Genomic DNA, 521580 nt, shown 5'->3' with positions numbered 1-521580 from the left:
AAATACACAAGATACTACAGTACCAAAACGAATAATGCAAAAGCAACCCATGTCACTTTTCGGTCACTGTTTAGCTTGTTCAGGATGAAATGCAATCTGTTTGCTTTACAAAATTGAGCATGAACTGAAAGGGATTTTTATTTTGTCTGATGTGCCCCCCCAAAAAAGGAAAACAGTGTTATCTTTCATTTTAGAAGTAATCCTGTATTAACTGCTCCTAATAAAACCAGTATTTTTTAAAAAGTGTATAGCTCTACTATGTATTTTTGTCACACAACTGTGGTAATGGGTATGTACAGATGCTAGAACAACAGGGCCCCAATCTCAAGTGAGACCTCCAGGTGTTCTCATAACACACACAGTAATATGCATGGTAAATGTGCCATCAAATTTTTAAGAGAGATGCAGTTTTCATAATGTTCAAGGACCCTCTTCTCTGACTTCCTTTCCTGGGGGTGTTTAGGTTTTTGTGTGTGTTAGTGATGGAATTGTTGTGAAGAGAAGAGTGACAAATGCTGGTTACATGACAAAGTTCATCTATGAGCAATAGAATTTTACAAGGCAAGATAATTATTTTACAGTTCAAAACTTTAACAAGGGAATTCCTTGTGAATGGAGATCCGTACACGGCTGCAAGATAAATTTTTATAGATCACTTCTTTATATTAGTAACAACCCGCATTCTGACTCGCTACAAAACAAAGGGCCACCACTTTACATTCGCGATTACTGCCACCTATAAGAATAATAAAGCAAATCATTAGCAGCTGACTTTTCCATGACACCCAGTGGGGCAATAATGCCATTATTACATGACAATAGATGGTTAGGAGCACAGCAGGTCAAAAGACCCATAATTATGTTCTAATTCGCCTTTACAGTGAATATGTAGAGTTGGATTAAAAAAAGAAACCCTAAGAATTCTTATTATAATCAACCAAATAAAAGTCATAACAACACCCCTGAATCTGCTCTAACTCACACTGGGGTGGGCAGTACCTTGAACCACCTGACAATATGGGGCCTAAAAAGGTGGCTTAAAGCCACCTTCCCCTCCCCCAAATCATTCCATCCTGTCCTAAATGAAAGGATGGGAAAATTGGTCTCGATGACACACTGCACCAGCCCTGTGCATTCAAAGATCATGAACCCCAAAATAATGAGATTGAGATTGTAAAAAATAATAAATGTTCTGTTCTTATGTCTTGTGGTTCCTGAGCCTTTAGGAGTCTAAAACCCGAAGCTTTTCCTCTGCAACAGTGAGGGCTAGAAACATCTTTCTGACCCTACCCTCAGTGAGAGCTGAAATTCTCACGTAATCTGTGACCCTAGGAGCTGGGGCTTTACAGAAAAGACCAAATACCATGAACTCTGTGATCAGATCATGAGAGTTGCCACCCTGGGCTTGATGTGGTCCTTTGGAATCACGAGAAAGCACCACCAAATTACAAACACCAGATTCCCTGCTGCAGCATTTAGATGGATAGCTCTCCCAGGGACACGCTGAAGGTAATGGGAGGTTTCTGGGCATTGATACTGAAGGATCTGGCCCACGTTTAATTATTGTTTTAAAAACAGAACCATGTAGGAATAAAGTACAAAGGGCAAATTTTCTCTCTCTCTCTCTCTTCCATTTTGCCCTCAAATGGATATCAATTACTGTACAAAAGTAGCTTTGTGGTCCACTTCTGGCCTCTGGCCAGCACAGTAGTGTTCACAGAACAGCTGTCCAGCTGTGAGTATGTATTACTCCTGCCGGGAGAATGAATAATAAGGGAAGGTGTTTTGTGGCTGGGCTCTAACATGCAACAGTGTTGGGGGCAGTTTACACATATTTCACAGGGGGGAACCTAAGGCATGGAGTGGAGAAGTGACTTGCCCAGTGTCACACAGCCAGTCAGTGGCAGAACTGGAACCCAGGAGTCCTGCATCCCACCCTCCACTACGCTAACCTCTAGTACCAATCTCCAGGGCCTCCTTCTGCAAAGTGGCATGAGCCTAGAGAACTTGCTCAGCAGAAAATGCTGCTACAATCCTTCCACAATGGCCTGATAACAAACTGGTTTCTGTTCCACGTTCTGTTTGCTTTCTCCTGATCAGATGGCTCTCGGGACGAAACCAACAGGCATTCCCATTGGCTCTGGGGCAGTGTGCGGCAAAGAGCTTCTCAAAAGTTTGGTGGTGAGCCTCTGTAGCTGCAAGTCTGACAAGAGGGGCGGGAGGCGGCATGACCCCTTTGTTACCCCCCAGAAGAAAGTGAGGCAAGGCTGACACCTGTTCAGACAAGTCAATCCCATTTACCAATTGTCTTGTATTTGCTCTGAAGGAGCACTGGTGATACTGCAGGCTAAGCTGAGTCAAAATCAGGTTACCGCCTCCTTTGGCACCACTTGCATTAGAGCCGTGATAGTGTGGCTCTGGTTTTGGATTTTATCTGAGAGCAGCTGCACGGGGTTTTCCCCCCATCAGTGAGTGAATAATAATTGGCATTTAGAACACTTATAATCCTTAGATCTTGTTTTATAGACAGGGGAACTGAGGCACAGAGCGGTGACGTGACTTGCCTGACGCGGCACAGCAGGTGGGCCAAAGGATTCTGGCCTCTTGACTCCCACTCTGGTGCCCCGTGTGCAGGAACTTGTTGTGGAGTTTCAGCCATTCCCTCGTGCTTGTTGGAACACCTCTGTCTGTGACCCACTGATCTTCTCTCCTCTGCGTGTGGCCCAACAGAAAGGCGGTACAGTTGCAGTGAACTCCTCTTCTATCCCCGTATCATTGTTTCATTTCAGACATCCCATCGTGCCGTAAAGACAAGTGGGACTGGTCCGGAACTTGTGCAAATCCGCATCATGCACTAAGGAGTCTGGTCCTGGGCTGAACTCTAGGACTGATGTTGTGCTGACTCACACAAGCTGAGGACCTGATCCAACCAGGTTTGGATTTGAAACACCCGTCGAGAGGTGAAAGGATCCATACCCATTGCCAATCCCTGAACCATCTCGTCCCTTTAGATTTTCATCCCAATTTAATTGTCCGTTTTTCATCCTCAGAGTTTCTTTGGGAACTTTCTTCTCGAAAACTACAGCAATCCACTCTGAGTTCTCAAGCAGATGCCAAAGACAAGAAGGAATAATGCCAGCTTATGTTCTGCTCTAACCATTAGGGATCTAGCTTTCAACTGACAGCTCCTCTATATTTAGCTATTTCAGCAACTCCAAAAATGTTTGGCACAGATAGATGTAAACTTAATAGTCCAGTTAAACAACAGCAAACTACTCTGGAACACGTAACTTTTCAAATCTTGTTCTACCAGTTCAGCTGGTTAGCCAAGAACTAAAGGCCCAATTCTTCTGGCATACTGAAGTCAATGGAGAATGCTGACATTTCAGTAACAGCAGGATTGGACCCTGTGGTAATATGTGGCTCTTCACTATGCATAAAGAAATACAGTGAGTTCCTTTCCATCTTGCTCCCAGAATGCTTTGCAGAAAAGCATCATGCATCGCTTGCAAACACTTTCTATCACATGTTTTTAGGCAAGCCCTTCTGTCAGCATTGTTAATATGTGCTATCAGAGATACTTTATTATGAGATGGGTCAAAAGGGAAAGCATTGTTTCTCCTCTGTGGACAGCAAATATGCTCCGCTCTTTGAAGTCTTTGAGAAGATTTGCTTAGACTGATGTCAGAGTTTGACTGGTACACAGAAAGGAATTCAGAAATTGATTACATTTGTAGGCCCGTATGTTAGTACACATTGTTAGCTCCCATCTATCTGTATTGTGTTTGTGTCTCAAGATCAGATATGCGGCGACTGTATAAGTCTTTACATTAGGCTGGTGGTGTCGCTTTTGAACCTATGCATTGTTTGTATATACTGTGTTCTGTGATTTATCTCATGCATTGACCAGACAGATGTCTTTGCAATAGTGTGGCAGCCTCAAAAACCTTGAGACGTGGCAGGACATGAATGAAAAAATGTTTGTAATCATAACGACAGTAATGAATTGAGAATATTTATACTAACATCTTACTTTTATATGGCACCATATTCATACCTAAGAACCTCAAAGTGCTCTACAGATGAATGAATACAGAATACTTCATCCACCAGTGAAATGCAGCCACCTCTGGGGAGAAATGTGACAATCATTTGAAAACACACAGCCATTTAGGGTTTAATTTAAATTGAAAATAAAAGGGGAATTCAGGTAGAAAAAGTTAATTAGAAGAGCTGAAATATAGCCAGGAAACCAGGTTTACCACCCTTCCTCTCCCTAAAAGACTGTTGCATGACTGCAAGTGATTAGGAATGAGGTTTTATATCGAACCCAGCAGTACAGAGCCCCCAACACCAACTAAACTGTATTGGTTTAGTACAGACATAGAGGGTAGAGTGGACTAAAGAAAAGCACTTCCTATGGAACCTAGTAAAGAAAGAGGTGCTGAGGCTCAAGTAATTAGTTGCTGGGGCTCAAGCAATTTTTTTATATTTATAACTGACATGCCAAGCCCAGAGGTGCCGGGGTTATGAACTGCCAAGCCTAGAGGGGCCGGGGTTATGAACTGCCAAGCCTAGAGGGGCCGGGGCTCAGCGCTGGTGAGCCTTGGCGGTGGACCCAACTATTATTAATAATTGGAGATCTCCCATCCCATCCACATGCAATATGACAGGATCGCAGCACACACGTTATATGGCTGTCGAATACATCCAATTGTACTAAATGGCATACAACATTTTTCCTGGCGGAGGTTCCCTTTGAATTCCCCCAGGGCTGGCTGTTGGCACAAACAAAGCAAGATGCCACAGGGAGCCCTGCTCCAAGGGACCCCAAGATTCCATGCTAATTCTGCAACTCGGGGCTTGTCAACCTCCCTCTCTGAAGGCATAACTAAAGTAGCAGATGACTCAAGGCTCCTTCCAGGATCTTCAAGGCCCACAAATTTTAAGACTGGCTCTGGATCCCCCACTCAGGTTTCAGTAAGCCTTGACCCCTCCTCCCCCATCACCCACTGGTCAACATTTGAAATACTTCTTGTCAGCCTCCCCCCAATAATTAAAAGCATAGCTGAATATATTGTTTGCTTCTATAGTTACAGTCTCTGGTGCAATCGTGTCTCCTTCCCAACCACTGTTAAAATTGCTGTATTGTGTAGCTAATCACTGTGGAGTCCTGCTGGGTAAACCTTGTAAACCTTCCCTTGCTGGTGCTCGCTGTTTGCTCGGCAAAGACTCCTTGATTTACTCCCATGCAGCCACTTAAGATCCCTTGCTTACCTTCTCACCGGTGAACCATAGGAGATCCCCAACACAGATTAGACAGACAAGACAACGCTCTGTCTGCTTTAGGAGACAAACTGACAGAAGCTTCTTGAATTGAAACTGGTTTAATTGCGTATGTTCAAAATCAATGTTTGACAACATGAAGTGAGGCACCCGCTACATTACACAGGAGTTGGAGTTGGACTATTTACTACTGGGGCAAATAGATAAACAAGTAAATAAAAGCCACTGCTGAAGTGTCCAAAGATAAAGACCCATTGGGAGGCTCTGGGCTTCATCTATTCAAATGATACCCAGAGTCTGGTTGACCTCTGCTTTGTACCTTGTGTATTCATTTACTCCTATGCAAAGGGAGGGATATATTATTATTATTATTCATGTTTATTATAGTAGCGCCTAAGGACCAACCAAGAACAGGGCCCCCATTGTGCTAGGTATTGTACAAATACACAGTCGTAGAGAGTCCCTGCCCTGAAGAGGTTACAGACAAAATGGTAGTGTAACTTATGGCCACGCCGCACAAGGGAAAATGACTAAGGGGCAAGGGAGTGGAGAATCAGGCCCAAATTCACCACACATTCCCCTTAGTGAAATGCATTCCAAGGACAATTTGATAGTTATGCAAAAAGAGAGCGGCGGTGACCAACAGGAGTAAAGAAAGCAAGAAAGGGAAGAGCATAAGCAAGTGTTGTGGATTCCCTTCTTCAGAATATTTTGAAATCCTGGACGAACAGGGTGCACGGGTGTGATAAATGAAGGCAGGGCAGCTCCCTTTTATGGACACCCAGCTAGCCAGTTAGCTGTAAAATCCCTCTCGGTAGCTGTTCTCTGCTTTCTTTACCTGTAAGGGGTTAAAAAGCCTCCCTGCATAGGTACAAAAAAGAAAAAGAAAAAAAGGGGAGTGAGCACCTGACCAAAAGAGCCAATGGGAGGGCTAGAACTTTTTAAAATTGGAAAAAAAACTTCCCTTTGTTGTCCGTTGTTCTCTCTGGGCTGCAGGGACACGGAGCAGCAATGCTATAAGCAGGAATGCTGTGTAAGGTTTGAACCAGGTATGAAAAATCATCTTCCATACCTAGAAGAATTCATTGAGACAGGGAATGTTTAGATAGACGTGATCAGGTTTATTTTGGCTTGTGGATTGCCTCTGTGCTAACCCCAGATGCTTTTGTTTGCTTTTAACCTTTAAGCTGAACCCCAAGAAAGCTATTTTGGGTGCTTAATTTTTGGAATTGCTCTTTTAAAATCTAGCAAAAGCCTACATTCCAGATGTATTTTCTTTCTTTTTGTTTTAATAAAATTTACCTTTTTTAAGAACAGGATTTGGATTTTTGCATCCTAAGAGGTTTGTGCATATGCTGTTTGATTAGCTGGTGGCAACAGCTAATTTCCTTTGTTTTCTTTCGCAGCTCTTCCCCGGAGCAGGGTGAAAGGGCTTGAGGGTACCCCACAGGAAGGAATTCCCAAGTGCTCCTTCCTGGGTTCACAAGGGTTTTTTTGCATTTGGGTGGTGGCAGTGTTTACCAAGCCAAGGTCAGAGAAAAGCTGTAACCTTGGGAGTTTAATACCAAGGAGTGGCCAGTATTCATTTTTAGAATCTTTGCAGGCCCCCACCTTCTGCACTTGAAGTGCCAGAGTGGGGATTCAGCCTTCACAACAGGTTGCAACTGCCACCCAGCTGCTTTATTTGCCACTGTCATCAGCACTTACGCAGCAGATTCCTTGGGATCTCAGTGAACTGGGAAGCATTGCAGGGCTCTCACATTATTAAACAACTAAACAATCACACTGCCCTTAGGTGGGACGCTGTCTGGCAGTATAGGGAAAAAGATGTGCAAGTTAGGTAGTTTATAATAATCAGCCAAATCCTGTAGCCCAGACGCTCACAAAGCTCTAACTCATTCCCCACTCCAGCAAGGTACCAAAGCTTTTGTGTAGTTGTAGGCATGCAGATAGTCCCACAGATGTCAATAGGATACTAACATGCTTCAGGTTAGACACAGGCTTAGGCATCTTGCTGAATCAGGGACTATGTTAATTGAGCTGATCCTACAAAGTGCTGAGCATCTTCAGCTCCCATTGGTCCATCCTAAAAGTTGGAGGTGCTCAGTGCAGGTGCCAGGAGGGTCTCTATGTGTGGAGCAGCTTCCAGGATTGGGGCCTTCACTAAGGGCTTATCTACATTTACCGCGGGGGGAGGGGGGGAGATTGACGTGTGGCAATCGTTGCATCGCTACTATAGATTTAGACGGTCTAGTGAACACCCGCTAAATCGACAGTAGATCCCGTCGACTCCTGTACTCCACCTGAAGCACAAGGGGAGTCGACGGGAGAGCATCTCCCATCAACATAGGGTAGTGTGGATCCCATGGTAAGTAAATCTAAGTACGTCAACTTCAGCTGCATTATTCATGTAACTGAAGTTGCATAACTTAGATTGATCTCCACCCGTAGCGTAGACAAGCCCTAAGAATTTTACAGAAGGTCTGAGGACCTGATTCAGCAAAATATCCTTATGCAGCAAAGCACTTACTCAAGACTTAATCTGAGATCTTCAGAGGCCATTGGGATTAGGGTTGAGAGAGCTCTGTGGTGGTTTGAATCCCTATTACTAAGTATTATTGTTATACTTACTAATTATTTGTATTACCATAGCACTTAGGTGCCCTGGTCATGGACTAGGAGTAGTTTGAGGTTTCATTTGATCTTTTTTTAAATGTTAATTAGTTTTTCACCATTAATTTAAGGAAACTGTCAGATATAAAAAACAAATAAATTATTCCTAATAAAGATATGGCCAAACTCAAGAACTTGGCTCTAAATCCAGGCTGAGATCTGAATTCACAGCTTGAACCCATCTCTGTATTAGCATACCAGATCCAAAGATGCGGAAGTTTAGCAAAATCAACATCTGAAATTCAAACACCACAGTTTGGAAGTGTGAGAAACTGAGGTTTTGATTCTGCCCATTCACAGAATTATGACTGCAGTAGAAAGGTATAACAAAGAGTTGATGCACAAACAGGAAGAAATATTCTTATGGAGAGATTATGAGAAGAAACTTTAAAAAAACAAAGACTGAAAAAACCAAAGTAATAGCAGTTTGATGGAGAAATGATGGAGGGAAGGAGACAAAGTGTAGTGTGGCTCTAAATTGTGATTTTGATACCATGGTAATGGATAATTTAGAAAGGCCTAGAATAGATGGAAATTTGGTTGTGAATCCAGATCCTGAATTTGGATTGAGGTGTTGGTTCAGACCCACCACTAATTCCTAATGAAATGGAAGCCTGTGCTGTGCAAACAGTAAAGGTCCTTGTCTGAAATAAAGTCTTGTCCTGCTTCTGGGAAGAACAAGGAAACCATTTTTTTAAAGAAACATGCAACAGCCCAGAATTCATGTTTATCCAGATCCACACAAAACTTGAACCACAAAAGTTTTGCATTCTGCTATATACCAATAAAATTTTATTTTCAGGTGCTTTTAAATTTGGCAAAATTAGTTCTCCCCTTCTTAATTTAGATGTTCCAAAAATGGATCCTTATTAAAACTGAACCCCAATTACCCAACGGTTCCTCTTTTCAAGTAATAACAGGGATCATTTGTCTTCGTCAACTGAACAGAGACCAGCTATCACCTACTGTCTCCCCCTTAAGAAGAATGCATTTGCCTTAGAAAGCAGGCGATGTCCTTAAAAACTTTTCAAGGGCTTCTTGAATAGGGGATCAAAGGTCCCACAGGGCTGGAAGCTGTTTTTGCTGAGCAAAATGTGGGTTAAAAAGAAAAGTAAAAGTTTTTCTGCAGTGATGGGGATTACAACACCCTTGGGAAGGATAGGAACGTGAGGTCAAGAAGTTGTGACCAGGTTAGCAACACAGGGAACAGAAGGAGAAGACAAAAGCACAGAAAGTGGAAATGGACAGATGAATGCAGAAGCATGTTTCCTTGCTGAAAGAGAATAGGTACTACATCAATTCATACTGAGAGCTAAAGGACTGAGTGCCTGTTAATGGATCGGGTGACACAGCGGGGATCAGAGGTCATGAGTGCACTCAGATAGGCTAATTGGCTGTTATGTGCATATTAGCAATAATAATTTAGTATGATACTAAGGGGGAAACTGATAGTTAAGAGGTTTACTTACAAAAATAGTAACATTACTCACATCATATAACAACTAAAACTGTGTAAATAATAATAATAATTCTTTGAACTTATCCAGAACCTTTCATCTGAGGATCGCAAAGTGCTTTACAGAAATATTGTCCCCACTGTATAGATGATGAAGTAGAATTAAGATCCTTTATTTGTCCTTTAAATCCTATCTATATTTCTATAGTTAGCTGCTACATATGAGAATATAGGGCCTGAGCCAAAGCCCATCAAAGTCAGTGAACCACTTCCCATTGACTTGGTGGGCTTTGGATCAGGCACATGGATATCAATTATTGACCAAATGATGTCCCCAATTAAGCAGGGTATGGAAGCATATGCCTGACATTCTGCATGTGCTTAGATCTGAATGAATATGAGTATACATGTGATTAAAGTTAGGCACGTGCTTAAGCCATCTGTTGAAAAAGGGCCTTCACTAGGAGTGTCCTGAGACCTCACACTTAACAGCCAGAGCAGAGTGTAAAAGTTGGCTGTCAACCAGATCCAGCAGTAGGAGTTACTCTGCAAACCCTTTGGGGTAGAAGCTGCTAGCGAGGGTGGCATTTCAAGGTAGGGGCTCTGTGCCAAGAAACATGGTCTGCACATTTTTGGAGGTACATCCTCTGAATTAGCTATGGCCTTATGCACAGCCCCTCTTGACTGTTATTCCTGTTCCTGACAGGACTGATTTGTGCAGGGTGTTATGCCTGGGACTGCCGGCAGCTAGAACACAGGTGCGTATTTATGCAGCTTTTTAAGTGCCCACATTTGGGGATTGTTTTACATAGTCCCAGAGTCTGTCAATGTACTGTATATTTTGTTAGTACAGCTTCTAACTTTCTTATTCTAATTACTGAAGTTGCACTTTTTTCATAAGGAAAACAAATAAAGATAAAATCATAAAGATTTGGGGCCAAATCCAGATCCTGTTTTAGTCCACAGAAATTTTGTGATTGATTTCAGTCCGTGCATGGTTAGTATCAGAACAGGCATTAGTCTTATTATAGTCTTTTGTTTTATTTATATACCAGACCTTCAGGGGACCTGAACTTAGCAAGTGTAAAGGCAAATGCAAGGGGTTAAGACATCTTAAAGTTAATAAGAGGTTTCAGAGTAACAGCTGCGTTAGTCTGTATTTGCAAAAAGAAAAGGATTACTTGTGGCACCTTAGAGACTAACCAATTTATCTGAGCATAAGCTTTCGTGAGCTACAGCAGCTCACTAAGCTGTAGCTCATGAAAGCTTATGCTCAAATAAATTGGTTAGTCTCTATGGTGCCCAAGTACTCCTTTTCTTTTTTTAAAGTTAATACACAGCCATTCTCAGTCAAATCCTGTTATTTCCAGTGGATTTTTATTTTCCTAACCACTAGCTGAGGTGGTGATTAATCCTAATTCCAGAGGTCTAAGAAAGGCTGTTGTTATTTACATTTTTCTTCATGAATTTCACTGTACTGTACGCCTCAGTAAGGACTCTGAAATTGATGTCCCGTGCTGGCATTTGTCCTCTCTTTGCCTTTGTGGGGTTGGAGTAATAAACTCCCCTACAGTCTTCAGTCTTAAGGAATGTGCTTTGCTTTCCTCCCCCCACGCCACCCCACACACACTCCAGTTTGGATCAATGGTAGTGAACAAAGAATATTTTCTTTTGTCTTGTTGTAAAGTTTCTCCAGTGCATACCTGAGAGGTGGCCTCCTTTTCTCATGTGCACATGGAAAGGGTTCGCAGCCCATTGCTAGATGCAAACTGGAATTCCACAGGAAAAGGAGAGAATCAATTCTGGCCTTTAAAAATCTATTAAAGGCAAAATCCAGATCCTCTTGATGTCAATGCAGGGGTTGAGTTGTGTTCAGTAGAAGCAGGATTTGGGCCAAAGGGCTCCTCTAGTAACACAGGATTTCCCATATTACATCATAACATTGTCTGTTATTTCTGTTTCGTTAGTTGCTCAGCTGATCTGTAAGGTCACTTACTCTCTCCCTTTTCAAAAGGGATTTGGGATTAGCACTGATTCAACCATTGGGGACCAGCTAATGGTATAGCTGCACCAGTGAAAACCTAAAGTATGGACAAAAAGTTATGCTTTGCACTGGCTGAGATTACCCCAGTTTCAAACATCAATTCCTACATCAATTACTGGCCACTGATTGCTGAATCTCATGCGCAGATAAAGTTGAATCTCCCCTTAACACCCTCCTCTCCCACAATTTCAGTAAGTAATACTTTGAGGGGCAGATGGGATGAGCTGGCACTTACCTTATGGGGAGGAGGGGGAGAATTGCATCTATTTGACTGTATATCTCCCACCTTTATCCTTCTCTCACCCTTCATATGTTACTTGTCTTCTTCAGGCCTGATTCTCATTTACATTATAGCCTCTTCACACCACCAGAAAAGCATAAAGAGGCCTTAGTATAAATGAGAAGTGGGTCCTTAGATTGTAAATTCTTTGGGGCAGGGACCACGTCCTCACCTGTGTTTGTACAGTGTCCAGCACACTGCAGCCTGATCCTGATTAAGGCCTCCAGGTGCTACCATAGTATAAATGTTAAATAATAATAACAACTAAAGCCTGAAGCTTCAGAGGCTGACAAATCAGGCTTGTAATGCATTTAGCCAATTGTGCAATGCTGTGCATAGGGGAACAGACCCTACAAGCAGAGCCGGATTAACTCAGGGGCTTTAGTGGCTGCAGCCCAGGGCCCTGGGCTAAGGGGGGCCCCAGCGCAGCAGGGCTCAGGCAGGCTGTCTGCATGCCGTGGCCCAATGCTGCTCCTGGAAGTGGCTGGCTGTTGGCACATCTCTGCAGCCCCTGGCAAGGGGAGGAAGCTCCGTGCACTGCCCCTGCCCCAAGCACCGTCCCCGCAGCTCACATTGGCTGGGAACACGCTGTCCCCAGCGCAGGGCCACAGCATGCAGGCAGGCAACCTGCCTGAGCCCTGGTGTGCCGCCGGCCGGGAGGCACCTGTGGTAAGTGCCTCCTGGCCAGAGCCTACACCTTAAACCCCCTCCTGTACCCCAACCCCCTGCCCCAAGTCAGAATCCCCTCCTGCACAAACTCCCTCCCAGAGCCTGCATCCCTCACCCTCTCTTGCATCCCAACCCTCTGTCCCAGCCTGGAGCCCCCTCCTGCACCCAAACTCTCTCCTAGAAAGAAACTAATATAACAGCTGTTCTAAGGTAAGAAGTAGGCTATTTTGAATTAACTTAACTATATTCTACATGTTTTAAGACTGAAATGTAACCACAGAATGGCTTTATGTTAATTAAAAGGCAAGTTTAGTATAGCGTTAATAGCCTTGATGCCATAATTGTGATAATTGTTTTAAATTAGGAAAAAGACTTGTATACAGGGGCCCCACAAAATTTAATAACCCCGGGCCCAGAGGAGAGTTAATCCGGCCTTGCCTACAAGTGATCAATTTATGTTCTGAAGCATGAGATTTAATTATCCCTTGTTTTCAGTGCAATAATTCCTCTTGAGATGCGAAAGCTGAACACATTTCACAAATCTAAATTTGGGTTTGACCACTTGTAGGTTGGTTCACTCTTTGCACTTCATTCAATTTAGACAAGGAACTGTGGAACGAGTTTGGTCAGTTTCACTTCCTGGATCTCAGTGCTTGTACAGAAATGTGATAAATTTATATAGACTTGTCTCACTTTTCTTAATTTCAAACATATTTTCTGATTTTATTGGGCCAAATCCTACTGTCCCCACTCACTCTGACCAAACTTCCATTGACTTCAATGGGAGTTTTGTGTGCACTATCAATGTAAAATTAATCCCTGCATAAGGAAGGCTTTGGGCAATACTGCCTAACATAATCTCAGGAAATATTTTTGCAGGTAGGCAGTATTTTAATGCCATTACCTTCAGAGATAATCAGTATTGGTATGATATATGCAATTAAAATACTTTGCACTTATAAAATACTTTGCATTTGAGGATCTCAAAGCACTAAAATACACTAATTAAAAGCCTCTAAAGAGTCCTCTGAGATATGTAAATTCTATACACTTAAGGGAACTGAAGACATGGAGCGGTTAAGTGATTTGCCCATGGTCACACACCAAGACAGTTGCAGAGTTTCAGCTAGGCATAGATTCCAGAACTCCTGACTAATAGGCTACTGCTATAACCACTACATAATGCTCTCACATTAGTAGTTAGCACAACTTGTTTGTGTTACAAAAAGGCCTGCAAACCAATTGATGAAGAGATTATTTCCCATTTCCTCACTCTTGAATCCACTGACAGAATCTCTTGGGTAAGTGATGGATGTTTGTAGTGTATTTGAGATGATTTATAGTTCTTTGTTACACAAATGCTTCAGCATTCTTCCCCAGACCCTCCCAACCAGCCATTAGTCATTACATCTTAATGAAGATCAGGCAAGTGAACTCTGGTTAATGACCCTAATGATATTGTTTGGAGTTTCTTGTGAACTCTTTGTTTACTGTGGAAAAAAATGGCTCAGTGCTGCACTACAAATGAAGAGCACAAGCAATATTGTTTTGTACATTGTGCCCTCCCGGGGACTTCATACAAATACTTCCACTTGCATGCTGGAAAGTCAAAAGGTTGGCGGAGAAAGTGTGCCATAAATCAGACAGATATTGACTGTAGGGAGGACTGAATTGATGTAATTTTTCATCTCAAAGCTTGTAATTAAAACAGTGAGCATTACAGAAGAAAAGTAACTTAAATATTCCAGTTGAAATTATTGTGGCATGTATTGCTTAGATTTCTCAGATGTTGGCAATACAAACAATTGGCCCGTGAGAATTGTATTACAGAAAATAACTTTGGTGATGTTGATACTAAAATGTTGCTTCGTTGGAATTTTGTTTGTTTTACCTTCAAGAACACCAGAACAAAAACTGTATCATTTGATCTGCTATAAAGTTTTAGTAGATGTAACTTTAATGTTAAGGCCCTGAACTTTCTTATAATGAATAAATGCATGAATTAAATTAAATGTTGATCTTTATCTATGCAAAGCACACTGGTGGGCCTGAACAGCTCTGCTTCAAATGGCCTATTTGTACTGGCCTCTAATATTTTCTTGTTTAAGCCTGGTACCAGATGATATGTATGAGACTGGATCCAATATAGCTGTACTTATAGCAGTAAGCATTAAGCAATGTACATAAGCGTATGCTTAACTTCAACTTCGGAGTTACTTAATGTTAATACGTGTTTAAGCACTTTGCTGTATTAGGGTTAAACTCAGAAGGAAATGTCTATAGGATGACCCTTAAAGAGAGGGCCGATCCTTTGTAGTCACTTGAGAATCTTTCCAATGACTTCAGTGGGTTTTGGATCAGGCCAATAGATGAGATGCTAGGAGAGGTGACACAAACAACACAAACAAGGCAACATAGTAATAAATTCTCAATCCACCCTGTGGGAAAGTATCTGGAACTTTGTAAGTCAGTTTTACATTTCTAAGTCTATACCTACAGTTGGAGTTGAGAGTGTGATTCCCGACTCAAAGAGATATACTCACGATAGCTCTCATCGAGCTATGCATTAGACACAGTCTAGCTGCAGCAGCATGAGAAGTGAGATGGGCTAGTCACCCCAAGTATGTGCATAGGGTCTCAGATGGTACATGCTCTGGGCAGGTAGCCCCTCCCACAGCTCATGCTGCCACAGTTACATTCTAATTTTCACATGCTAGCTCCTTGAGAGCTTGTGCACATATGTCTTCTTGAGTCGGGAATCAACTGCTCAGCTCAACCTGTAGACATACCCTATAATGCAGTGTTTCTGCCCAATAGAGCTGATGACCCAAACTTCCTTGTGAAGTGATTGATAGGAGAGGGGTTGGCCTATCAGTTCTTTGCAACCAGCTAATTATACTGTAAATCAGGAAGATGCTGACACATGTGAACAAAAAGTTGTTTCAGGCGCTTTTGTTCTTCTATTTAAATGAGGTGCTCCTTTAAAATTAGGTGAAACAGTCGTGTCGTTAACTTGCCATCAGGGACATACAAAAGAACAAAATGCTGAAATGAGGCCCATAAAGATGTTGAACAGTTTTATGACTTGGATGCTGCATTTTGTATTTCAGATTTGTTTAATAATCTGACATAAGTGACTAAAAATGTATATGATGGAGAAAAGAACATTGGGAGCTAAACTCATTGTTTTATCAGATTGTTTGTATTGCTCTTCCACCATTTGATGCTGTGACACATATGTTCAGCTTGCAAACATGCAAAGAGATTGTGTACAGGCCTGGATCCTGCCCTCTGCTTTGAAGGGGCACCAGGGGTTGTGGAGAGGAAGGATGCAAAAAGCTTCTTTTACACTCACAAGCCGCAAGAGTAGGATCCCAGCATAACATCTGGCTAGCTCACTGGTCTGCAAACAACAGCTCCAACGATCACATCAAATACTGCTATGTAAATTTAAGGCATTGCTTCCCAGAGAAAAAATATGCATACCCGGGCAGAAAGAAACTTAATTATCTGATGTATATTATTTAGCCTAAATGAATAACTGATAATAAAATATATATAATCAGTTAGTAGTAACAGTAGAATTACAGTACTACATAAAAAGAAAAGGAGTACTTGTGGCACCTTAGAGACTAACCAATTTATTTGAGCATGAGCTTTCGTTAGCTACAGCTCACTTCATCGGATGTAGCTCACGAAAGCTCATGCTCAAATAAATTGGTTAGTCTCTAAGGTGCCACAAGTACTCCTTTTCTTTTTGCGAATACAGACTAACACGGCTGTTACTCTGAGTACTACATAAGGATCCCAACTGAGATCAGGGAGCCAATGTAGTAGACCCTGTCCAAACATAAAATAAGAGACATTCTCTGCCCTGAAGAACTTGCAGTCTAGACAAGACAAACATAGGGTTAAGGAGGAAGGAATATAATATACAAGCAGAGTGAAGAGTGATGATCAGCAAACATCTTGTTAGTTCCAAGTTTTGGGTTTGGTTTGGTTGTTTTTTGTTTGTTTGCAATCATTTTAATAAAAGATCCATCTATTAGATCTCAACTGGTCATGTCCTAATCTGTGAGGGGTTTCCTGAAGGAAGGAATAATAGAATGTAAGTATTTGCTGGGCCAAAGCCTAGAAGCAGCCGTATACATCGAAGGATGCAATCCTGTTTCACAGGCACCCATAGTGCCACCATGTGGTACTAATATTCATGTATGGCAATAGGTCATTGGGAATCAAGTATGCATGAGTCCCCCTAATAACTTGAATTATTTTTTTAAAAGCGGCTTAGTGATTATTACTGTATTTTTAAAGAATGAAACTTCACTAAGATTATCTGTCAGTTAAAGAGACTCCAGATGCACAAGATACCATAAAGTGAAAGGTTTCAGAGTAACAGCTGTGTTAGTCTGTATTCGCAAAAAGAAAAGTGAAAGAAAAGAGTTACTGTAGTTTGGAGGAATTAATTTCATTCATGCAGGTTTTTAAAGGTATCACCATCCCACCTACATGACAATTTGATCTGATGTGATTTAATGTTTCAGTAGAACATCATTTGATTCAATATGGTGTCATTTTAATGCAACGATATCATACTGCCGCCATGAAGACATTTTTATACAATAATTTGGCACGCTATAATGACATCTGGTTACAACGGCATCGTGTTAAGAGAGCTCTGTTGTCAAAATAACGTTTTGTTGAAATATGGTGATGTTTTGGAATAGCAGTGTCACTCGTTACTGTTACGCTGTGATATGACTTTTTGACATGTTTTTATTTATTTAATTTATTTATTTTGGATGCAATTTGGTTTAATGCCATACGGTTAAATTCCTTTGCTGCACAAGTTGTAGCGCTTCATTTGCCAGGTCCCACTTTTCACCAACTAGTGGACAAGTGCATTTTTCAAGTTGTGCAGTAACACCTTAACTCAAAAAGTTCATATGGAGATAGTTATGTCCTGATGTCATGATATTTTTAAGGCACCCGGGTTACATTTTGATACAGGAGCACTGCACGCTGATAGCAGCAAAGCGATGTGATGTTCCTTTGGCTTGATCTAATGACTGGGAATCACGATGCACTGCCTTGTATTGCAAGGACACCATTACAGGCCATTTCGATACAATCTCCACAGCAACACAATCCAAGCTGTAGCTGCAGCACAGATCAAAGTATTTTCCTCACTGTATTTTCCACTGAACGCATCTGAGGAAGTGAGCTGTAGCCCACGAAAGCTCATGCTCAAATAAATTGGTTAGTCTCTAAGGTGCCACAAGTCCTCCTTTTCTTTTTGCAAAGTAACAATGGCACACGTTGTCCAGCTGTGCCCGCTAACCAAAGTCCGTGGTGCGCCCCGAGAGCTCCACTTGGCCACTCAAGACGCTATGGCTTGGCTCAGCGAATATGCAAACGCTAAATAAATAAAAGGAGAGCATTACATGGTGTGGGGGTATCACACCATCCCATGAGGGTGTAAGGGGACCACGTGTCACCGTGACGCAACATGTTGCTGTGACGGCATTACATTACACTGTGATCGCGTGATGCTGTGACCGCATCGCGTCGCCCTGCAAGGTGTTGCCATGACAACACCACTATCATCCTGGGGGCTGCGAGGGACCCGTAGCTGACATGGGCCCTGGCGGAAAGGGACCTTCTGGCCTTGACCTAGCCGGAAGTGACGATTTTCCCCTCCCGGACCCACGATGGTGGAGCCCTGGGCAGCCCTCAGCCGCAGAGCATGCCGGGTAGCGCCGCGTTCTGGCCCATGCGCAGCGCAGAGCATGCTGGGAAGCGCCTCGCCGCCGCGGTGCATGCCGGGCAAAGATGGATTCCTACGGGCTCTTCCGGAAGCTGGGGGCTGGCGCCAGGTTCGATCTGAAGCGCTTCAGCCAGGACGCCCAGCGCTTCAAGGTACCGCCCGGTCCCGGTCCCGGTCCTCGCTGCGAGCCGGCGCCTGGTTCCGCCCGCCCCGGGGCCGGGTCTCGTGGTTCTGGTCCCTCCTCCTCCCCCCATCCCCCGGCTCTCGCGTGATGGGCCGGTTCTGGCTCCTTGATCGATCTCCCGGTCCCTGGTTCTGGCCCAGGCTCCCAGGCCGGGTCTCTAGCTGGGTGCCCAGTCCTGGCCCCTGGTGTTGCTAGTTGGCCGGTCCTGATGGCTGCCCGGTCCTGTCTCTGACCCTGATGGTTCCCCCGCCCAGATTCTGGTTCTGGCCCCCCGCCCTTGGTGGATGATCTGGCCCCAGGATCCCTTCCTCGGTTCCTGGTTCCGGCCCGCTCTGGTGTTTGTTAGAATAGTCCGAGCAAAGCGCTTTTCGTTGATACTGGAGCAGTTCATTCAATCGGTTGAGTTCTTTCTTTCTTTCTTTCTTTCTTTTTAAATTTCAGGTGGTAAAAGTGAGAGACACTGAATTTGACCCTCCAGAGAGTCTTGACTTTTTTGGAAGCAAAGATACAAAGCTTCCAAGTATTTCTGAAAATGGCCTGGGAACAAGTGGCTCCAAGAAATCCAAAGCTAAAATACAGCGACGTGAATCGCACATGGATGAGAAAGTAGATGACTCCGAAGAGAGGCTTAATGCAGGGACTGCAAGGAAGAGAAAACAAGACACAGGGAACTTTGAAAGGAAGAAAAGGAAGAGAAAGACCCAAGGTAGTGAGATTCTTCTCTTCTGTACAAGAGAATGTGCTTCAATTGCTTAAGTAACAGAAACAGAACTTGAGTAACAAATCTGAGAAATCTGACTTGTATGAACAAGTGTAGGAATCACCAAGCAAAATAAATTTCTAACACTGATAAATTGTGTTATAACAAATGCCATGAAACGCTTGTGAACGAATACAGCTCTAAAAGACTAGTACTTGATTCTTGTTATTGTCTTAAATGTCTGCTCCGCAAAGGTAATTTTCCTAAGGTTTGTTGTTTTAAAAACAAGAGTTTTCTTAATTCCTTGCTTTCTGAGTTAAATTTCTCACTAAAATTAATTTAAAAAAAGTTTCTCACTGATGTCTTTGTATTTTAGTAATACTGAACTCTGATACCACTATCCAGATAATCGCACTCTCTCTGTTTTTAAAAAAAGAGAAGAGAGAGTGGTGCTAGGATGCTGCAGAAGTCTTCCATCCAAATTACCTAACTGCTGAAGAAGTCTCTCGAAGCCTGATCTCCAACAATTTTGTTCCAGTATAACTGTGTTGGTTTTGGGAATGGATGCAATTATGCTGGAATAAAGGTGCTTTATATGGGTTTAGTTTATTCCCTTCCCTGGCCTTAATTGGTCTGTAATTTATTTTATGCTAAAAATCTGTGGAAGTTACCCGCTATGTTCTTGGCCGAAGAGGCTGGAGAAATTTTTTTTTGGCTGGCTGAGTTCAGGGCTAATGAAATAATCTTTCCAGAATGCAGAACTAAGGCCGTGGTGTCTGATTCTGCAACCATTGGAGTCAATGGGAACATTACCATTGACTTCATTGGTCTTAAGATCAAGCTCCTAATGTCAATTCCTCCTACTACATTATTCTTTGACTTGATTTTTTTTTTTTTAAATAATGCACATTCATTGAAATTTTTAGAACCTGTTTCAGTCCGTTCTGATGTGGAAAATGATGGGATATTGTGGATGTCCTCTTTGGAAACAAAGATTAAAGATACAAGAGAAAAGGGGGAAAAGAAACCCACTGCAGAGAAACTGGAACAACTCAGACAGCAAAAGGTGAGGCTTGCTTATTTGAATGTAACTAAAAATAGTTGTGTACTCACTTTTATGAGCATGTCATCTGGAAGCTGCAGTCATTTGCTGTGTCTTTTGCGATAAAGTCAGTATAGTGTGACAAAGGAATTGGAAAATTGATCCAAATGTGTGTACTTACTAGTGTCACAAAAAGGAACTTAATCTAGGGTAAGTTAATAACTAGCTATGATTCTATACAAACACTTGTTGAAGTGCTTAAGTTAATGCACGTAAATAGTGGACTACAGTAGAACCACAGAGTTATGAACCCCTTGGGAATGGAGGTTGTTCGTAACTGTGAAATGTTCCTAACTGTGAACAAAATGTTTTGCTTGTTCTTTCAAAAGTTTACAGCTGAACATCGACATAATAGAGCTTTGAAACTCTACTATGCAGAAGAAAAATGCTTTCCTTTTATTTTTTTAGTAGTTAACATTTAACACACTACTGTATTTGCCTTTTTTTGGGGGGGAGGGGGATCTGCTGCTGCCTGATTGTGTACTTCCTGTTTCAAATGAGGTGTCTGGTTGACTGGTCGGTTCTACTGTATTCCTTTGTGTAAATTTAAGCACATCAATAAGTCTTTGCAGGATCAGCATCTTTATCTGTAGTATAGCAGATGTTAATGGAGAAACCTAAATGCTGACAATAAAGCTGTAAAGGTTGTGACTGTTCTGTAATTTTCTTCTAGGAAATGTTTTTTTAAAGCATTAAGTTTGAAAACTATTTAGAGCATTTATGGGTTTTTTGGGGGAGGCATCCTTGTGTGGTTGTTAAGAGTACAGGAATGGGAATCAGAAGACTTGGGTCCTACTTTCAGTTCTGACTCGAACAAGTTCCCACAGAGAGAGCTGAAGTCACATTTTCACATCTGTAAAATACTACCTTCGTAAAGGTCTTATGAGGCTTAATCAATTTATCTGAAAATGCATTATTGAAGAATAAAGTGGCTGCTGCTATTTTCTGACACGTTGCATAATTTTTACATTTTGCTTTCTAGATAAACCATTTCAGAAATAAACACAAGATTAGTATCCAAGGAACAGATCTCCCTGAACCAATTGCCACATTTGAGCAGCTTCAAGCAGAATATAAAATCCAGCCTAAAATAATGCAGAATATTCAAGCTGCTGGCTTCCAGGTCCCTACGCCAATTCAGATGCAAGCCATTCCAGTCATGCTTCATGTAAGTCTCCTTGTCTTACACTTTGATAGACAATGAGATGGTATAACTCGGACAGAGTTCCCATTGGGGACATAAAAATGTTATTTTAAAATAGATTAAACATAGTACTGTAGTTCATCCTCAGATCTTGTGATAATATAACTAGTGGAAACATCTTATAATTTAACTTCCTCAAATTCACTATTTTCTATTGCTAGGAAACCAGTTTAAATATAACCTCAACTTGTAGTAGGTGCAATATGGCTGAGGTAACACAGTGTGAGAACCTTAACTTCTGCATTTCCTGATTTTTTTTGTGTGGGGGGGTCCTAATATGTAACCCTAACATTTGTGTTAATGCAGCTTTTTGCATTTAATAAAAAACACTAAATGTAAATGTTCAGCTTTTTCTTGTTTTATATTCATAGGGTCGGGAACTTCTGGCTTCTGCTCCCACTGGATCAGGAAAGACTTTGGCTTTTAGCATTCCTATTTTAGCACATCTGAAACAACCTATGAATAAAGGATTTAGAGCTCTGATCATATCGCCTACCCGAGAACTTGCTAGTCAGGTAGGGTTTTTTTTAAGTTGTCATAAAATAATTTTGCACTGCATTTGTAAGTACTCCCATTATTCTGATTCAGAAAAACAGAAGCTTGATGGGCCTGTTTTTCTTTTCTACCTTCAGACTTTATCTGATAAAATTCAAGTGTATATGAAAGAATGTTCAAAGAAATGTCTGTCTTCTGTGACTACTACACTTTGGGGTATTATGAAATCTAAAGACATGGTTAGAACAGGAGACTGGGACTCAAGGCTTCTGGATCTTGTTTTAAAATTCCATTACAACTTTTAACACTTATGATCCAGCAGATGAGCACAGGAAATGTTAGTGCTACCTTATTTTCTGTATTTGAGGTAAAAACATCCTTTTAAGTCTTAATCTTAACTCAGGTAATCAATTTCTTCTTTGTTTGTGGAGTTCCATTTTACATCAATGGGATTTTTGTATATGTAGTGAGAGCAGCCAGTAAGAGACAAACTGTGGCATGCAGACCTGTGGGGAGAATTTTGTGCAAGTGAATAATTCATGTTGGAAGCCTGAGTTTTGTGATGTCAAAAATACTTCAATTTAAAAGTTGTTGGGTTTTTTTTTTCAACCCTGAAATCTAAGTGGTTTTTGAAGCTGTGTATGTCTTACACTCTGTGTAGGTTTGTTTGTTTGTTCCAAAAGATACCCCACTATGTATTGTATATTTCAGACCCACCGAGAGCTAGTAAAGCTGTCTGAGGGGTCTGGATTCAGAATACATATGATCCATAAAGCAGTTGAAGCAACCAAGAAGTTTGGACCCAAATCATCGCAGAAATTTGGTAATCATTCTAATGACTGCATAGGGATTCTCTGAAGTCTTTGAAACCTAGAACACAAGTTTTAAATGATGTATGATTTAAATGGGTCAGTAAGTGCCATCCAAGTCCTGTAGTCACTTGCTTCTGTGAATACATTATCCTTGGAATCAAGACGTTAAAAGCGGTGGAGGAGAAATAGCTCCAGAAATTAAAAAGGGGAGAGCTACCTCTGCTGTACAAAACAAATGCCACTTGAATACTGGAAAAGCAACTTGGGGTAGTGAGGAGAAAACAAGCACTCTGATAACTGACTGTGCTCTGTCATTCGGCTGTTGGAATACAGGCATGTAGCTAAGTTTGGTTATGGAAAGCAAAGTGGCAACCACTTCAGTGCTTTGTGGTGGCTTATTAATGCAGAATCATTGGGCTCTGCCATCGGAATCTTATCCACTACACGTTGTAAACTATAGCTACTTAACAAGACTTAGCTTTTATATAACTTTGGATGTTAACAAATCCTCACAACACCCTTATATTTCAAGTAAATAAATAAAAATGAATAGCTCCATTTTTACAGATGGGATAATCAGAAACACAGGGAGATTAAGTGACTTGCCCAAGGCCTCTCAGCAAATCAGTGTCAGGTCAGGGATTAGTGCTCTTGGGTCCAAGGTCTGTGCTCAGATCATTAGACCATGCTGCATGTCTATTTCAACATGCTTTTTTCCCTCCTGCTTCTCTTTAACATTGTTTTGCTTTTCCTGTAGATATACTAGTGACTACTCCAAACAGACTCATTTATTTGCTGAAACAAGATCCTCCAGGCATAGACTTGACAAGGTATGAAGTGGGGTTTTTTTTTAAGTTTGTTTTTGCTAGTGACTTTCTTCCTGTCAGAATCTCTGAACACGTACTATATCTATGCATGCACAAAATTTAAACCTATTGTGTCCTTTCAGGACACAATATTATATTTTAATTTCAAGGTGCTACTATTGAACAAAAAAATCTTGTTTTTCCTAGAGTTGAATGGTTGGTGGTTGATGAGTCAGACAAACTATTTGAAGATGGGAAGTCGGGGTTCAGAGACCAGTTAGCCTCCATCTTCCTGGCATGCACGTCCCATGTTGTCAAAAGAGCCTTGTTCAGCGCAACCTTTGCATTCGATGTAGAGCAATGGTGCAAACTCAACCTAGACAATGTCATTTTGGTATCTGTTGGAGCAAGGTAAGCGTGCAGGTATTGACTAGGTCTTCTATTCCTCAGCTGTTCACTTACTGTCACAGTTTCAGCCATCTCAACAATCAGATCTGCGGGGCAGTATTATGGGTCCTTTTTATGCAACAGGGGAAGGTACTGTTCTGCTTTGAGTATTTATTTGCTGAGAGCAGGGAGCATTACCTTGAGGAGGAGGAGGGAGAAAGTACTGCAAGATGTGAAGTATTTCTTTTTTCAGTAGTAAACTTCTTATACCTGTAAGACACTAACAATGGCTTATTTCTGTGTGATTTGATTTTTGTTTCAGAAACTCTGCAGCGGAGACAGTAGATCAAGAGCTCTTGTTTGTTGGCTCAGAGACAGGAAAACTACTGGCAATGAGAGACCTTGTTAAAAAGGTAGTTATGACTGACTGAGCATCCTCTTCCTTGCTTATTAACTTACTAACTCTGCTGCAGTGCAAAATGTACTGCATTGAAAAAAGAGCGAGTCTGCCTGCCTATGAAAACGAGAAGGCCTTCTGTATATTTTGGTCTCAGTTTTTTAACCCATACTCAAGTAAAATAGAGACAGAATTTTTACAGTTCATTATAAATTAAATTTTACTTGAAAATATTTTTATTGTTGTTTGTAGTCAGGGAGCTGCTCAGTTCTTTCTTCTAGATTGAAAAATAGATTGTTGCTTTCTATGAGGCAAATTTAGTCCTCATCCCAAAGCCCAGGTATAACTTGTCTAAATCAGAATCTGCTTAATCCAGGCCTCAGGAGAGTTTTGTCAGTCAAAAATCACCATCTGAAATGTAAAGTATGCAGGCTGATTAAATCCATGGCAGCACAGTACTGAAGTTGAACTGAGATGGGAAAAGGACTTGTAAGCAGAAACCTTGAGAGCCTTACACAAGCTTGTTCTCTTGCAGGGATTCACTCCTCCTGTCCTTGTTTTTGTGCAGTCCATTGAAAGGGCTAAAGAGCTCTTCCATGAACTCATTTATGAAGGAATCAATGTGGATGTCATCCATGCAGACAAAACACAGCAACAGGTAGGAGTCCGTAAATATAGTCGTCTTGTACAGAAACTGTTCAGAAAGCAGATTGTACGTGCTGTCGTGTAAGAACTAGAACATCCACCTGTGGTAGTTAAGTGTGACAGTTGGTCTTGTGTCATGACTGTGGGTTCTTTTGTTTGGAAGGAAGGTGGGAATTGGACTTACTGTTTAGTATAATGTTGGCAGATATCCATACACAAACCCTCTTCCATTCTCAAGCTGCTAATTAGGAGGCTACTTACACAATTTGTGTTTCACCAGAGAGATAACGTAGTACACAGTTTCAGAGCTGGGAAGATTTGGGTGCTTATCTGTACAGCCTTGCTAGCACGAGGGATTGACTTCAAAGGAGTGAATATGGTCATTAACTATGACTTCCCAACCAGTGCCGTGGAATACATCCACAGGATAGGTGAGTACGTGTTCTTTGACAAAGCAGGATGTGTGGACTCGTTCTCTGTCTGTGTTAGCTTTTGAATGGAGAGTATTGTCTGGTGTTTAGAGTACAAATCTTGGCATCAAGCCTCCTGGATTACCCCAACTCTGACGCTGACTTTGCCACATCATTTAATCTACTTCATACCTCCATCCATCTGTAAAACTGGGTTTCTCGCCTACCTCCCTGAGGTTTTATGATCCTTAATTCTTGTTTGTAAAGTGTTTTTATATCCTTCGTAGTTGCAACTTATTACTCTTAATCATGAACTACATGGCTAAGTGCCAATATATGACTTCGTAGTTTTCAAACTGCACTTGGTGATAGTTAAGGAGGAAGAATTACTTCATTAAGCTGCTGGAAAGTATTAAAGTTAAAACTCTTAACATTATTGCATGATTGGTCTTTGACAGGTCGTACTGGAAGAGCAGGACACACAGGAAAAGCAATTACTTTTTTTACTGAGGATGATAAACCTTTATTACGAAGGTAAATTGGGAAATGTGACAGTGATGCTCCTTAAGTTTCAATCCCACGTTGTGGGATTCTTTCTCAGAACAAACAATTACCACATGGTTGTGCGTTTGGTATTAAATTCCTCACCCCGGCATAACATTTTCACACTTTTGTATCCACCCCGAAGTATGTAAAACTAAAGTGTGAAGTTTCAGTTCTCAGCTTTCCATATTTGGAACTGCAAGGTGACCTGTCATCAAATTACCCTTTAGTGTGGGACCTTGAGGCAGTTTGTGAATGCACTGATAGAGAATTCAGTGTCCTCTCACTTGTTACATTCAAACCCAATAAAGGCAATACAAGGGACTGACATATTCACAACACGGTTTATAAGCAAACAGTGAAATATCAGGGCTCGTTAGTGGAATTGATGAACGTGTGACTATTTAATAGCAGTAAGGCCAATGCAATTGACCTGGTCTGCCACGTAGCTGTGGGTGCTATTTTTTGGTCCTCCTAAGTCTTTTGCCTTGCACTACCAAACAAAACTGCTGATAGTTTTTTCAAAAAGCTTCTGCATTCTGCAGTGGTTTTGAAACTACAGTCCTAGTCTCATTGCTCAGCCTACTGATGCTTGTGAATTAAGTCTTTGGCAAAACTTTCCTTTTTGGCTTCTCATTACTCCGATCCCATTAGTATAGTAACTATGGTAGATAAGTGATTTTAGTTTCAGTTCATTACAAGCCAGTGAACTTGAGTGTTTGTTTTTCTTCCAGATCATTTGATGGTTACTATTTTCTCTTTCTGCTTCAAACTTCCCTGGCTCATTTATTTTCATTGCAGATGAGAAGTAACCCAGCTATAGTTGTTCTGCATTAAATAACTATATATCTACTCAGAAATTCAGAACTTTATTTGATATTTTCCCCCCCTCTCTTCCAGTGTAGCCAACGTTATCCAGCAGGCTGGCTGTCCCGTGCCAGACTATATAAAAACCTTCCACAAACTGCAAAGGTAAGGTTGCTTTGTGATTTGTGTGACATTTGAGATTGAGAGTTGCAAGCAATTTGCTAGATATTACTCTTTTTGTGGAGGTGCTTCCAACTTTTCTTCATACTTATTGTCAGAATTAATATTCTACATTTTATGAAGGGTAGTTAAAATGGGGGTGGGGGATAGGGGTGGGAAGGGGTGAAGTTTGATGTTGGCCTCTTGTTTGTAGCTCCAGGTGCATTAAACAGATGTGAGCAAAACACATTGGTAAACATAATTAAATTACATGTTGTGTGGATAAAAGAAGGACAAGAGAGACTTCCAGAACTTAAGTTCAAACTACTAAAGAAGTTAACAAATCAAATACAGATATTTTCATTTTTAGTCTGAGTGTTTATATTGGACAGTTCTTACCTGAGGACAGAGAGAAACAAAACAAGGAATGTTTTGCTGTAAGGGAATAGGATTCTAGTTTTTCTTCCTTCTGATTAGCTTACACGTTTATAATTGGGCAAATCTATAGCTGCACTTTTAGGAATAAAAATAGCTGTGACCAGAGTTTCTTTTTTAAGAAAGTAGTCTCCTTAAATTCTATAAAAACAATTATCCCCTCTGAAGCCTCAGGCTGCTAAGAATCTACTCCTAGCATCCCTGGTCCTGCAGTGAGCTTTGCATAGGTGGCCCTCATTGCAGGATCAGAGCCCTAATGAGGGTAAAATCCTGGAGGACTGCCAGCCTCTAACACTGCCCAACTGCTAAGAGTGTTTCTGGAAGTTTGTAGAAATTTCCAGAGTGTTTTGTAAAAAACACTACTTGTATCTTTTTCATATAGGCCTGACCACTTTTAACACAAAGCTAGAAATCTGTGTATATATACCATTTTTCACATGTTTCAGCAATGCATAATATTTTTAAAACCTATTTAAAATAAAGATGGGCTTACTTGTCCAGACGGAAGCAGCCACGCTGGGATAAGGACAAAGAAGGGGAAACTCCAAAAGAGAGAGCTGGCTGAATTGTTAAATCCTTGGAATAAACCAACTGTACAAAATTTGCATTAGTTGTTGGTAGTTATTTTTTGGAGGATCTGAAGGTATTGTATGTACCTAGTATGTTTATTTCAGATGTTGAGCTGGCCTTTAACAGAGCCTTAATCTTATTTTCCTAAATGCCATATTCAGCAAACAAAAGAAGAAGCTGATTAAGAAACCATTGGAAAGGGAGCACATTCGTACCACTCCTCAGTACTTATTAGAAAAAGCCAAGAAAAAAAAGTAAGTGGTTTCTTTCAAAAGGGCCTGAGGGATAATCTGTTTTTATTTACCTACAGGGAGAGAGTGAACTTCAGATTTTAAAAAAAGAGAAAATTGTATGTAAATTTACTGTGTACATGGATAGCTCAATTGACCCTCTAGAGACATTATCCACAAGATAGGTCCAGCAATGGCACCAGCGGTGCAAGTTTCCCCATGTTGCCCGTCAGTGTGCTTCATACCTGAACTGGATGGATCACCACTGGTCCAATCTCAGTAGCCAATTCAGTCCTTGACCTCTCTGCTGAGACTGCTAGTAAGGGTGCCAGTTTATGGTGTTGACTCTTAGTGCAAACATCTGTTCATTGGGAACCAGATTGAGGCCAATAATTCCTTTTACATGCCACCAAACAACTATCGGATGGTAGCAATTCAGCTCATTATGAAGCTGGGTTGAATTTGAACCTGTGACATTGAAGTACAGCTCTCCAGACAAACTGTCAATCATCCGAGCCAATCCATTCCCCTTCCTGGAAGTTTTTAAAAAATATGAAATTTTAACAGAAATAACAAATCTGTAGTCACAGTTCACGGTGGCTTAACCTCTGCAGTCAAGAAGACCTAGAATCTCTCTCTCTCTCTGGGTAAGTGGAACAGATTTCCTGGGGCTTGGGCTTGACTGGCAGAGACATGCATCTCAGGGTGACATAAGATGAAGAGAAAGTATTACTTATTTGAAGAGGCAAAAGAAGGTTGCTGAATGGTACGCTGGATTACTACAAATGCTGAATGTTTAAATGATGGTGGTATAAACTCACCCCCTATTTTTAGGACCATGTGAAAACTGGTTTACTCGTCTAATTTGAGTCCATGTTTGTGCACATGGGGATCTGGCAGAGTTGACTATCTTTGGCCATAAAGGCCTTGTACTGCATTAGAGATAAAAACTTCTGAAGATTGTTGCTGTTAGATGCTTGTTTTATGTTAAGTGCACTGAATGTTAAAGTCCGCGATGTAGGTAGGCAAAAAGACATCCGTAATGGGAGGCTAATGAGTGGTTCAGATACGTGGTTCATCTTTCAAGCATAAATATGCTTGGATGCCTTAATCTCTAATTTGTTATTTCTCTCAGGAAAATTATACAGAAAAATATTAAGGAAAAGAAACCCAAGGAGGCAAAAAAATGACTCTCAATTACAGACTGGTCCAGAAAGTTGACTACATTGTATAAATGATCCTGCCACCTGACAAACTGAGTTTGAAACTACCGCCTATCCGAATCATAGACATGGAAAATGTAGGATGGCAGCAGACGATTGGGGAAAGAGACTGTGATCACTCACTGCCAATATTTCTTCCTTTTTTTATATATATATTTAGTGTTAACACAAGAAAATTCTTAATGGAACACTGGTGGAGGAAGTCCATCAGAGTACTTCTTATAGAAGTGCAAGAGCATGCTCCTGTAATGAAATACCCCAGGCATCTGAGCAATCACTCACAAATAGCATCTACTTGGGTTACAAGTGTTATGTGGTTCATTATCGTTTCTTGAGAACACTGTTTATTCTAGACTGAGGTATAAAACCACCCTTAGAATATTTTCTGAAGTTATGGCTAAGGGGGTCAGATATGTAAGATCAGAGCACATAAGCTTTATTATTGTGCTGGGTAAGGATAGCTGTTGAAGATTTCCTTAAGCACATTGCTTCTGTTAATTTCATGTACAGGATAGACTTTAAAGACCCAGTCTTACAACTATATTGATTCCATATAAATCAATTTGAAATAAGAAAGGGACAGGGAAGCATATTAAACAATTGTAGAAACACCACTGAAGCTTTATTGTAGGGGTAATCTTAAACCTCAAAATCGAATAAACAAGATCTTCAGAAGGAGAGTTCTAAGACAAAGATTCCTCAGTCTGTTCATGTATCTTTGCAGAATAAGTATGCAGACATTGTTCCGCTGATTTGTTGCATAAGAAAAGGAACACACCCCACACTTTATTCTGCTCTCTCTTCACTTGTTAAATCCACTTTGTTCATACACTGTTTCCTTACCACATAGTTCTAATAGTACAGTAGTTGGCTGCTTCTTCACAAGGCTAATCCTTTCACGTGTGACTGTCCTTGTTGTATTGCAGCAGAGCTATCCAACACTCTTACTAGGAGTTCCACCTCCTCAAGGCTTTGTCACCGTTAATCCATTTTGTAAATGGATCCCAGCCATGCATAAATTATCTACTGTAGGCTACTGCTGAGCTGATCTGTTCTGTTGAAGTCTGTAGCCATTTTCTAAGATACAAGTTGTGTAAAGTAAGATAAAATAAAAACTGATCAACAGTCACTTCAGATTCCTGCTTATTTCCAAGTTAGGCTCAGATTGCATTACTTTTCACACATCTATTGTATGATGTCTGTAAAACAATACATTTAATGGGAATTATGTAGGAATTGGTGTCTTGTTCTGAAATCTAATCTGTCTGAATGCAGATGTGCATCTATCATCTAAAAGATTTCCCCAGTTCAATAATTTCAAGTCCCTACTAAAAGTCATAGAGGACCTTACAGTTCTCAAAAATACCAACAGATGCCAGTTGGAGAAAAAAATATAATGGGAAGTGTTTGGTAATCTTAAATAGAAGGGTTACCACTACTTCCCCATAATAACATTACTAAATTGTAACTGTCAGTGTCCCCAGTTGCTGTGGTGCATGCTATAGGATAGCAGTAACAGGAGGAAACCTATTAGCTCATGGACCTGGGTAAAATTCCTAGTTAATGTCATGGGATCATTAATGTCCACACATTCCAGCCAGCATTTTATTTTTTTTAAGGATTTATTTGCAAAAGAGAGTGAACTGCAGTTTAGCTATTGTAGCAGGAAAGAGGCCCGAGTTAGATATGAATATGTAGTTTCTGAAAGTTTAGGAAGTACACCCAGCACTAGACCACTGAGCAACTTAAGCAGCTGTGTATCCCATAGGTTGTACAATTATGTTAAACATCGCTAGTTTATGCCATAATTTTTTTATGGTCTTTATACCTGGCAGATGGCAAATAGGAACAGTCTGGAATTTTCATGCTTCCTAATATGTGTGGGCAGGCTTCTTGCTGATCTCATGGAGAGAGATGAGCTACTGCTGCACAGTTGCATGAGTAGCCAGCAGCTCACACTTCACCTAATCACAGAGTGCTGAAGTTAAAATAGTTCTGTACTTTTAGCCAAACACAACTGAAGTGTAAAGATACAGTAGTACTCCTGCTGCACTCTGAAAATGGGATGAGTAGCAAATTGGCTTGAACATATACCAAATCAACTAGCTTATCAAGCATTTGTACGGTGTACTGTACAACGACTACTGCTTTCCCTGGTACTGGGAGAGGACAGTGGCAATACTGGGAGATGCAGGGTTCCACCATCAGGACCGGTGCACGTATTGTAGCCCATACACGGCTGCTCCTCTGCAAAGTAGCAGCATGCATCCTCAGCTAGAAGATGCTGCCATCAGCACAAACGGACAGGAAATTGATGGAAATGGGGGCTGTGTTCCTACGTTCCTGATCCTGTCACTTCCTGCAGTGGAAAAAAGACTCCTGCTTTTTTCTTTCTTCAGGCTGTTCCCCAGAGCATCAAGCATCCAGGGGACAGCGTCTAGCCTGATGCAGCTAATGGGATATAAAAATGACAATTATACTGGCTATTACTGTAGATCTACTTTTTCCGGATCAGAACTAAGAGAGAGAGATGTAGTCTCATGCATAAAAGGAATGGGTTTTTTTAATCACTGTTGGGAAGAGGACATGGAGGATTCTGAATTTGTTTCAGTTCTAGCTCTGGCTTGTACTTATAGCTTTAGGATTGTGACATCTACAATGTTGTGCTTTAGAGAGAAGCTGCAGGTCTGCAGGGAGAAGGTAGTGCTGAAAGGGCAGACTCCATTCGAGTTCAGGAGCAACGAACCTCAGACTACTTGCAACTTCATTTCTCTGATACAGCACAATCTTTCTAAAGTGTTTTTGGTGCTGCTTATAAACAGTGTGCATGCAAATTCTATTTACACACCTTTGTAAGATATTTGTCAGGAACAGTTCAGTTGACATCAAGGTACCAAACAGGTGACAATGTTAACCTTAACACTGAGACAAAAGTACAGCGAAATTTCCATTTTTCCACTTTTGCATTTTGAAGCACTGAGCCTATTGAAGTAGATCAGAGCCGCAGCTTTACCCCAGAAAGCAGCTTGATGTTATTTTGGACAAATACTTCATGAGTTTAGATTCAGATAGTTTGGTGTCTTCCTAAGAGACCCTCCTGAAACCATTGCCTTCTGCTGCAACAAGACAAATGATGGTAATCTACACTCTGAATGTCAGTATTCTTCACTTCTTGTGCTTAGAGGGTATAGGAGCCTGAGGAAAAGTGATATGCTTTATGAAGTCTGCTTTTTTTTTTTTTAAGAGACTAACCCTAAATGTAAATTCCACAGCTTAATTTTGTGATTGTTACCATGAGTGCATGGATATGTAGGAACAGTTTTTGTTAATTATCCAAGATGTTAACATAACTGAAGACATCCTGTCTAGCATATTGTTCCTGGAGTATCGCAACAGATTTTGTTTACTGAATACTAAGATAGCTTTCAGGAACCTTGGATGAGAGATTTACAATCCTTAATCTTGCATTTCTACCTCATCTCTAGCATAGGATTTCAAAGAATTTTACAAACATTTTTACAATACTCATATAGAGTAGGTAAGCACACCCATTTTACAGAAGGGTAAATTGACCCAATGAGACTGACATGGTTATGACTGTACAATGACAGTGTAACAGAAACCAGCTTGTCTGCATCCTGAGACCCTATATTAACCATTTAAACTACCCACACTCCTATTCTAATGAGTACTGCTTGTTCAATGCTTTTTAGTTCTTTGCTTGAGAGTGGCAGTTTGGTGCTTGAACTAGCAATGTGTAAAAAATGCTATGTGGATAATAATCTGCAAACTGCCCACATGATGTCAGTTTAACCTACATGAATAAGGGCACATCTGACTATGAACTATAATTACATCACACTTCTCAGTATAATCCGTTTCATACTTTCTTATAAAAGGTGTTGGTAATATACAATGCTCAGTTTTAAAAAGGTTTATAAGCACAGCCATAGTGTGAGCAAACTTCACTTGTACAGTTCTGCTACTACATCTCCATTTTAACCTCCAGGACTCATATTTATGTCTATCCTGTGCCCATGCCCAGTTATAGCTCTGCTAATATGCATCTGACACCTGACCTCCTGCAGCCCCTGCTATTCCAATGCTGCCAGCCCTCCAGAGCAACACTTGACAGCTGTTCTTTAAAGCCCAGATCCTACAAGCACTTAAGCATGTGCTTATCTTTACTTCCCTGTGTAGACCCACTGAAATCAAGGATTTATTTGAAATCAGTGGGACTCCTCAAGGCAGTAACATTATGCACATGACTATGTGTTTACAGGAACAGGGCCTACATTATGTGATGAGGACAGTGGGGTGTTAGGAAGTAATAAGAGACCAACCAAACTCAGTACTTGTGGTCTTCTTAGCAGCTGGAGTCATGAAACATCAGTAGCAGCACTGCTGACAGTTGCTGCTGAAGCTCTCCTTTTACTCAAGTAGTTTATGATACAAAAATAAATAAAGCAGAATGTCGTCTTAGAAAAAACTGAGTAAGACAGAATGGTTACAAGTGAGGATTTTAAATATAATTTTAATACAAAGTTTAAGCATATGCATCACTGTTTGTGGTGATGTAATTTTAAAAGGTCTCTCTAGGGTCACACATATCCCTGTTGCCCTTAGGACAGTCCCCATAGGATCTCTGTGGGGTACCTATAGGGTCTCCTATATCCCATCCCCAGGGCAGTGTGGGTTTTTCTGGAGGGTCGCTGGAGGGTGTCTAGGGGGTCGCAGATATCCCACCCCCAAGGAGGGCAGTGTGGGTTTTTCTGTAGGGTCGCTGGAGGGTGTCTCCGGGGTCGCAGATATCCCACCCCCAGGGAGGGCAGTGTGGGTTTATCTGTAGGGTCGCTGGAGGGTGTCTCCGGGGTCGCAGCTATCCCACCCCCAGGGAGGGCAGTGTGGGTTTATCTGTAGGGTCGCTGGAGGGTGTCTCCGGGGTCGCAGATATCCCACCCCCAGGGAGGGCAGTGTGGGTTTTTCTGTAGGGTCGCTGGAGGGTGTCTCCGGGGTCGCAGATATCCCACCCCCAGGGAGGGCAGTGTGGGTTTATCTGTAGGGTCAGTGGAGGGTGTCTCCGGGGTCGCAGATATCCCACTCCCAGGGAGGGCAATGTGGGTTTTTCTGTAGGGTCAGTGGAGGGTGTCTCCGGGGTCGCAGATATCCCACCCCCAGGGAGGGCAGTGTGGGTTTTTCTGTAGGGTCGCTGGAGGGTGTCTCCGGGGTCGCAGATATCCCACCCCCAGGGAGGGCAGTGTGGGTTTATCTGTAGGGTCGCTGGAGGGTGTCTCTGGGGTCGCAGATATCCCACCCCCAAGGAGGGCAGTGTGGGTTTTTCTGTAGGGTCGCTGGAGGGTGTCTCTGGGGTCGCAGATATCCCACCCCCAGGGAGGGCAGTGTGGGTTTTTCTGTAGGGTCGCTGGAGGGTGTCTCCGGGGTCGCTGATATCCCACCCCCAGGGAGGGCAGTGTGGGTTTATCTGTAGGGTCGCTGGAGGGTGTCTCTGGGGTCGCAGATATCCCACCCCCAAGGAGGGCAGTGTGGGTTTTTCTGTAGGGTCGCTGGAGGGTGTCTAGGGGGTCGCAGATATCCCACCCCCAGGGAGGGCAGTGTGGGTTTTTCTGTAGGGTCGCTGGAGGGTGTCTCCGGGGTCGCAGATATCCCACTCCCAGGGAGGGCAATGTGGGTTTTTCTGTAGGGTCAGTGGAGGGTGTCTCCGGGGTCGCAGATATCCCACCCCCAAGGAGGGCAGTGTGGGTTTTTCTGTAGGGTCGCTGGAGGGTGTCTCTGGGGTCGCAGATATCCCACCCCCAGGGAGGGCAGTGTGGGTTTATCTGTAGGGTCGCTGGAGGGTGTCTCTGGGGTCGCAGATATCCCACCCCCAAGGAGGGCAGTGTGGGTTTTTCTGTAGGGTCGCTGGAGGGTGTCTAGGGGGTCGCAGATATCCCACCCCCAGGGAGGGCAGTGTGGGTTTTTCTGTAGGGTCGCTGGAGGGTGTCTCCGGGGTCGCAGATATCCCACCCCCAGGGAGGGCAGTGTGGGTTTTTCTGTAGGGTCGCTGGAGGGTGTCTCCGGGGTCGCAGATATCCCACCCCCAGGGAGGGCAGTGTGGGTTTTTCTGTAGGGTCAGTGGAGGGTGTCTAGGGGGTCGCAGATATCCCACCCCCAGGGAGGGCAGTGTGGGTTTATCTGGAGGGTCGCTGGAGGGTGTCTCCGGGGTCGCAGATATCCCACCCCCAGGGAGGGCAGTGTGGGTTTTTCTGTAGGGTCGCTGGAGGGTGTCTCCGGGGTCGCAGATATCCCACCCCCAGGGAGGGCAGTGTGGGTTTTTCTGTAGGGTCGCTGTAGGGTGTCTCTGGGGTCGCAGCTATCCCACCCCCAGGGAGGGCAGTGTGGGTTTATCTGTAGGGTCGCTGGAGGGTGTCTCCGGGGTCGCAGATATCCCACCCCCAGGGAGGGCAGTGTGGGTTTATCTGTAGGGTCGCTGGAGGGTGTCTCTGGGGTCGCAGATATCCCACCCCCAGGGAGGGCAGTGTGGGTTTTTCTGTAGGGTCGCTGGAGGGTGTCTCTGGGGTCGCAGATATCCCACCCCCAGGGAGGGCAGTGTGGGTTTTTCTGTAGGGTCAGTGGAGGGTGTCTCCGGGGTCGCAGATATCCCACCCCCAGGGAGGGCAGTGTGGGTTTTTCTGTAGGGTCAGTGGAGGGTGTCTCCGGGGTCGCAGATATCCCACCCCCAGGGAGGGCAGTGTGGGTTTATCTGTAGGGTCAGTGGAGGGTGTCTCCGGGGTCGCAGATATCCCACCCCCAGGGAGGGCAGTGTGGGTTTTTCTGTAGGGTCGCTGGAGGGTGTCTCCGGGGTCGCAGATATCCCACCCCCAGGGAGGGCAGTGTGGGTTTATCTGTAGGGTCGCTGGAGGGTGTCTCTGGGGTCGCAGATATCCCACCCCCAAGGAGGGCAGTGTGGGTTTTTCTGTAGGGTCGCTGGAGGGTGTCTAGGGGGTCGCAGATATCCCACCCCCAGGGAGGGCAGTGTGGGTTTTTCTGTAGGGTCGCTGGAGGGTGTCTCCGGGGTCGCAGATATCCCACCCCCAGGGAGGGCAGTGTGGGTTTTTCTGTAGGGTCGCTGGAGGGTGTCTCTGGGGTCGCAGATATCCCACCCCCAGGGAGGGCAGTGTGGGTTTTTCTGTAGGGTCGCTGGAGGGTGTCTCTGGGGTCGCAGATATCCCACCCCCAGGGAGGGCAGTGTGGGTTTATCTGGAGGGTCGCTGGAGGGTGTCTCCGGGGTCGCAGATATCCCACCCCAAGGGAGGGCAGTGTGGGTTTTTCTGTAGGGTCGCTGGAGGGTGTCTAGGGGGTCGCAGATATCCCACCCCCAGGGAGGGCAGTGTGGGTTTATCTGGAGGGTCAGTGGAGGGTGTCTAGGGGGTCGCAGATATCCCACCCCCAGGGAGGGCAGTGTGGGTTTTTCTGGAGGGTCGCTGGAGGGTGTCTAGGGGGTCGCTGATATCCCACCCCCAGGGAGGGCAGTGTGGGTTTATCTGGAGGGTCGCTGGAGGGTGTCTCCGGGGTCGCAGATATCCCACCCCCAGGGAGGGCAGTGTGGGTTTTTCTGTAGGGTCGCTGGAGGGTGTCTCCGGGGTCGCAGATATCCCACCCCCAGGGAGGGCAGTGTGGGTTTTTCTGTAGGGTCGCTGTAGGGTGTCTCTGGGGTCGCAGCTATCCCACCCCCAGGGAGGGCAGTGTGGGTTTATCTGTAGGGTCGCTGGAGGGTGTCTCCGGGGTCGCAGATATCCCACCCCCAGGGAGGGCAGTGTGGGTTTATCTGTAGGGTCGCTGGAGGGTGTCTCTGGGGTCGCAGATATCCCACCCCCAGGGAGGGCAGTGTGGGTTTTTCTGTAGGGTCGCTGGAGGGTGTCTCTGGGGTCGCAGATATCCCACCCCCAGGGAGGGCAGTGTGGGTTTTTCTGTAGGGTCAGTGGAGGGTGTCTCCGGGGTCGCAGATATCCCACCCCCAGGGAGGGCAGTGTGGGTTTTTCTGTAGGGTCAGTGGAGGGTGTCTCCGGGGTCGCAGATATCCCACCCCCAGGGAGGGCAGTGTGGGTTTATCTGTAGGGTCAGTGGAGGGTGTCTCCGGGGTCGCAGATATCCCACCCCCAGGGAGGGCAGTGTGGGTTTTTCTGTAGGGTCGCTGGAGGGTGTCTCCGGGGTCGCAGATATCCCACCCCCAGGGAGGGCAGTGTGGGTTTATCTGTAGGGTCGCTGGAGGGTGTCTCTGGGGTCGCAGATATCCCACCCCCAAGGAGGGCAGTGTGGGTTTTTCTGTAGGGTCGCTGGAGGGTGTCTAGGGGGTCGCAGATATCCCACCCCCAGGGAGGGCAGTGTGGGTTTTTCTGTAGGGTCGCTGGAGGGTGTCTCCGGGGTCGCAGATATCCCACCCCCAGGGAGGGCAGTGTGGGTTTTTCTGTAGGGTCGCTGGAGGGTGTCTCTGGGGTCGCAGATATCCCACCCCCAGGGAGGGCAGTGTGGGTTTTTCTGTAGGGTCGCTGGAGGGTGTCTCTGGGGTCGCAGATATCCCACCCCCAGGGAGGGCAGTGTGGGTTTATCTGGAGGGTCGCTGGAGGGTGTCTCCGGGGTCGCAGATATCCCACCCCCAGGGAGGGCAGTGTGGGTTTTTCTGTAGGGTCGCTGGAGGGTGTCTAGGGGGTCGCAGATATCCCACCCCCAGGGAGGGCAGTGTGGGTTTATCTGGAGGGTCAGTGGAGGGTGTCTAGGGGGTCGCAGATATCCCACCCCCAGGGAGGGCAGTGTGGGTTTTTCTGGAGGGTCGCTGGAGGGTGTCTAGGGGGTCGCTGATATCCCACCCCCAGGGAGGGCAGTGTGGGTTTATCTGGAGGGTCGCTGGAGGGTGTCTCCGGGGTCGCAGATATCCCACCCCCAGGGAGGGCAGTGTGGGTTTTTCTGTAGGGTCGCTGGAGGGTGTCTCCGGGGTCGCAGATATCCCACCCCCAGGGAGGGCAGTGTGGGTTTATCTGGAGGGTCGCTGGAGGGTGTCTCCGGGGTCTCACCCAGCGCGGCAGTCCGGTCCCGCCAGGGTCTGACAGACGCTGCCCCGGGCGCCGCAGGGGAGGCCCGGGCCGGCGGCCGGCCGGCGCGGCGCGGCGCAGCGGGCGGGGCGGGGAGGCCGCTCTGCCCCGGAAGTCGGCGCGGCTCAGCTGACAGCGGCGGGGCGGAGCGGGGCGGAGCGGGAAGATGGCGCTGCGGACGGGGCCGGGAGCTGGCGGCGCCGGGGCCACGGGAGGGGGCGGAGTAGCGGGGGCGGCCGGAGCCGGCAGCGCCGGGTAGGTGCGGGAGAGGGCGGGGGCCCGGGCAGCCCCGGGGGCTGGGCGGGGGAGTCGGGGTCTCGGCCCGGCGCGGCCTGTGGCAGAGATGGGGGGCGGGGTAGGGCTTGGGAAAGGCTGGGGGTTGATGGGTGGGGAGAGAGTGATGCGGGGGGAGGTGACTGGGGCTGCGGGGTGGGTCTGGCTGGGGCGGTGAGGGGCTGGGGCTTGCGGGGGGGGGGTCTGGCTGGGGCGGTGAGGGGCTGGGGTTGCGGGGGGGGGTCGGGCTGGGGCGGTGAGGGGTTAGGGCTGCGGGGGGGGTCGGACTGGGGCGGTGAGGGGCTGGGTTAGCGGGGGGGGGGTCGGGCTGGGGCGGTGAGGGGCTGGGGTTGCGGGGGGGGGTCGGGCTGGGGCGGTGAGGGGCTGGGGTTGCGGGGGGGGGTCGGGCTGGGGCGGTGAGGGGCTGGGGTTGCGGGGGGGGTCGGGCTGGGGCGGTGAGGGGCTGGGGCTTGCGGGGGGGGGTCGGACTGGGGCGGTGAGGGGCTGGGGCTGCGGGGGGGGTCGGACTGGGGCGGTGAGGGGCTGGGGCTGCGGGGGGGGGTCGGACTGGGGCGGTGAGGGGCTGGGGCTGCGGTGGGGGGTCGGACTGGGGCGGTGAGGGGCTGGGGCTTGCGGGGGGGGGTCGGGTTGGGGCGGTGAGGGGCTGGGTCTTGCGCGGGGGGGGTCTGGCTGGGGCGGTGAGGGGCTGGGGTTGCGGGGGGGGTCGGGCTGGGGCGGTGAGGGGCTGGGGTTGCGGGGGGGGTCGGACTGGGGCGGTGAGGGGCTGGGGCTTGCGGGGGGGGGTCGGGTTGGGGCGGTGAGGGGCTGGGTCTTGCGCGGGGGGGGTCGGGTTGGGGCGGTGAGGGGCTGGGTCTTGCGCGGGGGGGGTCGGGCTGGGGCGGTGAGGGGCTGGGGTTGCGGGGGGGGTCGGGCTGGGGCGGTGAGGGGCTGGGGTTGCGGGGGGGGTCGGGCTGGGGCGGTGAGGGGCTGGGGCTTGCGGGGGGGGGTCGGGTTGGGGCGGTGAGGGGCTGGGTCTTGCGCGGGGGGGGTCTGGCTGGGGCGGTGAGGGGCTGGGGTTGCGGGGGGGGTCGGGCTGGGGCGGTGAGGGGCTGGGGTTGCGGGGGGGGTCGGACTGGGGCGGTGAGGGGCTGGGGTTGCGGGGGGGGTCGGACTGGGGCGGTGAGGGGCTGGGGCTTGCGGGGGGGGAGTCGGGTTGGGGCGGTGAGGGGCTGGGTCTTGCGCGGGGGGGGTCTGGCTGGGGCGGTGAGGGGCTGGGGTTGCGGGGGGGGTCGGGCTGGGGCGGTGAGGGGCTGGGGTTGCGGGGGGGGTCGGACTGGGGCGGTGAGGGGCTGGGGCTTGCGGGGGGGGGGTCGGGTTGGGGCGGTGAGGGGCTGGGTCTTGCGCGGGGGGGGTCGGGTTGGGGCGGTGAGGGGCTGGGTCTTGCGCGGGGGGGGTCGGGCTGGGGCGGTGAGGGGCTGGGTCTTGCGCGGGGGGGGTCGGGCTGGGGCGGTGAGGGGCTGGGGTGGTGAGGGGCTGGGGTTGCGGGGGGGGTCGGGCTGGGGTTGTGGGGGGGGTCGGGCTGGGGCGGTGAGGGGCTGGGGTTTGCGGGGGGGGGGTCGGGCTGGGGCGGTGAGGGGCTGGGGCTGCGGGGGGGGGGTCGGGCTGGGGCGATGCGGGGCTGGAGGGACTATTTGGACTGTATGGGAGGAGAGGGGTTTGGCTTGCTGGTTCACTTTGGTTTTTCCTTGTCTAAACACTGTGCCTCCATGCTTTTGGTTCTGGGGTAGTAAACGTTGCTTTCAGCAGGAGTGTGATAGTTTGTGCGTGTTGTGATGTGTGTGTGTGGGGGGGGGGGGGCTGCTGTGACCTGTTTGTGTGGATACTTCTCTCTCTCCCCTATTGATGTGGAGGAGGCTTGCTGCTGTCAGCAGTACATGAGGCAGGGTGGAGTGGTTGTGGTGGGAGAGGGAGATATTGGAAAATGAGAAGTAGTATAGCCTCTGTGTTATGTTTTGAGTGGGATAGGAGGCTAATCTTTGTATTTCTCCTTTCAAACTGGGAATTGATTAGAGATTTCTGTTTAAGTGAAATATTTATAGGGTTTAAGATTATAACATTTTTCTGTGAAAGGACAGAGATGTAGGACTGAGTCAGTCTGCTTTTGATAAGTGAAGTTGTATTAATCAGATATTCCTGGTAAGTAAAATCCTACCTGCTTTGTGTTGGCATCAAAGATCCCATGGTAGTTCTCATGAAAGCAGGCATTTGCCCTGGTGACCTTCACCAAAATCACACACCCATACTTGTGTAGCGTGCTTTCCTCCAGCTGTCTGCCAACTTGCCACATTAGATGTGTCTGCATTTCATTAGAGCACCTGGGTATGTAATTTGTAAGGCACTTTAGAATACTGCAGGATGAGAAGCGCAACAATATATATAAATCTGAAATATAATTATTCTGATCTGCTGCTTAAACATCCATCCTTTCTTTACAGCAGCACTGTCAATTTAGAATTATGCGTTGTAACCACTTCTACTTTTGTAAACACCAACCTTACTAATGAGACCGTAGATTGTGAAAAATGAAAGGATTCCAAAATTCCAATTTACTTGTCACTATGCTTTTTGTAGCTTTATTCAATTGTCTGAGCTTAGGTGATGGAAATCAGTGAAGTCAGTTTCATTATGGCTTATAGTTAGTTTCACTTAGAGGATCTTGGGGCTTCTGAGTTAGACACCTGGTATGAAAAACACATTCGCCTTGTCAGTATTACTGCTTTACAGGCTCTGCACTCATTAGGAATTATGGGTGCAAAAACTCTCAACTATAGACACAGTCTAGGAGTTTGAGTTGGGGAAAGAGTTCATCCTGTAGTTTGTTGCTGTTCTTGAAGCTATCACATGAGGGGTTTTTTTTCCTCTTTATTGTGCTGTTTGAGTGAAGCTGATTGCTGGAGCCCTGTACCTGAAACTAGAGTACCTATTATGAGAAATTTACTGTTGAATGATACGATAATATTAAAGTGATACTCCAAATGGCATTGAGACTATTGTCAAAAATTTTCTGAGGAACTTCTGTAGGATATTATTGCTCTTGAACTTTGTCACAGAAAAATCTTCACTTTCTCTTTTTTAAATGATAATGCTTTTTAACCACACTTCTGTTCCTTATCTCATATACAGCACATAGTGAAATAAGTGTGTTGAATATCTGTATGTTTCTGCATATGTTGCATTTTAGTGCTATATCACCAAAAGTATTACTTATATAAATATATTACTTATATAAATATAGGCGTTTGGGTACAACACTGAGTGCGGTTGAAATATTTACAAATGAATTATATACCATTGTGTAGAGTAATGTTGAATATGAAGCTATTCTGAAAGGGCATGCCTGATAGAAAAGAGCTGTAATATATATTTTATAAAATGGAACCATGGCCTATTATAAAGTATAGATCATGCTCATTGCATTTAGAATTGATTTCCAGATAGTTAATCTCCCCTTTCATCCCAAGACAGTGTAATGCACAAGGCAGACTAATAATTTTAGCGCAGAACTTCTGGAAATGAGTCAGTTCCTCCTTTCACTTTTTTCCTATTGATATAGGATGCCTGTTTGTTCAATAAGTAATTTTCTTGTTAATATAAGAAGTTTTTATAGGGTAAAATATGTGTTGTTTAAGCGTAAATGAACTGAAGTTACTTAGACATTGTTCACATTAATAAACGGTAACTGATATTTTTAAAAAGTATGTATCAATAACTTCTTCCTGTAACTCCCTAGTGATGCAGTGTCTAGGAGTTTTTGTTTTTTTTTACTTGATGTGTATATACATTTTCTCTTCTGTTTATGTGTGTGTATATTTGAATAGCTGTTTAACACTTCTTTGTATACATGTATATAGATACATCTTCCATACAAGAATTCTGATTGCTAAAAAGTAGCTAAACGCATAACTAAATCTTTGACTGAGCAAGGTCAACAGTGAATCCTAACACACATTCAGAATTTAGATTCAGAGAAACCAACTTTCATTTTTGTTTAGTTCTTGCAGTTAGCCTCTAATTAGTTAGAGTTTTTACAGATGCTTATAAATAAATCACTACTTAACTCTAGAAAGGGATAAATATTTAATGATCTGGCCTTTATTTGCTTATAACATGTGCTGGTACTGTAGTGTGCTTGTCCAGATTACATTGCATTTCAGTTAAACTAGAACAGAACCTTATTTCTACCACCAGAATCCTCACAAGGATATTTTAAAATAGTTGCGGATACTGTCTTTGATACAAGTCCTACCTTAGAGTGTATAGCTCTAAAATAGCATTAATTATGCTAATTATTAATTTACTACTTGTATTCATCTGTAAATTGGACCCTGGAGTGAATAATTTATACACACGGGAAAGGTGATAGATGTGAAACTGTGTGTTTCTGAACTTCTGTATAAATGTTATGTGAGTATATTGTTGGCAAAAAAGTGCCATCTTAGCAGCTGTGGAAACTAAAAGATCTTGATCTACAGTTGAAGCAAAACTTGGGCTGCAATCTGACTGCCCCACATTGTTTTGTCAATGTGCCTTAGCCTTGACCTATAGGGAACCACAGCTAGGAGCAAGAGGGGAGTTCAGTTGTTGGCCTCCCTGCTGTGACTTGAGACAAGGTTGCCAGCTAATACCTGCTGTGTTTTTTATGATGTCAGTAGCCCTCCACCCAGAACTGGACAAAGGCAACCAAGTTTGTTTCACATAGGTCACTGAACTTTCATCAATTAATAACAGCTTTTGGTCACAGCTGACCTGGGTTGGATTCCACTCAAGCAGTCCAGTCCTAGTGCTTGCTTCTAGATTTGGCAAAACATGCCTATGCAGACCACTCTCCATAGGGTCTGTAGGAGACATTTCTATTAATAGAGAACCCTAAAATTGTGGTGGTGGTGGTGGTGGTAGGGCCAGACTTACTAACTTATCCTTTGTTGGGTACATGTGTATGTTACAGTTTTGTGAATGGAGGAATTAATGTGTGGCCTAATGGTTAGGGCAGAATGAGAAGTTGAGGAACTAAGAGTATCATGAGTTCAAATTTGAAGTTATATTAATTATTATTTGTATTACTGGAGAGCTTAAGAGCCCCAGTTATAAACTAGGGCCCAGAAATAAAGAGTAATACAGATTGGGTTACTGTGTGTTCTCAGTTGTAGCTAATTATGATTGAACTCTACATTACACATAGATGCTGCATAGTAAGAGCACACAGGCACAATAAGGAATCCACCTCTTTTACATTTACAAAAAACAAAAGGTTTCTGAATTCAGTGTAGGTTTTTAAGCATTATGAGCAGATCTTTGCTATGTCATTCCCTCTTCACTTTGTTTCTTTAGTCTGTCACGTGGCCTCTTGACTAATCCACTTGGGCTGAGAGATGTTGAATGTCTGTAAGCTTCTCTCTCTCTCCAGAGTGTTTGATGTAAGAGGTTGGTGGGGCACTGAAGAAAGTTCTTGGTTGGTAAATTATTGCTGACATTTGTCTCAGAGTGAGTTGCAAACAGTATTGCTAAACTAGGTCTCCTTTTTTCTCTCTGGCAAAGCTGATGTTTATTGCTTCAAAGTGGGGACAAGACATTGCTCCTATAATTTCAACTGAATTTTTAACACTGATTTTTATCTTGGTGCACTTGGTCTTTGATATTTGCTGGAATGTGTTTCTCTCCCCTTTGGTGTAATTGTTTCCCTTTAAATGGGAGCAATGGAACGTTAAAGCACAAAGAACAGGAAATGGACACTGCAATGTCTTCTAATTATTCATATTTAACAGGAAAAACCTTTTTTCTTGGATAGTTTTATTTCTCTGTGGAAAACCTGTTATGAAGGAGCTGAGATAAGTATGTTCTGATGCAGCTAGTGATTCTGCAGTTCTAAAAGGCCTTGCCTACATTAGGAAATACCCAACCTTAGCCAATGTTGAAAACAGTTCAGTTGGCAATATAGATGAGTCAAAACCATTTTCAGCACCATTACAGAAAATGAGATATGGTTCTGCTTAGTCTCGCTCTGTATTATAATAATAATGCTGAAAATGGTTTTTTATTGCATTGACACTTCCAGTGAACCTTTCTTTAGCACTATTTCAGGTGGATCCTTGCTGATAATTGTCATCAGCAATTGTTCCGATTTTTAATGGAGAAGGGAAGGTTCTGTGGTTAATTCTGTGGGTCACAGCTTGGGCAAATTTTTTGGACCAAGCAAATGATTTTATTTAGGAACTGAAATATCTATTTGAATAGAATATTGGCAGTAGACTAAATCTTGCGCACTGTGTTCACATTCTACTGGTTCTAGCACAATCATCAAGATTTGCCCATTTATGGACAATGGATTTAGGTCTCTTCGACCTTGGGCTCACTGAGTTACAGGTCTGCATCTCAGTACAAATCTAATGTGCTGAAATGTGAGGATGAAAAAGCATGTTTATTGTATCGTTTTTAATATAAAGTGCTATTTTCCTGTTGCATAACAAGCATGCATAACAAGCTGAGATTCTAATCACCATAGTTGCATGGCAGCAGTTCCTTCACTGCTTCAATCCCTCTTGCTCTTTCCAGTGTATTGACATTGATCATTTAAGGGAGGAGGACCTCAGACTCATAATTTATATTATGGGAGGCAGTATTGTCTAGTGGATGGAGCCGTGGGCTGGGACTCGATAGATCTGGGTTCCATTCCCAGCTCAGCTACTGGGTGACCTGGGGCAAGTCACTTCACTTCTCTGTGCTTCAGTTTTCTCATCCATAAAATGGTGGTAATGATGTGTACCTCCTTTGTAAAATGCTACGTACGTGCTAGGTGGTATTGGTGGTATTATGCCAGTCATGGAAACGGGGTCCTAGTCATGGAAAAGGGCCCCATTAGGCCAAGCGCTGTACACTCATACAAAGAAGGTGGTCCCTGCCCAAAAGAGTTTATAATCCAAGTATAAAATGAGAGACAACAGGTAGATGCAATGAACAGATGGGTGAGGCTTACCCCTATTATCTCCATTTGGTGTGGGGTAAAAAGACAGGACACGCATTTATTTTAAAAAAGTAAAAATTCCTAGAACAGAGATTAAACCCACAATCCAGAGAGATTTAAAAATATTTAAACCACAGTGCACTGTGTAACTTGAAGCATCACAGGTTTTTGCTAAAGCAGTAGCCTGCCCCAAATCCTGTGGGCTCTCCCTAGGGCTGCTCTTGTAGTATTTTTGCACTAGCTATGGGAAGAGCTTTGAACAGAAAGCTCCTGTAACTAGTGGCTTTCACTGAAACGTGAAACTTGATTTTCGTTTTAAAACATTTATAAAATTAACTTTTGTCCTTTAAATGGTTCTTTTCTATAATAATTTCTCCTTAATTTTTGTTGTCTAATAGAATGTGCAGTTCATACATGGACTTTGCACTGCTCTCAGGCTGAGTTTGAGGCTTTTTTGGTCTTTAATGCTAAAGCACAACTCTCCATGCCCACTTGTCTTCGATAAAAGTGACTGCGTGTTTCCTAATATTGCGAGTATGGAAGTAGTTTTTGATGATAGCTCAGTGGTTTGAGCATTGGCCTGCTAAACCCAGGGTTGTGAGTTCAGTCCTTGAGGGGGCCATTTAGGGATCTGGGGCAAAAATTGGGGATTGGTCCTGTTTCAGTCAGGGGGTTGGACTAGATGACCTCCTGAGGTCCCTTCCAACCCTGACCTTCTATGATTCGCTGAAGCACAAATGGGGCAGTTTGGGATGTAGTACTGCAGAAGGAGTCAAAGACCTGGGGTAGCTTTCACATTCTCAGTAGTTCAGTCCTTGAGCAGTTATTTAGATATCAAGTCAGAGGCTCATGCTTTTATTTATTTATTTTCAGCTTCATGTTTCCTGTAGCAGGTGGTATCGGCCCGCCTCAAGGTAAGTATGAACTTCAGATTCTGAACTTTTAGTTGCCCTTTCTTTGTGTAGACGTTAATGTTAAGTAATCAAAGTCAGATGTACAGTAACTTTGCATTTTTTCCTGAAGTTTAGAATTGGGAATATTAAGCTCACCTCTTAGCTATGGTTTTTTACTTCTTCCCTCTTACTCAGTAACATTACTCTGAATCTTATATCTTTATTTACAAAATTTCCCATATAACTAATATTGTATCTCACTGGGAAGGCAGTGTGCTCGGTAGGTTAGACCAGGGGACTGAGAGTCCGAATTTCTAAGTTCTGTTCCTGACTATATCATTGAATTACTGTATGAACTGGGGTAAAGCATTTAACCTCTGTGTACTTCAGTCTACCAGTCTGCATGCCTATATCATGTGGGTGTTGTGAGGCCTAGTAAATAGTTGCAAAGCATAGTGAGAACCTTGAACAAGAGGCATGATATAAGTACCAAGTATTATTAAAACTCAAGAAACCTCAACCTTAAATAACTTTTATTCTGATTCCTGAGTCAGTTACTTGTTTAACTAATGGAAAATATGGGGATGGCTGGAGGTCCATCACTAAGTACTGATTGGCTCAGTAATATGCTGCTGTAGCTTCACTGATAATTCCTGAGCCAATTGCATCCTTTCTCAGGCAATTGTACCTGTAATGTTAAAGTATCCATGGCTATACTTATTTCATTGGTAGTGAATATGTTGTAATTAGTCTGTGTCTGCTAAGATAACATTCTAAAATTATTACATCTCTGGTTTAATCCTTTTAGTTTTTCTCAGTGAATTAATACATTTCTGGCTGATTTGTCCAATCTTATTTAAATCCAGCTTTTATTGAAAGATTTTTCATCTGGTTAAACCTTTTATATGGGGTAAACACTCCTGCATGCACACAAGTTGTCCAGTCAACTGAGAGTGTAAAAGCTTAGTTGTGGACAAGATGTACCAGTAATGCCTAGTCAGTCATATAAAGTATGTTATAAGAAATAATCCTTTCAGGAGAATCCTGGAGTGGGCTACCAGGACAAATCAGTTATTTTTTTGGAAACTACAGTTTTAAAATCAAAGAAGGGAAGAAAACCCCAAGTTTCTCTCAAAGAGCAGTTGCGATGGAAGGAGTGCCCTCTGCTTAACTTGTGGAGATGTCCTGGAAGGCTTCTTTTCTTAAAATGCAAGATGCTTCTGTTGCTGCCTGTCTTGTAGTACATTCTATGCACCAAATCACCCTTGAGTAAAGAGTCCTTGTATTAACTTAAGCAGAACTGCCAGTTGCTTCTTCCTTCCCTCTATCGGTTTAATTTGAAAGATGAACGTTAGAACCAACTGGGGACTTAATCAGCGTTTAATGTTCTGGTGTAGGTATGATTCCTATTCAACAGCAAGGGTTTCCAATGGTATCTGTCATGCAATCTAATATGCCAGGCATGATGGGAATGAATTACGGCTCTCAGATGTCTCCGGGACCGATGACCATGCAGGTATGTGAAAGTAACATTTGTTTTCAGTAGATGTGATATGAAATAGATACTTGAATGTATGTGTCAGTGAGGCTGTTGACAGCTGACCCCTGACAGAGGTCCTGGGACCTGCTGCTGAAGTCAGAAGTGTCAAGGGTTCTGCTGCTGCTGGGGTGGAAGGATAGAGGAGAAGGTGAACTCAGAATGAAGAGAGAGGCAGTAGCCCAGAGGCAGGTGTCTTTATTGCATTGCATTTTTTTGGCTTCACAACCTTCTCTCTGAAAGTATTTTATAATTGCCATGACCCTTGTGGGGTTCTGTAAATCTCCTTGTGATCTGGATAATCAGCGTGGGGAGTGGGTGCTCAGCGTGCATTATTCACTGTCGTAGCTAGGAACAATAATGAACCAGGGTATGGGGGAGAGAAAACATTGGTAATGCTTACAATAAAGTGGGTATCGTAGTTTTCTCTTAGATGTCAGAACTTGGACTTCTACTTCTTTGTATCTGTTGCTGCAGTAAACACAGCTAAGAGAGAGGCCCTTCTGCAGGAGGGAAGATGGCACTGAACAGTAATTGAAACAAACTGTCAGAAGGAGAGGAAGTTTGGAAACCATTCCTTGTGTTCAATATTCCTGATACTTTTCAGAGTAACAGCTGTCTTAGTCTGTATTCGCAAAAAGAAAAGGAGTACTTGTGGCACCTTAGAGACTAACCAATTTATTTGAGCATAAGCTTTCGTGAGCTGGAAGTGAAGAAGGAAGTGAGCTGTAGCTCACAAAAGCTTATGCTCAAATAAATTGGTTAGTCTCTAAGGTGCCACAAGTACTCCTTTTCTTATTCCTGATACTGCCTTGAGTATGGTTCAGTGTTTAGTGTTAAATAGCTTCTATCATCTACAACTCCAACAGCACATTCTATTTTGTCTTTTTACCTTGTTTCACCCTTTCTCTTTTCCCTTTGCTTTATATTCATAACTATTCACTGTCTACTAAGACAGAATATTATCCAGCATTTGAAATGAGCTCGTTTTCGGGAACATCCTTTGGCCTGTGTTCATTATACTTACTAGGATCACCCGTGTTGTGATTTCAGCTTTGTATCTTTTTTTGTCATTTATATATACTAGTTACCTATAGAATATTGTAAGCATACGTGGTGGTTCACAAATTAATCAAACAGGGCCCCAGGGAACGGATAACATTTTGGATGTTTCTTTAATACTGTAAATGCCCTCCCTTTTGATCAAATCAGTTTTCCAAATTGTTCTTCCTCCTGCAGTTTTTGTGTTGAATTTCTCTCCTTTTTGCATGCTTGAAGTAACTTTCCACCTACATAACTCCTCATAATCTTCACAAGGTTTCTTCCCACACTGTGGGGTGGGGTGGGGGGGAGTGCATTTTATATAGCTAATTGCTGAGAAGTAATATTACAGTATAGTGCACAACATGATGTGAGGAACTTAACACTTGGGGGTGGGGGGTTGATAGTTTTTGAAGAAATATATCTCATTTGTTTATCCTCTAGTGCCCACCACTCTTACTTGTAAATCTCCACTTGTCTAACCATGTAAACGTGAATCTAATAAAGTTGCGATATATAGTAAATTGAATATAACTATATATTTTTGCCCTTATTTGCTTTAATGGATAATGAATTTTACAAAACTGTAGAAGAAAAATATATTTTTCAGGGGATTTGGTTAGAAATAATAAAAGATAAGACATTTACTGCTTTCACTTGCTGATTTTTGAATACAACAGCAATGATAACAGTAGCTTAATTTATGGACGAAAATCTCATCTATTGACATTAAAACTATAATGAAATATTGTTACATATCATAGAGTAGTTTCAAGCATAAGCTACCTAATAAACTTAACTAATATAGTTCTTATGTTAAAATAAAATGTAGTTTTGTTCAAGGGAACCTGAAAACAAGTGTTATAGCTGTGACCCAACTGAAAATGGGCTGGCCAAAGATCTGTCCATACAACTAGCAATATCTTGTTAATGTTTGTTAACTTAATCAGTGCATGTATAAATTGATCCTGGAAACATAATAGTTTAGGAATTGGTTATATTGGAATATATGTAAAAGAATCCCATAACATTTGAAGAAATAAATTTTATAAAATCACTAGATTTTATTTCCTAAAGCAGTGAAAATAATAATTTACCCAAGTCAGGGAAATTTTGTTTATGAAATGTATGTGTGTGTACTTACACATGCGTTTCATACAAATGGATCCAAAAGTAATTGACACGCTTTATTGACTATTCAAACTACATGTCTAGGAATTATCTTGTACACCGCTTGTGTGGAATGTGAATTTTTTTTTAACACAGCACAAACGCTGCACGGTAGTTTAGGATAGGAAGGAAAAGAAAATAATACTGAAGTTAAAAGGGAGACTTTGTGGGTCATGACACTTGAGTTAAGATCCCTACTCTTGAGAAAAATTTCATGGATTTTTTTAATTGTGTAGTCAGGATTATGATTTTTTTTGTCCAAAAATCCAGCACCCTCCTAGTACCATCTGGGACAGTGCCACTCAACCTTTCCAGACTACTGTACCCCTTTCAAATAAATCAATTTGAATATAAATATTGTATTCACATTTCAGTATATACTGAATAATAACAAGTCATTGTCTGTATGAAATTTTAGTTCTGACTTTGCTTGTGCTTTTTACATTGCCTGTTGTAAAACTAGGCAAATACCTAGATGAGTTGATGTACCCCCTAGAAGACCTCTGCGTATCCCCAGGGGTATGCAGACCCCTGGTTGAGAACCACTGGTCTAGGAGCATTGGTTCGGTCCTGACTGAGAGGAGGGCTACCTGCTGAATAACCTGTGGGGGTTTTTTTGTTTCAGTGCATAACACCTGGATTGTCTCTGGAGGTCTCGTGTCCAAGTACTGAGCAGACCTGGCCCTGCTTATTTTTATGGCTTCTAACTAGTTCACAACCTGACATAGTACAGATGCTGGATTTTTATATTGCTGTACATAATATAGACTTATTTTATTGTTATAGGGTGGCATGCCCCTTGGGGCTATGCAAGCAACTGGAATGTCTTTTATGGGACAGGCTTCTTTCTTAGGAATGCGCCCAGCAGCTCCACAATACACCCCCGACATGCAGAAACAGTTTGCAGAAGAGCAGCAGTAAGTGATGCTTTAATGCTGCTGGCAAAATCTTATTTGGGGTGGGGGAGCATTCTCCAGCTCATTTTGTGCATTTAAAAACTACCATCCTATCCTAGAAACATTCCTATTGAATTTAGGATTCTAAAATGTTAAGTTAGCTGCAGACCATTCCATTGTCTGTGAAGGCTGTGTATGAGGTTCATGATGGCATATGCTATTTTCTACCAATTTTGAGACTGTGGCAAAGTGTGGTGCCAAAGCATCTATGTGAAAAAGGGAAGGAATGTGAAACCCAAGTTACCAATATTCAGAAGGTTGGCATGGAAGTTGTCATCAAATAACGCTTAATTTTTATGTTTGATATTGTTTCACTTTAGAAAAAGGTTTGAACACCAGCAAAAATTCTTAGAAGAAGAGAGAAAACGACGCCAATTTGAAGAGCAGAAACAAAAGCTGAGACTCCTAAGCAGTGTGAAACCGAAGGTATATCGTAAATAACATTTATTGATTTTCAGATTAAAAAAACCCAAACCTGTAGCTTTCATGTATTAGGGAAGAAATAGATCCTTCTTTCGTACACCTTCCCAGCCGAAGGCCAGATCTGAAGCCTGATGAAGTCCAATGGGAGTCTAGCTATCAGTGAGCTTTGTATCAGGCCTCTTGAAAACATCTGGTATGTTTAACCCTTTGTACATAGCACCTCTCTTGGTGCTATGTAATCAAAACAAGACAAATGTGGTATTGCAAAATGAATCCGTTTCCTTTGTTGTCTTGATAACTTCACCCTTCTGCATCTTCCTGCTGCTCTAAGGACAGACTGTCTTCTCTGCTGCTGTAACATTTGTAACTAGACGGAAATGGTGCTTTTTATAGTAGTGCCTCTTTTCCTGCCACTGTGGTCTGAGTAGGTGAACGTTACAAGACTTTGACCCAGGTCTGAGGAAAGAGAATCCCTTTTTTCTCTCAATGGTAGCTCAAGAAACAATCCATTTGCTTTTGAAAAAGAAAACAACCTAGTTTGGGAACAAAATAGGTTTCTACAATATGTAAAAATGTCGATATGTTCATTAGTTGGAGTCCTTGCTCTCAAGTTGTGGCACAGTTCAAGTGAATACTATTGTATTGATCTCAAGGGCCAAATGAGTTAAGTGTTTATAAACTACTTTCGTGTCCACCATTAAAACAGTGATACGTTGGTTCAGGGGTTTTTTTCTGCAGAGGCTGTGGTTTATTTGGTTCCTTAACAAACACCCAAAAGCATTCATTCTGAAGTTGAAAGTTTATTGATAAACCACAAGAAATTAAAACTGCCATTTATACTGAAGCTGGAATTGAGTGTTTATGCAAAACAAACTTAATTAAAACCTACTAAAGTCTCTTTCCTTTTGGAGGCAAAATATCAGTCATTTGTTTAAGCAACAGCATTTCTTTGATGAAAAGGAAAGAGCTAATTTTACACTTAGTCCTGATGTGTGAAAGGTTTTCACTTATGTTTTTAAGAGACAGACACAAGGTGGAGGAGAGAGAGGACAGAAAAGGTGGGGGAATATGGCTTTTGTTGATGTTTTTGGTACACTGGATAGGTGGTCAGTTACAAGTGGATGCTCTGGCTGGCAGGTCAACTGCTCTACCTGTTGGTTGGGCCCTGGTTTATATTTCAATCAGGGATGTTATCTGAGTCTTTTCCCCTTAGGGTAGGATTGTGGTCATCTCAACTTGCTGTGCTGGTACAGTGCAGTTGATTTCAGGATTTGATGAAAAGCCAAGAGAGTCAGAGAGAGAATAGGAGGAACGAAATGGGTGCAGAATGTAACACAAAGGGAGGGGAGACAGAACAGGATCTTACATGCCTCTGTAGCGCTGAAAATTGTGCATCCCTGTGATGGGCTGAGGACGATATGATTTTCAGGACTCACAAGTGAAAAACAAAAGTTCTTGAACAAGAGCAAGGCCTAATGGCTTCCCTGTCTGGAAGAAAGTCTTTCGATTTGGTCTGCTCCGTTTTGGGGTTATGGAAGATGAGATGAGCTGGGATGTATTGGGGCAGGTGATGAGATTTTTTTCAAAGGCTCTCTTTAAGAACCCAAAAAAAGGGAAAAGGTGTGTGGCATAGCACATCCCTTCATTATTTTGTGCACCAGTGAGGCTTAATATTCACCACACCAATTCTGGTTAATTAATTTCCTGCTCCACATCTTCTGTTTTTACCAAGAATGATTTCCACAATGCTTGAACGATATCAGCAGGCCCTCTTTATTTGGATTAATACAGTTTCTCTCTCTGGGTCTCTTGCACTTGTTCATAACATTCATTATTGAAAACAGCTTGACCTGTTTTCTGGGGTTAATTTCCAAGCAGGCAAAAAGTTATTGTGACATGTTATGAACTTTCACATACTTTTTACATTCGCGCTTACAACTGGGTAAATTTTTAAACCCAGAAATCACAACAGTACAAGGATTCTTGTTAAACAGTAAATTTCCAGAACTTAGACATACTAACTCTTTTCATTTCCATCTTAAGACATGTAAATACCAATGAGTGAAAAACCTTTGCTGTTGTCATTGTGTAGCCTATTGAATAAATTCTGTTGTAAGTAAAGGGGTTTGTTTATTGAAGCCATCACTGGAAAATGGAGCTTAATTTGTATGATTTTATTTTTAACAAACATTGCTACTTTTTCAGGCAAAACAACTGTAAATGTTGGAAGAAGATTCTGAGTTGTACTGTGACACTTTCAAAGCAACTTTTGTCATGTTTCAGACAGGTGAGAAGAGCAGAGATGATGCTTTGGAAGCTATTAAAGGAAACTTAGATGGGTTTTCAAGAGATGCTAAAATGCACCCCACTCCAGCATCGCATCCAAAAAAACCAGGTATTTTATCTTTAGTTGAAAATAAGTCTGAAATATTATACTGCTTCATGTCCATAAGGACCTTTAATTCATGGAGTTGTTTTGTATTCAGGCGGTCTGAGCTCAACTGGTTATTGCATACGATTCAGTAAACTGAAGCTTTCATTGTAGCTGCAATATGCTTTATAAAATTCATGGGTAAAAGTTGTGATCTAATATTTTGTCAAAGAACTTGTTAAGCTTTCGTTTAAAAATACCAATCTGACAACTTTAGTTTGAATATTAACACTGAGCTGTAGCATCTACCAACTTCCCTCATACGCTGCACTTCTAAATGTTACAATTGAGTTTTTTTCCTTGTCAAATGACTAATTAGTGTTTGTAGAATGCTTTGAAGCTGAAAAGCACTATATACATGCTAAATTGTATCAAAACACTATAAAATTAGGTTTCAGAGTAACAGCTGTGTTAGTCTGTATTCACAAAAAGAAAAGGAGTACTTGTGGCACCTTAGAGACTAACCAATTTATTTGAGCATAAGCTTTCGTGTAGCTCACGAAAGCTTATGCTCAAATAAATTGGTTAGTCTCTAAGGTGCCACAAGTACTCCTTTTCTTTTTACTATAAAATTATTTCACAATACTATAATAGCTTGCTCAGATTCCATTATCTGGACGTGGGTAAATTAAAAACCTTTAATAATCCATTTTCAGAGGAATTATTACATTAGTAGTAGTTGTCATAAAATATTCCCTCTAAAGAGAAAAATATTAGTTGTGGGGAACCTAACTCCTTTGTCCTGCCTGAAATGAAGCCTCAATTAGCTAAGCTTGTCCCCATCACTGTATCACGTCTGTTACTCTGAAACCTGCTATTTGTTGGTGATCTTCAAGTTGCTCACAAGTTCATGCAATAGCTTTTCACTGTCTAGCAAGTTTGACAATTCCCTAGCAGTGTTCCTCTGAACTGTGCTACTAAAATGGTTGAGTAGTGCAAGGAACCCGAGCAGAAATCTGTTCAAATGAGTGGAGATTCCCTTTCTACCTTGGCATCTTCTGAATTTTTGACAAGTGTTCCAGCAACAGATTTCATTTTGACTCCTGTCTAAAAACTGGGCGTTTTTCCTTTGGTCGTTTACAGTAGAGATAGATCTGAACTGCAAAGTCTAAATTTATTTGGGCCCATCATCACTGATAAACACCACTGATAAGTGGAAATACCTTGAACAGAGGTGTTTGGAATGGGTTTGTTTTGTATATAAACCACACTAAATTGGTCAGCTCTGTTCTAGTGGGACCTAATTTCAAATTACAGGATAGAGATGTAGAGAGTTCCAGCTGCACGGTCAGTCCTTTACATGGAGGTATGGTGGAATTGCCCACTACTACATTTCTTATATCTCCCAAACACGTTTGTGTCCGGGTGTGTTAAATCAGCTGCCAGAATTGGAAATCATTGTAGGAAAGAGATGGCAAATAAACCATCATTATGTTATACGAAAAATCAAGATGTCATTCACAGTAGCTTTCATCTGATGCTTAAATGATGGTCATTAAAACTTCATTTAAAGGAATTAATGGTGTTATTGAACATGAAGTCCTTGAGATAAATAAGGTATGTCACAATAATCCGGATTTGGAAAAAATAACTGTTGGAAAAGCAGGCTGTTGAGATGAGTTAGTTCAATAACTTGATACAGAAGATAAAAATATAGGATTTGAAAGAGTGACATGAAGTATGTTGACATTCAGCAACACAGTGCAGGATTTAAACCAACTCTGTGGAACAGAATAATGTTGCTGAGAAAAAGACAGTATTTTCATGCTATTTTATTCCTATAAATGGACTGTTGTTCACACTTCTTGTTTATGTGTGGAATTTTTCTCGCATTGAAACCAGTGGTCAAAAATTCTTGGTGTTATTTCTTAAGGTGTTTCATCAAAGGAACTGTCACTTTAGTGCAGATAGTTATGTGAAATTATGTGGTGGTGTGCCACTATGGTGAATAACTTGTCTGGAAGCTGCACTTGCTACCTCTTGTGCTTTTCATGTTTCAGTTTTCCTCTGTGAAAACTCACTTGGAGAGCAGTGTTTGTTATGGTTAATGCACTTCCAGTTTGACCCCATACAGGCTTTCACCGAGCTGAGCAGAAACCTGTAATAAAGTACATTTTTGAAACCTTTCAAGAGACCACTTGTGGGACAGCAAAAATTTGTTGCCTGATTTTTAATTAAAGGCTGGCTTTTAGCTAAAGATTGTGTAAAATTGAAATAGAAACTGTGAAAATACATCAGTGTAATTTAAGGTGGATTTGCTGGTTTTAGGTGACCCTTAGTTATTGTTAAGGATGTTTACAGTACATGGAATAAAGCATGACCACCTACCCTTACCTAAAAAATAGATTTATTTAAAGGCTTTGTGTAGATATAAATACGCCTAAGTGGTACAATGAAACAGAACCATTGGAGGATAAAGTGGTTTGTCCAAATGCATGTAAATAAAGTCAATGATGGTCATGCTGTGCTTGACATATACTGTGTTGCCTTGAGGGAGTGTTGCCTATGAAAGTGGTATTTTTTTCCATTATAGTTCTTGAGTCTGGCCAAATTGCTGTAGAACTGTCATTTTGTTCTACAATAGATCTGTTTAGAATGATGTAACTTGAGTACTGTGGCCAAGATTTTCAAGAGTTACTCGTGAATTTGGGTTCCTGAATTTTTAGGTTCTCAACTTGAATCACCTTAAAGGGACCTGATTTTCAAAGGATGGGGACATATTAAAGTGTTTCAAGTTGGGCATCCAAAATCACTTTAGAATATCTTGTCCTGTAAGAATAACCTGGTGATTACTTCAAGTCTGTTTAATGTACTTTGCATATAGGTAGCACCTGTCATCTGAGTAACTCCAAGTGCTTTACCAAAGTCAATATTAGCCCTATTTCATAGATTGGAACATTGAGCCAAAGGAGGGTTTAAGTGATTTGCCTAAAGTGTAACAATAAGTTACTGGCAGAATTGAGAAAAGAATTCAGATATCCTGAGTCCCAGTCCACTGCTCTAAGCACAACAGCACGGGTTACATTTGTTTTGTACTTCCTTAATATAAGAGGTGGGGAAACCTTAATACAGACTGTGGAAGTATCAAGTTTCAACCAATTGGACAAGTTATAAAAATCTGGACAAAGGGGTTTATAGCGGAAAAGGGGAGCTGAAGTGTACCTTGCATTAGTGTGGTCGATTGATAGAATGGTAAATATTCTCATTATTTTGGTCAAATAGTTCTGCATATACGTCTTACTTTTCCCAACCACTGTTTTTTACATTTAATAATTGCCATTTTTAGAAATTGTTTTCCCCACCTTTCCACCGAACCAAGTTTCTTTACCTCATTGTCTTCCATTGCGTGTGTTCATTCCATTTTACAGATCACCCTAGACCATCTCATTCTACTGTATCTGTCTCCCAACCCTCTGCTTTTCTTGATGATGAAGAATTTAGTGACTTTATACAAGGGTCTGTTGAAACCCCGCCATTGGTGCCTCAGTCCTCTTTCCAGGCTTTTCAGTCTTACCACCCTACCACGCAGGCTCGGCAACTGCTTTCAGAAAAGGCTGTAGTCAAACCTCTGCCTTCAGTCCAGATTCCAGTATCTTCCATCCTGCATGATACCATTGGGCAGGTTCCTTATTTCTCTACCTCTGCATCTTCACACACAACCCATAAAACAGGTAACCCATCCTATCTTCATTAGCTCTACCGTTGGAGCTAGTATTTACATGTAAACACTGCCTACCTTGCTTTAACACTCCCTTTTGTAATCCAATTGAACAAAACTTACATACTGTTAAATGACAAATGGATATGTTGAAATAAGTTTGTATTAATTACTAATAAAATTCTGCTCATGTCAGTGGGGGGAAATTGGCACACTTAGCAGATAATTTAAGATCGTTCTTGTACCAAAACCTTTCTATAATTTGGGGTGGTAGCGTCCTGAACTATAGGAGAAAATAATTGATGTTGATCCTGCAATTTCTTCTCCCCTGGCCCGCGACAGGTGGCTATGTTCTAGCACATGTAAGTGGAAAATTTGTGAGAGCTCAAGGGAAGTTAAATAGGATGCATGTGACTCTTCATTATAAACAGCTGAGTCTAAAGCCTCTTATGTGCCATCTCCTTTACTCATAAGAGGCTGAAGTGGGCGGGAAAATAGAGGTGAAAGATGAGGATAAACATAGACTGTGTTATGCTAATGCGGAGCTTGACTTCACATTTCCCTCTCAGGGCTGATCCAATGGATATAAAGACTCCCATAGACTTCAGTGGGCATTGGATCAGGCCCTTAGCCCTTGTTCCTGCTACTAGTCAGGAGTGACTTGATGGCTGTGCAGCAGTAAGTGTATTTCCTGTTCTGCTCATAACAAGCACAAGAAAAAAATTACATTGCCAACCCCCTATGCTGGGCATGCTCAAGTTCTAGTAGAAGATGCTTGAGCTGAATTACATTGGTGTCCTGAGTGCGCACAGGCAGTGCTGTGGAGAATCAGCCATCAGTCACATTACTTGGTACCATGAAGAGGGACTTGACATGTCTTTTCTTTGAGGGAGTGGGATTATGATTTGGGGGGAGAATACGTACAAAGATGATTAACCAAATAAAAGTAATTCATCCTGCTGTTTGTCTAGGCCATTCCTTGGAGGAGTCGCTCTTAATTTACGATTTAAGTGCATCTGGACAGGAGCAAACCAAACTTAAAACATCTGAAATTGAGCATAACGCCTCAGCCGCAAGCCAAGTTCATCCCAGTGTAACCGTGAATAACGGGAATGCTGTAGGTGGACTTGTAAGTGGTACCACCGCTGCACAGGTGTACAAGGCTTCACAACAAAACATAGCAGTTGAAGAGTGTGGTGAGCAAATGAAACATTTGACAAAGAATGTAGCTTGAATGCTAACATCTTACACACTAATTCTACGGCAAATGCTGCATCATTTTGCTCTGATTCCCTGCTTCAGTAATATGGCAATGCCTCTCGCTCCTGACTGCAAGTAACACATACATGAATTTACTCTGAATTCTTTCCACCATGCATATACTATAAACGTTTTAACAAGTTTCTCTAAACTGATTCTCTGCTGTTTTAAAATATTCTGTCGTCTTATTTCAGCAAAACCTATTCGTTTGTTATGCTTTGTGTTTTTTTTATTAATTTGGGTGGCATGGGGGAGGGTATGGACTCAAACGCCACATGAGAAACTTGCTACTGTAGAATGGATCTTTACCCAACTGTGAGGGGGGGGGAAATGTTCTAGTTAAGCTAAATAGTTTGTTTGGACAATATCATACAATAGCCATTGGCCTGGCACTTTTTTTCTTTAAAGCCTGCTTTGTAGAAGTCAAAACTTCACACGCTGGACCAGATACAAATGCAATTCTATGTCAGTACTTCGTCAGTACAGTATTAACTAAGCAGGTTCTTGTTGTAGATGTGATTTTAGTATTGTTGACTATGGAGCAAACTGCAGAGAACTTTAACTGTTGAACCAAAACAGGTTAAAGGTGTTGGTTAGTATGTTTTGGTAGTGCTTTGAAGTTGTGCTTGGTGGCACCTTCACATATTGAATTCCAGGGTGTTCAAATATGGAGAGACATGGACATAGCTTTGCATGGCCTCTGTTCTTGAAACACAGGTCAATTTTAAGAAATATATAGATAATTGAATTTAAAAATTCAAGCTGGAACTTTCTTAAGGGATTGTGGTGTCTTGCCAGTACCTTAGTTCAATTAATTTTTCTATATACCACCTTGATTGCTGTTTGATGACATTGCTGTTAATAGTTGGGACCTCACCAATGTGCAAAAAAACCCCATACCCACCAATTATTGGTTACAAGATGAAATTAAATCACTCTATTTTCAGATAGTGCTTTTTAGTAGCTCAAGTTATCCATTTACTCTGTAATTTGAAATAAAATACAGTTGTAATGCACACCATGAAATAAGAGCTGTATTTGTTTACAATACAGTTAATGTAAAGAGGTGATATTGTGTCTTTTGTACAAACTCCACACACTCTAGTTAGCTGCAAAGATTAAAATGGTAGGGGGAAAGAGAGATTGAGACAAAGAAAGAAGAAAAGTTATTTCTGGAAGATCTGAGAATCAGTGGAAAGTTGATGAGGCAGGAATGCAGTTCAGAAAATAAGAGCTTCAGAAAGCGAAGATTATGGCACCAACAGGTAAGAGTTGTGTGAAAGGAGAGGAGATTCTACTAGAATCAGGAATTTCATAGGTAAGACTAGAACCATGACAGGAAGGAGCCAGAGATGCCTGCTTTGGTATAGACTCTGCTTAAGAGGATGGACTTATTCACCATGACCAAGTTTAGTGAGGTGGGAGAAGGAGGCTCTGTTTCAGAAAAGCAGAAACTAGCTATGCATAGAAAAACACTTCTGTTCTGTAGCCCAAGTAGAAACCCTCATTGAAAACAGTCCAGGATATTGTTAAAGGATCTGAAGGATAAGTGCAACCATTCCAAGTACTTTGAGGGAGGGAGGTTTAGCGGTAATATGGTTATATTGGGGACAAGTGAATCATCCCAAGAAGTTCCTGGACAGTGCAAACTTCAGAGAATTGGAAGTTACTAAGAGGTAATTGAATCTATTGTAAAGTAGGAAACAAGGGGTGGGGAGGTGGGAGCAAATGATAGGAGCGGCAAGGAGATTTTTTAGGGGCGAGATTATATCAGAAATTTCTGGTGGAAGCAAAAATGGAAGGGAAGTAAAAGGAGAGGAGGAGGAAAAGGAGGGAATGCCTGAGGATGAGCTATTAAGGGTTATGGAAAAGTTACAAGTTAAGGCAATCTTAGATTGAAAGAAGAGATCAAAGGCCTCTTACTTAGCTGGGTGAAGAGAATTGCTGGTATGGAAGAGGGGAGTGACTGTTCTTAGCAGCTTTGGAATTAGGGATAAGTAAAAATTAAACTTTGGTTTACTGGGAATCCCTGTAGAGTCTGACAGGTTTCAGAGTAGCAGCTGTGTTAGTCTGTATCCGCAAAAAGAAAAGGAGTACTTGTGGCACCTTGGAGACTAACAAATTTATTTGAGCATAAGCTTTCGTGCATGCATCCGATGAAGTGAGCTATAGCTCATGAAAGCTTACGCTCAGATAAATTTGTTAGTCTCTAAGATGTCATCTGTACTCCTTTTCTTTTTGTAGAGTCTGAGGAGGTCAAGAATAAATATGGGACATTCATCACCGCTTTTCTCAGTGCATAAGCTCACATGCACAGGGGTCCACGGGTGGTCTGTAAACCAAGTAGAACTTGAAGTATGAGAGAGCTGAAGATGGGGAAGTGTTGCAGGTAACTGTCTGGGAAAGGATCAGCAAATGAGGGAGCAAGGAAAACAGGTTGGAGAGACTAGCAGGATTAGGGTTCTTCAGAGGGAAAGGAGGGTCACTTTCTGAGCAGTCAGGTGATGGGAGAGAGTATTCTGCTGTAACCAGGCAGTGGTCAGTGGAGGGAAGATTATAAGAAAAACAAGCAATAAAAGAGCAGGTTTTATTAATCATGATGAAGGAAAGAATGTGTATGAATGGGAAAGGTGGCAGGTTAGAAAAGGGGTGAAAGGAGTTGTCACAATGTTGGTTTAAGTCTGAAGTGAAGATGAAATCTGCTGAAGGGTGAATCAGAGCAGGGACTGAGAAGGGTCAAACTTGGTGAAATCAAGGGAGAAAATTAACATAATGTTTGAATCTGGGGAGTGACATATTCAAGTTATAGGGGACTGGAGAGGGCAGAATGCGTTAGAGTTCTACAGTGACAACAGCAATGCCAACTCCTTGAGTTGAATGACTAGGTAGGATAAGGAGATGAGAGAATGGGTCTAATGGGGCAAGCCAGCCTGACGGAAGATGTTGATGGCTTTTACCATGAGCTGTTCACCTGTGAAACATAGAGAATACGTTCTAAACTTGTTTCAGTGTGATTAAATTAAATTATTCCGTAAATAGCCATAATGTTCTGCCCATCAACTTTATGCAAATAGGCATGGCAGAACCATTGCTGTTTATGAAATGTTTGGAATTTATGGGACTTGTCTTGTGTTCCTGATCAAACAGATACGTTTGGACAACGAGTGGCTCTTTATTTCATTGTGTGTGTTTAACTGTATTTTTGTTGCTGTTTCAGGTCATTTTGTAGAAGTATCAGTTTTGCGTCTCTCATGTAGCCAGGTGATTCCATGTCTGAAATGGGCTGGTTGAAATACCAAAAACTGTGTCACAGGCTTTTTCCTATTTTGAATCTCTCTACTCCTAATATGATTCTTGTGTCCTTTTTAAATATAATCCATACCTTTAGGTGTTGGAGTATTCCCTTCCCAAGATCCAATCCAGCAAATGATGCCACCTTGGATTTACAATGAAAGCTTGGCTCCAGGTAAAATGTTCTGCTAAAACATCATTTAAAATAAGTATAAAAATCCTTACACTTCAGTGTTGCTTAATGTCTTACCCAAATCAATATTTTTTTCATCTACAATAAAAACTTTCCAAATCCCTAAACTTTGTCAGGTTTGATACAGAAGCTTTCCAGTCCTGTAGTTTTTGTTCCAAGTTCATGTTGACTTGGGTCAGAGGTTCTGTGGTTCTGACAGTGGGGAATACCAGTTTATGTATGAGTATTTAAGATTGATGGTGTCCCCTTTGTTCTTACATAGTACTGTTCATATTATGACAAGTCACTATGGGATCAGAAAATACATTATTGGATTTTAAGACCAGAAGGGACAGTGATGACCATTTTCTCTGACCTCTTGCACAACACAGGCAAAAGACCTATCTGGTCATCTTGTCCTGTCCCCTGCCATTGCAGAGTTGTTGTTATTGAGTGTGACTATGAATGGTTACGCTTCCTGAAGTGCATATCCGCATGCAATGTTTAAAGGCAATACCCGCATAACTGTAAGTTGTAATTTACTGAAGTAGTCCTCGTACTTGCAGTCACTGATGTTTGTGTCTTAAATTTAGTATTAAACTTTGGCTGACTAACGTCAACATATATTTCTTTGAGTAGAAGCAGGAAGAGCAGCTCATGAATTTCTCGATCACTAATTTAATTTGTAAAGCAAGTTTTTTAATCACTCCTGAGAAAACTAGGTGTTTGGTGTTGTCTGAACTATACATGGTATTTCTTAGATGTGGTACAGCAGCAGTGATAATGACCAAGTTCATCTGTTCCAAGTATAGCTTTGGAGAATCATGGACATGTAGGGCTGGAAGGGACCTCGAGGTCATCTGGTCCATCCCCCTGTGCTGAGCAGGATTAAGGACACTTAGACCATCCCTGACAGGTGTTTGTCTAACTGGTTCTGAAAGACCTCCCACGATGGGAATTCCGCAATGTTCCTAGCTAATCTGTTTCACAGTTTCAAAGATCACTAGTGTTTGTTAGGGCATTCTTAACTCATTGCACAAACTGGCAAGCATCGGGATGTCTGACACATCTTTGGTAGCTTTATCTGCATTCAGAGAAGGCAGGAGCTTCTTCAAACATAGTAAATGTTAAATCTAGAGGTTATAGTGGTGGCATAGGAATTGCCATCGTTGGTATAACATTTTTGTGAGCTGTCTCCTTTCAGTATCTCTTGTAATTAAGCAGGCTCATTTCTTAAGGTTATTTGCCTTATATATGCCAGAAGCATAGTAAACAGAAAATGAAGTGCTGTACTAAATATTGATTAGATTGCACTAAATTTTAACTACATAATGCTGCTCTGGCTATCTTCACACAAGGATTACCCAGAGGCCTCATTACAGAAATATGTAGTGAAATTTATAAAGAGAACTAGTTGTTTTGTGTGGATTGTTGGTTTTACTGATCAATTGATATCCAGTTTAATAAAGCAGATGTCTGTCTTAGAATGTAAGCCTTTCATTATATCTAGGTATAGAGAATCTGCTGTGGCATAGGTAATTTCCTTTAGTACTGGTGAAATAGGCAGAAGTCTTGCTGAATAGAACACCCAGAATGTGGTGTGAAGTAGCACAGTTAGCTGGCAGAGTTGTCTCCTAAATTTCTGAAAAATAACTACTGTAAGCAACTTGTTTTATTGCCCTGTGTATTGAAACTGAAGGGAATAGGATGTTTTGGCCAGATGGTTTTTGATGTAATTTGTTCATTAGAAAATAAATCAATTCAGACATTGATACTACTAATTATCTCGATTTAGGTGCAGCTTGGTTAAATTAGCATGTTATGTTTCCCTTGCAAGGGACTGGAGGATGCTTTTGACAGGCCTCAAGTTAACTGGTAGAGTTGTGCTAGAGCGTGCAGCATTTTTATTCATTTTCCTTGGGAACTTACAAATCTCTCTCCCTATCTCTTTGGGCTTTGTTTGGGGAACTTCTTTTCTTTTTCACCTGCTCCTTTGAATTTGAATGTACAGGTAGAATGAGAAGTTATAAATAGATGAAACTTCTAGTGTTATGTGTCAACTTTAACGCTGATGCCTAATCAAATTGGTAATGTTCCATGTCAACCATATTACAACCCTTAACATAGTTTTATAGTTAGAATAGAAAAATGATCTTAATCTCTTTAAAATGTTTACTTTCATCCTCCAACACTGTGTTTCCCTCAATAGATTTGTATAAGAAAATTTTAGAAACCACTATGACTCCTACTGGAATAGATACTGCTAAACTCTATCCCATTCTGATGTCATCTGGACTTCCCAGGGAGACCCTTGGACAAATATGGGCCTTAACCAATCGTACCACACCTGGAAAACTTACCAAAGAAGAGCTTTATACTGTCCTGGCTATGATAGCAGTAACTCAGGTACAAATGACTGAGACAGTCTTTGGGGGGAATGGAAAAGGGTCTAACCTCCTCTTGATAAACTGTCACTGACTTTTGTAATGTCCCTGCAGTATGTTGTGTATGGACAGGTGTACTTGTATTATACCACACGTTAAATACACTGAATGAATCTTGGCAAAACTCCCATTCACTTCAGTGGATCCAGGATGTCACCCTCTGCATTTATAGCTATTATTTCTTCTTCAGGACTCATTTAAGTTTGTAGTTGGCTTTGGCTTTTCTTTTATGCTGTATAACTATCTATTTAGGAAGTGATATGGGCCCCTCCACTAGATTATCTGAGTATCTGGGCAGTGGGTGAATTAGTTAATTTTTTGGCATGTGTAGTCTAGGTTTTAACTTTTTTGTCAGGTTACAGCGTAATGTCATGGCTGTTCCTAGTTTAATAGAAACTTGTCTGAAATTGCAAAAACCACCATTCAAGTTTTGCAAACTTCACTATGATCAGAAGTTGACAGAAGAAAAATCCAGGAGTAGACTAGATGGGACAGTGAAGATTGGCATTGATGTACATTGTTGGAGATGTGTGGGGAAAATTTGCATTGTACTTACCCATGTTCAGTGAGCTCTAGCCAGTGCTAAATTTTGACCATTCAGATACTAAAAAAAACACGCACAAGAATTGTAAGTGACTAAAGTGAGTCTATAGATCCATATGAGATCTTGCAGTAAACTGTATGAGTTCTAGCATATTATATATGTGTAGGTTCACCTTGATCATGTAAAATTCAGTAGCTTTTTTTTGTGTGCAAAAGACAGAATTGAAGGACTGACTCCCTGCTTTTTCACAGTTTCAATAAATAAAATTATTTGAGAAATAAGGGTACAGATGGAAGAAATAGAAATGTGTAATGCATATAACTATCTCTATTTTATTCCTTGTGCAGAGAGGAGTACCCGCATTGAGTCCCGATGTTTTAAAGCAATTTCCAACTGCTCCTGTCCCCACTTTAAGCGGATATCCAATTTCATTGCCTGCCACAGTGAGTCAACAGTCTATGAGGCCCTCTGGACCGCCAGTCTCCATGCCTCTTCATATTGGACAGGCAGTCATAGGAATAAACATAACTGCACCAGTGGGTGGCGCTGCAGCACAGGCTTCTAGTGGTTTCATGCCATCTTACCCCCCAAACCAGGTTAGTGCTGTTTCTATAGCATAGTAAATCTGTATAATCACTGAAAGAGAATTACAGGGGAACTCTGTTTCAAAGCTGCATAATGACAACTGGATTTTAAGTAAACATTAAAAATGAAACTGAAATCTAGAGCATGCCCATTTAAATATGCAAGACCATGTTGTAGCAAGCTTCTTTGATGTTTCAGTCTCTCAGATGGCATTAGAAGAGCTAGACAAATTTCTTCTCCCTTCCTAAGCTCTTGCATCCCGAGAAAGTCCTCTACTTAGTTCCTTTTTTTTTTTTTTTTTTTTTTTTTTTTTTTACAACATTTGAAGTGGAATTACATGTAAACTAAACAAGACCTTTGTTATCTGGCTAGTAAAACAGAAATGAGACCATCACGGGGAGAACTGAAAGCTGTGTACCAGTGATAGAAAAGATTATCCAAATTTTCTGGAAGCATAAATTGATCTTGGTGATCAGTTTTGCTATTCAAAATTCAATTTGCCCAGCATCCACAGCATATTCCTTTTGATGTTTTGCAGCATATACTGATTGATTTTTTTTTCTTCCATGATGTTCTTCCTCTATTCAAAGATGACTTGGCTAAGATCAAGTATAATACATTAATGTCTGGGATGAAGTCCTTTATTAACAGATGTCTTCCATATCTACTGAGATCCTAAATACACTTTTTGTTTTTGTGTTGTTGGAAGGGCACCATGGAGAACAGAATCCTTGCAAATAGTTCCCATTTAGTTATACAGCTAAAAGCAAAAATATTACTTCTGATTCAAAGACAGTATTAATGAAAATATACCACTACTAATATGGTGCGTTACATCTTCACCACACTGTACAACATGAACTTACCTGTGTTGTTTAGTACAATCCAAAATGCTTAATTCTAAGTCTCTGTTTCTTGCAACGATAGAGGAAAATTGACACCACTCAAGCAAATTCGTGGGTGTTGTACCTTAAAGGTGATAGTGCTTTTAAAAAAAAAAAAAATCTGCAAACAAACTAATTGAAATCCATGTTTTAACTGAACTAACATTTTTGAATGCCTTGGAATTGTACCTAATATCCAGCTGCTTCCCTGCTGCCCTCCCTCTTTTGACTGATGGGTTTTATGCCACTGCCTATGCGACTTGTGTAAACTTTGTTCATACTGATTTAGATGTATAGCGTACTGGGGGATCACCATATGCAGCCTACTAGTGTTGTCTGTTAGTTCTCAGTGAAAAAGCAATCTCAACTGCAACTGCTCAACTGTTTTAACTCTCTAATATTATGCTGTTATTGTTAAAAAGAATGGTTAATAGAAATGCATAATAGAGAAATGGAAGACAAGGTATAAATTTACCTTCAGACTTCAGAAGTAATAAAACCAAAAGACCCTGCATCTCCTCTCTTACTGCTCAAAGAAGGCTCTAATTAGAAACCTCTTTAATGGGCCCCTGTAGTGTCTGATCATCAATCCCATACATGGATTTAGAGTGGGGTAAGAGCAAGGTATACCTAAACTAGCTGGCATGGTTCTCCTGACCAGATGTTCTGTGGTAGTTTCAGATCAATTGAATTAAATGTAAAAATGAATAATACACTTGCTTCAATATCCCCTCTGTTTTTTTAATGTGATGGTAAATTCAATTTTTTTATGCTGTCCCTCAAGTTTTAATGTTCACTGTGCAACTTGACTTTGTATTAAAATGTGTAAAAATATCATCAAAGTTGTCAGGATGAAGCTGGAGATTTTGGCTGTTGGATAGGGGCAGTGGAGAATTTTTTTGGAAAGGGGTAGGAGATAGTTTGGGTGTATGATTTAAGCACAGTAGCTGAATGTTGTAATGCTCAGTCTTGAGAGAGTTAATACTGTTTACAATGGAAATTTGCACCGTTGGATTTTAGGATTTAACCCTCCGTTGAGAAGAATGGGGGCAGATTACACGGTTCAGAACTAAATATTCAGGCTGTCTGCAGATTCAGAGAGATAGTAATTCATTGATTTATACTGTCTGTATTTGGAAGGTTATCATCGCTGTTGGGCAGGTTATTTTCACAAGCATAAGGGCTCAACACTTTTTTCTAAGTGAGTTTGGGTTCTGAAACCTAGTTCTGCAGCAGAAAGTATAGTGTGAGAACATAAACACAGAGGCATGCTTTAAGCAACAACTAGACTACTCTCTAACCAGGAAGTTCCTATATTTATTAAGATTCCCATTGCCATACATCCTGGTCCTCTCTGGTAACTGCAGGACCAGGAACTCTATAATCACTCCACATCTCCCTTTCTTTATAATGAAAAATTAAAACTTAAATTGTAAACCAATTCATATACACACACATTCAGAATAGTTTAAAGGAATTTGAAGCTTATTTACACTATGTCCCCTTGTCTGTTGCTTTTAAATATCCCTGAGGAATAGTCTAATGATCAAGTCTTTGAGGGTTCTGGTCAGTCTTCCAGATCATGTTCTCATTTCTATTGAGTTTGTGCATGGAGTTCCCTGTGGAGGGGGCTCACTTCCAGAAATGCCAGGAGTGTTTTATATGTTTCCACTTATTTTTGCAGAAGTCTTTTTTTTTAAACACTGCACTGCTCTCTCCACCTTTCTATTGCTCTGGGGGTAATGTAGACTTCTAGTATGATGGTCAAAGTCCTGTGCAAATGTTAGGAATGTTTCAGAGGTAAAGTGAGCTCCATTAGCAGATAAGAGGACTTCAGGAACTCTGTGTCTTACAAATACACTGGACCCTTGCTAGAATGTGGGATTTGGGATCCATGCACAGTACCGCTTTAGCGCGGGGACCACATTAAAATTAAATGGAATTAAAGTAATTAAATTTGGGATCCATGGCCGTGACTGCGTTATATGCGAATTCGCGATATATAGACATGCGTTCTAGCGAGGGTCCGGTGTATTGACTTTAGTTTCTGGATGACCTGCGTAAGTCTGTGTAAGTATAGCCAAGTCAATATAACTGGAGAAGTAAATGAGTATGTAAATGTATGAAAAACAAATCTGTGGCTACCTGATACCAAGGTCTGTCAGGTAGCTTTACAGAGAGTAGTGGTTCTGGCAATTTTTTTTTTTTTCTTGTTACATATCTCTCGGTGCTCTACTAAGGTCTGAATTTACCTATTCAGACCAGGCCACCATACGGATTATTGTGCTTGTGTCCTACACTTGTTTATATCTTGGTGACCCTCATGAATTTTGGAGGGCATCTCTTTCTGAAGTACTGTTGGCATAAGAATCTGCCATCCATTCAGAAGCAGGCCATCAGCCATGTAATCATCATTTTGGTCCTGCAAATGTGGTGGTCGGCCTGTTGGAAGTTGACTCCTTCAACCTCATGCTCTGTGGCAGAGTAGAGTAAGTTTCTGACAAGTCTCATCCTTTAGTTGTTCATCTCTCATTTTCTGAATTTGTCCAGCAGATGCTCGAATTACGGCCAAATCAAGATCAATGTAGACTCAGACCCTCTCTAAATCCTTTTCTTTTACTGTAGTGGATGCTCAACTGGGGCTCTTAATAGTGTCTGCTGCTATGAGTGCTTTCCCTAATACGTGTTCAATGTTAAAAGAAAATTGCTTCAGCTGTTGACTCTTAGGTGGAAGGTCATCTAGTGGTTTTGAACCCAGTAATACCACTGAGAGTTTATGGTCCACTTCCATGTTAAAATTCAAGCCAAACAGATATGCACTGAGCTGTTCACAGACCCAAGTGACTGCGGGAGGTTCCTTTTCCATGTGAGCAGTCTGCTATTTATTTCTGTGAGGCTTCTTGATGTGAATGCAACAGGTCTCTGGTCGCCTTCTGGCTGCTTTTGTGTGAGCTCGCTCCTAAACCATATGAAGATGCCTCTGCTGGATGTTGTTGGATAGTTTACCATATATTTTGCCAAATCAGGTGAAGATGTCAGTTCTTCAATTTTATTAAATGTTTTGTTGTGGGCTACTCCAGATCCACATATTGTGTGACCATTAAGGAGATAATGCCTTGGGTTTTTCTGAATCTGTCTGAATTCCCTGTTTGCTACTTATATATCCTACACGTTTTAGCCGTTCCTCTCCAAACTCACATTTCTCATACCCACTGGCTTGTGGGAAGTGTCTCAACTGCATGTAGTCACTCCTCTTCGTTTTTATCTCTACCATATACCAACACATCATCTGCATGGCAAAGGATGCCAGGCATACATGACACAATCTGTGAGATTCTATGCCAAATGGAAGGTGATTGAAACAGTACCTTCCAAATGGGGTGGGAGGGGAGATGAATGTCATTAATGGTATAAATTCTTTAGCAAGGGAAGGTTTCCCAGAAGTCTGCTGTAGCATCTGACTTTGAAAAGACTTTGGCTTCTGATTATTGAGCTAATGTCTGGTCAACTGCAGGAAGCCTGTGTCTTTCTCTGAGCACACTTATATTAAGTAGTGTAAAGTCCACACCGGTTTGGATTTTGCATTGGGCTTTGGTACTACAACCGTCCCCGCACACCAGTCAGTGGGTTCTTCTATCTGGGAAATAACCCCCATATCTTCCCCTCTCTTTAATTCTTCTTTGCCTTTCTTTAGCAAGGGTACAAGGCTGGGGCATGGGACAGTGAGAGCACAAGTTATTGGTGATGACACCAGTTTTATGCTGTACTCCTCAGACTTCTTTCCTAGCCCTGTGAAGATGTGTAGGTACATCTCTTCTATAGTTTGCATTTTGCCATACATTCAATCCAGGTTTTCTACTAGGTATAGTCCTTGTATTGCTGGCAAACCTAGTAGGAGAGTTGTCAGTCCTTGTATTATGTATATTATTTGTTGAAGAACTTTCCATCCTTTCTCCAGTATCCCAAGCAACTGGCTACAAACATCCAATGTGCTGTTACTAGCCCCATGTAGAATTTTATTTGGTCTTTGCAAATCTCCATCTCAACATGGATTATAATCTTTTTTTGGGATTGCAGTGATGGCTGCTCCATTATAAATTTTAAGTAAAGGTTTCAACTGTTTAGATTCATGCTTGTGTTCCAAAGTGTTGTCTGTTCTACTGAGGATATGATCCCTAAAAGTATGGACTCATTGTCTGATGATAACACTCTCCTTCTTGGATTGTTTTCACTACTCTTGATGACCTGTATGTTACAAAATGTTCCATTTTGTGGCATTTCCTACATTCTGCCTCTTTTGCTGGATGATGTTGCCTGCTGTGGCTGGGTGTCTTGCTACATCTTCCACAGCTTTTCTAAGCTTCCCTCCTGTTACGGTTCTTTGATCTCCCACTTACTATTTGTGCACTGTTCTTATGTTGTAACTTTGATTTGACTGCTCTTTTCCCATTTGCGACTTTTCTTTTTACTGTGTCAATATTGTCTGATGCAGTCATAGAATTGCAGGATTGAAGGGACCTCAAAAGGTCATCTAGTCCAGTCCCCTACACTCATGGCAGGACTAAGTATTATCTAGACCAGCGGTTCTCAAGCTGTGAGTCAGGACCCCAAAGTGGGTCGGGACCCCTTTTTAATGGGGTTGCTAGGGCTGACGTTAGACTTGTTGGGGCCTGAGCCCAAAGCCTCAGCCCCACCACGCAGGGCCAAAGCCGAAGCCTGAGAGCTTCAGCCCTGTGTGGCTGGGCTCAGGTTATAGGCCACTTGCCTGGGGCTAAAGCCCTTTGGCTTCAGATTTGGCCTCCCCCGACCAGGATGGCAGGGCTCAGGCTTTAGTTCCCCTCCTGGGGTCGTGTAGTAATTTTTGTTGTCGGAGGGAGTCGTGGTGCAATGAAGTTTGAGAACCCCTGATCTAAACCATACCTGATAGGCATTTGTCTAACCTGCTCTTAAAAAATCTCCAATGATGGCGATTCCACAACCTCCATAAGCAATTTATTCCAGTGCTTAACCACCCTGACAGTTAGGAAGTTTTTCCTAATGTCCAACCTAAATCATCCTTGCTGCAATTTAAGCCCATTGCTTCTTGTCCTATCCTTAGCAGTTAAAGAGAACAGTTTTTCTCCGTCTTCCTTGTAACAATCTTTTATGTACTTGAAAACTGTTACTGTGTCCCCTCAGTCTTCTTTTTTCCAGACTAAACAAACCCAGTTTTTTCAATCTTCCGTCATAGGTCATGTTTTCTAGACCTTTAATCATTTTTGTTGCTCTTCTCTGGACTTTCTCCAATTTGTCCACATCTTTCCTGAAATGTGGCGCCCAGAACTGGACACAATACTCCAGTTCAGGCTTAATTAGTGCAGAGTAGAGCTGAAGAATTACTTCTTGTGTCTTGCTTACAACACTCCTGCTAATATATCCCAGAATGATGTTTGCTTTTTTTCTTTTTGGCAACAATGTTACACTGCTGACTCATTTAGCCTGTGATCGTCTGTGACCCCCAGATCCCTTTTTGCAATATCCCTTCCTAGTAGATCAGTCTTCCTTATGCTGTAGCATGTAAGCCACGTTGCTGTTTCTTTATTGTTGCATTCTCACTTTTGCTATTGTTTTGCTAGTGTGAGATCTGGGTCTAACTGAACCTGTGCTGATAAACTGGTCTTTTATACCAACAACCATCTTGTCTCATATTAGTTCTTTTAATGTTCCATATTTGCAATGTTCAGTAAGACTGTGAACTGCAGTAATAGAAGTCTCATCTGTTTCCCCTTGTTTCTGGCACTTCCTATTAAGTTTGCCCCTTTAATATGTAATATTGTCTGTCTATGAAATGGACATCAAATGCTCATGTTTCACTTTTGGAGTATTCTTCAGTGAGGAGGAGGACACATAGGATATCAGCAACAGCAGCAACCAGGTTATTTACCTGATATTCTTATGCTTTCTCTGTTAAACCAGAATTGCTCAAATCTTGGCTCCTGCAAGGCCAGCTGCCTGAGTTGCGAAAATCAAATGTCTGTAATAGAGCCATTTGTGCTATGGGGCTCTACTGCTGAGGTGAGACAGGGCTCTCTGTCTCCTTGCTGCTGCTTTCACAGGTCTCCTCCCTGATATTCCATTTCCCTCACTCACTGACCACTCTGACAGTCTGGAGGTGTCTTTCCTTTCCTTTGCTCCTTCTTTAGAGAGAAAGATTCTCTCACTTCTCATCATGTAGTGTGAGGACATAAACACAGAGGCATGCTTTAAGCAGCCACTAGAGAACTCTCTCTAATCAGGAAGTTCCTTCATTTGTTAAGCTCCATGCTGCAACACAGCCTGGTCCTCTCTGTTAATTGTGGACCAAAAACTCTATAACTGCTCCATATAACATGGATTCTGAAGCACAATTATATGCTTATGGAGTATTCAGGGTCCTGATATTTATTTCTGTGGCTAGATTCAGAGGCCTCACATGTTTTTAGACCATTTAATTTAAAAGTGAATTTAACTAGTACTAGTAACTTATCAAAGGGCTTTACAAAGTCATGTGTCTACCTCTTGGTTCTTCAGTGGTCTCTGTGAAATGAATTGCTTTGCTTCTCTCAGTCCATTCTTTCGAGGACAGATGTCCACCCCGTCATAATAAAATAACCTTTGGCACCATTGCTGACCATTTCAGTGCCCAGTGGCTTTGCAGAGTAAACAATCTAGCGTCTATTTGCGGATCTTCCAAAGCAAGGTTTAGTCATGTTTGTCGGACAGCATAAGGAAGCTTTTACTGCAGATGGTGGTGCTGTGCTTTTTTTATGAATGAGTAAAAGATATTTGTTACAGTTAAGCTTACCTTGTGCCTTTATTCCAACATTAATTCACTTTTTATCATAGATTATGGAAATTGACAAAAGCTCTTTTGTTTCATGTAGTCCATTCCCCATTTCCCTCAATTGTTTCTTTCAATAACATTTTGTAGGGCTTTGTCTGCTCCCTTTAACTATTGATTTGTATATTAAGACTTTGCAGTGAAGTATATAGAAAATGTACTGAGTAGGCAAAAACTATTCTATATATATTTAAAATGTCAAGGGAATGTGTTTTCCCGTGTTAAATGGTGGCGGGTCTCATGATTTTATGCAATCCAGGTGGTAAAACCAGAAGAAGATGACTTCCAGGATTTTCAGGATGCTTCAAAGTCTGGCTCACTCGATGAATCTTTCACCGATTTCCAAGGGGAGGGATCTGGATCCTCCAAAGCAACCAGTTCTCAGCACCGGAGCAGGTAGAGTAGATCTCTGAATTTCTTTTCAGTAACTTAAATATTCTTTTAAAAGCAATTAAACATTTTCTTTGTGTAACTTTCTAACCCATCATTTCATACCGTCACCTGATCTTGACTCTGGCAGTTTGTTTCAGCAGCCGTTTCAGAAATCTTAATGGCAGTGTATCCAAACTGACATTTAATGTACTATAGATGGCTGACCATTCTTTAGAATTCCATTCATCATGCTGAGATAAATTGTGTATAAAGCTTTGAGAATAGGTTTTTCAAGTGTTTATTCTGTTGCTGACAATCGTGAGTTCTTTCATGCTGTGCATTAGGCTCAAACCTTTACATGTAGCAATCCACTCATTCCTGTGCTCTCAGAAAAATGAATTGGGACAGATAAGCTATGCACTTAGCATTAACTACCCTGGTTAAGGGTCTCATCCAGCACCCACTGAAGTACATGGAAAGCTTTCCATTGACCTCAGTTGCCTTTGATCAGGCCATAAACGCCATGCAGAGAGCATCAAACGTCAGACTGTTTTCTTTTAAAAGGCCACGGCTCTCCAGTGGATGGGGTTTTTTAGCTCCTCTCATCCTTTCCATTTTGGCCAATTTTTATTTAGTACCTGACTTTGAGTTGTGGTGATTGCCTGGAAATCCCATTTAAAGTCTGTTTCATTCAAATTTTAGAGGTCTACTGGCATTGTGGTTGCTCAACGCCTCTCCTATTCTGGTGGCCCTTATTTATTTAATTGAGAGAGTGGTATTGCCTCAATACAGTCATGGGTTAGGCAGTGTGGAGTAGAGAAGTAACTATCCAAAGCTTCCTGTTTGAGTTTGAATTCTTTCACAGAATTCTGACTTTCAACGTCCTATGGTCAGGAAGCCCCAAAATTTTGTTTTCTCATACTATGCAGGGCAAAATAATATGCTTCTCCCTAATTTTAATTAATTTTAGGAACAAAACATTTGGTCTGTATGTACTGAACTGGTTGTTCTTATATGTAGATTGCTTCCTTGACAGTGACATCAGAGGAAGATACTAGAATGAATTGTTCAGCTGCAGCATGCGTAAAATTACAGTCTGAGTCATCGCTTTTCATGAAAGGGATTTCATTTTGATAGTTTAAATCAGTAACACTACATTAATCTGAAGATGCTCCATATTTTATTTAGTCATTTTGTTTTAAGCGTAGTTCTGCAATTAATAAAATTTATTCTGTTAATGGAAGTCTTAGCAAAAGCATTTACAAGTCTGTAAGCACAGTTTTGTTTAAAGTTCCGTAATTGGAATTGGAGGGTCATGAGAAATCAGTGTTTTCCCCTGCAGTAGTTCTCTTTATTCAGTTGTTGTAAGAGCATTCAGTTTTGGATAGAATGTTACAATGAGCTGCAGTCTATTTGCTTATGGATGTGTTGAGGTTTTTTTTTTTTTTTTTTAAAAGCCATCTATAGCGTACACCAGATTAACTGTTGTATTTGTCAAGATTGGATATCGAACTGTCTATATTGTAGTGATGTGAAATTAAATTATATTGCCATAAACTACATTTTTTGACATTGCTCTGTGTCTTATTCTGCAAGCCCCACGGGCCACCGTTAGACTGCACATGCAAGTGCTGGGTTTGTGTGTAGCTTGCAGGTCACTGATAAGGAGATTTAAATGGCTGTGGAAAGATTCTTGCTCCAGGCCAAAGAACGCCATAGAAATTCATTCATATTTTCAATGTGTATGGTGTTAAATGACACAAACTGGAGGTAAAATGCAGTCATTCTTATGTAAAGGATGATGTTCTGCAGAGCTGCCAAGGTCTGATAAGGCGGGGGGGAAAGCGAAGCTCTTGCAGTACGTGTTTAAATCTTTCAAGAACTGCTAACCCAGTATCAGGTTATTATGGCAGTTTATTATACTAACTAGAATATGTTCATGTGCAAAAAGGTCTGTTCCTGTAATTATGGCATAATCCTGACATTGCTGAACTGTGGCTACCTGAACTCGGTGACCTTCGCTGTGTAGAAATTCAAATGTTATCTCTTGCTCCTATTGGAATAATGGATCTGTTCTCTTGTTATTTTTGCAATATGCAATGAAATGTAATCAAAAGCAGAAGTGGAAGCACTGAGTTAGCAAAATCTCAGGCAGCCTGTGATTCTTACCCATTTCCGGTCCCATCAAGAAGGCATGCCCTTAAACCATCTTGGACAATGTGATTAATGAAACCAGTGTTTTTCACGTGTGTGTGTGTGTGCTCTTCTGGCTTAAAAACTGCAGTGGTGCATATCTAGAACAGTTCACTCCCATATTCTGTCACAAGTAAGAATCAAGAAGTTAATGCACGTAAGGCATCTCTGTTCTCCGTGGGTGGAGAATTTACTGTTTTGGCCCAGAGTAGTGTTGATAGAATTTCAATGAGATAGTGACTAGTGTAAGATGAACTGGGTTGGCATGAGAATATTGTCGCTGCAGATCTTTTATGAATGTAGTTTCAGAGTAACAGCCGTGTTAGTCTGTATTCGCAAAAAGAAAAGGAGTACTTGTGGCACCTTAGAGACTAACCAATTTATTAGAGCATAAGCTTTCGTGAGCTACAGCTCACTTCCTCAGATGCATATCGTGGAAACTGCAGCAGGCTTTATATATACACAGAGAATATGAAACAATACCTATTCCCACCCCACTGTCCTGCTGGTAATAGCTTATCTAATCCTATTTTCGACGTCTCCGACTCAAGGAATATTTCCAAAATACCTCTGAACAGCATACTAATCCACAGAGATCTCCCTACCAACACTACAGAAAGAGGGATTCTAGATGGACTCCTCCTGAAGGTCGAAACAGCAGACTGGACTTCTACATAGAGTGCTTCCGCCGACGTGCACGGGCTGAAATTGTGGAAAAGCAGCATCACTTGCCCCATAACCTCAGCCATGCGGAACGCAATGCCATCCACAGCCTCAGAAACAACTCTGACATCATAATCAAAAAGGCTGACAAAGGAGGTGCTGTTGTCATCATGAATAGGTCGGAATATGAACAAGAGGCTGCTCGGCAGCTCTCCAACACGAGTTTCTACAAGCCATTACCCTCTGATCCCACTGAGAGTTACCAAAAGCAACTACAGCATTTGCTCAAGAAACTTCCTGAAAAAGCACAAGATCAAATCCTCACAGACACACCCCTGGAACCCCGACCTGGGATATTCTATCTACTACCCAAGATCCATAAACCTGGAAATCCTGGGCGCCCCATCATCTCAGGCATTGGCACCCTGACAGCAGGATTGTCTGGCTATGTAGACTCCCTCCTCAGGCCCTACGCTACCAGCACTCCCAGCTACCTTCGAGACACCACTGACTTCCTGAGGAAACTTCAATCCATCGGTGACCTTCCTGATAACACCATCCTGGCCACTATGGATGTAGAAGCCCTCTACACCAACATTCCACACAAAGATGGACTACAAGCCGTCAAGAACACTATCCCCGATAATGTCACGGCTAACCTGGTGGCTGAACTTTGTGACTTTGTCCTTACCCATAACTACTTCACATTTGGGGACAATGTATACCTTCAGATCAGCGGCACTGCTATGGGTACCCGCATGGCCCCACAGTATGCCAACATTTTTATGGCTGACTTAGAACAACGCTTCCTCAGCTCTCGTCCCCTAAAGCCCCTACTCTACTTGCGCTATATTGATGACATCTTCATCATCTGGACCCATGGAAAAGAAGCCCTTGAGGAATTCCACCATGATTTCAACAATTTCCATCCCACCACCAACCTCAGCCTGGTCCAGTCCACACAAGAGATCCACTTCCTGGACACTACAGTGCTAATAAACAATGGTCACATAAACACCACCCTATACCGGAAACCTACTGACCGCTATTCCTACCTGCATGCCTCCAGCTTTCACCCTGACCACACCACACGATCCATTGTCTACAGCCAAGCTCTGCGATACAACCGCATTTGCTCCAACCCCTCAGACAGAGACAAACACCTACAAGATCTCTGTCAAGCTTTCTTACAACTACAATACCCACCTGCAGAAGTAAAGAAACAGATTGATAGAGCCAGAAGAGTTCCCAGAAGTTACCTACTACAGGACAGGCCTAACAAAGAAAATAACAGAACGCCACTAGCCGTCACCTTCAGCCCCCAACTAAATCCCCTCCAACGCATTATTAAGGATCTACAACCTATCCTAAAGGATGACCCAACACTCTCACAAATCTTGGGAGACAGGCCAGTCCTTGCCTACAGACAGCCCCGCAACCTGAAGCAAATACTCACCAACAACCACATACCACACAACAGAACCACTAACCCAGGAACTTATCCTTGCAACAAAGCCCGTTGCCAATTGTGCCCACATATCTATTCAGGGGACACCATCACAGGGCCTAATAACATCAGCCACACTATCAGAGGCTCGTTCACCTGTACATCCACCAATGTGATATATGCCATCATGTGCCAGCAATGCCCCTCTGCCATGTACATTGGTCCAACTGGACAGTCTCTACGTAAAAGAATAAATGGACACAAATCAGATGTCAAGAATTATAACATTCATAAACCAGTCGGAGAACACTTCAATCTCTCTGGTCACGCGATCACAGACATGAAGGTTGCTATCTTAAAACAAAAAAACTTCAAATCCAGACTCCAGCGAGAAACTGCTGAATTGGAATTCATTTGCAAATTGGATACTATTAATTTAAGCTTAAATAGAGACTTGGAGTGGCTAAGTCATTATGCAAGGTAGCCTGTTTCCTCTTGTTTTTTCCTCCCCCTCTCCCCCCCAGATGTTCTGGTTTAACTTGGATTTTAACTTGAAGAGTGGTCAGTTTGGATGAGCTATTACCAGCAGGAGAGTGAGTTTGTGTGTGTATGGGGGTGGGGGGGATGTGAGAAAACCTGGATTTGTGCAGGAAATAGCCCAACTTGATTGTCATGCACATTGTGTAAAGAGTTGTCACTTTGGATGGGCTATCACCAGCAGGAGAGTGAATTTGTGTCGGGGGGTGGAGGGTGAGAAAACCTGGATTTGTGCTGGAAATGGCCCACCTGATGATCACTTTAGATAAGCTATTACCAGCAGGACAGTGGGGTGGGAATAGGTATTGTTTCATATTCTCTGTGTATATATAAAGCTTGCTGCAGTTTCCACGATATGCATCTGAGGAAGTGAGCTGTAGCTCACGAAAGCTTATGCTCTAATAAATTGGTTAGTCTCTAAGGTGCCACAAGTACTCCTTTTCTTTTTATGAATGTAGCGTACGTCATAAAACTCTTTTAAAAGTGCAGAAGTAAAATAAGTACTTTATCATATGTTTGATAGAGCACATTTGAGTTAATACACACAATTTAGACAGAAGCTAAGAAGTTGCTGTTTCACTTCCTAATATCCTGCTTGCTTTAAATAATGGAAGAAATTAGATTGCTTAGGAGCTTTTTCCTTTTCTTGTTTGTTTGTTCGTTCAGTGTTCCTTCTTTGCTGATTCCACTCCCTGGCACTAAAACACCTTCCTCAACGGATAAATATGCTGTGTTTAAAGGAATTGCAGTTGAAAAGCCTTCTGAAAGTGCAGCTATGTTTGGAGGTAAACAAAAACTGTTTAATTGTTAACACGATGTGTAATTTAACATTGTTTTTCATACTTCAGTAGTGCCTGTGACATTGGTAAAATATTAATATGAAATGTTTAGAGTGCAAGATGATTGTATCTGTGCCAATCTAATCTGTACCACAGCTGATTGTAGCCTAATTTCACAATATCTTAATGGAAATTCTTTTTTTTGTTTCATGCATGGTAGATTATGGAGACAAATACAGTGCTTTCCGAGAGTTAGAACAACCACCAGAGAGTAAATACTTAGGTAAGAATTTGATTTTACAAAAGTGGGGGGGGAGAGGGGGTTAGGCTCTTTCAGTACGTTGCATGCTTTTTTTAGGGTCCTGCATGAACTGCAGAATTCCCACTGCTAGAATTTTAGGATAAAGCCCCTACAGCACCACAAATGAGCCAAAAGTATCTTGAGAATATCATAAAATTTATCATTGACACATAGTCCACAATGTCATGTGTTTTTTATGGAAAGATTGGTCCCTGCTTTGGAGGTGTATGTGGGTGCAATTTTGGAATCACTTTTTGGTAGGTTTTTGTCATCTCTCCTGTAGACTTGCTTTAAAAGTGAGGAACTGTACATCCTCATAAAGGTGTGCAATGCAGCATTTCAGGGCAAATGGTGATTTCTGTGGAAGCTTTCTGTTCTTATGGTACAGCTCAAGCCATGTATTGCTTTTGGTATACAGTACCACAATAATAAAGTGCTACTCATTTAGCGTAGAGCAGTGATACTCAGACTGATGCTTGCAAGCTGCAAGTAGCTCTTTAATGTGTTTCCTTCAGCTCTTTGCCACAGGTGATATTAAAACACTGTGTGATTTAATTATTAACCAATCAGGATGCTTTTACTATGTTATTAACCAATTGTAGTTGATAAAATAATACTTGGTCAATCATTTTGCTGTGAGAATAATATATATTGTAAGTATATATACCCTGAATATTTCCCCTGCCATACTGTTTAAATATGAATATATAATTGCAAATGAAACAATGAATTCACACTACTGTGGCTTTTTTGGGTGATGTTGATCGCTAATTTGGCTCCTGAACCACTGAGGTCTGAGTATCACTGGCCTAGAGTTTGCCCTCAATCAATTTTATTTGTGGGAATATGTGAAAATAAATGTTAGTTATCCTCTGAAATACTATTACTATGTAATTGCAGTAAGTGAAAACTGCCTAAGCTCTTTCCTGAACAGGCCATCTATACATAATATATATATTTACATAACATAAACAGTACTGTCACCTTTTAATCTGATGGGAAAGAAGAACCCTCTGCAACTCCATTGGCTTCATATATCAGTAATCAGAGCACAGGATAAATGTATCGCTAATTTAACAGCGGTGGAAATGCTGCTGTATTGCCACCCTACCAATATGTTTCACTGTACTTGTAAGCAGAAATTATCAAGAATCTGTTCACTACATACAGAGACAATTGTGCCAAAATCTCCTTAGTTTTACTAAGTTACACAGTAAGGGCATGAGCATCTGAAACTCCTGTGATGATCTGTGGAGTTAGTGTGTGCCCAGTACCTTTCCAGTTTCAGGCATTTAAATTACTGTTATGAGTATTTCATTCGACTTGCAGCTGTCTATTGCTTGCAAGGAAAGAGAAAAGTTGCTTCTGGATTTGTAAACTGACCAGCTTTCACCATTGTTAACCCTTTTACCAGCTTACATTTCTAATGGAAAAGTTTATAGTTCATCAGTAAGTTTAGTTTGCTGTGATGTTTTAATTTTGGTTAATGACTGTCAGTTTCACAAAATTCTTTGTATTTTTTTTAAAGCAGCATCTAAAACATATGGTTGGACCAGGTGAATTGAGGAAATTTTTTTTAGCTCGCATCATACTTCAAGTGATGATCACGTCCACCTATTATAATTGTAACTAATGTTCTCTCAAATCTTTCCATATCTTAAATTTAGTTTAAAATTATCACTTTTGTGAAAAGAAAAGGAGTACTAGTGGCACCTTAGAGACTAATCAATTTATTTGAGCATCAGCTTTCGTGAGCTACAGCTCACTTCATCGGATGCTGTAGCTCAAGAAAGCTTATGCTCCAATAAATTGGTTAGTCTCTAAGGTGCCGGTAGTACTCCTTTTCTTTTTGCGAATACAGACTAACACGGTTGCTACTCTGAAACCTGACATTTGTGAAAGTGACTTGAATCTTAATGGTGTATTTGTAAAATATGAATCGAATTAAATCTGGGTATGTGCAGTACTGGACATTTGTTGTTTAAGTAGTTGAGGCATATTTTATAACAAGTAGCATGTCTGCAAATATATCATGCTGGTGAATGGGTTTAACATCATAAATTTAACAAACAAATTATACTTTGATTTCCCCATATTTGTGAGGTGACAGATATGTACTGTAGAATAAATTGTCTGTCTTTATGCTTAAGCTGCATTTTCTATGCTGTAAAGTGTTTGGGTAAAAACTTCTTCTTTTATACACAAACATTGTCTTTCTAGAAAAGAGAACTTTTGAATTCCTCTATGTAGGGAAAATGTGCGTCTTTACGATTTAAACTGTAGTCACTTAAACTGTATTATTTTCAAGGCCCTTCCTTTCCAGTTTTTATTTTATTTCAAATTTCCTGCAATTTATCAGTGTTTATTACAAAGACTAAAAAATGGGTGAAAATCTGTGTGTGTGGTGGTGGGAATTCTGGGTTAATATCAGGATTAACGTTGTGGGATAAGAGGACAGGAAAAAAAAGCAACAAATAGAGAAATGGAAAGGTATTGAAAGTAAAAGCAGTTTAATACTGTGGTTCATTTCATGATTTGTACATTAACAATGCATCCACATATGCATGCGGATAGGTGTGTGTATGTTCCACTATATGGCCTTATTTTAACGAACAGCCTCACATTTACACTTAGTTTAGTTTGTTGTTAAAATAAAATACATCTACCTAATGTAATGGATTGGATTTTCTTAACATAATCAGTATTTTTGTGTACTGGAGTGGTTCGACATTTGGGTGAAAATTGATAAATACTGAATAGCAGCTGGGTAAACCCAGGAATTTTTCAGTAAAAATTGGTAAAAACTGAAAACGAAAGGCCTTACATATTTTATATTTAAGGTGTGATCTGAAAACTGAAGATTTTTACATTTATGAATAATTCTCTCAGTGTAGAAGGATAATGTGTGAGTTATTAATCTATAGGCTCCCTAACACAACTATTCTACAACACTGTGTTGAGGCAATGAATGTTCCAACCCTGCTATTCTATGATTCTATGATTCTCTTTTTGGGTCCAATTCGAGATGCTGATCACCTTCAAATTTACTAGGAGGTCAGGTCGCTCGGCACTTCGCAAGTTCAGGTCCTTCAGTGATTATTTGTGTTTAATCCCCAAACCAGTCTTGCATTAAGGAGTAAAGATATTGATTGCATTAGGAAAGAGAAGCTGCACTGTATTTCTGACCCGTCTCAAACCTGGAAGCAGTTACAAATAGCTCCAGTAACAAAACAAAAGGAACAACATCATATTTTGATTCCAAATCTGACTTTTTTTTCTTATGCCTTTTTGCAAAGCTTATATACTTCTGCCTACTTTCTTCAGAAGAACTGCTCCCTACCTAACTCCAAAAAATGGTGTTAACAGTTCTAGTCATGGGCCATTGCACAATAAGCAGTGTGAGTGGATGTGATGGAAGGGGGATATTTTAGCAAGGGAACAGATTTGTTCTGGGCTTCTAAGGTACAGGGCCACGTAGAAGTTTTGGAGACTTGGGGAAAAATCTGAAATTGAGCTCCCCCGCTCCAAAAGTGAGGACCTGGGTGGTAGGGAGGGTAGAACTAGCCTGCCCTGCACTCACCCCACAGCGGTGGCTACTGTACTGTCGGGGCTGGGCCTGCTTCCCTGCTCTATGGTTTGTGACCTGGCGCATAGGGTCACAGCATCACTCAGGGTTGGTCTGGCCTCCTCTCCACTAATGGAGTGGCACCCGGGCCAAATTTTGAGTGAGTGGAATCCCTGTACAAGACACAATGCCATTTACTCAGATTCCACAGGTTTGGGGGCCCTCTCAAACAGGGGGCCTGTGACAAATTTCCCTTCCCTCTCCCTGGTGGCCATGCTAAGGTGTTTTGATAATCAGTAAGAAAGACAACATAAACGCTGTAAGAAATGCCTTGACTATGTCCTTTTAAAATCCAAATAAGTTCTTGATTGATGCTTTTGTTACAAGTTACATGCCAGCCAGCTCTGTATGTTTTAGTCTGATGGGGTTCAAGTTCAGTTTTGACTTTGAGTTGCAGTTATCAGTCTTAACAGAAGCTGGAATGTCATGAAGGTGACTAGATTAAGTTTTGTAAAGTTCTGGATGCTTGACTCTCTTTGCACTTGATAGAAACAGAAAAGGGTAGACTTTTGAAAGGAGGGTTTAAAATGATGCAAGGTGACTAGTTAAGATGATGGCTATGCTTTGTTGGACTGGCATTTTGGTGCATTTCTTCCTGTTAGTTGTGTTTTCCATCACACACGCTCTGGTAAAGTCCTGTTATGCCTTGAGCCTTCTTTTGACGTAATAATAAATAAAAGCTTTTTTTTTTTTTTTTTTAAAAAAAAGTCACTGTCTGCTCTCTGAAGCCAGGTGCTTCTGGCGATCAGTCTGTTCCCTCTATACTCCCCTTTCAGCCTGTCAGTGCTGCTTTCATTCTGGCTTCCTGCAGCCATCCTGTGAGAAAACCATGTGCCACTGCTCTGACTTCGAAATTGACAGTGTGGACTTGGGGTAGGGAGGTGGAGAGAAGGTCAGAGAAGATTTTGGCAATAGTTGTGCCATATTTCTGGCATCGATAACAGGGCAAATACAAACGCTGGCACAAGTGAAATTCCAAATTTAATTCTTGGCAGCGACAAGTATGAGGTACGTGGGAAGGGGAAAGGATCTGTCCAGTATTCAAACAACATACAGTACTGAACACCACCTAAGTTTGTCGCTCATAAGAATGTGTTGATATTGAACTTTTTCTAAGCTGAGTTTGATATGGTTTGAGGCTACTTTAAGGATTTATAAATTTTTGGAATAATAATTGGAGACCTCACCAAAATTGCATAGAAGCCTAGTTTTGTTTTTTTAACATACACCCGTAGCTGGCAAATTGAATAGGTTTGCATAAAAATATTTTGACATTGCATGAAATAATTTGTTTGATGCATGGTATGAATATGACATACTTGTTCTCATTTCAAGATTCTACTTATTGTTCTGATTTTTTTCCCTCTCCCCTTCAGGAGATAGCTTTGCAGAATTCAAATCTGCAGGAACCGATGACGGTTTCACAGATTTTAAAACCGCTGACAGCATCTCACCACTAGACCCACCTACAAAAGAGAAAACTTTCCCTGCATCCTTCCCCTCTCTAACTGCACAGTTAAAGCAACAGACACAAGCAAAAACCTCTCTGAATCTGGCAGACATAGATCTCTTTTCCTCCACTGGAGAGAACAAACAACTTTCATTTCCAGCTGCATTTAGTTCATCAAAATCAACCTCGTTCCCTGCACCACCACCTCCAACATCTGCTGCTGTTCCTGCACCAGCACCCGGTAAAAGCTTGAGCTTGGCTGACGACTTTGGAGAATTCAACCTTTTCGGGGGATTGTCTAATTGTATATCAGTCTGGGGACAAGATGACTTTGCAGATTTTATGGCTTTCAATAATAGCAGTGTCTTTTCTGAACAAAAAATGGATGACAAATACAAAGCTGTTAAGCAAGAGGCCAATCCTGTTCCTCCAGCTGTCTCCTCTCTCAGTGCAATGAAAAGTGGGCAGAATTCTGCCGCTGTTGCTCCCACCAAATATGATATCTTTAAACAGCTTTCTCTGGAGGGCTCTGGAACAGGTGTTGAGGAACTGAAAGACAGCACCCCTTCAGTGAAAAGTGACGACGACTTTTCCGACTTCCATTCTAACAAGTTTTCTTCCATGTGTAGCAACATGGATAAATCCCTGGTAGACAAAGTGGCAGCTTTCAAGCAGGCCAAAGAAGACTCTGCTTCTGTCAAGTCTCTGGATCTCCCCTCCATTGGGGGCAGCAGCGTCGGCAAGGAGGATTCTGAAGATGCGCTCTCTGTTCAGTTTGACATGAAACTGGCTGATGTGGGAGGAGATCTTAAGCATGTCATGTCTGATAGCTCTTTGGATTTGCCAACAGTTAGTGGCCAGCATCCGCCAGCAGCAGGTGAGGAATTGGTTAGATTGCTCTGGTAATGTAGGTGATGGAGATTTCGATAATGTTACTCTGTGTGCTAAATTACAGTATTATGCACTAGTCTTTCAGTTGCGAAAGGCTTCTAAACCTGTCTACCTGCTAGCTACCAGTCCCTTAGCAGGGCAGTGCTGTCGTTCATTGTTTTAGATAGCTATAAATAGATTGGGTAGTTTAAAATCAATACTGATTTATTTTTGAGGTTTGATCACGTTGTAGGACTGTTGCCCATTAGCAGGGATTCAAATGGAAGCTCTTCTAACGCAAACAATGTCATTCCATTTGTATGAGCTAGATCAGTGGTATTGAAAGCCTCACTTTAGTCTTTTGGTTTCAGCTAAGCACCTGGCTGGAGGACTTGACCCACTCTGTGCTTCTGAAAATATAGGTGGAACACTAATTTGTGCTGTTAATGAAAACCTTTCTACCCAATGACACTAGTATATATTCCCTTCAAAGCAGGGATGCATTTACTTAGCCAGAGCTCTGCAGTACTGGAAATGAAGGTATTAAATACAGTTTTACTGTAACTGGAATACAATTAGTTTTTAGAGTTAATACCATTCCTGGAAGTAATCATGCAAAGAGCCTGTACATGCTCGCATGGTAATCACTTTTGGAGCTAAATTTAAAACCAAGCGAGTCTTACTTTTTCCTTGTTAGGTTACCCCCTTTTTAATTTCTCTTAATGAAAGCACTCCTAAGAGAATATGAACTAAGTATTTCCAATCTTATTGCATATCATAAAACAGATTTCCCAAGTGTCCTGTTTTTTCTTTTTATATGTACATAGAGAATAAGATGTAGTTAAATGTTTTGTGGCCTTTAATAATATGGGAAATATTACTGTATTCTAGTGACAAGTATTATGCAGTCAAAGGCTTTTTTGAATTGCGGGGCACACAAACTGTAAATGTAAAAGCTATTGCTGCAAGAATTGGTTATTTCCATATGAAATATTTCTTCCATTTTTGCAGATCTGGTCAAAAAAGATACAGTACTGTAATTTTGCATTATATGATATTTTTAAGTAAGGGAGAGAAAATGAAGTTGGCATCTTAAGCATGGAAGATACTCTTTAACAGGGTATAAAATTTCAGGAATAATTTTATTAGCAAAGATGTTTAATTTTCATATTATGACTTGGTAAAATTCCAAGTTCAGTGGGCTGTCAAAAAGGTAGCACCTACAGTGTGTCTTGAGTGTTGACTTTGGTTTTGAAAGCACTTTTTCCTAATATTTTTCTAGCCTCTTTTGGTGATAGCTTGATTTTATGTAGCTCTTCTCCTACATCTGAGCTTCATTGGCCACAACAACCAGTAATTGATAACTGCAATTTGTGGCAGGAAAGGGTATTTGGGGGTTTTTTGTTTTGTTTTAAAGGATTAGCTCATCATGTGCTTGATGCTAAAAATTTGAATTTTGAAGTACTAATTAGAAGCTATTTTTCTGAAACTTAAAACAAAGTCTGTATTCTTTCATGGTGCCAAATTAGATATTTTCACAAGGGGAGTTTTACGCTACCTCCTTCCTGTTTCAGTCTCGTAATCAAGCTTGCTCTGAACTATATTTGTTAAAATAACCCTTTGTGCTCACGTGTTTCTTTATGTATGTTCGATACATTTCAAGCTATGAACCGGTGATGTTCAAATCTTTTTTTTCAGTTTACATAATTTAAAAAGCAGATTTTTTTTCACTTCCTTTGATCTGTATATTTAATGTCAGAAAGGGACAGTATCCCTTTGTAGTCCTTGTTACAGAGAGATGGCTGACTAGCCATTGGGAACCATTTTTGTTGTCTGCCCGGGCTGTGTAAATGTCTTAAATGAAGAATAGCTTTAGGTGGGGCTCTGTAAAGCATTGTATTTGACTCTTCTAATTCTAGCACAGCAATACAAGGGTCCTTGTCCACGTGATACAGATTGATTGTAGGCACGGGGAAGGGTAGAAAACACTCACTTCTATTTGAATTGCTATAGGGTTTGTTTGTTGTTTTTTTTTTGGGGGGGGGGGGGGAGATAACTTTCCGAACTGTCTCTAAAGGGGATACTGTCTCTTTAAACTTTGCTATAATTCTTGGTGTGGAAGGTAAACTATACTAATGTTGCATTTCTCTTGCATATACTTGGTATAACCCTTTGAGCACTTGCTGCATGTTGTTAATTTCAACCAGGCACCTTCTTTTATACCAAATTTAACCTTTTCTCCAACACTAAAGCATTTTAGTTAGTGTTTAGTCATGTTATATGCATGCATCTGATTTGTTTCAAGTTCAGTGTTGCAGCAAGAGCCTTCCCTTGCTCATAATATCCTCAGAGGGTTATCCAATTTGCTGCACTTGCAAACCTGTAAAGTATCTTTTCTTCAGCATTATTGGAAATCTGTGTATTTTAATTCACATCAGGTTTTTTGCTGCTTTTCTAATGTCTTATTTCAACTAAACATTTCCTGTGTGAATGTGCCTTCTCGAATCTGCTTTGATATCTCTTCTGCAAATACTGACCTGCATGCTTTATTCTAATGACTCCTTTAAGAGCTCTTATGTATCACTATCTTTTGTGATCTGTAAGTCCTGCTGTGTTAATAAATATTATCTTGGCATATTTTGAAACTGTGGGGATGTGTGTAATTTGTTTGTAGTCCCGAAATGTTTGTTTTTCCTGAAAAATACAAAGTTTAAAGCTATAGTATCTCCTTAGACGGGAAGTTGCCTCTCTGCTTGTAGATCAGAGTACAATGCACTGCAGTTCTTGAAACAAATTGAATTAAGTACTTTGAGCTTACTTTCTGTGCCCTTCTGAAACTTTAAATACCAGGCTAAGCTTCAAATGATTTAACTAGGGGTGTGAGAAGGAAGTTTAATCAGCTAGTTGTCTGGGGTGGAAGGGCAGGTTTGTGAATTCTAATGTTGGGGAATGTTGGTGGCTTGACAACACTGACGACTGATATAGTTTCTTCCCATGCTATAGTTATTCTGTAGATTAACAGGGGACTTGTGTCTCAATATCGACTCATATCTTAGTTTCTCTGCTGTTACCAACAAGGATGCCAATTGGGTGGTGAAGGGTTTTATGATGTGAACTTAAGTCCCTTGGAAACTGAAAAGACAAATGAGCACAATTCAGGTATCATAGGCCACCAAACAGTCTTCTGATGCTAACTACTTTTGGTCACTGCTAACCTGGAATGAATTTGCACTGATGACCTAGAAGTGAAAGGTGCTATTCTCGTTTCTGATTTGTAACTTTTAGTATAATTTTTATATCCCAGATTACTCAAAGTTAAAAATAGATTTGTGGTAATCTACCATTTCAGAGCCCATGGTTCCTTTGGGATCTCCTAAATATTGGGATCACTTACACTTCTATTACTGATAATCTCAAGTATGAGGTATAAAAGTGATGATACTAAGCTTGCTGCATACATAGTAGCTTCTCTTTACAGCTTGGCTTGTAAAATCAATTTTTTTAAATGAGGAAGCAGTAATAAAGATTGAGGACTAAGAGGGTGCCAAATTTTTATTTTAATTTGGACTTTTTGGCCACAAGACCTAAAGCTGGCAAAAAGTCAGTAGAAACTTTTTGTTCCTCTTCATACAAATCATGAGAAATTTTAAAGGGAAAATTGTTCCCATTTTAGAAAGCTTGTTCATTAGGTCTTGTCCTCAAACCTTTTTTTGGACCAGTGTCTGGAAGTGTCAGTGCTGACAGACATTAGATGGTAGAGTTCCTTTAAAATTGTATCTTTGTTGTATTGTATCTTTGTTGATCAGATAACCATACGTGAGTTAGGAGGAATGGGGAGTGAATGACTATTAAAATGCTTGCTAGATTTAGTTTTATGTTGAAATTTTATCTCTGGTCATGATCCATATGTCAGTAGTTTTTCGCCCCTGGTTGTTGTGTAGAAGTTTAATTGCAAGATCTCACTCAGTGTAATGCTTCTATGAATACAAGTGCTTAAAAGCTTTTACATCTGCCTCATTAAGGAATCTAACAGTTGAAAGTATAAATTTGTGTGGTTTAGTTTTCCAAGTCGAGCAATAGCGCTTAGAAGTACATAGCAATCCTCCAAAATATCTGGAGCTCTAGGATTCTACAGGCTTAAACCAAGCTGTTTCTGCTAATGCAAGCTTCTGCTCAAACCATTGTTTAACTAAAAAAATATTTAGTAAGATTCCCTAATTCCACCGCATGGGAACACTTTTTTCTTTCTTTCTTTCATTTTAATATATCAACAGTGAATTTGGTGCCTTCGGTAGTGGCCAGATTAACGGCTCTGAGACCTGCATGAACTAGAGTAAATTGAATAGCTCCATTGTAATCACTAGGATTATATTATTTTTCACCAGTTGAGAATCTGTCCCTTAATTCCTCCAGATGCATCCGATGAAGTGAGCTGTAGCTCACGAAAGCTTATGCTCAAATAAATTTGTTAGTCTCTAAGGTGCCACAAGTACTCCTTTTCTTTTTAATTCCTCCAGTCACCAATAGGTACAGTAGCACGAGCCTCTGTACTGTGCCCTGCCCTGGAGGGATCACCTGAAGGGGTAAAAGTGAAGCTGTGTCTATGGCACATTCAGCCCATTTGAGCTCTTTGCAGAGACTGCCAACAAAATTGCCAATTAATGTCAATTGTGGTGTTTTTGTGACATGGGCCTCTCTCTGCTAGGAAGAGAACTGACAACTAGGTCATTTTTATAGAGATCACCTAATGGCACTCAAGTGATATAACAATTTTCAATCGCCAGGCTTGAATTCAAACCTGCAGTCTAGAGGTGAGAGGCTTCACCTGTACATATCCAAATGAATTTAAAAATATATATCCTCTCATCACCTCCTGAGTCAACATTAATATTTTCCTTTAAATATTAGTATCATTGTCGCTGTTACTATTGAATGGTTTTCTCATAAACCATTGACACAGAAAACTCAAGCCTGTAAATTTTCTTCCAGACAGTGTACAGACGTAATTTGATCCATGATGGTTGAAGTAGATTATTGTAGTCAGCTCAGATGAGGGATGTCAAGTTTACATGTGTAATAGGTAACACTAGGAAACAGTTGGATAACTGTATTTCATCCTCTGACAATATTTCTATATGCTCCCTGACAGGTGGTATTCTAATTCTCATCAACAGCAGTGATGCTGGTGAGTCTTGCTGTGGCTATTTCCAAGCAGTTGCCAGGCAGGTCGTACTGTTAGAGAACATGATTTTGATAGTTTTAAAATGGAAAATGCTGTAAAGAGGGGGGAAATAATTTAAGGATAAATATTGCAAACATTTTGCTATTGTACTTAAGGTATGGGTTAACTGTGCTATTAAGATTCTAAGGCTCCCACAAAAATCATTGTTTTCTGTGACGAAAATACAAAGAAGCTTTTCCGTATTCTTGGTTCATTACACATTCTTTTTAATGTGCCAACACAATGTGCAATTCTGATTACATCACTGGCTTCATGGTGCATGAAGTTTGAATAAATTTGACTCTGATCAAATAAGTATTCTTATGATTGTGTTAGGTTGCTTGTGGAGATTGATCAGAGAGAGGTAGGTGGAAATAATATCAGTCTTTGCTTGTTGTTCATGTCATTTGTATGGATCACTAAGACCTTTATTTTCTGCTCCTGTCTAGATTCTTTGCATGTCCAAATTACATTGAAAGAAACAGTGATGTTAAAAGGCTGGAAGACTAATACATTAAAGCAGTATGTTTCTGCTCCTGGAAACATACAATCCAAAATGGCTTGGTGGTAAATATCTAGATAGGTTACAAAATTCATAGATAACGTAGCTAACACAACTGGCAGCACTTATCCAAGGGAGAACATGAAGGCAGTTACCTTTTTTACTGCCAGCACTAGTGCTGCATCCATATTGCACTTCAGAATTGTTGGAAAATGGACTGTGTAGCTGTTTTCACGATTCTGTTTCAGAAAAACACAAAACTGTCTAAAATGATCTAGAGCACCTGTATACTTAAATAGGTATTTAAATATATATACATATGTTTAAAACAGCTAGATATATGATCTGTGCTCAAGTCTGATCATATCTAATATAGCCTAAATGGAAGCCATATGTTCCTGTTTTATTTTAATCTTACAAACTTTCTCCTTTATTCCCTTTTCACACTTGTTTCTTTCAGTAATTTGGGGATCCATGCATACTGTACTGTACTTGAATTTTAGTCTGACTGCAAGATATACCAATGTCTAACGTTCGGGGCCTGCTGTGATGATTATATTTAACTATATGGGAATAATTATCATTCCGATTTTTATATTCTCATAAATATAAAAAGCAAAATATATTTTTCATCCTTTCAGAAAGAAGCCAAGAAATTACCAGCATTGCTGTTCAGGGAACACTTCCTTATTACCCTGTAATATCTTGCATATACTTTTGGTGGGTAGATTTATGAGAGGAGTAATTAAAGATTGTCTTGCATGATCTATTCATGGCTTGACTTACTTTGACAGGGCTCTTTGCAATATGTTTTTCAAAAACTGGTAATGAAATTTAGCTCAGTATAGGCTGAAATGCCGTTCAGGTTGCCAAAAATGCTAATCAGTCTTGAAAGATTAAATTATGACTTGCTATTCATCTTATATCCATTATTAAATATTTTCTGATGTAACAATTGCCAGACATTGTGATCCTCCCTTGGCAGGAAGATTACAGTACCTTGAAAGCAAAGCACATGGAAGAATTTTTTTAATGGATTCAATCTTTGCTCATTCTGTAATACATTTTTAACGATGTTTCACTCCCTTCTATTGGCTCAAATTCTGCCTTTTGCATGAGTTTCTTGAATGAGGAATACAGATATTTCTTGAATAAAAGCTGTATTTGTTGAAGACAGTACTTAGTTCTTAGAATTAGTTCAGATCTACGTTAAGTGAATTTTCTCTTGATTTGACAAAATACTGTCGCTGGTACTCAACCGTTTAAAAAACAGGTTGAATTGCCACTACAGTAAAATGAAGCTTTTATTACCAGGAGTTCTAGCTGCAGTGTTTTTACTGAAGCTAATTTTTTCATTAAATTTATCTCTGGTCTCTAGGAAATAAGCTACTGCAGGAGTGATTCTTCACGTTGTCTAATAAAACATCATTGTGCCAGTAATAAAAACACCCACGTCATGAAGAGTTCCCTTGAGTCCAACACTGAGTGGTTTTCACATGTCAACTGCTTCTCTATATATTAGTCTGGTGGAAGGCAGCTCAGCTGCCTTTCAGGAAAAAAGAAATGAAACTGTTTTTACTTTACACAGCAGATGAGTTAAATGAGAACCAGGATCAAGCTTTAAACCTGCTGCCTGTTACAACCATCACAAGGACTGAGACTCCATTTCCCATGGTGGGGGCGGGAGAGGACTGTTGAGTGGCAATGCAATATACATATTACCCAAACAGTATTGATTTTACAAAGGGGTTAAAACCATATTTATGATAACACCTGGTTTGCTTTATGGCATTTAGAATTGCATTCATATTTTTATTTTTATTGGCTTTTTAATAAATTGCTTGGGCTCTGTATTAGGTATAAAATAATTTTACCCAGGGTCTGTTATTTTCTAAGGGTCCTTTCCTTTAAAATTTTACTCACCTGAGGTGATCCCATTGAAGTCAATGGGACTGCTCAAACGAGTAAGCATTTGTAGACCGGAGCTCTTAAATTCCAATCCTACATCTGAATCTATGCAAGCCAGACCCCTGTGCATGTGGCTTCAGTTGCAAGATCTAAAGATTTAATTGTTAATGAATTAAAATATCTTCTTGCTGCCTTTGCCAGGGAGATTATAGTGGAAGCTTGGTCTACTTGTTAGAGCAAAGGATTGGGAGTTCTGGTTTCTAATCCAAGCCCTCGGTGTGATCTTGAGACAGGAGTCAGATTGAGGGGAAAGAATACAATGATGTGTTCTTTTAGGATCTGCCCACAACACATGCTTCTTCTCCTTCTCAGCCAAAATGAGAAGTCATCCACAGTAGACTGTGCAGATCTTCATAATATGATCATCATGTATTCTTCTACTTATTCTTATGGCGATACCATCAGTCACTCAAATGCTTCAGCAGCCCAAATGTCGTTTCTTAAGAAAAAATCTAATCTGTGACACTTTATGCCACAAAGGGGCTCTTCACTTTGTTTTGGCAGCCGTTAAACTTCCCTGCAATTCTTCCAATTGTTGGACTTCTTGATTAATCATGTGTGTGGATCAGGTCAGGTCGGGAAAGCTGCCTGAAGCTCCCGTGTATTCTCCCCTTCCAGTAAAATGAATAAATGATGGCAGAAATGTTTTGTAAAAGCGGGTTTAATCCTCAGGCTAGCATAGTCAGACTGAATTAAAAGGGCAGCTGGAATGTCAACTTGTTTCCACACTATCTTTTTATTAAACCTGAACTGTTGTTACTGCACACAAGCCAGTCAGAACCAAAATGTTTATCAGAACAGCCTCTACTAAAATGATGCTAAGAGATTGTGTGTTTGTGTTTGCTTTATCTTAAGACCATTTTACCCAAGGCACTGAGCATCCGCTGAGTGTCTAATCCAAAATGACAATTGTTAAAGCCTGAAAACAAACATCAACCATGGCTTTTTAAAAATGCTTTCACAAAAAGTATATGGCCCCTGGCTTTTTATGCCTCCCCATATGGAACAATCTCAATCTAAATTTAAAACCAAAAAGGTTGAATGAGTAACAGACAGAGCCTGGCAGAAATAAATCACTGCATAGCTTCCTTTGGTGGGCTTAGTGAAGCAAACGGAGCCTCTTGCCTCCTTACACCCCTTTATGGCAGCAACAGGACATATTGGCCCGTATAACTACTGGGTGAGTATAAATGCTTGATTGAAGATTTGTGTAATGTGGTTGGTTTTCTATCTAGTTGTCTAAATCAGTAACACACGTAGCAAAAACAAAGATCTTTGCAGCATTCTTATTTTTCCTGAAACTTGTATGCTTGAACAGCAGTCTGAGTCGTGCAGCACTTCACTCATTTATAATTCAAAGGAACAAAACTAGTGGTTTTTTACATGCCTACATCATCTTCATAACATACAGAAATATTTTTATTTATTCTTTGGGGCACATTCTGAGCAATGAAGTGGGAGGAGAAAGTGAGGCTAATAGTCAATTTTGCTAATTTGATAAAATATTTGGATTGCTCACATTTACATTTTGCTGTCCGTTTCTCTAACGAGTGTACCACGAAAATGAATTGTCAACTTGTACAGTATGTACTCTCTGGAAATATTAGTTTTACTGAGTATAATGTTTCTTTGTTACTGGTATGTACAATGAAGATGGCGACTTACAGTTTAATATAAAATGTTCAGGAAAACAACGAGGAGTCCAGTGGCACCTTGAAGCCATGCATCTGCAAGCCACGCATCTGAAGAAGTGGGTTTTTTACCCACGAAAGCTTATGCCCAAATAAATCTGTTAGTCTTTAAAGTGCCTCTGGACAACTCATTGTTTTTGTGGGTACGGACTAACATGGCTACCCCTCTGATACTTAATGTTCAGGAAGTCAAGGTTTTACACTTAATATAAGTAGAGTTAATGTATAGTTCTGTACATAGCAATTTTAAGGTTATTTTTTGTGCTAGGTCTAGATTAAACCTCATATTTAATTGTTACACCAGTGCAAACCCAATACACCTATTCTTATGGATCTTGAAGATTTACAGCTAGTGGCTATCATTTATGTACAGTGTAGGGAGTTCTACTTGACCTTGGGAGAGTCTGTAATTGTGTGTTCTTGTTTCTGTCTCAGATATAGATGACTTAAAATGTGCTCCCTTTGGAAACTATAACAGTGGCTCCGCAGTAAGTAGCCTTGCAAGCTATGACTGGTCTGACACAGAAGACATTCATCAGAGCAGGAAGCTCTCTTCCTTTGTCCTTTCTTCAGGAAGTGGAGCCTCTTCAGCTACTTCAGTTCTTCAGAAGAAGGAGACTTTGTTTGGCAGTTCAGAAAACGTTACCATGACAACAGTTTCCAAAGTGACCACCTTTTCTACTGAGGATGTTCTACAGGATGTTAAATTTGCAGCCTTCGCAAGCTTTAAAGATCCTGGTCCCAGGTGTCAAAGTGATGATGAGACTGAAGGCTTTGGAGAGTTCTCAAGACCTTTGTCAGAAGCGAAGGAGTCAGTGACAGTTGACGCAAGCCCAGAGGTTGACTTAGCTACCAACGGTATCTTACCTGAAATGGCAAAAGAATGTGTGGATGACTTTGGAGAATTCCAAAGCGAAAAGCCAAAAATTAGCAAATTTGACTTCTTGGTGGCAACTTCGCAAGGCAAGATGAAATCTAGTGAAGAAATGATCAAGAGTGAGCTTGCTACCTTTGACCTCTCTGTTCAAGGTGAGCATGTTCAAGATGGTTCACAGCATATATGCTCCAATCTGCATATTGTGCTATTCCATCAATGGTTAAATGAGAGATTTCTCTTTGGAGCCAGAGCCCAAACCCCACTGAAATCAGCGTGAGTCTTTCCATTGACTTCAGAGGGATTTGGATCAAGCCCTTTTAGAGTTAACTATTTTTTGTTTTATATACTGCAAGTATTGTAAGCATTGAATGGGCTTGAAGGTTGAAACTTTAGTCTCATCACCTTGCATGGGGAAGCTTGCATTGCTGTTTTATATGTTAAGTGAACGGAGAACTTCATTCTTCTGGGCTGTCAGTGCAGCACTACACTGATTTTAAGGGCTTTTCTATTGGTATATGCTGTATATAATTAGCTTGTAATATAATTTCTTATAGGGTCTCACAAAAGGAGCTTGAGTCTGGGTGACAGAGAAATAAGTCGTTCCTCTCCTTCCCCAGCTTTGGAGCAACCATTTAGAGATCGCTCAAATACTTTGAGTGAGAAGCCTGCTTTGCCTGTCATCAGAGACAAATATAAAGATCTCACTGGGGAGGTAGAGGTAAGGAATGGTCTGGAAAGCAAGTTAGGCATGGACCAATGCAATATTAAAAATATCCCAAATTCCAGCTGTTTGAGATTATAGCTAGATTTACAGTTTGGGTCATGTTCCTGAAAGGGGTGCTCAGTTCCATGCAGGTTTGGGCCCTTGGACTGTAAAATGCTTGAGAAGGAGATTTCTTCCTAGCTGTCTATAAAGCTGCATGCCACATGTATGGTGCTTTAGGAATAATAAATAGTACATTGTTGTTTAAAACATTCATGCCAGCTACCCAAACTCAACACTAGGTAAAGTCAAGGTGGTATATTAGTTATACTTCTGTGGCCCATCCCTGCACTTGAATAGATGCACATGTGTAAGAAACAAAGCTGTTGTAAACTGTGAGGAATTGGTAAAATGAATTTAAAGGATAATTAGCCAGATGAACTGCGGTGTACTGGGGGTAGGGGACGCTTCATATAGTTGTTTACTGTTTGAAGCCTATAAATGCATATGTTTGGAAAGGTTTCAGAGTAGCAGCCGTGTTAGTCTGTAACCGCAAAAAGAAAAGGAGTACTTGTGGAACCTTAGAGACTAACCAATTTATTTGAGCATAAGCTTTCTTATTCCCTTTGTTCCCCAATTTATTTGGACAGCTCCTCTTTCCCTGAGCAGGGTTCCAAGACAGCATAAGAATAATCTTCTGTAAAAAGAATGGCTTCATGAAGTCTGCCAGTAAATAGATATTTAGAGCACCACAGTTGGTCTACTTCTTTCTGATGAATCACATCACCTCTGTGACACATTAAGCTCCACTAGGTCTATTTGGGAGGAAAATCAGTTTATGTAACTTCTCATACAGCACTGCTATTTAAGATTTAATTTCCACAGTCATGAATATCTATAATCCAAACATACAGTGTCCAACTTCCTTATTTTTAGTTAGAAACGTAATGTGTTTTAGACACATCACTTGAAATCATTTGAGTCACTGTGATCAAGTGGTCTAAGACTGTGTCTGGAAACCAGTAATTCCTAAAATATAATCCCAGTGTTGGCCCTGGGTCCACTGGCTTTGGGAAATCACTTAGACTCTTAGTATCTGTCCATACTGTGTTTACTTATTGCACTCACCTATGTAAAGAATTGGTTGTAAAGTGCTTTGAAAATGTAAAGCACTCTATAAAAGTTCTTCCTCAGTAACAAATATGCAACCTTGTGACCTATGCAGCTATGGTAGGCACTTGCAGTTGGAGCTTTCAGCCATTCCGATTTCTTCTTTCGTTATTTTCAATTTGTCTTATAGCTCCTGTGGATCAAATGTTGCAGTTAAGATGCAAAGAGAATATTTACTTTCTATTGGTTGTCCTACTTGTGTGGAAAAAGATGCAAAATATTTTTTTCCCAAATCCATGCTTCAGAACCTTATGTGACGGTCTGCTGTTTTGTATGAACACCGAACCAAAATGAGAAATTAATACAGGAAAATCACATGTATGGTTGGTCTCAAATAGATTACATACTGGGAGAGACAGAATCTTTTCTGTGCCCATTCAGCTGAAGTATAATAAACTATAAAGAGGTTAGGAACAGAATTCAGACTATCCTTGTCTTTTCAAATAGGAAAGCGAGAGGTATGCGTATGAGTGGCAGAGATGTTTGGAAAGTGCCCTACAAGTAAGTGTGTAACCTCTACCAAAATTACCTCCTCTTTTCCGTACAGACCACCTGATATACTCTTTCAGACTCTGAGCATCTGGACAGGGTATGCATGGACCTGTATGAATTGATTTAAAAATTAATGTGTCAATAGAAAACAACTAAGTATGTGTATATATAAATTAACCTAACCAGATAGGTCACCGTATCAAGTAAAGCTAGTATCTTATTCTTCGTCACTTAAAGTTAGTTTAGCCATTGCCTAAATTTTCAAGTGACTAGTTAATTTGGGCGCTTCAGTGACATCTTATAGGGGCCTGGTTTGCAGAGGGTGGAGGCTCAGCACTTTCAGAAAAGCAGGCCCCTCTAAAATGTCTCAAAGTGGGCACCCAAGATCATGAGTCACTTTTGGTAACTTAGGCTCTTATGTTTGCAGCTACAATAGTTCTCCTCCTTGAAGTGTTGTTTTGTTGGATTAATGGATAGTAAACGTTGCCAAACATCACTTTTAAACAAAATTCCTGAACACATGCTTACATTTCCATCAGCAAAAAGGACAGCTGAATGAAGATGAGTTGATTTCTAAACATGGCCATTCCTCTACCCTGGTCTGTATATAGTTATAAGCAAGAACAAATTAAACCCATGTGATGGACTATACCAACTCTCCTGCTAATTGCATTAATCTCTCTTTAGTACAGCAGTTTCTCTTTTTTTGTAATTTTGTTTGTAAAAGTTACTTCGAGGTAAATAAACTGGTGGTATAACCAACATCCTTTCTGCTAGGTCATTAAGAAGGCAAATGATACCCTAAATGGAATCAGTAGTTCATCTGTTTGCACTGAAGTCATCCAGTCGGCACAAGGCATGGAATATTTATTAGGTATGTTTCATTTTCTTATGTCTCTTACATTAAGTGTGTCCCCATTTAAAATAAGAGGATGTTATTAATTGTTTCCAAATGGTGTCCTTAGCTTAATGAATTTCCAAACTGGAATGATGAGTGACTCTTTAGCCAAATGAATATAGCACAATAATTTTGAAACAGATTAAGGTGGTCACATGTTTCTCAATGTCTATTAGGTGCTCTTTCTGAGTCTCAGTTTTGGGAATTTCTGGTATGCTCTGCTTGGGAGTTAGCAACTTGCCTATAATTCTCCACTCTAATTTTGACAGGGGTTGTTGAGGTCTATAGAGTAACAAAACGAGTTGAACTGGGTATCAAGGCCACCGCAGTGTGTAGTGAGAAACTCCAACAGCTGCTAAAGGACATTGATAAAGTATGGAACAACCTGATAAGCTTCATGTCACTTGCTGCTTTAACGGTAAGGCCATAATTAAGCTGCCTCTTTGTTACAGGAACCCTCATGTTTAAATACATGGATGGAGCATTACATATGGTTATGTATTATGACACCTTGAGGAGTCACTTAAACTCCCTGTTCCTTATTTTCTCCATTTGTAAAATGAGGGTAATAGGCAACTTTGTGAATTGGTTTGAGCTTGTCAGGTGAAAAATACTGTGTGGGTGCAAGGTGGTGGGGTTGCCTCATTTTCTAATGATTTCGATAGTATATCTGCTCATCATGTAATTTAAATTAGACAAACATGAATCTAGAAAGGAAAAATAAGTGCCTTCATGACACTCCAGAAGTGAGCTTCCCAAGTTCTAGTGCTCTGCTTTGCTCTGCAGGAGACTGACTAGACTGCAAGATCTTCCAAGTAAGGATTACGTGTCTTACTCTGGTTTTGGGAAGTGCCTAGCCCATTTTGGGCACTGCTGCAGACTAAATAATAATGCTTGTTTTGAGCTCTTTCCCTCCTCTGGCTGGAACTGCCATAGCCAGATGCAACTTGCTAGCTCTGGGATGGAAGAGGAAGTGCTTCTCTTCTCTCACAGCTTCGTGGGTAGCCAGTTGGGAGAGCGCTGTTGATGACATATGAAGAATGGTTCTGTGTAGTTTTTAGATGACTAGTGACTGAGAAGAGGAGCATCCACACTTGCAGGGAATTTAGAGGTAATGGGGTGAAGAAAGAGCTACTTGGGGCTCAGGATCAAGGAGTATCCTTCCTTGATACGGGGGGACGGGGAGAGAGATGAACATTTAAAAATAGAAGGCAAGAAAATTCTAACTTTCCATTAAGCTTTTTCCATTTTTAACCATCATCTTTGGTTGCAATTAAATACTGTGCGTGTAGAATAGAGATGGGTACAGATATATAATGGATTTTTTTGGCAGGCACTTAACCACAATAATGGTTCAGCACATTTTGGGGGAATCATTAATTTGGGGGACATTGACATGATCCACTGTAATGGTTGCTTTGAACTCAGTGCATAGTGAAAGAGCCTTTAACCCTTAGATTAAGACCAGTGTTTCATGTCCAGGATTAATAAATGCGTCGTTTCCACAATACTCTCTCCTATCACTGAATCCTTAATTCACAGATCCCTGCATGCAGAGTAATCATGCATATTAAAAATCCTACTGTCACATTTATCGAGACGTAGTTGCAAGGTGAGATCTGGTATGCTGGTTTTCCACTTGAAATAAACTTTTTACAGTCCCTGAAAAATGGAGACAACAAATGATGGGCATCTCCTCTCTCCCACCTCATCCGTACCACATATTGGTGGCAAACAGATCTTAATAAAACCTTGTCAGATTCTGACTGGCTTTATCTAATGCAACAATTGATAACGTCAAACTGTTGTTGCTCAGTTTTAGGACAGGTTGAGCTATCAGTGGACACCTAGGTACTACTGTGATGAGCATTGTCCTCTCAAGGTAGATAGTTGTCATCAAAAATGCTGTTTCGAATGTAAAAGATTTCTTAACATTCATACAGGATTCTTTCATATTTAAATTGGGTGTATAAAGTATTGATATATTAGTAAGTACTTCAGAGTATTTTGTAATTAGTGGCCAGATTGTGATTCCCTTTCTTTCACGCTGTAGAACCTTATTCCATTAGTAGTCCTATTGACGTCAGCAGGACTACTCACGGAGAAAACGACTCTTCAGTGTGAGTGAGAGTGTCACAGTCTGGCCTTAAGCTAGGATGTCCAGTATTCAACCAGTAATTGTTTGGTAGGTAAGTCTTTTTCCCCAGTTAAAGGCAACAAAGATGTATAGAACTTTGTCGCTGCCTTGCTGCCTGATCATGATGTAAAAAGAAACCATCACTCCTAAATTGTTGAGAATCTTTGGCTGGTGTGGTGCATCCCTGTGCACATGATCCTGTCGGTAGCTCTCATGTTTGTTTCAACATTCAGTTTTGCCACAACTTTGCCCTCATGTGACAAAACACGATCATTGGTGAGCAGAGCGCATGTGGGGAAAAATTCTTGCCTCTGGTGAGCAAGGCAAAACGTGTTTACTAGGTTTGTGAAATGGCACATTTCGCTCAGGGTGGATCTTACTACAAAGAGAGGCAGTTTACATCAGAAAATTTGAAGCCAGGACCTGAAGAAAATCTGGTCTGTGAGGCTTAGGCAATTGTGTGGTGTTTCTGTTGGGGTTGAGGGAGGGCTAGAATAAATTATTCACATTTTTTCTCTCTCCTTTCTTCCATCCTTCCCTCCCTGACCCACCAACCTAACTCCCTAGTGACAATTGTGAAATTTCATCCTGAGTTACAATCAAGGGGGTTTTTTGTTTGTTTTAAACATCTGACTTCAGTATACAATTCCCAACCCATATATTGGTCCTTAACCAGTCATTTACCAGCATAGCCAAATAAGGTTTTTGACTTGGGAGGATCAGAGTATTGCAGCACATCTCCACAACATCTACACTCATATTTTTTTAAGTTTTAAACCAATAGCAAATGACTGGCTTTGGTTTTGTTTTAAAAAGCAGATAATGGATCTGCTTGGTACCTAATGTATGGCACATCCCTTCCTGTAAAATTACAATCATGGATTCTAAATGGAGCAGAAGTGCCTGTTAAGTACATACGAGTCCTCTAGCTCGCAGGCGTGTGCTTGAAAAGGTTAATTTTATCATTTAAAGGATTAATTTCATTACAAGGTAATTTTATGCATAGCCTTATGGTTTTTCATTGCAAATTACTGTATGACCTTCTCATTTGCTTCACTCATGCATTTGATAAACAAATATTAGTACCTTTATTAATTTGATTGATCCTACTCAAAGATTAAAGGTTTTTTTCAGGATTCCAATTATTTCTTAAATTGTTCAGCTATGGGATTGTGATTAGAATACCTAGAGTATGGATTACAAGTATGCATCTGTTTTAGGATCACCCAGAATTTTTAAAAGCCTCTTGCATTTGTATTGCTATGCATTGCTTTTGATTGTTTAAACATTACACGTTACAACAATCTTGCAAACGAGCTTCAGTGTTTATACACCACCCAAATGCAAAATTACATTGACCATTTCTCTTGTCGCCTAAATGTAAAACGGTGCATCAGGAAAGCTATACTACATACTGAGATCTCTTTTCTGCTTAAACACACAATTGTCCTCCCACTCCTTTTCATAACATAAACTAATGTACAAAATAAAACAATTAGCCCTCTTAATTGTTGCCTAGTTTGGGCAGCCATTAATACTCAGTTGTGTACTGATATGCCCTCATTCCAGATGCAGGAAAATCCTTGACTATTAACTGCCCTTCTATGGTTAGACATTAGTGCAAAATTGTGAGTGATCAACGTTAACCCTAGCTACCAATCTGGAAGCTGCACTAGCCACAATGGTAATTTATCCCATGGTATCTTTATAACTGCAAATAATATGTTGCCTACCTGTGTATATACATAGAATTCAAATATTCTCTCCTCTGTTACCTAATCCTTTTACAAGTGCTTGAATGTGGTAAATTAATGTCCATGGAGATTACATAGTATGCTTGAAAATATGCTAATGGCTTTGATTACAGTGGGCATCAATTTATGGGCATGTGTAGTATGTTATCTTTGCCCTGTGACTTTGTTTGCCTTCGTGCCCCTCCACAGCAGCCGCACCGGTAATTCGTCATAATGCGTGTGAATTTTTTTTTCCAGTGACTGAAATTGCCTAAATCCAACTGTCTCGTTATTTCTGTAGCCAGATGAAAACTCGTTGGATTTCTCTTCTTGTATGCTGCGTCCTGGGATTAAAAATGCCCAAGATCTCGCATGTGGGGTGTGTCTCTTGAATGTAGATTCTAGAAGTAAAGTAAGTGGAGGCGCCTTTATGCCAAACCCATTTTGCATTTACTACTTTAATTCTCTATCTGTGCCTAGTCTGTGCTCACAAACTTCCTCGCTGTATTTTACCACCGACGGTAGCAAAGGTGGAATCCATATGGTAGGCAAGCTCAAACATTGTTACTACCACATCCTCTGGAAGATTAACTCCTCTCACCGACGCTCAACAGGCATGGGAGAGATGTGACTGGTGGCAGTTGTGTATAAAGGCTGAGGCGGTAAATTCATTTATAAAGGGCAGCATGGGGAACAGACTTGGAAGCTGAGATTATTTTAAAAAAAAAAAAGCTTGTAATGAATTTTCCATATAAAATGTACCTGTGCCTATGAAGCCAGGAGGGGGTCATTGCCTTCAGTGTGGGGAGGAGGGACCTCAGAATAGAGACAGCAGTGAATAGCTGACCAATTCATATACATCAGGAGTTTTGTTGATCTTTTGGTTTCAACATTATTTCAGAAAGAAGAGAAACCTGTGGAAGAGCATCCTAGGAAAGTACGAATGAGTAAAATGATACTCTTTATAGATTCATCTTCTTAATTATGAGTGTGGAAGGCAAGACTGGTGACCAGCCTTCCGCTGTCATTCTCAATTGTACCAATCATGAACCCTTTTCTTATAGTCATTTCTGTGACTGTAACATCCAATTTGATCAACTAACACGTGCTCGAGTCCTCCCCCTTGTCTTGTCTGCATGCCAGTATATTGTGAATAACTTCCTGGTTTTTGTACTACTTTTGTTGTGTGGTAGATAATTCACTGTGATGAGTTTCTGAACAACTACAGCTTCCCGGTTTCTTGTTGTGGAAGGAGAATTGTAGCTTTCATGTGAGATAAGCTTTGACTTTTTGTCTTACAAAGCGATGCTCCAGCTATTGCTTTGGGATAACACAAAGGCTATCATGGTTTTAGAAATCCAGAGTAAAAATGTTTTGCAGGTTCCTTTTTTTTTTTTTTTTAAACAAATTTTCAGCAGTATTCCGGAAGGTAACCCTAAGCTCTTCGAGAGAGCCTTGCAATAGGGAATTACAATGAAAAGCTGCTAGCTGTTCTGTTGTGGAACGAGAAAAAAATTTAATCTTTTCACCAAAAGAGCTTATGTAAAATAAGCCCTGTAACTGCTTTTTTTGTGGTTGTTTACTCAGACATCTAAGCACTATCTCCTACTAGCAACAACTACATCAACCCCCTTCAGATATTCTTCATCTTGTTCATAGATTTTTCACTCTTTATTCAAAAAGGTTTTCTTATAAAGTAGCTGCACCTAACAGAAGACACTAGACCAAACTAAGCCCTGCAGTAAGCAGGCGCAACTTTGGTATCAGAGGAGTTGCTGCAACCTCTTAAATCATGGAGTAATTTGTCCCAGTGAATGAAATAATTTGAAGTCTATAGTTATGGGCTGGCCTAACAAGTTATCTCTGAGGTACAGTACAGTGTACTATTTCCTGCCTATAGAAGATAATTAGTGAGAGATGCATGCAGCAAGTTGGATCAGCTCCCAGGTATGAGGTCAAATGTAATGCTAATCAAACCATGTCCACTACTAAAACCTGGTGTAGTGACTGAAGCTTACAACTTCAGCCACTGCAGTTGCGGATGTCGTCTGCCTTCAGAAATTCTTGCAGACTACAATGAAATTTTGTTTGCCATTTGGCCCATTTCTGCAGTTGAGGATGGTGTCTACAGAGTGAGAGGGTCGAGGTCTGATGCTACTGTGCCGCCTTAGTGTAAACACATCTGCAGATATCTGATCTCCTCTTTAGCTTTTACATCCCTGAGCAGATGGGACTGTCACACTTGTTTCAATTTTTGTTATTCTAGGCTTTTAATTCAGAAACGGATAATTTCAAACTGGCTTATGGAGGGCACCAGTACCATGCAAGCTGTGCAAACTTCTGGATCAATTGTGTGGAGCCGAAACCTCCAGGCCTCATTTTGCCAGACCTGCTTTGAAAGAACGTACGTTGAAGGAGGGATCACGTCAGTCAATGACAAGACATGGTCTTTATGGTGGTGATATAGGGGAATAAACACTGAAGGCTTTTTTGAGCAGTGGTTAGAGTACTGAAATGTTCATTTCTGCATTTCTTCTGTACTGCAATGGGTCAAAGCCACTCTCCCATACGAGTTCCCCATGAAGAATTTCACTGGAAGGTTCAAGCCATCATTGAGGTTTTCAGAAATAATCAGAGAATTTTGTACTGTGGCATAAAACATGGCATTTCAACCTCTCTCAAGCTGGAATTGGTTAGCACTTTTTGAGATGTAGCAACTCACTGTGGTGATCAAGGCAAATTGACTCATGAAGTGGAATAGGTCTTACCGTTTCAAGAAAGAGATGAAATACTAGGCTGTGTGTGTTTAAAGTGAAATGGCCCCTTAACCAAATGCATGAAATGTGTATTTGCTAACTATTCTTTCCTCTAACTTAAATATATGAACCGAGGGGTGGTGGTTTTTCTTAGATATTTGCTCCTACGCTATTAAAATGCACAAAAAGTGACAGTAATGTTCAAGCAGAAATAAGTTATTGACCTAGAAGGAATTGGATTGTTAGGCTGCAATGAGCCATTGTTTGTTTATAGAATTATTGTTCTGTATTACAGAATACATTTTATTCCTACATTTAGCGGGTTAGTATTGGGATAAAAATCATTGTATATCTAAATTTTCCATACCATATCTTTAGGCTTCAGAACAGGCAGCTGGATTTTAAAACATGCAGTCTCTTCTACGTGGCTGTAAGTAGTAGACAAACCTTTTTACCCCTCTATTGGATTTGTCCTATAACTGCAAACATAGGGGATATACTTTCAAAATGATGTATTATGCATTTAGCCCTCTGTCCTTTGTTATGTAATCATATAACTAAATTGCTGCACATCATGTTGAAAATCATACCCCACTAATATCAAATGCCCCTCCTGTATATTTCACTACATATTTGTGGTGTATGAATATGCTTTTCTTGATGGGACTCCTCTGCATGTCTCATGCAATTTAATATTGTCTATCAAGGCTCTTTACCAGACTCTCTGAACTGATGGCACTGGTTGGCTTTGAGTTTGCAGTTCAGATATTAGCTTTTTCACACTGGAATTTGAGATTTCCCAGCAGACTGCACAAATGCGAAATATGTGGGGGGCTTTTTGGCCGGTGCTGCTGTCTGGACAGTAAGAGATTAATGTATCAGGCTATCAGAAAATGTTACTCACAAATCTAGACGTATAGGGCTCTTTCTTTAGAGACAACATCAAGATGACAGTGCAGAATACAAAAATAAAATACGCTTGCTGTGAAGACAGCTTCCCAGTTCAGAAAGAACATAACGGTTCTTGAACTTCTGAATTACTAATTGCTTTACAGAATTTTTAATCCAAAGGAAATGTGCTTTTATTTCAAAAGGGCCTTACCACTATATGGCCTCTTAGTTTTGACTCTCAGTGAGGAAAGCAAGAGTTGCTGTTTGTTTCCTCGGTATAACTGATGATTTCATTGTTCATTGATTTATTGTAGTTTCTCAAACAGACCTTGAGAGAAGCTTCCTTCTTTCCAAGATGTCATCAGCTGCTCAAACCAAGCCTTGTCTCTGTTCTAAGTAAATAGCTACTGCTGACCTGTGGTTTTCATTTCCTGTGAACAAAATTGCATAGGTGATAAAAATGGTTTGTCTAGTTCTAGTCACAGATTAATATATACCAAATGAAAGAGATCTTGGCTAATAAGAATGCTAAGTGAATGACCCTTATTTACATAAAGTAAATTTAAAATAGATCTTCCTAGTCTCAGAAACCTGCTTATTCATCTAATGGTAACATGCTGCGCCTTCTGGTCTCAGACCCAAGTTAATCAAGTGGCAGCTTTTCAATAACGTAACAGTCAGCACCCACCTTCTGCTGCGCAGTTTATCAAAGCAACCTGATTTCTGATTGACTGGCCACTATTTTACTAACTAGTCGTGTTGTATAAGTGCAATAGACCTCAGAACAGCTCTTTGACAAGATAATTGTCCCCCTCAGCAAATACTACTTGTGTCACCTTGACCATATGCTTCTTGCCATGCCATATGCTGCTATATAGTCCTCCTCATGCCTTGTGCTTACTAATGCAAGTAGTCCCACTGACTACTCTAGGACTTACAGTAGTAAGTTAGCAGGGTCGGACCCTTAGGCCCTGATTCAGCAAAGGACTTAAGCAAACACCTGATTTGTGCCTCTGAAAGCAATGGCACTATTCGCATGCGTAAGTACTCTGCTGAATCAAGGCAATAGCTTGTATAAATACTGTATTGGGACAAGGGAAGCCTTTTATTAGCGTAGGCTTTCTCCACGGCTCTTCTTCTTTTTTCAACCCTCCTATGAGTTTTAAGAGCATGGCCCAAGCTAAAGTAGCTACAGTGTGGAAACTCTACAGCAAATTTGTATTCCAAATACAGTACAGTTCATTGCACTGTGGCAAAAGTCTATTCTAATTACATTCTTTTTTTAATGTACTCGCTTGTTAAGCAAATACGTTGTCTCTGTTAGAAATATCCAGCATGTCTTTGGCACGTAAATAGAGGGAAAGGGCATTTACGGGTATAATTACAGTAGAGCTTATCGGAGTATGGCATTACTAGTCCCCTGCTCTGTACAGAATGGGAAAGAGGCAGGCAATACTAAAGTGATCATGTCGAGCAAAATGCATATTTCTAAACACCTTCAAAGGGGTCTCATGACGTGAATGTTTTACATTTAGATACCACTGATAAGGGCATTACACAAGAAGGATCATTCCACTTACATATCCTAGTCATTAAAATGATTCAGTGTTGCATTCAGCTTCTGAGCTATTATACTGTTAGCCAAGGGCCCAGTGTCCTTGGAAACTGTATCCAAGGTTACAACATTTTCTACACTGGATTGTATCGGACCATTTTCCCTTGCTTTCCTTGAGTGTAGGTTAACGTGCGCACTGAGACTTTTAGTCTTGGCCTGTGGTGTTTTAGAACTGTAAATGAATTTCTTTTTGGATGTCTTCTGTTTCATTATCAAAATTTGTGAAAGTGAATATTTTTAATGTACATATTCTCTGGATTTGCCTTAGGATTGCCTAAGGAAAATTATTTTTATTTGTGTTCTATGTGTGTCTTGATTTTTAACAGGTTATTTTCTTGGTTAATTTAAATTTTTTTTCTATACTGTGCTCCATAGGTTCCTAATGGTGCATTCTGACTAATTTTCTCAGTGGAAATATACTAAAGTCATCTTTCCTTCCAGTACTTATAGGCATTAGGGATAAATCAAACTGTACCAAGATCTCTCTTGATAAACTGGTTGTCATGTGACTTTTTAAATACCCCAGCAAGCTTTCTGACCTCTCTTTTCGTTATAAAGTTTTTTTTATTTGTTACATGTGAATTATTACAATCTGCACTTGAACATTCCAGTGAGTTTTCAGCCCCAGCAGCAGTTTGTTTCTACTTAAGTTTATTTTGAAACTAAATTAAGTAGCACTTTCTTGGAAAACCATGTAGTAAATGTGAAGTTACGATGACGTACGGTCTAAGAAAAGGAAGCTTGTGAAAACCCAAGAAATATATTCTTTCCTAATTAGTTACATGTTAAATTAATGAGACCTGGAACAGAAAGGATGCCTTTTCAATAAAAGCTGCTATTGTACGACTACTTTTCCTTAAAGATCTTTTGCTCTCTGGGCCTTCATTTAATTCTGATTCTCAATGTTAAAATATAAACGTAATAGTTGTATTTCTTCCTGCATCTGGGTGAATATACATTTCTCTTGTGTAGATGGCTTTGTGATTAGTATAGCAGTGGATCCTCTTGTTTTAATTTGTGATGTGCTGGAGTAGTTGCCGGTATTTTAAACCTGGTAAGAATAGTTTGTATTACTTTACATTTTAATATGATTTACTTCACGTATTCTTGCAACAGTTTATAAATGGTTTGTTGAATCTCGATGAAATGTTGATCTCAATAAAGAACTCTATTTATGACAAATCTGTACGGTGAATTGTTGCAGGATGCAGCCTGTAGCGTGTTGCAGTGTGTTACTGATTCACATTGACATCTCACCCTTCATACTCTGAGAGCGCGCCTGGCTATGTGTTTAGGTGGGTTCTGATGGGACTTTTCCACTCAAATACAGGAATGAGGTGGAATCTTTCCCACTTTGGTGGGGGATCTGAGAAGCTTCCCACCAGCAAAACATACTTGGGAACTGCATTGATTTTTATTTTAAGTGTTGTGCAGATCTACATTTTGAACTCTGTTCTTGTTTAAATACAGATGAAGCAAACACTGAGAGCTGACATGTTGAGTTTGGTGGTAGCATTAATAAGTGCCTGTGTCTGGCTCTGACTTGGCAAAGCACATATGTAGTTAAACATATGCTTAAGTGATTTCCCGGGTCAGTGGATAACAATGCACCCCATAGGTCTACACTAGATTGGAGTGATTTTTTTTTGGTCTAGTGGCCAAAGATGCCATTATTTCTAAGCTATATCCATAACGCCCAAAGCACGGTTACCGATAAGTCACTTGTACCCATAGGTCCTATGATAAAAATGCAGCCTGGAAGAAAAATGATTGTGCTGTCATAAGGTCTCAAGACTGCTTAGTCTATAAGCCTTGACATTGGTTTGATAGTACAAAATTAGGAGCAACTCAGTGAATTTTAACATGAATACGTTTATGCTGTGCCTTTTAGCATAACAACTGGGGCAGGCCTCCTGATTATGCTGTGAAAGTAACTTGAGAAAAAACAGAAGTGCTTGAACTGCATAATGTTTTGGCTTTGACTCTCTTCTACGCTGAATTATTGGAAAATTAATATCAAGTCTCTGGGTAGAAACGAGACCAGCCTCATAATAAAGCACTCCTGTATTTGCACACCGTACTCCATGATTAACACATGTTTGAGATGCCTCACCTAGCAACCTGGAGAGTGTGATCCCTTGAAAATGGCCTGCAGTGGGTGTAGAGAACTATTTAAATATATAGAGATGAGAACTTCCTGTTAGCAAAAGCGTTATCTGTATGGAAGAATTCGCTTTTCAACAACACCACCACAGAGATGTTTCAAGATATTTCAGATTCATCAACTGGTGGCAATACCGGAGTTAATAAATCTACAGCTCTACCTTTAACTTTGCTGGTAGTTTATAGATGGCTGTTTTGAGGATTCTTAGTCCCTAGGGAGGGTTTTTGTGTTAATCGTCTGGAAGAAGCACAGGACAGGGAGTTGGAGGATTTGGGTTCTAGTCCTCGGTCTGCCACAGTCATTTTGTGTGTCCTTGGCCAAATCACTTAGCATCTCTCTGAGTGAAATCCTGACTTCATTGAAGTTAATAGCAAAACTCCCACTGACTTCAGTGGGGCAAGGATTTCGTGCCCTGTGCTTTAGTTAACTCATCTGCAAGGCACCACAATTTAAGAAAGATGTGAACAAACTGGAGTGAGTCCAGAGGAGAGCAACAAAAAATTGTAAAAAGTTGATCAAACCTGCCCTATCGGGAAAGGGTAAACAAAACTGGCTGTGTTTTGTCTTGATAAAAGAAAAAGTTGGGGTGGGAAGACCTGATGAGTCTTCAAATATGCTAAGGGCTGTTTTAAAGAGGACAGTGATCAATTGTTCTCCATGTCCACTGAAGGTAGGACAAGAAGAAATTGGCTTTACCCACAGCAAGTGGGGATTTAGGTTAGACATTAGGAAAACCTTTCTAACTGTAAGGGTATGTAAGCTCTGGAATAGATTTCCAAAGGATGTTGTCAAATCCCGGTCATTGGAGGTTTTTAAGAACTGGTTAGTCAAATACCTGTCAGGAATGGTCTAAGTCAGTGGTGGGCAAACTACGGCCCATGGGACACCTCCGGCCAGTGGGCCCCTCCTGCCCGGCCCCTGAGCTCTTGGCCCGGGAGGCTAGCCCCCGGCCCCTCCCTTGCTGGTCCCCTTCCCCCCTGCGAGCTCTTGCCAGGCAGGGCAGCTGCAGAGCCACGGCCCGACCCGGTGCTCTGTGCTGCGCGGTGGCATGGCTGGCTCCAGCCGGGCGGCACGGCTGCCTGTCCTGGTGCGCTGGGCGGTACGGCTGTAATGCCGCCAGCCACCGGTGCTCCAGGCAGCGCGGTAAGGGTGCAGGGAGCAGGGGGGGTAGGGTAGAGGGTAGGGGAGTTCGGGGTGGTGGTCAGGAGGCGAGGGCATGGATGGGGTTGGGGTGGTCAGAGAGTGGGGAACGGGGGTCCCAGGGGGGCAGTCAGGAAGGGGGGGGTTGGATGGGGCGGCGGGGGGCAGTCAGGGAGAAGGGGTGGTTGGATGGAGCAGGGGTCCCAGGGGGGCAGTCAGGAAGGAGGCGGGGTTGGATGGGGTGGCAGGGGGCAGTCGGGCAGGGGTTCTGGGGGCGGTCAGGGAGAAGGGGTGGTTGGATGGAGCAGGGGTCCCAGGGGGGCAGTCGGGAAGGGGGGGGTTGGATGGGGCAGTCAGGGGTGGGGGGTCCGGTGCCGGTCAGGGGACAGGGAGGGGTGGATGGTGCAGGGAACCGGGAACAGGGTGGGTTGGATGGAGCAGGGGTCCCAGGGGGGCAGTCAGGAAGGGGGGGGTTGGATGGGGCAGTCAGGGGTGGGGGGTCCGGTGCTGGTCAGGGGACAGGGAGGGGTGGATGGGGCAGGGGACTGAGGACAGGGAGGGGTGGATGGGGCAGGGGACCAGGAACAGGGCGGGGTGGATGGGGCAGGAGTCCCGGGGGGCTGTCAGGGCGAGAAGAAGGGGGGGTCAGATAGGGGATGGGGGCCAGGCCACGCCTAGCTGTTTGGGAAGGCGCAGCCTCCCCTAACTGGCCCTCCATACAATTTCAGAAACCCAACGTGGCCCTAAGGCCAAAAAGTTTGCCCACCCCCGGTCTAGGTGTACTTAGTCCTACATGAGCACAGGGGGCAGAACTAGATGACCTCTTGTGGTCCCTTCCAGCCCTCCATTTCTATTATTCTAAAAAGGGGAAAGAAACTTCCCTCCTGCACTGAGGAACTGAGCCTAAATTTGTTCATGTTTTTGAAGTACATGGAGATCCTTGCATTGATAGACAGCTAGCGAAATGCCAGGCTTCATAAATGTGTGTGTGTACTAAGGCAACGTTGCATTTTTGTTAACACCCCACGTTTTCACTTGCTGTTTTGTCTAAACCTACCACAGTTAATAGAGATAAATGTAAAAAAGGGGTTTCAGTGGAATTGGGTCTACACATATAAGGAAAAATAACCATTTGGGACGCTTTAAATGTCTGTGCTCTTGAAAGCATTAAGGTATTTTATAACAACGTCATTTTAACAGTGGTCTCATTACACCCAAAACCTTAGATCCATGTATTTGTTGAGCCTACAGCTGACGTGGTTTCCGTGGATGCTTCTCATTTCTATGCCTCAAGAGGTAAGCCGAGTTCTCCCTTTTATATCTCCTTGCACCATTATCCCACCAAACGCAGTAAGTGGACTTGGGGCCCAATTCACTGGCCACTGGCTTCAATGGGAGTCATTCCATTGACTTCATTGGACACTGAATCTGACCCTAGAAGCTAATGTAGCATTTTCTTTTCCCAGTAGATGATTTTCAGCAAGTGGTACCTGCCCACTGTGGTGAAATTCAGATCTTCACAGTTCATTTGAAAACTTATTTCCAGTACTGAGTTAATCAAAGTGTATCTCTTGGATTCAGGCCAACCCCTCTGTCATGAATCCATTTAGATTGTTTTCCCACTGATGCATGTGCAGCTCAGGCTATAGAGACTTGATTCTGATCCCATTTAAATGCTGTTTTTTCACAAGGGACAACTTCATTGTTTTCAGTTGTTCTGATTTACCCTGGAAGACCAGAATCCTGCCCACTAGGTTGTAGACTCTACTGTCTGGTGCAACAAATCATTATGACAAACACATCGATCACTTCCAATACTTTTCTTAAACCAGAATATCAGCATTTCGGAAATTCAAATACAACTCCAAACGATAAAAATGCAGTAGTGAGCCAAATTCAGTGCTTGACTTTTCTGTAGTGAGAGGTCTATGTTAGTGTGTCTTGAAGGTCTAGATTTAGTGTACACAATTTAGTCAAGGTACTGGTAACTGATTACAAGTTTTAATAAAAATGCATTTGTATTTGTGATTTGTATTAACGTTACTATTGAAGCTTAACCAGTGTTGTTGCTGGAAATTCAGAGACGGTAAGAGCCAGAGTATGAACAGGAACTCCTGAGTTCTAGTTTTAATCTTTATTAAAATTTGTTACAAGGATAGTCTCTCATTTAAATCAGGTATCTATCTCTCTGTATCCAGAAATCTGCATGTTCCTCCTTTAGCGATACAGGGAAGGCCACAAACAGTCTTGTTGAGTAAGATACTTGCTTTGTTCTTTCGATGTTCCAGCTATGTTTGTTAGTGACAGGCAAGGATGTGGATAATACTCATAACTCAGCTGTCATATCATCTAGTATCTTCTACCACTTTTCAAGTTAGAATCTCTCTTTCTCATCAGAAGCAAAACAAAACAGACTTCTCAATAAAGACACCTTTGTACAGGAGGTTTAACAGATTAACGTATTTTGCTTAGAAAAATTCAGGAATGCAACGTAATCCTTGAGGCCATAACACTGAATCAGAAAAGATCTGAGGCAGGTCATGACTATACTTACAGCTAAGTTATCAAGCAGATTTATCTACTTTCTATTTACCGGTTGACTGAATACTAAAAAATACAGCTCAACCCCTTTGGGAGGGTAACTGTGTAGACAAAGCTTCATTTGGCTGGCCAGTGTGGGAAAGGTTAACCCATCATTTCTGTACTGATCTTCACTTTGAAATGAGCTCTGTTGTTTGCCCCCCAGTCATGCAAACACTTACTAATGACATAACATTATTCAGGTGTATAAATGCTCACAGGAACTGCTACCCTGATGTGGACTAGGGGGCGGGGGCGGGACATGGCAGCATTAATTTGTCTTAGTTGTTTAAATTATTTTATTTATGACCGGCTTTGACTGGCTTAACTACTTATAAAGATTTAAAAAGCTGGCTAACGCTCTCTAACACTATATATTGAGAACCACTATGGTATTTAAAGAAAATGACAGCATTAGCAGTGCATTTCCACGCTCCTCCCTCCCTGTCTCTCAATAAAACAAACACATGGAATTGGAGTTTAGAGGCGGACCTCATTCATTTTGTGCTAATGCTGCTCATTGGCTACAGGGTTTTGCACGGAAGAAAATAAGCTAGTAAAGAAATATTCAGGCTACCTCATCACAAAGCGTACTTTGTTCATTAATTCTGCCACATGCCTTTTAGTTCTTCACTTGTAGTATACTAATAAACTGACTGCGGGGGATGCTTTGTGGAAGAATTAAATTTAGTAAAGAGAGCTCACTGTAATGTTCAATCAAGGATTCCATGTGTGTGTATATACGTTTTTTTAGGAATTGTTGGCCTTGCTGGTTAGGGATGTGACAATTAGCAAGGTTCTGCTGTATAGTAAAGAACTAAAAGTTGGCCAATCAAAAGAGAAGGGAATGTCTCCAGTCTGGTAGATGCAGAATAGCAAGTCTCTTGTGCTCTTCTTCTTCCTGTTGATGCAATCACATTAAATCCCCCAGTAAGGCATGAGGGGTCTCCCCTCTCTCTCATAAACGTCTGGGAGTATACCATACGGTGTCTGTACCATTTTAACCGTCGTCTTCCCAAACAGCTTCCGCTCGTAGTCTATCAGCTGCCTCCAGAAACCCACGTTGGGGCGTATGATGGGGCGTCTTGACTTGACCCAGTTGTAAGCCTCAACCAGAGAGACTTCTTGGTACTTCATCAGATAAGCGATGCACAGGGTGGCCGATCTGCTCACACCAGCTGCGCAGTGGACTAAGGTGGCCCCGTTCTTCCGCATGACGCTTTGTATCTTATCAGCCACGCTGTCAAAGTATAGGGAGATGGGGGCATCAGGCATGTCAGCCACAGGTACGTTGACATATTCAAATTGGGGCCAGTTTAAGTTGGGGATCTCAATGGTGGCATTGATTATGCAGGTGATGCCCTGGGCCAGAAGCAGTTGTCGGTTTGAGGCCACGCTGCCCCTGCTCAGGTACAGAGACGGGGTGATTTGGGCAATGCCCCCAAGTTCTCCTTCAGTAAACATTCGAGGTGCCATTAGAACTCGTGGTAAGGAGTGGTGGTTTCTGGAGGTCATGGAGGTTCCTGCTTCTCAGGCTTCCATTATGGGAAGGGATCCAATGTGATCTACCAAGGGAATTGTCTTGCCTGGAGGCTTTAAGTTAGAACTTTTCTCCACTTGGTCACTAACCCTGTAAAATACAAGCAACACTGTAAGTGGGACAGAGATAACAGCAGCCCTCGAATGTAGAAACGCAGAATCCTACTATGCCCTGGAGTGTCCCCAGTGGTGTAAGCTCTCCTGGGCAAGGACTGCCTTTGTCTTGTATGCACAGTTGGGCCCCTTGACAAATAGTGAAAAACACATGGTTTACACCTCCTTCCTCCTAAATGCACCCTCCCTTTTTAGATATCTAAAATAGGTCACCTACAAAGAAAATAAACACTAGGAGTTTACCCTTCCGTTCCCTTTATCATAGTTAGAGACCTGAAAGTGTGTCGTCCCCCCACACATCGTAGAAAGTCCGGTCCTGTCTAGGTTGGAAGACTGTCTGGAGAACAAATAAAATGGTACTGTTACCACAGCCGAGAGCGTGAGAGCTGAATGAGTGTACAAAGGGAAGAGATTTTCAGACTGATTCTTTTTAATGCCAGTGACTGACATACTGGAGAAAGGAAGCCTTTGTTCAGGAGTGAGAACCCTCCCCCTTCCCTTAAGCTTTATGAGCTAGCAGTGCACAGCCTCTGGGACCGCCAGCGTTTCCTCCAGCAAAGACCACAGCTGGGCATTCCTGCTATTTCAGACATTACAAACAAATAAACCCACTGGGCAGAACCAAGAAAAAACCTTTTCAATACCCTTTCCCTCCCCTCCTCCTCACCAACCTGTTAGGCCTTCTCCATAGACCATAGAGAAGCAAAGAAGGGCACATTCCCAGTTTATTTTAATAATTTGCAGGTCATCTTCAAACAATCTCAGTCTGGAAATTAAATTGGCAGCTGTTCTCTTCAACCGGATGTTGGGAATTACTCATCCAAAGAATTGATTTGCTTTAGCCAAACACAAATTATGCTTTAGTCAAACCAAGTTATTGGCTCAGTACAGGGGTAACTGGGTGAAATGTAATGGCCTGAGATATACAGGAAGTCAGACTAGATGCTATAGCGGTCCCATTTGGTCTTAAAATCTATGAATCAAAGAGATAAGCTCGCTATAACATTTTGTGTTCAACACTATACTGCAGGTATGTTACATCATCAATAACTAGGGCCCTACCAAATTCAGGGTCCATTTTGATCAATTTCACACTCATAGGATTTTAAAAATCGTAAATTTCATGATTTCAACTATTTAAATCTGAAATTTCACAGTGTTGTAATTATAGGGGTCCTGACCCAAAAAGGAGTTGTGGGGCGGTGTAGGGGGGATTGCGGTACTGCTACCCTTCCTTCTGCCCTGCTGCTGGCGGCGGCCCTGCCTTCAGAGCTGGGCAGCTGGAGAGCGGCGGCTGCAGGCCAGGAGCCCCGCTCTGCAGGCAGAGCCGCCTCCAGGAGCAGCGCAGAAGGAAGGACAGCATGGTATGGTATTGCCTCCCTTACTTTTGTTCTGCTCCCTGCAGAGCTGGGCCGTCAGTCAGCAGCCGCCACGCTCCAGCCGCCCAGCTCTGAAGGCAGCAGCACAGAAGTAAGGGCACCATGGGATGGTATTGCCACCCTTACTTCTGTGCTGCTGATGGTGGCCAAAGAGTGGTGGCTGTTGACTTCCCCCCCTCCCCCCCCGAAACTCCTTTTTGGGTCAGGACCCCCAGTTTGAGAAACACGGGTCTCACCTGAGAAATCAATATAATACAGGGTAAAAGCACACACAAGACTAGATTTCATGAGGGGAGACCAGATTTCACGGTCTGTGATGTGTTTTTCATGGCCATGAATTTGGTAGGGCCCTCTCAGTAACCTAGTAACACTTTAAACAGTGTCAGTATGTTCTTTGGCATGTATCTGTAATGCGCTGATTTAATGTGCGCGACTATCTCCATCTAGTGCCTTGTTCCTGTTAGGATAAAGCTTGCGCTACACACCCAGCTAACTAAATTATTCCTTTAGCTCAACCAGTAAGGACTTGAGTTTTTGGTGCTGATGGTTTTGAGTTCGAATGCCCTGGATGCGGCCTTTATGTATGCCTTCATGACATGTTACGTAGCTGTCTGGACATTTCTGCTGTGCCCATCCAGCAAGAGCATGTATGTCAGCTAGCTTTCTCAAAGGAATAAAATCGCTGCATTATCCGCATCAGACTCTACATTAGAAAGAATGGAAAAAGAAGGGTCTTGGACCCTTACATGCAGGGGAAGCCTTTCCTTTTGTGGAACTCTCCCTTCGGGCACACAGCTAAGGTACCGCGGCAGCAGCTGCTGCTGTTGTTGGTGTAACAAATCCAAACCTGAACTGGGAGGAGAACAAGGAACTGCTGCTTTTAGGGTAGGTGTTGAATGTACAGAGGATAATAGTTTGCTGCTCCTCTGAAGAGCTTACATCCTAAATAAATGCTGGATTGGCAGCCCGAAGTATTCAGAATCATGAGTCAGTCGCGCTCCCCCCCCCCCCAAATCACTGGAATGATAAATGGTGGGTTCACTTGGTTTTCTGGGTTTGGAGCCTTTAGGGTGCATCTGGATCATAGTTTCAGCCTTTTCTCTGCATTTTTGAAGGCTAAAAACTTGCAGGTTTTTTGTTTTGTTTTAAGGGAAAGCTGAGATTCTCACCTAATGACATGAATCCAGGAACGAAGGCTTTAAGAAACCCATCGGATATCATGAGCGTTGGCAACACTGTATAGGCCAAGGGATACAACATAGAAGCAGAGGAACTGAGACTCTCAATAAACAACTGTCTCACTGTTCTGTGCTGTAGGTTCACACAGTGAACCCTAGTAAATGGAGCTGGAAATAGCACCCAGATCTCCAGAATCCCAATCTAGTGCCTTAATCACAAGACCAGCCTTTTCCCTTGTAGGTTTTCTAAAGTATCCTCTACCAAAAAGAGAGTCCAGGAGGAGAACAGGCCAGCCAACTCCTTGCCGGTATCATTTTTCCTGTGATAGGGTGACTGCATTCCTCTGACAAGAGGAAATGATCATTTCATGACTCTGGAGCCAGAGAAGCATTCAAATGAGTTTCAGCGCCAGAGAAGAAAAGTGCTGAAGTCGGTTGACTCAAAGCCAAATTCAGTGCTCAGCTTTTCTGAGCTGGCTCCAGGAATGTGACACGAATACCTTCGTTTTGTTGTACGCGAACAGATGACAATGAAGTCATCTGACTGGGATAGCTCCCTTTTTACACAGACTGACTAGCCTAAAAATAATGTAGCTCCATGAAAGAATGCTTGCTGAACATAAGAACCAACACACTGTCCTCTTGAAAATGCTGCTATGGCGTGGTGAACTCCAAGGCAAAGAGTGAGTCATAGCCAGCCTCCTTTGAAAAGGCTTTGAGTATTGCACACCTTTGCTTTTCACTCCCTGCTACCCTTTTTGTCTAACCAAGATATAGCCAAGAGCAAGAGGCTGATGTACTCTGCATTGCTCTAGCTTACACGGGGAGGGTTACTCGGATGGTAAGTGGGAAAGGAATCTTTTTTCCTTACGTGGATTTGTAGCTACCCACAAACTGCATGCTGAGCTTGAAATGGGAAGGAGCTCAGGTGAACAGCAGAGGGCAAAGGAAAAGCTGATTTGGTCTTCGGAGCCCGCATCTCGGGAGATAAATAAAACATGGTATGCTGGTGTCAGGTGTCCAATCAAGTGTAATGGGCAGGCAAACTCAATGGTGAACGATAAAAGGCACCGTATGGAGGGTTGATCTGAGCTGCTAGGATTTCTGCTTAGAAGGCAGCAAGCCAGTACAAACAGGCATAATAAAGGCTGTAAGTGCTTCTCTTCTTTGCTTAGACAGAGTCATGTACATCCACAGTGCTATATAAATAACTACATCTGCCTGAGGCAGGCAGTCGAAAATCCAAAGGATGCCTGATGTGGATCCTGCCTCTAAATATTGGAATGAAATTGGCAAAGTGGCAGGTATATCACTGCCCTCTATTGGACAGAATTCATAACTCAACTGTGTTTCATACACTTTCTAACTGCTAACTGAGGTGGTTCTTTAGACTAAGAGGGTCCTGTCTTTTGGGGGCAGGAGGATCAGAGTTCTACCCCTGCTGTCCATGACAGTAGCATGCAGCACAGTGACATTTCAGGATGACGATGGCTTTGTTACGTTGTAAAAAGCACCCCTTGCAAAACACTGCTGACGAGTACCTTAATGCACCTTCACTGCTACTCAGAGGCACAGAGCACGCTGGACGTTGACTGACTGTGGCTCAGGAACTGAGTCAAGCTAGCTGGAGGCAGGAGAATATGATTGTTTAAAACCAGTGCGCATCTCCTTTGCGGAAGGATGTGTCAAAGTCAGAAAACGCCCCTTTGGACGGCCTTTCTCTCTGACTGCAAGTGGTGGCAATGCGCAAATATGCGGCTGCAATTCAGTGATGGCAGGCACCTGCTCCAGCTCTCATCTAATTGTTTTCAGTTGGGTTACAGAACTTGGGCTTTGCTGAGGGACTGCACAGCCATAATCAAGTTCGAACTGCCACAGGCTTCCCCTCCGAGCCTTGAACAAGCAGTTGGCTAGTGCTCAGTTTGGCAGCGGGGTTCCTACCAGCAGTGAAGGTGATGGGGGACACCCTGACATCTTCAAAGCATTTTTTAACACAGGACTCCAGGCCCTTGTTTTCCTCTATTTATTCATAGCTTAGCTTTTATTATTAGGAATCAGGCAGCTCCATGTGTTCCCATTTCCTTGATGCCATGTCCCTTTATGTAGTTCTCGCTCTCTCTCTCTCTGATGGGTGGCTCTGCTCTCGATCAAGATAAAGACACCACGGGAGCCTAATGCTTGTAGAGGGAGATAGTAAGAGACACAAAGGGCAGCTGAACACCTAATTCCCATTGAAAGTCAGAGGGAGTTGGGCAGCAAACTCCTTACTGGGCCTTTGACTGATGTTAGCATCACCTTAACTGCTCTGCACAGGGCTATTTGATGTTAATCAGCACAGTCTGTTGTTCCTGTTCAGTTCAACAGATAATACAGTTAGTAGAGATCAGATCTTCTGTTCCAAAAAACGGCAGAGTCAAGGAGGGGTGAGAGCTTGTCTATCTTAAATATTCAGCTGGACGCATCCGCTCTTTCCAGAGGCAGGAGTGAGGCCTCTCCAGCATGTGGCTCATTACAGCAGAATACACGTGCCTGGCTAGCACGACTGGTATTGGCATTTTTAAGCCCCTTACCCTGCAACTTAGCCCTTTTGGTTCATGAATATTTGTGCGCATATTTAGGGGCAACATCCACATTTTGCCCAGGAGCCGCAGCCTTGACATGGAGTGATCCCTCCTCAGTGTAAGAGGGGAGGTCAGACTCCCGGGCCCTTTCAGTCCTTAAGCTCTGTGCAGAGGCTGGCTTTGCCGATGGAGCCATCTGTCTAGTGGGAACAGGAGGGTGACCACCAGCTTGTGTCATATGGGCCCTCACCTATTAACAACTCTGTCACCAGTGACCGGGTTTGGACTAGAACAGGCAACCTTGTGTAACCTGTGCTTGCTCAGGGTGCCTCTCTGTCTCCCTGTAGTGGCTGAATCAGCTAGACGTTTGAGTCTGTCCAGCCTTTGTGGAATTCAGTGAGTGGAGGCTCGTGCTTTCAGATCCAGAGGTCCTGGGTTTGATCCCTGCTGCCAACAACCCCCACAGGAGCATCCTGTTACACTGCTCCTTGCTGAATGCTCCAAGTCCCATTGCCAGCCTCCAGAGTGACACCTACTACACAGCTCTCGCCTTAACGCTTCATTGGCACTAGCCAGCTGATCAACCAAACAGACAGGACAACATGCCAGTCTCGGGCTGCTCCCCTGACAGGTTCAAAGCGCTTCAGCCCAGTGCCCTAGTGTCTGCTTTTCAGGAAGCAACTTTCTGCAGACACCAAATGATTAATACTTTTACCCTCCACAAGCCAGTCCTGCTTTGTAAACCACACACCAGCTTGTGTGGCACGAAGCTGCCTGTGTGTGAATTGCAGCAAGCATCTAGCCTTAGATGGCCTCTCCCAGCCAGGGTAAAATTCCTGTCAGTTGTTTGTGGGGATTTTTTGCTGCTGGTTAATGTGTGATGTTGCTTGTTTGCCTTACCAGATACACATTTGTTATTGTTACGTGGGTCTATTTGACATTCACAAAACTGATGGTGGTTCTGCCATTGGAATACCCAGGATGCTGCCCTGCTTGGAAAAATGAGAGGATAAAATCAATATAAAATAAAGGCCTGTTTATTTCAATTGTGGTAGCTAGTCACCGCAGTAAATTTAACAGGACAGCCCATAGATTAAGGAACCTGGACAGTGTCCAACATAATGTGCTACATATCTAGTGCCGACAGTTATGCACAAATTCCTCAGATCGTAGTGTCATGTAGGCAGTTCCCTGGGATTGTTAGTGAACACTCTGCCAGGCTCCCCAAAGCAGCCGAGGTCCCCTGCACAGCCTTGCAGTCATAGCAAAGTAGTGAAGGGGAATTTCACACCTGCTGTTAATCAGTGAGCACTGGCCCAGTGACCCTATTTTGATCTAGCACAGTCCCTACCATGAAAGGGTTAATTTGCAACTTTTGAGAGCTAGGTACCTGTTTCATGGACTCACCCAATAAGAGTTTGTTGGATGGTGTAACTGTAACACACTGGCTGGGTGCAGGTAATTATGCCCCAGTCCCTCTATGATCTGGTTCATCCTGCTGAATAAACTCTTTTAGCAAGGGGCCATGGTCTTGGTACAGGGGGATCTCTGCTGACCACAGTGAGGTAGCTAGGGGTGTGTGTGTGTGGGTGTGTGTGTCTGTGCGTGCATGCACACACAATTTATTATAAAGCTTGCACCTCCCTTTGGCTAGTGGAGTTTCTTAGGCCCAAGTCTTCACTGAATGTCTGCCATTGCAGTTTCCATTGAACTCAGCTGAATTACTCTCTTTATAAAGCCAGTTATTTTTCTCACTCCCCTCTGGACTCGGACACTATTGCTCTTAACACAAGAGTCACTATGACCGTTCCACTTAGGAAAAAAAAAAGGGGGGGGGATCTTTCCACCAGCAGCTAGCTTAACACTATGTGGAGAAGAGCTGCTGATGTTCAAATTCACTAAGCAGGCCGCCAAGTCTCCAACTAATCCAATGACATAAGAGAAAAAATTCAGAGCGCGAGCAAAGCAGGCCATTTCTACCGCAGGCGTGCTCATCACATCAGAGAGGAGTTCAGCTGTTAGTACAGGAACGTTAAATGTCGTTCTTTGGACTGGGGAGCACAACGTAATAGAGGCCACTGGGGTTTGAAAGTGCAGCACAGACTCTATTATGAGCTCTCACACGAGGAAGCAGAGCAGTTTGCTTTGCCCCTTCACGCATCCTGAATCATGGTATTCTTCTCTCAAGAGCCTGAAATGCTTCTGCTAGGGAAAGTAGTCTGGGGAGTGAAAATCGCCTTACACTTCTCATTCTTCCTCTTTGTTTTGGTTGTCCTTGCTTGGTTATATAATGTGGGATTTTCATAGGATCATAGAACTGGAAGTAACCTCTAGAGGTCATCTAGTCCAGTCCCCTGCACTCAAGGCAGGACAAAGTATTACCTAGACCATCCTTGTCAGGTGTTTGTCTACCCTGCTCTTAAAAATCCCCAATGAAGGCTTCTAAAGGAGTTAGGACCCAAGTCCACAAATATATTTAGACTCCTAACTCCTGTTGAAATCAATGCATGTTAGGATTCTAAATTTGAGGACCTGGGCCTATGTGCCCAAATCTCATTGACTTCATGCAGACTTGATAATCATGATGGTCCCTTTTGGCCTAAAAATCAACGAACCCATGAGAATCCCACCCAGCCATAACCAAGTACTTTCCACGGTCGCTAGAGTATCAGCCCTCATTGGCTCCCTCCCGTAAGAGCAAGCAGTACTGACATTATTCCTAACCACAGGAAGAGTCAAGGAGAGAGATATTCCCCAGTGAATTAAGCTGTGCAAACCCCCCCACTTTATTTTGGACTCTGACAGCAGAATACATCCACTGAGACACACGTGTGTCTTCCACCTGGTTTGCTACTAAGGTGTCATTGCCCTGCAGGAGCTGGGAGCCTCCTCTGAATGAATGCTACGTATGTGCTGATGCACCACTGCATTTGGGGAAACTGTCTTACTTTCCAAACCTACGCTGGGGCAGTTCTGAGACAGTGTTAATAAAGGCACACTGGCCACATGCCAGTTGCACAGAAATATTATTTTGAGGGTTGTTTTTAAAGCAAACTCCCCCATGCAGCTTCAAAAAGAGGAGGGGTTTTCTTTGTTCTAGAAAAGTTAATCGCTCTGGGGAGAAAACGGGTGACTGTGCAGGGCAGTAGGTGAAATCCTTCTTTTCTCGGCCACTGAACCAAAGCTGGTCTGTCCAGCTCAGTAGTGGCTAGGAATCTGTGCCAACTGATGGCTCTTTGATGGCCTCATGCTAATTAGTGGGCAGTTTTCCATCCGGCATCGGGCCCTGATTTGTGTTCTTATTGGCAATTTGTGACACAACAGCACAGAACCACTAATCCACAGGGAGCCTCTTGGCCAGTGGTCCCCCAACTTTTCACAGTCATGCCCCCCCCTTGCCCCGTCCACGCCCTCCCCCACCCCGGGAGCCAGAGCCAGGAGCAGGGTGTGGACAGGGGTAAGGGGGCTGAGGCTGGGGCTGCAGTTGGGGGTAGGGGTGGGGCTAGGAAGAGAACTGTGGCCAGCAGCCGAGGCTGGTGGAGGGATTGGGGGCCGAGGCTGGGGCCAAGAGTGGAGTCACGGCCAGGGCCACGTCTGGGGGTGGAGCGGGCCTGGGTGGTGCTCCTGCCCTGCCCTCTGCCTCTCCCCGCCCCAGAACCTTCCTCCACACCCCTGCAGGGGGGGTGCGCCCCAAAGTTTGGAGACCTCTGCTCTGGGCTCTTATCAAGTCTTGGCCAGCCCAACGCCACAGAGCTCAGCCGCTGGGACGCGTCCCCCTGAAGTGAACGCTCTCCCCCCGGTGTTTGGTGGTAGCCACCTGAGGAAAGGCTGTGGGCCACTGGGTGTGCTGCTTTGGCCCTTATGCAATTGAGGGTGGGGAAGGGGGGAAACAGAAGCAAGCTCCTCCCCTCTAGCAGTGATTGGTGGCTTCTTGCACTTCCACATGTGTTTAAGGGGCTGTGGGGAGGAGCCTGGCTGATAAGGTGTTGTGAGAAGGTCCCATAGTCAAAGGCTCCAGGCCCTTCTCAGGTGATGGAGTCCCCGCAGCCCTGCCCTGCTGGAGTGGAGTTCTGTGGAAGGCCTGGCAAACCCGCGGCTCCCGGAGGAGAGTTCACCCTCCTGCTATTCCCCCTCAGAAGGGCTTCAGAGCCAGTCTGCCTCCTGCCACCAGGGATCACAGCCTCTGAGGTCCTCAGCCAAGCATGGACACCATGTGCAGCTGGCCCTGCGTTTTATGTACCGGCTAACAGGTATGTGGTTTCCTATGGTGGGACAGTCTCGAAGGAACAGGGGGGGCCTGAGCGGACAGGCAGAGGACTCTGTGAATCCGGGTTGAGGTACGCTAAGAAAGCAGCATGCGGGATGCTTTGCATTAGTGCCAGTGCTGTGGTTAGAGGGTGGCTCTCGACCTCCCCCCGCCCAGGGTTGCTGCTCTGGCCCTGTTGGCTTAAATCACTGGGGGGAGACCTTCAGTGTGTGCAAAAAGAAAAGGAGGACTTGCGGCACCTTCGAGACTAACCAATTTATTGGAGCATAAGCTTGCGTGAGCTACAGCTCACTTCATCGGTTGCATTCAGTGGAAAATACAGTGGGGAGATTTATATACAGAGAGAACAAGAAACAATGGGTGTTACCATACACACTGCAACAAGAGTGATCGAGTAAGGTGAGCTATTACCAGCAGGAGAGCTGGGGGAGGGGGGAACCTTTTGTAGGGATAATCAAGAACTATTTCCACATGTTTATTCCCCCCCCTTTCCTCAGACGTTCTTGTCAACTGCTAGAAATGGCTCACCTTCATTATCCCTACAAAAGGGCCCCCCCCACCCCACTCTCCTGCTGGTAATAGCTCACCTTACCCGATCGCTCTCGTTAGAGTGTGCATGGTAACGTATATAAGTGAGCTGTAGCAAGCTGATGCTCAAATAAATTGGTTAGTCTCTAAGGTGCCACAAGTCCTCCTTTTCTTTTTGCGGATACAGACTAACACGGCTGCTACTCTGAAACCATTCAGTGTGTGCAAATTCTAGTGTCTCTAAGCTTCTCCAAGCTGACACAAGGGACCTAAATCAAAGTTTTCCATTGATATGCCTGGGGATTTGTCTTTACGCACCCACTAAACACTAAAGGTGGGATTTTTCAGCAGGGTGCAGCACTCACCCTCTGGGTCAGAGCTTTGAAAGAAATCAGTTTTTATTCAGGCACCAAAATAAGTGGCCAGATTTTCTTACAAGCTAGGCATGTTGGGTGCCGAGCTCTGGAAAATGACTTTCTGTTGCCAGCTCTTGTGACTTTTATTGCAAGTCGTGTGACATCTGTGGGACTCTGTCTGATGGCTCCATTTCCTGAAATCCTGTGATTGCATGAGACGCTCTGCTTTTGTTTTTAAAACTAGTAAGTTTCTACGCCTTGGGTGCAGAAAAATGCTTGAAAACATGACCAGAGTGCTCCCTAAAAGGCAAATAGGAACAGCATCGTTTGGCTTAAAAATCATGAAATTAAAAAAAAAAAATCTCAAGGGACCTAAATCATGATATTTTTGGATACTCAGGGTTGACTGTTCTGAAACCTGGCCCTTTATTCAAATGCCCAATGGGAGCAGAGCTCCTAAAAAGCTGGCCCTAATTGTGGGTGTTGAGCAGGTGACAGTCTGGCCCTCAGTGCTTGATGTTGGGGTTAGATTCCTATTTGAAAAATAAGGGAACAACAAAGTAATGTGGTCAATAGCTGACAGCTGTGGCTACATCATCTTGTGGAGTCTTTGGCATGTTGGAGCCCCTAAAATTGGGGAGGCAGTGTGGCCTAGTGGATAGACTATTGGACTAGGACTCAGAACTGGGTTCAATTCCTCGCTCTTCCGCTGGTCTGCTAGGTGACCGTGGGCAAGTCACTTTCTTCTCTGATTCTGTGTCTGTGAAATGGAGAGGACAATACTGACCTTTGTAAAATGCTTTGAGATCTACGAATGAAAAGAGGTACAGAAGAGTTCAGTGCTTATTAAAGAAGTATAAAGCATGTCTCAGACCCTGAGTTACTTGCAACAAGGCCCTTGTGGTACCGTTTGGGAAATAACTAAATCTAGAGGATTGCGCTTTCCCTGAGAGAAAGGAAACTAAGTCTCTGGTCCTTTCCTGAAGCATTGTCTGGGGTTTTAATCAGGTTAGTGGCTCGGGTGTGTGAAATGTCACTATTAAAGCCGGATCTTACCCTTCTCCCAGGAGAGATTAAATTATTCATTTTAAACATGACAAATGGGCACTAATACTGTGCTAAAGAGGAAAGTCAATATTGTAGGCACAGAGTGCGCTAGTCTTCTCGGGGCTCTTCTGAGCCAGGCTAAGCAGCAAAAATCGCTGCTTTTCTTGGATAGTGGTGTTTAAAATATGTGTGTCAGTGGACAAGCCTGCCTCAGAAACCTTCTCCGGAGCCAGATGTTGTCAGTAGCAGTTTCTTCTACGCCCACAGGAGTAGGGTCAGATTCACGCCTACATCTGGGCCTCTCTCTTCCTTTCCCCTAGCTGTTTGCAAAGATGTAATTTTAATGTTCTAGAAGGGAAGACTGCTCGCCCTGTATCCAAACAGCAGGAATGTGAGGATGGTGGGAGTGTCCCACCGACAGTCACAGACTTGCGCAGAAGTTTCTGCCCAGCAGTGGCTTCGTAACCTTTTCTTGATCCATGACACCAATAATGGCTTGGCCTACCATATCTCACCATCCTGTGTGTAAACAATGGATGGACAGGGGGTGGGACACGGGATGAATTATTTTTTGTCACTCTGGGGGTGACATGGGGGGTGGGGTTTGAGGGGTGGATGTGCTGTTGATTCATGCAATTATGCCATTTCAGTATTCATGGCTTATTCCCCTGTTCCTTTCTAAATGCATCCAACGTCCTACGCTGGCTTTTGCTTTGCTGCCTTTGGGTAAAAGCTGATGTGTTCATTGAGCTGTCAGTGATGATACCTCAATTCTTCCCACAAGGGTTATAGCTGATTCAGAGCCCATCCGTATAACCTTGTGATGGGAGAAAAGCAAGTCAGTCAAGAAAGAGAGTTAATGGAAACCAGGTGGTAAAAGTGAAATAATTTTAGAAAAGACAGAGAATGCCTTGGTTGTGTCTCAGTCTAAATTAATGCTCAGAGGTATATGATGCAAGCCTTGAACCAAATTATGTGCTGACTTGCACTGCGTAGAAGTGAGTTGGGTAACCTGGAGGATACGTCAGTGCAGAATTGGGCCATCTGGTTTTCATTCCTGAAAATCGTCCATTAACTCAGAAACTCTAAGCTTTTGCGGGCAGGAACCATCTTATTTTGTTCTGTCTTTGTACAGTGCCTAACACAGTGGGGGCTCGATCCGTGATGGGGGCTCGTAAACACCACTGCATTCCCCAGTACAAATAAAACAGACTAGCCTTTCCCCAAGGTTTTAGGGTTGAGTTTACAGCATGACTCTACTCTGGAAACAGACTATGTGAACATGGCCTCCTGAAGTTCCACATTTATCATCTCCCAGTGAATCCATATCAGATCTGCTCAGTCAGCAAATATAAAGAATTCTCCACCCAGCAAATTCAGCCACAGATTTGAGAGTCAAGCTGGGTTCTTTCCTTCTCATACATTGTCACTCGCAATTAATGTTCTGCAGGACAGCAGTGACCTGTGCACCCTCAGTGACACCAGTGTAATCTGGCTGCCATCAAAATATGCTCTCCATTGCCTTTGTTCGGTTTGCGCAGGCATAACTGATTGGAGCATAGTAAACAAGTCTGTGGATGGCACAGAAGAAAGAAGTAGACTCCAGCTGGCTGTCTCATAGTTGAATTGGCTTTGCAGGGTTAATGGAAGTAAAAAGCACACAGGGAGCAGGTCTCTCCGCTAGGAGGGTGCCACTTCTTACAGAATCACTTGGAAGAGCAGACCTGCCCTTTTAAACTAGGCCCTTGGTAACTTATAACTGGTTATATGAAACATCTTGAAAGTGATTGCAAAACCTTCGGGGGGGGGGGGGAGGAGGAATGACATAATTGGATTCCTGTAGGTCCAGGTGCTTAATTAGGAGGCCAACCCTGATTTACATCGATCAAGGTAACCACAGGGAGCTGTAAGTTAGAAGGGCGCACAGAAGCATTAAGCACCCGCAGCGCTGTGTTATATCAGGACATTTGCACATCTCGGGTACAGTGCAAGATATGAGACCTGCTGCCCTGTGACTGTGTCCAAATGAGAAGTACAGCTACCTAGCTAAGTTATAGCTACCCTCTGACTACTTTCGCCATTCATCAGTGCAGCTGCAGGGCAGGGTTAGATGGCCTGGCGCATGAAAACTCCTGCTTCTGGCTTCCATTAGCGCTGCTGAGTGCTAGCATGGGAAATCCTAGTGAAGACTAGGGCTAGAGTCTCATTTCTTGCCTTGTGGTGTTACTCTAAAGAGCAGTGGGTCAGGCTTTATATTCAGGGTATATTTATAGATGGCTTATGAGGGTTAATGACTGATTAATAGATGGTAAAAGCATGATACAGACCTGTTGTAGGTGGTTAAAGGCCATCCACAGTGTATATTATAGATGGCTATAAGCAATTTATTAAGCAGTTGAACTCTAGATATTGGATTAGCTCTCTATTAAAATATCTATTAATTGCGTGTGTTTCCTAGCCTAGATGCCCCTTTAATATAAAGCGTGGCTGAGCCAGGGGTGGGTCCACATGAAGTGTGTTCCGTCCCCGATTGTCACTGCTCTTTTGCAGTGCCAGGCACTCTGCAAAACAGGTACGAGGAGCGTGCAGTCTAGAGTTATACATGACCCAACAAGCAACCAGAAAGTGGGGCAGGCAGCAAGGCAAGAGATGCGATAAGATCCTGCGGTTACCCTGTGCAGGTATATGCACGTGGTGCGGGCTTTTCTCTTTCTCATTTAGCAGCCCTGGGTGGCACAAGCGAGAGGAGTTTTTGGGAGGGATTTTAATGAAGGGGTGTGGTTCGGAGATTTGGGATTTTTGGTGGCTGATGTTTTCTCCTCTGATCCAAAGCATTCTGCACGTGTGCTGCTTTGGAAATATCCCTCCGTAGTTGCAGTAGTATCTTCCCTCTGAGCTAAACTGAGCTCTCCCACCATACATTGTGTTCCCTGCATGCAACATCACATCTCTCCCCTCTGCTTTGAGGAACAGAACAGTCAGGGCTGCTTTTTTTCCCCACTTGACAGCTGGATCCTGCCAGCTGCTGACAACATCTCCCCATGGGGGAGTTGCAGAGGCAGGGAAAGTATTTAGGCTGGGGAGTAGAAGGGGGTGGTAACACAGCATGTGCTGATATTTACAAACTTCTGAGTGCTGCAGCCACTTGGCTCTGGGTGGGAGCTTCCCAAGGCAAGAAGCCAATGGATTTTTATTCGAACATAAAGGTTTGAAGCAGAATTGGTATTTATGAACTTCTGGCTTCAGGCCCAGCCTCCTCCTGTAAAGTAAAACACCAACGTCATGTGTGAGAATGTCAGGCTTGGATTGGGCCAGTTTGCAGTGACCTAGCAAGTCAATACTTAGCCCTTGTGGCTGTATCAGGGGGGCTCCAGAATCTAAACTTTCGTTTAAAAAGAAAAATAAGGTGAATCCGATGCAATAATGCAGTGATGTCTGCCTGAGTCTGCAGGCAGCCTAAAACACCCCAGCAGTGTAAACTACCCCATCTGTCTCAACTCTGAAGCCTAAAGATGATTATTTAAATATCAGCATTGTTTCCCATTTCATTACTTGTCAAAATATGCAAAGAGAGAAGGAGGCCAATCCTATTCTGAAGTTGTGCAGCTCATTTTGTCCTCCCAATCTGAGAATCCCAATCCCATCACTACTTAATTTTTCCCTGGTGATTTGTAAACCAATGTCCAAGTGGCTTTCCCTTAGCCCTTGCTGAAATAACTTGAGGTGGGGTGAGCTTCTGTTCCCTGTGTCTACTCTGAGTACTACTTTGCTCCATGATTAATCCCAGTTTCTTCAGTGGAACTGCTGCTGCAGTAAGGCGCTATTCAGCATCAACAAAGAGTCTGTTCCCTAATATTTAAACTATGAAACTGTAAGGGATTGGGGGGGTGTGTGTGTGTCTATTACAGTGTCCTCTGCTGGATAGAGTCAGAACTGCTCATCTGAGTGTCATAGGGCCTATATTGCTCACTGCTAAAGGAGGATTCTCCTTTTAGTTCCAGTGACAGAGGGCAGTGTTTTGGAGCAAGAGGATCTGAGCTCTGTCATCTAGACAGAGCTCTGGCTCCTCTCTATCCCATTCCCACGCTGCTGTGACGTCCCAAGTATGCCTTACAGGGATAAGCATGAAATCCTAGGTAGCTACAGGATTTGTTACAACATTGAGTGGAAATGAGCTGGCACTTTCATGCTGTTTCTCCTCCAGATCAATCTCTAAATGCTACCAACTGCTCCTGAATATGCACATGCTAATCACCGCCCTTCTTTATTGGAGGATCTTTAAGTGTTTTGCCAGCGAACGAATTGAGTCTCATGATCCACCTATCTGCCCAGTTTCACAGGAATAGAGGAACTGCTGCTATTTTAACCTTTGGATTGCTACCACCTCTGGAGCATAGGCAGCAGCTGTTAGACAAGCCCTGTCAAAGCTTCCCAGCAGTTCAGGACAGGAAGTGAGGAATCCCACCGACAGTTGAAAGAAGAGCAGGGTGGGGTGAGGGGGGCTGTTATGTGTGCACAAGACAGCCTCCAAAGTTAGAGCAGTAATAAACCATTATGAAACTCAGTCACCTCGTGACACCTGGCCTCCCACCTGCAGCAGTGGGTCTAAGGAATGAGGACACTCTCTCAGCAAGATTGGGGGAGGGGAATGCGTTTGGGGAGAGAGGAGGTGAAGCTAGTTTGAATCAATTATTTTTAAATAGGGTTTACACGTGGCAGCAAACGCTTCTCACGATGCCATGCTGGGCCAAGCAAGGACAGGTCCCTCTTGCCCCTCGCCTATTCTGGGGTGCCCTGCAGATAATTCCCTGCCTGCTTAAGGCTTCACAAACTCCTGCTTGAATGGACAGTTGCTCAGAACTAACGGTGAATGAATTCCTCTTTCCTGATTAGAAATTCCTGGCCTTGCAAATTACTGCTTAAAACCCAAAAGCCCCACTCCTAACAGGAAGAGCCGTGCAGGCGGTGACATGGAATATTTGCCAAGGGGGGAAATCTAGATTCATTAGGTCCCTGTGCCTCCTCCACAAGGCACTGTTTGAGGAAGAGAAATTCCAGATAATCCAACCTCCCCGTCTGCCTTTTGTCCTGTTTTCTGAGCCAGCGAAACGATGATGCTGGTGAGAGAGGAGCTGCTCATACTGAACTGCCGAGAGCACTTGGCGGCCGTCTCCAACCACCATGTTGTGCTCACAGGGGAGGGGGGAAATGGCTTGTGGAGAACGGATTCTAAATGTGAATCTTGGTGCTGGAACTTGGTTGTGTTCTGCTTGCGAAATTCACGGGGCATCTGTCTCCAGCTATATTTTTAGTGCTGTGATGCTTATACGGGGGGGTGGGTGTTGGGGGGGTGGAATGGGCACGCTACCATTTGAATTATTTCTCTTTACTTCCCAAACAGCAGGAGACCTGGTGCTGCAATCCAGAGATTTCTTTGTTATTTTGAAGGGCGGGAGCCACATCCGCCTAGCTCTCTGCCTTCACGTTTCCGATTTTCCGTTGGCTTTATGGACACACAGCATGTCCTTTTTGAAGCAATAAGTGAGCATGCATGGCGGGGGGGGGGGGGAACTTGCCATGTCCAATTTGATTTGCAAAAACAGGCCTCTGGGGAAAGAAAGCTAGGACGAGGTACTCCGATGGTATAGGTGGCTTTGTTTCTTGGGCCTAATGGCACTGGGAGCCTGGACTACCCATGCTGGTGAACTGCTGCAGCTGGATGACTCTGCTGGAGTCAATGCATAGGTGCAACAACCAGGGGGCATGTCTCTCCCTCTCAGCTAGTCACTGTCCCTGTCAAATCAGGTGCATGTCTACTGGTTTTGTTTGCGTTAACCGCAGCTCTTTGGATGTGGTGGCCTGCTGGCGCAGCATCAATGCTTGTTTACACTACAGCAAAGCTCAAGCACACGCGCACGGACTGGAAAGAGCCTCAGTCGCACCCGACAGGGCTGCACCTTTGAGCCTTCAAACCAAACCAAACCAAACCTACTTCCAACTCTCACAATTTGAAAATGTCAACCAGGATTCGCTCCTGAATCAAAACGTGTGACACACTGAATGGCTGCCCAGATTGATACAGAAATGGCCAGTGTGCAAAGCAGACCTTTTGGCCTGCGTGAATATTTCTGGTTTCAGTTTTGCTGGGGGTGTTGAAGGTGAGGAGAAAAAATTCTCTCAGCAGAGTCCCAAAATAGAGACTGCAAATGCTGTGCATGTGGCAAAGAAACTGCAGCTCTTCTGTCAGGCAGGAGGGAATTACACACCTGGGTTGATTCTCATCTCACTCCTGACTTGCACTGATGAAAGTTTATGGGTCAAATTCTCTCCTGCTGTAAACTGGGCCAGTATGCACCAGGAGAGAATTTGGCCTTAGCATAAAAGGAGAATCAGGTATTCACCTGGGACACACCATTGGGCCTGAAGGTGGACAGATGTGTCCCAGTGGTTCAGGTGAATGTAGAGGAATCTGTTCCCTGTTAACTCAGAGGTCAGTTGATGAAATAAATGATTAGAGAAGTGTAGGCCTGATTTGACATAAAGGTACCTCAACTGTATCTTTTCAGTGCTATCCCCTGCACTTCTCCCATAGCCACCTCATTATGGATGAGCTGGATGTGTAATGAGAGAACTGAGGGCAGGTGCCAATATTCTGGGTTTGCAGAGTGAAAGAAACTAATTTGCTGTCCAGTAGGAACAGATTATAATCCCTTTCCAATCTCATCCCCGCCACAAGAGTCATTGATTATCAGACCTGCCCATAGCAGCGATCCTGACGCTGAGCCAGGGAAATAGATCCAGCTAGCAAAACTCAGAGAGATATTTGTAGTCAGAACTGTGCCAGATGTTGCAAAAGTGACACTGACCGTCTGTGTCAGCAGTCGCAGGTCTGAGGTCAGCCTTTACGAATCTGGCCACTACTTTGTGTCGTGATTTCCAGTGTCCCTTCAGGTGACCCCCCGCAAAAAGCAAAGTGAGCACCCCAGAGAGAGCCAGAAATCAACTGTGTTGCAATTAGGTGGCTGCTGTGTCTAACTTTAGTAAGGCCCTTAGATGCTGCACTGAGGAAAGGGGAGAAACAAAAGCTCTCTGTTTCTATAGTAAGGCCAAGTTCCAAATTCTGAACTTGAGTGCCCTGGTGTAAGTCTGGAATAACTACATTCCCTTCAGTGGGGCTGCTCTGGATTTACACTGTGAGCAGAATTTGCCCCACCCTGTTTACCTTGGGCTAGATTGTGCAATCATCCCTCATGTGGAGAAGCACTTAGTCACTCAAATAGACCTATTAGTTTAAGTGAGTCTATTTGCATGAGAAAAGGCTCCACAGTTTTGGCCCCTTGGAATTACATGCCAGGGATAAGCAGCTTTGTGCAATTGGCATGGACAACCTATGGGTCATACGCCTCACAAACTTTAATGCGTTCATCCTCACACCCTCCCTGTGAGACAGAGCAGTGCAATTATCCCCATTTTACAGATTGGGAGCTGAGGCACAGTAAGGCTAAGGGCAAATTGCGTCCCCATGCAGCAGAAAGAGAGACTGGATCGGCCGTTGCAAGCGCCTAACCTGGAGCCCCAGCCTTGGGTTTGTGAACTGCAGAGGGGTTTTTTCAAAGGCACCTAGCGAGACTTTTTTTTAAAGTGCCTATCCGCTCGCCATGTTACACTAGCAAAGCAAAAGGAACTTTAATTAGAGGAGCTCAACTTGAAACCTTCCCTTGGTCATTTTGATGTGATGGCACCTGCATTAGATAAACTCCTACAGAAGACACTCAAGCCCTGTTCACCCAGTGAACATCTGCACCCCATCCTCCCATCCAATGGAATCTAGTTACTGGCCCCACAATCCAGGCAGTGTAAAACAGTAACAGGCCACAGGCACCCTGCTGTTCAATTCGGCCAGTCATGGGGGCCAGATCCTCATCCAGGCCTAGTGGACCCAAAGGGAGTTTATCCTGAGTCAGGACTCAGTAAGATACCAAGGTTTCATGGTATTTGTTCTCTCTGTCCACTAGCCTCCAGGACAGTGTGTTGGAGTCTCAGTTACATTAACAATGGAGGATCTAGTATGTAGCTTCTTCCCTGCGGGGAAGCTACGTAAGGCTCCGTGGCATTAACTGCAGCCTCTGCTACTTCGTGGCATGGGGGAAGGATCCCTTCTCCCCACTCCCATCCCTCACTGCGTTGGCCTGGCTAATCAGGTTGGGCAGATGATTGGTTCCAAAACAAGTGTAAACCAGCAAAACTCCCATTGACTTCCAAGATACAAGAGAGGGCCCCCAGAGAAGTAAATGCCCCATCCTTCATGGCTTTGCCCCAAATGAGCAAGGTATTGGCCCGAGCACTAGAGGTAGCCTAGGGGAGGAAGCCTTCTTGCCCTCACAGAAAGAGGCAGAGGGTTAGCTCAATCTTGCTTCACCTGTAACTGTAATATAGGCAGCAGCAAACATCTATCTAAAGTGCCCTTCCTGCCCCAGCCTAGGCTCTGGAGGAGGATTCCACATGCCACGAAAAACACAACCCTACTAATAGTTTCAGAGAGTTTTACAAACGTGACTTAAAATAGCATCTGCAAGCTGCAAATGAACCGTGCATCAAAGTGGGTATCGCATAAAGTACAGCCATTTGGCAGAACATAACAAATTAAAACAAGGTTAGACCAGTTTAAGAACGAACAGTTTCAGTACAGGTATATTCTATCTAAATACCCCTATAGTTATGGATACATTTTGAGATTCAGCTTCCTTACTCAAGGGCAGTAACATCTGTTGCGGCTTTAATTGTAACCATTAAAATAATACTCCTGGGTTGGACATCTTGCTGGGCAGTTTCATTAAGAACTTCCCTATAAATGTCGGGTGGGTTTAAGGAGGAAAAATACATAACCAGGAGACATTTACTTTTTTATCTTTTGCAACCCCACAAAATAAGCCCATTCCCTCCTGCATAGGCAGGGTAGCCTGGCTGATTGTCTAACACCCCTGGGAATTACACTGGCAGTGGACAATATCCCTCCCCTCCTTTTCCAGTTCCTCCTTTCTCTCTCTTCCCTCCCAGCCAGTTGTACCTTTAGGCAATATACTGACAGCACAGAGAGGAGTCCCCTCTGGGAACTGCACACACAGTTGATTTTTTCACATTAGGCCCCTGTCTTTCCAGACATGCCTCCTTGATATCACTGGGAAAATGTACACTGGAGACTGCCAGGCATGTGCAAACTCCAAGCAGTAAGACAGTGGTGGAGGCAGAGGAGGGGCAGCTCTGACACTGCTGGGATCTTTTTGTCTTCTCCTCAGAGGCCCCCTTGACCGCACTTCATGGTGGAGGCTTGTTGTGGTCAAATTTCCAAATGGACTGGCGTTTATTAATGGACTAAACTCAGATTATCTCAGCAATTACCTAGGGTTCCTATTCAATTCCCCCCACCTTTCCCTCAAACCCACCCCCCCGTGCTGTCTGACTTCTTAACACCAGGGCTGAATATTTGTTCACTGATGCATTTAATATTTGTTACAACTGACATATATAATTTTGCACACAGCTTAACATCTTGCCCAGCACCAGGGTAGTGCACCTGAATAATACCATCCAGATCAGTTTAGTTTCTTTAAGAGTTCATCTCTGGAGCCTCAAACGTCCCGCTGTTTTGTGTTTCTCTCTTACCTTGGTGTTGGGAGATCTCGACAGGGTCCCCAGCAGCTCCCTTCCTAGGTTGCTTCCTCTCCACAAGAGCAGCTGTGGTCCAGACTGTCCCAGGGCAGGGTGATGAATGAGCAGCACTTGTCCCTTCCTGGGAATGTCTCCCTGAGCTGCTGACATCTGATCTCACGGCTCCCAGCCGGTGATAGCCCCTCCTTCTTTCCCCTCCCCTCAGTGTTAGCAGCTCTGTGTGTGTGCGCGTGCGTGTGTGCGCGTGCGTGCGTGTGTGTGTGTGTGTTACCAAGATACTGCTCAGCTCGCCTGGCTCTTCCCCAAAGCCGAGTGAGGCCAACTCATGAGTGGCTGTCTGTTAAAAGGACAGCACTTCTTCCTAGGGAATAAGCAGCTGAAGGCTCAGGATCCAAGTCCATTTTCTCTTGTGTCCATGTACAGTCATTGTCCCCTACAGGCAGTTCTGGAGCCTCTTAAACTCCTATTTTGATCTGATTGGCACCCTTAGAGATGCATTCACCTGAGCGTGCTTTTATGTGCGATTAGCTTTCGCCTGCTGCCCTTCACAATTTAAAAAACACACCCGTTGTGGACGGCTTCCTGGGCAAAATCACAGCAATATGACATGGCTTTTATGTGGCACTTTACAGACGTTAGCCAGTTAAAGCTCCTCACTTCTGTTCGGCAGATCAGTATCCTTGTCCCTATCTTACAGAGAGAGGAATTGAGGCACAGACTTATCCAAGGCCAACGAGATAGTTGGTGGCAGAGCAAGGGACAGAACCCTACATCTCCCAGCTCTGTGGTTTAACCACTGACCATGCGTCACTTTAACCTGACATCGCCTGGTTCGGTGTTGGCGTTTTTCTCCATGCAGATTAGACACTGGAAACAAGAGCGCAAGAAAGAGAGATGAGAGAGTGCACGATTATTCCACTGCAGAAATGGGCAGCCAGTTACTACCTCCTGTCCCTTCACCAGTCTCCTGGTTAAGGCACTGGACTGAGAGTCCGGTGGACACGGTCTAGTTCCCAGCTCCATCACGTACACCCTGAGTGACAAGCCACTGAGCCTCTCAGGGCCTCAGCTCCTGATCCCCAGAACCTCACAGTGGTTGCGGGAGGTCTCTAACATTGTGGCGATGAGCACTATGGAAATCCCTTCAGGGAGTGGCTAGATGGACGAGTGTGTGTTTCTAAAATCCAAATGGAGTCCAGATTGCACTGAAGTTGTGTGGGCCAATATAACAGGGGCTGGTATGATCTTGAAAGTTTATAGTATGGAAAAACATTAGTCTCACTGAAAATTCAGATGGGAAAGCATGCCCCTAGAATGCTGGCACATGGCAAGCTTCAGAGGCCGGGATATACGTGGTTTAGCTACAGCCTCCAAAGCATTAAGACATTTTCCCCACCCCCCCCCCGGCCCCAAACCTATTTGCTTTATAGCAGACAGAACTCTTCCTTTAAACCCTGCCTCTACAGTGAAGAATCGCAACACCTACCATGTGGAGGTGGAAGAGGAACAAAAATAGAGAAATTAATTTTAAAATTGGGAGAAGTGTGTGCTTAAAAAAGAAAGTCAAAAGGTCAAAAAAAATGTGAATTTAAGAATTTTTTTAAAACTGAGAGCCTGATTTACTCCTGTGCTCCCCCAGATTTACAGTGACTTAATTATTGACTTCAGTGGCGTTACGCCATCTTAAAGTTGGAGGAAAGCAGTGGCATGAAGCAGGCCCTTCATGTAAAATTCACGTTCGCTCTTGCACGTCTTTCAAAGAACTGTTGTGGTGGGTGAGTGTATGGCCTGGAGGCGCAGCGGCTCTTGTGAGTGTGAGCGAGAATATACTGCATGAAGTCTCATAGCCTGTGATTGCATACGTATGTACAAAGTTGCACTGTGTATTAAATCCTCGCTTGCACACAAGCGGTCCTGGACCGATCAGATACTGTAAAGGGGGGTGGGGGACAGGTCTCCTGAATGTGTATGTAATGATAATCAAATGGTTACTTTCCCTCCAAGCAATGCAAGGTTTTCAAGATCTGAAGATCTTTTCACACTATCTTGCGACCAAGCCCCATGAGAGCCTGGACTCTGTGTTTGTGCTCTGCCTGACCTTGGTTGGGGTTTTTAAGCTACCGTAATACAAATAATTATTAGTAATACACATGTTGATCTTTCCAACAGCCTGGCTGGATAACGTGAGTGGAGGACAACAATCTGGGGGCTCAGCCTCTCATAATCTGATACAAAGGAGTAACGTCCCATCAAACAATTAAAGACCTCTACATTTCATGCCTAGTAATCTGACCCTGGGCCCACTCCAAATTATCATTTAACCAGCATTGTGGTAAATACCTAGATGGCTCAACATGCAGACTGCCTGGAAGCCTCCCTGCCGGTCGTTATCATTTAAATGCCCATACCACAGCACGTGGCAGTATAAATATTAACACATCTTGTGCTTTTCAATCCTTGTGCCTGCTGAGAGCCTCTTGCCTTGTTCATGTGCATTAGAGAAGTCCAATTTACCAGAGAGAACCTTTGGAATCCTTTGAATAAGGGATGCAGCCAATTAACGGGGTGCTAGAGTTAAAAGGAAATGTCAAAAGCCCCCTGTGCATGGGAGGGAAATACCCTACATGTGTGCACGCATACTGAAAACCACAACCAGTGACTCTGAATACAGGATGTGAGTAAGTGCAAGGAAGAGGTCATCTGGGTGACATTCTGACAGCAGGCTGAGCGTTGCTACAATGGTCATTTTCTCCTCCACCCTTGTTAGCCCCAATCAGAGCTGACCCAGAGAAGTGGGAAGTAAAGCTCTGGAACTTGAAAGCACTGAAAGCACTAATCTGTTGCCACCTTCTCAGATATGTCGACTAGCTCTCTGCTTACTCACCTGCCTTTACACTTTTTCTGAACCTTTTCACGTCTTATTCTCCCCCCCCCCCCCGCCGCGTCCCTTTTTATCATGTTGCTCTGATTTCCCTGTGCTTCGACCAAGAGTGGACACCTGCATTTTGTTCCTAGGCAGAACTGTAAATACAACCTAGAGTTTTTAGGACAATATCACCTTTCTTCAGCCATGCTGGAGGTGTGATAACTGATTTCCTGGCGAGGGCCCGATGCACCCACCGCTCCCTCTTGAAGACCTGACTGAGGAACGTTGTATGCCCAATACAGCAAGGGAAGAACCCAAAGGATCACCAAAAACTTTGGGGCAAAACACTTGAGGTTCTGGCCTCTGTCACATCAAGAGCTGACTTTTGAAAGCCAGTGGGGTTACAAAGGTGTACCAGTGCAGGATGTGCCCCTATGGGATGAAATGTAGCCTGAATGTAAACCAGTTGAAGGCACTGCAATTACATTAGGGTTGCTCCTGTAACAAAATTCCACAGTCCTGGTCCAAAACACGAGCAGGCTGCAATCATGCGACCGCATGGTTTGGGCTGTTACTGTAAAATGCCAGGGTGCGTTTCTGAAAGGTGGATTGAGCCCAGGATGTAGCTGGTCATTAGCTTAATCATCAGGCTGTCTTCTTGCCATCGCTCTCTAATCCGTGGCTGACGCAGGGGTTATGCAGGCAGTCTAAGCTGTGAGCTGACTGCTGCTCGCCACACCCAGCCCATGTCACCACATAGGAAGGAATCCAACTCTCTGCTCCAAAGCTGCTATTCTCCAGTTTCCATGGTTACGCAACAGTTTCCCCCATCTCCACTGGCTAGAATGCCTGCAGAGCCCTGGGTCTCCATGTGATGGTTGGCTGCCTCGCATTTGGATACCGAGCAGCAGGCTCCCCACAAGACACCACCTTTCTGCAATGCACATCGATAGTGCCGTGCTGCCTTTATTGCCTCGTTTTCCTGGGTCCGGGAGAGGAGTGTGACTGAGAGCTAGAGCAAAGGCTGAAGAGTCAGGATCCCTGGGTTCCCTTCCAGACCCCACCGCTAACCTGCTGTGATGACAAGTCACTTAACTGCTCTGTGCCACAGTTTACCCAGCTTCAAAATGGGGATAATATGAAGACCTGAACAGTGGTTGCACTTCGGTAGTCAACACTTAGCCACGAACTACCAGACACAGCCATAGGGGAGAATAGACATTTTCCCCTTCTACTTTGGCATCCTGCAACCCCCACAGTTACTACCCGTGAGAAGTGCTGGCTTTCCAGTAGTGGCCACTGTACCTACCTACCAGTGCTGTTAAGCTGCTTAATAGCAGTAATTCACTGTAAAGCGACTCAGATCCTGGCCGGAGAGGCACCCTTATGTTAAAATTTGCTATGTTGGGCCCTATGATCTCGCCTTTTGCCCTTGCCCTCTTACAGTTGGGCTGCTCTCTCCCCTTTATAATTCCATTTCCTCCCCTTCCCCCCCACCTTGCATCACCCTATAGCATTCGGTGACCCCAGCAGGCACCCGTAGGGGGGCAGTAAATGATCTTCCCAGGGCAAATCCAACACAGGAGCCAAAGGCCAGGTTTCATTAAATGCAAGGTGACAGTGTAGTGCAGAGAGAGAACCCTGAGCAGTTCTTCAGGGGTATGGCTTGTTAATGGAAGAAAACGCATATTGATTTAACAGTTGAGGAATATAGGTCACCCTCTGGGGAGCAAGGGCAGAATTAGTTGTTAAACCTGGCGATTTGCTAGTGGCCAACTGAAGCAAGGGGCAAAAGCGAGAGTTTATCGCTGATCAAATGTGCTGAGATCTCTAAATTGCTGCAAGGGCCTGCTGCTCTCCTGGTTATTCATGCGGAAGGGAGGGGAAGAAGAGAGACTGGCTCAGATACCCGCTGTATTATTCAGAAAAATGGCTGGAGCATCACTTAGGCCCGAGTGGAAAGGAGCTGGTGTTACATAGGAGTGGCCTGTAACATACAGGTGCCACTTCCATATTGTTGAGTCACTAAATGATTCACAAAGGGTAAAGCAGGAGGTACTTATTTAGCCCGGGTATGTGTCACGTGGAGTCTTTGTTCCATGTTGGTGTCTATAGATGTTTGGTGTCTTAGTTATCTTGTGTCAATGGCAAAAGTTCCCTATGAAAAGGCCTGGTTCTCCTCTTACTCAGCAGTAGTGTAAATCTGTTGAGAGACACCTGCATAAGCAGGTTCTGAATCAGGCCCAGCGCCTACAGAAATCCTCCTGAAATATTGTATTCAGAGGGACCAAATAACCAGTGCTATCAGACCCCACTTCCAGCCCCTCCTTCTATGGCCTTCATCCTTCTTTTGAAAGCTTCAAATGCTGAGGAAAATCTTTACCCACTCCCCCATAACTTTTACCCCTTGCTGCCAGGCTCTTGTTCATACAGGGCCTGACCCGAAGGCAGTGGAAAGATTCCCACTGACTTCAGTGGGTTTTGGCTCAGACCCATATAGGGCCAGATTCTGCAACGTACTGAGCACCTTCAGGTACCACGCAATGGGGATTGATGAGTGAAGAGTAGGGGAATTGAGGCTGCTCAGCACTTCACAGGATTGGAGTCCACACCTGTTTTACTACCGTACACAGGGTTGCAAGTAGAAGGCAATTAGAAGAGGCAGGTGACTGTGAGATGCCAGGGATGGAAGCAACTACTTAGTCCTTGCACCAGACTGGTGTCCATTTGTCAGAAGCTGAAGAAACAGACAGATCAGCTCAATGCATTCCCTATCAGGGCCCTGCAACACCACTGAGAGCTGGATTTCAAGGACAACGTTTTATGGCAAAAGCCTTGGCTTCACCATGGCTGCGCTGTCTCTGGCCACTGCCCACTTGGGCTCTTCCGAGGTGAGGTAAGCTCATGTTCCTTTACAATAGCGGAGGTGCAGGACAGTCTGACCGAATGATGCTGCCAGAAGCAATTTTCCGCATGGATCTGGCCCACAGGCAAGTGAACTGTCCCCTCTCTGCACCACCAAGCTCCTCCTGGGAACAGAGTTGCCCAGAGACTTCAGCTACCTTTGCTTAACCCTGCAAAAATCTTGGAGCCTGATTCTCTATTGCCTTGAACCTTCATCTAGCTAGTTACATCCGTGCAAAATGGGTGTAGTACATTGCTATTCTGAAGGGGTGGCATTTTACACCCCTTTGGCACCGGTGCAAATGACTCTTTGTGATACAGGGCACTGGAAAACTGGGGCCGTGATATCTGAAGCTGATCATTGCATTCAGCATTTTCAGCATCCATTCACCCGTCTCCAACAGATTCCTTTTATGGGGGAATATTATTTCTTAATATTCAATTTTCCAAAATGCAATACCCAAAAACACTGTCCATAACTGTGATATATAAACACACACCCCCATTCAATAGCCTCCCCTGACCAAAAGCTTCCAGCAATCTTATACTGCAGCTTCTAAAAAGCAGAAAAGAGAATAAAGGTCAGTACCCCATTGACTCCATTCTGCAGTCACTCTTCTCCACTTCCCCTATCTCCCTTCCACCCCCATCTCCTCCCTTCATCCTAACCAACCAGCCATACCCCTCGGAGCTTAGACAAAGGGCTCGTCTTCACCGCAGTTAACCTGAGTTCCAGCTCAGAGTTCCCCCCAACTGGAGTCTGGTCCACGCACAAAACCCCTTCCCTCGAGAGTGGTGGTGCTTTTCACTTGAGTGAGCCAGCCTGCTGGCCAGTTAAGGGAGTAGGCTGCAGCTCAAGTTAGAGGGGAATCCGAGGCAAAGAGATGAAGTAGCTTGCCCAAGGTCTCTCAACAGGTCAGCAGCAGAACTGGGGATAGAACAGCGATCTCCTGAGTCTTAGTCCAATTCTGTATCCATTTGCCCATGCTGTTTCCTGCGTGCCTCCCTGACTGTGATTAGATGAGTTGCTAGAGCACACGTGAGTCTATGCCCAGTGCATGGCGGAGCGAATGGCTGGTTCTCCCTGGCAGCAGTACCCTCTGCGCCACAGGGCAGTACCCGAGCCCTCAATGAGCTGATGTCTCAGTGCAGAGCCATTGGCTAGCATTACCAGCGCTACAGTATCACAGACCATTTTTGCCTTTCCATCTTTTTGAAATCTTGAACTTGAATGACGGAGACCAAGACTCGCCTAAGTGACTGATTAATGATTTTTGGGTGCCTCTTTTCCCTGGTGCCAAATGTGAACCATCTGTAAGGGGTCTGATAGTCAGAGGGGCAGGTGCTCAGCACATCCTGAAAACCGGGACAGCTAGAATCGTTCAATGTACCAAAACACACGAATGCTTCTGTAAAACCTTTCGACCCAGAATGTCAAGGGGCATGGTTCTGCTATGGTACTTCCAGATTAGATTTCCAAGTCTTGTTTTCATTGATGAAAGGCTGAAATAATGGTGAACGTCTGAGTCCACCTGACACTGATACATTTTTAAACAATTCCTCCTTTGGTAATGGGGTTTGGTTTTTTCCACATGGATGGAGTGTATGAAATCTAAGGAAATATCAGCATTACCAACTATTATTACTTGTATTGCAGTCACTCCATGCATAGACCAGGAAACCATGGTGGCAGGTGCTGTACAAACACAGAACCAAAGGCAGTCACTGCCCCAAACAGCTAGAAATCTGATCATTTAATTTCTGATGCATGCCTCAAAATAACCCCTCACTTCATAGTGTAGGCCCTGGCTATCGTGAAAGCTCCTCCTTGAGCCTCATCTGATTCCACCTTGTTTCTAGGGATCCTACAAGCCCGTCCTCGGTCAATCTGAGATTCTTTCTGAGAGGCCATAGCTCGTAGAATTCTTTCCCTTCAGATCTATATCAGCCTGTCCCTCCCCACCGAAAACTTCCCCCTCCAAAGGCGATCTTATTTACTGTCTCACAGTAGTGATGCAAACAGGAATTGGGGAACCATTGCGTTAGGTGATATACATACCAAAACAGAGTCCCTGCCTCTAAATGCGTATGGTTTAAATAGATCACATAAGTATGATAATTGTTAGCCTTTTCCTTACATTCTCTCTCTCCTGTCTGATGTCTTAGGTTTGAGGCTGAATTTTTTTCCCCTTCCCCCCATTTTTCTCTCTATAGTACTTATCTGCACCCCCTTTTCATATTTCCTGAACATCTTAAATATATTTATCCTCAACACCCCTATGAGGTAGACAGATGCTGTTGTTCCATTTCACAGATAGGGAAATAAGGCACAAAAGAGACTAAGGCCCAGATCCTCACAGGTATTTTAATCACCTAGCTCCCCATGAAATCAATGGTGGTTAGGTGCCCAAGTGACGTACAGCAAATCTGTGGCAGAGCAGGGAACTGAATGCAGATCACCCAAGTCCTAGGCTAATCCCCTGCCCCCTGGATCATCCTTCTGCTCTGATATATAATGAAGAATTTGAGCTTGTGCCTAAACAATGTCTAGACTTCATAAGCTCTTTCCCATTCCATTGGAACATGACAGGGTCGAACAGGCTGCCGCAAACCAGCACTGCTACAGGGAGAATGGATGCAAGTGTTGCCTGGATAGTTAACATAGGCCCAAGGAGAAGCAATCAGCGTATGGAAGGCAAGTAAGTCTGCCTGGAGAAGAGACAGAAAACATATGGGCGGGATGGTTTATTAGAAAATACGCCCATGCAAAAAATTAGAGACGGTCTTAACCATTGAAGGTAAGTCTGCACAGCATTCTGGAGTCCAAGCTCAGGCGGACACACTCAAGCTAGTGGGGCTCACGCTCTAAAATAGCTGTCCGGATGGCGCTTTGAAGTTGTCTCAGGCATGAGCTCAGGCTCTGAAATATTGAAGGGGCGGGGGGTTTTGGAACCCGAGTTCCAGCCTGAACTGCATCTTCCAAGTGCTGTCCATACAGCTGCTTTTAGAGCATCAGCATAAGCCCTGCTAGACTGAGTCTGTCAATGCAGGATGGTGGGCTTGCTCCAAAATGCTGTGTAGACATACCTTAACGCTCTCTTTAAGGGACCAGATCAAAGTGAGCTGTAGATTTGAAGCTAGGTAGCAACATGCTTGGAGTCTATATTCTGTTGTGTACATCTAAGAACCACTTTCCCTGAACTAATCAGCAGGCTTCTTCCTTTCCCATAGAACGCTCAACCAGTTTGTTGGAACAGCGAAGAAAAATGCCAGCAGGCACATTCACTATGGATGGATTTTCTTCTTTTGCCTTTAAGTAAAACACAAGCAGGTTTTTGTTTATCTTGTATGTGCAAAGCTGTAGTTCTAGTCTGCCAAGATTCTTGGCACCAAAATGAGATGCTTGAGATTTCACTATCACCTCCCTGACTGGAACTGGAGTAGCCACTAAAACCAGGGATTTCACGTGACTATTATTCGTATTGCAGTGGCATGTATGAGCCCTACTCAACTATCAGGGCCTTATTATGCTAGGAGTTGTACGAACAGTAAAAGCATGGTGTATCTGCCACAGAAAGCTTACAATTTTAGCTCCTGATTCAGCAAAGCATTTCAGCATGTGCTTGGTTAGCACGACTTCCGTTATTATAAGCAATAACCATTTAAAGCACTGGTGTCTTTTATGGCAGAAAAATAACATGCCCAAAGCAGATTTATGTTCCCCAAAATCATACCATGTAAACCCAGTTATTAATAGTGATTAAGAAAGCTTAGTGATGGAAGCAGCCATGGCCTCTCCTAGTTACCTGAGTTCAGGCATAATTAGTATTGCAGAATCCCAGCGAGGCATGTTAACCAAAACTGGCCTGCTTTCCCATCTTACCCAAGCCTTGTTCCTTATTTAACCTCTCATGTTCACCTGAGTCTCTAATTAAGCCAACTGGAATCCTGAGCGGTGAGCTCACAGTATAATAATAATGCCTAGCATTCCTATAATGCCTTCCATCTGAAAACCTCCCTGTATGCTTAGTGGGTTCAGTCTCATCACCCTGATGAGGTAGGTTTTTATTATCCCTGTTTTACAGGCGGGGTGGAAAATGAGGTACAGAAGTTAAAATCAAGGTTTTTCCAAAGCAACTGGTGGCTTTTTGTGTGTGTTTTTGAGGGAACCAACTTGAAGTCCTGGGCACTCCTTTCAGACCTCTCCTGAAAATCAGGCCCCTTTAGTGTCTCAAGTTGGAAGCAGGGCACCCAAAATCCCTACTCGCTTTGGAAAAGCTTGGCCTAAGTGACTTGTTCAAGGTGACAGCAAGTATGGGAGAAATGGAACCCAGGTCTCCTAAGGCCTGTGTTAACTGCTAGACTACACTGCCTCTTTAATTTACCAGAGAAAAATAAAATGACGAACTTGGCTGCTGTGATTGGGGTTCTTGTTTCCCTTGGGTCACTGTACTGGCCTAACTGATTGGAAAAGAAGAGTAGAGTAAACAATGCCATATTCATGGCAACTGTAACTTTTCATTATTGCTAATTATTTGGATAATGCCAGAGCCGTGCATGGCACGTTTCAGTACAGATAAAGAGCGTGTCCCTCGCCCAAACGGCTCACAATTAAAGGAATACTAGAACGGACTGGAAAAGCAAGGGCATATATCTTGCAAGCAACAAAAGACTTTGGACTTATTTTGTTTGAGCCGTGAAGGATGTGGTTTTGAAAGAGAAGGGAGGAGGTGGAGTTCAAGCATTGCCTGAAAGAAGGCACTGAGGTGCACAGTGGAGACAAGCTCAAACTGGGGCTGAGCAAAGAGGGCATCAATGCAGGAAGGGACTCAGCTGTGAAGGGCCTTTTTGTTACTTCAGAATGGGGTGGGGAGCAGAGGGAGGAAAGACCACAAATACAGCTGAAAATCTAGAAATGTCCATGTGCTCTGACATGTCCTACCAGGACAGCCATGGGAATCGGAGAGAGATTGTTACATGTTTGTTTTTGGCTTGTTTCTGTTTGGGCTAGAGCTCAAACATTCAAAATAACCATAGGAACAGCAAACATTAATGTCGTTATAAAACCTGCCGCAAGCACACTAGAAATCCCCTTACTGCCCAGATTGCAAGATTGTCTGTCTGCAAAAGGGGAAAACAATATGGTTTCTTGCTACTTTTGTGGTGTATAAAGGAGACTTACAAGTCCGCCACACCATTCTCCCCGTCTTGTTTTTTTCTCTTTACCTTGGCAATGTTGAATCTCCACTTCCCTGGTTTTGGTTGAGGTCTCCTTGGTAGACCTGGAGTCAGTGTCCTCTCCGTCCTCATTTAAGGGGCAGAACTGTTGACTCTTACACAGATCTCTTCTCCCCGGTGTTTTCAGGTGGTTGAGTTAAATAGGCATGAACAGAAACCTTTGAAACAGTGAAAACTCCTCTCAGTTGTTCAGCTTTCACTCTTGGCATTTGTGATGTCATAGTGCTAACAGCACTAGGAGATGTTGGGCCAGATTCTCAGACATGCTCAGCTTCCCTTGAGCCTCTCTTGTGGTACAAAGGGGATGGAATCCAGTTTTAACTCCCCTGCTGGAGACACCATTCACCAGGGAGTCCCTATAAGGTGTAGAAGCAGTGTAGTAGGTTCCTGTTTCCCTTCCCAGTCCCCGAAGCAGGGCTGAAGAGGGTCTGGGAGAAGGATTGGCTGCAGCACATTATGCTCAAGCTACAGATATGCTCAACGGGCAGATGATGCCTTAGAAACCAGCTGGCCCTCAGGTGTCTCTAAGCTCCATCATGGTCTGCCTTAGGGAAGGCAATGAGAAAGCAGTAACAGGCTCCATGATGCCCTCTGCCCCCACAGAAGCCAAGTGCAGCAAAGAATATGGTCCAGTGTTTAAGAAAAAACAAAAGACCAGAATTGTATTTCTACTGTAAGAGAGACAAGCAGGAAAAAAAGCTTCTCAAGTTATTGTTTTTCCTCCTTAGATTGCAAAAGAGGGAAATGATCATAAAGGAACTACCTTTATCCTCGAGCTTAGTTATATATCTTAATCCAGTGGTTATACTGAATTATTCATAGAACAGCTGATTAGTTTTATTTCACAACCCTATATTTTCAGCTGGCTATTTTGGCACATTTCCACTGAATGCAGGAGGAATAGCGTGAGCACGTCCCTAAGTTCAAAAAGGACATTCCCAGAGTGGTTTGTAACTTGTCTTAATTGGATGTTTTGGTGAAAGTAGGAGCTCTGGTATCAATCAGGAGCAGTATATGGTTTATGTATGTTATGAAAAAGGCTGCTTCTGGCTGAACCATCCCCTCGTCCCTTTGGGATTGTGCAACAAAAAAATGAGGTTTAAGTCTAAGAATTGCCTGTAGCCTGACTTGTCACCAAATAATGAGTGTACTAAGCTTTTTAAAAACAACGAAACTGGAGTGGGGTTTGACTCTTGCTGTGATATGCACTAATACATACAAATGTACTTCCTAATATGACTTTTTCCTCTTCCTTCCACATTAGAATTTTAAAAAGCAGACCCTTGCAAACTCTATTTTTATATCGTCAAGCATGTGCTTGTCTGAAAACCAACACAATTTCGAGAAGGGGAGGGGATTAGTTTCTAAACCCCTTCAACCCCACAAACTACAAGTGAGAATTGCTTTTAGGGGTTGCAGTTCTGTTCTGAATTTACACTGCTAGCAGAATCAAGTCCCATGGTTCTCTTTATAGCTACAAGAGGTGTTAGAAATGAATGCCTACTCACATTTAATATTAGCTTATATGGCGCACAACTCTTTCGGAAGTACATGGCAGCATAATACTAACAACAGGAGTGTTTATACAGCAGAGTCAAAAGAAAACTAGACAAAGAAATGTCAGTATTCAGACAATTTTACAAAGTTCCCTACTTTTTACCAAAAAAAAACCCCCAAAAAACCCAAAGTCCTTGATTCAACAAAGTTAAAAACTTCCAGTACTGTCAAAGCTATCTCCACATATGTCACTCGTGCCAGGGCTTCTACATGTGTCTTTAGGCTTTGGTGATGTATCCTTCTCTGATCAGGAAGTCATAGATTTTCCTGGTTTTGTTCACGTCGATCTTGATGAGTGCTCTAGCCTGGGCTAATCTCAAGCCTCCTTGCTTGTTACACTCATTCACTAAAGCAGCTTTATATTCTAAATAGGCTCCAGGAACCAATCTCACCATCTGACAGAGCTAGAAGACAAAGGTAAAGTTAATAAACGTTAACATCTGCCACGCTTGCTTGTCTTGCAATACCTGGGGTGGGGCGGGGGGGAAGTGGTGGGAGGAAGGAATGACAACCAAAAACACACTTATTTCCCCCGGGGGGGATGGTAATTACAAGTGAGTCCAACCTGCAAATAATAAGAGGAAGAGTTTGCTGAGAGGAATGCTCTCCTGCTGGCTGCTGCTTTAGAAAGCATTCTTTACTGACAATACACTAGGGAGATGAGAGCGAGAACCTAATATTGCAGCCGTGTTAGCATCCAGCATGGGTGGTGTCTGTGCAGAACAAGGGAAGTGCACATGCTGAAGGGACTCCCAACTACCAGTTCAGCACATTGGACAAATGCCAGAAAGGGTATCTGTCTATTAATCCCCTACAAACTATGGGTATTTTTTTTAAATACCCTTTTATAAAAGCAGCTATTTGCCCTCTCTAGCAGATTAGGGCAGGAAATTATGCAAAGCAACATTATGCACGGTGGACATTATGCAACTGACAACAACTGAGCTTATTAAGATGACAAGTCTCTAGTCTCTCCTGCAGACTGAAAATACTGATTCCCAAAAGCTCTCAGGTTCTGTTGTTTGACAGGAAAGGTCCCATGTGGCTCTCAAATATGGGCTTTCCTCTTGGTTCTGTGCTGTAAGGATACCAGTGGAAATGCTGACTGCCCCTTTCTTTTCAATAATGAAGTGCTCAGTGACTGAACCCCATTGACAGAAATCAGCTGAGACACAAGGTCTCAATAAGAGAGACCTTCTCTGAACTCTGCAGACAAGGAAATCCAACTCCCCTGTAAGCGAATGCTTGGGCAAAATTATCTGTATGCTGAATGGAGCCTGAAATACCATGTCCACTAGTAAAGTTTTTCACAACTGCTAGATCCAGTGAATGGAAAACACAATTGGTTGCTGTGGTGGAAAGAGACTCTAAAATTCATCTAGTGCACATCAAATGTACTGACATTTGCTCCTTGGTAGAATATGTGGCGAGATAAAGACCTTGTTTCTATTGTCTTCCTCCACGTCAAGACCACTTGCATTTGAAAGATTAGTAGATGGGACTCCCATCAACCTTCCAGGGCTGTTTTTAATTAGCCAGATAAGTCAGTCTCTCATAGGAATTGGGAGATGAACCATGGTATTCTATATGGTAGCGCAGTGCTCAATTACTAGGCCAAGTTAACAAACAGTTTCTTAAAGAAGGCCAAATTCTGCTCTTTGAAATGTGCAGCTCTCACCAACGTTACTAGGAGCCTAGTATGCACATCCAAGGGCAGAAATTTGGACAAAGCACAAAAAAGCAAGAATGAACTATTTCATCTTCCATTGATCATCATAGTGTTATAACTCAGCTTCAGTAGGTTTGGCCTAATACGGTTGACTGAGGTTTAGTCCTTTGGTCTGAGCTGGCTGAACTATTTTTTTTAAAAAAAAACTTGTTAGGAGAAAGTGATGGTTTCTGTTGGGCCCTCAAAGAAATCCTCAGCCAATTTTAAAGCAAACACTCATTAAGAAAAAGTTGCTCTCTTCCTTATCATAAAACCAGAGTGGAGTAAGGGACATCACACTCTGCACATTATAATGTAATAACTTCCCTAAGCTTCTTACAGGGCAATAAACCCATTTGCTAGATCTATATCCTGTAGCAACCAAGATTAGGCAGTTCATAAAGGCTCGCAAGGTTAAGACTGTTCAACAAGACTGAGTCTGAAGACAAATAGCTACATGGTGGTGGTCTGTCTTCCCATTCATTTCCACTCTCCTTACCTCTTTCTCCTTCTCGTTAAGTTTCTCTGTGCCTGGGAGACCTGTGAGGTTCAGTGGGGGGGCACTCCGTCTACCTATGGAAATAAGGAAAGCAATGTTCACAGCGTAGGATGCTAGTTCGGAGGCTGCAGTTTCTCCAGATGTTTCATCTCAAAAGGCAGACATCAATGACATTAATCCAGTAAAATCCAAGCGTTTGGTCAGTTATTTAGAGCTCATCTTCAAAGCTGCACTAGTTTAACTAAAGACATGGGGTTTTCAATTGATTAAGTTAAAACTCCTGGGTGAACACTTAATTAACTTTTTTTAAGATAGGATTTGCAAGGGATCAACTTCAGCTAAAATGACATTAGCCAAGTTTAAACAGAATAAACAGCATTTTACAGCAGTTTAGCTAAATTGACTTACATACTTTTAGCTAAATCAGTGCAACTTGGTATGTAGACTGGCTTTATTGTGTGCAGTGCAGATCTACAGTTCACAGCAGGTGTGAAACAGGAATTTTATAGGAAACTGCCAGGATTGTTATTTTTTTATTGATAAGCTTAATGGTCTATTTTTCCCGCCTAATAGTGCAATATGTATAAAGTGTAACTGCAAATGAATGTCCACTGGAAATAAAGCAACGAAATGGAAAATTTCCAAAAGAAGCAGTTGAAATGCTAAGCAAAAATACAGTTTCTCCCACTGTTTGCAGTGTTAGTCCCAGGGTATCAGAGACCAGGTAGGTGAGGTAGTATCTTCTATTGGACCATCTTCTGTTGGTGAAAGAGGTACGCTTTTGAGCTACTCTGAGATGCTCTTCAGGTCAGTTTCTGCAGTTATACATTGGGAGGGAGGCCAGCAGAAAGTGTTAAGGGCCAGATTTTCAAAGACTTTTGGTGCCTAAAGAAGCATAGAGGAGCCTAGGACATTTTCAAGAGTGCCTAGGTGGGATTTCAACTCCCACTGATCTCACCAATGTGGGTATTGATACGAGTGCACATGATGGAAATTCCTTAAAAACCAAGATAGTCACAGAAATGCTGTATGTGATCATGTAACTAAAGATGGTACCATACTGCATATGCACAAGGGGACTGAATTAGGGTTGCATGGGTAACCTTAATTTTGGCATTTCCTAACTTCTGAGTGCTTGACTTTGCAACCTTAATATTTGTGGGTAATTCATATATAAATTCTCACATCTGCATACTGATAGGTTGTCATGCACACATTACTCTGACATGCAAAGAGACCCAGAAGCAGCTCCACATGACTGCAAAGAAAGGACAGCACATCTTTACCGTCTTTTCAACCAACCCTGAATCTTTTTGCAGTGTAATCAGAAAAAACTCTTCTCTTTTCCCCTGCCACACTCAATAATGCAGCTGTAAAGACTGATTCTATCTGTATAGCCAGAAGGACCTAGAATTTCAGCAACAACCCACTGATTACATCCAGAAATGACGTGTGAGTTATAGACAATGCTCACTTTTACAGTACTAGGGCATGAGGGTTGCGGATGGACAATTCTGTAATCAAGCAAGAGGCGCCACTCTCCTGAACTAACAGACTAATGTCACTGATGCATGGTAGAGTCTACACAACACTTAGGAGGTAGTGTAGACATAGCCAATGTCGGCAAAATTTATGTTGCTCAGGTGGGGGTGAATATTCCACACCCTTGAGCGACACGGTTATACAGACCTAACCCCTAGTTTAGACAGTGCTATGTCGACGGGAGGGCTTCAGGCTTTTATAGCTCCATCGCAGAAAATAATTACCTGAATTTGAAGCAACTGGCATTGTGGGACTCAGGCCAGAATCACTGCAAGGAAATGAAACTTCAAATTAACTATGCATTGTATAACAACAGCTGCAAAAGTTGGCCCCTACACTACTACTTCCCATCTTGTAACAATTGGAACATCCAACTTGCATAATCCAGAGATGAAGCTTAGCAATTTATATATATAAGCCTGATCCTTGAACTCAAAGGGATTTCCATGTGCGCAGCACTTTCCAGTACTGGCCCAGGAATAAAAACCAAAGATAAAGACTAGGGAAAGTACAGCCCTTTCTCTAGACTATATTCTTAGACAGTACAGGATGCACATGGGGGGAGGGATAGTTCAAGTGGTTTGAGATTGGCCTGCTAAACCCAGGGTTGTGAGTTCAATCCTTGAGGGGGCCATTTAGGGATTGGTTCTGCTTTGAGCAGGGGGTTGGACTAGATGACCTCTTGAGGTCCCTTCCAACCCTGATATTCTATAATATACATTTCCTTCCTGTGCATTGTAGCTTTTGTTCACAGCCCCAGTTTAGTTTAGATGGCATATTGATAAAGCTGCTGCCGCTAAGATCAAACAAAGGACATCAAATGTCCTCTGTGTTCTCATTAATACCCCTAAGGGAAGACCCTTGTTTCCTGCAATGGATTTAAAGACAGCAGTTCAGTCTGTATTAAGATAAATAATGTGATCAAGTTTTCTCAGAAAAAATCAGAATGGCGGTTCCAGAACACTTTATGCACCCTACCTAGTCTCTTTGTTTGACACTTAAGCACTATTTCCATCACTTAGGGCTTTTTTTCAATTTCTATGAATTAGAGACTATTCTCCTCTCACCCCATAATAATCTGGGAAACACATTTGTTATTGCCAATAGAAAGAAATGTTGAATCTTTCCAATTAAAGTTGTGCATGGAAAAGGCCCAATCTTACTGTAACCGTACATATCAGCTTGTCGACTGAGCCATTGCTGGCAGGCGCTGCTGTCCTGGATGTACTGGAGGACTTCGGAAAGCATCGTGCGCTTTAGGCGCTCCTCCTCTCGCGTCTTCTTGAGGTGATCGTAAGTTCTTGCACCTATAGCAAACATGTATCACGTTCTGACGGACTGTGCTGAACCAGAATTCTCAGTCTGCTGTTCCCTTACTTCAATAGATAGGAAATGAATTGTCCCCTAATATTGGTCCAGATTCTGCTACCCTTATTAGAGTCCAAATGATTTCAGTGGGAGTATTTGCGGAGTCAAATACTATTTGGCATGTGACGGTGTCAGGATCTGACCCTTTATAATTTAATTTCAGGGCAAAAATAAGTTTCTATAATCACACTTCTGGGGCTGAATGAGATTTTTTTTTTTTTTAAGTCTGATTCCTTCCTTCACATTCTTCACCTGTTGGTCGATATAGTGCAGCTGCCCTGTCCCCCACATGGAAAGCACTGAGCTACAATACTAGGGCTTTGATAGCTTTTTGGAGTGATGACTATGTTGAGCTTTGCTCGATGGTGCGTTCACCGGGCTATCCATCAACTCAAAATAGTTCTAAAAAAATCCACTGCTCTCCTGATGCATTATTAATAGAAGACTCTCTTAGCTAAAGAGTGAGTCAAACACATTTAAAAAAAAAATCTTTTCATTTAACACATCCTAAATGTAGCTTAAGCATCCTTCGCTACTCTAATGGGCTGAATAATCTCCCATATACTTACTACAGAAGTTAGTGATTCCTGCCGTCCTGTATTCCTGTAGACGCCTTATTTCTCTTCGCAGTTCGAATTCCACTGGTTTTCCCCCCAACAGTAAGCAGCAGAGGAATCCAGAAAAGCCAAATGTGGGTAAATGCAGCTATTAGTGAACGTTGCGGCACATTCTTTACTTGTCGGCAGTTCAGTTACTAAAGTCTATAGCCACAGATATTGTTAACTTTTTCTTCTAGCCCATCTGTGATCTTGAGCAAGCAGAACCTACAAATTATTGGATGTGGTATGACATAATCTGATCACAACTTGGATTTATTTTGTAAAACCACTTCTAGATTATTTGTGCAGGGAAGCTATTTTAGTTTCAGGCTCAGGGAATTCCTCTACTCTACTATCAATGAGCCAAATGATGCTACTCTTGGGACTTTTATAAGACACTTTAAAAACATTAACAATCCTCACAACACAGTTAGTTATCCCGAGTTTACAGGTAGAGAAATTGTACAGAGAACGTAGGGTCTGATTTTGTTCTCATTGACATCAACAAGAGCAGAACTGAGCTCTAAGTAACTCTGGTCACAGAGGGACTCTGTACATACAGAGATTGGAACATGAGAAACCCAAGGTTTTCAAATGATTCCTCTCTACAAGTCTGGGGAAGGGCAATGTTTGGAAACCTATCCTGTATTTGTTTTCCTTGTTTTAAAGTAGCTAGCTATATATCTTGTAGACCTCTTACACTATGCTACATTGTCTCTGATCCATAATTTTAATTACTGGACTGTCTCTAAGATTTTCCCTGGCTTGTATCCCCTTTTCTCTGTGGTCAGTTCAGTAGTGCAGTTAACCTAACTTTGCCCTTTATCTCCAGTTCGGGGATACTTATTAACTTGAGATTTAATTATACAGCTTCCTAGTACCAGTTAGTTTACAATAAGCAAAAAGTTTGTTTGGCTTCAGTTAGCGTATCTATATTGCTCAGGAGCCTTGTAATTAATGTGTATCCCTGGCTATGTTGAAGGAAGCTCAGATTAAATAAAAAGGCCTCCCTATGGCTAGTAAGACAATGGAGTCAGTACCACCCCAAAAAGAGTAAAGATTTGTAGGATCAGACCCTAGCTCAGTATCTGGCTGTGTCATGAAATGCAGCCACATCTGGCGTGGAACAGGACAGCTGTTCACACATTGCTTTGTGCTTGCTAATGAAGAGTAATTTCCCCCCAACAAGGCAACAGAATTTAGGTAAGCAGGATGCAATTACCCCCACGAGAATTTAACTAGGACATGCTGAGATGCACATTATAATTACGCAAAAAGAATTTGGACAATTAGATGATGGAACAGTTTGAAACCATTTAAGGTGAGGCACTTAATAGAGGCGGTGCTGTATAATTACGTCCTAGCTGAGACAGCACTCATGTATCTTACAGAATATACAATTAACCGCTTATTCAACCCAAAATATAGACTTAGGTCATAGGTATTTTACTCTTTCTTTGGTATAGCACGGCAGTGCATGAACAGTGATCCTCTCATGAAGAGGAAAGACTAGACCAGTTAGTATAGGACTGTAGTATTTCATTATCTGACATACCAAACAATACACTCAAATATAGATTCATAGATATTAAGGTCAGAAGGGACCATTATGATTGTCTAGTCCGACCTCCTGCACAACCCAGGCCACAGAATCTCACCCACCCACTCCTGTGTAAAATCTCTCACCTATGTCTGAGCTATTTAAGTCCTCAAATCGTGGTTTAAAGACTTCAAGGAGCAGAGAATCCTCCAGCAAGTGACCCGTGCCCCAAGCTACAAAGGAAGGCGAAAAACCTCCAGGGCCTCTTCCAATCTGCCCTGGAGGAAAATTCCTTCCTGACCCCAAACATGGCGATCAGCTAAACCCTGAGCATATGGGCAAGATTCACCAGCCAGATACCCAGGAAAGAATTTTCTGTAGTAACTCAGATCCCACCCCATCTAACATCCCATCACAGGCCATTGGGCCTATTTACCATGAATATTTAAAGATCAATTAATTGCCAAAATCATGTTATCCCATCATACCATCTCGTCCATAAACTTATCGAGTCTAATCTTAAAGCCAGATAGGTCTTTTGCCCCCACTGCTTCCCTTGGAAGGCTATTCCAAAACTTCACTCCTCTGATGGTAAGAAACCTTCGCCTAATTTCTAGTCTAAACTTCCCATTGACCAGTTTATATCCATTTGTTCTTGGGTCCACATTGGTACTGAGCTTAAATAATTCCTCTCCCTCTCCGGTATTTATCTCTCTGATATATTTACAGAGAGCAATCATATCTCCCCTCAACCTTCTTTTAGTTAGGCTAAACAAGCCAAGCTCCTTAAGTCTCCTTTCATAAGACAGGTTTTCCATTCCTCGGATCATCCTAGTAGCCCTTCTCTATACCTGTTCCAGTTTGAATTCATCCTTCTTAAAACATGGGAGACCAGAACTGCACGCAGTATTCTGGTGAGGTCTCACCAGTGCCTTGTATAATGGTACTAAAATTTCCTTATCTCTACTGGAAATACCTCGCCTGATGCATCCCAAGACCGCATTAGCTTTTTTCAATGGACAATGCACCAATAAGAGTGTGGGTTATTTAGTATACCCACCCAAGGCCATATTTATTTTATCTGAGGTAGCTGGATGGGAGGGGAGGAGGAAGACCTGTATCATATCTATTTAGAGAAGGCCACTGACAACTAATATAACAACCTGTCACCCACTTAAATGCTTACTCTCACTGAACAGCTTAAACATGAACAAAGTCAATAAAACACCTACGTGCATGGCTTTCAATGAACTTGTCATGCTCCACTGGGCCTAAAATTCTTGCAAACCGTCGCATTGTTTCATAAAGGTCTTGGACCTCCTTTGGGTATCGTCTCTCCAAAACTGCAATGATAATAATTAAAAAAAAAAAAAAAAAGTGACTTCTGAGTGCAATATCGTTATGCTGGGCAGCAGAATTGGGACAGCTAGGCATTCTGTGGAGGGAGAAGAATCCTCTTCATATGGTAACTGTTAATAGTTCCCTTCACATGATACATGTTCATGCCATGGTAGGGAAAAATGCTGCTTTAAAAAAAAAAACAAAAACAAAAACCCGGCGGGTCTACACATGTAGCCAAAATTCGCACTGGTTGTCACGGACATAGTGGTAAAATATGTCCCTGGAGCCTAATCCCCACTCAAGATTGTACTGGTGTTGCTACCAGGGCAGCTGACCTGGTCGGAATTTTTTTCACTGAAATTCCTTAGTGTAGACAGGGCCTCTGTGTTGTAAAGGGGCCCGATCAGATTGTGGCCCCAAAGTGGTACTGTAATACTAACAAACTTCCTCAAACCAAGTCATATGTCATGATCATAACACTTTTTTTTTTGGTGAAGGACAAAGCCATGAGTTAACAACACATCTGATATTACTTTTAGTGAGAGAGGGAACATAAATCCCACCAATGAAAGTCTACTAAAGGAATCTGAACAGGTCATCATAATCTGTAACCACCGTATGGGTCCAAGTTTGATACCAAATTTGATATTCTCCCCGTGGTGACAAATTACAAACAAAGTGACAAAGAATGCTATGGTGCCTACAACTTGCAGTTCTAAGTCCTAATATATGATAATGAGGTGTTGACTGACACTATCTTGGACATAGTATGTGTAAACCATTCTATAGTATACACTGCAAACATCCAGCATTTGAAGTCTATCTCTAACTTTGGCTTAAAGCCATTTTTAAACAAAAAGCTATATTTAGTACTTACTCTGAAATTTTCTGAGGTTGATAAGGCCATGGTCTCTTATAATTCTATAATTAAAAAAGAAAAAGTAGTAATAACTCATTTATTAATGCACAAATACAAACATCAAAGGGGTTCTGGTAACATTTAGACAATTTTACACAATTATATTTTATAAACGATTAGTCAGCACGAGTTTGGGATAGCTCTCTTGGTTACCATGAGTTTAACCAGCAGGGCTCAAAGAGAGCTATAACCTCTTAAAAGGATCTAAAATAGCTTTTCTAAACACAAATGTCAGGTCTCTTGAATGTCTTATGTCTTGCCCCTCCAAAGCTAGAAGCAAGTCCCATGCTTGATTTTTGGCCAGCTTGGTTTAAAAAAAAACAAACAACAAAGAGGCTGTTTTAAAGCCACTCATGAGGTTTGAATGTTAGACTAAGCCCCAAGGAAATGAGATAATGGGCGGAGGATAGGTCAGATGGTCACAGGTGCATGAGATGATCACAGGGCTCTGCAATTATCACATGGATATTGCCTGCGTGTGTGGTTATTTTATATACACACAAGTTTTGAGAGAGAGAGAGCGCGCGCGCTTGCTTTTTGAGTAACTTTGTTAGGCAAGGTTGTGGCTGAACTTAAATCTATGAAACTTAATACTTCCTCTATTTACATAAACTGCACAAGTGTTTTTCCATCCCAAGAAGAACAGGATTTAATAGGCTTTGTGACAGTGACATTAACAGTTTTATGTTCCTTTAGGGTTTTGTCCTGCTTGGTCTATTAAAAACTTAACAGCCATTGACCCCAATGTGTGATACACAACTATTGGGGTTAAGACACCTTTTTTAATAAGACACATTATGTATCGTCATGTAGTTTATGCCACACACAAATATTTTTTTAATTGGGAGAAGGAAGGGCAGGTCTAATTGTCTCCTTCTCTTTCAACTACCCTTCAAAATAACATGATGTGTTGACCTTTTATTCTGGGAGGAGGGATGGACAAGTTTTGCTCCAAAGTTGTTAATCATCTTGGCCCTGGCAGTAAAAGGATGAATAACTTACAAAAACTGGACAAAGTATTTGAAAGATTCAATGAATAATTCTAGAGTAATGAAATTTGTTGAATAAAATATTCAAACTTTATTTAACCACCTCATATTAGCAACACATAGTTATCTGTATTATGTGTCCTCAGACACTTAGGAAAAGAGGCTCTAGTGTACTAACCATCATGATGTGAGCATATCTATGGAAAGGGATTGGGTTTAGTAAGAGTAGGAGACTGGGCGTCAGGCCTCCTAGACCAAGGTCTAAGTACCCGTGGCCTGGTAGCACAGTGATTAGAGAAGGGAGCTGAGTTAGGATTGCTGGTTTCTACATCTGGATCTACCACTAACTTGCTGAGACTTCATTTAACCTCAGTGTCCCACTCTAAAAAATTGGTATATTATCTCACAGGGATGCTGAAGGGTTAATTATTTATAAATTGCTTTGAGATGCTTGTATTGTATACTCTACTGGTGAAATTCACCACTGTGCATATAGCGAGCACAAGGCCTGTATGTTGCTTCTGCCTTGTTTTGACATCTTAAATGGAAGTTTTAGGTGTGTAGAAGCTTGTGCAGATCTTTTATCCAGGGAGAATTTCACCAATATGTGCAAATTAATTCTGTTGTATGTGAATCTGCATACTCCCTGGCTTGTTGAAGTGTTATATTCTCCTGCTTAGATCCATGTGGTTGATCTGTATTCTGTGCACATAGGGAAAGCAGAATATCGGAGTTGAGATCTGCTCTAATAGAAGACGTTTTCCTCAGTATTAGGTTTTTGGGATCCTTCTGGAAAGTGCTATTTAAAATCAATTACACTTAATATCAGGATAATATTACTGCACATAACACTGTGAGTATTGAAGCTGTGGACTACAATCACTGGTTGAGAACTCACTTTTTTCTCCTCTGCCTTTCCTTTAACCTGGAGTGATAGATATCTACAACTGCAATCTTCAAAGCTGCCAAATATAGAAAGGAAGATGAGAAAAACAGATTAATTACATATGAGATTATCACACCAGGCTTCTCCCCAAATCCCCCCAAAACCTGTGTTCATCACAGCTTGAAAAGGCCCACTTCACTTGTACGAAGCAGGCCGGCTGCCTTTGCTTCAAGGTATTAAAAATCCCAAACCAGTGAACTGTACAGCAGCATAAAGCTGCTACAGCAGTGGTGGGCAACCTGCAGCCCGCACGTGGCCCGTCAGGGTTATCTGCTGGCAGACCGTGAGACAGTTTGTTCACATTGACCATCTGCAGGCACAGGTGCCCGCATCTCCCAGTGGCCGTGGTTCGCCGTTCCCAGCCATTGGGAGCAGCGGGAAGTGGCGCGGGCCACAAGTTGCCAACCACTGTACTACAGGCAAGGTTTGTGCATACTGCACACCCCTATTTGTAACACTGATTTCACTTATTTTCCCTAACACTATCACAAACATGAATGTGAAACTTGAGACCTTGAACCCCTTTATCCACTCCTTAGCCCAAAGTTACTATCTTACTATTGATATTAAAGACTTTTTGTTTTTCACAAAAGGGAAAACATTTTGCCCTTTATACTTCCCTGAAAAGCAAACGGTTAGGCTTAATATTTGATGTGTCGTCTTTGGACAAGGACTAGCCTGCAGAGAAATAAGGAAGGGGATTAAAGGAATGCCAAGAGCTAAAAAGACTGAGATCTGAATTGTCTCAATTCAGAGTAGAATTTGCTGAGACTCTCAGAAATTACCTAGAAGATTTTTAGCTAGTTAACATTTTTTTTATATTTTGCTATCAGCCAAGAGACAGCCAAGAGGGCAGTTCTTAACAAGTATGGAGAAAACTTGCTTGTTGCTAGAAACCATCTCTTTCTGTATGAAATTGTCTACAATTCTTCTGGCTAATCCACCTATAGCTTCTGCGACTCATTTTCACGGATACACTGAGGTTAATAAATTTTCTTGGCACATTCTGGAGAGAGCAGATAAGGAGACACCCACCTCTTCCACTAGGACTAGCTTCATAATTCTGTTAAATAATTTGGAGACCCATCTTGCTAAACAAGCGTGTGTTTCTGGATTGGATTTCTCTCAGTGTTACTTATTTTAATGTTTTCCCAGAAAGAACAGGCTTAAGATTCTACAATGGATTTACAGTCTGCAGAGACAACATGCAAATCTGTGAAATCAAGCAAGAGTATTTCTCCCTCCACCTCAATACAGTGTATGAACAGGTGTATCCAAAGCTTAGCAGAGCCCAGAAATGTGGTCCATACATGACCACCCTCTCTCTCTTGCTGCAGGATAAGGACAAGGGCAGTTTATTAATGGAGAGTCAAATCAATTAGCAATTGATCTAGCAATGAAGAGGCAGGCTGCAGTAAGTTTAGCTGTATGAATTTACTTTATTTTAAAAATATACCATATGCATATTTATTTGCAAATTGCCTGGAGACTAAGAGCCACATGTAAATTGCCAGTGTAGCCCTCTGTGCCATAAGGTTTAGCCATCCCTCTTTATAGGAAACTCAGAAGGGTTGGGGTGTGAACTCAGAAGCCAGTTCTAAGAACATTTGATGTTCCTTTTTATTTATGTAGCATCTTCAGGATAATATGGTATTTTGACTTATGTGGACAAATCAGTGTCCAAATTAAAGTCTGACAAGCTAAAATCCCTATGTCGTAGAACCTTTATCTGATACAGAATCTGGATGCAACAGATTACTTAATCATAGCAATAGGAAAGCTACAATGTCCCTGTTCTTTTTAACATAGGGCGATGGGAAGAGATGGCGTATATTTAAACATAGATTTTCTTGGGTTTGTTAGCCCAGCAACAAGGCAGTATTAACAAATTCTCTATTCCTTGCTTAGATTCAGGAACAGAAGAATGAGAAATGTAGTAAGTTAGATATAAATGAAATACCTTACAAAGTACAGGAACCACTGCCAATGTATATAAAACCTTTGTATTTTTAAGGCTCCTAAAAGCTAAGATGCCACATTATTTGTGTGGGAAGAACTTTGAGTAGACAGAGAAACTCTATATATACCACCAGTAATTTGGTCATCTGCAACTGGAGGATTGTATTTCTGATGCTTTCACTTGAATTTAAAGCGTTCTGAAAGAAATTATGATTAATTGGGTAGGGGAGTGAACATTTACCAAAGCAAATGAAGGAAAAAAATGGATCTCTCACACCGAGAAAATTCACATTCATTACAGCCTTCTCCTTTTCTTTATCGACACATTCACATAGAAGCAACTGATTACAAGATCTGGAATGCATGAATGAGCCAGACTACTCCTAAGCCACATGCTGCATGGAAATGAGAAAAGAGATGCTACAAGAATTAAAATGATCTGCCTATATTTTTCCCCTTGGAGAATGCTGGAGAGACAGCTGTTGATGTTATGACGAAGGAAATCCAAGTCAAAGTGTCCATTATGGGAAAAGATAAGAAATGATGAGTACAGCTTCCAATAATAGGCAGAGATCCTCCCCTTTGAAACCAAAAAAATTGTGCACGTGTCTAGAGTATATCCAAATATAGTTTGCCCTACCCTTTCAATTCCCTTCTCTAACAGCATTTGCTCTGCAGATACCTAAATGGCAGTGAATGAAAGACATGTTTTAGGCCAACTAATCCACTAGTTGGCATCACTCATCCATACAACAGGAAGAATGTAAATTAATTTATGTAAGCAGGTGCCATTCGGGGTGTGCTCCTGTCTTTGTAGGCATACATTGGATAAAATCCAAACTCACCCCTTCTCAGAGGAGAGAAAAATCTTAAGGAATCTATTCTAGATAGCTGTAGCAGAGCCTCCTCAAGAGCTGTCTCAGGAATAAACATTGTGTAGTGTTTTAAAAATAGTACTTTTAAAAGGACATTGCCAGCTTTCATGGCACACGTTTTCACGCCAGCACAATCAGAGTTTTAGTCTATATCTAATCACTTCTTCAAAGTCTGCAGAAGGCCTTGGTAAAATGCTTTCTGACGTTAAGAATAAAAATCTTTTTTTTTTTGGGGGAGGGGGGAGGAGAGAGTCTGGGTGAGGATTAAGAATTAACACTATAATTCAATCTCTAATAAAAACTCTCAATGTCTAAGATTTTTCAAAAGCCCCTGACTGAACCACAGATTGGTAATCATTTGTTTCTTTCATCCTGTCCATTTTACTATATTTAATTGCAATATCAATTATCTACTTGCAGGCACTTACCAACTTACATGTGCTGCACACAAAGAGTTAACTGTAATAATGTATTTCACACTGCTCCTGAAGCCATCTTGTCAGCTTCAAGAAGTAAAAGTGAAGGATCCAGATTATCTGGGGTGGTAAAGGCTGGATGACTCAGCAATCACAAGCGTTTTGTGCTCCTGATAAAAGACATTTGGGAGTCTAGATGCCTTACGTTAAACTGCATTCCTCTTTCTTGTGGGAGTAGTGAGAAACCATGTAGAGCAATACAAGGAAATATAATTAGGATGAAATTAAAGGGACAGGTCTTTAGACCTGAAAGAGAAGATGACCATAAAACAAATCTGCCCAGTTCATTTTCATTGTATAATCGGAGTGAATTTCTCAAAGCAAGATGTGGAAAGTAAATTAGATTTCAAAAGTCCATTTTTAACACAATAGTTATGGTAGGAACACCGAAGAAAATGTGTGGCTTTCTTAAAAAACAAAACAAAACAAACGTAGGCTAAATGTTGGGCGGGGGGCAGAATTCCTATCTGAGAACTCTGTGTGAGATCCTCATCCTTGCGCTAGTCCCCTTTATGCTGAGTAAGAGGGCCGGAGTCTTTTGAAGGAGCCCTAAGTACCCCAGGTGTGGCTGACAGAATATGGTTGCCTATCCTGGTCCTTCTCGCAAGCCCCAGTGAAGATGGTATGCCCAGAGGAGGAGGTGGGAGCAGGGGAGGGACATATTGGGACAAGCTGCAGGAATTCCAGGCAATGCTGTGGCCCACAGGAGAGACTGCCATAACTTAGGCCTCCGGTATGTTGGAGGACCTCTCCAGCCCCCAGAACAGCCAAGGACTGGGAGAGTACAAAGATGGCTTACAGTCTCCTTATCCACTCTCCTCCACTGGGTTCTGAGTTCTGTGCTGTACCTCTTTGAGGGATATCTTAAATGGCTAAAGTTGGGGGAGGAGGAGGAGAGAGCATGCAATTGGTGTGGAAGATTGTGTCGGTAAACTGGTTGCAATGAATAGCAAATGTATGAATAGGCTAAAATAGATGAATTAGCGAACAGAACCAGGACACTATTTGTTTATTTATTTATTTGCCTGCATTTTGATTTGCCAGGAGTTAATGGAGGAAACGAGAACAGCTGTATTTACGCATAATTTCTTTCCACACATGTTTAAAGAGGAAGAACTTTTTTTTTGTCGTCAGAGAGAGCATGTTGAATCTCTGCACAATGCACACTAGTCATTGATTTATAATATAGACAAATTGTTGCTATTCCAAGATTATAGTTTAGAGATGGAAATATTCCTGGGAGTGAAGCAAAGGTTTAAGTATTACAATGTCATGTTCTCTGCTGTGTCCTGGTAAACTTCACACTGAAATTTGGAACGACTGGGCTATGCAGAACTGGAGTTTCCTCTGTGACTCCAAGGAACACTAAGGCTTTCATGGGCAGGGTTACATAAAAAGAATGAAAACCAGCACCCCAATAATTAGATGGAGAACTCTGAAATGTGAGCATGGTACTGCTGAATATTCAACAATGTTTATAAATGACAGAGATCAGAAATCATCTTTCCCCAAGGATTTAAACCTAATTCAATGCTAATACTTACTTTTGTTTGGTACCAATTAGGCAAACTTGTTCACAGAATTTCAGTGAACTCATATTAGAAACTCTTCTTTGAAAAATATTAGAAGCTGTGAGCGTAACCCTCCTTTTCATGGAGGGGAAAAGGAAATCTTTACATTCACCTATGCCACTGCAGTTCAGTATACTCACTTGGCTAAACAAAGATCACAATATCTGAAGAGGATAATATTTTGAACTCACTGGATAGGGCTTAATCTGGACACCTCCTACTGTTGCCTGTATCAATACCACCCTGCTAGCAGATTTCACAAGCTAAGCAGAATTAGAACAGGTGGGAAGACTTCCAAGCAACACCTAGATGCAACAGGAAGTGGTATTAGTAATTCACTAGATGGCACTGTTGCATCTAAGTCAGTACTGAAGCAATGCCACAGCATGGTGTTAGCAGACAGGGTGCTGCATGGGGTGCTACCTTTCAGGTCATGGTAAAATCCAGGCTCTGACCTCTTAAGATCCATGACTGTATCGTAGTTCTTTACACAGCTATTCTAGGAAACATGCCTGTAACCTGGCAAAACTCTATCTTTGGTAATACCATATGCCTACCCAAATTTCCCCTGCAGTTTCTATTGGCTATAGTATTCCTGACTTCCTTTTCTAAAGTGTGGTATGATGTGGTTGGGCCTTATTAAGATGTTCCACCTTACAGTTGGCTACATTTCAGTGGTGGGTAGGGCAATCTCTTTATGTGTAAATATAGCCTGTACACCCATTGTTCAAAGTTAAGGCAGGAGCATTGGATTGAAATACACTATAGAAATGCAAGTGTTACACTCAGCACGCACAACTGAGAGAATTCTATTAAAATTGAAACTTTACCCCAAAAACCCATATGTGCAGAAAAATCAATTGAACAATGTTGAGCAGGCATTTTGAGACACCACTTTCAAACATTCTTCTCAAGACATGGGACTTACCATGTAAAATGTCTGAATCATCTTCCACAAAATCTATATCTCTCAAATCCCATTCAGCATAGTTGTCAAATTCCTGTTCAAAGAAAACAAACAAGTGCTCACTAGTTAATTCTAGGAACCTTGATAACTCACTGGAGCAGACGACAGAGCTGAAGAATATCTGCCGTTGCTCCTATTCTGTGTGGAAAATTCTGCACAAAAATTGAAAAATAACATGGGCCAGTGGGGGCTGTGCCTGCATATTCTAGGACTGACTTTATCCTGGTATGTTAATTATGACGTTAGTGATCACTGAATGAATAGAAGCTTGCTTTGTAAGAGGACTTTGTAACCTGATCATATGGGCCTGATCAAAAGAAACTGAAAGCAACAGGAGCCTTCTTGTGAACTTCAGTTAGCTTTGGATCAGGCCCATATGCATGTGTCTCTAGGGAAAGTAAACTAAAAATAAGCGGCCCCCCTTTTGTTGAGCATCTGATTCACACATCTAGCCTTCTTGCATAAGAGTCATTCATTATCAGACTTTTGGTAATGCTAATGGCATTCCTTACAACGCTTATTCACAAAGTCATGGTTAGCTGCTTCTCAGGCCCTGTAGTGCACCTCTCGGATTATAAATGGAACCCCCTAAAGTAAGGTCATGGCTATCCTTGGGTTTATCATCCAATCCCCTCATTTCCTTTAATACTTTTTATATGAATATTTAAGATAATCTGTAGATAGAATGAGTGTGTGTGTGTTTGTGTGTGTGTCCCTAGTCAGTAGCAACTACAAAATAAGAGGAGAGATTTTTACCTCAATAAAGTCAGCTCTAGCCGGCATATACCCAGCCATGTCCCTGGAGAGCAAGGAATCAAAGGTAGGTCGTGGAGGATCATCAGCAGCTGGAAAAATATGGGTTTTAGTTGCTGTGAATTTTTAAATTTGACATGTAAATGCAAAACAGACTGCAGTTCTAGAAAAGGGTATTCCCTTTGCAGATGCAGGAGGAGTTAGTTTAGCTAAGACAGCCTTACTATTTTGTAATTAGGATGGGTAAAAGTGCTGAGTCCAGTGGGGTAAGGTCAGGTACACTCTGTTCCTCAGAGAATCCTCTGCCCATACAGTTAACCAGGAGCATTTTTGAGGGGTTCACCTTCTTGGGTTCAACATTAGGTGACTTCATTCCCTCACTCTCCCACAGTGCACCTAATGGAAGGAGTGCAGCATATTTTATGTATCAAAAGGCTTGGTCCGGGATATGGAAAATCCCATTCTTAAATATTCTGTGGTGATCCACAGACCAAATATTACTCTCTTTTTTGAGTAAAAGCAAAGTACACACTTTGGTTCAATCCGAATTCCCTGAATGTTTTATCTTAGAGACAGTGTCCATCCCTACGGTGGATACTTACGGTGGAATGGAATGGCCATGTCAGCGTTTTGTGCCTCTTCTGCCTGCTTCAAGTTCAGCAATGTAGATGCAAACAAGGGATTGTTGATGAAGTGTTTCATATAGTGTTTCTCACACTCCTCCTTTGCTTTTGTGCACATCTGATTGGCCACGTCCTGCCTAAGGAGGGGAAAATCCCAAAGGAATTGGCTGATTTTTCACTAATGGAAAAAAGAATCATTTAAAAAGAGAGATTGGCATGTTCAGCCTAGCAAAATGAAGGCTAAGGGGGGAATATGATTTCTCCCCAGATGTAGTTATAGAAAGTAAATAGCAGGGAGGGAGAAGAGCTATTTAAGCTAAAGGACAATGTTGGCATAAGAATATATGAACTGGCTATGAATAAATGTAGGCTGGAAATTAGATGATGATTTCTAACAATCAGAGGAGCAATGTTCTGTAACAGCCTTCCGATACGAGTAGTGGGAGCGAACAACCTAACTAGTTTTAAGAAGGAGTTTGATAACTTTACGGCATTATCTGAATGGGTTACCTGCAATAACGGGACTGGACTCAATGACCCAGTCCTTTATCCTATGTTCCTAAATGGAAATTTAAACAGGTTTTTAAATTTAATTTTGTCTGCAATTACATTCATCAGATCTGATGTAGCTCTGTTTAAAGCAGAGCCTGGAGTTCTGTTAATTTTACAGTCTGGCTGTTAAGTATAGACTACATCTTAATACAGGGATTGTCTTGTGAATGGAAAGGGAGATGGCTCCCAATTGCAAGCCTGATCTCTTCTATATTGCAAAAGCCTAACATCCTTGTAGCAACTACAATTACTTGAATACAGACTAATACCAGAAAAGTAATTATTTTAAACTGTCTTTAATGTGATATAGCAGCAGGAAACAAGAAGAGCCAGCACCATGTGACCAGCCAGCTCTCAGTAGACCACAAGCTTTATGGACCATCTGTGGGCCACAGACCACAGTTTGTAAATTTTTGTCTTAAGGCAGTTTATATATGAGTAAACTGAGGCAGGGTGAAATTAAAGGCCTGATCGTGCTACATGTCGAGCTCCCTCAAATTCCAGTGACTTCTGTGGGAGTTGAGGGCGTTCTGCACCTCACAGGAGGTGCTTCGCATCTCTCAGGATTAGGTCTTCAGTGCCTTCCTCAATGTCACACATAGTCAGTGGTAGAGCTGGGAATGGACCCCCTGAGCTTTCATTTCTCCACACGAATGGTTAGATCGGACTCTTAACCTTGAAGAATATGCTGTGTTGTGTGCCAGAATATTCAGCACTCAGATCCTGACCCAAAGCTCTCAAAAGTCAATGGAAAGACTTGATTTCAATGGGCTTTGGTTCAGGCACTAAATTCTCACCAGTTTCCAAATCCACAATCCATCACGGCCTCTAGAAGTGCCATTTCCTCCTGAGCTGTCCAGCTGGGATCCAGGACAGGAAAATCTGATGTCTGGAGAGAAAAAAGAACAAATCTCAGGGTCCCTCTCTGTATAGATCGCCACCTACAGAATCAAAGAAATTCTGGTGCTACCTGGCAGTAAGAGCTCAAGCTGCTTTGGTACTGGCCGTTTAAAAGCTTCACTTTGTCCCAAGGCAGTTTTATGTCAATAAGCCCTCTACCATAATTACTGCTAGTTTGTGAAACTGTCATTATAGACGCTCTAAATATAGAAGCAACATTTAATGCATCTACCAGCTATGATTCAAAAAAGTATAGTGTCATGAAATGAAATCCAAATGGTTTTTTAAAAGAAACTTCTTTAAACTTTTTCATTGGGGGAGGGAGGAAGCAATTTGTTCATGTGGTAAAATAACTGTCTATCAGTTTTTCTAATGAAAGCCTGTGAGCCATATATGGACAATAAAACACAAATTTAAAAACCTCTACATTATTCCATAATGTTAGACATGGATTTTTTTTTTAATTTCAGTAAGAACATAAGAGCTGCCATACTGGTCAGACAATGGTCTATCTTGCCCCACAGCCTGTCTCTGACAGCAGACAACACTAGAGCTTCAGGGGCAACGTACAGAGCCACCCATCTTCCACTCCCAGTTTCTGGTAGTTAGAGTTTAGAATCGCCCCAAGCACGGGATTGTATCCTGATCATCTTGGCTAATAGCCATTGATGGATCTTTTCTTAATGAACTTACCCAGTTCTTTCTTTGAACCTAGTTATACTTTTGGCCACCACAACATCCCATGGCCATGAATTCCATCGGTTAGTTGTGGGTTGTGTGAAAAAAGTACTTCCTCTTGTTTGGATTAAACCTGCTGCCTATAATTTCATTGGATGACCCTAGATTTAAAATTTTTTTTTAAATCTGCTACTGTGTTAGTTTTCTGACAGTTATAAAATTCTGAAAACGAGGTTGTGTACCTAACAGACTTTTAATGTGAGATTAGGAAACATGGGTCTAACTTCTAGAAAAGGATAACAAAACCCAAGATGAAGAAAGATCATTTAAATTGTATATTTACCATGATTTCATAAGTATGATCGCTTTGGTGTTTCTTATACTCAAATCCTCGTGTGAAACACTGCAAAATAAAAGATTAAAACCTTGTTACTTTCCTGCCTCTTCCTTGAAAATACATTTAAGTTCTGGTTTTTTTATTGTGCATTAACTACCAAAAATTGTCCTCTTTATAGATAAAAGTGGATTTTTATAGTGATTTAGTCTCCTCCTACACACAAAAACCCAAATTTGAGTTAATCTGTTGTTGGACTGTTTTCACAGTGGCTCATTCCAGAGAACAGACATTTATATGCAGGAAAGTACTAGAAGAATCTTGCTAGGGCCTAGGTAACCAGTGGCAGTTTCTGGGTGGGCCTGTTGTCCACACAGCACCAAGGTATTTGCTTTGCAGGGAGGGATAGCTCAGTGGTTTAAGCATCGGCTTGCTAAACCCAGAATTGTGAAACTTAACAGGGCCATTTAGGGATCTGGGGCAAAAATTGGGGATTGGTCCTCCTTTGAGCAGGGGGTTGGACTAGATGACCTCCTGAGGTCCCTTCCAACCCTGATATTCTATTAATAAAATTTCCCTTTAGTTAAAGGAAGAAATAACTTGTCACCCATCTTTCCCAGTTTAATACTATATTGAGGATGGTTCACAGCTATGTACTGCAATTTAAAAGGAATTCCGCTTAGATAAGACCTGGGGTATACTAAGTGATGAGACAAAGGCATGGTCTAGCTGTCTGTGTCCACTGGACCATATCTTTCTGTGTGTCCATGGGTGTCTAATCAAACACTTCACCTGCTCATGCTGAATTCCACATTTCTCCCACCCTCCAACATTTTCTCTACCATTTCCCTGTCTCTGAGCAAATATTTGTCAGATGAACATGAGTTGATTTGAGACTGACAAGTAACTAAAAGGTGATAGGCAACGGTTTATCATTTAGAAATAGCTTTGATGACCTGCTTCTCAACAAGGCATACACTTCCACTTTTACACTCCGCTTACCTGCAAACACAGGAGAAAGGGAGGAGGCCCACATTCTGCACATTTGATGTATGGTTCCATGAGGTAGGAAGAGCAGCCTCTGCAAGGTGGTTTATCAAAAGGGTCATCTATGAAATCAACAAGAACATACGCTGAAGGAAATTTAATGCAACACAAGCATGATATTATTGTTTACGCAATCATCCATAACCACTAGAACCTTGTATTTTTAAAATAAAGTTAGCAGTGTATCTATATCCTGTGTGGTCTCATCAGTTGATATTACATTTTAAAAAATAAACTGTTTAGGCAATAAGAGTTTACATGTTACAGCTGATGTAACCCTTTCTTCTCTAATGCACTTTCAGCTTCCTCAACTATCTGTTGGAAGTTCCTCGTCCAACTTCAGCTGCTAGAGAGATCCTCACCTTGACATCTTCCCAGAGATGGTGAAATTTATAGATCATCACTTGGGCCGATACTGTGATGTGCTGAGTTCCTTAATGAATGTGCAATGAAAGTCTATCCTATTGAAATCTATGAATATTATCCTACAGAAATGCAAGCAGCACGGACTGGAAGACCAAAGAGGTCCTTTCTAACTCTAGTATCTATGATTCAGTGCTTTTGAAAGCTGGCTGAATCACAGACCAGGAGACCTAAGTAATAGATTTATCTAGGGAGACTGCACAGCACAGGTAATGGCAGCTGTCCCATCTGTTTGCCCCCAAAACAACCTAAAAAAATAGTCTGTCGGGACAGGAAAGGTGTTCTGTTTCTATAGTCAATTCAAGCCTTGGCCTCTAAGTTTGTCAAGAAGGGAGTTAATTAATGCTGTGTAGTGGTCTGTGGGTTTTTTTTGTGACAGATTTATTCAGTGGGATATTTATATTGTATTTAAAACTTTATATTTAAATAAACAAATGGGATACTTAATTTGTTTATTTAACTAGACTATTTCTATTACCAATCCCCTGATCCACCCAGGATCCCCTGATCCACCCAAATTATCTTATGATGGGTCTGGGGCAAAAACCATCACATGGATCAAAATGCCCTATTTCTCAGCAACCCTCAAGCGAGGGAAGATGTTTTTAAGACCTTTCTGTAAATCTCTGTTTATTATACTTACTACTGAAGGAGGCCAGGCGCTCCATCCTCCTCACACTTGTGTTCTTCTTCAGAACAGCAATAAAAGCACCTCTCCTTGTATAACACTTCTTGGTGTAACACCAACACCAGCTAATGTGTTTACCAGGGTACCATCCAATCGAAAGAGAGCAGGCTGTTATGCAGCCCCGAGAATAGATAAGCTCCTCTAAGATTGTACCAACTACTCAAGCAAAAGAGCTGTCAGTCATTGCAACAGAGACCATTTGAGGTGGCTGAGAGTCTGTTCTCTGCAGGTGAGAGAAGAAACCAAATGCAGAAAGATACAATTCATAGTATTAAGAAATCTGGAACTCCAGGATCATCACTTATCTGAAGAGAAGACTGATGTGACCCCAGTAAAGGTGGTGATTGCCAAGTAACTGTAACATCATGAATCTTGAGTACTTGAGTACAAATTGCTATAAGATGTCCTTCATTAGCTCTGCAGAACCATGAGCTGGGCCTTTACGGTTTTATATATTTGTATTAGACAGATTTAGCCTCTTCCTTACTGCTTATTTGTGATTAATAGTCTATTAAGAGTCCTAGAAGTCCTGAGAGTTGAAAACAGAAATTTCCTTCATGGAGTAGTGAAAGTTTCTTCTAGGAGCATACTCATCACAGCTAAGTTAGTGGACATTATAGAACCGATAACTGCTTTTAAGAGCTGTGAGCTGGCTGGCTGTATATTCTCCCCTTTTCGTGCAACAGTACCCGGGCAACTATATTCCTGTCAGAAAATAAAATAAGTAATTTAATTCGAGGATCTAAGTGCTTTACAAACATTAATTGATGCACCCTGCAATTAATTCTTTTACAGAGGTCAGTATGATGGTAGTAGTATCTCCAACTTACTAATAAGGAAACTAAGGCCAAGGAAGTGAAGTGACTTGCCCAAAGTCACAGAGCAAACCAGTCATAAACCAGGGAGCAGAGTCCAGATTCTGTTCTAGCCATTAGATCACACTTCACATCAAAATTCCCAGAAGAGAGCAGGACAGCAATCAAACTCACACTTCCCCAGAGTAAGTTACAAGTTTGTTAGTAACAGAAACTTGTTACTTGAATCTATTTTAATTAAAACTGATTCCCCCCAAGAATCTATAATGTAAATTTCATTGTGTGAAAGATGTAAAATGTATCAGTACCAACAAACAAAAACACCCAATGGAGGATTGCAATAGAAATGTATGTTAGAATAGAGGGCTACTGAAATTAGGTATAGGATAAGGACCCTTTCAACTCTAGGCACGTACGGGGAAGAGAAAGGGGGTACTCTAGTCCAGTGTTTCTCAACCTTCTCGATATTAGGGACCTGCTTGCTGCCTTCCTAAACTGGGCTAGGGAGATCTCAGGGACCAGCGCCATGGAGCAGTTGTTGAGAAACACTGCTTTAGTTTAGCACGATGAATATTATCCTCCTACTCCTTGTTCCAGAATAGGTGCAGTTCCTGGTAAAATGATCAGCAATGCAAAAGATAACAAGGTTGATATCAAGGCACTTCCACGGCACTATCTTAGGGTTTTATAGGGCCGTCCATCACCATAGTATCTGACTGCCTGCCACCTAAAGTCAAAGTCCCTAGTGGTTTTCCTGGAGTTTCTGACCTCCATCCACCCCTCCAGAACCAAAGGGGACCCAACTACCTGAGCCCTCACCCCCCAGAGCCAGTGGGCCCCCCCAAGGCACCCCTAGGCTAGAGCCCCGCCCCCCCAACAGACCCCGCCCCTGAGAGCCTTGCGGCTGTGGTTTACCTCAGCGCCCCCCAACGGAGCAAAGGGGGATGCGCGCTCCAACGGCCAGAGCGCGCCTCTGGGGTAGGCGGGAACGCGCAACCACCCCCTGCCTGGACTCGGCCCCCGCTCCCCACTTGGTATCTCCCTGCTTCCCCCCCCGTAGCCACGTGGTCTCTCCCCCGGCTCCCGACCCGCTTTGCCCCCGGCCCTTCAACTCACGCCGGCTTCGCCCAGGCCCCGGCCCCGACTCTACTCCACTCCCAGCGGCCGTCCCCACGTGCTCAGGCTCGGCGCGGCGGGAACGCGTACGTGCGCGCCCACGGGGCGGGAGGGGGCAAGGCCGCGGGCGCGCGTACGCCGCGCGTTTGTGGGTTTAGGGTCGCGCCCACGGGGTTTGGGGGGAAGTGTGTGTGTGTGTGTGTGTGTGTTTCAGGGTTTGTATCTCATCGCGGGGGGAGGAGTTGTGGGGTTTGGGGCCGCCCCGCTAGGGGGCGGAGGGGGAGGAGTTGGGGGCCGCCCTGCCAGGGGGAGGAGGTGGGGGGTTTGGGGCGGAGTGGGAGGAGTTGAGGGAGTTTGGGGTCGCCTCACGAGGGGGCGGAGGGGTTGGGGGAGGTCGCCCCGCCAGGGGGAGGAGGAGGTGGTGGGTTTGGGGCGGAGTGGGAGGAGTTGAGGGGGTTTGGGGTCGCCTCACGAGGGGTTGGGGGGGGTCGCCCCGCCGGGGGGCGGAGGTGCGGGGTTTGGGGTCGCCTCGCCAGGGGACGGAGGGGGAGGAGTTGGGGGGGTCGCCCCGCCAGGGGGAGGAGGTGGGGGGTTTGGGGCGGAGTGGGAGGAGTTGAGGGGGTTTGGGGTCGCCTCACGAGGGGGCGGAGGGGTTGGGGGAGGTCGCCCCGCCGGGGGGAGGAGGTGCGGGGTTTGGGGTCGCCCCGCCAGGGGACGGAGGGGGAGGAGTTGGGGGGGTCGCCCCGCCAGGGGGCGGAGGGGGAGGGGTTGGGGTCATACCCTGGGGGACGGAATTGTGGGGTTTGGGCCGCACCGCGAGTGTGTGGGGGGGAGTTGTGGGGTTTGGCATCATTGTGTTGAAGATTTGTTTGGTTTTTTTTTTTTTCTGTTTGTAAAAAGAAGACACTCTTTAGCCTGTATTTAGAAACAAATGCATGAAAGCCATCTGGAGGCTCCAAGGTCCATCTCTGGACTTTGGCAGTACCCTAGTTCCTGCAAAGCTGCAGAATAACGATCAATTATTGGTAAATATCTTCTTGGCTATAGATTGTTTGGTAATAGAACTGCAGGTCTGGCCAGTCTCTCTTGCCCTGTGTGCAGCAGCCTTTGCAAGGCGCAATGTGTTCAGATTTACCTGGGTGTCTCCTCCTTGGTAGGAGGACTCCTGCCATTTATATGAATTTGAAGGCTGTTGTTTTATTTATTTTTGCAATGTGCCTCTTTCAGTGAAACATTTAAATTCTTGCCCTTTATTTAGTTTTTAATCTCCAATCACTCAAATAATTTACTCTTAATCCTGGTTTGCACATAAATTAGTTTTGCCAGGTCCTCAGATGCTAGGAAGTAAAATTAGAGCCATCTGAGGAACTGTCTGTAAAAACAGCAGACACCTGGTATGTTATGTGGCAATGCATTTATCCATGTTATAAAATAGGGCTGAGGTCCTATCTGCACTACACGTTGGCACAATTTTGGATCTGGGTTAGTGTTCCCCTTTGTTGCACCCAGTTTATGTAACTGCCTATGTTTGAAGCATAAATGGGCATGCTGAGTCTCCTGACTGTTTTCCTTGTAGTATATGGAATTTAGTGATGGTAACCATTGTTGAGTTGGATCTACAATAGGGGTTTGCAGCAGTGTAACTACAATGTGGTAGTCCTCATGTAGACAGGGCTCTAATTAACAAAGCTGACATTTAAATGGTCACCCTTTGACTTCCTGCTAAACTGAGTTTACATGTCTGAGAGCAAGTGTTTCACAGACCATCTGCACACTCTAGAAGATAGTAATGCCTCAAATAACATTTGAGAGGTTTTTCCCCAAATCATAAAGGCTAGAAACATTTTATATTACCAACATTAATCTCTACAGAATTGTATATTGCTTTAGGGGTCAGAGGAATACATGAAGCAGTCTGCATGCTAAAAAGAATGACAGGAATGCTCAGATTTCAAAAGAGGGAAAGGAGCGCCCATAAGTTGGTGGTAAGAAGAAAGCAAGTTTGTTTTGATTAAATCTTTCAAACAAAAAAAACAATAATCCTTTCCAAGACACTGTCCTAGACCTGTGTATCCTTGTGTAAGTGAAATAACAAAGAATTCAAGCTGTTTTCCATGGAATGGCAGCTGTTTTCCATGGGTGGCAGAATGACTATTACCAATTTAGCTGCAAAATGACCAATAATTCCTGCAAATATCTCATACACCGATGCATCACCCCTTCATGATAGACTCAGCCAGGACCCTCCCGTAGGTAATCTAGAGAGGAGCCATGGAAAACTGTTGAGAATATTAGTCTTGGTACAGAAAAGGGTGTGTGGTAGAGAGTGAGAAAAGGCTCCATTAGAAGAGAAGGTAAGAAGGAACGTGAGGAATGAGACAGGCTATAGGATGATATGAAGGCGGATCTGTAGGTGGTTGGCAGTTATCCAAAGCTTTGAGATGAAGATGAGGCATTGAGATTGTGGGTCATATTGTTCCTTCTCTCTGCTCAGCACAATTACTGCGTTTGTTGTTTGAAGCTGCTTCCTTTCACAATTTGGCTAGAAGTTCCACATAATGTATAATAAAACTTCATCTCCTGTCAGCGCCAAAATTTTCCCAAATGTGTTTTTAGTGCATTTATAGTTCATTTTCATAGTTGTATAATACAGTTCACGTAATGCACTTATTGCTAACCTCGGTTCTCTGGAACAAAATTTTTCCTGTTGTGATGCTGCTAAGCTCAGTGGAGATATACCATGGAGGAATTTAATCCTCTCTTTTTGTAGCAGCCTATAAATAAGCTTCCTAAAATGACGAGATCATCTTTTCAGCTTCCCCATTCAGGGTTGCTAAAGCAGTAGAGAGAAACTTTGGCATTCACTTTCCCTTGAGAAGGATTCCCAGGTTCCTCCCTGCACCTTCCCCACCCGTCTGCACTCTAGAGCCTGGTTGATCTTTTCCTGACTGCTTCCTAATGCTGGGTTTGTTGCATTCCGGTCATCTTTATACTCACTTAGCAACTGTGTATCTGTGTTGGGTAGGAGGATGTTGGGGGCACCCAATCAGAGGGATTTGAATGGAGTTGGTGCATCTTGTTTTGGGCAGAAACCCGTGCAATTTAGAAGTGGCACTGCTAAGACCCCCTGTTGAATATGGTTACACATACACCAGAAAGACTTCATAACTTATCGCTAAGCCTGCGTGTCGGTCATGGATTCTGTGACCTCCGTGACTTCTGCAGTGGCCGGTGTGTCTGGCTCGGGGCTGCAGCAGTTTGGGTGTGGGACGGGGCTCAGGGCTGGGACAGAGGGTTTGGTTGGGGGGTGGTGCTTACCTCGGGTGCGGTGGGGGGGTTCTCTCCGGAAGTGGCTAGCATGTCCCTGCAGGCACTGCCCCCGCAGCCCCCATTGGCTGAATTCCCGGCCAATGGGAGCTATGGAGCTGGCGCTCATGACGGGGGCAGTGTGCAGAGCTCCCCTGGCCTTCCCTCCCCCTAGGAGTTGGTGCAACTGCAGGGACGTGCCAGTCGCTTCCATGGAGCCTGCCAGCACTGCCAACACCTACCCTCCCCCCAGCACCAGCAGGCGTCCCGGGCTGTGCGCCACCACCCACCTCACCCCCAGCACCAGCGGGGGTCCTGGGCTCCCCACAGCACTTGCAGTGCCCCTGGACCACCACCCCCAGAGCACCTGTGGCCCCCCAGCCCAAGTTTTAGTTAAGGATACATAGGCCAAGCCATGGACAGGTCATGGGCTGTGAATTTTTGTTTACTGACTGTGACATGTACATGGCTTTTACTAAAAATACCGGTGACTAAAACGTAGCCTTACTTATGCCCTAACACAATGATATTGTAGTGTTGTGATGCCATGACCGCATTGGGAGCCTTTTCTGCAGCATCATTCTCTTCTGGGTCAATCGAGTATATTTTTGTTTATTGTGATTGCATCTGACACCAGAAGGTCTCACAGAGATTAAGGCAAATTTGTGCAGATTATTTTTTTTATATGCATGTACACATGTACATGATGCACTGATGGTTTAACTAATATTTCATGCCTTTCAAATACATTGTTAGATTCCAGTCATGCAATAAGCTCTGCAGGGAGGTCCACCTATTATCATAGAATCTTAGAATATCAGGGTTGGAAGGGACCCCAGAAGGTCATCTAGTCCAACCCCCTGCTCGAAGCAGGACCAATTCCCAGTTAAATCATCCCAGCCAGGGCTTTGTCAAGCCTGACCTTAAAAACCTCTAAGGAAGGAGATTCTACCACCTCCCTAGGTAACGCATTCCAGTGTTTCACCACCCTCTTAGTGAAAAAGTTTTTCCTAATATCCAATCTAAACCTCCCCCACTGCAACTTGAGACCATTACTCCTTGTTCTGTCATCTGCTACCATTCAGAACAGTCTAGAGCCATCCTCTTTGGAACCCCCTTTCAGGTAGTTGAAAGCAGCTATCAAATCCCCCCTCATTCTTCTCTTCTGCAGGCTAAACAATCCCAGCTCCCTCAGCCTCTCCTCATAAATCATGTGTTCCAGACCCCTAATCATTTTTGTTGCCCTTCACTGGACTCTCTCCAATTTATCCACATCCTTCTTGTAGTGTGGGGCCCAAAACTGGACACAGTACTCCAGATGAGGCCTCACCAATGTCGAATAGAGGGGAACGATCACGTCCCTCGATCTGCTCGCTATGCCCCTACTTATACATCCCAAAATGCCATTGGCCTTCTTGGCAACAAGGGCACACTGCTGACTCATATCCAGCTTCTCGTCCACTGTCACCCCTAGGTCCTTTTCTGCAGAACTGCTGCCTAGCCATTCGGTCCCTAGTCTGTAGCTGTGCATTGGGTTCTTCCGTGCTAAGTGCAGGACCCTGCACTTATCCTTATTGAACCTCATCAGATTTCTTTTGGCCCAATCCTCCAATTTGTCTAGGTCCTTCTGTATCCTATCCCTCCCCTCCAGCGTATCTACCACTCCTCCCAGTTTAGTATCATCCGCAAATTTGCTGAGAGTGCAATCCACACCATCCTCCAGATCATTTATGAAGATATTGAACAAAACCGGCCTCAGGACCGACCCTTGGGGCACTCCACTTGATACCGGCTGCCAACTAGACATGGAGCCATTGATCACCACCCGTTGAGCCCGACAATCTAGCCAGCTTTCTACCCACCTTATAGTGCCTAAGATTGGGTATTGTAACCCATAGTAATCGCCTCTTCCAGACAACCCAAACCTCCTAAAAAACTTGTCATCACTGTTCAAATATGACATGGTTTTTGTACCTCTTTTGTGATGTTAATTTTGTTTGAAATTTTGTTTGTGCCGCTGTGGAGGATGCATGACACTGATTTAGAAAGACAGAATCTAGATTGCTTGGAGGAAATGTCCTGTTGTTCACAACTAGGCTAGAAGGCCGCTTTTATTCATTTTATGCAGATCTTTGGCATTTAATTATTTACAGGAGAACTTGAGATGAAAGCTGTTCTCATCTTCAGATATTGCCTTCAGCAATTCATTTATGAAACCTGAAGCTTGCATCCGAGATGGGTGAACTGCGTACAGTTCAGAGATTCAGTTTGGGTCAACAACGGAAAGTTTGAATCCTTATCTGAACTGGAGATGGGCCCAATGTCAGAAGTTAAATTCTGGATTTAGAACCTCCATACAGTTTGTACGGTTGGGGGAGGAGTTAGTTCTGGTGTTCTGGTTTGAGCCCGTCTCTAATCCAAATCTCTTCTGAACTAATGGGGACTTTAAAACTTGGCTCGAAATCTTACAAGTATCATATTTCAGGCAGTATTTAGTTTCTCTTGGTGCAGGCCAGAACAAGGTAGTGCAGTTACACATGAAAATGTGGTGAAAAAACCAGTTAACCAGTGTTTTGTTAAGTCAAAGATGATTTGTTTTGAGTGGTTTGGAGACACAGCGGCACACTCAGCTAATAGAGTCCTTGGATTTTTCTGTAATTCTGTGTGAATGTAAAAATCTTTTTTTCTTTCATTTTAGCCTGTGCACTCTAAGTATAAAAGGCTCAATCCTTGGGGAAAGTAGTCTTGGTAAGAGTTTTTTTCTTTGAGTGCTTGCCCACTTCACCATATAAAGTATGTCTACACTGCAATCAGAGGCCTCACTGCCGTACATACAGACATACTCAAGTTAGCTTTGATCTAGTTAGCTTCAATAACAATCGCAGTGAAGCCATTGCAGCATGGGCTAGCCACTTGAGTAAACAGACAGGGTTCTGGGTGGGCTTGTATAGCCTGGTGCTATCATGGTTTCACTGCTATTGTTGTTCGAGCCCGTTAGATCAAAGCTAGCCCAGCTATGTCTACATGTACTGTAGTCAGAGCTCTGATTGCAGCATAGGTTTAGCCATAGTTAGCCACTATTGATCTCTGCAGAATAATAATCTCACACTTACTCTGATTACATTTTCAAGGTATTTCTGTATATTCACTAAGAGGTACAGTTATGCAAATGTGTGGCTGTGAATTTTCAGTGTGACAGTTGATAAAAATCCTGTGTTACATAGTGATTAGACTATGATATTTACGTTGATAAATGGCAAGGTTTAATTGGAATAGAACAGGTTTACAGATACAGAGTTGTACAGAGCAAATGATGAAAACTGGATCAAAGTGTCTTTCTGTCCTTTTTGGTCATCAGTGTACCTAATTTCTTTATGCTTGAATTTAATAATAGAAGCATAGTGCTTGCAGATTTCTAGGCTTGTGTTTTATGCAGAGCTTTGGAAAATTCAGCAGTTTGTGTGAACATTTTCTTCAGTTTAAATTTGTGTGGCATCTTCTGAGTTCTAGGTTCAAAAAACCTCATAGCAGAATTAAGTTGAAACTGAGTTTCACCTAGTTTTGTGTTGAGGCTATGCAAAAAATTCAATAAATCAGTTCAGATTTGGAGGGATTAGGTTCCTTTCAAATGAAGCTCAAAATAGGCTTCTAAGGGGCAGAAGAACTAATGCCTGACCTTTCCATTGGCTTTCATCTTGTATAGTAATTCATATCTGACAATATTTTAAACAGATTTTTTACTCACTTTTCACAGATGTAAATTACTACACAAGGTGGTAGGCAGTGGAGACTCAGGTCCGCTGGCTGTACAGATCCCTGAGGATAACTGATTGTATCTGTTCATATGAACACCCATGATTTTGTGTGTGTACGTGTGTGTACTGAACATGGGATAATACAATATCTAGATTTTTCAGCAATTTCATTTCACTGTTTCTATGCACACAGTATAAAGCAGTGACACTAGAGCTGGAGAACATCCATTTCTTGAGACATTTAAAGCAGATTGGACAAAGCAATGGAAACTATACTGCAGGGAAAAATCCTGTACTGATAGAGGGATGGACTAGATTGGACCTAATACAGCAGTTTTGTCTCTGACTTCAACAGATTTGGCACCTTGAATCCATAACCTGGACTACATTTCTGGAACTTTAATGTCACTTTGTTCAGTTGGCCTGAAGGTCTTGTGTACTCCATGGATCTGTGGAATTTTTAAGGGAAGTTGATGGTCTAGTTCCATGCAATGAGAGTTCAAGAACATGCACACAGAAATCTGCCTGTAGAAATGTGGGGTTACCTTTTGATTTATCTTCCCTCAGAACCTGTGCTCCTTTTACAACAAATAACTGTCTGGCCTATGGTCTCATTTGGAAGCAACATTACAGTGTGAAGGTCCCAAATTAATTGAACTGCTAAACCATGGTATGATCCAGTTTATGACAAAATGAGGAACACAAGAAAATTAGTGGCATGGGATGCTTAAAATGGGGCAGAGTTGAACTTTGTTATTGCGAACCCAAATTCCTTATGCTTTGAAGATGCTGATGAAGGGAGCTTTTGATTGCTGACAACAAGCAAGAGTTTGTGTATGTAAGGGCAGAATTTGGCCCTCAAGCTCAATGGACAGGGCATATATACTTTTAGTTGGTTCCCGTGTTAGATGCTTTTCTGAATACTCATTGTCTTGCATTTAAGTATAATCTGTCTAGATACAATCTTCAGTTTAGCAGATGTTAGTTGCTGTGTGAACTCCAACTACAATTAACCTAAGGAAGACAGAGGGAGAATTTGCAATGTCTGGTGAGACTTTTATTGCTTCTGTAAGTAGGTTTTTCCATTATCCCCTTTGTTCCTAATGGCCATAGTCTACTGCTGAAGTTAAAATGTGATTCTAGGTAGTTCATGGAGGGAGTCAACACCAAGATGTGTTCCGAGGGGTTAGTTCCGTAAGGAGAGCCCCTAAAACAGGCTAATGTCACTCAGATGTAACCATTCATTGTAATCTGTAATTGCTTGACTGTATCATGTAAAATGCTGATGTTCTTGCTTCTCTGAACAATAAGAAGTGAGGAGAAAAATAATGCAGACTTCTAGATAAAGCAAAAACCTGTGCTTGGATAAAACAGAAAATTGTGTTTTCTTCTGCAGCTTGCAGTTTTTCAGAACTAAGTCTCATGAATGGCAATGATCTTGGCTGCTTTGGTCCAAGGTGCTTGATAAGAAGCTCCTCTCTGGGGAATGAAGGGGAATATTTCAGTATTACTAAATTTAGCAGCCTTGCTCCTAAAATCTGACCTGTGTAATGGTCGTCTTGTTTTTTCAGGCCAATCATTTAGTGTAACCTCTTCTGGCTTCAATTTGAAGTAGATTGTAGTGGGGGATGGTGGCTCTTGGGGTTGGAAATGGTAGACACAGCCTTTTGCCTCTAGCCTCTCTGTTCGAATGTATACGATGGTGATTGTGGCCAAAAGTTACTGCCTGATGGCTGTTCAGTAGCCTGTGTGAAATGAGTCTAAAGGGTCTCAATCCAATTCCCAACGCTCTTAGTGCAATCATGCTTTTCGCCAAGCAACTTCACTCCAAGTAGAGCCAAGTGAATGATTTGTAATGAATAAAGTATTCATATTTTGCCACTTTCTGTTCAGAAATTTTCACAGATGGCATTTTTCATTTGTTTGGAATTATTTGCCAAATTTCTACAATAAATTTTTAGCCTGTAGCTTGTTCCCAATTAGTTCATTGCAAATATTTAATATTTTAGGTTTTCTGATTGGACACACATCACATGGTATTATTTCTGTTCTGTGACTGGTTGAGAGTAAATCTTAAAATCAGATTTCTAATGTGAATGCTCAGTTATAAATCTGAAATTTGCTTTCTGCAAAAATTTACAGCAAATGCTCAAAATTTGTATGTGCAAACAATCCTGCTAATAAATTAATTTTCTAGGATAATTTGCAGAAAACAAACATACCAGGAGCATGAAGCAAATTAAACATTATTGAACAAATATTTGGTGACAGTTTTATTTTGTGGTATTCTCCCTACTCTAAATACTGTAGAGACTCAGTTTAATTGGAATTGCAGTTGGCATACTGTTATGCTTTGAAACGATTTGGGCCATTCATTTTACTTCACTATATCCAAGTCTGGTATGAATGGCTCCCTCTGTATTCAGGATAAAACCCATAGCATTCTGTTCCATTAGAACATAAAAACGGCTATACTGGGTCAGAGCAAAGGTCCATCTAGTCCAGTATCCTGTCTTCCGACAGTGGTCATTGATACACAAGATATCTGACTGGTCTATGCACAGAACCATTCAATTATGTGAAATTTTTATGCTAATGTTCAATTGAAAACTAAACTGTGCCCAGTCCTTGCTGATGATCTTTGCTTTGAATCTGTCAGCTTTTAATTGCTGCTTAATATACATTTCAAAGATCTGTGAAATGGAGTTTCACATTGTACTTCCTAAACTATTCCCTATTTAATGCAGTGCTGTTATTTGTCCTTTCTTCTAAATAGTTTCTTTGACAGTATAGGCTTTTTCCTCCAAAGATCTCAAATCACTTTACAAACACTAAATCTCACAGTATCATTGGGAGGTGAGTATTACAACTATGTCATAGAGAAATAAATGGCCACTCGTTGAGGTTAAGTAACTTGGCCCAGGTCACACAGCGAGTAGGTTCCTGAGGTGGCATTAGAACACTGCTGTCCTGAATCCTCCAGGCCCTTTTTTCTAAAAATTGGATACCCACCTCCTTTTGTTGTTCATTTAACAAGGCAGGAAAAAAAAAAAGATTAAATCATTTAATCTTGAAAAGACACCCTCATAACACACTTTCAGAACTATGGTGCCATTCACTTTTATTGAGGGAGATCTGTATTGTTAAATGAAATATTGTTACTGAACTACATTTAAAAACTTGTGTGGTTTTGTGACCTACCATGGCAGATCCTTCGGCTGATACAGAATTTGGGTTTTCCATGCGTTCTTCTCCTTGTCTTTTACATTTCTGAATACAGTTGCATAGCTGGCTCCAGCTAGGGCATGGGCACTCGGAAAAGAAGGAGAAGCCATTAGAAGGTTGGAAAGACGCTACCAGCCCAAAATACCAAGAATTTTAAGCTAGTAAAATGATGGTTTTTCATTTCTAGGGAGACTAACCTGAATTTTGACTGAAGTATGCATTTCAGAGTGTGAGAGGAAGTAGCAATGTCTTTTTAAAAAAAAGAAATTAAAAAAAAAAATCACATTGACCATCTCAGCTTCCAGTGTGTTCTACCCCAGACATCTCCAGCATGGCATATGCCCTCTTGGGGGCATCTTTGAATTATGAAATCTAGGGCCTACAAAACTTCAGAGTCCACGGTAACCTACCTTTTCTTGAAAGTCTTTTCTGTTCTCCCCTCTTGTACCTTTAGAAAATGCTTGACTACTCCTATCCTGAAGTCAAGAGGGTTGCTTTTGATTGATGTCACTTTAGAAGGCTGCAAGACTGTTTCCTCCCCATTTTGATCTAAATGCAACCCCCCTCCCCCACCTCCCTTAGTACTGTTCGTGTGTGTGCTGGCTTGGAGAGCAAGTGATTGGGACCAAGAGTCAAACCTAAGTTTCCCAGAATCCACAATAAAGCCTTGAAAGACAGGGTATCGATGATTCCATCTGATACAAAATCCCAAGGTTGCAGGTGTGCACTGGGATTGTATACCCTAGTAGCAATAGGCAAAATATGTCATTGTAGGCAGTCATACGAAGGGTGAGGAATTGCTCGTTTTGGCAGAGTTTGAATTAGGTGATAAGACCTCTCACTGGAGAAGTGGTTACCCCAGTTCATCACAAAGATTAGCAAATCTTTTAAAGGCATGATCTCACGGAATTTACCTTTGTGTCTGTCCTTGGGGCTTCTTAAACTCAGAACCCTGCTTGTTTTATTATAATAATGAAATGAACTTAAATCATATTTAGCTATTGATAAAATATCAGTTGCAAATTGTCATAAAGAGCTATTGTGCTCAGCAAACTTACTGGGAAGGGAACTTCAAATATAACAAACACAATGAAGGCTAGTGCACAGGGTAGCAGGACACATACGATTACTGCTTTGGCATAGATGCTTTGTCTGTGTCTTAGTCTGAGCAGCATGTCTTCACTTATACCTGTGATTAGAAAGGGAGAAAAATCATTCTCTGTGAAGTAGATGAAATACAGTACAGAAGACAGCATGTTCCCCATTGGTAGTTTGAGGATTTCTTCATCTTTAGGATGGTAACGCAGTACAGCCAAACCTGAGAACGTTTCATTAACACTTAAGGATGTCCACAAGACTATGTGAATATATCAATCCAGAAAGCCTCTATGAAACCTTTTAGAACTCTGCCTGGTTTATGCTTGGTTGAGAGATAGGAGCAAGAACATAATTTCCCATGAGAGAGAGAGTGCCCAAATTTTGCTCACCAATACAAATATGCAAGTTTGCAGAACAAAGAGGGGTTGTGTGAATTTCAGAAAACCACCTGGCCCAATATTTTTCAGATACCACAGTTAGTCTTTGTGAAAACTTGTAAGATTTGTGTGTGTGGAATCTAAAAACTATCTTCCTTCTCCCATCCTTACATATCCTGCTACTCTTGGTTGCTGAGTATCTCAGTGCTGACTATACAGAGAAAACTTTTTACTGCTACCTGAGTTGCTGTTTTGTTGGTGTACAGCTGTGGCGTGCAGTTGCTCTGCAAAAATTTCCGGCTCAGACAGCTTTGCGTTAATAATGCAATCTGATATCCCCACCAGAAACACTGTGAAAAGAATGAGATGTTTAAAACCAGTGAAGACTTTTTTTATTTATTTAAACCAATTAGGGAACAAAAGCAACTCAAGACTAGAGTAAACTAAGCAGGGGCTTAGTGGCCAATAACTGGTAGAATATTAGGCAATTTGCAACAGAGTACTAGTAACTTGTAATGTTATCATGTTAGACATGATAATATAGTGAGTGAGATGTCTTTGCCAATGTTCCTTCATTTGAGAATTTCTATTCTGAAGTCCAAGACTGTTTGTAAACTGTTACTGTACAGTCCCTGCAATAACCATATCTTACTCGTTGCTTTGTAAAACACTTTTGGGATACACAATGTATGAAAGTTGCTCCGTAAAACTGAATTAGTTTCTGAATTGGGCTTATAACAGTGTTAAAGGGAGGGACATAAGGTAGAGCATGGATATTCTAATATGTTTGGGCCCCATGCTTATTGATTGGCCAAAACTTTGGAAGTCTTTTGATCCACAGCAGTTTAAATTGTTATGCAAAGTTGGGTCATCACTGTAAAGCAAAGCCTTAGCTTTTAGCTAAACTGTGGGCATAATGACAGGTTTCAGAGTAACAGCCGTGTTAGTCTGTATTCGCAAAAAGAAAAGGAGTACTCGAAAGCTCATGCTCAAATAAATTGGTTAGTCTCTAAGGTGCCACAAGTACTCCTTTTCTTTTTGTGGGCATAATGTAAGGAGTGTCATCAATCTCAATATGGTTGACACTTTGATCCTGTTGACACTGTAATTCCAGCCATCTTGAGGGATCATGTTACAGCACGGTAGAGTGCTGACATGATTAGAACACAAATTTTTGCAGTGCAGTTGAGTGTTTACTGTGTTTTAGACGTATTGCTGAATTCTGCAACAAACTTGGGCTTTTGCAGGGCTGTAGTGCAATTTGGGGTCACAGTTAAAACATGATGCTGTCCCATCTGCACCGTCCTGTTTAACTGTCTGTGGACTACTGCATTGCAACAGAATTCCCAAATGGAACCTTTACAAAGAACCTTTGTAGCTGGAACCTTTACAAAGAAAACCAACTAATTTTGCATATGTGGTTTGATACAGAATGAGATTTCTTAAAATCTACTGGAGATCCGTGGAACAAAGGGGAAAAACAAACAGCCTGCAGTTCACTCTTCTGTGCCGAATATTCTATGTTTGATTTTCTTTTCATTTTCCTAAAAGAGCTGGATTATTGTATGATGAAAAGTAATCACAGTTATATATGGTAATCAGGTCTTCTGCTGCTGAAATCCAGGAGGAATATTTCTTTCCTGAATTGTTCAGTATTGCATAATTAAGTGGTTTCCCATTTCCATATCTTAGCTATTTATATAGCTATATGTATTGGAAAATAAAACTCCCTACGGTAATTGTCCACAAAACTATGTCTAACAATACTGTTATTCAGTGTTTGGATCATTACTTCCATAATACTGCAGTATTTTTTTAACAAATATATAAATATAGATATTTTGCTTTCATAAACACTTTTGTTGCTGGCAACAAATCAGCTGTTTGTGGACAAAGCCTAAGACTGCATTTTTTACATACGTAACGGGAATATGCTATAATGAACAAAGATTTGTTTTTTACCTTTGCCTGTAAGGTTAAATTCAGTCTGAAAACTTTGTTTATGATCTGCTAGTAAGAGACAGCTGTGGGCAGTAGAAGCACTCTCATCTGGATCAGTGATGTCTTTCAGGCTTTGGAGGGTGTATGTAATGATTGGCTTGTTTGTGAAAACACTGTACATCTTCTCTGAGTAGAAGAGATTTACTTGTATGGGGCTGTGCAGACCAGAGCATTGCAAAGTGGCGACTGTATGGTTTCTGTTTAGCTCCCCTTTTGCCACTGCCTTTTCAGACTCTGGAGACAGGAAAGCAAAAATATAACTACTAGGAAGTCCTTGTCCTAAATTGTAAATCATTTCTTTTGTACAAGATTCAGGCCATCGAGATTAGTCATGAACATTATGGTACCGCACAAGAGACACATAACTGTTAATATTACAGTGAGGAAAAAATGACCAGATTTTTGGTTCGTGTGTGTAAGTAATTCCCCAGGGTTCTTTTCACGAGCTAACTTCTATTCTTTTAAAATACCACAAAAATGCTTTTTTAATGTAATTGCCCATTTTGTCTAACATTCTAGTTATATTTTTGTGATAACTGTGCTGCCCGTGACTCCATGCAGTATTCAAGGTATGGGTGTACCATGGATTTATCTAGTGGCATGACATTTTCTGTCTTATCTATCCCTTTCCTAATGGTTCATAACATTGTTAGCTTTTTTGACTGCTGCTGCACGTTGAGTGGATGTTTTCAGACAACTATTTACAATGACTCCAAGATCTCTCTTAAGTGGTAACCGCTTATTTAGACCCCATCATTTTGTATGCGTAGTTGGGGTTATGTTTTCCAAAGTACGTTACTTTGCACTTATCAGCATTGAATTTCATATGCCATTGTGTTCCCCAGTCACCCAGTTTTGTGAGATCTTTTTTGTAACTCTTCATAGTCAAGTTTGGACTTAACTATCTTGAGTAATTTTGTATCATCTGCAAACTTTGCCAACTCACTATTTATTCCTTTTTCTAGATCCCAGTACATTCCTTGAGGGACTCTGCCGTTTATTTCTTTCTCCTGTGAAAACTGTTTATTCGTACCCTTTGTTTCCTATCTTTTAACAAATTATTGATCCATGTGAGGACCTTCTCTTTTATCACATGGTTGCCTGCTTTGCTTAAAAGCCTTTGGTGAGAGACCTTGTCAAAGGCTTTCTGGAAGGGCAAGTACACTATATCCACTAGATCTCCCTTGTCTGCATGTTTGTTGACGTCCTCAAAGAATTGTAATAGATTGTGGAGGCATGATTTCCCTTTACAAAAGATGTGTTGACTATTCCCCAACATACCTTGTTCTTCTGTGTGTCTGGTAATTCTGTTCTTCACTATAGTTTCAACCAATTTGCATGGTACTGAAATCACGCCTGTAATTGCCAGGATCAGCTCTGGAATCTTTCTTAAAAATTGGTGTCACATTAGCTCTCCACCAGTCATCTGGTACAGAGGCTGATTTAAGCAATAGTTTACATACCGTTAGTAGTTCCGCAATTTCATATTTGAATTTCTTCAAACTCTTGGGTGAATACCATGTGGTTCTGGTGACTTATTACTATTTAATTTATCAGTTTGTTCCAAAAGCCTCTCTTAACACCTCGGTCTGGGACAGTTCCCCAGGTTTCTCACCTCTGCATCCCATACTGAGAAGACGTACACCCAGTCAATATGAGGATAGTTGAAATCCTACATATTGCATTTCCCACCTTTGTAGCCTCTCTAACGTCCTTGAGCATTTCACAGTCACCATCGCCATCTTGCTCAGGTGGTCAGTAGTATATTTCTACTGCTATACTCTTATTGTTCAAGCATGGCATTTCTGTCCATTAAAGTTCTTTGACTCAATGCTTTCTTTCACATATAGTGCCACTCCCCCTCCAGCTTGACCTACTCTATGACTATATATTTTGCACCCTGATAATACTGTGTCCCATCAGTTAACCTCATTCCAACAAGTATCTGGGATGGCTATTATATCAATACCCCCATTAAAACCAGGGACCCAACTTAGTATTCAGACTTCTAGCATTTGTATATAGGCACTTGCAAATTTTGTCAATATTCTGCTGCTTGCCTTCATGTGTTACATTTAAATGGAACTGTTACGTTTGACTGTTCCTCACAAGCTCTTACCTGTACTTTACCAACTTCTTTCCTATCCTTTTGACAAGTGTAGCCCATAGTGCTGGCTTGCATGCTTTCCTTTAAATTAATCGCTAAGGGATGTCTCTGCCTGAACCATGTACTCCTCCACAGCAGTTGTCTTTTTCCCTACCCCTTTGTTTAAAAAAAATCCTCTACAACCTTTTTTAATTTTACATGTCAGTGATTGGGTTCATTGTGGTTTAGATGGAGCCCATCCTTCCTGAATAAGCTCCTCCTTTTCCAAGAGGTTCCCTAGTTCCTAATAAACCTGAAACCTTCCTCTCTATACCATCGTCTTATCTACGCATTGAGACGCTGCAGTTCTGCCTGTCTTTCTGGCCTTGTTTGTGAAAATGCTACTGTGAAATTTCAGAAAATGCTACTGTGGAGGTCCTAGACTTCACTCTCTTACCTAGCAGTCTAAATTTGGACTCCAGGACCTCTCTCCTACCTTTCCCTATGCCAGTGGTACCTACATGTACCATGACCACTGGCTGGTCTCCAGCACTGCAGATAAGTCTGTCTAGATGTCTCTTGAGATCTGCAGTCTTCGCACCAGGCAGGCAACTTACCATGTGATTCTTCCAATCATAACAAACTATGTACCTATATTTCTAATAAATGAATCCCCCTTTGCTCTTACCTTGCTCTTCTGACTAACTGGAGTTCCCTCCCCACTTCCTTTGCTTCCCTACCTTGCAGTAAGATGTTCATGCTTCTTGTGCTTTCAGATAGTACTTCTGAAGAATTTTCCACACGACAGTCATAATCTCTGAGGTCTGAGTGGAATGGACATGACAGATTACTAGACTAATCATGTGCACAATTTTCTTCTTACCTCTCTTTGTGGATTTTAAAAATTTTTAAACGCAACTCCCCTCTTCATTTTTCACGGCTACTTTAATAGCAACTAGAGTTGTTCTGATTAATAAAGTCTAGATTATGACTTAAACTTACAGTGAATTTTGGGGGTGGGGGAGAAGAGTGTGGATCTGGGGTCTTGGATCAGCATATTGTAGAAGTGAAAGTGAGTTAAAATTTACATCCAGCGCTGAACTTTCCCCAAACTTCCTATGTGTATGTGTTCAGAGCCAAGAGTTTGGCTTGAGCTCTAACATACGCACCATTCAAAAAAAATTTTACAATGTTAAAGATCATAAAAGTGTGAAACCAACATACACCCACCACTGTGAGTGAATAAAATTAAAAACCAAGAGAGAACACTGATACTGTCAGCAGAGTTATTTGCTATGCTTGGTTTTAAGATTGCTTGTATTGTAGTTTAGTTACCGTCACTGTTAATCCAAGGGAACTGAACTGTGCTAGAAGTGCAAATCAATAGTAATATAAAAGATCATTAGTGACCCCTTTCTAAAAGAGTAGGGGTGTGTTGCCACATTTATATTTCAGTTCTGCCCAGCCAAATTCCCTCTGTAGCTTAAATTGGGTAGAGGTATTCTTTCTTGTTTTTTTGCATAAGTCTGAGGCTGTAAGCAAGTGTACAGGAAGAATTTTATTCACACAAATAGTTATCAATTCATTGGCACAGAGGTAATACGGTGGCTGGCAACTTTGAAATACTTGTTAGGTGGAGGGGTCAGCCTTGAAATGGTATGTTAAACAAGAAATATCCCTTCTGCCTATTGTTAGTGACTCAGTGAGGGAAGTTGAAAGCTCTTACAGCACTATTTGAAAGCATAAGGAGATAGCATGCACTAGTTATCTTTATATATAAAAAAAAAAGGTGGGGGGGTGGAGGATGTAATGGTCAAAATAATGATACTGCTGAGCGTAGAACTGCTGTTGTATATTGCCTATATGTGGCCAGCTTACTTGTGAATAGGCTTTAGAAAGTTTTTGAGATGCCTTGAGTATGGGAGGTGGTATGGCAATCCAAATTCTACAGATTTTTTTTCTCATTCCTTTTTAAAAAGCTTTTAATAAGTGACATTTTCAGAGCAGTACCTAAACATTAACTAACAAACATAATTTATAAATGACATGTCTGTGTCCCTGGTATACTTTTTGGTTTTGTTCTGTTAGAATTCTGCAAACAGTTAAAAACAGTCCGCTTACCTTTTGGGCTGACGCTGTAGTATATAAACAGTAAACTAAACACCAATATTGTGTCCATAATGCTGACATGAATACAATATTCGTGATCATGAAATCCTTTCACTCTTATTTCTTTCACTCATAAATCCTGTGCGGTTGCATTGGTTGGTAAAGGTCTCAAATTAGTATTGTAACGGCACCTTCCTGTTTGAAACTCACTAAGTTTGAATATTGATTAGTGATAAAGAGAGTTAAAAATGAGACTGTTTATTCATTGCAGTTTGATCCATTTCTAGATTGGTAATTGCTCTGATCCAGTTAATAGAGGTGCAGGATTTGCTTACTGTTTGACCTGAATAAACTTTATCTAGGGATATAATTTCCCCTCAGTGCATACGGCTTGTATGAGGCTCAATGTACCACATAAGGATAAGCCCCATGTTAAGCATTTGAATGGGTGTAACTGGTAAATAGGAACTTTGCCACACCTGGGTGAATTTCACTGCCCTAAACAAGATAATTTAGCTGCCTGAGTAGACTGAGAGGAAGTCTTTCACTTGCCTGATACATGCTAGATTCTATTCTGTTCTGTTTATGTTCTTATACTGTGCTCATCACCATAGTATCCAAGGACCTTCTAGAATTAGGAGATTAAACAAGATGACTAGTGTTGATCAACAGTTTATTGGGCCAGCAGGTATTGCAGGATTAAATGGATGCTGTTGACTAAAACTTGGCCCCCAAACTGAGACAAGTGTATTTACAAGTGTAAAAGTGAGCTTTTGAGTAATGAAAAGTGTAGAGTGTTTGTTTAGATTTGTGAAAATATAAGGAGTGCACTCTCGCACATTCTTTCCCCCGACAATTAACTTAAAAACAGAGTAAGCAAAATGTAGGGTTGCTGCTGGTTCTCAAAGTATAGCAATAGCTAAATACACCATGTAGCCTAGATAAAATAAAATAAATATCACATCCTCCCTCAAAGAAAACTTCTTTCCCCAAAAGGTCTTTTAAACGGATGAGCCTTACAGCATGCCCTAAAGGTCAGTTGAGTTGGGCCATTTTGGACCAAGGGCAGGATGAGTGCATTCCACAAGAAAAGGGCTCTCTGTAGAATGCCCTGCCAGCAGCCCCCTCTCTTTTATAATTTAAGGGTATGTTATGAGTGCTGTAGGAATCTCCGCTGTGACAGTGTCACATGGGGAAAAGAGGCATCTCTCAGAAAGGCAGGTCATTTACGGTTTTTTAGGTCGATACCAAGCCCTTAAACTCTCCCCAGTAATCCACACAGAGCCAGTGCAGATTATGAAACGTTAGTGCAATATGCTCACAGTAGGATTAACAAGTGGGCTGCCACATTCTACACTAGCTTTAGTTTCTGGATGGATTTGAGGAGGAACCCTAACCAAAGTGCAGTGTAGTAATCTCTAGTCTGAAGATGGCAAAGCTATGAATTGCAGTGATATAGCCTACATCAGAAGGAAAACGTTTCATTTTCTTAGCCAAATGGGAAAAAACAGTGTTTTGGTTACCATGGAACGCTGGCCATCTGGCAATAACTGTGAGTCTAACCAGAATGCTAGGTTGCTACCTTTACCAGTAAGCTAGGTAACCCCGGATGTGCTAACAGCTCAATTGTTAGAAACTGGAATTTTCTATTTCTGACACAAGGTGGCGCTTTTCAGCTAAAATTTCTCCTTTTTCAAAGCCCAAATTTCCACCTACTGTTTAATTGGATTGTAGAATGAAGGATACTATATTTTTAATGAATCTAAGATTAAACCTTGCTTTTCAAATGACTTGTGTTCTAGAGACCCAAGCTAGCTTTGTTGTAAGTATTGATACGGTTAGAGGGGTTTTATTATTTTTAAGGTAGTGGGAAAAGCATGTACAGCAGCAATAATAATAATGATAGTTCATCCATAGATCTCCTAGTGATTTATAAAGGAGGCTATCATCCCCATAGGAGAGTTTTAAAGTGGTGTGAGGAGGTATGTTTCCAAAATTTGAGATGTACGTTGGGAAGGAACAATTTTTAAAAAGTTTGGGCCAGATACTTCTCTGTGCTCCAGTTTCATGTTTCGCTCCATTTTCACACTAGCCATGTTTTTAATGGGATGATTTCAAGATAAAAATCATATTAAAAGTTCCAAATCCCTCCCTGTGTTACTAGTCAAATCTTCAGGAGTGATGGTTTAAAATGTATTTTTAAAATCTAATTTCTATTTCACCATTTCAGCACTCTGCTTTTTCCTATGCCACAGTGGCTAGTGATGCTACCGTACAATGAGATGTTTATATGAAAAGAGCCCTGCGTGGGCTAAATATTACTGTACTACTGCTGGTCAGTTTCACTTTCTTATTAGTACTGCTGTTTGCATCACAACACAGCAAAACAATGTTGACATAAACAGACTAGTTCTACTTTTAAAGACAACCAGAATGCTTTTAAATAAACAAAAATCTCTTTAAGAACTTAAAAGCAATAAACACACATGGATAGGCTTAAAATGACAAATACCCTGTTAAACAGAGTGATCTGATGATTGTATTACTGCATAACATTTCTCTAAACAAAAAGATAAGCTCAGTGTAAGTTTTATTTCTGAGATTTACACAACAAATTTTTGTAAACCTATTAAAACTTTCTAAATAAACGGTTATTAAAAATGACAAAACTCTTTTAAAGCAAAATGATATAAAACCCTTTCCTTTTTTACTTACCTTCCCGGACCTGAATTCTGTGTTCTCTGCCAGAATTGAGGGCATCAAGAACACTTCAGACCTCTTGTGCTCCCTTGCCACTGAGGTGGCTGTCGTCAGCTGCTGTGGGAGAGACTTGGAACCCTAAACTTGGATCATTGCAGGTAATAAAACTTTCAGTTTACTTTTCAAAATGTTTTTACTTGCACTTTTAAGACTACACATTTTTAAGTAAAAAAAATGCATTGATTGCTTTTTCCATGTGCATAGTAAGTACAGTGCATATATTTATAAGACTAATCAGAACTATTCTATCATGAAGAGTTCTATCTATCTATTCTATTCTATCATGAACTATTCTATCATGAAGATGATAAATTCTCAGTGTGATAAACAGAGAATCAAAAAGAAAAATGGATACAAACTCTTAAGTCATTCCCTAGTTATGGTTAAGGTGAAATCATGTTTAAAAAATGGTCACAAACAAAAACCTCTAATCAGAACACTTGGTGATTTACAGAGAAGTTTGTACCGGAACTTTGTGCCTCATGCCTGTGCCTGATAATATTACAGAGGCTTATCTGATACTTTGTGGCTCTATTATAAAACGTGTTATGACTTTCCAGATTTTGAATCTTTAACAGGTTCATAATTGTCACCTCTTCCTCACCTCTCCAGTCTAAAACAGATTGAAATGTAGGGCCCAGTCCTGCTCCCAGCTCAATCAGTGGCAAAACTCATCATTCTCATGGGTGCAGGATTGGGATCATAGTGGCTAGTAACAATTCATAGAATCATAGAATATCAAGGTTGGAAGGGACCTCAGGAGGTCATCTAGTCCAACCCCTGCTCAAAGCAGGACCAATCCCCAATTTTTGCCCCAGATCCCTAAATGGCCCCCTCAGGGATTGAACTCGCAACTCTGGGTTTAGCAGGCCAATGCTCAAACCACTGAGCTATCCCTCCCCCCCGAATTGATAGCGTGTCTTCCAGTTCAATAGAATATTCCTTCTAAATCAATTACTACAATTCTCCCAAATTGTATTTAACATTACACAGTATTCTGCTAGCTTCTGCTCCCACTGATGGTAAAGGAAGTTTGCCACTGACTACAGTGGAAACAGGAGCAGACACTTAGAAGAAGATATTTAACACAGGGTTTTATTTTATAAATGTATTTAAAGTTAAATAACCGTATTTTGGGTGATTCACTTGACCTCTGTATGCCTTATTTTTCCCCATCTGTAAAATGGGGTATTAAAAGTGCTAGGAGATCCATCGATAAAAAAGCCTTAGGTAAATGTTAAGTGTTGTTATAATAATAATAATAATTAAAATCTTGCTTCCAGGCTAAGTCTGAAGCTTGGCCAAGGCTGACATTATTACTGTTTGTCAGTTAACACTTTTCCAGCCTGCATTTTACTATGAAATCCTCATTCCATTATTTTCTAGAGTTGCTACAGGGTCTAAATATGTGTGGCAGTCGCCCTTCCAGCAGCATTGAAATAGTGTTAAGTGGTTGAATGGATAAAATGGGCAGGGCAGACACAATGCAGGTTTTAGCATGACCAAAGGGCTCAGTACATTAGAAAAGATTTACCAACTGCCTGTTGTAATCTGTCTTTTTTTTTTTAATTTAGGTAAATTTGGAAATAAACCTGGTCTGTTAAGCAATTCAACAACTTTTCTGTCTACTATCTCTAAGGTCCCTGGGGCCCCTTCTGTGACTAAAGCAACCTGAATCATTCAAGTTTTGTAAGTAATTAGAAATAGCAATTTAAGACACAGTCATATGGGGTGCTGAGTGCACTTAACTTTTACTTGCTTCAGTGTGAGTTGGGAGTGCTCAGCCTCTCAGAGGATTAAGCTGTTACACACTAATCTTTCTCAATTGTCAGATACATTTTTTACAACAAATGTTTTGACCAGTTCCAGATAGGCATTTTCCAAATCTGAACCCTTGGGAGTGGGACCAATACTCAAAATAACAGATCAAACTAAGAGTCCAAGAGAATGAGAACCTTTAAATTACACAGGTTTACTACTTTAAAAATGTCCAGTTTCAGTTTAATAAATTGACATTGATGATATAATATATTATAATAAAAGTGAAAAATCATACATCTTTGCAAAATTACTATCAGTCTGAAAGTAAAAGGAGATGTTTGAGAGGGATGAGTATGGGTCATTTTCCACAGTTGCTGGTCTGGCTGTGACAGTAATTTGGAATATTTTTCCAGTTCTGTGATAGTGACTAAAGAGCAGTGAGTAGACAGCAGCCCAAACTGGGACTAAATAAAACAACCCTGGAAATTTTATTTATATAGAGGTGCTGAGAACCCACAGCTCCCACTGTCTTCAAAAGGACTTATGGGTGTTCAACACTTTTAAAATCAGACTTAGAACATCCAAGTTACAGTAAATAAGAGATAAGTATTTTGGGCAATGACCTAAGGCCACAACCCTGAAAACTCTTATATGAGTTGTCCGATTGACTTGTCTACAGGCTGGGAACTCAGATAGATAACATGCAGGCCAGACTGTGATTGTGCAATGAAGCACAATTTTAAAAAATATATTTTACTTTTAACCCTTGCCTGTTCTCCAGTTTGTTCTTTGACCCTCAGCAATTCACTTTTTAGATAGACAGTGGTTAAAGAACTTATCCCCCTTTTTATCTATCTAAATTCTGTTGCTAATTTCTGTGTTGTGGATGTTAGAAACTCAATACAATTTATAAACATTGAGAATAATGTAAGTCTTACATCTATTTGAACTAGTCATGGGGGGCCCAGTCCTCTATCTGCACCTGTGCACCTGCATAGTGCTCCAATGACTTGAACAGGGCTCCAATGTGTATACAAAGTTTCACCTGTGCAGATATAGTTTCAGGATTGGGCACCTTCTATTCTATTCAGGTTGTTATAGAGCCTTCATCACCATGATATCTGAGCACCTTCCAGTGGTACAATAAGTGACATTACGAATATCCATCACATGTGGTTCTTTCTCATCCTCTCGACGGGGGAAATTGTGGGTTCTAAATAAATGTATATGTACATTGTGCTTTGTGTTTATATTACACATGGCAAGACTGAAGAACTGCACCATGCGCTTGGAACAAAAGGTGGTGACGTTTGTAACAATCATTTGTTCCTGTGGGAGTTCATTCTACAGTCGAGCTAGCCATGAGAAAGTTGTCTCCCACACAGACAAGCTTTAAACGGGCAGTGTACATTTCAGTGGAAGAGTGGAATTGTCAACCACAGTCCACATCCTGGAGTTTCAGGCAAATCTTTAGGCAACTTGGGTCTAAGCCATTGAACACCTTGAAAATCATGCTTGACACCTTGAATTTGACATGGTATTTTGTGAGAAGCTAGTGTAGGAGCTGAGGACAGATTTGATGTGGCTTAGCTGTTGTTACAAGGAGTGTGTGCATACAAACACCAACCATCTAGCATATGTCTGGAAATTCCATATGTTTGAGGCTCTGTAACTTTGTTAATAATACTTATTATTAGGGAGTGGCGACAATGTGTCCCTTTGAGTGAAAAGTAAATTTGAATTTGGGAAACCGTTCTGCGGCTGACATTGCGGGGTCTTTTATGATATTTTTAAGAGGCTTCTGTTCCATCTGAAGATTTTTGTTTTCAGGGAGAGTGGGGAAGTATCCCTTTTTTCCTGTTCATAAATGAGCCATGAATATCGGGTTTTTATTGTTTTTTTATGAATTTGTGCTTTTATTCCCTTTGACTTTAATATTTTGTCTGGACTTCTTTAAGTCCCTGGTTTGTTTGAAGACTGGTTGCTCTGAGTAACTGTGGCTGTTCAAGACATAGGATTAGTCGCCAGAGTCAGATTATATTATTTCTTCCTCTGACTGGATGATCTAAACTTTATAAAGAGGAGGGATGCCTTTTTCTGTTCAAACATTTGCAATCTGTCTAATCTATTGTGCATTTAATAAAATGATGTTATCAAAATTGCTGTGTGTCATTCTGGTGCAAGTACCAACAAGTACTTGCAAGACTATTTGTGATGCTTTTGGCACACATTCTTGAAAACAGTCTTGCACAGGCAAAGAGAAGAGTAAGAGAATAAAAGGGAGTGCAAATATGGCAGATTTTATTCACAGCAATATTCTCAAATATTTTTGCTCTTGTATTTGCCCACCTGTCCTCCCATCCTGTTAAATAATTGCTTGTTAATGACCTAGGGAACAAATTTCCTCCGGTGCCCCAAATGTCATTGTGTTATATTTCACAGGTGGTGCTGATACGTGCCAAAGCCTTTGGGGGTGTCAGAGTGTATGGCACGGCCTGGGGGAGAATGCGTAGTATCAGGTCCTGACAAATGAGTCAGCCTACCCCACCCCGTTGCCCGCTGTGCTACCAGGGTTGTACCCATCCTGAATTTTACAGGAGCATCCCTCCTTTTTTTTTTTTTTTTAAATTGCCCCCCTGGCTGGATCATCCCCCGAGAATCGGGCCCGGGCAGCGTCCTCCTGTGGGCCTGCTAGCGGTGTATTCGAGGTGATCCCCCTTGTCGCCTCCCTCCCTGCTGCGCCCGCCTTTGTCCTGCAGCCGCAAGCCCCCGCGGCTCGCCCCACGGGGTGACGGCCCCGCGCTCGACGGCCGGCCCCCCAGCTGGCCTCGGGCACAGGCGGGGGCCCCCCTCCGGCCGCCAGGGCGTTAACAGCGGCGGCCGCAGGTTCCGGGCCACCAGAGGACACCGCGCCAGCACCGCCCTCTGCCGCCGGAGCCAGTGGCGGAGCGGCCCGGGCCCCTCAGACCATCGGCGTCTCCTCATGGGCCACGCCCCCGAGCCGCCGCGATTGGTCACGCCCACCCCGGAGTGAGAGCCGGCCGCCAATGGCCAGCGAGGAGTCCTCGCGGCGCGGCGGACGGGGTCAGAGGTGAATGACCGGGGGTAACCTCTCCCGTCACGCCACCTCAGTGGGCGAGGGAGCTGTCAGCGCGAGGGGAGGCGGAGCCGGCGCCAGGGGGCGGAGCCGGCGGAACACTGAATGGGAGCGTGGGTCAGCCATCTCCTCCGCGGCGGCATCCGCAGCCAGCGCCGGGCCGGGCCGGGGGGCGCAGGGGCAGCGCCCCGCCTCAGCTGGCACCCTGAGGTGAGCCCGCCCGCTCCGCAGCCCGGCAGGGCTCCCCGGGGCGAGGGGAGAGCACGTCCGACCGCCCGGCCTGCTGGGGCTCCCGGCCCCGGAGGGTGGGGGGCCCCCCCGGTGTCCCGGGAAGGGGGGGGCTTGGGCCGGGCCTGGCCCGGATCACTGGTGCCCTCGGGAAATAAGAGGGGCTCAGGCCCGGCTGGGATCCCCGGGAAGTGGGGGGAGCTCAGCCTCCATCATGTGGGGACCCTGATGCCCCAGGAAGTGGGGGGCTTATCCCTTGGCCTGCCGGGACCCCCGGTGCCCCGGGAAGTGGGGGGCTGTGTCCTGGCCCGGCAGGGACTTCCGGTGCCCCGGCCCAGTGCGGACCCCCGGGAAGTGTGTGTGTGTGGGGGGCTTAGCCCTGGCCTAGGGGGGGATCCCCAGTGTTTTAGGAAATGGGGGGGCATCTGGGCTGGATACGATCCCCAGTACTCTAGGAAATGTGGGGGATTCCCCTGGGGTGGTGGGGATCCCGAATGCTCTAGGAAGTGGTGGGACACCCCCCAGCCTGGCAGGGATCCCCAGTTCCAGAGAAGGTAGTAATATATTCACCACAGTATAGGATTGCAAATAAGGGAGAAGGTTTTGGTGCTGGATTGGGGCTATTTTAAATGTGATTGTGTGGGGATAGGTGAGTGAGTTATTAGGGATGGTTGGAGGAAGGAGGAGCGAGTGTGAATGGCCTCACCAACCTTGCTACTGGGGGGTTGGGTAGGTAATTGTGATTGGGGGGTGGTTTAATGTTCTCATGAGCTCTGTTGCGAGGGCTGGGGAACGTGAGCTGTGGCTTGGTTGTAAGGAGTGGTGTGGAGATGGTGAGGTATCTAAGGTGCCACAAGTACTCCTTTTCTTTTTGTGGCTACAGACTAACAAGGCTGCTACTCTGAAACCTGAGAGAGGATAGGTGATGGTAAATGGCAGGGTGCATATGTGTGTCTTGTCAGTGCCCCTGTAATGCCCTTACCAGGCTTTGTGGGGCGCCGGCTGCACTGAGTCAGTGCTTCATGCACACAAGATATGGGATTGAGTGGATTGAGATCCTGCGATTCCCTCTGCTTTCTCTTGCCTCTTCCTCTAGCATTCTCTGTACAGTTTCCACGGTATGCATCCGATGAAGTGAGCTGTAGCTCACGAAAGCTCATGCTCAAATAAATTGGTTAGTCTCTAAGGTGCCACAAGTACTCCTTTTCTTTTTGCGAATACAGACTAACACGGCTGTTACTCTGAAATCTGTACATATGGCCACTGTGATAAGGGGAAGTCCCGGGTGGCAGTGAGTGTGAATGGAGATAACACAGGAGTAGGGCTTCTTGCAGCTCAGGTTTCTCTGTGACGCAAAGGGGATCGGCAAGGGAAGGTTGCCTGTAAATACTCCAGGCCTGTTGTTTGTGGGCTGTATTGAGACCATGTAATTCCTAATGAGTTCAAGAGTGACTGGGAAATTGTAGTTTAAGAAGCTGCAGGATATCTTTTTAATTGCTTGTGTCTCTATCACCAGCAGGAGAGTGAATTTGTGTGGGGGGGTGGAGGGTGAGAAAACCTGGATTTGTGCTGGAAATGGCCCACCTGATGATCACTTTAGATAAGCTATTACCAGCAGGACAGTGGGGTGGGAGGAGGTATTTTTTCATATTCTCTGTGTATAAATAAAGTCTGCTGCAGTTTCCACGGCATGCATCCGATGAAGTGAGCTGTAGCTCACGAAAGCTCATGCTCAAATAAATTGGTTAGTCTCTAAGGTGCCACAAGTACTCCTTTTCTTTTTGCGAATACAGACTAACACGGCTGTTACTCTGAAACCTGACATTGCTTATATAGTAACTCTGTTAATCCAGCCATGTGGGAAGATTCTTTCATAGTGTTTGTATGGTCTCTTAGCTCTGGTCCCTGGGATACTGTGGGTGTGCTCTTCGGGTATTGTTACCTATTATTACCATTGTTTGTTTTTCTGCCTCTCCCTTTGAAAACAAGAATAATCAAAATCCCTTTTAATCTAAAGTAATTAAATGTGAGGACTCTAAATAAACATCTGGATATGGGGGAAAGGCTGGGAGAGTAGTGGAAGCCCCAGTACGTAGGTCGGAACTATCTTTTTGTTCTGTGTTGTATGGTGCCCAGCACAATGGGGTCCTGGTCCATGAGTGGGGCTCCTAGGCACTACTGCAATACAAATAATTCATAATAATAATTCTAAATGCTTGAGGGGGCTCAAGTGTGCAAGTTTTAGATACTGCAAATCTAAAAGATACTGGCCCCCACCTCCCTGGGGTAGAAGACGTAATGCAGGCAAGACCACACGCTCTCTGCAGCCACACTGGCATGTATTGGATCCAGAAAGAGAATTGATCGACTCCTCCACTTCCGATCCAGGTTACTGCATGCAGCTGCCTCTTCCCCATCTCAAGATGTTTATTTACAATGCTTTTGGATCCCATTGTAAAACTCTATCAATGTAACAGAAAGTTTCTCAGAAGTCTTTGGGAGGATGCTCTGTAATATGGTTAATATTTAAAATTCACTTGCCTATATTCCTTCCCTAGTGCAGCCCCTGTGACTTAAATAGGGTGAATTTACATATTTAGCTTTATTTTAACATATATACTTTGCTTTCCCTAATTTGAATAGACTCTTCTCGTTCTTCTGCGAGGAAATGACTAGCTGACTCTTTCAAAAGGAACATTCTCTGAAATCATATAAGGAGGCAGATAACAGAGGGGAACATTATAGCCTGTGTTTAAATCCACTACTGTTCAGGAAAACTTTTAAGCATGTGCCTAAGTCCCACTGAAGTCAATGGGACTTCAGCAAAGCATTTAAGCATGTTCTTAATCTCATTGACTTGGATAGGATTTAGGTACATGCTTAAGTGCTTTGCTGAATGTGTATGGATTGCTGAATTGGGTCTGTTGTTCATAATCTGGATTTTATTTTAACCTATTGAGACTTGTAGAGTGAAATATACTGGGAGGTTTAAAAGGAGTAGAATCCAAAGATCCGAAAGCACTTTACAGTATGCTATGTTTGACAGCTGTTCAGTGGTGCAGAGCAGTTTAGGACAGGAAGTAGGTAGTATCCAATTGAAACTAAAGAACAAATGTTAAACTAGAAAAACTAGTATAAATGGAGAGGGAATAAAATCTCAGGTAGAGGGAATGGAAAAAGCAGAGGAGCTTCTCGGTTCCTCAGAGCTAAGATCAAGTGTAAGTAGTCTCTCGGCCTGTTAAAGGCTATGGTCAGGTGTCTTGATGTGTTTGGTCTTTTGGCCCCGAGATGAAAACCTTGTCTGTGTCTCTTGGACCGTGAAGTACAGGCATTATCTCCTAAATTATATCTGGGTGATTCTTCGGTCTGGTTTTATTCTCTTGGTTCAGTTAAGAGAACGCTCAGGATGGTGGCCCACTAATTCTGTGGTGATGTCTGTTGGCAGAAGTGAGATTCCAGAGACTGTCCTCAGATGCAGTGGTATTGGGCATATCCTAGGAACCTAGGCAGATGGTTGTGGCTTTCCTGATGCTCACCCACATACCTAGATATCTTTAAAGAAGTTGTGACTTTACCCCTAAGTGTGGGATTTGTTGATCTGGAAACTGACTTCCAAAGTCAGTCTAGATGCATGTGCTGCTGGCCTTCAAATTCAGCGAAAGCAAACTACTATAACAGGACTGGTCAGTTTTATTGTTGTGTTTTAGTCACTTTCACTTTCTGGTTGTCAATGGTAATAATGCTGTATATTTTTTTAGGATTACTTGAATTCATTGTCATTATTATTAGAATTGTGCTTTACCTCTTCAAGTGTTGTGGAGACACTGATCTAATTTTTAAAAAATCCATTCAATTTGTTTCCCCTGAAATGAAAAAGAAATCAATAAAGTAATTCACTTCAGAAATAGTTTTGGAAAATATTTTTCTTTAAATAAAAGTTAAATTTGAGGCAAAATTAAATTAGTGTCACTCTAAATGGCATTTCAGAGGGAGAAAAATTACTGAAAATGAATGGTACTTTCTTACCACTCGATAGGGAGCAAAGCTGTGAAGAATAATTGGGCCTGTGTCTGCCTCCCAATTCTTTGTATTCACTTCGCTTCTGACAAAGTAATCTTAATGTTAGTTCATGCAGCTCTGGAAGAGTGAGCTCTGGGTTCTGCCCTGCTTTTAGCATCATCAACATTATTGCAAAGTCTTTATTACCTAAAGAGCAATAGGTTCCTTGTTGAATTTGCAGTGCTTGGGCAATTGTAAAAACAAATTTTTGATCTGTTGGTTAATTTGATCTGGAGGGGAGAACAAAAAGGAGAATATGGCTTGAATCCTACAAAGACTTATGCCCAGGTGTAACTTTATTCACATGAGTGGTCCCAATGTGAATAGAATTGTACATGTGCTTAAGTCTTGGGAGGATCAGGGTCTAAATCTGGACCTTGCTGTGCAATTTTTAGTCACTTCAGTCTCTGCAGAGTTCGCCTTGCAAATTGTTTTCACAACATCTGAAACCTCCTGGAAATAAGGGATTTTAGAGAGCAGGAGAGCATTGTTGTCAAGGGGATATGGCCAATCTTTTGTTAGGGCCCAATCCAGCCCCCATTGAAGTCTGTTGCAAAACTCCTGGTTGACTTTAGTGGTGCAGGATCAGGCCCTTACCCAGGTGTTTAGTGCAAGCACAGTTAAACAAAGATATTTTGTATTTCAAACTTGGTCAGTTAAATTTTCAAGAAAAATGTACACCAGGCCAGGTTTTCTTGGGATTTTAGAATCCTGTCCCCACAGTATGAAAACCAACTGGCTTCTCTGAGAAGCTCTTTGGAAAGTGCTACAGTTAATTTGAGCAAAAAGCAAAGCTGAAATCCAGTTTTAAAAAATAGGAAAGTTTCAACATATTCAGAACAAGTACAGAGTGGATAGCTAATTACCAGCTGCCAGTAACTGTTCATGGAAATCTAAACAAAGAACGTTTGTGGCTTTGGCTATAGACAACATGGCCTATCGAAGAGGATTGAGTTGCACTGATTGTTTTTGAGTAGAGATGCACTGAGAGGAAGAATGGTCAGGTGGTTTGAGCATGGATGAGGTGTTTCATGGGTTGTTGTTGAATTGTTCGGCAAACCACTTATCCTCTCCGTGCCTCAGTTTCCTCATCTGCAAAAAAGAGATTTTTGCCTAATGGTGGTGGTCCAAGACTTACTTAATGCTTACAAATTTCTTTCTCTCCTGAGATGAAAGAGACTGTATAATTGCTAAGTGTTTGAGACAGTAGCTTCTCTCTCCCTAGTTAGCTTTATGTCATAACCTAGATTATTTTCCCCCACTACACTAACTGTGCCAATACTAGATCAATACAGCTGAAATTTTCCATGCGTGATTTGATGCTAGAGTAGAATTTTTTGGGGGCAAATCAGATGCAAATTGAACAAGGCATTTTCGAGAGATGAGTCTGAAAAACAAGGTGTCCCCCCCCCCCCCCCCCCTTCCTGGAAGGTCTCCTAGTGTGGGTTTTGGCCTTGGTTTGTTGGCTGTAAAGGTGCTTTTGGCTGGTTTAGGAGAGTTTGGGCTAATAATTTAAACCGTGATTCTACAACAAAGCTGCAGCGGCAGACCCCTTCATGTATACCAAGACCTATTGAAGAGAACAGGGATCTGCCCAAATGGCTCAGTTTGCAGGAGTTTTCACAAACAGTATAATCTCTGCCCTGGGCATATAGCTGCAGGTTTTATAATTGTTCTCCCCCTTAAACCCCCTACCCACCAAACCAAACAGCTAAGCCAGGTACATAGACAAAGGTTTTATAATCCCAAACCTGAATAAACACAGTCTTTGTAACCACAAAGTGGTTAAGTATTCATCAGAGTTTGTTTGTTTGTTTTTTATGGGCTGCATATGGCCCTAATGAAACCAGGAGTTGTGTTGTCAACACAGGTGCAGTTTGATCTAAATAATATACCCATGTACAATCACAGTAAGATTGACTAAGCCAGTCAGATGCATTCTTAATTTTCAGTCTGATGAAAAAAAAACTGTGCGGTGTTTTAGGATTGCATTGTCTTGCCTACAGTACAATTACAACTATGTCAAAGACGTCCAGTTGTAACATGATTGTGTCCTATTGATGTTATAATGTGAATTGGTTTTGCCTGTGTAGACCAGACCAGATTGTTCATGTTAAGGGAAGTCTGCTACATGCTTGTAGTTTTCCTAATGTGGCTATAATTGCAGTTTAGAGAAGGCTTTTTAATTGCTTGGGTGACCTTATCTCTGACCCCCACATCACCCCCCCACACCCAGCTGATCTGTGCTTTTCCATACTTCCAGTTGTTTTTTTTTTTTTAAACCATAACCTTCACTTTGAATTTCCTGGCTCCCTAACAGTTGCTTTTTTGTTTAAACTACAGCAGTTTTCTTTGAAGTTACTGATTTGTATTTCCAATCTTAACTGAAACTTCATGGCTTTTTTTTTTTATATGTTGTGTTTGAAAGTGCAGTCTTTTGAGTTACAAGAAGAAAAGCTATCCAGGGTTAGTGAAAGGTTGCCCTTCTTGTACAAGGAGAGATCTGGATCTCCAGTCAGAACTATGTACTTGTCGAGCAGGATCACTTTAAAGCCTGTTTGGCACAAGATATGGATGGATGGGAGTATTTTTCCTGAGTCACGCTAGCTTTTTGTTGTTTGTCTTAGACTGCAATTGAAAATGAGCTTGGTGGGTCTCCTCATAGTCCCTGTTTGTCCCGTTCACCTTCCACAATTGGGCACAATTAACCACAATTGGTAACTTCTGCTGAGGTGAAAGCCCCAGGGCAGGGCTGATGTGCTTTGGCACCGCTGTGTAGGAGACCCAGGGGCAGGACAGGATGGAGGTGCAGTGGGAGGATTGTGTGAAAAGCCTTCAGGCTGTAATAGAAGGAGATTCCATAAGACAGGCTTGAGACATATTGGCATAGCTGCGTGGGAGACGTTCCCAAGGCACCTGCCTGTACCATGCGTGCTTTTACTCCTTCTCTTCCCAGCACTAAAGTCAGGTTTTTTTAAAACACTGGGGGGAAAAATTAAGTTGCCTTTCCCCCCTCTATCTTGCAGTAACAAAAAATACAGGTTGAATGAAAGGGCCTTTAGATGTTGTGTGTTAGCAAATTGCTCACAAAGCTACCAAGTATTGTCTTGTGAGTGACCAATGGGAGGAAGCATAGTCTGTAGTCAAATGGGACTGGGTGTCAGGAATTCTGGTTTCCATTCTTGGCTCACTGCATGACCTATTTAACCTTCTCTGTGCCTCTCCTTCACCCTCCATACATTGAGTAGCATACCTATGGCACAAGGGTGTTGTGATGACTAATTGAAAGAGCTTGGAGATCCTCTGATTACAGGAGCTGTATATCAATAAATACATAATGCTACTTTTGATGTTTGTCTCTTCTTTTCCAGTTCGTTTTGGAGGTGGATAGCTACTCAAATTGCAGCGATTACAAGAGGTTAGTTATTGTTAACCGTCCTTAATCTGATAGTGTTTCAGTGTGTGACTCTATGCTGATTTCATATTATTGAGTCAGTGTAAGTGATTTTCATTCAATGATTGTGGTTTTTGCCCATTGCTTATGTAACCCAGGCCTGCTTGGTGTGGCTCTCTGTCCCCCTCTAGTGGCAGCTTGACCAGCTAGAATTTGATGAGAATGTTACCTCTTTTAAAAAATACATTCAACAATTTTTTTTTTGAAAAACAACCATAGCACCAAACATTTGTATTATATTTTGTAAAACAGCCAACCTTCTCTCTTTGAGTTGGCTCTGTGTTTGGTCCCAAGTAAAAGACTGCCAGTGGATGTTTGACTTTATCATCGCACCCCAGTCTGCGTGTTTGTCCCATTCCCATGCTGTGTATTATATTTTAGATTGTAAACTCTTTGCCAATTATTATATGTTCGTGCAGCATCTAACGCAGTGAGCCCCAACCTGGTTGGCCTTTAGATGCTACCAAAATATAAATGTTAAATAATAATAAATGTCTCCATATTGGTTTTCTAACCGTGAATTTTACAACAAAAGTTGTGCCTGCTTAAAGATTGTTTGTCCTTCCTGTAGCTTTTTCTAAGCCAGCAGCTTTCGCAACAGATTAGAATGATCAGTTGCACTGATGCTTGTACAAACAGAAAAGCTACTGAAATAACACAAGTGACTAGTCTGGATCCTGGTCTCTTACCCAGTGTCAGACATGGTATTTCAACAGTGTGTGTCTGACCACAAATGAACCCTGCTTTTGAAGGCTTTCTTGTTTCCCCTAGGAGCTAATACTAACTTCAGCTCTTGCTTTTTTCTCTTTTAGTGCTAAGAGCCCACTTTGGAGTCACTATGGAGGAGTCTTCCCCTACCACAAAGCCCCTGGAGTTGAACCTGAATTCTCATTTCATCCTTGGCTCTGTGTCTGAGGATAACTCAGAGGATGAGACGAGCTCCTTGGTGAAACTTGATCTGCTTGAGGAGAAAGAGAGGTCTCTGTCTCCTGTATCTGTCTGTTCAGATTCCCTTTCGGACCCGGGGCTGTCTAATGTTCAAGATGTCCTGGCTAGTCATATAAGGTATGTAAAAACCCTACTAATCAAATCCAGTCTGCGGGCTTTTCTCACCTTGTTCCTTTTAGTCCTAGAAAGACTTTGTCTAGTTACAATATTGTCGGCTTCCTTCTTGCCCAACTCAACTGAAATGTGAGCTGGAGCACAATGAGCATGGGGCAAGGACACTGTATTTTGTTGCTGTTGGAGGAAGGGCCTCATTTTCTCCCTCTTTTGATAAGGCTTTTGAGGGGCAATATTTGGAGTGAATGAGCAAGACTGATAAAAGTTCTGTGATGTACTAAAGCGGGGAGTCTCCAGGACATGGATCATATCTGATAACAGTAACAGAGGAGATGTGATACTGGATCTATCAAGTCTGGTATCTGGCTCTGGCGGTAGTCTAATGACTAGCCATATTTCAGAGGAAGGTAATAATGCACATGGCTAGTCATATTTTTCTGTGCACTAGGATGGTTGTAGTGTGAGGAAGTGTTCCTGCAGTGACTGGCATATGTCCTGACTCTAGATTTGAGTATGCTTAGCTTGGCTTGCATAGCTACAAATGGTGCTTTTGGGCCACAACATTACCCACTCCCTCCTTCTTTTCAAAATCCAGCTATCATATATGGCGCTATGTTCTGATGGCTTTCAAAGATGGGCAATGCTGCCGGACGTAACGGCTCTTGGCAGGTCATGGTGTCTTTGGCTGAGATTTTCAGAGCTGTCCAGAGCAGTTAGAAACAGAACTTCCAGTAATTTTAATAGAAGTTATGTTTTTAAATCCCCTAGATGGCTTTGACAATTTTGTCTATTCTCAGGAATAATGGTGGGGTTTCTTTTTTTCTTCTCCCTTTTCCCCCAAACTCCTACAAGCTCAGGTGCCCACTGGTGATGACACCACAGTCAATCATGTTTGACTTTTGGATGGAGTAGTTAAGGCATGTCTTCGTTTTCTTTTAATCTCCGTCCATTGTGCTTGAAATGATTGCTTGCACAGTTGCTGTCAGGTGGAGTTTTATGTTTTGGGTGCTTGTAGTCTGAACGCTTTGTAGATCTCCAAGAAAATGACTGTCTCTGAATGAGAGAGTGCCTTGCTGGTACTCTGTATCGTTTTAATAATGGGTTTACTGCCACTGGGAGAATTCAGAATTTTCATTCTGAATAATAGAAGCAGCAGTCTAGCAGGGTTACATTTAATGTGGCTGCTGCTTGCAATTCAAGGGGATCTTAGCCTCACCCTTACGAGCAAGGCTACTTCTTCTCTCCTATTATGGCTCGAATAAGATGGACGTGATGATGGTTTCTGTAGGTATCCCCACCGAATGTTAATGTTTGCTATGGAAAGGGAGTTGATTCGCTCTTTATAGGGTCTTCAGAATGATACCTGCCCTCTAGAGATGTTGCATTTCGTTGCTGACCTAAGCTGTTTGTATGAGTTCATGATGGTGCTTGTAATGCACATATGTGTCTGCCTCATTGATGCTTTCAGCATTTTGTGCCTGTTCTTGTACCATGTGAATGGAGTGGGGAGTTCTATGATAATTTTCTCATCTATACTGCCCAGCTCGCCTTTCAGGATGCAGCCTCTGAACTGAGAATGGCAGCAAGCTCTCTGCAACAGGGACTCTTTCTTGCTATGAGCTTGTATAACACCAGCACAATAGGGCACTGATTCTGTTTGGGTCCTCTGGACGCAAATATAATATATATCTCTGAAGTACCCATCCTGGGAAGCAGTGTGATCTAGTGACTAGAGCACAGAACCGGTTCTGTGCTTAGCTGTGTCACTGATTTGCTGTGTGACCTCAACCAAAATATTCAAGAGGATCCACTCATTTTGGGTTTCCAAGATGAAGAATCGCCAGGGCCTAATTTTTCTAGAGATGCTAAGCATTCTGTTGACTTTGGTCGGAGTTATGGGTGCGTGGTGAAAATCGTGGCCGAGTGGTCATCAAGTTAGGCACTCGAAATTAATGAATTCTTCTGAAAATATTAAATGAAAATGTCTTTTTTTCTCATCTACAAAATGGCAATGGTAATAACTATCCACAGATGTATTCAGAGATTTTTGTTAAGGTTTCTGTTAAGCCCTTTTGAGTGTCTTAGCCAAGAGGCAGTGAAATCACAGGCAAGTTATAAAATCTTAATGCAAATCTGGAGGAAATTACCTTTCCAATGACCTTCAGCTCTAATAACAGCACAAAAGGTTTTCAGTAGAAAAGAGAACATGGCCCTCAGACTTCATATGTTGTTAGTCCTGAGGAAACACCATTAATGAATGTTATATAATAACTGGGAATTGGTCCTGCTTCGAGCAGGGGGTTGGACTAGATGACCTTCTGGGGTCCCTTCCAACCCTGATATTCTATGATTCTATGAATGTGGTGAGAAGCCCTGGAAAGATGCAAGAGAGACAAAAATCAAAGTTCTATCCACTCCTGCCTATCACTCCTATGCCATTAACTGGCAACAAAAATCCTTAATGCAATAGGTACCCAACCTTGAGCTTTTCTTTCATAATTTGCTTGCTTTGATCTCTCTTTAGATGTCATTTGATATGCAATCAAGTTGAGAGATTTGCCAGTTCAAACAAACACAAAAGTCATGGCCCGAGGCTACCTTTTTAGATTAATTAAAACTAATAGGAGTTTTCATCTTGCCTTTCATCTGAGGATCTTAAAGCATCACTGTTTTACAGATGGGGAAACTGAGGCAAGGTATCATAGAAACGTAGTGCTGGAAGGGATCTTGAGAAATTATAAAGTCAAGCCCAGTGCCCTGTGGCAGGACCAGGTAAACCATCCTGGACCATCCCTGACAGGTGTTTGTCCAACTTGTTTGTAAAAGCTTCCAATGATGGGGGTGCTAACCACCTCCGTTGGGGGCTTATTGCAGAGCTTAACTACCCTTATAGTTAGAAAGTTTTTCTTAATATCTGACTTAAATCTCTCTTGGTGCAGATTAAGCCCATTACGTCTTGTCCTACCTGCAGTGGACATGGGGAACAATTGATCACACTCCTCTTGATAGCCGCTCTTAACATATTGGAAGACTGTTGTCGGGTCGCCCCTCAGTCTTCCTTTCTCAAGACTAAACAGGCCCATTTTCTTCAACCTTTCCTAATAGGTCAGGTTTTCTAAACTTTTTGTCATTTTTGTGGCTCTCTGGACTCTCGCCAATTTGTCCACATCTTTCCTGAAGTGTGGTGCCCAGAACTGGACAAAGTACTCCAGCAGGGGCCTTACTAGTGCCAAGGAGAGTGGGACAGTGACCTCCCGTGTCTTACATAGAACACTCCTGTTAATACACCCCAGAATCAGATTAGCCTTTTTTGCAGCTGCATCATGTTAATGACCCATATTCGATTTGTGATCCACTATAACCCCCAGATCCTTTTCCGCAGTACTACCGCCTAGACAGTTATTCCCCATTTTGTAGTTGTGCATTTGATTTTTTTCCTTCCTAAGTGAAGTACTTTGAACTTGTCTTTATTGAATTTCATCTTGTTGAACTCGGATCAATTAAAATTCAAAACGTCCTTTACAAATTGGATAAACTTGCCCTCCAGAGTGTTTGCAACCCCTCCTGGCTTGGTGTCATCTGCAAATTCTGTAAGCATACTCTATTCCATTATCCAAGTCATTAATGAAAATATTGAATAGTACCAGACCCAGGACTGACGCCTGCGGGACGCCACTAGATATGCCCTGTCAATTTGACACAGACCATTGGTAACTACTCTTTGAATACAGTCTTTCAATCAGTTGTGCACCCACTTTGCAGTAATTTAATCTAGCCCACGTTTTCCTAGTTTGCTTTTGAGACTGTCACGCAGAATTGTGTCCAGAGCCTTACTAAACTCAAGGTGTGTCACATCTACTGTTTCCTCTTATCTGCTAGGTCAGTAATCCTATCAAAGAAGGAAATTAAGTTGGTTTGGTGTGGTTTGTTCTTGACAAATCCATGCTGACTATTCGTTATAACCCTATTATCCTCCAGGTGCTTACAAATAGATTGTTTAATAATTTGCTCCAGTATCTTTCCAGGTATTGATGTTAAGGAAGTTAAAGATGTTAAGCAGTTTGCCCGGAGATGCACAGCGAATCAGTGGCAGTGCTAAGGAATGGAACCTAAATATCTGACTCCCAGTTTCCTTTTGGTAACTACTAGATAACTGCCACCGACTGTAATGAGACAAAGATAAGTTAGTAGAGGGAGTTAGTTTGAGGTCATAGGTTGTGGCTTTTGGTCACTTCAAGAGATGCCGCAGTCGTCTACATGATTGCCTGGAGTACTAGTTCTGTTGCTCTGCGCTGCCAGATGGAGAACTCTGGTTTGATTTCCAGTCTAGGTCACTGAGAGAAACTGGCTTTGCTGCAGAGAAATCCCACTCAGGGGGCCCATTCAGTAGAGATTTGTCTAGCTAAAACATGGACCTGAGTGTGTCAGAAGGGAGTACTGTCCCGATTCGGTGCAATAGTGGTGACTGCAAAATGGGATGCTTTTGAATTTGGAGTGAAGTTGAAAATTAGGGGAAGTAATTCTTGGTGGATTTTGTGGACTTTGAAAGAAAGAGGAATCAAACATATCACTCTACCCATGTTAAATTGCCAACCCTCTGAGCCACAAAGATTGAATTCCGATTTTATTTAAATATCTGATTTAATCAGATATTTAATGGGGAGTATGATAGAGGTGTATAAAATCAAGAATGGCATGGAAAAAGTGATAGCGTGAATAACATTTCTCTTTCTCACAGTACAAAAACCAGGGGTCACCCAATTAAACGTATAGGCAGCAGGTTTAATATAAATAAGCAGAAGTACTTTTCCACACAATACACAGCTGAACTGTGGAGTGCATTGCTATGGGATGTTGTGATGGCCAAAAGTGTAACTGGGTTAAAAAACAAACTAGATATGCTCATGGAGGATAGGTCCATCAGCTATTAGCCAAGATGGTCACCTCATGCTTGGGGCAACCCTGAACCTCTGGCTGCTGGACATCAGGAGGGGAAGATGGGTGGATCTCCCCAGAATTGCCCTGTTCTGTACACACTCTTTGAAACTCTGGTACTGGCTACTGTTGGAGACAGGTACTGGGCTAGATGGACCATTGGCAGTTCTTACGTTCTTAATTCACGGCTTGTTGCTGGGCTAATGAAGTGTAGCATGTGATCATGGAGATTAAGTGGTGGGTGTGATGTCTGCCCTGTGCTCTAAGATGAAAAATAGTACTGTTTTACCGAGGAAGGCAGCGAGGGATTTTTATCTATGGATCTGGGCTTTTTGAACTTCAGTAACTTGGCGATTCAGAGAGAATAAACAAACAGTTAATCCTCCTCCCCTTTACTTTCTCCTCCAGCTCAAACACCATTTCACTGCTCTGTGGAGATAAGTTGTTACGCAATTCTGGGTGACCGTGTTATGTAGCACCAAGGTTGGAGTTGTGATCGTGTACGCCCTATTGACCTGGTGTGGTTTCATCAGGCTTGCCGTGTCACCTCAAGCAGAGTTTCACAATGTGAAAATTCAGCCATTGCACTGAAACACAGCTGAGAAAATCACCTCATTAAGATCACCTCACTGTTTGGATTACTCCTCTTTAGTCCTCAAATAACACTCCATTAAACTGTCCTCATCTTCCTGTTTTATAGATTGGAAAAACCCATGCAAAGAGAGGTCAAGTGATCTCACACAGCATGTTAGCTGTAGAGTCTCTGATAGAACGTGGACTTCCTAGCTCCCAGGCTCCTTATCCTACCCACTAGCCAACACCACATCTGTATATTAGAAAATGTATTTATATTATCTGAGATCCTATCAGATGTTTGGGTGTAATCCATAAATCAGGAGCTGGTAGTGGTTATTGAGTATGCCAAGTCATATTTCTGTATTTCAGTATCTAGAATGAGTATGTGTTGTGTTATTCCACCTATCAATGTTCATTTAAAACTTGTTAGTCTCTGCTCATAGACACAATGAGATAATCAAATTCTGTTTTGGTGAACAGAAGAGAATAGAACATTGGAATTGACAGAAAACTTCACTTACTAAGTGCTATGATGTTGCTAAAGAAACCTTTGCTGAGACAAGATGTGCAAATAAACTCCCATTACAGCTATAAATCCATGTGGCCTACTAGTTGTGCCAGTTGGTCATCAGTTGACTGATTTGAAAAACTATGATCCAATTCACATGCTTTCAGCTGGAATGTGACACATCTTGCTCTGTTCAGCAGGAAAAATGCCCGCTGAAAAAACAAGTAGACAGATCAGAATATTATTATGAAGCTGTACCTGCCCGTACACTACTGAAAATTGCTATGCTGTACCGTTCCACCTTGTTAAAGGGGCACTGTCGACAGAAATCACGTGTTTAAAAATAATTCCCTTCACCCCCCTATGTTATAAAAGCATCTTACATTAAGGCTGAACATCTTTAAAAAATGCTTTCATTTGTACTGTCTGTATACTTTTTGCAGTTTACATGACTTGGCCAGTAAAACTTGACCTGTGTTTTGTTTCTGGTCAGTTTCACTTTGTCATGCACTAGCCCGACATTGTGTCTTTGGGGTTTACTGATGTCTTCCGACTGAAGACGGCGTTCCTGTCCTGGTATGCCGTGGAGAACTGCAGGGAGCTGTTAAACAGCTGCTGTGTTCTGTCCAGGGTTTCAACAATGGTTAAAATAACTCCTAAATGCGTGAACTTGGAAAGCATATTTACTTAATCACATTTATGACATTCTTTTGTAACAGTGTGATTAAGTAAATATTTAATAAATTGTTCTTGACTTTTACAAACGTTTTCAAGATGATAAAACCCATATTAAAATCAAGGAAATTCTGCACACTTTTTTCTGTTTACACCTTTAGGCCCCAGTATAGTAAGTTACTGTGCGGGTACAGAGTTGTTCTTATGAAGAATTGCTTGCAGAATTGGATCTTTACCTGTGAGTGTAACTCCATTAAGTCACTGGAATTAATCCCACAGAGAATTTTGCCCTTTCTGCCTCATCATGAGAAAACTTCAGTAGACAAACTTTAACCAGGTGAGTAGTCCACTGGATTACTGAGACTCATGTGAGCAGTGATTCACATGTTGAAGTCTTCTCAGAATGAGGCCCTAATTTTGATACTGAGAGGGATGTCTTGAGCACTCTAGATGGGTAGCCAGATGAGATGCCAGATCTGACATTGAACTTCGCATGATAGCACAGAGCACTAACCAAACAGCTGATCTATTTTTGTGTTTTTATTTTAAGTTAAACAAGTAGGCTTTGGTCCTGCTAAGTTTTAGGCAACTGTGCGACCTTATGCACATTAGCAGTTCCATTGTAATCGATGGTATATCTCAGGCCTCGTCTACACTGGGGAGGTGGAATCGATCTAAATTACACAACTTCAGCTATGTGAATAACGTAGCTGAAGTCGACGTACTTAGATCTACTCACCACTGTGTCCTCACTGTGGTGAGTCGACTGCTGCCGCTCCCCCGTTGACTCTGCCTGCGCCTCTCGTGGAGTACAGGAGTCGGAGGGAGAGCGCTCGGGGGTCGATTTATTGCGTCTAGACTAGATGCAATAAATTGACCCCCACTGGATCGATCGCTGCCTGCCGATGCAGTGGGTAGTATAGACATATCCTCAGATGCATACTTAAGTTTAGGAACGATCAGGTCTTGCTCTGGAATTTCCAAGCCATGCACTGTTGCAGAGGAAATTTTTCTTCACTGATCTGATTTCTCCCCTTCCAGCTCCTCTCCATATTTCCAGCCATGTGGCCACTACTTGAATTGAAGGCTCCTCCCTTAATTTGCTCTCTGTGCCACCAGTTGCCATGGTACTGCTGAGGCCTGTTTGAGGAGACTTGCATCAGAGCTTGCATCTCCCAGACAGAAGGCCATTAATGAAGTGAAATTCTGTGCTGCTTGCTGAGGGCAGCAGGGTTGTTTTCCCCCCCTTTTGCCTTCTTTGCCATAGGTCAACAACTGTCAGCTCAGCAGATAGAGGAGGGTGATGCATATCCCTGATAGACGTTTCTGCAAGTTGCTGAAATAAAACTGTATCTTAAAGGAAGCATTGCCAAAACAAATAATTTCTGTCAATCTCGTCTCCCTCCCAATCTCTAGCCTTCACCATTGATACTGTTTGCTTGTCCTTTGCGCTTCTTAGTCTAGACAGTGAAACTAGCATAGCCAATTCACTTTGTTTACACTCCGTTTTGCTTTCTGGTTCTCAAACACCATTGTAATATTGCTGAGCCTGAGTTTGCAACTGTCATAAATATAAAGGGAAGGGTAAGCACCTTTAAAATCCCTCCTGGCCAGAGGAAAAACTCTTTCACCTGTAAAGGGTTAAGAAGCTTAGGGTAACCTCGCTGGCACCTGACCAAAATGACCAATGAGGAGACAAGATACTTTCAAAAGCTGGGGGGAGCGAGGAAAAAAAGTGTGTGTGTGTGATGCATTTGCCAGGAACAGAAAGGAACGGAGTCTTAGAATTTAGTAAGTAATCTAGCTAGATATGCATTAGATTCCGTTTGTTTAAATGGCTGAGAAAATAAGCTGTACTGAATGGAATGGATATTCCAGTTTTTGTGTCTTTTTGTAACTTAAGGTTTTGCATAGAGGGATTCTCTATGTTTTGAATCTAATTACCCTGCAAGGTATTTACCATCCTGATTTTACAGGATTCTTTTACTTTTTCTTCTATTAAAATTCTTCTTTTAAGAACCTGATTGCTTTTTTCATTGTTCTTAAGATCCAAGGGTTTGGGTCTGTGTTCACCTATGCAAATTGGTGAGGATTTTTATCAAGCCTTCCCCAGGAAAGGGGGTGTAGGATTTGGGGAGGATTTTGGGGCAGAAAGACGTTTCCAAGCGGGCTCTTTCCCAGTTATATATATCTGTTAGACACTTGGTGGTGGCAGCAATAAAGTCCAAGGGAAAAAGGAACATAGTTTGTACCTTGGGGAAGTTTAACCTAAGCTGGTAAAAATAAGCTTAGGAGGTTTTCATGCAGCTCCCCACATCTGTACCCTAGAGTTCAGAGGGGGGAAGGAACCTTGACATGGTGGCAGAGCAGTGGGATTAACTTGAAATCATTTTGAGATCAATTTGAGATTTTTTTGAACCAGAAGCACAGATTTTTAAAGGAAATATTTTTTTCCTTTGGGCTGCTGGAAAGCAGGTTTTAAACTGAAAGCAGTTAGAGTTTTTTTTCCCTCCGCTTGGGGGCCAGAGCGGAGACAAAAGGGGATTGTCTTTTGTGAGCTGGAGTTTTCTCTACCTAAAGGCAGGGTAGTTAACCTCCTGCAGGGAAATTCACAAGTCTTCAGGTCTGTGAAGTTGTTTTTTACCTAAGAACAACTAGAGGGGGTTTCTGTCTATTTGGCTGGAGATAAAGGTGTTTACCTTTCCCTTTATATTTATGACAGCAATACTATCAAGGGATGTTGAAGTTGCCTTGAAAATTGCATTAAATTGAAAACGCTCTAGTCATTAACTAGTATAAAGTTTTTTTTTTATTATTTTAAAAAAAGCCCCAAAATCTAAATTTTGGGTCTAAACTAATTGCCTGATGCAATACCTTCTAAAATGAATGGAAAGGTCTCCTACTGAATTTGGATAGGGCCCTATGCCCGTTTAACAAGGGGGTGGTTTTGTAACTGCTTTAGGTTATACTGGTGACATGTAAACTCTTTATTTCTTCCTTTTCTTAAACTGTCAAGCAGCTCTTCTAAAATCCATCCTACTATTCCACCCCCTCAATACAATAAATAAGAGAAGGTGATCTGCAGATCAAATTGAAAAGTGTTTGTGCCTCCATCCTGCTCTTTTTGAGATGTACGAAGAGAAATGCTGCTTTTTCCGCCCTTCAGTATATTTTTTTTATCCTTTCCTCCAGTGCTTTTACATTAGAAGTGCTAAGTCCAGAGTCCCTTTTTGTTGGAAGATTTTGATGATATACTCAGAATGGTGCTGCGATTCCACAGTGATGAGTGATATATATATTCACAAAGACGATCTTTCTAATTAAAAAGATAAAGTGTATTTTGCAATTTAATAAAACCTTCCATCTAAGAATTTTAGGGCCCTCTTCTGAGGTCTGCTAAATGCCCTCCATTCCCATTATAGTTAGGAGGCACTCAGCACCTCAAAAGATTGGCCCTGCTAAGTGCTTTTTAGACATTTAGAGGCCCAATCCGAGGCGCACTGAAATCAGTGGAAGGTCCCCAACTGACTTCAGTGGGCATTGGCTCAGGCCCTAGGTGAACTAAGTCCTGCAATACATCTGAGATATAGGGAAGTATCAATGTTCCTAGTTTATGGAGAGGAAAGCTGAGGCACAAGGACGTGTAGGAACTCGCTGTGCTGGGAAATAACCAAGATCTTCTGACGTCTAAAACTGTGTTTTTAATTACAAGGCCATCTTTCTTGAGGTAAAACCTTTGAGTAGGAAACTTTGGGAGAAACATTTGAAGCTGTTTACTGTAAAAAGCACAAATATTTCCCTCCAGTTCCCCCATTTCACCTTTAAACCTCTGTGACAAGGAGCACTAGATGTCATCCCTTGTGGAGCTCTTCAGTGCTGCTGCTTACTCAACTACGTAAGGGGTCAATTTTTAAAAATTTTTTTTTTAAATACCCTTGTCTCTGCAGTGTAACTTGACTTGAAAACTAAATGACTGATATTACAGGAACTTGCAGAATTACATGGAGGATCACATTAAAAAAAAAGACCTTTCGGTAAGAGCTGATCCCAAGAACTGGTATGTGGATGGTGGATTAAGTTTAGATTATGGGGCTCAGGATTTGTATTTAATGGCAGGTTTAAAACTAGAATTTGAGCCTGATGGCACTAAAATCTTGTGGAGTTTCTCCCAGAAAATGGCAGAAATGTCACCAGTTTAGTTGCTCTTGCTAGATTTGGAGGACATCTTGGCACTGAAGTAGAACAGCCCCTTCCTGCTTTGGATCCAACACTGAACCAAAACCAGAGTGGAAAATATGAATTCAGGGATTTGAATCTAATCCTCATCTCACCCCCTTTCCTGAAACTCAAAGGCAATCCAATTCAGGGTTCTGGTGTTGTCATCTGTAGGCCAGATTCTGTTACCTTCACTGCTGCACTATTGTTACTCTGGAATTGAAATTGGTGGGACTACTCTTGGAGTAAGGTACTAGTAGTGAGAGAAGGGGTGTCAGAAACGTGTTTTTTGTTTGCAATGCAAAATCTTAGTGACTCCCAGCTCTCTCTCTCTACTTGGAATCTGACTTTAACATCCTCACTTGAAGCTACTGTGCCAACTTCATACAGAATATAACTCTATTGGCTTAATTCATGCCAACAATTAATCTGGTTTGTTCCTTATGCAGCGCAATTGCAATGTAATTCCTTTGTACACTAGGCCTGCTGGGAGGACAGGTAGTAAGAAAAGAAAGCGTAAGACAAGGTTCCTCTCCTGAAGAGTTTACAATCTAACTTGGACAATATAATATACAGGCCAGCTGTACAAATGCAGGATGCATGATCGCTGTGGAGAGCTAAGCAAGAAGGATTGGCAGATTAAATGGATTTTGAGAGGAGATTTGGCAAAGGAGAGGGAAGGCATTTGACATATGGAGGAACTGGGAGTCTGCTCCAAGTGAAAAGGAGGTGTAGAAAAAGATGCAAAGCACCTTGCGGGGGAAAAAAAAGACAAAAGGAATGATTGAAAGAAGGTATGGAGGGACATGTGGAGTGAAAGGTTCTGGATCAATAGTGCATAGGAACTGCCCATTGGAATCTGCGAAAAGCATTTCCTTTAGTTCAATGAGCCTGTCGTGCACTAAGAAAGCAAATCTGTTGCCCCCATAATTACAGCAGAGATGCCGACTTGAAAATTTCAAGGCACAGTAGTAATTTCGGTGATCACATATTCCAGTGGTGGCCAACTGTGAAATACACGTTACAGAATAATAATTGAGACACTGGATTTGTGAGTTACGAAAAGAAAATGAGAAATGTCATAATGCTGACGACTCTGCAGCTGTTGCAACCAAAGCACCCAGGACAGGAAAAAGGAATCTTGTTTTGGAGGCATGAAATCACTCAGCCCTTGGGCTAGGCTGGGTCCTGTGGTTTTTGGTTCCAGAATAATTATTATGAGCTACAGTCTCCCCTCAATCCCTGCTCAGAATTCACATGGATATCAGTATGGGGAACATCCTGAGCAATACAGGGGATGACATATGCCTTATTGCAGTGTTTCTCAACCTTTCTAGACTACTGCTGCACCCCTTGCAGGATTCTGATTTGACTGGCATACCTCAAGCTTCACCTCACTTAAAAACTAGTTGCTTACAAAATCAGACATAAAAATATAAAAGTGTCACAGCTTACTTCCCTGTTTTGTCTGTATGATATTTTAGTTTGTGCTGACTTTGCTAGTGCTTTTTATGTAGCCTGTTGTAAAACTAGGCAAATATCTAGCTGAGTTGACATACCCCTTGGAAGATCTCTGAGTACCCTCAGGGGTATGTGTACCTCTGGTTGAGAACTACTGCTGTATCGTGCCCAGTCTTTAATGACTTAAGGTCCGTAAGCATTGGCCTTTCAAGCAAACAGATCTGAGACCATTGATGTCATTTTATTGAAACCTGTAGGATGAAATATGACATGTAACCCTTCAAGGGTTCAGAAGTAGAACTGCGTTTGGTTAAGTCCAGTCAGTTGTCTTCTCCGATATCCTTCCTACTTCTTACCCAAAGCATATTCAGCCATTCCTTTATGTCTAAAATAGCCCTCCAAAGCTACTTGGTTTTCTAAATTGCATGGGTGTGCGCTTGCTTTGTCTGTGTGTCTCCGTAAAATAGCTTGCAAGAGCAGCTCTGAAACTGGAGTAGATCATAATATGCGCTGCGCTTAAAGCTTCCCACTCAGATTAGATACATCTGTAAATCAGCATGAGTGAAAAAAGCACTGCATTCATGATCAGAGCAGCTTCTCCACACCCTTTGCAGGCCTAGTGTGCAAAATAATCCTTTCAGGGTTTGTGTGTGGATGGGTGTGTGCGTGCGTGCTGCCGTCTGCTTAAGACTGCATTGCAAACAAGCCAGCTAATGCATCACTGCCTCTGGAATAAACTGCTACGTCACTGATAGGCATGTTACAGTGCTGGGATCAATGCAGGCTCCTAGTTGGAATGTGCGTCAGGTACGTGTCTAAAATGGATGCTTTCCATTTGTTAGAGATCTGAATGGGAGACAACAGCATAGGTTTGTCTTTTTGTCTAATGATGGGCCTGGTGCCAAAGAGAGGATGAATTTCTTGTGTTTACTGTAATTAGGGTAACATGGACAGTGTCTGTGTAGTTAGATGCTCGGGAAATAACCTTTGCAGTGTGTGTGGTGTTTGGGGTGGGTAGGGGGAGTATTATATCAGAATGGTACTATCCTTGTGCAGAATGTCTCTTGAGGATGTGTTGCACCAAAGTCATGTGCACTGATTTGGTAGCATGCCTCACAGTGAATTCAGCTGCTAGCAGACGTGATTCATGTTTTTAGCCAATGCTGTGGCTGCTCCAGGCTTGATATAATTGTAACAGAGGCGGTAGATTTATTCTTCCATGGCTCCCAAGTTCGGAGACTGAGTGGGTTTGGAATGTGGGGGGCTCGAACGTTTGGCAGACATTGTCATCTGCCTGATGTGTGGAAGGGGGAGCTGGAAGTGCTGGGAGCACCAGCTCTGCTGTAGCCCTCCTGGCAGGCTGCCAAGGACCTGGGAGCTTGGGCAGTCCATGTAGTGGGCTGCCCTGGAGTTGCGGACCCCTCTTCCCCAACAGCCCACTATGGAGGAGCTGGGGAGTTCATTGAAATTCGAGTGTTTCTATGCAGTGTTTCAAGATTAGCAAATTCCTATGGGGAAAATGAATTGTGGCAATTTTTCTGTCTAGCTCTGCCTGCCTCCAAAGGTCCCTCGCACTCAGTGAATGTAAGCAAAGGCTATCAGTGGAAGAGATGCATTTAGTTGCTGGGTGAACATGCCAGTTGCTTCATTAGCCATGAAGTGATTAACCAGGCCTGCGCCCTAGACGAAGTATTGTATCTGCTGTGCCAGTGCTTGTTAATGTTGGGATGAAAGGGTGGCTTCAGAATAGTGGGTGTTAATCTCCAGGTGGGTAGGCAAAGCAGTTTGGGTCCCTGGGATCCCAGGTTCCCCATCTCAACAGCGTGTGGTTTGGTTGAGAGCAGCTTCCTAATAAAAAATAAAAATTGGGAGAGGAAGGCAGCGTGGAGCAATTCCATGAGCAGAGCCTGAAGGAATCTTGCCACTGATGAAGGAACTGACAGCAGCAGCCCCTCAGGACTTGCTTTTTCTTTTCCTTCTCTATCACGTCAGGAAGGGACAGAAGCAGTCATGTTTCTGCACAACAAGCCTCTGAGCACTCACCCCAAAGTTTGGGTGTCAGAATCCAGAACACAGCCAAATTCCATGGCTTTTATACAAAGGATCAAACCAAATCTCTAGGGCTGATCACCCCAAATTCTGTGTGCGCATTGGGGTCTGACATCCAGATCCAAATTTTTGCAGCTCAGACCCTTCCACTAAGTCTTTTACCCCCATTGGTCTCTAGTCAGAAAAGATTCCCTTGCACTGCAGCTGCTCTATCTGCTTCCTTCTCTGCAGCCACAGGGTGTCTTTGTGTCCTTCCACCTTTCTGCTGATAAAGCTCAGGGAAAGTGGATCCACACAGGCCTTTTTGCCTGAACTTTATCAGACATGGCAGCTTTTCCCCCTCTCCCTCACCATGTGCCCCTACTCCTAGTTCCTCTCTTTGTCTCAGTGCACTGGCTTACCTCGTCATTGCTCTGGCACCCTGTTGACTTGCTTCAGGCTTCTGCAGACACCATGTTAAAAGCTCTAAAGGCCAAGAAACTCTACTGGTTGCTGTGGGTGCGTCCTTATTGAAATGATCTTTGGATGGTTCTATAGTTTCCCTCCTGTCACTCGTGCTGGCAGACCCTCTGCAGGCTGGGTTCCAGGCTGTACTAGTTTAAACTATGTGATAACTGGAGATGGGTCCCTGTACTTTTCAGAATTTGAAAACAGAATCCGATTTCTGCATCTAGTTCTGATCTCGCAGTGAGCAGGATGTTGTTCTACCTTTTGCTACATAAACTTGCACTTCTTACGGCTTTTGTGCTCAGAGGTCCCCAGTGTACCTTTTTGTGTGTGCTTGATGCTCATGTTTATGTCTATCTTAGGTACTTACAGGGCTCTCGTCACCATAGTATCTGAGATCCTCACAATCTTTCATTTATTTATGCTCACAGTACCCTTATGAGCTAGATAAGTATCGTTATCCCCATCTTAGAGATGGGGAACTGAGGCACAGAAAGACTAAGTGACTTGCTGAAGGCATCACAGCCAGCCAGTGGCATGGCATGGCAGGGAATTGAATTGAAGTCTCCTGGGTTCCAGGCTAGTGCACTGGACCATCCCTCGTCCTGTCTAATCCACACCATCATTCTCTGTGTGACTGGAGAAGCTTCACATCTGATTCTCCTCTGTTTAACTGTGGGCACATGTTCTGTGTCATCTGCCCAGCATGGTGACTTTATTTTCAACCTGATCTAGATAGCAGTCCTTTTTAGCTTGATGGAATTCTCTGGGATTATTGGCTCAAAAAGGAACACCTCAGTGGTGGCCCCCACCCCCCATTGCACCCATGCAGCTTCTGAGCAAGTGATTGCTGATCCACCGGCCAGTATCCATGTATCCACCAAGGCATTGTCTCTGGGTGTGTGTGTGCCATATATTCCTGACAAACGGGAAACTGTGGAATCTAAAGTGTATTCTAAAGTGACCTCACTCTGTGAGCGGAGAATGATCATTGCAATGAAAAGCCATTTTGCAGCATGAAAACTGCAGTAGCAATATTGTCTCTTAAACCCAATTACATAACCTGTAGATCTTTTCTTTCTCCTCCCTGATCAACCCTCTTCTCTCAAATGCAGTTCAGGGAAAGCTGCAGTCTCAGCCACTCTCTCTCTCTCTCTGTCCCTGTGACACATGGTTTGTATATTCAGCTGGGGCAGAAGAGGGTGGGGAAGTGAGAGACAAAGGTTAAAAATCTGAGGCAATCAGGGAGTGCTGCTGTTCAAATCTAGTTCCAAGAGGGACCATACAAGTTCAAAGGAGGCACTTTGTGCCTTTCTCCTTCCAGCAACTACTGTAAACAAGTCATAAACAAAATCCAAATCTGGAAATCCCTCTAGCAGACCGTCATGGAGGATTCTGCAGAGGCAACTCAAGAGGTCAGGTACCACATGCTCCAAAGGTAAGAACTGCTCCAGCTTTACTGTTGTGGTCGGACGTTACAATTACATCTTCACAGCACTGAGAGGGTTAGAGACTTTCCTCTGGAAAATCAGCACCGGATCTTTAATATTTTTCAGTGGTGATTTGATCATCCTTGGAATTTTGAATTGGTAGGAGGCGTTTGGGGATGCAGTTTTTGCGACCGAGGCTTTATTGTGTCGTAGCAAGAAAGTAAATATGCTCAAAGAGTGACAGGGACAGATCTTCTTTGAATTGCTGCAGAACTTTCAGTTCAGCTTCCAAAACTGCAACAGCAAACTTTCTAGATAGGGGCTCTCAAGAGACAACCAAATGCTGCAGCTGTGTTCAAAGTGACTTGTTGCCATTCCTTGCCAAGTAACTTAGACTGTAACTGTCTACAGCTGGGCTGGCTGCTGGTTTTGCACAGGATAATTCCTGCTTTGTTTGGTGCTCTTTCACATTAGGCAATACTCCCCCTCTACCAACCACCCTCCCGAAAAAGTAAAAGCTTCTTTCTTCTGCCCCGAGTTGATACATACTCTCAATTATTAGTACTTAGATTCCATGTATCAGTATGCTGCCTATTACTAAATAAACTCTGAGCTATACCTGCAAGCAGTTTGTTTTATTCTGAATATCTAAGCCCTGGTCTTGCAAACATTTGTGTGGGGGGAATCTGTGCTCTTGAGTACTCATTTGAAGTTAGTGGGACTAACATTCACATGCATAAGCGTTTGCAGGAGTGGACCCCAAATTTGTACTTTGTCCCTTAGTTCTCCTGTTTGTTGATTTGTCGTTTTCCAGTAACCATGTAATCAAGAGTGACCTCTTCAGTCCTAGGTTGCTGTGCAATGCATATACTAGGATGTAGCACAAGTTCTGCTTCTCCGTTGCTGTACTCTAATTTACGAACTGTTTGTGAGATGTCTGTGGCTTACTAAAGTTCCAGTCTCACCTACATCTTTTCTCCCTTTCTATGCTGCTTGCCCTGGTTCTTCTTAGGCCTGGTCTGCTCCTGAAACTTCGGCTGACCTAGCAACATCGCTCAGGGCTGTGAAAAATTTCTTGCCCTGTGTGATATAGTTCAATCAACCTTACTCTCGTTGTAATCGCAGCTCGGTCGATGGAAGGATTATTCCATTTACCTAGTTGCCAACTCCTGGAGAGGTGGATTTACTACAATTTGGTGCCTAATTCTCTTAGGTTTAGGACTGGGCTTTTCAGAGGGGCTTGTCTCCTACTTGCCTCTTCCTATTCTTGGCTTCATGCCTCCTTTCATGTCTCCCTCCCATTGCTTGGAACAACTTCCCACTTCTCAGAATTAGTATAAAAAAACAACTTGGCTTGTGAAACCTTCTTTTGTGGATCTCTTCACCAGCGAGGCCTCTGTCTCCCCTTGCAATGGAAATTTCCCCCATGTGTCAGAAAATGGCTCACGCTGCAAATTAAACCTTTGTTTGTTGAAATTAGGATTTGTGGTTATAATTTGTGGCTTGTTAAGTAGGGTTCATGCTGGACAGGCTGCCATAGGCTGGATTGGTCCTCTGTACTGCTCAGGCACCCCAAACTTGCTAGGTGTGTTTATCATTATCTATTTCCTTACCGGCCTTGATTTTTCTGGCAAGTTCCATTATTAAAGGGTCATCTTGTCTGCCCCCTTCCCTCTCTCCTCCCCAGTGGAGTTGCTCAATGCCACCAACTCTTCAGTAACCAGCCTAGGTCTGGGGTTCCCAAGCTGTGTACCATGGCCAAAGGGAAGGCCACAGAGCACGTGCTGGTGGTGGGGGTGGGTGGGTGGGTGTGTGAGCGCGCACGGCTGGCTGGCTGGCTGGCCGGCCAGCCATCCTCCTGGTTTCCAGCTACTAAAGGCCAAAAGTACATGAAGTGGTGGAAAGGATCACACAATAGTGAACGGGAAGGGAGGTGCCCACCAGGCAATGTGAAAAAACTTTAACAACCTCTAAAATCTAATTAAAAGCCTAATAACATATACCCTCCTTGTAAAGAACTGCACTATGTGTGGAGTATGCATGGCTGAGTAAACAGGCTTGTGGTGTTAGGCTCCTATCTAACGGGCCGGGGTAAGGATTGATGCTGGACACAAGTTGCCACCACGTTTATTCCCGCTGGAGGAGAGATTAACTCAGAATGGGAGTTGGCAGGTCTACGCAGTCATTTGCTTTGGTTGTGCTTAAGGCTGGCTTTTTCTGGCTTTCAGCTCATGTAAGATGATTTTGAACAATGTGCATTCTTAGTAATGTGCAAATAGATGCATTTGATTTTGGAGACTGGCGTCCAGCTTCCCCAGTAAGTGCCGAGCGATGCTGAATTTAAGAAGGAGGTTAGCTAGGTCATGTGAATTAGACGCAGGCTATTCTTATATAGAAATTGACCAGGTTATGTGCATACCTACAGTCCCCTTTTTGTCCTCTATTATGGGTGCATATGCCTGAGCATACATTTTCAGCTCTAGAGACAGCCAAATTTGAGTTGCTGCCTTTTAGGCTATGTCTCCACTAGAGAGCTCGCAGCACTGCCGCTGTAAGCTCTCCAGTGGACTGTGCTAAGCCGGTGGGAGAGAGCTTTCCTGTGGCCTTAATTACTCCATCCCCAATGAGCGCTGGCAGCTCTGTCCACACCAGTGCTTAGGTCGGTGTAACTTACGTCGCTCTGGGGTGGGTGTGACTAATTCATGCCCCTGAGCGACATAAACTTATGTCGTCTTAAGCTGTAGTGTAGCCATAGCCTTAAAAAGTGGCAAACAACTAGCTCACATAGAGAGTTTTACAGATGATGGGCCATTTCACTGGTGTCACTGTAAACTTTGGTCATGCTCTGTTTTACACCTGGTTTAAAACAGCTTCAGGTAACAGGTTTAACATGGGTGTAAATGGGGCTTTAGGGCAGAACAAAGAAATGGAACCTGTAATTACTGAGGCTGTTCAACTATTATTGGTGTGCTGGGATTTACGTGAGTCATTTCCAGTGCATCAGACTGAGGACAGAGATTTTGGGGGGCATTTGTAGAAGGGGAACATCTGAAGAAAGGAAACTGAGGGTAAGTCTACACTGCAAAAAAGACACGTGGCAGTGAAACTCAAAGTCCAGCTCAACTGACTTGGGCTTGCTCTGTGGGGCTCAAAATAGCAATGTAAGCGGTTAGGCTTGGGCTGGAGCCCTGGCTCTGAAACCCTGCAGGGCGGGAGGGTTTTGGAGCCTGTGCTCTAGCCTGAGGCTCTACGCTGCTATTTTTAAAAAGACCTAAATGTCCTTACTGTGCCAATAATGCTGCAGTGATACAGATACACGCAAGAATAATCCTTCACTCTTGTTTTAAGTCTTCTACCTGAGAATCTCAGAGTGCTTGATAAATGTTAGTGAATTAAACCTTGCATCACCCTTGGGAAGCGTGGACAGATTTTATCCCAATTTTACGTTGGGGAAACTGAGGCACGGAGAGGGACTGATTTTTCTCATAGTCATGCACTGGGTCTGCGGCAGAGCTGGGTATAGTCTTCATTTAACCACAAGATTGTCCTTCATTGTTTGCATGAATTATGCAGACGAACGAATGAATAGAATTCAGACTTTATTGACTCAAAGTAGTATGAGCCACTGTCATCTTTTGGAATAATGGTGGCTGTAGCAAGGAGGGATAATACTGAAGAGCTATGTGTTGCTGTAGAACTGAACTGGTTGATTGGGACTTATTGACGAACTGGCCAGCTACAGAGTTACAACTAGAGACTTTTTGCAGTGACTTACGGAAAGGTTTTCTTTAGAGATGTGGGGTTTTGTTTTGTTTTGTAGATTACATTTGGAAGACGGAACCTGTCTCTCCTTGTCATTACTCTGGTTCCCTAGATATATTAGCAACATCATGTTGGGATAACGTTAACTCTGCCTTTCCGTGTAGGGACATAACTAGCAATTTATATATGTACTGGCCATTCAGTTCTTCCCCTCTCCCCTCCACTGGCCTCAGTGACCCACACTTATAATCTGACCATTACATGCATCTTGTAAGTCATTCTCGTAGAGTTCATTGTGAGTGCTCAGGCTTGGAGACTGAACAGTTCTGCCAATCACCATAAATAATTTTGCCCAAAGGAAACTTTAAAAATTTGCCCACTGGGGCATCTGTGAAATATACCGACTTGTACCCCCAAGTCAGCGGAGTCACCCTTTTTTCTTTCTCATAGGCCCAGTATGTCCGGCTTGCACCTTGTAAAGCAAGGCCGGGACAGGAAGAAAGTTGATCTACAGAGAGATTTCACTGTGGCCTCCCCTGCAGAATTTGTTACTCGTTTTGGGGGGAATAAGGTTATCGAGAAGGTAAGTGATTAGCTCTTTTGAGTTGTGGTTTTTTTATTATTTTATTTGCATGCCCACCTCTATCAAGCTATTTTATCTGTGTAACACAGGACTCGCAGGCTAGTAAATGCCAAATATTGAGACTTCTGGAACTGAAAGCTGCATTTCTGCCTGTAACAATGATTCTTTCGCTTTTATTGCCATGTTGGATAAATATCCTGTCACTTCAGCCTCCTGTGACAATAAGCATGAGGCTTGATGAAATTGATGTAGAATATGACTCTCGGATGTTAGAGGTGTCTGTTGAATGATCCAGGGCATCTTGGCTGTCAGTGTGGGATTATATTTTTATAGTTCTTTCTTCACTCTAGTTTTAACGGTCTAATGGGAGAGGCTCCTTCCCCATCCCATTCCCTGGAGTTGACAAGAACTCATTGCAAGTGTTGTAGCAGCTGGTGCTGCAGGCTGCTTATTGGTCCTGCTCCAGCATCCCATCCTGTTCTTCAAGCAAAGTGAATTTGCATTATATTAAAATCTTAATGGTCAAGCAAGAGCTGGTTTCTGAGTTGATTGCTGCGGAAAGGAATGCTTTTGTTGAACTGAGAGAGGTCTGTGTTGAGGAAAGGGCTTGACCAACAGGTCAGATGAAATGCACTGAGGAGAAACAAGTATTTGAATAGCCTCTCTCCCTTGCTGCCTAGTCCTTCTTGCCCCTTGGTTACCTCTCCAACCTGTTTCTAATCTGTCTAGGTCCTTATTGCCAATAATGGGATTGCGGCAGTGAAATGTATGAGATCCATCCGACGCTGGTCCTATGAGATGTTTCGAAATGAGCGTGCAATCAGGTTTGTCGTCATGGTGACTCCTGAAGATCTGAAAGCAAATGCAGGTGAGTTGTAATGACCTGTTAGGGGAAATAGCCCCTCCTCCACTCAAAACTTTATGTGTGGGCAATATGCATAATGGTGTGCGTGAGCACAGAGTGCATATTTTTGCTCACCCATCAAATGACAAGTTAACTCGGGAGGAGATTAAACGCTTTTATCTGAAACTATAAAGTATGTAAAGCCCCAGTCAGATGATCTTTTGAGTTAGCTCTTGAGTCATGGATTTAAAGCCATTTTAGATTTGATGGGAATATTTCCCCTCTCAAACCCTGGTTTCTGTTTGCTTTTTCTCTTCTAGATTTGACACGTGTATAGTCACTTAAACAAGTACTTGTTTTCGGTCTTAAACCAGGAGGCCTTTTGAGATCGCTTGCATTTGCCTTCAGTACAAAGAGCGAAACTGAGTGCATTGTAGACTCACAAAGTTACACCTGAAGTGTTAATTTTCTCACTGCCTTAAAAATGCAGCAAGCTGTGAATAAGAAGGGTCTCTGAGGGCCTCCTTTTGGAGGGAGAATGGTCTGGCTGTTGGAACAGGGGATTAGGGCACTGTAATCTAGAGATCAAAGCTTGGGAGCTAGGGTTCTTGGATGCAATCCATGGCTCTGCCAATGACTTGCTGAGTGACCTCAGCCAAAACACTTCGCCTTGGTACTCCCCTTATCCTGTCGTTAAATTGGGGGGGGGGGTAATAGTGAACTACTTCACAGGGATGCTTGGAGGCTTAAATGACTGATACATTGATTAACATCGTCTGTGAAATGCCTGGAAGATAAAATCTCTCTGTAAAATGTGTGTGTGTGTGTGTGTATTTGTGCTTTTTATTATTACAACAAATCCTGAGTACTTCTTGAGTCAATGGAAGTAAAAACTGCAAACTGTTTAGGGTTTAAGGCTGAATGTTGCCGGTTGAATGTGTCCTAAATGTGACTCCCTCTGTGTCCACAGAGTACATTAAAATGGCAGATCACTATGTCCCGGTGCCAGGAGGAGCAAACAACAATAACTATGCAAATGTGGAACTCATTCTTGATATTGCTAAACGGATTCCAGTGCAGGTGAGAAGGGGCAAAGATAGAATTTAGAATTAAAAGGAAAATCAAGCAGTCTTTCCTGTCCATGAATAATGAGCCACATCTGAGGAAAGTAAGGTCAGAGAAATGGTCTGGGGAAAAATAGCAGGTTGTTTGGAGCAATGAAGGTGCTGAGCAGTGAAATGGGGCTGATTTTCCCGATGTAAATACTTGCAGCAGGTATTGTGGTATAACTAGCACAACTGTGCCCTTAAATACTCTTCAAAAGTTTATCATGTCATTCTCTGGGGAATTGTCTTTGAGATGCAGTGCTCTGTCTGAATTATGCCAGGTATAATTAATAACCAGGTATACTGTCTGGTGTGTGAATGATGTGGGACTGAAACTTTTTCAGTGAGGAGAGGAAAGGCTCAGAGCATCCACTTGATTGATTGATTGTTTGCTGACTCCCTTTTGCAACTGTAAGGAATGAATTGCCTTGTATTCCTCTCCAGGCAGTGTGGGCTGGCTGGGGGCATGCCTCCGAGAACCCCAAACTACCAGAACTCCTCCACAAAAATGGAATTGCCTTCATGGGTAAGGACCTTTCTTTTTGACGTGCAGCTTCTCACAGCCCAGTGCCGTCTACTCAGTTATAAACGTGGTCTTGGAAAGATGGAAAATCCAGGACCTAAAATGAAGAGCAACAATCTAAAGCTTACACATGCAAGACTGACAGAGTGCACCTTGGGAAATGGAACACACTGCCTAATGATGTAGTCTAGACCTATTCATTGAAGGTTACAAGAAAAGGCTGGATTACACTCTGTTGGATTAGAGAAGATTTTGGTCAGTACAAGGACTAAGATTGGGAGACAAAAGTGCTATACAACCTCATCACTTCATTTGTTTCCATGCAGATCCATAGAACTTGCCATCTACAAAGGACCTTTTGTGGCTTCTATCAGCCTGTAGCTGGTTTTTATTAGGGAAAGGCCTGAGTTGACTAAGTTGGAACTGGAATTTGCCAAAGTCTAGGGGTGTTTGGTTTCAGTTCACACTCACCTCTAATGCCTGTTCTTCACATTTATAGTTTTCTCTTTATTTGAAACAACTGCTGAGAGAAAATATTTCATGTGTCTTGAACTGAACTTCTTAAAAACTGTCGGGTTTTGCAACACATCATCCACAGAATGGAGTGGTGTTAGGTTCAGGCTGAGACAGGAGGTTAGAAAACATTGCTGTTAAAGTAGGAAAAAAAGGAAAAAAAACCTCTGTTAATTTAAAGATTGAGTTTGTAATAAGGGTTTGTTGAAGAAGTGGAGTTGAGACCAGAGTGTAGGTGGGTTTTGCATTTTAGCCAACATGGTAGATAACATAGTGCCTGACTGTTTAGGATATGCACTATATTGCACCATTAGTCACATATGATAGGACTATATGATATTTATTTTAGGATTTGAAAATTGGGTAAAACTTTGATCCGATGAAGATCTGAACATTTCATCCCAGCCCTCTACTTTAGGGATGTTTATACCCAATTCTGAACTCTGTGTCTGGTCTTTTTTCTCTAATAATCTGACACAAAACCACAGAGAACACCTTTGAACTTCAGGGAAGTCTGGATGTGAAGTTTGACAATAAGCCCACCTCTAACTTAAAACTCTTATCAGTCAGATGGTGCACTCCCATGCAAGCAAAACTCCTAGTAAGGTCAGTACAAGTTCTGCTTGTGTAAAGTGTGCAGAATTGAGCTTTAAATGGGAAACTGAATTGCCATTCCAGAAAAGAGTTTTGAGGTATGCAAGTTACGCTAATGGCAATCGACGGATCAAGTACACTCCTCCTGACCCTGCTGGAGGAGAGTATGTGTGAGGGTAATGGTTCTTGAAAGTTGTTCTCCTTCAATAGCATGTTTGTATGTGCTCACACATCTGCTGCTGTGAAGTATCATCAGGTTGCATTACTGTAGTGTTTAACTTTTCCTTCTCAGAGAACCTGCAGTACAGTACATTTGAATGTTTTTTGTTTTTTTTTAAATCCTTGACTGATGTAAATTAACATAGCTCCGTTGGCTTCAACAGAGCAATGCTGATTTACACCACTCCATGATCTGGCTCATAGTATCCATTCCAAGAGACAGTCATGAGCAGAGTATTTTCTTACCCATCTAGCATAACATAATCTAGACTATGCACTGTTGGATCTTCCTTGGTGCCTGATTTCTGTGAGTAATCTCCCTCATGGATCTTATTTGTTTTTTGCAGGGCCCCCAAGCCAGGCTATGTGGGCTTTAGGAGATAAAATTGCATCCTCGATAGTGGCCCAAACTGCGGGCATCCCAACTCTCCCATGGAGCGGCAGTGGTAAGACATTGATCCTTGTTTGTACCATAAAGATTACTGTTATATTGCCCTTCCCTCAGGCACCCCGAAAGTTCAGGAAACCTCGGTGCATTGAAAAATCTCCTTTTGAAGATGGCCCATGTGCTATGTGTGATTTTACGGCATAACCATTCCTGTGCGACCCAAGGTGTACACCGTGACTGCAGAATATACCTTAGACGTTTGGTCAATGATCCATGTTTTAAAAAGCTGAACTTTTGTTCATTTTAATTGTAACTCTGTCAGTCCCTCATGTTCCTGCTACCTGTACTTAGCATACATGGCCTACTCATGGGGCACGTAACCAGGATGAAGGTGCAGGTGCCTTTTCGATTTCAAAGAGCTCATAAAGGCTGGGCTGTTTCTCCCTCCAGTTTAGGTTTGAGATGCTGGTGCTGATACTACTTCCGTTATACCTGTTCTGTGGAGAAAGGACTTTGCTTTCTAGGGCTGTCAGTTTGGCAGCTGGTTCCCCACATCCCAAAGCTCCCCCCGTCCTTTATCTCCTATTTTTTGTTTCTGTTGCTACGCCTAGAACCAAAATGCCCTATCGAGACTTATAGGGGAATGACAAGGTGATGCAAGCGAAAGGTGCAGTGTTCCATTACCCCGTGGATGTTGTTTGTATTTTAGGCCTCCGAGTGGACTGGCAGGAGAATGACTTTCAGAAGCGCATCTTAAGTGTGCCCCAGGAGCTGTATGAAAAAGGCTATGTGAAAGATGTGGATGATGGGTTACTGGTAGGTGGATACTACTTGGGTGTCTTTGATTTGGCCCACTTTAGAAAGAACTACATAAGCCAGTGATGGGTACACACCTCAAGAGTCTGGGGGTTTGATTCCCTATAGGAATTCAAAGCTTAGCCAAACTTCTCAGTTCAGCAAAACTGGGGCTTGAAAGTCCTCTGAATAGGATTCTCTTTCATGTGAGATATCTGGTATTCTACCTCCTGGGTAGGACCAGAAGCAAAAGTGCACAGATGCATGAAATTTAGGATCAAGAAAGGGCAGATGGGTACAAAACTGTACTGCAGCAAGGGCTCCATTTCATTTCTAGAACTAGAAGAGGTCTGGATGCCGCAGTCTCTCTTCTTCTGTGATTGTGGTAGAAAACAGTTTAATCTCCTAAGGACTAGAGTGCTTTAGTTTAACTGAAGTTATTGGGGTTATCATAAGTGCCTGTGATATTCAGGAGGGCCTATTAGATCAAGGATCGGCAACCTTTGGCACGTGGCCCTCCAGGGAAAGCTTCTGGCGGGCCAGGCCGGTTTGTTTACCTGTAGTGTTTGTAGGTTAGGTCGATCGCAGCTCCCACTGGCCACGGTTCACTGTCCCAGGCCAATGGGGGCCGCGGGAAGTGACGTGGGCTGAAGGATGTGCTGGCCGCTCTTCCCACAGTCCCCATTGGCCTGGGACGGTGAACCGTGGCCAGTGGGAGCTGTGATCGGCCGAACCTGCAGACGCTGCAGGTAAACAAACCAGCTCGGCCTGCCAGAGGCTGCTGATCCCTGGATTAGATGATCCAGTGATCCCTTCTGACCCTAAACTTTGAAACTGTGAAAGAATGAAATCCCTAATTTGTTTTATAGGCTACTAAACAGCTTTTGTACTTAATCCTTTTCTCTTTCCGTCTTCAGGCAGCTGAAGAAGTTGGCTACCCAGTCATGATCAAAGCCTCTGAAGGAGGAGGAGGAAAAGGAATCAGGAAAGTTAACAATGCAGATGACTTCCCCAACCTTTTTAGACAGGTAACTCTCTTCCCATTCATTTGTGCTGTCTTGTTTCTAGTGTGGAGGTCACTGTAGACGTTCTGCACAGTTCGGCAAGAGCTTATTGGGGAATGTTAAGGGAAGAAAGCACTCTATTATCCATCAACACTTTTCTTGCTGCTCTGAACGGTTGGGGTCTTGCCAAACTTTGCTTTATAGCCATGATTATGTCACTAGAATGCCCAAATATCTGTAAAGACTATACTAACTCCAGTACAACACCAGTTAACCAAATACCCTGGTTGGTGCTGAGTCTGATTGCTGTGGTTTCTGGTAATAGAGAGAATTCAAAATGTAATTAACAGATGCTGGGGAACGTGTCCTTGTTTCAGATAATGGGGAATTGTGGATAAGTGAGGTTTAGATAAGGGAGGTTGTACTGAAATTATACACCACTGGAGAACAGGGTATTTCCAGCAATGAATGGCCCATGGCAAACCCTAGTAGTTTCTTCCCCCAGAAAATGCCCTAGGCTTCTACTGAAGTTTATGTGAACTTTTTTTTTTTTTTGGTTTGGTCGCACTCTGTGCTCTGGGGTCAGTATGTGCTGCATTAGCCCATTGTGGATTGGTGTGTCAGTTCAAATGCTTCCCTGCGGTGTTCCCTTGCAGTTTCCATGCTGTAACAGATGGCAGCGGTGTTCTTTCATCGATCACCATTCCACTGGCAGGACAGCACTTCTATCAGGATCTAAAAGACCCATGGGGCATTGCTGGAGCTGAATTTTACCAGCATTTCCCTGCTGTGTTAGGCAGCACTGAGATGGTTAAATGGTCTGTTTAAAATTGCTCTGTCTGGCTCTTCGTTACAGAATGCTCCTATGCCTCCAATAAGATTTGCTTAGACTGTTGATACTGCACCTCTAATATTATCTCCTGGGGCTAGAGTCCAATCCTTGAGGGGGCCATTTAGGGATCTGGGGCAAAAATTGGGGATTGGCCCTGCTTTGAGCAGGGGGTTCGACTGGATGACCTCCTGAGGTCCCTTCCACCCCTGATAGTCTATGATTCTAAGTTACTTACTTCATCTGTGCTTCCGTTTCTCCGTCTGTAGGGTTCAGTTCATTAATGTTTGTAAAGTGTTTTGAGTTTCTCAGATGGAAATAGAAATGCAGAGCATTCAAATTTCTAACTTTGGGTCATACAAGTGAGACTCTGTGCTAGTACTCTACAGTATTAACAGAAAGACAGCTGAAGAAGGAGCCTGACTTTGTGTCAGAATAGGAGGAAGAGTTGGTTTGCATTACGTTGTTCCTGTTGTAGGTTCAAGCTGAAGTGCCAGGCTCGCCCATCTTTGTGATGAGACTAGCCAAGCAGTCTCGCCACCTGGAGGTGCAGATCCTGGCGGATCAGTCCGGCAATGCCATCTCCCTCTTTGGCCGTGACTGCTCAGTGCAGCGCAGGCACCAGAAGATCATCGAAGAGGCGCCTGCAACTATTGCTACCTCAGTGGTGTTTGAGCATATGGAACAGGTGCGTGTGGGTCTGTGAATTCCACTTTCCCTGCCTTTTGCGAAGAAAAGCGATACTCTGCCTGCAGAAGGAGCCAGTTCTCTGACATTCCAAAAAAACAGGAATGGGGAGAGTCTCTTCAAATAGCAACACCGGGTCCAGTGTTGCAGTCTTTGTATGTACAGATTAGCACTCATGTTTCCAGAACTGTTCGTGTGTGCTGTCAGAGAACTGCAGAGTTCCATCCCAGAAGCGGCTGCTTTCAATAGTGGGAGAAATGATCCCTGAGTATGCAGCATATGAATGTCTGAAAAACTTGTTTGTCAAAATTCTTTGAGATCTTTGAATGTTTGGCTCTGTGGTTACATGGTTGTGGGTTTGTTATATATGGGGTGTGTATACAATACTTCCCCACCCCAGCCCGTGGTCCGCCAAGAATAATCCATGTTTCAGAAAGAGGCCCATGTGACTTAAAACATTTTTGTGACATATGATGTTTAGTTCTCCTAAGTGGTCAGTGATGTTTTGAATGTGTATTGACACATTCACAGAGGGGAATGGGGGTTGACAGATTCCAACGTTATAAATTCTACAGGGATAGCAAAAATCCCATCCAGAAGCGTTACTGAGTAAGCCCAGAAATTGAGCCGCCTGCCAGAATTCGCTCAGAGAAATGCACTTATCGTACTTGTCACAGGATTGTGGCCGTTCTAGAATTCCAGTAAGAAAGTGAGTTGTGGATGGGGTAGGTGGAATAAAAGTGATGGTTGACAATGATATATGTGGGCTGTTTTCTCTGTCTCATCTCCTAGTGTGCCGTGAAGCTCGCCAAGATGGTGGGGTATGTGAGTGCTGGTACAGTGGAATACCTCTACAGCCAGGATGGCAGCTTCTACTTCCTGGAGCTGAATCCCCGGCTGCAGGTGGAGCACCCCTGCACAGAGATGGTGGCTGACGTCAACCTGCCAGCAGCACAGTTACAGGTGAGTCACCACACAGGCCTCGTACCTGTGGAGGCATTGAAAGGTATTCAAAGCGTGGGGTGTTGGAGAGGTCTGAGCACAAATAGCCGGCTCCACTGGAATCTGAGTTGGGGGGCTCCTGTCTGGGTCACTCCCAGTGTTCAGTTTCATGGTGTTGTTACAGATGAGTCATGTACAAGTTAATTGATCAAGTCACTGATATGACAGGGAAAGCATGAGACTTGGCATATTAACAAGAGAACTATTAAATGCAATACTAATAAGAAAATTTGTCTTTAATAATTTTAACCCAGTAGTGCCCCCTCAAATTGCTGTTTATGTCCAATTAAGAAATGTTTAAATTGCTGGCAATATTATCCAGTAACACCATCGTTGATATTCAATACCCCCCAAAGTGGAACTGTTACATTCCTCATCCAAGTACTCAACAAGCTTCTATACAATAAACAAACTGGTTCACGTGCGCAGCATGTGAGAGCACAAAGCTTCTCGGTACCTATTCCCTGGCTTCCCAGAAATAGGAGCCATTGCAAGGCCTTTCTCCAGGCTGCCCAGTGAATCTGGTAATTCCTGACATCCTTACTGTGGTTTTTTAAAGGCATTAAGATGTATTCCTGCAGCTCCTGGTAAAAATTCCTGACTTACAAGGCAGGCTTTTTTGTTTCACATGTCTGAATGCCCAGAGATGCGCAGGTATGGAAGATCACCTAGAAAAACAGTTGTTCATCATTGGCTTTTAAAGTCAAGCATCCTTTTGCCCAAAAGGAGCAGCTCAGGATGCTGAAACTTACGCCGATCCGGCCAGACTCTGTCTTAATACATTTGTAGTAATTGTTCCATATGCAGCTGTGCTCAAATTTAGTGACACAGTTAGCGCCGTGATGGTAACATGCCAGAATCCATAGTGGTATATACGTTTTAATAAATGCTCCTTGCTGTTTTTCTTTCCTATCTCTTCCCTGGTAGATAAACAGTAATTATTTGTTTGAATTCACTGGCAGGAAGACACCACAGTTAATCAACTTTGTCCTCAAGCTGCGGTTACTGGAAGAGAGCAGCCACAAGCCCTGTGTTTTGCGATTCTGCCAGCCAGATTTAGCCCTTTGGCTTCAGTTGGAGCATGTTGGATTTACACAAAGAGCATGTTCTCTCTCTTGACTGTATTGCAGATTCCAATGAAATATGTATTGTTCAGGTAGACAGGGTAGCCTTATGTATAGGCCAATGACCAGGTCACAGAACAGGGAGTCGGGTCATCTGAATTCCATTGCCAGCTGTTTCATTGACTCACCTTGTCAGCTTGGGCAAAGGACTTCTTTTCTGAATCTGTTTCCCCTTCTGTAAAACAAAGATGACATTCATCCAACTTTGTGAAGCACTTTGAGGGGGACAGGTAAAGAGGTGCAAAACATTATTATTGGGTGCATCCTGAGGTAAAGAATTGTGACATTATGCCTGAAAAGAAAGCCCTAGAATCACAGTAATATATATAACCAGTGTCCAGCCACCACCGACGATGGGTGGAATGAACCTGTGAAGGTTCAGGGAAGTGGTACTTATGTGAGAAGTAAAACTTAGCTTACTGTATTTTATATTCTCCTATAGATTGCCATGGGGATTCCCCTCCACAGGATCAAAGATATCCGAGTAATGTATGGTGTGTCTCCTTGGGGCGATGTACCCATTGACTTTGAGAACTCAGCCCATGTCCCCTGTCCACGGGGTCATGTGATCGCTGCTCGTATCACCAGTGAAAATCCAGATGAGGTAAAAGCTCCACTTAGTGTTTGTTGTTTCTGTAGTATTGGGGTCATTCTAAAGAGCCATGGTTCTGCACACACAGTCGTCAGCAAGGATCAAACCCAGAACTTTCTGCACCAAATTCAAGTGAGCTGAGAAATCCTTTTTTTGGCTGAGGTTAGTAGTAGAGAGAGTACTGTATAGTATGATAAAACCTTCCCCATCTCTCAATCAGAATAATACTCTTGTCAAAAGTGCGTCAGGACCTTGAACTCCGTCGCTCCTGAACTGTTTGCTCTCTCACACAAAGTATGTCTGTGCACAGTAGCTGGTTAACAGTTAAGGTGTTAATGACCACAAAGACCTTGGATAGGACCTTGGTTTCCTGACATTTCTCAAGGATGGCATCTCTTGCATCACAGCACTCCTTAGACCCATTCTGGTGCATTGGTATTGAATCTTTTACATCACTTCCTACAGCACTTGGGTTTATCTTGGAGGTCTCCCATCCAATATGGATGCAGCCTGACCCTAACTAGCATGTGATATCCCAGTGCTGGGACGCGCTGCTAATCTCTGTAGCCTAAGCAACTCCCAGTTGTGTGTGTGTGTGTGTGTGTGTGTTTTTTTGCAAATGCATACTACTCGTGGAACATTTACTTTTCCTTTGGGGTGCATAACCATTTAATATATTTCCTTGTAGGGTTTTAAACCCAGCTCTGGAACAGTCCAAGAACTGAATTTTCGCAGCAATAAGAACGTCTGGGGCTATTTCAGTGTCGCTGCCGCAGGGGGGCTTCACGAATTTGCTGACTCTCAGTTTGGTCACTGCTTTTCTTGGGGAGAGAACCGTGAGGAGGCCATCTCGTAAGTAGCCAGGAAAGTGGTTAGAATATGGAACTAGCTCACTGTGAAAACCCTCCTCGGTGCTCTATAGAGGGCCTGGTCCTACAAGTGCCTCATGTGGAACCCCCATAAACTCCATGTGTGACTTCGATTTTGTATGCAAACCTAGCCTCTTGGAAGGGATCTGTAATCCCTTGTGACAACTGTAATTTAGTTGCCAATGAACAAGGAGTTAATCTAACTCAGCTTCCTCTATAAGAGTGGCTGCTTAGGAGCTGGTGGGGAGAGAATGCCCTGGGGAAGGGAAGGGCCGCACACTCAGGGTCATAGGATTAGGTTTGAATCCCAAGCATGGGAGCTTTTCTGTTTACACCTTGTTGTTTGTCACCTTTTCAATTTCCTATTAGAAACGATGTTCTGTTAAGGAGAAGCTCTTGCTGCCTACAGATGGTTTATCCTCTGAGCTTAAGACCCCCAAAGTTGATGAGTACCACTTACAGAGTTGGTGCGAAATCGAACCTCCTACTTAAGTTTTGCAAGACATATTTAATATAAATATATATGAAAAAGTTTACCAATTTTTTAATATTTTATAAAAATTCATAGCGGGGGCATTTTCCTGACTTTTAGCTGAATGAAAGTATAGAAAACATGTACCATACAGGCTGGCTTTCTCTAAAGGGTTAAACGGAACATTACTAAACATCTGCCCAGTAGTATCCTATACATGTTGAATAGATTTAATTTCTAGTAGAGCTGTCATATTATGAGCTTTTCTTGCAGAAATGTTTTTCTGTGGGTTATGGTAAGCATGAAAGGGAGTAGAACTCACCCTTCCATTCAGTTTGTTGGGTCTCATAACGTAAAGATCCTTTGAGACCTGGAAGTTTGTCTCTCACACAACCAACCAGACTGAAAGGTAAAAATGTATAGAGCATAATGTCACTTTCGTTATTCAGCATTGACTATTGCCAATAATAATCAGTGGGATAATGCCAGGTTTGTGTTGGACAATGGTAAATTTGATACTAATGTGGATGAAGTACCTTTTAAATCAGGTACGGTTGAGAGGTGTGGATGCGAAGAATACAGTTTTAGCAAATGTCCCGTAGGAAGAGTGGATTTTGAAGTAAAATCTGTAGCGGAAACCTTATGCAGACTCAATGCTACGCTCCAGTCTGGCTTTTGGTCTTTTCACTCCACTGAAACCACATTTACCAAGATCTCCAGCAATGACGATCAAGCCAGGACGAAGGATGAGTAGAAAAGAATAGCGACAAAATCAGAAAGGCACGTGGTACATCCCAAGTGTATGCTGGAGGAAACTGATGTCTCATTCCCAGGCACGGTGCATGGATAGCATCTTGCTCCCATGAGTGCACGCACTTCATCTGCTATTGGCATGACTAACTTGTTTTTCCAGGTGACTCACTGGGGATGTTAATTTGCGGTAACTGTCTAGACTTACCAGGTCACAACAAACTGTTAGTGAGATGTGGTTTGTGAATTCCTTTTCCTTTCAGAAACATGGTGGTGGCTTTGAAGGAACTGTCCATCCGAGGGGATTTCCGAACCACTGTTGAGTACTTGATTAAACTGCTGGAGACAGAGAGCTTCCAGCAGAACAGCATTGACACTGGCTGGTTGGACAGGCTCATCGCTGAGAAAGTGCAGGTATACCCACTTGCTTCAGGGGATTATAAACTTTGGGGAGTGGGGGTTGATTTTTTGGGGAGGAAAAGACATTGCATTACCTCGAAAGCTTGGCCCTTACTAGTCAGAGAGTACAGAGATTTAACGATGACGTTCTACTCAGTCCTTAGTAAGGACTCTGGAAAAACATTTATTGGGCTTTGTTCTCATTGACACTGTGCCTTTTTACCCCATTTTGGCAGTATAAAGAGTCCTTAAGCACCTGTAAAGGAGCATTAGTATAACTGAGAATTAGGCTTGTTGTCTTCACCGGGAATTTTAAACAAATGACAAGAGTGAAAACTTGTGCAGTACCTGAGGATTTGCCCCAGTGAGAATAAAACTCAAATCGTTTCCTTTAACTAGCATAGAGGTGACCTGCTTACTGGTATGCTTTCATGTATGGCTACCATAAGTATTACAACCATTTTAACTTTAAGGGATTTTCTGCCTTTGACAGCAAATGCAACTGAGCATAATGACATGGTTGACCCTCTCAAGTAGGGAGAGGCCAGGATGGAGGGCTGAGAAAGCAGAAGGAATTGAGCATGTGGAAAGACTGAGGTTTTCCTTCATCCCAAACCCTTTTCCCTCTAGGCAGAGAGGCCTGACACCATGCTAGGGGTAGTGTGCGGGGCTCTGCATGTGGCTGACGTGAACTTCCGGAACAGCGTCTCCAACTTCCTGCACTCTCTGGAAAGGTAAAATTACTCTTTGCGACTAGCAGTAGTCACAGATCGTTGACGTCGTATAAAGCTCAAGTCATACATAGCCCAAATGCAACCCAGGCCAGAAGTGCCTAAAGCTTGTTATCATCTGATGGCTGTTCTCTGGCCCCAGTGGCTGTTTAGCATTTTTAGGCCAGTCCTGATGGATAGATGTCCATGCGTGTTCCAAAAAAATCCACCACCAGTGGCTCTGAGAAACATAGTTGTTGGCAGTCTCAGGAGAGAGGCCAGGGATTGAATGGATAAGAGAGTTAAGACCCATTGGCAGGACAGCCTGGGTAAAGTTTGCACTGCCAAATCTTGTGCTGTCCCTGTTTTGTAGTCCAAGTCTACAGAGCTATTCATCAGATGCCTTCTACCAGTGCTCAGAAACCCCCTAACATTCTAGCTTGCTTTAAACTGGATTGGGAGTCCTTGGGAGACCAGTCATAACATTTTAATTCGGACTGAGTCTGACATGACATGTACACTTCTTTTCCAAATGAGGCTGTCAGCCCTGCCAGGCCCACGTTTGGGGACCTGGGCGCTGGATGAGGGATCCAAGGAGCATAGTAGTGAAAAGCTGCTTTTAATCACATGGGGCTGTTACTGAGCACAACAAAGATATTCTGTAAATGTGTTCGATGTTTCAGTGCAAATCATTCACTATCAGTAAAGCAGGTGGGTTGGGACGGTGGGGGGAGATATAACAAGTCTATGTGGAATGGGAATGAACATATGTTGGGTTTGAGAGTGATGTCTCTCCTAAGGAGGGATGGTTTAAGGTTTAGATGTCCAATCTCCACGCCAGTGCGGTCTCCAAATGCTTGTGTGCTGTGTTTTAACCCCTCCCCTCAGTGGCCATTTAGAGAATCTGAAAGGTAACGTCTTTCAGGGGTCAGGTCCTGCCTGCTCATACGCTGCTGAACACAGTGGATGTTGAACTCATCTATGATGGAAGGAAGTACGTGCTAAAGGTACAGTACAATGCGGAGACTCTTCTCCACTGTGGGTTGGAGGGATCTTATGTTGCTTGGCACTGTCTTGGCTTTGCAATGACTGTTGGGAACAGGATCATCAAGTTAAAATCAAATCTGGATGGTGGGCAAAGGAGACAAGGAGAGCTGGAAGGGGATTTTCTCTGCTTCTGTGGGTTTGGAAACTTCTCTACAATCTCCCATGCATTGTCCCCACTCAGAGACCCTCCCTTCCATTACATTTCACTTACAGTGAGATCCCTGCCACAACTTTGCTCTGCAAGACCCCTGTTTTTACGTTAAATTTTCAGTACCCAGCACCACCCTGCAGGTGGTGAAGTGTGTTTTATTTATGAATTATCTAAAATAAAACAAGTGACCCACATTTCCCTGAGACATCTTCATTTATTACTGAATGTAACAGTCAGTTCAGAAACCAAGGAACCTGCCTGGTGCTCCAGCCAGTATAATGTCAATGTTACCACGTTTCCTTTACATGTTGCTCCATATTCTTGCTCACGGACCCACAGGTGACCCGGCAGTCTCCCAATTCCTATGTGGTTGTCATGAACAACTCTTACGTGGAGGTTGAAGTACACCGATTGAGTGACGGAGGGCTGCTCTTATCCTACGATGGGAGCAGCTACACAACCTACATGAAAGAAGAAGTGGACAGGTATCAATCTCTGCTATAGGGGTCCTTTATGGTCACTTATAATTTACATACATGCCAAGATGGGCTAATAGAATGTCATGGTCTGAGGCCTCAGCTGCGTATCACAGCGTCAGGAAGGAATCCTTCCAACTACTATACGATACTGAAGAGCTCGGTAGGTGCATTATTAGGGACAGGAGTAGGGGAAGAAATTTGCTTTCGTCTGAAGCATTTGGGGTTGCCTGCAGCTGGAAGCAGGATTTGGAATGTGATGCACCAATATGATATGTGGTTCTCTTTCTTCTCCAGCCACTCTGCAACCTCATCCTTCCAGTAGGAGATGGGTGAACTCCTAGGTTGCCCATCTGGTTTGCTAGCAGTGGGTTGTTGAGCTGAATGGGAGCCTACATTCCAGTTTCCTATAGGCCCTTGGTAGAGTGGATAGATGTCGTCTCTGCAAGAAGGTGGGAGTTTAGAGTTCCCCACACACCACCTAACATGATGGTGTGGAGACCTCCATCTTTACGGAAAGAGGTTTCTTCCCTGCTTGTGGTGACTTCTGGGGGGAGGGGTGGGGGCAAAACAAAAAGAGAGGCTAGCACATGCAGGCCAAATCCCAGCTCGGGTGATTATATTCTTTTTGCCGAGTTATGCCCTTTCAGTTTACATTGGAAAGTTCGTTTTTACTTTATCTTGTTAAAAATCTGCCACTGGTACAGAACAGCTGTTGTATTCCACTCCATAGGCTGGGCGAGTGACCTTTTTATATATGCGCAGACTCAGATTTGTTGGTTTATGGCCGCATAGACCCTTGCACAGTATCCTGCAGTTGCACTGAATGGAGGGCTTAACACAATGAGAGAAGTTGGTGGCATTGCCGGGAATAGGGCCTAGCAAGCCTAGGTGGTGGATGTGCTGAGTCAGTGCATTTCCTCAGCTTTCAGCCCCTGGAGTTTATACCACATAACCCCCTTGGGGTGCATCGGGCCTCCTTCTCTGTGCTGACTCTAATGAATCTGGCCAGTAGTCTATGAAAGACTTGGGTTGTAAGGTGCTGTAAAAATCTAAACAAAATGCCTTTTGAAACTCCTCATTTCACCACAAGAGTGTTGCCTGCTCTTCTCAACTGCACTCTGAGCACTGGAGGAGTTTGGATGTGGGAGGTTTGGTAAGCGTTTGCTATTTGACAGCTTTGTGTTAACACATCCAACCTCCAATATTGTTGATCTTGGTTTATATAGAATTTACCAGACCGCTTCATATTGGGAGTCCATTGGGTCCAGCATCCAGGCTCCCTCAGTGACCAATTACCCACTGATTCAGAAGAAGCAATGCTGTACGTATGCTAGGGGTCGATAATAATGCCTTCCTGACCCCCGCAGCCCTGATTACGCAGGTGTTCACCTCTAGAACCAAGTCACTAAACTGTAAATAATTGCTACTTGTATGTTCTGATCTAGGGCTGGGGGGATTGGATTTCTCCCTCCTATACTCTCCACATGGCATTCCATTGAGGTGTTCTTCCCTAGGTACCGCATCACCATAGGGAACAAGACCTGCGTGTTTGAGAAGGAAAATGATCCGTCTCTCCTTCGCTCCCCCTCGGCTGGGAAGCTCATCCAGTATGTGGTGGAGGATGGGGGACATGTATTCTCAGGCCAGTGCTTTGCTGAAATTGAGGTAAAAGAGCTACATGGGACTGGGCTGGCTGCAGATGCTCAATCCTGGGAGCAGAGCTGAGCAGGAACATTTTGAAATACTCAAAAACTTTAGTGAAAAACTGGGGGGTTGGATGGTGGGTGGAATGTTTTGTGATATTTTTTTCTCCCTATTCCATGCCCCCCCCCCTCCCCGCTTTTTGTCTGTGCCCACTCAGAAGGCAAAAACGAGCTGCTGGGTGGAGAAGAGATAACTTAGCACTGTAAATGTTAAAACCTGTGTTTTAATGAATGTACCAGTGGGAGGCAAAACCTCCCAGCAATATCCAGTGGTAAAGAAAGCGCATATAGACAGCGGTGGCCACCTTGCTGTGGGACTGGCCAAAGAGGAATAGACCATAGGGCTGTGAGAGATGGACAATCCATGTCTCATAGCTGTTGTGAAAAAGGTTTGCTGTTCCTCTGGGCTAAGTGGTCGCTGCAGCAGGGGTGGCCCAGGCCCAGTGACAGGGTGAGGCAATGAATTATGTCTGCTCTTACTGACTGGTCATTTATCAGCTTAATCAGATGAGCTAATGAGGAAGCTGAAACTGTGGCTCCTCCCTTCCCCCTTGGAGGTTACTTAACTCCCAAAGAGGGGGAGGACAAGCAATTCCCAAGGCACAATGGGCAAAGATGGGGCTGTGCCCGAGAGAGAGGGATCAAACCAGACTTTAGAGAGGAGGGTATAGAGTGGATTGTGGGGGATTAAGGTGGTTATTAGGGACAGCGTGTAGGAGAAATGTATCAGACTGCAGATCATGTTATTTATGCAAGCTCTTTTATATTGTAACATATTCATGGCTTGGTGAGAACCTACCAGTCGTTCGTTGCTGGGCTACTTTCCATAGCAACAGCACGGATAGACCCTAGATCTTTCTGCTCCAAGGACAAGGCTCCTACGTGCAAACTAAAGGGAGATCTCTGTTAGTTTGAAGAGCTCTATAGAGCCTATGACACTCTGGACAACAGCTCTAATTCCCTCCGCTGGAAGCCAGTAGTGCACAAACCCACCAGCCAGCATATTCCAATGGCATCTGCCATTAATGTCTGACCTTTAGGTTATCACAGCCATGGCAGTGAGTTGCAGGCTGCCTGAAAGTCCAGTGCTCAGCATGGAACCTTTACTTATTCTTGGAGGTGAAAGAATCCAGAAGAGATGAGATTCCATTGGTTGAGTTTGGTTTCCTGTTGCTCTAATTTGCATTCAGACCATTTGCTCTGCCCTTTACTACGGGCTCCTGGGTTTCCTTCCCAGCATGCATCTGCACTACAAGCCTTTCAGGGTGACTGCTGAATGCAAAAGACCCTTGCTAGTCAGATTACCTATGGCATAGAAAGGGGGCTTCTGAAGCATGAACCTTGAATGAATTAGGGAATCTGAGCGTGTAACCTGTCTTCTTGCTGCAGGTGATGAAAATGGTGATGACGCTGTCGGCAGCAGAATCAGGCTGCATCCATTATGTCAAACGCCCTGGGGCAGTGCTGGACCCTGGTTGTGTAATTGCTAAACTGCAGCTGGATGATCCCAGCAGGGTTCAGCAGGTAGGAAGCTCCTGGAGATAGCCATTGGACCCTGCCTAATTTGTCTTGATTTTCTAGTGGTGGTGTTGAATTGCAACAGAGGACAGGCCCATGTCATGCTGAGATTTTCACCGTGTGACTTTTGTCTCAAAGGAAGAAGTCAAGGAAGTGTAAACCCTACAGAGGCTTTCTCTCAGATCTGATCTAGACATTTATATCAGACTCATTCCTTGTTATCTCAGCACCTGATCTCCAGGTGATATAGGTGGGTGGGGAAAGCCTCATCCTTTCCTCAAACACATTTATGCTCCCTGCACCCACTACTTTCTTTGGCCACTTGACTGTTCCAAACACCTGCAGTACTGTGAGACAGAGAGCGTTCTTCCTGATAGCTAACTGAACCTCTCCTGACAGACAGGAATGGATACCCCGGTTTCAAGAGCATTGGGACTGGTACAAACAGTCTCGGCAAAGCTGGACAAGTGGGGAGTGAGCCAGTGCATGGATCATCTTTGGGGTAGAGGACAAATGCATGGGTCTTTAAGGGCAAGTCGGGTTTGATGTGGGTGGGTGGATGTGAATGGTGAAAGAAAAAGGAACTATTCTAAAATGGATGCTAGTACTTAATCATCTTATTGGAGAGGTTATCAGCACCAGTGCAGTATCTACTGGCTTCGACTGAATCTTTCTCTGAGATCTTGTTGTTTCTGGTTCTGGACACTGAGATCAGTTGGAATTCATCAGAAAGAGGCTGGGGGCCTTATTTTGTGGGTTCAGGGGCATGCAGTCATTGAGATCCAGTGAAAATCCCATGACTGTCCAAGAGGATTTTCCATCCTGAGATCCTCCTGTTTGAGTCTAATTTCCCCCCTGTGCTGTAGGCTATTGGGTCTCCAGTTGAAAAGTGCGGGGTGGAGAGAGAAGCAAGTGTGATTCTCTTTGGTGATGCCATGTGGGAGGAGGCTTGGAGGCGCTTTATTCTCTGTTGGCTGTGTTCGCAGGCCGATCTGCATACAGGCACCTTACCACAGATCCACAGCACAGCCCTCCGAGGCGAGAAGCTCCATCGTGTCTTTCACTGTGTCCTCGATAACCTGGTCAATGTGATGAATGGTTACTGCCTGCCAGAGCCCTACTTCAGCAGCAAGGTACTGATCGCTTTTCCCAGGTGGAGGGCAAACGCTTCCTGGATATTAGGAGCCAATTTGCGTACAAGCTCAATGAACTCTAATGGTTAGAGCAGGGGACTGAGAGGCAGGACACTAAACTACACTACACTGCCCTGCCTCATATACAACCTCTCTGGTAGCCCTGATTCCTTTCCCCAGTCCCCTATTTCCAGAAGGTTGAGGACACGAGGGGGATGTGTCCATTGGTGCCACCCAAGTCAGAACTGAAGAGGAGACCAGATGGGCTGCAGGACTGTTGCCTATGCCTGCAGCCTAGTATGGGAGAGCTGCTTCCACAGCCAGCGATGTTAGGGGCCACACTGGGAGCAGACAAGGAAGGTGTATGCCTTTCAAGCAGCCCCCTGCAGCTTTACTTGCCATCGAGTTAGCATATGTGGTGAAGGAAGGGAGTGGCTCTGCACCTTTCTCCACCCATGTTGATCTGCACCCCTTGAACTAGAGTGGCTCCCAGGTGGGGTCATACTGTAGGACTGCTTTGCCACACTGAACAAGCCTCGATGAGACCAGCCCTTCCCTTCATTCCATATTGCATCTGGTTCTTGTCCTCTCTCCAGGTGAAGGACTGGGTTGAGCGGCTAATGAAGACCCTGAGAGACCCATCTTTGCCTCTCCTGGAGCTTCAGGACATCATGACCAGTGTCTCTGGGAGGATCCCACCCAATGTGGAGAAGTCCATCAAGAAGGAGATGGCCCAGTATGCTAGCAACATCACATCTGTCCTTTGCCAGTTTCCAAGCCAGCAGGTAATGAACAGCCCTTTGGAAAGGGAAAGCAAAACAGGTCACTTTGGGATGGAGAGAAAATACCTTTGAATTATTTGGAGATGAGCTTGAGGTGAAAAGTGGGGGCTTGGTAGGGAGGTCAGTGTGTATAATAACCCATGGAGAGCAATGGGAATTGAACCCTGGACCTTAGTTGCCAAAACCCCGGATCTCTGCTGCTTGAGTTAAAGTAGTAACTCCTTCATCTGTGAACAAGTAGCAGGTTGTTGCAGCAGAAGTGTTTGGCCGTTTGGAGGAAATCTGACCTTGTGCTCAGAACTACTGTATCCTAAATATGCTGTTGTTCAGCTACAGTTTTTGTGGCTCAATACAAGAATGACTGGGTGAAATTGTACAGTCTGTGTTTTGCAGGAGGTGAGATTGGATGATCCCATTGCTTCCTCCTGACATTAAAGAAATCTCTGAACTACTACTGGCATTCAGGGTGTAAGCTGCTCGCTGCAGAGTCTTGGAGAAATATGTATTGCACAACAGGTTGGCTCATAATGAGGGTACTTTGCCTTCCTCTGCAGCATCAGATGTTGGCCTCTGCTGGAGTCTGGAGAATGGGCTTGGTGGCCCAGTGCTCTCACCTGGTCTGGCAGAAATCCTTTGCTCCTGTGACAATGTTCTCCACCCATATCCCCCTCTTCAGCATGGGACTATTTTTTCTCTCTTAGATCGCCAACATCTTGGACAGTCATGCAGCTACACTGAACCGCAAGTCTGAGCGCGAGGTCTTTTTCATGAACACCCAGAGCATCGTGCAGCTGGTGCAACGGTGAGCTCGTTCACGGGAGCCCATCCCTTCCTCCATTCCTTTTTCTTTTTTGCTGCCTGCAAGGGCTGAAGCAAAGCTGTGGGTCACTTTTTTTTTTTTCTTTGCCTTCAAGGAAGCAGGTGTAACTTTTGTCTTTTAGTAGTGAGGCTGTCTTGGCCATTCTGTCAAGTAGCTGGTATCTTCTCCACCCTTTTCACAGCTCTAGAAGCTGAGGGTTTGGGAAGGTTCTGGGAAGTGTTTTCAACATGCCGTGTGGCGTGCTGCTCATGTGAAGAGTGTCGGAGGTTGTATGTTCATTCTGACTGCGCTGAACCTCCAGGAGTTCCTGGGAGATCTGTGTGTGTTTTCCTTTGTATTGTTCAGTTGTATTGACTCTGAGCCTTTCACAAGCAGGACATTGGCATTTTAGTCCTCCAGTGACCTTCCCTTGCTGTTCCCGCAGGTATCGGAGTGGTATTCGAGGCCACATGAAAGCTGTGGTGATGGATCTGCTCCGTCAGTACCTAAAGGTGGAGACTCAGTTCCAGCATGGTAAGTCTTGAACACATCAGGATTTGAATTCTGGGAGGAGCACAGCGCCTCCTGTAGGCTTCACTAAAAGCATCTTCCAAATGAGACCAGCTGGTTTCCTTTTGCATCACTGTTTAGGAGGGCTTTTTTTAAACCATTAAACTCCCAATGTGGTGAGCCTCCATGGTAGGAGCATGCAGGGAGGTGCACACAGCAACAAGTCCATCCACCAAACTCCCCTCCTAGGTTAAGCCTGTGCTTGTGCCCGTCCCCCCTGGCAGACAGATCATCTACCACATCCTCTCAGCTCTCCTCCCCGCTGCTTTGGTGCCTTAACAGGACACTGATTCTTTTGGGTCAGTGCTGTGAACATCTTCACAACAGAGGCTGACAGTTGACTTCATCAGTCTCTCTCTGATCCTTTCATCTTGTTGAGCTGTGTAAGTGTGGTGCATCTTCTATAGGCATGCACTCTTTTTTAATTACTCCAGAGCCTTGTAAGCTGAGACTTTACGTGATTCAGGGTTGAAGTCGCTCCAGAAAAGAGGCAGAATTCAAAACATGATTCATTAATTCACTGTATGTTTCTGAGCTCTCTAAGATTCAGTCAGGCAGAGTTCTGCGCACTCTTTGCTCCTTCATGTTTGGTTTATTTTGACCTTCTGTGCCTGCCTTTTGCTGGTTCTTGCTGTCTGCAAGGGGCCGTGATTAAAGGTCCCCCCCCACCCCCCGATCATTTCTCTCAAGCTGGAGACTGAAATGTAGATTCATGGCTTTGTAAACTGTTTTATTTCCTGACTTCTGAGCACTTGAGCATGTGAGAAGTGTCAAGAAATTAGCTAAGATCAGAACCACCATGGCAGCTGGAGAATAAGTGGGCAATGCAGTAGTAAATGCTACTGTAAGAAAATGGAATACAATAAGAGATCCATTGTTTCAGTTGAAACCACTGTAAGGTATCAGAAGACTTTTCAATGCTCCCTTTTTATAAAGAACAATTCTCCAATTTCCGTGCAGAATACCATAGCCAGGTATTTCAATGTGAACCTTGCAATACTGTTACCAGTCACAGGATGGCAGTGAACCACCGCTGCTTTTAAGCTATTGCAGATAACGCTCTTTCCGATTCAGTTCTCCTCTTCTTCCCTCCTGCCCCCTGTGCATGCCAAGCTTTCTAGTGTTACAGGGTATGTCCATAAGGCAAAATGAGCCCAGGGCGAGTTGAATTCGAGTTAGCAGACCCTGGCTTGGTTAACCCAGGGCTTGAGCATCTCATTTGTAACTCCAGGTTAGGAATTGTTGAATCCTGGGTCGCAGCCTTGGGCTTCGGTGTCTATACTGCATTATGTGGGCTGGAGTCCAACTACCCATATCCCAGGCTTCCTAGCACCCTCCCAACGTGTGGCCGCTGTAACCCTTTGTTCACAGTGTGGGAAAACTTGACTGTCGACCAAACTTGACTGTTCAGAGGACAAAGGAAGTCAGCCTGTGGGATTGGGGAATACTTTTGGTGGACTCCCAGAGCACAAGTCCAGTCGGGCTGGGTCTACACTGCAAAGCAATAAGGCTTGAACCCTGGGTCCCGACTTGACTCAGGCTCAGACCGTCTACCCCTGTGGGGTCCTAGTTCCAAGCCCTGGGTTAGTGTCATTTGTGTGTAGACAGACGGAGAGTTAGACTTGAGCCTGAGTTCAAACCCTGGATTTACATTGCAGTATAGACATACCCACAGATTCATTTCCACATCAACTCACTATAGCAGATGATCTCACATGCCATCTGATTATTTTCTGATTCTTCTCTGAGTGAAAAAGAGCCCCTTCTTAACAAGCCATTACCACTCTCCCTGTGTAATTCACAAAGCATTGATTTGGCATTGGAGTTGATGAAAGCAAATGACAGGACAGTATTTAAAACCATCTAAGATTTCTAAAGTTTCCAGTAAAAATGCTTCTGTCCCTCAGATTCACCAAGTTATGTTAAGAAAATAACCAAATGTGTCCAGCCAGATGCATCCAGCGCTACCCCTGTGTGCAGGCTGTACACAATGCTGTGGGTCCTCATGTTTCGTTTCTGACTGCAGGGCACTATGACAAGTGTGTCTTCGCCCTTCGGGAAGAGAACAAAAGTGACATGAATGCTGTATTGAACTACATCTTCTCTCATGCTCAAGTTACCAAGAAGAACCTCCTCGTAACGATGCTCATTGTAAGTTTGGCCCGCAGGACTTTTTTTTACCTTGTATGTGAACGTTTAGTGCTGGTGAAAGATGCTGAGTTGACAGCCCTCAGCCTGGAGACTGTGGGCCTTTAACCACAGACCTGGCAGGGACAGTGCAGTTCCCTACACTTCCCTGTGACGTTAGCTCAGTTTCCATGGAGCATCCAATTTTTAGTTTTTTCTGCTCCGGCTTCCAGTAAGGTTGCAACAAGGGCCTGTTGTGACAGTGATTTATTTTGTCTACTTGGGACGGAAAATAAAATAATTCTTTTCACGTAGATCATTGGAGAGCCACTAGGTGTTGCCTTTTAGTCACTAGTGACTGCACTATGTATTTGTTCAGCTTTGTTTTGCTTCTTGGATTTCCAAGAGCTCTCCAGGGTCCTAATTCCATGCCAGCCTGCGATTCTCAGACCAGAGCTGCACACTGCCATGTATACAAAAAGCAGATCAGTTTTTTAGGGTAAAGGGGCCCTAGCCGTTCAACTGTGGACGTCCCTATCATCCATCAGGGCTAATTTGGTCCTAGCAGTGACCTGACATATTGCCCTGTCCAAGTGGATAACCGTTGGGGGTTTCACCAACTCTTCAGTTATGAACCACTGTGTATGTAGTCTCGTGTCTCTGCTCCCATAGGCTCAGTAGCAGCTCCTCTCTGTTAGTCTCTCTATGGTTGCGAGATCAGAGAGCCCCCTGTTGGACTTCAGTGCTGCTTTCTGACCGGCTGCAACCCTCGATGCTGCAAGATGCATTTTTCCCCAGGGCTGAATTAGCCTCTTAGCAAAAAGGTGGCCCCTTCAAATAGGCGTTACGCATCAAAGCATGGCCATGAGGTATTTTACGCTTCAGTTTAACTTGTATGCAAATGTCTAAGGAGACTGTAGGACTGCGTGTTCTTTGTACACCATAGAGCCCCCCATCTTGGAACTCACCGCCTCTGAATTTTACACTGTAGATGGCAACTTGGGAGATTCCTGAGAATGACCCGGTCTAGAGAACCGTCTGCTTGATGGTAGCAGGGAGACACTTCCCACCTGCATGGTTGCCTGTCTAGTTTGTTAACTACTGGAAGAATTTCACTTTTCAGGGATGCCAGTTCCTCCTCAGTATTCAGAAAGGCAAATTAGCCAACCCACCGAAAAGGGGGGGAGCGGGGGCGGGTTTATAACTGTTTTAGGCTGATTTCTGAGCCCCCGTGAGTTCCAGGTTCCCACGAATGGGAGAAACTCCACTGTGTTTATCCCGCCATCAAAAGAAGGTGAAAACTCTGTGTGTCCCATTTTATTCTGTGATATAAATTGAAAAAACAAACAAAACCTTAAGAAAATTTCCAATAATGAATAATGCTCTGCAAAGCGGAACTGTAAAGAGGGGGGAGTTAGAGAACCTTGTGATTTTAAGCGTAAACCCGTGCTGAAGTCTTGCTTTCTAAAAAGCTAATTACAAGGTTGTCTTTTCTATTTTGCTAAAGACATCGTGTTTTTCTGCCTCTAAAAATAGATGCAAAGCACCCAAACAAAAAACCCCAAAACCCTCCTAAGAGGAGCAGAAGAGTAATGATTGCCCCAGTCTGTGGCTGGGTTTCTTAAATTCTCGTTTGTAAGATAAAAAGGCCCTGGCATTCCTTTATTTATTTATTTTTTTTTCCCCCGGTGTGATTGTAAGTAACGCTTGCCTTAAGAATCTCATTATTTGAACACGGAGCCATATTTCCTCTGAGAATTCTGGAGTAGCTTTGAGCCGGGGCTGTTCATTTCTCAAGTAATCATGCTGGTGTGATGGAGAGAGAAAATGGCAGCTGTTTGCAGCTCAGGCCTTCAATTTTCTTCAGAGTCCAGTCACTCAAGTGTGTAATTACACGGGGGTGCCGGGGAGGTGTTAGGCCTTGTCAGAGAACTGGTTTGAGGCTTTGCTGGCTCCTTTCACCAATCAGCAGAGGCAGACGCCAATGGGAACACCAGCTAGCTGCTTTTATTTTTGTTATTGTCATACTGATTGTTTCTTGCTAGGATGGGACTGAAACTTTTTGTTTCGTAGTTTTTCCCCTGTGCAAGCTGAGTCTTAAAGGCCAAGAGTCCTGTTTATGTCTTCACTTTGATGGAAAAATCTCTGAGAGGGTGGGGGGGGGCCTCACTGAGAGATGGGAAAACTCAAATAATCTGTTTTTCTCAACTCCTTCTATTCTTTTTCTTTTCCTTCCCTCCCCCAACCCTCCTTTCTCACCTCTTCCTATAGTCACCTTAAGGAGATGCTGGCAGCCTAGTTGCTTGGAACTGTTAAAACACAGCCCTAGAAAATATATTTTAGGGAACAATCCTGAACTTGGCAGAGAGCGATTGGATGAGCTAGTAGGTCATATAAAATCTGTTTGCACAGTCACCGTTACCATAGTATCCAAGGGCCTTGCTAGTGAATATATCCTCACATGGATCGTGGGGTATATGGAAATATAAAGTGGGGAACTGAGGCCTAGTGAGATTAAGTGATTTGCCAAAGGTCACAGGAATGTCTGTGTCAGAGCTGGGAATTTGAACTGTGCTTTATTTTATTTTATTTTATTTTATTTTGCAGTCCAGTGCCTTAACCACAAGACCATCCTTCCTTCTCATCTGTAATTTTGTATTATTCTTCCAGGCCATAGGGACCTCTTGGTACATATGTTGGTGAAAGTAATGGCATTTTAAAGGTTGCTGAGCTCTTTATCTGGGGTGGTTAAGTTTGTCCTCCACAGGCAACAGTCATGTCAGGACACACTGATGCTAATGTTGCTGTTCTTGATGTAGAGGCCCAAGGAGGATCCAAGGTCTATCCCTACTGCTGCCATGAAGCTCCAGAAGCATAGCATATGACAACTCTTAAGTCTTGTCAGCAGCCAGCTTTTGTACAAGTAGATACGGCAGAGTACTACAGAACTATATACTTTTTTAAACACCGTGTGAACAATTCTTAAACCATTCTCTGTCTGCAGACACAAATGTAACTTGAAAGGGTTCACAGGTATCTCTACGGTGTTCATTGTTAAGCTCTGTTAGTCAGAGACAATAGTCTAAAGGCTGGTAGCTTAGTTAACTGAAAATGATTTGACTTTGAACTGTTCCATTGTTGTAGGTTCCTAGAAATGGCATAAAGCTGGAGCAGGAGACGTAGAGTGTTAAAGAAGGGGATCAAGAACAATTTTAAAACTGGCTAGGCTTAGAGGTGGGAGTTGGTATAAACTCTTTTTAGCAAGTCTCTGAGGTTTATATTGTTGGTTTATTTTTATTTAATTCCTGTCAGCAGGCTTATCAAATAATCTAACCTGCGATGTAGATATTTTGTCTCTTTCCTTTTGTATTTCTTGACTCTTAAAAGGGCCCTCTGGTCTGCAAGTGCTTAAGGCACCATCTGCTGCTTGCTGTCCCAAATCCCTATTTCATCTCTCATTTGCCTCCTATGATTCATTTGATATGTCAATAGTATGGGAGGGTTGTACAAAAGAAACACATTAGAGGCGTCCGCAGGTTACAAACTTTGGGTCCTTGTTGTGCAAATCACTGAGAGTAGCTGAAAGCTGTGCGATTGCTCCTGAGGCTAAGAACTACCTCTGGACGCATTTACAGAATTGCACTGCCTATACGTTTCTGTCCTTCTATGGCCATTTTTTTTCAGTTCTTTCAGAATTTTGAAACTGCAACACACTTCACCACTCCTGCTGGTTAGTTTCCTTGTTGCTATTCACTCAGTTTGGACAGTGGAAATGAACTAGTCAATTTCACTTCTGCTTGTAATCAGTTTTGCTTAGCAGGATGTTGCAGCATTTGGGGAATGTTAAGCAGACTGTTCTCATTGGAATTTTAAGTTACCATGGAATAATTTTTACTAGTCATGAATTCCGAGGTGAGGACACTTTTATTTTCCTACTCTATCTTTTGGGTCTAGAATTAGCCTAGCAGTTTCTTCTCAAGGATTCTGTTTGGAAAACACATGCTTTTCTAAATGGTTATGCTGACATTCTCTAGTTGTTACGGCTGGTGGTCCGTTTTTTTGGTGTGTATGTGAATATATGTAATGACACTGGTGTAACATGGCCTTTATGGACAAGTAAAAGGGCATGGTCTCTGTCCCAAGAGTTCACAATATGTGGTCCCAATTCTTAATTGGGGATAGAGGGGCACAAAGAGCTCATTGCAAGATCAGGGCCTACATCAGACCTAGGGGGAGAAAACAAGAGAATGAAGGGGCCAAGAAAGAGGTGGAAAGAAACTTATTTATGGGAAACCATCCGGTCATTCATTTTGTTACAATTTTGTGATTTTCTTTAGGTTGTATTGTTTTTAATACAGTTAGCACCGGGGAAGAAGCATAATATGGCTAGCGTGGTGATGCGTGCTGGAGAAGGGGGTTGACAGAAATGAGCTTTGAGGAGAGGGAAGTCAGTTGTTGCATTGGAAGAGAAGAAGCTGTTCTAGCCATAGAGGGCAGTGTGACCAAAGGCACAAGTGGTGCTGCAAGATATGTACAGGGTGTTTTCTGCAGAGGGTCCCCAGCTGCTAAACTCTTTCCTTCTGATCATTTTCCAGAGCCAAGTTTGCTAGTCTTCATTGCGCATTGCAAGGAGTTTCATTCTGGTCAAATGTTTCTTGAACTCTGGATTGTTGCTGGGGGAGACTTTTGATCCAGAGCTGAGGCTGGGTGTTGGGAGATGATTGTGCTGTATTTTGTTGGCAGTTTAATGCCCTACTTTGTTCATATGCAAGGTTTGTTGGGGCATCCAAGCTCATGGCAATCAAATGAGTGATTCTGCCTATCTCCTCCTTCCCCTCTCCCATTTCCTCTCCAGCTCATGTACTTTCCTTCGGCATGTAACATTATGAAAGCATTGGGGAATGTTCACAGCTTCAACAATGTATCTAAGAACGTTGCTTTATTTCTAGGTTACTTGGGAGGTCGTCTTCATTTTCAACACTTCCAATGTCTTTTTTTTTTTTTTTTTAAAGGATCAGCTGTGTGGCCGAGACCCCACCTTGACAGATGAATTAATTAATATTCTAACTGAGCTGACCCAGCTCAGCAAGACCACCAATGCAAAAGTGGCCCTGCGAGCGCGTCAGGTAAATGCAGCACCTTCAGCCTTCTGTGCTGATCATTGCTAAAAGGGGACCTTGTCAAGCTTGGCAGGATCAAATTGGATTTGCTTTGTATTTTAATCATCTGTTTTGCAAAGTCTAGGACTTTTGATGGGTTAGTGGTTTTTTGTTGTTGTTTTATCCCTAAGCAAATTAAAAAAACCAAAACACTCCAATACTCATGAACAACCTTACAATAACAAGCCAATGTATGCTGTTTAGGATGTATAACCAGGGTGTGCAGTCTGGGATTCCTCACTAACCCTACGATAGCAAACCAGTGGATATGCCTAGAACGGAGATTGAAATATGGATAGCTCTTTCCAGTTCCCAAAGGGATATTGTAAATAATGATTTAAAATAATGGGGAAAATCTTGATAGTGTCCTTTCCAAGATTCCAATTTAATGATCATTTGAATCTCCTATATAGACCTGGATATTTTGCTGAGCTCCCTAGCTAGTGGTTAGTCTGTAGTTATTAGGGAGTGGGAGGGTATAATTGTCGCACAATAATGCTAATCCTGGAACTCTGGTTAGCTTCTTTCACCCTGCAGTCCCCATTTCCAGACTAAAAGTCTTCAGCAGGGAAGCTGACAGTTCGGGGATCTCTCCTTTTATTTCCGTGCATGAGCGTAGAAAATGAATGGGGGTGTTTGAAGCCATTCAGTGACCTTATGTTTTCTCCAGATTTGTATCCATGTCCTTGAACCATTCGGCGTTATTGAACCTATCAGTGGCATGCTGGGGGATGATGTTGCAGTCCTTGGGTGTATCTTTATGCTGCTCTGTTGTGTTTTGTTTTCCCTTGCGAGCTGCTGCCCCTTCCTATCATCATCTCTGTGTTGGATGATTAGTACTTGGCATGGGTGGCTCGTGTTCGGTTTGCTCTGGAACTGTGAAAGGCTGGCTCCGTTGCAGGCCTCCCCATGGCTGCTATCTGCCAGCTCTGCTTTCCAGTTAATAGCCAGTTGGGCAATCCCCAGGACTAGCTGCTTTGCTGTGCTAAATCGCATGCACTGATGAAACCTGATTGAAGCTGTTCCCTTTCTCTCTGGGGAATACCCAGTAATACAATTCAGAGATACACAAATGAGACTACATTTTGCAGCATCACTCTTGAGCTACAGAGCCTAGAGTTCACACATGCAGCTAACGTTCTCTTCTGGTAGGGAGTATGGTGGCTACTGGTGGGATAGACTTGCAGCCCTTGCAGTGCATCCTTCTAATAACGGACCAGCATAACAGTTCTCTCTGGCACTCGCCCTTTGCATCCTCCTGTCTTACCAGGTTCTCATTGCTTCCCATTTGCCGTCATACGAGCTGCGTCACAACCAGGTGGAATCCATCTTCCTGTCAGCCATTGACATGTACGGACACCAGTTCTGCATTGAGAACTTACAGGTATCTACAGGATTCTTTTTCCTGGTTCCTCACTTTCCTCTCACTAAGCTCAGTGGTACCAGTTTTGCACAAAACCTTGCCTTAAAAAAATGCATGACTCCAAGTGTGTGTGGAAGATCTCATCTTGAGGAGACCACTGCCAGGGTACGTCAGGTGTAGGCCTCTCACAACTCTAGCAATGTCCCTGTTTAATACTAAGTGCTGGAAAGAGTGTGCTTTCCTAGTACTAGCTTGTGCAGATTTGGGGTGCTTGTTAATCTTTTCCAAAACACATTTTCACTCCTAATGTAATAACTCTTTAAGCAATTGATTAATTTCACAGAAAAATATCACCCTGTACTTCTCTGCAGCCCACTGTGAAAGGGAATATATTGAGCATTAGGCATAGAGCAGTGCCCTGAATTACCCTTTCTGCCGGGGCTGTGGGTGAATTATGAAAGCATGTATATGTTTGTAAATTTCCGAACCCCTAGACTGAACATGAAAAAGTCTCAGCCAGTAGCAGGGCTGTCCTCTAGTTGTAGTGCTATTTTAGTTCTGCAGCCAAATACTCATCTGAGGTGTTGGCACAGGCCCCTGTCCTTTTTGCCTTGTAACTGTGAAGGGGTTAATTGCTGTGTGGTGTACAGACTGTGACTCAAGGCAATTAGGGAACTGCAAGGTGGCTTCTCCTGCAGCAGGTTGGCTTAGAATTTAGACTGTAAACTCTTTAAGGCACAGGGATTGTGATTTTGTTATATGCCTGTAAAGTGCCTAGCACAAAGAGGCCCTGATACCTGATTGAGACCTCTAAGTCCTGCCGCAATGAAAAGCATGAAAGAAAAGCTGTAGAAAGTAGCACTTGTCAGAAAATGGAAAAATGTGTGTGCAAAAAAAAATTTCCATCAGAATTTTGTTTCGATGGAAACTTTTGGTTCTGCTGTAATAGCAAGACATTCTCTTGTGAAACCCTTCTGTGTGTGATCTCTTTCAGAAACTCATTCTCTCCGAAACATCCATCTTTGATGTGCTACCAAATTTTTTCTACCATAGTAACCAGGTGGTGCGAATGGCAGCTCTGGAGGTATGTTTCTGCCCACTTGAAAACAAACTTTCTCTCTCTTCCTTTGTTTTCCCCCAATCTGTCTGTCTGTCTGAGATGTTGTCTTGAGGTCCCTCTGTGACCATCTCTAGTATAGGGTCAGTTGAGAGTGAAGGATCCCTCTGACACTCTGGAAATAACAGGCACTGTGTTATAACCTTGATGCCCTAACCATCATTCCTTTGCTCAGTAAAACTAACTGGTAGGTGAGCTTTGAGCTTAGCATGGAGAGAGACAAATATTTCTACATTTTGAGGAAGTTTAGATCCAAACTTGGTGTCTGCCATTTAACCTTTATAATGGGTTGGACAAAAATCTCAGATCCAACCTGTCTCCTTTGTTTAAAGACAAATAGCCTCCTTGCAGGGGCAGAGGTTGAAGCTAGTGCCTTATAAAATGGTCTGCACTCTGTGTGATGTATAGCACTCAGAAAACCCTGTGTGGTGTTTGTATCACAGTGAGTTTTCTGAACTGCTGGCTTTCACCTAACTGTAGCCTCCTCTCCTGCATTTGGGGGAGCTTATTCTCTCTTTCATAACATATTGCTTATTTCAATCCTCATGCTTCAGAGCAGAAACTAATCACCAGTTGAGGTCAGGAAGAAATCCCCAGCCCCAGAATAATATTTCAAATTTATGTACATTGTATGTGTTTTGGCCTTCCTCTGAAGGCTATAGCATATAGGCTACTCTGAGACAGGATCATTTATCTTTTCTAGCAGTTTCCAGGTAATAGTATTTTGATCTTCTGTTTCTTGAGTTTAAAAAAAAATCCAGAAGCTATTCATTTTGGAGGCATTTGTTTTTTTGTGACTCCTCCATTGTATCACTTCTATCTCCCCAGCCCAGTGGAACCGACTAAGACTTTCTTTTTTACCAGGTGTACGTTCGAAGGGCGTACATTGCCTATGAGTTGAACAGTGTCCAGCATCGCCAGCTGAAGGACAACACTTGTGTTGTGGAATTCCAGTTCATGCTACCCACCTCTCATCCAAACAGGTCAGGCCTGAATTCAGGTACCTTTGGAGTCAGGGTTTATGAAGGGTTGTGTCACATATCATCAGGGGAAAACCTGGAACAGAATTCAGTGAGCAAGAGTGGAGAGAGTTGTATCAGTTAGTCCTAAGCAAGATGGACAAGTTAATCAAGATGAACCTCAGTATTGCCCCGTTTTCGAATGCCTCAGTTATCCACCACTCACTCCCGTCATCTAAAACAAGGGTCACATCTGCCAACGTCTACTCGTTACATTGAAAAGTACCTTGATTATCTGATCTTCCTCAGCATGCTGCAGGATTCTCAGATTATGAAGGTGGTTCTTTGCTTGCACTAGGGATCCCTAACTAGAGACCTGGGGAGAACATTTTGAAACCAGTTTACGCTGAATTATTTCACCCAAAGAAGTCGAGAGAGCACTAGAGCCAAAGGTTGCAATGAGTCTTTTTGGCCACTGGATGGCACTGTTGATCCGTACTAGGTTGGCAGAACGGGACCAGCCCCCTCAGAAGAGTGCAGTTTTCCTTCTTTGTCTCCAAATGTCTTTTCCCTTATTTTTTTTCTTTTTTCTTTTTGATGGGGTTGGACAGTGGGGACAGTCTCAATTCACTGAGAATCCATCGGTACGTTTTATGAAGTGATTTTCAGAATCTGGTTTGCTCTGAAATGAATGAGTGTCCTCAACAAGCAGCGCAAAGCACTCATGATACAAATGGGCCATGCATTTGGTCTCATCTGTTTCCTTCATCTCTGGAATATTTGTAAATAATTGCATGCTATTTTTGGAGCTGTTTTATAATACTCTGTCCCACTGTTCTGTCTCCATTTTCTTCCTGCTGTTTGCTAGTGCTCATAGTTACTTCTGTTTGTAGCTTGGGGGTTGTTTGGCTTGTCTGTGCTGACCACTGTCCTAGTACTGTGTGCCAACTCAATTAGACAAGATCAGCTGGAGAATGAGAACTCTCTCCTACCCAGAGGAGAGCTGCTTTGTTCAGAAATCTCCTCTCCCCGTCACACTGAGTCTCAGGTAGTTACATCCAGAAGCTTAGGTCTGTTTCCTGTCCTTCAGCATCTCCTCACTAGCGACTGAATCAGAGCACCTTGCCATCCAAGCCCAGTCTGATATGGGGGCAAACTGACCGCTGGCATAAGCGGGTGCAATTCCATTGACTCCAATAAAGTTGCACCTACGTGTGTTGGCAATGAATTTGTCCCTCAGTGCTTAATGACACTATTTGCTGTGTACAGAGTTGTGCAATCATCAAAAGGCCAGGAGCACAAAGCATACCAGACAACAGGAAATCAGGAGGCTGAAAAGACACTAAATAAGTTGGTTTAAACTAACCGAAGAGGCACCTTTAAGTGCTTTGAGCATCAGATTAGCAGATCTGGAGAACCCAAGTTCTAAACCTGGCTTTGACAATGACTTGCTGAGAGGCTCTTAGGCAAGTCATTTATCCACCTCCGTGTCCATGTTCCGTATGTGTCATATTTCTTTTTCATTTTGTAAGAAGGACCTGTTTTCAGTCCAAAACTTTACACTGGAAAGGATAAACATGCAATATATCAGCCAATCTGTGTTATCTTAATCCAACAAAACACTTCTGCTGCCAAACCAAAGGCACGCTTCAAAATCGTCCCTGGTAATCAGGTGTTTGAAGCGTGGCTTGAAGCTCTGCAAATTTGGGTTCTGTCAAACCAAGGGGGGAAGCAAATTCCAAAGACAGAGTCCTCCACCAGGAGTTAGAACTGGCTCAGTGCTGCAGCAAACTTTCCATGAACGCTTGATCAAATGTTTACATGAATTTTCTCCAGCTGTGCTTGTGTCCCTTTTGTGTCTGCTTCCTATGAACCTCCAAGGGGTTGTATTTCACTGGGACAAATATTCATGCAAAGAATATTTCAAAGAATAATGTGGGGTATTTGTAAAATGGATTTTAAATTCTCACACATGAGTATTCACCCCAGTAGTGCTTGTGCCCTCATCCCGTCAGAAAAGAAACTATACACGTCACTTCCCCATCTGACTAATCATAGCTAAGTAAGCCAGCTCCGATTTTGTATATTTGCTACGGAATGCTAGCTGTGAACTGCTCACAACCACGCCTAAAAAAAATTTTTTTTTTTTTAAAATCTGATCTGCTCATAATTATCTTGTGAGCAGAAGAGAATGTTAGTGATTTGGGAATTATTTGCTTCGATTTCCTGAGATCCCCTTGTACGCTGACATACAGCTCTGTCCTATTTAGAATCTGTGCTGATGATCATAGCCAGGGTAAAGCACGCAGAGAGAAACTTTTTAATACCCTGACCATAACGGGCTTTATAGATCAAAAAGAACACCTTCTATGGCACCCGGTGGAAGCCAGACAAGAAGTACAACATAACCAGCCCATTGTATTCTGCACTAAATGAAGTTGATCAGAGGTCCCAAGTAGAGAGTACATTGCAGTAATCTGACCTGGAAGAGGCAATATGGGGATAACTACCTTCCTCAGCAAGGTATTGCAAGCAAATGCTTACATGCAAAGCCCACTGGGTTTGGATGATTTCTGCTTCTTTGTGCCACCTGGGAGAGAAGAACAGACTTAGGAAAGAAATTAATCCAATTCTTAGATCCTTTCTTTTCCTAGTGTTTATTTAGATCATCCTCCCCAATGGAAATCTATTGCTCGTTGATGAGGAATATACCTAAGAGTTCAATTTCCTGCATATTGGCAAGTGAGCTGAAAGGCCCTTTCTTAGATGTTCTGTTGGAGATGCACAGAACCATCACTTGTGTTTTCAAAGCTTAAGTCCCTATAAGAACATAAGAATGGCCATACTGGGTCAGACCAAAGGCCCATCCAGCTCAGCATCCTGTCCTCCGACAGCGGTCAATGCCAGGTGCCCCAGATGGAATGAACAGAAGAGGTAACAATCAAGTAATCCATCCCGTCACCCATTTCCAGCCTCCGGCAAACAAAGGTTAGGAACACCATCTTTGTTCATCTTGGCTAATAACCATTGATAGACCTATCCTCCATTTAACTTATCTTGTTCTTTTTTGAATTCTGTTATAGTCTTGGCCTTCACAACATGCTCTGGCAAGGAGTTACATAGGTTGACTGTGCGTTCTGTGAAAAAAATACTTCCTTTATTTGTTTTAAACATGTTGCCTATTAATTCATTTGGTAACCCCTGGTTCTTGTGTTATGAGAAGGAGTAAATAACATTTCCTTATTTACTTTCTTCACACCGGCCATTATTTTATAGACCTCAATCATTTCCCCCATTAGACGTCTCTTTTCCAAGCTGAAAAGTCCCAGTTTTATTAATCTCTCCTCATACGGCAGCCGTTCCATACCTCTAATCATTTTTGTTGCCCGTTTCTGAACTTTTTCCAATTCCAATATATCTTTTTTGAGATGGGGCGACCACATCTGCACGCAGTATTCAAGATGTGGACGTACCATGGATTTATATAGAGGCAATATGATATTTTCTGTCTTAGTCTCGATCCCTTTCTTAATGATTCCCAATATTCTGTTTGCTTTTTTGACTGCCGCTGCACAGTGAGTGGATGTTTTCAGAGAACTATCCACAACGATTCCAAGATCTCTTTCTTGAGTGGTCACAGCTAGTTTAGACCCCATCCTTTTATATGTATAGTTGGGATTATGTTTTCCAGTGTGCATTACTTTGCATTTATCAACATTGAATTTCATGTGCCATTTTGTTGCCCAATTACCTAGTTTTGTGAGATCCTTTTGTAGCTCTTTGCAGTCTGCCTGGGACTTAACTATCTTGAGTAGTTTTATATCATCTGCAAATTTTGCCACCTCACCGTTTATCCCTTTTTCGAGATCATTTATGAATCTGTCGAATAGGACTGGTCCCAGTACAGACCCTTGGGGCACACCACTATTTACCTCTCTCCATTCTGAAAACTGGCCATTTATTCCTACCCTTGGTTTGCTATCTTTTAACCAGTTACCAATCCATGAGAGGACCTTCCCTCTTATCCCATAACAGCTTACTTTGCTTAAGAGCCTTTAGTGAGAGACCTTGTCAAAGGCTTTCTGAAAATCTCAGTACATGATATCCACTGGGTCCCCTATCCTTAAAGAAATATTGCCCCCCTCGGGTGGGCACGGGGAAGGGAATTTTGGCTCTGTCCCAAGTAGGAGCAATTCGTTCTCATAGTAATAATAATAACCCCCCTTGCCAAAAAAAGTCCAGCCTTCCCCATGTTCTCTGAAGCCAGGACATTGCCTCCAAAAGCTGCCTGCAATGGACATTCTGCTCCTCTAGTCATGCTCTTCCCTTCATGCAGTGTGACTAGGAAGGAGCTGGAGGGTTTATTTTCTCCCTGATATTTTGGGGATCCGAACTGATTTTTATTTTTTCCCTCCTTTTATGGGCTAGTGACTTTCCCATCAGCTCCAAAATGGGGTCCATACACCCAGTGTAGGGTCAAAGCTTGCCCCTTCCCAGGGTTTGACTTGAACAAACAACAATGCAATGTCCAGTTCAGTCCTTCATTTCCTGCTTGGTGTCTCCCAGGATCCTCAGCTCAGTGCTACTCAGCCCACCCCCTAGAGCCTTTCTGCCTCAGGCCTACGATCCCTCAGTCAGGGGAGCCCAGCTCTGAAGCCTGCTTGCTTGCTCTTTATTCCCTAAGGTCCTCCATTCCAGACATTTTATTCCTGGTAGGTGTCTCAAGACAAGCTGGCTTCAGCCTGTGTTCAGGTCAGGCCATTAACCCTTTCCTGCCCGGTTCCAGTGTAGGGCTTGTCCACCCCATCACACTCCCTTTTGGTGTGAAACTTGAGGATTAGATGGAGACATTGCTCTCATTGCAGATGGTCAGTGGTGAGATAGCTGACTTGGAGGATTCACTTTAATGAGTGAGAGCAATAGACTTGCATTGCCTTTTTAATACGAGGCTCCCTATTTTCCATGCTTCTGCCTGGACATTTTCAGTATGATATAGACACAATGCCAATTGTTGCCATTTAACTCCCCCACCCGAAGAAAACAAAGAAAAGCACCTGTAAGCACCTTCATACACACTCAGAGCATAATTGTTCTGGTCACCTTACGTGATCACAGACAGATGCTTCCTTGTGGCAGTGTTCTTTGTTCCTCCAGATCCCTCTTCTGTCTTGTTCAGACACTGTTTTCCTGGATCTCCGCTTTATGACATCATCTTCATCCCTCATCCTTCATTAGATGCTGCAAATAGTTTAATTTTCTCCTCTTGATCTTTACCAATAGACATGACAGTTGTGGTTCCAGTTTGTGCCATCATCTCTGATCATGGTAGCCTCAGAATGTGTTGGCACACCATGTTCCAAAAGACTGTCTCATCTTGTTGTCTTGGGGGATGAGGGGGGAGCAATGTTCACAGCTGTACTTGGCAAGAAGCTAGCTTTCGGCACTTTATTCGGAGACCACGTAATTGGCATAGTACAGATGGCGGAATGCTGCCATCAGGGAGGGTGCCTGTCAGGATTTCTGTGCAGATGAGGACTTGAACAGCTAGAGTGAAACCCTGCGACCTTGCCACACTCCTTTTGTTGACGTCAGTCCAGCCTGTTTTGCTTTTTTGTTCTGAATGCTGCTTCCTAGTTGGGTCAGAGATGCCACAGTGTAACAAATAAAAGCTCCTAAAAATGCTTCTCTGTCAGAGACTCCCAGAGTTTTGTAGGGCAAATGCAAGGCTTTGTGAATGTGATGAACCCACACACTGTTGTTGGTTTATTTTTTAAATTCCCATCATCTTTCTTATCTCCAATGCCTGAACTTGTTTGTCACCACTACCGCTTCTGTAGTCCTCATTCCTTTCTGGGACGACCAGCAGCAGCATGAGATAGCACTTTGCTTGCTTGAGAAAAGGGAAGTGAGTTCTGCAATTCCCAGGTTTCTATAGGCCCTCTTTCTTGGGTAGGACTAGCCATCCTACTACTATTCCATTTAGCCTCAAGTTATCTAAGATGATGTTACCTCTGCCATCCGCCTATCTTTTTCACATGCCCACCAGTTCCCATCCTAAAACTTTTATCCTCTTGTAACCTTGTTAACTTCATGATTTATATCCGTTCATAATGCGGTGTTTCTTGCATGAAAATAATTAAATCTTCTATGTTGATGGTGGAAATAATATTTCCAAACAGTAGATATAAATAAATGTGAAGTTTATTGTTTAACATATATATTCCAGCAGCACCCAAAGGCCTCAATCAGGATTGGGGTAACTTTTTGCTAGATGATGCATAAGCATAAATTCAGACAGCCACTGCCCTACAAAGCTTTACAAGCCACACACACAAGATGCACAACCTATAACGGACACGTGACAAATAAAATGTCAGAGTTGTTAGTTAAATTATATTTCCCCAAATTATCTCACCTCTTCCCCCCCCGCCCCAGACAATTTGTTCTTCCACTGCCGATCCAAACTGCCCTTCACTCAGCAACAGCTCCCGTTTCACTGGAGGATAATCAGGGAACTGCTGATGTCAGATGAGGTGATTCCCAAGATATTTTGTTCTCCATACCCCCTCCCCTCCCCCTTCCCGTCCTCCAGCTTTCTTCATTACAGCTGCCTTGGCAGTGGCTGAATGCAATGTCTCGCCTCTTTATTTTGGGGTGGAGCAGAACCCAACCTCTCTGTCTGCTACAACAGCAGGATGAGCAGTTGGGAATGGGTTTCTGGTCTCCTGTGCTGGTGGTGGTAGGTTTGATGGACCAAGGGTTAGTGAGGACTCGCCCTCATGTGGCTCCCCTGGGTGAGGTTGGGCTGCTTACGTCACGGACCATGTCCCGGGGGTGTAGTCATGTGAAGAAAGACACTTCGGAGGTTTTGGCCCAGTTCCCAGGAGGTGGTGGGGGATTTACAGGTATAGGTTTAGATCTTTGGTGGTGAGGAATTGTGTTGATAAGCACACTTTATAAAGTGATCCAAGTACGCTTTTGCAATCTCACTGGGGGAAAGTTATGGTTCCGGGGGTATAGCCTCACTTTTCTGTGTTATGCAATGAAATCAGTACAAGCCCACCTCCTTATTTGGCAGACTATAGTTTTAAGAGACTGTTCTAAAGTATGGCCAGCTGAATAGAGCTCAGCTCTGCATTTATTAGATGATGGTCTTTAAGCTACCAATTTATCAATCCCTTAAGTCACGTAAGATATTTTTCATCGTATGTATGCATGTAAAATCCTATATCTATATAGCATCTACATTGAAAAGTATAAATATGCGCACACACCGGCGAGGACATACTTAGATATATTGGTTGTATGTACAAGTGTTGAACCTTGCAAATCTGTGGATATCTTCTTTATATCCCCAGATCATGTCTGCCGATCGCAGATGGATGCGGATCCAAATTTTATATCTAGAGCCTTGCAAATCTGCTGATATCCACTTTATATCCACAGATGCAGATATCTGCAGACCATGTTTGTGTATCGGATGCGAATACAAATTTTGTATCCGCAAGGGGTCTATATCTATGCATGTGACTTTGCCTACATGTAACCTGTTTGTTAATATATTCACGTGGATGTCTTTAGCTCCAAAGTCATTCTTTAGAGCTACATTCTGCTGTCTTTTTTACCTTTTGGCTTTCTCGAGCATAATTTAGCCGTAGTCATTAGATGTGTTTGCATTTCAAAGGCACCTGATATAAATCTCTCATGAACCTGCTTGTATCTGTGTGTTTGTCAAATTTCTCTCTCACTTCTTTCTGTGCCTAGAAAAGGATGAGATTTCTAGCACTGCTAATTTCAAGCCTTGCAGTGGTGTATGGTTTCTCCTTAGCTCTGCTGTCTTTTGGTGTGTCGCCTGGACATTTTTGCCTGTCTGCTCCTTAGCCATCTAGTGAACTAGAGGTCAAAACTATTGTGCATAGCAAACCATGCATTGCTGTGTTCAGTAGGTCATTTTGTGGAAGAACCAGAAGCCAACGTCCGTGTTCTTTTAGAGTGGTGGATTGTGCTTGCTGGTTGGGGGAAAAAAACCCCAACACCCCCTACTGTTGGTGCTTCATCATTTGATGGTGGCCTGCTCGTAAGATGTGAATGTCTGGCAAAATGGAAGCTTTTCTGCAGGCTTCAGATGTTATTGAAACAACCTCTTGCATCAATCACTTGACTCCTGGTATAAAATCAACTATGTTTTTTTGGAACCTGAGCTGTGTAAGCCTGGAGAGTTGAGTATAGAACTCTTAGTGTATCATTAGGTAGCCTGAGGTCCCCTCCTTGTAGCGGGAGATGAGCTGATATCAGGAGGGGAAAGGGGGAAATGATTCCAGGACACCTGTAAATCCCTGTAGTTTCATGCTGTGGGTTTGATGTTAATTAGACAGTAGGCAGCAGTAATGTGCTGCTGCTCCCTTGGCTTGTCTGTTTCGGAAGGACAGAATCTTCCAGCAGAGCAAAAAAGGGGCTATTGAAGGGGCAGCAAACTGAACGGAATAATGATAGTTTTATGCAAATTGGGCTTCAGTAACGGATTCAGCCTGGCTGAAATGCTGGGGGTGGCAGGGGAAAGGGGAAAGAAAGGAGGGTAGTGGAAAAACCCCATCAAAACAGATGGTTCAAGGCATGTTCTGCCGCCTTCTATTTGGATCCTTCTGCAGAAAAGAAGGAACACAGGAGGAACGCCACTGGTCACAGCCAGCTGAATGGCTCTTTCGCCTGTGCTCTTAGTAACCTCAAGTGGGTTATTCAGCTGCCCTCTGCTGATTCTGCTTTGCTGCCTGATTTTGAAAGCGTTGCCCTATGCCGGCACTCAGTCACAGCTTGACATAACCGGTGGCTCTTTGCATGCATTACTATCAATTTCAGAGGGGAGCTCTCTTGTAAAAAGAGATGGGGGGAGGGGGGGAGCAAATTCAGCTGGAGGGCATAGGGAAGGTCCAAGGGCCTGTGTTTGCTTGAGGAGGAGCAGCAAGCTAACAGTAAAGCATGCAGTGAACCAGCCTGCTTAGGTGTTTGAATTCACACTGAGACAGATACTCTCCCCCGGCTAGGAGAAGAGGGTTTTTTGTTTTTGTTTGTTTTTAAATACAAGAGGATGGTGCCAAGGTGAAGAAGTTTGGTGATTCTTTCCTGGAGATATCTGCTATCCACTTAATTCATGTGCCACAAGCTGTTCCTTTTTTTAGCCTCCCAGCGTTTTGATACTTTGTTACAAGATGACAGGTTTCAGAGGGGCAGCTGTGTTAGTCTGTATCACCAAAAACAGCAAGGAGTCCTTCTGGCACTTTAGAGACTAACCCATTTATTTGGGCATAAGCTTTCGTGGGCTAAAACCCACTTCATCAGATGCATGGAGTGGAAAATACAGAGGCAGGTATAAATCCACAGCACATGTGGATTTATACCTGCCTCTGTATTTTCCACTCCATGCATCTGATGAAGTGGGTTTTAGCCCACGAAAGCTTATGCCCAAATAAATGGGTTAGTCTCTAAAGTGTCAGAAGGACTACTCGTTGTATTAGTTACAAGAGCAAAGCATCAGGGGATTAGTCCTGAGCCTACAGCACGTTCTATTGCAGCTGGTGTTTTCAGAGGCTACAGTTCAACCTACTGTACTATCTAAAAACCCAAGAGCACAGCCCAGTAAGTGGATTGATTACCACCATAATGCTTTTTACACTACTGATTATTCTGAAAAGACCCAAACTTGACCTCTTGATGTGTGTTAAATAATGCACAATTCAGTTCCTGATACGGAAAAAGAAAAGGAGGACTTGTGGCACCTTAGAGACTAACCAATTTATTTGAGCATAAGCTTTCGTGAGCTACAGCTCACTTCATCGGATGCAAAGCTTATGCTCAAATAAATTGGTTAGTCTCTAAGGTGCCACAAGTACTCCTTTTCTTTTTGCAAATACAGACTAACACGGCTGTTACTCTGAAACCTGTGATACGGAAAAGTCCTTTATGGTATTAAATTATGTATAAATTTAAAAATCCACCCCAAAAATCTCAGGACAGCTACAACTAGGATAGTCTAGATTACAATGTATTCAGTTTCACTTGGTTTTGACCACATGGTTATAACTTCACACTGGGCAGCCATGACATGCTCTAACTGTGAATAATGTATAACTTGAGAACCAATCATTCTTTGCTCTAAGGTCTCTTGTTACTGATCTTGTGTTCTTTTCATTGAGATTCCTACTGTAATCTCCTCTTCAGCCACATACGGGGAGGACTGACAACAATTCTAGAGCCAGGCAGCAGGGAGCTCCCTGTAGGGGAGAGAGAGAGGGGCACACAATTTGCTGTCATTTCAAACCTAGTTGTTTCTCTGTCCATTTCCTGTAGGTATGTGAGGACTTCCAGGGAGCGTTCGGAAACATGTGCACTAGGTGTGGGGACATCCAGTTCCCTTTAGAATTTTTTTCAATTAAACAGACACTGCGCAGCTGACCTAGACAAAATGTATGCTACTCTGTGCCCCGATGCCCCTTTGCCAGTCCTAATGGCATCTTCTACAGCACGGCTTTCTTCTTCACTGACTCTTCTAGAGGAAAATGAATAGTGCACCTCTGTGTACCATTAGCAGTAGGGCTGGAGTCTGCCTTGTGCTGGTCCCCTCCATTGTTCAGACATAAGCCCGGGAAATCCTCATGCCCAAACCTCAGTCTGCTTTGTAGTCACATTCAGTGCATGTTCAATGTTACAATGGCAAAACACCACACAGAGAGGGCACCGCTCCTGTAACAAAACGGATGCATGAGGAGATGCAGATTTAGGGACTGTACCTTGTACTGTGGCCATAGAAAAATGTACAGGCCCCTAAACTTCTCAACATAATGTCCTATGGGGTCTTACCTATAACAAGTAATATTAGGGAACGTTGAGGCTGGGTCTCCTAGAGCTTGAAGAGTCCTGTTACATGGTCCCCTAAGTTTTGGTATTAGTTTGTACTCATTCATTATTCTGTTATTGTTAGGGAGGGGGATATCCCTTTTTGTGTATGTGCTTTTTTAATTGCATCTTCTCTAGTATTTTGAATGCCAGATCATAGATATGCATGCAGCCACATGCTTTCATGCATGTATCTTGCATGCCCCATGCCATTCCATTCACTGCAAGGAAATATGTGTCCCTTATTACTTCTCTGCCCTGCACATCATTGAGCCCTGTTATGTGTGGAAAACCCCAGCAATCAGTTTGGCACGATATAATAGGAACCTTTAGGGTTTTCAAAATTCCATTCTTAAGATGTGCTTGTTCATTTCAGTGTCCAGCTTAAAAGTTTGCTATTGTGTGTGTGTGTGTATTTATTTCAGTTCCCTTCCCTGCTATGTTCACTTTTTCTTTTGCACTTGTGGGGAGCCAGCTTGTGGGCTACTGGTTAGAAGTAAAGGCTTGGCTATCAGGACTTGGGTTCCTTTTCTGGACTTCCTGTAGACTTGCTGTGTGGCCTGGTCACTTGTTTTGTCTCTGCTTCAGTTTACTCATCTTTCAAATGGGGGTGCTTGCATTGTGGCTTGTGAGGCTTGCTTTATGTTTGCAATGTGCCATGAGACAATCTGATGAACTATGCTATAGAAATGTAAGGTACCTTGCAAATATACTATGGTTCTCTATGATATGTTGCTATTTGCTTCTTGAAGTGGATAAATACATTCTGGTGCACTCATCCCAACAGCAGCTGCTGCAAGCTAGGTCAAGTAGTGAGTCCCTTCTTTTTGAGACCAAATCCCATTGGCTCTTTCTTGATTGTGCAACAAATTCCGGTTCAGTGAATATAAATGTGTGGTTGCTGGTCTAGGTATTGGCTCGAATGACCGTTCTTTTATTAGTGTTCTCACTAACCAATCTGTAACTAACTGTGGTTGTTTGATTACAGAGGGAACATCCCCACGCTAAACAGGTATGGTACTCGTCCTCTTTTAAGGTTTGAAAAGAAAGGTAGACTAGAAAAGAAGTAGCCTAATATTTAACGTTTTAGTATGTTTTGTTTGGAATCCTTACCCCTTACTTGGGACCCTCTGAATCATAACTATATTCCCTATCCGTACTCTCCCTTTTTTGTTGTTCTAAACATGTTTTCAGCTCTTTACAAAACTTTTAAAAGATAGCTTTGCATGTGGCAAGCTAGAAAACTAAATTTGCTAATGGGCTCAGCTTACCTGCTGCGACATATAAAATGAGTATCCCAGCAGAAAACTTCCCCTCCAAACTCCTCCTCCTTGGAACGTAGCCACTGACTCTCTGATAGGGTGTCACAGTGAAATAGACATCTAATTCTAGGAGAACCAAGGCCTGATGTGTAAGATGAAGAGTATTCAGTGCTGCTCTGGTCTCTGGCTTAGAATTTGCGGATGAACTATAGCACATCCATCGCCTCTCACCCAGTCGATGAAAGTACACCTTAATCAGCTGACAGCATGTTTTTGTTTTATTTTGGATACTTCATTTTTCCCCCATTTCTCAGTCCAAAAATGTTTGTGGTTTTGAATAATATTCAAAAATATTTGATACTTTTTCACATTCTTATGTTAGTGGTAAGAAATGTACGTGAAGACAGGTGGCCTGAAAATCTGTGCTATTTCAAAACTCAAATGCCTACAATTTATTACGGCTTATAAACATGTCTAGGAAAAATGGTATACAAGTTTGAAAGCTTTCTGATTCCTGATCTGAGATAAGTTGCAAAATCCTAAAGTTGTTTCAAAGGTAGAGCAAGCTGTTCAGATTTTTGGTACTTTAAACTTTTTATCATTGCACTTAGAACATTTTCTTCGAGGATGTGTTTGTTAAATTCTGTGCATTTTAAAAAAAGGAAAACTCCTAAACTTGTGTATTAAGCAGCACTGGGAATCTATCGTTTGGTATTTTGGTCCTGCTCCTGTGTGGCCAACAGGAGTTCTGCATGTTGCTCTATTGGCCCCTTTATTTTTTCCTGTTGTACAGTTGAGGCCTGATCCAGCAAAGCAATTAAGCATGTGCTTGACTTCAGTGGGACTATTCACATGCTTAAAGTAAGCATGTGCTTAAGTGATTTGCTGATTCAGGGCCCCTGAAGTGGCACAAGTATAAAATCAGACACTTACTTTAGCAAATACCTTCCTGAACATTTGGGTGAATGAAAGAGAATGGTATTAAACACTTTCCTTGTCATGGATGTGACCAGTTGATACCCAGCAGTAAGGTATCTCTTTAGAGCCAATGTATAATCCATACCATATAATGTAGTGGGGTAAAAGACAGAGTGGCTTTGGAAACTTGATCCCTGAATGAATTCTGATTATTCTGCAGCAGACCATCATGAAGAAGTGAAAAGTTTGTATAAAAAGATTTACCGGGAATTCGTTACCGAATAGGGAAAAACAGATCCCAGTTGATAGTGGGAGCATACATAGCTAGTTTTCATAGGACTCACTTCATTCATAGCGTGAGTGGCTTTTTCTACCAACCCTCTCTTTGAGGTAACAAGTCCCGACAAAAGATTAAATACCTTTTTGATAGCTGTATTAACTACCATGGGGATAGGCTTTTAGGGCCCAATTTGTTCCCATTAAATTCTGTGGGAAATGTGATCCTGACTCTGTGGGTTGGTCTACAGTGGTGGGCAACCCGTGGCCCATTAGGGTAATCTGATTGTGGGCCACGAGACATTTTGCTGATGTTGACCATCCGTAGGCATGGCCCCCCACAGCTCCCAGTGGCCGCGGTGCACCGTTCCAGGCCTATGGGAGCTGCGAGAAGCTAGCACGTCCCTGTGGCCCACCGCTTCCTGCAGCTCCCACTGGCTGGGTATGGCGAACTGCAGGGGGCTGTGCCTGCGGACGGTCAACATCAGCAAAGTATCTCGCGGCCCGCAATCAGATTACCCTGATGGGCCACATGCGGCCCATGGGCCGCAGGTTACCCACCACTGGTCTACACAGTGCTTTAGCAGGCACCAGTGGAGTGTAAATTTTCACATGTTGAACACTAACTGGCCCATGTGGATCCTTCTGGTATGCACTAAAAGCTTGGAGTACTGTTTAAACCAGGGCTACATTAATGCACACTAGGAAAGTTCTTGTGCTTGCCAGCCGGGTCCACACAGGCCAGTTAGTGCGAACTAAAATTTACATCCCCTCTAGCGTGGACTAATGCAGCATGTAGACAAGCCCTTGTGTACAGGATCAGACCCTTGGCGGATAATGTTGATCAGTTAAGATTAACCGTTCTTTCGCTAAATGGAAGTCTGTTATGTAGTTTTTTCCTCTTATTTCATTCCAGTCTGTTCCTATCGCCCTTATTAATATAAGAAATTGGCCCTTCTTTATGAGCAGTATCATCACCGGGGTGCATCTCATCACTTGCAGAGCACATAGTGGTGGTGCTTATTATATCAATCACAGTGTCTGATCAAAACAGCTTCTGTTTGTCTTGGCTCTTCCTGCCTTTTCATTGTCCCCTTGCCTTAAAAAGGGTGCATTCCATAGCCAGTTGTTTGAATTATTCAGCAGTCCTGCTTTCAGGCAGTCAAAACCAATCAAAGCGACAGGGTGGAAGTTGTGTTGAACTTAATGCAAAGAGGTTTTGTTGCTGAGGAATTGGTCAAATTAGAAAGAGGACCAGATTTATCATTGATTGAATTAAGTGGAAGGCACTGAAATAAGACTGTGTTTAGCATATGAAAGCAAGTGTGAGCATGTGTGAGACCCTGGGTCCCAATACTGCATTCTAGAGAAGTCACTATACCTTCTGTGGGAGCTTGAGATAGTGTAAAGTGGGATGGAAGTGCTTGTAAGCTTACTGAAAAGATTTGAAAAAGGGGGTGGGGTTGGGAGTCTGATTACTGAAGCCAAGAGTATAGCAAGTGTCTAATTTAAAGATGTTTGTTTTTTTTAAAAAAAAGATAGAACAAATATATTTCAATACATGTTTTTGATGGTGTTTGTAAAGATTTACTAAACCTTTCAAATGCCATAACCAAGAATTATTCTTGTGTTTATCTGTGAACGTTTCATCTGTAACACATAGCATAGGTACAGGAGAAAAATGCCTTTGGCATCGCATAGTCATAATTCAGTTGTAAGCTCAATTCTTTTTCTCTTAAGAAATATTTTTTTAAAAGGGAATAATGATATTTCTTAACCCTTGGCTGCTGCTTCGTCTCAAGTGGGTCCAGGTAGAACACAGTTGTGTTACTAAGGGTACCACGTGCACGTCCTAGTTCCAGTGATTTTGGTGACTGGGTAAAGGTAGCAGAACAGGTTTACCACCCCAGTAGTGAAAGGGTTAATTTGACCGCAGTCTAGTTCTACTGTATTGTGTACATTTCAGCATTTCAAACAATTACAAAACAAATAAAAAACCTTACCTTGTTCCCTCCTCATCCAATCCACTAATAAAGCTCTGCTTGAATTGCCATTTAGAATGTCCTTTTCCTCCAACCTCAATCATTACGGGATGGTCCATGTAGCAAGTGTGAGTGATGTGCTGCTGGACAACTCATTCACCCCACCGTGCCAGCGGATGGGCGGAATGGTCTCCTTCCGGACTTTTGAAGAGTTTGTCAGGTAAGGATATGGATACTGATTTCTCTGTGTGTGCGTTTGCCAGGATAGTTTTGGGGGCGGTTAAATGGGATCGGTCATAGTCTTTATCTGTTTTTAGTACGACACTCAAAGCTTTCATAGAAGTTCCAAAATTGCCAAGTGTTTGGGTTCCCCACCCCTAGTTGTCTGGCTGGAATAACTGGAAGTTCCAAAATACTACAAGAACTGATTGCCTCTGACCAAAATTTTGCATTTTTGCAGAGTCAAGGTTCCCATAAGCATCTGAACTTTTAAATGCTTATTGGAATTGAGCCCTTCTTCCCAACATTGGGTGTATGTCTTTGTGCACGCACATATGTCTGGTCTTAAACCTTCTGGACTTACGCAAAAGATTGGAAAGCCCCCACAAGCAGAGCCAATGAATTTTCAACAACACTCACCCCAACACCCAGCAGAAATCTTACATCTGCGTGCTCCCCATGACGGGGGTGGAAGAATCATAGTCTCTTCTTGTGGGGGCGTTGCACCACCATTTCATCTGTGCAGTCAGGATGTTTTGGCCCCCATGTATTATGAAACAAACAAAGAAAAAGCCCAGATTCTGAGCCAAGAGCAGAAGAAGCCACCTGTGACGTGATGAGTGAAATGTCAGGAGAAATGAAACAGAACACTAGAATAAACCGCACAAGAGATGATACATCTTTTGATTAAATGCATTCAGTATCTATCTCTTGATGTATACTGATGCATTACCCCAGGGAGAGGGGCAATTACATTGGGCTGTCAGGGCTCTCATCTCAGGCTTTCCTCTGTAACCTCAAGAATGATGATATGGACACTAGCAGCTTATATATTAAAAAATATAGCTAGCTCGCTTGCTTGCTTTCGTTGAAGTTTAAATCAAGTCCACCTCCTGACTTTTAGCTCTCGTACTGGACAATGTTTCCATTTAGTCAGCTCTGAAGTCTGCAGAGGAGAGGAATGACTTTTTCTCCATCCCATGAAGATGGTATTGGTAGGGTGACTGAGTGTGCTTTTGGTGCCGTTGGGTTGTGAGTAGTTTATTTATGACTAGCATTTCTTGGACGTGTTTCAGAATCTTTGATGAAGTGATGGGTTGCTTCTGTGACTCGCCTCCCCAAAGCCCAACCTTTCCTGAAGCTGGCCACACTTCCTTGTATGATGAGGATAAGGTACGGTATTTCCTTCTTCCCAGGTTCCTTGCATGTTACAGGGATAGAAAGTGCGTTTTTCCATGGTGATTGCACACTCTGGACTAAACCTGTTTTGCTGACTTCGGTGGAAGTTTTGTTCACGTTGGTGGGAGTAGGAGTAGTATCTAGTTTGTTTTTCTGCTGTAGGGGGTTCAGAACAACTTGAATCATTGGGCTTTTTCCTTCGTCCATTCTAACCATGGGGCAGATTTTTTTTCTTGGTTACGTCAGAGTAAATCCAGAATCACTTCTTTAAAGTCAGTGGAGTGACTCTGGATTTACAGTGGTGTGACAGAGCATTTGGCCCCATGGCAGTGGAACCTGGCCTTGTACGGGTATAGGAAGGTTAAGTCAGAGTATTTGAACCCTTTCTTGTGGTATGAACTTCATTAGTATTCTGCTTCACCCCCATTTAGGACACCACTGTGGCATTTAGTTTTTCATATCCTGTTCTCTTCCCTCTGTTCCGCTTTCTGTGCGGACTCTGGGGAGGAAAGGTGAGAGGAGTCCCCGGGTTTTCAAACTGGCGTAGAGAAAGGGTTCAGAGGAAACAGCTGGTTGGTAATGGTTAGTGATGCAAGAGGCACTCTCCTTAGAGGGACAGGCAGCTGCTCCACAGTACCTGTAGCAGACTGGAAGCTCTGATATGGAGCATATCATTACAAGGGTTGGTTTCAAATCAGTCCATTGTTCCTGATGTCTGTTTGTAGGGTAGATAATATGGGACAAGGATTTATCTCTGCCATAACTACTTCCTTACATGCTCTTTCCTCCCCCCACACCCGTGCCGTCCACACCTAACCAAGTATAGTTTTCTGTTGATCAGTATCCAGTTTGTGAGAGTTTAATTGCAAGTTCTTGAATATTAAGCGTGTTACTTTTCATGGCTCAGTTTTAGCTGAGCTACCATAATATCCTATTGCACTGTAGCCATGAAGACATGCTGCTTCGTTTCCATGCAGTGAACTTTGCTCCCCTTTTTAATTTTATGGCCTCCCTTGGTGCTAAAATTCTCCATATGTCCTACAAAGACACTGTAGTAATGCTACATACATACAAAGGACCTTATTCTGCATTCCTTGTGCCCCCAAAATCCATTTGAAACCAGTGTTATCTGCCAAAGCAGTTTAGTGTGCATGAGCCTTGAGGAGAACTTCAAAATGAAGCTCCAGCCTGCTGTGGGTGGACATTTAAATATCCCATAGTAGTCTTTGTAAGGGCAGGGGTTTCCATAGTTTTTCTAGATTAAGAATTCCCCTTCCTGTACTTTGGTTCAGAATGCCAGCCTCTTCCCCAGAGCTAGCTGCATTTATTGGTGGTGTATATGTACTTGGGGATCCCCTCAGATAGAGAGGTTATATAAATATAACGTTCCTCTTCTTGTTGTTGTTAATAATTTATTTATTAGGCTTGCTTTCTTTAAATTACAGAGTGCCCGAGAGGAGCCCATTCACATACTGAACATTGCCATTAAGACCGACTGTGACATTGATGATGATGGGTTGGCGGCCATGTTCAGGGACTTCACACAAAGAAAGGTGAATAGCAGTTTAGAGTGAACCTACTCGCCAGTATTATTGTGACCCACTAGGGAGACATTTTCCCTTGGGAAGAAGTCTGCATTTCCCAGGTATCTTGCAAAATAAATATATAAACGGAACAGTTAAATCCTTAACTTATCTAATCTAAAACAGTATTATTTCTCTAATTGGATGTAGCTACAGTTTCCTGGAGCCTCTGGGGAAGGAACTGAACAACAGAGCACCCTTTGTGTTGCCTTATGGTGTATCCTAATCCATCAGCTAAAGAGTCTTGCATTTACCCAACAAAAACCAAAAAGAAACTTATAGTTTTAAATGAGTCAGGTGAAGTGTTGATATTTATCTGGGGTCTGAAGGAGCAAGATACAATGACAGTTATTTGACACAGTTCAGGTTGACATAGGGAAGGACAGTGTAACAGAAATGTCTGAGATGACCTCAAATAAATGGTGCATGTGTCATGACATTCTAAATCTTATCGAAATCTGTAGCTTTTGTTGGCATAATATCTACATCTCCATTGTTTTGTTTCTTTGGCACTACCTGATCAGTAAATTTGGCTTCTCCCTTCCGAGAGCAGGGGGTGCCCTTTAACTTTTAGCGAGGAACCAGATTCTACACTTGTGGTCACTCCTGAGCTAACATTAGTTAGCAGCTGCATCTCTGTATTCTGCCCTTGAGTGGACCTTAGCTTCCCCTTTGCCCGACCTGGAAAACCCCTCTCCTGTCTTCCCAGGTGAATATCCCATCATGCATGGAGATCCTGCTAAATCCATGATGGCACTGAAGTGGCCTTGGGAGGGATTGTGAGGAGTGCAATCTCTAACTCCTGCTCCCTACTGGGAGATGGCAAAGGGGCTGCAAAAATAAGTCAGGTGTTTCCTGTGAGATGTATGATGTGTGTTTCAGAGTAGCAGCCGTGTTAGTCTGTATTCGCAAAAGGAAAAGGAGGACTTGTGGCACCTTAGAGACTAACAAATTTATTTGAGCATAATGTGTGTGTGATTTTTGAGGTTAGAGCCATTAGGTATGATCAAACACTCTTCTACTGTGCACAATACAACTGTCCTGTCCATACAGAAAGACTAGTGAACTGGAAGCTTATAAGAAACCCTGTGCTTGTCCAGTCCAATTCAGAATTTAACTGTCTCTTTTAAAAAGTAAAGCAAAACTAGTTTTGTTTTTCATTTGCATGATTGTGCTCCAGGCGTTTTATGGAAGGAAAAAAGAAAAGAAATTAAAAAAAAAAACACATTAAACTATCATATAGGTTGATCCAAATTGTCCAAATAATCTTCCAGTCCCAGCATGTTGTGTGTGGTTTTTTTTAATAGAAATTAGGATCATATATTTGTAAATGACTTGTGGAGGAGATTGAGGCAGTCAGTTTAAATGGAGTTTCTCCAGGTACTGTTGCCTAATCGCTCGGTAATAGCTGTGGACTTGCTGTGAGACCTACATTATTACAATGTAATCAGAATCCTGTTGCTATGCTGTTATTGTCTGCCACTTGTGGAATTTTAAAAGCAATAACAATTTTTGCTTTGTAAATCATGGCATTATTAAAGTTATTTTCTTCCTTTGCCAGGAATGTAGTCCCTGATGCTCGTTTTCGAAGGGCTTAACCTTAGTAAAACATTTCAGTCCAAGCCACAAGGGGTGGGTTTGTTCTTGGCCATGCTGAGGCTCTTTCCCTTTTCACTCTCCTTTTTTGTTTTTAAATTCGAAAAAGAGGGTGGGGAGAGAAAGTAGAAACAGGAGAAAAATGACAGAGAGATCTAAACTTGTTTAAAAGGGACAGTGGGCATAAACATCATGGGAAGCATTCATCTGCAGCGTGGCTCCATTCAGCTCAGTAAAGTTACACTAAGGATAGATTTGGGCCAGTCTATTTTTTTTAAAAAAAGCCTTTATTTTCTGCTCCTGCCATACTGAATCCTTTGTCTTCTGTTCCTTGTTATGTCGTCTTATCTTTTTCCATGTAACCCTGTATGGCCCCAATTCAGGAAACCATCCCTTTTCAGGACAGCACTTACTTCAGTGGGGCTTTAAGCATGTACTTATCAGACTTTAAGCACGTGCTTAAGTGATTTCCTGAATCAGGAGCCAGTAAAAGAAGTGCCCTCCCATGCACCAAGCTTCCTCATTCTCCTTGCTTCCTCAGAAACTGAAGTCTGTTGGCTGCCTTCCTCTGCTGTTTGTCCATTGTCTAGCACAATGGGTCCATGACCTCTAGATACTACCCCGATAGAAATAATTAATAATGTGTGTGTCCCCACCACTGCCTATGCCAACATTATAAAATATGAACACTTTAGATATGTTAAAATATTTCCAAGCCCAGGAGCCTAAACAATCCAAACAGGATGATTTTGTGTCTTTCTCTTCTTCCCACTCACAATGGAATCTTATACCATCTAAATTAAGGCCCCATCCTTCAAACCCGAGTAGTCTTTCCTGAGGTGAATCACTCCACTGATTATTTGCATGAGTAAGTGCTACCCTTCTGAGCAAGGGTTCGTAGGCCTGGACCTGTCGCAGCCGAAGCCTTTAGGGCAGGGTACTGTTGTTTTTTGTTTGTTTGTTTGTTTATCATAGCACCTTGGAGCCCCAGCCACGGACCAGGAACCCATAGTGCTAGGTGCTGTACGAACCCAAAACAAAGCCAGCACTTTTGGGCTGTCTCAAAGAGCTTACTATGTTTTTTTATATCTGAACATGCCATGCAAGTCCATGGCACTGTATTTAATCATGAATACTCATGCCACTTTAGATTGTTGTAATGTGGTTTTCCTGACCAATGCAGAAAGTTTCCCCTACCTCCTGAGACCGGTGTTGTAGGTTAATTCCTCTGGATTTGCAAGCTCAGTTTTAACCTTGGCCAAGAAGACTGCTTGAACCCCATATTATTATGATTATTTTTATTACCATAAAGTCTAGGACCCCAAGTCATGGACCAGAACCCCACTGTACTAGGTGCTGTACAAACACTGAACAAAAAGATGGTCCCTTCCCCCCAAAAGTTTATGATCTAAGTAACCCCTCTGCTGGTAAGAGTGTTTCCTGAACAATTAATTCCCTGCTGAGATAGATAAGAAGTTTCCCAGATGGTGCCAAATGTGGTTGTTATATGGATTCTTCTCCATTCAGAAGGGACTGAGACTATTGCATTTGCTCACAGGTGCTGCTAAGCAACCATCTGATAAGAACTTTCAGTCACCACCAAGCTGGGCTGGATTGTGAGTCTGCAGTTTAGAGGCAGGAAGCTTTCTCACCCATTACCAGTCCTTAGAAGATGTCATCCAGATTTGAGTCTTATGTTTCTTTTCTGTTAAACCAGTTCTCCTGTTTGCTGTCCTTCCCTTTTACAGAAATCAGTCCTGATTGATCATGGGATTCGAAGGCTGACGTTCCTTGTAGCACAAAAGGTATTTTGACATCTCCCCTGATGCCTGGAAGCTTTTTATTTGTAGTTCATAATGAAATTATAATCTTAATATTTTTCAGATTAAAAATTGCATTTACTAGCGTTTTAGTTCTGCTTTTTGTTGCCTTCATTCTCTAAAACTGAGACTGTTTCAGTGAATTCGCTTAAGGAAATTAATTGACAATTACAAAAAAAAATCTGTCACTTGTAATCTTGTCTTAATTTATTTTTGATTTTAGTACTAATTACTAGCTTTCTTCTGCTCTTCCTCCCCCTCCCCCTCCCCGTCTTTCTCCGTTTCATTTGTAAGGATTTCAGGAAACAGGTCAACTATGAGGTGGATCAAAGATTTCATGTAAGTAAAAAGAAAAAAAAATCAAGATAATTTTGCCTTCAACTCCTCTTTTCAGTTCATGGAAATAAAGTGATTCTAGTCATTACGAATGAGTAAGGAGAAGAAGATTTGACTCTTTAGTTAGCTATTTAAATCCAACCCCATGGTCCTGACTGATTAGTTGGCATGTGCTCAATGCTTAGGCACGTGACTAACTTTACATAGGTATTTAGGCATGTTACTAACTTTAAGCACGTGAGTAATTCTATTGACTTCAAGGGGGCTACTCTCATGCTTATTATACTTAGTAATTTATACACCTGGCTGAATATGTACCCATATAATCTAGGTTGGCCTTAGTTATTCTAATGTTCTTTTACAACATAAAAATATTATATATATTATTCAAGGGTCTCCCAGCTCCTTACCAGCTCTACAGATAAACCCAGAAAGGGACCAGGAAAATGACTTGCCAAAGTTCACACAATGACAGAGCCATTTGTAGAACTCTGGATTGCCAGCACCCAGTCTGCTGCTGAAACCACTAGGCAGCTCTCCCTTCCGCCGTGCTTCGACTTCAGCGACGGCTAGTTTGATTCCTGCTCTCAAGAGGACTATGTAGGGCACAAGCCAGCTTTTCTTTCCCTCTTGTGTATCCACTCAACCCCTCCTGAAGTTAATGGGAGCACTGAGTGTGCAAGAAACGCAGTCAGATGCATAGAGCCCGATATGGGAAATACATTCCAATATCAGCAATAATAGTTGTTCAACCAGCTTCCTGTTGTTTTCACGATAAGCGTGGGTAGCTTCACTTGGGAATTATAGCTGTGTATTGAATAGAGTGTACACCACACAAACAATGAAGGAGGCTGAGTTATAATCCAGAGCTAGTATGTTGTCAGACGCGAAGCTGAAGGCCAGGTACGATCAATATTGTAAGATGTTAATACACCATGAATCACACACTAAAGTGTCTCATTGTAGCTATTTTTAAAAATACATTTTTATATATGCCAATTTAATAACAGTGGCTAATAAATTCCCCTTGGGTATCTGCTTGCAGCACTCACACTATTCAGAAATTTTCTACTTTGCCAGTTGGATCATTCAGTTTCTGCTACCAACTTTATTTTAATGAGGTGAGCCTTTGTGGGCTATGCTAGCGAAATGCTTCACAGACCCTCTGCTTTTTCCTTTAGAAATATCTAGTACTAGGAATATTTTCCTTATCCCTGAGTTAGCATCATTGGTTCTTCTCTACAGAGTAATAGGGGAGTTTATCTTCCAGGCTAAAGAAGCAAAAGCTTTCCAAAATGCTTTAGGAAATGCTGCAAACTGAATTACTTCCCCCAGTTTATTGATGGCAGAAACCTATCTTATGACAGTATATACAGATGTATGTCAGTCAGTGACTTTAGACAGGAAACTGGAATCGTAGGAGAAGTGTGGGGTGTTTGAGCATAGAACCTCAGGCTTTAGAAAGAAGAATCAGGAGTTTAGAGAATAAAATTGATACTTGGGGGATGGAATATGAGAGGCTGTGAATGAATGCTGTAGCTTGCTGGTGGGGATCAGAAAGCTGGGGAAGAATAGAAGAGTCCTTCAAGAACTTGGAGAGCTGGGATGCGGGTTGAGAGGGGCACTGGATTTGGCATTTTCATCCATTATTCTGGATTAACAAATCATTCTAATGATCATTCCTCAACTGTGATAGTTATGGGAATTGGACACTGCCTCAGCAATGCCTCTTTTATATGAGGGGCTCTGTTTTTTTAAATGTGCACCCAGATCCTAGGGCAAATCCTCAGCTGGTGTAAATGGTCATAGTGCAAGAGGAGGGTCTGCCTCTTTGCGTTTGGTGTGTAAGGGCCCAGTCCAACTCCCATTAAGTCAATGGCAAAATTTACACTGACTTCAGCTGGAATTGGATTGGACCCACAATCAGCCCCTAGACGTGCAAGTATTATTTTATATGACTAAATCCTATCCTTTCAAAGTGCGTGTGTGCTGGTCTCTCTTAAACGTACTAGAATTCACTGATTTATTGCTAGAGCCAGTGAATTTCTATATTTAAATTCACTGGCTCTAGCAATAAATCAGTGAATTCTAGTACGTTTAAGAGAGACCAGCACACACGCACTTTGAAAGGATAGGATTTAGTCATATAAAATAATACTTGCACGTCTAGGGGCTGATTGTGGGTCCAATCCAATTCCAGCTGAAGTCAGTGTAAATTTTGCCATTGACTTAATGGGAGTTGGACTGGGCCCTTACACACCAAACGCAAAGAGGCAGACCCTCCTCTTGCACTATGACCATTTACACCAGCTGAGGATTTGCCCTAGGATCTGGGTGCACATTTAAAAAAACAGAGCCCCTCATATAAAAGAGGCATTGCTGAGGCAGTGTCCAATTCCCATAACTATCAGTTTCTGATGAATTTTAATTTCCCCCAAAAGCTTTAAACAAAGGGCAGCTTCTATTAAAACAAAACCAAACAACCCCTAAAGAGTCAGCTACAGAAGAAAGCAATATTTATTATCTGTCTAAGGCTACTAGTTCCCGGCACGTACAACTAGTAAAAGTTCAGCCAGTTTGTGAGTTATCAGCTTAAATGGGCAGGAGTGTGGGCAGTGAATGGAAAGATGTGTGCATTGAGAGACACCTTCAGACAGTGCTTCACCCTTACATTGTGCATCTCTGAATGGGTGAATGCGTTCTTGTTATCTAGGTTTCAGTTAATAAATATTGTAATTAGAGTTACAGGCATGTCACTGTTTTCTTTTTTCCCTATTCCAAGGTAAAATGACAGCTGAATGCCAACTTTTACTTAGTCCCAGGGCTTGATACAAGCAGGAAAGCAGGGTAAGACTTTGGTAAAATGCCAGAGAAAGGCAGGGAAAGGTACCAGTCACACTCTAGTTATAGTGCTGAGAGTTGAGAGGTTTGCTAATCGTCAAAGGACATTTAGCCCTTATTGTGTGGTCGCATGTATGCCTGCCCTGTAGTTACTGTTTGTGTGAAAAGACTTCTGAAGACCAGTCTCTTGATAATCTCATCTCTTGATAATCAACAGTGATGCATGCAGCCCCCCTCTTCCAATGTATGGAATCCCCGCGCTTTCCCAAATGCACTACACAGTATTCTCTATGAGCAGGTGGGAGCTATGCAGTTTGGGCTGAGTACAACACTGTGGGCTATATAATAGCATATAGAAGAGAGACACTCGGAGAGCAGGGCATTGTGAAGAGATCTAATGGAGTCTAAGACAGGGGTTCTCAACCTTTTTCCTTTCTGAGGCCCCCACAACGCTGTCAAAACTCCCTGGCCCAGCTGTGCGACAACAGCTCTTTCTCTGCATATAAAAGCCAGGGCCCGCATATGGGGGTAGTAAACAAGGCAATTGCCCTGGGCCCCACACCACAGGGGGCATTGCGAAGCTAAGTTGCTCAGGCTTTGACTTCAGCCTCAGGTGCTGGGGTTCAGTGCCCCATGCTGCAGTCCCATGTGGTGGGGCTTCGGCTTTCTGGCCTGGGTTCTAGCGAGTCGAATGCTGGACATGCTTGGCGGACCCCCTGAAACCTGCTTGTGGTCCCCTAGGGGGCCCCGGACCCCTGGTTGAGAACCACTGGTCTAAGGAACCCAGCCCTGCTAAGCATTAGTGAAGTATTTGGAAAATATTTGAGTTCTTATCTAAACAGATCCTGGGAACCTTTTGAGGTTTGCCCCTCACTGGTTCTGAATGAGTCCTGTGAACACTATCCCACACTTTTACCTCTATGTAACGAGTGGAAGGTGAATAGGCAAAGACACCATTGCAGCCTCTTCCATGCTAGTGGAAACAAGCCCTTCTCCCGCGCTCTCTCTCTCATGAACATTGACTCAGCTTTATTCGCAAGGTTATATTTGATTGAATGCAGCCATACTGCCCCAGGGCTATGATCTTGCAAGCTAAGCAGAATCCAGTTTGGTCAGTATTTAGATGGGTGACTTACAGTGAAAACCCATTCTAGTGTAGCAAGTGTCATCTGTGATTTCAACCACTGTTGTGCCATTGTTTGAATAAGTCAGAAATCCAATGTCCTGATTATCTCTGATCTTTAAAAATCTCATAGCCTTTTTTGAAGAACGGAGTCTTGTTAACATAACTGTCAGTTTCACCTGTCTGAATTCCTTGGTAGTTAAAATCAGACACGATCGGATTCACACTCTGTTCTGATCTGCTGTGTAGCGCTGTGAGTTATTAAAAGCCTGCCACTGTCTAACCTAGAGGAGGCAGCAGAGCTTGTGATCAGTTTGAAAAGTTTGCAGAGTTTGGGCTCTTTTTGTATGAGAGATGCTGCATAAATGTCTGTCTTCATTATTGTCTCCTATTCTGTTTAGTTTGTTACTGGACCAACTATCAACTTACCCAGGGCTTGGCTTGGGGTTGTTTTTGTTTTAATTACAGTCTATATAATTAGTTCCCAGCATGTTGAGGTAATAGAGAGTTGCTCCAGCAAGCTTCCAATTTCCTCATCTCATTAGGTTTTTAACGCGATTATTAGTATAATAATCAGCTATGATGATTTCTGTTTGTAGCTTTTTGCATTCTCTGATTTGCAGGGTGTCTTGATTGGCTAATTTAGGCAAATTATTTTGATTGTCTTGATGATGGTTGGTTGATTAGAACACAGCAGGGGTATAATTCCTCTTCCTAGGAAACGGAGCACTCTTTTGGTTTTTGGTACCAGAGCACTGAGGATTTTCGTGTGTGTGCACATTTAATTATTATATTTGCCCACAACACTAGTCAAATGTCTCGAAAGCAATTACATTAGTGATAGAATGAGCATGGATGATGTTAGGAGAAATTGGCAGCATGCAGAGGGGGCAGGTGGGAGGGATTTGGGAGGATATTGAGGCAATGTGGAAGTCTCAACTCTGTTTCCTTATATGCTGTATTAGGAGATTGCTGAACCTCCTGGGTACAAGTAGTAGTGTCCATAATCCCAAGGACAGGATTCTTCATGGTAAAACTTCTGTAGCGCTAGAGGCGACTACTATGGAAGAGCCAAATGCAAATTACTGGGCTCAGTACAGGAGTAATTGGATGAAATTCTATGCCCTGTGTCATGCAGGCAGACAGACTTGATGATCTAATGGTCCTTTCTGGCCTCAAAATCTATGAATCCATTGCCCATGTCTCCTGATTGAACTTCGTCTCTCCCTGTCATTGTGCTGTAGTTGTTGAACTGAGGCAGCATGACGTTGTTTTTCTTTCCTCTTGATATCTAAAATGTGCTTGTGATTCAAAGAATCAGGGTGGGACTCCATATTTATTCTCCCTGTGCCTCCAGGTCAAATTTCATCATTTTTTTGAGTCAAAAAGCCCATTTTTGTAATTATGCAGCTCTACAGGCTTCACCTGGGGTCAGGGCAGGCTGCCACTGACATCACTGTTAGTAATGGAGAGCTTGAAGCTGTTCTCACTTACATTGGTTCAAAGCATACTCTGAAGTCAATGGAATTATGACCGTATAAAACCAGTTTAAGTGACTGCAAAATCTGGCCCAAACTCTTCTTATTTCTTGTCCAGAATGGAGTCAACTCACTCTTCTGTAGCGGCACTGGCTTTGCAGAGTGAACAGTATTAAAAACTAAAAACCAGCCCTTGCTTTTATCAGTAAAGTGAGCATGTGTCTTGGAAGACGTATAGGATTCAATCCAGCAAAGCACGTAAACATGTGTTTAACTTTTAGCATGTACGTAATCCCATTGAAGTGAGTGGGATTACTCGTGCTTATAGTTAAGCACATGCTTAAGGACTTCACTGGGTTGGCTCTGTAGGGAGTAGATATGAGGATGCCATCTTTACATAGTCTTTTTCCAATTATAACTGTGTTTTAAAGAGCAATACAGAAAGTCTTTCTCATTAGCACTTCCAGTGTCTATCATTTCATTTTACAGCATGTCCTCAATTCTCAGAACATGGTGGAACCACCAAAACCTATTAATAATACAAAAATGAATTCCGCATAGGAAAGAGTCAACAGCAAGCACTTTAATGAAGGATGATAACCAAAATTATGATCATTGTAGTGAATTGAAAGCTAAAGTAAAAGCAAAACTTCAAACAGCACAAACTGTGGTAATGGTTACTTATTTGAGCATTTCAAATGTGTGAGCAGTTCTATTCAAAGCCCTAGCTTATTAGGAGCCAAAAGTTGTGCTGTATGGTGTTAGAAAGGTAATTTTTTCTAGATTTGCAATAAGGCCTAGGACTTGACCTATGACCTTGGTACAGATTATCTCCATACATGTAACAGAGAGGCAAATAAACATATAGTATATCTTGTAGACTTTCTAGACTCTGAGGTTAAAGTCAATTATTAGAACTCATGAATTTCTCAAAATTCATTAAAACTATTCCTTGGGTGGGGAACTGCATGAGCAGTGTTAGGAATATGAGGAATTCTCTGGGGAAGGGACTGTATTTTTTGTTCTGTGTTTGTGCAGCAGCCTGGCACAATAGAGTTGTGGTCTGTGACTTGGACTCCTAGGCACTACTGCAACAGTAATAATAAATAATGAGAGAAACCAGCAAGAGTTCTTCTGTCTCCACCCCCATCCCCTCCTGGCTAGCTAGAATCTGTTTTAAGACCCAATATTAGACAAAAATATCAAGAACCATCTACTGCAATAGTAAAATAAACTACATTGATTTATCGTGCCCCTACAACCACTTCAATAGGATTTTTATCTTCCCACCATCCTTATTTACAAAATAAAAATGTAATGCAACGCTAGCTCTTGCCGTGATAGATTGTAATGGCAGTGATTTTCCCCTGCTTCACTGCCACACCGAGTCCCTTCTCTCAATAGCCCATAGGCTGAACAGATGGTGTGCAATGCTTTTGAAGGACTGATATCATCATTTTTATTTCCAAACAGAGGGAATTCCCTAAATTTTTCACGTTCCGTGCCAGGGATAAGGTAAGTTGTACAGTTATCAATGCTTTTCTCTCTCTCCATTTTAAACAGATATTTTTTCCCTTCTCCTACAACCATTCCAAACCTCTCTAAAAGAGGAGAGTGTCCATCTTTTCAAAACCTCATTGGGCAATTCTGAACATACTCCTCCCCCATTTATCCAGGCACTCACTATGTTGACAGCTGAGGCCAATGGGAGTTATTGGGTCCTTAGTCATTTTGAAATCAGATCACTTATTTAGGTGTCTAACTATGAATTTAGAAGCCTAACTTTAGGCTCCTGTTTTTGAAAATCTTAGCCATAGTGATGCAAAATTACTAAAATGACTCCACTGATAAATTTCATGTCATCCCACTGATTGCACTTGCCTGCACATTCCATGACATGCTGTCTAGTCCAAGGCAGTGCTTGTTCTGAGAACCATAGCTGTAGAAACAGAGTATGCTTCAGGGAAGGCGGCAACTTGGGGTGTTGTCGATAGAAGGATCTTCCCCTTTTCCAAAAAGAAGGCATCTTACCCAAAGTGGAAAGCACGAGAATTGCTGTGCTTTGGTTTTTGTTCTACTCTCAACGTGCAGACAGTTTCAATAGGCACCTCTTAACACTAATGGCTCTGGTGCATCAGACCTAAAGTTGTATGGCAGCTTCATTGAATTTTTAGCTTTCTAATTAATTAAATATGAAAAATCATAATAGGAACAGTGTGGTGTATCCGTTATTTATTTCTGTATTGACCTTTATTTATTTTACACTATCCTCAAATTTTCTGTTTTCGACATGCCCAAGATGTTTGTGGTGGTAACAAAGGGTTGATGCTGGAGGTTTGCACAGCTAGGTAGGGTTGGCTGGAGCATTTGGCATCTCTGAAGATGGGAGGCAGTTTGCGATTGTGGGATATCAATATTAGTTGAATGTTTCTGCTAAAATGATCAGGAGTGAAACAGTTCACCATGTTGACACTTGAGGTTTCAGAATTGGATCATTGAAATGAATGGGGCAGTTCACACCCTAAAGAATTGTTGTTTCAAGCCATCTGCAGACTCAGGAAGACACTGCTGCATCAGTTACACTCATTTCAAGATTTGCTTTGCAATCCTGAGGGCTAGAAACATGTTTTTTAATAAAAAACAAAACAAACATCCCCTGCGTCAGTCTCCCTCCTCTTCCCCCCCACCCCCCAAAAAAAACCCCCAAAACAAAACAAAAAACCCAACCCCAACAACAACAAAAAAACTGAGTCTGGAGTACAATTTTGCAGTTAGGGATAGAATCTGTTGTAAATTCTATCACTGTAGAATGACAGAATACACGGGACCCTGCTATTATGACTGGCAACGCTAGCCATCACTAGTGTCTCAGGTCAGTAGATTTTTATACAGTTCTCTCCATCTTACCAGATCCAGCTTCTTACCTGACTTTTCCCTTTTTATTCCCTTTGTGCTCTTCTCTTTCCAGTTTGAAGAAGATAGGATCTACCGTCATCTGGAGCCAGCTCTGGCTTTCCAGTTAGAGCTGAACCGAATGCGAAACTTTGATCTCACCGCCATTCCGTGTGCCAACCACAAAATGCACCTGTACCTGGGAGCAGCTAAAGTTGAAGTGGGCACTGAGGTGACAGACTACAGGTTCTTCGTGAGGGCTATTATAAGGCATTCAGACCTGGTTACCAAGGTAGGTTTCCTGGTGTGGGAGGTCTATTTCCAAGGTTGTATGTGAAAAATATGTCGGAAGTTCGTGTGTGTGTAAACTCTAAACTCACTGCCTTCTACTGGATGGCATATTACAGCTTCTGACTCATGTCTGATAGCACCTAACATTTCAAGTGTCCAGGTTCAGACTGTAGGTGGAGTGTCAAATCCATAGTAACTCCACTGGAGTTACTCCAGATTTATGCTGGTGTAACGGAGAGCACAGTTTGACCAGATATCTGAACCAGGCACCATCATCAATGTCTTTGGAAGGAAGACTCGGGTATGCTGGAGAGTTGTACAGCGCACTGAAATGGATTTCACCTTTTTTCTGTGTCGGATTCTGCTATGGTCTTTTGCAGCCTAATGAACCTGTGTTTGGGGCTGAGGGAAGGCTAGCGGAAAGTAAATAACCTTTTGGCAATCTCCTGTAGGAGGCCTCCTTTGAGTATCTGCAGAATGAAGGGGAACGCTTGCTTTTGGAAGCCATGGATGAGCTGGAGGTGGCCTTTAATAACACCAATGTGCGCACTGACTGCAACCACATCTTCTTAAACTTTGTGCCTACTGTCATCATGGATCCATCTAAGGTACATGTCCTCCACTTCTCAGCTGCCTGTTACTCCTTGGATGAATCTCTCTGGAATGGAGTGTTCTGTAGGTCTTAAGTTAGAGTACCAGCCATCAAAGATTGTGTAATATACAAATTCCACCTGCTGTTTCGTAGGGAAAGCAGAGGAAATCTCTATTCTACACTGGAAGTGGTAATGGTGTGTGTGGGGGGGGTCATATTAGGTATTCTAATATTCTGGAGTAATTTTTCTTTTCTGTTGGAAACCATGTAAAAATTGAGACTCTGGGAAGAGCCAATAGTGAATATTGCTCCCAAGGAATATGAGATTGAATAACACTTAGGGGAATAATGGCATTGATTAGCCTAGATGGCGGGGACAGGTTTACAAGCCCTTTAATTAAAGTGGTCATAGGCACTTGCCCTAGTTTCCCAGAGACACTACAGGTCTCATTGTCAGAGGTGCTGAACATCACGGTGCCCAGGGACTTCAGCAGGAACGGAAATGTTCAGTAGTCTCCTAATCAGCCCGTGAGTTTGCAGCACTGACTGCCCCCGAACAGCCTTGGAAAAGAGGATTTTGGAGAGAATATTAGAAACTGCTTACAAATTGCCTTACTTTAATATGCGCTATTTACCAACAGGAATATATTATAAAGTTTAATAAAACAGCCCAGGAACAAGCTCAGAGTGGTAATTGCTTTGTTGATTTAAGGCACTCTACTGTACGTGCAATGAAACATGGTTATTGTGCATATAAATGTGACTTAACTGTTTACCACTCTGAGTGCTTTCGTGCATCTCATAATTCTCAGCTATGAGAAATGTTTGCAGTAGGTGAGAGAAGAAAATTCAATCGAGGGGACGCAGTGGGCCCACTGCACTGTGATATTGCTAGTGCGTAAAAGACTAACCTTTAGGCTCTCTGCCGTTCCCAAATTTTATTGGTTTATGTATTTTTAAAACACGGTTGTAAAGTGAGTTGGTGAAACATTAAGCTCCTGCGTCACCAGTGGTACATAGCCAGGGATTCCCAAACTGTGGTGTCTCTCGTTTTGATCCAGAGGGAGACTGGAAGCATGGTAAAATGACGCTCACCGCCTGCTTAGGGACTTTAGTGCTCTTGCTGAGTGGAAGCATCATTCCAGCCTCAGAAGGAGCTATCAGCGGGTGTAAGGTCTGTACTGCATTCTTGCTGCTCCTGCAGTATAGAGTATAAATGGAGGGGAGAGGAAAGAAAGGAAAGTGGTGGCAATTGAAGAGGTGGGCGGGAAGCCTTATTAGCCCACACTTAGGTTATCCTGAAATTCTGAATGCTGGCCTCAGGGAAATGAGCCATTCCCCATGTGTGGGTAGGGTCCAGCGTAGTAAGGAGGAATAATAAAGGGGTGGATATATCCACAGCAGAATGGCGGTGCAAACTCACTGTTCTCTGTGTACTAAGATTGAAGAGTCTGTGCGGAGCATGGTGATGCGCTATGGAAGCCGCCTTTGGAAGCTCCGCGTCCTCCAAGCAGAGCTGAAAATTAACATTCGCTTGACGCCAACTGGAAAGGCAATTCCCATCCGTCTCTTCCTGACCAACGAATCTGGCTATTACTTGGACATCAGCTTGTACAAGGAGGTGACGGACTCCAGGACAGCACAGGTACAGCTCGTGCAGGCCTGGAAGCGAGTACTACAGAATGTGGTCTTTGGGAGGGTTTTTGTTTGTTGATTTGTAAGCCTGATCCAAATACCGAAGTGATTTATTATTGTTTCAGTAAATAAAGAATTGTGATTCTAGAGAGAGGTAACATAGCTTTGTAATGACTCCTCAAATAGGCACGTGAGTGTGTAAAACACATAACTGTGTCATGCGGCGGTATGTAGTCTAGCCATTTGCATACAACTTGCTTTGTTCATGTAAACACCTCTTTTCCCTTATGGAAAAGTCCTTTGGAATTAGAAAATATCATCTTTGTATACACTATTGGAACTATCCTGTAGAATTTAATAGAAAATTATATCCCTGCTGTATGCTTATGCAGGATGGTTCAAGAAATCCATAGAAAGGATCTCGTTCTCTTCTGTAGGAACAATGAATAACTCCTAGGGGCCCATGTGAAATTTCTGGAGAACCTTACTGTAGTCATATTTATTAAACTGGATAGGACTTTAACATGAGGGTTGTGTACGTACTAATCTTTGTTTGTGTATGGCTTACTCGTATTCTACTAAGGCACTTAACTATTTATTAAAATGTGGATCTTGGAAATGAAAAATATTAAAATATAGAAATAAGTTTATATTCTGACTGCAGTAACATCTCTGCCATGTAGTAGTAGCAACAGAATAAAGCCTTTGGACAGTGTTTGTGTCGAATACAATGTGCTGAGTCACCATTTTTCCTTTTTCTAAATCTTTCCTGCAAGCTGCTTGGCCATGCGGTCTCTCCTGGTCTAGAGATCCTAGTATAGATAATGTTTACATGTTTTTGAACGGACCAGGGAAAAGAAAAGGACATTGTTAATCTGCAGTGGCTCAGCTTAAAATTTAAGTTTTGTTAGCCATTTGCCAATGTGACATTTCCTTTTGCATTCTGTTTCTGGTGAGATGGTCAGAAAAATATCCCCATAAGGCATGGATTTTCTTTTTTAAAATGTTACGTTGGGGGGAAGGGAGGAGAATCTTTTTGTAATTTTCACAATATTTGATGGTTTTTTTCAGAGTAAATTTAAATGTTTCAATCAAAACATTCTAGGGACAAGGGATGGTTTTAATTAACTTTCACAATAAATTTAAGGCAGATCTGTTCTTGTAAAACTAAGATGGCATCCTGAGATGTTAATGTTTTTGGTAAATGTTTGTTTGTTCTTAACTTTTTTTTTTTAATCTTTATCTAACAGAATTCTTTCAGATTTCGCCCTTGTATGGTTCTAAAGAGATTAAATTTAGATAGTGAATCCCTGGCTCCCCTTTTTCAGCCCAAGTAGGAACTCTGGTTTAAGCCAAGATCACACCCAAACAAGTTTCCCTGTTTTATTATAGCATTAGTGGCTTTGGCATCCCAAGAGGTTTGTTAGAAGAGTTCAGGATCCATTGCTGCATACAAGCAAGTGCACCTGGTGCTTGGATGCTATGATGACTGTAGTAGTGTTATCAGCAGGACAGTGGGGTGGGAGGAGGTATTGTTTCATATTCTCTGTGTATATATAAAGTCTGCTGCAGTTTCCACGGTATGCATCCGATGAAGTGAGCTGTAGCTCACGAAAGCTCATGCTCAAATAAATTGGTTAGTCTCTAAGGTGCCACAAGTCCTCCTTTTCTTTTTGTAGTAGTGTGGAAACCTAGATCGATAATTTACCTTTGGCTTCTCTGGTGAAGTCAGGAATGGAACCAGGTCTCCTGTTCCCCAGTCCTGTGCTCTACCCGCTAGAAACACTACTTCCTGAATGGCCCAATCCAACTCCCCGTGAATCAACTAAAAGCCTCTCACTGACTCCAGTGGGAGTCGGATTGAGCCCCAAATACAGTAAAAGCCTCTTGATTACTGCACGACAGTAGGCACTTGTTTTCCTGATTAAATAGCTCTCCTGCCAAAGAAGCTATTTTTAAAAGACAAAACAACCCGTAAAGACTTAAGAATGATGTAAAATATTATATTGACAAAAACCACAAAAATCAATACTATTTACTGAATTCCATCTCTGTTTCAAAACTCTCTCCCCGCCGCCCCCACCCCACCCCCCCTTCTTCTTTTAATCTTTATCCAGCGACATCTGTATAAAGGAACTGGAGCTTGGAACATCAAATTTTATGATAATTCTGTTAAGAACAGCTTAATCATTTGGCTTCAGCCAAATGCGTCCCTATTAAGCAGGGCTTAGTCTAATGTTGTCCCAGTTAAGCAGCACTCCTTGCAGCTCAATATCATTAGTTGAAATGGATTTTCGTTTGGGATTTCCAATGGATCAATTCCTTTGGTGATGCCCCATCATAGTGGGCCCTCCCTATTTAAGTGAGTCCTGACTGAGTGGACTGTAAAGCACCATGAAGTATGGCAGCTGAAAACTCATGTCACTGCTCTGGGAGAATATTTTAAATGTGTAATATCAAAACTTCAAGCCAAATGACATATGGCAAGTCTTGAACTAGCTTCCACGATCAATCAGCAGAGAGATGAATGGTGTTTAGCTACTGTACTTACACTGTACTGTATTTATGCTATTCAGCAACATAAATAATAGCGATTCTCTCACTGCTGTCATGGGATATTCTCATACTCAGTCCACAGAGTCACGCTGTCAAAGGAGATGCTGGTGAATGCGAAATCACCAAAGTTATGGATGGTCAGTCTTCTCTGCATGCCGATTTATGGCCATGTACTCTTTCCTACCAGTGTGATATTGTTGTAATACGTCAGTGATGTACAGAGTTGTACAGTAAAGGCCCAGCCCTGCCTGAATAGGGTGGTAGTGGGTGTTGGAACAGGTCACTGTGAGATGTGTGGGCATTGCCATCTTTTGAGGGAACACAAGCAAGTCCATTCAAACTAGCATATCCTGTTGAAGTGTATTCAATAAAGTATGGATTCTGATGGGGACATCTCCCCTGAGCTGATCTGGTTGTTGGATCTCAGGTTGCCTTTCTTTACGCTGGTCATGTTTTCTGCTGCAGATTATGTTCCAGGCGTACGGCGATAAACAGGGACCACTTCATGGCATGCTGATCAACACCCCATATGTGACAAAAGACCTGCTCCAGTCCAAGAGATTCCAGGCACAGTCTTTGGGGACGACGTATATCTATGACATCCCTGAGATGTTCCGGCAGGTAAATCTTCCTTGGCAGGTCTCATGGGTGTGTTTCTAGATTTTTGTACCAGCAAAGGTTGCCCTTGTTGCTCATCCAGGGAGCCTAGCAGCTGGAGCCGTGAAACTCCATGCTGGAGCCATGAAGTTGACAAGAAAGCCACGTAGCTAGAGTTCCTGCCCATCGCTGACAGAAGGGTAGTGTGGACATCAGCCACCACAGTGATTAGAGTCAGTCTTAACAAAAACTTCTCTCTTCATCTTTACAGTCTCTGATTAAACTCTGGGATTCTATGAGTGAATATGCATTGCTGCCAACGCTGCCGTTGCCTTCTGATATGCTAACGTATACTGAACTAGTATTGGATGATCAAGGTCAGCTGGTGCATATGAACAGGCTGCCAGGAGGAAATGAGGCAAGTTACTTTCTAAAACGACTCCCCCTCCCCCCCCTTCTCATCAGGAATACCTTGTGGTTATAGACTGGATTTGAAAATGTACCAATCCAGGCTCAAAAGCTACTTGTGCTTCTTTCGGGGGGGAATCTTTCTCTTGAAAATGAGATTTTTTTTCTCTGTGACGATGAATACCTTCCATACAATCGGAACTTTAACCTCCATAGGAAATTATGGTTTAGTTTCAAATTTGTGCAAAAGCTATATTTTTCCCTTCATAATCAAAAGGGGCAGAGTTCAAGTATTTCTGGTAGCTAGAGTTTGTTTTAAAATTTTTTGTACAAAGCTAAATAGATACGTTTTTGTTCACTTAAAAAAAAAAAAAAAAAAGAGAGAGAGAGAGAGAACTAATTTTATATATCTTCTATTTAAACATTCCCCTGCAGTGTTTGGGTAATAAACTGGCCAAGTGTGTGCAACATCGCTCTCTAGTGACTGGTCCTCTAGAGAACAGGAGTGTACTACTGCTACTAGCCTAATGGAGTTACTCTTAGGTCAAGTCTGTGCTGAGATGTTGGAAGTCCAGACTCCGCTCATGACCTGCTGCTGCTGGTGGTGGTGACTTTTGCAACCCAGAGATTGCAGGGTTGCGCTAACCGGAAAGTGCGATTAACTAGTACAAGCGTGAAACTGACCCGTTCATTTTCATTGTCCAAATTAAGTGAAGTGCGAAAAGTAAATATGTATCTTCAGTTTTTTAATTTTAAACAATCTAAGATGGTAGTTGCATTCATTTTTTTTATATGATTGTTAAACTAACAGTAACCCTTTAACCAGATATGTAAACTTAAGACTGGCAAGAGTCTCGTTCCTATATCAAAACCATTGGGAGGAGATAGTAGGTTATTCCAACAAGGAAACAAAGAAGTTCAACAGAGGTTTGCAGCAATGTTTACTGCATCTCTCTTTATAAGCCCTTTGTCAGGAAAAGGCTTTGAATCTGAATTTTCGCGTCAAACCCAGTCAATAAATGGAGATGTAAGGAGGTTTTTTCCGCTGCTGCTGGGCATACAGGAAGACTGGTTTCACTAATGTAATTAAAACCCCAAATGAGATTTTTTTTTTTTGGTTAATTTTGTGTTTTGTTTTTTTTTTTATTTTTTTTTGCCCAGAAGTCCACGGCCACAGTGCTGTGCGGAGCCTGTTGCCATGATCTGTCTCTTTCTGTCCGCATTTCTCTCTGCTCTCGTTCTGTGTTTGAGTGGGTGGAGACTGGGGGAATAGCGAACTCCCTGAGGGACAGAGCTCTGTTCTTGCTGAAATTACAAGCATAGAGCTGCCTGGGCATGAACATGTAGTGTTTACTCTGCCAGTATGAATACAAATAGTCTTATTATACGAGATTCTGTACCCAAAGACCAAAAAAAAATTAGTAGTTTTTTTAACCCTTGAAAGACTTAGTTGTGCCTTGTGTGGAAACAAGTGACATAGCAGCACAGAGAGTCCTGCGGTGGCTATACAAATAATGCCCTGGTTAAAACTCGTCTGTATGATGCTTTTACGCTATACGTTGAGTTGTTTGAAAATAAGGCAAGAATTCAGTCAACCCGGAGATGGTATTTGGAGCGTTTGTCCCCACCTTTTGCTGTCCAGATGCTTCGAAGATGATTGAGAATGGAAGTATGTGGCCACATTCTGAGACGCGTCTCGGTGACTCCATTGAGTTTGCACGAGGGAGTAGCCCAGTCCAGAATCTTCCGGTGCATGCTCTCTGTCTCAATTGAAGCAGAGAGAGACTGAAGACTCCATTTCTCTCCTTTCCCAGAGAGGTTTGTGGCTAATGCTCTGGGCAGCTTGTAAACTATGTCAGCCAAGCCAGTTCTCTAACAGATTAGTTACAGTAGGACAATGTACAGTGAAAATGAGGTTTGAGGTGTTGGTATCTTATTCTTTTGTTACTAGCAGCCAAGGGGACGCAATAGGGCACCTTCACTGGAGAAGTGGCCAATCTAAGGAAGAGGTTTCAGCAGTCAAAAGTCTGAAGGACAGGTGACACTCAAGTGATGACAAGCTGTCGAACAGATGCATTCCTCTGTGCTGCATTCACTGTATCAGGGAGAGCTGACTTTAGGCTTTTACGGTTTAATTTGTTTTAGCTGAGGAAACAGATTTGTCACAAGCCTGCACTCAAGCTCCTCACACCCAGGAAGATGGCAAGTGGGAGGGGAGGAGGGACAGTTGAGGTTTGATTCTTCAGCTTCATCTCTGGAATGGAAAATGCAACCTGGATAAAACCAAGCTGACAGGCGTGTTTAAAAAGGAGAGGCAGTAAATAGATCCATGCTGCTTTTCTCACAAATAAGAGGAATCCCACAGATGCTGCACAGAAATTATGCAGACTGTTACCTACCAGGAACAAAGGGTCCTTGCTGTCTCCCACCTTTGTGGGAGAAGCTTGTGGTTCTGGTTTTAGGTAGGCATTGTCCAGGAGACACAGAAGAGAGGAAAATACAACATTTTTAACCGGTTCTGCTCCTTGTTTCAGACACATTTGAGAATTAGCCATCTTTTCACCAAATACATTTCTTTTGTTCTCCAAACTTGTCTGAACGCATGTGAGAGGATACATTAACATAAACGCACTCTCCTTTAAAATGATAAAGTTGATAAGACTTGTTGCATAGTGAATCGTGAATGGAAGGCAATGTGGCTAAAGGAGCGAGCACCACGTGGAAGTTAGACCTCTTAGGTCCTTGTCATTGGGCCCTTATTGTCTGGGTCTCACTTTCTTCGCTGGTAAAATAGGATAGTACTGCCGTAGCTCAGGGTATTGTGAGGATTAGTTTAAAATTTGTAAAAACAAAAAAATCACAAACCTTAGACACTGTGATTACTGTATCAGTGCTAGGTGTTACATTGCCGTGCCATGCAAGCAGAGGATGTCATTGAAGCGAGGTGATATGCTATCATGGTGAAGGTGGATGCTTTTTTTCCCTTCTGTTAACTTGGGGGCAAAGTCTGAGTTGAATTTAAAAGTTGGTTGAAATGAGTAAAAGTGGAGGGAGGATGAGTACTACTATTAGGGCCTGACATAAATTTCAATTTTTATTTTCCTTCTCGAACCCCAGAAAATGTCTAAATAAGGCTGCGAAGGTAAATTTTCCTCAGCCCCACAGCTTTATAAAACAGCTTTATTTGTTTCTGCGTGATTGGTGATGGGAAAGAGTCTTTCTTCTCAAGTTAGTCAGTTTGCAACCAAGCCATGTTGGCAATGACTGAAAGTCACAACCATTGGATAGCTGGTTTGGGAGACATTTGGTGGTCTCAGTCCAGATCTCAGTGGATAGATAACCACATCACAAAAATCTCCACCACGTTTGACAGTAATTCTCTCCCTTGCTGGCAGACTCAACGAAAAGGTCAAGGACTTAATGGACTATGAGATGGAGCTCAGCACTCATTCCTAGAGTTGTTCCTGCTGGCCTGGGGAAGAGATGTCTTGGTGTAGGGTAGTGTGGGGGAGGTTGCATTGCTGCTGGCCGGGCTGTACCTGTTCTCTGGCTACACAGAAACTGTTAATCTCCGGGGCTTTCAAGACAGTGGTGCCTTTCTGAAGTCATTTTTCCATTCAGACATCCAGACAAAGTTCTGAGTGGTGTCTACTGACTCTTTGAATGACTTCTTGGAGAAGTGGACTTTGTCCAGAGTTTTCTTCTCAGTGTCCCTTTCTCTGGATTCCTCATTTTGACCCTGTGACCTGCACCCCATCTCTATTTGTTCATTTTTGTCCCCAATAATCAGTTAAGTTCAGGGTTCTGTGGCCCCTCCTAAACCTGAGAGGTGTGTGCCTTTTGTTCTGCTAGGCTCCACCCACCCTCCCAGGATTTAAATAGACTGGCACTAAATTCACAACAGCATAAAATTCAAAACTCTTTTGGAGCTAATTTGCTAATACAGGTTTGTTAATGGCAGAAAATGTGTATGTAGGAGAGCCGAAGAAGGTCTAGCACATGGAGAATAAAGTCATAGCAGCCAGCAATAATTCCACCATATTGCCTGGCAAGTTGGAGCTAAGACTGTGACAGTCTATGGGACAAAAGTCACAAATGGGAACATGTCAAAAACTAAGTGCCAGTTAGGTGGATGCTCAGGATGCCTCAGAATCAGGCCCTAACATGGATAGACACATGGCACTGAAATTTGTAAGTTTAAATAAAAACATTGCATGATTGAAAAGAAAAATATTGCGTTGCAAAAATTTACAAACAAAAATCTCTCAGCTAGTGAAGGTTTTAAGTTCAGACAGTTGATAAGTTTGTTTACATTCCACCACAAGTTTTTTTTAAACTAACTCCTGCTAGTTTGTATCTTCACTTTAAAAAAAAAAAAAAAAAAAAAAATCTGGACTGTTCAAAGTTCAGTCCAGCAAGGTGCTGAAGAGTTTCTGCAGAGGGTGTTCTGGGGGTTGGGGGTGTCCCTTTGGCAGCAGCGGGGGCTGGAGGTGCTCCGAACCATGCACGCTTGGAATACAGATTGATGTGGTTTTATGGAGAACTTTGCATGTTTCTATGTAGGTGTATGGCTGACCATTGCTCTCTTACAGACTGTCTACCCTAGAAGTTTAACTGCCACGCCGAAACTGTAACACGAACCTCTAATATGATTCGATAAGTATGTTGTCCTGTTAGAAGGTGGATGACCCTAGCAGTGCCAGACAATGGTGTGTTAGCACAGGGAGATTTTTTACAGGATTTTCTAAAGGATCCAGCGGCTTCCATTGAGAGAACATTTAAAAATGTGTCTGTTTCATTGAGTAGCTCTTCTTAAAGTCTGGCCTATAGTTTAGAGTTGATAGTCTTATCTGGGGAGTTATATCAATCACCTCCTTCCAGTCTCATCAAGGAGTCCTATATTGAGTCTAAAGACCGGAGCTGACAGCCGGAGCCACGCTGCCTCCAAGTAGGGGAGAGGGGGGAGAAGGAGATGCTCGAGCCTTGGCTGCCTCACAGAGAGAGATTGGAGGATGGGGGAAAGAGCCCTAGCCTGGATGGCGGGGCTCTGGTTGTCAACCCCGAAGTGGCAGGGCTCTGGCTGTCCGCCTCCCAGGTGTGCATGGCCCTTCTGCATGTGCCCCAGCCACCCAGGGCTGACAGCCAGAGCTTCTCTTCCCCCCTCCCCCCAAAAAGCGCACAGCTCGCGCGCCCCCTTCCCCAATTCCCACACCTCCCTGGGGAGGCCTTCCCCTTCCCTTAGATCAGCAGTTCTCAAACTATCCAAAAAATTATATGAAATCCCACCTTTAAAAAGGTGATTGTTTTTGTGGGCCATCAGGTCACTCTTCATGCTGTTAAGAGATTTCACTGCTCATTTTTAAACAGGGGCATGCTTCTGTTTCACTAAAGCATTTTATAAACTTTTACCCAAATTCACCACCGCCCTCAGTCAGTGGAGTTGTGCCCCCTTATGACAGCAGTGAATTTGGCTCTCCAAGACAAGGAGATAATGGATCTAACTGGGACACCCCTGGTGCTGCCCCACCCCCAGTTCTCCAGCCAGATCACATGGAAATGTACATGGGAAGACAATGTCATTTTTCCCTCTTGACACTAGATGTCACAGTTTTTCCTTCACAGTAACCTGAGCTTGAGACACAGTCTCTAATTGAAATCTCTAATTTTGTGAAGCATTTGCCAGCGTCCTTTCCATTGCATGTGGGAAGGTTTGGCCAGGTGTGTTACAGGACAGAACTAAGTAAAGGGCTAGAGGAACCCCTGTGCAGCAGCACCATGTGGTGTTTGGTGCAACAGAGGGATAGCTAATGAATTTCGTGCAGGGAAGGCTTAACGGTTAAACTGTTTTTATGCTCTGTGGATTCTATTTTGTTGCCTTGCATTACCCTTTCTTATGACAGGGTTTAGGGTATTAAAACCTCAGAGCTTGAACACGTATAGTAAACATGAAAGAATGTGTTGGGTTGCGTGATTACAAGGTCTGTAAAATAGCACAGGGCTGGAAGGGGAATGGAATAAGTTTGTCTGTGTGTGTTTACATTCACCCTCTCCTCCCCACCCCCATTTGTTTTATGACAATCGCTGCAATTCTTTGTGTTTCAGAACTCCTCCCCTTGATAAGATTTGGGAACAAACCCTCTATAAAGGCTCTTGGAGGTTGTAGACAGGGAACCTGGGCAACTCTTTCTACTGTACTCATTGGAAACAAGTCTAGTTCAGTTTCATTAGGTGAGCCTCCTGTCGCAGAATACCTTAGGCCTCATCGGTGCTTGGATACCTGGCGCTAATAGCGTAAGGACCAGAATGGAACAGATTTTTTAGTTGAGAACTGTAGATGCCATTTTACTGAGAGATGAAAGTGCCTCGAAATGTGGAGTAGGACACATGAATTTAAAAGAACAAACTTCCTGAGCGTTGGTGAAAGCAAATCTTCTTTTTTATTTTTTTTCTTTCCCTTTTTATATGCCTGGAACATTTAATGTGTCTGTAAATTAATAACGGGTGTGAAGAGTAGATCTATTTAGTGGGTCTTTTTAAAGTCCATGTTAGGATTATAATGAATGGTGGGACGCATGCAGGTGACTCTGGAATATGGGATTTTGAGCACAAAACTGCACCTTTCAACGGCAGTTCATGTTGTTAAAAGGAGAGGCCTCATAACTCAGATTGCCAAGGTCGGTTAATCCTCCATGCTGGTCAATTACTTCAGCATGCTATTTCTCACACACAGCATCATAGACAATAGTAACTTCTGTAACCCTCCTTTTATAAAAGGGGTGTGTGTATGTCTGGGTGGGTGTGTGTGTGTGTGTGTGAGAGAGAGCAGTGCTAACAGTTTAAGGGTTGAAAGCTTTGCATTCTAAACATCAGTTTTCAGATGGTTATAACCTACTAAAATGTATTTTTGAGCTGGAACTTCTCATGTTTGGTCTTAACCAGGAAGTTAATTTTTGGAAGTATGTAAGAAAATCAATTCAGCCATTTTTGAGTTACCAGTGTTGAAAAAACAGACTTTTTCCAGTGGTTAAGATAATTTTATACAGTCAAGCTCTACTCTGGGCAATGCTTAATGCTATTCAAAAATACAGAAGAAAAAAAATGTGTTTTTCTGTGCTGCCCTTCCTGTAAGGTTAGTTTTGCAAAGTTTTATACTTAAACCTCATCTCCCACACATACATATGTATATGTATATAAAGAAAAACAAACCCCTCTCTCTCTCTCTAGAGAGAAAGGAAGAAAGACCGACCTATTACTGCTGACATTTATTTTTTAGCTCAAGCAGTAGAGGTCTGTTCTGTGGGCCAGAAGTTGGAGATGCTGTTGCTGACCCATGTAGGGGATCATGGTTGCACGCAGTGCAATTTCTGTGGGTTATTTTCCCCTTCAGTCTTGTTGTTGAAAAAACAACAGACAATCATGCCACGTTCAGTATCCATCCTGAAGGCCTGTTCCAGCACCCACTGGAGTCAATAGACACTGGTTCTGGCTGGAATGAGGCAGAGGTTGCATGGGGAAAAAATATGTGGTGATGTAATTAAGAACCGCATCACAATATAGCTGCACGAGGAGGAAGAATGAAAAGGTTGCATGGGTAACGTTTATTCTGGTATTTCCTAACTTTTGAGAGCTTGACTTTGAAATCTTTAAATTTCCGTTTTGGTATAGATTTTGTATGATATGATACAGAATATGTAAAATACACATCTGTACACGCACGTATAGATGTGCATATGAAACGCGTGCGCACACACGCACATAGTAGAATGGAAGATGAGGTGTGATTTGTGTAACCATGAAGACTCTAAGAGGGAAATGCTGTCTGTTATTTGTCAGCAAACTTTTAAAAAAACTCTTAGCCCTGGTAGGGACATTTTCAGAGAGCCATGTCCAGGTTTCTGAATTTAAAAATCCAATAAATTAAAATTAAGCATGGTAAAAAGTTCACGTGATCGAACGTCATCCTTGTGCTGAGAGAAATAGTGAAATAACATGATTGCCATGGCTCATAAACGCCAATGCTGATGAATAGCAAGCTGTTCTAGTTTACATTAGATTTTGTGTCAACTACGTTTTCTTGAGGAATTACTGAACATGGTAGAAAGGGACTTGTAGCATCCCCCCAAGGTCCCTACCATTTGCATCCACGTCCCATCACTTCTTGTGTCTGCTGTGCTACTGTGAGAGAATGGAATCCTAGTTTCTTCCCGTTCCCTTTGGTATCTGTTGTCAACAGCTCTGACTGCCACTGGCAGTCAATTTGTAACTGAATCAGTGTGTGTATTACTGTTCACTTTGATAGCACAATTAATGTTGAAGTCAATTTTGGTGTTAATTTTAGGTCATGATTAGTGTTGACACTGTGTGTCAAACTAATGACATTTTAGCATCATGAAAATGAACATTAGTTAATATCACGTTTTTACTACCTGCTAACGGTTACATTAAGCCAAGATCTCCTGGGAGAGGGTGTGTATAAAATTATATATAGAAAACGTGTGCATGTAGTATATATGTGTAATGGTATTCTGCATTGCTGGTGTTACTCAGGGAGCAAATGACATCTAAGCACTGCATCCTAATCACAGTTCGGAGCACCAGAAATAATGATCACTTCTGATCGGAGGCTGTGAATAATTCATCTGGTTTGATTTTCACGTTCTGTCCAGTGATACTTTTCAAACCAAATGTGTTTCTACAGAAGAATAATGGCCCCACTTCTTATGGAAATACTGTGGCACAAATCATTTCACCAACATAAAAACAGTTAAATAAGACGGTTCTTGTTTTTATTCAACCCCCCCAGCCCCTCCGCGCCCTCTCTCTCTCTCTCCCTCTTCCTGGTGCTGCGTGTGCTGGGGATCGAAGTGTGGCAAGACAAGCACTTCCAAACTGCTGTGGCTGTTTTCAAGATCCTATTTTTAAACCACCACCCCTCGCCATCACCCCATAATTGTTCTGACAGCGCTCTTAGGTGATTAGCTCAGCCTGCCTAATTAACCTGTGAACTTTCCCTTTTTGGCGTGCTGCCGTTAAGTTAAAAACCACATTTTTTTTCTCTAAAATAGAAAGCTCTCCCCTCCTACCCATAAATTTAAACAGCATATGAACCTTTCAAAGAAAAAAAATCCTTGGCTATCCCCTGTGTTTTTTATTATTAGCCAGCTAACACTGATGACCGTATGTGTTGGGGAATCAAAAAGAGACGTGAAATAGTATAGTGGCACGTTTGTGCTTTTTTATAGCATATGTTTGTTTCTGACTTTTTTTCATTACAAAACTATTTTCAAGAGTATATATAGTGACTTGGATAAGAAAATTCATTGTGACCTAGTTATATAACGCTACTCTAATACTCTACAGCCATGGGGCAAAGAGAATTTGAGGTAAGGACGGGCATTACAGATTCAGAACCCCAGGTTGGGAAGCAAATCCAGTGCTTCTGTTCTGAGTTGCTTTGTATTGGTAGGAAGTATTTTGAGTATGGAGGCGTCTGTTCTAACATACAGAAATCATTGAGTTGATCTTGCATCCAGGGAGGCAGCATGGGACTTGACGGTTAGGACTCTTGGTTGGAAGCTGACTCTGACATTGGACCACTGAGAGACTAGGAGCAAGACAATTAATTAATTCCTCTGCGCCTCAGCTTACCCATCTGTAAACTGAGGATAGTAATATCTTATCTTTGTAAAGCACATTATGAGCCATAGTGTGTGTGATCCTGTTTCCCTCTTTCGACTGGCCACAGGGAGGATTAAGGACCTAGTCTTACTGAAAGCTAACAAAGCTGCTCCTGTAGCTTACGTGGTTTTGTGCTTGTGTGTTGGTGCTTAAGATTCCAGGTTTCATCCCTGCTAATGACCTTAGTCTGGTTGTAGCCAGGGCAGCCGTGGTTTGTTACATGAGGGTAGATGTCTGTACAAAATATTAGTATTTCATGTGTCTTCTCTTGGAAGAAGTTTACAGTCCAATGTGTGTGCCATTTTTAGGAAAAGAAAACAAAAGGGAGTCTGGGCAAATATCTCCCCAGAGTTAAAACTGGGATTTCTGCCTTATTTGGCATGGAGGCTGGCCTCAGAACTTTTTGCAAAGTGCCCACTTCAAGTTTTTAGTTATCATATTAATTAGGAAATAAGGATTTTTTTTTACTGTCTGAAATATAATGGAGGATTGAACTGATCTATGGCCAAACTTGTGTTTTTAAATTAAACTACCTGTGAGAGGGATGCCTTCTTGGGCAGCCCACAGCATCTTCGGGTAATCCTGAAGTCTTTAACTCAGTGCTTACTCATTTTGATGATGATGATGATGTATAGGAAGTGTGCCCATCCTAAGTGCCAGATCCTGAGGTACTTAAATTCAGCCCATGACCACTCTCCCTGTAATGGTGAGGCCAGGAGGACAAAGATGATAAGTTGCAAGGTTTGGGGGTGGAGGTGGTTGCTGCTGAAATTGAAAAGGGAAATGCTATGGCTGCCTGGATTTATTTTCGATCAATAAGCTTGCCCTTTGGGCTCCTAGTAAGTGTCCATGTGATCCTTGTTGTCTTTGCTGAGGCTCAGAGGTCTTTGGGGTGGCCAGCAGCTGCAGCAACTTGTTGTATAGCATTAAGGCTTTCCATTAATTTAGCAACAAGGTTGGTATTTGAGCAAAACATCCAGCTGACCTTTTGGGGTTTATGCTCCTGTCTCTGCAACTGATGCATATCTCTTGCCTCTAAACACTCTGCAGTTTGATGCTGAAACTTACTTGTATATCAGCAAATATTCAGAAACAACAACATAATTACCCACCTCCCATCCCCAGTGCCGTATCAGTTAAAATAAGTGAATGAAATGGAGCCCATAGGAAGGTGCACAGAAAGCTCCAACTTTCTGTTTGCCTGCGATCCCAGCTATTGAAAGGGAGGAGAAGGGAAAGGAGCTGTCAGATAGCTCTGATGGTTTTGGATAGCTACCTGCATTTTCTCCAATGATCCTTTGATTAATTGCTCTGTCGGGCTTTTTTTTTATGAAACTATTACAGTGTATATTATTGCAGATGTTGATTGGATCTTGTCTGTGTATTGTGCCCATTTTGATTTGTATTACACACATATCTATCTGCTACTTCTCTCCCCCCCCATCCCACCCCCCTTCTAGTTCATAATGCTCAGAATCCCAATACTGCAATACTGATTGCAGTGGATGTGCAATTGGCTTGAGGAATGTGTACTCGGCTTACAATCCTTGGGCCAGCCGAGACTGGGTGAAGCATGTGGCTTTCAGGGCTAGGCTGCTATTTACATCTGTTAATGGTGCTCCTTGATGGCCAGCTCCCCAGTGCGATTATACACAGAGGCTAAGAGGCGAGAGAGATGCAGGCTCCAGAAGTTGCTCATCTCCAATAGGCAGGACCAGGAGAGATCATCTGGTGATTTAAAGGAAAAAAAAAAAAAAAAGAAAAAAATACTCAATAAAAACACATTGCTTATACAGGTGAGCTTGCAAAGTCAGGCTGAAGGTGAAAGAGCTGCACCGGTGTCTGTAGAAAGCAAGGGGACCAAGACAAAGAAATGCAGGAGCAGGGGGGAAAACAAAAGTAGAGAGAGTTGTGAAATAAAGGGATTAAAGCAAAGGGCAACGAGAGATGGAAAGGAGCCAATGAGTGTTATAGACCAGGAGTCATTCTGAAATGTGATTGACTGGGTGGCCCTGAAGAGATGGCAGGGACTCCTGTAAACAAACGGCACTGAAACAGAATGCTTCAACTAACCCCGTGTCCTCTGTGACACTGAATAAACTCAGCGAGAAGAGAGAAGAATCTTGCAGGATGTGTCTTGGAGCTATGGTAAATCCCTGAATGGATTATCTAGAATAGATGGTAAAGGGAGAAACAATGCTACTGACTGTCTTGGGTGGGAAGAATGCAGCAACACAGGGAAATGTGTTCCAGTGGCTGTGGTGGCAAGTGGAGGACTGGTTTTGCAGTCCTTACTCCAGCAATACTCTCAGTGAAGAATGCAGATTGGGAACCTTTATTGAGATCGCGTGTCCACAGTGCTGTTCTTTGTGGGTCCTCCCATACAATGCATGATTTCCATCTGTGAGTATTGGAATATTTATATTGAAACTTGCTCCCCCCCTTTGTGTGACCACAGATTGGCATGGTGGCTTGGAAAATTACCCTCAAGAGCCCCGAGTGCCCAGATGGCCGTGATATCATAGTCATTGGCAATGACATTACATACCGAATAGGATCCTTTGGGCCCCAAGAGGACCTGCTGTTCCTGAGGGCGTCTGAACTTGCTCGCACGGAAGGTATCCCACGAATTTATGTGGCTGCTAACAGTGGAGCAAGGATTGGTTTGGCTGAGGAGATTCGTCACATGTTTCATGTTGCCTGGGAAGACCCCGATGACCCTTATAAAGTAAGTAGGCGCTCGATCTCGGAGGCAGTAGCAGAACTATGGGATGTTCCACAGGCTAGTCTTATATTTACAGTAGCCAGTCCCTCTTCACAGAGGCGAGCTAAAGCTCTGCCAGACATTTAGGCCCAAAGTCAGCCTTGGCACTGGCTCACTAATTAGCAGAGTTACACCAAGGATGAATTCAGGCCCGATTTTCAGAGGTTCTGGGCATCCTTGACCTCAGCTGAAGTTGCAGGTGCTGAAAACCCCCTATTATTACCCCTTCTGGGTAAATATATCTCTTGGAAAGGTTTCTTTTTTTGGGTGGGGCCACAGGAGGGATTAATTGATGAGAATGAGTAAAACTAATTATTTGTCCCCACAGGGTTATAAATACTTGTACCTAACTCCTCAAGATTATAAGAAAGTCAGTGCCCTGAACTCAGTTCATTGTGAGCATGTGGAGGACGAAGGAGAATCCAGGTAAACTGTTGGGTCTAATTCTGGTTCATTTTGGATATATATGAGGGATACCTGTCACTTCTTTGTCTGTTTTCTCTTCTCTAGGCACCAGGGCATCCTGTAGCGCCCAGTCTCACAACACATTTTGCCCCATTATTACATATGGATTGTAGAACTAGAACAGGATAAAATGTTGTATCTTGAAATGCCTTATCAAATGTAGTAGACCAAATATTTTTTGTATTACATTAGTGCTTAGAAGCCCCTATCATGGAGCAGGGCCCCAATGTGCTAGGCACTGTATAAACACAAAGCACTAAGATGGTCCTGCCCCCAAAGAGTTTACAGTCTGAGTAAGGGAAGTGCCTTCTCAGTTGGAAACACTTAGTAGTGACAAGAGAACCCACTCAAGTGAATTTTTAATCCATTTTCATTCTATGGCATGGGATGCAGCTGCAGAATTGTCATTTCCTACATACACGTCTATTCTCGGCAGCAGGCAGCACCTGCCCCCAGCGAGGTCACTCTTTTGTGTAGCTCAGTCAGCATTTCTTCCCTATGGTGCTGCTTTGGCTGTCCGTGTGTAGGCCTGTTCCTTGGTGTTCTGCAAGGCAGTGGGTTGAGCTGGTATATAAATCCTGGCCAGTTTCTGCACACTACTGTTTGCAGCCTTAATGATATTTAGTCATTTTCCACATTCTTAGCAGTGAATTGGTTTAGCAAATCCATTGGATCTTGTGTCTCAAAGTCTGTATGTCTCCCCCTTAGGTATAAGATAACTGATATTATTGGGAAGGAAGAAGGACTTGGAGTGGAGAACCTCCGCGGATCTGGGATGATTGCCGGAGAATCATCATTAGCCTATGAGGATATTATCACCATCAACCTGGTAATCCCCAACTGCTTTCTCTTCTTGCAACTTCATCTCCTATTTCAGCTGAAAATTTGACAGTGGAGTTTGGAACGTACATCTAGGGTCAGACCAACAGCTGATGTAAATTGGCATATTCCCGTGTATTTAGTGGAGCTATACCAATTAACAGCAGTGGAGGATCTGGCTGCTAAAATGTTTTCTTTTTGAAACCGTGAGGTGCATTTTAGAGTACGTTTTTAAATGCATTTGAAAAGCAAAGCAGCTCTAGTTTGACTTAGTGGTCTGTTCAATTAACAAGCTATTGCTTTATTTTATTTTGTTTTATAAAACACATTCATCATTCATTTTTAAATGAAAGCTTAGGTTCTGGAGCACAGTTCTGCAGTAAGAGGTAGATTCTGTGGCCACAGATTACACAGGGGCCTGAAGTAAATGCACCAGACTGCTTGGGTCGATGCATTTTTGGAGGTACAATAGGATATGATGCAAATTTGATTTGTATTTTTAGGTAACGTGTCGGGCAATTGGAATTGGGGCCTATCTTGTCCGGTTGGGACAGAGGACTATCCAAGTAGAGAACTCCCATATCATCCTGACTGGAGCTGGAGCCCTCAACAAAGTAAGTTCCATGCATCAGAATTCAATTTTGATCATGCTCTTTGGTGTTGACTGTGTGAAATGAATGCGTGTTTCTGTGGGACAAGCCTTTTCTTGCACAACCCACGCCCTCTACGATTGGCATGGTTTGGCCCATTTCTTGTCTGCAGAAAAGCCACAGACTGTATGGATCAGGGAGACTGAATTCCCTTCTCAATCCTTTGGACAGTGCCTCCGGTCCAGAGCTGAGCGATGGGGCAGTATGCAGGATGCTTGCACTACTTCTGCCTGTACTGCCCCTGTTTTGTGGCTAGAGGAGTTCAATCTCCAGGACTGTCACTTTTGCACCTAAATTCACTTAAAGAAAATAAAATCGACTGTGATTTACAGGAATGATGCTGTATTTGCGCTGAGAGAATGTGTCCTCCCCAGACCATAGTCTAATCTAATGTTGCCATTGGCTGCCTGAATCCAGTCCATGTTTTCCCCAGACAGCATTCTGCTCCATGGCGGTTCCTGTTTGGTGTGTGCTCTAGCGCAGGTTTTCTCTCTCCCTGACTTGCTTGTGAGTCTGTTCTTGGCTGCTGTCCGGGTGCGCACAGTGGACAGAATGTTGAAAAAGAACAGCTGTGTGTGTCGTCCCCCCGTCCCTCCCCCCCCCCAGTAGGGCTGAGGAAGTGTAATAGTTGGAAGTTTGCAAACCTCTCCTGTGTTTGTGGGGGTTTTTTTTTCTGTTCATAGAATTAGTCCATTTGCGCAATTTTTTGTTTAATTGAAACCCATAGTGATTTTTTACAAGGATGACCCAGTGGATAAAAAAATCAGACATAATGTACCAGTGACTATGATGGTCAAAGAGATACTGACCCATTTTGAAAGGCTTGGTATTCATCACATGCTGGGCTGTGCTAGCCAGCCTCGCTTACTGGGTAGCTCAAATTCTTGAGAGTTTGGAAAGGAAGTTGGGATGGGCAGCTGGGTCAGTAGGGCCTTTTCAGAAGGTAGAATGTTTCCAGGGTTCTCTTAGTTTGGAGGAGCGACATTTTGGAAGGTGTGGGTCCCAGTCACCCTTAATCCCCTTCCCCAGGGTGTTGTGTAAATATGGATGGAGTGCTTTAGCATGTTCACGTGGGAGGGACTGCGTTAATGATTATTATTAAAGGGATGGGACAGTTGGGCATCTCAGTTATTTTAGTGTCTTTTTTTAAAACTTTAAGCTCCAAGGAAACGTATTCACTTCCACTGCACGAAATGGCTCATGTTTCTTCCCAAGAGATGATTGTCCTTCCCTGCTGTCCCAGCTCCATTAATATTATGAGCCCTGGCCACTCTGCCATTGTTCCTCCCGTCAAGGGCTTTGTTTACATGGATGTGAGGATTGTGCAGGCCTGAGTGTGTGTCTCCATTGTGCAGCTTTGTGCCTGGATGCTTGAGCACAAGCTGCGTTTCAGTGTTTCAAGGCGTGTCTGGCAAATAATGGCCACTACAAGGAAAATAGTCTCTCATTGGATAATTGCACTGAATAAAGAGGGCTCTGCGGAGAATTAAGCTGTGTTCCTGTCACCTCTGGGACACTCCAGCTTGAGCAAGCCCTTTCACAGGCACACCAGTGGAGGAGCGAGGGGTGCTTTTAAGATCCTTTTTAAAAAGATGAGCAAATTTGGTGCTCACTGAAGTGTCATATGTTGCCTGGTTCTAGCATTCGGTGCAGGCAGGTGCTGTGCAAGCTTCCCCAGGTGACACTGCTAATGCACTTAGAACAGAACAGATGATGAGGGCTATCTAGGTTCTTATACTGCACCCATCACCGTGTTAGCTGAACACTTGGTAGTTCAGTGTCTCCCTTTGTTCCTCCACTCCAGTGGGTCCCGCCAGCTCTGGCAATAGGAAAGTTGCACCTGAAACTAAACCATGTATCTGAAAACTCCTGACTTTTGGGAGGCTTGGAATCAAGACTCACACCTGAATTTGGAGTAGTGTGACTCCCTGATAACTATGATCCTGATTCTCCTATCTCTGCTGTTCCAGTCATGCACCTCTTGAACAGGGACAGCTGTGTGTGTGAGCTACGTGGGACACGGATAAATGTCCGCTGGGGCTTAAACTGAGATGACCAAACCCATTCCACTTGAGATTTTAAACAGGGTTTGAACTAAGAGTCAAAGGCTAATTCTCTTAGATCACTGTACCACCAGAGCAGTGGCTGTTTCAGATTTATGCTCAGTATCCCACTTCTTATGTGCAGAGGAGAGAAACAGTTTGCCCTTGAATTCCAGAGGGAGAATTCATTTGAATTTTCCTTTGGCTGGTAGGCCGTGCGCCCATTAGCCAAAGACTGATTAAACAGGATCTTCCCTTGTAGCAGTGGAGAAACTACTCCGTGGCATGAAGTATCCTGTTTGTTTCGATCTTTGCTTATATAAAACTCTAGAAGGATCTTTGTATCAGTTTTAGTTTTGGCTTTCGGTGATAAGCAAGTGAGACTTACTGATGCTACTTATGTGGGATGGCTGGATTGAGGAGTGCCCTCTGGAGCAAAAACAAAGCATTTCCTTATCAGAGTTACAATAAAAGATTTACGTCATCCCTTGCTCCAGTCGGGAGAGCTAGTGATTACGGAATTTAGGTGCTCACATACATTGGTTACTGACACCAACGTAAGAACCTAGTTAGATTAAAAAGACACTGCTTCTTTGCATTACAGCTGGGAGTGAAAATTTTCCAACATAGTCAAATGCAAGTAATTCTTCGTCTTTTTGCTGTCAACTATCAGCCACATATTCCTGGAGATTTGGGATGGAATTTACAGTACTAACTTACATGCTAGTGTTTTTGTAGGTGATAACAGTTACTTACGTGCACTTTCATATGTACACACACACACACACACAGAGTTTTCAAAATGTCGTCTTCCTCTTCTGGCTTTAAATGTTCACTTTGCTTCTTGGGTAATAAGCTGCATATGGAGATTCCCACAGACATGAAAGTGTCTTGGCTTCCAGAGAAGCAGCATTTTTGTCTGGAAGGTTGTTTCATTTGATTCTTGCTACAAAACACTGGGATCTTTTTCATTTAAAAAAAAAATCATGAAAAATAAAACATACTACCTCATCTGTTGCTGATCTTGTTCGTTTTAATTAGGTAAAGTCAGCCCCAAGGGTTGTAGAGGGAAAGGTCTAGCTGCCAAAAGCAGGCTGCAGCCTGTAACTTAGACAATGGGCTGAAATGCATTATCATTTTTAGCTGAAGGGAATGATCAGTTCTGGAGGTTATCTAATCATGTGCTGGCTGCTTTGCTATGTCCGTGTCAGTGCTCTTTAAGTATGGAGTCAAATCACCATAAGACACCAGATTTTGTGCAGATTCATTAAGGATGCTATCAACCTCTTCGCCTACCAGATGTGAAAAAGGAAACTGTACCACAGCTTCTCTTTATCCTTCCCCTCCCGCATCATGATGAATCTGCCTTCATTTACAGCCCAGACTCATACGATGGTATAAATTGGGAAGGATGCTATGTGTGGGGGTTCCAGGACCATGTCTTTTCTGTACCCCCTTTTGTCTTCCCCATTGAGCATAAGCAGGCAGTGGGGAGGTGGAAATGACATTTTATTCCGTGTGTGTGCGCGTGTGTGTTGAGCGCATTGAACCCCCTGAAAATTGAAATAATGATAATGCGCATCTCCTGACTGCATCAAAGTATCAGCACATCAAAAGCCAGGAGGCATGAAATGCAAATGATAAAGTGAAAGCAGATGGATTGTGCATGATCGCCTGATGCCCAATGAATTTTAAAAGGTGCCAGTTCACATGGGGAGAAGGGCTGAAATAAACACGTTATCCCTGCAATTTTTTTTTTGTTCTTGCCGCTCACTCCTGACAATATTTTTTCACACTTCAGCGAGCACCCACTCCATCTCTCTCTCTTTCTTTCTCTCTCCCTTTCTCTCTCTCTCTCTCTCTTTCTCTGTCTACCTCGCACACGTCTCGGGTCATGTCGCTGCAGCTCCGGTGGAAATAATAAGATATAAACCACGAGGTTGTTATTTGCATAGAAATAGCATGGAGCCCCAGGCAGCATGGGAGAAGGACACAGAGATCATTTGTCTAAAATTTTAATGAAAACTTTTGCTGAGGCAGATTTCTTTTTTTTTTTTTTAAACTTTTCCTTCCTCCCTCCCTCCCCTTCCTTCCCCCTCCCCCCACCTTCCTTTCCTCATCACTGGCCTAACATGGTGCAATTTCAAATGAGATAGATGACAGGCTGCCTGTTGTCCTGGTGGAATGCAGTAACATGTAAATTACAATTTGTTTCCCTTTTAATAGAAGTAAGGCTGAAGAGCCTTGCACTCCTAATTTAATGCATTGCATACATGGCTCGAGTCTTTATAACTGCACTCCATTTCAGTGCACACCTGATGTTCCCAATTCTTAGCTGACCTGTTTATAATTAGTTTGCATCTCTGTGGTTTTTTTCTTCTTCTAATGGGATTCTTGGCGTTTTGACTGTTTTGTTAATGTAAACAGTGATGTACAGTGAGGTCTTAGCTATGGACTTGAGTTTGAGGGGGGCCGGTGTTAATGGAGGCTAGGCTGGGGCTTGAGAATTGGGCCGAGACTTTCAAAAGTGACTAGTGATTTGAAATGCCTCAGTTAGTGGGGTGCTTGCCTTGGGACAGCTTAAGGGATGCTGATTTTCACTGGGAGGGTGCTCATTGTTTTCTGAAACCTTTGGTTCCTAGATGCTGTGGTAATGGGGACATTACCATTTAAGATAGAGTAGGATTAGGAGTGAAGAGTCAATTGGGCAGGAATGTGAACAGGTGTACTGAATTATGCAACATCCAGAGTGGGAACATTTAGCAATTGCCATAATGCATCACACCAATGATCCATCTAGTCCAGGATCCCATCTCCCACCAGGGTCAGTACCCCATAGTAGAGAACTGTGGAATAATCTGCCTAGAGAGGAAGTTTCTTCCTGACTCCCATCACTTAGAGGTTGGCTTGTGCCCTGAAGCCTGAGAGATTTATATCCATTTCATAGATAAGAATAAAAAGATTAGAACTTTGGGGTATGTATGTCTATATATAAACATTTAATCTATTTTTTTTTAAAACCCATTGACTTTTTTGCTGAAAGCTAGACCTATGTGAACTGTAGCTCTTCAGCTTGGGAGGAAGGGGAGGTGTTCATCTCAACTTTACTTGCTTCTGATCCATGTGACATCTGCTCCACAGCTCACACCAGCCGGGAATCTGGCCCTTAAATTCTATTTCTGGCTCTGCTGCTGATTCACTGTGTGACCCCAGGGAAATCGGAATGTTTGCATTGGTCACAAAACCAGAGGGTCTTTTGAAAGCAAACGTTTTAAAACAACTCAGGGTTCTCCTAGAATATTTGCAAGGGCTGACTGTTTAGTGGGCAGATGATACCTTGACATGGGATGTCCTGCGCTTGACGTGATTAGTGCCTGGTAAAGTGCTGAGTGCTCACAGCTACCACAAAGTGAATCATTACTCTGTGGCTGGTTAGGTTGTTGTAGTCACCACTTGATGTGTTGTCTTTTTTTTAAACTGTCTTTGGTCCAGGCTTCCTAGATTGTTTCCTTCCATCATTGGCATTTCTCCTACTTCAAAGAAAGGAGGATGGAATGACAGTGCTCTGCTCTATATATCCTTACAAATAACTTAAGTTCTAGGATTCCCCTTGTTACAACAATGCCTAAAACGCTCCTCCGTGCCCTCAAAGGTGCACCTCTTCCTTTTGAAGTTCTTTGCTTATCTGTTTCCCTTATTGTATTTGCTTTATACCAGACCTATCCCGGTCAGCTAGGGCAGTAGATGATCCTAACAGGGAAGCAAAGAAACCACAAGTCCTTTTTCCAAAGAAAAATACTCCTTTTACTTTGAGGCATGTTGATACTTTTTCCTCCTAAGGAAAGGTTCCTGAGCCTTGCAAACAAGAGCGGAGGGAGAACTTAGCACAGTCTTCCCTGGAACTCATAATAAATGCTGAAATTGACTAATAGTCAGCATTGCAAAAGCATTGCACTGCACATTTCAGCCCAATTTCAAAAGCCTCAGAATTGAAATAACTGAAGGATGGGAGAATTGCTGGTCTCAACTATAGTGCATTGGCCAAGCAGTGTGGGGGAGTCTTGACAATGTCTGCTTGAGCTGGGCATAAGCCATTCCCTGAGTTCACTCCATTAAAATAAATAATCAACATGAATTGCTGAAACTGAAGTAAGTTCTGATCACATACCAAAGATAAGGGAGAGGAGAAAAAAATGGCCTCTTATTCTGCAATTTTATTACATGCTTTCAATGAAGTTTAGGTTAGTCCCTAAGTTATGGTACAGTTATTGAGAAAAATAAAAAAAGCACCCAAATTTTGTGTCTAGCAAGAGCAGGATTCAGGTATATGGAGATTCATTGGGTACTAGGTTAATAAAATGGCCTTTCATCTCTGGACATCCTAACATAAATCTCTCTGATGTTACGTACAGGTCCATGAGCAGCCCACTTGGCTGCTTTATTTATTTATTTATTTTTGCACCATGGAATGCGTGCAGCTATGTTGAGTCACCTGCATGCCAAAGGAGTTCCCAGTGGGTAGAGCAATGACCAAGAAATTTGCATCAGCTCTAGGCAGTATTGTATGGCTAACTACCTTGAGATGCTCATTATACTTATCAGGCTAGTGAATTTGTATGGCAGCATCTCCTAATGTACATTAACAGACCTGCTTGCTGGTATATCATAGGCCTTATGTTACTAACAATGGTAGAGATTCTCTTTTAGAATCTCTAATAGTTCTGCAGGAGAATCTGAATTCTGTCCCCATCAAATTCCAAATGCTCTAGTGGGCTAACGATCCGATACGTTATCTTTTCATTTCTGTGAAATAGAGTGTGTGCACAAATAGTTTTGTTTTGTTTATTTTAACAAGTGCTAATCTCGTTGGTTTGGTCTGTCATGAAGATCCAAAATTTAACTTGGCTTGTATTATTTTAAAAGAAAGACGTTAACTACTAGGCAGGTGTAGGAGCTTATACCTGGCCAATATAACCTGCTGTCAGCAGGTGTCAGTACATAGGTGTGAGGAGAACGGATGGACAGTCAGAAACAAAGCAAATGCAAAATGTTTAAAACAATACTGAAAATCAGGACTGAGGGTCAGAAGATCTGGGCTTTAGATCCATATCTGCCACTGACTTGCTGTGACCTTGGATATGTCATTTAACCTTTCTGCAAAATGGGGACAATAAGAGTTACCCAATTTGCAGGAGGGGTTGAAAGCTTAATTCATTAATATTTATTTATAAAGTACATTTTACTCCTCAGATGGACAGTGCTACACATATGAGATCATTATTTAGAGTTACATGGAGAGGAGCACCTGCCAGCCCTGCTGCATTTACAGTCCAGCCAACATTTTGCATATTCCTCCAGCTTTATGAGGCTTTACTTGGCTGTGAAAATTCACTCCAAGACTGAACTGTGACTACAAGGACTTGGCCTGGGAATGATCTTATTTTAAGTATCTGTTCAAAATGCTGCATTTTACAGCTTGAAAAGTCCAGTAATCTCCCCCAACAAATTAAAAACAAGCAGGTTCTGAGCATGCCGATTTGTTTGGGTTTTTCTTCAACTCCAATTAAGGAGGCTATGGGGGTATGGGAGAGAGATTAATGGAAACTTTACAGTTTGGTAATTCACAATTTGCATTTTGAATATCTTAGAAATAAACTTAAAAAGAAAGAAGAATGCCACTGCATGTCCAATGACCTTTCTTGAATGCAGCTTTTATTAACACAGACACCGTGCACAGGCATGGCAAAGCCATTAACATGATAGGCATCATATTGTGTCAAGATAGGGTAGTATTTGTGTCAATCATGTGCCTAAGAATGAGTCCCTAGGGACTTGTTGATACAACAGGACATAATAGCTCTGAGGATTGGTTTGACAATCTGCATTTAAAAAAAAAATCCCTAACAATCCCTTTGCATACATCCATAAAAGAATATCCCTGCATTTTAGACTCCTCTCTGAATTGTCCTAACTTTGGTGGGTTGACGTCAGAGCAGTGTTGTGAGTTCCATGTAGTTCTGTAGTTCTCTTACTTACCCTCCAATTTCACAATGTGGAAAAAAAAAATAAAAACCTCTTTGGATACATTGTTGTCAGTTTAGGGGAGAGCGGGGTTTGGGTTGGTGGGTTTCTGCTTTAAAATATGGACTGTGCAAAGCTCTCTCTTCTTGAGAAACGGGGCAGGGATGTCTTGGTGCTTGCTCAAGTTGACTCCAGTCTTGGGATTAGATCAGAGCCATCATGTGAGTTAGAACAGCAAGTGCCATCCCTGTCATTCAAAGAAGCATTATAATTATTAATGCATGATATGAATCTTTCTGTAGTGGCACAGCAAGACTATTAGGCGGATACGTATGGGCGCAGTGTGTTTGAGAATGCTAATCAAAGCGGGCCTAAGAAATGTCAAACGGAAATTGACGCTCCACCAGCATTAAACATGAATCAGTACCTCTTGTGAATCTCACCAAGGTTACCCTGTTCTTGGCTCAGGGTGGTGGGGGAAGGAGGAGGGGCTGCTGGCTCTGTGTCTTGGATGGATGCATTAGAGGATGCTGTGGGAGCAACGGAGTGATTTGCTGACGGAGGGCATTTTGGTCACTCAACCATCTTGGAACAGGTGCAGAATCTCAGTGTGCTACTGAACTGCACTGCACCTCTCCACCGTAGACAGTCATTACTCTCAGCCCCGGCAAAGTCAATTTGTGTTGGGAGCCCGAATCTGAGTACAGCTCAGGCAAGGGAGCCAATATCAATTACCCAGTGTTGGTAATAGGGGGAAGAGAGTGTCTTGTTCTTTTTAAATCACCCCCTTGAGGGGCACTGGAAGCTTTTCCTTTTTCGGTAGGTTGGGTGCATGTTGTGTTGGCCCACTAGGTGTATGTTGCAGTTGGCCCCCTTGGTAACACAAAGGTTCTCAGTTCTCTGCAGAGAAATGAACATAAGCAGGGCAGATGCTTGGACTTCAGGCAAATGCAAGTATTTTCAAAAAAATAAACACCTCTCTCCATTTATTCAGTTTATTTTTAATTGCCTTGTTTTAAGTGGTTATATTTGTATATTGTTCCCATTAGAGACGATTTACATTCCAGACCTCCCATTACCAGTCCCTTTATGTTTGCTGAGGGAAGAAAGTTTAATAGATTTCTGTTGACTTTTTAATTTTCCTTTGCACAAATATCTATCACTTTTAATATGGAGCTCTGTTAGTACATCTGTATGTGTATAAAGCTGGGCAGATACCTGCATGTATATGTGGATGTTTATTCCTCTGAATAGGGACTGCTACCTCTAGCATACTGGCCCACATTCTCCCTACCTGAATTTCTCTCTGTAGTTTCCAGTGAACATATTGTGTAGTGTTGCTGTGCTTTTTTTAACCAGTTCCCACATTTCACCCCAGTGATGACTGCATTACAGGGGTTGGTGGCCTTCAGGGAACATCTTCACCACAGAGTTGTGTGATTGGCACCCAGGTGTGCTGAGTCTGGGTGTGCATAGCCACACTGCAAAGCCATACCTGTATCACTGTCTCCTCACTGATGCTGTACATGTGTGTTGCTAGATGGGGGCATAGCTGATGGTTCTTTGTACTGCAGTAAGCTCAGTCACTCTGAGTGAGTTGTGAGAGAACTTCTCTGTCCTTCTGGGCACACGGCTATTGGTACTAGCCTGCCTCCTTCCTGCAAAGTAGATGGGTTACCAGCACAAGTGGAAGTGATGTCTACACCTGACTCGGGACAGCTGACTCAGGCTCACGGGGCTTGGGCTGTAAAATTGCAGTGTAGATGTTTAGGCTTGGGCTGGAGCCTGGGCTCTGAGCCCCTGCGTGGGGAGAGAGGTCTCAGAGTCCTGGCTCCATCCCAAGCCTGAACGTCTACACTGCTATTTCTAGCCCTGCAGCCTAAGTCAGCTGACCTGGGCTCTGAAATTCGCTGCCCCAGGTATTTTTCTCACCATGTAGACACACCCCTAGTGTGGAAAGCACTACCAGACGCTGATCGGAGGGGTTTGTGCGTGAACGAGGAGACTAGGAACAGCTCCTGAGAAAGAGCCTGAGGGTAGGTCTACATCGCAAAAAACAAAACAAAAAGCCTCCACCCAACCAACCTGCGGCTGCGAGTCTCAGCTCCCAGGTCAACAGACTTGAGCTCGCACGATGGGCTAAAAATAGCAGTGTAGACTTTCTTGCTCAGCTGGAGCCTGGGCTTCTGGTGCTCTGCACAGAGGGTATAATAGGCAAGATGGCACAACTGCCTCTCCACTTCCTTCTTACTGCCACACTGGAACCCTCCACTGATCCCGTCTCCTCTTCCTGTAATGTAGACATTCATATGTATTAGTCTTAGGTTTTTGATGCTCATTAGTGTTTTGATCATTTCCAAAGGAATTTAGGATATGCCCAGGATACCAGGTTTCAAAAACTGCAGTCTCCTGCCCCTGGTCTTGTCTAGTCAGCAACAACCATCAGAACTGCCTCCCCTGCCTGAGAGGAATTCATATCTCCGCTAAGTGCAGTATCTGCTGGTCTTTTCCCAGACGAACACAACAAGCACAAGAACTTTGGCTTCAAAAACATCTTATATCGTGTGCAGTGAAGTCCTAGTCAGATGCAGGCTGAGGAGACCCCCTCTCCTGTATGTCAGCCAGGAGTGTGCCTCCTAGTACTGCCTTGGATTCCAGAGTGAAAAGGAGAGAAAGGAAAGACGCTTCATCTGAGAGTAAGGGATACTCTCACAAACATAAAACCAGATCCACTCCTAGACGTTCGAAGAGGAGAAATCCCTCCCTGACCTGTCCAAGGTTTGTCTTCATGCCTGAGCCTCGGGGACTTAGCGGTATCAAGTAAAATAAAACCCTTGAACCTGAAGGACTGGGAACCACCGGTGCCCTCGAAACCCACCAGGGTAGAGACTCATTCGTTGATGATACTGCCATGATCCTGTAACAAACTGCTATTTACCTCTACTCCGCTGGTATGAAATGACAAGAGACGTTCTCCGAAGGGGCCGGTGACTTTTACCACTCTGTGGGTTTGGGAGGATGAAGATATTCACTAATCTTCCTCATTATTGGGATCAATCCTCACCAGGATGAAGATAATCACTAATCTTCCTCATTATTGGGATCAATCCTCACCAGAGAGACTCTAGCACCAGTGGGAATTGAGGACTCTCTGAACAGAGTCTACCTCCTAACCCATCCACTAACCACAGTTTCCCGTCAATGGGATTGATGGAGCCGGATCTGACCTTTTCATTGCTGGGACAGTCAGACGTAGTGGTAGAACCAGATTCTCTTCACCTTGAGCCCTGAAGGGATCAGGAATCTCCTGGAACCAGGCTCAGGCACACAAACAAGGACTGCTTCCTCAGGACTGGTGGCACCAAATGCCTTGGGCACTGCTGCAACATACTTTTGTTCCCTCATCTGGCCTTATTGGGGCCCATGGGATCCCTGTGCATGATACCTGGAATCCATGTGATCCAACAGGGAGTCAGATCACCTGTCTTCTACAAGAGGTCAACCAGAACCTCTCCCCAAGCTTGAGGAAGATGAGCTGCTACTGCCAGCAGCCCCAGGGATATCCTCATCACCCAATGAGGTGGTTGCTCCAGCCTCACCACCTCCCCCAGGTGATCATAGACCATTTCAAGAGGTGTTACGGAGAATGGCGCAAGCGCTCCTAATCTCCTTAGGAGGAGGTCCACTACTCTCGACCTAAGCTCCTGGCTATACTACAGCCTCCAGAATCCAGTTGGGTTGCACAGTCTGTAAATTAAGCTATACCAGACCTGGCAAGGTGTATACAGCACACGGCCGTTCCCTGTGCCCCTACCCCCAAGAGGGCAGAAAAGCAATACTTTGCCATGACTAAGGGAGTGGAGTTCTCGCTCACCCATCCTGCCTCAAACTCCTGGATGGTTCAGGCAACCATGGAAAGATCCAGACATCATCATCCAAAGGCCAACCCCTGCAGATAAGGAGGCCAGGCACCTAGATCTTATGGAGAGGAAGTCTACCAGCCCTCCTCATGACTTGAAGAGGTGTCCCTGTTTGATATTTGCAGGGCAGCTACATGGCGTTCCATCCTCACATTCACCTAACTACCCTGCAAATATCAAATGGGCACCTTGGAGAGATGCTGCTGTCCCAAAGGATGCATCAGCAGGAGAGTCTTGGACCCAGACATCCTTTGGGACAGCTGTTCTACCAGCAGCTATATCACTGGCATCCTCCCATCTCCCTCCTCTCTGAGTACTGCTGGTCAGTCACCCACAGTGAGACACACATAGGGACCAGCACTCAAAGAAGAAAGGGAAGTTACTTACCTGATTGTAATGAGTTCTTAGAGATGTGCGCTCCCTGTCTGTATCCCACTGCCTGCCCTCCTACCCCGTTGCTTCGGATCATGACAAGATTCATGGTAGAGAAGAAACTGGAGAGGTGGTCGGTCCGCCCCATCCCTTATGCCTTTTGGTGTGAGCACAAGGAGAGCATGGGCACAGGCACACTGCTTGCAAGAACTTTTTGGTCTCGGGCACATGGAGTCCATACGTACCCTCGGTGGAATGCAGAGAGGGATCGCACATCTCAAAAAACTTCAGTTACAGTAAGGTACTTAACTTCCCTTTGCTGCTGTTATGTGGTCTGTGTGTTGCCTCCTCCCCACTTGTCCTCGAGCATCCAAGTGTATTTGCTCTTTTCCCACGCCCTTGCCCTCTGCCCCCCAAATCCAACTCCACCATCGCCAATGCTGGCGCCTGGATTTGCAGTCAGCAGCCATCTCCTATAACCATCAGGCTGTCAGCTTTGCAGCCCCCCCTCCACCTCCCACCTCCCCCATCACTCACCAGAGGAAAAAGAGAGCTGGAGCCAGAGCTTGAAATATATCATGCAATAGTGTATCATGAATTTCTTGTGAATCACAGTAGAGAAACAGGTTTATTTATTTCAGAGACTTTAAATCAATATAAAGTAGGTCTCTTCGTTCTGAAGCTGGGATGGAGTGTGAAAAAATGAGCCCATTGTACTCTTAAAACTTTGGGGAAAGGAGATGACAGCTATATAATTCCATTTACCAGGCACTAGGGGCTTTAATGTGAAGGTGACAGGGAGCTCTTTGTGCATTTAGAGCACCATATCTTCTAAATAAAAGATCTGTAGACTTGATAGTGGAGCATAGCTCTGACTTTAATAATCTCCAGACATTAGACCGAGCCAATATGTTCCCAAGTCAGAAGGGTCCCCCACCGAACGCTCGTAAATTAAAAGTGCAGGCAGTGCACACATTCATAGATTAGAAATGCAAGAGCTGCAATCGGTTTCCAACAGGAAGCGCAGAAGGAGAGGAGGGAGGTGTTCATGCCACCATGTGAATAGGATAAAAACTCAAGAAACAGTGTTTAGAAGCACAGCTCTCAGCTCTTCATCGTTTCGAGGGACGTGCTTCCTGTTGGCATCCTAATCTAGGTCTGTTCTCTTGTACCCACATGCCATTTATCCCATCATCTGATAAGTTTGTGTGCAGAGCAGAAGTGCTGAGTGATAAAAATGAAAGCTGTAAGATGTGCTGAGGCTCAGCCACAAATAATGGTACACCTCTACCCGGATGTAATGCTGTCCTTGGGAGCCAAAAAAATCTTACCGCGTTATATGGAACTTGCTTTGATCCACCGGAGCCCGCAGCCCCGCCCCCCCGGAGCGCTGCTTTACCGCGTTGTATCCGAATTTGTGTTACATAGGGTCGCGTTATATCGGGGTAGAGGTGTACTTTGGCTTTAAGTCAGTGAAATGTGAATTTTTGTGAGACCCTTATTTTGATAATTTCTCTTGTGTTTATTAATGCTGCCAGCTATCGTGTGTGTCTTTTTCCAGTTCTAATTTCTGACACACACTATATAAGCTGTGGGATATAAATTACCATTATTATTATTTGTATAAAATGCAGTGTTCAATTCTTATATATGCGTGCGCACACACACACTATAGTGTGAACATAAGAGCAGGTTCGAGCACAATATTTAAGGTTGCCATAACCGTTTCCATTCTAGCCCTGTGTTCTCAGTTCCTCAGATCTTTCATCTTTGCTCACACACACAGGCCACTAAGTTTTCAGCAAAACTAGTTTTGTAGTTAACTGCCTCAGTGAGTAACAGCTCAGTTGTTGGAAAGGTGTCTAAGGAAGGCTGCTGGCTGTTAAGATTTAGAGTGCATGGGTGCTGGCAAAATTAACATACCGATCTTCGAGAACATGACATTTATATTAACGTTGAAGGGGAATTTTCCAAGAAGTAAAGGGCAGTTAGCTTCCCAATTCCCCTTTGTGCTTTTGAAAATCTCCCCCAAAGTCAATATAGGTACTAATTTCATTGTCATAATGGTCCATTAAATAAGTAGAAAAGACTGAAATAGATACTACATATGTATCTAAGGTTGTAGTATAAAATACTACATTATCTGAGAAATAGTATTTGTTCATGTAATTAAAGGCTGTATTGTAATGCATGCAACATTAGATTTGGCATTTCCTTTTGAGTACTTAATTGTGCAACCGTAATGTTCTGTTAAAGTACAGTTTTTTTGTATAGAGCTATTCAATATATTACTACTTAGCTGTGCGAAAGGTCTGTCTTAAATTAGTGAAAATATGGGGCTCTAGGTGGCTTAAAGAGATAGCACTGGGATGTGGAGTCTTTTACGTCTAGTTTGCGTTTCTGAATTTGGCCCAGATCTGCAGTGACCAGAAGTCATTTCCATCTCAAGGCCTGTATGAATGAGTTGGTCTCAGTCCAGTTTCTAGATTATTTGTCATGGATGTGCTATGAGAAGCATTGTGATGGTATTGATGGGATGGCTATTCGTGTAAACAAAATCAGACTTGTTTACTAATACCCCTCCTAGATCAAGGGAGCAGCTGTCTGCTGCTGCTCAGAAATGCCAGATCTGAGCTGCTGTATCAGAAAGCTGTAATTATATATAAAATGCAAAGATATTGAGATAGAAAGCAGGGGATCAAGTGCAGCCTGGCCCCTGCCTAGAAACATCAGAAAGGGAAGGTGCTTCTGTTACTGGCAGCTATGGGCCATCTCTGCATTAGTCACTCGCTCCCCATAGCTTCTTTTCCCCCTTATTGCAGTGTGTGAGAAGGGGGCAGGGGAGGGATTGAGGAGGGGGACACAGCCTTCTGATTTTTGTAGCACTTTCACTTTCTTTTAGTGTCGGGATCCAGTAAATTTTAATTTTAAGCAGACAATCTGGTTTCAGAAGTTTGGTGTCTAATGCTTCCTTGTTAATGACTATTCTGCTCTGATTATCTGCGCTATCAAATTAAGCATAAAAAGAGATGTTAGAAGTACTAGTATGCAATTATATCTGTATAATATGCATGTGCTTTTTAAAAATCAGAGCCACCATCATTTGCCACGCCTCCTTATTTCTCCATGCTTTCCCTGCGTCCAATGGCTGCTGGGCTTGGGAGCTAGGTTTTCTACTCCTCCCTTAAGTGCTTGGAAACCTCTCCTCCTCGGAAGTAGCCTCTGTGCAAAGTTAACTCTTCCTTGACCATGGTCAGATCCATAGAACTTCTGCTCACCATAAGGCTGATGATGCTGGCTGGTGCTGCCCTGACTTTCTCTTGAGTAAGATGCTCCAGTCACCACCACTTCCCTCCTAGGGTATTTTAAAGCCACCTGCTTGGCTTGTCACAGAACCTCTGTTGTTGGTGGTTGCTTTTTTGAATGGGTATGTTACGGTTTTGGATACACAGCTTGTTCCTAAGCGGCCTTTCGCACACGGGCCTTGTGTAGCGTTGTCTATCTAAATTATCTATCAGCTTTTCTAAAGTGCATTAGTGTCTTTGCTGCCCGTGTGTCCCATTGAAGAACACCCCTAATTGCACAGGCATTGCTATTGTACTTCTCTAGCCATTCCATTCTGCTTCACCCTTGCACATTTTCTTGCAGAAACATTTATACAGTAATATACACTGCCCCATTTAAAATTGTTAATTGGAGATTGAATTACTTGTCAGCCTTTAAAAATGTAGTCCTCTCAGGTCAGAGATGAGGTAGTTAGCAGGGCTAAATGGATGAGCTATTGCATTAATTTTTTTCTCAAGCCAAATGATCATTGTCTATAAGCTGGCTAGCCCCTCCATGCCTTTTAACCTCTGGCACCTTAGCTGAAATCCAGTCTGAAGCCATATATGTGAGATGAGTTGGCAGATTCTCTGCTCATTTGTAAGTAGATAGGAGAACACACACAAAAGAAGTGGGGGACGATGGAGTCCAGCGGTTGGATGCCTAAGTGCCAGCTTGCATGCTGGGACACACACCCACACGCACACCCTGTAGTGCCGGGAACGTGGTAGGGTAGTTTGCTTTGTGCTTGAATGGTGGTTAAACCAGAATTTAATTTTCTTTTCAAGATTGCGTATACTCAAATTACTCATCCCTCCCATGGCACTCAGTCCATAGGTTTGTGCATGCCCATGTATGTACATACATGTAGTATGGCACACAAATTAGGTGAGCTACCACTCATCAGTGTTACTTTGTATTCCACGATGACAAATACACTGATAAGTAAATATGGCCCTCACTCAGTATTACACAGTGATTTCAATGGCACAGAGCCTCCCAGTGTTCTGCCACTTCACTCAAATGTCTGGAGCACTCGGGAAAAGGAACTGCATATTTATCTTGATCTCCAAAAAGGGATTTAAGGGCAAGAGCAGGCAGTTTATTAGACTGTTTTCATTGCCTGTCAGCAGTAGTAAACCTGAGCTTTCTACAGTGTCTCTAGATAAGCAGTGGCCCATTTTGCATGTACGTACGTTTGCATTCATTTGAAGATAGGGAGTTTAAATTCTTTTTATTTTTATTTTTCTCTGTGGAAGGTGTTAGCTGGACTTGTGTCTCACATCTGGAGGCCAGTCTTTTCCTGTCCCTGAACCTGTACCTTCACTCCTGTCTTCTCAATTTGTGAGGGTAAAATGCCGGTCATAGCACAAGATTTTTCTTGTGTGTGTATGGGGAAGATAAAGGGAAGTGGGAGCGAGGAACTCCAGAGTTCAAATCCCATTTCTTACATTGACTGCCAAGCTGTTGGGCAAGTTTCTTAACCCCTCTGTCTTGGTTTCCCTGTGTGTAAAATTTGGATAATATCCTTCTCACATAGGTTTAACGAGGATTAATTAAAGAATTTAACTTGTTTGTAAAGAATTCTGATGTCTGTGCCTCCATACTCCAGAGGCAAGTGAGCTTGCACCGGGCGAATGGGCGCAGATCTTAGAGGTTTCCAGACCCCAGCTATGGTCAATTGTTGCCATGAAGAATAAGATCTGAGTACTTTAGCTTAGTTTTATGATCTACAAAAACTTTGGTAGTTATGCATGCTATCTAGATGGATTGAAATCCCAGCTCTTGGCCAAATCCTGAGAGGTGCCGAGTGCTGGCAGCTCCCATGGAAGTTACCAGGAGCTGCAGTGTTGCTGAGGGTACCAGCCCCTCTGAAATTGACCGCCAATACTTAACTCTGATTCTAGTCATGCACATACACTCAACAAACCACAGGATAATAGAATCATTTCAACAACTTTTTATTGTAAAGGGGACTTTAAAATAATTAAGCCCCCTACTAATTTCCCTGAAATCTTTCTGAACGAGATAGGTTACATTCCCTATGGGAAGTTTAGAACTTCAAGTCATTTGCATTCATGAAGATGAACCAGATCTGAACCTCACTTCCTCAGTGACAATGCTGCCCTAATGACTTAAGTTTGCTTCTGTCTCTGGGTTTTTCCCACAGCCCCATTTTCCCCCAAAACTAGCTGTTTGGGGCTGGGGGTGGAGGGATTGGTTTGAATTTGTTTTAGATCTAAATGAAACAGGTAGGTAATGCCCTCTGCCTGTTAGAAAGACTCAAGCCATAAAAATAACAAACGGCATGTATTTGCTAGAATGTCAAAGTTATGAGTTTATTTTGTAATGATGTGCTCCTGCCTTCATGAGGTAAACTGGCTGTGGCAGAGGTGTTATTAGTAATATGGACTCAGTGGAGCAGAAAGCCGAGTGACCGAGAGATCAGTGTATCAGTCAGTGAGAGGGCAAATGGAAAGAGACAGCAGGAGAATGAGAAAAGAGCTGCAGTGCCTGGTCTGAGATTAGAGATGGAGTCTCGTAAGAGAATTGGAAGTCCAGCAGTCACAGTCTTATTCTTCCTGCCCCCTCCAAGGAGGAACCGGGTCTTTGTCTGTGCTCACGTTCTGTACTGGGTTTTGTGCAGGGCTGTGGTTTTTCCCCCTTAAAGGCCTAAACGTGTCAGTTCCACTTCTGTGTTTTACACAAGGGAAGCTTGGGTGTCGTGAACTGAACTCTGGAGACCTGGTTTCTAGTCCCAGCTCTGCCACTCTCTGGCTGTGTAACTGAAGGCAAGTCATGTAACAGATGGGGGAAACTGAGGTAGGGGAAATAAAAGGTGACGGGAGAGTGAATGTTTATATAGCACTCAGGGGTCTAGAGATGGTCCAGGTATTTATTACTGCTGCTGTTCAAAGAGCTTCCCCAGCAGTGACTGTTGGCATGGTAGGACTGGAATGCACACACGGGCATGAGACAGGCTGAATAGTGGCTCTTTGTTGCCCTTTCTGTTCCCCTTCTGAAAGGTGCTCGGACGGGAGGTGTACACCTCAAACAACCAGCTGGGTGGGGTCCAGATCATGCACAACAATGGTGTGACGCACAGCACTGTGAGTGATGATTTTGAAGGCATCTACACCATTCTGCAGTGGCTGTCCTATATGCCCAAGGTAAGTCTCGGTGGTGCAGCAATGCACAGTGCGTTGCCTACACTGGCTAATGGCATTCACTTAACTCAGTTCTGCTGAGGCCACTGGAGAACTGCCAATTCCCTGTGCACATCACCCCTCTGGCAAACTGTCCATAGTCATCTGTGCAGCAGGGTTTTTACATGTACAGTTGATTGTCTTTTATAGAAATTTTGCTAAAAATTTCCCCTCCCCAGCAAAGTTACTGTAGGTGTGAGTTGCTCTGCAGCCAGGCGAACGCACAGATCACCTGTCTTCTGGAAACAGTGGGTGGGATGAGTCAGGTGGCTTTGGTCACCTTTATAAAATTAAATCACGAGCCCGGCAGATGCTGGCAGCACCTGAAGCTCAAGAGCAAACCAAGTGCAAATAAGCCAAACCAAGTCTCACGCAAGTGTCAAAGTGAATGTACCATCTTCTTCAGACCTTTGCAAAGTCATCGGGATGCTGCAGTCATTGGGATTGTCTGGAAAGGGGGCGCTCACATGCAGCAAGAACTGGGATGACATCAGCCAGTTCATTTGCATTTCTAATGTTTGGTGCAGGGCCATGAATACCGTAGGACAATTTATCCCATTTGTTTGTTTTGTTATTTGTTTTAGAGTGTATCCAGTCCGGTGCCTACCCTCACCATCAAGGATCCTATAGACAGAGTCATTGAGTTTGTTCCCACCAAGACTCCCTATGATCCCCGCTGGATGTTGGCTGGACGTCCTAGTCCAAGTATGTACATCTGTCACACAGGTTGTGTGAGAGTTCAGCTGGTTTCAAGATCTCTACTGGCATTCAAATGACAGCCTGAGCTCCAAAATATGTACTTCAGTCATGTAACTTTGTCATTTATCAGTACTGAATATTGTTACTGATAGTATGCTAATGATCCTGTATTGAATGGCCGCTGCCTACTAGCTTCAGAGTGGTGTGGTTATAATTAGAAAAGTGGGGATACTGTATTAGCAACTGACTCGGATTTAAGTGGGCTGAAGCCACTGCAAGGATGACTATGTCTGTGATGAATCTTTTATGTATTGGAAACTGTTACTCACTCGGATAATTCTTACTCACGCAAGTAACTCCATAGACTTCAGTGGGAGTATTTGTGAGAGTAAGGACTAGTTGCATAAAGGTTTGTAGATTCAGGCTTTTTGTGTGTCAGATGTAGATAGAAGAAACCCAGGTGAGAAGATGATGTAAAAAACAGGAGGTTGAATTTTGGCAAACCCCAGCATTACTAAATAAAACTATTTTAATAAGTGGCCTATTGAAACCAAACTAAGCATAAAATTATCAAAAGCACCTACATGATTTACAGCTTGCCTGCACAAACATTTACTTCTCAGCAAGCTGGGGTGTGACTCTGTCAACTGTCCACATGCACCCTGCTGACACCCATTAACAGTTCGTTAACTTGCTTTGGTTAGTCCTATTTCAAAGAGGACCAGATCAAAGCGAATTCTTCTATCCATCTAGCTGCATATACTGGGGAGAGGTGTGGGGGTTGGGGGTAGGGGAGGTGATGTTGACATAACTATGTCACTCCTGAAATTTTTCACAGCCTGCTAGGTTGACCTAAATTTTAGGTGTAGACTAGGCCTTAGTTTTTTCTGAGAATGGGACTTCAGGCCTGGTCTACACTAAAAAGTTAGGTCAGCCCAGGAAAAATCCACACCCCTGATGTAGTTAAACTGACCTAATCCACGGTGTAGACAGTGCTAGGTTAATGGAAGAATTCTTCCACTGACCTAGCTACCAGCTCTTGTGGAGGTGGATTCTGTCTCTGTCCTCAGAGTGTCTACACTGAAGCACTTCTGCAGTGTAGCTGTGTCGCTGTAGCATTTAAAGTGTAGACAAGCCTTAAGTCTCACTGACTTACAATGAGATCTAGGTTCCTAAATGCCTGAGTCACTTCTAAAATGGGACTTGGGTGTCGAAGTCCTGTAGGTGTTTTTGAAAATTTTACCCTCAGTCTGCTTCTACAAAATCATATCAATTAAGACAAAGGGCGCTTCTGAAGGTGGATTTGATTTTGTAGTTGTTCTGCTTGAGTTTTGAAGTTCCCTAATGATAGTGCACAATTCTTCACTTGTCTCCCAAAGTAGAATTTTTTATTTTAAATTCTGCACTAAATACATCTGAGAGCAGTTAGGGTTTGAAAGGAAATCAGAAGGTAGATTTCCAGATGACATTTTCTCGCAGACATTGCCCTGATGTCCTGGTTGATTTTATTTCCTTGAAGATTAACAGGAAAGTGCCTTTTGAGATGAAAGACCCAACCTCAATCTCAAATGCATCATGAGGCCTCCTGGAAAGCCTGCTACCACACCCTGAATATATCGCAATACACATTATGCATTTGAGATTTGAAAATGACCCTGACACTATCCAGGTTTGCTCCTGGACTGGAAATATTTTCCTCTGCTTCAGTAACTAACCAAGAAGCCATGTGAATGTTACATTTGGCTTCAGCACTCTGATTCCCTGCTCCAATCCGTTCTCTCTCCTTTCAAATAGTATCATGTACTTTTCAGAGATTATGAAATAAACAGTTTGAGATAAAAAACCAAAATTTACACATGATAGTATGTAAGTTCTGAGTACTTAAGAGAGCATGTCTACAATTCAGAGTTGCTTTTTATAGTTAGGGAATTGTCCCTTTTTTGGAATTTAAAACCTCCCAAATAAAAGCCTTTATCATAAAGACAGGTTTCAGAGTAGCAGCCGTGTTAGTCTGTATTCGCGAAAAGAAAAGGAGTACTTGTGGCACCTTAGAGACTAACCAATCTATTTGAGCATAAGCTTTCGTGAGCTACAGCTCACTTCATCGGATGGATAAAATGAAGTGAGCTGTAGCTCACGAAAGCTTATGCTCAAATAAATTGGTTAGTCTCTAAGGTGCCACAAGTACTCCTTTCCTTTTTATCATAAAGGAATCCATCTCTAACTAACTAGCTTGGCAGACCTCGCACAATAATTGGATTGGAACCATTGCAAAAGATTGAACCCCCTGCCGCTCCCTTTTGGAGGCATGCAAGAGATGTGCGGACAAGCTACCAACTAGGTGACCATTATCCCCGCTGTTATTAATGAGGTTTGAGGGATAAAATGAGATTTGTGATAAACTAAGTTTTCCGGTTTTGGATAATATTTTTTCATCGTCTCTCCAGTAATTCATCCAGCTGTCTGAGTGCAGCTAACACCAGCTTCCAAATCGAGTGACTTCAGATTTTAATTTAGTAGAAGCGTTAAGGAAAGCAGATGATTCTCCGTGATAAGTTAAAGCAGATATCTCCTAGGTGAAAAGTTAAAGCCATTTATTAGAGGAGATAGTGCTGTGATATTCTTCAAACTGACACCGGACACGAGGCCAGAATCTAAACGATCAGCTTTGGGCTCATGATAAAGAGATAATTTTGAAATGGATGGTCACATTTTACAGTGGGGCCACAGAGGCAAGGAATGTAGAACACAGTAATTACAAGTTTGGTCTTGATAAAACACTCTCCATCCTGTTTAAGTCAGCAGAGGTTAGCTCGCTTGGATCTCCACTTTTAATTGGTTTTAGACTTGGGTTTGCGGAGGCAGAGGTGCTTGTTCAAATTAAAGCATTGCTCAGAAGCTGTGTGCCCAGGGGTAAAGCTGGGAGGCTGTGTTTTTGCGCAAGCTTTGTTGCGGGCTCAGTGAAAAGCAGCTACCTGCAGAGTAATTTGTATTGCCTGGGTGAGTAGAGTATCCCGAGTGCCATGATTTGGTGCTTGTGGCTTCTACAGTCTGGAGGACTGTGGAAAACAGACCTCTCAGCATTTCCTGTCTTTTGTTGATGTTGGCTCAGACAGTGGCCAGTACCAGAGAAAAATCAAATCCCTCCATAGCTCCCTTTCCTACTCATTAGAGATGGGGCCCGAACTGAAATCCTGGATTTAACAACCCTGGACTTCACTGGGTCATTTCAGAATCCTGAGCTGAATGTTACGGTTGGCCCTGATCCAGTGTCGGAGCATACTTAGTTTTAGAAATCTGTGTTCGGAAAGTAGATCTCAGTACAAACTTTGCATCTAGGGTCCATTCTCTAATAATGATGCATTGCTGCCACCTGCAGGCAGTCCTCTTGCACCCTGAAACATGACATTTGATTACCCTTATTTTTGCACAGACGAGTACAAGCATTAATGTCATAAAATGATGCAACCTCTCTCTTTATTGTTCCTGGCAGTGTTTGGCTTGATGAATATCCATAGAAATGTAGAAGAGGTAGGAAGGAAAGGTAGTCTTTTGGTGAAGGCACAGGACTTGGAATCAGGAGAGCTGGGCTACTTAATCTTCAGTGCCTCAGTCTTCCCATCTGTAGAATGGAGGTAATGGTGTTGCACTCTGCCACACAGGTGTGTAATAGTGAGGCTTTATCCCCTAAGAGTAAGGGAGGTGCAGCTATTACATTGGTGAAAACCAAAGAACTGTCTGTAAATTAAATACATAAAAATACACTTTAATCTCCTATGACTCCAGCGGTTTTTAAAGGTCCTGCTCTCTGCTACACTATTATCAACTGCTTTGAATGCATATACAATACCAGTCAACAAGAATGCTGCATCACACAGGGATCTGGTCAGTCTGTTGCAATCACTGATATAGGAGGACATGAAGTCAGATAATGGATTGCTCTTACAAAGCACTGGATAATTTTATAACCAGTTGTGTATGGGTAGCACAGTCAAGGTAATCATGCTTCAGGGCACAAGCTTGATTTTCTTCAGGGGTCAGGAAGGATTTTTTTTTCTCTTGAGCATTGCACAATCATCTAGGAGCACTGTTAGAAAAGGGTTTGTGTCTTCGAAGCATCAGGAATTGGCCATCACCATTTGCAGGGAAATGGACTTGGATGGAAAGTCTGATCTAGTATGCTAACTATTATGGTTCTCTGTAGCATCTGGAATGAACATGCACGTTGTGTAGTATATCTTTAGTAGAGCAAGGATTCACTTTATGGGCTATACATGTGGGCTATACATAGTGATTCAGTCCTATTATTTTTCCAACGTATGCTGCACACAAATGCAATGTCTAGTGTTCAAATATCATTAGCTCATTTATTCTTAAATGTGTGTCTGTCTACAGCATTTTTGGCAGAATCGAGAGAAAATTGTAAGCTAGGTTTTGAAAATAGAAATAGGTATTTTGAAAAACAGCATCTTTAATGACTTGGCAGCCTTTTGACAAATGTATGCAGTGTCTTGAAAAAAACAGAGTTATTTATTTAAAAGCATGCAAAGTCCCTCTGCTATCCAGACCCCATCGTTTAACAATAAATGATGCCTTTGCTGATAAATGACTCTCTTTATGCAGACTAGCAAATGAAATAGGACATGATGGCTGAAGGCAGACAAATGCTCAGCAGTCTAATGTTCCCTTATATTGTCATCTGTTTGTTTTTTTTAAAAAAAATAGACAAAAAAACGCAGCTGAGCCCCCAAGTTGTTAAATTGGAGTCTTGCTACTATTTTAACTGCTGTTTATGTTCTCCCCCGCTTTCTTTTTTGTAGCTCAAAAAGGCCAGTGGTTAAGTGGTTTCTTTGACAGTGGATCATTCCTAGAGATCATGCAGCCCTGGGCACAAACAGTTGTGGTTGGCAGAGCTAGGTAAGTACCCACAGGCTTTTTAGACCTTTGTAGAAATCTAGCTTTTACTGATGCTTTGTTTCTGCTGACACATTCTGACAAAACTGGTGAGTGGATGTATGTGGATAACAAATTTAACATCTCAGCAGTACATGTCTCTGCTATGTGAATTGAACATGTAGTGATGATTCCTTCGGTCTGTCCCAGGGTGCTTGATAACTTTTGCCTTCTATAATGCTGGGCGGAAAGAGTATACCTCGGTGGGACACAGGTGATTCCTTGGGACAAACCTTTCAACTGTACATGGTAATACAGAGGGGTCCCATTGTTGTGGCTCTGACATAATTTAGAGTAGTTGGTGGACTGTATTGCTTCACGATCACATTTGACTTGCAAAATAAAAGTCCAGCTAAAACTGAAGTAAACTGGAAGAAACTGCAGATTGCTGGGATACTTACTTTTTTTTTTTCCGCAAGTGAGAAATTGAAGTTTCTATTAAATTTTATTACCCCCTCTGAAAAGAGAGTAACTCAGCAGTGATCCCAGCATAGAATAACCTGCAGCTTTTTCCAAACTAGCACCTGCCAAGACTGATCTTAGTCTAGTTCTACATTGCAGAGACAAGCGGCCTTGGGGACTTGCATCTGGTGCTCACCTTCCTTTCTGAGACCATCACTTTTCCTTATCTTTGTGGCAAGTGGCACCTGCTCAAGATTCTGAAACATACCGTGTTTGCTTGAGATTTAGATCCCGGTCTTGAAAACAATTCCAGCCTTTGTAGCTCTTTCAGTATAGTAGGTCCCTGCACTTTCATGCTGCCAAGAAGGAAAAACCATCAGATGGCAAATCTTGCAGAACAGCTCTTCCATTTAGGCTCAGAAGTCAAGTCTTTCGTTATTGTTGTTGTCTTTAAAATAATCAGTGGCATTGTGTGTTTTCTTTGTCTGTTTACTTTCTGAATAAAGCTGTTCCAAAAGGATGGAATATTATCCAGTGATAAGAGCAGTGGAATAGGAACCAGTACTCATAAATTCCCTTCCCAGCTCTGAGCGAGAATATTTTCTAGTAGTTAGATCAGAGAAACAAGATCCAGGATTCCTGCTGGCTCAACCACTGATCTGCTGTTGACCTTGAGGAAATCCTGTAACCTTTCCATGCCTCAGTTTTTCCGTCAGGCAACTGTGTATAAAACCTATCTCTCAGGTTTAATCTGATGTTTGTAAGGTTCTTTGATGATCCTGCTTTGCAGGTGCAAAGTATTATAGTCATCTAACGGCTGTAAGTTTAGACAACATCCCAGACAAAATCAATTATTTTGCAAAGCCAGACAGTCTTAGGCTTGACTTTTAGTTTCTTTTCATCGGACACACTTTGAGCTGCTTTGGACTCAGTCTCCTATACATGTATATAAAATACAAATGGAGCTGACTTCTTCCAAAAGCAGTGGCATTTTGAAAAAATAAATATGAATGTATTCTTCTGGGATTGTTACCGTAAGTGCTGCCAAAACTCATCTTTTGTATGTATGTTTGGAATATGTGTGCTGTTGGCTGTAAATTGTCTTTTATTATTCCAGGGCAACTTGTCCAGGGACACACTATAAAACAAGATGTAGCATCTTCATGTGCTAGCCTGATGAAATTTATATGAAGTATAATGGAAAACAGAAGTTGTTTTGAGCTGTTTTCAAGTTCAATAAATAACTGTAATACTTGGATAAAGATGTTCTTTATTAGGTCACATGGGCCCTAATATAGATGTTATAAGTTACCGATTTAAGACGGCTTCTGCAATTACGAGTTTCCAGCCGGACTCTTAATCATTGTGAATAGGAATATTTTCAAACCCCCTAGTGCACATCGGCCTTGTCACTTTTGGTGCCTGGGGTGCTTGTCATCCAACTTTGGATGGCTGAGTAGAGAGGGGTCGTCTCTGCTGGGACTCCCTTTCGTGCAGCATCAGGAAGCCATTGCAAGCAGCTGTTGCCACAAGCGGCTGCCTTTTGTTTTAGGAAGTTATTAGACTGAATGGAGAGTGAGGCTGAATTTCCTTGACACACATGTTATCCTGCCTCCTTGTTCTCATATACCAGACCCCTTTTTCCCCAGTAATGACCCAGCAGCTGTGAGGGTTAATAGATAAAACACTAACCTTCCGAATGCCCATCACCATTCCTCACTTTTGGGGGATCCCTGTAAAGTGTGCGGGGCAATTGGGGTGGCTGGGTCATGCAGTCTTCCGTAAAGCATGTGGCATATGGGGTTTTTGATCAACTGGTAGTGGGTGGAAGGATCATTGTGATTGTAAATGGGGGGCTCAGAAGGCTTGGGTCTTCAAGGTTATATTTCCTGATGAAGACATTTTCATGAAAATACGTGTGGTGCCATGCTAGGAGAGATGCTAGCAGAGATGCACCCTGTCCAGCTGCGTTTAACTGTCCCATACCTAGTGCCAAATGCTAGGTTTCAGTTTGTTCTGCTCTGGTTTGTTGTTGGAGTATTAGTTTTATAAATAGGTCTTATTCTGAGAGCTGTAAATCCAGCTCTGAAATGATCCAGCCACATGCCTGAACTCTTCAGAAATACCAGAGTGCCTCTTCCTCCATTGATTTGCATTGTTTGTCTCTTGTTTTTATTTTCAAGTGTTTTGATGCTGGATTAGAAAAAAATGACTAGTTGTACAATGATAAAATATGTGGGTTTTGATTTGTCTCATCTGTGTTCAGACTGGGAGGAATACCTGTAGGAGTAGTTGCTGTAGAAACCCGAACAGTGGAGCTAAGTATCCCTGCTGATCCTGCAAACCTGGACTCTGAGGCCAAGGTAGGTTTTGCTGTTGAACATATGTTGGGGTTTGGTTAAAGTCATTCTCTGCAGATGCCTCTTTGAAAAGTTTCTTTGTGTTTATTGGAAGGTTGTCCCGCAAGACAGGAAACTGATCAGCCTTTGGCCGTATGCTAATATGTTGTTCTCAGAGCTGGTGAATGGACTGTCTTGCTGGCTGGCTTTGTTTGAACAGAGAGAAAGCCTTGGATATACCGAATATATGGGCAGGAGATGGCTTATCTCTGTGGAGGCTAGCCCTGCTCTCTTTTGAAAGCGGGGAAGGATCTTATGGCTAAAGCACAAGTCTTAGAATCAGGAAACCTGGGAAGCCAAAATCATCATCCTCTCCTGCTGCTCGGGCCACCTCGCCCCCGTTTCTGAAATTCTTGCTCTTTCTTATGTTCATATCCCTGGTCTCTGCCTTCCTAGCTCTTGCCCTGCCTAGGTCTCCACTCCTGCTTCCTCCTCTCCTTAGTGTTCTTTTTGTCTCCTTATTCCCCTTATTGCACTGAAGTCAATGGAGCTCTCTATGGGTGCGGAGATCTGCTCTCATGAAGTCAGTTGCGGGATCGGCATCTTATTTTGTAAACTCTTCGAGTCAGTGCCCTTTCATTCCTTTGCGCATCATTCTCCCAGTGCACCCAGGGCCCTGTAATATTTATAACAGGTTGTTATGCTTGTCAGCATTGGTTTCAGATTGGAGCTCTTGCTGTATCTATTTGTTTTCTTCTGATAGTAACTCTCACGTTGTACCATTTTCACGTTGTACCATTTTCCTCCCCCAACAGATAATCCAACAGGCTGGTCAGGTGTGGTTCCCGGACTCTGCCTTTAAGACTGCTCAGGCTATCAAAGACTTTAACCGGGAGGGACTTCCGCTGATGGTCTTTGCCAACTGGAGAGGCTTTTCTGGCGGAATGAAAGGTGATTATCAAACCATTGATATATTTTCATGTGATGGGGATGACGGTCAGTTTGGTTCCTGATATCAAGAGAAGCAAACTGTTCTTATGGGGGCACAGAACTAAAGGTTGTGTGGTGTGCTTTGACTGTGTCAATGACTTCCCTTCAGGATTACAGGTGTTTTTTCCCTCTTCTAGTTGACCTTTGTTATAGTGGAGAGTAGCTATATCTCTTAGTAGTCCTGTGTAACCAGTGCACACCTGCCTTCTCCTAACATAGCACACACAGACTTGTGTAGTAGGACATGTCTATTTCATCCTCTGTGGCTGCAGCCTGGGTCCATTCTCTTTCATGATGTGGACAAGAGATGACTGCAGGAATCTTGAAGGCATATATGACATACCATACAGAATTGCTATGAAGGGGAGTAACTGTAGGCTTTCTAACCTTTGATACTTGGACCAATTGATACTGTGAATACATCTGAGTTTAGAGGGGCTGCTTACATCAAGGTTGTCCCCTGCCCCTGTTTTGATGCTGTTCTAATTTGTAGTAAGAAAAGGAGTACTTGTGGCACCTTAGAGACTAACCAATTTATTTGAGCATGAGCTTTCGTGAGCTACTTAAGTGAGCTGTAGCTCACGAAAGTTCATGCTCAAATAAATTGGTTAGTCTCTAAGGTGCCACAAGTACTCCTTTTCTTTTTGCGAATACAGACTAACACGGCTGTTACTCTGAAACCTAATTTGTAGTGCGTTTCAATTCATTACCAGATGGAAGTCTTGGAAATGCACCAGGTTTCAGCCAGGCTATAGAACACAATTATGGTTCTACTCCCCAAAATGGAACCATGTGTAATGGAGTCAGGTGACCGTCCGGTCCATTGACATGGTTGGAGTTTTTGTTAGTTAAATATGAAACCATAGCAAAGCCAACACCAGGGCATAATTATCTCAAATACGTGAAACTCCATGGATTTGCCTGGAAAAATCTCAAGGTATCTGACACTCAAACCCGTTGGTTCTAAAATAATTGAGAAATTTAGCCCCTTTTACTAACCTTCAAGAGAGCTGCCGTCACTTTTGCTGTGTGCTCACCAGAACTCTACAGTTTCCAAGCATCGTCTTTGCTGGAAGCTGGCCCTTTAAATCTGGAAGATAAAATCATCTGTAGCCCATTTTAGAACTACCTTGTTCAGGCTTTGCACCTCCATCTCCTTTGTCTGGCACTGAGAACTTGGAAGTGTCATAATTGATTGTCATTGTCCAGGGTAAGAGATGCCTAGACTTTGAGCAAGTCATACGTAGGTAAAGAAATACTTGTTTATAATATATGGCTTTCAGGCTAGCCGTGTCTCCAATAATAGGGTTTTTTACATTTACCTCCCTGTGCACATTACTGAAGATTTACCCTTTGAGATTTCTGACATCTGGGTTACTAGGCTGGAATATTTGTGTAATAGTTAAAACAACAAATCCGGTTACTACAGGGGGGGTACACGCCCAGTAGTGATGCTCTACACAGCCAGGCCAATAATCCAGTTGTGCTTGCTCTTCAGCCTGGGAGAGGAAAAGAATGTCTTACCTGGCAGTATCTCCTTTGACTGACAACAGAGTGAGATTCTTAGGGCTTCATTTGTTCCTATCTAGTCATTTGTAGGCAGCTGGAGGGTAACAGCAATAACCCAGGGTGTGCAGTGTGCAACTTGGAATGGAAGTTCAAGTGCTCGTTCGTGTCCATTTCAATTAGGTGTGTGCACGCGCCACATGGATGGCAGCCGGAAATTTTTTCCCATAGCAGCTTCCGTTGGGTCGACCCGGGCACCCCCTGGAGTTGCACCTTTATGGTGCTCAGTATAGGGCCCTGTTGACCCGCCGCCCCCTCAGTTCCTTCTTACTGCCAGTGATGGTTAGTTGGAACATCCCAGAGCCCTTGCTTTAGCAAGCCCTTTTTCTCTTATCTATAGTTAATAGTTATTGTTATAGTTAAAGTTTGTTGGGGGTTCCCTCCCCCCTTCTGATCCCCGGAGCCGTGGTTGGCTGCAGTCCCGGGGTTCAAAAAGTGTGAGGTCTGTGCTAAGCACATGCCAAAAAGTGACCCCCACACTGCATGTTTAGGGTGCCTAGGTGAGGGTCACCAAAAGGACCGTTGCAGAATATGTCGCGAGTTCTGCCCCAGAACTTTGAAACAGAGGGAACAGCGGCTCAAAGTTCTGCTCCATGGAGGCAGCTCTTTGCCCCCATTCAGACCCGGGACATAGGGATTCCGCACCCAGCAGCTCCTCCTTGGTGTGGAGCGTCACGGCGCCATCATCTAGGGAACCAGTGCCAAGAAAGGACTCTTCCCGAGACTCTCAGCACAGTCATGGCTCCTCCCGCATCCGCTCGGCAGCTGGGCACCGGTCTCTATCTCTGGTGCCTCAGAAGAAAAAGAAGCTGGAGAGGGATCATCCTCCCCTGGCTAAATCTAAGGAGCTGGTGACTGAGAGACCCCTGTTGGGCCACCGCTCCACATCACCTGTGAGGTCCGTGTCAACTCCTGCCCCGGAAGCGTGGTTGAATCCGGCCCCACCCTGCTTGCTGGACCTCAGGAGTCAGCAGCTGCAGCTCCCATTGACCCTGGAGGCGTTTAATGTGTCTCAGGACTTGTTGTGCCTCACGGCGACATTTTCACCTCCAAGGAAGGACACGCTGCTGGAGTTGACAGCACCAGACCGCCCCGCAGTATAGTGAAGAGGGAAACAGGCTATGCTGTCCCGGCGCTCATCTTCTCCACAGCACCCTCTGACACCAGTTGTTTGGGAACAAGAGCCCAGTCGGTCCCCTCGCTCTCAGCGCCCTGCAGTGCAGCTCCTCCATGGTCTTCCTCCTCTGAGACCTCAAAGTCAGAATCTGACTCCTATCGCCCTAGCACAGCCAGGAGCAGGAGGTCCAGGGCACAGCAGGAGAGATGAGGTTACCTGGCACCGTGGCCCCCGCAGTGGCAGAACCCAGTGCAGTGGCCCTTCTGCATGCCCTGGGCCTTCCATCAGAGCCAGTGACGGAGCCAAGGGCCGTGCTCGGCAGCAACATCGGCAGCCTCGGCTACTTTCGTTCCGCCTTCCACCCCTCCGGGACCTGCAGCCCAGGAGATCTCTCCGGCACTGCCAGCAGCTATTGAGGCACCGTCAACGCTGTCAGCTGCAGCACCGTCCCCAGCACCACCAGCACTGACATCACCGGCGACGACAATGGCCCTGACCTCGGCCCCGATGTTAACGCCGGTGCCTACGTCGGCAGCAATGCCTGAGGTGCCACCAGCAGCGACGGGCACGGCACTGTCTGGGTCAGCTCCAGCCCAGGAGTCGCGGGACCCCGTGGGCGCGGAGGGGAGGGAACAGCCACCGTTTGTGGGGGCTTCTTCCTTCTCCTCACCAGATGAAGCACTAGCAGGCACCACTATAGCCTCAGCTTTGGAGGACGACAGGGCGTTGCAGCAGTTGCTGCAGCGAGCTGCCCAGGGCCTGCGCATTCAGGCGGAGGAGGTAATCGAAGACGTGGAGCCCATGGTGGACCTCCTAGCACTCCCTGGACCCGCATGCATTGCCCTCCCTCTCATCAAAACTGTATCTGCCACAACCAAAACGTTATGGCAGACTGCAGCCTCATTGCCCACCACAGCTAAGCACAATGGAAAGCGCTACTTTGTGCCATTGAAGGGTTATGAGCATCTGTACTGTCGCCCGCCACCTGATTCCCTGGTCATGGACGCTGCTAACCAGCGCGAGCAGTAGGGTTATTGGGGACCTTCTCCTTAGAACAGGGAAGCGAAAAGACTCGACCTTTTCGGTAGAAAGGTCTATTCTACGGGCGGGTTGCAGCTCTGCATTTCAAATCAGCAGGCCACTGTTAGCAGGTACTGGTATAATACGTGTGGAGCAATGGCAAAATTTGCAAAGCTGCTGTCACAAGACTCCTGTGCCGAGTCCTCGGCTTTGGTCGAGGAGGGCAAGCTCATCTCATGAGCTTCCCTGCAGGTGGTGCTAGATGGAGCTGATGCAGCCTCCAGGGTGATGTCTACAGGCATCACCATGAGAAGGGGCTCTTGGCTCCAAGTTTCAGGTCTGCCATACGAGGTCCAGCAGAGCATTCAGGACCTTCCCTTTGAGGGTGTGACTCTGTTTTCAGGAAAGACGGATAAAAGGCTTCATAGCCTAAAAGACTCAAGAGCCACCCTCAAATCGCTGGACCTCCATACTCCCGCCACGCAGCGGAAACATTTCAGACCTCAACCTCCTCCACAGTTCTACCAACAATAGAACCGACAGGATGGTTCCCAGAGGAGGAATAGGAGTAGCAGGAAAAGGATGCTCCTGTTCTCAGGCCAGGGCTCTGGCCAATCCAAACCACCTCCCACCCCAAACTGACCTTTGGTGCAGTCGAGGACAGCACACCAGAACAAGAACTGGATCTACTCCACCTTACCTTCTCGTCCTAACTATCCCCTTTCTACAGTGCATGGTCCTGTATCACTTTGAACCACTCGGTGCTCCACCAGGTAGAGAGGGGTTATGCCATCCAATTCTGTGCCCTCCCACTCTTCCACCCCACTTCCCTGTCCCTCTTCAGGGACCCCACTCACGAGCGACTCCTTATACAGGAGGTGCACTCGCTCCTTTCGCTAGGGGAGCAGAAGGGCACAAGGGTTTCCATTCCTGGTATTGCCTAATACTGAAAGCCAAATGCAGGCTCAGGTCCATCCTAGACCTGCGAGAACGCAACAAGTTCATGAAGAAGCTCAAGTTCTCTTTGGCCTCCATCATCCCCTCATTGCATCCAGGAGACTGGTATGCCGCCCTCGACTTGAAGGATGTGTACTTTCACATAGCGATAACTCTGCCCCACAGAAAATACCTCAGGTCTGTGGTGAGCAACAGCCACTATCAGTTCACAGTCCTCCGTTCGGCCTGTCAGCGGCACCATGAGTGTTCACCATGCGCATGGCGGTTGTGGCCGCGTTCCTGTGCAGGTGGCAGGTACAGGTGTACCTCGACAACTGGCTCATCAAGGGCGGCTCCAGAGCTCCAGTGCAGACACAGGTCGACTTCATAAGAGTGAAGTTCAACAATCTGGGCCTTCTTCTGAACGAGGGGAAATGGACGTTGTTTCCAGTTCAGTGGATAGAATTTATAGGGGCGGTGTTGGATTCGACCTAGGCCAGGGTGTACCTCCCAGAGGTGAGGTTCCAAGACCTCAGCAACATCATTCAAGGTCTCAGGCAGTTCCCCACTACTACAGCAAGGAACTGCCTGAAGCTTCTAGGACACATGGCAGCCTGCACCTATGTGGTGCAGCATGCTAGATTCAGACTTCGGCCTCTTCAGTTGTGGCTTGTGTCAGTGTACTGCCCGGCCAGGGACAGCATGGACAGGATAGTGACCTGCCCTGCCAGGTTCTTGACTCCCTCCTGTGGTGGCTCGACACACAGGTAGTATATTCAGGGGTCTCCTTCTCCAGCCCTCAGCTGTCTCTCTCCCTAGTGACGGATGCATCAGCTCTGGGCTGGGGAGCACATCTGGGGGACCTCAGGACTCAAGGCCTCTGGTCTTGGACAAAGCTCGCTCTCCACATCAATTTCAGAGAGCTGAGAACGGTGCGCCTGGCATGCTAGACTTTCCGTACCCACTTATCAGGGAAATGTGTATTGGTGATGACAGACAACACTATGGCGATGTTCTATATCAACAAACGGGGGTACACGCTCCTCTCCACTGTGCCAGGAAGCCCTCATGTTGTGGTACTTCTGCATAGAGCATTCAATACGCCTGCAAGCATCGTACCTCCCAAAGGTACAGAATGAGTTGGCGGACTATCTCAGCAGGTCGTTCCATAGCCACGAGTGGTCCTTATTCCTTGATGTCGTGAACTCCATCTTCTGTCGGCGGGGGTTTCTCCAGATAGACCTGTTCGCCACATGGTGCAACAGGAAGTGTTAGCAGTTTTGCTCCTTCGTGAGTCACAGTCTGGGTTCCGTCATGGACACGTTCCTTCTCCCATGGGGAGACCATCTCCTTTACGTGTTCCTGCCCATTCCGCTTGTTCACAAGGTTCTCCTCAAGATATGGAGGGAACACGCTTTGGTGATATTATAGCTCCAGCCTGGCCCCACCAGCACTGGTACACATCATTTCTGAAAATGTCACTGGAACACCAGTCACCTCGCCGCTCTTCCCGGATTTACTGACCCAGGATCATGGTAGTCTCCAGCATCTGAACCTTGAGTCACCACACCTCATGGCATGGAAGCTTTGTGGCTGAATCCAGTGGAGCTTTCCTGTTCCGACCCTGTCGGATAAGTCCTCCTTAGCAGTAGAAAGCCCTCCACCAGGGTTATCTACCTAGCCAAGTGGAAGAGATTCTCAATCTGGTCAATGCAACAGTTTGTCACCCACTCTCGCCTCTATACTATGTATATTGGACTATCTTCTCCACCTTAAGCAGCAGGGGCTGTCCATGTCATCAATAAGGGTTCACTTGGCCACTATCTTGGCCTTCCAGCCAGGTGCTGAAAACCGGTCAGTTTTTGCCAACCCTATGGTTAGCCGTTTCCTCAAGGGTCTCGATAGGCTATACCCACACGTCCGACAGCTGATCCCACCCTGGGATCTCAATCTGGTCCTTTCCAAATTGACAGGGCTGCCCTTTGAACCCCTGGCAACATACTCCCTGCTCTCTCTCTCTCACAAGGTGGCGTTTCAGGTGGCGAAAACCTTAGTCAGGAGTGTGTCTGCGCTCAAGGCCCTAACATCAGAGCCTCCCTACACCATGTTCTGTAAGGACTAGGTTCAGCTCAGGCCCCACCTGGCTTTCCTCCCAAAGGTGGTTTCCCAATTCCACTTCAACCAGGACATTTTCCTCCCAGCATTCTATCCTAAACCTCATTCAAGTGGCAGGGAGCAGAGGCTGCACTCATTGGATATTCGCAGAGCACAAGCCGCCTACGTTGAGAGAACGAAGCTGTTCCAGGAGTCTATTCAACTCTACCAGTCTCCTCCCAACAAATTTCGTCGCGGATCACGTCCTGCATCCGGGGAGTGCTACAACTTGGCGGGGGTGCCTGCTCCTCTGCAGACGGCACACTCCACCAGAGCGCAGGCTTCCTCGGTGGTATTCCTGGTGCAGGTTCCCACCCAGGAAACATGCAGAGCGGCAATGTGGTCCTCCATACACACTTTCACTGAGCAGTATGCAATCACCCAGCAGGCCAGAGACGATGCGGCCTTCAGTAGAGCAGTACTCCAATCAGTAGTCAACTCTGGCCCCGCCTCCAGAATTTAGGCTTGGGAGTCATCTAATTGGAATGGACGTGAACAACACATCTCAAAGAACAACAGTTATGAGAAGCTGCATGACCGTTTTTTCTGTTGAGAGTAAACAACACTGCATTGTTTGTAGGCATACTCTCCTAAACAGTTACAGGGATTGCCCAGATCAGCAGCACTGAAAACGAGTAATTGGATTTTAACAGCAGCTTAGTTGCTAACAAAATTTACAGTTTCTAACCTGGACTAATTAAACCCTAATCTTGGGAAACTCCTACTGCTTGGAAAGATCCCTCACCCTTTGGTATGGGGCTGGTTTAGCCAACAGTGTTACATTTTTAAAAAAAAATATATCGGCATATGCTGCCATGCGGGTAATTTTGTCATGACAATAATGCAATATGAAATTATCAATATCAAGGGTTGTCTCCAAATTGACTCTGCAGGTAATGGTGGCAGAACAATATAAAGCTGCTCCGTTAATATTCCATCCGTTCAAATTTTGGACCAGATATTACTATTTTAAATTTTGTGACGTGCCAGGGAGGTGCTATAAAATTTAAATAAGTAAAAGATGACAGCACTTTACATGTACGTGGCAGTTTACAAACACCTCGAAGAGTGTCACTTACAGAGTAAAAATCAAACAGTGCCACTTACAGAGTAAAAATCCCTCGTCTAGAAAGACTGGCATTATGAAGACGTGTTTTATTGGGCCTGCTAGTCTCTTTAGCGTGACAGGAAAAGAACACAGTTTAGTTGGCAGAATACTCTGAGAATGAGGATATCTTCCAGAGAGGAAACCTAGTCACTGCTCACCACACAAGATGATGGGCCTCAGTAGATCAGAGTTCTAGTCCCATCTCTGCCACTTTGCTATGCAACCTTGACATCTGTGTACCTCAGTTTCTCCACTATTGCTATGAGTTTGAATTCATTAATGCTTGTAAAGTGCTGACATCCTCTCATAGAAGAAGCTGTAGAATGTAGTCTGACAAAGTTGTTGCTGTTGTCAGCTTCCCATGCTCTTTGACGACTTTCCCTTTGTAGTCCCTTGAAAACTGAATTTTGCTTTGGGATCAGAACTACAGGGCAGGGCTGTGGAGCCATATAGCGAAGGTGCCAATATTTTTATTTGCATATCACTTGTTATTACTACAAATAAGCTTGGAGGAGGTGAGACCAGCACAGGAGGGGAGGGTGAAGAATAGAGCCATTTTGATTTACATACAGGTCAGGATGTTTTCTCCATATTATCTCATGTAAAAGGACCTGGGTAGAAAGTCTCAGTCTCTCTCTTGTCAGTTTCAACATCCCTTGGGGAGTTGTTTGCAGTTTTGGTTTCAATACTAGCTGGGGATTATGCAGGGAGGGAAAATAAACAATTATGCCACCCCTCAGTGCACACAAACACACTGCCAGGAGCCGACTGCACTGTGGGTAAAATGACTCCAAAATTGTGTGTAATGAGTAGGAAAAGATTAGAGACAGCTCTTGCTATGCTGAAAATTGACATTAGTTGGGGCGGGGGGGAACCTCTTTACTAGTCAGCCTAGGAGGTCTAATTCAAGCAGTAAAATAAATAAATAAAATAAATAAAGGCATATCACAGTGGTATTGGTGGTTTCCCCAATGAGCTCTATCTGGCCGGAAGGCTATTCAGCATAATGCAAAATTAAATTATAAAAACTGGCTTGAATATTTAGATGGAGGAGCCATTTGGAAGCAGTTTATTTAGAGGAACCGGCAATGACCCACAACAGTGAGACATCAAGCGTGAAATTTACTAGAAATTAGCACCAGGGTCTCAAACTCAGCATGAATAGTTTGATAGGATGCAAATCCCAGTGATATTAAACTGAATCACTGCTGGTGCTACAGGGTCACTCTCGGTTGGTTTTTCATGTTACACTTATTATTTTTTCCTGGGACCAGTCATAAATAACCGCTTAAAAAAAAATCTTATTGAAAACTTCAACCAGAATGAAAAGGCCATTTTAAATCTCTGATTACCTGGATGTTGAAATACAGCACTCCCTATATTTAATGGGTTTATGAGGTACATTGTGTGTATGCAGCCAGTGTATGCTTGGTGTTTACTTTAAGGTCCTATCTGGTAATCCAGTCAAGTTGATGAGATCTGTTCCAGCTTCGAGGGAGTAGGGCATACTGCCAGTCATTATAGAAATGAAAAAAGTTGGCTGCAGCCTTTCTAGCATGCTTGATGCATCTGGCTGCCAATATTTACCCACACAGTGTAATGATAACCGTTTCTGGCAGGTTTTATATCTGGATACAGTAGATGCAGAGACACACTGCCGGTAAACACACAGATATTGAATGTGAAGGTGCATGTTACATGGACAGAATATCATGCTGCATAACAAACAGCACTGCTCTTCTGAAAGGTCTGTAAGCATTTCCAGTCGACACTGCTTTTCAAGTGGCTTGTGATTCGCAGGTTTGAATTAATATTGGAGTGAAATCTGGCCAGGAAGTCCCATTCATTTTAATTTTTTCCTAGTTATGTATTTATGTTCAAATGTACAAAAAGGCAATTTAAAAAGACAAACGGAGGAATTCCAGGTTTAATGGTCTTTGCTCATATACTCAGCATAAATATCTGTATTTTTGAACACAGTTGTGGAACCATTTAGTTCTTAAGGGTGGCTAGTCTCTTGCTCTTTGCCATGATAACTTTTTAAACCATATTCAGTATGTTAGTTACAGTAATAACTGGTTTTAAAGTCTCTAGCCTGCCAAGGTACTAGGACTGCCCAAACAATGAAAACAGAGAACTCTGGGCACCATTAAAATATGGCACCATTTGTCATCTGCAGAAGTTAAATTTGGTGCAGTATTTCACATTCTAATAATACAGAATACTGCAAATACCACAGTAAAGGTATTTATCACAGTGTGGTAAATGTTTTCTACTTTCATACTCAAATGCAATATTAATATAATACAGGGAGGATGTGTTTTCTAGGGGCTAGACCAGGGGACTAGAATCACTACTCCTGGATTCTCTTTGCTGCATTTTGAATGACCTTCAGCAATTCTGTTATCATTTCACTTTCACCATCAGTAAAATAGGTAATATAACAATACCTATTTCACAGGGATGTTGTTTTGCTTAGCTAAGTATGTTTGCAAAGGGCTTTAGGATGAAAGGTGCTATAGAAGTGCAAAGCTTTTTTTATTGTTAAATATATAAAAAAAGTCTGGCAACCGTTTTCTGTCACCTTGTAAATTATGCCTTAGTTTCCCCTGCTGTGAATTGGCTCTATAGAATAGAAACTTCCATTGATTTCAGTTGACTTCTACAAGGCATTACAGTGATTATATTATAGCACAGGAGGACCAGATCATGCACTCCTCACTTGAGCATAGCTTTTGTAAAGGGAAGTCATGCCTCGCCAATCGGTTAAAATTCTTTGAGGGAGTCAACAAGCATGTGGATAAGGGTGATCTAGTCAATATAGTGTATCTGGATTTTCAGAAAGCCTTTGAAAAGGTCCCTCACCGAAGACTCTTAAGGAAACTAAGTAGCCATGGGATCAGAGGAAAGGTCCTTGCATGATAAATAATTGGATGAAAGAGAGTAAACAAAGGGTAGGAAAAAAATGGTCAGGTTTTACAATGGAGAAATGTGAACAGCGGCATCCCCCACGGAGCTGTACTGGGACCAGTGCTGTTCACCATAGTCATAAATGATCTGGAAAAAGGGGGTGAACAGTGCCAAAGTTTGCTGACGATACAAAATTTATTCAAAATAGTTAAGTCCAAAGCAGACTGTGCGCCATTACAGAGGGATGTCCCAAAACTGGGTGACTGGGTAATAAGAATGGCAGATGAAATTCAACGTTGATAAGTGCGAGGTAGTGCACATTGGAAAAAATAATCCCTACTCTACATATACAGTGATGGGTTCTAAATTATTTATACACGATTTGTTGGGGAAGAGTCAACACAGCTTTTTTTAAAGGGGAGCATTGATGTGAAGTTCCAGCAAACAGAATGACATGTGTCAGTTTCTTCCATTCCTTACCATACAGAGTCTTGACAAACATTTGAAATATTCCAATGTAGTGTGAGAACCACAGTGGCTCTGTTCCTATCTGATCAGGTACAAAGAAGCCATGAAGCTGACATTAGTGGAATTTTTAAGTGTTCTTTAGATCATTGTTAGGGCACTTTAAAAAAACAAAACAGGTAGCATTTGGGGCCAAATCATGCATCCTTCAAGGACCCCAAATTCCCAGTACTTCAGTGGAACTTTGGCTGCACAAAGGCATCAAGCCCATTGAATCAGAGGGAGTTTTGTATGCTTAGTGTTGGATCCATTGACTTCAATGGGAATTTTGCATACCCAAGGAATGCATCAGGTTCTCAGTGGGAGTTCTGGGTGTGCAGGAGATGCAGGCCAAAGGGTCCTCAAGTAAGTAATATCAAGATTGTAAGATGTAAGCAATATCAAGTTAAGGCTGCTAGGCAGTTCCAGGGGAAGTGAGTGCTCTTGCATTTCATATGCTTAATGCATGGGCCCAAAAAGAGAGAAACAGAGAAGGAACCTTCGTTCTGAAGGTCATGTCTCAGGGTGGTTTAAAGGCCTGCTCCTGCTCCCGCTCCCATTCAGAGCAGCAAAACTCCCACTGACCTCAGTGAGGCAAGTTCAGTCAAGACCTAGATGAGACCTTTCACATAGTCCCTCCTCAGTGTACGTACAGCGCTGTCTTCCCCTCTGTCTCTCCATTCCTCTTCCACCTCCCCAATCCAAACAAGTGGCGCTTGTCTCCCCCCTCCCCCCCCACTCCCTCCACTTACTCCAAGTAAAATATATACTTTTGGCAGGGGTGAAAAATGATTTGCTAATTACACAATCATTTTATTATGTAGCCCTAGTAAAGAATTAATTCAATCAAAATAATTTGAATCAAGCAATTATTTTCTTAACACTAGAATTAGCTGAAAGTACTTCAAGTGGTTTATTACTAGCACTACATAATAAAGTAATTGTGTAATTAGTAATAAATTTGTCACTCCTTTTGAGGTCTCTCTTTTCTTTTCTCCGGACAAATGAAGAGTTTGGAGTATTGTTTGGCTTTGTTCCCCATCCGCTGTATTTAAGCATTTATATATATATTCACATGTGTATCTGCAGGAAATAGATCATTCTTCTCTTCAGCAGTGTTTGGACTTTCTTAAAGGATTTTAAACTCTTTGTCTAGAGTGTTCAGAGAATGAACTCTATGAAGAGGCATGCTTTAGTACATATGTGGGTGTATATGAGAGGACCCGAGAGGCTAGTCTGATACTTGTGAGGCCTGGGTTCACTTCCTTGCTCTCCCACAAGCTTCCTGGGTGACCTTAGGCAAATCACTCAGTGTTTCTCTCTCTCCGTTCCCCTTTGTAAAATGGTGCTTCTCTACCTCACAAGGTTCTTGAGAGGATAAATACATCAAAAGGTGATGAGGTGATTCAGATGCTGCGGTAATGGGGCTTATATAAGTACCTAAGATGGATGGACATATATAGCCTTTTATATGACTCTTACAAAAGGCCAGTATGATTTTGGCACGTAAAGGCATCGTGTCATGGAGCAGAGAGGTAAACGCCCTTGCTTTATTGCCCTAGTGCAACCACATCTGGAATACTGGTTATTTTGGGGTATCCTGACACTGCAGAGTTATTGATCAATTGGAGGGAGTTCAGAGAAGAGCAACAAAAATGATCAAAGGGCTTGTAGGGACTGTATTAGGAGGAAAATATTTGAAATAGATGAGTATTCATAGGTTGCCTAAGCAGTGACTGAGGAGTCTACAAATATTTAAAGGATTCATGCACCAAGAAGGGGCAGAGATTATGTAGTATGATGCAGGGAGTACTCCTTTGACAAAGAGAAGGACTGGATGATCCTAGTACGTATTTTCCATCTCTAACATTCAGCAATTCTATATATAATGGAGTATTTAACAATGTATGCACTTGAGGCTGCTTAATTGGTTCCATTATAAACTCCTATCACGTCAGAAAGAAAAGGAGTACTTGTGGCACCTTAGAGACTAACCAATTTATCTGAGCATAAGCTTTCGTGAGCTACAGCTCACTTCATCGGATGCGGACAGTATGCATCCGATGAAGTGAGCTGTAGCTCACGAAAGCTTATGCTCAGATAAATTGGTTAGTCTCTAAGGTGCCACAAGTACTCCTTTTCTTTTTGCGAATACAGAGTAACACGGCTGTTACTCTGAATCCTATCATGTCGTATTTGTTACTTTCTTTTAAATCACCTTTGGGGCTGACAGTTTCCATGCATTGACTCTACCTGATGGTGCAATTGTTATTATGTTTCAGCAAAATCCCTTCAGCTGTTCTTGATTTAAAGAAAGGAGGAAAATACTTTTCACACCCAAGAAAAAAGAATGAACTGCACTCTTTATGATGACATGCGAAGTATTTATAACCCTTTGTGCTGCCACGCACACATTTGTTCAGTAGATTTAATGTGAATAAAAGTATATGGAAAACTTTTCAAACTTGGGGACCTAAAGTTAGGCACCCAAGTTTGTATTAGGCATCTATCTGGCCTGAATTTCAGAATTGCTGAGCACCCAGAAATACCCATTAACTTCAGTAGGATACCCTGAGGGTGGATCCTTTTGTAGGGCTCCTTATGAGACTTGAGTATGTCAAGCAGGAGGCCCAGAATAAGGGTCTGTGAATTTATTTGGATGTAATAGGAATTAAGCAAATCTCAAGCTCCAGACTGGAGCTGCTGGACCTGGAGGCAGAAGTGCTCTTATAACATGAGACTGTCTATCCTCCTGGTTTCCCAAGCTTAACCTGGGACAGGGAAGAGGTTTGGATGTCTCCAAAAAATTGTCTTTTTGCAAATACTCCAGTCCAATTTTACAAACCTAAGGGCTTCCCTTAAAGTCCAGGTAACACTTAGGAGTGCTTGTGGGGTGGTGCTGAGGGGAGCTGCTGAGAAATTCAGCAGTAGAAATGCTGAGTGTTTTTTGTTTAATTTGCCTAAGACTGAGGAGGATAAAGAACTTAAACTACTGTGTCCTTTTCCCAGACATGTATGACCAGGTGCTGAAGTTTGGTGCCTACATTGTGGATGGCCTAAGAGAATATAGACAGCCAGTGCTTGTGTACATCCCACCCCAAGCCGAGCTGAGAGGAGGATCCTGGGTCGTGATTGATCCCACCATTAATCCCCGACACATGGAGATGTACGCAGACCGGGACAGCAGGTAAAGCAACTCACTTAGCTTGACTCCTTTCTGTATGTTGTACTGCTCCAAGACAAGAACACCAGACTAAGTAAGCCATTGTTTTATTGTAGTAAGGCAGGTCTTGTGTGCTTGTCTTATGTACATAAAGGAGGGGGGTTGGTTTGCTTTCTGGCTGTACCAAAGAAGGGACTGTTGTCCAGTGGTTAGCGCAAGAGACTAGAAATAAGGACTCTTGGGTTCTGTTCTTGACTCAGCCATTGACTCCCTCACCTTGGTCAAGTCCCTTACCTTCTCTTTTCCTGCCTCATGGGGGTTGCATGGGACTTCATTAGTTAATGTTTGGAAAGCATTTTGAGACCTTGGCATAAAGGCTTCAACTTATCAACTGATTTTTACACCCACAACTTTTTCGCTTTGAAATAACTGGGTACAATTTGGCAAGCACAGATAAGTACTGCTGCGTTTTGAAATACTTAGATCTCTGAACAGGCAATGGTGTAGCTATCCCTCACGTCTATAAAATGCAACATGCGTACGTATGCCCATGGTGTGTGTGATTCCTCGGTGAAAAATTGCAAACAATTAGAAGTGAATTGTTAAAAACAAGCCCTCCAGCCACTGAAGAAGAAAAAAAAAAGAAGATACAGGCTGATTTGGAGGGGTGTAACAATCCTGCCTCCCAATGACTAATAGAAACAGGATAAACTATGAGGGCAAAATGCCATGCTCTTGTCAGAGGAGTTTGACTTGGAGCAGTCAAGGGAAGGAGGACAGAGGTGAGGTTATGCTACAGAAAAGCAATTCAAACACTTGAGAGAACCTGACCATGTTAGATTTCTGTTTGTAATCTATTTGATCCGGTCAGCCATGTGATCTGAAAATAGCCAGGCAGATGGGAAAATAGACTAACATCTGAAGGTGAAAACAACATCATTATTCTGATGTGACTCACCCCGTTACACAATTCCACAGATGTAACTCTCTGGGTTCCACTCACAAAAGTGGGGGCAGCTGCAATTCACCTTGCAACTTTCCTCCTCCTTTTTAGGATGCATGCAGCCAGTCCGGTTACCCATTGTATTAGAGATAGTTGAGCATTGCTCTTTCTGCTCATTCACAGGTTAAGTCATTCCCCCTCACACCAAATAACCAGCTTACCCCCAGGTGCGTCATGTACTGGAGTAGGGAATGTGGCACAATTTTAATTCAGTCCCAAAAGTTAATCAGCTTTGGCTGACTTGGGATGTGTTCCTTGGAAGAAGCACCTTCCTTTTTGTTTAGAGCAGTTGGCATAATTGAGATGGCTAATTTAGGACACCTTTAAGGGGCTCTGTTGAACACTCCCGTGTACTCCCTTCCCCATCAGTGGTGACGCATTGACCTCCATGAAGAATTGCCAGGTGGCTTATTTCTCCTGTTATATACAAACAGGTGGAATGGTCATACGGGAAACCACTGTCTCTTGGCCACAGGCTTCTCCTCTGTATCTAGAGTTAGGAGAATTACATTTTCTGTACTTTGCATCTCAGAACTTAGAAGGGGGTTATCTATCTATCTTTTCCCTCTTTAAAATGTAGGATTCTCAGGACAATGAGAGCTCTTGTTAGTGCAGGCAAGGGTTGTGCAAACACCCCTTCAGCGTGTTTGTTATGAAAAGGCAAGGCAGAGACCTCCTAGTAAATGGTACATTGGCCCCAGTTGGGATCCCTCGGAGACCTCCAGGTAGATGGTGTGTTGGCTCCAGTTTGGATCCTCAGACTCATTTTGTTCTCCAACCATTCCATCACACTCAGGCAATTCTGAAGCCAGTCTCTAGAAAAATGAGGCTATTAGATGGTCTTGTAGTCTAGGACTGGGAGCAAGGAGTTTGGGTCTGTTTCTTACAATGCCACAGACTCTCTCTGTGACCTTGGACGAGTCACTTAACCTCCCTCTACTTCAGTTTTCCTCTCTGTAACATGCTTCACAGATGTGTCACGAGGTATAACTACTTATTGTTTTTAAAGGGCCTTGAGATCCCAGGATGGAAGATCTATAGAGTACAAAGTGTTTTAATCATCATCATTGTGATTTAATCCCTGTGCACATGTTAATCTACCACACCTGTTAGTACCTGTCTGAGAATCCCACTTAAAAGGACATATCCAACAACAATGGCCCTTTATCGTCACTCTGTTTTACAGGAGCAGTTCTGCCCTTCATTCACTTCCACCCGACATAACCTGACATTGAAAAGATTCTTACAAACCCTTGCAAGCCAGAACCTCGGAGTTTTTTGTACCATTTAGCTCATAACCCTGTGGAATCGATTGCAGCAATTTCGAGGAGAGTGTATTTCCACTAGTGTGTTCCCAGCTGTATCTTACACTGACAGCTGTGCACGCTGAGAACACATTCTCAGTAATTACATGCAAAGGTGCGTACGCCCCTTTACTGGCTATATCCTGCAGTGCCAGTACAAGTGTGGACTTGCCGCAGCTTTGCTAGACTTGAGAATTGAGGACTTTTGCAAAACCATGTGTAGCTTAGTGACCTGTTGTTGGACTGCAAAAGCTTGTTGCCCAAGTACAGTCTGTGATCATATCCATGGTGAAGCTCTGCTGTACAATCAGAAAGATGCATCTCCCCCAACCTTAGAGCCTCTCCGCTGACCTTTCTTTTCTCTTCTCTCACTCTTTTGCACTTGAAAGTAAAATAGCTTCTGTCTTCTTTGTCAAACCTAGATTCAAAATCATGTGTCTTCGACCTGGGGAAGCAGGTAGCTTCTGTAATGAGCAGCATTATTTTGGCAAGACATTTTCATAAAATTCACCTACAGGAGCTTTTGGAGCCTAAGCTGAAAGGCGCTAAAAGAGTTCCAAATGTTATTTATTAGTACCATATTGCATCAAATAGTATTAGATTGATACGTTTCTATAAGGCCTCATATGCATCTTATGCACATTCTATTTGGTGTTAGGTAAATAATAGCTAAGAGTCTTTCTTTTTCTCAGTACTTTCTAGACAACAAATTGTACCAATCCAGTTTGTGTTTTTCCTTATCTGATGATCTGAAAGTGCTTTTCCTTTCTCTTTTCTCATCGCTGATCAGAGGAGGAGTTCTGGAGCCAGAAGGGACCGTAGAAATCAAATTCCGCAGGAAAGATTTGGTGAAAACAATGAGACGGGTGGACCCAATCTACAGTCGTCTGGCAGAGCGACTAGGTATGTCTGGACTGTATTATTGGCATATCAGTGATCCAGGTATCAGCTAATATCTAATAAGTGTGTTTGTGACCTTTAAAAAGGGGGAACTGACTTACTTTATGAAATTCATGATAATTTTTATTTACTGTCATCCAATTTGGGAGGAAAACCAGATGAGACGAGTCTTGTGTGTTTTCATAGAATATTTTTTATTTTCATGTACATCTACAGCATTTAGTGTGGGTGTGTAGTATTTTTTTAACCAATGAACATAAGAACGGCCCTACTGGGTCAGACCAAGGGCCCATCTAGCCCAGTATCCTGTCTTTCGACGGTGGCCAGTGCCAGGTGCCCTAGAGGGAATGAACAGAACAGGTAATCATCAAGTGATCCATCCCCCGTCAGTCATTCCCAGCTTCTGGCAAACAGAGGCTAGGGACACTATCCCTGTCTATCCTGGCTAATAGCCATTGATGAACCTATCCTCCATGAATTTATCTAGTTCTTTTGTGAACCCTGATATGGTCTTGGCCTTTACAACATCCTCTGGCAAGGAGTTCCACAGGTTGGCTGTGCATTGTGTGAAGAAATACTTCCTTTTATTTGTTTTAAACCTGCTGCCTGTTAATTTCATTTGGTGACCCTAGCTCTTGTGTTATGAGAAGTACTAAACAACACTTTCTTGTCTACTTTCTCTACATCAGTCATGATTTTTCTTTTAAAGAATTGATGGGTTTTACAACAAACAACGATGAAGGTGTCCTGATGCTGGCATTAATTCTCTAAGTATGCTCAGCTCACTCAAAATTTAGTGGGCCAGGTCCTCAGCTGGTGTAAAATTGGTGTCAAATAAACTGGTTCCTTAGGATTGAAATGCACATTTCTAACGTTCTTAGGTTTGGTAAAAGTTTATTTTCACCAGCTCTGAATTTTGGGCTACATTTGACTTGACAGTGGCCCTTTAGAGACAATTAGATAAACCAGACTCCAGCAGATCTTGGGAACCTAGCACAGAGTCAAAGTATATGCACACTTGAAATGCTTTATACTGCTCAGTTAAAGGCTGCAGCGTAATTCCTAACCCAGTCAGTCAAGGCAGGATTTATAGCTGCACTACCTGGAGGTGATTCTTCTGGACCTCCGTGTGCTTGGTGGAAGAACTGCCCCTCTGGTATGAAAGTCTCTAGAGTTGAGGGGAAGGGGAAATCAGATGTGTGGTTAGAGAAGAGTATACGCTGAACAGTCAGCACTTGTGCATGCAGATAAATGGCCCTGCTGCAGGAGCACCATTTTGAGGATATTTACCACAGCAGCACCAGGAAAGGTCCTGCTCCTCTCAAGTTAACAATAAAACCCCCCACAGAAGATGTCTTCCATGACACTGGCAAATTAGTCCAGTCCCGAGCCTGTGTAGACACTGGCCTCGAACAAAAAGGACTGTTTGGTTTTTAATCTCATAGCAGCAGGGAAAAGTAGCAAATGTCATTTTTGTGTTGCCCTTATGAATTTACTGTTGTGTGGCTCGTACCCGATGTCGGTTACATTGAATTCAAGCCCTGAATCCCTTCCATTCCATCAGCCGCTATTAGAAAACAACCCTAAATCATGCTGGCTGTGACCCCTGCACCATCCTCTTTTTGATCAGAGAGAAAAAGGGCAAACATTTTTCTACAAGTGAGTCTCTCTAAAATCCAACGCCAGACTGCGTGGGGGTTTTTTGTTCTTTTTTTTTTCTTTTCCTTTCTCTAAACAGGATAATTACTCCATACACTTTAATTAAAATGACTGCAACACAAGAGCAAGTCACTTACAACTGTACATACAGAGAGCCCTAAAAGCTTCAGTCGCTGATAAGCATCTCACTTAGATGGCTCTTAATTGCTCCCAACATCAGGCGATCATTGCTGTTGTTTTGCCACTAATTCCGTACAATGGCAGGAAAGCCGAGATTGCAGGACACAGCGAATTGCATAATTTTTTTTTGCTGGTTTTCTTTCTGGCCAATTTAAAATTTGTCAAAGTCGGTCTTCTTCTGGATCACTGCCCTTTGATATTTCGCGCACTCCATTTGCCACAAACAAGCCGCGGGGCCGCAGTTCATGCTGACTCCAGCAGAAGCAGAGAAAGCTCCATTTATCTTACACTGCCTGCTGAATTCTTACTCATTAACTGGGGGTTCACTGCCTCTCTTTAACCCCTGAATGGCTGTCATCATTTCTATGGAGCTGCTGGGTAGCGGGGAAGGGGGGAGATCTTCATATACGTGTGTCTTGTGCAGAGGGGTGGGTAAATAGTACAGCAACATTTGTGTTTTCATTCAAGGAACCTTCAGACACTGGATTTTGACTTGCATGTGTGGGGGGCGGGAGCAGGGAAGGATGACAAGTGTTGAATAATTTGACATAAATCTGTCCATTATTAATTTTCTAGCACTATCTCGGAAATCTTCATTAGTTTCATGTTTTATTAAAATGGCACTCAGTGTAACACACTCTTACGTGACCGCGTATACTGCAGAGCAACAGGGCAGGCAAAAAGAGGAATCCCAGTCTTGACTCTGGAATGGCTGCATTCTCTAGAAAGCACGAGTAGCCAGACAGAGCTATGAATACATAGAAATATACGGACAGTGTAAGCAGCAAGCCTACTGGCCACACTTCAGAAGGATATAGGTATTCTATTTTCATGTGGGTTTTTCATAGTTAGCATATGGGAGAAAGCTTTAGGATTGAAACAGAAATAACAGGAAATGAACTTTATCGTGCAGCATGTTCTTTATTACCATCGGGAAGGCTGTACACGTAGTGTGTGATACAAACAATGGGGCTTGGTCCCATTTTAATTGAAGGCAATGGCAAAATGGCTTCCATGGAAGCAGGACTTGACCCTAAATTGTTCCCACTTATCTTATCGAAATGTTTATCTCGTGGTACAATGGAAAAATCTTTTATTCGTTCGGTATGATCTCACCATGAGCAGATTTTATGATAAGATGAACATCATCTTTAATCTGGCCCTTATAATAAATGTCTACCTCTAAGTGTTTTATATAGTTTTAGATGTTGTTTTATATAGAGTTGTACATTATATGTGTGTGTATATTCACACCCATTTATATATAATAATACTCTGTATGAAGTGTTGGATGGGGGACCATTCAGGAGGGATCTGCCCACCTCAGTAGAGCAAAATTTACTTTTCACAGACACGAAAACTGTAAACTGCCATACCACTTTGGGAGCTGAGCCTGTCCCTTCCCATTTTGACCATTGTGACTTCTGATTTACTTCTCCGCTACGTTTGCTGAAGATGGTTCAGAACCCATCTTGAATACCCAAATAACAAAAACTTAACCAAAGTTATACCCACATTAGAACAGCAGTGGCTATAGATAAATTAAGCCAAGCAGTCCATTTTCAGAGGTAAATTTGCATGACAGTTTATTTAAATCCCAATAATACCATGTGCTGATCATTACTTTGCAGCATACATTTACAAAATTATGATGTTTTTCTTTCGCTTTCTTGATTGGCTAAACAATAGCATCATGTGACCTGTTTGTCATTGTGCACCTAGGTCTGGAAAATCAGACAATAGTCAAAAGTCAGGCAGTAGCTATTTTATAGATTAATAGATTCATAGAAATTGAGAGCTAGAAGGGACCTTGAGAGGTCATTTAGTCCAGCCCCGTCCGCTGAGACAGGACCAAGTAAACCTAGACCATCCCTGACAGGTGTGTGTCTAATATGTTCCAGTGATAGAAATTTCACAACTTCCCTTGGAAATCTATTCCAGTACTTAACTATCCTTATAGTTAGAAAGATTTTCTTAATACCTAACCTAAATCTCCCTTGCTGCAGATTAAGCCGATTACTTCTTGTCCTTCCTTCTAGTGGACATGGAGAACAACTGATCGCTGTCCTCTTTATAAAGACTTTTGTCAGGTTCTCCCCTCAGTCTTCTTTTCTCAAGGCTAAATATGCCCAGTTTGTTAACCTTTTCTAAGTCAGTTTTCTAAACCTTTTATCATTTTTCTTGCTCTCCTCTGGACTCGCTCCAGTTTGTCCAGATCCTTCTTAAAGCGTGACACCCAAACCTGGACAAAATACTCCAGTGAGGCTTCATCAATGCCTACTAGAGCCGAACAGTTACCTCCCGTGTCTTTCATTTGACACTCCTCTTAACGCACCCCAGAATAATATGTCTCTTTCGCAGCTACATCACATTGTTGTTTCATGTTCAATTTGTGATCCACTATAACACCCAGGTCCATTTCTGCAGTACTACTGCCTAGCCAGTCATTCCCTATTTTGTATTGGTGCATTTGATTTGAACCAGTTCACTAGTAATGTACTTTAGAAAAACAAACTGAGTAATGGAAGTACATATATCCCATTTTGGGGGGAATTGTCAGGCAAGTTACAACCCCTTATGCTCAACAATCTAACCCTTTATTGCTCACTTCATTTTAAGTGGACTCCTAAAGCATGTGTGAACCCCTTATGCTTAACAATCTTCTCCCACTTTGTATTTAGCTCAGATGCTCTGGTTACCTTCTCCAGACCCAAGGAAGAGCTGTGTGTACCTTCAAAGTGTGTCCCTTCTATCAGCAGAAGTTGGTCCAGTAAAACATATTACCTCACCTTCTTTGTCTCTCTCAAGATTTTTCTGTCATTCTTTTTCTGTGTTGTAATTAACCAAAATACCAATTATTTTCCTGAGCAATAGTTACGTAAAATATTTCCCTTGAGATCATCCTTCACCTGCAAAATGTGGAATGCCAATCAGCACTGGTCACTTTTCTGGTAATATTGTACACTGGTTGCCTTTTTAACTGGTTCTGTGTGCAAACATTGCTATCACTAAAAAATTGCTGTTAATCCAGAATTTCACCTTTCCTGACACCTGCCCATATGATAACTGTCCTTTGGATTTCCCTCTCTAGAAAGTGGGAGTTGGAGGGGAATTCCCATAGGTATATGATTTTTATGGGACATATGATACCAATTTGGGGGGAGGGGAAGGCTGTTTGTATTTTGCACTTTGTATATGGTCCTACAACCTATTATTTCTTCAAAGTTTTGGTTTGATACGTTGTTTGCTATATTTTAATTTTAAATAATCATGTTTTGAAAGATCTTGGCATGTGGGTGGGAATTGGTTGCAGAGGATTGTGTATTAATGTCACTGCTCTTGGTCAATAATCTATTGAAAGAGCATAGTTTTAGATGCTGTGCAATTCCCGGTCTTTGAAGCTCATCCCATCCCTTCCGTCCTCAGACATCCCATATTTAACTCCACAGCAAGTCCGAGTTAGTGCTTGTCAGTGTGTTAACGTGCATCACAGGTGATTCTGGCCTGTAGTGGTGCTTCATGTCTGCTAGTTTACTTGATCCTAATGCAAGTCCTTAGGAACAAGAATAGTTGAACTGTAACAGTATAAAACCTTTTTGTGTATTGCAGTTGCCGAATGACATTTCTGACCAATCTCTTGAGCATCCCCAACCTTCACTGGTATTTCACGTTGCATCTTTACAGCTTGAATCCTACTGACTATTTAGAGAAGTGATTGCAAGCAGCCACAGGTTTAAAAAAAAAAAAAAAATCTGCACTCAAAAACCCTGCATTGCCACAGACTTGAATAGGCCTGAGTGACTTCCCCTTTAGAGCTGCTCCCTGCATGTCAGAGGTGAGGCATGCTGGCAGGGCAGCATGGGAGAAGCTTGCACAGTTGCTGAATCTGTTGTGTGGTTAAATAGGACACATCAGGCTCCAGCCTTAGGGGGGGAAAATCTCTCCTGTGTGAGGAATTTCAGGGTGAAATCATGTTTGTTGTTGCAGTTGAGGATGTTAGATGAGGTCATAATCTGACTTAAAATGGACACCTCATTACATCCTTATATGTGGAGTGGCTACCATGTGTTCATAATACTTACTTCCTTCGGACCCATTTCAGTAATCCATCCCTGTTCAGCTACGCAGTTCAGCATGTGTGTCAGTGGGACTTGCGCATGTCCCTTGCAGACCAGGGATGGACTTAAGCCCAAGTTTAGATGCTTTGCTGCGGTGGTGCCTTAATGTTCTTTCCCCTAATCACCCTCAGAAAACCTTCAACATAGTCCTTTTAACACTCGGATAGGTGAGCGCACACATCTCTGCGTTGCCAGTTAGTCACTGGTCCTGGGATCCATTCGACTTTCCACTGGAGACAAGTGGAGCTGGGCCCTCCTGGATTGTTAGGGGGTCAGTCTAGCCACTGGGTAGAAGGCTTCGCTTGTTTTAGTCCAGCCTCAGCGAGGTTAGATGCTGTTTTATGATACTGAGTGTGTTTTGCTCAGTGAAGATATTATCAGTAGGAGTCTCATTTACACCAAGGCTTTACCCCACTTTGGAGGTGTCATGCAGCCCTAAAGTGAGTGAGGTTCTGTCTCAGCAAGGCGCTGGGTGAGAAGCTGGAGGTTGGGCTATTGCCCACATCTTTGCTGGCATACATGAGAGGTGACGGGAAGCAAGTAGAGAAGCTTTACTGCGCGAGGCTGGGCGGAGGGGAAAATCCCCCATATTAATAGCTGAGAAACCGTAAACCATCAAATTGATTCAGAAGCTGCCCAGCTTTCTGCAATCAGAGGGAAGCTACAATAACATTTCTCGAAGTCATTTTGTCTAACCTGTTAAACTGGTCATATTTAAAAAAAGCACTTTGCTACTAAATGTTATGGGAAGCCGTGATTCATGGTCCCGCTGAGCCATTTCCATCTGGCAGGAACTTTATTAAAGGCAGCCTGAGCCCTGACATTCTAGCAGGTTGTAATCACTGCAGGACACTGTGCCTGTCAGTGGCTCTCTCTCTGAGACATCTACACGGGAGGGAAGAGCTGAAGCATTGGCTTGTTACCCCAAAAGAGGTTCTCTGGTTAATGGGACACAAATCAAAAGAGTTTTGACGTTGCTTTCTTGGCTGCAATTTCTTCCCTTAACTTTTGGAGAGGAGTATAAATTGATATTCAATATCTGAGCACTTTACAGGCTAGGTCTCCCTATAGATATATTACCGAGGCTTTACCATTTGTTTGCTCAGGGAGGGCAACTTCTTTGAAGTCTTCCTCTCTGATCGCAAGCTATAAAGCATGCACACCTATCCCTGTGCAATGGGTAGAAGCAGGCTTTGGGAGGAGCTTCTCCTTCAGACTTGGAGTTTATAAAGGCCTTCTTTAGTTAACTGTTGTGGTAGCCCCTAGAAGCCTCCGTCAGGGATTGGGGCCCCAATCTGCCAGGTATCGTGCCTACAAATAACAAAAAGATGGCCCCGACCCAGAGTACCCAGTGCTTTTAAATATAGCTAGCTCCTTACATGGGATAGTGGTAATATCTTAACACTGTGGTCCTCAAAGTCGGGTGAGCCTTTCTGTTCCCCTCTGGGTGTGGATAGCAGAGGAATACTCGGGTGAAGTGGTGTACGTTTGTCAGGGTTTCATCGGTCTGGTTCACAGAGTCCAGGCAATATTTACCTCTTTCATTTTGGGAAACATTTTGGGGCAAGTATTTCCGACTAGATGACCTCCTGAGGTCCCTTCCAACCCTGATGTTCTATGATTCTATTCAGAGTTAACCAGTTTTTCCTTACTTGTGTTTGTTGCATTTGAATGGAGGCTTTTAGCTTATTCATTCCTATCGTTTTGCGAAACATGATGCTGTGGTGATCATTTTTTATTTGTAAAGTGCCAGCCGCAGTGTTACTTCAGTAATACTCACTGCAGCGACTGTCAAGCTAGCTTTAAAGCACCTAAGTATAGATGGACAAAAGACGATGTAGATTATAAAGTCTTGTTGTAATTGTTGCTACTATTAGAAGATAAAGGCTACAAAACAGTAACATCTTTACATGTCCAACGCTGGGATATCCAACTGGTGTGGTCAAATCAGAGCTATATATATATAAACATATGTACATATACACACAATTATATATACACGTGTGTGTATAACACGAACATGCACAAATTTTATTTTTTATTTATATATATATATATATATAGTGTGTGTGTGTGTGTGTGTGTACACACACACACACAATATATATATGTACACACACACACACACCCCTCCACACAGGGTCCAAAACTGTAAAGTAATCTGCAAATCCAAGCCAAAACTCTCATTCATGATTTCATGACACGCAACCCTCTGCCAACAGAATAGCCCTAGGCTCTCTGTTAGGGCAGTGTTCTGCATCCCCTGCCAGCTTAGGAAAGTCACAAACTCCCTTCTTTTAAATCTTAAATTAAATCTTTATTAATTTTGTGCATGTCAGCTGCCACCACTGGCCCTGGTTCCTTAGCTAATATACCTCTTCATCAAGACTCTGAAATTAATTTTATGACTTTAGATTCCAGTATTTTTCTTCCCTTCCTTCAACCCCCCTTAAATCTTCTTAGTGTTGATAGTTTCATGCACCACCTGCCCATCGAGAGCTGCTGTGCTATATTTATTTGCCTTTAAGTATAGCAGTTTTAGAATGTTTCTTCTTTAGTGTACACATCTATTGGTAACCTAGCTCCATACACACAGATTTATAATGGGAGGCAGTGTGGCCTGGTGGACAGAACACTGGACTGGGGCTCGGGAGACCTAAGTTCTCTTCCTAGCTCTCCCTGCTGGGTGGTCGTGGGCAAGTCACTTCTCCCTATGCCTCAGTTACACCATCTCTAAAAAGTGGGCATAATGCTACTGAGCTCCTGGGCAAAGCGATGCAAAACGCCGTTTGAGAGCTGTTATAATCGTTTTAAATTTGACACTTGGATTAAATATTCTTGGATAATTCAGCTGTTTCTGTAGAGCCAAAGAAGCACCTGATGTTTTGTTTTTAAAGCAGCTTTCTTGCTGGGGTAAGGTTCTTGGATGGAGGCTTCTCTTTCTGTGAAATAAAAACAAACAACGCCCTGGCTTTCTGAAAAACCCCAAGGCTTCAAGATGTGGCTAGAAAAGAAAGAAACCCATTCCAAGATATTTAATTGTACAGGGGGCTTACAGGATTGATCGAGAGCTTAGCTTTTTACAATAGTCCAGTGAATAAGAAATGCTCCTGACAAACGATCAATGATAGGATAATCACTCTTTATCCCCCCCTCCTCATTGTTACCTTCTTTCTTTCAGGAGAACAGGGTTCAGAAGTCAAAAATCTTTATAGACGCTGCTTTTAAATTAAGCAGAAAATAGACATTGACATATTTGTTAATCTCACCTAAATCATTACTGGGCCTAGCTGGTTTGTCTGTACAAGAGAGTGGCAGACAGCCTAGAATACATGAGTGTTGCTGGCTTAAGTGCAGACAGATGCTGCCATTTAAAGTGTGTAGAGAAACATGAACTTCAAACAATTCTTTTTTAAATTCTTCAGCTATCAGACGCCAGGGCATCTTAGTTAAAACCTCCCCACCATCCTTTAAAATGCTTACGTTGAAGGCCATTTAAAAAACTAATACCTGAGCTGAAAAAATTACTGTATACATGAGCTGCGATTTTTATGAAGCGAAGACACAGTCTGAACTTGTTGTCTTAAAAGTCTCAGTGTGTGACGGCATCATATTGAAAACCACAGAGATCTGACAAGACCGTATCAGATCGAATATACACGCATGCCGTACAGAACAGACAGGACAGTGTCTGTCTGCAGGATTCAGTAAGGGCCTGATTCAAAAAATGCAGCCCCAGACTTGAGAACAGAGCAGCTGGGAGCTGACTCCAGTTTGGCTGCGTTCACAGCTGCGCTCTGCTTCTCCAGTTTGATTCCAGACCCTGGCCCTTTCAAACGGGACAGTTTATGTGGCACTGCATGGACCAGAGGAGTGACAGTCACCTTCCATATCACCCAGCCAGGAAGCATGACAGCCTGACAATAGCTGATCTCCTTTCATTACAGTTGATCCCATTGACATTGCTTCACAAACAGTAAAGAGCAAAAAGCTAGTGGCATTCACATAGACCCCGACAGAATAGCGACAGTATTAGAGGAAATGCCAACAATGAGGAAAGGAATGTTGTCCAGTGGCTAGAGAAAGGGGGCTGACAGTCAAGTCTCCTGGCTTTTATTCCAGGCTCTTCTATGTTACTAGGTTACTTAACCTCTTTCTGCCTCACTTTCTGCTCTGTACAGTGAGAATAATTGTGCTTGCATATCTCTCAGGGGCATTGCAAGGTGAAATTAATCAACGTTTGTCTAGCCTTTTCCTTGGTGGGTGGGGGGAAGGTGCTATAGAAGTGCAAAGGAGGGACATTGTTTACTAGGGCTTTGAGTGAGACTTATCCATGACCTGGCTTCAGATTGCCAGTAACCCTAGGTTTAACCCCCCCCACACACACACACACTATCTAAAGCTGTGAAACCTACAGCAGGAGCTTCAGAGCCTCTGCTCAGGCCCCAGTGTAGGTGGGAGGTCTGGTAGCATGTAATTTGGCTCAGATTGCGCGCTGTGCTCAAATCGAACCAAGGCTGGCGTTAAGTCCCTCTGCACACACGCCTACTGTGCGTGTCTTTGTGTGGCTGTGGGAGAGAAAGAACCTGCTCTCCTTGCACTGGGTTTGGGGCCAGTCTTGCCCTGCAATAAGTGAGGGCAACTTCAAAGGAGCTGCACCTGCTTACACCAAGGCTAATTGTGGCCCTTGACTGAACAGGGGAGAATTCAGGTTCTCAGTCCCATGGTGGAGTGGTTGCTTTTAGGAATTATTTTAACAAGTCATTCTCTGTGGGGAGGAGGAAGGCGCTTTTTAGGTCTCAGTTGAAAATGAGTTTGGTTGGATCCTGATCTCTGTTAACACTCAGTGCAAAGCCACCTCACAGCTCTTGAGCTTTGTATGAGACTGTCCTCTGGCTGGAAACAGCAACGGGATGCTGCAATCCTATGTAGGAACATTGGCAGAGCGGTCGGGGGCGGAATCATAGCCCACCTTATGCCTTGCTCAAGTTAGTTCTTCTGGTTTCTTTCACAAGGCTACATTCTTCCGAACGTTTTCATTTTATTTCATTTAAAGGAACATCATTTCATTTTGAGCGCAAAACTTTAAACTAAACAGCTCGACGGGACAATATCATTTTGACACATTTGTCCTCATATCCTCCAAGTTCATATGGGATCTGTCGCTAGACAGTGTGCTTTGATTGGCAGCAAGTAACTCAAATGAGTGAAGTGTTCTGTGACCTTTTGCAATGTCGCTGAATGTAACTTGTGCCACCTCTGTAGTGAGACTGTGAAAACGGATAGGTACTCATCGGAAACAAATGCTAGGAAAGTGTAAAGTGTGCGTGTGTGCATTAGACATTAATTTTGTCTGTAGTTTTAAAAAACTAAAACACTCTGAGACATTGTTAATTTATGGGGATGTCCTGTCATTGTGTCACCTAAATCATGGCCTAATTCATTGGCATTTAAATCATGTTAGGAGAAGCTTTCTGTCACTTAGTTTAGAAAGGTTTCTTGCTAACATAGTTTGACTGGCCAGTGTAGATCAAGCAGTACCATTTTTTAACCAGTTCTAGGGAACATTGAAGGAGCATTTATCGGAGCCCCAAAAGTTGCAGGTGTCGATAAGACCGAATGGAGGTGCATGTGAAAGCGAAAGGCAGTCTAGGTGGGAACGCGGTTACATTTAAAAGAACGGGAGTTGAAACCCAGCCTGGTGATACTAATTGCTGATGGTCTGAGCCAATATTATAGATTTGTCTTTGCCAGATGGCTCCATCAATACTGTAATCCATAAGGAGTTTGCCTTCATGTAGTACGAGATGACACTTCCCGTCATGCTCAGGAATATCTAGTCCTGCCTGTCTTTCCAGGTGAGGCTGCTAACTTTCCAAACCAGAACCTGGCTGCAAGCTGCAGCCTCGACAGGAACCTGGTTTGATCTACACTAAGCTCTGGCCTGTTGTTGCCTGTTTGGCAAGAATGGTTTTCAGTCATTCTGGTCAGGCCCTGGGGGTGGGCGTCTGTCCCAGTGAGCAGCCCCAGAGGTGAAAAGCCCACTGAGTCAGTAACACAGACACAATGACCTGGTGAAGACTGCTCTAATTAGAGAGTGTTTTGTACAAACTGGAGGTCAAGAGTGTCAGCGTGAGATCAGTGTTGACGGAGTTCTGCACCCTCGCGGGCTGGAGAGCATATTATAGGCCTAGATGACAATAGAGCTTGGTGCATGGCTGGGTCAGCCTGGAGAGCTCTCGTCTGATTGTCCCAGTGCGAGGGGCGAGCACCTTCCTTCTCTGAAGAGCCGTGCCTGTACACTCACGTATTCCACACCAGCAGCGCACTGTGTGCGAGAGAGACAGGGCGTCTGCTCGGTGCTACTGCACGGTACACCAAAGAACAAGACAGGATCCTTTTCTCATTCAGGTGCCAAATCTATGGGATAACTACCTACTGCACTTGGATGGTTCCGGGAGGAGCTGTCTTTCTGGAATTTAGGCAGAGTTGGGGACCTCAGCTGCTGATTTCCGATCCAAAGATTGGTGCTGTTCAGATCAAGTTTTTGGTTTGGCCCATTATGATGAGGGTAGCCATCTGCAAGCTTTGGACCAGGGTCCTGAGTTAAGGGGTGCAGGGAGCTGACCCAAACCCATCAACCCCCCCTCTTTACTTTCAGCAATAAGAGAATTCTAGTTCCTAACCTCCCTTCTGGAGAAACAGTTACCTCCTTATGTGCTCAGATGACCAACACTAACAACTGAATCCTCACAATTGCCTGGTAAAGAAGGTAGATTACTATTGTCCTCATTTTACACGTGGAAAACTGAGCCCCGAGGCCACCCAGCAAGTCATCGCAGAGCCGGGATTGGAACGCAGCACTCCCAACTTCCCAGTCCTGTGCCTGAACTTCTAGCCGAGGGGTGGCCAACCTGTCGCTCCGGAGCCACATGCGGCTCTTCAGAAGTTAATTTGCGGCTCCTTGTCCAGGTACCGACTCCGGGGCTGGAGCTATGGGCATCAACTTTCCAATGTGCTGGGGGGTGCTCACTGCTCAACCCCTGGCTCTGCCACAGGCCCTGCCCCCACTCCACCCCTTCTCTCCCCTGAGCCGGCTGTGCCCTTGCTCCTCTCCCCCAGAGCCTCCTGCATGCCACGAAACAGCTGATCGGGAGTGGGAGGCACTGATTAGCGGGGCTGCCAGTGGGTGGGAGGTGCTGGGAGGGGGAGGAGCTGATGGGGGGCTGCTGACGTACTACAGTGGCTTTTTGGCAATGTACATTGGTAAATTTTGGCTCCTTCTCAGGCTCAGGTTGGCCACCCCGACCTAGCCACACTGCCTCAGTAGTCACAGGAGTTCTTGGGAGATACATTGTTGGAGAGGAGCTGGGGAAGGCAGCCGTAAAGAAAAAGCAGAGAGGAAGAATGCACTATGGATTGTGTGTTGTGAAACGCTAGGCAATGCACAGTCCCTCATGGACTAAAAATGTCATGTTAAAGAACATTGCTGCTTATCAACTACTCCTGGGAAACCAAAAGCCAAAGCGCCAGTCCAGAGAGGAAATCTTACCCCCAAAAAAGCATCTAAGCAAATACTGTGTTGAGATCATGTAACGTGATTACAGACAATAAGCAGGAGGTCTGTGGTCTCCCAAAGCTGGGGTTCTTTGCACACACCTGTTTTAACCTTTCCAGGGTCTCTGACAGGCAGCTTTGTCTGATTCCAGGCACCCCGGAGCTAAGCCCGGCTGAGCGGAAGGAGCTGGAGACCAAGCTGAAGGAACGGGAGGAATTCCTAATTCCCATTTACCATCAGGTGGCGGTGCAGTTTGCTGACCTGCATGACACGCCAGGCCGAATGCAGGAGAAGGGAGTCATTACGGTAAGTATAATGGATCCTTTCTTAAAGGCCCAGCACGTGTACATGCACTGAATGCAGCCAAGGACATTGTCACAGACTGAGATGAACAGTGCAGCCATTTCTGAAATCTCCCAAGCCCCAGCCCGTTACTGATAGAGCAAAGCAGGATCAAAGACTCGTGCACCCCACAGGCACCCAGGAAACCTCATGCCCAAGTGCCCTCTCCCAACAGACCTTGCCACAGCAGTGTCCCTCTCTAGTCCCGCCCTCTGCCTGAGTTGGGCCAGCTCCTTGGCTTAGTACTAATGTTTTGTGGTCCCACGCTTTCATTTGTCAGCCTGCAACCAGCTGATATATTAAAAAACTGACCAGACACTTCCCTTTCCAGTGGCAAACTCTTCATTCGCAGGCAGATAGGAAGGAAGTAAAGACCCTAAATGGATGCACCCTGTGGTCTTTGGCTGACCCTGTTTGAGCAGCAAATAGAACAGATGGGCTATAGCAGAATAGTAAAGTCCAGCTCCATTGTCGGAGCTTTAACCTTGGCTGAGTTAATCGGCCAGATCGCTTTTCAAATGCAGTCTGAATTTTATTTTCCCTGGGGAAGTTTGGAATGTGGAAGTGTTGGGGATTTCCCTCTGAGGCTGCTTGATTCTCATGATGTGCTGAGATAGCTGTGTCCCCCGTTGGAGAAGAGAAGAGAGTTTAGAAGGGAGTGGAGAGAACAGAGGGGCAGGAGGCCGGGTTAGTATGACACGGTGGGAGGTTTCAAAGCTCAGCACTTGGAATACTTTTTGCCATTGTGGTTTTGTTTTGCAAGCAGCCTAACCGAACATATCCAAGTCTGAGCCTTTCCCCAGTCCCTGCCTTTATACCCGCTAGGGGCTAAGGGAGCACATGCTTCTCTGTGAGCAGAGGTGGACGTAAGGGTAAATGGACAACAATCCACCAAAAGTTTGCTCTCTGGTCCCCTCCCATAATAGACTCTCCCTTCCACTCACCTTCTCGCCCCAAATGGGTACAACATTCCTCCTCTCTTACATCTCCATTTTCTGCCCAAGTGAGCCAACACACCCCAGCAATCAGCTATGCACTGCCCTGCTACTTTGCTACACCTCTGAGCCCCGCTCTGATTGCAGTAGCCAGGTCCCAAGGATCCCGCCTTAATCTGTGGGAGTTAAATATGGCTCTGGGTTTTCTGATCTCACTCATTTCCCCTCCTTCCCCATCTGGATCTTGCGCAGGATGTTCTAGAGTGGAGAACCTCCCGTACTTTCTTCTACTGGAGACTAAGGCGTCTTCTGCTAGAAGACTTGGTCAAGCAGAAGATCCATGATGCCAATCCTGAGCTGACAGATGGACAAATCCAGGCCATGCTGAGGCGCTGGTTCGTGGAAGTCGAGGGGACAGTAAAGGTAAAGCAAAGAGTTTCCTAAGGCCATGCTGCTCCCTGGTAGTACCCAATTGAGTTCAGTGGCCTTGCACCAGGGACAAACTGGGTCCCTGGTTCTAATAGCAATGCCCTGCATGATTGACTGTGCAGAGATGGGGACAGTGGAGTGAAGTCCAGAGGCATTCCTGATGGCTCCTTGAAATCGGGCTGCTAGGAACAACAGGGCAGCTGCATATTCCAAGCCTGAGGTTGTTCTCTATGGATGACAAGATGTGGGAAATGCTGGGTCTTTATAGCAACATGGTCAAGTGTGAATACGGAATAGGTCAAAGAGGCAAAAGGTTTTCCCAAGTGTGGTGTTGAAGAACATGCCATTGGCAGCCCATGTTCTTGCCGTCCATTCTTATAAGTTCCTGGCTCTTGTAGCAGAAAGTCTTTGCTTGCTTCTCTCCCCACCCTGCCCCCCTTCAGAGGTTATAGATGTAAAATATCCTTGAGCACCTACATTGCTTAGGCAGGATTTGTGTTTTCTGTAGGAGTGATGCATCCCAATGGGTGATGTAGGATATGCCATTAAAAAAAGAACCAAGCTACAAGAAGAGGAAAGCACGTTTGGAAAATTAGTCCAAACATACTGATTGGGAGTATTAAGTATGAACATGACATTTGTCTGCTATAGCTACTTAAAACACAGCCTTGAGCCGAACTGTCTGCAATGGCCTTCGGCAGAATTTCCAGTGGAAGCTGGCACTAGAAGTTTTGCAAGTGTAAAAGGAGGCTTAACAAAGAGGAGTGTTTTCTGCCCTGAAGAGGTCAGAGGGCCGGCTAGCTGTAAGATTTCCTGGGAATGGGAAGAGAGCGCCTGCTACAAAGAGCTGCTCTTTCTCAGGGCTTGGGCTTCAGTTCAACTGCAGAAGAAATATAACATTGACCACCACAGTTGATATTAACTGGGCTCCTTGTTGGCAGCCTCCACAGAGGCCAAGGACTGAATGGGCCATGGAAACAGCACCCCCTTTTACCCTCAGAGGTGGCCTCTCCGGGTCAGTGCTGGGACAGTATGTGGGGAAAGCTGCATACTGTACTATGTGATAACTCCATGGATCTGCAGAGGATCAGTCTTCAAGGCTGTCGGTTCAGCCCCTTTCGTAAGCACTAAATTCACATTTATAATGCAGCCTGCCAACCTAGTGGAAAGGGATTCTTCACTATATAAAGGGAGTAACATAGTGGAAAGGGATTTTATATGTATATAATTAATGTTCTCCCCTGTCCCCTGCATTTAGTCTATATATTGGGGGTGGGGAAGAAAGAGAACATAACTAATTAGCCACTGGAATCCCCAAGAATGTGAATTATTCTGTTTCCATCATTTGAAATGCAGAAACTATACAGAATGTTCTAAAATGATGGCTCAGTATTTTTAATAAATACCCAGTTTGAATAATGTAAATGACTGAATTCCCTCCTCCCCTCCAAACTGTGTGAGAGAGAAAAGGGGGGGGGGGGACTCACTCTTGGCGTGAGACCTTTATATCCCAAGTTTCAGTTCAGAGTGGGCATAGATTAGGCAGATCCCTGAAAAACGAGGGTCTATTACAGGAGGTGTTGAAGAGCCTTAAATACAGCAAAGATTGTCTGCCTTTCAAATAGTGCACACTTTTGCCAATGGTTTTACTCCTCTGGAAAATAGCTCATGTTAATTACTTGGATAAAACCCCTTAACAATGAAAAAATGTTTCCACACTTTCCCTTTTCTTCAGAATACTTTCTTCTCCTTTTTGAATTCTTGTGTCATCATTCAGCCCCTCTTGTTCTTCCCCCCACCTTTTCCCCCCAAAAAGAAGAGGAAATGCCAAAGGAATTTCTGAGACATTGTGACCGTAGAAGTGAGTGATGTAATTCTTTTGTTTCCCTTGGAGAAGTCTGTTACGGTGTTGTAGCTGAAATCACAGGAATTGCCAGCTTGCAGATAGTGTGGCAGTCCTGTCTGCCATTCGGGTGCAGAGCTTTAGAAAGGGTTTGGAAATAAGGTAGAGTTGGAATTTCAAAATCTGTTGAGAGCTGCAGCGGTTAGGGGAAGTTGTGATGCCCTTACAAAAACTGAGACCTCGCTGCATTTGGCTGTATCAGCCTCATTAAATGTACCCCGTCTGGTGCACAGCCAGTCTGCTTACCCAAAAGATTATTATTGGCAGCATGAGTCAATAATACTTAAAATGCAACTGGCCACTAGTCGCACAAAAGATACAAATTACTAAAAACAATTATTAATTTGTATGCCAGTAGCACCTAAAGGCACCAACTATAACCAGGGCTTCATTGCGTTTGATGCTGTACAGACACACAGTAAAAGGGAGCGCCAAAGAGCTTACAAGGTAAATAGACAAAGGCTGTGACATTATCCCCATCTTACAGACATGGAAACTGAGGCACAGAGAGTTTAAGTGACCTCCCTAAGGTCTCTCACACAATCTGTGATATAGCCAGGAACTGCTGAACCCAATCTCCTGAGTCCCGGTGCCTGAGCCCCCGGACCATCCTTTCTCTCTTGTTGAGGTTAAACATGGTGGGAATAAATTCTCTTTTTTACATCTAGAGATTTGTGTAGAAGTGGCTGCAATGTGGTTGTAATACCCTCTGATCGATAACTGGTATTTTAGTGTCTATACAAGTCATATTAAGACATGAATAACAATATTTGGCATCTAAATAGCACCTTACAAATGTTCATTAATGCTTGAAAAAACTGCATAAAGCCTGGGCTGACATTCCCATCTTAGAGAAGGATGCACAAGGCAAAGAGGGACACAGTCATTGTGATGCTGTTCTACCTACATTGCACACACTGTTTCTATCCATCACCAGAGCCTGTTAAGGAAGACCACTTCCAGCTCTGCAGAGCAGTCTCCTAAAGCCCCTTTTGGGCCTCTGATGTAGAAGCTGGGGCGGGGAGGGTAGTACTGAATAATGTGCAAAATCTTGTACTGTGCCAGCAGTACTGAGAGAGGATCTGTTATCTTTATGCAGTTCTTGATTTTTTCCAAAGGAGCGATGTGCCGGTCTGGCACCTATCCCTGTTTTATGAGGCCATCCTACTTCTTGCAAACTAGGAAAGCAGTACAGTGGTGTCTCAAACTTCCTCTGGGGCTGTCCATAAGCTGCTTCTCCTTAACAGGCTGCTAAAGGTGATAGAGAGCGGTGGTGAGAGAGAGTTGTGGGCAGCTCGCGAACAGGAACTCTTTCATGTTCTGGCCCATTGGCTTTATTTCATCTGATCGTTTTGTTATTAGTTTTTCTTTCTTTCCTTCCTCTTTTTTTAATTGCCTGAATTCTGAAGTGGGCAATCTTTGAAAAAAATCTCTGAAGCTCCTGTTTGAGACTTTAAAAATAAAATAAAAATCTCAAACACTCTGGGGCTCTGAAAGGGGAGGAGAGAAAAAGTTTTCTCTGGAGGGCAGCAGGCTTTCCAAGGTAATGTCTGAGCATCTTTAGAAGCGGGCATCTCGTTAGCTAATACATTACACCAATCAAGGAGAGTTATCTTAAGCCACAATTAATCTGCTCCCTGGCATATGTTGATAGGAAAGCATCATGCTGTTTCTTAATTAAAAGCAAACGGATTAAAATGATTAATAAGAGTATTAAATATTCTCCTAAACTAAAAGCTTTGGGATTCTTGGGTAAATCTAGCTTTACGCAGGTCTGCAAACCAAAAGGCATTTACTGGGGTTTTTTTCTCCTTCCCCTGAAATCCTCATAAGCACCCTACTTTGTATGCAGTGGGCATTTCTTTCACGTCTAGCAGCAGAAGCAAGGAGCAAAAACTAGCAAGTTTAAAATAATAATGAAATAAGCAAAATGTGGAAGCTCAAGTGACAGCACTTAGAAAAAAATCCCAGTCTAAGACCCTGATCTCAGACCGATACGGAACATAACAAGTGTTTTTCATACTCAAACAATTGATCTGACCGTGCTGATTTTCAGCACCCCAGAAGCCTTACCACTTACCCTCACCTCATTGGATGCCTATTGGTTTGTTGTAAGGTTGCTCGTGAGCACAGGCCTATACGTACCCTGCTTTATTGTATGTGTGTACGTGTGCTAGTCTGTGATGGCTGGCTGACTTTATGAGGTTGCTCACGCATACTGATCTGCACAACCGAGATAGTGGTGTGTTGCTATAGGGTGGCTTGTAAGTGCTGGGGTGTTACTTATGTCAACACAGGAAAAGAGAGCATTTGTGGAATGGGAAAAACTTGTATCAGTTTCCTAAGCCTATGGAATTCTGTGCAAGATTAAGGAACAGACATGAAGCATGTCAGGCTGGATGTGTCTGTTAACTTTTTTTTATTCATATCCATAAATTATCTTGTGAGCAAAGAGTAAACCATACTCACAGCGAGCGGTTTTTCGATAGCATGTAACATTTCAACGTTACTGGGCATCCAATCCGAAAAAATCATTAAAAGGGCCATCATTCAAAGAAAGAGTCTAATTTTGACCAAAATTGGCAGAAAGTTTTTAAATACAATGTAACTCTGAACTCAAAATAGTGCTGTTTTGGAAAGTTTGGGAAATCATTAGCCCCAGGTGATCCATTTTCTCCTGTACTTCTTTTGTCTTTGGTTAAAGCACAAGTCTGTAGTCATAGGACAGTATGAGCTTCCTTGTACCAGGGAATACATCAAAATATCTGTCATTATTTCTAGCATGGACTGATTTGAGAAAGTGTTGTCTCCTATTTTTATGCTGATAATACGACCCCCTTCCTCTTAATTTTAAAACATATATTTTTGATGTTATCCTTTTGGCCGGAGATGCAAGTCGAAAGCATGTGTGGTACCATTGTAATTACCTATCACTGAATACAATGGCAATACATGTATACGGCTTAAATTGCTGTAATGACTCTTAGTACAAGGGCTGTAGAAGGTCTGGTATGAATATATCGTGTGAATAACAAAATTAACCCATGTACTCTTATGTAACCCCTCCATATAACTATAAGCTACCGCCTGCCTAACACAACACCCCAGGAGCTATGTTTACTCGCAAAAATTAAGCATGGTAATGTGCAGACACTTGAGACATTATTTCTACTGCCCCTCAGAATCTGTCCCTGCTACACAAGTCACTGTCGCATGCATTGGAGACCATCTCCTGTGGCATTTGCCTGTCCTTGTTGCATGGGTGCTCTCAGCTACTCTGCACAAAGGTGGGGCTGGCTTCTGGAGCAAAATGTCCCATGCTTGCTATCAAACTGCCATTGTTGATGGGCTGCTTAAAGATCCTGGACGGTTGCGTGACTCCATTTTGCATGTGTCAAGTGCTGCCTGAAGGAGGCTGTTGGTCATGGCAGTTTCTCTCTTGTTTTGAAATATCAGCTGCAGTGTGTCAGTAACCTAACGGCGGGCTGTTCTTTATAGGTCTGCTCCTGTCACCTACAACGTGGTCAAAGGGCAGAAATGCTCAAACATGGTCACAGGGCCCAGGTGGTACAACAAGCTTGAAGGGAGCGATGTCTCTGCCTGGTGATGGCTTCACAGATTAGGACAGTTACTTTGAAGTCATTGCAGGGGTTGACCTGACCTAACCAGAGAGTTCATGAAGACCCATGCAGGAGTTGAACCAAGTAGGCCTTGCTCAGTATCACTAGCAAGATCTGAAGGCAAGTAACTGCAGTCCGAACAGCAGCATACAAATGCCACGGGCAAGAAGCGTTGGCCCTTCTAATGATTTTTTTTTGGGTTGGATGCCCAATAATGTTGAAACATAACATGCTGTTGAACACCTGCTCCACTCGTGGAATCTGTGTCCACCCTGGTGATGACCACCAATGACATTTTTCTAGCTGATGGATTACCCTATCTCACCAACAAGACCCCCTTTTTAAAACCGATGGGTAGACTTACACTTGTGTCTCCAGGTCTCAAATTCCTTCTGTCTTCTTGAGTCAGAGACTAAATCCCTGGCAAGCCATAATGCTTATGTGGCTTTGTGAAGTATTCAAGCGAGAGGCAATGCTGTTTCCAGCCCCTGAGAGGTGGTTGATTTTTTTTTTTTTTTATGCACTCACCTCTTAAATTACTGTGTTGAGCTCATTGTCATTCTGACGTTAACTTCGTAGGGATAACAGCGAAGGATAGTGCACCTTTAAATGATGAGCTTTGTGTTTAATTACCCAAATCAAATGACATAAATATGAATGAGCACTAATGATGGTACTTGGTTTTTCCGGAAACCATTAACAAAACGATTCTTAAATGATTTGTAAAGAAAATGAGAGGAGAAAAGAGGAGCAAGAAGGCTATTAGGCATCTAACACACTCCTGAATTATTATATAGTCAACTACCTAGCAACTATCAGGCTAAATGATCTTGCAAAAAAAAATTTGTGGCTGAGGCTTTTCATGGTTGTAGACACCTTGACCTGTTGTGTTATGCTCACATCTACTAAAATGGGGGTTAGGTGTCTTGGTTGGTTATGGACTCAGAGGACTGAAGTGACAATGTGCGGTTTCTCTTAGACGTCAGACTAGAAGATCATGCGGGCCCCTCGTGGACCTGCACATCACGGGCAACAGAACCTCACCCACCCACTCCTGTCATAGACCTGTCCTCTCTGGCTTAGTTACTAAAATCCTCAAATAATGATTTAAGGACATCAAATTGCAGACAATCCACAATTTACTCCAGTGACCCGTGCTAAACAGGAAGGTGAAAACTTCCTTTCCCTTGTAAACTGCCCCACACAACTGCTGGAAATAGAGGAGTTTGGTTTCATAGGTTCTAATTCTACTTGAGGAGCCTTTATTTTCCAAAAAAAGAAAAGTAAAACGGTTGAGGAGTAGCTAAATGCAGGAGCCAAGGGAATACACTTATCATTGACTCTGAATCTCTTTGTGACTATTTCCCATATCACCAAACCATTCTATAATCTAGTACAACAGATGCTCTTCTCCAGAGAAGCCAAGTCCCAGAATACTGGCAGTGGAGCATTTGGTGTTGCTCTGGTCACTGCTGGGAGAATCTCACCTTCTCCTAAACTTGCTGGGACTTTAAAAAGAACACAGAGACAAGAAGTACGCTGGTGCCTTAGATCCGTAAGAGCAGCTCTGCCTACTTGTGTGTAGGGACTGATGGATGTGTGACCGATAATTGTGCTGTCTCTGAAAGCTCTAGGGCATGGGCCCTGATCATAAAAGAGGTTTTTGGAAATCATGGGTAAAGTTTGTCATTCCATTGCCTCATGAGAAAGAAGAAGAGGTCACCAGCCCTCTGAGCAGAGGCACCTCTTAGAATAAATAACCCACAGCACTAAGTGTTTTAAACTGGAGCTACTGCCTCCATGTTTCCATTTAATCACGTTAAGAAAGGAGGCATAGAACAAGTACATCATTCTCTGACTTCTGCTAATTGTTAGTTGCATTCCATAGCCATAAAAGTTAACTGCACCAGGAAATCACAAAGGATCTTCTTGCCTAATATTTTACCCACAGTTGCCAGTAATTGCTAATTAAGTTTCAGAAATGGTAGCATTGGGAGCAGGACAGTGCAATCTGTCAATGGAAGTTCCATAGAACCCCAGTGCACATTTTGGAACCATTTCAGGGACACTCGCTGTTTGTTTGCAGGCGTACTTATGGGATAACAATAAGGATCTAGTGGAGTGGCTGGAGAAACAGCTAACAGAAGAAGACGGCATTCGCTCAGTTGTGGATGAAAACATCAAATACATCTCCAGAGACTACATACTCAAACAGATACGCAGGTAAGCCAACTACTGATTTCCTGAGGCAGAGCTCTAGGACAAAACCCTCACTGCCCCCTTTAGTAAGCAGAAAAGCTCTCTCTACATAAGGGATTTTTTTCCTAAAATTTTCTGAGGTTGTAGTAACAATGAAAGTTGTCATCTCACATTTTCGGACAAGGTCTGGAGATGCAGCAGTGGGAAATTTTGGGACAGGGAGCACTAGTATAGGCAATAAGACCAAAGCAACTAGAATTTGGCCATCAAGGTCTCAGTCCATCCAGGTAATTATACAGCCCTCCTCACTGCAGTTTCAGAACACCAGTGAATTTGTGAGGTGTTTTAAATAAAGGGACAGGGTGAGGTTGAAATCAAGTTTTTTGTTTAAATAAATGCACTTAAGATTGTTAAAACTGAGCAAATTTTAGAAATCTAACCTTAAAGTTTTTACTTGCTGTCATATAAAGTTGATTGGATACAAAACCTAAATGTAACTTTGTTTTTACAGGCACCTTGAACTCAAAATGTATTGTAGTCTGTGAAAGACACTCAGCTCAAAATGTCAAAGGCCCTGCTTCAGCCCCACTGACATTAAGAGCACACTTTGCTGAAACAAGGTCATGGAAGCCACAGTAAAACAGTTGTGGTGTTCCCCATATTGATACAAATATAGGAAAATTAAAGTGGTTCCATTCTCTAAATGTGAGGGGGTAGTGAGGAAAGCTCTCTGAGCTACACTACCCTACCGTCTCCTGTTAAAGGCTTAGCAGATATTTGGTAGGGCACAATGTTGCTGCAGGCTTTCTTGGATGTGATTTCTTCTGTTTCTCAGTCTCACCTAAAGGATGAGTTCTCTGTTCCCTTCCACAAATCCTGCTGCTGCTCAAGTACAAGAGTGCAGAATATGCTAGCTGCCTCCCACCCTAGCTTTTCTCTGGGGAAACTGGACCCAGTTTCTAACATCCCTTTTGTTCTGATTAATTTTCAAAGATCACGCAGCAGGACACTGTGTAATCCAAATGTCGACACTATTTTCTCTCTTGTTAGGTACCAAAATGCAACTTTATTACAGACTGGAAAGCCTCCAGAGGCTTGCAGCCTTTCCCCAAAACTAGAGTTAGAGGGGAATGTGAGGTAACAACCAGGGAGTGCAAATGACATGACTGTGAGCAGCCTTCTGCATCAGGGAGCGCAATGCTCGCCACCGCCTCTTTCTACCCATCACAATCCTTGACCCTGCCCTGAGTTTACTCTTCGGACCCTCTTCCTCTTCAAAATGCCATTGGCACTCACGTGTACATTGTGCATTGCTTGGTGCTGAGACTCTGTCCTCATCATTAATCTAAGAGCTGCTTGAGCTCAGTTCGTAATAAACCTCTTGCTGGCTTGTCCAGACACTTTTAAAAATCCTCTATTTCAATTAGAGCAGGGAAATGAGATCAGGTGAAAATCTTCAGGCTTACAGTTTGCACACTGGGCTGTACTCCGCTTGCTAAATTTCTCTGCCAAGTTGGACCAGGAGAAAGGGGCTAGCAGTTGGGGTGAGATGGGTGCCCTTGCTAACCCTCTTGTCTTTGCAGCTTGGTGCAGGCCAATCCTGAGGTTGCCATGGATTCCATCGTCCACATGACCCAGCATATATCCCCTACCCAGCGAGCTGAGATAGTGCGTATTCTTTCAACAATGGACTCACCTCCTTCAACATAAGAGCATCTGTTTCCCACCCTCTTCCTTTTCCTGCTCAGTGGTGAACACTGTACTGAGAAGAGGAAGCAAAAGGAAGAATGGTATTTTTAGTTTTTAAAATCACACTGACCCGAGGGAGCATGCTCTCTGGCCCCAGAGACATAAGGAAAACAAAACTGCTGAGGAATTAACTTATGGATGTCTAACTGTACCTTATTTATTTAACAAAGAGTGACTGGACCAATGCATCAGCTAGCTGTGTGGCTGCCCTCTGAAAGCAGTAGGAAAAGACAATGAAGGGTACTGTGGTACCATGAGGTCTTAGAGCAGCAAAGTAAGGGCTTTCTTACACTATGCCCTTCTCCCACACACCCCCAGTCTGGTGATGGTGGTCTTGTTTCAGCAGACAAATGTGCCAGTGGCATGCTGGCTGGTCAGGGGTTTGTTAAACGCACATGGGAAGATACTACAAAGAAATGGGAAAACAGTATTTGTTCATGGCTCTGTTACGCTGGGGAGGAGCTCATCCTGCTCTCTTCTCTCCTCTCCTCTCTGATGGTCGCAAGTTTCATTACATATCTGTCTTGGTTGTTTACTTAGTACCTGTTGTTTCAGTATTTTCATTCCAGGAGCTATACTGCAGGCTTTCACGGTCTCAGACAGGGCAGAGATGAAGTAGTATCCTGTAAAAAGAAAAATACTTAGAAAAAGCTACCATTTGCCATGTATCCAGTTTATGACAGTAATAATTATGACCTATCACACGGGTTAATTCTGGTCCCCTCTCTCGTGTGTCTGCAGAACTATATTTATATTCTATCTGCACATTCACAGGCTATTCCGTTACTTATTCATTCTGTCTCACCTAGGAAGCAAACGATCATTCCATAAAGAGGGGGGAAAGTGGCAAAAGTAAAAGTCACAGAAATACTGAAATTAAAACCAGCTCTCTGTCTCACAATAATTTTTTGTACTCTGTTACCGAAAGTGATGTTTTTAAAATGAAAAACGCAGCTGCTCAGGCTCTTGTGTGGACAGAGGCATTTCTGAGCTCGTTAGAAAAATGTAAATGGGAGTCTGGGTAATGTTTGTATATTGGGCTTTTTTCCCCTCCCTTACCATTTTAAATGTGTGGGAGTCCTCCATCCATGTACTGAGGAGCTAATGGCTATTACCCTAACAGCACCATCTATTCACTTGATCCTACCCTTCAGCAAATTGTCATTTTCTTTCTTGTCTAATACTTTTATTCATTTGACAGACTGACATGGCTAAGTAAGGCTGCACTTAAACCCCCCCTTTAAAAAAAACAACTTTATCCCAAAACTTTCTGGGAAGGTTTGACACAGAGGAGGCCTGGTAAGAATGTCATCATTGGGAGTTCTGCACAAGGATTTTAAATTGCTTTGGCAGCTAGGTTGATTTCTCCTCCCCAAAAAAACCCCAGCCTGTATTTTTACTGAGGGTTCCTGGTGGTGATATAAACCACAGCAGAATCCTGAGATGACAGCACAACATCTAGTCTTAATTATTTTAATAGGAAATAGGTCTCAATGTGAATCAAAGCATTCACATCACTGGGGGCTTGTCTACACTTACCGGAGGATCAACACTGCGGCGATCGATTTAGCAGGTCTTCACTAGACCCACTAAATCCACCTGTGATTGAGAAGAGTAAGGGGAGTCAACATCATGTAGTGTGGACCCCACGGTAAGTAGAGCTAAGCTACATCGATTTGAGTTACACTATTCACATAGACAAGGCCTAATTGTCTGATCTTCTACACAACTTTTTTCTTATAGAAAATCTGAAGTAACATGTTTCTCCAGAAACATTTTTTAAAATGAACAGTATCAGACATTATAGAATTTAGACTGGCTGTTTGTCCCATAGTTACTGTAAAACAATATTATAGAAATGCTTCTACAGTTTTCTCTCTTCTCAGCAGTGTCAAACCATAACAGGTAGGCTAGTATCAACAAGCCTAGTTTTTGCTAAAACATAAAATCAACACAAGTTTGAGGCATTTGTTGTGCAGACCAGACCCATCCCAAGCCATGTTCACTGGCCCTGACAAAGGGTAAAAATAGCTTCATATCCCTGCTGCCAAGTCCTCACTGCTACTTTTAGCAAGACAGCACAGGTATGTCTACACAAGCTGCAGCGAAGACATAGCCTTCCACTGCAAGCACAATTCTCTCAACTAGTAAGGATTTATTGGACAGACTGACTGTTGGCCCTTTCCATTGTAGCAGCTGTCAAAAATCAACTTTTCACCAAGAGTTGGTAGGCCCTGAAATTACATCTGCTTGTGTTACTGGTGCACTTAGTAACTGTATAGAAAGAGCGGAATTGCCCATTCTCATGCATTAAAAACATTTCTTTGGTAAAGGATTCTGGAGCCTTTAGGGGTCTCACTGCTGAAGCATGTGAATCATTTCTGAGATAAGAGCCTCATTTTAAAAGATTCGGGAGAAGCACTTTTCCATCCCACCCACTCATAGACAAGCTAGTGCAGCTCTGAGGAGCCTTGACAAAGTACATATTCTGAAGATGCTTGTAAGCATTACAACATTTCAGTGCTGTTCTTTTTTATACAGGTTAAGAGCTGTTAAAGTTAGCACATGCTAGTTTAGAAGCTGGTTGTGGCTTAAATTGTCCTTAAAGCAGTTTTTTATGAATTGTTTGTTTCATTCAAACTGACTATAATCTAATAGTAAATGGCTCCGCCCTGCAAACAACCCTACTATTAACATCTTAATTAAACTTGAAGCATCACATAAAAGCCACTCTGGAGGAGCTAGGCACAGACCTTGCCCAGCTTCAAGCTCCCCTTTTCACGTTGAGTGGGACAGCCAGTCATCCCAGAGACTAAGACCTTATAGCAACACTACCAGAAAACGAAGTCTACTGTACATATTAAGTCCTGCTCTGTGTCTGTTTGCAGTTGAGAAAGGACGCAGCCTGGCCATGTTACTGCTGGACATCTATGGTACTTGCTGATGTATTTCACTTACCTCAAGTTTCTTTTAATAAAAAGAATCTGTTTAAGACTCTTTTCATTGCTACCAGTGGAACCATGTATTCCGTATGTGGGGGTTTTGGTAAGCGCTCCCTCTTTTAGCTCTAACTCAATTCAATGGAGGCGGTTGTTTATGTAGAAGACATTAAAGGTGATATTGCACCAGATTGAGTTCTGAGGAAGTTCAGATCCAGGCATGTGACCCTGCCGCCCAAAAGCTTGGCTAAATTCACATCTAGAGCTGAACTTCGAGGTTCAGGCCCATTACTTCAAGAGTCTGGGCTGCTAATTCCGCTAGTGGGTTTGCATGGCCACCCCTTTCATTTCAACTTGCACTCAAGCTCCATAGATCACACACAGTTTTAAAATGCGTACTAAGTCTGGGTAGTTCATGCTTAAGCCTGGGAAAAGACTGTACTATGTAACACTTAAAAGCACACGTATTTTCACCTGTTCTCGTAAGTTGCCAGCCCTTTTCTTCATTTCATCCCCTTTTTAACTTCTCACGCCGTGAAGCCAGGGGCTTAATTTGTCGCATCTATCGTTCCCATGATATCGAACTACTAAAACGTGAATGCAGGAAAATCTGAGTTCTGAAATAGAAAAATGTTTATAGTCAAACACAAATATACTCAGTGGAATATAAATCAAGGCAACATCCAGCACATTAACATTCTTGCCTTCTTGTTACAACACACAGGAGCTGATACTCCTCCATCAACACCTGGCTTTAAGAATGGTTGAACATTTCCCAGCGAAGCAGAAGGGGAATGAAATCGCACCTTGCTTTAATTTCACTTTTCTTTTTCACATGATCAGTTACAAACAGTTTTTACCACACTGGTTTGTGGCAAACTACCTAATAGATGCTTTAAAGTGCTAGGACTAATTCCTGTCCTAGATTTAAATCAATCTAGTGTTTTCCGGGCCTTGAAGCCTGTGTCTGCTTTACCTATATTGGCAAACTAAGGGCAGAACAGTTAAGTCCACGTGTCCGTTCTCACTGCAGATAGAGAGAATGCCATGAGCAGTGTACACCCACTATACAGTTTGACTATAAATTTATTTGAACCCTGAACCAACTCCTACACTAGATATGCATTCATAGAAACTCCCACCCAGAGCTTCTGAAATGGAATTGCAGATATAGCTAATTTAAATGTTTCCCCCTGCCAGCTAAGTTACAAACATAAATCCAATACAGACTTCACCCCACACAGGGTTTTAAAAATCTCCACCTCTAATTAATGGTAAGTATTTAACACAATTTCCAACTAAATTGTATCAACCCAGCAGTTCCAGTTATTTTCACGCATTTCTTGAACCAGAATCCTGAGGGTTAAAGAGAGAAATCACCTTAACAATCATAATAGAATTTAGAGGGGAAAAAACCTACTGAACTCCAGAAATGCATTTAAAACTCTTTAGCCTAAAATATCTACATATTAAAATGCCAAGAAAAGTGCCAAAGCTGTAAGCTTTCAAAAGCCCAAGATCAAAGTGCTATCATCTTTTAATTTAAACCTTTTGTTGCATCAACAGTCTCAAGAGGGATGAGAGAGATCAAAATAAAAACTGAAACAAACTGTGGCTTTGTAGCTGTTTTTGTTTTAGTCTCTTCTCTCAATTTGGGCCACAAAATAGGTCAGCTCCATTACTGATCAGCCTTCCCACAAATATTTAAAACAAATTGAATTGCACACCCAATACCCATCACAATTACGCCAGGCACAATAACTAAATTAGCAATTCAACAAAATAATTGGAAATGCGATTCTCTCTATTCCACAGTCTCCCTCGGGGGTTTAGCCGATCTATGGGGGGAAAACTCCGCTTTACTAATTCTGCAGCTAATTAGAGACACACTTGTAAATGAAGTTGTTTGTCTGAAACTTGAAATTCTCTGCTGGGGGAGAGGAAAAATTCAGACCCCCCCACCCCCAAAACACACACACACACACCCCTACCTGATCCACAATGTCTTTAAAAGGCTATAATGCACATACAGCTAGGAACTAATAAGCAGATATATCATGAATTAATAAGGAATTAATATTCTGTTGGGAAAAATCTTACTCACTGTTAATTGGTAGTATCAGGAAAACTTACTGGAAACCATTCTGGTATCACTGTCCTTATTAATAACCATTTACACCTTTTGACCATAAAATAGTCCTGCAATGAGAGCGGGAGCATTTTCTGCTAACTCTCCACAGCACCCTGGCTACCTTTCTGTAGAGACAGGGAGTCTATGACTAGCCACAGCCAGGTAGACAGTGGTTCACCAGCTATTAGGAAGCATTGTTGTAGAGAGCAGGAGTCAGAAGCCTGGCTCCCCTTCGATTTGCTGTGTGACCATGACCTGGTCACTTGATTTGTTTGTGCATCAATGTAATCCTCTGTGAACTAGACCTCGTACTCACCTGTGGTGGGCATAGTTAGTGTGCAAAGTCCGAAGCCTGATACAAGCTTGGTATTACCACCCCCACACGAGTGAGTAAAAGGAAAATGGGACTGGTAAAATTTGCCTACAGACACAGACTTTTACAACCTCCAATATAGCCAGACCCTGGCAAACAGAAAGATTCACTTAATTCCTTTTCCAACTAAACGCATGCCCCACAAGAATCATGCCCTACACAGCATTGGGCAGCCACCATTAGCCCAACGTTGGAATGGAAATCAGGACTAAATATTTAATAGAACAGCAGTGGCTGGGGTAAGTTTCTATTAAGGTTTGAATTTTGCAGGCCCAGAGAGTCTGTGTTTAGGGGAGACCCAGGAAAAAAAGACTTACAATATGGAATTTACAGACCAACCTGAATTCCAGAACTTTGAGGTACTTTCTGAGCATACAAAACACTTAGGCCTTGGGTAATTTGCCCTTTTTTTGCTGTCGGAATAAGCTTTGCGTCCTAGCCGGTCTCTGCAGTAATTCACATTGACCACAACACCACCTCCTAGCGAGGCCAGAGCTGATTAACTGCAGGCTGCCCTGCCACTGGACTCAGCCACGTAACCGCTCGAGGCACTCCTGTAGATGGCTCTGATTAGCCCCTACTCAAGAATTACACAGGCTGTGTTTCGGCTGCCAGCATATTCAGATCCTGGAAACGTACCATTTGCACATCAGGAATAAAGAACTGACCTTACCAGCAAGGTTAGTAGATGAAACGGGGTCCTTGCAGGCTAAACCTTCCTTTCTAAGGTTCCCTTGATAAATCACACTAACCAGGTAGGGGGAAGAAAAAGCCTGCTTAAATGCTGATAAGTAAATTCAAAAGCATCCTTAGTAGGGCTTTGAATCACTCTTATCTCTTCAAACAATATGAACTAGAAGTTATCACATTTGAAGTGTTTCATGTAACCCTTTTAACACTACCTCCAGCTACGACTTTAAAGGACACAGGAGTCAAACTGAAAAGGAATTTTAAACCAGGCATGTACAGTCAGCCCCTCAAGTCAAAGCAACGTAATCCTACGCCGAGAATAGGCGCCGGACTTGTTGGAGCAGTAATGTAGGAGACGCATGTCCGGCTTCCTTTTAAACATCCTTAATGGTTGCTCTAACTGCGTAAGCGGCGTGAAACCATTCCGCCGACACCAACTTGGGAAGCGGCTCATTTCCTCCACTTGATGGCCCTCAGAATTGTGGCGATTAAATCATGAGACTTTTTTGTAATGACGTTAGCAGACCACAGGTCGGAGGCTTTCAGCTATTCAGAAATTAAGTGCTGGTATTGTTCAACCTGCGGGGAAAATACTTCTGGAGTGTCAGCCCACGGTCTTGCTGGTATGTCGGGGTGCGGGGAGAAATGAACCAGAGCTGCTGCTGTATTGGCTTATGAGGAATGATGTGGAAGAGTTCGTTGCCTTAGCCACCGCAGACCGTAAGACAGATCGCAGTGACTGGCTGTGGCTACTTTTGCAGCCTGTAGGTTTAGGACCGTCAGGCGTGCTCTGATGTGTAGGCTACATTTCTGTCTACTCAACATTAGCCTGTTAATTGACACGACATTGCTCGACACTAGGACACTGAAGCCTGCTTCCATAAAGCCAGCCTTCCCTTTGCTCACTGTGACCTACATGTGATGTAATGCTTCTCCTCTTCCTCCTAGGACACAATACAAATATAGAGGCTTTGTCCACCCCCCAAACAGCACTAGTTAAGTAGCACTGCTTACCCTTGATTCTTTGTGGCTGGATTTCGCCCCTCCGCCAGCCATGCCCTCGTACATTGCAGGGAGAGCTAAGACTGTTGCAAACTTCACAGCATAAGGTTGTTATTTGGATCCAGGAATAGAAAGACCAATAGTGACATTTGCTAAGTTTCTCCCTGGCAAATTTTGACAAGTCAGAGCCCTGGAAAGATAGGAGAAAAAAAAATATCAATGTGCTCCTATGCTACCTACAACGACTGCTTTTCTGCGAGTGGACATCAAGATTTATTCATCCACGCTACATGCATTTTGTAAGACAAAGTCAATGCTCACCTGGGCACAGATATTTTATAAACCCAAGAAAAATGTTATATTTTCTACAGGGGACAATAACTCTCCTCCACCCACTGATCAAGAGGGCCACAACTGGACGGTGGCCAGCGAAGGATCACGATGCAACATGTTGATAAGTTTCAGCACTGGCATTTCCGTATTGTTACGCAACGCACAGCTGCTCTCTTTTGTTGCTGTGGTGCTAGACAATTCTCAGGTGCCTAGTGCAAAGGAGATAAGGAGAGCGGGGCCAACTTATTTTTGAATCAGCTGAGCAATGGAGCTAATGGCTATTGCCTGGCTGCAACGTATTGTAAAGGTGAATCTTTGAAACACTCTGCTCAAGTTTACTTAAAGCAAAGAACTGATCCATTTTCTAATTCCATATTGATTATAAGATCAGTTTGATGCAATTGAATCTATTCGTGTTTAACCAAAATATAAGTGCCTTTACCCTGTAACGAAGAGAATGAATATTCCATCGCCTGAATTTTCCATCAGCCTTCAGTATGAACTTGAAAAAAAGAAAATATTTTGCTTACTGGTAACTTTCTGTTCTTCGTGTTCCTTGATACTGGGGCGTAGAGTTTGGATCACGCCATCCTAGTGTTCCTAGCAAAATAAAATAAATCAACTCCACACAAAAGGAAAGGGATGTTTTATTCGTCATTAAAAATGCCTCTGAATTCAGTCCTGATAACAGGTCTGAACTCATTTAAAAATCAGCAGTAGCCCCACACACAAAAATAAAGTATTCGATTTTATTAAAATGCAAATCAATCAACTAATCTGTCTTTCAGGTAACAGTTCAATAGCAGGATCCGTGTCAATTAAAATAGTTTCCAATTTATTCTTTGCTGGAAGGAGGGTGGTATCCTGAATTCTAAAACCGCCTTGTATGATTATGTATTTTATACCATCTCTGCTGTCTCATACCCTTCATATGTTCTAGCTAATTAAGCGTATTTTCTCCAAATACTTTGGAGTAACTGATATTTCAGTGTCATGCAGGACAATGTCCCAATAGTGGGGGGAACCCGATACTTCCATAAATTCTGGCATACTGTCGTAGGTATAGAAAGCCAGTACTCATGTCTTTCATCCACCCGATTAGGTGACCACAAGTTAACAAGTTACGTATAAAATACCCAAGGAGGTTATGTTATAACCAAAGCTGAAAGAGCTCCTGCTGAGATGTACTAGTTTATAACTGGCCTGATTTCCAGCAGTGCAGAGCTCCCAACAGCCGCCACTCAGGTAAAATCAGGCCACTTATTTAGGAAACTACACATAATATTTGGCCAGTGCTTTCACCCAACCCCCACTGGATGAGCATTCAGAAGTTCTAAAGAAGGGAACGCTTTTTATAATCCTTGTCTTATTACAGACAAACTTGAAAGCAACACACACACAGTTTTAAGTGATCGAATAAACATGCAAAAAAAACATTACGTACCTTTACGTTTTTGTAGAAGTGCTTTGGAATTCCTCAAGATAAAAAGCACTATGCACATGTTATTAATTGTCCTTATTAATTTACCACTTACTACAGCAAGCCAAGGAACTGAGATAAGTTCTCAAATTCAGATGGAGAATATATCACTAGCTTTGCAATCGTCTTTGTTAGGATCACCTTGTCAATGCGTCAAGATGTGACTGATGATTCTATGCTTCTCTACCAATTAAAACAGGAGTGAGAGAGCCAGGACTCATCTCACCAACTGACCTTGTGTCAGTGGCCTCTTCATTTCTCAGTTAGTCCATCTGTGAAATGCTATAACAATGCTTACCTACCTTTAGGGGTGTCATGAGATTTAAGCAAAGTTTGCAGAACTCTTCAAGATCCTGACATGACAGATACTCTGTAAATGTAAACAAAATGAACCAAAAGAATACAGACTCCTTCGTTGTGCATTAAAATAAACAACAGGTTAAAGACTTTAAAAAAAAACCCATTGAAGAGAGTTGCTTAATTAAACTAGCATATATCCCTCAAATCCACATTCAGACACACCGGATGCATTCACTGCACTGACAAAACTTGGTTAGTCCATTTACAGGCTATTTTAATCAGATTATTTAAAGAACAAAACAGAGACAATGTAGTTAAACAAGTCAATGCAATGGCCGTCTTGTTATTATACTACAAACATATACACACATTATTTATGCAAGATAATCTTCATCTGAGATTGGTCACAGCAGGCTAATAAATCCCCCTTATGGGGATTTAATTTTCAGCTTTTGACCTTCTGATGAAAAAAAAAAAAAAAAACAAGTGAATCATCTCCTCTTGCCAGATTTACGCCGGTGCTAACCTCTGTAGAAAGCGGGTCACTAGTGGAGAGAAAAGGAAGAGGCCTCAAAGAATCCTGATCAGCAAAAATAACGACGTGCACCATCAATGCTGAACTGAAAATTCACAAACATTTTCCAATTGCAAAAATATCCCCGATCACGTGCATGTGTTCAGCTGGGAGCCGTTCCATGACTGACCTTTTATGCATAATAAGCAGTCCTTTTGGAAGCCCAGGAGTTTGGACTCTCTGAAATTCAAGGTAACCATGGATGGGGAGCACCTTTTTCCGGCCACATTAATGGCATTTTAGCCATCGTGGCTCAGACAATGCACAGCTGCAGCATTCTAAAATACTGCCGCAGAACCGTGCATTTCAAACGAAGGTCCAGGAAGTTGATTTAACACAAACGTAGGTCCCCATTCTGCAGTAGGATATGCTTAAACAGCCACCTTCGGAGCCCCACTAATCTCAGTGGGATTCTAGAAAGGCATAAGGGTCTACTCGTGCAGATAAGGTTGCAGGATCAGGGCCACACATACAAGATGATCAAAAAGGGAAGGGCATTGTATGTTCTTTAATTGGCATGGACAGATTCTAAACTGAATTGCAAAAAATATATGGGGGTGCCCTCTTGCCAGGGTACATTTCCTTCTTAACTCTGCTTTGTACTGCACAATTCAGCAATGGGGTCTGCATGAAATAAAATAATCCTCATCAAATTACAAGACATCCTAACAGACAAGACAAGACACACTTTGAGTGACTTTAAAAAGGAAGGGTGCTGGCGCTTCCCTGCACATGACATAATCCACTTCACTGCGGTCTTGAAATCTTGAAAGTTGTGGGCTACCACGTGGCTAGAAGCTCTCTCAATGAACCCTACTGCGGCCATCACTAAGTGAACCACAGGAGTAGAGCTGTGATCTACAAACTGCCCAGATGTGACAACGTGGCTGCAGGTTCCGGCAGCACCGAGGCAAGAGTCCAAATGCAAACGAAGGATCCCACTGGGCATTAGCCAAACGCAGAGAACAAAAGTAAGTGTCTGTGCATATGTTTTCCTTCTGCAAAGGCTTGATGCTAATTCTGCTTGGGTTCTTCAGGATGCGTGATTTTGCCAAACAACGATCGATAAAGCTCCGTCCTGGGAAAAAAAAAAAGGGGGGGGGGGGGGAGAGAGTAACTTTTCAAGGTCAAATTGGAAGCAAGAGGCAGGCAGCGCTACCATCCGCCGCTTCAAATGAAAAGGCCGTCGTATAATTAAAAATGCATTCAACAATCTTTATTAATACATACAAGTGTAGGGAAGAACTTGCGTGCGACCAATCACATGCAGTACAGAAATATGTAAATATTTCGGTGTGGCTGGATACCATCTCTCTAGGGAATGAGGTTTTCTATAAGTTTGCCCTTTACAGACAGCCTCTTCAAGTAAGAAAACAAGATTGAATATTTTAATAGGCTGTATGAGAATGCAATGCCATAAGGAGGATTCAATCAGACAGCCTATGTGGGGCTATAATTTAGTTTTCATACATTTCTTGGATTTGACGGTACTTGAAAAACAATGAAAATGACCCAGCAACAAGATTCCAATTAATATCACATATGCAGCAGTTCTGATAAGAGAAGCAAGTTTCCCTTTAAAAATCACCACATCACAGGCTGGTTTTCTTTCTTTATTTTTAAGCTTAAAACCTAAGTAGCTAGGGAAGGTAGATGGAGGGGGAGCGGAGGGAAGGCAAATTTATTTACAAACTTCAGCTGCAAAACAGAAATTCATGTGGTCATGGCAATCTAGAGAACCCTTAAGGAAAAAGCATCCAGACAGGGCTACATTTTGAGTTCCCGGTTGTACTCAAAGTAGAGAAGACACAGAGATACAGCAGATAAAACTCATAGAAGAGAAACTACCTCCTTGCCCGTGCTGCTAACATCATCTAGGATTATTAAAACAAAGAATTTTAAACAAGATCAGAGGTGACGATCACCTAAAACTCAGTCAGGCCAGGAACTGTTCAGCCATGATTTCACTGGGACATGGGGTGGAGAGGGACCGTTTTCTGTCTAGTTAATTAATGAGAGATGGGACCAACATATGAAATTCAGACTGGTCTGAAATTTGGGCCCCTGTGTCTATTAAAAATGTAAGTTGTTTCCTAATAAATACTCTGCACATGCACGTCGCACACTAGACTATTATGAATGATACATTTATACAGTAGACAGAGACTTTTATCGGCTGTAGAGGAAAGCACTTATCTGTATGCTCTATCCCCTTCATCTGATTTCTCCATTTAGACCGGAACTGCCTATATCTGTGTACACTTGCAGTCTTAGCACTAAGGGGCAGCAACCTTAACAGGGGCCTCTAGCTGCTACCGGAATACAGAGACGATTGTTAATACTGTGACACACGTACAGTGTGTATATAATTTTTTACACACACACACACGCACAAGGACGTATTACATAAACAGCATTCCCAAACAGCCCTAAAGCATGGCTTGACATCACTTTCCTGAAGATAACAACTAACAAAACCACACAAGAAATGCACCTGCACTTTCACAGAGCAATACAAGGGAGAGGTGGGACACAGCCACTTACTGTAAGCTTTACGGAAATTTCTTGGCCACATTTCCCACACTGTCTGCAGTAGAAACACCCAGGCAGATGAGATGTCTAACACTGGCCCAGGGCCTCTGGCTAGCGTGCCAAATGTCCTCCACACAAGAGACCCAGACCCAGCACTGTTCCCTGCAACACTCAGGGAGTTGAAGAGCTAAATAGGCAATCAATTCAATCCCAAAAGGAAGGGAGCTTATTAAACTACATTTAGACAGATTTAACATTTTAAAACCCCCGTGTGTGGGACAGCACAGGAGGCCACCATCTTGGCTTCACTGCTAAGTGGAAACAATGAGAGGCAGGTGGCCATTTTGAAAACGGGCATATTTGCTACAGGCAATTTTATCTTCACTCCTATTGAAAATGATCAGAGACGGCTGCCATTTTGAAAAAGGTGAATTCGTTGGGGAATTTCCGGTACAAGAGCATTACGCATCAGCCAGCCTCTGCTAAAGAGGCAACTTTAAATTACGAAGAACAGCAGCAAACAATGGCCGTCCATCCTGAAACGCTATCTTCAAATGTAACCATTGCATGAGATTTCAGTCAGTTTTAACCATAGGGGAAACTGGGAGAACCAACATTATCTCATTAGTAAGATCATTCAGGACAAAAAGGTCAGATACATGGTGCTACATTTCTTAAGGACCCACTCTTGAAATCAATTTTAACTCATAAGCTAATTACCCAATTAACTGGAAAAGTCTCCGAAAATTCATTCTTTAGTCAGAATAAGTATTGCAATTTGGGGGAGGGAGGTGAAATAGCTGTATTTAGTGGTTGAATTCGTGCTTTCAGCGCAAAACTCAACTCAGCCTTAACTATGGAACTGCAACTGGAGCGTCTGACAGACAGAAAGAGAGAGAGAACGATGTAACCTATGATGCACTCAAAAAAAATCCCCAAACTCTCTGAAAAAATGGAGCTGACATTTGAAAAAACTGGCAAACCCTGGACTAGAAGAAAGCAAGATGGCAGGGCTAGAATCCTGGGAAGACTCAACTGAAATGCAAGAGGTGCCAAAAACACGGCGCTAGGGGACAAACTGTGCCACGCACGCCCGTCAGACACAACCAAACACAGTGAGGAGGAGCCAAGCTTTGTTTGTGATGCAGATTTGCAGCCCGCACGAGAGGGCGGCCGTGGGGAAGTTTAAGTTCTGGTGAGAAACAGCAGCAGTTTCGTAATGAACGACGGGAGAGGCGCAGCTTCTTCCGACGACAACGTGCCCCCGTCACTAGGTCAGAGAGAAATCAGCTGTTTTAAGTGTGAAAACTCAACACTGCATGTTAATAACACTGGGGGGGGGGGGAGGGGGAAAAGCTCTCTGTCTTCTGTCTCCTTCTCATCTTTATATTGTATAAACGCAGAATAGCCAGTGGAACAAACAAACCAAACCCCCCTGACTGAGACAAACAGCCCTCTGATTCTACCACAGTCTTCCATCGCGCTTTTAAAATAAATAAATAAAGAGCGCTGCGTTACTTTGGCTCTGCTACACTTTGCAACCTCCCTGCCCATTAACCGATAAGTACCACTGTCATTTGCTGTTTCAATTTAAAAATTAGATAGCATAAAGCAGGCAGTTTTACTGACAAAAAGGACATTGTGACTTTAAGACTCCATCATTTGACTGGGGGGGGGGGGGGGGAGAAGAGGGGAAATGCAGCGAGCGATGCTATTTAGTCCTTCACAATCATAGCCTTCCACCCTTGCCTTGCTTGCTTGCACCAGACCCCATCATTACCACTGAGCAAATGTTTCCACTTGTTCTGCAATATCAGTGAAATTCCTGGGCAGAAAGCAGCAGTTACTGTCCGCAGCAGGGTTCACATGTCAGGAGCGGAGAGGGAAATGCTGAAACCGGTGTTTCGATAGAACATCATTTCACACTCAGGTGGGCAAAGCTGACAAACATACGCCGGTTGCTCATGTCAAAGTAACTCGAAAGGCTGAGTGGTTTGGAACCTTTTAAGGAAACGTCACCGATTTCACTCCTTTCCTCCCTCCCTAACCCCCGACACAGCTCATTTTAAACACCAAGGAGGACTAATCATATTGCAGCAAACGGCCTCACAAAGATACATTCTAATGCCAAATGCACCCACTTTGCAGGCTTCCTACAGACAAGGCTCTTGAGGTCTCATGAAATAGAGAGGCATATGCACCGATTATTGCCCCACGAGAGCCCCGGGCCCTGTTATGTCCAGATGAAGGCTCTCCAGTCAGGGCGTAACTCCAGTACGCACAGCAGCAGATGCTCGTGTATTCACTTTTCCCGTCCCGTGCATTCCAACTCCAGCACAGAGACCAGCGGAGAAGGCCTGATGAGCTGCAGCCGTTTTCCTGGGCTCACACCCACCAGGCACATATATTTTTACACTGGGGCTTACTGCCAATTCGGGCTCTTTGCTAAGATCCAGTCTTGTGTTCTTCAGGAGATTCTCCCAGTTGTGTTCTGTTGCGTTTTTTGGGTTTTTTTGTTACTAGGACACATCACACTCATTGGCAATAGGACAAGCCACCATCAGCATTCCAGGAAAACGTTTACTCAGTCATTACTTCTAAATCATATGCTCAGCACCGGAGATACCAGACTTAAGATACCAGACGTCAGACTTTTAGATGGTGCCATGTGATCAGTCCCAAAGACGTCTAATTCAATGCTGTCCCTCAGTAGACTTATATCCAGCAGCTTACACACATTCTCATTCTGCTCTTCGGCACGTTGCTGATCTTTTTTATCCATAATCCACATAATAGTTAAGGGTACAAAGCCAGCCAGTTAACTCATTTTCCAACACATGTATCATCAGCCAAAACAGATCCCAACAGAACATACCCCATAGATCTGGGGTAGCACATTTGGGGGGGGAGGGGTCTTCAGCACTAAAACAGAAGTAGTCCAATCCGGAGCATTGACTCTGCTTGCAAACAGAGTAGAAAGCTGCTGCCAAACTTTCTGAGAGCCAAGGAAATTTTGCAGAATATTGTTTCCTCTGAATTGAAGAGGGTTATTAAACTCTCGCAGGCATCTAGATAGGTCTATGTGGGTCATAGCTCCAGTATCTAAGTGCCTCACAGTCATTAAGATATTTATGCTCACGGTACCTTTGTGAATTAGGGAAGTATTCTCTCCATTTTACAGATGGGGAAGCGAAAGAGCGAGGGACTGACATCCAAAATGACAGAGGGAGCCTGTGGCAGATGCAGGATTGGAAACCAAGTCTCCCAAGTCCCAGTCCCGAGCCTTTCCCACAAGGCCGCTCTTCCGCTATTGTACATTGTGGGTTCCATGCACCTGGTGCAGAAGAGGGTCATTATACAGACAGGGGAATCACAAACCCTTTCAGCAGAACGTGGGTTGGCAACATGGGGGACATGAGGCCCCTTTCATTAGGGTTAAATGGGAGGAAAGTACCACTAAGATCACAGGACGCGAAAGGCTGAGAATCCCCGCAGAAGGGCATATAGGATCGGATCAAACAGGAAATAGGGACTCCAAGTGCCTTGCGAAATAGAGTTCTGGACGTAGGAATGATCTAAAACAGATCCCCCAAGATGCAGTTAGCCCTGTTTGGGAGCCATCACACTATTACAAAAGCAAATTCAGCGAATTACCTACCTCCCCACCTACCAAAAACCACATCACATTTAAGATGAGCACACAAATCAACAGAAGCCAGCCCATCCATGCCCCTGCTGGGCTCTCATCAGCCACTCACACTGCAACAGCCACAGAAGAATGCGCCAACATCCTCAGGACATTCAGTGGCACAGCAGGTGCGACCTACCTGCCTGCACCTGGCAGCCAAGCAGTGAAAAAGGCTGATGGCTCGTGCTAAGGACACTGTGCCTGCTTTGAATTTCAAGCCTCTGGACTTGGTTGGTTTTTGAACGCACAAACACAGGCCCAAAAAACCAGGGCTAAGTCAAGTTACACCTTTCAGGCCAAACTCAGCTCAACAGAGGAGCACTTTGAAATTTAAAGTCACTGCCCTGCCCCCTCTCCCCTGCACCCAGTTAGTTCTTTCCCCCATTCCCCAGTGCTGTAATGAAGTTTAAACAGAACACACATACACTCTCTCTCTCTCTGGACAACCCCACCAAAAAAGAAAATATGAAGGTAACTACTAGCTTGAACATTTGCTATCAGCCTGGGTTGTGGCCCTTTGTCTCCAGTGGGGCACTGATCTCTCAAGGCTTCTCCTATTTTTGTTTGGTTACCTGGTTTACTCCGAGGGTAGGGGAGTTCAGGAATCCGCGTTCCATTGACACGGACCTCAGGGACCAAAATTAGCAAAATCATTTTTAAAGCAAGCAAGGCCAATAGGGGCGTTAAAAGTACCAATGCATCTTCCTCAGTTGTGTGACGCTGCCTGAACACAGACAGAGAAGCTCCAACATTCAGAACACCAAGTCCCGCAAGGCACAGCATAGGGATAACTTGCAGTACGGTCCTGCCACACCATCCAGACTGCTCTGCTGTGTTGCACCCTCGCTCCTAAGAGTGGGTAACAACAAGCCCTTTCGGCTCGCAGGCCTGGGCCTGCATGTTCCATACCGAAGTCAAAATTCTAGCAGGGCTACCTGAAAATTCCAGGTGTGAAACAACTACCAGCCAGCTTTGAGAACTGCCTGCTGCTGGTACCGAGATTACACTGTGCAGAGAGAGGTTATTTGCAAATGGGAAGGGAGGAGGGGGTTGTACGAAATGTTTTAGCCAGCCAAAAAATGCCAATTTATTATTGCTGCTGCATAGGCTACCTTTCCCCTGCAGCATCTCCCCTCTGCAGGATTTCACCATGCAGAGAGTAAAACTCATCAATCCTTCAGGTTTAACCTTGTCTCTGTTTCAATTCACTGGGGTAAGTGTGGGTTTTAATACTTTCAGGCCCCTGAAGGCTATGCATAATGAACTCGGATTTGGACTAAAAAACATAGAATTTCTCCCCCACACCCACATATATTAAAATCAGATTTGAGCCAGTGAGTCGAAACACCCCACCCCAAGTCAGTGCGGGAAAGGTGACTTTAACACAAGAGGGTATTGGTATTAGCAATGTGCTGAGGAATAACCTAGACCGAGTAATTAATAGTGCTTACACCTGAGGTAGAGTGTGTGGAAGGAGCAGGTCGATACAGGGGTCTTCCTTGAATTAAAATTTAACTTACCCTTTATTGCAACCTACAAAAGCAAGTAATGAGCACTAACATTTTTATTTCTTTTAAACTGTCATTTAGCCTGTAGAGGGGATAATTACCTATTTCCACTGTAGTAACGTTTTATCACCCTTAGTGAGGCATTTTCTAATTTAATATTTTTACTGTATTATCATAAAACCTGTTTCTGGGGAAAAAATGATCACGATCCACACACCAATTTGCCATAAAACATGTGTGTGTAAGTACCTTGGCTTAATTATTTATGCATTTCTTCTGAGCCAACTCCAAAGAGTGAGCGCACGGGTATTAGACACATCCAGAAGGGTTTCATACCCTCCCCACAGCTCCCTAGCCTGACATGTCGAGTGTGCACATGTGCGAACCTGTGTTTCATGTTACTCCTCATTCAGCATCCCTATCAACTTTAAAGAACCCAGTCTTCTAAGCAATTTGTACCACTTATGTGGCTGCAAGAGTGTGGTTTGTTTGGTGAGAAGAGAAAATAAAAGAAACGAAGGAATATCCCACAACAGTGGATTGTATGGGGAAAAAAAAAACAACAACTTTGCAACTACGGTCATCCTAATTCAGCATACAGATGGGGGAGTTGTAGGGGTAGCATTCCCTGTAGGGGTCAGAAACCAGTGGCTTGCTCATTCTCCCATTCATATCATAGTGAAGAGCCACGGAAACACTCACTGCTCCTCAAGACACTAAGTATCATTATGCCCCATTTTGCCCAAGGCCACAACAGGATTAGAACGCAGAATCTCCTCCCAACCCTGTGCTCATTCCACCAGGCCACACGGCCATATTGATGCAAACAGATTATAAAACAGCTAGAGTTGCTTGAAATCACCAAGTTATATTCTTTAGAGCAGTGGTCTTCAACCAGTGGTCTATGGACTCCGGGGAATCCGCAGACTATGCCTAAAGATTTCCAAAGGGGTCCGCATCTCCATTCGCAATTTGTTAGGGTCTGCAAATGAAAAAGGGTTGAAAACCACTGCTTTTGATTAAAAGCATAAATCTTTTTATTTTAAAATAAAACCTACAAACACATCCTCGTCATATGCTTGCCCTCCCCCTAGTTGCGAATGAATTAGCAGACACGTTTTGCCAACCTCAAAATTCCTACCATCAACACAGTATTTGTAATGGCTGTTTACATGCCAAGTCTTTTATACATGCAATGTACACACACTAGGATAGAATGCCCTTAATGAACATTAATTACAAAAACATGTCTAATAAATATGAAAACTAGAGTCCAAAATTTCAAAAAGATCCCCGCATAAACTACTTTTCCCGTTTCCTGTTGTATTATTATTCAACAAAAGAGTTGGCCGGCAAAAAAAAAGGACTAACATGATAATATTATTTAATTTAATATATAAATATAATTATAATCATGCTATTAATTTTTAGAAAATATAGATGTGAAATAAACCAACCCTCATAACCTGAAGTGAATTCAACGCATAGGTGAAAGCAACCCCTAGAAAAACGTAAATGGATACTTGAGTGATGTTGTTTGAATATTAATTTCTTTTTTTAAATTGCTTATATGTCTGACTACATAAAGAATGCCCTTCATTGCCATAATTTCGGCTACAGAATAAAAATGTGTCTCTCAATGAGGAGATCTCGTGAAACGTCCAACAATCTATGATTAACATCAAAGTAATGAAGCCAATGGAAGTCTAACTAGCAAGTATATTGTATCTGCTGCATAAATTATATGAATGATGTCCTACAGCTAAGGTAGCCAACACAATTATTTTCTACGTAGCAAACACGGAAGCTGCAATAAACCAGCAACTACACAACATGCAAACACACATCTGGCCAGATGACACTGCACCATCCAGTTACACAATGCTGCGGGAAGGAACACCTTTTTTCTTCCCTTTAGAATCACGCAAGCTAAACAATAATACTATTTCACGTGGTCAATACTGTCACAAACCTTCAGGTGTCAGGATTCCACTCCACTCACAGTCCATGTGATGGGCTTATTTTTTTTACTTTGCTCATTAAGGAAAGGGGAAAGTCTGTGGCTTTACATGAAAATAAAAGGATTCTTTACTACTATAGAAAACCACTGGCCTTCCATTTGGCTGGAATGCTGCTGAATGGTAGGGCAGTGATGGCAAAGAAAGGAGAATTTCATATTGCTTAAAAGGCAAGAGGGGTTTTCACCGTGTTTCTGGAGCTATATTAATGTAGCAATGCTAAATGTATCACTCCCTCATTGTGTAAAGTTGTTGTAAAAATATTCCTTGATATATTTACCTCCCATTTTCCTACATTCCTCACCCACAAAGTCCTATTTAGGATAGGCCCAAGCAAGAGTCTGTGTTCAAATTAACAGTATCTACCGAGATCCCAGTGATGGGCTCTACTGGGAACAATCAATTATTAACCCAAAAAAATGGAGGAAATAGCAGTGTGAAAACCATTTAGAGAGAGAGAGAGAGAGAGAGAGAGCGCGCGTGCAACCTCTACCAAAACTAGAAGTCATCTGCAGATCAGATAGTCATTTATTCCCCTGGAAAACTTTTTGTCTGTTTCCAGTAATCTTTCGCCCACAGGAGCACAAATCAGATTACAAGCTCCCTGACAGGTAGGGCAGATAGCCAGTGAGACAAAGGAAGCAAGTGCCTTTATTTATTTCTATTAAAAGGTTTTACCCTAAATCAGCATATGCAGGATTGGAGTCAGCTCAGTATTTCCGCAGTGGCAAGTTAATTTTGGATGAATGTGCCCAGCGGAATAAGCGGCAGAGACCTGCTCAGTGTTCACCAGACTAGCATTAAATTACCAGTGTCTTTTAAAACAAGTAACTCGGAATATTGTGCAGTTAATTCCCACACGGCCAGGTCCCTGCTGTCAGATTTACATGCAACTCCCTGCTCCTCCAGTTTAGGAAGTGTCTGGCCACAGGGTGGCACTGTCTGACTCATTTCCCCACCAAAGTCATGAACACGGAGGAGTGCAAAACTCAGGCTATAAATTACCCAGCAAGACAGCTATCCTCACCATGCTCAGTGCTTGAAGGAGATTCAGAAAGGTCTGTTTCAATTCCCTCTCTCTCGGTCAGGTCAGGATTGGGTCCTTCAAGCCAGTGCAAATGCTTTTAGCCCCACAGCTTTAAATTACGAAAGATGACATATGACCTCTGGCTTGTCTCATGAGACCAGGCACAAGATTTATAAATATTTAAGAAAGCCAGTTCTAGCCCTAAACAAAGGGACTCTGCACACCTCGCAGAGCATGGATATAGGGAGGGGAAGAATAAAGGCACATGGAAGGATTGTTTCTCAAGGGATTTTCCCCTCCCCGCACTCAAGCCAGGCATGGGGTTCAAACCTATCCCCACACACTTGCTTAATCCAGCTTTTTCTCCCTTATTCTATCTTGCACTTGTATGGCCATTGAGATAATCCTCTACCTGCCCTCAATGCTTGAGAGCAAGAAACTGGGCACAGTGAGAACCTCCCCTCATTTTGGTTTGTCTACCGTTTGCATTTGCATGACAGCTTTAGGTACCACTGCGATGAGCACTAGACAGATACCTAAAGATAAAGTAGGTGGGAGCACCAGAAACGTGGATGCAGATGAGTAGTTGTGGAAGCAACGAGATATGGGGAGATGGAGAAACCTCTGATGTACTCCATCACCATCACAGGCAGTTGCAATTCCCATCATAAATTTTAAAAATTTTACCTCTCTGATCTCCTTTCTTTTTTTAACCACTCTTTGAGCAGATTAGTCACTGTAACACCATGTGTGTACATACACAAAACACAAGGAGGGAAATTTTCTTTGTGTACTTTAATACTCCATGTTCCTGGGATGATTTCCCTCTTTCACAGCTTGACTGTTTTATAATAGATTTGATGCAAGAGAAGACAAATTGTCTCACAAAGGAGATCTTCCAATCTCACAAATCATTTTGCTGCTCTTAACAGTTTTTTTCCCCCTTAAAAAGGAAATTTCCATAACTCAGGAGTTTGTTTCCTTGCTAAATATGTTGAATATTAAACATAAGGGCTTGATGATTCCAGAAAACTGGCATTAGCCAGGGTTGCATTTTCTGTTTCATGACTGCCAGCTTTGAAAAGATGAAGCTCCTTGTTCAAATACCAACCCCTTTAACAAATATAGTTAAAAAGCCATGGATGCTTAACTGCTTATACATGAATCAATTTCTGAAGAGTGAACTACTGGTAAAAAAAAAAAAAAAAAAAATTGCCCATCAAACAAAATGATGCACAGGAGCTGTGGGAAGAGCATCCCAGGAGCCCCGATGCCTCAGTGCAAACAGTTGAGTTGAACGGTTTGTGTTTCACAGGAGGATATGCGCCGTGCTGGAGCTCCAAACAATTCAGAAGCAGCTGAAGGTCTATTGCTAGGCCACCACCAGACTCTGTCGCAAGCCCTCACAGTAGTCCAACCATGAATCGGCCAGGTTGAGACAGCTGCAAGGGTGTTGGAGTGACAGTTCCCCGCCAATATTTACAATAGATGACCCTGGCAATGTCAACAAGCCCCAGGAAGGGGGTCTCTTCCTAGAAGCTACAGTGTAACCGTTACAGGTCTTAACCCTTCCTCCGGGATAATTTAGGAAACAGAGCTCATTCGCAAGCCAGCAGAATTTTTTTCCCCCCAGAGGGAGGGGTGGAGAGGGAAATATTCAAATGGATTACCCTGGATGTTAGCATCAATCAATGAGAGTCACAGGATTAAACCTACGAAGAGTGGGCCAAATTTTCCTCTTGGTTATGCCTACGTAAATCTGGAATAATTCCACTGAAGTCAGTAGAGTTCCTCTGGATTTACACATATGCAAGAGAGAAGCCTCTGACTCACTAGTTCCAGAAAGCATCACTTTGGTTTATCTTATTTATTTTAGTAAATTCTGTGTTCATGAAAGGTGCCGGATTGACAGCCCGAGAGCCCAAATTCCTCCCTTAATCCAGCCTCTTGGGGGTTTAATACCAGAGTGTGCCGAGTAAAGGCTGGTATCTCATGAACTTTTTTTTTTTTTTTAAAACTCTTATGTACTGGAAGTAAATTAATTCTTTAATGCCAGGATTCCCTACTACGCGCCCCCCACCGCTCGCAGTGAGATGCGCTGTGACCGACAGAGCAATCACACTAACGTCAAGAGTAAGGAATGCGGATGAGGAAGAACATGTCACCCAGGTCAAACCCAAGCAAAACAGTCTAAGTCAGTACCTCACTGGCAGCCAATCTCCAGCTTTTTTCAACATACTGGCAAGGACTGGTGTTAGAACGGCCTTCTCACTGTCAACTGGGTTTGTACCCATGACCGTACATTCGATCCTGCCTTACACAGGCTACAGGACTTTCATGAATCAAGTCCCGCTTCAAGCCCAGTCGCTCTGGTAGAACTAGAGCGTATGTTTTAGAAAAACATCCAGTGACGATTTTAAAATTGCCAGTAGTAACAAGTCTACCACGACGCTTTCAGGAGACAAAGCGCGAGACTGTTGGCACACGTATGAGAAAGCGTGCCCTGATTCTTTTGTAATTAAGAACAGCGCAATGAAAGATAACTGGGTTTCTCCACGTTACGCCAATCTCAAACTGCATGGGAAAAAATATTCAGTGAACGCCATTCCTGGGTCTATTAAGGTGACAAAATAGTTACCTTTCGATGTGCACAACTGTAGAGCAATAAGACTTGTTAAAAGAGTTCTTAGATAGACGTACAACCAGGCAACCATGTGTCTATAATTGCATACATGCCCAAGCACGCCATGTATAACACATGCACTGTGTGTGGTTGTGGTCCCTGTGAATATACTGTACACATGTACACACACACACACGAGTATATACACACCAACCAAATGGAATACATATATTATACATATACAGCTGTCCACCACCACCACACAAATTTGTCCAGATAACAGCAGGGATACAACAAAAATAAGGATCAGGTGTTTTCATAAATTCTGCAATCTAGAAAGATTTTTCATGTTGCTGTTTTATATAGTCACTAGGTATCATCGACAATGGCGTTGGACCAAAATCCCAGCTCCCTCCCTTTCTAAATGCTGGGAAAATCCAGGCCCTGATGCACACTTAGGGTCTCCTGCCCATCTCTATATGGGCAGACGATTCAAACACCAAAAGGTCCCAATTCTGCTTGCACTGAAGCCAATGGAAGTTCTCCCACGGACTTTACTGGGCAGAGGCACCGTGTGATTTCAAGGCCGTTAGGGAAGAGCTCATTAGTGCATGAAGGGAGCAAGCCATCAATTATAACAGTAAATTTGCATACTACATCTGTACTGGTTACCATGCTGCAAGGGTTGGCTTGGACCTTTCTCATTGTGAGGAAAAAAAATCTGTCCAGGCTTCATAGCAACCACATCCTTCTGATGACGCCATAGGGCAAGATATCACAGCTCAGCACTGACCAAAAGAACCATTTTCCAGCCTGATCCTACCCCTGCATCGCACACAAAAGAACTGCAGTAAGAAATAGGCCCATGAACAGCATCCGCTGAATTTTACTTTTCTAGCCATTTGGAAATCTGAGCGGTTGGAAGGAGATTCCATTATTCTGCTCTTTTTAAAAATACTGCATATTATACAGGGATAGGGGGCCTAGGGTCTTTGCTGGGATGAATCTGGGATGACTGAATTACTTTAACAGATTAATAGATGTTAAGGCTGAAAGGGGTCTCAGACCATCTACTCACACCTCCTACGTAACACAAGCCACTGAACCTCACTCGCTCACCCCTGCACTGAGCCCAATGACTTGTGCTGGACTAAAGCCTATCTTCCAGAAATGCATCCAGTCTTGACTTGAAACCTCAAGAGATGGAAAATCCACCTCTCCCCTTGGTAGTTTGTTCCAGTGGTTAATCGCCCTGACTGGTAAAAACTAGTGACTTATTTCTAATTTGAATGTGACTGGCTTCAGCTTCCAGCCATTGGTTCTTGTTAACTAGATTAAGCAGCCCTTGAGTACCTGCTAGTTCCTCCCCGGGAACGCTAGATACCATAATCAAGTCTCCTCTTGATCTACTTTCCGATAAGCTCAACAGACTGAGCTCCTTAAGTCTCTCACTGCAAAACTTTTTAGAGGTGACTGTACATACGCACATGCTCCATGGACGTGGACACGACAAGCAGACTCCTATCTTTCACAGCCCAGTTGTAAAACATGTAAGAGTTTTCTTACAAAAGTCATCCGACATATGTGAAGGGAAGGGTGATCTTGGGGGTCAGGCACCGGACTGGAACTCAGCACCTGTGGACTCTATTCCTGACTCTGCCAAGGACTTCCTGGGCAAGGGTGGCTTACGGGCAAATTTTCAAAAGCACCTAAGAGATTTAGGAGCACAAGACCCATAGATTTCCAATGAGACTTGTATTCCTAAATCTCTGAGCATTTCTGAAAATCTCTCCCATCACCGATCTGTGTCTCTCTTTCCATAAATGTCTCCCAACCTCGGGGGGTGCTGTGAAGGTTAATATAATTTGGTTTCTAATAATGGGGTTCTCGGATGGAAAGGGCTACAGAAGTGCTATTAAGGGCATTAAAATAAGCTCCGTCAATATCAGTTTCATTGCTTAGGGAGCAGGGGAAGCAGGAAACCGCACTGCACCCTGTGCCATCACCTCTTCTCTCTACACATGGTGCAAATTAATACTTCCAGCAGAAGGCCATGTGAGGGCCTGAATGGAGGCTGAGGATGCCTGCACTACAGAACACTACTTCCTACAGAAAGGGAGGGAAATCTCGCAGGCTCCAGAGGCCTGCAGGCGGAAACACTCTTATTTTACATATCATTATATTTATGTATTTTAGATCTGCTGTATAGTTAGGCTCAATCATCAGAGATGGAAGAGTGTCATGGGCCCCCTCTACATTAGAGGTAGAACCATACTCCTGTAACCAGGCCATGGCACACTCCAACTGGCTGGATCCCCACACATGCAGTGCGTCCACGGAGCACCTTTTTGCATTTCATGACTACACTGGTGCATCCTCACTCACCACACAGTGCCTGTCTGTTTCAGTGCAGTCTTCCCCCCATACCAGGGCAGCACGTGCATGCAAGAAATACACACATATGGGCAATGCACCGGGGATATACACTGCACAGAGCGCTGGGAGAAGGGCAAATCAGCTAATCCAGTTACACAGACATAGCTGGAGGCATTTGTCTACACAGCCAAATGGTATTACAGCCTTAACAAGAAGACAACGAGCAAGGAGACATGTGGCATAACTACCCACAGTGTGTTAACTACGCTATGTGATGACACAGACCAAGTCACTAACTGGGCACAAACTTTGCTAAAAGTTATATCATCTCAGTGGGGTCTCAGCTCCCTTAAGAGAAGGAAGTTTTCCCACGAGAGGAAATATTTCATGGAAAGTTCTACAGTGATAGAATCCCATTACATTTCTACATGCATGTTCTTCACACAAATCCACCTCACGGCCAGTACAAAGTTTTGATTTGAAACAATGAAACACTGCCCCTGTAAATAACCCATCCAAAAGCTAACACATATGTGCCCTCCCCCGGGATGGTATAAATCCCTGCTCTGAATTTCCCTTTGCACTTGAGAGGGTGGTTGGTTTTTGCTTCTTCCTGACACGACAGCAGAAAAGCCTCCCTTTTTTTGCTTCCCATTTCTGTGCTGGGTGCCATCTTTAATGATGATGTATGGGTGCCGTTCCCTGCAGCACAGCTGAGGAGGGGTCAAACATGTGACACCGCCAGCATGGTGTATCAACAAGCGAATTATAAACCGTGCCAATCCGAGTTAATGCAAAGCTGTAATCCTCTTTAACAAGAGATCAAATCAGTGCCATGAGTTACGTTCATTCTGTAATCTGATAAGAAATAGAGTCAGCCTCTAATAAAAGAGTAATGAGAGCCCTTAATGATGCTGTTAAAAGGAAGCACCAGTTAAAATACTGCTCTTGTTCCAACGGATTAGATCAATGTTGCATATTTGCCCAGTCTCGTTTCACCTGTCAGAACAGCCTGTCTTCTTGGGAGATAAGAGGGTTTGGGCCAAACATCTATATCTTTAAGGAACTCCTTTGTGCAAGTTTTCAAACTTCCAGCAGGGATATAATAATGTTGTTACGTGACTAGGACAGTATCATTATGAGAAACACTGTGACAAGCTGCTTGTTTTTTGAGAATATATGTATTATATCTACATGAAACACACACCCACATACCATACCCCATGACCCTCGGATAACTATACTAATAAAAATGCACAATATAAACAATCATACTAATCAAGGGCCCAATCCTGGAAATGTTTACTCTTGAGGGTAGCGCTTACTGCGGTGACTAGATCAGTTCCAGGATGGGGCCTGTTATCAACAACTTTGTGCGGTCACCCCTAACAAAAACCACAACTCATTTCCATACAGATAGGTAAGCTCCTCCAGGCCTGGATTTGTAACCTCTATTCATCTGTAAAGGGACAATTCCCTACCTTTCAGTGGGAACTTTCAGTGGGAGCTGGGTGCCTAACCACTTAGGGCCCTTGAAGGGGAAGAATGGCCCAGTGCTTATGGCACTAGCCTGGGATTTGGGAGGCCTGGGTTCAATTCCTTGCTCTGCCATGGACGTCCTGTGTGACCTTGGGCAAGTCACTTAGCCATTCTGTCTCTCTGTTTCCCATCTGTACAATGAGGATTTATAACACTTCCCTATTTTAAAGGGGTGTGGTGATGATACTACAGATAGGTGTACAAATCCCAATGTGAGGACACTATAAATAAATTTAAATCTTAAATCTAAATCTATACACACACGCATTCCCTAAAATAGCTATAAAATCACCTTTCCAATATATACTTTAAAATAATAGCAAAGGGGATATAAATATCGAAGGTTGGAGGCCAGCCGTGTACCATACATTACAACATAATATATGTGAATACGAGGTTAAACAGCTATGCCCATGGTTCGGGTGCACGAAAAAGTGGCAAGCTGAAGATTAATTGCCTGCACAAATTCTATTATTCCAAGCAGCAGCGAGAATAAGAAGGAACGTGGCAGTGATGTTGACAAAGCACTTTAAGAGGCTGTATTGTATTTGTACATTTCTTTTCTAAAATTCAGGATTTAAAACAATATTCCATCTCGCTCTGGTGTTTACCACTTAGGAGTCACTGCTTATCCCTTTCCTTGCATGCTGGCCAGCAAGAGACGAGGGGCTTGTCTACATGAACAATTAGCTCACGGCACGCTGGGGTGCGAATCTACCCTGTACTAGCCTGCCATGCACTGCCTGTCCACACAGACTCTGGTAACGTACATTAACAGCTTGTTAATGTGCTTTCATCTAATCCCATTTCAAAGAGGCAGGGTAGATTCACATCCCAGCCTGCTGAGAACTAAACATTTGTGCAGACAGGCACATGGTTATTTCTCTTCAAATGGATCTGTTCTTTGCCACTTTGTTCTTCAGCAAATTTGGCCAACAAGCACTGGGACCTGGATTCTTATTTACAGCAGGGTCTTTTTACACCATTCTAGATGGTCCCTTTACATGGCAAGTGGGTGTAAGCATTGTTCACATGTACATGTAAGCATAAATCTGACATTTTAAGACCCTTTTACACTGTCAGAGTGGTGCCAAGTGGCCTGTGCATACATTTATCTATTTCAGGCCCTTATTACAGCCCCCACTCCTTAGCCCTCTAACCATTAATGCCTTCTTTAGGCTTAAAAACTTGTTTCTGGTTTAAACCTTTTCAGACTACAATATAGGGTGGTACAGGGTTTTATTTACTTTAGGGTCATGCCTCTGGACATCTGAGCAATTTAGTAATTCACACTTGCAAACAATAAAAATTACCTTTTACTACCTCGTGTTATCATTACTTTCCCATGTTCACGCACATAGGTGTCCTTCCCTTTTTAAATTCACCCACAGTTTAAATTGGATGCTACATTCCTCTCCTCCTCTGTTGTCTAACACTGCTGTGTGGTGCTAAAGATCTCTAGGGCATGTTTACTCTGCAAAAAAAAAAAAAAAAAAAAAAAAAAAACACAAAAACCCACACCTCAGAAGTGAGTCTCAGAGCCCAGGACTACAGACCTGGGCTCACACTACAGCACTAAAAATAGCAAGCCAGTGGGACAGCCTGGAATAGAGCCCAGGTCTCCCTCCCAGTCCAGCACCCACTACTAGGCTACACTGCCTCTGTGCAGATTTTGGAAGTATAATCTTGCATGTTGTAGAAGCATGTGTAGGTAAGACCCAGCTAGAATCCAATGGCACATTTGCTGGAAAACCCACTCTGGTAACTGTCTGGGGGTAAAAAGAAAAGGAGGACTTGTGGCACCTTAGAGACTAACCAATTTATTTGAGCATAAGCTTTCGTGAGCTACAGCTCACTTCATCGGATGCATACTGTGGAAAGTGTAGAAGATCTTATTATATACACATAAATCATGAAAAAATACCTCCTCCCACCCCACTCTCCTGCTGGTAATAGCTTATCTAAAGCAATCAGTCTCCTTACAATGTGTATGATAATCAAGTTGGGCCATTTCCAGCACAAATCCAGGTTCTCTCACACACACCCCCCCACACACACACAAACTCACTCTCCTGCTGGTAACAGCTTATCCAAAGTGACCACTCTCCTTACATTGTGTATAATAATCAAGGTGGGCCATTTCCAGCACAAATCCAGGGTTTAACAAGAACATCGGGGGGGGGGGGCGGGGAGGGGTGTGGCGTAGGAAAAAACAAGGGGAAATAGGCTACCTTGCATAATGACTAAGCCACTCCCAGTCTCTATTCAAGCCCAAGTTAATTGTATCCAATTTGCAAATGAATTCCAATTCAACAGTTTCTCGCTGGAGTCTGGATTTGAAGTTTTTTTGTTGTAAAATAGCGACTTTCATGTCTGTAATCGCGTGACCAGAGAGATTGAAGTGTTCTCCAACTGGTTTATGAATGTTATAATTCTTGACATCTGATTTGTGTCCATTTACTCTTTTACGTAGAGACTGTCCAGTTTGACCAATGTACATGGCAGAGGGGCATTGCTGGCACATGATGGCATATATCACATTGGTGGATGTGCAGGTGAACGAGCCTCTGATAGTGTGGCTGATGTTATTAGGCCCTGTGATGGTGTCCCCTAAATAGATATGTGGGCACAGTTGGCAACGGGCTTTGTTGCAAGGATAGGTTCCTGGGTTAGTGGTTCTGTTGTGTGGTATGTGGTTGCTGGTGAGTATTTGCTTCAGGTTGGGGGGCTGTCTGTAGGCAAGGACTGGCCTGTCTCCCAAGATTTGTGAGAGTGTTGGGTCATCCTTCAGGATAGATTGTAGATCCTTAATAATACTTTGGAGGGGTTTTAGTTGGGGGCTGAAGGTGACGGCTAGTGGCGTTCTGTTATTTTCTTTGTTAGGCCTGTCCTGTAGTAGGTGACTTCTGGGAACTCTAATGGCCCAACTTGATTATCATACACATTGTAAGGAGAGTGATCACTTTAGATAAGCTATTACCAGCAGGAGAGTGGGGTGGGAGGAGGTATTTTTTCATGCTTTATGTGTATATAATAGGATCTTCTACACTTTCCACAGTATGCATCCGATGAAGTGAGCTGTAGCTCACGAAAGTTCATGCTCAAATAAATTGGTTAGTCTCTAAGGTGCCACAAGTCCTCCTGTTCTTTTTGCGAATGCAGACTAACGCGGCTGCTACTCTGAAACCTGTCTGGGGGTAACACACGGACAAGCGAGCTGGAACATTCTGTATGACTAGAAACCCAGCTGAGTAAATTCAATGCCATTAAAAAGTACACCGGGCCCAAAGCGGATGATAAACTTAATGACAGACATAACTTCACGCAGCCAGGCAATGAGCAGCAGCAGCTGCTGCCCCCATTCCTGCCAGAGAAAGAACCTGTAAAACATGCAAGCAATGTAATAACCTGCTATAAGTGGTGAAAGCCCCCAGGAGATGCTTTCAGTAAACCAAATGTCAAACACTCTCCCCCACCACAATGATAACATAGACAACATCCTGTTAGCTGCAATAGGTTCTTAGGGTCAGCTGGACCCCCCTGCAGTTTATTTGGGAGCCAAGGTGCCTCTCTGAAAAGTAGTGGGGGCGGGTGGTGGAGGGCAGCAGCCCAGTAAAGCGTGCTGCAGTTCAGACAGGCTGTTGCTGCTCCCTGAACTGCTCTGTTCTCCAGGCTGCTGCCGTGCATTTAGCATTGGCGTGCGCTCTGCGTGGGGTTTCAGCTTGCAGGCTGCTCTGTGCAACTTTTGGAACAAACACAACTGCTGTACTCTGACAAAGTGGTGGCAAGGTCACCTCAGGGCTGAGCCAACGTGCTATGACAATTCCCAGGTTCTTATAATCAGCCTTTTTATTTATACTTATACACACACACACACAGGTAAATTGAGGTGTCTTTCATTTTGTGTGCATGGGGGGCTGTGCATGATTAATCTATAGGAGAATATATATCACACACATAAAATGGAAAACACCCCCAACCTCATTTAAAATTCTCAGTGCATAAGTCACAGCCAGTCAACTGGAGATAATACTGGGACAGAGAAATATTAGAATCTAGCATATTATTATGCACAGGATGAGTACCAACTCTTACGGGTTTCTTTTCCTACCATGCCACCCACTAATTACGCTAAAACAAAATAAATAAATTAAGACATGGGTAGTGAGAGAAGCACATTACAAGAAAGGCAGAAGAGGCTAGTTTAGGGACATGTTTATGCTGAGGCTGGATTTTTGCAATCTAAAAGCAAGAGGTGCTTCTTTTCCCACGATTATAGAAACATGTGGATTTTAACATCTCCTGCCTGGTTCCCTTTTGGGCCACCCCAAAAAGCAAAGCCCCCAGTCCCAGCACGATAAGCATATCTTTGTTGGTAGCTGAAACAGTAGCAGACTGAAACACTAATGGTGGCCTTCATCAACAGAAGTCTATAAGTGCACCTGTCCATCCAAACCCACACGCGTACATGTCTCCCCCAGCCCACCAGTTCATGCATGAACCTCTTCTCACCTTGAGCTACTTCTCACAAACCCATAGGTGAATGCATTTTTAAAAGGTCATCAGAAAAAATGGAGAATGCAAAATAACCTGTGAAAAGGAAGTAGCCGGCATTGCCCCGTGACAAGGTGAGTAACTTCCTAATAAATAGTCACGAAAGGGAGAATTTGCTGCTGCAACCTCAGCCTTTCCCCTAGAGCCATTAATGACAATAGAGCTTAAAAGTGAAAATAAACCAAGCATCTACCCTTGTCTTTACAGAAAAGCCACGAAGATGGAAGAAGTGGCAGCCCAAGTTCTAGGGAAACAGCCCTCTTCAGGCATACAATGTGGATCGGCGAATGGCAACGTTCAGCCTGTCCCTCTAACGCATTCCCTTTTGTTGTAAGAGGTCAAGAGACTAACCAGGTTTTAGAATTTTTTTCCAGGCAGAATCGAGCAATGACAGAGCTTTGGCCAAAAGACTGTGATCTTTCCACTGTGCTGCAAGGCCTGTCAAGGACATCAGTGCCTGTGTTACTCCCAAGCTATGTCACTGCCGGGGTCCCTGCCAGGGCCACCCAGAACCTTGAGCAGCATAGAATGAAGCCGGTAAGCCTTTCTGGGCAAGGTAGCAAGGCATGAGTGTGTCACTCCCATGCTGCCAGCTGGCTGACAGCAAACCTGTCGGTGAAACTGAAGATGCCAATTATCATCTACAAAGCAAAAAAGGACCCGCGGCCCACCAACTATTCACCTACCACAAGGACCACTATTCCCTCTCTAAACCAACATAACCTGTCTGCCCCTGAAACATTCATGCTTAAACTTCAAGGGTGAGGCGTGAGGGAGATGGGAGCAGGAGGGTTTCACCCTGGGAATTCACTTCAGGCTGGCCACATCCAGAAAGCCTCGTGCAATGCATGACTCAGTTATGGTTTCGGAGGGCCAGGGAAGAACCTGAGACATGGAGATTTGAAACTCAACTGCTGCGCAGAGGCAGTAATTCTTTCTGGTCAGTACAGGGGACGCACATTGTTCTACACATTTCTTACCTGAAAACCTATTACCCAAAACTCTATTAGGTCTCCCATTGCGCATCACGTGCATAGAGAGAGCCTGCCTGTTTATCCAAACAGCCAGTCACACTGTTCAGAGAAATGGGGTCCTAATGTGTTCAAAACAGAGCAATATTAACTTCTGTACCAGTTACCACAAAGCAGCCTTTTCCAGGTCACTACTGGCACCTATTGACACCTCTAGGGACCCCTGACCACTACACATTACTCCCACAACTCTATCCAAAAGGATCCTGACTAGGAACCGCACAAGCATGATTGCCATATTCCAGACAGATGGACGTACAATGGGCATCTCTCTAACTGTTAAGATCAAATGCCTGTGTGAGGAACCTGAAGAAAGGCATCTCTCAAGCAACATAAATACACCCATTGGAAAATTACGCCCACCTCCCTCCCACAAAAACACTTACCAGCAGTCAAGCTCATAGTTACACTGTTTTGTTTTGTTTTTCTTTACTAATTAATGTGCTAGGGCTTCTACAGCCTTGTATAGACATTTTTATTATTTAAATAGGAACAAACAATAGACATCATTTAGATCTTTTAAGTGAATTTCCTTCTTTTGGTACTATGTCTCGGTGTTAGCTGTACTGTAAATTTATATTATGTAAAACTCACAAGACTACAGTGTATAACTCTCCACTCCTGATGCAAAGGGACTGATTATTTTTCTAAACTGGGATTTCAGCCAATGGACAATGGGGAATTTGTGTCTCTATTTCCATAATCATGCTCCAAAATGAAGAGATTTTAAAATCTGGGGGATTTTTAAAGCAGGAATCATGGAGTCAGCATCAAGATTTATAGAAACTTCTCGTTTGGTTTTACAGTAATTACAGGAGTGAAAGCTCAGCTAGATTGCCTGGACAGATGTGGCCAAGACACCCAGGCTATGATGCCAGTGACAAATGGTTAACTGATAAGAAGAAATGGAGAGGGCGACAGACTGAAGAACAGGTCAATATCATGCTGTCATGAAGCCATTTGAGAACCATAATTAATCTATTACTCACCTGGCATCATCATTCATTGTACAGTGGTCAATAGGTGCCATGAAGCTCACCAGTTTGCTATGGACATGATACCTGAATAAGGCAGGAAATAAACAGACAGCACATTAGTAACTATTAAAGAAAAGGAAATGGCATTGCCTGCACTGAAATGTCCCAGTCTCCGAAATGGAAATGCTGGTTCCCTTGGTGGCTAATGCTTAATGAAACCCTATTTCGAGTCGGTAGATTTTCCACCCTTCCTAACGTTAACAAGAGGGGAAAAAAAGGTCACATGATAAATATGCCACACAGTGGACGAGCAATAATAAACAAATCACTTTTTGTCACAGCCAAAAGCGAAAACACTCCAGCGTCCTTGAGCAGTATACTTGCACCTGAGCTTTATTCCAAGACAGAAAACTCTGACGAATCAAAGACTCTGTGTGCAACTTCCTCCCCTAATAGTGTCTTAGTTACTCTTTAGTACTAGTGCCCAAACAAAAAGCCACTGGTGGGAGCAGGGTTAGATTACGAGAGGCTTTCCCACAATACCAGTCTCCCATCATTAATTATCATCTGCCATGGTAGGACCTAGAGGCTCCAGCCATGATTGAGGCTCCATTGTTCTAGCAGCTATATAAACATAGGAAGCCCCTCTCCTGGACAATTTACAATATAAAAAGACCAGACAGACAAAGACGTGGGCAGGGAACAACAGAGGCACAGAGAGGTGAAGGGATTTGCCCAAAGTCACACAGTGGCAGAGCTCCTGACTCCAAGTCCAGTTACTTGTCCGCTAGAACAAGCTGCCTCCCAGGGATACACTGCAACTGTGAGAGCCCAATCCCCAGTTTATTTTTCCCACTAGGTCAGAAACTTGCAGAAGCCTGTCCACTCCTCATGCTCTGGGAGCTCCTTAATAAAATCTAAACAGACTACAGAGGAACTCAGAACAGGCCAGTGATTTTACACCCTTAGTCTTTAGAGCAGGAGATTCCAACCCAGCAGCTTTCTATGTAAACTGTTCTGCTGGCTCCCTAAGTTCGAAACGCTTTACCCAAGTCATTCCTATTCTTACAACTTGATGAATAGCAGGCAAAAGGATTCACAAGCCACCTTTCCACTTGGGCACCTTTACAGTCCTTTTTGTTCTCTTATCCAGGAACACTCCCTGGAGAGAGAGTTTTAGCTTGCATGAATATTGCAGAATGGCTCTTCATGAAAATAACCACATTCACCCTGGAACATGGACCTTTGTGCACAAACACGGGTCTTTGTCATTCCTCATAGAAGCAATCACCCTCTTATAATGGTGCAGAGTCACCCAATCAGGGAACAGAAATAATACCGTGACTTGGGGCAAACAAATGCTACCAACAACAAAAAGTCAATAGGATGAAATATGAAATAAGAGAACATATTTCACTCTATGGGTTCACTTAAGTGATATTAACAATTAATGCATTCATACAAATCACAGTATGTTCAGGGACAATTTGTGAATTGGAAAAAAGGGCTTAATCACGCTAATAAATTGTCCACCGTTAATTGTTTGCCCAGCTCTGCTTACTCTCACACTTTTAAAATGTGAGCTTCCAAAACCCCAGTCTATCAGATTTTAAGTATTAAATTACAGACACAGTGAGCCATCCCAAGTCACAGCTGAACAATTATTCCATGACAAGTAGAAATATAAAGCTCATAGATATCCACTCAGGAAGCGATATGGTCTAGCGGGTTAGAGAAGGGATTCGGGAGGCAAGACTCCCGAGTTCTTTTTCTGCCAAGACTAACTGTGTAACCTTAGGTAAGTCTCACCTCACCCTTTGGTACCTCAGTTTCCCCATCTGTGAACTGGGGATAGCAGTCATCTCCCACGCTGAAGTGCTAAGAGGCCAGGCGTGTCTAAACATGCTTAGAGAAATCTCGGCAGCCTTTTACACTTACACAGGGCCCTTCATCCAAACATCTTAAAGCACAGAAAGGAGCGGGAAGGCAGTATGATGATGATGGACTACAATGATAAGTGATAGCAATTAATACTTAGTGCTTACATAACATGTTTCGCACCCAGATCTCAAAGTGCTTTACAAAAGATAAGTGACATTTATCCATGTTCTGCAGAGGAGGAAATGGAAGTGCAGAGAGTCTTAGTGAATCACGCAAGTAAAGACACACACACACACACACACAGTGACCCAGTGGCAGAACCAAAAATCGAACCCAGTCCGCCTGGTTCCTAGCCCTCTCCACTAGACCGCCCTGGAAAGATGATAGGATTTAATGGTACATTAATCACATACATCAGCAAATACATATTTTCTTCTCGTCTATATATTAATATTTTCCCCCTGGGTCAGTGCAACTCTTATTTAAAAAGGTAGCTAACATGTAACAAGCCACGGACACGGAGGGATTTCTGATCTCTCAGGAATTCCGAAGTGCACAGATCACACACAATGAGAGACTTGCCCCATTATTCCTAAAGGTTTATGAGTCTGACTCAGTTGTATGATGTTGTCAGTAGTTTTGACTGAATCATGAATATATCCAATTATGTGTGACGCTGACAGAATAGAATATTGATAGTCAATAATTACAGGCTTTTCAGGCCAACAAAGTAGCTCTTCCCTCTTTTAATAAATTATCTTATGACATCTATCTTAAAAATGGCTATGCCAGGCCTGACCCACACTGACTCCACTGACTTTCTATCAGATGCCATCTAAACTCGAGATTTATAGTTTACTCACAAAAGGATGGTTAATGTTGCAGATTTTTCAGGAAGCAGTGCAGCTTTCCAGCGTGCCTCCGTGCTACAAATACCTCCTCACTACAAATCATGTAGTCGCTCTGAACTCAGGAAGAGCAATGCACCTGCTCTGCAAAGGGGAACAAACCCCAGCTCCTCTACACACTTTCCATTCTCACCACACAACCTGGAAGAGTTTGCAAATGCAAACATTAGAAGGAAAAGGTCACAAAATTTAGGGCCAGATCTGCAAAAGAATTGAAGTGCCTAAAAATGCAGATAGGTGGCTAATGGGACTTACAAGAGCACCTAACCTGGATGGGCACCTAACTCCCATTGAAAGTTTATTAAAAGATATTACCTCCCTCACTTCATCTCTATTGAAAGTCTACCGCAATTAGCTGCCTAACGCAGGCATACGCACCTATCTGCGTCTTTAGGCAACTAAATACCTTTGTAAATCTAGCCTTAAAGGATTTAGAAGCACAAGTCCCATTCACTTTCATTGGGACTTGTGGCCCTCAATCTCTTAGGCATTTCTGAAAGTCTCTCCCTGGCATTTTTTTATGCCCAATGCAACATTCTTGTAAGGACTGATTTGAGCAATTCCCGCTCTGATTATAGCCAACTGATCACTAGTTCTAGAGTCATTAAGAGCTCCCTCCCCCGTAACGGGCATGTCTCAGAGCAACATCTTCTACCTTGCCAGGACAAAACAAGTCTGGCAACACATTTCAGTGCCAAAACGGGGCAGTCAGGTTACAACTGGTGAGACAAGAGTTTCTTCTCTGTAGTTTGAAGAAGCTGCCACTCACCGGATTTTCCTTCCTTTGCTGGCTTTTCGGTCCACTTTCTTCTGTATTTTGCTTCGTAACTTCTGGATGGCCAGCCACTGCCTGGGGAATCCAAAGTGGTGGTTACGTATCATTGCTAGGGCTGTTTGATCAGGCCAGTTTTTAGGAAGAATCACAAGGTGACAATGGCAAAAACCATGGAAATGCAGTTTGAAAAGCTCAAATGCCCACAGCATTGTTCTTCGCCCAAAAGTTGGTGTCCTAAATAACTGTGGCACTGTCCTTCACCTGAGCCCTGTACAGGACCCTATCGCAAGCTAACGCTGCCCTAGTTTTCAATAGCACACACCAGTCTCCCCGTACTACGTACTGAAATACCCCTGAGGAGGAGTACATAGCTACAAACAGGAGAGCACAGGGAACATTAGAGCCTATGTGTAGATGACCATGGACTCTGGTAGACCTCAGGGGCTGAAGCCCCAGCCATTCTGGGGGAGACAGATAAGCTGTCCTGGTCTTGATGTAATGATTAATATTCAGTGGGAATTCACATCCCATGTGCAGGAAAAAGCGACAGCAGATACAATCTGGCCCTATGTTTTTATTCTTTCTTGGCTAATGATTTTTTTTTTTTTAAAGAAAGAATCTTTAGAATTCAAAAGATTTTCTTCATCAAACAGAAATGCTAAGGCCAGTAAAAACCCTTAAAGGATTACTGCTCCCCCCCCAGCTATTACAATAAGTTGTATTTTGTATAAAGAAAGCACGCAGTAGAATAGATTGTTTACCTTTCTCCATTTATCATAAGCTACATATGTAGCTGGTTCTTTTAGTGGGGAGGGTTATACTAACTACATAAACGGATTTAACGTTATACAACAGTTCCATTTGAATGAGTTTCCTTCCAGGCTTTTGGAAAGCGTATATAAAATTACAAGCGAGTGTTTCTTTCCCACTGCCTCTGACTATAATAACTGGCAAATCCCCCACCAAAACCACTGCCTAATGGTAAGTGCATTTCTTAATAAAAACAAACAAAAGGAAAGCAACAAGTGCTGCTTATTCCCCATCACTCTGTAGAAGGGAGGGTCCAATTCCTTACACAGAGCTTGCTCAAGTCAAAGAAGTTTCCATAGGGGGAAATAAACTGCTACTAGATACAAACATTTTTTTTAAAAAAAAAGAAACAAGCATCATCCTACCTGATTTATACAATGAAAACCCAACATCAGGGGAAAAAATCTAGCAAAATCCAATTACTGCAATCTTAATATAATCTTAATGACTGTAATCTATTTTATTGGAAAGTCAGATAAATGTACAATGTAATCACCACTTAAATGCAATTTTGGCTATGCCACGTTAAATTATAGTGAATAGCTTTCCATAATATTCCAGACATACACAAAATAAATTTGACCTACCGCACTAAAATTCAAGTCATATTTCACATGGACAAAGTTATTTCACCAACACAAAATTTCATAAAGCATTTTCCCTTCCTCTCCCCCTATACACACACATCCCCATATCACTTTTCAGTGGCGAATTCTATTCTATCATTTTCAGCTTTCCTTTCCTTTTATGCTTTTCTAAATTATGGCCTGTGGCTATTTAAATGTATACTGTTCATTAAGTAGTTTTTGGAATGTTCTGTATTTTCTAGCCACAGAATTAGAGTGAGAAATAAGAGCTTCCCGCAAAGCATACATTTTATTTTTGGCATCCAGGAAACATTCCTGTATGCTGTTTTAATTGTACTGGACCTTTTCTCTCTCTCTTTTTTTTTTTTTTTTTTTAAACAGCAGGGCAAGTGCATACAAGGGAACCCCACACTATACAGCAGGTTTGATTCTTTATATGATGACAAATCACAGTTCATAATCTGATCCCAAATTTCACCAGTGAGCTGTCGCTTCATCTAGAGCACATTTGTCAGGGTACATCAAGACTTTTCCCCAAACTTGGGGTAGACAGGAAAAGCAAGTCTTGAAAGCGAGAAAGAGTGCAGGGGGCTTTGAAAAGAAATAAGCCTGGCTGCAAAAGAGTAATAATACTTTCAGGCATCATCTTTAAGCCATTACTTATTATTAGGGTGATTTATCAGTTTTATTTATTTATAACCATTCCTCTAGGTGCTGCACCAACAGCTGAATTCAATAGTTCCGAAGTTTGTTACAAGACTTGTTACAAGCTCAGTACAAGAGCTGCTGCTCTTACCTAACATCCCAGCAACATTTCTCAGTCCAGCATAACCCAGCCTCCTCCTCTCCCCCCCCCCCCCCATCAAGCCCCCTTACCTCTCCAAGTTTGGCAAACCAGTGGGGCCTTGTAACATGAAGGCCAGCAAATACAAGTTCTGGCAATGTGGTCCAGAGCCACAGAGTCCTCACTGGGAATACCCTGCCTAGCTGATATTATGCCATTGCTTTTAACCAATCATCTTGTTATTACACCCAACTGCTCTCCATGAGATCAGTGGCAAAACCACACTGTAACACTGCATCCCATATTCTTCATAGTGTTATTATTACATGACACGATTATGGCATAATTATGATGCATTTTGTACAAGATAAGTCATGTGAGGTGTCATTGGAAAAGTTATGATTTACTGAATAGGATTATCCTATTTGTATGCATGTATCATTTTTGTTTCTGAAGTTATGAATATGGACTATGTATTTCAAATGTAGTTACGCCTGAGGGATGCCCACTAGGCAAGATGCTTTCAGTCTAGATTGTGGGTGGGGAAGGGCCTATTCAGGGCAATGAGTCATTAGGGAAAACAACAGGTCTTAGGAGAAATTTATCCATCACCTGGTGAGCCTTCCTGAGAAGGCTCCAGATGGCCTATAAGTAATGGCCGCTATGACTCAGCAAGGTGTGCCAGGGCCTGTGACGAGGCCACATGACTCTGGACTCCATCTTGGGATGTCAGTGTTTTTCCACAAACTGAGGTTTGGGACAAAGGGTTCCCGCCATATGCTAAAGCTATATAAGGCAGGGAGTGACATCATTGGTGGTTCTTCACTCCCCACAAAAGACGACTCCTGGAAACAGCTGAGGAACAAAGACTCAATTATGGGAAGTGCTGGACCCAGGCAGAAGGGATTTCTAGCCTGTATATGAAACAAGCTGCAAAGCAAGTGTAGATGGTGCCTTAAGAATCTGCAGCCTGCTTGTATCATCAGCTAGGGTGAGAATTTGCTAATTCATATCCTATCTTTCTAGTATCTTAGACTTAGTTGGCGTTTTTGTTTATTTACTAGGTAATCTGCTTTGATCTGTTTGCTATCGCTTATAATAACTTAAAATCTATCTTGTGTAGTTAATAAACTTGTTTTTGCTTTATCTAAACCAATGAGTTGGAGCGAAATGCATGAGAAATTGTAGCTCTGGGGGCAAAGGCTGTTGCATATTCCTCTCCACACTGAGGAGTGGGGGGTGAACTCTATGAGCTTGTGCTGTACAGTTCCCTGTGCAGTGCAAGATAGTATAATTTTGGGTTTATGCTCCGGGTGGTGGGGGGCGGGGGTGCCTGGGGAGCTGAGAGTTACCTTGGCTTTAGCCTTTCTACTGTTGGTTCATGAAGTGGCTAGTCAAAGAGCCTGCATGTAACTGCAGCTGGGTGTGTCCCTACCTGTGTGAATGCTGGTGAAAGTTTAGAACTGGAAGTGGGTCTGCAGCTTTTCACAACAGCACAGTGAGAGAGGGAGCCCAGGCTGGCGGTTCAGAGGGCTCAGTGGTACCCCAGTTCCAGGTGGCACCCCAGGGGGAACCCGTCACACATAAAGAAGCAGGATTGGGAACTTTTGGGAAGTTTTACACCCATGGAATCTAAGTGGCTGTAGGGTGAAGCTAGTTAACACAGAATATAGACAGCTACAGCTCATCACTTACCTGCCCATGGCCACCTGATCGTTGGGGTCCAGTGAACTGGTTTTCCGTTCTATAAGTTCTCGAAGGAGCTGGAGGAGGGAAGAGAATGACCACATGTAAAAGCACATTAAACACAGGTCAGCACTGAGTTTGAGATTTTCAAAGGAGCCTCAGGAATTTAGGTAGAATTTGTGCATCTCGCTGCCTTAATTATTATTATTATTATTATTTTTTTTTTTTTTTGAGAAACCCTGTCCACATACCAAAGGCATTACTGTTTTCTTAGCCCCAGCTAGCTTTACAAGACAGCAGGAATTTTGAGTGACATGGCAAGGATGCCTCTGAAAAAAGTACAATCGATAAAACAAAACCCAGTGGCAAAAGAGCAGGTGAATTCATGTTAACCCCTTCTTTAGAAAAGAAAAAAAAACCATGACTGGAGCACATAACTGAAGGCCATTAGGAAGACTTATTGTGCTACAGTTAATTTCAGATGGATCAATGACTAGTGCAGCATTCCCTTCATCATTTTATGATTAGTTTAGCCCGACCCATCTGTATCAGCTGAGAAGGTCAGGCAGCTATAGAGGGGAAGGATGCTGTAGCACACTGGATCAAACGTTAGTCTCCCACCAATGGGACGAAGAACTGATGATCTTACGTCTAAATGGGTGGGATGGTGGTGGATCAGCCAGCGCTGGGCAGTAACTGAAAATGAAAAGCCATCCTTGAGAATTCAGCACCATTTCTTAGGGGAGCTTAAAGAGTGAAGTAGGCAGTCTCATAATACAAACAGTGTAGTCCTAGGTGGTGTACAAAGGTGCAGCTCATGGGAGCACAGGAACTGTCATACAAAATAAGACCTATAGTGTGTAGGGTAACCTGTCGGTCAGTTTCAGATGCTTCAGAGGAGTGAGTGAGTGTTTATTTGCCCCTTATACTAGGTAAATATGTAAAAAATGCCCAAGACAGGAAGTTTACTTCTACCTGCACATACCCCATTTTTATTTCATCTAATCCCGTTACAAGTATTGTCTTGAACGGAACTGCACCCACTTCGACAACTTCGTCCAATATGACAAGCAACTTCTCTCAGACTCCACTTTCCTCTATGAGACCAGTGTATTGCAACATCTGGCTACGCAATGCCTCCTATCATTTACAATGAGCAGTGATCTCGGAGGGGGTCCCACTGTCTGAACTGAAAGCACGATACTGAGTGGCTTTTGGCAGTTAAAAAAAAAAAGGGGGGGGGTGGAACTGCAGAAAAAGTGGTGATTCTACAATGGAATGATACGCTCAGATCCTTCCAAGCGCCTTAGCTAGAAAGAAGCCTTACAAATGGAATATGGCCTCTCTTCCCTCAACAGAGCAGACAGGGTGAATGGCTGAGGTAGCACTCCACTGACCTGCAGGTTCTTTGGTCTCTGGGAGGCACAAAAGAGGCTGAATTTTCAGAGGCTGTGGGGAATTACGTACACTGCTTCCATTAACAGTGGGTGTTTTGAGGGCTATATTTCAGGGGCTGCACTGATACCTCTGCCCCGTAATCCCACTTGCCTCTCCTAACATTTAAAAAAAAAAAAAAAAACTACACAAAATAAGAGTCACACCGGTAAGGCAATCACGTTTGCTCTGAGGAGCAGCAAGGCAGAATGCTTTACAGCCGGCGTCCAGATGCTAAAACAGACCTTCCTATTTCCTTTCCAAGTTCTGGGGAAAAGGTTGGGTTTTATCTGTGCACCTTCCTCAGTCAGTAGGGTGTCGCATGCAGCCTTCTGGGATACCTGACCAATGTCTGTTTAACACCACGAGCTAGATATTATATGCTGTATAGCTTGCGTACAGAACAAAAATAAATACAACATGACTTCCCAAGTTGCAGACTTCCCAAAATGTCACTGTTTCATTCATGGTGACAGAGTTCCTGTTGTGAACCTACAAATTTACTCTAATTTGCACTTAACCGTAAAAAGTATGTGAAGGTTCATAAGATGTCACAATAACCTATAACAAATATGGATGGGAAAAGGAGACAGACTGTCAACAAAAGGGTCTACTGAGATGGTTCAAGGACTATGTTAAAATCATGCTTGGTTAAAAACAGAAGATGTGGAACCAGAAATTAACTAATCAAAATTGGAGTGTCAGATATTAGGCCCAATTGATGGACAAAATAATGAGGGGATGAGCTATTCTACCCATCGCTCTCTTTTTGGGTTCATAAAGGAGGACACTTTGGGGGGGAAATAGAAAGAACAGATGGAAACTACTGATGCAAGCTTTACCATCCTGTCTGTCACCCCCACTGTCTACTGGGACCTTGGACCATCTTTGTCCTCATCCTGAGGGACACCCTGACCAGTTTGGCCGAAGAGAGGTATCAAGATGACATCACCACCCCTACCAGCTCCAAGAGAATCCCCAACACCACCTGAAATGAAATGGGATCAGACTTTAACAGCTGCAGCTCATCTCAACTAACGTCTTCTTTTTTCCCCAAAAGGACAGATATCACCATCTTTGAAACCATCTAAGAGACTGTCAGACAAGAGGGGGGGGGTTCCTTCTAAAACTCTCTCCAGTTAACGGGAAAGGAAACAAGAAATGTTAAAATGAAAGTCTTAATCAACATTTAACCTTCCAAATGCTTTAACTCTTTTAGTTCTTTTCTGTATTTTTAATAAAAAGCTGAAAGGATTTTTACTGGTGTTTGCACCACGGTACTAAACAGGCTGAGGTTTCTGTATACCAAACCCCAAACCTTGTTTAACACTGTTTAATGATGGACAGCGACTGGCTTATGTTAACAGCTCTGTCCCATATATTCCATCTAAATTAATACAACAGGCTGCATCTCAAATGGCATTTGAAACTCAAAAGAAACTGAAGAATCAGTCTTTTTGTCTTTCACAAAGATGTCTAAGGAGGGCTTCCCCCGCCTTGTACCTCTGCACAACAGGCACAGCTGGAGTCCAGTGGCTAATTGAGGTACCATAACAATCAACAGAAAGATTTCCATTCATTTCAATCACTGCCCCCCAAATGTACACTCCCCTCCACATCCAAACGCTACAATTTACAACAGCCTGCCTTAGACTCTGCTTCCAATCACCTCTGCACAGCTGTGACATTAAAAGATGTCCTCAAGTATTGCTCTATGTAAGAAACTAATGCACTATGGGGATTCCAACAGTATGAGCAAATCACTGAAATAAGCAGGTGAAAATCACCCCCTCTTCCCCCCCCCCTCAAAAAAAGTGATCTAAATAGACTTGGCATTCTTTGATTTTTATATATATATATATATATATATATATATATATATATAATTTTGATGGATAATAATGTATGTTTATTTTTAGCATTTTTGATTATTTAAATTTGAACAGTTGTGGAAAATTATGGAGGGTAGTCAGACATCATTTAATGACAGCAGATATAGAGATTCAAAAAGTTAAAGCTTGATAACCATTAAAACACAAATTTGTCAACTTCACATGTCAAAATATACAAAGCAAATAGTCTTAAATCAAATTCTAAAGTTCTCAAGCAGCGTTTTTCTTACTTTGGCCATCTGTGAATTTCTATTTTCATCGATGGAAATATTTCTGTATCAGTTTGTATGTATACAGTGAAATTAATGTTTACCAACATTTACCAATAAATATCTCCTGAGGGTTTTTTTCTTTTAAATAAAGTAGAGACTTAAACAACAAAAGGAAGCTTTGTACCCCCACCTTCAAAAGTCACACATTTTATTGCGAAAGAGAAAAGGCAACTCAAGCTCAATTAAGAACACCTCCCGTGATGTTTTTTCATTTGCTTATATTGGGAGATTATTTCCACAGCAATTACACTTAAAAATGCAGGGACCAGAGGCCACTGGTTTATTATCACTAGAAAACAGCAAGCTATTTCTCTGCCCCGTTTATCTGATTGATTCCCAACATCTTTCTGGCACACAATCTATCAGTTTATCTCTCCCACTTCATCACAGTCACTTCTGGCAGCTAAATACAAGATCCAAATCCAGTGTTACACAGACATACGACACAGTAAACCTGTGTAACTCTGCTTCTCTGTAAACGGCTGCCCTTAAGGCTAAGCAAAAATGGGATCTTGGTTTCCAGTCAATATTCTGTCAGAAGCAAGGTGGGAGGGAGAGTTTTAAAAACAGGAAGAAATGGTGTGGCTACGTTCCAGTGGTTTCTTCCTATTCCAGCAACGGTATGTTCACCATCCACACTTATCTTGGTTCTTTGACACAAGTGCATAGGGAAAGCTATAGGGTAGTGCTGGCAGAGATTGGGATACTGCAGCCCAGTAATGCAATCAGCAGCTTTGAAGAATAAAAGGCAGTTTTCCTGTTCCGTCCCTTCTCCACTTACTACTATGAAAATTCATGATTCCTTCCTCACGTACAGTATCCACTTACCCACAGCCTGGAAAATGCTTATATGGACATTGTCCTTTCCAGCACACAGAAGTACAAATAACTGCAACGCCATACAACTGGGGAGCAACACAGACGAGTGGATAAAGTATGGGGAGCGAGTTACGCAACCTGGGTTCTAGTCCCAACTCTGACACCAACTCACTGTACAACCTTGGGAAAGTCACCTAACCTCTTTGTGGCTCAGGTTTCCCCATATGCAAACAGGGAATATCGATCATAAATACATCACAAGGGCACTGTTTAAGACAACCTTAGTTTGTATTGCAGGGAACTGGCCCTTGGGGGATGATTTATCCTGACAGTGAGAGAAGAGAATTGCAAAAGCCTTCTTATGCACATTAACAGTACCCACCCCTAAAACACTATACGAAATATGCAATTATGTAAATACACACATCTACTTTATAATATCTTTTCTACACATTCCCCATATTTATTTTTTTTACTCCAAATGCTTGAGGAACAGCTCCCAGCAGCACAGACACAAGCAGTGGTACAAACTAGTGAGTTATTTTAGGTTAATCAACTACTGCAGGTGTAACCTATTTCACTGTAAAATCATCTACATTCTATAGGGGTCCCATCATTACCCATTCATGATGATACTGCCCCTTGAGAGTATCATACTGGATTAAAACACTGGTCCAACCTAGCTCAGTATCCTGGCTAGAACACTGCCAGAAGCAAGTGGTGGGGTAAGAATCCCCAAGATGAACATCTTTGATAAATTACAGACCCTCACTGTAGTTAGAACACGTCAAGTACACGCGAGTACATGTGTGACTGCATTGTGGATATCCTAAGAGCATCAAGGTAAGAAAGGCAAGCAATTTATGGTAGAAGCTTTGAAAGCGTTGACAGGATCCCATCAATCGGATTCATGAGACACACACACACACAATATATATTCTATTCATTACCTGCCCAATGTGCATGCTAACTTCTAAATTACTTATTATTTAAACTTGCACTGAGCTCTGAATACATCTGTGGAGACGCCTTTGTTCCAAATTAGGATCCTAAAAGGCATGTTTACATATGAACACAAGCTCTTGGAGGATAAATACACGTGTCACTACGTTGACGAATCTCAGGCAGGAAGAGTTTCCGAAACATCAGAAATCCAAGGTCTATTTAGAACGGACTCCACTAGTCAAAACTTTAACTACAAATGCCTTGCCTCTAAAGTATTTACGTTTTCATTACAAATGCTAACTTGCAGAAGGCTGTCTGCATCCCGGTACATGGTACATAAACACAAGGCGATAGTCCAATTATCTATCAACACATCTTCCGCAATGGTTCCGTCATTGTTTGATTGCTAATATGCATAAGAAAAAAATAGTTCCCGAAGTTGCCATATCTCTATGCTCTACTGCAGCGGTTCTCAAACTGTGGGTTGGGACCCCGAAGCGGGTCGCAACCACATTTTAATGGAGTTGCCAGGGCTGGCTTAGACTTGCTGGGGCCTGGGGCCAAAACCCGAGACCCTCTACCCAGGGCCGGAGCCAAAGCCCAAGGTCTTCAGCTCTAGGTGGCGGGGCTCAGGTTACAGGCCCCCTGCCTAGGGCTGAAGCCCTTGGGCTTTGGGTCCGTCCCCCCCACACACACACACACACACCCTGGGGCAGCGGGGCTTGGGCGGGCTCAGGCTTCGGTCCCTCCTCCTGGGGTCAGTAATTTTTGTTCTCAGAAGCGGGTCGCGAAACAATGACGTTTGAGAACCCCGGCTCTACTGTGTTGCTTTGCTAAAAGGTACAGTGCCAACCCTCAGACATCCATCTGGACTCTCTATGTTTGCACTGAACCTACGCAATCTCAAGAGGGAAATGTCTTCCTGAATCTAGAATGGATTAACGGCACCACTGTGACCACAGTGTATCTAATCAACATTCACTCCAGACTGCATTACTGCAGGGCACTCTATAAGGAGCTTCCGTGGCACAGAACACCGTTGCTTGCCTCCTAACTGGGATGGGTGACTGTGAGTATGTATCATTCCTATGCAACCCCTTGCACTAGCTACCCCTTTGGGGCTTCAGGGTGCAGTACAAGGCAGTAGGTACAATCTATACATCTCTGAGCGGTCTAGGACCTGAATATCTGAGGAGGTGCCTTTGTCATGACAGGCAAGATCAGCTGGATTACTTCTGCTGTCATATCCTGAGTTAAACTCAAAACCTGTGCAGCAAGACATCTGCAGCAGAGGGAACCCCTCCCCCTGGTGGCTCACCAAATCCAGAGTTTGGTGGCTAAAAGGTGCAGCTGCAGCTACCCCCAAGATAGACAGCACGAGGTGCAGTTGCTCCTGCAGGCTTTTAATGGAATTTTTGGCATGGTGGTGAGTGAGATGGATCCCTCCATCGGAGCTCTGGCCACAGATGCTCGGTAGACAGGACCGCTAACGTGTTGCAGTGTGAGCATCGAGGACAAGAGAATCTGCACTCTGCAGCAGTTAGGACACTGGTCACGGGGGTGTGGCTCTTCCATAAATTAACTGCATAAGGGCACTTGCTGTCAGAGTAAAGCGGACATCTTTTTATCCCTTTGGGGTCTATTATTCTGCACTACAGAGAATCCCTCTCATTAGTGTTAACAAGGGAAAGTTGCATGCAACAACAGGAGGAGACTAAAGCTTGTAAACTGGAGCAGCACCCATGAGCCAACAGGTCCATAAGCAGTTCAGCCGTCAGTCAAGAAAGACCTGTTTTCTTCACCTGGGAACCGAAGGTGAAATGTTCTTTCAGTGCAGGGCAACTGCAAGATTCAAGAGGTTGTGGGGGTAGAAAGGAGGGGAAGGGGGAAAAAATCAGGGACAGGAGGGAAATTAGGAAATGGAAATAAAAACCACGAAGCATCTTATTACATCTAAATAGTGTGAGTCTTAAAGCCGAAGTTATAAATCATGCTAACAATGGTGACTAAAATCAAAGTGGATGTAGCCAGAGGCTACCACTGAAAAAGTCAGCGTAGACCTGCCTGGCTGCCTCTGGTCTTTAAGGATTTGATTAGTTTTTCCACTTTCTAGTTCACAGTCTTGCATTCAGCCCATGCTCCAGAGCCAGGTAGGGCTCAGGATACACAATGAATGATCAATTCATTTACTGAATAAAGTAACACTATTTTTTCAGCACAAGACCTAAAATACTTCCAAAGCCGTAATATTTCATTAAGCCTGGTGATTCCAGCTAAAATTTATTAGTCAAAACAGAAAACTCTCATCAGACCCCATATATTCCATTAGGAGTGATCTATGGTGTCTCCCAATGTCTAATTATTAACTAGGAAGTGTAAGTAAATCACTATCAGCATTAAGCCCTGATGTGTGAAGACAGAATTGGAGTTAAGCAGTATCAGCAGTAAAAGGCTTTGATTTGAATAATTTGTTTTTATCCACCCACCACCACCTCCCAACTCATTCTCCCCTTAGCAAGGGAACAAAACTGTCCTTTTAAATGACCACCACAAAGTTCCATTCGTCAGTAAGAGCAACAGTGCTGCAGCCCGCCTAAATGCCCCCCGCCTGTCCCAAAACAGCAGCAATCTGGAGGCCAGACGCACATTTTCTAGCTATGAAGGAGTGGAATAAAGTCATCCACATGAACGTTATTTGCTTTTGCTGCCAGGTGGTGACCTTTACTGTGGTCAATGGCTAGATCTGTGCACGTTAGCATTCAGGTTTGGTCTACACTACACATTTAGGCCAACATAAGGCAGTTTACGTTGACCTAACTATGTCAGTGCACACCCTACAGCCATGTCCCACCGATGTAAGTGCCCTACTACACCAACATAATAATGCTACCTTCACGAGAGGCGTAGGGCTTATGTCCATGTAGTTAGGGCGATACAGTGTCTGTGTAGGTAGACACTGTGTTGCTTACCTCAGCTATTAGGGGTCTTCTCAATTTCACGAGCCCTGAAATTGACAAGAAAGCCGGGCAGCTAGAGCCCAGCTGCCCCGGGCTCCCCACTCCCAGCCGAGCTGCTGCCTGGAGGCTCCCCACTCGGGAAGCCAAGAATCTCAAGCAGCTGCACCCCTTACACACACGTTCCCAGCTGGGAGCGGGTAGCCCGGGGCGGGGGGGTGGCAACTAGGCTCTGGGTGGGGAGCTACGCAGAGCTCAGAGTCCTGGTTCTCAGAACCCCACCCAGGTCAACTTAGGGTTGTAGTACAGACATACCCTTAGTAAAACTTCACATTAAGACCGTGTTTTTCATCCAAGCATGTACCGCAAAGCAGTTGAAAGCCTTAATTGAAATTAGTAACACCCCTCCCCCGCATGAGCCATTACGTGCCCTCTGGGTAAATATAGGCACAGAGAGGTCGTGTGATTTGTCAAAGTTGATCTCAAGAGTTGGCGGAACAGAACACAGAATTCTTCACCACGCTTCCACAAACCTGAAAACGTATCAGAATATAAGAGATCCTGAAATCCACAATTGCTGACAAAAATAGATAACCGAAATTTGCACAGAAAAAAAAAATTAAAGGTGAGATTTTCAAAAGCAGCCAGCGTTCGCCTTGCTCTGCTCTCACCCAAGTCAATGTTAAAATTTCCACTGACGGCAGTGAGAGCAGTTGGGCCACCACTGAGAGCTTTCGAAAGAGTCGCCCTTAAAACACAATGGAGAAAAATGTTATCCTGGTTAAGGAGATACACATAAAAGATCCTGTGCCAGAAGCACAGGGATTTAGAAAACACCATTAGGAGATTATTCAAGGACAATTGTGGCTCATGACTGAGCTTTCCCGCACACAGAATGTAGGACTGTCTATCAAAACTAGCTTTGTTTCTAATGATGTCCTTTGTAGTCACTTTTGAGCATTATGCTACTGCATTTAACTGTGATTGTAATCAGGATTTTTTTTTTTTTAAATCCACCTATGTCTTACCCGATGTTTAATAGGTAGCTAAAAGAAGGTGCTGCCATATTATCCGATAGGAACCAGTTTGGTTTATGTTGCTTGTTATCATTTGAAACATGATTGGGATTTTAAAGAAGTTATTTTGTCTCCATGGCAATTGAAAACCTTTGTAAAATTAACAAAGGCACAGCGGGCATGCTTGTTATAAAATAACTGGGGCTTCAGACTGCTCTCCATCAAAGCCACCTGTTGTGTGCGTAAGTTGTTGTACCATCACCTTTCAATTCAATGAGCCTTGTATACCTAGAGGTGCAGCATGGTATTTCAATGTGGTTACTGTACTGGTTACTTTAAGGTGAAAGTCACCGTCAGTCAGGTTAGTTTCCATGCACTAGTAATATCAAACAGGAGGTCTGCCAGCCAGTTAACACTCAACTAATACAAGGGTTAACTACACAGGACAATATAAGAAGCAGCATTTCACACCATGTTCACTGTTCTTAGTACAATTGTAAGTGGGAGACTTTTGATCAAATACTCAGAAATTAGAAACAACTCCAACAAGCTGTACACACCCAAACCATGAGAAACTCTACACTGGGACTTGGCAGCAAAGACTCACCTTTCATCAAAAACGTTGTCACTCCCCAGCCTAAGCAAGACCAAATCTAGCAGCAGATTATAGACTTTTTCAGAGGTCTCGATCTCATTTAAATTTAACCAGCTGCCCATGTATTTGTTAGTGGAGATTAAGCAGTTTTAACCAATCTTTTTAAAGTTCCACTCTCTGTGTATCACTTTTGTTTTAACACAAAATCCTTCCAACAGCTTAAGAACTCCTTTTCTCCCTATCCCACAGGGCCACAATACCACCTACTATACTGGAAAAGCTTTTTGTGTTTTTTTTTTTTGTTTGTTTTTAATCAAATCAGGTAGAAAAGGGAAAGTCCTGTTCAGTTTCTCTTCCAAGTTAAGAAGTAATAATACGGACACGCACAGCTCATCCTCTTGCCTGCTAAGATTACATCAGAAAAAAGATGGAACAACATCCGGGAAAGGAGTTACTCCTGCTCTGAACTGAAAATCGACAAACATATGATAAATTACAGCATCTGATCTGAAAACTTCATGATCTAGATTTTTTTCCCCTTCATTCTTTGGAAGAACATCGTAGAGATGAAAATCGTATTTATTTTTCCTTTATCTGTGCTACAAATACCACCCACAATTATTAAAAACTGCATAAATGGTGGAAGATTAACATCTATTTTAAGGTTCTTTTAGTTTACTTTTTGCACTTCACTCTACTTGGACAGAAAAACTGGTCAAGCTCCCATGCACTAGGCTCTTTGAGTTTTTAACAGCGATGGGAAAATTTTAGACCCATTGATAACTATTATTATTTTTTAAAAATCACCATGGACCTGTTTGCATTGGGTTTTCTGTAACCTATTTTGTAATTCAAAAACCTAAGCTGTGGGACTAAACAACTTGACTACTTTTTTAAACATTTTATGGAAATTCAGTTTTATATGGAAAAAAAGACCAACGATGCTAGGTTTCTGTTTTCTAATAACCCATTAGGAGACGTTTCAAATCAAGCTTTAAAACGTATTATTAACCATCTACTGAGCCATTTGAAAGATACATGCCTATGATAAGAGTATTGTATTCCCATTAACCTATGGGATGGTTCGAGACATCTCTTATTCACACAAAACTCTAAATGCATCTAATTAAAGCCACCAGATCAGCTGTCCATATTAATCACTCAACAGTTTAATTAAGGTAAACTAGCTTGTCAGAAAACTAGCCTTCTCTCTATTCTTCACCATTATTGACTTTTAATAGTTCACTGGATTAGTAATTACTTGTTTATGGCATTATCAAATACCTGTGAGACAAAAAACACACAGTATGTGACCAGGAACAGTTTTAAACATACCCTTAGTTGGAACCTGAGGATAAATTTACGCCATCAAATTAAGGTTTTTAAAAAAGCCAGACTGTTACGATTTAATTCAGTCTACAACCCAGAAGGAAAGTAAACTGAACCAGAAACATCTTAATGAGTGTTTGAGATCTGGAAGCTGATTTGTCACAAACTCAGATTAAATAGTTCTTTTGGATAAAAACTAGACACGAACAGGAGGTTTAGTGAGATAAACATTTAACTTATTTTTATATGCATTGTTAAAATACATGCAGAATACATCTGTGACATCGGATCATGTAGACAAGTACACTAAGGACAATAATACTAGGAAGGTAGTTAACACATACAGATGCAAAGCTTTCCGTGATGATCTCAAAGCGCTTTACAAACTAACTATGAGTACGTAAGGGATACAAAGATCCATAGCCCAAATCCTGGAAGATATTTAGGCACCTAACTCGGAGGTTAGATACCTAAAGACCTTTCAGCAGCTGGGCCCTATGCCAACCAATGACATGCATCCATCTCCATGGTGGAACACAGCAGATATTTAACAGTTTAGGACAAATGCCCCTGAAACAGTACTAACTAACGGGGATAGTCCCATCTAACGAACCGCCGCCACCACTGGCTGAAGACCTTAGGTTTTCCTTGGAGTCTCCCATCCAACTAGTGACCATACTTAGCTATGAGACAATCACAACACAAGATAATATGGCTCCCGGCCATTATCAGAGGCAGTGCCAAACTGTTTAACTGAAGCTGGAGGGAGGGTGGGAATAAAAGCGATGGATATTCTTGATTTTCCCTAGGCGTGCCTGCTGCCATCAGCGATGAACACTTGTTCTGGGCAGAGCTGCCACCAGTGGAACACTTAAGCATATGAACATTAACCTAATTCCTGTTAGAGATCAACCAATTTCAGCTCTCTCCTCTTCTAGGGGAGTATTTCATCCTAATAATAAAATCTCCACTGTAGCATGTTAGACTAGCAGCACTGTGGCAGCAGGCTGGGTTTTTAAGTCTTAATGCTGCAATATCGGTAAGGGATTCTACATAAACATGGCTCTTTAAAAAACAAACAAACCAAAAACGTAGTTTTTTTGCCTTAAAACTGTATATGAAATGGGGTTCAACACCCCTTGCTCTAAGTAATCAGGATCTTTTTGAAGCTGCTTAATTATTCTCATCTGGCACAGCCTAAATAAGGAAGTTGTGTCCCACATCTCTCTCATGGCTGTACATTACAACTCAATGTGGGTCACCAGCATAAAAATCATTATGAGACAGGGAAAGGCTTGTCTGCCTGCAGAACAACCAAGCAAACATGGAGGAAGTGGGATGAATGGATGAAACACAAATTGTTGAGTCCTGAATCATAAAATTCCACCTGCCCTACAAGGTGAATGCCACTGCTGGCTTGTAAAAGACAAGACTGCTTTCCTGCAGGAGATGTGGAATCTTAAGATTCCAGGACTGTAACCTATAACAATACTGTATGTATATTTATACTGTCTCAATGCTGCTTTAGTCACTGACTTGTGTGCCTAACGTCCTTCCTATGACTGAAGGGACGGGGAAATAACTTGTACTTGAACTTGTATTTGATCTGTAATAAACATAAGAGGTATCTAAAATGCAATACAGTAATAAAATGGCATTTAAAAAAACAGGGAGTCCTAAAAGCTTGGTTGTACATTTAAATAATTAAAAAACAAACACTGAAATGCACACGGTCAGACTTTTAGAGGTGCTGAGCTACCACAATAATCAATTAGAGCTGTGGGTGCTCGTTACTTCTGAAACATCAGGTCCTTTTTTATATTTACACGTGCACGCGCTTAGGTCTGACCTACTGGAAAGAAACCACATTCATTGTATTGTCACAGGCCTATTGTAATACATTCTACCTCTTCTGAGTGCAACGCTCAGCTCCAGCCCACTACCCTGACAAATAAAGGAAAGCACTTTATGAAACCAATTTAATTGGGAGGTGACAGAAAACATACAGCCATTTTCTTTAGCCTTATCACTGAATTGGCTTCAGCTCCAATCTCTGCCAAATCCCACTCAGCAGAAGAAATTAACCAGGTCAGCGGAACAGGTGTTACGCTGTGTCTGTCAAGGGGCTGGCATCCCCACAATTACTTGCACACAATGAAGCGGTAATCTTTACAGATCATCTCTCCCAATAAGCATATTGGGGACAAGAGGAGAGGAGAAGGGTGGGAGGGAGGGAGGGGGGGAGAAGGGGAGAAAGGGAAGAAAAAAAAAAAAAAAAAAAAAAGCAAGAAAGGAAAATGAATGTGTCGTTGCCTCGCGGCTCAGCAGATGTCTGTGCGTGATGTACGAGGCTAGGATAAGCTGTCGTAGCCTGCTGCCAAAGAGTGGTAAGTGATTAAAGCCTCCACAGTCCTAAGCACCATATTTAGAGTCTATGGGGTTTCAAGAGTTGCACCCATTCCTTGCTGTGCTGCCAGATGTTGTCGATTGGTCCCCGTTCCTATTCGCTGTGTGCGAGCGGCAGCAGTTGGTACAGCAAGAAATGCAATCTGGAACGTTTCCGGAGATGCCGTACATTAAACGAGTGTCACCCATCATTCACCTCTACAGAACGCTGAAACAACTCCAATTTGCTGCCACTTCCCTCTTGGGAAATGGCCAAGATACAGTTGTGCCTGGCAGCCCCATTTGTTTTACTCAGGTGTTCCTCTTCCCTCAATGACCTCTATTAGTTTAAGTTTTAATTTAGATTAACCCCAGCACCCCAATTAACCAGTGAGGGGAAAAGCTACAATGTGACTAGTCATAATTCTGAAATCAGAATGTATCGAAGTTAAAATTATTGGTAAGGAGGAAGGGCCATTCAACTACTGCAATTTTTCTTTAAAAACTTAACATTTCAGGGCCAAGAAAACCCGCACGGTACAGGCCTAAGGTTTGCCAGTCAGGGCTATTTCTCCCTGTTCATTTCGATATTTTATTATGCTGATTTAATCTGCAAGATGCTCTTGTTGCAGACTTGGACTCCTGAAGATGGGAGCAGATTTGTCTGCATCTCAGAATTATCTCACACCAATATTTAGCACTAACATCACAGATCTGGCCCGCCAGTTGCTGTTCAACAGCCCCTTTCTGCATTTGAAAGTGTGCAGATGGAGCCAATCTCCAATGCAGGAATTGCTGCGTCCCTCCCTGCCACAGAAATGTTGTTCAACTCATCCCAGGGCTAGGCAGGATGCTCGGATTGTAACACACAGTCCTGGGACCCAAGAGATACAGGTTCCATTCCCTGGTCTGCCACCTGTGTCCTGTGTGACCTTGAACAGGTTGCTTACAAGGTGAGACGTTCAAAAGCATTTAGCCTTATCCTAACCCTGATCCCACAGAAGTCAATAATAAAACTCCCATTGACAGCAACAGTAGCAGAGTTAGAACAACGCTGAGGACTCCTGAAAAAATCACCCCCTTAAAATTTCTCAGTGCTCTTCCAATCTGTAAAATGTAGACAATAAATACCAACTTCACAAATGTTCTCTCTCTGTTTGGTAGCCCAGGACATGTATTCGAAAAGTCTACTCGTCTGGTCGAATTAGTTATGAGGCCCTAAAAAAATCACATAATCTCCCTTCTCCATACTCCAATTGTTGCATTATTTTACTTCCTGATCTAATGAGATTTCCAGGTTTCTAATAATAGAACGGCATTTGTTTAGCCCTGATGTTAAAACCATCTCTGGATCCTTGGACTAGCTATTTTTTTGGGGCACTGGTCCAGGACTTAATTTAGCAAATCACGCCAAAGCACTGTAATTTCCAGTATGCATTTTATGTGGCTGACATTATCATTTGCTAACTGAATTACAAACATAATGATCACCCCAGTCTGCAGACTCCGGAGTACTGTGTGTAGTCTCCCTGCTTCAGTATGAAAGGAGCTTTGGGAGCCCAGCACCACTTTCAATCTTCATGCAGATTAGACAGGTTTTGTGTTTGGATGAGGGTAACTAATGTGCCACTGAGCAACTTCAAAAATTCTATTTGTGATGGGGCTTTCCCACCCACATAAGCATTTGTTTTTTTCTTTAAAATATCCAGTTGTAGAAACTTCTGTGATTTCCTCTTTGTACAGCAATAATCACCAATGAGAACTACAGAGACTGGTCTGATTCAGCAGGCCTGACCCACATGGGTAGAGTAGTTTCAATGAAGTCCATAAGACCCCTCCCCATGAGGCAGGGCTGAAGGATTGACCCATAAAGCCTTGAATAGTGATTTCAGAGTTAAAGCCTTTGGACAGCATGAAATACGGATAACAGGTAGAGATTACAGATGTCCAGTCAAGCAACTAATGTGGTGTTTCTCTAAGAGGAATCTTTGGGCAGAAGAACTTATTGCTGAGAATTTACTGCATTAACTCCAGAAATACTAAAAGCCAACTTGAGCCATGAGACACAGAAAAGATTTCTAGAGACCCACCTGGTGGTAGAAGTCATCGTCATCAAAGATCTCCTCATCCAGGTCTTTTAGGTGGGTGTTGGATTTGGCTTGAGGGACGACCTCCTGAAACAGCAGAGAGACATAAGCCCACACGTGCCTATGCTTCGGGCAGCACCCAAACACGGTATCATGTCTTAAAGCAAGTCTAACGCACTTTTGGTGGATTTTGGCGGCGATCATCCCTAATCCATATTTTCCACACCTTATGTTCTTCAATATGTACAGCCTTGGGGCCCGTTAGAACAAGATCTAGATGTATTCAGCTGTAGAAAGAACTCCATGGAGAAGTGGTAGAAGCCCCATTTTTAACTCAACTTGACAAAAAAATGAGTAATCATACAACTAGGAGCTATCGTGGATTGATAACGGTTTGGATGAAAGGACTCAATGGGCCTTTTCCATCTCCAACCTCAATGACACCATGTAAAGCATACAAACATTTAAAAGCATGGTGGAATGGTGAACACCTTCCATTACAGGAAGTTTTTAAGCATTTGATTATTATAAGGATAGGATTAAAGGACTTCTAATACATGGGAAGGAAATGGAAAAAGACTGCCAACAAAGAACTGGTTTTATGATTACCTAGCTAGGAAACAGGCACAGCCTGCATAAGATATCTCTGACACATTGTTATACTTAAATGTAGTTGTGCCTCAATGCATATATGGACCTTTATATAAAAAGGTAGTGGAAAAAATATTTTTTCAAGTGCAATAATTCTACATTAATTTTTACAGCTGAGTGTTTACTATTCCTTAAATACTAAGTTGATATAGACACTTAAAATATTTTGCAGGTGAAATGCAATGTGATTCTTGGTTCCAACTTCCTGGTCAAGAGCTTTAAATCCCATTATTAGGATCAAATTTTGCAGTTGCTTCTTTAAGAAGCAGAATGTGACAGAACTGACACCTATTGCAGGACCAAGGTAAAGTGCTGGCATGGTCCAACCTTGAGTCTTGCTCTGCCTATCAGGAATAAGTGTAGGAACCAACACACACATTGTGAAATACAAAAAGCACCTCAATCATCTTTTAATCCATTAAAATACAAATATGGTCACTTCATCACCTTCTGCATAACTCTCCCAATAACAACATTACTTGTTAAAGGATCCATTTAATTCATTTGCAGAGAATTTCACCACTTCCACTGGAAACAAAACCTCTTACCGAACATCCGGGCAATGATTCAGGGATGGGCTGAGATTCCTGCTCCAGCTTTCCAAGTACCCTATACACAGATCGCTTAGTCTGTGTCCGCCGTAGTAATCTCTCTTTGTCCATCATAATATGATCAATCTGAGTCAAGATTGAACGCTCAAAGGCACTGAAACCCTGCAACAACATTAACTAGTGTCAGATAATGCAGAAAGCTGCTGCTCAAGGCAGCACTGTTCCTTTATCTTTCTGTGTCAGTGGATAAGCAGACAATGTTCCTACTGGAGAAGTTTTAGTTTGGATTGTTGCTGTTGTTGTTGTTGTAATATATATTATATATATAAAAATAAACCAACAAAAAGATACTGCCCTGAGGCAAGCTGAAAGCCTGGCTTAATAGACAGGCTTCACTGCTCTAGCTCAGACAAACTTCTCAGTGATTAATATTAACCCCTACATGCTGGGCCCTGGATCTCTTAGGACAAAATGAATTGCCAGCTGAATTAAAGTGTTCAGGTCCATGTATTTACAATAAATCATGAAGTAAATAGGGAAATATACGGACTATACACAGTGTCTTGTCTCCAACGCACAGCGGACTAATACCAGCTGCTTCAGAGGAAGGTGTGAGAAACACAGGAGCAGGCAGTTCTGAAGTAATCTGCCCAGGGGGAAAATTTCCTCCTGACCCTGCCAAGTTAGAGCCTGGCTTATGCCCTTGAAGCATGAGGCCTTACATCCCTTCCAAAATCTTTGGGGATTTTTGTTTGTCGTGGGCGTGTGTGTCTTAATTCTTACTATTGCAACTCTAGATGGAACAAGGAATGTTCCCATGTCTGAATGGCATGAAACACTTCAGCTGCTGTCCCAACGTCTCTGGTAAATTTCTCTCTCTCTCTCACACACACACACACACACACTTGCCTTCCCCAATTTGCCAGAAGCTAGTTTGGTCTTGTCATGCCACATCTGCAAGGTGTTGTTCCGATACGTTCTGAAGTCAGCAAATCGCTTAGCCATGAATTCTGGATAGTCTTCCATCTCTAGCTTCCGTTTAGGGGGGCCTTTCCGCCTCATCTGATCCTCACCTCCCATCTCTTCATCACTACCACTGGGGATCTCCTCACTGCTAGAAATTAAAAAAAACAAACATTTTGAAACTCTCTCTAACAGCAACTCCTCTGCTGATCACCTTGCCATCTTTTTGTTAGTTATTCAGAAGTCAAGTCGCTCAACCCTCCCTCCCACCACCAGAAGAAATTACAAAACACAAGCTTCCGGTGAAAACAGAAGTTCAAATGCCATTTGTCCGCTGTGTCCATTTTCCACACAGTGGGAGCTGGGGGAGCAGAGCTGAGATGGCGAAGGTCAGAGCTTTTATGTTTTCCTATTTAAAAAGTTAACTACCAGGTGGGCTTTAGCAAGGCCCAGACACAGTCTTGTTCTGTATTTACCTCTCCACTTTTGATTGCTTCCCATCTACCAGATGCCTTGTGCCTGGATATCGATAGAGCAGCTCATCCTGGAGGTCCACTAACGCTCTCAGCAACGCCTTCAAGGCTTTATAACCTGCAGAAGAAGAGACACCAGTGACAATTGCAGGTTGATCCCAGCTTCTGATGAAGCCTTAGCGTGACAGCTTCTGGCTTCTTGTATTAAACCTACATTCCTGCCACAGATAGCGCAGATCTTGTTAAGCCTCAGAGGCGACTATGTTTTCACCAGCCCAGTTAAAAATGTTGCTTAACATATATAACTCTCTTTTTGTTAATGTCAAAATAACTGCACAGAAGGATATTCCTAGAAAAGAAGGAAGGGAGCAAGGAGTATTTTCTAAACTGCTGAGCGGTTACACATCGATCAGTCTATTTAACTGACACACTACAAGTTTGGGTGTTAAAAGATTAGCATACTGAAGTAGCAAGTACTGTGGGCTTAGGTATCTGATGGCACAAGGATGTGACAACAGCCCCTTTTGCTGACTAATTCATTGCCCTCCTGTGTTATTTTTTGCAGCAGGCACCAGCCTTGGTGTAAGAATATGAAGCAATTCCAGAGAGAGAATATTTATGTATCCTACCTACACTTGCGGTGGGGGGGGGTGTAAGAAGGGAAAATGAACTCCTGCAGAGCTATGACTACTGCAGCTTTCCACGCTACTGTGCTCACCAGGCAGGAGGTAGAAAAAGTTGGAGGGTAAGTAAAATTAAGCGTAGCAAGAGCTGACCCCTGGGAAAAACATAAACAAAGACCTGGCAAATAATGAGAGGATTTTGACCAAAGAATGAAAACTGCAGGCCTAGAGGTTTATAAGCAGAGAATGTCAGTCTCCAGGCCTGCCAACTGGGCACCCTTCACAAACTCTACATTCACTTACAAAGACAGAGTGTAGTTAAACCAAAAGAGAATTAAGGCAGAAGTTTAAGGGTTATCCTCAGGCAGCTGTTTTCCAGACTACCTGCAGGCCTAATTGCCGAAGGTGGCCTATTCGGTATCAATCAGCCAAAAACCTGGACAGTTGCTAATTCCTTCACGTAGCTGTGGAACACAGTCCCTGTCGAGAGGAGCTTCCAATCTACAGGGACAAACATTCGAAATCAGACACAAGCCCAGGGTGATGGGGAGATGGATTTGTTCAACAGTGGTACAACAGCTCTGCCTAAAAAGGTAGGAAATTAACCTCCATAGGCTTCCCAGAAATTAACCTCCATAGGCTTCCCAGGAAAACTCTCTGTTACCTGGTTAATAAGCGCCTCTTTCCAGGCCTTGCCAGATCTCTCTGGAACTACAGTCTGCAGTATCACTTATTTCAGAGGCTGCCCACTGTTGATATTACCAACAGGAGGCCAGAGGTCTTGGCATTCGAACTAGGCCTGTATCTGGGAACCGTTTCACAGGCATCTGTACCTCGTTTGAAAGTGAGCTGCCTTCATTTGTTTCGTTGTTCCTAGACTGATTACCGTCAATACGAAGAGAAGAACACAGAAGCAGGACTACTGGCTTTCGACAGAGAGCTGAGAAGAGAATCCAGCAGAGAATCCCAGTGCTTGGGATTTCCAGTCCTTGCCGACATAACCATGCAAAGCTCTGTGGTTTCAGAAGCTACTCAAGCTACTACACGAAGCCGACGGGACATCCCACTGAATTGGGCCCCCCACTTCAGCAAGTTGTTTCCCTATTGTGGCTCCACAAGGATGTTTCTTGTTCCAAGAATCTTGTATTTGGGAATGGTACTGTAAGCATTATCTGAACATTTCATATTTCCCCACAGGAAGACAGCTGCAAATGTCACTTAGATGAGGAAGTGGATACCATGATCTGTGTTTGCGTGTGGAGCCAAATTTTATTTGTATGTTTGTAAATATTCAAAGCACATGCTGTTTTGGCCTTATTACCCGATATGACAATGGTAAGTACACAGATTTAGTTTGGGAAGCTAACCACGCTCACACACCTGGCGCCTGTTGCAAAACATGCAATCGGTTGCCATCAATACTATAATTCAACCACTGCATGATGTCTGACGCTTTGAGAAGTCTTTACAGCTTGATGTTCCTAACAAATTCAAGTACAGTAAAATCACTGGCAACCTGACCATCAGTCTGCAGAGCAGTGGCATGATAGCTCTAACATGTTCAGTTTCTTGCAAGGAAAAACTTTATGAAGTGTAGAATAGTCTTTCCTGTAGACAAAAAGCAAACAAGAGACCAGATGCGATCTGAAGTGATCCAGACAGTTTCCCCTTAAAAGTTTGATCAAAAAACGATTATGTTGGCATTAGCCTGGGGACAACCTCTGTTATGCTCATAACCAAAGGCTAACGAAGGAAAGAAAGGTTCAGAGAGAACTAGAGAGCTATCTCCTGAGGCTCCTAATTAATTTGGTTGCCCAGACTTGGTCCATTTAGATTGGAAATTCGTTGGTGCAGAGCGAGACCACATCTTCCTTTATAAGCACCAAGCACATCCGCACCTAAACACAAAATACTTGGCCCATTTCTAGACACTTCCTATCCAAGGATCTCAAAGCTCTTCACAAACAATAATTCTCAACCACATGACACAGGTATAAACCCCACTTAATGTACTAGTGGGAAACTAAGGCACGGAGAATAAATGGGGTGTTCACCGTTACCCAGGAAGTCCATGGCAGAGCTGGGATTAGAACTCAGATCTTTTACCACAGACCATTCTTCCTCTCTAACGAATCACAAAGGGCTAGGTCCTTACCTGGTGTAAAGTGAGTGGAGCTATTTCAATTGACAGCAGCTGAGGATCTTGTCCCAAATCCTTCCCTTACTTACTGGATAGCACAACAGGAAAGGGGGGGAGGAGGGGACATTTTATTTTAATTTGGCCTTTTTTTTTTTTTTAAATGGGAGACGCAGAAAACCATGGATAAAATCAGCAGCAAATCTTCATCAGCCACATGAAGGCAACAGAAGTGGAAATCAGCCCAGACATGCCAGGGTCTCAATCTTTTGTATGTTCCCATTGCCGATATTACTGTAGCCACAGGACCCGGCTAAATGATGGCCTGACCCCAGTAACAGTAATGTCAATGAGAAGACTTTTGCTACAGATCAGCAGTTACGCTTATCCTCCTCCCGTACGTGGCTCATTACAGACACATTCTGACAGCTGTTCTATAGAAACCTATTAACGGATTAGGCTGCCACACTCGTAAAACAGTCATGTGTTCGCATCAAAACAATTCTAAGAGACAAACAGACAAAAGCCCTTAAAAATGCATCTGTGGTACGCAGTTGAAGCAAGGGCATCATCTGCAAGAGGCAAGTGCCCCCGCCCTGAGTGCACAGCTTAAAACAGCAAAATCTTTTCCTGCAACCCAGCTAAATGTCCCCAGAGCTCCTGAACCTGCCTTTTTTCTACCCGCTGTCTACCTTCCAGTGGCAATGCTAATTCACCCCAGGCAGCTTTGATCCAGTCTATTACGGCTGGAGTAGCACTCCAACTCTTCTGAGGTGTAGCAGGGCTATTGCAAGCAGGCAAGGAATAAAGACAGGCTCAGGCTCCCTCAGGATATGAGATATGGACCCCAACAGAAGCGAGGATGGGAAGCAATTTTATCTGGAGTGAAGGGGGTGGGGAGGGCAGGGCAGACAATGACTATATGTCTACCCTGGTGGGAGGGCTAATTATTCCAGGCACTGACTTCATCATGAGCCTCTTACAGCTGCATCATTTCCATGTTTTCAATTCTTGTGTGTTTAATGGCATTATTGGATAGGGTTCTGGGTGTTACTAGCGGGTGCCTAAGTGTGCTATAAACTCAGCAACACAAGCTGGTATCACCCCCTGATACTGCACTGCCTGATCCATTTCAGCATTTAATTCCAAAATGGACTGTTTTCTAGCAGATCCCTCCCTCCCACACCACCACCACCACCTTTGTCCTGTTTGCTTTTGGGAAAGGAACATTCTAACTCAGGAATGAAGACAGGGTGTAAACTACAGCAGTTTTATGAATACAACCCAGGAAATGGGGGAGCAAGCCCCCGCCCACCCCCATTCTTTTAGCAGGCTGTTTTTAAATGCTGTTCGTGGTCCGAAATGGGCCACTAAAGCAGAGAGGTGTCATAAGCACACAGACTTTTTCTTAAGCATGCCAGCACGTTAAAGCAGTTTTCAGATTAAAAAAATCTTTTGTTTCTATCCTACCCTCATTTCCCTTTGGTACAAAAGAGAGTGCCCTCGTAATATACCAGTGGGCCTGGAGAATGGATCACAATTAGCCCTCATATCATCTGAGTGATATCCACGTGTGGACCTGACCATGCAATGGGGAGGGTTCCCAGGGCCAGCACATCTTTGCTAATTTTCAGTATCTGGCGTTTTTTAAGACAGGTAGGTACCCGCAATGCAGTTTGAGCAGCGATAAAACCTGGGCGAGGGTCACAACAAAGCTTCTGCCACTTACTCGGGTTTGAATTTACTTAGGTTTGAATTACTTCTTGGACTCAGCGCACAAGCTCTCTGTCAGCATTAACCATGCCCTGTGTTTGTTTTGCCCTGCATCTGTTGTGTTCAGATGACTACAGTTGTCTACACTTTTGCTTGGCTCCGTTTCCTTCTCCAGTGGTACCCCACCTTAGACCCCAGCGCTCAGTGAATAGAGACAGCGTTCAGAGCGTAGCCTGAAGTCCCTTTATACAAAGCTATTCTGAAGGCACTTTACAGAGCAGCTCTCTACTCCTGTTGGACCCTCTGCTTCCACACCCCTCTTCCACATGCTTTTTTGTTGCATTTTTTATTTAACTCACATTGTAATCTCCCTGGGGCCAGTACTGTGCCTTTTAATTACCCGTCAAGTGCTATGCCTCTCTATGGGGCTATATAATTACTGTCTTTATACTGGGACTCAAGACATTTGTGAAAAGTCTTCAAATTAATAATCTAAATTTTAAGTGATTTTGGGTGCCCAACTTAAGGAAACTGATTTCTGGAGGGCAGATGCTCAGCACTGTCTGAAAGACGACATGCCTTTAAGGTGCCCCAATATGGGGACCCAAAATCACTGCCCCATTTGAAAACGTAGACATGTAGCTTTCTGCTCCATACGCGCTGTGTACAACAATGCCAAAATGAAGGTGGGGATGCAGCAAGACCTGGGAGAACAGTACACAGCCACTTCTCCCAATTCTTTGCTCCCTGGACCACTTACTCCCAGTCTAAAAGTGCCATTTAAAAAAAGAAAAGAAAAAGATTATGTTGAATGGGATGCGAGGTGAGAGGAAACATTTACTGCTGCCACGCGAACAAGTGAAACATGTTTTGAACCTACCATCCAGTTTAAATGGGAATCCTGAGACTGTCCCTAGCAAGAGGCCAACTCATAAGAGTCACTTTTAAGAGTCCATGTGAGCCCCTTTATTTTGTGTCCAGGAGTGAAAAAGTTGTTGCAGATCCAGAAGACAGCATATCAATCCAGCAAGAAAGCTGGGAGCCAATATCAGTAAATCAAACTGTGCCTTTCCGTTAATACTCTCTCATATGTTCTCATTTTATGCATCCCTTTACCGAGTCAGAAAGTAGCCCTGGAGTATTTAAGCTCCATTCAGGGATAGCACTGCCATGTATCAAAGTGTCAGGAGACCCACCATAGATGAAATCTGTCCTACTGCTCTCAAACCACAAAAAAAAAAAAATCAATTTTGTCAATGCCAGAGCTTACAGGCACGCTGGCTCTGTTGCTGGTCCTACCCCCTTGTTTGAATCAGTGGCACTGGTTCCTGCATCAAGGATAACCAGGGCCAACCAGCCATACTTTGGCCAGCCTAATTTAAAGTCAGAATGCAGACAGTGGCTCAGCTATACTAGAGACTGACCCCCAAGTACAGCTAAGTTGGTGTCGTATGCAGGATGAGGACTTCTTCAAAAGCTTATGCCACTGTAAACCCAGCCTCTCTACTGCAAGAGAGGTCTCTACCTAGAGACATGACCCGTTCACCTTTCCCCAGCACTAGGTGGGACCACCCTTTGCCCCCAGCAGTGGCAAAGAGCACTGAAAGCAATTTGTGTAGCAGCAAGGATATGGCTCTCTGCAAGACCACTGAAGTCAATGGGACTAAGCCCATGATGAAAGTTAAGCAAGTGCTGGAGGGCCAGATTTTCAAAAGTATTTAGGTGCTGAAAGATCCAGACAGACGCCTAGTAGGGTTTTTTAAAAGCACCCAGACACCTAACTCCCCTCACACATTATTTCAGTGTTTCTTGTGGGGGTAACAGCAGCATGTTTCCTCCCGGTTCTTATGACGTGGGATATGGAGGTCCTAGGATGAAATCCCAGGTCCCATGAAGGTCAATGGCAGAACTCCCACGACTTCACTCCATGGAGTGCAAGTTTAAGCCCAGAGGTGCCACTGGAAAACAAAGTCTGAAACTTCTAGGGTAACAGATGCCCTCAGCTCTGCGTGGCAGCTGCTGGGTCACACTCCCCACCCAACCAAGCCAAGGAGTGGAACTGAGTCTAGAAGGGAAGAGGATCATGGTATTGTGGTTAAGACACAAGAACTGAGGGGTAGGAAATCTGGGCTCCATTCCAAGCTACACCACAGACTTCCCGTGCCTCAATTTCCCCATCTGTGGCATGGAGATAATGGTAATCCCCTACCTCACAAGAATAAGTTCATTAGTGTTCATGGGCACCCAGTTACCATGGTGATAAACATCCTATAGAAAAGATGAATACGCAAATCTCCTGTCTATGAAGATGAGATACCACCACAGAGACTAGTAAGAGGTAGGGCAGTGGGTTGGGGGGAGAGACAGAAATCAAAGAGGAGCCACAAGATAAAAATAGAGGATTATTTTCTACATCAATGGCTATATAGCCCATAACTATACTGAAATAAGCATGAGACATGTTACAGTGTGAACAGTAGCAATTACTGTAGTAGAGATTTCACACACACAGTTTTGGATTTTATAACAAATACTACTTTGAGGAGCCCAAGAGGTGAAAGAGCATGATCCTGGTCCAACAAGTCTCAGTCCAAGGCTCGATCCTGCAAAGTCTTCTTCACCCACACAGAGCCCCATTGACGCTCAGGGATCTATCCGCCCATGCAGAGTTCTTTGCAGGCCTGACTGGAGCCTTTTACAGTAACACCTCACTTAATGTCCTCGTTCTGTTCTTGAAAAATGCAACTTCAAGCAAAACAATGTTAAGCGAATCCAATTCCCCATAAGAATTAATGCAAAATGGGGGGGTTAGGTTCCAGGGAATTTTTTTTCGCCAGACAAAAGACATTATATACATATAAAGTATAAGTTTTAAATAATTTGAAACAAACAATTTAATACCATACTCACGAATGATGATTGTGAAACTTGGTTGAGGGAGGGGAGTAGCGGGGTCGGGGGCTTGCCCCACTCCACCTGCCTGGGGCTCCTGCCAGGTAGCGGGGTGGGGACCCCGGGCGGGCAGGCCCCATGCCCCCACCCTGCCCCGCAGCAGGAGCCCCAGGTGGGCAGAGCAGAGGGAGCCCCCAGGCCCCAACCCAGTCCCTGGCTGGAACACCAGCCGTGCGGAGCGGGGCAAGCCTTCGGACCCCGGGTGGGCGGAGCGGGGGGAGCCAAACAATATTACAAGGGAACATTGCAGGACTTTAAAAGAATATGTTCTCTACTAGGTCAGTGACCTAATAGCGAAACAGCATTAACTGGGAGGATGTTAAGTAAGGAGTTATTGTATTGTACGTGACATAGTGAGCGGGGGTAAAATGGTAAAGAGCAAATGGGGGCACGGAAGGTTACAGAGATACAATCGCTCAGTTACATCCTGGTGGTAAAATTAATTTTATATGCGTAAACAAAAACATAACATGCAGTCCTCGAGAAGCATCATGGTCCAATGGATAAAACACCCGACGGGGAATCAGGGCACCTGTCTCAGCCACTAAGCTGCTGGTGACTGTAGGCAAGTCATTTCAGCTCTCTGGGCCTGTTCCCCCTTCACCCTTTCTCTGTCTGTCCATTGACACCGTAAGCTCTTTGAGGCAAGGACTGTGTCACAATGTGTTTGTACATATCCTCGCATGACAGCACCCACGGTATGACTGTAATACACATAATAATATGCATAATACATTGCACATGTACAGTATGGGGGCACATTACAGTTGTGTTTTGTTTATATGGTGTGTACGGACACAGTGTATGCACATGCATATGGAAATTATTACATTAAGCAAAACTACTATTGTGCACACAATACCAAATATGAAGGAGATGGACTTAAATTTTCTATGATTAGTTGACACCTAGCTCCGTGATTAACTATTTTTTCCTCAGTTAAATCCGAGTATCTGGCATTGTAAGAATAGCATGCACACACCCTTTACATTTTTCCCATATACCCACACAGAGTGCATTACACATGCACGCACACACAAATACATGTATTTAAACTTTGATATCTTTAGCAAAAGCTAAACTCCTGAAATCAGGAGGAGAAAAACTTGGAAATGCACATTGTGCAAAGCCCCAAACAAACTGTTTCCATTATATAAATAAAAAAATAGAAATAAAAATCAAAACCATCGTTTTTATTAAACTCTGTTATTAAACAAACCATCTTATCAGACATACGTGTTTATCTGAACATTCTGATTAAGAGAGTATTTTCGCTCTTTTTAAACAACTCTGGGACTGAAGTTAAACCATAGGTCAAAATGACACTCAATACATTGGCCTGAGAACAATACTTCTCATTCATATCCACAAGCCAGCCACTTGCACTAGTCATCCCCAGCAATTAATCCCCCAAGAAACACATTTGATTAAATCTTTTCAAGCAAATCCTTTGCTTTGCTTTTGTTAGTTCACTTCTTGTCAACATCTATTAAAATATGCCTTTAATTCTCCCACAATCTTAAAAAACACCGATTCCACTGTCTTCAACTTTAATCAACTGTATGGCCGGCATTTTTCATTTCATAATAATGTGCTGTTTGGAATTCAAGAGGCAGGCTCAACATCAATCATTCGGCAAGAATTTTTCCACTGCAATAAATATGCAAATGAGGAAAGCCAGTCAGTCGTATTTCAGGCCCGACTTGCTAGTGTTTTAAAAAAGACACAAATTTATTAATTGCCGTTGGCCAGCGGAATCCTATTACTTTGGGCATTGATTACAAAGCTGTGTGAGTGATTATTGTGCAACTCGCGGGCTATCCAGGCATGAGGAAAAATTATTAAAGCAAGGCAGAGATTATCAACTCAGAATAACAATAAGCCTTAACATTTTAGGCCTTTAACTTCTTCAACAAAGAATTACGTGAGAGCAACACTGTATCATAATTCTGAAGACTGTCAGTATTACTGTTGGAGCTTGTTCTATGTTCCCCATAGCAAAACAATGTTACCAGCCGAGGGGGCGGGGGGGAGGGGGAGGAACCCTGCAGGTTACACATTCCTTAACATGGATCATATGGGGAATAGTTTCTCTGTTATTCCCACAGTGTGGCCAACGGCAGGGGGAACAACCACAATATGGTGTACCTAAGACTTCCACCATCATGAGGCTGTTTTGCAATGTTGCAAGACCTTTACACTTATTACGCCCTGTTAGGTGACTGGCTCCAAAAAAACAACAAAAAAGGGTGCAAAAGAAAAAATACAGGGGCAAGTGTAAGAAGCGGCCCATGGTGCATTCAGCCTTGGATACACTAGGGGTCAGCTCCAATCCTTTTGGAAGCAAGAGAACTGAATGGCCTGACGCTCAAGTTGCTGGGCCGCTGTGTATACATCTTCCATGGATTTCAACTAGATTGTAGCTACACAGCACTTCTGAAAACCAGGCCGGAAATGTTTTGGAAAATAACGGAAGTTAAACACTCTTGGTGCCACCATAAGTGTTTGCCCTCTGGTGTAATGAGCTCTAGCAAATGATAGCTGGTGCATTTCACCCCCCCGGCCAGAGGGCCAGAAAAAAGTCTATGCCCCCCACTTACATCCTAAGCACATGTCTACAATGCAGCTAGCAGGTGTAATTCCCAGCATAGACTCGAAGGGAGCTAGCTTCAGTCTCTCTGCCCGCAATGGGAATCACACCTCCCAGCTGCAACACAGACATACCCGAAATTGCGGCTTACGTGGGATTCAAGTGATGCACAGGTGGCTCTCTGCAGAGGGATGAACGCCATCCATTGTGCACAAAGGGCCCAATGCTTCAGCCCCTAGTCATGTAAACACTTCAATGGAATAATTTAGCCCATTGACTCCAAGATTGCTACTCATCTGAGTACACGTAGTAAGATCAGAAATATAGGAGCTTGTGAAAAGTATTTATATAGATTTTAAGGCCAGACGGGACCATTAGATCATAGTTTGACCTCCCGCGTAACGCAGGAGCACAAATTATATTGATCAAGACAAGGAAAGTGTTTGCTATATGTGAGCTTTTATCTCCAGTGAACTGATTGCCAGTTAACTGGAGCTGGCTAACACATTTGCACATGCTAGTCCGGATGGTCCACAAACCTTTGTATTGTAACAAAGGTTTGTGCAGCATCTACACTAGTATGTACAAGCTGGTTAACTAACTCAAGTTAACTGGCAGTCAAGTCACTCAAATAATTCTAATGCAGGCAAACCCTTTCTGTGCGCGGAAAGCATGGCATACGCTTATTGTCAGGGGTCAAATTGCAGCATGTGAGCAAACTGTTATTTCCCCTGCTGGCTGCCATCTTGTGCTCTAGAAGCTAAGCTACATTTCTTTTAAAAAAATAAACAACCCCCCAGCTCTCTCCAGCGCATACAGTTATGAAGTAACCTTTAAAATGTAAGCATTTCAACTTTTAATAAGGCTTGGGGAGGGGACGATACGTGTTTTAAATCAAAGGACAAAAATCTGTTAAATAAGACTAAACAAAACCGGCTAAGAGCCTTCCCTTCCCATGCATTACTGCAAGATTTTCTTGAACAGCCCTGAACTCCATACCAAATAAATATGGTATGTCGCACTTCTCTAACATGATCTCCAAACACTTTGCAAACAATGAATTATGCCTCAAAACTTCTACCTTACCACTTCTAGGGCCCCGATCCTGCAACAAGATTTGAGTGTGCAGAACAGTGTACTTGCATGATGCCCATTGCAGGATCAGGTCATATGTCTGTATCCTCAATTAAAATCATAAGGGTGGTGAAGATATTGCAACAATTTAAGTGGGCTACCTTTTCCCTAATTACACCTTGGTGACTTGGCTTGAAACTGACATCGGTATCTGTGAACATGCTTCTCACCACATGCCCCTGCATCTCACACATGCCAAATGGTTGCCCTTGAGCACAGGACAATTGGCCACCTTATTCATTTTAAGTCTCACTAACACCACTCCATCAAGACACTGGTTTGCCAAAAAAAAATTACACACATTTTGGTCTAATCTAGTGTCCACAGAAGTCAATGGAAAGATTTTGATCGACTTCCGCGGACTTCGGCTCAGGCCCTCAAAGAGAGTTACATGGGATACGTAATCAGAAAAAGGGATGGAAAGTTACATTTTGGGCCTACCAACCTTAGCCGCATCCCTTTAAACAAAATACAACATTCCATGATTTGGTGAGTGCAAAGTTTTATTTGCAAGGGTTTCCAGGCAAATAACATGTCAGCTGAGCGATCTTCTTTTCACTGGCTTAGCCAGACCACAATGGTTGGACCTCAATACTGGAATCCAGATCTGCCCTTATGTGCACATGCAAGGCTCCCATTAAGACCTTTGGGGCAGAAATGTAACCTTGTTTGACACCAAGTCATCAGGTAACCTGGGGCAAATCACTTAACTGGTCTATGCCTCAGTTTCCTCCATTTCTGGAAAGCAGGAATAATGGTACCAACCCATCTCTGTATAAATCTTTAAGATCCTCAGATGCAACTACAAAGAAGGGTGGATAATTATCCAATTTCAGTTTTAAAAGTTAGCCATGGTTAGAGATGATCAAACAGTGTGGCTGGAATTACTGGAGTTATTGGGAGTTCCCTTAGGCTCTGTTGATCAATTCCAGTCCACATGAATATGGCACGCTTCATTCAAAAGCTCTTCACTAACTAGATACTTACAATGCCAACATAACATGGAGAGCTCTGTGGCAGAGGGTGTATCCATCAGACATACAGATCATGCTCCACATCAGGAGGGGAGGATAAATATTCTGCCAAGGAAACTGGAACATACTGTCTCTTACAGAAAGAGCCACAGCATCTCTAAAAACTAAAGCAAAGCAGATGGGACCTGGGTCTCATCCAGAATGACTCACGCCTAGTAAACTGTTTGGTACTCAATTTATCTGGCCGTTATGGGGCTTTGGAATAGCTGAGGTGGTTTCCTGAAACATGAACACACGTTCACAAAAGGGCTGTTCTCTGCAGGAATGGAGAAATGCGTGTTCTCAGGGGCTCGGTTGCAGAAATATTTACACTAGGAATTTTAAAGAAAAAAAAAACAATATTCAAAGGAACGCCAATAAGAAACCCAGCAAAAATACCCCTTGAAAGATACTAAAAGTGAAATGAGAACAAACTGACCAGGCAATATTCCAGAGTATACTCTCCATCCCAGACCCAATCCTGAAAGGTTCTGAGCACCCTCAACTCTCACTGAAAAGAATAGGTGTTAAAACGGTTCCGTGCATTGCTGAGTCAGGCTGAGTTTGGGAATAAATGACCATCTCACGTCCTCCACACTTCCTGACAGACTGCAGGCACCCTCCTTTACACTGGGACTTCCAGTGGTCTGGCCTCATGAAGAGAACATTAAGAATCATTGACATGTAAGCTGGCTATATGGTTCATTTAATTCCCTACACCCCTCCTTTTTAAAACTGGCAGCAGAATTTTCAGTTTGCAACACCAGAATGCTGAAGAAATTGGGGAGGGGGAGGGCTCTGTCACATAATTTAGGTCCAGTTTGCCTCAGAGTACACAGGTGGTTATCGGGGACTGATCTATCAGCCAGGTGATTGAATAATACAGTCTTCCTTTGAGTTTACGTGCTCAGTCTATACACATATATTCAAAAATAACTGCACTGAGAAAAGCCTAGTGGGAGAAGATGAAACTCGTTTGGTATTCTGGAGATCACAATTCATTCGTAACCGGGATGACCTGCCCTCCTGCATCATCTTTTGCATAATAATGGCGACAAATCGAAAGATGTCTTCCTTTGCCAAAAAGAGATGACGTATTCAAGAATATATATGCAGAAGATCACAATCATACCACCTCGGGCTGTGATCTTGACAGGTACCAGTTTAACAAAGTCAGCACCCAAAGAGGTGACATCCAATGAAAACCCAGGTAAAACAAATGCTGTTCCCCAGCATGTGCCTAGGGGGCACCGTGTCATTGGATGCGCTGTGCTGCAGAACAGATGTAGGTCAGAAGCCACGAGATTAAGATCCCATAGTCATTTCTCACAAGAGCGGTTAACCCCTCTAAAATAGCCAGATCCCAATTCAGGCAATTAACGTAAACTCTGCTGTAGCCTCAAGTGAGTGAGTTATCCTTCATTTCCCAACTCCACACTAAAAGCGGCTACATTTCCACCCCAGAGATGGCTGCATTTCCATGATGGGCAAAGCGATCAGACTGCAAAGCACTTTTTCGGGAAGAAAGGTCAATTCTTCTTTGCATATCATGGACTGCATCACAGACCCAGATTTGGGCAGTTCCTGGCAAGCCCTAAGAAGTTTTATAACACACCCTTTTAGCTCTACTTTTCAATAAAATGTAATGAAATAGCAACCGTTGGCTGCTGTACCTGAGACACGTAACACCTTAAGGAGATTAACTAATCAATGTGAAGTATAGGTTAACCTGTAACTACTGACTTTGGATTTAAGGAAGGGACTACAATAAGCTTAGGAGAACAGACGTTCCCTTCCCACATAGTTTATCTGCAGCTCACATTCTCTCCCCCTCTTCAGGCAAAATCCATCTCCAAGCGGAGGGCTAGCACAAGGTCTACTGTACCATTTAAGTCCTATTTTGAGCACGAAGGCCTGGTCTGCACTGCAAAGTTTTGCCAACATAACTATGTCAGCTATGAGTGGAGGGGGGGATCCCACCCCCTCACTGACAAAGCTATGCTGACAAAAGCTTCGGTGTAGATACAACCACGCTGACAGAAGAGCATGCCTATCAATTTACCTAATGGTCAGGGAGATAGTGTAGCTATGCCAGCAAAACTCCTTCCGTTCGCCTACATTGCATCTCCACTAGGGGGCTCTGCCAAGCCTAGCTCTACTGTAGACATGGCCTTGGATGGGGCGTGCACGTGTGTGGGCCCCCTGCACTCTTTAAGACGACATTCACTGAACAAGGACAGCCGGCTCTAAGAACTCGTCTCCTGACATCAAGCGCAATCTCATGCTTCAGGGTTTAAGCTGCATCACCACAGGAGCTAGGAAGGAATTCACCCTCCATAGTACTGCACAATTAGCAAGGAGCATTAATTTGGGAAGGTGGAAAAGGAACGGTTCTTCAGCATCAGATATACTGGCCATTGCCAGAGGCAGGACGTCAGATGTGGAAGCCTTCTTTGTTCTCTGCTATAGGCACACAGAGATGGTGGCTACTATTAGTTTAGGGAAAAAGGTCCTTGCATCAATGAGTTCCCATGAGAACCATCAACACTCCTTCCCAAGGGACCATTCTAAGAGGGCATTATGAAAATGCTAGCAAGGCTTTCCTTTTGTTAACACGCTTTCCTTGGACACACAAACTTCACATGGCATATCAGGGCAATTTCCCTTTAATCTCAGAGCCACTAGGAATATCATGGGACGTATAATTTTAGATCAACACCCCAGATGTGAGGAAAATAAAATCGGTGTGATTTTACAGCACACAAATTGATGCTGAAGTACTCCATTGTGAGATAGGGGAGGAGAGGGGAACATACTTTTCCAGCAGAATTTAAAATACAGAATTCATCTTGTGCCTACAGAAAAGAAGAGTCTCTTTCTTTCCCTCTGATCAAAGACCAGTGGTTCTCAACCAGGGGTACACGTACCCCTGGGGGTATGCAGAGGTTTTCCAGAGGGTCCATCAACTCATCTAGATAGTTGCCTAGTTTTACAACAGGCTACATGAAAAGCACTAGCAAAGTCAACACAAACTAAAATTTCATACAGACAATGACTTGTTTATATTGCTCTAGATACTATATCAGTGTTGCTCAACCTGGGGGTTGCAATTTATTTTATAATTATATGGTAAAAATGAGAAAGTCAGCAATTTTTCAGTAATAGTGTGCTGTGACACTTTTGTATTTTTATGTCTGATTCTGTAAGCAAGTAGTTTTTAACTGAGCTGAAACTTGGGGTTCGCAAGACAAATCAGCCTCCTGAAAGGGGTACAGTAGTCTGGAAAGGTTGAGAGCCACTGCTCTGGACCACTGTGTAGCAAAGCGTACTGTCCTGAAAACATTGGTGTTGCTCCACTCAAGTACTTTCATCTTGGGTAGGTATGAGATAATGGACCTGAAAGCATGAATGACAAATGCATTTGATAAAAATGTTCAGGGTTTTATTTTGTTACTGAACATGAGACTTTGCCAAACTTCTCCATAGCCCCATAAAACATAAACAATACTTAGAATGTGTCACCCCCACCAGGGGTCCCTCACTTAGTGAAGACTAAGGGCCAGTCTTCACGTAAAGCGTTGCATCGGTGCAGCAGTCTTTAGTGAAGACGCCACTATTCTGACAGAAGAGCTTCTCCCATCGGTGTAATTAATCCATCTCTAGGAGAGGTGGTAGCTACATTGGGGATATAGCGCTGCCTACACCAGGGGCTAAGTTACTATAACTACGTCGCTCAGGGGTGTGGATTTTTCACACCCCGGAGCAACGTAGTAATATTGATAAAAGTCTGTAGACCAGACTTGGCCTTAGACCCCATGCTCAAGAGCACCAAGGAAACTAAAATGAAGAAAATATTAGACCTAAGTGGAGAAAACATTGGACTTTGGTTCTGCCTCTTGCCCAAGTCTGATATTTTCTCCATTTCTTTTCACCAGTCCACTGATTCTTCTCTTGAGCTTAGGATGTTGAAAGAAGCAACATGGAATTCCAGTAGCTCTTCATAATCTATTGACAGGTGGAACCACAGGACAAGAACAAAAATTATTACTTTTATATAGGTTTTATGGAATTATTGACAAGTCTTAAAAAGTTAAGATGAAAATAGATATCCCATTCTTTAAAGTCTCGTCATTTCCATTAACAGCTCGCTTTTTGCAATAACTCAGCTTTGATTTTTACCATTCTTTTAGGTCCAGATCCCTCCAACTACTAGTTAGGAGATTAATTTGTGCTGTTTAAAAGCTGGGATTCCCAGCTCTTTTCCAACAGCATAAAGTATTGGTTTCTAGCTCTACCAGTTTTGGAAATATCATCCATTTTTGAACTATACATAACAGGTTCACACTGAAGTGGGAGGGGGTTAAGGGAAAGCAGGATGTTAATTGGAACAGTGAGATATTGCAACCTATCAGGGCTATAAAACAGTGCTGAGAGGCACAGCTATCCAAGGGCATAGAGAGCATTGGATTCTAGTCCTTGTGGATTAAGAGAGATCATGTTTTGAAGCCCTCATCGGGCCCTCACACTAGCTGTACTTTTCTGGCACCAAATCAAGAGATAACATAAGACAACCCAGTCACTGGAACTGTTTCATTTCTGACCCCTGAATACTGCCATCACCCTCTTACTTTGACAATTCCTTGCCCTTTGGGCAATTACGCATTCTTGTTGAACTGCCAATGAGAACTAACTCTTCCCAAAAAAGAAAAACAAAACACACAAGATCATTAACTGCAAGTGTGCAATCTATGTGGAGACACAGCACAGAAACTTGCACCCTGCACTGCTTTTCTATGTAAATAATGCAGGGATCCTGCAGGAACTTGCCAAGGATTGGAATTTTTAATTAATGGGTCTCTTTAATGTGCAAATCAGCAGCAGACTGCAAGTTCTGACTTGCATTGATTATGAAAAACATTAATTGAACGTGCAAGACCCTAAACACGGGCAGCATCTCATGTCCTGGACTAGACTGGAAGATATGGTGCAAGAGAATACAAATCTATCTTGTGGAAACAGACCACTCCAGGCAAGAGTACCTTAGAAATTTTAGCTGTGGGAGTTTCTGTGTAGAGAGCATTAAACATTTACACTATATTCACAGAGCAACCACTGTAATTGCGGTGGCATTAAAAGACCACTAACACTTTCTCCCTGGAAGTGAAGCAGGAATAAACATGAGCTCCATTACCATGAGCTTGTCCCCAATTTATATGTAAAAAAGGGAAAAAACCTGCAGCATAATTAAGGATATTTTTAAAACGAAATAAAAAGTAAGACAGTGCACACAAAGCAAGGCTGTCTCTTTAAACAGAAATTCATCCTATATAAATTATGGCCATAAACTTTTCCTGCAGTGCAGCCTAATTAATTCTTGTTCTATACACAAAGGGAAATGCTGGGTGACAAATGGGTGTGAAGCTTGAAAGCTGCCAGGTCTGCAAAACATTTTCTACTTCAATTTATAAGCAATTTTGCAGTAAATCATCCACCAGAAACTGAGATCGCAGGCATCTGAGAATGTCCAAGCCCCGCTAGATTGCTTACCAAAAAAAAAAAAAAAAAAAAGAGTTTAAAAACCTCTCCACTTGCAGTCCTAATTTGGAAACTGCAAGACACTGATATTTTTGCCTTGGATTTGGCTTTAACACCACAAACAAATCTTACAGCTGACACTTTACCACAGGCTCTTTAATACTATTACCCCAAATCCCTAATAGAATTGTACCATCACATTCAGCCATAATGGAGAGAAAGTTGTCTCAAGAGGGATGTGTCATACTGGCGAATGTAGATTATTTATCCATCCAAAATGTTCATTCTTTCTCTGGGCAGAAAGGAGGCATGGAATACTACAAGCAATGGATACACTCAGGAAAAGCTATCACATAAAACATGAATTAAAATATTAAGGGACAGATTTTTCTACAGGCACCTAAAAAAAAAAGTTAGACACTCAACTCCCGTTCACTTTCAATGGCTCGTTGTGTCGTTGTGGGGAGAAAGCTCCTCTGAGTGTCCAATTGGGTAGGATACTAAATAGAGTTTGATATTTTTTTACCCAATCGCTTCAAGCTACTTGAAGCGCCAAACCATTTATTTTTGCTTTTACAAAAAAGGCCACATGTATCTGACTTTAAAAAAAACAGAGTAACAATGGATTTCTTTCACTAATTCGGAGAGAAGGGTGTGTGTGGCTCATCCATCCCTAAGAAGAACATAGTCCAATCCAAAACAGTGTTGTTTTGACTACCATTTCGATGCCATTTTCTGCATCCAAAATCTTGGCTCTTAAGACTGGAGTGTCCGGCTGGGATGACAGAATGCAATAATATTAATACTTAGTATTTACAAAGTTCTTTCCCACCTTCAAATGGCCATTGACTACTTTAATCCTCAAAACACCCGTATGTAAAAATTCTTATAGATTCTTCTGGTTGGGGAAACAAGGAGAGGTTAAGTGACCTACCCAAGGCTACATCATGAATCAGTGGCAGCGTTGGGGTGAGAAGTCAGAACTCCACAGCCTTACACCCAGCCCACTAGACCAATTTAAAAAAGAATAAAAGGCTTGTTCACATAGAAGCCATTTTTGCTTCTATTCCAACGTTAAACCCTTTGATTAGCTCATAATTGGGACTTTTATTAGACCCTGATTTATACTAAAATAAGCTAGCTGTCATAAATGAAATTAGGCCCATTCTGCATCAACTCAAGAGGCAGTTTTTTATAATCACAGTGGGCAATGTCTTTTGAATTTCACCAGGTGTTGTCTACCGGCTTGAAAGGTCACATCCAAATTACCACAAACACAAAAGCTCCATAAGCAAGAATGTAATACAGTTCAGAGGTTGCCCACATGAAGAAGCTCTGGCTTTATTGACGAGTCGCAAATCAGATGTACAGAACGAGAGCTCTGATTCATTCTCACAATGCCCAACACAGCAAAGTGATGGGGAGATGGCTCTTTACTGTTTAACACCACAGATCACATCTTTTTGTGAAATCCTTTGGGATTCAAATGCTCACCCAATCATTAAAGCAGAAGCCACAGTTCTTACTGGAGAACCTTGTAGCAACAACCGCAAGTCAAAAGCCACCTTGCAAACAAAAAAAGATATACATGTTGTGTATGGATATTACAGCTAACGTGGGCTTAGATGGCTTGATAACTCTGCAAAGCCATTGGCTTTCACTCTCCAGAGCCTCAAAAGCCAAACCCTTCTAGTGAACAAGAATTTGAAGCACGAGAACACTTACATTTTAGAAGTATGACACATTGGACCAACCTCACAAAAGACATAATAATTAAGTAACTTCTCGAACCATGCTAATCCACAGGGATTTTACTGTAGTAGTTAGAGATGAGAAAGACCATTGCATCACACTATCCATCCCCATAAAAGGGCAGGATATAGGCTGATGACAAGGGACGTATCAGGTATTAAACTGACATTACAAGAGCGATTGCTGGGTACAGCTTGTGTGTCAGTGAGCTACATATGTCAACTGCTTAGAAATCAACCAAGATGAAAAGCCACTAATATTATTTAGTACCAACTTTGCCGCTCTGGCCAGTTAGAAGATGTAGGCCACAAACAGAGCAAGTTTGTTTTACACGTCCTAAATTAAAAATTGGCAAAAGCACCTTTGCACAGTCGTGACAACATCAGCAAGACACAGGCCAACACTGTGCACCTCATTTTAAAAAGAAAAAATGGAATGTTTGCATTGTAAAATATCCTATGTTCATTGCAAATTACATTAAGAGAAATGGAATTTAATCTTTGTCCTTTAAAAGAACAATATTAGAAAACACTAAACAAGAGATGATTTAATGAGAAAGTTCCTGAACTCAATATTGTTAAAAATCAATTACATGGCACCATAAATTCATACAGTGCTTTACTAACATAGATCAAGTTCCCTGCCCTGAAGAGATTAACGGATAAACATGACATGACCTCGGCCACAGATGCTTTAACAAGCAAAAATACCAAATACTGGATCCCTTGACAATGCACCAGGTTTACCTATTTGATAGACCCTAGAGATGAAAAAGATCTACGAGATTATCCAGTCCATCCCCTTAGAACCAGTGCAGAATTGTTCCCCACAATACATTCTCAGGCTACCTTTCAGAGGCCCCGGTGATGGAGTTTCTAGTACTTCCCATAAAAGACCATTCCACAATCTAATAAAGCTAGGAACTGCCAGACTGGATCAGACCTGTGGTCCATCTATTTCAGTCCTGTCCCCAACAGCAGCCAGCAGTAGGTGCTTCAGAAGAAGGTGCACAAAACCACACAGTAACCAGATCGGGGTCTCATTCTAGTAGTTAGAGATTGTCTTTAGCCATGAGGCATAAGATTTTCTATCACTTACACACTTTGTTAGTATTACCTCGTTAACCATATTGGCGCCCAATCCCTCTTTGAGCCTTATTACGTTTTTAACCCCAATAGCACCCTTGTTACAAAGCATTTCTTGAGAGTCAATCTAAATTTTCCCTTTGCTAATATCTTCCCATTAGCCCAAGCTATATTCCCTGGCAGCACCCAAGTCCTCTCTTTTCTTGGTGTTTTCACACATTAAATACAGCACAAAAGTGAATGTAAGACATCAGGAATGTAAATCTACAGTATTGCAACCCCTCCTAGCCAGATTATGAAAAAGGGGTGAGAGAAGAGAGAGAAATCACAAAGCAGTTATTAAACAGTGGATTTTCTTTTAACATTCCCGGACAACTAAAAAATTAACATCTCCCCTATACTGTACTTATACTATATTATATTCCATGTGCTTGGATGTATTTTGCTTATGGGAAATATCAAAATGTCAACCTTTGTTTCTGTTAAAGGTCTTTAATGATATTGCATTTTAGACCTGTAATGAAACATAGTGCTTGCTGCAGTTTGTAATGCATCTCATTAAATACATTAATAACATGCATTTCACTAAAAGGTCAGCTTAGTATTATTGGGAGTTTGCCTCCCCCACACACACACTTCAATCACTTCACTTAAAGCAGCAGAGCTAACTTGGAAATATAGAGTTCCTCACCTGCTACGAGTAGAGATGTGATGAGGAGCTAATTTGTTCAGATCTGGATTAGGTTTAAGATGGGCTATTAGGTTCGGTCAAAGGCCAACTCAGGGTCAGGATTTAGGCTCAGATTTGACGGTGCCAAAAAGTTCATGAACCAGATTCTGCCACTTTAAGCCAAAACCTCACAGGGTTCTCACATCATTACAGCCGCACATTCAACTGAACACGAAAATAGGCACCTTTCAAGATTAGACTGGACACAGGACCAGTACCAAAGGGCTGGCTGGGATCTGCAGAAGTGGAGATATAAAGGTACTGCTTTATAATTGGGTGTTTTCTTTGATGAACTGTAAGGGTCTAGAAGCTGGAAAATATCCAGAATCAGGGTGTTGAGAAGAAAGAATTTTGAGCTAAAGAAACAACTTTCTCAGTGAGTTTTTAAATGACTTGGTGCACACATCATCATCATTTAAAGTTCCAGAAGAATATTCTACTGTGTCTGCACTTCATTATTTTTGCCAACATTTTGATCACTAGGACATAAAAATACTGCAGAAACCCACTCTCCTTTCTTGTACTGAACAATTGAACAGGTTTGATGATTTTTTATTTCATTTACTAATTAGGAAACAAAAGTCTGATCCAAATCCCACGGAAGTCAATGGAAATGAGTTCTGAGTGCATAGTGTTTACTAGGTGCGTTTTGCGCATTATATTTGCCATCTCTTAGAGAACCCACTGTAGGCCTTACCTGACCAGTATCATTAACAGTACTACTGTTTTGTTGTTGTGGGGGTTTTTTTGTTTGTTAAATAGATGAATCAGTCTCCTAACTGAATGGACACTTACTGTCCAGTTGGACAGCAGGCACCTGGCAACACAGACTTTCTCTTTGAGATCTTACCCCGTGTGCAGCATTAAACTAGGGTATAGAGAGTCTCATGGTTTGGTGACCCTCTGCCTCTCAGCATGCTGCAGTGCTGCCTAGGGACTCAAAACAGAAAGAGGAATCAACCCATTTTCCGAGGGTACCCTATGCTGAGGACGGATCACACAGAACGCAGCAGACCGGCAATACACCGAACTGATAACCAATCACTTCTGATGTTCAACAAGAAAAAAACAATTCATTCAGACTCCAGGACCACACCGAACTCTGGTGGGAATGCACTGGAGTCAGTGTGGCCACAAGCTCAGCTGAGGCGTCGTGGTGCTAAGATAGGACAAGTAGCCACCACCAGAACCGAACTTGGCCCAATACATATGGATAAGGGCACAGATTTACTTAGCCTGGGAGCTCTTTGAGGCAGGGACTGCCTTTGTTCTGTGCTTGTGCAGCACCCCTGGTCCGTAACAAGGGCTCCTAGGGGCTACCACCACACAAATAAATAACAATAAAACATACGATTTACATGACAGGTGTCTGTATCTCCACGGTCCTTCCCCTCGCACATCAATGTCCTGCCATTCAGCCAAAGTAGACTTGGATGGGACCATCACCTGAGCCTGTTAAACCTGATCCCTAATTACAGTAACCACAAGGGTTCCTATCACAAGGCACAAATCCCTGTCTCAGAGGCTGAAGACATTGGCTCCACAGCCACTCCCAGCCTCTGCCAGCCCGCAACTGAGTACAGAACCTGGGTCTCCCTGAGAGCAGGGTCTGTATTTCTGACACTAAAGCAGGCAGACTTAAAACTACTTACTGTTCTTGAGTGCGCTGGCAAACTCTCGCCCACCTTCCTTTTTAAATGCCGGGAACGTATCTGGCTGTGGAAGCTGGTTGGCCGTCAGGAGCGCTTTCTGCAGTTTGATTCTCCCTTCTAACAGCTGGTCCCACAGGGCTTTAAAACACAGTGGAAACAAAAAATGAATTTCATATTCCAAAGCATTTATTCACTCACTTTCCTGTGACCCCTGCCTCCCAAAGACTCTGAACCAGAAAGCATCAGCCACTTCTCTTTGCTCTCCTTCCCCAGCAGCACTTTCCTTTTGCAACAACACTTTGCAAACGGAGACTCATTATTTAATGGGACAACTAGATAGTAGTTGCCTAAAAGCTTCTCGAGGCTTCTGTGAAAATTCACAAGAGAAATTCAAATCGTAGAACTGCCAAAGCAAAGGTGCACACAGCTCCACTGTTTGACACAACAAATGCCAAACAGCAAGGAATGGCACGCGTCACCAATTCAGCTGGCACACAGTAGATCATGCCACGCAGAGCAAAATCTGGACTGCAGGGAAGATGGGTCCAGTGATGGGGGCAGGGGATTAACTGAAGAATCCCCACAAGGTGGGAGCAAACAGTCACCATGTCATGGTTAACACCTGCACTGATGGGTTGTCATCACCAACCTAGAAGCTTCTGGGTTAGCAAAGACAACTAGTCATACAGGCTAACGAAGGACCACCGAGAGAAAATATTTAATCATCATGTACATCAACTTCAGAAAAAACTCCTCCTAAAGGAAGTGAGGAGGATGTTTAGTTTCCATTGTAATCCATAATTATATCCCCATTAAACCCAAAATCTTCACTCTGGAGGATGGAGCTCACAAGGGCATAGAAAACTGGCACCTCCTCCCCAGCCAACACACTGGGATGGATTACTAAAGCAACTGGGGTCCAGGGCCCACTGGGGGGCCGCAAGCAGGTTTCAGGGGGTCCGCTGAGCAGGGCCAGCATTAGATTTGCGGGGGCCCAGGGCAGAAAGCCAAAGCCTGGGGCTGAAGCTGAAGCCTGAGCAACTTAGTTTCATGGGGCCCCGGGCAATTGCCCTGCTTGCTATCCCCTAACGCTAGCCCTGGCTTTTACATGCAGAAAAACAGCTTTTGTGGCACAGATGGGCAATGGAATTTTTACAGCATGTTGGAGGGGCCTCAGAAAGGAAAAGGTTAAGAACCCCTGTACTCAAGCACACCAAAACACAGACTAGTGTCTGAGTCCCTGAGCAACACATACAGTGCAGTAAGTCCTTGTTTACATTGGTATCATAACAATGCTCAGCACTGGCTCAGTTAAACCAATTACTGACAAAGTACTAGTTTAATTCTGCAGCACAGACCAGGCCACAGTCTATGGAGCACAGCTAGTAGGACACTTGCTGTAAACTCCTAAAACTACTCCAGTGCGTGCTGCAACATGCAAATGGCTTAAAACAGGTCTTAGCACAGTTCATTTCTGTAGCATAGACAAGGCGTAAGACTCATCAAAATACAAAGCAAATTCCATGTACAAACCTATTTGGTTTTTCACAGCTTTTCCTTTTTCTACTTCTTCAGACACTTTTTCTTTAGAGAAGGTCACCACCCCCCCATCATCATCGCTCTTTTTGGCATCTGCTGCGTCCTCCTCACTTGCATCCCCAGATTCTTCTTCATTGCTCTCTTTTTCTTCATCCTCCTCTTCACTGCTCCCCACATCATCCATCCCTTCCATAAATTTCTCAAAGTCACGGATGTTCTGGAAACTAAACTTCGGTGTTTGGAGCTCGGCAGATGTTTCTCTCCCCTCCTCTGGGTCGCTTCCCAAGTCACCCTGAGCACTGCTGCGCTCATCGTCCTGATCAGCTGTAGCATCTAGAATGTCCTCATCCAATTCTTCCTCCAGATCTCCAATGTCAAGGTCTCTCTCAGACGACGTTTCTTCATCCGATAATTAGAAAAGGGGATATTTCAACAAAGTTATTTAATCACAAAGTATGACTGCAACTCTGTAATATCCATTATCAGTAAGGCTGCAAATCTTTCACAGGGGTCACAGAAGTCATGGATTCTGTGACTTTCCGGGACCTCTGGGACTTCCGCAGCTGCAATGGCTGATGTGGCTCACCCCACGGCCACCCGAGCAGCAGGGGCAGTCCTGGGACCGGCTGCTGCTCCGGCAGCCCCAGCCAGCTGGTCCCAGGCAACTGGCCCCGGGAGCTGCTCTGGAGCAGAGTTCTGGGAGCAGCCATGATGTCACAGGCTGCCCCTGCCCAGAGAAGCAACAGCGGTGGGGGGGCCCCGGCCTGGAGGAGCGGTGGGGCCCCAGGTTTCCCCCTGTCCCAGAGGAGCAGCGGTGGCAGGCCCCTGGCCCAGAGCAGCAGCGGCGGCGGGGCCCCGGGCTGCCCCCAACCCCCAGGAACAGCAGCGTCCGCTGGATCACACCCCCCTGCCCCAGCAAGTAAGATTTAGTTACGGGTATTTTCAGTAAAAGTCACGGTCAGGTCACTGGCCGTGACTTTTTGGTTATTGCCTGTGACCTGTCCGTGACTTTTACTAAAACTACCCGCGACTAAATCACACCCTAAAAAATCAGCATCCAGTTGGTGGTCTGGCCTGGTTTAGATCTCTAGTCCACTAGGGATAATTCTAGGCACAATTTTGCTCCTTCCTTAGGCTAACCAAGAGGCTTATGAGGATACGTTGGCAAACTGAAACCTTAGTTCATGCTTTTCTGCAGTAACAGTCACTCCAACAACAATTATCACATCCATTGATTAGCTGACAGCCTTTCCCATTTAATAATGAAGCAATGGTAAGCAAACCAGGTGCTCATGCTTTGGTACATGTGTCTTTATAATGAGAAATTGTACATAAGCACTAAGCAGCTACAAATTCCCAAGAGCTGACAATTTAAAGATGGCAGCTAGTTCTCCCATGCCACACGGAGTTCACGTCACTTTCCTTGCCAGGTAATTTAACCTGGCTGAACTTTTTGTACCTGAGATTTAGTCACTGTCCTTCCTTCATCCACAGGGAGCAGTTACGGTCCTGGAGGCTTCCCTTTCCCAGGAGCTAATGCATAAGGCTATGATTCAGCACAGCACTTAAGAAGCCACGCTTAACTTTAAGCTCATGAAGTCAATGAGACTTAAACACTGCTGAGCTGGGACTCCTATCACGGTGCCGTGTAAGAGCTTACTTACTGCCTGTAGTTCACAGTTTAGGGTTGGGGGATCAGGAAGCAGTTTACGGGGTGCAGGGGGGGGGCCGCCGTGGAAAGTCAGGGAAAGAAACAGAATTTCTCACCAAATGCTGCTCCAGGCAGAGACTCTCCCCATCGCTCTTCCTGCAAGGCCTGGCGAGATACAGCTCTCCCGCTGTACCTCTTATCAGCTTCTAAGAGGGAGGCGGAGGCTCGTTTACGTATATTGCCGACGGCAAGGATGTCATCTTCAGTTCCGCCCTCATCGAACTTGTCAATCACCCTAGCAGCAGTGGCTGTGAAGACGAGAGGGGGGTTAATAGTGCAGGGTTTCAAACTAAGAGCAGAACTCAGACTTGCGAGACAGGAGAGCGATTCTATCTAGGACTACCAGAAAGCAGACTGGGCTTAAATAATATCTATATCCTCCTTGGATCCAGGGGACTAGAACTAGGGACCTTGCATTCCGCATACACTGGCCTCTAACCCATGAGCTAAAGGACAAGTCATATTAGGAGTTGTATAGAACTGAGCTGTTCACAGGTCGGTGACACACACAGCCGACAAGTTTCATTTCTGGAATCAAACCTCATCAATACCTATCTGGCTCTGTCCACCCCTGGACGGGCTTCTCCTAGGTTCACCAAAAGGGTCGTAAACCTCTTCGGGGACCAAAGCCAAGCTTTAGGTGCTTCAAAAAAACCTGGTCAGATTCATCCAATTTTGGAAAGAGCATATTAACACAGATCGACTTCTATCCTCTGGAGGCCAGCTTCTAAAGGCCAACCAGTTACATACCCTGAACGCAAGTCTGATCCCACGCAGCAGAGAAGAGTGAGGCAGTATATTCAGACCAGGTTACAACAGTTTGGGTCATCAACAAGGAGTAGAAATTGTTCCAAAGGCATCTATGTTTCAAAAAGGAAATCACTAAGACTTTTCTATGGTTTAAAGCTCCTATTCCCCCTTCCAGCACCATCAAAATCTTGGGAAGAACATGGCTGAAAGTTTTATAAATTGACTAACTCCAAACGTGCCTCCAATTATAATCTAGGTTTCTCCTGAACAATTTTGGTTTGGTTCTATAGGTCAGTGAAGTGCAGCACTTTTAACTAGAGCAAAGTATCCTGTCACTCCAAGAGGCTCTCCATATGTTCATTATCAAACACCAAAATAATTTTATCTAGTTCATTTTGTTACATGAACACTGGCCTATATTCACCCCCTTGTCCATATTAGACAGACCACATTAGGCACCGCATAGAATATGTCTGCTCAGTCCCACTTTGGGGGGTCCCTGAATAATAGGGTCCTCCTGAGAAGTCTGACCAACTGGCTAGAAGATTCAGCAAAGCTGGAGGGGTTTCATTCTGCGCTTGCAAATGAAAAAACAACCACCCGTAACTCGGATGCCCTCTGGGCTCTTGATAAATTTATAAGACACTGAAATAACTAAATGCTGTAATTGTCTAAATATAGAAAACAACTTTATTACAATGACTGTTCTCTTTTCCCCATCTCCATTCTTCAGAAACGGGGAAATGGTTTATTCCAGCAAACGTGGATCATTATTTAACAGGTTCTCTTCTCTATTTTCATTCATGCGCAAGGCACCCTCTGCAAAATTATAGGGTTAGGATTGTTCAGCCAATTGAGTGATCTGATTGGCTGAACATCGCTAAGTGCTTTTTTAATGTGTGTTTGAGAATGTTAATGCCCCATTTATGTAAACTATTTACTTAAGGGGAGAGAAAACAACAACTCACAGGGGATAAAATGTCTTATTCTCAAGCAGGCACTGAACTGCAAAATGGTGAAAGGGAAATCAGGAGCTTCCCATAACCCGCTTGGCTGGAAAGTCATTGTTCTATAGAAAACATAAGGAAAGCAAGTTCTGCAAGCTTCTCATTTAGGTCACTACCACTGAGGTGGGGAAAACATAGATCATGCAGGGGTGTGAAAAAAACACCCCCCTGAGCAACATAAGTTTTGCCAGCATAAGTAAAGGTGTGCACAACGCTATGTGGACAGGAGAGCTGCTACCACCGCTTGCTGCGGGTGGCTAATTATGTTGATGGGAGAGCACTTTCCCATTGGCACAGAGCTGCTACACAGGAGACCTCGCAGTGGTACAGCTGTGCAGCTGTAAGGGTCTCTAATGTAGACGTAGCCATAGTATAGAAATTCACACTAGCACACAGCTCCTCAAACGCCTCAAGACACACTTTGCAATTAAATGAATTTCACCCACATATTGCTCACAATGGAGACCAACGCACAGTATATGCAACGCAACAGGTTACATAACTTGCTGGTTGATATCTTTAAAGCAGGCATTATGTATTGACTATGTAAAGCAAGTCAGACATTTCTGCAAAAATGAGGGCCACCTTGTCAAGTGACCAGGAACCCGATGGCTGCATCTAAGTCACATTTAAGAATCCAGATTATTAACTATTTCTGTTACAGTAGCATTTAGAAGCTCCATCTAAGAGGGGGTTCCCATTGTGCTAAGTGCTGTGCAGACACATAGCAAGAGTCTCCACCCTGACTGAGCAGCCTGCATAAACAGACAAGACAGAAGAGGGGTGGGAGACCCCAGGCTGGGGACCCATGATTTGCTCACAGGTCATACAGTGAGTAGTAGCAGAACCCATGTCTCCCAACTCCCAGGCCAGTTCTCTATCCACTAAGCCATAAATACACAGCCGTCATACTTTTCTGTACTCCTAGTTTCCTTTAAAGATGAAACAAATTGCTTGTTGAATTCATAAGCAACAAAACCTGCAGCTGATCACCTCTGTCATCACCCTGCACTTACAAGAAGAGGGTGAGAGATCCAGCACCAGGGTGGTAGGTGCTTGAGAGGAGAGACTAGATAAATAGAGTGGCTTCAGACTGCCCTGTAGGACTCCATGGGTCACATCCTTGGTTCCCAACCCATGTGCATCTGAGAGCTGCTACTAGACAGACACACACACACAAAAAGGCTCAAAGCCAAAAAATTCTTTAACCTCAAGAAAACGTAACATGTCAACCACGTCTGGTTAATGAGTTCTTGTCTATCTTATGTTCACACACAGTTGTATAGAGTCGAGTTAGCTGACGCAATGCTGACCACCATGACTGCCCAGTCAGTGTAAACCAGGGCAAATTCCGTTCCGTATTGTGACAGCTCACTCAACTCTTCATAATCAAGCCTGAACACAATAAAATTGTGTAATGCAGACAAGCCCTGAAGAAGAGTTCAGTGTCCTTGCTTTGTTAATTTTATTTTATTTTATTTATTTTGGTCCATTGGAGGCACTCTGCACTGGTGTGATGGGATGAATGTGTGAAGTCCAAAGCAGTAAAAAAATGGCAGGTATCGGTCTAAAAACGACAAAGAGGACATTGCCACTACATGTCATGGAAGGAGAAACCAATTTCTAAAAATTTGCAATTCAGCTAGCAAAGGGCTTGATAAAAAAAAAAATCCACTTGCCAGTGGCCAGGAGAAAACAATGAACAAACAATGAACAATCACATCTAGTATGATAAACAGCAGCCTGGAAAGCTGGTGTGCTCTGACTGCTACTGAACATGCTAGACATGATTGTTACCAGGTAACTTGTCCTCCTTGCTTCCTCCAACCCCTTTAGTTTCTTATATCCACATTACGTGTAACACCGTACGTTCTTCCTGGCAGGGACTTTTTTTTAGAATTAGCATAATGGAACCCTGATCCTTGTTGGAGACCCCTAAATACAAAACAGATAAACAATAACAAATAATTATAACTGCCAGTAACTGCTGTTGAATTTAAGCTTTATTTTAAATAAAAACTACATTTCTATCCCTTCCAGCTCCAGAGGAAACCTTCCAATTGAGAATTAAGTGTGAAGAATCGATGCAGTACCCTTCTTCCCAAGGCCTTGTCTACACTAGAGAGAGTTTGCTGGTAGGCTATACTGGCAAATCCTCCTCAGGGAGACAAAGCAACATCAGCTCCCCAAATGAAATAAGCTAGGCTGGCAAAATGACTTTTCTGCATGTATACCAGGGCGTTTGTTGACTGACATAGCTATTATGTCAGTTAAGGGAGGCATTTTTCCACACTCCTAACTGACAGTTATGCCGGCAAAACTTTTAAGCGTAGAGCAGGTCTAAGTGCGCCGACAGGGCATCTACAGCGACACACATTTTCACAGTCAGCAAAACGAAATTAACAAGGCCTCTGGTCAGTGTTGCTGCTTATATACAGAAGGCTGTGAGCATTTAATTGCCCTACTTCTTGGTAAAAGCGACAGCAGACGCTGGGGCTATTCACAGGAGGGAAGGATTCAAAAATGGAGGCTCGGAGAAGAACAGAAGAGAGGACCAACAACATGCAGCCCTGGGATAGGCTGGAGAGACATAGGCCCTTTTAGACAGCATATGGAGCCTTTAAAATCATCAGACACGCCTAGCCAAAGGATAACAGATGGAGCCCCCAGGCACAATCTGGACACAGCACGATGGCAGAAATCAAAGTCCCTCCCTTTTCCCAGCAGGTAAGTTGGGGGGCAGTAAATTTTTTACCGTTGCCCCAGGACCTCACTGGTACACCTCCCTCGTATCTGTAGCAGCCTTTGGCTGATTGGTTTAATCTGTGAGACATTAGGTGTTCACTACATTTTCTAAGCTCTGAGCCAGCACCCCTTTTGGACCCAATGCAAACAACAGGAGCCCATGATACATTCCCAAGGCCCTGCTTAGTAGGGAATAGTGACTATAGCAATCAATTCATCCCATACCAGTACAGCCAAATTGGCCAAATGTGGGACACATGGAGAGAGAGAGAGAAACTGATGGGCACATGAAAATTATTGGGTCGGGAAGCTTAAAATGCTGGGTCATTAATTTCCCCAACAGTAGTCTCTAAATTTTGTGATAATGCATTTCTGATACGAATTAAAACAACAATACAGTAGTTCACAGCAAACTCATATGCGGGGGGACGGGGTAAATTTTAAGGAGTAAAGAGCGACAGTCCTTGCTGGGATGCTTCAGAGGCATCACTCAACACAATCGCTAGCATAGCAGGAGCAGCGAGATATAGATCCAGCTCCACCCAAATGAGATGATGAAGACCAGCAACTGCCATGCTGCCACCCAGCGCCCCAGTGATTTATATGGGAGACTCCCAAGGACGGGGAAGCCTCACACAGGTGCTGAGCTATGGATGGATCAAGGTAAACCAGCATCGAAATATATTGACCAAGTGATTACGCAGGCCACACGAATGCCCACAGTGGAAACCGGGAAAGCGCACACTCATGGAGGTACAGTACAGCAGACCCTCAGAGTTACGAACACCTTGGGAATGGAGGTTGTTCGTAACTTGGAAAGGTTAGAAACTCTGAACAAAACATTGTGGTGGTTCTTTCAAAAGTTCACAACTGAACATCGACTTCATACAGCTTCGAAACTTTACTATGCAGAAGCAAAATGCTGCTTTCCCTTTATTTTTTAAGTAGCTTAGGTTTAACACAGTACTGTGCTGTATTTGCTTTTTTGTCTCTGCTGCTGCCTGATTGTGGCCTTCCGGTTCCAAATGAGGCGTGTGGGCGGTCTGTTCGTAACTCTGAGGTTCTCCGGTAGGTGCCAAGGGAGGGAGCAGCCCCCAGTCTCTGCCCCAGGGAAGGGAGAGGAGTTGAGGGAAAGAAGGCCCCCGTTTTGGAGCTGGGTAAGGAGAGTGAGTATTAGCCGGGGGTCACTGCCATAGCGGGGAAGGAGAGAGAAGAGGTATTGAGGAAGCGGGGAGCAGACCCCCACTCAATGTTCAGGGAGGAGAGAAGACCTCGGGAGGCGGGGGGGCGAAAAGAGCAGCCCCCAGTGTACCAGGGAGGAATGCACTCGGGGACATATTGGTGGGGTGCGGCCCCCAGTCGCTGCCCGCGGGAGGGGGTGGGGGGGAGCACACAGCATTGGGGGGAAATACTGGTGGGGGGCAGCCTTGTGTCGCTGCCCGGTAGGGACATGCGGCACTGGAAAGTATTGGGGGGCAGCCCCCAGTTGCTGCCTGGGGGGGGGACATGCGGCGCTGGGGAGGGAGTTATCGGGGGCAGCCCCCAGTCACTGCCGGGGGGGGGACACGCGGCGCCGGGGGGGAGGTATTGGTGGCAGCCCCCAGTCGCTACCCCGGGGGGGACGCACACGCGGCACCGGGGGGAGGTATTGGGGGCAGCCCCCAGTTGCTGCCCAGGAGGGGACACGCGGTGCTGGGGGGGCGTCACGCGGCACTGGGGGTGGGGGTTATCGGGGGCAGCCCCCAGTCGCTGCCCGGGGGGGACGACACGCGGCGCTGGCGGGGGGGTTATCGGGGGCAGCCCCCAGTCGCTGCCCGGGGGGGGGAGACACGCGGCGCTGGGGGGGGGGGTTATCGGGGGCAGCCCCCAGTCGGTGCCCGGGGGGGGGGACACGCGGCGCTGGGGGGGGGGTTATCGGGGGCAGCCCCCAGTCGGTGCCCGGGGGGGGACACGCGGCGCTGGGGGGGGTATCGGGGGCAGCCCCCAGTCGCTGCCCGGGGGGGGGGGGGACTGGTTCTGTGGATGAAGGGAAAGCAGTGGATGTATTGTTTCTTGACTTTAGCAAAGCTTTTGACACGGTCTCCCATAGTATTCTTGTCAGCAAGTTAAGGAAGTATGGGCTGGATGAATGCACTATAAGGTGGGTAGAAAGCTGGCTAAATTGTCGGGCTCAACGGGTAGTGATCAATGGCTCCATGTCTAGTTGGCAGCCGGTATCAAGTGGAGTGCCCCAGGGGTCGGTCCTGGGGCCGGTTTTATTCAATATCTTCATAAATGATCTGGAGGATGGTGTGGATTGCACTCTCAGCAAATTTGCGGATGATACTAAACTGGGAGGAGTGGTAGATACGCTGGAGGGGAGGGATAGGATACAGAAGGACCTAGACAAATTGGAGGATTGGGCCAAAAGGAATCTGATGAGGTTCAATAAGGATAAGTGCAGGGTCCTGCACTTAGGACGGAAGAACCCAATGCACAGCTACAGACTAGGGACCGAATGGCTAGGCAGCAGTTCTGCAGAAAAGGACCTAGGGGTGACAGTGGACGAGAAGCTGGATATGAGTCAGCAGTGTGCCCTTGTTGCCAAGAAGGCCAATGGCATTTTGGGATGTATAAGTAGGGGCATAGCGAGCAGATCGAGGGACGTGATCGTTCCCCTCTATTCGACATTGGTGAGGCCTCATCTGGAGTACTGTGTCCAGTTTTGGGCCCCACACTTCAAGAAGGATGTGGATAACTTGGAGAGAGTCCAGCGAAGGGCAACAAAAATTATTAGGGGACTGGAACACATGAGTTATGAGGAGAGGCTGAGGGAGCTGGGATTGTTTAGCCTGCAGAAGAGAAGAATGAGGGGGGATTTGATAGCTGCTTTCAACTACCTGAAAGGGGGTTCCAAAGAGGATGGCTCTAGACTGTTCTCAATGGTAGCAGATGACAGAACGAGGAGTAATGGTCTCAAGTTGCAGTGGGGGAGGTTTAGATTGGATATTAGGAAAAACTTTTTCACTAAGAGGGTGGTGAAACACTGGAATGCGTTACCTAGGGAGGTGGTAGAATCTCCTTCCTTAGAGGTTTTTAAGGTCAGGCTTGACAAAGCCCTGGCTGGGATGATTTAACTGGGAATTGGTCCTGCTTTGAGCAGGGGGTTGGACTAGATGACCTTCTGGGGTCCCTTCCAACCCTGATATTCTATGATTCTATGACACGCGGCGCTGGCGGGGGGGTTATCGGGGGCAGCCCCCAGTCGCTGCCCGGGGGGGGGCACACGCGGCGCTGGCGGGGGGGTTATCGGGGGCAGCCCCCAGTCGCTGCCCGGGGGGGGGGGCACACGCGGCGCTGGCGGGGGGGTTATCGGGGGCAGCCCCCAGTCGCTGCCCGGGGGGGGGGAAGACACGCGGCGCTGGGGGGGGGTTATCGGGGGCAGCCCCCAGTCGCTGCCCGGGGGGGGGGAAGACACGCGGCGCTGGGGGGGGGTTATCGGGGGCAGCCCCCAGTCGCTGCCCGGGGGGGGCACACGCGGCGCTGGGGGGGGGTTATCGGGGGCAGCCCCCAGTCGCTGCCCGGGGGGGCGACACGCGGCGCTGGGGGGGGGTTATCGGGGGCAGCCCCCAGTCGCTGCCCGGGGGGGGACACGCGGCGCTGGGGGGGGGTTATCGGGGCAGCCCCCAGTCGCTGCCCGGGGGGGGGACACGCGGCGCTGGGGGGGGGGTTATCGGGGGCAGCCCCCAGTCGCTGCCCGGGGGGGGGGGGTTATTGGGGCAGCCCCCAGTCGCTGCCCGGGGGGGGGACACGCGGCGCTGGGGGGGGTATCGGGGGCAGCCCCCAGTCGCTGCCCGGGGGGGCGACACGCGGCGCTGGGGGGGGTATCGGGGGCAGCCCCCAGTCGCTGCCCGGGGGGGCGACACGCGGCGCTGGCGGGGGGGTTATCGGGGGCAGCCCCCAGTCGCTGCCCGGGGGGGGGACACGCGGCGCTGGGGGGGGGGGTTATCGGGGCAGCCCCCAGTCGCTGCCCGGGGGGGGGACACGCGGCGCTGGGGGGGGGGGTTATCGGGGCAGCCCCCAGTCGCTGCCCGGGGGGGGGACACGCGGCGCTGGGGGGGGGGGTTATCGGGGGCAGCCCCCAGTCGCTGCCCGGGGGGGCGACACGCGGCGCTGGGGGGGGTATCGGGGGCAGCCCCCAGTCGCTGCCCGGGGGGGCGACACGCGGCGCTGGCGGGGGGGTTATCGGGGCAGCCCCCAGTCGCTGCCCGGGGGGGGGACACGCGGCGCTGGCGGGGGGGTTATCGGGGGCAGCCCCCAGTCGCTGCCCGGGGGGGGGACACGCGGCGCTGGGGGGGGGGGGTTATCGGGGCAGCCCCCAGTCGCTGCCCGGGGGGGGGGACACGCGGCGCTGGGGGGGGTATCGGGGGCAGCCCCCAGTCGCTGCCCGGGGGGGCGACACGCGGCGCTGGCGGGGGGGTTATCGGGGCAGCCCCCAGTCGCTGCCCGGGGGGGGGGACACGCGGCGCTGGGGGGGGGGTTATCGGGGCAGCTCCCAGTCGCTGCCCGGAGGGGCGACACGAGGCGCTGGCGGGGGGGTTATCGGGGCAGCCCCCAGTCGCTGCCCGGGGGGGGGGACACGCGGCGCTGGGGGGGGGGTTATCGGGGCAGCCCCCAGTCGCTGCCCGGGGGGGGGACACGCGGCGCTGGCGGGGGGGGTTATCGGGGCAGCCCCCAGTCGCTGCCCGGGGGGGCGACACGCGGCGCTGGGGGGGGGGTTATCAAGGCAGCCCCCAGTCGCTGCCCGGGGGGGGGACACGCGGCGCTGGGGGGGGTATCGGGGGCAGCCCCCAGTCGCTGCCCGGGGGGGCGACACGAGGCGCTGGCGGGGGGGTTATCGGGGCAGCCCCCAGTCGCTGCCCGGGGGGGGGGACACGCGGCGCTGGGGGGGGGGTTATCGGGGCAGCCCCCAGTCGCTGCCCGGGGGGGGGACACGCGGCGCTGGCGGGGGGGTTATCGGGGGCAGCCCCCAGTCGCTGCCCGGGGGGGGGGACACGCGGCGCTGGCGGGGGGGGTTATCGGGGCAGCCCCCAGTCGCTGCCCGGGGGGGCGACACGCGGCGCTGGGGGGGGGGTTATCAAGGCAGCCCCCAGTCGCTGCCCGGGGGGGGGACACGCGGCGCTGGGGGGGGGTTATCGGGGCAGCCCCCAGTCGCTGCCCGGGGGGGGGACACGCGGCGCTGGGGGGGGTATCGGGGGCAGCCCCCAGTCGCTGCCCGGGGGGGGACACGCGGCGCTGGGGGGGGTATCGGGCGTGCAGGGGGCTCTGTGCGCCGCCGCCGCCTCCTCCTCTCCATGAGGCGCCCACGTGGGGGCCCGGCCGGGCCCGGCGCCGCCGGCCGCTCCCCCGCGCCCCGCCAGGCCCAGGGTCCCCCCCTCCCCCGGCGCCCCTCACCTTCCTCCGGGTCGTCCTCGGGGTCGGCCGGGTGGGGCAGGGGGTTGAGCAGCTGCTCCAGCTGCTGCGCCAAGGGCGCCGCCATCTTCCCTGGCCGCCGCGCCGGGGGCTCGGAGCGGGCCGCGCTTCCGGGGGGGGCGGCTCCGCCGGGCGGGGCGGGGCAAAGGGTCATTGGGGAGCGGGCGGGGGAGGAGGATGTGGGTTTAAGGAGCGATGGGGGCCATCACTGGGGGGGGAGCATCAGGTGGGGAGTGGGCATCAGGTGAGGTGAAGGGACTGGGGAGGGGGGCTACAGGGGGCTGAAAGATGGTGTGGGTATAAGGGGGTATCAGCAGGAGGGGAGGGATCGGTGGTTATAGGGGGGTTGAAGAGGGGGTGGGTGTAAGGGGGGGATGGTGGCGTGTGGGGGTGAGGTGAAAGGCTGTGGGTACAAGTGGGGTGTGGGTATCAGGGGGTGTGAAGGGGGTGTGGGTGTAAGGGGGTATCCGTATAAGGAGAGGTGAGGTGGGGGGTGTTGGTACAAGGGGGTTGGAGGGGGTGAGTATCTAGGGGTATCAGCAGGAGGGGAGGGATCTGTGGTTATAGGGAGGTTGAAGGGGGTGTGGGGGTGAGGTGAAGGGGGTGTGGGTGTAAGGGGGGATGGTTGGGTGTGGGGGTGGGTGTAAGTGGGGATGGTGGGGTGTGGGTATCAGGTGAGGGAAGGGGTGGGTATTGGAGGGGGTGGGTGTAAGAGGGGATGGAGGGGTGTGGGGGTGAAGTGAAGGGGGTGAGGTGAAGGGGTGGGTGTAAGTGGGGATGGTGGGGTGTGGGTATCAGGTGAGGGAAGGGGTGGGTATTGGAGGGGGTGGGTGTAAGAGGGGATGGAGGGGTGTGGGGGTGAGGTGAAGGGGTGGGTGTAAGTGGGGATGGTGGGGTGTGGGTATAAGGGGGGATGGGGTGGGTGTAAGGGGGGGATGGTGGCATGTGGGGGTGAGGTGAAAGACTGTGGGTATAAGGGGGGACGGATGGGGTGTGGGTATCAGGTGAAGTGAAGGGGGGTGGATGTAAGGGGGTATCAGTATAAGGAGAGATGAGGGGGGTGTTGATATAAGGAGGGATGGGGGAGTGGGGCCCAGAGGTATAAGGGGGGGAAAGGGTGTAAGGGGAGGGTAAGTGGGTGTGGTGGGGAGGTTATGGGTGGGTATATAAGGGTAGGGAAAAGGGGTTGTGAGGGTGTAAGGAGAGGCTGAGTAGATGGGACTTTTGTACAGATAAGTGGGGTGAGGCAGGGCCTGGTACGTGGGAGGGTATGTTGGGGTGAGGGTAACGAACACGTGACATATAATGGGAGATCAGTGCAAGCATTAACTCGGGGGAGGAGGATGTGTGGGTGGAGGTGAAGGAATGTATGATTGTCTAAGCATGTATGTAAACCTATGTAAAGAGTATGTTTTTCTGGTGTTTTCTGTAAACCTTCTTCCCCCCAGCACACACACATTCTCCTTATTTAGGTTATGTATCCCTCACATACATCACTTTTATGAAAAACAAAATCTGTTCTCCAGCTAAATTCCATGGTACCTCTTCCATTTAGGTAAATAGGGTTCTACCTTTTGTGTGTGCAGATGCTTGTACAAATGTGTTCCTGTGCAATGGGCCAGATTCTCATCTTGGGTAAATTCTCAGAGCTCCATTGACTTCAATTTACATTAGCTGAGAATCTGGCCCAGTGTAATTAACACTTCGATGAAGTGGAGAAGGAACTTGCAGCAGCCATTCTTATAAAACCAATTATTTTTAAAAAAATGGTCTTGCTTTTTCCATTTGGAAGTTGAACTCAAGGTCAGTTCCTGTTAATTCAATAATAGTTATGTCCTGGGCTAATATTGCACTCAATCCTACAACCCTTATTCACACAACAGTCCCATGGAGTGAATTCATCTAAGAGTTGCAGGATAAGGCCCCATGTTTGATATAAACACATTGGCCTTTGACTTCTGAGTTCATGTACCACAGAATATGGTTACTATCTAATAAACAGGAACCACTGTCAAGTTATCATAATTGTACACGAACAGCATAAGCAAACAAAAACTGGGAAGTTCTGAGCAAGTTCTAGCTCTGACTCAGACTTACTGTGTAAGATGGTGCAAGTCACTTAACCTGCCTCTCTCCCTCAGTTCCTCCATCAGTAAAATGGGAATAATGAACCAAAGATAGCCCCAGAGGGGTTATGAGAATTAATTAATATTGGAAGGTGCTCTGATGCTGAGAAGCACTTTATAATAACCCAGCTCTATAAAGAGCTAAGAATTATGATTATGTAAAAGTGCTCATTATTACTGTAAACATTTTAAATAATTAAGGAAATCAACACCACACTTTTTTTATTTTTGTAAAAAAAAAAAGCTGCTTAATATATAGGATCACATAAATTATTTTCTTACTATTTGTATTCCATATTCTAGGGTCATCTTTTGGGTGTTTTTTGTTGTTGTTTTTTAATATATATTCCCTGTCTTGCACTGGGGTGTGCACAGGCAGACCCTTACAAAACCTCAAACCAGAATTCCAGATCAGGATCTACACTTCATGTCTATAATGATTCTCCTTAGAACCCAAAATATGAAAAATGTAGAGGGCTGAAATCTGGGTGTCCCCAAATTTAAGTTTATTCACATTCTGTGTTTGGATTCTGTCCCTTACGATGGTAGGTTCAAGTTACAAATGCCGATCCAAAAGCAGATCCACTTCTAGCTAAGAGAAAAATTCAGCATGATTCTCTCTCATCCCCTCCTTCTTCCAATCAACAAAAATTCTCCCCACTGCTTATCTGCTTTTAAATGCTATAAAATTAATCCAGACGTTATTTCTAATTAGAATGCAGAAACGTCTGTGCCAGGCAGCAACCAAGGTGTCATGCGTTTGTTGCTTTACTCCATGATCCAGTATTATTCCCCCTGAAGCAGAAGAGTTCAGTGCAGCCAGTTGTCCTACAGAGGGCAGAGGAATATCATTAATTACCATTTCCTTCAGCAGCCTAGGCAGCTTATTGCTCAGCTATCAACTTCCAATGAGACTTTGGAGAACCCTGTAAAACACCATTATGAGGAAAGACTAAAAATCCCCAAATCCTACGTTACTGGGACAAGCTCTCAAAATAGTTCCCAGAAAGACTCCCTGTAAAGTATTGTGATATATACAAAGAACAGCATACAAAATTAAAATTGTATAATATTTGTATTACATATATAACCTTTCATTCTAATGCCCATGTTTATTATATATGAAACCCCTGGATTTTACACAACGTAGGGTTTAAATGCTTTTTTCAGCTTTGAGGACGGAATAGAAAAACATAAGGATGCAAATTTTGTTTTGTAAATTACATTTTGAGGCTATGAAAAGATGGCTATAAAACGCTACATTGTATATTTCTTGTATTTGCTTTTGCTGCAATACACAATTAAGGTTCCTTCCCTTATTTGTTCTTAAAGCCTGATATTATAAAACTGTGGACACAGACAGTGTCTCCTGTGGCTGCTTGTTCTGGATTTTTATTATTATTATTATTATTAGGTTTAACAGGCATTTTGGTTCTAGAATACAAGCCTATATTATTAAAGTAAGGGAGGAGCATGCATATATTTAATATAAAGAAATAACAAATATGTATATAATTTATCAAAAATTAAATAGCAGAAATAGGTACTTGTGTGTGTGTGTGTGTATACACACACACACACACACTCAGCCATCCAGGGGTCTACTGCCAATATACCATACATAATTACATTTCCAAACCCCCAAATAGTACCAATGGTAGGATGGGTGTTCGCTGCCCTAACCTCACAAATACAAAATACTCGTATCTGAAAAGGGGGCTTTTAGGGATGGTTACACAAAATGCTCCCAATCTATCATTTTACCCATGGTGAATGCACCATAAGCCAAATTCTGTTTGATTTACTCTAGTCCTATTGGGTGAAATCCTCGCCCCACTGAAGTCACTGGGGTTTTTGTCATTGACTTCAATGGGGCAGGATTTCACCCATTGAGATTAATAGGCCTGTTGTTCTGCGTAAAGTCCCTTTTGATCCAACAAGGCATTTAAGATCATGTACAACTTCACACATATGAGTAATCCTATTGAAGCCAACAGGCCTAATTCTCTGATGCCCTGCACCTTGTGCAACCATTTACACTAGAGCAAAGTGGGTGTAGAACATTACAAAAATACCACTCAGCGAGTGGTAGCTTTGCCCTCACTTTGCATTGGTATACATGGCAGCACAACGTACAGGACAATGGAGACTCAGACCCACTGGGACGAGTCATATCCTTAAAGTTAGTCACATGTTTGAGAGCTGTGTCGGACTGGGGCCAAAATGTGCAGCGGCTAGTCATTTAGAATCTTTGTTAAAGGTACCCCGTCAAGATAAACCAAAACCAAACAAAAAATCCTGACTATTAAAACACCAGAGATTGTTAAAATATTTCAGAAATCCAATTTCCTTCTTCCAATTTATTCTGTTTGTTTCCTTTTTGCATTTCACTCAGCTTGGATAATTAAAACAGACAGAGACAGACTAGTCTGTTTCAGTTTCTGGATCACATGCCCTAAAGCCATGTTGCTGCTGCTGCTGCTGCTGTTTAGATTCATAATCATGCAAAACAATGTTTGTATAATAAATAAATCATAATACAAATATTTTTTCATTTAATTTTTAACACAATCCTGAAAGCATTTATATTCATACCAGGTATCGTAAAGCCTTCTCTCTCTTCACAAACTTGGAAACATGAATCCCAAAACTAGTTAACATGGTTCCTTTAATATTTCCCCTTTAATGTTACTGTAGATCTAGATGCTTATTTGCTAAAATAAAAATATTGATCTAAATGTGTAACAGATGTACAGGTGTGCTGTGGGAAGAATGTACTATAAAAATATCATCTTCTCAGTTCTCTCATTCATATTTTCCCTTGTTCCTGTGACATACATAGGTGGCTTTTTGGCATTTGGAAGACTCTCAGATTACAGGTCAGCCTTGGCAAATCTACGAAAAAGCATAGCACACTTTGGGTACTGTATAAAGACATACAACTAATAATAATACATTCCTTTTATTTTTAAGTGCTTCTTTTTTATAAATGCAAAATCAAGGAAATGCATATAGAAATGTAAAACAATCCAAACATGTATACTAAACAATGTGCTGATCATCCACTTAACATTTCAGTGTTCAATATCACTCAGCATTTGTTTCTTACCTTTGTGAGCTAGAACGGTGGTTACAAGTTGGGCTGCAGACTACATGCATCAGTCTGTGGCAGAATTCCCATAGATATCAATGGCAGTTACATGCATCAGAGTTGGATCCACTGAAGTAAACTGAATTGCATCATCAAGGGCAGAATTCAACTCATACATGGAGGCAGTATATGGCCCTAAACATTTTGCAAATGCAATGGCATTTTTCCCCCCAACAACAACAAAAAATTAGTTGAAATATTTCATTTTTATGGGACAATTTTTTTGCAACTAAAAATTGTTTCCAGCAACAATTTTTTTTCCACTGGAAAAGGAAGGGGGTAGGGGAAAGGAGAGGAGGGTAAGAGGAAACCAAAAAACTTTTGTTTTCAGTTAAAAAAAAAAATTTATTCAAAATTCACTGCAACAACCAATTAAATTTTTTTCTCCAGATCTAGTAAAGACATTAAGGCAAGATTTATTCAATGACTTCTTTCATCTGCTTTTATTTATTTGGGGAGGGATTATCAAAAGTGCCTGAAAGAGCTAAGTGTCCAACTCTCCTTGGAAATCCCAGCCTTATTGTACGTTCTTGAATTTACAATATATTTAAACACATTTTAAATCCATGTAGGGTTTAAAGATGCTACTGATATACAGGAATTATAAAAACACAGAGCGGCACTGTAAAGATTAGGAGAATAATTTATACGAGACAGTAAAGTATATTCTTGACCAAGGGCATCTCTGACACACAGACCAAAACACATATATATACACTCTACAATTTCAGGGGAACATAAGAGTGCAACATTTATTTTCTATGTACAAAATACATTTGTCCAGGATGGTCTTGATCTAGTGTCAGACGCTTAGCCCTCTCTTGGCAGAGGCATCAGTTCAGAAAAATATTTAAGCACGAGTCATCCCACAGAATTCAATCCGGCTATTCATTTGTTTAAATTAAAGCACATGGTTAAGTGCTTTGCTGGATGGGAGTCATAGTACCACACGTGGAAGACCCAGTGATGTCATGGCAGCTGTGTGTGTGTCAGTCAATGGCAATTCTCAACACTTTATTATTAGGTGAGAAATATATGAATCCATTCTGCCTGATGTATTTATCAGGTCCACCCCCCATCCCCCCGATTCAGATTCTGCAGAGAGCAAGCTTTCATAAAAAAAACAAGAAAAAAGGAAGTTACTAGTTCTTAGAGCCACAAAGAAAACCTTCCAAACATTGAACAGAGAGTAACTAGTGCAGAACTATCTTCCAGAATCTGCAGACAGCCTGAAACAAGAACTTCAGAAGAAGCGAGTCACCCCATTCATCCCACTGCGGTCTTACTTATAGAGCCTGATGACAACAGTCTAAGACACAGATTCTGTTGTTTTAGGAGCACAACTGTGCAGCTATTTTGCACAGTTAAGACAGCTGTGGGAACCAAATCAGGTGATAACATGCACAAGTGGCAAAGTACAGAAAAATTGTTAGTCCTAAAAAAGCCTGGCCTTTTTTTTCTTTTTTTTCCCCTTTCCCTATTCTGTGATGCCGAATGGAACTGTGACTTTACTAACTGAAAATTCAGTTCCTACATAAAGGACACTGTCTACCCTCAATCTTTTTACAAAGCTCCCATTTTTATCAGTGAAGGATCTACTGGACCTTAAGGGCCCTAACTTTGTGGACCTGGTCCACAGTTTATCATTAAAATTTGTATTTGACCTTATTTGAAAAATTAGTGATGCCATGACCACGGATATATTTTACAACTGGGTTTGAAGAAAAATGCCAAGTAAGTATCTGTCCACAAAACACCACTCAAAGGAGAAAGCTAACAAGGGGTGGTAATCATTGTGGACTGAAAGCCTTTTTTAAACAGCCTCTTTCATTTTAGTTGGAGCTTTGAGAGTACTGTTGTAGTAAGTATTTCTGGCTATCCAACTACAGTGACAGAGTGATGGTGTACAAGACTTTTCTAAACTGATTCCTCTTGTCCCTAGTACATTTAATTTCACCAGTGATGTAACCCTTTGATGACTTTGTCCTCTCTCAGTTTAACAGTTGTCTAGGTGAAGAAATGGGCATGCCTTGGCGAAGCTTAAATATATGTGAAGTCTTATATGTAGCTGTTTACAAGGCTGATAACTGAAAGGGAAACACCAGTCTCTTATAAATACCATTATTAAAGCAACTGAGGCCTAATTAAATAATTTCTGCTCAGGGAAAAATCCCAGAAAAGCCCAGGGGATTTTTGCTTGAGTAAGGATTGCAGTTTTGGACCCTTCGTTGAATGGTAAAAGTATGTAAATCACCAATCATATTCTTAAATTGTATTTATTTATAGATTTGTATCATGCGCCTATCACTCAGGATCTGGGCACACATACATATATTAAAATAATATACATAATTATCTACAAATCATAATTTAGGTACATCTTCACCTTAGGATACAGATCTTTACAAATCCCCCAACACTCCCTCAAGCATTGGCCTGAGTAAATAGATAATGGAAATTACTAACGAAGAAAGGAAGCTGCTACTGCCATCAATGGGAGTTTCCAGCAATGATAGTGAGGGAGAATAGGGTCCATAATTTGTGACTGAAGAGTTGTTATTTGAATGCTGGAGACACACACTAGTTTTAGGATCACTTTGATTAGTCGATAGAAACATCTTGTTCAATTAAAATTGGTTTACTATAAATAGTGCGTTCCTTGTTTTCACACACTTTTTTCTAGTAAATAATACATTGCTGTGAAGCATTTGCACAAGTCCTTAGTCTTACGCATTCAAATGCTGAGCAATCCTTACACTGCCATAACATAAAGGCTACATACTGCTCTCGATCTGTGTGTCAAACGCCAATATGTCAGTGCAAGTTTGGTGTACAGATCTAGGCCTGGACACAGTCTTGCGTCATCCATCTGCCCTTTCTACGGCAAAGTAGTAGAAACACAGACACTCTCCTGGAAGGCCACCAGAACCAGTAATGGTTAAACAAGGAGAGATCAAAAGAGGATATTTTTTTAAAACAGGCCTGAAAGTCCATTGTGTGCATCTTCGCGCACATATGTGTGGTTATATATAACACATACACACACGCATATATAAAATATTCACACAAACACACGTACTCAGAGGGTCTTACCCTGAAAACCCTTACTCAGGAGTACTGCCCCTCAATAGAACTGCACATGTAAGCAAGGGCTTGCATAGGGTCCAATATCCCAGCGATTTCAATAGGAGTTTTGACTGTGCAAACAACACAGGATTAGGCCCTTCCTAAGTATCTACCTTGTTAATCAGAGTCCAGAACTCTAGAGCTGAGCACTCTGGCTCCGATCCAACAAAGCGCTTAAGGTGTGTGCTTAACTTTATGCCTGGGACTACTCAAGTGCTTAAAATTAAGCATGTGCTAAAGTGCTTTGATGGATCAGAGCCAGAGTTCTCACAGCCTTGTGGATAGTGCCCGTAGTCAGGCAAAACTTATGCCACTCGAATCAGCAGCTTTGTCTGAAATAAGGACTGCAGGATTGGGTCCTGTAAACTCAGGCTTTCCTCTCGCCCAGTATGACCTAAATCTGAGTTACATCACATTTCTACCTGTGTGCTACATAAAAAAAAAAAAAATACTTAATACACTGGACAAGTAACTCACTCCAAGAAAGAAAGAGGGGGGAGGGGGGAAAAACCACTTGGGACAAATTCTACAGATTATGCCTGATTGGTGAAATTCTTCATGTAAAATAACTGACACAACAAGAAAACAGCAGTGTAGACCAGTCCCCTAATAGCAAATGGTAGTAGATATAAAGAGCATCAGTCCAGTTAAATCAAAATATGTAACGAGCAGATCTCCCGTGATTTCATTATATAAATGCAAAATGGACCAAAAAATCAGAAGCACCTGATATAAAAACAATAAAGCAGATAAAGAAATGAGTTACACACAGAGCCGATGAGCTTAAAAAGTCTCCCCTGCATTTAATGAAGCATGATTTAAAAAAAAAGAATGCTAACAGATCCCTTGCAGATCGTTTATATTTATAAGACATTCTGTGTTTAAATTGAAGTATTGCTTAAACTAAATGCCCCCTCTGCTATAAGTCTATAAGCCTAGGTGTTCATCAACAAAATGTGAAACCACCAATAAAAAATTACATACCATGCAATTTTAAAGCTTTCTGATTTTTCCCCTCACCACAAAGAGATAAATAATCAAGACTACAGAACTGGCGATACAGGAGTCTGTAGGTAAGAGCAAAATTTCTGGGCCTACTTAAAACAAAAGAAAGAAACAGCCAAACTCAGGAATGGAGAATATATATAATTCCACTCCCGTCTCCCTACTAAATGAGCACTTGGACAGCATTTTAACTATGTGGCTTATCAAGCCTAGACCCAACCTTGTACTCCTTATTCAGCCATCAATAGTATTTTTGCCTCAGTAAGGACTGTAGACTGAGACAATGTAATAATTTACAACTGAAATATTATATCTGTAACTTTTCAAAATTTTAGGGGCAATATGTATTCAGTGCAACTTCTAACATACCAAATGCTATAAAACAATGAACTTTATATCAGCTCTGAAAAGGGGATTAAAATTATTGTCATTTTTTGCTGTACATTCAGTTTATGTTATGTTTCAGACCACCAAATTAGAAAGCAGGATTTCCTATGGAAAATAAATTGAGCTAAAAATGGACCAACCCTACACCATATATTTACAGGGTTTTGACATATTCACAATACAGTTTTGTATATGCATAAAAATGAACATTTTGGACACGTTTTGTATCTTACCATAGACCTAGAATGAACTAATATGTTAAACAATTTGATACGTTTCCAATTCTGTAATTTAATTAAAAGATGAACATATTTTTGCACTGTATCAATTGAGGTGCAAAGAGAGGATGAAACTACAGATAACAACATCTATTTTCATTGGCAACAGGATTTAGACTTCTACCAAAGCAAAATAGATATATATAATACGAGTATAGTGGATGTATCTTTTCAGGGCTATTATACTCAGAGGACCCATTTAAAATTATTTAAAACATCAAATGAAACACAAGTTATCTAAACATCAGATTTTCTAATTTTATTAAAAACTCACAAATTTTATCCAACATGTTTTCTTTCATACAGTGAATGGTCTAATATGCACTGGAGGTCACACAAGCTTAGGTTTATTAGAACAATAAAAGACATATGAGAAATTTAATATATAAAGAAAAAAGCAGCAGCTGTTGACTGCATATTTGACCATAAAATTTAAATATTTTGGACTTTTCTTTTAAAGACACAAAAATAAAACCTGTGTGGGTCTATATAAGTCATATTAACAATTCCATGAATGTTCAACAGGACTAAAAATTAGCAAAGATGTTTGTTTGTTTAACCTTGTAACACTTTAAATAAAAAACAAAAAACACTTGCTCAGGTTGCTGGTGCAAAGCACCTTACAGTATTTGTGCTATATAATTACTTTATTTGGCAACTGTCTGGTTTTCATGTGTTTTTTTTTTCCTTCTTCTTCTTCTTTGCCTTCTGTAAACAACACCTTTTACAACAAGCACAGTGAACCACAAGCCCTGCAATCTGTCATATAACATCTACAGAAAAGAAAGTGATATATTTTGGTTGGTTGCTCAAAATATTTTGCTTTTGAACAAGAGGTTCTAAAACAGGATTTATTAGTAAAACATTGAACTCCTGAATTTAACATTCTACGTAAACAGTTGACTGTTTTTAGGTCGGTAGAGTCTTTTGTTTAGGTTTTTTTGTGAAGGTAGAATACTTTTTTTATTTGTTTGTTTCAAGTCATTTTTAGTTAGAGGTCTGGTTGGCGACCTTTGTTATTATGAGGATTTTTTTGTGTGTGTAGCTTTGTGAAGGTAGAAGAGTTGATGCTGAGGGCTTTACATTTAGTATTTGTTATTTTGGCAAAATAATTAAAAAACAAAAAGTCCCACCTGATAGTCAGCAGGCTCATGTTTCTGAAGCTAAAAAGAGTTTGTTGTTGTTGAACTTTCTGAGAGACAAAATTAACAAACAAATTCATAATGCCAGAACCATCCTTAACCAGGAATACTAGCGCTCTTCACACTTCCCCCCTCCCTTTCTTTGACCTTTCTTTTGTTCTTTTTGTTTTTTAAACGAAAAGCTCCTAAGGATTGTGGCTCTTAGGGTGACATCCAACAGGGTATTCAACCTATGCCATCCTATAGCAGGGCAGCACTTTACTGTACAGCTTCACCAGTGTCTTTTCAATGGTACCAAAAAATGTCGCTTTTTTGTTTGTTTGTTACAACCATATTATGAAGATTGTCCCGGTCTATAGCAAAGCTTGCCTTGGAGTGATTTGGATTCAGTTCATTCCCAAAGTAAAATTGTCTTAGGGCAAGAGAGATGTTATATTTATTCATTTCTGTACACCATAACATAAGCAGACTAGAAGATCATCACTTACTTAGACCCAGTTTGTTTTAAAGCTACCACACAGCGGCTTCATTCATTTCTGGTGGATGTGACAAGTGATTGCCATAATTAGCACCACCGTTGACGGATATTGAAGAAAACGGAGGACTTGGACCAAAAACTTCTGCAGACATGGAGTGCAAAGAACCTGGAAGGTTGGGCTCAGGGCTGGGTGAGTCTCCAGGTGGGTGCGACATTATGTCAGTGAAGCGCTGAGCCTCACTAGAAGGGTGGTGTCCAGGTAATGGGTGATCCAGTCCACCCAGAGGAGTTCCTGATGGCCCAGAAGAGGGCACAAAGGGGAGATCGACTGGTGTCTGAGCTTGAGATGAAGGGGGTCCTTGTGGGAAGAAATCATAATTGCTTCCAGGGCCATAATACTCGCTCTGATAATCTACCAGAGAGAGAGAGAGAGAGAGAGAGAGGGAGAATAATGCAAAGGAACCAAGTGTAAAACAATAAAAGAACTAGATAGCCTAAAGGCAAACTAGGTGCCTTAACCTGGTCCAAAGCTAATTAAAATCAACAGGAGTCTTTCCATTGAGCTCGTTGGGCTTTGAATCAGGCCCTCAGTTAGGCACCTAAGCAAAGCCTAATGTCTCAGCACCCAGGTAGACACCGAAATAAAGTAGCTTGGCGCCCAGTAGCCCTTACTTCCCAGTTGAGCCCAATGGGGACTGGGGGCAGAACACTTTTGCCAATCTGGCCACTTCACTCAGGTGCCTAGAGAGGTGCTAAACACTTAGAAAAATCGGGCCCTGAATGTAGGTAGAATGTAGGTAGGAAGCCTCTCTCCTTCAGGGAGAGGCTGGCCTGTTAGTGTATTTCATTCCCCAGTGCCCAACTGGGCTAGCTGCTGTACCATCTTAAAACACGCAGAGTACCTCACTGCTCCAAAGAGCTCACAGTAAGTAAAAGAATTTTGGGGTTTTAGGGTGCACTGGTATTATGTACTTTGCCCAAGCAGGGATCTGCTTCATTTTTCAAATTTTGGCAAGTCTGCAAAGGAATTCCATCCTCCTTTCTCTAAAAAAGTCACCGTTTTGATAAAAACAAAGAAAAATAAATGCACTCAATTTAAAAGCCAATACTGCTTAGCTGATATGATATTCTGCATCCTGGTCCATTGGAAAGACTTGGTTCAAATTGTTTGAGCCGGAGGGACCCATCCCAGTTGATGGGGGCCCAAAGAACACATATAGCACCTTTCCTAAATGTCTGTCATTTGATCTACTGAAATGTCCCTCAGCCCTGTTCAGGATGGAGCTTTCACACCACCTCAAATTACTTTGGCCAAGGAATGCAGGGGAAACTTCACCGATTTAAATAAAGACAAAAAGGGAAAGGATGAGCAGTGAATGACTGTGAAATTAACCAGATGGCCGTTCTTTTAAAAGGCTTCTGAAAACAATACTGGCGGATTCTGTTGTTTTATGCCCGGTCCTTATTCTCACTTCAGGAAAATGCCACGGATCAAAGAGTTTATTTCTACACAGAGCCCAGCTGACTGCAGGATGGGACTACACAGGCTCTGGCTCACTACATTAGATTGCATTCTTCATTTTTGTGCCCTCGCCTTCCCTTCATTTCCCCCTCCCCCGGACTGGTTTTGCGAGGCTAAAGTGTTTGTTTATTTCTCTCACCGCCCTTTTGCGCACTAATTCCAGCTGGAGTGGAAATGGAAGGCTTTCTACACATTCTCTCGAAAGTAGCTAATTTATAATCATACAAATCTCAGGAAGAGCCACGGACCAGTCAAGGCAAGGAAGAGAGAGGTAGCCTTTCCCTTTCCCTCTTCAGAGCTTTATTTCCAGTGATTCATTAGTGGCAGCCAGAGGTTGATAATCAGTCCTGATTTCACAGCCAGTCCCCTCTTTTGTATTTACAGGGATCTGGGAAATAAGTCCTCCACCAACCAGAAATGTTAGACCTTCTATGCTTCCCCCTCCCCTTCTAACATGCAACACACTCAAATAAGCCCTCCCCCAAACTTTGCCAATAGATTTCAACTTGGCTTTAGAAAGCAGGGAGTCCATAAATATTCACAGAGTGCTCAATTATTTATGCAAGATTTCTGGAGATGAAAACAGGCCTGAAGGAGAGAAACCTCCCCTAAGAAGAATACCCAAAGCCCAGGCGGAGAGAAAATCCCCCCCCACCACTACTAAAAAACATCGAATGAGAGCAGGGGCCATTCTCAACTGAGGGGTGACATTTTCAGCAGCTTTCCTTCCTGTCTTTTTAAATTCTCTCCTTCAGGTTGTGTGTCCCTCCAGCGGGTTAGTGCTTCCCTGATGGGAGCTACCTATCTGCCCACATGTCCCACGTACTGAAATCCTCCCCCCTATGTGAAACGGAGAGAAAAAGCTTTTGCTTCTATGCTGCGCAGCTGCTGGGGGGTGAGGGGGGGGGAAGCGTTCCCTGCCTGTCGCTGTTCCTGGGGGGGTAGCTGGGTTTGTTGTTGGGGGGGGATCCCCCTTAGGAGAAATTTCTTCCCCTTCCAGCCCTGCCAGCTGTTGGGGCTGGGGCACTTGGTCTGACCTTTGTTTCTCTTCACCTGCGGCGCCTCTCTACCCGGCGCTCTCACCCACCTCCATAGAAAGAGAAGGGCCCGTTGGGGATGAGCTCCCCGGGCTCCAGCCGGTCCACCAGCGGCCTCATCCTGCGGGGGCTGCGGAAGAAGGCGTGCCGGCGGGCCCCCAGCGCGCTCAGCTGCTTCATGCGTCTCTCCTTGGAGCGCCGGTTCTGGAACCACACCTGGGAGCGGCAAAAGGAGACGGGAGAGATGAAAGAGCCGCCTGGGCCGGGCTGAGCTCCCCTTCCCCCAGGCAAGCGGGGCTGGCCACTCCGCCTCTCGAGCCACCCGGCACCTAGCCGCGTCCACACAGAGCCAGGGTCGTGTGTGCCCGCACCACAGCGGTACACGCGCCCCTGCACTGCCCTTCTTACAGCCCCTCTCCCCGCGGGCACACAGGCTGCCCTTCCTTAGACAGATGCAGCCCTGCATAAAACCCAGACACACCAAGGCAGAGGCGCAGATAGATATTTTACCCTCCCCTGCAGAACAGACCCCGGGACCGGCCCACTCAGTCCTTCACCAAGGGAAAGATTTTTATCCGGGGTTCAAACTCCCCCCACCAGGAACTGTCCCTTTAGTCTATGAAAAGGGAGGCAGGATTTTGACTCCCTCTGGGCGGCTCAGCCCCCACTTTCCTAGGGTTAGTTGTGTGTTTGTTTGCTCTTTCTGCCCCCATTCCGCTCCGGTGTCAAGCCTGGCTCCATCCCGGGGTGCAACCGAATTAGGAGCCAGCACCTCTTTCCCCCCTAGGACCCTCCGCGGAGCCCCCGGGGCAGGAGAGGCGGCTGATGAATAGCAAAGTGCGTGAACCCATCTGGGCGCCGGTGACAGCCTGTATATCACTGGAGACAGGCTCCAGACAGCGACGGGTTTTTAGGGGCTTTCTGGCCCCCACCCCTGGGAAAGCCTCTCGTCTTTTCTGACTTGAATTTTCGACACCCAGAATACAATGAACTGACTCCCGCTTTGTAACAGCCCAGGCGAGAGGGGGAGTCCCAGAGCCGGCAACAGTGAGAGACGTGGCTTCAGCCCAAGGCCCGCGGCGCGGGGCCGGGTCAGCTGGGGGTGGGTTTTCATTCTCAAAATAAAGACAGGGCCGCCTAAAAAATGGCCTGGAAAGGCTAAACATAAATAAATAAATAAATAAATGAAAACCTCTGGGAATCCCCGGGAGCAATTTCTCCAAGGGCTTCAGCAAGATTTAAAATAATAATAATAATAATAATAAATCTTTTGGCCTCGCAGACGGATTCTAAGAATGGGTTTTAAATAAAGAGGTGCGCTTTTCTTTTAAATAAAACCAAAACCAAGCCCTCAGCGCCTTAACTCCCGGGGTCACTAATTAACGCCCGCGGTCTCACATACTGGGCCGGCGAAACCCAGCTCAGGGCAAACAAAGGCGGAGGTTACCGCTTCTTTTAAGGGAAAAACAGCGGATACCGGGGCTCAGTCCTGTCATCTGTATTCAGGCAAAACTCACTGAAGATCAGGTCGTCTGTTGTTCCAATTTTAACAACATGGCAAATATATTTCCCATGAACAATACAACTCAGTTTACACAAACCTCCCTCTGTACACACACAGACACACACTATATTTACACATACATACATCCAGCATTGAATGTATGTATGTACATTATTGTGTGTATGCATATGTAAAGTGTATATTGTGTGTATATGAATTCACATAATTATATATACACACACACATAATGTACACAGACACACCCTTTATTCATATCTATAAACAAGCTAATTAACATATACACGCACAGCTCTCTGTGTGTAGACACATATATATAGACACGTGTCTATATATATATCTCTAAACTGTCCTCAAATGTACAGTCAGTGTTGAATTGAACATTTCAAATCAGGCCCTTGGTTCTTTGCTTATAGCACTCCAGCTGCAGGTCAAGAATGATTGAGTTAATTCTTATTACCCTGACAAGATTACTTCTAATTATCCTCACACTGAGACTCTCCAATCTAACCTCGCCTTAATGGTCCTTTAACCCCCCATTACCCCCAGCGCTGCGGGTTTATAAACCTTTTAATAATTCCAGCGCATTGTCATTCTTATTTATCCATTAACCCCTCACATTTATGGTTATTAATTTCGATACCATTCGCAGCTTCTTTAGCACTTTCTGCAAGAAGCAGGGTTGCATGTTTTTGTTAAATAAAGCCCGGTGTTAGGAGTCAAATCTCTGCAGTTTTCACGCAGGCAAAACTTCCCTTGAGCGTTGCGGGAGTCTTGCTCGGGCGAAGGCTGCAGGGCTGATCCCCCGTAACGTGCACGGGTCACTGTAGGAACAGGACGGCTAGGAAAGGCCAGGACTATTTCTAGCAGCGATGGCAGTTCACATTTCTCTTCAGTTTGAGAGGGTCCGCCCAAAAGGTCACTCTAGAAATGGTAGGTTTGTTTAAAAAAAACAAAAAACAAAAAACCACAACTTGGAAAGAATAACGCTAAATATTCCTCGATCTGGTCATCTTGAAAACCAGCGGGTACCCTTAAATTTGGGCTGGATTATTTGCTCTGCTCGAGGCACGCTGTCAATATTACAATATATTCTGGACAACTCCCTTTCCTTCATTTCTTCCTGGCCGTTTCTCCCGGGCTTACAGTACGTTTTCCTTTCCCTCTTTTCTCTGTTTTCCTGCAGAAAGACTTCCTCTGGGTGCTTCCCCGTTTTCTACTTTTTGTATGCCTTCCCGGTACAAATACTGCTGGTCCTTTTTGGAACAAAGTCAAAGCTTTATACGTTTCCTGTATATGTAAGGAGCCAAAGGAAAGGTGGATACAAAATGCATGAAAGGTTTTAACCCTCTCAGGGATCTTTCAACCCAGCCCCACAGGAGGAAGTTCAATAAACACCAGGCTCTGACCACATAAAGCAGCTGTTTGTATACATTAGGATCAAAAACTTACATTGCAATTATATATATAAATGCCCAACTAGAACGCTGATTTCCCTTGTTTTTTCTTTCTTTTGTTTTGGAAACTGACCAGTATCCTAAACACACAAGCCTTTGCTTTCCCTTTATTACCATGGCTATGGGAGGGATAAATAGGTCTCCTGCAATTCTGTGCACAGAGTCGCTAGGGGCTAGATTCTCACACTAGATTTGCTCCAGAAGCGGCCCCGTTGATTTCAGCGGACGGAGTAAGGACTGCGCAGCGTGAGCGGGGGTCTGGGTATCTTGCCTCTCTGGAGGCTTTATTATAAAGCCAGGGGAGGCATTATTATAAGTCCCGACTCTTTAACTCGCTTGGCAAGTCAGTCCCTTCTCTCCCGCTTTCATTGAGATGGTGCGGAGCTGGAAAGTGCATCATTGAACGTTTAACTTTGAAACCAGCCGAATTGTATTTTGGAGGTTTGTTTGGAGACCCTGGCATGGGGCCTGACTCAAAGTCAGCAGGAGCTTTTCAGTGGGCTTTGGATGGGGCGATTAACCGACTGGAAAACCCTCCTCCCAAACGCAATGTTAGCAAGCGAGCTGTACACACAAACTGGCGCCAAGGTAGCTGAGGGTGGGACTGGATTTTGGTACCTGTATGACTCGCATGTTGAGCCCGGTTTCTTGGGCCAGCTGTTCCCTGATGTGCCTGGTGGGTTTGGGGGTAGCTGCGAAGGCTGCTTTCAGTGTCTCTAGTTGTTTGGCTTTGATTGTGGTGCGGGGACCCCTTCTCTTGGCCCCCAGGTTCTGATCATCATTCTCGTTGCTGCCAGCTTCCTTGTCTGACACGTTTGCACTCTCCGAGTCTTTCGCGTCGTCTTGGGAAGGATCTTGGGAATCCGGAGACAGACTGGGGTCACTGCCGGTAGTGGCTAGGCAAAAGGAAAAGGGGTGGTGGGGGGGAATCACACTCACAGCGGCTGTGCTGAGCATTGCCTTCACCCTAGCCCCACACATCGCAGGCGCTCAGGCGTGTGGAGCTGAGACAGTTTCCCATGCACCTGGAAAACCTTCAGTACTTTCCCCCAGCTCCAGCCCCCTTTCCGCTCCCCCCCGCCCCCCCCCCACTCCCTACAGCTTGGGGAAGGGCATGGGTTTCTCTGATCTTTCCGAGGGCGCTCGTTTTCACTGGAAACTTGAATATCATAACCCACTCCCCATAAAAATGAGCATGAATTTAAATGCAACATCCATAGATTTTGAAGGCCGGAAGAGATCACTATAATCAACTCATCTGACCTTGTCTAAGGCTTTTTTAAAAACCTACCTCGGTGTCAAAAATGCATTCACTGTATTTCAGAGCATTGGGTGCCGGTAGATTAAATAAAAATAAAATACATTTCAACTTTTAAATCTGACTTTCACCGCTGCAAATGTTTATCTAATTGATATTTAGTATTGATTTCGGCAAAGCAGCCCTCATATCTTGCAAGACCTCGCATCTCTTCCTCTGCCGTGATTCTACTTATAGGGACTCCAAATGCAACAGTTGCAAAATTCCAAGCGGTACAATATACCATGTATCAGATTGCAAGTGGGCACGGCAGTTGCTGGGCAATAACACTGCCTGAAATAGTTTGCCCTGTTCCTCACAGACTGCTCAAGAATCATTCCTGTAGGAGTCAAAATTCATGCTCTGAAAATATTGCCCAGTGGCATCAATCACCTTCTCCTTTTCTATTTAATCAGACCTGAAAGGGCGTGCGACACTAGCTTGGGAGACTGGTTATAAAGTCGGAATGTAAAGGGGCAGACTTCTCTCACCCAAGATCCCCCACTCAGAAGGCTCCCATGTTATTACAAACGGAAACGAAACCGACTATGTATAGTCTGAACAAATATTTGTGTTTATAATGCACTATCAGCCTGCACCCGACAGTCATTTCTGATGGCAAAAATGTACCGTTCAAAAATTAAACGTAAGTATACAATTAAAAACGGTAAATGACTACTGATCGTCTTCCCCTTGCAATGTGCCTATGTTGCATTTCAGAGCTGCACCCAAGTGACTGAGTTATCAACGCATCTGCAAATCAGGAAGGTTTCCAGCTCCCAATTTAGCTTCTATTATAAGATGGGAAAGTTGAGCTTGCTGAGGGGTGGCCCAAAATCTTTACTTGCCTATATATATATATATATAAAAATAACAAGGGAGAACAAGCAAGCAATTTTGTAGAACTTTCCTTACACAAAGAGGGATAAGAGAGAGGTCCCCTGGAGTCTTCAGGTTGATTAAAATACTATGGTGTGTATATGTGCACGCGCGCGCGCGCGCACAGAGAGAGAGAGAGAGAGATCCAATGCCCACTGAAATCAATGGGAGCTCTCAGTGGGCTTTGGATCAGGCCCCAAGTGCCAGACATCCCTCTTTGCAGACCCAAGCTGTATTTTAGCCTTTGGCCAGGCAGCTGGGAGCCTGGCTGGAGAGTGACTGGCAGAGGACTCCTCACCTGAGTGCAGGCTGGTCTCTTTGGCAGTATGGCTGTTATTTAGGTAATCTTCTTTGCAGACAAACTTGTTCTCGTCGATAATATAGAGCTCCTCGCCGGTGGAGAGCTGTTTGTTACACATCATACAAGTAAAACAGTTCAAGTGGAACACTTTGCTCCTCGCCCTCCTGACCAAGTCACTGGGGGAGATCCCCTGGGAGCAGCCGGCACACTTGGTCCCAAAACACCTAGCAAGGGAGAAAGGGTGGAAGAACAAACACCAGGATCAGCGCGTCATATGGGTGACCCGCAAGAGTCTAGTACTAGCAGAATTTAAAAAATAAATACTGTACTAGCAGTATTTCGAAATTAATTTTTTTCTTTTTATTCGGGGGGAAAGGAAGTAGGAAATAGGGCCACATTTCGTTAAAGCTGCTAAACTTGTATAAGTGAATAACCCCAGCCCCCCCCCCATTGCCTTCAACGAACATTTAAAAAAAGCATTTTTTCCTATAAAAGTGCAGTGTTGATCCATGCAGAAAAATTTCCTCCATTATATATATATATTGTATCTCGATCGTGAATTATGTGTTAAAAAGAAGTGATTTGGGAAGAGGATATATTGCTGGAAGATTAATTAAAACATTGGAGCTGGGTTGTGGAGAGTTTCCCCTTTAAACCTTGACACATTGATTAACGACTCTCTAATAAACATTAAGCAGAGTTTCTTATATATTATCAATTTGTCAAGGGCCTTGCATTGTGTGTGCGCGCCCTGGATGAAGGGGCTGGGTCTATAAAGACTGTAGGATTGCTTGGATCATTGGAAGGCCAGTGCTTGCATTTGATCGGTCACCACTTAAAAACTTCGGGGGAGGGAGGAGAAAGACACCCGGTTCATATATTTTAGCCTGGTTGTACAATATTAGCCTTTTGCAATACACCTGAACTCCTGGTGCAGATGAAAATATAATGCTTGTTTTAAAATAACCTATTTCCCTGTACTTGTAATAAATGTTGTTGTCATTTGCCCTACAGGCCTGTCTATGAACATTTATACACGTAGGACCATTTACATTATTTTAAAAGCAGGGGTCTATAAATCTTCCTCTAGGTTTTTAACTGAATAGAACACAGCCCCGAGAAATATTTGCTGCCCGTATCCTGTGGTTGGGATCTGCCGCACGGATCTGACAAATATTTGCACTTTACTCGGGTTGAGGACTTTAAACCATTTTTTAAAAGGAAGGCCGCCTTAGCTGAATATCCCTTGGCAATGCGGAAATGGCAGAGGGAAAAGGAGAATGCAAACGAGTATAAACCAGAGCCTTTGTGTTTCTGCATATTGAAATCAATAAATACAATTTAATTTCATAACACATAAGCAAGACAAGGAAGGAAATTTACTCCAGAGGTTTGTGTGAGAGCCAGGCACACGCTCTCCGCAAAGGGAGAGAGATCCGGCCTTTCCATTTCCATAGAGGGGACAATTTACAAGGGGGGAAAAGACCCCAAGGACAATTTAAAGAATTAGCAGATTTTTGCAAGAGAATCAAATTTTGCGGAGCGAGTCAATTTCCGTGGGCCGGGCTCTATCTCGCCAACAAGTCAGTGTGGACTGTCCCAGGCAAGACCCGGGAAGTTGAAACCCTGGTATTGCTTCTCTGCAGCTTGGCAGCTGGATCCACTATAATCACCTCGGTTTTGGGGGGTGCTCTCATCCCAGAGCCGTGGATGCTGGAGGGGGGTGGGGTGGGGAAGGGAGGTGGTTGTGAAGTGTTTTTCTGACAGGGATACAGGGTGGGATGTGGATTGGTACATCTGCTGCGTCGGGGGTGGGGTAAGAGGGGGATTTGTTTGTATACAGGCAGCTTCCTCTTGGAGAAACACGTTTATTATTCAAATCCAGTTATCACATATTGACTAAAAACCGCAGACAGCTTTAACGCGGCAGCCTCCACGCAGACTTCCCCCAGTTCTAGCTTTGCCCGAGAGCCTCAGATAGCAAATGTGTTATTTCCTATTGAATGATCAATTCTGAATACACAGGGGCTGCAAACAGGGGCACAAGGTTCTCCAGACAAACTTTTAAGGGACGGGGGTGGTGGTGGTGGATCTTTCTACTGTAGATCGCGTGGCTGTTAAAAAAAATCGTAATCGAGGCGGATACTGCATTCTTCCTGTAATATCGTTTAAGTAACGTCCTCACTGATAAGGAGGGCATCAAACTCTCAAAGCAGAGCGCTGCCTTTTCCTCTTATTATCAAAGTTAAATCCAGCCGAAGAGAGTGTGATTTGTTTTTAAAAAGTCTCTCAAATATACAAATAATTGCGCTTGTGATATTAGCTTTTCCTCAATATAATGCACTTCAGTTGGCGGGGAAAAACGCGGGGAAGATTGTTGTCTCTTCCATATTTTAGGGACTTTTTTTAAAGACTTGCACTTTGCCTGGCAGCAGCGAAAACTGCATTTTATCTGGGCCTTTCAACTCCCAGTGCTCCAAAGAACTCAATGGCAAACTCCCATTGATTTCCATAGGGCCAGGATTTCACCCCAAGACTGGCAACGTAGGGCAAGGAAGAGATCACGTACATGATCTTATTTTAAGGATAACGATGTACACCTCTGGCCAACGATCATTTTAATGCCCCTCGTAAGCCCCAGGGAAATATTGTTAAATACATGGGGGCTACGCCATTCTTAGATTTGTTTTAAAGATGGGGGAGGATGTTTCATTGGATAATCGTTCCTGTTGGGTCTAGGATCACAATACAATATAGCCTGGTGATTCTAACATTTGCAGGTAGACTAAATAATATGAATTACCTCCCTTTCCCCCCAAATAAACAACAACAAATTCTCTGGCAAGTTGTAAAATGTTATGAAACTGCAGGGGGGCGGCGGGGGGGCTAGATCTTCTAAACCCTATAATTCTCTCTGAAGTGTAACCGAGGGAGGTGAGCACCCAGCTTGCGGCAGAGAATCGTCCTTTGGTGGCTGATTTAACCCAGACCAGACTCTGCACCCACTGGGCTGGCATTACACGCTAGAGACTGGGGTGTTTTTTTTTCCCAGAGGAAGAAGCCAGTTCTAGTCCCTCTCAGTCTCACCAGCCCCCGCCTTTGAAATGGGCACAGAAAGAGACGGCCCAAAAGAAACCTCAGAACCTGGATCGTTTCTCTTACTTATATTTTCTGGGGGAGGAGAGGGGGACCGGGGGTAGATACAAGGCGGGGGGGCGGGGGTGTCTCTCAGGAATCAGGCCTTTTAAGGCGCACCCAAGAAGTCACTAGTTCAAAGCGAACTTTGGAACGGAAGTTTTTTTTCCCTGCTCTGCGCCCAGGGGCCCGGCCCTTGACGGACACACGCCAACGATCCGCGATAACCTCCCCGCTCCCCGGGGCGCTGGACAGCCGAAGAGGTGACCCCAGCCGCCTTTCTCTCCTCCTCTCCCTCGGACATTTCCCCTTTGCCAAGGCAAACTCATGCCCGCCCTCTCCGGGTAACACTGCAACAAACCCAAAGGCCCTCCCTCCTTTTGCACCCTTCCCACGACATCACCTTGAGCAAGAGAGCTGAAGGATATTTGTGTGCGCGCGCTGGGGAGAGGCCCAGGACGGGGAATACAAAAATAATAATAATAATAAAAAAGCATCGCTCCTATTAAAAAAAATGGGTTAAAAAGGAGAATTGTGAGCCACGGCTTCCGGCGGGGGAGTCCGGTACTTACCGAAAGAAGTCGTTTTTGCAGTAAAGCTTGCCTTCTCTGGAAAAGCATTTCTCTGTCAAATTGCATTTACATTCACAGCACTGAACACACTTCACATGCCAAGCCCTGTCCAGTACATTCAACAAAAACCGGTCCAAGATGGGCCGTTTGCAGCCGGCACAGTGCACCATTGTCTTTGGTTATTTTGAGAGTGGGGGGGGGTTGGCTCCCAGATGTCAAGCAAAAAAAAAAAAAATTAAAAAAAGAAGAGATTACACCAGCGTCGGTTTTTGTGTGTGTTTTAAAAGCCTTGCAGGAGAAAAGGGGGGAAACAAAAGGGGGAAAGGGAGGGAGAAAATCTTCTTTCAAATGTCCTAGCAGGGATACACAAATCCCCAAAGAAAAGAAACAAAAACAAAAACACCGACAGCCCAGCTTTTCAATACAACAGCAGAATCCCGGCCAATAAAATAATAATTATTAATAATAAAAAACCAACAATAACACAGATCAACGCGCATCAAAATAATAATAATAATAATTAATAATTAAAAAACAAATGCGATGAGTTTTCTCAGGTCTGAGGTAGAGCAGTCAGGAGTCAAAGTGCATCTGCTTTTCCCAACGAGAAATCAAAAGGAAGGAACAAAAAAATAAAATAATCAAAAGGAGCTTTGGATCCTAACCTAGTCTCATTGCCCTAATCTGTCATGGATGCCGCCCCGGAGAGGGAGGGAGGGGGGAGATGCTTGTTGTTATATAGACAGATATATTTTCATACTATAAATCAGCCAGATGTATCTCCTCTCGCTGGATGTGGCTACAGTCTTCTTGACACAAGTTCAAACGCCCCCTTGTATATTTCAGCAAGACAGGTTTACCTACCCCTGTTTATTTGTCTAGTCCACTAGTCAAAACTCCTAGCCTTGTCCATGCAGAGACAACAGTGCATTGCATGCTTTTTGTTGTGGTGGCGGTGGTGGGTTAGTTTTGTTGTTGTTGGCTTTTTGTTTGTTTGGCTTTTGGTTTTTTGTTTGTTTGTTTTTTTGTTTTGTTTTGCTCTCTTGACAGTCTTCTGCGCGGCGCTCGGCGAGGTGTTCCAACCGGCGGGCGAAGAGGCGGGTCTGCAGGGCCGGAGGCTCTGGTTAAGAAAAAGAAAGGTCTTTGAAGAGGCGAGCCTCCCTCTCCAGTCTGGCGTGTGCGTGTCGCTCTCTGCGCGGCTCCGATCCCCGCTCCAGGCAGCTTCTCGCTGGACTGCATGTTCCCGGCAGCCTAGGAGCCAGAGCCTTATGCACCGATCTCCCACGTCACGGCCGCGGCCAGCCAATCGCCGTCCCGCTGCCCTCCTCCCACCTCAGCAACCCATTAAGCATCCTTCCCAAGCTGGGATGGTACAGTGAGACCCATTTATAGAGAATAAGAGGAAGCGACCCATTGTCAAAATTGTTAGGTAAGGCCACATTTTCTTTTCTTTTTTTTTTTCTTTTCTTTTCAATGATTATTTGGTAAGGCACCTGAAGTGCACTTTGGGGGAAGAGATGGCTAAGGAACAGGAGTGGCTGTAGTGGTTTATGAGCGATAGCTCACAAGGTGTGCCCAGCAGAGAGACACACAGAGAGAGTGATAAAACTGACTGGTAGGTAATATATATTTTTTTCTAGCTCAAGAGGTGAACTGTGCCTGTATAAATATAATTTAAATATTGGGGTCTTGTTATGGTTGTTGTTGAGCAGGGCATCTTTATGGATAGGAGGTTACAGCCAAGTGTCCTGATTTAATGTAATGACCTTTGCTAATAATTTTACTGACTCAAAGAAGGACAAATTAGTAATCTTTACAAGACATGCAAAGAGAAGAAAGTTTAGGGGCTAATAAATGGAAGACAGTTTTCAGGAAAGCAAGGTTGAGTTTTTACACAGCAGACGGTAATTGCCTTTGAGTAAACACAGTTTAGAAATTTTGCTTTATTTATGACCAGAAAACCCCCCCCCGAAGACCCATCTTTTGGGAAAGGAAAAAGAAAAGTGTGAAAACTCTCCTGCTGTCTGAGCCACATCATATTGTTTATTGGCTTTATGGAACACTCCATTCTGCTAGAGAAAAGGATATTTTGTATGAACTTTTGGGTGGACAAGAACTAAGGTGCCCCTTAATTTATAGACAGAGCTTTATGAGTTTTCAGAAGGCTTAAACCTGGACAGAGAACTCATATACCTTAGATCCGATATAAACTAATATTTTCCCGGTTTTCAACAGAGTATATGTATTTATTCATGTTCTTTAATATTCATGTTGGGATATTTTTTAAAAAATCAACTACTCCGAAATGATTAATTTCCAGCATTTGTAATATAAAATTGGAATCAAATGATAAACGCAGTTTATTTAATGAACCTCTTTGCAAATAAAAATTAATTCGATGTTACCTTAAAGGGATTTGGCTAATGACTGATCAGTTAGGAAAATATTTGGTTTCTCTTTGGGTTTTGCATTTACGTTTGTCTTGTGAGATAATATTGTATGGGGATAATGTAAATATATGACAACTGCGTCAGAAATGGCCTTTATTTGGAAATTGATGTGTAAAGTCTTGAGAAAGGTTTACCATGCAGTTGATGAAGTTTGAACTTGTTGATGATTGAAAAACTGTCCCCCTAGAAGAAAAAAAATTCTTCCAATATAAATTTTATTATAATGTATCCTGCTCGGATTCCCAAATACATTTCTGTAACAAAGTCTCCTCCCCTTCTTAACTCTTTTCTTGCTAACTAGCGGTTTTGACTGAATGTTAATTAGCAAAGAAAGGCGATCCCTTTATTTTTTTTTAAACGTTAACGGTTTAAAGGCTGGAGAAAACCATTTAAACCAAACCTCGCTGTGTTTTTCTTGAAAATAATTCTAATAGTCCATCATTCCGTTTAGGGAAGTTTTAAAAATATGGGCTATTTGCAGGAAGGCAATTTGTGGTAAAACGCATCCGAAGAGGACACTCCAACTTTAACTTCGGATTGAGTTGTAGATCAGAACTCGGATTCATCCCCTGCTAGCTCAGCGGCTGTCCCTTCGAATCAAAGTGGACTAAAAGCGGGGCTAAAGACTTCCCTTTCGCGAAACTACGTTACGGTTTCGTCATATTCCTAACTCGCCTCACTTCAGTTTAGTTCATATCAATTTTCCCCTCATCATTAAAAACATCAACCCCAATTCTGCTCATCCTGTCGCCCAGCAGCGAATTCCATCCACTCTGTTCCCCTCCGGATGGCTGAAGCCTATTGGACGTTCACACCGAGAAGCAAACAGTTGGGATAACGTTCTGGTTTAAGCTACACAGACCGAATAAAGCCTGAGGGGGAAACCACTGGAGACGAAGTGGTTATATATAGGTATATAAGGGGCGGCTCTCAAACAGATCCAGGCGGGCACAAAGCCCCTTTTCGATACCGATCTCCTGTCTTTATTTGTTTGTTTAAACCCCGGCAGCTGCTCCATTTCTCAGCTCCGGCTGCAGCCCAAGGACCCAGCGCTTGGACTGCAAACTGAAGACCTCTCCACCCCACTCCAACTCCTCCTCCTTTGCCAGCGTTGTGGGAACTGGAGCTTTAAAGCCGGGCACGGCTCAGTTGGCCTGACACACACAGAGAAACACACACCCGTGTCTGCCGGATGGGACCCAAAGCGCCCGGGCTCTCTCTCCCAGCCGCCCTCCCTGAGCTTGCTGGTTTCCATCCTCTCCGAGTTTATTGGTAAAACGTTAAACCCTGGAATCAATACATCCATCCACAAAGCCCCCGCCGCTCCCTTTCCACATCCTCAACCCCCTTTTCGCCCTGCATATGGGCTTCTTCTCATGTAAAACAGAGGGAAGGGATGTCTGGGATGGCCATGGTCCTATAGACCCTATAAGGCGACAGCTGTACTCAGCTATCAAGGGACCTCTTCCCTTTGACTGCCGGCCCCCAAGTGACATGTGTTGGTCAGGGATGAATAAGAGAGAGAAGATGAGCATCTTATGCACATCATCTTTCCATGGTGCGCGTGTTTTTTAAGGCGTTAGCAAAAGCATCTGGTGAGAAATAGAGATTATACGTGTATATAAACACAGCGGTGGTTGTAGATTATAGGCGTATATATACACACAGCGGTGGTAGAAACCCCGCCTCCGAAGAGTTTGTCAGGGGAAAGGTACCCGGGACCCTTGCTGAAATGGACCTTAAACAGGAAGCCCCTGCAAAATGAACCCAAAGACAATGGATCTGACACTCTGCCAGGGCAGGGTTTCTCCCTCTTTCCGTAAAGGCTGAGTAAGGTGGGATTCACTATGTCTGTTTAAACAACTTTCCACTTGTTTTAAATGTAGGGGGAGACCCCAGACTCTTCTAACACAAATAATCCCTGGATGTAGTTTGCCTCTTCTACTCCAAACTGAAAAATACCTTCTCCCAAAACCAGACAGAGAACAATAAGAATTCTTTGTTTCTTTAAACGAAAACTATTAGGGTTCTACCCTGATAAATCAGGAGAGGGTCGGTTGTGATGCCTCGCTGTGGAAACTGAAGCCCAGGAGTTTGCAAGGAAGATTAATAAAGTCATCTGATCATATAAAATGTTTGGCACTCCAACTGGCATGTTAGATGTACTGGCATTTGCTTAAATACATTTGCATTCAGATGCCCGGGAGCATCACTCCTTATTCGCTGTTTGTGCACCAATCCCGTCCTTCAGTGCCATTTGGTTTTGCCTTTCAACCAACAACATTTGTGTTCCCTTTCCACCCACCTTGCTCAGACTAGACATTTTGTACTGAACACACACACAATTCTCTCCAGTTAAATTAAGATGGGTTTCCTCCCGCGGCAGTTAGATAGGAACCGGCTTTGCAAAGGCCACATCATTCTATGGGAAGTCAGTGTCGTTTCATTGTGGGAACGAATCCCCCTGGTTCACAACACAGTCCTGGATCTGGAGTGAGTTTTGTAAAATGTGCAGTGAAGCGGGCCTGCCCAGGATGCAGGACTCTGAGAGGAGGGACCCAGGTCATGACTGGGAACTACTGAAGTGCCCACAGAGAGATTACAACCTGCTTTCACTGTTTTCCCCCTAATGATTTTAGGAGACTGGAGCACTGGCCTGGAAAGCACCACACTTCCAGCGCCAAACCGCTAAAGCAAACCTGCCTTTTGATCAGATACATTTTGAAAGGAACATTGATTTATTGTCATGATTTCCTGGCAAGCCATTTTCTGGCTGGGGCGAATAATTCTAAAAGGCACAGAGTTTGCTTCCTGCTTTACAGGCCACTTGCTGTAGCGGGTCATTAACGTGATGTACTGGGAGGAACTCTATGGGGGTTAAAACAAAAAGCAAAAAACCCTCACACCGCTCCAGATCCTACAGACAGACTTCGGGTCTGGAGTTTGGCTTGGACAAAAGACAAAACAGTTCCTTAGCTTCCCATTCCCTGTGCGTTGTTTGATTCATCCTTTGAGAAGATATCCTGCAATCCGGAGCAGGGACAGTCCATACCTGTTTCTGGATAATTCTAGCCCGTGTCCTGTCCCAATCTAGCTAACTCTGCTAAAGACACAGGAAGGGATTGTTCCAGGTAAGCGTGGAGTGCCAAAGGGGAAGCGGAGTGGGGAAGATTCTCCCAGGTCTTTCCCTAGGAGCCGTTCACACTGAAGGAGTCCGTAATCCCTTCTCTGGGAAGTGGGATCAGCAGCTGGCTCCAGGGAGCCTTTCCTGCCCCAGGCTTGCATTGCAGGGGAAGACGTTTAGTGACCCAGGCCAGCTGCATTTACGGCCCTATTCCCTGGAGTGCCCAGCCAACTCGGAGAGGGAGGGTTGTGATTTGAATGTCCTCAGCCATCCATCGAAAATGTCAGGGCTATTATTTACATCGTATTTACGTCGCAGTGAGCAAAAAATAAAACCAAGACAAAACGCTCAAATCAACCCAACCCCCCAACCCTTCTTTTGCACCGACTAACCAAACCGATGTCACTCACCAATCTATGGCTGTCTAGGAGGAAAGACACATCACTTCTCTCACTGGCAGAGACACGGCCGGACAGGTTTCTGCACAAAGAGTTCAAATCCCCAGTTGTAACAGCTGACTCAAGGTGTCCCTTTCTGACTCGTTCCCTCTCCCCACTTACCCCTCTTGGAACCCCGACTTGTGTCCCCCCTTTTGTCAGGTGGGTTCTCTGCCCCACCTCCTCTCTTTGTTCTTTTGGAGGGCAAGAAAGGTACATTCACTCGGATGATATTGACACGCTGCTCGATAGAATTGGTGTGATGATGAGAGAGACTGGCTTGTAATCGGGAAGATGTAAGCAATGAGCTGGAAAGTCAGCACTGAAGTTTGTCGGTGAGAGATGAATAAATATTCTACAAATCTAGGGGAGTTTTACACAGAACAGTATAACTGGGGGGGGGGATCTTCACTGACTTCTTGGACGAGGATCCACCCCCCCCCCCAGTTTCATCAAGCTTTGTTTTCATTCTCGTTTTTATTATTAAAAAAAAACAGATTGCAATTCGCTTATGAGATAGGAAGGAAATTGAAGTGTGCGCGCGCGTGTGTGTATGTCACACACACACACACTCCTGTATCACGTATTTATTGTTGGAACGTGGGGGACTATCCCCACACTTGAACACAAACTCACTCATTGTGACTATTTTTAATGTCGCCCCAGTTTTTAAAAGGGGAAACAAAAATGAGGTAAAATCCATTTAAATTCTATTTGACGTTTAGGACAAGCCAAAAGCCAGGTCCTCCCTTTCGGCTGGGTCTGGACCTGCGTTTTGTTGGTGTCTTTCCCGTTCTTTTAGTTAAACCTCGCCCTGCTTATCATCCGTCTTTCTACATCACTGCGCTCGGTAATGGGATTTATCTCTCTCCTTTATGGGGCACTAGTGTTGTACAAATATTATAGTCTCCCCATCCTCTCTATAGACTCAGCCTAGACTTGTGTAGACTAGCAATTGCGCTCAGCAGGAATTGCAAAACTCCAGACAGAAGGCATTGGAGAGTCTTGCCGTTTGAGTTATTCTAACAGGCGGTTAGAGGTACCCACAGGATAGTTTTGCGGGGCACCCAAGGTTTGACACATTTGCTGTTCTGTCGGATTTTAAAAGCTCGATCAGTGAAGAAACTTCCTTTAAAATCGGGACGCGTTGCCTTGATCTGTAAATATACAGAGGGCTGCAGGCGGAATATTCCCGGGAAACGGATCAAGGGAAAGCGTTTCCTTTCTGTGCTTAGGGCAGTGGTGGACTCCGGCTCGGCTCCTTTCTCCCGCAGCCCTTGCCGCGGGGGCTAAGTGATTTGCTTGCCCTCTTTCCCCCCTTTTGGCTTTGTAACATTTAAACCAAGCCAAAGAAAGGCTGAGTTGAAAAGTTCAAGTTGAAAGTTTGCAGCGGTGCATACAGGAAAAGGAGACGGATTGTTCCCGGGATGCACGTGACATTAACCTCGGTGATCCCACATCGCTGCCTAGGTTATGCTGTTTGGGGGACTGTTCTGATCTTCAGGCATGCAACGGCCCTGAGTGACACTTCGTAATAAAGTGAGAAATATTAGTCCGGACCCAGCGCAGCTTTGATCAGCTGAGTGCGACTACATCACCTCTCACTTGAAAAAAAACCTCCCAGGGGCTGGGACCAAACGCAACAAGACAGCAACAGCTCGTCTGGAGCTGGCCAGGGAGATCTCTTCTGCACTTTCACTGCTGGGGGACATTTACCAGGTCCTTTCCTCCGGCTGGCTCAGTCGGGAGACACTCTCCTAGAAACGAGACAAACCCCACCACACGAGGCTTGCACTCTCCCAGTAATTAATCCGCCCGGTAATTGGCTTTCCTCCTTCAGGTAATGGGCACAGAGTTACCAAATCACTGCTGATAGCTGGAGAGATACCAAGCGACTGGGGGTGGGGGAGAAAGCAAAAACCTCCCTCTCTCCTCCCCACCCCGCCTAGATCTCTGTCTGCTAGTGTCATGCTAGCCCATGCTAACTATTTCTAATCAACAGCGAGCAAGCCAAGATTACCTGAGCTTCCTTTCTTTCCCTTTTCAAGCCTTTTGTTTCGGGGCTCACTCCGAAAGAGGACAGCCTGCACTTTTAAGGTTTGAACACGATTCACCCACTACAAGTGAATAGAGCAGACACGTTCCCTCTCCTCGCTCTCTTCCTCTTGCTAATGCAAACTGGCAATTCAATTATTTGCCAAAGAATATTTTACTAGCTGATCACAGGGATACTGCTCTGACAGTCACCTTTATCCTCCCCTTTCCCGGCCTTTAGTTTTGAGCCACTATTGTTGGCAAAATCTGTCGTTGAACGTCCTCTCCCCCCTACGGGTCTGGTTTCTTTCCTTTTCTCTTTATGTTAAGTCTCAGGGCAATTAGAAAAAAACATTTTTGTTTGTTATTTTCCTATTTAATGTCTATGGGTTGAACTTGCCCATGGAGAAGAAGCCAGTTCTTTGATGCCTTCAAGACCAATGGACCAACCAGAGCATCCTGAAAGTACGGTCGATTTCTTGTTTCTTCGGTTCAGGGTTTTGGTAGGATTGGGTGTATTGAGAAATCTGGTGCCCAGGCGATCTATACACCGTTGTTATTCTGTTCTGTATTCAGCCTGCACACAGTTTGGAAGATCACTTAGGGAAAGTCACTGGCCAAATGGACAGGTGTCTATCGCTGGAGAGCATTGGCACACTACTGTTTGTCCCATCGTCGTCAATAATCAGATTTACTTCTCAGATCACTGCAATAACCAGCAATGTAGTGGATATTAAAATGGGTATATACACATGAAAAGTTTTAAATGCTACGTTTCTCAGTAGAACCAAATAAAAAACAAAATGAACGCAATGAGTCTGACTCCTCTTCCTGACACAGCTGATCTCTGCTTGTAGCCAGCTTTCTTTTTTAAAAAAAGACAGGGGGCAACTCCTTGACAAATCATATTACAACATTAAAGGAAATCGGTGGCAATAGATGTCTCCGATTAATGCCCGAGATAGAGGTTTAAATGCCCCTTTCAAATGCAATTTGTGTCCAGGGGCTGATTTTTCCCCAACGCAGACTGCTTAAACAAAAGTACTTGCAATAGGTGAATTTCATGTGCCATTTGGGGGAAGGAAACCGTCCAGTGGGCCCAACCCAAGGAAGCAGGGGACAATTTTTGGCACGTGAATATATCCCTTGGACGTGGAAGCGACAACACAAACTCCTCCAGTTCTACCTCCCCTGGCTCTTAGAGACAAAATTAAGTTCTAGCAGGATTTGTCTTCACAGTGTTGTAAGTGGTGTGGGATCCTCCCTGAAACTTTGGGAGCCCTAGACATCTGCCAGGGCCAGATATTGACTACACACCCAACTCAGCCCACCATTTCCCCCCGACTTTCCAACTCTGCAGCACACCAGGGCTAAGAAATTCGATGGATCTTATAGATCTGTCCCCTGTAGCCTTGTCATTGGAACAGCTGTTCTTTCACTCCCAAAAGCCAATAATCCAACTGAATCTCCGCATCATTGTCCGAATTCCCTACCTCCCCTCCCCCCCTGCAGTAGTGTGAGGAGCGGGGAGACAAGAAGAAAAGGCCAACAACCGACGTAATTGGCTTCTACACTGCACCCTCACCCTCGGCTTCTTTGCTTGAACCCCCTTGAAGAGATTTAAGCAATTAGATTCAATTAAATGTTTCTTCCCCCCCTTTTTAATATGCGCCAACAAGCCACCGCTTTTAAACTCTAAACAATGCAAGAGAACACACCTGGATCTGGGGAACTAACATGAATTTATCCAGGGTCTTTGTCAGTTTCCTGTTACAGTTTGCCGGAGCTGGATAGCTGATCAAAAGGCAACAGGGGAGTCTTAGATTTCCAAATGTAAGGGGTTTTTGTTTGTTGGTTTGTTTTGCGTGGGGTGGGGAGAAATGAACAGTAATACCGAGGAGAGGCAATACAATCCAGACAAAGAATATCGAAGCCACGTTGGAATAATTTGCGACAGTTCACCCATAATCCTGGACTCTGCAGAGGGGGATCCTTGCCGGGGCACTGGGCTGCGAGATGCTGCTTTCCATCCTCCTTAACCTGACTTGCGTCTTGCCCTTTCCTTTGTGGGTGTTTCATGCCCGTTCTCTAAAAAAAACCCAAAACTTAAGCTTCCCACCCGCAGAAGCCTCCCCGTTTCCCTGTCATCGGCCCAGGGGGTCACACTGAGCTGCCCGAACACCCCCTGCCCCACCCAAGGAAGGAGCGGATTTGCAGGGGATGGGAGGGGGAGATATGAACTCAAAGCCAGGTATTATCTCGAGACTACGCAACCCCGCAGTTTAGAAAGCCTTAAGTCTATATTTTCACAAGTCAAAGTTACTCTCTTGTCCAGTAGCTGCTTGTTACCTGGATCCCCAGGCACTGGATAACTTTTCCCGGCGGCCCTAACCCATAAACCTTCTTGCACAGAAACTTTCCCCACCGGAAGGGTCTTGGAAACGGTGCATGTGGCTGATTGTTATATCGATGACTAATGCACTAAACCAATATTTCAGTTAAGATGTAATTAAGCCTGGATAACTCCCCAGTACAACAAACCATTCCTGGCCCAGATCCATCACTAGGGGCCCTGCAAGGTTGGTTTTAAGGAGCCCGGAACAAGATCTTTAAATGATGTATTAGCGGTCCCAAGTTTACTCTGAAACACTTGAATCGATCAGAAGGGTAAACAGTGTTGAGATGTGTCAGGAAAGTCCACCCCCAGCACGGTTGCAGCTGGGGTGGGAAGAAGCGCCTCTCAGAGAAGTTTCTGGGATTTTTTTTTTTGGTCTGCTCCTTCCCATCTTGATTACCCCTGCCTGGATTTCATGGCACGTCGCTAAATGGTGTCGCTTACATTCCAAGCTCATGCATTGTTTATGGGGGAACAGAACTAATAAATAATTACCAGTCCAAAGAGTGTGTGCCCGAGTGGTGACTGAAGGCAAGGAAGGGAAAGCATCAGAAAGGGGGAATCATGAAAGAGCCAGCCCTGAAGGGAGAACTCTCTCCTCTCTCTCAGGCCGCAGCTTGCTTGGGAAAAGGCAGAGAGAGAGAGGCAAACAAACACACACAAGTATCAGGCCGAATCAGCCTCCTTCCAAGGGAGAGGAAAGGAAAGAGAATGAGCGAGGGAGAGAGAGCAGAAGTCCATCGCCTGTCAGCTCATTCCTGCTGGCTGACAAATCCTTAGCACTTCAGAACTGGGCTTGCAGAAAGCACAGGGTGAAATCTGAAGCTGCCTTTCTCTGCTTGTCCCCGTGAAGAAAAAACAACAACAGGAACACACTGGTTCACCCAAGTGCTGCAGAATACAAGGAAATTGCTGAGAGACAGGGCAGCTTTTTCTGTAGGTTCATTTTTAATCGTACCTCAGTGCCCAGGACTCTTGTCTACCCCTGGGTTGTTTCTTTCTCTTGACCAAGGCCAGTAGTTCACAAACAACTGTAGCAAATGGGTGAGAGAGAACAACTGTGTGTGTGTGTGAATGTGTTTGAGTGTGAGAGTGAGACCTGATTGCTAGAAGGAAAACCAGTGTGTGTGTGAAAATTAAAAGTTTTTTTTTTAAAGAAAAGGCAGCTAAAAGACAAATAAAAGAAACAAGTAAAGAGGGTGTGAGCGGTGGGGGAAGAAAGACCATTAAAAAAAAAGGGGGGTGAAACAAACCCCACGAGGATGCAGCGAATCCCAGCTCATTCATCTTCATTGTCTCCGTGTATGCAAAAGCAACTCCAGCATAAGGAAAAGCCACTATCAAAGCCATGGCTTTATTTTATATCCTATAGATCAGGAGGGAGGCAAAGCTTTATTTTCGCCCAGAGACAGATATTTTATTTCTCTCTTACGGTTTTATGTGTGAGAGATGTCAAAAAGGTAAAATAAATTGCTAATGCATAGGCAAAAGGAAGCTGTTTTGGCATGCTCGGTGTCATGAGGTCTCCCAGGGAGAGCAGGCTGGGGATTTAGGACTGATGGCAGACTCAGGGGGATTTCTGCTAAAACATCTCTCTTCATAAATTCAGCAGCATGGTCAACTCAATAGGAAGACAGAGTTTTCAAGAGAAAGAGTTGGAGCCGGGCATAAATGCACCACACAAAGGCATCAATTATCTTTCAATCTACGTACACAAATGTAACAATCTGACTGTAGGCTTCAAACTGGTGCAACTGAACTATAGCCTGACATACTGGGTAAATATGTTTAGACTGCAAAGCCTTTTCCCTAACCAGACCTTGTTTGCAGTGTCATGAAGTGGCTACGGTTAATTTACACTAAACTTGGGAAGCTTTTCCTTTTTCAAATTTAATTTTTAAAGATGTTTATATTTTGCTTAGAGATGGCATTGCAAACCCTAACCCTTATTCAGGAACATAAGCATTAACTTGCTTTTAACTTTACAGTATGTATTATGTGTGCGCACTCCCCCTCACCCACTTATGTACACATATGGATAAACATACTTTATATTAGCTATACTCCCAGACGATATAGTAATGAAAATTTACCTATTCAGGCATAATATCTACTCATTCACCCTTACTGTATTAATAAAAGCCATTACTGGGTATTTTACTCATCTATCCAAAAAAAACCCCCAAAACTCACCCTGGGTTAATAGAATTTTGAGTGCCATATATATATATATACACACACACACCAACAAACTGTATTTGTGTATATTCTATATTTGTATCCATCTAAAAGTCTGGTGGTGGATTTGCAGGGACCTTTTGCAAAGTTAAAATATATCTCCCTAAGCTGCAACAATTTTCATACTTTTTTAACCTCAGGGATTTACTTAGCACATTAAGTTCAGGCTCAGAAGCCCAAGGCTATTACTCATTTGGGTACTCCTCTCCCTCCCTCCTTCACCACATATTTTATCATTTGACTTCCTGGTTTAAATTCATGTTATGGCAAATAATAGATGGTAATACTTTCCCCCTTCTCCATATTAATTGTCGTTTCTGGCAAACTCTGCATTTGAGATGATTTAATGCAAATGGCAACAACAAAGTGACACAAGGCGACAAACAGCACAAAACAGAAAATTATTAAAATTCAGAAGCTTTTTTTTTCTAAACCTAGTTTCACAAATGTCCTGGCAACATTTGTGAGGTTGGATCACAGGGTCAGTTTCATTTGCACTGGACAGCATAACCTATATATATTAAGAACTGGCCAATCCTGTGGTGCAGAATACACATAGACAGTAGTACTCTGAGAGAAGGTGGCATGCTTCCTGAAATATTGTTCTTTCTGAGGTGGCTGAAATAGGCAACAAACCAGAGTCCTATTTGCAAATTAAAAAAGCAAGGTGTAGCTGATTAGCAAATTAATTATTTCAGCACCCCCAGGATTATATTGTTTTTCTAAATTCTTTGGGCCTAGGTAATTTACTAATTTCACAGTCAGTGAACTTCCCAGTGAGTGAGTCAATCTAATCTATCTAATGTCTATATAACACTTGTTTTATAGGGAGAAGTAAGTTTAATGGTGATGGCAGAGGAAACAGGACTACTGGACCTTTCTCCTTGGCTCTGCCATTGACTTGCTGTGTGACCTTGGGCAAGTCACTTCACCTTTCTGTGCCATCTGCAAGAGGATGATGATACTTACATACCATGGGGTGATGGGACCCTAAATGAATGTTTAGAAATCCACAGATAAGTTCTATAAGGGCCTGATCCACAGCCTGTTGAAGAATATGAACTATTCTTTAGTTCATAATAGGAACGATCATGCAGCGCTTACTCAAGTGAACAGTTTCATTAGCTTTCAACAGGGCTACTCATGTGAGTATGAGAATAAAGAAAGGGCCTTGCAGGATCAAGACGTTATTCTGCCTTTCACAAGCAGCTGGGAGAAGAGTGTTTCTAATATAAAGTTTTTAGGTCATCAGCAAAGTAGTGGCTTCAGGTTTCTGTATCATCACCAAGTAGGATGTTTGAGCATTGGAGAGAAAAATAATTGAAATAAAATGGATAGGACTGTCTAAGTAAAATGAAATGACAATAAACCAACACCAGGGATAAATCAGCAATGTCATTCTCACTATCATTTGAAAATGGTTGGTGCATCTCTATTTAGTATTTAAAAAGAAAGCAAGCCCCCTGGACGGCAATATTAATGCCTCTTCAGGAATATCTAATACAACTCAAATTTTGTTCATGGTTTGTTAAGATGAAATCAGAATCTACTGATGAATTTATATCCTTGCTCTCTATTCCTGGCTGCTGATTTAATCCTTCTCCATCTATATATTATACCTTTTTAATATGGTGTTCCTATGTAATCTATGCACACTATAAATACAATATGATATCAGAGTTTACATAGTGCTTCCATTATAGGCTTCTATTTTTATAGGTCTATAATTTGGCACATAGGTTTTGACAGGACATTTTCCCCCCACCCCCACTTTACAACATGATCAGAAGTCCACTTTGTTGTTTATACAATTTGAATCAGACAAATGTTTTGTACCCGTTGAAGTGTAAGAAGCTTAGGGCAAAATTCTGTCTGCCTGATGCAGATGGGCATATGGCAGGAAACCTGCAGGCAGAAGGGCAGTGCAGTGTGGAAGTTCTCACATCCCTGATTCTGGCTTCTATCAAAATGCAGGCAGAGGCTGGCTTGCAGGCCCCCCTATGCTGACAGACATGGTGGTGAAGTCAGAGGAAGGATCTAATAGAGAGGGGGCCTGGTATGGGCAGTTGTACTCACAGAGACTACAATGGCCTAAAACTGGAGTAATGGAGTGGCAAAACTGGCCAGAGATGGTTAACCACACATTTTAATAGACATGAATATTATTATAACTTGATTCCTTGCATTTTATTATACAGTGCATATTATACCTCGTTGAAATTATCTGACTGAATTTGACTATGCATGTAGAAAATGGACCCGCATGCTACACGTAAAATAAGAGATGAAAAATTGCATATACAACTATAAAACATATCACTGTAGGTACACAGAGAAGAGACACCAGCCAGGTAAGACAAAAAACATTGGGTCAAACTCTGTCCCAGTCACACCTGTATAATCTCCCTGGTTTTAGTTGGTTTTTACAGGTGGAACTGAGGGCAGAGTTTGGCCTATGCGAGGGTAGCTGCAGCAGTCTACGATATCCTCAGAATCCCTCACTTAGGCTATGTCTATACGGACCCACAGTTCAGACTACGGGGGTGTGAATTGTAGCATGCATTGTAACTGCCCCTTGTTGACACTGCTGATGCAATGGTACCTAGTTTCAGAGTAACAGCCGTGTTAGTCTGTATTCGCAAAAAGAAAAGGAGGACTTGTGGCACCTTAGAGACTAACCAATTTATTAGAGCATAAGTACCTAGGTTTGTATTACCTAGTCATGTTTGAAAGAGGGTTATGTTCATGGGAACGAGTTTGCTGCAGCAACATCCACAGCGGGGAGCTGCAGGGCAGCATGCAAGTACACGCTGCAATTCACTCCCCCATAGTGCAAATTGCAAGGCCGCGCAGACAATCCCTCCGCTGAGTCCTATGCTCTGATACTCTAGGTACATTGCTTGTGTTTCACTCGTATGCGTTGATAGCCTCATACAGAGGGCCAAAAACGACAAGCCCAGAACATGCAGAACTCGTATCGTTTTCAAAGGTTATTTCACGGGATTATTATTTATATCACAGTAGTGCCTAGGGGCCCCGGGTGAGATCAAGGCCCCATTGTGCTACAAACACAAGCCTCTGCCCCAATGAGTTAACTCCTAAATGGACAAAGCATGGGAGCGCAAAAGAGACACAGAGAATGAAATGATTCAGTCAAGGTCACCCAGCAGCCTGAGCCAGGAACAGAACTAGGGTTTTCTAACTCCCATGCCAATGCACTATCCACTGGACATGCAGCCTTCCAGCTTCCCTTGTCATAGGGCTGCCCGACTGGATGTTTTTTAGCATCCTGCACCCTGCGCCCCATCTATCCTCCATTTCCCACTGCTGCAGCTGTTCTGGTGGAGCTATATAGGTGGTGAATTATGGCTATGAAGCCTGCCAATATAGAAATGGCCTCTCTCTCTGGGTAAGACACTGGACATACTGGAAACTTTTTGTTCTATGAGTTAAGGCTGACTGTATAAATAACGAGGGGCAAAAGTGTGGAGTGAAAAGGCGAATACACCATCCGTACCTCACTTTATCTGTTTCTACTACAGCATACACTAGTCTTATTCCCCGGTCAAGTATTTTAAATGCACGACTGTTAGGCTTCCTGGCAGCAAGGCTGTTAACATCACAAGTTACAACATATCACATCAACTACTTAAAGAAACATGAACAAACAATGTCACCTAAAAGGAATATCTAATGAGCTGAGACATAATTTCTTTCCCTCTCATTATTGATGACCTTTCATAACTTGTCATTGAGCCCGCCATTCACAAGTTACAAAGTACTGATGCCTCTTATTAGCTAGCCCATTGTATATCCTCATTATATCTCTGTATCTGCAGGTGAAGATGACTGGAGAGAAGCTGCTGAAGGATCTAGACAAGAACTACACAGCATAGGAGGCATGAAATATGAGACCAATGTAGCCCTGAACAGCTCTCTGCACCATTAGTTCATACAAGTAGGACTTTCATTAAACCGTGTTAAAAATGGGTGTTCTTTCTAGAAGCAAAACCAAACTCTTGTGAGCAGTTTTCCAAACACACATGTTTCTGTGATGACAATGAAATTACAATCCACATTTTTGTTAGCACTTTTCTAACAGAGAGATCGGTGTGTGTGCTGCATTTGATTAGGAAGTATAATACCTACCAATGTATAATACCTACCAATGTGTTTCTTCCATTTTGATTAAATAAAACCTTTCTTTCCTTAATTAGTTAATGTTTGTTACTTGAGAAAGAGGAGTGACGGAAATTAATGATAATTAATAAATAACCATGAATAAAACTGGATTTTTAAACTTCACTGCAGAGTTGTGGGCAGTTTATTTATTCGCTATGTGTGTGTTAATAATAAAAAAATCATGTTAAAACTCGGGCATACGTATTTCACCAATGGTCGCAAGCTCAAGTTATAATTAATGAGAGAGGACGTTCCATTTTTTGCTTACTTCTTAGAGGCACTTGTGGCTCTGGCATGCTGGTTTCTAGACTGATCATTGCTCCCCACACAGTCTTTTTCAAAAATGTGACTGCTCTTTGCAGAGTCAAGCCTTTCATGCATATTTCTAACTAGAGACAGGTCCCAAAGGAACATCTAGAAACTTTGGTGGAGATTGGTTCTCGATCGGCATTTTGAGCTGAACTTCGCAGCTAGCTCCTGTTATGGACTAAACCAAGGTTCTGAATCCAAATCCACCTGCCCAAACTGATATGAATCCAGCCCAAATGTTGTATCTATGGCCTGCAGCCGGTTATAACTTCTACCAATGCATATAGGGCCTCATCCAAAGCCCATCAATAAGAGTATTTTCCATTGACTTCAGTGGGTTTGATCTTAAGCCCTTTCACCACTGTCAAGGTTCCTTCCCCACTCTGAACTTCAGGGTACAGATGTGGGGACCTGTATGAAAAAACCCCAAGCTTATTTTTACCAGCTTAGGTTAAAACTTCCCCAAGGTACAAACTATTTTACCTTTTGCCCCTGGACTTTATTGCTGCCACCACCAAGTGTCTAACAAATATATAACAGGGAAAGAGCCCGCTTGGAAACATCTTCCCCCCCCAAATCCTTCCAAACCCTACACCCCTTTTTCCTGGGGAAGGCTTGATAAAAATCCTCACCAATTTGCATAGGTGAACATAGACCCAAACCCTTGGATCTTAAGAACAATGAAAAAGCAATCAGGTTCTTAAAAGAAGAATTTTAATTGAAGAAAAAGTAAAAGAATCACCTCTGTAAAATCAGGATGGTAAATACCTTACAGGGTAATCAGATTCAAAACATAGAGAATCCCTCTAGGCAAAACCTTAAGTTACAAAAAGACACAAAAACAGGAATATCCTTTCCATTCAGCACAACTTATTTTACCAGCCATTTAAACAAAACAGAATCTAAGGCATATCTAACTAGATTGCTTATTAACCCTTTACAGGAGTTCTGACCTGCATTCCTGCTCTGGTCCCGGCAAAGGCAACACAGACAGAGAGAACCTTTGTTTCTCCCCCACCTCAGCTTTGAAAGTATCTTGTCTCCTCATTGGTCATTTTGGTCAGGTGCCAGCGAGGTTATCCTAGCTTCTTAACCCTTTACAGGTGAAAGGGTTTTTCCTCTGGCCAAAGAGGGATTTAAAGGTGTTTACCCTTCCCTTTATATTTATGACAACCACATTCATCACTCTGGTGTCTGAACACCTTGAGAAAATGTTACAAAATACGGCGTGATAGCATAGCCGGGTCTGCTGTTCTGATATGACTCCTGCGTATGCTTTAAGTGCAGCGGGCATAATCTCTGCTCACTGTTGAGCCCTCAGATGACTTTACACAAAACCAATAAGGTGTTAATTCAAAACAAATCTTTTGTGCATACCTGCTGGAGATTATGTTGTCTCCACAAGGAAACACATGGAAAGATTCAGTTCCCACCTCAGTCTGTAGGCCGGACGAGCAAATACACAAAACAAAGTCCTCTGGTGCGGCAGGATTGCTTCAATATTTGAAGAATGGTTTAGGGCTGTGTGT

At 43.3% G+C, this 521580-nt stretch overlaps 7 protein-coding genes and 1 long non-coding RNA gene across 16 annotated transcripts; 3 read left to right on the top strand and 5 right to left on the bottom strand.

The window, feature by feature from the left end:
- Positions 1 to 18192: 18192 nt before the first annotated feature.
- DDX52 (DExD-box helicase 52) lies at positions 18193 to 30413 on the top strand. The gene is made up of 15 exons (XM_084651330.1): positions 18193 to 18327; positions 18801 to 19065; positions 19986 to 20125; positions 21144 to 21329; positions 21737 to 21880; positions 22572 to 22683; positions 23430 to 23502; positions 23686 to 23889; positions 24188 to 24278; positions 24798 to 24920; positions 25188 to 25338; positions 25776 to 25851; positions 26761 to 26832; positions 27993 to 28085; positions 29197 to 30413. Exons 1-15 carry the CDS (start codon positions 18241 to 18243, stop codon positions 29249 to 29251), a joined length of 1872 nt encoding a protein of 623 aa, XP_084507456.1. The 5' UTR covers positions 18193 to 18240; the 3' UTR covers positions 29252 to 30413.
- An 8123-nt stretch (positions 30414 to 38536) lies between these two features.
- On the top strand, positions 38537 to 110150 carry SYNRG (synergin gamma; the record flags this gene model as incomplete). Of its 6 annotated transcripts, none has more annotated exons than XM_084650660.1 (23): positions 38537 to 38625; positions 46535 to 46575; positions 47952 to 48070; positions 51089 to 51219; positions 51579 to 51684; positions 53965 to 54076; positions 57481 to 57783; positions 58742 to 58966; positions 62419 to 62496; positions 64703 to 64899; positions 65829 to 66077; positions 74069 to 74205; positions 79688 to 79806; positions 80021 to 80083; positions 85103 to 86053; positions 95864 to 96457; positions 96860 to 97023; positions 98626 to 98679; positions 99448 to 99544; positions 99838 to 99986; positions 103740 to 103850; positions 104340 to 104375; positions 105705 to 110149. In XM_084650660.1, the coding sequence occupies 23 exons, from the start codon at positions 38537 to 38539 to the stop codon at positions 105834 to 105836; spliced, it is 4257 nt and encodes a 1418-aa protein (XP_084506786.1). In that variant the 3' UTR covers positions 105837 to 110149. The 6 variants fall into 6 exon arrangements, with proteins under 6 accessions (XP_084506786.1, XP_084506787.1, XP_084506790.1 ...); XM_084650662.1 differs by lacking the exon at positions 38537 to 38625 and adding an exon at positions 40360 to 40839; XM_084650663.1 differs by lacking the exon at positions 38537 to 38625 and adding an exon at positions 44512 to 44532.
- A 3973-nt stretch (positions 110151 to 114123) lies between these two features.
- DUSP14 (dual specificity phosphatase 14) lies at positions 114124 to 137400 on the bottom strand. The gene is made up of 2 exons (XM_084650659.1): positions 137217 to 137400; positions 114124 to 116214 (listed from the first exon to the last, which is right to left on the bottom strand). The coding sequence occupies exon 2, from the start codon at positions 116097 to 116099 to the stop codon at positions 115503 to 115505; it is 597 nt and encodes a 198-aa protein (XP_084506785.1). The 5' UTR covers positions 116100 to 116214; positions 137217 to 137400; the 3' UTR covers positions 114124 to 115502.
- Positions 137401 to 149692: 12292 nt separating this feature from the next.
- TADA2A (transcriptional adaptor 2A) lies at positions 149693 to 175246 on the bottom strand. The gene is made up of 16 exons (XM_084650729.1): positions 175016 to 175246; positions 173040 to 173789; positions 171929 to 172035; positions 170936 to 170995; positions 169812 to 169903; positions 168442 to 168599; positions 167843 to 167931; positions 167048 to 167120; positions 161191 to 161254; positions 159262 to 159305; positions 158276 to 158386; positions 155474 to 155545; positions 154711 to 154843; positions 153761 to 153804; positions 151995 to 152068; positions 149693 to 150191 (listed from the first exon to the last, which is right to left on the bottom strand). The coding sequence occupies exons 2-16, from the start codon at positions 173062 to 173064 to the stop codon at positions 150006 to 150008; spliced, it is 1332 nt and encodes a 443-aa protein (XP_084506855.1). The 5' UTR covers positions 173065 to 173789; positions 175016 to 175246; the 3' UTR covers positions 149693 to 150005.
- Positions 175247 to 200692: 25446 nt separating this feature from the next.
- Positions 200693 to 386855, top strand: ACACA (acetyl-CoA carboxylase alpha). 2 transcript variants are annotated; one of them, XM_084650728.1, is made up of 56 exons: positions 200693 to 200800; positions 208249 to 208295; positions 209144 to 209396; positions 229902 to 230034; positions 230764 to 230902; positions 231849 to 231958; positions 232429 to 232510; positions 234181 to 234279; positions 234931 to 235037; positions 235934 to 236044; positions 237328 to 237537; positions 238329 to 238499; positions 240105 to 240266; positions 240943 to 241106; positions 242609 to 242759; positions 243375 to 243478; positions 244380 to 244461; positions 244992 to 245137; positions 246646 to 246796; positions 248224 to 248358; positions 249339 to 249485; positions 250082 to 250270; positions 250969 to 251069; positions 251512 to 251600; positions 253663 to 253787; positions 258776 to 258889; positions 260193 to 260306; positions 261280 to 261369; positions 262267 to 262385; positions 274240 to 274263; positions 277766 to 277909; positions 278985 to 279081; positions 280533 to 280640; positions 284015 to 284071; positions 284381 to 284425; positions 291338 to 291379; positions 292833 to 293048; positions 293500 to 293655; positions 295081 to 295284; positions 298296 to 298451; positions 298699 to 298845; positions 310972 to 311241; positions 311606 to 311703; positions 312451 to 312571; positions 313065 to 313175; positions 331917 to 332060; positions 332681 to 332801; positions 337616 to 337712; positions 340417 to 340513; positions 341305 to 341440; positions 355804 to 355981; positions 359055 to 359167; positions 372831 to 372985; positions 374209 to 374379; positions 381995 to 382131; positions 383691 to 386855. In XM_084650728.1, exons 3-56 carry the CDS (start codon positions 209170 to 209172, stop codon positions 383815 to 383817), a joined length of 7044 nt encoding a protein of 2347 aa, XP_084506854.1. In that variant the 5' UTR covers positions 200693 to 200800; positions 208249 to 208295; positions 209144 to 209169; the 3' UTR covers positions 383818 to 386855. The 2 variants fall into 2 exon arrangements, with proteins under 2 accessions (XP_084506854.1, XP_084506853.1); XM_084650727.1 differs by lacking the exon at positions 274240 to 274263 and having other exon boundaries at positions 200716 to 200800.
- LOC311532349 lies at positions 384342 to 392017 on the bottom strand. The gene is made up of 4 exons (XR_014714365.1): positions 391855 to 392017; positions 391004 to 391181; positions 387270 to 387412; positions 384342 to 384479 (listed from the first exon to the last, which is right to left on the bottom strand). It is a non-coding gene; the product is annotated as an uncharacterized lncRNA (long non-coding RNA).
- A 1344-nt stretch (positions 392018 to 393361) lies between these two features.
- AATF (apoptosis antagonizing transcription factor) lies at positions 393362 to 479582 on the bottom strand. 2 transcript variants are annotated; one of them, XM_084650847.1, is made up of 12 exons: positions 479450 to 479582; positions 469571 to 469762; positions 467798 to 468202; positions 466265 to 466402; positions 443352 to 443466; positions 442822 to 443026; positions 441910 to 442074; positions 440714 to 440797; positions 424992 to 425059; positions 421110 to 421190; positions 417564 to 417635; positions 393362 to 394756 (listed from the first exon to the last, which is right to left on the bottom strand). In XM_084650847.1, the coding sequence occupies exons 1-12, from the start codon at positions 479532 to 479534 to the stop codon at positions 394693 to 394695; spliced, it is 1674 nt and encodes a 557-aa protein (XP_084506973.1). In that variant the 5' UTR covers positions 479535 to 479582; the 3' UTR covers positions 393362 to 394692. The 2 variants fall into 2 exon arrangements, with proteins under 2 accessions (XP_084506973.1, XP_084506972.1); XM_084650846.1 differs by having other exon boundaries at positions 442822 to 443023; positions 479450 to 479570.
- Positions 479583 to 490020: 10438 nt separating this feature from the next.
- Positions 490021 to 503182, bottom strand: LHX1 (LIM homeobox 1). Of its 2 annotated transcripts, none has more exons than XM_084650881.1 (5): positions 502883 to 503182; positions 499173 to 499399; positions 497317 to 497594; positions 493770 to 493935; positions 490021 to 491572 (listed from the first exon to the last, which is right to left on the bottom strand). In XM_084650881.1, exons 1-5 carry the CDS (start codon positions 503050 to 503052, stop codon positions 491193 to 491195), a joined length of 1221 nt encoding a protein of 406 aa, XP_084507007.1. In that variant the 5' UTR covers positions 503053 to 503182; the 3' UTR covers positions 490021 to 491192. The 2 variants fall into 2 exon arrangements, with proteins under 2 accessions (XP_084507007.1, XP_084507008.1); XM_084650882.1 differs by having other exon boundaries at positions 497317 to 497552.
- Between the last annotated feature and the right edge of the window lie 18398 nt (positions 503183 to 521580).

This window comes from Lepidochelys olivacea (genome assembly GCF_965140295.1).
Source record: "Lepidochelys olivacea isolate rLepOli2 genome assembly, chromosome: 17".
Taxonomy (NCBI): domain Eukaryota; kingdom Metazoa; phylum Chordata; order Testudines; family Cheloniidae; genus Lepidochelys; species Lepidochelys olivacea.
Note: the sequence above shows the minus strand (reverse complement) of the source record. Positions and strands in the feature narration are given on the sequence as shown.

What these genes read in the sequence shown, in the direction of transcription:
- DDX52 (XM_084651330.1), top strand. Translation starts at nt 18,241, where the DNA reads ATGGATTCCTACGGGCTCTTCCGGAAGCTGGGGGCTGGCGCCAGGTTC. An exon ending in AACAACTCAGACAGCAAAAG is followed by an intron (nt 20,126 to 21,143) that starts GTGAGGCTTGCT and finishes TTTGCTTTCTAG; the next exon opens with ATAAACCATTTCAGAAATAA. An exon ending in CCAGGCATAGACTTGACAAG is followed by an intron (nt 23,503 to 23,685) that starts GTATGAAGTGGG and finishes TGTTTTTCCTAG; the next exon opens with AGTTGAATGGTTGGTGGTTG.
- ACACA (XM_084650728.1), top strand. Translation starts at nt 209,170, where the DNA reads ATGGAGGAGTCTTCCCCTACCACAAAGCCCCTGGAGTTGAACCTGAAT. An exon ending in AACCGTGAGGAGGCCATCTC is followed by an intron (nt 241,107 to 242,608) that starts GTAAGTAGCCAG and finishes TTTTCCTTTCAG; the next exon opens with AAACATGGTGGTGGCTTTGA. An exon ending in CTTTTCTGGCGGAATGAAAG is followed by an intron (nt 341,441 to 355,803) that starts GTGATTATCAAA and finishes TCCTTTTCCCAG; the next exon opens with ACATGTATGACCAGGTGCTG.
- DUSP14 (XM_084650659.1), bottom strand. Translation starts at nt 116,099, where the DNA reads ATGACCTCCAGAAACCACCACTCCTTACCACGAGTTCTAATGGCACCT.
- AATF (XM_084650847.1), bottom strand. Translation starts at nt 479,534, where the DNA reads ATGGCGGCGCCCTTGGCGCAGCAGCTGGAGCAGCTGCTCAACCCCCTG. An exon ending in AAGCAATCAAAAGTGGAGAG is followed by an intron (nt 443,027 to 443,351) that starts GTAAATACAGAA and finishes TTTAATTTCTAG; the next exon opens with CAGTGAGGAGATCCCCAGTG. An exon ending in GATCAGGTGGCCATGGGCAG is followed by an intron (nt 421,191 to 424,991) that starts GTAAGTGATGAG and finishes TGGATTCCCCAG; the next exon opens with GCAGTGGCTGGCCATCCAGA.
- LHX1 (XM_084650881.1), bottom strand. Translation starts at nt 503,052, where the DNA reads ATGGTGCACTGTGCCGGCTGCAAACGGCCCATCTTGGACCGGTTTTTG. An exon ending in TGCAAAAACGACTTCTTTCG is followed by an intron (nt 499,400 to 502,882) that starts GTAAGTACCGGA and finishes CTCCCTTGCTAG; the next exon opens with GTGTTTTGGGACCAAGTGTG. An exon ending in GCCCTTCTCTTTCTATGGAG is followed by an intron (nt 491,573 to 493,769) that starts GTGGGTGAGAGC and finishes TCTCTCTGGTAG; the next exon opens with ATTATCAGAGCGAGTATTAT.
- TADA2A (XM_084650729.1), bottom strand. Translation starts at nt 173,064, where the DNA reads ATGGAGCGCCTGGCCTCCTTCAGTA. An exon ending in CCTTTCTCCTGTGTTTGCAG is followed by an intron (nt 170,996 to 171,928) that starts GTAAGCGGAGTG and finishes TTTATTTTGCAG; the next exon opens with TGTTTCACACGAGGATTTGA. An exon ending in CAACCTCAGAAAATTTCAGA is followed by an intron (nt 158,387 to 159,261) that starts GTAAGTACTAAA and finishes TTATCATTGCAG; the next exon opens with TTTTGGAGAGACGATACCCA.